We start from the raw sequence: 576,716 nt of genomic DNA on the forward strand, positions 1-576,716 counted from the left end.
GGAAGTCCCTTTAGGAAAAGACTGCCACTTGATTTATCCGGAATAGAGACATTCTTTGCTCTCAAGACTGTTCATTACTATATTCATCATACGACATCAAGTTTGCATTCATTTCTCTATACCTGGGTTTGTTCACACTGCATGCATGCTACTGCTATGAACATAGATAATACTGTGTGATCACTCAAATTACATGTGGACTAATATATATGTAGCATTGTACTGTTTGTTATACTGAGCATTGTGACTGGAAAAATAAAAGTATTTACAGACCATATAGACACTTGTTTCTCACATACAACACCGAGTATAGGGTTGGGCGCAGGTATCAAAAACCTGAACAATATAACTAGCCATTTGGAGTCTGGACAACCCCTCGGATACCAGCAGCCCCGCCGCAACAAGACACAAATACTGCTGCGCTCTAGGCAAACCCTTTGCTCCCATATGTAATAGGCTTAGAGTTTGCTGGAGGTGTGGGATGCCAGCCAATCTCTGACATTTTTTTAAGGCGGCAGCCTTTTTCAAGTCATGTTTTTGCCTTGTAAATGACTGACCCTTTAAAAAAACACCCGAGATCGTCCGGCATCCTGCACCTCTGGCAAACTCGGACCCTATTACATATGCCTCCAAATATCATTGTCCTAATGCTGAATACTATATATGTATAAGGCCCAGCTTCATAATGCCACAAAAGCACATGTGCAATTCTAGGTAATAGGCCCCGGGTCTGTGACAGATCAGCAGTCACACAGTGCAATTCTATACAACTGGGTAAAAAGATGTGGGCGTTTCACTGTATTCATTTATTGTTACATTTGGTTTGGAAATTGCAGCATATATACTGTTATACATGATCCAACATTTTCACTTTGGTCCTCAAACCTTCAGTCAGAAGTAACCACTGATTGCACCTTCAGTCAGAAGTAACCACTGATTGCACCTTCAGTCAGAAGTAACCACTGATTGCACTGGCATGTTTTTGTGTAGTACACAGATAACCCCCCCTTGCTCCTGTTGTATGATCTAGCTGCCGACTTAATGGGATCCTGTAGGATTCTGCCGGTCGGGATCCCGGCAGTTGTAATGGGATCTGTGCAGTCTATTGCCTGATGACTGTATCTGCCAATGATCAGCATTACGTTCATACTGTATATGGTGTTACTCACCTATTGCAATTCTCTTTATATCTCAGAACAATTACGAGACTGAAGTATTCGGAGTAAAATATCTGTCTAAATCAATTTTAACTGAAATGGCCTTGCTATATCCCCATCAAAGCAGCATTCAGTAGTATATACTATTACAGCTTTTTTTGTCCTGTGTCATTTAAACTTCAGTATTCTCTATGTCAATATATCAAAGTGAGAATGTGATTGTCATGTGCACGCATTCTTACCGATTGCTGGGTCTGAATGAACTTGTCAAATGAAAGCATGCTTTTCTAGTGCCACTGTTACAAGAAACCAAGACCAGATAAGGATCACTTGGCCCACCCAAGTCTGCCCATTTCTGTTGACGTGGTGTTTAGTTGCCCCTAAAACACTCACTAACCTGAGACGCCTGTCCAGTTCTAGTTGAAGTGCAGATGTGAATGGGGCATGGAATACAGATACATAATGGGCACCTCATTTACAATACACAAAGTTCTCTCCAGGGGCTGTGTGTGTCTGGTGAGCTGCCATACAGCATGTGTTCTGAGAACCGGTTGGCTGGAGGTGCCATCAGATATTTCCACACAGCTAGCTTGCTGAGAGTAGGCATCTTCATATGAACTGGGCGGCCCATCAAAGACCATCCCAAGCACTTTAGAAATGAGGTGTTTTTTACAGTGCTTGGTGAAGCTTTTCAAAGCAGGAAATGAGTTTTCTCTTGCTTTGTGCATCCACTGTTCATGTGAATAAGATGAGGTGCGGTCTGGCCTGAGAGTCCTGTGGAAATTCTCACTACTGAGAAGGCTGGAGAGGGGACAGTCATAGGGGGTAATTCAGACCTGATCGCTAGGCTGCATTTTCGAACAGCCTGCGATCAGGTCTAAACTGCGCATGCACCGCCATGCCAGGCGCGTCGCACGGCTACAAAGTGGATCGCCACTCAGCGATGGGTTTGTGCGAAGAATCCATTCGCACGCCCGATTGCAAGGAGACAAGAAGAAAGCGTTTGTGGGTGGCAACTGACCGTTTTCTGGGAGTGATTGGAAAAACTCAGGCGTGTCCATGTGTTTGCAGGGAGGGTTCCTGGCGTCAGTTCCGGTCCTGAACAGGCTGAAGTGGTCACAGTGGCTGAGTATGTCCTGGGCTACTCAGAGACTGCACAAGATCAGTTTGTACAGCTCTGCTACACATGCGTTCGCACAGTTGCACAGCTCAAATACACTCCCCTGTAGGCGGCAACTATCTGATCACAGCAGTGCAAAAATCGCCTGCTAGCGATCAGGTCTGAATTAAGTCCATAGTCATATTTGGGTGCTAATTCAGGTTGGATCTCAGTGTGCGATCCAACTGGAATTTTTGCTGAAAAGATGCGGGTGCATGCGCAGCGCCCGTTCTGCGCATGCGCCCACATTTTCTGCGGGGGGTGCAGAAAATGCGATTGTGGGGTGGGGGGGCGGCAACGCAAACAGTGGGCGGTGCGGCATGAATGAGGGCATGATCGCGGCGGCAGCCATCGCGATGGTTAAGATGGCGCCGGGACTCCTGTGGGCACAGCTAAGCTCTGCCGGCAGAAGGCATCCTTCGTTTCTGCGGACAAGCAAAAATTGCGAACCGATCGCAATTTTTGTTTGTTGAAGGAGGGAGGCGCCGGTCAACATGATGGGCGGCCTTGCCCAGCGATGGGCGGCCCCCAGCATGCAACCAAAAGGATAGCAAATTCTGCTGCTTAGCAGAATTTGCCCCTTATTTTGTGAGGGATCATGAATTGTAACTTATGATTGCCTAGATAAAGAGTACTAGAGTGAGGTTTATTACACGATCTATGTTTAACATGTTTTTCTATCATAGAGATTTTTTTTGCTGGTTGTATTCCAAATGTACAATGAATATTAAAGCTACATTTTACAAATCTTAAGCTTGGTACATGCTATACGACATATTGTATTGGCCAATCTTGCGATCCACGTGGAACCATCATATATTGTATATCCCCAAATCCACGCCCTGCATTGTTTGATGAATTGTAAGGTCGCATCTTCCCACCTTCACACCAGATGGGACGATACAACGGACAATGTGCTGCAGTTACAATAAACATGTAATGATATGTTGCATCATGGTATGGTGGATCATGCAGTATGTATAGCTATGAGTTATATTGATACATCGCATCACTGTGTCACCAGCTCACTGAGGTGTGTACCCAGCTGTAAATTAGTACATCACTACGCAAGCTTCCTTTTCTTCCTTATTCCTTCAGGAACCAGACAACAGACCTTCTCATCATTGTAACGTATTCCATACATCCCAGGAGAGTTGGAGCTATGCTCTAGTGTAGTCTATAAACCAACATACTTGTACATACTTTTTTTATTTAATAAGTATCTATAATTCAGTTATGCAAAGTACAAGGCCCACCTGCACAGAAATACACAATGATTTATAATATGTATTTTATTGGTATACAGGCAGGACATTGTGCTGGCAAAGCCATGGAGATCCGCACCAATTAGCACCCCTGCTAGCATCAATAGAATATTTGGGCAACAATTCAAATACAGTGGTTATCAACATTCAACACACGACAATTGAATTTGTATTAACGTTTTTATTCTCAATGTTTCTTTTAATAACATTGCAGCATGCAGTGTAATTAAAAAACACATATATTTATTTATAGACATTTAATGAATCAACATTGCTGGACTGACAGATATTTTAGTGTTATAATGTCAATAAAGTAAAAAAAATATTAAAACCATTTTTGGTATATACCGCTGAGCTAAAAGCATTATTTCTTTTGATTGGTAACACACTGTGATTGTGTTTTCTGAGCGGAACTGTGTACAGTAACTGAATGCAGCCTATTGAAGAAAAGCAATATTAGAGTCAGCGTGTACAGAAAGCTCCTGTGATGTGTTTGATAAACCGCAGTCATGATTACTCTGAATAAACAACATACAAGTATGAATTACCATAATGAGAATGACATGAGAGGTCAGGTCTATGGCTGACATATGCTGTACACCTAGGATACATGAACATATCTCCAGTTGTACACTGCTCCTGTACCTCCGGCTGTACATTGCTCCAGTAACGTGCGGTGCGGTGGGGTGAGGCAGAGCCTTTCCTATCATACTAACGTTCGGACCAGAGTTTTGACTATATAAAGTATATGAAACATACAAAGAATTTGTTAGAAATATCTGCTTCGCATTATTCTAATCTTTTTATAGTCAAAACTCTGGAGTAAAAAAGTCTATGGCAGGTGAGGCAGTGCCTCACCTGTGTACCTTTTCCACACATCTTTAATCAAAACTCTTCAAATTTCCAGGAGTTTATACGGCTGCACCTGTGTATAATGTCCAGATTAACTTTTTGGCTCATATATTGCATGTAAATCGGGCTCTGGTGCTAGCCAGTGCCTCCTAAGTATTTTAGCTTGCCACACGTCCCTGCATTGCTCCTGTACCACCGGTTGTACACTGCTCCTGTACCACCGGTTGTACAGTGCTCCTGTACCTCCGGTTGTACAGTGCTCCTGTACCTCCGGTTGTACAGTGCTCCTGTACCACCGGTTGTACACTGCTCCTTTACCTCCGGTTGTACAGTGCTCCTGTACCACCGGTTGTACACTGCTCCTGTACCTCCGGTTGTACAGTGCTCCTGTACCTAGAGCTGCATATCTGGCAGAGGTGCCCGTACATTCATAATGTAGAGAATTCCTGAGACACCTGTCTACTTGAAACTTACAAAACCCAATACAAACCATGTGTCCGAAAATGTGTAATATAGATTATCAGGAAGACATAATGTAATGTTATTAAGACTATGATGGATTTCCATATTACAGACATAAGAGAAGACGCATTTTGTACCGCTCAGCATAGTGTCAATTAAATTACACAATGCACTGATTGTACGTGAGATTACATTCAGATAAGGCTTAGGAAATCTAAGCTTCTCTAGCTGTTGTGGAACTATATGTACCAGCACACCATACTAATGGCCTGGTTGCCATAGTATGCTGGAATGTGTAGTCCCACAACAACAGGAGAGTCGCAGGGTTATTACATTTACCCAGGGCCAAGATAAATGCTCCTTGTATTCTGCATCTTCTAACAACCACCGTACTGGAACTAGAGAGAGAAATGTCTGCATGGAGAGGTATAAACATAGCTGTAAATGTGACAAAAACGCCCATTCAAGAACAATGCACCCTATGACAATGTCTCAGTGATCATAGGATGAGTGCTATCACTATATGAAGAGATAAGTAATTACGGGCATCTGCTGAGGATACAGACCATCTGTAATGGTGTGCATAGTGGGGCATAGTGTTATATTACCTGGGTACATTTTGTTGTTACATGAGGTTCATTTCTCTCACCCTGGACACTCGCGAGTAGGAGGTGGAGTGTGACCGGAATGCTACCCCGCTGCCACTCATCTCTGGCCTCATGTTTCAGAGTTTCCACCCTTCCTACAGTATATAATCACTGCCCTGTACCTCAGTGGTCTCTCTTTCTCTCTTACTCAGTATGGCTCGCAGACAAGAAGCAATGCTCAAGACTTCACAATAAAACTTTATAAGACTTTGTTCAAACTGAGCAGAAATATTGTAGGCTGTTAATAATATATACTTTATATTAAAACCTACATACAGTATTTGCATTCTCTGCACATTACACTTGGAAGAATGGTGTAAACCACAACAAAAACATAAACAGTGTACACAACTGTAACAGACCATATAAGTAGCTTCATATTATGAATATATAATGAGCCCTCCATGCTTTAGAGACATATGCACTTGTCTTCTACACACAGTTACACAGCAGTTTTTGGGCTGTACCAATAATTCATAGTGACATGACTGGTGAATCCCTTTGTGGCTCATTCCTTAGTCATTAGCAGTAGACGAGTACTGAGACTGCTTTTATTGTGTATAGGAACTGACTACAGATATATTTTTTAATAAGTGTATATGTCAAGGGACAGCGCAAGCTCTGGGGGGCTCTGTTGTAACGCCTTCTCCCACTCTGAGGTGCCTCCCCTCACTCACTCTGAGATGGCACCTCCTACCTCAGGAGCAATATCCCATCTATGCTGCTTCTGACCTTGGCGGGGGAGTGGTGTGGGCGGCATGCTTGGCTGGAAGTGTGGTCCTTGGCTTGGACATCACAGCCAAGCACCAAGCTCCTAGCATAACACTGACAAGGAGGAGCAACAGCCAGCAATGTAACTTGGAAGAAGCTGTTGGCTGCCTCTCCTTATGTCAGCGGCTTGTACTCTGTGTGTGTGCGTGGCAGGGGCATCTGGATGAGTGACATTATCATTCAGTGTTTTAGGCACCCCTAAGCATTAGTGTGCTAGGCAACTGCTTAGGTTCCCATAATGGCCTGGATATATGGGAGATGCACAGTTCCCAGATCCTTCATGTAACCAAAGAGTAGTCACTACAGAACAAAGCACTATGTGCCCTACAATGTCATCTGTAACACAAACCTAAAGGTAAATAAATGTGATCTTTGTCTTGCCTCTGACTACGGAAGAATTATGGAAAGATGCATAAAGTGCGCTCTACTGGAATAAAGATATCTGTAAATAAACCTTTAACTAATATAAATCTTTCAAAATATACTGCATTATAATAATAAAATAATAATAATAATAATAAAAAAGGCATGCCCTTTCTCTTGTACTTCATAAACTTTAAAAAAAAATCAACATATTAAAACAATCAGTGCATAAATGAATAAATAAATACCGTAACATTACAATAATGGAGGTGCTATATTGTGAGTTTGTGGTCGTGTCTGCCACACAAATAAATGAATAAATATTGTGACAGCTGCATTTTATCGTAACATGTCTCTGCTCCGGAAGCTCCGGAATAACTCTCTGAAGTGTTTTCTTGTGACAGATGTCACACACGTATAGTAGTCCGTCAGGCCATGCTTTGGTTTGTCCTGGTGATAAAGACACAGTGATCAGTACAGCATATACACACTGTGACAACACTACACACTAGTTTCTGTGCTAGGTTACACTTCCTGTGTGACAGGGGAAATGCGTCGCTGAAGTGACACTCACAATCTATTATAAAATGCAGTTTTTGGAATACTGTGTGACATGTTTTAACAATTGTTTCTACTTTTACCTCAAAAAACAAAACAAAATATTTTGGAGTGAAAAGGTATAATTGAAATATATACATGGAACAGAATAAAATTTGCAATAGGTCTGCTATAAAGATTCACGGTTAAATAAACGTCATTGTTCTGGTTTCTATTAAGTCACGTCCACTTTATTATAATGATATTATTTATATAGGGTGATTCAAAAGTCACAGTACAGCCTTTTGTTTCAAAAACTGTGCAGAAAAATGGAAAACTGAATACTCCATTAAGGTATGGGTGAGGTGGGCTATCTTTTAGGGTATGTACCGAACATTGGGGGCCATCTTGAAATCGGCCATCTTGAATCTAAGTCAGTTTTCCCATTTCCTGCACAGTTTTTGAAACAAAAGGGTGTACTGCGACTTTGACTAGGGTGTACTGCAACTTTTGAATCACCCTGTAAAGTATAATTTTTTTTGTTTTGTTATGGTTGAAAAAGTGCATACTTTCCAGCACTTAGGAGTTTATTTACTAAGCGGTAGCTTAGGAAAGCTGCCGCTTGCTGGCGTGTTTAGCCCTGAAATGTATAAGGGTAATGCTTTATAAAGCAAACCCCTAAATTGTACATTCCATGATCTACACATCCATTCTTAGGAGTTAGCGTACAATACAAATAGCATTTACTTGAGTACACAATAAAGACCAGCCTCCGGGCCATTTGTGTACAAGGCAGACCTCTTTCTTGGAGGCTAGTGGGCAATACAGACCCACCTCGTGATGAACAACTGCGTTACCAAGCTTTATAAAACCTCCGGCAAGTATCGTACATATGCATATATTTTAGCAGAACTTTTCCGAATAGATTTTCAATCACTTTTCTTCCAGGAAAACGCTTGTCTGCCTCAGACAGTTCTGTACTATCAGAAGTTCCTCCCTCCTATTATATATATATATATTATCAGTGGTTTATACTGATTAGTAATCTGATTGCAGAGTTACAGAAGGACAATGGATAACTAGCACTGAGGAGCGCATGCAAGAGCACTGGATAGATGACATACTTATCTGTTATTAAGCTGTTTCTTCACACAGGCTTTGAAAGTGGTGTATTTCTGCACACTTTTGTAGCTCTGTGAAGCAGGAGACAGGTGTGTATAGGTGCAAAGATCGTGGAGCAGCCACAGAAGAGAGAAAAGCCACAAGGTTGAAAGAAGTGACATTAGTTACATTCTCAGTGAAAACTGTGCTCAAGAGAGAAACAATGGTGAATGTAACAAAATAATTGTAATAATTCAGGTAAAATACTGTATAATGGGGGTCATTCCGAGTTGTTCGCTCGCAAGCTGCTTTTAGCAGCTTTGCACACGCTAAGCCGCCGCCTACTGGGAGTGAATCTTAGCTTATCAAATTGCGAACGAAAGATTCGCAATATTGCCATAAGACATCTCTGTGCAGTTTCTGAGTAACTCGAGACTTACTCGGCATCTGCGATCAGTTCAGTGCTTGTCGTTCCTGGTTTGACGTCACAAACACACCCAGCGTTCGCCCAGACACTCCTCCGTTTCTCCAGCCACTCCCGCGTTTTTCCCAGAAACGGTAGCGTTTTTTCGCACACACCCATAAAACGGCCAGTTTCCGCCCAGAAACACCCACTTCCTGTCAATCACATTACGATCACCAGAACGAAGAAAAAACCGTGAGTAAAATTCCTAACTGCATAGCAAATTTACTTGGCGCAGTCGCAGTGCGGACATTGCGCATGCGCACTAAGCGGAAAATCGCTGCGATGCGAAGAAATTTATCGAGCGAACAACTCGGAATGACCCCCAATATGCCTTTACACTAAAATAAAAAAAGTTTTATGTCTTCTATTTATAATCTTCTCCTCTTTCTATAGCTACTTAATAACTACTCATCCAATATCTATCCATCCTTACTAATTTGAGGGGCATTGGGAATTGGGACTGGGGTGTGTGGCCAGGTCACAATGTGCACATCACACCTTCACTTCCAAACACCCATCAATTGCCAGGCACACTAGTGTGTGTGGCACCTGCTGAATGGTAGATACCTCCTAAGGGGTATATTCAATACCTGTCGGAAACTGCCGTCTAGTCGGAAAGATGGCAGTTTCCGACAGGTTTAGGTTGGGAGGGGTTCCGACCTTTTCAATGCCGGCTGTTTTTTCCCGACTTGTTGGAAAACACGTGGATTGTCGGAATCCACGTGTGTATTGTCGAAAACGCAGCCAAAACCTCCAACAATGTCAATCCGACTTTTTTCAAAGTCGGATTGACGTCGGAACCGGGGAGGAGACGCGGGAGCGGGGACAGGTCATGAGGGCGAGCGTGGACGAAGCGTAGACGGGTGAGGAGAGGAGCAGAGCGTGGACGGGTGCTGTGGATGGGTGAGAAGAGGAGCGGGGACGGGAAACAGCAGCAGCGGCACGGACGGGACAGACAAATGTCGGGAACGGCCACATCCAGTCAGATTTTACCGCTCATTGAATACTGACCTGTCGGATCCTTTCCGTCAGAAAGGATCCGACAGGTATTGAATATACCTATAAGTGTCCGCAGCTGCAACTATTAGCGGTCAGTCACCTGTGACTGTTTGCAAATGCTGCTACAGACTGCATCGCTTGCATGTACTAATGTGCAAGGACTGTGATGCCCACTGTCAGCATCTGTTCAATATGTAATGCTGATTGGTGCGTCTACAGGCACACCACCAGTCACACCATTGAAACGTGCACCAGCCCTATGGCAGGTGCAGTTTCTCTGCCCGAGTACAGATTCCTATGTTAGCAGTTGGGTGTCTGTGTACACAACCAATATTCCCTGACACACCCATGACTCTCCCATCACAAGCCTATAATACAGACCATCCTGGTGCATGTGCTAAGACACCTCCCTGCAATGGAACAGAGAGGAGGTGTACCACTTAACGGGGCCTTGGCTTGTTGGAGGGTCCACACCAACCCCCATAACGCTAGAGAGAGGATACTCAGCAGAATCCTCTCACCCAGTCAAGCAGCAGTCGTCTCCTCTCTTCCTCTCTCCCTACATGATGTGCACAGGGGTAGATCTATCACACTGATCGCCCAAACCCCAGCCCCACCCTGAACATACACATGTGACTGAGCGTACACTGCCCATTATCACATACATCCTATATTTAAAAAAAAGGCTCACCTTCGAGTATTTTGCGCACCGGCAGCCACTACATGGTACCCGATGGAGCAATTCAAGTGCCGGTGGTGACATTACTGTTATATTGTTATGGCATTTTGACGGGCTGGTAACTAGTACTACACATAATAAAGAACTATAGGAAAATGAGCAATCATGTTTGATTAAATATTTCAGTAAGGTAATTGTGGCGACTGTTTCCCATTATCTTTTATCATAATCTGCCTTTGCAGTAATTATGATATTTTAGCATAATGTTTATCTTTTCCTAATTTACTTTTTGAAATATATCTGCTGTTGATGTTTGTGTATAACATGAAATGGACTGTTGTTACATATGCATGATTAACCGGGAGATGTATCAAGCCTTGGACAGAGATAAAGTGCAGACGTTGCCCTTATCAACCAACCAGCCTGAAAGTCTCATTTCAAATGTTCTGCTAGATAAATTACATAAACTTTGGGCAACTTCTCCACTTTATCTCCCCTTTAATCACATTTATGTCCATATTGTATATCATTTATGTCCATATTGTATAATCAAACAGGAAGGTTCTTGATGAAAAATTGCATGGTAAAAATAAAAGAGCAGTTTAGGTTTGGGCAGCAGGTGGCAGCATAACACAACCAACCTGTAGCCACAAACCCCAAAGGCTTCGTTTTTTTAGTCTTCAGAATTTTTACTGTTGCACCTTTTACTCTGTAGCAGAGTCGGATAAATCTCCCACAGTGTCCTAGACAACACACTAGTTTGGGAACCTCCCCTGAGGCAAGCGCTTCACTTTTAAGCTGCAGAAGTGACCACTGAGCGGATGTAACTAGAAGCTGCTCACCCTGAACCCGCGATGCAGACGGTCTTTCATAATGCCAATAAATTCTTTATAGCTTAATTGATCATCTCTGTCAACATCAAAGATCTTGAACACGGTGTTCACCAAATGCGGAGACAACTTCAGGCCTGTAGCTACATATACAGCACGCTTGAACTCATCTGTGAGGAACAAGATATAAAAGAAGGCAAACCAGTCATTATACTAAGGAGCTTTTCTATCTTATTTTGCCACTCAGAGTTCTTACATTCTAATTGGTCATAGAGAAATAATATGGACTATAATCATGGAGAAAGACAATACAGGGTGAAGAGCTATCCAAGTAATCCAGAAGGATTTCTTTATGGGACGAGAACATCCGCTACCACCGCTATGGCTGCCTTACTAAGTAGGAGTCCTTTACAGCAGTAAAACAAAAAAAGTGGAGGCACAGCACAGGAGATTTACCTCCTCCAGTCTTATATTTCAGTCGCACACAGACAAATGCCACAATATGGTGACAGCTGTGGGATTGTGGGATCAAAATCATAAGACCTAGTCCACATATTGAGGTGGATTCACTTGGAAGCGATGAGTGTGTGCTACCGGTGATGTGCCACAGTCTTAATGGCGGCAGTGGATCACTACAGCTCACGTTTTACCTCACAGTCCCACAGGGTTGCATAGGAACATGCACAATGTAAGCCTATCATATGTATGGGATTTGTGTATACTCTACCTTGCTGATATACTAGGATGTGCAATCTTACATTGCATCTAAGTGCACTGACCCCAATAAATCTGTAATTGTGTGCCTGCACTAATTTGAAAACAAGATTCAGGGGGGTATTCAATTAGGGATATTTTTTTAGCTTTTTTTTTTGGCAAATGGGGATTAGCCCTATTCAATAGCATGGCCGTTTTTTCGCCTAGGAGTGAAAAACGTGTGGATCCGCAAATCCCTGTGTTTTCGCACCTCCGCAGGCAAAAACACTGCCCGTTTTTGCAGATTTAGAGGCATTTTTTGCCTTTTTGCTAAAAAATAAGTGAAGAGGCATTTGCGGAAATGCCCTAAAAACGGGTGAAAACGGCCCGCAATATGCAGGGGGGTGAATTCAATAGCTCCAAAATTATGGGAGCTAATTGAATACCCACCTCAGGCTGCTGGACCAGAAATAACATTGAGCCCCATAATCATGTACGTGTCTTTTTCCATCATACACAGCACAGTAACAACTATGAGACAGACTATTATCCCAGCACCCTTTACTCCCCAGTATTTCCCTTGTGTACATTCTTATCATTTCTAATTGCAAGAATCAAGTAAAACATAACTCAGAGACAAGGGGTATATTTACTAAAGTGCGGGTTTATAGAACTGGGGATGTTGACTATTTATCTAGCACCATCTACAATATAATAGCTAGAATCTAACTGGTTGCTATAGGCAACATCTTCACTTCTATAAACACAAACATTAGTAAATATACCACTAAGTGCGTAAAACACACAATGTGACCAGTTATAATGTGCGCATGTATATCTCACGGTGGGTACAATTATGATCACTTACCTTGACCAATAGATCGATTGGCAAAATTGTACATTTGCATTGCAATGGCAAAATCTTCTAGGTTGTTCAGAAACTGGAAGAAAGACCTAAATTCATCAAACGAGATTCCCTGAGAAACAGAGCAGAAAGGGCGAGTTAGTTCCACTATGATTTTATCTAGATAAGTAGATGAAAGTATCAGCAGGCGATGAATAAAAGTCATTTAGAAGGTTGTAATATGCAACATGATATTTCCTGTACCACTCGGAACTTTCCTATCAATCTTTGCTGCAGCCAGAAGAAGGGGCTTAATGCAGGTCTCAGAGTCACATGAAGGAATCACTGTGTTGGAGCTTATATATCTGACAGGTTTTACATTGTACCATTTCCCATCTGAGAAGTTGTTAGCTATCATAATTTGATACAGGAATCTGTGAGTCTAGTGGTGCTCAGGTTGGTTCTCAAGCTATGCTCAGCGCTTAATGGAATGCATTTAGGAACACCCACTTATAATTTACGGCTAAACCTATGAATTTTTTACTTGTCTATAGAGGTGCGAAAGTCTGCACTGTACAGTGGATGGAATAGGACTGGTTGGGTGTAGACTTGTGCCTAGTCTTCCAGTTATACCTTTTGTGGGAAAGCACATTTCTATGTGCAATATGATTTAAGTCAGGCATGTCCAAAGTACGGCCTGGGGGCCAATTGTGGCACATGCTCAAATTTCCACTGGCCTGCAGCCTCTGTGAAAGCTATTTTAGGGGCGTGGCCTGGCGTCTGAAGGCTAGAGAGTCGTGTCTCTGCTGAGCTCCTACAAGGGCTACCTGTAAACAGCTTAAGCAGGCATCTTCTCCCCGCTAAGCCCACTCTACTGCTCACCAGATATTGAGGAGACCGGAGGGGACTGAGCAGTGGAGCCGAGGAGTGTATAAATTCACTCCTGCGGGCTGCGGCCTTCCCCTTCACCTTAGGCCGGGATCTGCAGCACAGCGCACCCTGTTCGCGGGCATCCCAGACCACAAGGAGAGACCCAGCGTGACGTGAAGCGGCTAGCCGTGTCCTCCGCTAGACGTCCCCGCTCTGCTGGACCGCTGCTTCTGCCGTGGATTGGTGGCGAATGACTGGCTAGTTTACTGTGCTCCCCTGGGAGTCTGTAGTGCGACTGGGATGGCACACATGCAGCGGTGGCCATCTTGAAAAGGTCTGTGATCCTAATATTATGCTCTCCCCAAATGAAACTATATATATATATATATATATATGTTTACTATTACTGGGACCCCTCTTCTATATCTGGATAGGTGTGTGCTATATCTGGATCCTTTATAACTGAACAGTGCCAGCCCTTATTTAGGTGTTATATGCTGTGCCATTCTGGCACTCTGACCATAATTACCAGTCACCGGATGACACCCTGCGGGCTAGTGTTTTTCCCTGTCTTGTCACTCTTGCCTTTGGGACCAAGCTGCAACTTTTCCAAGGACACCTGTCAGAAATGCAGCCCAATACCACACATTTCCCATCGCAGCAGGAAATAATTACCAATTTTCCAGACAACAATATCAGTGCGCAAATGAGGATGTATGCAGCAGACATCTCATCTCTGGCTGAGGGGTTTCAACAGTGCTTTCAGGATTTTGCAGCTATTGAAAAGGAGATCACACTTTTTTCCTCTCCTTTCTCCATGGTTCCTGATAACGCTCCAGACCACCTCCAGATGGAGCTCATTGAGCTGCAGTGTGATGCAGTGTTGCAGTCGGAACCAACAGCTCCCTCTTGTCAACTTTTACTGCCAGCTGGATGAAGGCAGGTTCCAAGAGACTCAAACATTTGCTAAGAAAATGCTGAGCTTGTTTGGCTTGACATACTTGCGTGAGAAGACATTTTCGGTTATGAACCATAACAAAAACCGCGTGAGGACAAGACTAAGTGACTCTCACCTGCGTGACATCTTGCGCATCAAACCCACTTTCTTTGAGCCAGACCTGGCCTATTTACTGCAGTCGAGATCTCAGTATCACCCTTCACATTAGAGCAGGTAAGACAAGTTATCTGTTTAGTCTTCTGAGGTGATTAATGGTTCAAAGAATGTCAGGCTGAATGGTCGGCCCCCACACATTTTCACCTCACCAAATCTGGCCCTCTTTGCAAAAATGTTTGGACACCCCTGATTTAAGTAATGTAATAAACTGCTGCAAACACACAAAACTGAGGCTGCTAACAAACAAAAAGCACCAATGCCTCTCAATGATCCTATATAATAAAAGGCTAATGCTGCTCCTCACCTCTATGAGGGAATTAAAAAAAAATTTGCGCGCACAGCCGCCAACATTACTGTTATATTGTTCTGGCATTCTGACAGGCTGGTAACTAGTACTACACATAGGCCCTCATTCCGAGTTGTTCGCTCGCTAGCCGCTTTTCGCAGCAGTGCACACGCTAAGCCGCCGCCCTCTGGGAGTGAATCTTAGCTTAGCAGAATTGCGAACGAAAGATTCGCAAAATTGCGAATAGACATTTCTTAGCAGTTTCTGAGTAGCTCGAGACTTACTCTTCCAGTGCGATCAGTTCAGTCAGTTTCGTTCCTGGTTTGACGTCACAAACACACCCAGCGTTCGCCCAGACACTCCCCCGTTTCTCCAGCCACTCCCGCGTTTTTCCCAGAAACGGCAGCGTTTTTTCCACACACACCCATAAAACGGCCAGTTTTCGCCCAGAAACACCCACTTCCTGTCAATCACACTCCGATCACCAGAACGAAGAAAAAACCTCGTAATGCCGTGAGTAAAATACCAAACTTCTTAGCAAATTTACTTGACGCAGCCGCAGTGCGAACATTGCGCATGCGCAGTTAGCGGAAAATCACACCAATGCGAAGGAAAATAACAAGCGAACAACTCGGAATGAGTGCCATAATACATAAATATAGATGCAATTTAAATGTGGCTCCATTCGGGACCCGCACAGCCGCTGGCGCTGACATTACGGTTATGTTGTTCCATCATGTTGATGGACTGGTGACTAGTTTAAGACATAAATAAGACTGTATTTTGGAGCGGACGGATGGACATAAAAGTTACAGTTAATGAAGTGGATGGTGGAAGTGGAAGTAGGTTAGATGGTGTAGTGACATTTCAGTGTTTTTTCCCCCATGAGTGATGCATCCTCTGGAGTGTCTACAAGCACACAGCTATAGGTGCTAATCAGAGGCGGAACTACCGGCAGTGCAGGCAGTGCACTGCACTGGGGCCCGCCTCTGTCCAGGGGCCCAAGCATGTAATGAGTCAAACTGACTCATTACATGCCGCTGTGCGCTGCAGGCAACCGCTGCCCGCAGCGCACAGCCGCCCGGAGATAGGAGCTGAGCAGCGGTACAGACGGGGGAAGGAGGAGGGAGCCGGAGGACGGAGCCGCAGCAGCGCTTTGTTACTGGTGGAGGCGCTGCTGCTGCTGCTCCTCTGCTTCCCTATAGGCTGTCTTCCGAGAACAGCCTATAGGGAAGCAGAGGGGCAGCAGCAGCAGCGCCTCCACCAGTAACAAAGCGCTGCTGCGGCTCCGTCCTCCGGCTCCCTCATTCTCTACTGCCCGGGAATCGTCGTCTGACGCAGCTGCACCGAGGAGCCTGAGGGTAAGTATAATTCTTTCTTTCTTTCTTTCTTTCTTTCTTTCTTTCTCTTTCTTTCTTTCTTTTTCTTTCTTTCTTGTGCCTGCCTGCCGCAATGTGTAAAAAGGGGGGACTACCTGCCGCAATGTGTAAAAAGGGGGGACTGCCTGCCGCACTGTGTAAAAAGGGGGGACTGCCTGCCGCAATGTGTAAAAAGGGGGGACTACCTGCCGCAATGTGTAAAAAGGGGGGACTGCCTGCCGCAATGTGTAAAAAGGGGGGACTACCTGCCGCAATGTGTGAAAAGGGGGGACTGCCTGCCGCAATGTGTAAAAAGGGGGGACTGCCTGCCGCACTGTGTTTAAAAGGGGGGACTGCCTGCCGCAATGTGTAAAAAGGGGGGACTACCTGCCGCAATGTGTAAAAAGGGGGGACTGCCTGCCACTATGTGTAAAAAGGGGAATCTGCCTGCCGTAATGTGTAAAAATGGGGACGCTGTCTGCCGTAATGTGTAACAAGGGCACGCTGTCTGCCGTAATGTGTAAAAAGGGCACGCTGTCTGCCGTCATGTGTAACAAGGGCACGCGGTCTGCCGTTATGTGTAAAAAGGGGTAATCTGCCCGACGCTATGTGTAAAAATGGGGAATCTGCCTGCCGTAATGTGTAAAAAAGGGGGGCTGCCTGACGCTATGTGTAAAAATGGGGAATCTGCCTGCCTCTATGTGTAAAAAGGAGGAATCTGCCTGCCGTAATGTGTAAAAATGGGGACGCTGTCTGCCGTAATGTGTAACAAGGGCACGCTGTCTACCGTAATGTGTAAAAAGGGCACGCTGTCTGCCGTAATGTGTAACAAGGGCACGCGGTCTGCCGTTATGTGTAAAAAGGGCACGCTGTCTGCCGTTATGTGTAAAAAGGGCACGCTGTCTGCTGTAATGTGTAAAAAGAGGAATCTGTTCGCTGTAAGGTGTAAAAGGGTCTCTACCTGGTGTAGTGGTGCTACTGTGCGGCGTAATTTGAATAATGGAGACTACTGTGTTGGTATTATTTTGTGGCCACACCCCTTCCCCACGAAGCCACGCCACTATGTATTTTTGCGCGCGCCTACGGCGCGCACTGCCCCCGGGGTGGACTTGGATGGGGGGGGGGGGGGGGGGGGCCCAAAGCATTTTGTCGCACCTGGGCCCACCGCTTGCTTGTTCCGCCACTGGTGCTAATTTATTATGCTGTGGTGTCTGCAAAGCAGGAAGGTCTTAAATTGTGCTTGCTGGAAAAAGGAGGCATAATCTTTTTGCCATGCACAATACCATGGGGGGTAATTCTTAGTTAATTGCAGCAGGATTTTTGTTAGCAGTTGGGCAAAACCATGTGCACTGCAGGGGGGACAGATATAACATGTGGAGAGAGAGTTAGATTTGGGTGTGGTGTGTTCAATCTGCAATCTAAATTGCAGTGTAAAAATAAAGCAGCCAGTATTTACCCTGCACAGAAACAAAATAACCCACCCAAATCTAACTCTCTCTGCACATGTTATATCTGCCTCCCCTGCAGTGCACATGGTTTTGCCCAACTGCTAACAAAAATCCTGCTGCGATCAACTCAGAATTACCCCCATGAGTCTCATGGCAACTGCACAAATGTTGCAGGCAGGGAATCTCGATGCACGTCTAGTTAATACCCTGGACAGCTGCACATGCAGCCCCGTGGCTGGATCAAGAAATATAAGCCAGATGTTAATTTCAACAATAGCACTCTCCACCAAAGAGAAAGAACCTTTATGACCAATATGTTTAGTAAAATCAGAGGACACATACACAATCTGTTCTTTTTTTATGATGTCAACCCCATTGTCCTAGTGTAATTACATGAGCTAGGCAGAAAAGGAGTGTGGCTTACCATCATGACCCCTGCACAACATTTGACAAAGGTAAATAACACATGTGACTGAGATATAGCACCAAGAACAAGCACAATGTGTTAGCCTAAGACAGTGGTTCCCAAACTCGGTTTTCCAGGATCCCCAACAGTTCATGTTTTCCAAGTCTCTTCACACAATCACAAGTGAAATAATTAGCTCCACCTGTGGATCTTTTAAATTGTGTTAGTGAGTAATTAATACACCTGTGCACCTGCTAGGTGACTTGGAAAACATGAACTATTGGGGGTCCTTGATGAAAACATGACCTGTTGGGGGTCCTTGAGGTCTGAATTTGGGAACCACTGGTCTAAGGCCATGTATAATAGCTATCAGTATCATTTTTATAAAGGTCGGGCATTTTAGTAAATTTATTTTCTGCATGACTTACATGGTTAAATTCTATGCTTACGTGAAAACGAGAAGACACCTACTGGCTTAGATATGATTTAAAAAAGCTGTTTCATGCCCATTGCCATAGATTGCTAACATGGTGATCTCCAGGGAGGGCGAGGATGCTGACTGTGGTATAACTTGTCTTCTGCATTGTTGTTGAACGTTGTTACAGTATGAAAGTATGCATGATTCCTATCTGCCCTCCTCTCCAGCCTGGATCCTCAGCAGTGTATTATGGGATCTGTGTATTACGATGTTCTTTTCAGAGCCTACATGTAATTTTATTAGTACAGTAGGTAGAGACGGATGGGACATGTCATGGTACGTTTTTGGTCATGCTGAATTGACAGTAATTAAAACACCACCTTTGATGTTCTGTCAATTTACTAATCGGATAAAAATCCTGATTTTATTTTCCATATAGACATGAATAATAATCTCCAGAATTGAGCAAGACAAATCACATAGCAGCGCAGCTCCCACATTCTGTAGGATGACGTTAGTGCCGCAGCTGAGATACCCATGGAGAAACGCAGCTAAGGAGAAGACCCACAGAATAATTAAAACCCAGGCAATTACTTACGGCATCACTATGGGAATGATACAAGAAATCTCTGAAAATAATAATTTATAACACACTGTCACTCGTACAATATAACAATTGCTACCGCAAGCAACAAGATGGGAAGTGTTACTGTGCACATGCTCAATATTTATAAAAACTTAAAGTCAAAGACATTTCCATGGTAAGAAATACTAAGGACGGAGCCTTCGTGGTGTTTGTAAAGGAGGGATAGCTGCAGAAGGATATGTTTACCCTGCTACACACTGAGCACGTCTCTGTTTACCTTAATCTATATTGCAGGTGGGTGTTACAATGTTTATGATCCATGTTCCTCTCTGGCTACAGGGTAAAGAACTACCTTGGAAGAATGGAACGGATGTTTAGCTGAACGGGTATTTTCCTCATTTACAAGCCAGGAAAACTTGAAAGACAGCTTCGGAAAAGTGTTTACTTACATGAAAGACATACTCGGTAAACATGTAAGCAAACACCTTCTTTACTATCTAGCACCAATACACAGACAAGACTCAGCAAAGGATCTCTGATACTGGGCCAATCAAATGAATTACAGATAATAGCATGCCTGACAAATGATGGCACCAATACGTTATTGGTTTAGGTCTTATGCCAACCTGCAGAATTCCACATACTGTATGTATACCATAATAGATTCCAATATAAGAAAACAAAATACACCGCTGTAAAGTGAATGCAGCTTTAGTGGCTGAAGGTACATCTTGGTATTTAGAAGTGATGGACAGTGAGCCCTGGCAGAGGTCCATTTACTGTACTTGAGTAGGATGTGAATGATACAGCACATGAACCACGTCCTTAGATAAAAGCAGGAGTGTAATGTTTCTTATGCACAGACGCTTGTTATGTGGAGCACTCTACTGCGCTGCATTTCAGGATTCAAGCGACAGTCATCATAATGTGAGATAAGCCGGACACGTGTTTCATTTGCCAGTTCTACTATCCCGTTTCAGAAAATTACTTATTGAAATATAATGGTGATGGACAAGGAGGGGTAAAATTACTGAGCGTCCGTTTTGTTGGAGCTTTGAAGCCGACGGGATCCGCTGCAAAGTAACGCATATTTCATGACTAATACCACAGTATTTACTCATGGTAACTTTGACCTTATAAAATGAATCTGCCACCGATCCCCTGCAATACCAGGCAGTTTTGTAGTGTTGCCAGGATCTAAAGGTTTTGTGCAGTCTCCATTTAAGTGAAAACCTGAAATCTAAAAGAGAAAAAACGGTGTGGGGTGCCCTGAAAACCCTAGGCTGGTAGTGGAACAGTCAGGGGCACAAACAGCGTGGGGTCACCATGATATGTCCACAATCAGTAATAGTCTTGACTAGCTTGGGCTAGTTTCTGAGAATTGGATTGTGATACCCGCGCTCACCTCTACATGGCTAATGACTCAAACTGCATATTTATGAATGTATAATCGATATAAATAAAAGGATGATATAATGTTACCTGTAGTGACTTATATTAGAGACACAATGCTCTGGTCACATACAAGTGTGAAACAATGGGTGATAAGACAGATGGGAGAGAAAACTGTATTAGGAAAAGTCTGGGCTGTGCATAGAGCTCAAATTATAATATCCAAACAAATATGGTAGTATGAAGAATAGTCCTGTGGGCGCTTCCAATTTGTAGAGTATAAAGGGGGGTACGAACGTAGCGATGTGTGCTTAAATTCTAAGCAACCTGACTAGAGCGCTTAGAAATGAAGCACACATCTCTCCGCATGTATGCCCCACAGCGATAGCAATGCGCAGCCCCGTGCGTCGCTATCGTCAGTTCACCACTGGGCCCCCCCCCCCCCATCCCACTCGCTCAGCACACTGAGCTGTGCTGAGGGGGAGAGAGATGTGTGTTGAGCGGTCTGTGCTAGATCGCTCAGCACACATCAGTATGTGTGTACCCCCTTTTAGTCCACAGACATTGTGTGTGATGAGATAACAGGCTGGATTGCCTGGCAGTTGTGTTCTGGCGGGCGACATCCCACTCTGCCGGGTGCAGCAACTTACACGAGTCTCTAGTTGTGAGGCTCACTCCTGGTGTTTGTGTGAAGTGTGCGCTAATCCTGTGGTGCACACCTGGTCCGGCCGGTGCCGATGTGTGGTTGGGGAGGTGCAGCATTCTCCTGTCGGTTGCCGTGGGTACCCGCCGGACACTGCCTGGGACCCAGAAGTCGTGTTCTCATGAGAGCCCGCTTCTCACGGTGTCCTAGTGTTGTGCAGTGACCGGCTGGTGAGGAGTCTTAGGTGGTTTCTTTGTTGGTGGATGGTATTTCCAATCTTCAGAGTGCCCTGTAATTCGCTGAAGTGCAAGAGTGATGTGGAATGTTATACCCAACGCGTTTCAGTCTAATTTGGCCTTTTTTTCAAGCTTGGGCTAGTGTAACTATATCAGGGAGGATACAGTGTGTGGAACCCCCACCAGCCCCAGGCCACTCAGCATGGGGTTATATTCTTGGGGGATCAGACCCACAAAAAAAAGAAAACAGCCTACATTGATACCAACAGGGCCCTTCCAAATACCCATATGCTTTGGAGTAATAAATAATGATTAATATAAGAAAAGGCATACTGGGACTTGGAGAACCACAAGTGCCAGCATGCTTTGGCATCCATGGCACACAGGCACCTGCAGCGCATCTGTAAAAAATATCTATCTATCTATCTATCTATCTATCGCTGTACTACTACATAGACTGCCACACATTATATAACACCAATACAAGTAATCAACTATCTATACTTAATCATTAACATTTCAAAAACAGCTCTTGTACTTACAGGACAACAGCCGAGTAAAACAATGAGATGTTATAATGGAGGTGAAAGCCAGTAAATAGTATGCTCCACATATGTTCCTAAATGATACACCACTTCTTGTTTTTATATGGTGAGAAACGAGAAACTATTTACACTACTCAATTAAAGGCCATTCAGCTTGTGACCAAGAAGATGAAAGTCTCTGTGACAATAGGTCTTGTCCTAAGTACACTTTACATTTTCTAGTTCCACAAGCTGCACTGTCAACACTGTCAAAGTGTGGCCATTCCAGGCAACGACAAACTATTTGCAAGTTTTCCTTAGTAAGGATTAACCTGATCCCACCACAAATACAAACAGGAGAATACATCCAAAACATCCCACGGCTCAAGGACTAATCGTAACATCAGCTCTATTGGTTTGCACTGAGGCATCTTTCTGCCAATAGTTATTCTATTGCCCAGTTACCAGCCTAACAATACATCTGTTACACAGGCAATGAACCAATTAGATACACAAGCTTCTAAGCAATCATTCAACCAATCTGGGCTCTTTGTAATTCTCTCTTTAGCGATAGATAAGATGAGCGCACTCATCAGAGTAACCTCCCAATCTCACACTATAAAGGGCAATGGGCTTTCCAGACTGGAATTTACTTTTCATATATGCAAAAACACACAAAACAGTAATACAGGTTGAGTATCCCATATCCAAAATGCTTGGGACCCAAGTCTAAGCACAGAATGCATTTATGTTTTATATACACCTTATACACAGCCTGAAGGTCATTTTAGCCAATATTTGTAATAACTTTGTGTATTACACAAAGTGTGTGTACATTGAGCCATCAGAAAACAAAGGTGTCACCATCTCACTCTCACTCAAAAAATTCCGTATTTCGGAATATTTGGATATGGTATACTCAATCTGTATCACACCTATATAATAATAAATGTAATAATCAGTAAATAGTACAAACAAATTAATGAATTGTGTTTCGATGGATGTGTTTCTATATTTACAATTACTCTTTCTGTACATTAGTGAATTTAGTCCCTTATGTGGCAGAAATCTGATGCAAGATAAATAAGACATAAATAAAATAAAGTGTACCAGGTATGTTCTTTGCAGAAAAGTGCATATGGAAATGTATTCACTCCATTCTATGTCACCTCTTTATAATATCACTGTGACTGTAACAGCAGCTCTGATTGTATTCTGTATGTTTAGTCTCAGGAGTATGATAGTCCAGTCTTTAATGATTTCACTCTTCATACATTTATTTGAAGGTGCACAATACACCAAGGCCATCTATTCCTAGCAACTACAGCCTGCTCTTCTCAGATATTAATATTTTTTCTTTATCACGTGAAGGATGACTCCACTCGAAACTAAAAAAAAGTTATATTAGGGTGAATTAGGTATCCGAAGATAAAACAACCCTTTTGTATATTTGAACTGGGTGCATCTGCCTATGTAGCAGGTTCTCTGGTGCACCTGTGATCCGGGCATGAGACCCTCTTTCTATCTGGAAAGGCTTTTTTTGTGTTGCTTAAGCTCCTCTACGCTGACATCCCATTCATGTGAATTGGAAGTTCAAGGCAGAGAGGATTTGTCAACTCCAAACATGGCCCCCTGCCACAGAAAGAAGAATCCACTGCTTAGGGGGGAATTCAATTAGACGTGGAATTTGCAGGATTCACGGACAGAGCTATTTAACTATTTGGCATTTTCCCTGCACTAACCATAGATTCTGTGCATAGTCCTGGAATCTGGCAGTGCCTTCAATTAGCTGCAGGGTAAACCCCAAGCCTAATTGAATCTCCCCCTTAGAGTAGACACACAATGGGGTATAATAAGGTTTCAATTAGCACCAAGGACATAATGAGATAGAAGGCTAAATGTGGTATACTGAACTGAAGTCTTTTCCATATAGTAGCCCTGCAGCGCAAGACATTTCTGCCAGCGTTTCTTGACCTTCCGCAACCCATCATTATAGAAGTTCTGCAACTGCCTTGAGAACCACTGTTCCATTTCCAGAATTATATCATTTGTGTTGTCAAATCACCTACACTGGAGTGGCCTTTTCCACTCAGGGAAGAGAAAGAAATTGCTGGGTGCGAGATCAGGCGAATTTCATAGCCACACCTGTCGGCTTACACAGTGGATGCTTGGGCGGAATGTACGGGTGTATTTTTGGCTAGGAGACGGATGCCTTTGCTGATCATAACACAGGATTTTTTTTTTCACGTCCTCTCGCAATTTCTGCAGATGAGTGTAGTAGTAAGCGGTGGTGATGATCTGACCCTTCACAAGGTAATCGGTTAGGATTACGCCACGGGCAGTCCCAAAAAACAGACAGCATGACCTTCCCTGCAGAGTTCTGTACCTTAGCCTTTTTGGTCATTTATTTTGTCTCCGGATCGTACAGGTAAAGCCAGCATTCATCCATAGTCATGAGACGTGCAAAGAAATTCTCTTCATCCTGCTCCAACAGAGTTAACATCCGCTGCGAACGTTCACATAGAATTTGGTTGTGAAATGGGGTCAGCAAATGGGGAACCCATAGTGATGACACTTTAAACATGTGCAGTTGCTCATGCGTAATCTTCCACATACTTCCATAACCATGATCAACTTCTTTCATGATCCCTTCAATGGTTAGTCAACTGTGATCGAGGACAAGAGTCTCCAAGTTCTTCACCGTGTCAAGATCATCCATGATTGAGGGTCTCCCAGAACGAGGCTCATTTGAGAGGGACGTGTTCAGTTAGAAATTTCAGGTTACCGACATCTACCAGCTCGTGAAACGAAATAAGTTGTCATACGTAGCTGGAATTTACAACATCATGCACATAAGGATCAATGATTACGTTGATCAAATGACATCCAGATACTGTAGCTCAATAACTTCATGGTGCTAATTAAAATATTATGATACCCCCTTGTACCAGAGCACCCACCAAATTGTCAGATCCACAGAACTTTGTAGTTCTGTTAGATCACCTTTCTAGTTTTAGGTAGAATTATCCATTAAGTTTCCCCCCCCCCTTAGTGATTAAATATTCAATTCGCCACAAGTTAATTACTATTGTTACTTTCTTCGGAGCAAACAAAAACAGGAGAACTTTTTCATTTGGGCAAATGCAAGGGGCACAAATACATTTATTTGTTTTGCATGCAGGGTAAATACTGGCTGCTTTTGCATGTAGCTCACATATCATGGACAGCTTTATTTTTGCACTGCAATATAGAATTGAGTTTGGACACGGCACTCTCAATTTTAAATCTCTCTGCGCACTTTAAATCTACCCCACCTCGGTGCAACTTGGTTTTGCCAAGGTGCAAATCTGTGCCTTTATTTTTCCCTTGCTTCTAATACCCCTTTCACACTGCCTGAGGTGGGTCGCACCCAGGAGCCTGATATGGGTGCTTAACGCGCGCGACCCGCCTCAGGCCCCTCCCCGCCACTGTCCCCTAACCCGGCATATTTGCCGGGCTGGTGACGTCACTGGTAATGCGGCAGGGGCTGTACTGTGAGATCGCATGATCTCCGAGCACCGCCCGTCCACACAGAGTGAGAGGGAAACGGGTCGCATCGACCGGGCTTTCCGTTCACACAGCACAGTTGCTTGCTACAGAGTTGGAATACAGGGTCCCTCGACCCGGATTATTCCAACTGGGCCCTTTCAGACCGCACAGCAACATAGGTTATGTGTGCTCATGTTCAATAACCCGTGTTAAAAGCTGGCGGTCTAAAAGGGGTATAACTCTGAATCAGCCCCTGTTAATACTGATCAAGAACAGCTTGTATCTAGCCATGAACTGCTGTAACAATGTATCAATTATAAAATATTGTCCAGATGGGTAGTGTACTGATTTATGTTATTTCCTTGCATTTATAATTCCTGTACTGTACCATGATAGCCAAAAATAGGATTTTGATAACCTACTGGTAAATCCTTTTCTCCTAGTCCGTAGAGGATGCTGGGGACGACATCAAGACCATGGGTTATAGACGGGATCCGCGGGAGACCTGGGCACTCTAAAGACTTTTCATTGGGTGTGAACTGGCTCCTCCCTCTATGCCCCTCCTCCAGACCTCAGTTGTAGGAACTGTGCCCAGGGAGACTGACATTTCGAGGAAAGGAATTACTTAACTAGTGGTGAGACATCTACCAACTCACAACCTCAACCATGCCGTACACATGGCATTCAACTTAACACACACGAACAGGCATGAACCAAATGCAGCAACATGCTGAACTAAAATAACACAACTTGTGTAACTGTTATAACTAAACTGCAGGTAAAATACGCACTGGGACGGGCGCCCAGCATCCTCTACGGACTAGGAGAAAAGGATTTACCGGTAGGTTATCAAAATCCTATTTTCTCATACGTCCTAGAGGATGCTGGGGACGACATCAAGACCATGGGGTCTATACCAAATCTCCAGTACGGGCGGAAGAGTGCGGATGACCCTGCAGCACCGATTGACCAAACTTGAGGTCCTCATTGGCCAAGGTGTCAAACTTGTAGAACTTAGCAAATGTGTTTGACCCTGACCAAGTAGCTGCTCAGCAAAGTTGTAATGCCGAGACCCCCCGGGCATCCGCCCAGGATGAGCCCACCCTCCTAGTGGAGTGGGCCTTTACCGACGTCGGTAACGGCAATCCAGCCGTAGTATGAGCTTGCTGATTCGTATTTCTAATCCAACGTGCAATAGTCTGCTTGGAAGCAGGACAGCCAATCTGGTTGTGAGCATACAGGACAAACAGAGCCTCTGTTTTCCGTATATGAGCCGTTCTAGCGACATAGATTTTCAAAGCTCTAACCACATCTAGAGACTTTGATTCAGTGAATGTGTCAGTAACTACTGACACTACAATAGGTTGGTTTATGTGGAAAGATGAAACCACCTTTGGAAGAAAATGCTGACGAATCCTCAACTCTGCCCTCTCTTCATGGAAGATCAGGTAAGGGTTCTTGTGAGACAAGGCCCCCAATTCAGACACCCGCCTTGCGGATGCCAAAGCCAAAAGCATCACCACTATCCAAGTGAGAAACTTCAACTCTATCTTCTGTAGAGGCTCAAACCAATCCGATTGAAGGAACTGCAATACCACGTTAAGGTCCCATGGTGCCACTGGAGGCACGAATGGAGGTTGGATGTGCAGAACCCCTTTCACAAAGGTCTGAACCTCTGGAAGAGAGGTCAATTGTTTCTGGAAGAACACTGACAAGGCCGAAATCTGGACCTTGATTGATGCCAAAAAAAAAAATGGAGAAAACGTCCTAAATTAAACTCTTCTGTAGGAGCTTTCTTGGATTCACACCAAGATACATATTTTCTCCAAATACGGTGGTAATGTTTCGACGTTACTCCCTTTCTAGCCTGCATAAGGGTGGGGAATACCCTTCCTGGCTAGGATATGGCACTCAACAGCCATGCCGTCAAACGTAGCTGCGGTAAGTCTTGGTACACACACGGCCCCTGCTCCAGCAGCTCCTCTTGAGGAGGAAGAGGCCGAGGATCTCCTATGAGTAACTGCTGAAGATCTGGGTACCAAGCCCTCCTTGGCCAGTCCGGGTCAATGAAGATTGCTCGAACCCTTGTCTTTCTTATGATCCTGAGTACTTTTGGGATCAGCGGAAGTGGAGGGAAGACATACACTGACGGAAACACCCATTGGGTCACCAGTGCTACTGCTTGAGGGTCTCTCGACCTGGAACAGTATCTCTGAAGCTTCTTGTTGAGACGAGATGCCATCATGTCTATTTGAGGAACTCCCCAAAGACTTGTCACCTCTGCGAAGACTTCTTGGTGGAGGCCCCACTCTCCTGGATGGAGATCGTGTCTGCTGAGGAAGTCTGCTTCCCAGTTGTCTACTCCCGGAATGAATATTGCTGACAGAGCTTGTAGATGTTTTTCTGCCCAGCGGCAGTTTATGTACGCGACTGCTGTTACATTGTCCGCCTGGATCTGCACGGGACGGTCTTGAACAAGATGTACCGCTTGTTGAAGGCCATTGTAAATGGTTCTTAGCTCCAGAACGTTTATGTGAAGGCAGGCTTCCTGTTGTGACCAACGTCCCTAGAAGTTTTCTCCTTGAGAGACAGCTCCCCAGCCTCGGAGACATGCATCCGTGGTTACCAGGACCCATTCCTGAATCCCGAACCTGCGTCCCTCTAGTAGGTGAGAGCTGTGTAACCACCACAGGAGCGAAATCCTGGTTTTTGACGACAGGATTATCTTTCTGTGCATGTGTAGGTGTGACCCCGACCACTTGTCCAACAGGTCCCACTGGAATACTCTGGCATGGAACCTGCCAAACTGTATGGCCTTGTAGGCCGCGACCATCTTCCCCAACAACCGAATGCACTGATGGATCGACACACTTGATCGTTTCAATATCTGTTTTACCATTTTCTGGATTTCCAGAGCCTTTTCCAGCGGAAGAAATACTCTCTGTCCAGAATCATCCAGCGGAAAGACAACCTTGTCGTCGGTTCCAACTGTGACTTTGGGTAATTTATTATCCACCCGTGTTGTTGGAGTATTGACAGAGAGAGTGATATGTTTTGTAACAACTGCTCCCTGGATCTCGCCTTTATCATGAGATCGTCCAGATAAGGAATTATATTGACTCCTTTCTGACGATGGAGGACCATCATCTCCGCCATCACCTTGGTGAATACCCTCGGCGCCGTGGAGAGACCGAAAGGCAACGTCTGGAATTGGTAATGGCAATCCTGGACCGCGAATCTCAGATAAGCCTGGTGAGGAGGATAAATGGGAACATGCAGGTAAGCATCCTTTATGTCCACCGACACCAAGTAGTCCCCCTCCTCCAGACTGGCAATCACTGCCCGAAGTGATTCCATCTTGAACTTGAACCTTTTTAGGTAACAATTCAGATCTTTTAGATTTAGGATCGGTCTGACCGAGCCGTCCGGCTTCGGAACAACAAAGAGGCTGGAATAAAAACCCCTCCCTTGTTGAGACGACGGTACCAGGACTATGACCTGGTCTTGACATAATTTTTGGATTGCCGCTGTTACTGCTTCTCTTTCTGGCAGAGAAACTGGCAAGGTCGATTTGAAAAATCGGCATGGAGGCACGTCTTGAAACTCCAGTTTGTATCCCTGAGATACTATTTGCAACACCCAGGGATCCAGGCCAGACAAAATCCAACCTTGGCTGAAGAGTTCAAGACGTGCCCCCACCCGAGCGGCCTCCCGCAAGGGAGCTCCAGAGTCATGCTGGGGATTTGGCAGAAGAAGGGGTAGACTTCTGCTCTTGGGAACCTGGAGTCGCTGTGGGCTTCTTTCCCCTTCCCCTTCCTGCAAAGAAGGGGGAACCTCTCGCTTTTTTGTATTTATTGAGCCGAAAGGACTGCATTTGCGGGTGATAGGTCTTTATTCCGGTGCAGGCGCAGAGGGCAAAAATGTTGACTTACCTGCGATAGCCGCCGAGACTAACGCATCCAGGCCATCGCCAAATAAGGTCTCACCTTTATATGGGAGAGCCTCCATGTTTCTTTTGGAATCTGCATCCGCGTTCCACTGGCGAAACCACAACACCCGCCTAGCCCATACTGCCATGGTAGCGGCCTGTGTACTCAAGAGTCCAATATCCTTCATTGCTTCCAGCATGTAGGCTGTAGCGTCCTTGATATTCCCTAATTTAAGGAGTATCTCACCTTTATCAATCGTGTCAATTTCTGATGACACGCTTTCTGACCATTTTTCAATAGCGCGACTCACCCATGCGCAGGCAATAGTGGGCCTAATCAGTGTACCATTGGTAACATAAATAGATTTCAATGTCGTTTCCATTTTGCGGTGTGCCGGCTCTTTAAGAGAAGCCGTGCCAGGAGCAGGGAGAATTACTTTCTTTGTCAACCTGGAAAGTGCACTGTCTAACACAGGGGGTGACTCCCACTTTTTTCTGTCCTCAGCCGGGAAAGGCTAAGCTATGTGAATCCTTTTGAGAATACAAAATCTTTTATCAGGATTCACCCACATCCCTTCCTACAGAGCATTTAGTTCGTGTGAAGGGGGGGAACGTGACTTTGGACTTCTTTTCCTTACATAAATACGCCTTCTCCTGAGGTACAGGAGAGGTTTCTGTAACCTTCAACACGTCCCTTATAGCCACAATCATATATTGTATATTTTTTGCCAATTTATGATCTATCTCTCTGGATTCACTATCGTTGACACAAGAGTCAGAATCCGTGTCGGTATCAGTGTTTACAACATTTGCAAATGGTCTCTTATGTGACCCAGAGGGGTCGCCCGCATAAGGAATAACAACATCCTGAAAAATCACATCTTCCACAGATTTTCTCTAGCATGCAGCCTTAGATTCAGACTTATCTAATCTACGGTTAATCAGATGCATACTGTCACGTATCTCCTTTACCCATGCAGGCTCTTGGTGTGCCGGTAGCGCCACCACATTACAACTCTGTGTCCCTAAAATGGCTTCCTCCGGGGAGGAACTCCCTGCCTCAGACATGCCTCACACGTGTACAGCACACCAACAGACACACTGGGACTTATTTTGGGGACAGACCCACAGTAAAATCTGTCAGAGGGACACAGGATAGGAGCAGCCAGTTCACAATCCCAGCGCCAGTATTTCCTGTGAACACAGTATGTTCACAGCCTAACAGCGCTTTTTAAATAGTAATATACACTTTCAAAATGCACCACAATCGCTTTGTGCCCCCCCTTAATAGCACCCTGTACTTGTCAGAAGTGGAGGAGAGGACCAGCGTGTTCTTTGCAGTCTGAGGAGAGAGAGAAAATGGCGCTGAGTAGTGTGCTGGCTGCCTGAGGAAGAAGCTCCGCCCCCGCAATGGCGCGTCCTTACACTCATATATACACTGCAATATTTATACTGGCGGGGGTAGGGCTGTGCCAGCGACAACTTATGCCCCCTTTAAGCCAGTTTGAGGTATTTTTATTGCTGCCCAGGGCGCCCCCCCCCCTGCATCCTGTAGTGCCTGTGTGTGTAGGCATCAATGGCGCGCTGCGCTCCCGCCAGCCGCGCCGCACCTCAGCCGTCACTTACTTGATAGAAGATCATTCTTCTTATGCTCACCTGTCTTCTGACTTCTGGCTCTGTGAGGGGGGTGACGGCGTGCTGTGGGAGTGAGCATTTAGACACGGCTAGCGTTCAGTTCCCTTCAGGAGCTAATGGTGTCCTGTCAGCCAGAAGCAGAGCCATGAAACACTGAGGAAGTTGGTTCTGCTTCTGCCCCCTCAGTCCCACGAAGCAGGGAGTCTGATGCCAGCAGATCTCCCTGAAAATAAAAAACCTAACATAAGTCTTTTCAGAGAAACTCAGTAGAGCTCCTCAGAGTGCATCCAGTCGACCTGGGCACATTTCTAAAACTAAGGTCTGGAGGAGGGGCATAGAGGGTGGAGCCAGTTCACACCCAATGAAAAGTCTTTAGAGTGCCCATGTCTCCTGCGGATACCATCTATACCCCATGGTCTTGATGTCGTCCCCAGCATCCTCTAGGACGTATGAGAAATAAAATAAATATAAAAACTATATCTAACCTTACTCGTCTTAACCCTTACCTCTCCTTATGCACTAAATGTGTACCTATTTCAATCTCAACCCATATTAGCCGCAATCATTTACTGGTTCCTAGCTATCAGTGTTATATTTTCATCAAAGGTAGGTGGACATAGCACTGTGGATCCATTTATAAACTGTATCGCAATATGGTGACTTCACACTTTAAATCCCGGTTTCATGCATGGGACCTGACTGTCAGTGACCACCCCTGATGAAATGTGCAGGAACTGTCCCTTACATCTCCCGGCCACCTGATCACTGTATATAGTGTGCAGGGTGAATACAGCTGAATCAGGAAGCCCACACATACTATGGGGCAACAGGAAGTCATGTGATGTCAGACTAGTGTCATCATCAGGGATTTCAGTGAGTGTAGGGGAGGCCATGCGGCTGCCAGGGAGGTCTGCCTCAGATCTCCCCTGCCTGTCAGCACAGATGGCTGGTGTAAGCTGTTGTTATGTCTGGGTTAAACTGACTATCAAATCTGTCAATCTTTACAAAAGGGTAGACTGAAATTCACTAAGGAACACAACGCAGGTAAATTATAGCTAACACATAGCAAAACCGAGATGTGTGGCAGTCACTAAAGTATGGAACATATGTTGGCATGAATAGGTAAATCCATGCCTAAATCCACAAAGCAATACTTCATTCACATTTGAAAAATCTGAGCAATATTCATTCAATATTCATCTTAACATTATTTTCCTGTGGGTCGCCATAATTAAGCTACTTGGCCATAAATACCATTTCTCAGAAAAAGTAAAATCTAACGTTATCTTCAGCATGGGTGGTCCTCTAACCTTTAAATGACCCGCACATTAGGGTTAATGCAGAGGTGAATGAACTCAGCTGTTCCTGCATTGCGTGCAGGAAATATAGGCAAATATTCATCCTAACGCAGGGTTTCATAGCCATCTGAAAACGTGTGCAACCACAGGGGCACACTGGCGGGGAGAGGGTGATTTGCTAATTTCCCAGGCCCGTGTCTCTTGGAAGATCCCTGCTTGGGGCCTGGTCCAGCTGCTGAGAGACAAATGTCCCTCTTTGAATCGGCGCGCACTGTATTTTCCATTATTTTTCTTCTGGAGGGCCGTGGCCACTCCTCCCTGATTTGGCATATCCCCTTTGGTACCCAGGCCCAACAGCTGTCTCAGCGGCCCTGTGTATCTATGCATATGCACAACTCCGCATAACCTCCAGTTCCATCAAACCATCCTCTCTAATCTTAGCCTAAGTGCATACGTCCTGTTTCCACCCAGTTATACCCATTCAGCCACAAGTGGAGATGTAAATGACTTATAACTGCCCATATTTTTGTGAGCTCTGCTCCAGAGCATGGGCAGTGCGAAAACATGTCTGCAAAATGTGCTAGACTAACTATGACCCGACCCCATTATATTTCATCTCCTTCCAAATAAAAGTGTCCCATAATGTTCTCACATCCTCACAGCACTGAACTCTTCATTTTCCCACATGTCTTCAGACCCCCAGCTTACCAATAAATGCAGTTGCATACTCTTAGATCATACATGTCGTCCACAACACTTCACAAGTCACTGGTGTCATTAGCTCCCCATCCTCCACCACAGAATACACGTGTTTAAACACCTCATCCTCACTTATAAAGCCCTCAATTTCTCCTCCCATCCTACATCTCCGACCTCATTTGTTTTTTTCTTTTTTAATTTATGATTGGAATGTACAGAAAAATAAATATGTCATATGAGCAATGTACGTTCAGAACTGAGGAAAACACAACGGGCATGAACAATAAAGAAAGGGAGAGCAAATGGTAACATGTTAAGAGTGGCTAATATGGCTCCATAGAAACACATAATAAAAATAGAGGGGATGGGTTCCCGGGTGCGGATCAAGTATAAAAGTTAAGGTGGAGGGGGAGCAGGATCAATGGATTACTTAACAGAAGCCATACCACTTGATGCTCCTGAAACAGCATGGATTTGCCTGCAAGTAATTTATAAAACTTTTCAGACTACAAAAGACATCTTAGTATAAAATGTTGTTGGAGAAGGGACTATACCCAGTCCATATAGATTACAAGGTAAAGCTTGGAGAGAAAGAGGCCATAGTTGAGGGTTGCTCCTAAATCCAAGAGTGCAAAAATAAGATTTTACTTACTGGTAAATCTATTTCTCGTAGTCCGTAGTGGATGCTGGGGACTCCGTAAGGACCATGGGGAATAGACGGGCTCCGCAGGAGACATGGGCACTTTAAGAAAGAATTTAGATTCTGGTGTGCTCTGGCTCCTCCCTCTATGTCCCTCCTCCAGACCTCAGTTAGAGAAACTGTGCCCGGAAGAGCTGACAGTACAAGAAAAGGATTTTGGTAATCCAGGGCAAGATACATACCAGCCACACCAATCACACCGTATAACTTGTGATAAACTTACCCAGTCAACAGTATGAACAACAACAGAGCAACAGTTCAACCCTGATGCAACTATAACATAACCCTTATTGCAGCAATAACTATATACAAGTATTGCAGAAGAAGTCCGCACTTGGGACGGGCGCCCAGCATCCACTACGGACTACGAGAAATAGATTTACCGGTAAGTAAAATCTTATTTTCTCTAACGTCCTAGTGGATGCTGGGGACTCCATAAGGACCATGGGGATAATACCAAAGCTCCCAAACGGGCGGGAGAGTGCGGGTGACTCTGCAGCACCGATTGAGCAAACACAAGGTCCTCCTCAGCCAGGGTATCAAACTTATAGAACTTTGCAAAAGTGTTTGAACCTGACCAAGTAGCCGCTCGGCACAGCTGTAAAGCCGAGACCCCTCGGGCAGCCGCCCAAGAAGAGCCCACCTTCCTAGTGGAATGGGCCTTAACTGATTTTGGCAGCGGCAATCCAGCCGCAGAATGAGCCTGCTGAATCGTGTTACAGATCCAGCGAGCAATAGTTTGCTTTGAAGCAGGAGCACCAAGCTTGTTGGAAGCATACAGGATAAACAAAGACTCTGTTTTCCTGACCCTAGCCGTTCTGGCTACATAAACCTTCAAAGCCCTGACCACATCAAGCATCTCGGCATCCTCCAAGTCAGTAGTAGCCACAGGCACCACAATAGGTTGGTTTATATGAAAAGATGAAACCACTTTCGGCAGGAATTGTGGACGGGTCCTCAATTCTGCTCTATCCGCATGGAAAACCAGATAGGTGCTTTTATGTGACAAAGCCGCCAATTCTGACACACGCCTAGCCGAAGCCAAGGCTAGTAGCATGACCACCTTCCACGTGAGATATTTCAATTCCACCATTTTGAGTGGTTCAAACCAGTGGGATTTCAGGAAACTCAACACCACGTTAAGATCCCAAGGTGCCACTGGAGGCACAAAAGGGGGCTGAATATGCAGCACTCCCTTTACAAACGTCTGAACTTCAGGTAGAGAAGCCAGCTCTTTTTGAAAGAAAATGGATATGGCCGAAATCTGGACCTTAATGGAACCCAATTTTAGGCCCAAAGTCACTCCTGACTGTAGGAAGTAAAGGAAACGGCCCAGCTGGAATTCCTCCGTAGGGGCATTCCTGGCCTCACACCAAGCAACATATTTTCGCCATATACGGTGATAATGTTGAGCTGTCACGTCCTTCCTAGCCCTTATCAGCGTAGGAATAACCTCATCCGGAATGCCTTTCTCTGCTAGGATCCGGCGTTCAACCGCCATGCCGTCAAACGCAGCCGCGGTAAGTCTTGGAACAGACAGGGCCCCTGTTGCAACAAGTCCTGTCTTAGAGGCAGAGGCCATGGGTCCTCTGTGAGCATTTCTTGCAGATCTGGATACCAAGTCCCTCTTGGCCAATCCGGAACAATGAGTATTGTTCACACTCCTCTTTTTCTTATGATTCTTAGCACCTTGGGTATGAGAGGAAGAGGAGGAAATACATAGACCGACTGGAACACCCATGGTGTCACCAGTGCGTCCACAGCTATCGCCTGAGGGTCTCTTGACCTGGCGCAATACCTCTCTTTTTGTTGAGGCGGGATGCCATCATGTCCACCTGTGGCAGTTCCCACCGACTTGCAATCTGCGTGAAGACTTCTTGATGAAGTCCCCTCTCTCCCGGGTGGAGGTCGTGCCTGCTGAGGAAGTCTGCTTCCCAGTTGTCCACTCCCGGGATGAACACTGCTGACAGTGCGCTTACGTGATTCTCCGCCCAGCGAAGAATTCTGGTGGCTTCCGCCATTGCCACCCTGCTCCTTATGCCGCCTTGTCGGTTTACATGAGCCACAGCGGTGATGTTGTCTGACTGAATGAGAACCGGTTGGTCGCGAAGCAGGGTCTCCGCTTGACGTAGGGCGTTGTGTATGGCCCTTAGTTCCAGGATGTTGATGTGAAGGCAAGTCTCCTGACTTGACCACAGACCTTGGAAATTTCTTCCCTGTGTGACTGCTCCCCACCCTCGGAGGCTTGCATCCGTGGTCACCAGGACCCAGTCCTGAATGCCGAATCTGCGGCCCTCGAGAAGATGAGCACTCTGCAGCCACCACAGGAGAGACCCTGGGGGATAGGGTGATTAACCGATGCATCTGAAGATGTGATCCGGACCATTTGTCCAGTAAGTCCCATTGAAAGGTCCTCGCATGGAACCTGCCGAAGGGAATGGCCTCGTATGATGCCACCATCTTTCCCAGGACTCGAGTGCAGTGATGCACTGACACCTGTTTTGGTTTTAATAGGTTTCTGACCAGTGTCATGAGTTCCTGAGCTCTCTCTATCGGGAGATAAACCCTTTTCTGGTCTGTGTCCAGAATCATGCCCAGGAAAGGCAGACGACTCGTAGGAATCAACTGCGACTTTGGAATATTTAGAATCCAGCCGTGTTGCCGTAACACTTCCAGAGAACGTGCTACGCTGATCAGCAACTGCTCTCTTGACCTCGCTTTTATGAGGAGATCGTCCAAGTATGGGATAATTGTGACCCCTTGCTTCCGCAGGAGTACCATCATTTCCGCCATTACCATGGTAAATATTCTCGGAGCCGTGGAGAGACCAAACGGCAACGTCTGAAATTGGTAATGACAATCCTGTACCACAAATCTGAGGTACGCCTGATGAGGTGGATAAATGGGGACATGAAGGTATGCATCCTTTATGTCCAGAGACACCATAAAATCCACCCCTTCCAGGCTTGCGATGACCGCTCTCAGCGATTCCATCTTTAACCAGAACCTTTTCAGGTACATGTTCAGGGATTTTAAATTCAATATGGGTCTGACCGAACCGTCCGGTTTCGGTACTACAAACATGGTCGAATAATAACCCCTTCCTTGTTGAAGGAGGGGAACCTTGACCACCACCTGTTGAAGATACAATTTGTGAACTGCAGTTAACACTATTTCCCTCTCGAGGGGGGAAGCTGGCAGGGCCGATTTGAGGTATCGGTGAGGGGGCATCTCTTCGAATTCCAGCTTGTATCCCTGAGACACAATATCTATTGCCCAGGGATCCAACTGGGAGTGAACCCACTTGTGGCTGAAATTTCGGAGATGTGCCCCCACCGGGCCTAGCTCCGCCTGTGGAGCCCCAGCGTCATGCGGTGGATTTTGTGGAAGCCGGGGAGGACTTCTGTTCCTGGGAACAAGCTGCGTTGTGCAGCTTCTTTCCTCTGCCCCTGCCCCTGGCAAGAAAGGACGCACCTCGTACTTTCTTTCTTTTCTGTGATCGAAAGGACTGCATTTGGTAACACGGTGCTTTCTTAGGCTGTGAGGAAACATATGGCAAAAAATTTGACTTTCCAGCAGTAGCTGTGGAGACCAGGTCCGACAGACCCTCCCCAAACAATTCCTCACCCTTGTAAGGTCAAACCTCCATGTGCCTTTTTGAGTCGGCATCACCTGTCCATTGCCGAGACCCTTCTGGCAGAAATCGACATAGCATTTATTCTAGAACCCAGTAGACTAATGTCTCTTTGAGCATCTCTCATATAAAGGACAGCGTCTTTTATATGCCGCAGGGTCAATAACATAGTATCCTTGTCTAAGGTATCAAGTTCCTCAGACAGGGTGTCCGTCCATGCTGCTACAGCACTACACACCCAGGCCGACGCGATCGCCGGCCTCAGTAAGGTACCTGAATGTGTATAAATGGACTTCAGGGTACCCTCCTGCTTTCTACTATCCGCAGCATCTTTGAGGGTAGCCGTATCCTGTGACGGCAGGGCTACCTTCTTGGATAAGCGTGTTAAAGCTTTGTCCACCCTAGGGGAGGATTCCCAGCGTAACCTGTCCGTTGGCGGGAAAGGATACGCCATAAGAATCCGTTTGGAAATCTGCAGTTTTTTATCTGGAGATTCCCAAGCCTTTTCACATAACTCATTAAGCTCGTGTGAAGGGGGAAAGGTCACCACCTGCCTCTTTTCCCCATACATATGAACCCTCTTGTCAGGGACTGGGGTTTCCTCTGTGATGTGCAACACATCCTTAATTGCTATAATCATATAACGGATGGATTTAGCCCATTTTGGCTGTAACTTTGCATCATCGTAATCGACACTGGAATCAGAATCCATGTCGGTATCTGTGTCAACAATTTGGGATAGTGGGCGCTTCTGAGACCCTGATGGCCTCTGCGACATAGGATCAGGCACGGGCTGAGACCCTGACTGTCCTGAGGCTTCAGCTTTTTCCAACCTTTTATGCAAGGAATTAACATTATCATTTAAAACCTTCCACATATCCATCCAATCAGGTGTCGGCGCCGTCGGCGGAGACACCACATTAATTTGCTCCCGCTCTGCTTCCACGTAGCCTTCCTCGTCAAACATGTCGACACGAGCGTACCAACACACCACACACACAGGGAATGCCCTTTTTGAAGACAGTTCCCCCACAAGGCCCTTTGGAGAGACAGAGAGAGAGTATGCCAGCACACACCCCAGCGCTATAAACCCAGGAATAACACAGTAACTTAATGTTAACCCAGTAGCTGCTGTTATATTGATTTTTGCGCCTAATTATGTGCCCCCCCTCTCTTTTTACCCTCTTCTACCGTGTATCTGCAGGGGAGAGCCTGGGGAGCTTCCTCTCAGCGGAGCTGTGGAGAAAAAATGGCGCTGGTGAGTGCTGAGGAAGAAGCCCCGCCCCCTCGACGGCGGGCTTCTGTCCCGCTTAAATCTGTATTTTCCTGGCGGGGGCTCATACATATATACAGTGCCCAACTGTATATATATTCACTTTTGCCAAAAAGAGGTCCAAATGCTGCCCAGGGCGACGCCCGCCCCCCCCCTGCGCCCTGCACCCTTACAGTGACCGGAGTATGTGGGTTTAATGTGGGAGCAATGGCGCACAGCTGCAGTGCTGTGCGCTACCTCAGTTTGAAGACTGGAGTCTTCTGCCGCCGATTTTGAAGTCTTCTTGCTTCTGTCACCGGCTTCTGTCTTCCGGCTCTGCGAGGGGGACGGCGGCGCGGCTCCGGGATCGGACGACAAAGGGTGAGATCCTGTGTACGATCCCTCTGGAGCTAATGGTGTCCAGTAGCCTAAGAAGCAGGACCTAGCTTCAGAGAGTAGGGCTGCTTCTCTCCCCTCTGTCCTACGATGCAGGGAGTCTGTTGCCAGCAGAGCTCCCTGAAAATAAAAAACCTAACAAAATACTTTCTCACAGCAAGCTCAGGAGAGCTCACTGAAAAGCACCCAGCTCGTCCGGGCACAGATTCAAACTGAGGTCTGGAGGAGGGACATAGAGGGAGGAGCCAGAGCACACCAGAATCTAAATTCTTTCTTAAAGTGCCCATGTCTCATGCGGAGCCCGTCTATTCCCCATGGTCCTTACGGAGTCCCCAGCATCCACTAGGACGTTAGAGAAATATTCTTTCTAGCTACTGCAGAAATTATTAAGAGAGAATCCGTTCAACTCTAGAAATATTACGGTGCGGTCAGCAACACCCAGGATTGCACACTCAACTGACCTCACATATATATTATCACTCCCTCCTGCCCTATCTGCTCCTCCACTGATTACACCTCATTCTGGTCACCTCTTCTCTCACCGACGGTCAAGATTTTTCCCCTGCTGCTCCTCTACTCTGGATCTCACTCCATAGCTGTATAAGACTTTGCCAGCCTCCACTCCTTCAAACGATTCCCCAAGACTTATACATTTATATAAGTCTAACAGCCTTGTTCTCCCACCTACCTAGTTTATCCCCCTGGTTACTCCCCTCCCTTTTAGTGGTCAATCCAATTGCAGGTGATGTTTTTTCCCCTTTGAGTTAGTGCGGCAACTGTGCACATTTATTGTCTCCAATGTTTACCATTGATGACTGGGTTCCTTCCTATCTGTCTGCCCACTAAGTGGGTACAGGCTCAATGAGTGCTGTTTGTTTGCTACTCACCCCTGCGCAACTCATCATTGCTTCTACAAGTCAAAGTGAGTATCTCTATCTTACCATCTACTCCTACTACAGCTTCACTGTCTTAATTTATCATTGTGCTTAGTGTTATGCTATGTATTTATGTAACATTTATGTTGTTCACTGTAAGGCACTGCAGACACCTTGTGGCGCCCTATGAATAAAAGTTAATAATGATGTTACTCAAACCCAAATTCCTGTTAATAAGCACAGTATATCATGGCCAAATGCAGGGTAAGACAAATATTTTGAGAAACACATTTGCCTTTTTCTTAATGGTCACTCACAATTTTGATAAGCTATTAAAGATGAAGCCCAATGTGTGCTCCTTAAGCTGGGTACACAATGTAGCAATATGTACCCAGCCGATATGTTGGTCCGACATACCGGAACCTGGGTACACATTGAGTGAAGTTAATGAAGGACAGAATGATCACTGTTCCGTCCTTCATTAGCATACATGCTGTCGCTAGAGATATCATCAGGTTTGATTTGCAGTACATCAGACCTGACGAGTCGACATCACTAGCGACCGAGCACACCCACATATCGTACATAAACACTGCTGGATATGCACCGATGTGAGCGATATGTCGGTCTGATCCGCCAGATCAGATGACATATCGCTCTGTGTGTACTCAGCTTTACACTTACACCAAATAGATCTAGGGGATTTGTGTACCAGTATGTGCATGTTGTTTAGTTGGTAAAAAATGAGGATACACTTGCATATTACTGACTATAGGAATGGGGCCACTACTGTGATCCTTGCCCTAGGCCCACTGATAACATACAGCGGCCTTCCTATGTAGCACATGCATTATGCCACTGGAAAGACACATGTTCTGCTGTCATAACAATAAGCTGACAGAGCAGATTAGCATCCTCTATACTACTGCTTACAATGACAATCTCAATGGATTCAAGTGCAGGCTGAAATGTTAGACATATGGGACTGATGCAGAGTTGAGCACAAGTCCCTAGTAACTGCTGCTGCTCTGCACGCACGGAGCTAAACGCATACATCCGCCCATATGCAGAGCTGTGCACATCTCTGTGGCCGGACTGGCCCTATCCATATGTTTGGCTCCATAGCCACCATCATTACACACTTGCACCAGCCGGGAATGTAATCAGCATGTCTACAGCCACTATGTCGTTAGTGATTACATCTACACCACAATGCCGACGCCAGGATCCTGACACAACACTAATGCTACTAAAGCATTATAACTGTAAACATGCTTGTAAAGCGGATAATTTGAGAATTTGGTTAAGAAATGTTGACAGTATGTAGACATTCATCATACTGACAGAATGTTGATATGCCTATAATTTCAATGTTGACCATGCCGACATTTATCATGTAGACAGTGATGAAAATTCGGCATGTCAGAATGACGACATTTTGTCCAGGAGGCTGCAGCTGCATATTCCGGGTCCCTGCGGTCATGTGACCAGAGCTTCCGGGTCAGACCTCCACTCCCCCAGTGTTCCTGTATCCCTAACCTTAATCCCTACTCCTACCACTTCGTCTAGCATCTAACCCTAACCCTCCCTCCCGCAGCCTGACTCTAATGCCGACAATTTGGCAATGTCAACATTTCAACCTGTCGACATTCTGAGAATGTGAACATGTTTCCTGTCAACAATTTAACTATGTTGACATAATAACTGTCAACATTGTGGTGTCAACATTAAAAATGTCGACATTTTGACTACATCCTTGTTTAAAGTTATGAAGCCTGCAGAGTTAAAATATATTAAGTAAAATGAGAACCGTGTCGGAATACTGGTGTCAGCATTGAGGAATAGATATAGTCACTGTCAACATTGTGACTACTGACATCACATGTCCATCCCGCCAGACTGATTCCTGGTGCAAAAGACCTTTATGCAGACACACAACTGTTTAGCACACAATTCCGCTGTCACACCTTTCCTGATCGCCACCTACCTGCAAACGCCCATTACCACCATCCAGTTACACTTCAGCCGCAAGTGGAGATGCAACTAAGTATAGCCTGCAACTCCACATTGCTTACTGTTGTGTATGTATGCTCAGCACAGTGATAACACACCACACAAAACTGGCTTCAACTCTGCATCAGCCACTTTATGCACACATTGGATAACTATCGGACATTATCATCCCCTGGGTAGAATAAATAAAACATTTAACATTTTAGCATTTATTGTATTTGTAAACAGCACAGTGGTTAGAACTGCTACCTCATAGCACTGTGGTCATTAGTTCTCTTCCTGACCAGGGGTCTATCTGTGTACAGGTTGTATGTTCTCCATGTGCTTGAGTGGCTTTCCTCTATGTACTCTGGTTTTCTCACACAGTCTAAAGACTAGTAGGTTAATGAGCTGTTGGCTGCAATGTACCCTAATATATGTGTTTGTGTGTGTCCATGTACAAATGTGTCCTTCTTCATCGTTTCAGCAGTCGTGTTAAACAGCCCTTCTAGTCGCTACTAGTTGTGGCCACATTTGGCCAGGCATCTTTTTGTGTATTTTGTCCATCAAAAATCGTCTTATTCTAATCGCTATGTGAATAACACACACAAGCAGACTCTGCTGATTAAAATAATAAGTGGCATGCATATATTCTGTGTGGCTGCATCTGCATACAAAATGGTACATTACAGTGTTTTCCAGGAAAACACAGCGATGCGAATGAGATGCATTTACACAAAAAAAGACGCTCAACGCTAAGAGAGCTGCACAGGAACTGCATCTAGTGGTGCATGGCATATTGAGTCTGGATGTATGAGGACACATCTGTGTGTCAGGGAAATCAGACAGATGTTACTGGCATTCTCTGGGCAGAGCTGTGTAAGTGGCAGTGCTATACAGAAAAATGATAATGATAATATTAATGTTGGGCATTTTGTGGATTCCAATTCAGGGCTTGAAAAGAATTGCAGAAATCTTGTTGATAATGATATTATATAATTAGCATGTAGCTATGTTAAGAAATGTGTTTAAAATGTCATAGTGAGTAGTCATACGTATGCCAGTCATCTACAGTATAAAAAAAGAAATAAAAGCAACATAAGCCACATTACAAACCACATTTCTTACCCTCTAACATAATTTTACATGACTTTTTGCCTAAAATAGCAACAACATTGTTGTGAACTGGCTTATAGAGCCCTGGCCCAAACATTCCTCCACAATGAGCCACGTATCACTAACCACTGTATGTACTGAAATAAACTCCAAATAGCTACATTCTAGTACATTATTTCCAATATTCATTTGCTAATTTGTAAAGAATAACAAAGTAAAAGATGCACATTCTTATGTTTCATTCTAAGGGCAAATAATTGTCCTATAGGGCTGATATGGTGAGAGAAATCACCTTCTCTTCAGCAATCCGTTGCCGCACGCTCTCCAGGCAGCTGGAAGTGTTCTCCACGTTTGTGTAGCGTAGGAGAATGTGGGCAAAGTCTTCCTCGCTGATGGTGTTCATGCCTTTAGAATAGGAAAGGAACTCAATCTCTAGCACCTCGGTCTGGAGGTTATCCATGAACCTAATAGGGAAACATAATAGGATTAACTCACTTTTTTCTGTTGATTATTCATTTGATATGGTTGAGATCAAAAGGGTGAAAGTGCAGGTAAGATATTATCAAACAGAATAAGTATCATGTGACAAAAAAGTGTATACTGCAGCTCTATACTATAATTTCCTAGGGGGATAAAAATATGTTATCATGGCAGGTCACATATACATGTGGTACACAATGTGCACAGTGAGTGCTTGCCGCTGTGACTCTTACACTCCTTGACCCACAAAGTCTCCCAATGAGGTCCACGCCCCCTCCACCTATGCCACACTCTCGGGTATACCAGTGGCACTGACAACAGAGTAACATCAGTGAGTGAGGCTAATGCTAAATTCCAACCTGCATGATGATAGTGCACACAATGTGTAGGGGGCCTCATGCCGAGCCACCCACTCACCCTGCAGTGTATACTGTGGTCACCTATATTACCTCTGAGATAATAGCTACTGAGCTACCAATTCATCCTGTTGTGTATATTATTATATATTGTATATTTTCCTAGGAAGGATAAGTAACATATGTGCATGCCGGTCCTAAGATGCATAGTGCCCGCTTGCCACTGTGATTCCCTTACACCCCTGCTACTCTCCTTTAGGTCAAAAAAAATAAGAATTTACTTACCGATAATTCTATTTCTCGGAGTCCGTAGTGGATGCTGGGGTTCCTGAAAGGACCATGGGGATAGCGGCTCCGCAGGAGACAGGGCACAAAAAGTAAAGCTTTAGGATCAGGTGGTGTGCACTGGCTCCTCCCCCTATGACCCTCCTCCAAGCCAGTTAGGTACTGTGCCCGGACGAGCGTACACAATAAGGGAGGAATTTTGAATCCCGGGTAAGACTCATACCAGCCACACCAATCACACCGTACAACTTGTGATCTAAACCCAGTTAACAGTATGATAACAGCGGAGCCTCTGAAAAGATGGCTCACAACAATAATAACCCGATTTTTGTAACTATGTACAAGTATTGCAGATAATCCGCACTTGGGATGGGCGCCCAGCATCCACTACGGACTCCGAGAAATAGAATTATCGGTAAGTAAATTCTTATTTTCTCTATCGTCCTAGTGGATGCTGGGGTTCCTGAAAGGACCATGGGGATTATACCAAAGCTCCCAAACGGGCGGGAGAGTGCGGATGACTCTGCAGCACCGAATGAGAGAACTCCAGGTCCTCTTTTGCCAGGATATCAAATTTGTAGAATTTTACAAACGTGTTCTCCCCTGACCACGTAGCTGCTCGGCAGAGTTGTAATGCCGAGACCTCTCGGGCAGCCGCCCAAGATGAGCCCACCTTCCTTGTGGAATGGGCCTTAACCGATTTAGACTGTGGCAGGCCTGCCTCAGAATGTGCAAGTTGAATTGTGTTACAAATCCAACGAGCAATCGACTGCTTAGAAGCAGGCGCACCCAACTTGTTGGGTGCATACAGTATAAACAGCGAGTCAGATTTTCTGACTCCAGCTGTCCTGGAATATATTTTCAGGGCCCTGACAACTTCTAGCAACTTGGAGTCCTCCAAGTCCCTAGTAGGTGCAAGGCACCACAATAAGCTGGTTCAGGTGAAACACTGACACCACCTTAGGGAGAGAACTGGGGACGAGTCCGCAGCTCTGCCCTGTCCGAATGGACAAACAGATATGGGCTTTTTTGAGAAAAAACCACCAATTTGACACTCGCCTGGTCCAGGCCAGGGCCAAGAGCATGGTCACTTTTTATGTGAGATGCTGCAAATCCACATATTTGACTGGTTTTAAACCAATGTGATTTGAGAAATCCCAGAACTACGTTGAGATCCCACAGTGCCACTGGAGGCACAAAAAAGGGGTTTGTATATGCAATACTCCCTTGACAAACTTCTGGACTTCAGGAACTGAAGCCAATTCTTTCTGGAAGAAAATTTACAGGGCCGAATTTGAACCTTAATGGACCCCAATTTGAGGCCCATAGACACTCCTGTTTGCAGGAAATGCAGGAAACGACCGAGTTGAAATTTCTTTGTGGGGCCTTCCTGGCCTCACACCACGCAACAAATTTTCGCCACACGTGGTGATAATGTTGTGCGGTCACCTCCTTTCTGGCTTTGACCAGGGTAGGAATGACCTCTTCCGGAATGCCTTTTTTCCCTTAGGATCCGGCTTTCCATCGCCATGCCGACAAACGCAGCTGCGGTAAGTCTTGGAACAGACATGGTACTTGCTGAAGCAAGTCCCTTCTTAGCGGCAGAGGCCATAAGACCTCTGTAAGCATCTCTTGAAGTTCCGGGTACCAAGTCCTTCTTGGCCAATCCGGAGCCATGAGTATAGTTCTTACTCCTCTACGTCTTATAATTCTCAGCACCTTAGGTATGAGAAGCAGAGGAGGGAACACATACACCGACTGGTACACCCACGGTGTTACCAGAACGTCCACATCTATTGCCTGAGGGTCCCTTGACCTGGCGCAATACCTGTCCCGTTTTTTGTTCAGACGGGACGCCATCATGTCCACCTTTGGTATTTCCCAACGGTTTACAATCATGTGGAAAAAACTTCTCAATGAAGTTTCCACTCTCCCGGGTGGAGGTCGTGCTGAGGAAGTCTGCTTCCCAGTTTCCATTCCCGGGATGAAAAACTGCTGACAGTGTTATCACATGATTTTCCGCCCAGCGAAAAGTCCTTGCAGTTTCTGCCATTGCCCTCCTGCTTCTTGTGTCGCCCTGTCTGTTTACGTGGGCGACTGCCGTGATGTTTTTCCCACTGGATCAATACCGGCTGACCTTGAAGCAGAGGTCTTGCTAAGCTTAGAGCATTATAAATTTACCCTTAGCTCCAGTATATTTATGTGGAGAAAAGTCTCCATACTTGATCACACTCCCTGGAAATTTTTCCCTTGTGTGACTGCTCCCCAGCCTCTCAGGCTGGGCTCCGTGGTTACCAGCATCCAATCCTGAATGCCGAATCTGCGGCCCTCTAGAAGATGAGCACTCTATAACCACCACAGGAGAGACACCCTTGTCCTTGGATATTGGGTTATCCGCTGATGCATCTGAAGATGCGATCCGGACCATTTGTCCAGCAGATCCCACTGAAAAGTTCTTACGTGAAATCTGCCGAATGGAATTGCTTCGTAGGAAGCCACCATTTTTACCAGGACCCTTGTGCAATGATGCACTGTTTTTAGGAGGTTCCTGACTTGCTCGGATAACTCCCTGGCTTTCTCTTCCGGGAGAAACACCTTTTTCTGGACTGTGTCCAGAATCATCCCTAGGCACAGCAGACGTGTCGTCGGGATCAGCTGCGATTTTGGAATATTTAGAATCCACCCGTGCTGATTGTAGCAGTATCCGAGATAGTGCTACTCCGACCTCCAACTGTTCCCTGGACTATGCCCCTATCAGGAGATCGTCCAAGTAAGGGATAATTAAGACGCCTTTTCTTCGAAGAAGAATCATCAATTCGGCCATTACCTTGGTAAAGACCCCGGGGTGCCGTGGACAATCCAAACGGCAGCGTCTGAAACTGATAGTGACAGTTCTGCACCACGAACCTGAGGTACCCTTAGTGAGAAGGGCAAATTTGGGACATAGAGGTAAGCATCCCTGATGTCCCGGGACACTATATAGTCCCCTTCTTCCTGGTTCGTTATCACTGCTCTGAGTGACTTCATCTTAATTTGAACCTTTGTAAGTGTTCAAAAAAAAATTTTTTTTTTTTTTTTAGAATAAGTCTCACCTAGCCTTCTGGCTTCAGTACCACAATATAGTGTGGAATAATACCCCTTTTCTGTAGTAGGAGGGGTAATTTAATTGTCACCTGCTGGGAACACAGCTTGTGAATTTTTTCCCATACTACCTCCTTGTCGGAGGGAGACTTGGTAAAGCAGACTTCAGGAGCCTGCGAAGGGGAAACGTCTCGACATTCCCATCTGTACCCCCGGGATACTACATGTAGGATCCAGGGGTCCTGTACGGTCTCAGCGCCATGCTGAGAACTTGTCAGACGCGGTGGAACGCTTCTGTTCCTGGGAATAGGCTGCCTGTTGCAGTCTTCTTCCCTTTCCTCTATCCCTGGGCAGATATGATCTTATAGGGACGAGAGGACTGAGGCTGAAAAGACGGTGTCTTTTTCTGCAGAGATGTGACTTAGGGTAAAAAACGGTGGATTTTCCAGCAGTTGCCGTGACCACCAGGTCCGATGGACCGACCCCAAACAAGTCCTCTTCCTTTATACGGCCATACTGTGCCGTTTGGAATCTGCATCACCTGACCACTGTCGTGTCCATAACATCTTCTGGCAGTTACGGACATCGCGTTTATTCATGATGCCAGAGTGCAAATATCCCTCTGTGCATCTCGCATATATAGAAATGCTCTATAGTCAATAAAATACTGTCCCTGTCAAGGGTATCAATATTTTTAGTCAGGGAATCCGACCAAGCCACCCTAGCTCTGCACATCCAGGCTGAGGCGATCGCTGGCCGCAGTATAACACCAGTATGTGTGTATATACTTTTTATTATATTTTCCAGCCTTGTCAGCTGGTCCTTGAGGACGGCCCTATCTATAGACGGTACCGCCACTTGTTTTGATAAGCGTGTGAGCGCCTTATCCACCTTAAGGGGTGTTTCCCAACGCGCCCTAACTTCTGGCGGGAAAGGGTATACCGCCCATAATTTTCTATCGGGGGGAACCCACGCATCATCACATACTTTATTTAATTTATCTGATTCAGGAAAAACTATGGTAGTTTTTTCACATCCCACATAATACCCTCTTTTGTGGTACTTGTAGTATCAGAAATACGTAACACCTCCTTCATTGCCTTTAACGTGTGGCCCTAATAAGGAATACGTTTGTTTATTCACCGTCGACACTGGATTCAGTGTCCCTGTCTGTGTCTGTGTCGACCGACTAAAGTAAACGGGCGTTTTAAAAACCCTTGACGGTGTTTTTGAGACGTCTGGACCGTACTAATTGTTTGTCGGCCGTCTCATGTCGTCAACCGACCTTGCAGCGTGTTGACATTATCACGTAATTTCCTAAATAAGCCATCCATTCCGTTGTCGACTCCCTAGAGAGTGACATCACCATTACAGGCAATTGCTCCGCCTCCTCACCAACATCGTCCTCCTACCTGTCGACACACACGTACCGACACACAGCACACACACAGGGAATGCTCTGATAGAGGACAGGACCCACTAGCCCTTTGGAGAGACAGAGGGAGAGTTTGCCAGCACACACCAAAAACGCTATAATTATATAGGGACAACCTTATATAAGTGTTTTCCCTTATAGCATCTTAATATATATATAAGCATATCGCCAAATTAGTGCCCCCCCTCTCTGTTTTAACCCTGTTTCTGTAGTGCAGTGCAGGGGAGAGCCTGGGAGCCTTCCCTCCAGCCTTTCTGTGAGGGAAAATGGCGCTGTGTGCTGAGGAGATAGGCCCCGCCCCTTTTTCGGGCGGCCTCGTCTCCCGCTCTTAACGGATTCTGGCAGGGGTTAAATATCTCCATATAGCCTCCGGAGGCTATATGTGAGGTATTTTTAGCCAAAATAGGTATTCATTTGCCTCCCAGGGCGCCCCCCTCCCAGCGCCCTGCACCCTCAGTGACTGCCGTGTGAAGTGTGCTGAGAGGAAAATGGCGCACAGCTGCAGTGCTGTGCGCTACCTTTAGAAGACTGAGGAGTCTTCTGCCGCCGATTCTGGACCTCTTCTTACTTCAGCATCTGCAAGGGGGCCGGCGGCAAGGCTCCGGTGACCATCCAGGCTGTACCTGTGATCGTCCCTCTGGAGCTGATGTCCAGTAGCCAAGAAGCCAATCCATCCTGCACGCAGGTGAGTTCACTTCTTCTCCCCTAAGTCCCTCGTTGCAGTGATCCTGTTGCCAGCAGGACTCACTGTAAAATAAAAAACCTAAGCTAAACTTTCCTAAGCAGCTCTTTAGGAGAGCCACCTAGATTGCACCCTTCTCGGCCGGGCACAAAATCTAACTGGCTTGGAGGAGGGTCATAGGGGGAGGAGCCAGTGCACACCACCTGATCCTAAAGCTTTACTTTTTGTGCCCTGTCTCCTGCGGAGCCGCTATCCCCATGGTCCTTTCAGGAACCCCAGCATCCACTAGGACGATAGAGAAAGTATAATGAGTGCCTCTCTACTCATTCAATTTTCTTTCATCCATAGGATGAAAAATACAAGGACCTGGCAGTTATGTTGGGATCCTACCCCTAGCATTAGGACGCTGTATCCACCCATTTTGTGTCATCTCTTCTAGGGGTAACCTATCCCACTCAGAGTATCCTACGTAGTGCACCCAAGATGGCTGCCTGCACTCACCTGGTACCTGTGAGGGAAGGGGGGGGGGGGGGGGATATATTCTCAAATGCCTATACGAACCCTGAATTATGTTTATTGTTATTCTATGTCTGCCTGGCTTGTCTACTGCTGTACTGCTTAAATCTTCTGTATTATGTGCATTGTTGTTGATGTCTGTAAAGTGCCTTGAGTCTTGTTCGAGAAAGAGAGCTAAATAAATACAATTTATATTATTATTATTACACAAAATGATTCTATTAATGTATAATCTCCAATTATTTATTTGTACTAAGCATTCATTTCAGAGTACATTAAGACATCAAAGTGTGTAAATTTCAGTAAGAACTGTAAAAATGTAGGTGTTCTAAAACTTTTGACCAGATGTATGTACGTACTTACGTATTTGGGATAAAACACATTATCAGTTTTCAAAACACTAATATACAGTAAATATCACTCACCTATAAAAATCTTCAAAGTTGAGCTCAATTTTCCCTTTCTTCCCAAAGAAGTGCACAAGTAACGTAGTATGTATCATTGATCTGGTAAGCTCATCAACACCCTTTAGACAGAATATTAAAAAATTACATGGTGTCCTGAGCTGTACAAGATAAATAGTATTTAAAAAAAAAATGCCTCGTAAAAATAAGATTTTAAACCTACCGGTAAATCTTTTTCTCCTAGTCCGTAGAGGATGCTGGGGACTCCGTAAGGACCATGGGGGATAGAAGGGCTCCGCAGGAGACATGGGCACTAAAAAGAACTTTAGATATGGGTGTGCACTGGCTCCTCCCTCTATGCCCCTCCTCCAGACCTCAGTTAGAGAAACTGTGCCCAGAGGAGACGGACAGTACGAGGAAAGGATTTTGGTAATCTAAGGGCAAGATTCATACCAGCCCACACCATCCACACCGTATAACCTCGAATATACACAACCAGTTAACAGTATGAACAAACAGTATCAGTCAACGACTGATCTTAACTGTAACATAACCCTTATGTAAGCAAGAACTATATACAAGTCATGCAGAAATATGTCCGCACTGGGACGGGCGCCCAGCATCCTCTACGGACTAGGAGAAAAAGATTTACCGGTAGGTTTAAAATCTTATTTTCTCTTACGTCCTAGAGTCTGCTGGGGACTCCGTAAGGACCATGGGGATTATACCAAAGCTCCAAACCGGGCGGGAGAGTGCGGATGAGTCTGCAGCACCGATTGAGCAAACATGAGGTCCTCATCAGCCAGGGTATCAAACTTGTAGAATTTAGCAAAAGTGTTTGAACCCGACCAAGTAGCTGCTCGGCAAAGCTGTAAAGCCGAGACGCCTCGGGCAGCCGCCCAAGAAGAGCCCACCTTCCTAGTGGAATGGGCCTTTACCGAATTTGGTAACGGCAATCCAGCCGTAGAATGAGCTTGCTGAATCGTATTACAGATCCAGCGAGCAATAGTCTGCTTAGAAGAAGGAGCGCCAACCTTGTTGGCTGCATACAGGACAAACAGTGCCTCTGTTTTCCTAACCCGAGCCGTTCTGGCTACATAAATTTTCAATGCCCTGACCACATCAAGGGACTCGGAATCCGCCAAGTCCCGCGTAGCCACAGGCACCACAATAGGTTGGTTCATATGAAAAGAGGAAACCACCTTAGGCAAAAATTGAGGACGAGTCCGCAACTCAGCTCTCTCCACATGGAAGATCAGATAGGGGCTTTTGTGAGACAAAGCCGCTAACTCAGATACTCTCCTAGCAGATACCAAGGCCAACAACATTACCACCTTCCAAGTGAGATACTTTAATTCCACCGCTTGAAGCGGCTCAAACCAGTGAGACTTAAGGAACCGTAACACCACGTTAAGGTCCCATGGTGCCACTGGAAGCACAAAAGGAGGCTGGATATGCAGCACTCCCTTCACAAAAGTCTGAACTTCTGGGAGAGAAGCCAATTCCTTCTGAAAGAAAATGGATAGGGCCGAAATCTGAACTTTAATGGAGCCTAATTTTAGGCCCAAATTCACTCGTCTGGAGGAAGTGAAGAAAACGGCCCAGATGGAATTCTTCCGGAGGAGCATTTTTGGACTCACACCAAGACACATACTTCCTCCAAATACGGTGATAATGTTTCGCCATCACCTCCTTCCTAGCCTTTATCAGAGTAGGAATGACCTCATCCGGAATGCCCTTTTCAGCTAGGATCCGGCGTTCAACCGCCAAGCCGTCAAACGCAGCCGCGGTAAGTCTTGGAATAGACAGGGCCCCTGTTGCAACAGGTCCTCTCTGAGAGGAAGAGGCCACGGATCTTCTGTGAGCATTTCCTGCAGATCCGGATACCAGGCCCCTCGAGGCCAATCTGGAACAATGAGAATTGTCTGTACTCCTCTTCGTCTTATGATTCTCAATATCTTTGAGATGAGAGGAAGAGGAGGGAACACATAGACCGACTAGAACACGAAGGCCGTTGTATATGGCCCTTAATTCCAGTACGTTGATGTGTAGACAAGCCTCCCGGCTTGACCACAGACCTTGGAAGTTTCTTCCCTGTGTGACTGCTCCCCATCCTCGGAGGCTCGCATCCGTGGTTACCAGAACCCAGTCCTGAATGCCGAACCTGCGACCCTCTAGAAGGTGAGCACTCTGCAGCCACACAGGAGAGATACCCTGGCCCTTGGGGACAGGGTGATCATCTGATGTATATGTAGATGTGACCCGGACCACTTGTCCAGAAGGTCCCATTGAAAAGTCCTCGCATGGAACCTGCCGAATGGAATGGCCTCGTAAGACGCCACCATCTTTCCCAGAACTCGAGTGCATTGATGCACCGACACCCTTTTCGGCTTCAACAGGTCCCTGACCAAGCTCTGGAGTTCCAGGGCCTTTTCCATCGGGATAAAAACCCTTTTCTGTTCTGTATCCAGAATCATGCCTAAGAAAGGCAAACGGTTCGTTGGAATCAACTGTGACTTTGGTAGACTGAGAATCCAGCCGTGCTGCTGCAACACCCTCAGGGCGAGTGATACGCTGTTCAGCAACTGCTCTCTTGATCTCGCTTTTATTAGGAGATCGTCCAAGTACGGGATAATTGTGACTCCCTGCCTGCGCAGGAGCACCATCATTTCCGCCATTACCTTGGTGAAAACCCTTGGGGCCGTGGAAAGCCCAAACGGCAACGTCTGAAATTGGTAATGCCGATCCTGTACAGCAAATCTCAGGAACGCCTGATGAGGAGGATATATGGGGACATGAAGGTATGCATCCTTTATGTCCAGGGACACCATATAATCCCCCCCCCTCCAGGCTGGCGATGACCGCTCTGAGCGATTCCATCTTGAACTTGAACCTTTTTAAGTATAGGTTTAAGGATTTTAAATTCAGAATGGGTCTGACCGAACCGTCCGGTTTCGGGACCACAAACAGGGTTGAGTAATACCCCTTCCCCTGCTGAAGCAGGGGAACTTTGACCACCACTTGTTGAAGACAATTTTTGAATCGCATTTAAAACTACCTCCCTCTCTGGGGAAGAGGCCGGTAGGGCCGATTTGAAAAACCGGCGAGGAGGCACCTCTTTGAATTCCAGCCTGTAACCCTGGGAAACAATGTCTATTGCCCAGGGATCCACCTGTGATTGAACCCAGACATGGCTGAAAAGTCGAAGACGTGCCCTCACTGGGGCGGACTCCCTCAGCGGAGCCCCAGCGTCATGCGGTGGATTTTGTAGAAGCTGAGGAGGACTTCTGCTCCTGGGAACTAGCTGTAGTTGGCAGCTTTTTCCCCTTGCCCTTACCTCTGGCAAGAAAGGAAGATCCCCGTACTCTCTTGGATTTATGCGACCGAAAGGACTGCATCTGATAATGTGGCGTTTTCTTAGGCTGTGAGGAAACATAAGGCAAAAAAGTTGATTTACCTGCAGTAGCTGTGGAAAACCAGGTCCGTGAGACCTTCCCCAACCAATTCCTCACCCTTGTAAGGCAAACCTCCATATGCCTCTTCGAGTCGGCCTCACCCGTCCATTGTCGGGTCCATAGGGCTCTCCTAGCAGAAATCGCCATAGCGTTGGCTCTGGAACCCAGTAAGCCCACGCCTCTCTGAGCATCCCTCATATAAAGGACCGCATCTTTAATATGACCCAGGGTCAATAAAATGGTTTCCTTATCCAGCGTATCAATATCAGCAGATAAGGTATCCGTCCACGCTGCTACAGCGCTACAAACCCAAGCCGACGCTATCGCCAGTCTGAGTAATGTACCAGTATGTGTGTAAATTGACTTCAAGGTAGTCTCCTGCCTGCGATCAGCAGGATCCTTGAGGGTTGCGGTATCTTGAGATGGCAGCTCTACCTTTTTGGATAAGCATGTCAATGCTTTGTCTACCCTTGGGGAGGATTCCCACTGTAGCCTGTCCTTAGCCGGAAAAGGATACGCCATATTATTCCTTTTATGAATCTGCAGTTTCTTGTCTGGAGTTTTCCAAGCCCTTTCAAACAACTCATTTAGCTCATGTGAAGGGGGAAAAGTAACCTCAGGCTTCTTTTCTTTAAACATGTGGACCCTCGTGTCCGGTACAGAGGGGTCATCAGTGATATGCAACACATCTTTTATTGCAATAATCATATAATGAATACTTTTAGCCAATTTTAGCTGCAACTTCGCATCATCGTAGTCGACACTGGAGTCAGAATCCGTGTCGATATCAGTGTCTACTACTTGGGATAGTGGGCGCTTTTGAGACCCAGAAGGTCCCTGCGACATAGTGAAAGGCAGGGCTTGACTCCCTGTACATTCCCTGGACTCTGCTTTGTCCAACCTTTTGTGTAATAAATTCACATTTGCATTTTAAACATTCCACATATCCAACCAGTCAGGTGTCGGCGTTGCCGACGGAGACACCACACTCATTTGCTCCACCTCCTCCCTAGAAGAGCTTTCCGCTTCAGACATGCCGACACACGCGTACCGACACCCCACACACTCAGGGAAATCTCTAATCTGGAGACAGTTCCCCAACAAGGCTCTTTGGAGAGACAGAGAGAGAGTATGCCAGCACACACCCAGCGCCAATGACCCTGGAAAAAATTCCTAGACAGATATAGCGCTTTTATTATATATATATTCACTGCGCCAAATTATGTGCCCCCCCCCCTTCTTTAAAACCCTCTGTCACCGTGTTCAGCAGGGGACAGTCCGGGGAGCCAGCTTCTCAGCGGTGTGCTGTGGAGAAAATGGCGCTAGTGAGTGTTGAGGGATCAAGCTCCGCCCCCTCAGCGGTGGGCTTCGGTCCCGCTTGATTTCTTTAAAAACTGGCGGGGGATTTTCTATATACAGCCCGCAGAGCCTATATATATATTTTGGCCAGTCCTAGAGGTTTAAAATTGCTGCCCAGGGCGCCCCCCCCCTGCGCCCTGCACCCATCAGTGCCTGCCATGTGTGTTGTGTGTGGGAGCAATGGCGCGCAGCGTTACCGCTGCGTGTTACTTCAAAGAAGATCTGAAGTCTTCTGCCGCCTCTGAAGTCTTCTATCTTCTCATACTCACCCGGCATCTATCTTCCGGCTCTGTGAGGAGGACGGCGGCGCAGCTCCGGGACGAACTGCGAGGGGAGACCTGCGTTCCGACTCCCTCTGGAGCCTAAGAAGCAGAGCCTAGCATTTAAGTAGGTCTGCTTCTCTCTCCTCGGTCCCACGATGCTGGGAGCCTGTTGCCAGCAGGGCTCTCTGAAAATAAAAAACCTAACAAAATTCTTTCTTTCAGAGAAACTCAGGAGAGCTCCCTGTAATGCACCCAGTCTCCTCTGGGCACAGTATCAAACTGAGGTCTGGAGGAGGGGCATAGAGGGAGGAGCCAGTGCACACCCATATCTAAAGTTCTTTTTAGTGCCCATGTCTCCTGCGGAGTCCGTCTATCCCCCATGGTCCTTACGGAGTCCCCAGCATCCACTAGGACGTAAGAGAAAGCAAGTATCTTAAATTCTTTGAATGTAGCCCTAGTGAGTTTAAGACGGATTTGTCTGTGTTGAAGATTTTACAGTAGGAAAGTAATCAACTGTTCCTAAAAAGGACTGCATATTGTTCAGGACTCTTTACTGAGAATAAGGTCACAATAAGCACTTTAACTTGGACATAATATAAGCATCCGGTTAAACTCAATCCGCTGCAGCAGGGGGAATTTTTTAATTAATTATTAATTTTTATGTGTACATGTGTTTATTTTATTTTATTGTGTTATATATGTAATAAATTTGATATATTTAGCTACAAGCGCTCTCTGATAATATATAATATACTCCAATATGCTCCATATAGAGTACACAGAAATTCCCTGTTCATGAATGCAGATCTTCCACTGATTGGATTTCCACGCCATTCTAGTGATGTAACTGCAGCATAATTATATATTGTATACAGGTACAGTTAAGGCCTGGGGAATTCTTTTATTCTAACAGTATTATGACTGGAGAGCTATGACTAAAGTTGGTTGGTGGTCGCTATCTAACACATAAAAAATAGGACTCTGGAGAGGAAAGTACTGAAGAAATGGGTGCAGGGTGTGTGTGTGGGTCCCCCTGGATCCCCCTATTATAGATAACCACTGTGTGGTACACAGTGGCGGATATTACCTATAGGCTGCAGGACTGCTGCACCGCCACTAAAATCTGCCACTTCAGTGAGCTCAGCTGAGCCAGTTCCAGTCTGCGTGACTGCACTGGCTCAGTGGCTTCACTGTGACTGGCAGTGACTTCCTATTGGAAGCCCTACCTGCCAGTCACCTGCAGGACAGGCAGTCCTATTGAGAGGTGTTTCCTCCTTCTGGGACTGCCAGACCGGACTGCAATTAGCAGAGAGCTGGCTACCTGTAGGAAGCCACTCCTTGTCTGATTGTCAGCCCAATCCAGCTTCTATGGGCTGCAGCCGATGCAGTCCATAGAAGCCTTGGGTTTGTGCATGCTTACTCAAGCTGCTGCTTGTGCACATGTGCAGGTCCCAGCACCTGACAGCTCCTAGCGCAGGCATCAGGACCAGGTCTCTCCTCTCCCCAAAAAAGGCAGGAGCCACCTCTGGTGGTATGTATTTTAGAGAATCTGATAAACTAAACTAATCTGTAAGCATCTAACGTGCACATGCATAGAATAATAAGACACCATTGTGCTGCTTAATCAGTGTGACAACTTAATGCGCATTATCAATGATGATGTCATGTGAGACCCTGGTTATATTCTGTAGGTGTCATTCATTGATCTAAGTACTGTATAGTAATTACTTATTGGGTGCTTGTCCAGCCAATCTATGCTGTCTCTGAGTATGGTTACTGCCAGAATAATTAGCAGCTGTCCATTTCCTGTATTGTAAACAATCTGCTGTCTGCATTCTGTATTTTTAGTCCTGAACTGGCCTACAAATGTGTCCTCATACATCTTGCCTCAATATGTCACGCAGTGGGAGATGCCTGACGTGAGTGAGCCGACAGGTCTCGTGCAACTCTGTTAACATTGGGTGTCTTTTTTTCCAAAAACTGCGTCTTATTCGAAAAAAACGCACAAGCAGATTCTGCTAATTGAAATTATATCGGCATGCCTATAGTCTGTGTGCGTCTATGGCTGTATCTGTATACAAAATGCTATGTTACATTGTTTTTCTAGGAAAACGCTGTAGCGGAACATTTTGTATGCAGATTAGTTTTGCGAATAAGACTCTAAAATGAAAAAGGTTACACAAAAAGACGTTTGGGCGCTACCAAGACACACCACGGCATGGCAGGACCAGAAGGGCAGTTTTACGTGCCAGGAGGATAGATGTAAGTGGACACATCTGTATATGACTCTGTTATTCACTCTCTGGTTCACTAATAAGCTCTACATTAGAAAAATAAAAGACATACTTTAAGTGTGAATGAAGATGGGTGGAAAGCATAATTAGAATATTGGCGTTTGCCAGGGCAGACAGTTAGTGGAAAGATCAGCAACGGAGTACACGAAGTACAATCACAACCAGCTATTCCTATTATCAGATGCAGTGCATTGGGGAAATGGTACATACAGTAGAAGGAAGAAAATGCACACCCACGAATACAGGAATACCAATATGCCAGGATATGACCGCAAAATGTTAATACCATGATCACAAGATACTTTCATTATTTTTGTGGCATTATATATTTAGCATCAGTTGTACAGTTTTTAATACAGAATGATTTACATTGGTAAATCAAAATGACAGTGCACATTCTGTAATCCATATGACTCTATCCATAATAACATAGTCTGCAAATATTTGTATTTTTATGGCTTCTAAGGGAAAAAAATAGCATACATTTAAGAATTACATTTAAACAAATAACTTACTCAAAACACAGACACACACAGACAAACACACATACAAAGGTTGAGTATCCTTTATCTGAAATGCTGGGGATTAGAAATGTTTTAGATTTTTGATTTTTTCAGCTTTTGGAATATTTGATATACATAATCAGATATCTTGGGGTGGGACACAAGTTTAAACACAAAATGTATTTATTTTTCATATACACCATATACATGAAGCCTGAAAGTAATTTTATACAATTTGTTAAATAAATGTGTGCATGATACAAAGTTTGTGTACACTGAACTATCAGAAAGCAAAGGTGTCACTATCTCAGTCGGTGCTCAAGAAATTGCGGATTTTGGATCATTTTGGAAATCGGACATTCAGAGAAGGGATACTCAACTTGAAAAAAATGAAATTTTATATATATATATATATATATATAAACACACTATGTATTGCATTTCGCTGAAACTGTTAATACATGTTTTACTATAAAGAAAGCAATAAAAGAGAGTATTTGAAATACAACATTGCTGTAAGAAAAAAAAACAATAAAAAGAATAACATACTGAAAATGGATGTAAATTAAGATTGCAAATAACACTGAGAATGTGTGATAATGAAGGTTATGAGATGTAACATACTGTAACAAATGTTTCTTGGACCAAAGAGGTTTTATTGTACCTCTGCAAGGTCCGAAAAGAGGGCTTGGCTCGTGCTACGCCTCAGTGTATCCCAATAGCTCCTGGAGACATGCTCTTGTGCATCTGTTTTAAGTACCTGCAAAAGTTTTAAGAAGCACAAATACTTGGAAATACATACTTAAACAGCTCTATTGTTAAATTAGCCATAAAGATATAACACAAGAAGCTAGAAACTTTATTAAAGAATACATTTTAAAATATGTATACTTTATTACGGTTTTAAATAAGAATGAATAGTTTCCAAATAATGTTTTGCTGCATGACGTAGCCCAGTGAACTATGGGCCTAAGTCGGCATGGAACTGTGCTGTGGCAGCGCTCGCATGCTGATGCCCTGTGAAGTGTGCACACGCGCAGAAGCCGCACTGCGCGTGCGCACACTGTGAGATGCGACGGCATCTCACATTTGGAATGCCTCTGCCTGATGGCAGGCAGAGGCGTTTGTGGGGTGGGTGGGGGTGTTGCGGCGGCATTGGGGGGCGTGGTCCTGACAACGCAAGAGCGTCCGGATGGTTTTCAGGGCAGGACGCGGCGGCTGCATGACGTCACACGCAACCTCTGCGACCCGAAACATGGCAGGAAGCCGTCTGCCTTAGCAGCTAGGCTGCGTTGGCAGAGGGCTACCCTAAACATGCGAAAGCATTGCTGCCATGCAATGCTTTCGCATGTGTGTGGGGGAAGGGGGGGAATGCTGGATCCGGCATGCGGGGGGGACTTGCCCTGTGCTGGGTATCCCCCCGCATGTCAGTGTAATGGATCGTAGATGTGCGATTTTTCGGACATCTACGATCCATGCTGAAGTCTACTCAGGCTCTTTGCTCTCTCCCAAGATCAGTGCCTTATGAAGATTACAGTGCAAATGTACGGATTTCCATTCTGCACACGCATCCCAAAATGAATCTGTATCTAGATTTGTATGCAGCTTAGAAAGACTGCTACTTCGGTGTGGAGAGAGCTCAGTCCAGAAAGGACATGTGCAAGTATGTATAGCCAGTCCCCTAGAGGTGCTACCTAATGAGACTTGGTGTAAGACACGAGGTGATGAAGAAAACCACTATCTAGCTGCTTCTGATAGGCTGTTTGCAAACTGATCCTACAAACTGGTAATACTTAATTTATTAGTGTTGCCTTTATATTAGGTCAAATTGGGGTTACTGATATTGGGATTTTTGGATTTAATTAGACTTTATGTGGAAAATGTTACTTTTGCATGTATTTATATCACTATTCTCTCAGGTATATTATTATTATATTATATAGGGTAAACACAGTCTCATTGTTCCTTCATGCTCATAATTTAAGCCATAAATAAAACTTAACTGCACAGTATTTTAGGCATAAATGAGGCAGACTGGAATTACTCAAGAGGATGGTCTTACAATGTTAGCAGGCTATAATACATAGTGATATGTTCACTCTTTGCACTATGTACATTTCTAGACGGACTTTCAATTCAGCATTAATAGGTGCAACTTGCATGGGCAGTCTGAAACCCCGGTAAGACGGTGCTCTTTATTATGTGACAGGCGGGAAAATAGGCATGTTTGTGTAAAATGAAATGCCCTGTGTGACTCACCAATCATATCACAGAATACTTTATAAAAGAGTCATGTGATCACAGCTCACTAAATATGCATATATATTTTACAGAAGTGATGTTATTGCTCTTCCAATATATTCTAAAGGAGTTTTTTGCATATATTAATGTTACAGTATTACAAATATATTGTTTGTGCATAGAATGTAGCCTTTTAATAAATAATCATAATTCATTATTTTATATATAAAATATGGTCAATGCAATGGGCTTCATAGAATAACTGACAATAAACATTCCATCTGATGGCCGTGCAATATGCCAGGAAATGTCACAGTGGTTGTTCTGTGTTGAGTTAAAATTACTACATTATTATTATTCCGACCATTGAAAATAATAGCAGGTAGACCTAAGGCCTCTATCGATGGATCTGTATGTAAAAATGTAATGATGGATGAGGAGCCCTATGAAATAGTCTTTTGTTAGATCAGATATTTCCGCAGGTATCTCAAACATGAGAACCTCTATGGAAGTGTATGAAAAGTCTGCATTGTACTATATTCCCCCCAAAAATGTGGGAGGAAAGCATGTGTGTTATTTAAAAGATTAGTAAAGCCTGGGAAAGAGGAATGTGGAAATATGTTAAATGTTCTGGTTTGACTGTAGTTATTGTGTTAGTAGAAATGGTTAACAATAATAAATATGACTAAATACTAGAGAATTACTGTGCTCAGTAAAAACAAGTAATATTACAACACTGAAGATGTCTTGTTAATAAAAAATACAAATGTACTGTTTAGTTACGTGTATAAGTGTAGCTGAGCATGTGCCACCAAATGTTACTCTTGAAACAATCGCTTTATTTTACATGTAGCTGAAACAAAACATATTACGTAATGCTTCAATATCTAGAAATTTAGAGGTTCATTTATTAACAAGTGATAAAACTCATTGTGAATTATAAAACTCGTTGCGTATGATAAATGGTGCTTCTCCCGCCAATCAGCTCCTGTCATGTGTTCAGCTCCTGTCATGGGTTTGAAAATATACAGTACGTAGCAGGGGCGTAGCCAGAACTTTGTGGGCCCCATAGCAATATTTTGAAGGGGCCCCCATCCCAATGCTTCTAGAGAATCACTTCTCTGCAGCCGTAAATTTTATGCCCTACAATAGTGCCCTAGTTCATTTACTGAACCATAGTAGAGCCTTATTTAATGCTATGCCCCATAGTAGTGCCCTAGTTTCTTTTATGAATCGCAGTAGTGCTTAAGTTTACTCTATGTCACATTTCAGAGCTGCCAGTACACATTATGCCTCACAGTAACCCCAAATCACATTATGATATATAGTGCTCCTTGTTCATATTGTGCCTCATTACAGTGCCCCGATTCATATTATATAACATTAAAATGCCCTCCAGTTCATTTTATACCACACTACAATGAGCAGGTCCAGTAGCATACCTAGATATATTGCAGGCCCCAAAGAAAAAGTTTGAAATGACCCCTACGTACCACCCAATGGCGAAAAATGTACATAACACAAGTAACTGTGACAGGGAAGGTGGGCCCCTCTCAGCTCTGGGCCCCATAGCAGCTGCACTGCCTGCACCTATGGTAGCTACGTCCTTGGTAGGTAGTATAATTTGTTGCTCAAACAGATGTAGATAATTAGAGAAAGTAATTTTGTAAAATGAGAGAATATGTTAAATGGCTAGTGATGCTGTAAGTCCAGGATAAAATGCAATATACTGTATCACTATTGTATATTGGATGTTTGTAAAATGTAATATGGTTTTAAATGTTTGTTTTTGTGTATGTTGGTATTGGAAAATAATAAAATAATACTCAATTTAAAAAAGAAAAGTGACAGTTGGGAGCTTTTTGATAAGTGGGCCCCTTCGTTAGGTATGTCAACCAGCCACCTGAGTTTGTTGCCATGTTTACAGTTTAAATGACTGAACACATGGCAGTATATTTCAAAATGGGCGTCCGCAGAAGACAAAAATGTTGGTAAATTTGGCTTTGTTCAAAATTGCGCCTCTTACTGAACAAACATACGTAAAAAAAATCTTTATGTTGTAGGATGCGGTATTTAAATTTGTTTCAGGGGAAAATAGTGGAGGAAAATTACAAAATAAACCCATGATTCCAAAAATATACTGGTAAGTTAATTGGCTCCCAACAAAATTAAACCTAGTGGGAATGTGTGTGTGTGTGTGTGTGTGTGTGTGTGTGTGTGTGTGTGTGTGTGTGTGTACATGTGGTAGGGAATATAGATTGTAAACACCATTGGGGCAGGGACTGATTTGAATGGCCAAATATTCTCTGTAAAGTGCTGCGGAATATATGTGCACTATATAAATAACTGGTAGTAGTAGTATGATTCTTGCAGTTCCTCATAGGTGGCGGAAATACATGTGCTTTCAACAGAACGTCTTTTGCACCAACGAGGTGAACTATACAGACATTTCTAGTGCTATCCAGTATAAATGTGACACATGAAATAAAGACTGACATGATGTCCCTTACTATCACTTAAGTCATAATATATTTAAGGATCCAAATATAAAAATTGTAATTCATGATAAGTGTAATTATAAAGTGACAGAAGGAAGGGTTTAAAGTAAAGAAATTACATTTTCCACCATACACAACATCACCCGAAGATGTAAATCTGCATATGCTGTAGATGGGCAGAACATTTTAATGAATGTTCTTCCCACAAGCAGAACTAAGACAAGCCCCTGCCTAAGCAGAAGGCTATACAGGAGCAGCACGTTAAACAGACTCCACTTCCTCATATTCTGTGGTTAGTATATAACCCTGATAAAGCTTAATTTGGTATTTATAGCTGTAGATATCACTGCTGCTGCTGCTTTGACTGAAAAGGATTAGTCTGTGACTAAAGCAGGTGTGCATATAGAGAGCTGGGCATTTGACTCAAGCTTTGGTCAATCTAGTCACACATAAGAAGGGGCAAAGTGCCCAGATGACTTACTCTGAGGATAGACCAAGTACATGGAACTGATTGGGGCCCATACCTTCTGTTGGGTATATGCCGATGTCATAATTTCACAGCCATATTTATGGACCTGCTAGATCACAGAGATCACTATTTATTTGGTTAGAAGTAATCAGTCTGGGCCCATATATATAGCTATAGGTACATTTGACCAAATTAACCAGGTATATGGCAACTCCTCACAAACAACTACAATAAATATACCCAGATCTATGCAAGTTTTTTAATTAGTAAATGCAATGAGAAGTTACAGTAAATTGTATAGAAACTAAGGTATGGGCAGATTACCATTTTGAGCAAGTTGAATAGGGAAAGAATTATAGAGGATCAGACCTTGTAAAACCTTATAAAACATCAGACCTGGCAATGCTGCCATAGTAGTGTAGTATTTCAGGGCTGTACACGGAGCACAAGTATAGCCATGATCTGGGAGAAGTTCTAGGACATCTGTATGGAGAAGGCAGAAGTGCGCAGTATGGGAACAAAAGGCACTCACATTACCGCTCTGGCTTCCTGACAACTACATGATCCTGTGGCACCGAACACCACTTTGTAGCTACTTACAAGCACTGGGAAAGCCGGTGTGTGCAGTGTAGCTAAGATCACAAAGAGACCTATTGAACAGATAATATAAAGGATTCCTTATTGAAGAAACAGGTACATGTCTTTTTTTTCTTTGTTTGTAGCTAAACAAATGTGTCTTTTACTGTATCATTCTTCTACTTCTGGATATCAATAATACTCAACACATGCCGGATTACCCTGTACACACGGGGAGCACACCTGACAATACATTATAGCAATGCCTGGAGGTCCGTTGGCCAACTGGTTTTAATGAGGAATAAATGAGTTTAATCTTATCTAGTAATAAAATGGTGTTATCAGCTATGTACAGTATTATGCTGTATATTGCCTGTGCAAGTGTCCTTCTACAATCTATAACAGTGCACCTGTTACCAGTACAGGCATCCATTGTGTAAATGCAGTCTCATCATTAGTCATTGGTGATCCAAGTGGATGGATAGGCTGTGGGATAGATGCACAGCTAGGGATGAATTAGAAGGTGGGGTAAGCACCAATACCTGTTGAACTGGCAAAGTGAACATACTCGCATTGTTATATACTGTATATGTACTAAGAGCAGAAATGCTGAGGGGGGGAGTAGGTTGGGTAAATAATTACACCACTCCCCCCCCCCCCTTCCCACTTTATACCTGTCAGTGACAACAGCCTCCCTCCCCGGCTCAGCACACGCTGCTGCGTGCTGGGCTGCAGTAGGTCCATGGAGGTTGCTGTGACTGAGCAGCAGCAGTCTCCTCTCCCTGCATGATGTGCAAGGGGAGCGATCGCACTGATTGCCTCCCCCATGAATCTACCCCTGGCTGAGGGGCGAACAGCACAGGCAGCACTTATGTTTTTTGTAGGGGGTATGGCCACACATCCATGATTAGGTCACGTCCATTACAGTACCCGGCCTTGCTCACTATATATTGACATTCTGATTGTAACCACTACAAGCACTAAGCTTGAGTAATACTGTGTATTTCTACATATGCCTATATTTGTAGCTAGAAAGTGCAGTTTACAATCTATAAATGATTTTCAATCAAAATATTTGTAAACACTTTGATACGCTGTAGAGGATGGTGAAGTGTACTATTGTGTCCCCTTTTTAATATCAGGACAGCTCTGTAAACTCAGTGCATGCTGCCATACTTCTGTGAAGGTCTGTTCTACATCCCAAGTCCCTAACGATAATTTACTGACACAAAACATGCAAGGCATATTTTGAGCAAATGCAACTAATTGTCTGCATCGTGTATAGAAGTATTCGGTTTATTTTCTTGGGAACTCTGCCCAAAAAAATGAATCTGCACCTATTGTTGTGGGATTGCAGATATTTTAACACCATCTCCTTTGTTATATTTTCTTACCAAAAGTAGGCCTCAGTTTAGCCTTATTTATGTCTTACATACATTTGGATGCTTCTATAACACTGGTAGATAGATGTACCTTGAAAAGTGTTGTCCGTATAAAGTGCACCTGGAATTTGAAGGTCTAGGTTTCCACCTGCAGTGACATTTAAAAAATAAACCCGTTTGTGGTGGGACAACTGCAAACCAGGGTACACTCCTTGCTACGGTGCAGGGTACACTCTTGTTCCTGCTTTCCTTGCATCTTATTTAGGTATTTTGTGCGGTGTAAAATGGAGTATAGAAATGTGTCTAGCCTATCGCCTCCTTAGATTCAGACAGTTCCTCCATTCAGAGCAAGCTGAACTTTGTGCCCCCCCTGAAAGCTGCCATTTTGAAATATAAATAAGTACAAACTGTGTAAAATCAGGCATGCCTGTTGGAAATTAGGTGCATGATAACACAAAATATCAGTTGCTCTGTGGGCTAATCTGTTGTCTACTTGCATAACAGACCTTTGAGATGAGAATGTGAACAGCTACTATCGCCATTGGGCCATCCCTTATATTCATTTCAACTCGTACATGTTCTCAAAATATTGGTCATAAAAAGGGACAATAAACTGTGTTTATTTCATGTGTCACATCTGTACATTTTATTACATTGGTATTTATGCATCTATTAATGTATTTTATAATATAAAGTGTGCCTACGCAAAAGTATCCTAAGGAAAGTACCAATAATTTTGTGGTACTGGGTCTATTCAATTTCTGTCTGAATTTTAAAAAAGTCGGAACAACTGCACTTTCTGACTTTTTTAAGCAGAATTTGGATTGGACTTTTTCAATTATAGTGCCTTTTTGCCAACTTTTTTTAAAATCCAACTTGTCGGAAAACATGCCGATCCACGTGTTTTGTCGGTTATGCGGTCGATTCCGACAGTTTTTTGCCCCGTTCCCGACAATGTCAATCCAACTTTGTGAAATTGCCCGCAAATTGAATACTAAACTGTCGGATCCTTTCCATTGGATAGTCTCCAACAGGCATTGAATAGACCCCATGTGTGAAAAAGCTCCAAACCTAAATTTACGTATCTTGCTTTGTAATAACCAAATCCAGAACATGCAGAAGGAAGGCATTGTTTGCCCTGTCATCCTTTCCCTCTCTGGGGAAGCCTGAAAAGAGAGAGCATCGATTCCCTTCCCCATCACTGCGGCAATACTCTGCCTTACCATGACTTGCCCAGGACATCAAAGTGTCATAGGAGCAGGGCATTTGGTGACCACCTCAGGAGATGAGAGGACTGTCATTGTAAAACTATGAATATTTGAAGTTATGCATCTTTTTTTATTTTCTAACTAAGATAATGTTAGGGGTTCTATCTTATCACCATGCTTCACATCTCAATGTTTCTCTCATAAGTAGATTTGTGCAAATTTAAATATATATCGGCTTGGAATTGGGCACTACCAATGTTGTGATTCTGTAGGAAAGTAAGTACAGAAATCATAACATAAATAAAGATCTGTGTGGGAAACAGGTAAGATGGACGTCTCCTATTCTACCCATGTCATCCTGAATGAGGGAGCACACTGCTGTGTAAAAATAACAAGTAATTAGCAGCAGTAAAAATATTGACATATCTTCATTAAATACCGGTTTCAAAAACACTTAAAAAAGGACTGTAAAGAATGCTCCAGTGAGAAAAGAGAAAGGCAAGAACACAACACTAACTTCTGACATCTGTGGAACGTGTGGCAGCAGGCCTGGGGCATTTACACACGTCCTGGCGGAATTGTCATTACCAAGTGCTATGTGACGATTTGGTAAAAGTATCTTAAAATTAGTTTCAAACTAAATAGTGCTAATCAGAATGATAATCTAAGATAGTGAATTTTCTTAGGAAAAGCGATTAAATCTTTAGAAACTAAAAAATTCAAGTACTGTGCTGGACCTATAGTGGAATAAAACAGGAATTGTGCTACAGTTTATAGGGGTAACTCAAATAAACGTCTAGAAATACAGCTTAGATAAACACACTCTCCCCCCCCCTCAAGTAAAAAAACAAGCTATCACTCTGGTAGGCAATACGGGATGCTGTTAGGATGCCGGCTATCGGGATCCCGGCAGTCGGCATACCGACACCGGAATCCCGACGCCCATTAAAATGCTGATGGCAGAATCACGACAGGGACAGCAGGCCGATGCTGGAAACCCGACAGCCGGAATTCCAAGAGCTGGAATCCCGAGAATCAGAATCTCGACCGTAAGTATAGCATGCAGTTTAGGGCCGGGGAGAGAGAGAGTTTAGGTTTATGTGCCACCAGAGGGGTAGGGTGTTAGGGTTAGGCTGCGGGGGGGGGGGGGAGAGGTTGGGGTTAGGCTGCGGGAAGGGAGGGTTAGGGGCTAGGGGAGAGGAAGGGGGGACATATTTCGTCCCTGTCGGTATTTCAAAGATCGGTATTTCAGCGTCGGTATAGTGATAACGATGGTCAATCATACTGAACCCGACAATACATGGGCTGCTAGAGAGCTGTACAGTTTGCCTCTCTCTCTCGCTCTCTCTCTCCTCAAGCCGCTATTATATGCCGCTATTAAGCATCATTTCCTCTTTGGCAAGCCCAATTTAGTAATTTTAATACAAATTGTACTGTCACTCCTTGTTATATATTTTTCTATTACATACATTCATTTTCATTTTTTAAATTCCAGTTAAGTCACATCAACAATTTAGTTTAACAAACGCGATTTCTTTTTTTTTTTGTAGCAGCATCAGGAAAGCAGTGACTCTATCAGCACTAGAGAAGCTTTTTTAGTAAATACTGGCAGCATTCAAAAGCAAAGATTGCACATGGCATGTTAAAGTACATACACCGTTAGTTGTTGCAAGGTATCCATAAAGTTGTAGACGCTTACATACACCAACAAGGCCCAAGTGATGTGTCACATTTCAGAGTCAAGTCGTGAAGAGCAAGATAAAAAGGAAAGAGGACAAACAGAATAGGTTACGGCATGCACATCTTTCAATATTTACAGACAATAGAAAACAGACAGATGCAGAACAATTTACAACATACAGTAACTGAAACGTTCTACATTCTATTTCTGACTAAAGTTCCCAACTCCTTTCTGCCTTCTGCTAGACCAGTGGAAATATAATCTTTACAAAATACCCAAGGTCCATAGTACTGACTCACTAAGTGTGATATAAGAATGGCACAGTGTACAGCCCTGTGATGCTTCTATTTGTGTGTTTCCTAACTGGACCTTACAGTCTATCACACAACAGAGTTTATTTACACACCAGAAAAGGAAGAAAGTTGCAGCACAAATACTTTTATTTTGTGGCGCCAGATTCCTGCATTTTCATGATTGTGCTTGTTGTATGGAAAATAAATGAATTTGCAGCAACTCATGGAAAGAGTTGAGCGGACTGAGGTTATACCTCACTAAAGGTCTGATTCAGAGCTGCATGTAATTCCGAATATGGACGGGTCTCATCGCGGCCTGCATACACAACCTAGAGCATTTATGTGAGACTGAGTTGTACACATCCTGATGGCTTCTCATTTACGGCTGAACGGGCGTTACTAGGTGGCGACGGGGTGTTCACATGTAGGTGATGTGTCAGATCTCCTGCACCAAGGATAGGGCTGGTGTAACGCAGATAATGGTGCTGATGGCCACTCTCATACCCCTTTCACACCGCACAAATAACCCGGTATAGAACCGGCATATTGCCGCGTATCTTTGTATTAGAAGTCACAAGTCTAATTGAACTGAATAGTGACTTAATAGTACTGTGAACACAAAAGATTTGCCAAATGATGTATTTAGTCTACAGTATTTAATAACTTATGTCGGAGTGGGCCCCCTTCACCTTATGGGCCCCTGAACATTTGCCATTGTAGCACCCTGTAGTTACACCACTGCTGCCCACATTCCAAGAGGACACACAGCTTCATCCCTCCCCATTTAAGGGCATGAATTCTTCTCCACCTTTGAGGACAGTGGGCCTTGTAGCTATACATATAACGGGACGTATCCTGTACCTATTGCTACGCTTTGATGGATGTTCCAAAAAGCATCAAACAAAACTCTTGCATGCACATAAAGACTGTGCAGTTTATAAATGACACTTATTGCCAATATGATTTTGTGAGCAGCAAGGTGCAGTGAGTGATGAGAGTTCAATCCGATCTGAGAGAGTCAGCGTGGTCAAACATTTGTGGCCAGAAAGCAGGTGCTAATTCTAAACATGATACATAACTTCTATAGACTAGGTACCGTGCAAGCAATATGATTCTAAAGGAAAAAACATGTAAGACATAAACAAATATGATATAGATGATGCTCTAAACAGTACAACAATACAAGCAGTTGTTGCGTGATCAGAAATATATAATGTGCAGGCATAAAGTGGGTGCAAGTTCAATAGGATAAAATCAAATTATAAAAGGATATAAGCTGAACGTCAAAAAAGTCATTATTTTAAATAATATATCACATACACTTATCACACAAATTCAAATGAACAAAAGCAATCTGGACATATGTTTAGTGTTAACGGATGTATACTATGAGATACAGACAAGTGTAAAATTCACAGTCAGAAATCGCAAGATCATTTCTTATGCAACAAAATAACAATAAAATCATGATCACAGCTCATCCTGTGGTAAATCTAATTTTTCATTCTGCAAAACTTTCTAATGGTGAAAATATGGAAATAGAGAGCCCACATTAGTCTTTGCCCCATGCAGTGAAATACAGAGAGCACATGTACCATTAGGAAAATAGAGATTCCACATATCAGTCTTTACCCCACGCAGTGAAATACAGAGAGCACATTTCTTATTAGGGAAATAGAGATCCCATATATCAGTCTGTAGTCTTTGCCCCATGCAGTGTAATACAGAGAGCACATTTCTCATTAGGGAAATAGAGATCCCATATATCAGTCTGTAGTCTTTACCCCGTGCAGTGAAATACAGAGAGCACATTTCTCATTAGGGAAATAGAGATCCCATATATCAGTCTGTAGTCTTTACCCCATGCAGTGAAATACAGAGAGCACATTTACCATTAGGAAAATAGAGATCCCACATATCAGTCTTTGCCACATGCAGTGAAATACAGAGAGAACATTTCTCATTAGGGAAATAGAGATCCCATATATCAGTCTGTAGTCTTTACCCCATGCAGTGAAATACAGAGAGCACATTTCTCATTAGGGAAATAGAGATCCCACATATCAGTCTTTGCCCCATGCAGTGAAATACAGAGAGCACATTTCTCATTAGGGAAAGAGAGATCCCACATATCAGTCTTTGCCCCATGCAGTGAAATACAGAGAGAACATTTCTCATTAGGGGAATAGAGATCCCACATAGATATCAGTATTTGCCCCATGCAGTGAAATACAGAGAGCACATTTCTCATTAGGGAAATAGAGATCCCACATATCAGTGTTTGCCCCATGCAGTGAAATACAGAGAGAACATTTCTCATTAGGGGAATAGAGATCCCACATAGATATCAGTATTTGCCCCATGCAGTGAAATACAGAGAGCACATTTCTCATTAGGGAAATAGAGATCCCACATATCAGTGTTTGCCCCATGCAGTGAAATACAGAGAGAACATTTCTCATTAGGGGAATAGAGATCCCACATAGATATCAGTATTTGCCCCATGCAGTGAAATACAGAGAGAACATTTCTCATTAGGGAAATAGAGATCCCACATATTAGCCTTTGCCCCATGCAGTGAAATACAGAGAGCACATTTCTCATTAGGGGAATAGAGATCCCACATAGATATCAGTATTTGCCCCATGCAGTGAAATACAGAGAGAACATTTCTCATTAGGGGAATAGAGATCCCACATAGATATCAGTCTTTGCCCCATGCAGTGAAATACAGAGAACATTTCTCATTCATGTGGCAAAGTTTTCTTTTCCATGTGGTGCTAAAGGTGAGAACTGTACAACTGTAACAGCACAGTTATTATACTCCAGCTAATTGCTGTATTGCTCAGGTGGCTGACACTATTATGCACGCTGGGTGGTCCCAAATAGAAGAAATGAAACCCACTTGCCAAAAGTACTTGTGGAAACTGATTTCCCATAGGATGGGATGCTTTTGTTGTGTTTCTTTAACTGATACAGCCGCTTGTGCAGCTTATCATTTCATTTTTACACTTGCTATTTAAAATATTGGGGGTAATTCCAAGTTGATCGCAGCAGGAAATTTTTTAGCAGTTGGGCAAAACCATGTGCACTGCAGGGGAGGCAGATATAACATGTGCAGAGAGAGTTAGATTTGGGTGGGTTATTTTGTTTCTGTGCAGGGTAAATACTGGCTGCTTTATTTTTACACTGCAATTTAGATTGCAGATTGAACTCACCACACCCAAATCTATCTCTCTCTGCACATGTTATATCTGCCCCACCTGCAGTGCACATGGTTTTGCCCAACTGCTAAAAAATTTCCTGCTGCGATCAACTTGGAATTACCCCCATTATTCAAGAAGATACGTTGCAATACAAATGTGAATGTTTAAAAGTAAATAAATACTTAAAAAAGAAATATTTGCAAATCTGATTATAAGTATCACAGATATTAAGTACATTTACTGATTGTCAATCATGTCTAGATGCTTTCAGTTTACTTATAGGAGCTTTACAGTATAAATCAAGGGCCTAATTCAGACCTGGTCGCATGCAGGCTATTTTTTGCACTGCAGTGACCAGGTAATCGCCGCCTACAGGGGGTGGGGTTAGGGCTTTGCAGGGATGCAAACGCTTGTGCAGAGAGCTGCACTTTACTCAACCGCTGCGACGATCAGGGATGTTGATGACATCAGGAACCCTCCCAGAAAACGGCCTGGCACGCTTGCGTTTCTTCGGACAATCCTTGAAAACGGTGAGTTGCCGCCCACGAACACCTTCTGCCTGTCAATCTTCTTGCGATCACCGGAGCGAATGATTTCTTCGTTTTGTTGCTGCCCTGCGCCGGCCAGCGACGCGCCTGCACATTGCGACCCATGCGCATTCGCAATACAGACCCGATTACACGGCTGCAAAAAACTGCAGCGCGCGAACGGGTCTGAATGAGACCCTAAGATCCAACTCTACACCCCGATGTATTCCCTGTGGAACACAGTGTACCCCGCTGCAGAAAAAGATCTACAGTCAATAGGTCTACCACAAATAGTAGACATACATTAGGTTGACAGGTTCAAAAGGTTGACGGGGTCAAAAGGTCAACATAGAATAGGCAGACAGTAGGAAAGGTCAACAGGGTCAAAAGGACGACATGGAAATGGTCGACACAAAAAAGGTAGACTATTTTTATTTTGGGTGTTTTGTCACTTTTCTGCTTCAAACAAGGGGAGTCATTCCGAGTTGTTCGCTCGTTGCCGAGTTTCGCTATACTGCGATTAGTCGCTTACTGCGCAAGGTTCGGTGAGCGCATGCGCTTAGTTATTTTACATAAAAGTTAGGTATTTTACTCACGGCATAACAAAGCTTTTTCATCGCTGTGCTGATCTTAGTGTGATTGACAGGAAGTGGGTGTTTCTGGGCGGAAACTGGCCGTTTTATGGGAGTGTGCGGAAAAACACAGGCGTTCGAGTTGCAAAACGCAGGAGTGGCTGGAGAAACGGGGGAGTGGTTGGGCAAACGCTTGGTGTGTTTGTGACGTCAAACCAGGAACGAAAAGGACTGAGCTGGTCGCAATGGCTGAGTAATAGGCCCTACACACTGGCCGATTTTCAGAAAGATATGAACGATCTCGTTCATAAATGAACGAGAACTCGTTCATATCTTTCATTGTGGAGACTCCAGCGATGAACGATGCGCGTCCCCGCGCTCGTTCATCGCTGGTCTCCCGTCGACTGTGCATGCAGGCCAATATGGACGATCTCGTCCATATTTGCCTGCACTTCAATGCAGCCGCGTGACGGGGGGAGTGAAGAAACTTCACTCCCCCCGTCACTGCCCCCCCCGCCGCCGGGTCGCTCGTCGGCCGTATCGGCCGTCGGGCACCTCGGCGGCGCATCGTGATATGTGTAGGGCCCATAAGTCTGGAGCTACTCAGAAACTGCTAAGAAATTTCCATTCGCAATTCTGCTAATCTTTCGTTCGCACTTCTGCTAAGCTAAGATACACTCCCAGAGGGCGGCCATAGCGTGTGCAATGCTGCTAAAAGCAGCTAGCGAGCGAACAACTCGGAATCACCCCCAAGACCCGTTAGAGCACCGCTTCGCTCGCCATGCTTCGGGCAAGGTTACTATCCTCAATCGTAGTCCACTTGGATGGTAAAGTATAAAAAAAGTTGCAATAAATGGGTAAAAAACAAAAACAAAACTTGTGTCTATCATGTGTGTTGACCATTGTCATGTCGACCTGTTGAACTGTCTACCTTTTACATGTCGACCTTTTGACCCTGTCATCCTAATGCATGTCTACCATTAGTGGTAGACCTATTGACTGTAGACCTTTTTAGTGTAGAGCTATAGTCCGGATACCAACATTATATCTTGGCAAAGAAACTTACATATTTTGGGGTGAAGGATTTCCTTGTTCAGTGCTACTCATTAAGTCCTCAGGACCCAAACAGTTCATGTTTTCCAGTTCACCTGTGGATCTTTAAAATGTGACAGTTGGTAATACACCTGTGTACCCGTTAGGTGGTTAGGAAACAGTGAATTGTTGGGGTCCTGAGGACCAGGTTTTGAGAACCGATGTCCTAATCTGAACAAGTGTGGCCTTATAGAATGAGTATTTTGATAAATGACAGAAAAATAATTTCTTATTGATGCAATATGTGGCAATAAGAAATGATCATTTAAAGGGCCAAACTGCACAAATTTATACATTTGTTTTAAATCTTACAAGATTCCTTTTTTCAGTTATTATTTTCTATTTCCTATGGGTGGTTCAAGCATAGTGAAAAACATTGAATTCTTAAGAGATGGGAAAAAATTTATTTCCCCCCCATTAAAACCAGTGTTCAATATTTGCTCTATCAAAAACAGAAAAAGTAGATTTTCTCTCTTGGCTTTTCCTACTGTACAAAACAGCTGGAGCATGCATGATAATCCTGCCTGAGATAACACATCTGCCCTATTGTGGATTAAACAACCAATGCTTTTGAAAAACAATGTACAACGGAGTCGATGAACTCCAGACAGTTTATTTAAAAGTTTCTTGAATAAAGGTTTCCATGTAGTTATTGTTGCAATGACGTACCAAGGAAAAGACATAATGCATGGAAGATAAATCTTTCTGCTGTGCTGTACTGAATAGTGGAATTAGAAAGAGGGACGGGCAGACACATGTTGAAGTTCTGCTTACATTAACTTGCAATGATATTAAACTTTTTTTTCTGTGCTTATGTGTGTTGTAAATGTAACTTAGCAAAACCAAAAGTATTGCCACAAGTACTATAATCCAGGTGATTCCTAAGTACTTATACAGTCTCTGCACTTCTATCAAACAATTTGTAATAAAGCTCTCACCAGGTAATGCTTCCCAATGCAATGAGACCATTAAGACGAATATGCATTTATGTTATAGAATGTTACAGCACTAGAATCTCAGCCCCATGAAAGTATTGCTTTCACAACTGACTTAGGGACCTATTGGGTAATACAGAGTTGATAGCAGCAGCAAATTTGTTAGCAGTTGGGCAAAACCATGTGCACTGCAGGTGTGGCAGATATAACATGTGCAGAGAGAGTTAGATTTGGGTGGGTTATTTTGTTCCTGTGCAGGGTAAATACTGGCTGCTTTATTTTCACACTGCAATTTAGATTTCAGTTTGAACACCCCCCACCCAAATCTAACTCTCTCTGCACGTTACATCTGCCCCACCTGCAGTGCACATGATTTTGCCCAACTGCTAACAAATTTGCTGCGATCAACTCTGAATTAGGCTCCTAGTCATTATCCCTTGACATTTTCACTTACTTCTGTAGAACTTAAGTGATGGGGCTATGCATTATGAAGGTAACACAGGAGATAGTAAAGATACCTCCTGCTTACCTTTCAGTACCTGGAGCATCATCCCCACTTAATAGTATGGGGTCCTAAATTCATCAAGCCTGGAAAAATGAGATTTATGGTAAGAACTTACCTTTGTTAAATCTCTTTCTGCGAGGTACACTGGGCTCCACAAGGATTGGACAATGGGGTGTAGAGTAGGATCTTGATCCGAGGCACCAACAGGCTCAAAGCTTTGACTGTTCTCAGAATGCACAGCGCCGCCTCCTCTATAACCCCGCCTCCCTGCACAGGAGCTCAGTTTTTAGTTAACCAGCCCAATGCAGTAGCAAGAAAAGAGACGACAACGGTTAGTAGCCACATACACCACACTCTCACGACAAGAGAAGTGTCAGCGGCTAATGCCATACCAACCCAAAAAAGCTAAGTGCGTCAGGGTGGGCGCCTTGTGGAGCCCAGTGTACCTTGCAGAAATAGATTTAACAAAGGTAAGTTCTTACCATAAATCTCGTTTTCTGCTGCGGGGTACACTGGGCTCCACAAGGATTGGACAATGGGGATGTCCTAAAGCAGTTCCTTATGGGAGGGGACGCACTGTAGTGGGCACAAGAACCCGGCGTCCAAAGGAAGCATCCTGGGAAGCGGCAGTATCGAAGGCATAGAACCTTATGAACGTGTTCCCGGAGGACCACGTAGCCGCCTTGCACAATTATTCAAGGGTCGCACCACGTTGGGCCACCCAAGAAGGTCCAACAGACCGAGTAGAATGGGCCGTAATGTGAGTAGGACCTGATAGAGCAGCCTTCACATAAGCATGTGCAATCACCATTCTAATCCATCTGGCCAGTGTCTGCTTGTGAGCAAGCCAGTCACGTTTGTGAAATCCAAACAAAACAAAGAGAGAATCAGATTTTCGAACAGAAGCAGTTCTCTTCACGTAGATACGGAGAGCCCGTACCACATCCAAAGACCTCTCTTTGGGAGACAGATCAGGAGAGACAAGGGCCGGAACAACAATCTCCTGATTAAGTTGGAACGAAGAAACCACCTTAGGTAAATATCCGGGACGAGTCCTAAGAACCGCCCGGTCACGGTGAAAAATCAGATATGGGGAACTACAAGACAAGGCACCCAAATCCGACACTCTTCTAGCTGAAGCAATAGCCAGCAAGAACACCACCTTAAGGGAAAGCCACTTAAGGTCAGTTGAACCCAGGGGGTTCAAACGGAGGCTCCTGCAACGCCTCCAAAACCACTGACAAGTCCCAAGGAGCCACAGGAGGGACATAGGGAGGTTGGATACGCAACACACCCTAAGTGAAAGTATGAACATCAGGTAAAGTCGCAATTTTTCTCTGAAACCACACCGACAAGGCAGAAATATGAACCTTGAGGGAGGCCAGACACAGGCCTAAATCTAGGCCCTGCTGCATAAAAGCCAAAAGTTTGGCTGTACTAAACTTGGAAGCGTCATAATTATTAGATGCGCACCAAACAAAGTAGGAATGCCAGACCCTATAGTAAATCCGAGCAGAAGCCGGTTTCCGGGCCCGCAACATAGTTTTAATGACCTCTTCAGAAAAACCCTTAGCCCTCAAGACGGAAGCTTCAAGAGCCACGCCGTCAAAGACAGCCGGGCTAGGTCCTGGTAGACACAGGGGCCCTGAACGAGGAGGTCTGGGCATTGTGGAAGCAGAAGTGGACACTCTGACGATAGGCCTTGCAGGTCTGAGAACCAGTGCCTTCTGGGACACGCCGGAGCTATGAGAAGCAGATTTCCTTTTTCTTGCTTGAACTTCCGAATTACACTGGGCAGGAGTGACACCAGAGGGAACACGTACGGCAGCCGAAACCTCCACGGCACCGCCAGCGCATCCACGAATACTGCTTGAGGATCCCTTGTTCTTGCTCCGAAGACCGGAACCTTGTGATTGTGTCGAGACGCCATCAGATCTACATCTGGAAGACCCCACTTTTCCACTAGGAGTTGAAACACTTCTGGATGGAGGCTCCACTCGCCGGCAAAAAGTCCGCTTCCCAATTATGGACTCCCGGGAATGAATATTGCCGATCTGGCCGGTAGATGGCGTTCCGCCCAACGTAGAATCCGTGAGACTTCCTTCATTGCTGTACGGCTTCGAGTGCCGCCTTGATGATTTATGTAAGCCACAGTGGTGGCGTTGTCAGACTGTATTTGAACAGGACGGTTCTGAATTAAATGCTGGGCCAGGTTCAACGCATTGAAGACCGCCCGCAATTCCAGAATGTTGATCGAGAGGAGAGACTTCTCCTTGGTCCACCGACCCTGAAGGGAGTGTTGCTCCAGCACCGCGCCCCAACCTCTTAGACTGGCATCTGCAGTCAACAGGACCCAGTTGGATATCCAGAAGGGACGGCCCCTGCACAACTGTTGGTTCCGGAGCCACCAAAGTAGCGACAGACGGACCTCCGGAGTCAATGAGATCATGTGAGACCTGATCCGGTGAGGCAGGCCATCCCACTTGGCTAGAATCAGCCTCTGGAGGGGGCGAGAAACGAATTGAGCATACTCCACCATGTCGAATGCTGAGACCATGAGGCCTAGCACCTGCATTGGCGAATGTATCGACACTTGCGGACGAGAAAGGAAGCAACGAATTCTGTCCTGAAGCTTCAGGACTTTCTCCTGAGACAAGAACAACCGCTGGTTGTGAGTGACCAATAGCGCTCCCAGGTGCACCATGCTCTGAGCAGGGACCAGGGAGGATTTCTTCCAGTTGATGAGCCACACGTGGGCTTGTAAAAACCGGACCGTCATATCCAGATGACACAGGAGAAGTTCTGGGGAATTTGCCAGGATTAACAAGTCGTCCAGGTACGGCAGTATCCTGACCCCTTGACAGCGGAGTACCACCGTCATCACCGCCATTACTTTGGTGAAGACTCGCGGAGCCGTTGTCAAACCAAAAGGTAACGCCCGAAACTGGTAATGAAGGTTGCCAATAGCGAACCTCAGGTATTGCTGATGTGACGCTGCTATAGGAATATGCAGGTAAGCATCCTGTATATCCAGGCAGACCATGTAGTCCCCAGGTTCCAAGGCCAGAACTATAGAGTGAAGGGTTTCCATACGGAACTTGGAAACCTTCACAAACCTGTTCAGTGCCTTGAGGTTGAGAATGGGCCGGGAGGACCCATTCGGTTTCGGGACTAGAAACAGCGGAGAATAGTACCCCCGGCCCCTTTGAGCAAGAGGCACCTGTACTACGACTCCTGTATCCAGGAGGGTCTGTACCACCGAATGCAGAGTGTTTGCCTTTGTCTGGTCCGATGGGACGTCTGTCTGGCAAAATCAATGAGGGGGTCGGTTTTTGAAGGCTATGGCGTAACCTCGAGTGACGACTTCCCGTACCCAGGCATCTGAAGTGGTCTTCAACCATTCCTGGGTATACCCTAGAAGCCGGCCCCCCACCCTGGGATCCTCCAGGGGGAGGCCCGCCCCGTCATGCGGCAGGCTTATCGGTCTTGGCAGCTGGCTGACGGGCAGCCCAGGCTCTTTTGGGCTTCGGCTTACCAGGTTTGGAAGTGCGGGCCTGCTTGTGGTACGCCTGACCTTTTGCTTTACCTGAAGGGCGAAAGGACGTACCTTTAGCCTTCGACACAGAAGGAGCGGTATTTAGTAGACGGGCAGTTTTGGTAGTAGCCAAGTCAGCCACTATCTTATTTAAGTCCTCCCCAAACAGAATATCTCCCTTGAAAGGGAGTACCTCCAGGGTTTTTCTAGAGTCCAGATCCACAGACCGGGATCTCAGCCACAATATCCGGTGAGCCAGGACTGACGTAGTAGAGGCCTTGGCTGCTAGGATACCGGCATCCGAAGCCGCCTCTTTAATATAGCGAGAAGCTGTGACAATATATGACAAGCATCGTCTAGCATGGTCAGAGGAGATTCCACGCTTCAATAGCCTCGGCAGCCCATGTAGCTGCAATAGTGGGCCTTTGCGCAGCACCCGTAAGGGTGTAAATCGCTTTCAGACAACCCTCCACACGCTTATCCGTAGGCTCTTTTAGAGACGTGACGGTAGTGACAGGCAGAGCTGAGGAAACCACCATCCTAGCCACATGTGAGTCCACTGGAGGAGGCGTTTCCCAATTCTTAGACAGCTCTGGCGCGAGGCGATAGCGAGCCAGCATTTTCTTGTGAGGCACAAACTTCGTACCCGGGTTTTCCCAGGGTTCCTGACGTATATCCACTAGGTGGCCAGAGTGAGGTAAAACTTGTTTAACCACCTTCTGACGCTTGAACCTATCTGGTTTCTTAGGAGGGACGGATGGCTCGGGATCATCCGTAATCTGTAGAATTAACTTAATAGCCTCCACAAGATCAGGAACATCCACATGTGAACTACCCTCCCCATCAACCGTATCTGAGTCAGAACCTGTGGGGTCAGTATACGAGCCGTCTTCATCAGACGAGGTGTCAGTGACAGCAGTGGATTGTGAGGAGACAAGCGCTCGCTTAGAGGACCCCTTGGACTTAGGCGAGCGATGGTCAGACTTTTTAGTAGTCAGGGACTAGTTCAACTTCTTTAACTGAGCAGATAAATCGTCCGCCCACGGCGGGTTAGCTGCAGGGAACACATACGGTTGTACCGGCATTGGGGGTCCCATAGGGGGTGTTAGTTTATGAACTAGCGTATGCAGAAGCGTGGAAAAAGCGGCCCACGTGGGTCAGTATGTGCCTCCGTTGCCATAGTCCCACTGGGGGGCAAAGAGCCCCCAGAACCAGAGCCCACAGCTGCTATATTCTCCTCATATGGATCTGTGGCTTCAGCAACACTGGCAGTGTGTTCAGCCCCAGAACCGTTACCCTCAGAAGCAGACATGATATACTTGCAGTGTAGTCAGCACCAGCAGAGATAAAGGAGAGATATGGTGACTAAATCACAGAGAAAAATACGTAATACAGTATATCTTTGTGAAAATCCTATATTAGATAAAACCTGACGCACCAAGCCCCCTCAGGTTATAGAATATAGGGATAGCAAGTTGAGTGAAAGACACGAAATGGACAACACTCAGCTATCAGATGCACACACAGATAGTCACAGTTTGTACAATGCAGAGGTTATTACTGACAATAATACTGCACTGGACTAGCTTACACAGCTACATAACAATAGATATAACAGTACACAGTAAGAACTGGATGTATATCACAGGGTAATTGTACTATAAAACTCTGACTAAGGGGGTAATTCCAAGTTGATCGCAGCAGGAAATTTTTTAGCAGTTGGGCAAAACCATTTGTAATAAAGCTCTCACCAGGTAATGCTTCCCAATGCAATGAGACCATTAAGACGAATATGCATTTATGTTATAGAATGTTACAGCACTAGAATCTCAGCCCCATGAAAGTATTGCTTTCACAACTGACTTAGGGACCTATTGGGTAATACAGAGTTGATAGCAGCAGCAAATTTGTTAGCAGTTGGGCAAAACCATGTGCACTGCAGGGGAGGCAGATATAACATTTGCAGAGAGAGTTAGATTTGGGTGGGTTATTTTGTTTCTGTGCAGGGTAAATACTGGCTGCTTTATTTTCACACTGCAATTTAGATTGCAGATTGAACTCACCACACCCAAATCTCTCTCTCTCTGCACATGTTATATCTGCCCCCCCCCTGCAGTGCACATGGTTTTGCCCAACTGCTAAAAAATTTCCTGCTGCGATCAACTTGGAATTACCCCCTAAGTGCACTCTTTCTTACTAACACTGACTAAAAAAAGGCAGGTAGAATACTTAAGTGTCATGTAAAGTCACAGCACTGACAACCAGGCGGCTTTACATAGGAGGATTTGCCCAAGCAGTCCCAGGAACAGTGAGCTGGGGGATAATGGCGCCGCAGACACTGACAGGGAGTGTGGAAAAGACAGAGATGCAGCTCCAGGGCGGGAACACTTGCTAGAAATGGCGCCCTGGGGCTGGGGGAGGGGCTTCAGATCTAAGCCTTATCCCCTCTGCTGGCAAAACCACCGGGTACTGTGGGCGATATAAGAATTGGTTTAGAGAGAAAACCTGACCTGCGCCCATGCCCTGGTGATCTAGTGGCATCGCCTGTATCCACAGTGTCCACCGCCAGCGCGTGCGGCCCACCTCCCACTGACCGCGCCGGATTGCGATAAAGACCGGGTCACTCACCTCCCGAAGCGCGGCCACGCGATCCTGGAGTGCCCCAGCCGTGTGTGTCTAACGTGAAGAAAACCGGAGCCTCCGCTGTAGGTACCTGGCAACCAGGGCTCGGGAGTGTACAGCGCCGCTGGGGAGAGCTGGAGCTGCAGCAGTGAATGTCACAAGACATTTACCACCACTGCTGCCCTTGAAGTCTTCACTTTTTACCTCATAAAAAGCTTTTCTTAGGGCTGCTTGGAGCAGCCCCTCTGTTAAGTGCCTGCTTACTGCAGGACCATCTTAAAACTGAGCTCCTGTGCAGGGAGGCGGGGTTATATAGGAGGCGGCGCTGTGCATTCTGGGAACAGTCAAAGCTTTGAGCCTGTTGGTGACTCGGATCAAGATCCTACTCTACACCCCATTGTCCAATCCTTGTGGAGCCCAGTGTACCCCGCAGCACAAATACCCATTTTCTGAACTTGAAACATTGGAACATTGGGGGTCATTCCGACCCGTTTGCACGCAGCGGTTTGTCGCTGATGTGCGAATGGGTCCGGAATGCACATGCGCAAATAAAGAGCCTCATCCACAACTACCGCAAAAGACTTCAAGCTGTCATTGATGTTAAAGGGGGCAATACACGGTATTAAGAACTGGGGTATGTAAACTTTTGATCAGGGTCATTTGGGTAGTTTCTGTCGTCATTATGATTTAAAAAGAGTAAACACAGTTGTTTGACAATAAATGGCTCCACTCAACCACTAACCATGAGTGAAAGAAAAGTTTGTGAGTTATCATTCATATTCTCTGACAAATGGCCAGAAAATCACAAATTCTGCTAGGGTATGTAAACTTATGAGTACAACTGTATATCTGTGTGCATCTTTCTTAAATCGGCAATGACGGTGGTTTACTGTGCACATGGATGTTGTTCTTTATAGACACACAACATATACTGCAGTGAGTAGAGAGGTCTAGGAGTGCAGTCATGTAAGTCTCCCCAATTATAGGAGAACATCCGATAAAAATGATTCATGTGAAACAAAAAATGGCTTTGTGGGATTGCACTGTTAAATATCCCAAGAAAAACATTTCTGGAGACCTTTAGGTACAATTTTTATTAAAAAGCTCAATATACCATAGTCCGCTGCAAGTGTCTGATTGCATTACTAAAGAAGAGCATCACCGAATTCTTTCATGTAACATGTTCTACTCACTTACCTGCTTCAAGACAAATACCGTCCACCTCTGCAACTCACACCCGCTCCAGATATTTAATATAACAATTCACTTATTTATTACATTGGCCATTATCAAAACACATGTTTCCTCCACCTTCACTTCCAAACATCCTCCCAGTGGGCTCTCACATGAAACCGTAAACCTAACATTGCTGCCAGGCCATTTCCATCACCCCTGTTCCCTTCTGAGAATAAGGGTCACTATACAGCTGCTCCCCCATAGCAGGTAGAAGAGCTTCTTGTCTGTACTGTGTGTAAAGAAGTGGTGTAAGCAGCAGTGTGAGAGGCGTTACCAGTTGTGCGCATTTCTCCTCATTTCCTTTCTGCTCCTTCTTTTCATTTTTCTTCCTGAATATTTCTTGCAACTGAAAAAAAAAAACATGAAAAGGAACTAGTTGTAAAAGTACAGCCCGGCTGACTACGTATGTAAATGAATGTGCATGTACTGTACATCAACACAAACGTTATCCAGCAGTTCTATACTATATAGACCCTTACAGGTATATTAACTAAAGCTTCTAAAATTGAAAAGTGGTGTTGTTGCCCATAGCAACCAATCAGATTCTATCTATCATTTTTGAGGATGCAATAGAGAATTGATAGACAGAATCTGATTGGTAGCTATGGGCAACATCACCACTTTTCATTTTCAGAAGCTTTAGTAAATTTACCTCATAGACTAATAAAACAAAATACAGAAAGAAAGAGGATATGTAATATAGAGTACAGTAGAATGTGGATTATATAAAATATTTAGGGCCAATGGTAGAATCGGGTTATTTGGATAAGTCTACATGTATTAAGTGATGAAACCATATTGTAGTTTCTTTGTCATTTAATTATATATTTTAGTTTATATAGGCTAATATGTCATTAGATATTATTTTTTCACATTTTGGATAATCTTCAATCTACTGCAACAGGTTTTTTTTTTGCAGAATAAAATAAGTGCACCTCCATAACTGCATGTAAATGGTTAAAAACATAACATAATGAATATTAATAAAAGTGCACTGGTCACCTACACTCAGTAGTAGCATCCATTTGGGGGATGTAGTCAGGATCCCGGTAGTCAGAATCCCAACAGTCACAATACTGGTGGAGAGTATTAGGCACTAGGGAGAGGGTTACGGTTAGACTGCAGAAGTGGATGGGTAGGGTTAGGCTGCTGAAGTGGACGGTTAGGGTTAGGCTGCAGAAGTGGACGGGTAGAGTTAGGCTGCGGAAGTGGACGGTTAGGGTTAGGCTGCGGAAGTGGATGGTTAGGGTTAGGCTGCGGAAGTGGACGGTTAGGGTTAGGCTGCGGAAGTGGATGGGTAGGGTTAGGCTGCAGAAGTGGACGGTTAGGTTAGGCTGCTGAAGTGGATGGGTAGGGTTAGGCTGCGGAAGTGGACAGTTAGGGTTAGGCTGCTGAAGTGGACGGGTAGGGTTAGGCTGCTGAAGTGGACAGGTAGGGTTAGGCTGCTGAAGTGGATGGTTAGGGTTAGGCTGCTGAAGTGGATGGTTAGGGTTAGGCTGCTGAAGTGGATGGTTAGGGTTAGGCTGCTGAAGTGGATGGGTAGGGTTAGGCTGCGGAAGTGGACGGTTAGGCTGATGAAGTGGATGGGTAGGGTTAGGCTGTGGAAGTGGACGGTTAGGGTTAGGCTGCGGAAGTGGACAGTTTGGGTTAGGCTGCTGAAGTGGATGGTTAGGGTTAGGCTGCTGAAGTGGACGGTTAGGGTTAGGCTGCGGAAGTGGAGGGTTAGTGTTAGGCTGCGGAAGTGGACGGTTAGGGTTAGGCTGCGGAAGTGGACGGTTAGGGTTAGGCTGCAGAAGTGGACAGTTAGGGTTAGACTGCTGAAGTGGATGGGTAGGGTTAGGTTGCGGAAGTGGACGGTTAGGGTTAGGCTGCGGAAGTGGACGGTTAGGGTTAGGCTGCTGAAGTGGATGGGTAGGGCTAGGCTGCGGAAGTGGACGGTTAGGGTTAGGCTGCGGAAGTGGACGGTTAGGGTTAGTCTGCGGAAGTGGATGGTTAGGGTTAGGCTGCTGAAGTGGATGGGTAGGGTTAGGCTGCTGAAGTGGACGGTTAGGGTTAGGCTGCTGAAGTGGATGAGTAGTTCGGCTGCGGAAGTGGACGGTTAGGCTGCTTAAGTAGATGGGTAGGGTTAGGCTGTGGAAGTGGATGGTTAGGGTTAGGCTGCGGAAGTGGACAGTTTGGGTTAGGCTGCTGAAGTGGATGGTTAGGGTTAGGCTGCTGAAGTGGACGGTTAGGGTTAGGCTGCGGAAGTGGAGGGTTAGTGTTAGGCTGCGGAAGTGGACGGTTAGGGTTAGGCTGCGGAAGTCGACGGTTAGGGTTAGGCTGCGGAAGTGGACGGTTAGGGTTAGGCTGCGGAAGTGGACGGTTAGGGTTAGGCTGCGGAAGTGGATGGTTAGGGTTAGGCTGCGGAAGTGGACGGTTAGGGTTAGGTTGTGGAAGTGGACAGTTAGGGTTAGGCTGCGGAAGTGGACAGTTAGGGTTAGGCTGCTGAAGTGGACGATTAGGGTTAGGCTGCGGAAGTGGACGGTTAGGGTTAGGCTGCGGAAGTGGACGGTTAGGGTTAGGCTGCTGAAGTGGACGGTTAGGGTTAGGCTGCGGAAGTGGACGGTTAGGCTGCGGAAGTGTACGGTTAGGGTTACAATTAGACGACTCACCGGAATCAGTCATCATTGTGATCTTTGGGATTCTGAGAGCATTTCACAAGGATATACATATGAATTTTAAGTTTTACAAAAACAGGTCTCTTTGCTACTGTTGTTTAACCACTTGCCTGGCATGGTCGCATCAGATGCGACCATACCAGCAAGTGCTAGTGCTTTATCTGACCTGGTTGCACAGGATGCGACCAGTCAGATAGACAGTGTTTGCAGTTGCAGGGAAGATAAACTTCCCTCTGCTGCTGCTCTCAGAGGGACCCGAAAGTCCCTCTGCCTTCCTGCACCCTCCCCCATCGTTTGCCATGCTGCCGATCATTGCTGATCGGTTAGCACGGTAGGACTCCCCACCCAGCAGCAGCAGCAGATAAAAGCAGCCACTGGGGAAGTGTAAATGAACACCCCCAAAGGCCCCTCATGTGTACCTGGTGGCTGTCCCGGCTTTTAAAATGAAATCCATGATGGTCGCGATGTTCTGATGGTGATGACCTTTTTTTTTTTTTTTTCATAAACTCACTTTGTATAGATTTAAATATACGTTCTTCACCTAATTCACTCATTAGTAAAAACACAACAATTTCTGAGCGGTTTTTGGAAACAAATTTTGTCAGTTAAGTGGTTAATAAGATATTTAGTTTCTAACAAACAGTCTTCATATCGGCAGGGTATAAATTATACTGTTCTATAAAGTTACAACAAAAATACAACAATAGGAATTACATTTACAAAACATATTAAAATGTTATTTTGCTTGCATTTCTGTTGCAATGCATTATGGGGGTATTTCCAAGTTGATCGCAGCAGGAATTTTGGTAGCAATTGGACAAAACCATGGGGGTCATTCCGAGTTGTTCGCTCGTTATTTTTTTCTCGCAACGGAGCGATTAGTCGCTAATGCGCATGCGCAATGTCCGCAGTGCGACTGCGCCAAGTAAATTTGCTTTGCAGTTAGGTATTTTACTCACGGCATTACGAGGTTTTTTCTTCGTTCTGGTGATCGTAGTGTGATTGACAGGAAGTGGGTGTTTCTGGGCGGAAACTGGCCGTTTTATGGGAGTGTGTGAAAAAACGCTACCGTTTCTGGGAAAAACGCGGGAGTGGCTGGAGAAGCGGAGGAGTGTCTGGGCGAACGCTGGGTGTGTTTGTGACGTCAAACCATGAACGACACTGACTGAACTGATCGCAGATGCCAAGTCTGGAGCTACTCAGAAACTGCTAAGAAGTGTCTATTCGCAATTCTGCTAATCTTTCGTTCGCAATTTTACTATGCTAAGATTCACTCCCAGTAGGCGGCGGCTTAGCGTGCGCAAAGCTGCTAAAAGCAGCTTGCGAGCGAACAACTCGGAATGACCACCCATGTGCACTGCAGGGGAGACAGATTTAACATGTGCAGAGAGAGTTAGATTTGGGTGGGGTGTGTTCAATCTGCAATCTAATTTGCAGTGTAAAAATAAAGCAGCCAGTATTTACCCTGCACAGAAACAAAATAACCCACCCAAATCTAACTCTCTCTGCACATGTTATATCTGCCTCCCCTGCAGTGCACATGGTTTTGCCCAACTGCTAAAAAAATTACTTCTGCGATCAACTTGGAATTACCCCCTATATGTGTTCTCCATCTGTACCATCACTGCAAGGTGATTGCGTGGCTGCTTGTATATACTGTAGGTTTGATATGTATTTAACTTTTGACTTCTAATCTGACTCTGCACTTAGTCCGAATTAATATTCTGGAAGAACTAGTGCTAATCTGGGGAAATTCTGCACTGAGAACCGGCAACTCAAATATCATCTCTCCACACCGAGTCATTTGTCTGCATGGAAGGCACCAAGCATACCTACAGATCCCTTTTCATGCTGTCAGCACAATTCAATTAAATGATTAAGATTTTTGGGTGTCTATAAGATTCTTGTGTGGTGAGATTTAAATAATGTATCCGTGTAGTAATGTCATAAGTGTAATAACAAAACTAAATCTCATAAAATGTTCTCTTTTGCATCATCTGTTCTTTGTAAAAGAAAAAGTCAAAAATACCCAATGATTTTATAAATGGGCTGGACCATATACAGTAGTTTGACCGATGCAGTAATGAAATTACACAATAAGGGGTATCAATATAAATACATAAGAGAGTGTACAAAGAAGGGCAACTAAAATGGTGCATGGCCTACATCATAAAATTTACCCGGAAAGGCTAAGAGATCATAACATGTATAGTTTGGAGGAGAGAAGGGAAAGGGGGGACATGATAGAAACTTTCAAATATATCAAGGGTCTTAAAGTTCAGGAGGGAAACATTCTTTAAAGGAAGAGAAATATTAGAACTCTAGGACATACACTGAGACTGGAGGGGGGGAGGTTCAGGGGAAATTTGAGGAAAAATTACTTCACAGAAAGGGTAGTGGATAAGTGGAATAGCCTCCCATCAGAGGTGGTAGAGGCTAAGACTGTAGAGCAATTTAAACATGCTTGGGATAGGCATATGAATAGCCTTACAAAGAATTAAGGTTCAAAAAGGGTTGAGATTGCCTAAAGGATAAAAAAAAAGGGGCAGACTAGATGGGCCAAGTGGTTCTAATCTGCCATCAAATTATATGTTTCTATGTTTCTGTGTAACCAGTTCCCGGGTTGGTTTTGCCTTTTTAAATGACTGTCACTTTGGACAGACTCGCCAGAAACTCACTGAGAACTGCATTTACATTTCCCCCTGAGACTTCTGCCATTTATTCACAGGAATTTGGAAAAGCAATTGTTTTGGAATTTACAGTTAACTTGCAATACAGTATATACTGGTAAGATTCCATGTTCAAAGATACACAATATTTTTCTTATTTGTCATAATCTAATCTTAATATTGGAAAGAGCCTATGGGGTCCATCTAATAAATAAAAATGGTAGCTGGAGAAAACCATACTTTTGTTTTCTAGCATCTTAGGTATTATCACTGATGTCTCCGCCTTTTCCTTTCACGTTCCTACAGCTCCCATTGGATATATAATGGAGGCTGTTATGTCTTTTTGAGAAACAGAACGCCATGTCTAGATGGCATTATGGGGTAGATTTACTAAAGTTTCTAAATCAGATTCTGAGGGGGGAATGTAATAGGGTGTGAGAATCAGAAAGTTAGAGATTTTTGGAGATTTTCCCATGTAAATGATTGCCATTTAAAAAAAAGAAAAAAAAGGAGAAATCTCCACAAATCTCTCACTTAATGATTCTCACACCCTATTACATTCCCCCCTAACTCTCCTTTCTAGAATGAGAGAATAGAGAAATGATAGCTATAATCTGGTTGCTATGAGCAACCGTCCCACTTGTTTGTTTCAGAAGCTTTGGTAAATCAAACCCTATGTGTCTTCTTACATGTAGAATAAAGGAAAGCACCAGGAAAGAGGCGTTCTGCCCCAGCCAGCTAGCCCCACGTTCCCTGCTCAATCAGCATCTAACTCCTCTAGCTAGCTCGCACTGCCCCCCACCCCGCCAGTTTACCGATCAGTTTCGCGCTGACAACACCAACACCAACACTGACTGGCACATGCACGGACCACTTAAACATCTTTTGCAAATGCAAAAGATGCGTGATATATCTTTGCCGGGATAGCCCTTTACTAGGCTGTCCTGGAACTTCAAAATATATAAACATTTAGAAAATTACAAGCAAAAAGTAGCAATTTTTTTGTGCTGTTTTTCTTTTTCTTTTAAATAGCCCCCTATATTTCCGCCAAAGAGCAAAGGTGTACAATGCAAGATGGCAGTATTTGCGTCAAAACAGAAGTTTGCACTGGCTGATGGGAGCAAATAGCAAAGTACCATTTTAAGAGTTACCATGTACAGTTATATACAGTATGACCCCTTTTCTTCTTTAGTTCTGTTTTTGATGACTGGATTTTTTAGGCAACAATTGTAGGCCTTTACACAGCAACAAAAAATATAATGAACAGTAGTAACACACTGCCACCAAATGATGCCACCAAAGAAAACATAATTACTGTATAAGGTGCCTTGACCCAATTACTCAATGACTGGTATGTACTGGTAAACAAGAATTGTTTGCATCTATAAAACAGAAATCGTGGAGCTCAGGGATTTTACAAATATTTGGTAGCATCATGCTTACAATATATTGGATTACCCCTTTATTTTCCCACTTTGAACCTGTCACGGCCAATGAAGTTATTTACCAGAACTTCTTTCGGTGTTAGCAGAAGGCACTTGTGAATGTGCCTTCTTAGTGAAATATAGACCAATGATTGATGACAATTTGGGCCAACAAACCAGTTAGTCACATCATATTAAAAGCAGACATAGCACTCGGACATCAAGCTGATAAAAGTTGAATTTGTAAACAATTCATCTCTCTCTTGACTGATGTAAAACGGTGATGGGGCTATCGCTTGGAAACAAAATAAAGAAAACTGGCTGTTGGTTTAGTATGTTTCTCTTGCAGCTCCATTTCTTGTGATACATAAAACACGCTCCTGGAATATGATCACCTCATACTTACCTTGTAAAGTGATGATTTTAGGAACCTCTCACTAAATTGCCATCTTCCATGAAAGCATCAAGAATGTTTCTTTTTCACATTCCTCGCAGTTTTCATTATCCATCACTCCCAAACAAATGATCCTTTTATTTTCTTTTGTAGAGTTCATTTACTAGCGCAGAACATTTTTTGGATGTCATCTTCCATGTCTGATGCTTTTGCTGCAAGTCATTCTTTCCCTCAGCTCTTTAAACTTCTTGTATTACAGACAGACACTGCTGACAGCCTTTGGCCACTGTTGCATGATTTAGATGTAGACAATTTAGTTTCACTCAGACGTAGCCATTGTTTTTTTTATAATTATTATCATACATACCTTTAATGCACTATTGTTCTGAAGTTGATAGGAAGAAACTAGTGATGAGCGAGGTTCGGTTTTACTCGGTTCTCAAAACGGCATCTTATTGGCTATCCAAAACACGTGACATCCGTGAGCCAATAAGATGCTGTTTTGAGAACCGAGTAAAACCGAGTAAAACCGAATCCGCTCATCACTAGAAGAAACCTCAGTGAAACTGTGATAGTCAATCACAGGCTCTTCAGCTGGACCTGGAAAAGCTGGAAGCACATGCCACTGGCCCCAGTCCTAAGTGACTGGTTTCTTTTCCAATTGAAAGCACACTTGATGGCCAAACTAGCAGGGGCAGTTTTATGGTTGAGGGCACCCCTAGACACAAAAGTAACGGCCGCCCCCCCCCCCCACTGCCTAACTGTATTATTTTCATTGCTTGGCTATAAGCCCTAATTTGATTATATCCAATTTAATGGACTAATAAAAAAGCCCATAACTATTTATTTATTTTCAATTGTGTATTCACTAAGCAGGACAACTTACAGGGTCAGTATGTGCATGCCCTACCCGTTTACACGCCGTTCAAGAGTACATTTCAGGCTGACAGTACCAAAAACAAGCCTACAAGTGCTGCACCAAATAAGAGCCACCCCTAGGCACGTGCCTAATGGGAAATTCACCACTGCACACTAGACATATTTGAACATATAGACAAGATACCAGAAGGCACAGGGGTATTTAAAATAACTGCACATCCAAGGTGGCAGCATCTGATTGCGACCCAATTTAGTGGCACACATTGAAGTGGTCCAGACACCAGACAACCCAATAGGGGTTTTCAGATGTGGATAGGTGATGAAGGGAGATAATGAAGAGGATTGTGGTCGAGATGATGAGTAACAGGGCTTGGGGCTGATAAGAAGGTTGATGGTTGCAGGATGAACAGCAGGGGTTGGAGGGTAAATAATAAACGGTCAGTGGGGATGAGCAATCAGAGGGAAGGTTAGCAAGTGGAATTATCAGGGAGTGTGGGGTAACTGTGGTAGAAATGAGTTCTAGTGATATATAGCAAACTAGGGCTACCTAAACAAGTGGGGAAAAATCAATGTTTTTGCGCACTATGGTAATAAGGATAGATCATGTAATAAAATAAATACATTCTTTTTATAATCATTTGTCAGTGCAGGTTTGGTATAATATCACTAATTTCATCTCATTTGCTTTATGTAATGTCAGGAGAGTTTGGTAGCTGGAGGTAGCCCCATCTCTTCTAAACCCCATGACATGCTGCGAGCACGCTGGCAGTGCCATCATACGTGGCGCACTGATGTACTATGGCAGGATGCACACCTCTCTTACACAACTGATGGAGTACTTGCTCTCTCAGTAACTACACGCTGCAAGTGAGGCCAGCATTACACAACCACTTTATAAACAAGCAGACAACTCTTGAAGTCTTTATTTTCCAGTACAGCTGACAGTGCAGATCATGCATGTGCAGAGGTTCCCGGCACTGGCCTAGAGCGTACTCTAACCACTGGCAGCCATTATCACATAAAGGAAAGAAAGTACAAGAAAGGTACGAAACAACTGCCTAGAGATGATTATACATTGCTCTTGGTAAATAAGTGTAGTGTGTCCTTCTTGGCATAGAACATTCACAGTAACACTATTACTGCTGTTCTTTTTATTGTGGGACAAGTCTTTCGGGCAGGACATAAATGTGAGATTTTTTTATGGCTGCTTTAAGTCAACTTATCTCTGTGTGGGACATGTGCCAACATCAAGTTGCCAGCTGCTCAGGAATTTCCTCACGTTTTCAGCATGACAATGACACCAGGCCCAACACCCACACGCTGACTCAACATTCTGCTCTCAATGTACATTCATGACTTACTTTCACTAGTACAGCCACTGGGAAAGTCATGGGGAGCTTGTCTGTCAATACAACCATGGGGAACCCACAGGACTCAATACTGTACATTCAAGATACGTAATAAAAAGTATCACGTGGCTTAGCCTTAAGGTACTATATTTTATTGACAATTGATGTTCAACCACACCTTGAACCAAGACAAAATCAAAAGGACCACCAACATCATTAATGTAAAACTTCCATAACAAGGCCAGAAATACTGAGTACTTACTGAAACTCTAATATTCTTCAACAGTGGAAACAGTTTTCCATTTTGTTAGTGAGACTCCAATGAGGCTGAAACGCTCTGTTAGGGGTGGCGGCAGGCTGCGGGTCCCAGTGCTAGTCCTCAATCGGACTGCGGTGCGAATACCCTCAGGACTGAGGTCCTGTCAGCCGGGGACCGGGGCCCATAACTCTCTATTGGGTCTGGACTGGACCCCCCTAAGTTCCACAAAGCAGGCAAGTAGTTGCCAGCTACCCTGTCTGAAAATAATAAAGTTTAAAATAAATATGAAGAAAAACTCTGGAGCCCTCCAGAGATGTGACCGACTCTGAGGACACATTTTTGTAAACTGAGCTGTGGGAGGGGGCATAGAGGCGAGGTGCCAGCACCAGTCAGTTGAAGATTTCTTAAAGTGCACTGGCTCCAGCGGACCCATCTATACCCCATTGTAATAAGCATTCCCCAGTATCCCCTATGGATGCAAGAGAAATTCTCTTGTAATGAATGAAATACACCATGCAAGTAAGAAGTGACCAGAGTGTGCAGACACTAAACAACAACAATACAGGCTAGGGGACTCAACATTCACATTGCTGTGGCAGAAGGGCACACAGTTTCGTGTTGGTTAATTGTTATATATGTAAAAATAAGTTTGGCACCGGCTTTGTCGCAATCACAGATACTGCTCCCTGTTACTCTCCTAGATGAGCTGAGAAATCCACTCAGAGCACACTGTAGACAACATGTAGAGATAGATGATAAACAGAGGAGAAAACCACGCACACACAAACTTGAACACACCATTACAAAATGGTGTGTTAAAATGACAGAAAACATACTAACATGAATGGACACACTAAATCACATGACCATGCATTATTTCCCAGTGACCACACACCTTCTCTTGTGTATCTGTTTAATCCTACATAATCTCTATGTACAGCTATTTTATCACAACAGGAGCTATTTTATAAGATAGATATACCACTCTTGGGTGTGCGGTCACGTTCTGATATATGCACGCCTTGGGTGGTTGAACACACTCAACCTTCGGCTTCGTTCGTCACCACGCACACTAAGGCGTGCGTCTATCAGCGCCCAAGAGTGGTATAACTATTACAAAATGTGTGCAGGTCAGCATATGTGCCAGATTGATGCCAGGCATATGTAACATACACTTACCCTCTTACTTCTTTATCTGTCTGTCTTGTTTTATTACTGTTTGTTCCCAATTGCAAAACGCAATGGAATATGTTACCGCAATACAGATTGAGTATGCCTTATCCAAAATCATGTATAAGTAATGATTAATAAATGCATAAAAGGTACATTGGAAACAGACGGCACTAAAGGTGTGTACACAGTGGCGGATCCAGGGGGGGGGGGGGGGCACTCGGGCCCGTGCCCCCCCTGTCATTTGTGGCCTCCGTCCCCACCAGCGCCGGCGCTGCAGAGGGAGATGACGGGCGCCCGCTGAGATTGTGTTACCAGCGGGCGCCCGTCTCCCAGCACAGCGGCAGCCGGAGGCAGGAGCTCAGTACTGAGCTCTGGCTTCCGGCGCTGTCACTGTGCGGCGTGTGCTATGGGAGAGACGTCAGTAATGACGTCTCTCTGATAGAACTGACTGAGGTGTGGACGCCCAGGGAGGAGGAGGACTGCAGCGGTCTGTAGCGGGAACAGGGCTTGGTAAGTATGTTCTGTTTTCTCTTCCTCAGTGCAGCGGGGGCATCTACTGGGGGCAAACTATGGGGGGGACATTACTACTGAGGTGCATCAACAAGGGACATTACTACTGGGGGGGCATTATTACTGGGGGAGCATCTACTGGGGGCATTACTACTGGGGGGCATCAACAAGGGGCATTACTACTGGAGGCATCAACAAGGGGCATTACTACTGGGGAGGGCATTACTACTGGTGGCAAACTACTGGGGGCATTATTACTGGGGGGCATCTACTGGGGGCATTACTACTGGGGGGGGCATTACTACTGGGGGCATTATTACTGGGGGGCATCTACTGGGGAATTAGTACTGGGGGGTCATCTATTGGGGGCATTACTACTGGTGGCAGCTACTGGGGGACATTTTTACTGGGGGTAATCTACTGGGGGCAAACTACTGGGGGACATTATTACTGGTGGCATCTACTGGGTGTATTACAACTGGGGGCATTATTACTGGGGGCATCTACTGGGGGCATTACTACTGGGGGGGTCATCTATTGGGGGCAAACTCCAAGGGGACATTATTACTGGCGGGCATCTACTGGGGGCACACTACTGGGGGACATTATTACTGGGGGGCCAACTACAAAGGGGCTAACTACTGGGGGCAAACTACAGGAGGGCATTACTACTGGCGGCGATCCTACAGGGGCATTACTACTGGCGGCGTAACTACAGGGGCATTACTACTTGGGGGCTAAACTACAGGGGCCAAACTACTGGGGGATAACTACAGGGGCCAAACTACTGGGGGCTAAACTACATTGGGGGCATAACTACAGGGGCTAAACTACAATGGGGCAAACTACAGGGGGGCATTACTACTGGTGGCTAAACTACAAGCAGGCAAACTACTGGGGGCATTACCACTGGGAGGCTAAACTAAAGGGGGGGAGGGGTAAACTACTGGGGGCATAACTGCAGGGGCATAACTACTAGGGCGCTAAATGACTGGGGGCATTACTACAGGCAACATTACTACTGGGGGCAATACGGGCATTGCATACGGGGCACCACTACTATGGGGTCTATATAAGGGGCACTACCAGTACAGTGGATATTGCATAATGAGCGCTACAACTGTGGGCATTGTATAAGAAGCGCCACCTCACATGCACCGAAGCCGCATGCAAATGTACTTGCCCCTTCCATGGTGCCCCCCCTATCATTTTCTTCTGGATCCGCCCCTGTGTGTACACATGGTGAGATAAATATGTAAGATTTTGACTATATAGAGGTATACTCAATTAGAGTCGGAAACTGCCGTCTTGTCGGAAAGATGGCAGTTTCCAACTGGAATAGGTCGGAAGGGGTTCCGGCCTATTCAATCCGGGCTCAGTTTTTCCAACAAGTCTGGAAATCCGGAATACACACGGATCAGCCCCCGAGCCGCGTGTATTGTCGGAAGCGGGGCCAAACCAGACAGGTTTTAGTCCAGTTTCCAACAATGTCAATCCGACTTTAAAAAAAGTCGGATTGACACTGTTGGGAATGGTCCAAACCTGTCGGGTTTGGCCAGGCATTGAATAGAGAGCTGTCAGGTCCTTTCCATCGGAAAGGACCCGACAGCAATTGAATATACCCGATGGTCAAACTCTTAAGGAAAGTTAGTGCACATCTCAAGGTGTTAGGCAGCTTGCGATCCCAATTCGATCCCAATGTGCACTCCCGCGGGGCAAGTATCGCAAGGCTAGATAGACTGTGCAGGCAAGTCAATCTTGACTATCTAGTGTACTATCTAGAACAACGTATAGTCAAAATTGGCACTTAGTTAAAATCGTACATAGACAAAATCGAAAATACAGATAGTCAAAATCTGTGCTATCTGGACTCTGGGGGAGTTCAAGGGAAATCGCATAGTCAAAATCGTGCAGAGCAAGGATCTCACCGTGTGTACACACCTTAAGTTAAGAGATAAAATTTTGTTTTTACTTCCCTTGTACATCCAGAGTTCTGTTATCTTTTGAGCATATCTGGCTCTTCAAGCATATGTACAGGGAAAAAGAAAATAAACAAGCAATAGTGTAATACTATTAAACTTGCTACTGTTTTCTGCAATAGTGTGTACCACCAATACATATAAAGACCCAAGTGGATCACAGCGAGTGATCCATCTATCCATTCTGTGGTGATATCTATCTGAGGATTGAAAGCAACCTTTGGATGTTTGAATATCAGCTTAAAGCTGTGAGTGAAATGTGTGGTGGGGCTACCCCAGCAATTCTGAAAATTTAAGGTGGTGGATATTCTACACCAGGGATGGACAGACTTTTGGGACCTGGGATCTACTTTTTGTTCACTTACTGGCGATCTACCGGCGTCAAATACCACCAATAATAACGCTCATATTTAAAAATAGCATTAATAATGATGCTATCAAATAACAGCACCAATAATAATGCACGCATTTAGAAACAGGAGCCAGTGCACTTTACATTTCTTTCACTGGGTGTGCTGGCTCCTCCCCTCTATGCCCCCTCCCACAGGCAGTTATAGGTAAAACAGTGCCGGGAGGAGAAAGGACATACTTGAGAGAAGGAACATGATAACAGAAAGGGTGGTGAGATTTATACACCAGCACACCATAACATAACTGGTAACACCTAACAGAGAACCTGCAGAAAGTCACCGCACAGAGGCGGGCGCCCAATATCCCTTATGGACTACGAGAAAAGGATTTATCGGTAGGTATTTAAAATCCAATATTCTCTAGCATCCATAAGGGATATTGGGGACACATTAGTACGATGGGGATGTCTCAAAGCTTCCAGAACGGGCGGGAACGTGCAGAGACATCTGCAGCACCGCATACCCAAACTGGGTATCCTCTTTGGCCAGGGCATCAAACTTGCAGTACTTCACAAAGGTGTTCTTCCCCGACCAGGTAGCAGCTCGGCATAGTTGCAAGGCCGTGACTCCACGGGCAGCCGCCCAGGAAGAGCCCACAGATCTAGTAGAGTGGGCCTTTAGAAACTTAGGAACAGGTAAGGCTGTCGACACACAGGCCTGTTGGATAGTAAGTCGAATCCAACGAGCAAAGGACTGCTTCGAAGCAGGGCAACCCTTCTTCTGCGCATCATAGAACATGAACAAGGAATCAGTCTTTCTGATCTGAACTGTACACCCGACATAGATCTTCAAGGCATGCACAGCATCCAATGCCTCCAGAGGAGCAGAAGCATCAGAACAGGACGGAATCACAATAGGTTGATTCAGATGAAACGCGGAAACAACCTTCGGTAGGAACTGCTGTCTAGTCCGGAGCTCCGCTCTGTCCTCATAAAAGACCAAATACGGACTTTTATACAATAAGGCCCCCCAATCTGAGACACGTCTAGCAGAAGCCAGGGCCAGTAACATCACCGTCTTCCACGTGAGGTACTTGTCTTCTACCGTCATCAGAGGTTCAAACCAGGAGGACTGTAGAAATCGTAATACCACATCCAAATCCCAAGGAGCCGTAGGCGGCACAAACGGAGGTTGGATGTGAAGCACCCCTTGTAAGAAGGTCTGAACTTCAGGCAGTATAGCCAACTTCTTTTGGAAAAAGATTGAAAGAGTCGAAATTTGAACCTTAGTGGATCCCAGGAGTAAGCCTTGATCCACTCCAGCCTGTAGGAAACAAAGGAATCTTCCCAAATGAAAATCGGCAGATGGATATGTGCATTCCTCGCCCCAGGAGACGTATCTCCGCCAGATATTATGATAGTGTTTAAACGTCACAGGTTTTCTGGCTTGCACCATAGTGGAAATGACCTTTCTGGAAAGTCCCTTGTGAGCTAGGATGTTCCGCTCAACTTCCATGCCGTCAAACAAAGCCGCCGTAAGTCCGGGTAGATGAACGGGCCTTGTTGAAGAAAATCTCTTTTGAGTGATAGAGGCCAAGGGTCTTCGACGGACATGTCCAAAAGATCCGTGTACCACACTCTCCGGGGCAAGCAGAATTGCTAGTACTCCTTGATGCCGGATCCTCTTGAGCACCTTTGAGATCAACGGAATCGGAGGAAATATGTAGACCAGCTGGTAAGGCCAAGGTGACGGCAGTGCATCGACTGCGCACGTCTGAGGGTCTCTGGTTCGCGAGCAATAGGAGCAAAGTTTCTTGTTGAGGCAAGAAGCCATCATGTAGATCTGGGGGCAACCCCACTGGTCGATGATCTGTTGAACCACTTGAGGATGTAGGCCCCACTCCCCTGGGTGGAGATCGTGGCGACTCAGGAAGTCCGCTTCCCAATTCTCCACTCCCGGAATGAAGATTGCGGACAGTGCTAGTGCATTTCTTTCGACCCAGAGGAGTATTCTTGATACTTCTCGCATGCAGGCCCTGCTTTTTGTCCCACCTTGTCGATTGATGTACGCCACAGCCGTGGCGTTGTCCGACTGTACCTGGATTGCTTGATCCCGGAGCAGAAAGGAGGCCTGAATCAGGGCATTGTAGATAGCCCGAAGTTCTAGGATGTTGATCGGAAGTAGGGCCTCTTGGGCAGACCACCTGCCCTGGAACTGCACCCCTTGGGTGACAGCCCCATATCCTCTCAGATTCGCATACGTTGTGAGGAGAATCCAATCCTGAATTCCGAAGCGTCGACGTTCCTGGAGATTGGAAGACTGCAGCCACCACAGGAGTGAAATCCTGGCCCGGAGTGACAGTTGAATCATCCGGTGCATCTGAAGATGGGAACCGGACCACTTGTTCAGGATGTCCAGTTGAAAGGGTCTGGCATAGAACCGTCCATACTGGATGGCCTTGAACGAGGCTACCATCTTTTCCAACAATCTTATGCAAAGATAAATGAAAACACGAGTCGGTCGGAGAACCATGCAAACCATTTCCTGGAGAGTTCTCACTTTGTCCTCTGGGAGGAACACTTTCTGCGCTACAGTATCCAGTAGCATTCCCAGAAACAGGAATCGCTGAGATGGCTCCAGGTGGGACTTCTGTAAACTGAGGATCCACCCCTGGTGTGACAGAAGGTGTATAGTGCGATCTATATGGAGCAGTAGGAGCTCCCTGGAACTCACTTTTATCAGGAGATCGTCCAGGTAAGGGACCACGTTGACCTCATGGACCCTGAGCTGGAACATCATTTCCGCCATCACCTTCGTGAATACCCTCGGAGCTGTAGATAGGCCAAAGGGTAACGCCTGGAACTGGTAGTGATCGTTCAGCAGGGCGAACCTCAGATAGGCCTGATGAGGAGGCCAAATTGTATGGAGCTAGGCGTCCTTGATATCCAGGGACACTAGGAATTCCTGACATTCCAGGCCTGCGATCACTGCTCTCAAAGAATTTATCTTGAATTTGAAAACCTTTAGGTAAGGATTCAAGGACTTCAGATTCAAAATTGGCCTCACAGACCCGTCTGGTTTTGGCACAACAAACAGACTGGAGTAATAACCTTGTCCTTGCTGTTGCAGGGGTACTGGAACAATGACCTGGGACTGGACCAATTTTGTGATGGCCTGTAGAAGCGTAACACGCATATATTCAATGTATGTGATTTCTCCTTGATGAATCCTGCATCTCTGCATTAACCCACAAACATCCTCAGCTGTTTATTCAATGTATGTGATTTCTCCTTGATGATTCCTGCAAACTATAACTCTTGATCTGAATCCACACCAATGTATAATTTAGCAGTGTATGTTACTGTATGTGTATAATATTAGTACTTGCTTATAGCTGATATTATCTCTTGTATAGATGTTGGTCAGTGGAGTGTAGTTTATTAGCATACATGGACTGGTGTTTACATAACACAAGGTAATTTAAGCCCATTGATTAGATGTCCAATTGGCTTTAGCTGTAGCCTTTGTTAATTAGACCTAGTATATGTTAGCATTCAGTTATGGGGCAGTTGTCTGAGGGGGCAGTTGTCTGAGTTTAGAAATATATGAAGTTTGGAAATTACAAAGTTAGGAAATTTGAAAAAGAACAGTTAAACCAACAGTTGAACAAACATTGAAAAACATTGGAAACCAGGTAATTTCACCATTTAACTAACATTTTCCATAAGCACTTACCTATCTATACTTTTCTCTTTAAAAACACCATGTTCCACAAACTGTTTTTCCTAATAGCACTTCATGGTATCCTCTATAAAATGACATCGTCCTTCACTATTCCTGTTATTTATCGCTCTGTACACATTGCAGCCTCATTAATCCACTCCCCTCTTATTAACACTCATGAGCTTTTAACCTATCTATGTACACTGTCACATCCTCAACCTGTCACCATAAGAAACTATGACACACCTCCCCCAACTATACCTATCTCTCTCTTCTTCTGCTTCTACTAGCTGGTGACATATCCCCAAATCCAGGTCCCATCCACATACCACGCTCACATTCAGCTGATTCACAACGGAATATAAATCCAACAAACCTTATCAACATCACATGTCTCCCATCTCCCTCCAAGTCACTAAAATGTGCTTTATGAAATGCACGCTCTGTTTGTAACAAATTAACATCTATTCAGGACCTTTTCATAGCAAAAAAATTCAATATGCTAGCTACAACAGAAACATGGCTCACACTATCAGACACGGCCTCCCCTGCAGCACTGTCACATGGTGGCCTCCACTTCACCCCCCCCCCCCCCCCCAGGCCTGGTGACATTAAAGGAGGTGGTGTTGGAATATTACTGTCCAAATCTTACATACACATCGTTTTACCACCTGTTCCCCTCACATTTACATCATTCTGCGTGTTGCAGCTACCTATCGCCCACCTGGGCAACCCAAAAAAATTCTGGAAGATTTTTCTGCTTGGCACCCTCACTTTCTATCCTCTGACATCTCCACCATCATTATGGGCAATTTTAATATCTCTATTGACAGTCCACAATCTCCCCATGCCTCTAAACTACTCTCTCTAACCTCCTCTCTTGGCCTCTCCCAATGGACTGACTCCCCTACTCATCAGGAGGGCCACTGCCTTGATCTTGTATTCACCAGACTATGCTCTATTTCTGAACTCAGTAACACTCCTTTCCCTCTCTCAGATCACAACCTTATCACCTGCATGCTCTCCCCCATTACTTCAAACTTAATGTCCCTGAAAACAGAAACAAAGACAAATCTGCTTCAAGCGCCTAAAGTTATTAATAACTGGTTCAAACAACAATAAAGCGCTGCCAAAAAAGCACTGTGTATGTGCCTTTGGTAATTTATGCAAGAGAAAAAGAGAAAAGATTGGCTGCGCTTACAGTGTTGTTAGTATACCATAATTGTGGAGAGCTGACAACCGAGATATATGAAATATATTTATTAAAATAATAACACACTAATAAAAACTGATACACAATATATAGAAAAATTATAAAATTTGTATATACTCTGAAAAAAACGTAAATATATTTGATAAACAGTGTCCACAAATTAGGGTGGTTATAGCAATATATGGAATATTAAATCAGTGCAGATATAGATTTGTAACACTGTTTAAGAAATGTATCATTACTATTGCATGCTTTGAAATTGTATCGCTTCAGGAAATTATCTTGGTAACAAATCTTGCTACAGGTGCAGAGGCAACATGCACACTGTAGCTAATAAAACATAGAAGTCCCAGCAATGAGTGAAATGACAGTTATTAGTAGTATGAAATTACCTCTCCTGGGGCTATGAGTGCGCCGTGCAATAGCGCTGGCCGGGGCCGCCGTTAATTACAAAGAGAATCCTCTAATGGCTGTGAGCGCCGTATCGTAGCGCTGGCCGTAGCCGTCCTTAATTACAAGGGTAATCCTCTGTTAGCTGAAGGCACCGTGCAGTGGCGCTGGCTGGAGCCGCCGTTTTATCACAGAAGTTCCACCGAGGTAGTGACAGCCACTGGAGATGGAGGAAAGGCGCTAAGCAGTAGCGTTAGCCGGAGCAGCCTCTTGTTGATAGAGGGAATCTTCTATTGAATGGCGGGGACCGTCCCCGTAAGTGAGCGATGCTAATAGATTAGATTCGGTGATCAGAGTATAGGGGAGGAGCCTATTTTTTTTTTATTAGCTACAGTGTGCATGTTGCCTCTGCACCTGTAGCAAGATTTGTTACCAAGATAATTTCCTGAAGCGATACAATTTCAAAGCATGCAATAGTAATGATACATTTCTTAAACAGTGTTACAAATCTATATCTGCACTGATTTAATATTCCATATATTGCTATAACCACCCTAATTTGTGGACACTGTTTATCAAATATATTTACGTTTTTTTCAGAGTATATACAAATTTTATAATTTTTCTATATATTGTGTATCAGTTTTTATTAGTGTGTTATTATTTTAATAAATATATTTCATATATCTCGGTTGTCAGCTCTCCACAATTATGGTATACTAACAACACTGTAAGCACAGCAAATCTTTTCTCTTTTTCAATGTCCCTGAAGTCTACAAAGACGCCTCTAACCCGCAGAAATATTAACGGTATTAATTTTCAACAACTATCTACCTCTCTGCAACCACTGCTCTCACCAATTTCTACATTCATCTCTCCTGATATTGCTGTGTCACACCTTAACCAAACTCTACAAACAGCACTTGATGAAGTGGCTCCAGCTACCGATCACACTCCACGTAGACTTAGATGTCAACCGTGGCACTCTAAATACACTAGACACCTACAAAAACTCTCACGTAAAGTAGAACGCCAGTGGCATAAATTTCGTAGTTCAAGTGACTTTCTCACATATAAGACCACCTACCACTCTTATCGTAATGCACTGGACACTGCCGAACAGACATATTTTCAATCTCTCATCTCTGATCGAGCCTCTAACCCCGAGCGACTTTTTAATACATTTAAATCACTTCTTGTCCCTCACCAGCCACTGTCAGTGCGCAAGATCTTGCTTCCTATTTCAAGGACAAGATTGACCAGATCCGAAATGAAATGGTATGCTCTTCCACAGCAAGTGACCTGCTCAATTCCCTGCCTGAACACTCCTAACACCTTCTCATCCTTTGATCCTACAAATGAAGATGAAGTATCTGCACTTTTTTCATCTGCCTACTCTAATACCTCTCTCCTTGACTCTATACCCTCACAAATTAGTAAAGTTCTGTCTGCTGTGCTCACCCCAACCTTAACGAAAATCTGTAATCTCTCTCTGTCTACTGGTATCTTTCCTTCTCTATACAAGCATGCAGTGATTACTCCCATTCTGAAAACACAAAACTCAGACCCTAGCTCTCTCTCAAACTACCGTCCCATCTCTCAGCTCCCATGCCCCTCCAAGCTACTTGAGAGACTTGCCTACACTCGCCTCACACACTTTCTTAACTCACACAGCCTACTGGACCCACTTCAGTCAGGATTTCATGCCCAACACTCTGCAGAGACAGCACTGACTAAGGTAGTGAATGATTTGGTCACTGCTAAATCTAAAGGACATTACTCTCTACTTATTCTCCTTGATCTCTCTGCTGCTTTTGACACTGTTGACCACTCTCTTCTCATACAAACACTACAATCCCTAAGGATTCAGGACACAGCCCTTTCTTGGTTCTCATCCTACCTATCTAATTGCTCCTTCAGTGTTTATTTCTCTGATTCCACCTCCTCTTCACTACCTCTCTCAGTTGGAGTACCGCAAGGTCAGTCTTAGGTCCTCTGCTTTTCTCTATCTATACCACATCTCTTGGCAAACTAATTGACTCTTTCGGATTTCAGTACCATCTGTATGCGGATGATACTCAAATCTACCTATCCTCCCCTGATTTGTCACCATCTGTATTGGGCCGTTTCACTGAATGCCTTTCTGCCATTTCATCTTGGATGACATCTTGCCACCTCAAGCTTAATATTTCCAAAACATAATTAATTATATTTCTACCGGCCAATAGTAGTTTCCAAACTGATATCTCTATCACTGTTGAGAACTCGGCAATCATCCCTTCCCCACAAGCTCGCTGCCTAGGTGTCATTCTTGACTCTGAACTGTCCTTTGTTCCCCACATTCAATCTGTCTCAAGATCATGTTACATACATCTAAGAAACATATCCAAAATATGACCATATCTTACACAAGACACAGCAAAAATTCTAATCCATGCTCTCATTATCTCCCACACTGATTATTGTAATAGTCTCCTGACCGGTCTTCCCACTACAATCCATTTTGAATGCAACTGCGAGGCTAATCTTCCTTGCTAGACATTCATCGTCTGCAGATCCGCTCTGTCAGTCCCTCCATTGGTTACCGGTATTCTACCGTATTAAATATAAAATACTTTTACTGACATACAAGGCTATTAACCAAACTGCGCCAACATACATCTCTTCACTCATCTCAAAATATCTCCCTACCCGACCTCTCCGCTCTGCACAAGATCTACGTCTCTCATCCACACACATTACTTGTTCACACTCTAAATTACAGGACTTTATCCGGGCTTCACCAACTCTGTGGAATGCTCTTCCCCCGCACAATAAGACTCGCCTCTAGTCTCCAAACCTTTAAACGTTCCCTGAAACTCACCTCTTCAGACAAGCCTATCAAATTGCAGACCCACCCACATAACTTTCAGTGATTCCCTATCTAATTACATCCTCTCTGTAGAGTATACATAACATCACATATTTTGTCTTTCTTTACTCTCACACCCTCCTGACACTTGGCCAACATTGCGGGGTATCATCATACAACCCATTAAGAACCTAGCAATCTGGTGGACCATTATGCAATAGATAGCATCTATCGTTGTGTATCAATGCCTATTTCCCTATAGATTGTAAGCTTGCGAGCAGGGCCTTCCTACCTCTATGTCTGTCTGTTTTTACCCAGTTTTGTTCTATTACTGTTGTTCTAATTGTAAAGCGCAACGGAATATGCTGCGCTATATAAGAAACAGTTAATAAATAAATAATAAATACATTTTCCAAAGCTAGCAAACTTGAATTGAAAAATCGTTGTGGAGGAGCACCGTCGAACTCCAGCTTGTAACCCTGAGAAATAAGGTCCCTTACCCAGGCGTCCTGGCAGGAACTCTCCCAGATGTGGCTGAAGTGACGTAACCGTGCTCCCACCTCGAGATCCTGGTGGGCTGGCTCCATCATGCTGAGGTCTTTGCGGAAGCTGAACTGGTGCTCTGTTCTTTAGAGCCGGCAATGGCTGGTTTCTTTGCTTTACCCCTGGTGCCTCTAGCTGCATTTGATGCACCTCTGGCCCTAGATCGAAATCTGGTGGACCGAAAGGACTGAGTAGACGGTCCCGGGTAGGAACGTCTAGTGGGTGGAGCCCCCGAGGGAATAAACGCGGATTTCCCAGCAGTAGCTTTGGAGATCCAGGCGTCCAATTCATCTCCGAAGAGCTATTCACCTGTAAAGGGAAGAGATTCCACATTGCGTTTGGAGTGAGCGTCTGCAATCCACTGCCGCAACCATATGGCTCTGTGTGCTGACACAGCCATAGCAGTGGTTCTAGCATTAATATTGCCAATCTCTTTTAGGGAGTCACAGAGGACTCTTGCTGTGTCCTGAATGTGTTTTAGGAAAGTCACCACTAGGGTCCTGTCACTCGTGAGACCCTCCTGAATTTGAGTAGCCCAGGTGTAAATTGCATGTGTCATCCAGCAACCTGCAATGACGGTCTTTGAGATACCCCTGCAGCAATGTAGATATCTTTCAGTGTGGCCTCAATTATCCTATCCCCCAGGTCCTTTACCGAAAAGGAGTCCGGAGCCGGGAGTACCGCCTTCTTAGAGAGGTGAGAGACCGAGACATCTACAGCCGGAGATTCTTCCCAGAACTTTCTACCCTCAGGAGCAAAGGGGAATGTATGCAAAAACAGTTTTGACACCTGATATTTTTTATCTAAATTCTTCCAGGTTAGCTTAAATAAATCATCTAATTCTTTACAATCAGGAAATGTGACAGTTAGTTTTGTATTGAGGGAGGAAAAACGACTGCTGATTAGCACATCCCTTATAGCTAAAATGAGGGATTCAATACCCTGTGTATGAGTGGAATCCCCACCTATGGGATCCACATTGTCCCCATAATCCTGTACATCATCAGTATCTGATAGAAGTGCAGGTAAAGCACGTTTATGTGGAACTGCAGTAGAGAGGGGGGAATGGGGAACATCAGCCCTGGCAGCTACATCTGCTACTGCTTTTTGCAGTTCTTGTGTTTCGTTGGCATTTGCAGTGAGTTGAGATGACATATCAGACATCATAGTTTTGATAGCCCTCAGCCAGGTGGGCTCGTGACTCTCCCCCTCATTGTCCTTAGGATTTTTTGAGGACTGACTACACTGCTCACATGATATGGAACCAGATAAAAGAAGGGAGAATCTGGCATTACATACACTGCATAGCTTTTGTTTTACCATAATGAAAACACAACACACATTGGTCCTCATTCCGAGTTGATCACTCGCTAGCTACTTTTAGCAGCCGTGCAAACGCATAGTCGCCGCCCACGAGGGAGTGTATTTTCGCTTTGCAGAAGTGCGAATGGCTGTGCAGCCATGTGGCAGAAAACACATTTTGTGCAGAACAAGATCAGCCCTGTAGTTACTTATTCTGTGCGATGATTGCTGCGACGAGTGACACGGTAATGACGTCAGATACCCGCCCAGGCCTGCATTTTTCCAAACACTCCCAGAAAACGGTCAGTTGCCACCCAGAAGCTCCCAATTCCTGTCAATCTCCTTGCGTTCGGCTGTGCGATTGGAATCGTCGCTAGAACCAGTGCAAAACCACAAAGGACTTTGTACCCGTACGACGCGCGTGCGCATTGTGGTGCATACGCATGCGCAGATTAGCCGTTTTTTTCACTGATCGCTACGCAGCGAACAACAGTAGCTAGCGATCAACTCGGAATGACCCCCATACAACACAGACTGATTACAATGCAAGCCTGCCCTATTGCATGTGAGAGGAGACGCAGAGGAAGAGAGGACCCAGCACACCCAATGCTGCAGAGCCCCAGTGAGGCTGTCAGCGTTTTTACAGAACAGTGAGAACTGCTTATACAATGTAATTCCCTCTAGAGGAATAATATCTGTGCACAATTAGCGGCTCTCCCCCTAATCAACACCCTGTACCAGTGATCTAGCGTGTGACAGTCTGGAGGAGCTGTGTGAGGCTGCTGCTTATGCAGAGGAAGGCAACAAAATGCCGTTGAGCCCGCTCTGATGTAGCTCCGCCCCCCGTAATGGCACCAGAGTTACATAGTTATATTTATACTGGCCCTGTCTCCTAACTATGCTGTATCCTTACATGTATGTTATGTTTGGTACAGCCATCGTTAGCCAGTCTCACGCAGGGGCTATAGCGAGTCCCCCCCAGGAGGAACCCGCATGCCTCACCAAGAACCGGGAGACCCCCCCGGTGTGTAGTCACCACTGACGATCAAGTTCAGGCAGTGTTAAGGTGGGTACACACTGGAAGATATATCTGCCAATCAATTGATCGGCAGATATATCTATAGACGGATCGGGCAGTGTGTTGAGCATACACACTGGCCGATCCGTCGGGGACTGATGTCATGAACTGGGCGGGCGTGTACACACGCCCGCCCAGTTCAGCTGTCAATCACCGCCGACCACCCGTACACACACAGCGACGCGCCAATATATCGGTAGATATATTGGCCGTCGGGTGTGCTGCGGGGCCGGCGCAATACGTCTGTGAACGACGGAGTTTACAGACATATCAGCCGTACACACTGGCCGACGGACCTGCGATATATTGGCTGTTCAAGAAAACCGCCGATATATCGGCCAGTGTGTATGGGCCTTTAGGGGTGTTCGGCGTGCTGCAGTTGCGACAGACAAGACGCAGTGCCCCGCTGAACTAACAACCCCTCAGGACGGTGGTCCTGCAGTGGGGAAGCAGCTCTGCACCTCACGAGGCCGGTGACCGTCCCCCTCCCTATCTCCCACGGTGCAGGTATGCTGTTGCCCAAACAGCATACCGAAATAAACAAAAGTTTAAAATAAAATGAAGAAAAACTCTGGAGCTAGCAGAGTGTGCATCCTCTCCTGAGGGCACTTTTTTCTAAACTGCCTGTGGGAGGGGGCAGAGGGGAGGAGCCAGCACACCCAGGGGAAGAAATTTAAAGTGCACTGACTCCTTTAGACCCCGTCTATACCCATCGTACTAATGTGTCACCAATATACCTTATGGATGCCAGAGAAATAAATGTAAATACATTAGCTGTGTATTAAACTGATTACAATGTGATTCCTTTTATGCAGGTAGGGTGATGACATTTCAAAAATAGGACCTGTCCCAAGTGTGGTTAATTCCAGTGAGTCAGGCTAGGGACAATACAAGGTGTGCATAATACATATATTAAACGCTGAAAGATATGGGACAGATTTTGCTGGAAAAATATAAATATATCCCTTGTGTTATTCCTTGTGTATCAAAGCCCATTTTCCTACAGATTGTAAACTAGGGAGCAAGGCCCTCCTACCTCTATGTCTGTCTGTTATTACCTAGTTTTGTTCTATTACTGTTGTTCCAATTGTACTGCACAACAGAATATGTTGCGCTATATAAGAAATTTCTAATAAATAATAAAAAAACAATAATATCCCTAGCCGTAAAGGCGGTGTCTTTGGAGATTTTCTGAGGGATATTGTATTCGGATCCTACAGCAAATGTCATGATTAATGGTGCTCTCTCAAGCAAGGATACTATTTGGAATGCTACCAGAACAGGCTGTCTACTGTCCCCAATGATTTTCACACTGGTGAAAGAACCAGTTATCAGATACGCAACAGAGGTTACCGGGGTGCTGGCGGGCAACAGAGGCTTTAATATTTCATTGTTTGCAGTCAATACTGAACACGCAGCCTCAGATCTCCCCGACTAGTTTATATAAGGTCATGCATCAGCAAACATTCAAAATTGGAGGCCATGCGTCTACATTACTCAGGATAAAGAGTGCCTGGCCTCAAGCTGTAACCTAAAATGGCAGCAAAACAGAGTGCAACGAACAAGCATTTATGCAAGAATATTCCCTCACTTTTCTACACTCCAGGTAGAGTTGGGAACATGGTGGCCCTTGATGGGTATAGCTTGCAGGCTGTCGGGATCCCAGCGGTCAGAATATTTATTCGGAATCCCAACAGCTGACAATACCGACAGCCGGAATCCAGGCGAACGGGCTATTCCCACTTGTGGCTAAGAGCTGTGGCAAGCTCAGCGAGCAACCTTGCCAGCAAGGAGACTCTTTGCGCTTGCCAGCTGCCGGCATACTGGCAGCCGGGATGCTATTGTCGGTATACCGGCCGCCGGTAATTTATACTGATCCCCCTTGATGATCTCATGTCTGGGCTGAGTAATCACAGTTAAATTAATATTTCCCAAAAATGATCTATATATTTTTTAAACATTCCAAATTTAAAGTACCACACTCAGTGCTGTACAGCGTGCAAAACAAACTGTGCAAATGTTATGATTCCAGTACTCCTGACCGGAGGAGATCTTATGACAATGGCCAGAGTACTGGAAGGGAATGCTGGTTACGGGAGCAGGAAAGACTAGTTGCCCCTGGCGCCCTAACTCTATTGTCTCACCCGTGCTATCGGAAATCCCTTGCGAGACTATGGTTTCTTGAGCCCCTGGCAGCCACGTTTGAAAGGCGGATTATGTCTTCCCAACTCCGGTGCCCCCCGGTCTTAGTGAGAGACAAAGGGAAATCCGAGGCAGGATGATGACAAGAGGACCTCTGACTACAACAGGCCAAGGGCAACAAGCTAACTAACCAAACTTGAAGTATGCGCGGAAAAACCGCCAGATAAAAGGACAACCAAAATCCACTAGTCCATTACTCCTACCCAGCACCACTGGATACCAGAGTGGATCTGTGGGAGCGGAATCCTCCGCAAAAGCTCAGAAACACAAATAATAAATAATAAGTAATAAAGCGGCCAAGCCGCAACACACAGCTACGCCGCGACTCACGAACACTACTGGATGTTTAACGGTGCTCAGTCAGGACTCTAGGAACAGATGACGACTTCCGAGTGCAGGACAACTGAGGACAGGAACGACCGGATACAGCAGGACTGGAAACACTCTCAGCAAACAGATACAGCATGCAGGAAGCTATTACCGGCGTCTGTATGAGGCACTGCAAGAGCATATAAACCGAAGCCCTCCAATCAACTGCTGCCAGTGCTGATTGCATGAATGCCGTGCAGCTAACTTGCTGCACGGCCAGGAAACAGGTGCCCTTACTAATTTAAATGGACCCAGCAACGGGGAACGCGGTCCGCCAGTGGCGTCCCCGTTGCTAGGGTCCGTGCGGCTCCGTGCGCCCGGCGTCTAGCGTTGCCAGGGAGCCGGCGGCTGTACGCGCACGGCGTCCCTGGTTGCTAGGCGCCGGGCCGCACCGACGAGCGGACCCCGGCGCCTAACAGTACCCCCCCCTTGAGGAGGGGTCAAGGAACCCCTAAAGCCAGGTTTCCGAGGAAATTCCCGAAAGAATGCCCTCTTGAGCCTTGGGGCATGGAGATCCTTATCCAGGACCCAAGACCTTTCCTCTGGACCATAGCCTCTCCAGTGCACCAGAAAATAAAGCCGACCCCGGGACAATTTGGAATCGAGAACCTTCTCCACCAAGAACTCCTGTTGTCCCTGTACATCTACTGGTGATTTCCCCTGAGAGATCTTCCGAGGAAATCTACTGGAAGAAACGTATGGTTTCAACAGGGAGCAATGGAACGTATTTCCGATCCGGAGAGCTCTTGGTAAACGTAACCGGAAAGCAACTGGGTTGATTTTTTTAATAATATGAAATGGTCCAATAAATTTGGGGCCCAATCTAGCTGAGGTTTGTCGAAGTCTAATGTTACGAGTCGACAACCATACCCTGTCTCCCACCTTAAAAGTGCAAGGACGTCGGAGCCTGTCCGAAAAATTTTTCTCTCGAAATGCCGCTTTTCTGAGGGCAAGATGCACTTTTTTCCAAATGACTCTGAGATGAGAGGTTAAGGTTAGCGAGGAAACAGAAGAATGTTGAAAAAAAGAATTAGCTCTGGGGTGAAAACCAAAAACTGAAAAGAATGGAGACACATTAGTGGAGGAATGACAAGAATTATTGTAAGCAAACTCCGCCAAAGGAAGAAACTCGGACCAATCATTCTGGAGTTTGGCTGAGTACAAACGCAAATACTGTTTTAATGATTGATTAACTCGCTCGGTCTGCCCGTTGGATTGGGGATGGTAACCGGATGTTAAAGACAATTTCATCTTTAATGAGGCACAAAAGGACTTCCAGAATTGTGCAATGAATTGTGGACCCCGATCAGAAACAATATCAGTGGGCAACCCATGAAGTCTGAAAACATGGCGGAGAAACAAAACAACCAATCCCTGGGCAGATGGCAGTCGGGGAAGAGCAATGAAATGAGCCATCTTGCTAAAACGGTCCACTACCACCCATATGACTCGGAATCTGGCTGACAGAGGGAGGTCTACCACAAAATCCATGGAAATGTGAGACCATGGCCTGAGAGGAACATTTAAGGGCATAAGTTGCCCGATAGGCAAGGAACGGGGAACCTTATGCTGTGCACAGACCTGACAAGAAAAAACAAACTCCTTAATGTCTTTAGAAAGACCAGGCCACCATACTGAGCGGGAGACTAATTCCAAAGTCTTAGAGATCCCCGGATGCCCGGCAACTTTGCTATCATGAAATTCAGTCAAAACAGTAGCTCTCAAAAACTCAGGGACGTAAAGACGACCAGCAGGAGTATTTCCAGGAGCTTGATGTTGAAGCTGCTTTAACTGGGTAAATAAATCTTGTGTGAGGCCTGCCCAAATGACTGAAGACGGAAGTATGGGAGTAACAGGACTGTTATTATGAACTGGAAGAAAACTGCGTGACAGGGCATCCGCCTTGGTATTCTTGGAAGCTGGCCTAAAGGTGATAATAAACTTGAAACGAGTAAAAAATAAAGCCCAACGAGCCTGCCGGGCATTCAGCCGCTTAGCTGATTCGATGTACTGAAGATTTTTGTGGTCAGTCAATACTGAAATGGTATGTGTTGCTCCCTCAAGCCAATATCTCCACTCCTCGAAAGCCCATTTAATAGCCAGTAACTCCCGGTTACCAACATCGTAGTTGGATTCAGCGGATGAGAATTTCCTGGACATGAAGGCACAAGGATGTAGTTCCAGAGACTCCGGATCCTTTTGAGATAGGATAGCCCCCACTCCAACCTCCGAGGCATCAACCTCAACAATGAAGGGCAATTCTGGGTTGGGATGTCTGAGGACTGGAGCTGAGACAAAAGCTTGTTTCAAGGCCTGAAAGGATAACTCAGCTTCACGTGACCAGTTGGTAGGATCCGCTCCCTTCTTAGTCAGTGCCACCATGGGAGCAACCAGGTCGGAAAAAGAATGAATAAATCTTCTATAATAATTCGCAAACCCTAAAAAGCGCTGAATTGCTTTTAAGTTGGTGGGTTGCGCCCAACTAAGGATGGCTTGGAGCTTCTTAGGTTCCATGTAGAATCCCCGAGGGGAAATAATGTACCCTAAAAAGGATACCTCCGTGACATGAAACTCACACTTCTCCAGCTTGGCATATAGATGATTTTCACGTAATTTTGAAGAACCTGACGCACCTGGGTAACATGTTGTTCAATTGAGTCAGAATAGATCAGGATGTCGTCTAAGTAAACGACCACGAATCTTCCTAGAAAGTCACGGAGCACATCGTTAATGAGATCCTGGAAAACTGCCGGAGCGTTAGACAAGCCGAACGGCATCACCAGATACTCGTAGTGACCCGACTGAGTACTGAAAGCCGTCTTCCACTCATCTCCAGACTTGATTCGGATGAGGTTATATGCTCCCCTCAGGTCAATTTTAGAAAAAATCACAGCCGAACGCAGCTGATCAAAGAGGACAGAAATCAGCGGCAGAGGATAAGTATTTTTAACTGAGATCTTATTCAGGGCTCTAAAGTCAATGCAAGGTCTGAGTGATCCATCTTTTTTCTCCACAAAGAAGAAGCCTGCACTTAAAGGGGATTTAGATGGCCTGATAAATCCTTTCCCTAGACTCTCCTTAACATACTCATTCATGGCCGCAGTTTCTGGCCCGGATAAAGCATATAACCTTCCCTTTGGCAATGTGGCACCGGGAATTAGCTCAATAGCACAATCATAAGGCCGATGGGGAGGCAGAATGTCCGCATTGCCCTTGGAAAACACATCAACAAAGTCCTGGTATTCCACGGGAATGAGTTCGGGAATGGCAGCAGCTATTCTAACGGGAAACGTAATACATTCCTTATTACAGATAGTACCCCATTGTGAAATCTCCCCCGACTGCCAATCAATGGTGGGATTATGAAAGGCCAGCCAAGGGTGACCCAGAACCACTGGAACTGCTGGGCAATGGGTAAGGAAGAACTCGATCTTTTCGGAATGAAGAGCTCCTACCGTAAGTAGTACAGGAGGTGTACAGAGGGAAATAACCCCATTGGACAAGGGACTCCCATCTAAACCATGCATGGTGATACACCTACCCAAGGCTAACTGAGGAATACCTAAGGCCTTGGCCCAAGTTAAGTCCATAAAGTTCCCTGCAGCTCCACTGTCGACAAAAGCCGACACCGAAGAACTGAGGCTGCCAAAGGAAACTTTAGCTGGGACTAAAAGGGAGTTATTCGAGGAGATAAGCTGCAGACCAAAGTGAACCCCCTCACAATTCACTTGGTCGAGGCGTTTCCCGACTTGTTCGGACAATTACGGGCAAAATGTCCCTTACCCCCACAGTACAAACAAAGACCAGAGTTTTGCCTTCTGGCTCTTTCTTCTGGAGACAGTCGGGAGAAACCCATCTGCATGGGCTCCTCTACGTCCTCAGGAATGGAAAATACACATGGAGTAGTCCTGACTGGTGCTCCTTTTTCAGCCCTCCGCTCTCTGAGACGTCGATCAATCTTAATAGAAAGCTCCATGAGTTTATCGAGTGTCTCAGGAGCGGGATACTGAAGGAGACTGTCCTTTATAGACTCAGATAAGCCGAGGCGAAACTGACTGCGCAGGGCTGGGTCATTCCAGCCACAGTCGTTCGACCAACGGCGAAACTCTGTACAATAAACCTCTGCAGGATTTCTACCCTGTCTGAGAGCGCGTAACTGACTCTCAGCGGATGCCTCTCTATCAGGGTCATCATACAAAAGCCCTAAAGACCCCAAAAAAGCGTCGACTGACAACAATGCCGGATCCTCTGCTTTTAAACCAAATGCCCAGGTCTGAGGATCCCCCTGGAGCAAAGAAATAATGATTCCTACCCGCTGAGATTCAGTACCTGAGGAGATCGGTCTTAAACGAAAATAAAGTTTACAGGATTCTTTAAAATTAAAAAACTCCTTCCTATCACCAGAAAAACGGTCAGGCAAGTGCATCTTTGGTTCAGGGACTACCCTCGGGGAAGTTCGTAAAAGATCTTCCTGCGACTTCACCCGCAGGGAAAGATCCTGAACCATCTGAGTAAGTTCTTGAATCTGGCTGACTAGGAGCTGACCAGGATTTGGCCCTAAACCTGTGGGATTCATGAGGCCGATAACTCTTAAAAAACTGAATAAGGAAAAAATCAAACCCTGTTTAATTTTAAGTTTTGGTTAGGCCGGTAATAATGTTATGATTCCAGTACTCTTGACCGGAGGAGATCTTATGACAATGGCCAGAGTACTGGAAGGGAATGCTGGTTACGGGAGCAGGAAAGACTAGTTGCCCCTGGCGCCCTAACTCTATTGTCTCACCCGTGCTATCGGAAATCCCTTGCGAGACTATGGTTTCTTGAGCCCCTGGCAGCCACGTTTGAAAGGCGGATTATGTCTTCCCAACTCCGGTGCCCCCCGGTCTTAGTGAGAGACAAAGGGAAATCAAATAGATAAAAGGACAACCAAAATCCACTAGTCCATTACTCCTACCCAGCACCACTGGATACCAGAGTGGATCTGTGGGAGCGGAATCCTCCGCAAAAGCTCCGAAACACAAATAATAAATAATAAGTAATAAAGCGGCCAAGCCGCAACACACAGCTACGCCGCGACTCACGAACACTACTGGATGTTTAACGGTGCTCAGTCAGGACTCTAGGAACAGATGACGACTTCCGAGTGCAGGACAACTGAGGACAGGAACGACCGGATACAGCAGGACTGGAAACACTCTCAGCAAACAGATACAGCATGCAGGAAGCTATTACCGGCGTCTGTATGAGGCACTGCAAGAGCATATAAACCGAAGCCCTCCAATCAACTGCTGCCAGTGCTGATTGCATGAATGCCGTGCAGCTGCCTTGCTGCACGGCCAGGAAACAGGTGCCCTTACTAATTTAAATGGACCCAGCAACGGGGAACGCGGTCCGCCAGTGGCGTCCCCGTTGCTAGGGTCCGTGCGGCTCCGTGCGCCCGGCGTTGCCAGGGAGCCGGCGGCTGTACGCGCACGGCGTCCCTGGTTGCTAGGCGCCGGGCCGCACCGACGAGCGGACCCCGGCGCCTAACAGCAAAATATGTTCTTTCAAATCTTTTTGTTTTGTCAGCTCTATAATATCAAGTATTCAACGTTCATCAGTCTAATCTTTGTACTGATCTTGGATACTCTTTGTACATTTAACACTGGTCACACACAGGGAATTCAATTAGTCACGGTAAAGTACCGTGGCCAATTGATCCCCGGGGGGATTCAATTATCCCCGATAGCTGGTATTATGTTTTTGTTTCACCTTCACGAAGGCAGGAGAATCCCGGAGATAAATTCTCAGATCCCTTTGTTTTCACGCAAACACGGGCCATTTTTTACAAAAAAATGAAAAGAGGGGTAATTGAATTGCCCCGATAATGACCATCGGGCACAATTTTTGAACCCGATATGGACGCAAACATCATTTTTAGCAGTTGAGCGATATAATTTGTCTACGTATGCATCCAAATCATGCAATGGCACACGCAGAGAGGATTTATTTGGAAAGTGAATGACAGTCAGGGACCATTTGGGAGAGGTATAGGGGGAGTGGCAGCTTTAACGCAGATGTGTCATAACCCTGCAACTGCGATCCCATACGTAGCTGCATTGTCTTCCTTCTTGCTGGGCAATCATAGGGTTGTTTAGAACTTCTGCTGCATGGTGGTACGCAGCCACCAGTGGGCAGCGCAATACAATTCCAGGCAGCTGCAGCACTGGCATATTTACGCATATGCGAAAATCTTTTAATTAATGTAATGAAACATGTAGGCTGTCATTCTCCATCAAAATACCACCTGCTTAGTAACTGACAGCAGATGTTTACTATGCTCAAGCCTTGAGAATATACTTTCAGATATGGTGACAATTCCACTTTAAATATACATCCCAACATTATATATGTTCACATAACCCTAAATTTACTTTTTAAAAGAAGATAATTCTCTGATCTTGTCCGGAATGATAACACATAATTTCTTTTGATCTTGGGAATAGCCCTGTACTTTGACTACAGACAATCCTGTTTGAAATAAAGGTATACAAGAAATGATCCATTAGAAAAAAGGAAGAAAATAAAGAATGGGCAGTTCCCAGGCATTAAGAAAACAATCTGTCCAGCCTCTTAGGAACAAACCGCAAAATAGAATGAAAAATGTATTTCATTACAGAGTTAGATGTCCTTTAATGTTCACGCACTTGCCTGTAATTAGCTGTTTTCACATCTGGATATTTTAATCTGATCTAGTTACGGACTTAAAACATGTTTGTTTCTTTTGATATTAGAACTTGACAAAAAGGGTCTGTGATGTGGTTACGGTTAACAATGGGAATAACTTTGATACTGTACGAGCTGTTGGCAGTGAGGGCACAGGTGTAATTCCTGATACAGGATGTTGCAAATGCAGAAAACTTAGTGCACAATTCAGACCTTATCGCCGCTGTGCGTTTTCGCACAGCGGGTGATTATCGATAGTCTGCGCATGCGTGTGCACCACAATGCGCACGCGTGTTGCCAAACAACAGGCATAGCCAAACAGCGACAAGCTGGTGCGAAAACTTCAATTGCACAGCCATACGCATGCTGATTGAAAGGAGGAGGCCGTTTGTGGGTGGTAACTGGCCGTTTGCTGGGAGTGTCAGGGAAAACGCAGGCGTTCCCAAGAGTTTGCAGGGAGGGTGTGTGACGTAGTTTCGGCCCCGATCAGCCTGTTCTCATCGCAGTAAGTCCTGGGCTCTGCACATACTGACACAGTAGTAAAAACATTCGATGGTGAGTGAGGTGCGAATGGATTTGCAGCTGTCCGCTGATTGAGGGATATTTGTAGCACGGCGCACACATGCGATCGCGCACTTGCACGGGTGACTATACACTCCCCTTGGGCGGCGACTATCTGATCACAGGACAGCAAAATTAGCAGCCCAGCAATCAGGTCTGAATTAGGCCCTTAATGTTCTATCAGCTTCAAGAAATGCTGGTACTTGTAGTTCAACCATGATGATCTTATTTAGATGACTTGAAACTTACCACCAAAAACTCCTCTCTGTCCACCATTTGATTCCCATCTGTGTCAAACATATTAAATGCAATCTTGAAGCCTGCATGAGGTTCTGCAAAGTATTTCAAATAAACAGGATTAAGGTGAAAAAGTAAGAGACATAAATAAAAATATCAGTTATGTTTAAAGGAGGTGTCCACAATTGGAACATCTTTGCACTCAGTATATCAGGGCAGCAGAGATGAGCAAAGCTGGGGCAAAATGTAACACAAATAGCTTTGCGGCAGAGCAGCTCACTCTGCAAAGGTGCATAGATCCAGCTTCGCCATTCTGCGCAACGTCATTCTGTACTGTATTTGTGTATCCCTAAATTGCAGAATTTACTGCCATTTAATAAAGCCGGGATGACGGTAGTTCGTTCGTTCTTCTGCTAGACTGATGACATTTACGGATGAATTTGGAACAAGGCGAATATTTTATATAACAGTTCAAAACACATTCCTCTGTAATTGTGATTGGCACACAGCATGTATAATCAGCATATGAAATATCTGATTAAAGCTGGGTACCAGGGGTGTATTAAGGGAGGAGGGGGGCCGTGTGCAGCATTTGTCCGAGCTCGCTCCTCTCTAAGTGGCAGCATAGTCTATGACTGGCGGCGCTAGTACACTCTAGCGCTGTGCTAGAGACTACTGTGTATGCGCAGGACTCCATTATAATGGCATGGTGGCTATTTTCCCTGCTATTCCCTAACCGCATGCACGAAATGCCAGGAAAATGAGGAGCGCATTATTTTCCCAGTTCTTTTGCAGGACTGCCGCAGCGGACCCAGGACTCTGGAGAAGGGATGAATGCCGCAAATGCGGCATGGGCTCCCCTGCACCCATTATAGATAGGCCACCGCTGGGTACACACCTGAAAGATGAAGTGACCAGCGTTGACCCGCTATGTAACATGCTGCATGTAACAACACCGCTTCAGCCATGGATTCATCATACCATTGGACGTGCAGCACATCCAATAGGATGCTTCAATGAACGATTGTTTGTGCATACACACTATACGATGGTTGTGCAGATGGTCTAAAGTACCAATATCGCACAATATATTATATAGTGTGTACCCAGCTTAAGCTTTCTAGGACATTTATACTACTGCTTGTATTTTTTAGTTGCGGTGTGTCTGCTGTTACTTTGCTGATAGCGGCAACTGTTAACGTACAGCTTTCTCCATCCCCTGGGTTCTGCAATGGCACACCTGGATGGTCTCCCAGTGTCACGATACACGGCTACTCTCCCCTCCGGGGAGCACGAAACTCAAGTGTGGGATAATAATACATTGAAGTACAACAAGCACGAGCTGTCTGTGAGGATGGTTTGTAGACATAAGAGGCCATTAATTAGGTGGATTATCCGACACTTGAGTCCACGAATAATTCTGTTATTGCTTTATGAAGCACTGTTTGTACTGACAGCTTATCAATCAGCCATAGAAGATTATGTCCCTCACAAGTGAACAGTCTGAATATGAAACATTAGGGTCTTTCAGATAGAACTCTATACCCGGCTTCATCATTTCAAAGCAGGGAATTTGTAATTAATGATGTAAGGCAAAAATAAAAACGTGTGGTATGAATTGCGTACTGTGTACACAGTACATATACATACATTATTTCTATGTACATATACATACATCATTTTATTTGTATCTTACAATAATTGTCAGAGTACACAAAAACATCATCAGACCAGATTAAATGCATTAATAAACTAGATATAGATCGACCCCCACAACAGTTCCCATTACAGTATATAGTACAACTGGTGGGTCCGGTATGATATACCGGCAGACGGCACCCTGTCTGGAGGAATCCCAGCAGCGAGGCTGCAAGTCCTCTCTCAGTCTCGCTGCGCTCCCCACAGGTTCTATTCCCACTCGGTTGGTGGCATGGACCCACCAACTGAGTGGGAATTCCGGGTGGGTGTTGGAACGACGGGATCCTGACAGCCAGCATTTTAACTGCATCCCCAACTGGTGGCTCAGTTACTGGTATACATATTTCCTTATATCTTTTACAACGGCTAAATGCCTCATAAGAAGTATGAAGTATGTAACGCTGATATACTTACTTGTTAATATGCAGAGCAGGAAGAGGTACTCAGTGTAGGAAATCATGCCTAGACAGAAGAACAAGATGCCCATCAGACGGTGACTTCTGTATAACTTTTACAGTGTGTGTCTTCTTATATAGAAGAATGACTATGTGTAATTAATTAAGTAAATAAACCAAACAAAGACAGTTAAACGATCAAACATACTAAATATTTTAATGATGTGCAGTACAAAAAAACAATAGTGCACTGTAATGTAACCAGCAATATCTGAATGCTATTCCATCTAGCATCCTCTACAGCAGGCATTCCCAACCACGGTCCTCAAGGCACACCAACAGTGCAGGTTTTAGTCATATCCAGGCTGCAGCACAGATGGTTAAATCAAAATAACTGAGGTACTAATTAAGTCACCTGTGCTGAAGCATGGATATCACTAAAACCTGCACTGTTAGTGTGCCTTGAGGACCGTGGTTGGGAATGCCTGCTCTACAGGCTTTGAGGCAAATATACCTATTTGTAAAATCCAATATTCAGGTTTAGATGATAGATAGAAATAACTGTTGTAAGCCCAGTTTAGGTAAAGCCACTAATGTTTGGAGCCCAAGGCATCTGCCCTCTTTGCCCTGCCCTAAAACCAGCCTGTGGGACATGCACCTAGAATGCTTTGTTCTTTATATCATTTGCACAATGTTTCAGGTTTTCAGAAAGGATCATGTTGTCAGTCAATAATGCCACGCTAAGCACACTGATCCTGCCAAGGCTTTACACCTTAAATGGAAGGATTGTTTCCTAACAAACACAAACATACCACCTACTATACGTACTCCTACATTTGTGTATCACCTTGCAGTAACAGGGCATTAGCCACATAATTGACCAGATAAGACAAACCCTGTGAAGCAGAATATCTTGGGGATATCAGATACAGGAACGTTTTGATAAAGTGGTGTAAGTCTAACTTTAGAATATGTTAAACCCATTCATTTTATATTTGGATCTCTTTGTTTGATGCCACTCTCTTTGTTGTGAAACAAAGACAAGCTGAGCAACTGTCAGGCCGCATGTCAGAAGAAGTGAAGGCAACTATCTAAGAGGTTCTGAAAGCATTCTCTCCTTTTGTTTGCAGATTGTGGCCCTGAGAGAGAGATAGTTCTGCTTGATTGCTCTGAGTGTTATGGGAGAAAGATCCTGGAATGGTTATGGCTCACTAGGCAGGTCCTCTGCAGGGAAGGAACTGAGGTCATAAAAGAGGGAAGCCCAAATAATCAAAATACCTCTTCATCAATATGATAAATATATTAGATTTGTAGGGCTGAAGAAGCATGCTGCTATCACGTACAGTTAGTACTGTGGGCCGGATCCAATGATGAATGGCATAACATAGCCGCTGTATCTCTGCACGCATCCTCAGTTTACTCAGTGTTTTCAGCCATTGGCCTGTTTTCTGACACGTAGGCTGTCGCCGCCGTTCCCCCATCAGCAAACAGCCTCAGCATGTTACTCATGCTGTAGCTTAGTGAGCACTGCGATCATGGTCGCAGACAGAAATATGCACATGCACAGTACAACACAAGTTTTCTCCTTTGCTTTTCATAAAGATCCCACAAATAGGTTTGAAACGCGTTAGAAGACCTGCTGTTTCTGTCGCTGGAGGCTATGCAGATACGTATCCTGTTGTGAAGTGGCAGCAGCATTGAAATACAGACTTTTGGGTCTCAGCTGATATATCCGATAGTCTGCCTGGCAGCACGGTGAGCCTGGAAATCTCCCGTGTCTTTGGGGGTGTCTGCTTAATGATGAGATCTGTCTCTGTCTGAGAAAATCCAGAGTGGTATTACAGAGGACTGCGTAAAAGGACATACACTGGTGGACTAACCTGGAGAAAGAAAAATCCACACCAGTTCATACCTGATAACTAAAGCTAGGTACACACTAGACAACATGTGTACCCAGCCGATCTGACGGGCAACGGGACCCAGCATAAGCAAGTGCATACATACTTGCCAATTCAGTGTCTGACGGGGGGAGCCATGCTACTTGCTGTGTGCTGCAGTGCCGACCGGGGATGTCACGAGCGACCCGTGGGAGCACGCATCTCATGGGTACACACTAGATGATGTACCAGATAGGACACTCTGATTCGCGGGATCGGACGACATATCGCCTAGTGTGTACCAAGCTTTACACTGATATAAGTTGTGGACACTGATTTTTTTTTTTTTTTTTTAACATCAATAGTTTTTATTGAAAAATATACACACAAAAAAAAGGATACCGAAAAAGGAAGAGGAGGGGGAAAAGGGGGAACAGAGGGATATAGACAGTGAAATTGTCACAGGTGTACAAAGTTGAAAACATGAAAAGAGTGATAAAATATCAGTATAACAGTACTTCTATAAGGAATTCTCCAATAGTACAATATTGACCACATTACCAGAGCAAATAACAATCGTAAAATAAATCAGATGCAATTTTAAAAATAGGTTCAAGAAATCATATTCTTATTCAGGCTGAACTGCAGAGAAGACTTGTGGGGTTGTGGTATTAAGTCCGCCCCTTCCCCATCTGTGACATATTCGTGCCAGAGCATCCATTTCATAATAGGTGAGGAAGCCGAGGAAGAATATCGCATATGCTCAGTTTTCATAGTAAAATGAAAGTGGGTCTTATGGAGAACTTTTAATAACGGAGGGGAAGCGGGATGTTTCCATTCTTGGGCTACAGTGGCTCTTGCTGCAATACAAATGTGTCCTAATATGTATCTTAGGTTGCACGGGACTTCACCTGGAAATATATACAGCAGCGCTAATGAAGGGGTCAGGCTTAGGGACAATTTTAAAACTTTGGGGCAGATGTATTAAAACCTGGAGAAGGCATAAGGAAGTGATAAACCAGTGATATGTGCAAGGTGATAAACGCACCAGTCAATCGGCTCCAATATGTAAATTAACAGTTAGGATCTGATTGGCTGGTGCCTTTATCACCTTGCACATATCACTGGTTTATCACTTCCTTATGCCTTTTCCAGGTTAATACATCTGTCCCTTTATTTATTAGGTCGAAAACACCCTTGCAGAAATCTTGTAGTATGGGACAAGACCAAAAAACATGCTACAAATTACCCACTTCTTCGCACTTCTGCCAACAATATTTAGAGCAAGAGGGCCAAAATGTATGCAGTCTTTCCGGAGTTAAGTATAACCTATTCAACAGTTTAACATGCATTTCCGTATGGTTCAGACACCTGGACATGCAAAAAGACATACGATATAGCTCCTCCCATTGCGTGTGAGACAAAGAGATATCCAAGTCTCTCTCCCAACGTAACTGGGCAGTGGATTTTTGAGAAGGAACTAGTTGTATGATTATATTATACCAAAACGAAATGTCTTTAGAGGACACACTTAGGGATAGACGGAATAAAACAGACTGAGCTATAGGTGGCAAAGAGTGTCGGGCTTTAGGCAAGCTATTAATACCAATGTCGAATTTGAAGATAGTGAAATAATTCCTGACGTGGAAGTGAGAAAAGATTTTGTAATTGGGGGAATGTGAGTAGATTACTTCCATCAAGTATATATTCTAGAGTTCGAATATGGCAGACAAGCCAAGAGGAAAGGTTTAAGTTAGGTATTAGGTAAGTAATCGCGTCTAAAGAGAGAGTTGGATATGGAGGGATATAATGTTTGAGCTTAGAGAGTAGAGTATCCCAAGCTCGTAAAGACGAGGTCGTGGAAGGGAGACATTTTAAATTTGATGGGCGCTCAGTTTTTGGTAATGTTAGAAGGTCCTCTAAATGGAATCCTAAACATCCCTGATTCTCAATGGATACCCAAGAGGGTCATCTTCCAATATTTCAGTTGGGCAAGAATACAAGCTTCTTGGTAAGCCGCTTCATCTGGAAGTTTAAGGCCTTCGCGTTGTCTAGGTAGGATCATTCTGTTACGAGCTAATTTAGGGGGTTGAGACTTCCATAGATATTTAGTTAATAAAGCCGGCATTATTCTAGATAATGTTTTGGAAAGGCGTAAGGTATAGTTCGAAATAAATACATAAGTTTGGGCAGTAAGAACATTTTGAAAGCTGCTAACCTCCCTAGCCAAGATATTTCATAGAAGAGCCAAGAGGACGTTAGAGACTGAAGAGAGTCAATAAGAGGGGGTAAATTGACGTCAAATACAGATGAGGTGGTAGGGGGAATGTGAATACCTAAGTAGAGAAGAGATTCGGATCTCCAATTGTATGGGTATTGAGAACGCAGGGTGGTTATTAAAGATTCAGGTAAGTCAATAGGAAGAGCATCAGTTTTTGTTGCATTCAATTTGTAGTAGAAGGCGTCTCTGAAACTATCTAGTAAGGCATGAAGGTGTGGAAGAGAAATATCGGGGCGTGAGACAAAAAGGAGGACGTCGTCTGCGAAAATACATAGTTTTTAGTGATATCCAGGCTTCAGCACAGATGGTTAAATCAAAATAACTTAGCTACTAATTAGGTCACCTGTGCTGAAGCCTGGATATCACTAAAACCTGCACTGTTGGTGTGCCTTGAGGACCGTGGTTGGAAATGCCTGTGCTAAGGTTCTATTACTAAAACAAAAATTAGTGGGGAGAGAGGGCGGTGGACCCTGATTTTAAAGACAACTGTTTTCCTCTGGACATTTAAGCCTCTACAGGGACAAATGTTTTGCACGTAATATTTTAAATTAATTCACCTCCATAATGAAATATATTGAACACTGTAGATAATGTTTTTTTTATATATTAAGTGTATTTTGTTACTCTGATCAGTGGCGTGCGGTGAGGTCAGTGGCTGGTGAGGCACTACAGCCATAATGTCCACCGGATCCGCCCACTCTCTATGGGCGGCGACTATCTGATTGCAGCCCTCTGCATAAACGCAGAGGAGCGATCAGGTCTGAATTAGGACCTAAATATGAATTACTTATATAGCGCTCAAATTGTTTGGTTGCGTCAATTACCGTTTCTCTACAGCATGCTGGATAGAGAGATTTCAGTCTGAGTCAACTTCTAGAGTGAATAGTAACTCTATTATCAAAGTTAAGAATATTAAAGGGAGATTTCTTTAGCACTCTAAAGAGGACAAGTGGTGGCATCCATATCAAGCATCAAATTGTAGTTCTCATTTATCTAGTACATTATATAGAATGATAGTAGAGAGTCTTCCACACCTCCACTTGTCTTCTTTAAAAGATGTGATTAAGATCCCCCTAGATTATAAGGACACATTAAAATGAATGGAGTTCCCTTCCTCATATTTCACCCGGCTTTGCACATCCTGCCGGAAGCTGCAGACACCAAATTCTTAATGACAAGGAAACAAAAACCAATTGCTGGAAGTGTAGGGAGAGTCAGACAGCAGCGATACCTTAATAAAGCGCACTCACAGGTTAGGATAGCAGTGGGAATAATGTGAACCAACTAGCAATCAGTGCTCAAATAACTGTAAGGCACTTAATTGCTATTAGTGATATTACCTGACTGCCTATATACATGGCACTGTATATGGAACACACATCTTTGTCCATCACAGATTCACAGCAGGTAACAGCACATGATCATCTAAATCTGCCAGACACCAATTTATACACCAGGGATATGAACATTGTTGGGGATAACTGATGACAGGGTTAAAAAGCATAGCTTTCTGTAGCTTGTAGGATGCTAATTTAATGAAACCTGTAAAAATATACCTACTATATTAATATGTATAAATATGCAATCCCTTTATCGGAGTGTGACTCCTTTGTGTGAAGCTATAAGTTGTCCATGTCACTGCTCCCGAAAAGAAGAAGAGAATGTATGTAAATAAAATCAGTAAGGTATGAGGTTGTCAGCCAGTGGAACAGGAATTTGTTGCTTTTCATGTCAGCTTAGGGTTGGTGGCACAAATATTGAAGAGCTCTTCTCTGCCTGAATTCATAAATCAAGCCTTAACACAACATGGTCTACAGCAAGTGACCACCCACACTCTTACCTCCCTCTTCGTCCTTTTCAAATATGTCAAATTCATTGTTCCTGCAGGTACAACTGTTGTTAATGGAATCATGTATTTCAGTAACTGGTGAAAGTTATTTGAGACATCAAGGGCTAAACTCAAATGAGTAGAAAAAGTGAAACGGATTGCCGTTGTACCCCATATCTGCACCGGAGACAGGACAGATACTAGGTCTTACAGTGCTCAACAATTCCCCTTTCCCGCTACCAATAATCTCCATAAAAGCAACAGTACCTGCTGAAAGTGGACTAACATTTTCTCAGTAGCCAACTGTCCCCAATCTGATGAGTGACTTAACCTGCAGGTTCCTTTAAGACATCTTACAGCATCTGCTCAACAGCTCCTAAAGTCTGGACAACTAAGCCCAGAGAACTGAAAGCACAGAGGTAGAGACCGTGGAGAAGTATCAAGCAATGAAAAGAGTGGATAAGTAGACCAGTAGAGACGTTCCCCATAACAACAAATCAGCTTTGAGGTACATTTATCAAGTACATTCTAGAAAATTATAGGTGCATGCTGATTGGTTGCAATGGGCAACTTCTCCACTGGTCTACTTCTCCACTCTTCACTGCTTGAGACATCAACCCCCGTAACTTGGGAAGCGTAATGGTGGCTGCTACACTGCTAAATGCAGAAACTGCAGGGGGAAAAAAGGACGCTTGGCAATAAAATCTAAAATGTAGGAAAATGTAGCAAGATGCAACTCAATACCCATAAGAATAACTATGACATCTTCATGCTAATAGGCGTATTCTGAAGAAAAATGGGGAAGAAAAGCCAAGATTGTGGCAATAATAAAAAGAAAGACGTCTGTTCCCGAATCAGCTAATGAGAGGCTCCTAGCGCCATCGCTGGGCTCACACGTACAGGGAGGACCCTGACTCTTAGTGTGTGGGCATCTCTTGCAGTTCAGGTCACAGACTTTTATTTTCCGGATCAAAGCTATGAGGCCATTGAGAAGTGTGCTAAGCCCAAAGCTCCCTAGCAGACCATAACAAGGCTAGTATGTCTGTGCTGCACATAATGCTTGTGCTTCAAGAGTTTTCCTTGTCAAGTGACTGACAAGAGCATTTCTGTATTAAAATGTTGTGAAAACATCCAGCGGGTTTGCTTATCCCAAAGTGTGATTAGTATCTTTAAGTATGACACAAAGCTTGCACTTACTTTAATATAATGGTATTGCTTTTCTTTAGTGATTCAAAACCATGCACTGAATTGCTTAGCTTAACGCTTTGATGAATATAGTTAAGGCTTAAAAATCCAAAGGGAAGAAAATGCTTTAAGTAAAAAAAAAAAAAAGTTTTGTTTCATGAAATGAAACACAATGCCTCTCTTTGACTTAAATCTGTCCATGATAATCAGGGGGAATCACATACAACTGTCTATCTGTGTCCAAGAGGCTAAGGAGAATGTCAACATTTTTTCATACCTTTCTAAAGGCGCTTTGTTTTGGGGGAGCCTCCTTTGCTATTTTGTGGAGACTTGCTCTGGTTTGAAACTCAACACCAGGATTAACAGGTTTCATCCCAGCACAGGTATTTGGCCAGAGTACAGAAAGTTCCCCACCGCCTAAATATGCAGAGCACATGGGCTTTGCTTCTTCAAAGATCTGAAATGAGAGGAGTCTGGATACACCAAATAAAGTAAAGCAAAGCGTGTTAATCACCTGCACTGCGTGATAAGCAAATAGCTCTGTTTGAACTTGGTTGTCTCATGGCTCCAAGGATGAATTTCTTGGAAAGTTTTTTTTATTTTAATGGTTATAGCTGACAACAAATGGGGATATGGAAGACGATAAAGGCAGACAGTTTAACTCCTTTCTTTCCACTGAAACATGTATCTATGTAAGTGAGATACAGTAGAACAGGGAAGGTCCTATTTTCTGGCACAGGTGAGACACTGAGCATATTATAAGGACAATGCAAGTACTCTGGGCGGGATCGGTATGTTTTCTCAACAATTATGACAGTCATTATGTAAACACCATAATGTTGACAGACGTGTAGACAGGTACATACTGTTGACACACAATTTTACCATTAGCGGTAACCCTAACGCTAATCCTAACCCCAACTCTATCCTTAAAAAGTTTACTGTCAGCATTTTAATAGTGTCGACATCTTCACTGGCAGCATTTTGCCAGTGTTGACATTTTAGCCATGTTGATATTATGAAATCAACCTTTTAATGGTCAACATTGTGCTTGTAGACATGTTGACTACATCCCATTTAGGCCTCATAACCACTTTGCATAGTGAATGTGGTTTGCCAGTGCTGTAGATCACCGTGGACAAATGTCAAATCACCTCTGACTGTTGGAATTCTAAAGGCATCATTGCCCTATCTAGCAGTCTGTATAGTTATTATAGGATGAATACTTAAGTAATACTGAGACTTGAGAGCATAAAGTAGATGTTCTAAAGGGCCATGTCTAAACAGTTGCCCGCACTGCATTGAATTCTATAAGGTATGTTCCACTGAGATCCGGTCAGGATCCCGGTGGTCAGAATCTCAGCTGTCAACAGACCGATGCTGGAATCCCGACACTAATCAGAATGTCGGCGCCGGCATCCTGATTAGGATCATAATGCCTGAGCGGACATTCCGACAGTTGGAATCCCGATGTGACGCCGGAGAAGTAAGTCAGGATTAGGTAAGGGTTAAGGCTTGCCTGCGGAGGGTTAGGGAGTAAGGGGTGGCTTGCTTCCGGACCCCTGTCGGGATTTTAAACAGCGGGATGCTGAGGGTGGCATTCTGACTAACGAATCCCGCCCTACCTGTTACACCTTCATCTGTTCCTTAACTGCATTTCCCATGATGCTTAGTCAGCAGACGGCAAAACGTTTTGATGGGGAAATAAAATGTGGTCAAAGTACAATTTTTGTTTTAGTATTAATCATTATTATTGTTACTATTGTGTATCAAGATTCCTTGCTGTAAGAATGCTAAGGACTACAGCCACAAGTAAAATATAAATAAAGGTAAAGGTAAACCTCTGCGCCCATTTTGGTTTGTGTTTACATCTATATAATTGGTATCTGTCAGACTAACGAAATGATCATATTTTTTATAATATTTTAATGCATATGCATTCAAGCATTTGTGTGTTTTTATGGAATAAATTATTTTTTATAAACTTTACCAACCTCCGTTTTTGTACTTAATATCGAGTCCATCAAGCACCAGGGAGTGTTTAAAGGAGGTGATAAAGAAACCCTTATGTGAACAGAGGGTAAGTAAGCATACATGTGTGCACTATTCTGTGTGGAATTTATTACTAGCAGAGTGACAAATGATTCTTGACTGATTGAATCGTCAGAGAAAAGATATCTTGATAGGTGTTTTATTGTTTGTATGAATCTAAGCATACATGTGAGCAGGATTCATCGTATGAACACAAGGGTGAGCCTATATGAATTAACGGGTTCACTACGATATGCCGGCGGTCGGGCTCCCGGCGACCAGCATACCGGCGCCGGGAGCCCGACCGCCGGCTTACCGACAGTGTCGCCACGCAACGGGCACGGTGGCGCACTATTTTATTCTCCCTCCAGGGGGGTCGTGGACACCCACGAGGGAGAATAAGTGTCGGTATGCCGGCTGTCGGGATCCCGGCGCCGGTATACTGTGCGCCGGGATCCCGTCAGTTGGCATACTGAAGACCACCCGAATTAAGGATCCATGATCAATTTGTTGGAGGAATTTGCATATCTCCTAGTAGATTGGATTTGTTTGTTTTTATCTTTTATGAGCATCATAAGGGGCAGAGTCAACAGACTTCACTTTCAGGATTGAGGAATTCTGGTATTTATGGTAAAATTAGCAAAACTGGACTGTATGTGAGCCAGGGCCGGATTAAGGTCTGTGGGGGCCCATGGGCAACAAACTTGTGGGGGCCCCTATTAATTAAATGATCAAAGTGATATACTATATATATCTATATACATCTATATGTGTAAATATATATATATATATATATACACACATATGTATGTCACTATATACACACAGTATATCTAAATATAGATATATATATCTGTATGTGTATATAGATATCTAACAATAACTATATATATATACACACACAGTCAGGTCCATAAATATTGGGACATCAACAAAATTCTCATATTTTGGGCTCTATACACCAGCACAATGGATTTGAAAGTAAACAAACAAGATGAGTTTTAACTGCAGACTTTCTGCTTTAATTTGAAGGTATTTACATTCAAATCAGGTGAACGGTGTAGGAATTACAATGGTTTCTTTATGTGCCTCCCACTTTTTAAGGGACCAAAAGTAATGGGACAATCGACTCAAAAGCTATTTCATGGACAGGAGTGGGCTATTCCCCCGTTATGTCATCATCAATTAAGCAGGTAAAAGGTCTGGAGTAGATTCCAGATGTGACATTTGCATTTGGAATCTGTTGCTGTCGACTCTCAATATGAGATCCAAAGAGCTGCCACCATCAGTGAAGCAAGCCATCATTAGGCTGAAAAATCAAAACAAACCCATCAGAGATGGCAAAAACATTAGGTGTGGCCAAATTAACTGTTTGGAACATTCTTAAAAAGAAAGAACGCTCCGGAGAGCTCAGCAACACCAAAAGACCCGGAAGACCACGGAAAACAACTGTGGTGGATGACAGAAAAATTATTTCCCTGGTGAAGAAAAACCCCTTCACAAAAGTTGCCCAGATCAAGAACACTCTCCAGGAAGTAGGTGTATATATGTCAAAATCAACAATCAAGAGAAGACTTCACAAGAGTGAATATAGAGGGTTCACCACAAGATGTAAACCATTGGCGAGCCACAAAAACAAGAAGTCCAGATTAGAGTTTGCCAAACAACATCTAAAAAATAGTATTTTAATACCTACCGGTAAATCCTTTTCTCTTAGTCCGTAGAGGATGCTGGGGACGCTTCAAGAACCATGGGGTATAGACGGGATCCGCAGGAGACATGGGCACTTTAAGTCTTTAAAAGGGGTGTGAACTGGCTCCTCCCTCTATGCCCCTCCTCCAGACTCCAGTTATAGGAACTGTGCCCAGGGACTCGGAGACGGACATATCGAGGAAAAGGATTTATTTAATTTTAAACTAAGGTGAGATACATACCAGCTCACACCTCAAGCATGCCGTACAACATGGCATTCAACCCAACGCATGCAACGGCATGAATAACGTCAGCAACAGGCTGACTTAACGCAACACAACATGTGTGTAACCATAACCAATAACTGCAGATACAGTGCGCACTGGGACGGTCCTCTACGGACTAAGAGAAAAGGATTTACCGGTAGGCATTAAAATACTATTTTCTCATACGTCCTAGAGGATGCTGGGGACGCTTCAAGAACCATGGGGTTTATACCAAAGCTCTAGAACGGGCGGGAGAGTGCGGATGACTGCAGCACAGATTGACCAAACAATAGGTCCTCATCAGCCAGGGTATCAAACTTGTAAAACTACGCAAAGGTGTTTGAACCCGACCAAGTAGCTGCTCGGCAAAGCTGTAATGCCGAGACCCCTCGGGCAGCCGCCCAGGATGCGCCCACCTTCCTGGTAGAATGGGCCTTCACCGATTTCGGTAATGGCAATCCAGCTGTAGAATGAGCCTGCTGAATCACATCACAGATCCAGCGTGCAATAGTCTGCTTGGAAGCAGGAGCCCCAATCTTGTTGGGAGCATACAGAACAAACAGAGCCTCCGTTTTCCTAATCTGAGCAGTTCTGGCGACATAAATTTTCAAAGCTCTGACCACATCGAGAGACCTCGATTCCGCCAAAGCTTCAGTAGCCACTGGCACCACAATAGGTTGGTTCATGTGAAACGATGAAACCACTTTTGGCAGAAACTGCTGACGAGTTCTCAACTCCGCTCTATCTGCATGGAAGATTAAATAGGGGCTCTTGTGAGACAAAGCCGCTAATTCAGACACCCGCCTTGCGGATGCCAAGGCCAACAGCATGACCACCTTCCAAGTGAGGAATTTCAACTTAACTTTATGTAAAGGTTCAAACCAATGAGATTGCAGGAACTGCAACACCACATTAAGATCCCATGGTGCCACTAGGGGCACAAAGGGAGGTTGGATGTGCAGCACGCCTTTCACAAAAGTCTGAACTTCTGGAAGGGAGGCCAATTATTTTTGAAAGAAAATTGATAAGGCCGAAATTTGTACTTTAATGGAGCCTAACTTTAGGCCCGCAGCCACACCTGCTTGCAGAAAATGGAGAAAACGCCCCAGCTGAAATTCTTCCGTAGGAGTCTTCTTGGATTCACACCAAGACACATATTTTCTCCAAATACGGTGGTAATGTTTCGCCGTTACTTCTTTTCTAACCTGACGCAGTGTGGGAATGACTTCATTGAGAATACCCTTTCAGGCTAGGATTTGGCGTTCAACTGCCATGCCGTCAAACGCAGCCGCGGTAAGTCTTGATACACGCACGGCCCGTGCAGTAACAGGTCCTCTTGTAGAGGGAGAGGCCAGGGATCTCCTATGAGTAATTCCTGAAGATCCGGATATCAGGCCCTCCTTGGCCAGTCTGGAACAATGAGTATCGCATGAACCCTTGTTTTTCTTATGATCTTTATCACTTTTGGAATGAGTGGAAGTGGAGGGAACACATAGACCGACTGAAACACCCACGGTGTCACTAGGGCGTCCACCGCTATTGCTTGAGGGTTCCTCGACCTGGAACAATATCTCTGAAGTTTCTTGTTGAGGCGAGATGCCATCATGTCTATTTGAGGAGTTCCCCAACGACTTGTCACTTCTGCAAAGACCTCTTGATGAAGACCCCACTCTCCTGGATGGAGATCGTGTCTGCTGAGGAAGTCTGCTTCCCAGTTGTCCACGCCTGGAATGAAGACCGCTGACAGAGCGCTTGCATGTCTTTCCGCCCAGCGGAGAACTTTTGTGGCCTCTGCCATTGCCGCTCTGCTCTTTGTTCTGCCCTGGCGGTTTATGTACGCCACTGCTGTTATGTTGTCTGACTGAATCAAGACGGGCAGACCGCGAAGAAGATGTTCCGCTTGCAGAAGGCCATTGTAAATGGCCCTTAATTCCAGAATGTTTATGTGCAGACAAGCTTCCTGGCTTGACCATTTTCCCTGGAAATTTTCCCCCTGTGTGACTGCTCCCCACCCTCGGAGACTTGCATCCGTGGTCACCAGGATCCAATCCTGAATCCCGAACCTGCGACACTCTAAGAGATGAGAGCTGTGCAGCCACCACAGGAGGGAGATTCTGGTCCTTGAGGACAGGATAATTTTCCGGTGCATCTGCAGGTGCGACCCGGACCACTTGTCCAACAGGTCCCACTAAAACACCCTGGCATGGAATCTGCCAAACTGAATGGCCTCGTAGGCCGCCACCATCTTCCCAGGCAACCGAGTGCATTGATGAATCGACACTCTTGCCGGTTTCATAATCCGTTTGACCATGTTCTGAATTTTCAGAGCCTTTTCCACTGGTAGAAAGACTCTCTGTAAGTCTGTGTCCAGAATCATACCCAAGAATGACAGCCGTGTTGTCGGAACTAACTGTGATTTTGGCAAGTTTAGGAGCCAACCATGTTGTTGCAGAATTGTCAGGGAGAGCGTAATGTTCTGCAGTAATTGCTCCTTAGATCTCGCCTTTATCAGGAGATCGTCCAAGTACGGGATAATTGTGACTCCCTGCTTTCGCAGGAGAACCATCATTTCCGACATTACTTTGGTGAAAATTCTCGGAGCCATGGACAGACCAAACGGCAACGTCTGAAACTGATAATGGCAATCCTGCATTGCAAACCTCAGATAAGCCTGATGTGGAGGATAAATGGGAACATGCAAGTAGGCATCCTTTATATCTACCGACACCATAAAATCCCCCTCCTCCAGACTGGGGATCACTGCCCGGAGAGATTCCATCTTGAATTTGAATTTCCTTAGGTAAAAATTGAGAGATTTGAGGTTCAGGATTGGTCTGACTGAGCCGTCTGGCTTCGGGACCACGAACAGGCTGGAATAAAAGTCTTCTCCCTGTTGCGACAGGTGAACCCTGACAATGACCTGATTTAGACACAATTTTTGTATTGCTTCGCATACCACCTTCCTGTCCTGAAAGGAAGCTGGTATGGCCGATTTGAAAAATCGGCGAGGGGGGAACGTCTTGAAACTCTAGTTGGTAACCCTGGGACACTATTTCCAAAACCCATGGGTCTAGGTCCAAACGAGCCCAGAATTGACGGAAGAGTTTGAGACGTGCCCCCACCGGTGCTGACTCCCTCAGAGGAGCCCCAGCGTCATGCGGTGGATTTGGCAGAAGCCGGGGAGGACTTCTGCTCTTGGGAACTTGCCACAGCCGGTGACCTTTTTCCCTTTCCTCTTCCTCTAGAAGTAAGTCCCTCTGCCTTTTTTGTATTTATTGGGACGAAAGGACTGCATCTGATAGTGGTGCGTTTTCTTTTGTTGTGCGGGAACATAAGGTAAAAATGACGACTTACCCGCGGTAGCCGTAGATATCAGGTCAGTGAGGCCGTCACCAAACAAGACACCAACTTTATACGGCAGAGACTCCATAGCCTTCTTAGAGTCTGCATCAGCATTCCAATGATGAATCCACAATGCTCTCCTGGCTGAGACTGCCATGGCATTGGCCTTTGATCCCAAAAGGCCAATATCCCTCGCAGCTTCCTTTACATAGGCTGCAGCGTCCCTGATATGACCCAGTGTCAAAAGAACGCTATCCCTGTCCAGGGTATCTATATCAGATGACAAGTTATCTGCCCATTTTTCAATAGCGCTACTTACCCATGCCGAAGCCACGGCAGGTCTGAGCAGCGTACCCGTAGTGACATAAATGGATTTCAATGTATTTTCCTGCTCACGATCCGCAGGTTCCTTTAGGGCTGCTGTGTCAGGGGACGGCAGCACCACCTTTTTGGACAGCCGTGATAAAGCTTTGTCCACAGTGGGGGGTGACTCCCACTTTTCCCTATCCCCCGAGGGGAACGGATATGCCACCGGAATTCTCTTGGGAATCTGAAACTTCTTGTCAGGATTTTCCCAAACCTTTTCAAAAAGAGTGTTCAGTTCATGAGAGGGAGGAAACGTTACCTCAGGTTTCTTTCCTTTACACATGAAGACCCTTGTATCAGGAACATCCGTGATATGTAACACGTCTTTTATCGCCACAATCATGTACTGAATGCTCTTAGCCAGTTTTGGATTTAATCTGGCATCACTATAGTCGACACTGGAGTCAGAGTCCGTGTCGGTATCTGCATCTGCTATCTGGGTAAATGAACGCTTTTGTGACCCCGAGGGGGTCTGAACCTGGGACAACACATCCTCTACGGATTTTTTCCATGCCTGGTTTTGAGACTCAGATTTATCCAATCTTATTCAACCGAGCCACATTCGCATTCAAAGCACTCAAAACATTTACCAAATCAGGAGTCGGCGGTGCCAACAGGGTCACTCCCACAGCCGTTTCTTTCCCTAATCCAGTCTCCTCCTGGGAAGATCACTCTGCCTCAGACATGTCGACACACGTGCACCGACACCCACAAACACACTGGGCATATAGGGGATAGACCCACAGTAAAGCCTGTCAGAGAAACACAGAGGGAGTTTGCCAGCTCACAACCCAGCGCTTATCCCGGTTCTGAACACTTTTATATAAAGCCCCAGACCTGTTAGCGCTTTTATATTACATTAAATAGCACCAAATATACTGTGGCCCCCCTGTTTTGCACCCTGTTACTTGTACAGCAGTGGAGAGGAAGGAGAGCGTCTCTGCAGCTCTGTGGAGAGAAAATGGCGCTGGTGAGAGCTAAGCCACGCCCCCTCAATGGCACGCTTCAGCCCCGCTATTTTATCAAATATTTATACTGGCGGGGGACCGGATTCAGTGCCTAGGCACTTAAAAACCACTTTTGCCAGGTCATATTGAGGATTTACATGCTGCCCAGGGCGCCCCCCCTTGAAACTCACAGAAGTAGGTCTGCTTCTCTCCCCTAAGTCCCACAATGCAGGGAGACTGTTGCCAGCAGTTCTACCTGAAAATAATAAACCTAACATAAGTCTTTTTCGGAGAAACTCTGGAGAGCTCCCCAGTGTGCAACCAGTCTCACTGGGCACAGATTCTAAACTGGAGTCTGGAGGAGGGGCATAGAGGGAGGAGCCAGTTCAGACCCCTTTTAAAGTCTTAAAGTGCCCACGTCTCCTGCGGATCCCCTTCTATAACCCATGGTTCTTGAAGCATTCCCAGCATCCTCTAGGACGTATGAGAAAAGCCTTTACAGTTCTGGAACAACATCCTATGGACAGATGAGACAAAGATCAACTTGTACCAGAGTGATGGGAAGAGAAGAGTAAGAAGACGAAAAGGAACTGCTCATGATCCAAACATACCACCTCATCAGTGAAGCATGGTGGTGGTAGTGTCACGGCGTGGGCATGTATGGCCAATGGAACTGGTTCCCTCCTATTTATTGATAATGTGACTGCTGACAAAAGCAGCAGGATGAATTCTGAAGTGTTTCGGCCAATATTATCTGCTCATATTCAGTCAAATGCTTCAGAACTCATTGGATGGCGCTTCACAGTGCAGATGGACCCGAACCATACTGCGAAAGCAACCAAAGAGTTTAAGGCAAATAAGTGGAACGTTATGCAATGGCCAAGTCAACCACCTGACCTGAATCCGATTGAGCATGCATTTCACTTGATGAAGACAAAACTGAAGGGAAAATGCCCCAAGAACAAGCAGGAACTGAAGACATTTGCAGTAGAGGCCTGGCAGAGCATCACCAGGGATGAAACCCAGCGTCTGGTGATGTCTATGCGTTCCAGACTTCAGGCTGTAATTGACTGCAAAGGATTTGCAACAAAGTATTAAAAAGTGAAAGGATTGTTTAGTTTGTCCCATTACTTTTGGTCCCTTAAAAAGTGGGATGCACATATAGAAACCGTTGTAATTCCTACACCGTTCACATGATTTGGATGTAAATACCCTCAAATTAAAGCGGAAATTCTGCAGTTAAAGCACATCTTGTTTGTTTCATTTCAAATCCATTGTGGTGGTGTATAGAGCCCAAAATATGAGAATTGTGTCGATGTCGCAATATTTATGGACCTGACTGTATATATATTTATTTTTATATATATATATATATATATATATATATATATATATACCTGAGCTATTGCCCCGGCACTCTGATGATCCACTGCGGGATCCGTCTTGCTCCGGTGCCCTCCCCTGCCGAGGGTCACCCCTCTAGTGTAGACAGCAGACAAGAACGAGGCGGCACTCGGAGACTTTGCAACAAATGTGTATTCAGAAAAAGTGCAATCAACTTTTCGGGGACCAGTTCCCCTTCTTCAGGATAAAGTGACAGTGCAAATACAAGTGTTTAAATAACATCCCCAGTACTTACCCCCCCATGTCCCAATATTTATGGACCTGACTGTATATATATTTATTTTTATATATATATATATATATATATATATATATATAAAATATACTGTATTTATACACACACATGCATATATATATATATATATATATATATACACACACATCCATATTTAGACATTTCTCTAACGTCCTAGTGGATGCTGGGGACTCCGTAAGGACCATGGGGAATAGACGGGCTCCGCAGGAGACATGGGCACCCCAAGAAAGAAAGAATGTAGATTCTGGTGTGCCCTGGCTCCTCCCTCTATGTCCCTCCCCCAGTTTGAATCTGTGCCCGGACGAGCTGGGTGCTGTTTAGTGAGCTCTCCTGAGCTTGCTATAAGAAAGTATTTTGTTAGGTTTTTTTATTTTCAGGGAGCTCTGCTGGCAACAGACTCCCTGCATCGTGGGACTGAGGGGAGAGAAGCAGCCCTACTCTCTGCAGATAGGTACTGCTTCTTAGGCTACAGGACACCATTAGCTCCATTAGCTCCAGAGGGATCGTACACAGGATCTCACCCTCGTCGTCCGATCCTGGAGCCGCGCCACCGTCCCCCTCGCAGAGCTGGAAGTCAGAAGACGGGTGAAAGAAGCAAGAAGACTTCGAAATCGGCGGCAGAAGACTCCAGTCTTCACTGAGGTAGCGCACAGCACTGCAGCTGTGCGCTATTGCTCCCACACTACACCCACATACTCCGGTCACTGTAAGGGTGCAGGGCGCAGGGGGGGGGGCGCCCTTGGCAGCAATTAGAGACCTCTTTGGCAAAAGTTTGCATATATACAGTAGGGCACTGTATATATGTATGAGCCCCAGCCAAAAATTGTACATGAAAGCGGGACAGAAGCCCGCCGTCGAGGGGCCGGGGCACTTCCTCAGCACTCACCAGCGCCATGTTTTTTTTCCACAGCACCGCTGGGAGGAAGCTCCCCAGCCTCTCCCCTGCAGTTACACGGTAGAAGAGGGTAAAAAGAGAGGGGGGGGGGGGCACATAATTAGGCGCAAAAATCAATATAAACAGCAGCTACTGGGTTAACATTAAGTTACTGTGTTATTCCTGGGTTAATAGCGCTGGGGTGTGTGCTGGCTAACTCTCTCTCTGTCTCTCCAAAGGGCCTTATGGGGGAATTGTCTTCAGATGAGCATTCCCTGAGTGTGTGGTGTGTCGGTACGTGTGTGTCGACATGTCTGAGGTAAAAGGCTCCCCTAAGGAGGAGATGGAGCAAATATGTGTGTGAGAGGGTGTCTCCGTCGACAACGCCTACACCTGTTTGGATATGTGTAATTAAGTGCTAAGGTGAGTTTATTGCACAAAAGATTAGAGAACAGACAGGGAATCTACCCATGTCTGTCCCTATATCGCAGAGACCTTCAGAGTCTCTCAATGATCACTATCCAAAATAATAGACACTGATATCGACACGGAGTCTGACTCCAGTGTCGACTACGATAATGCAAAGTTACAGCCAAAATGGCAGAAAAGTATTCAATATATGATTATTGTAATAAAAGATGATTTGCATATCACTGATGACTCATCTGTACCTGACACAAGGGTACACATGTTTAAGGGGAAGAAAGCTGAGGTAAATTTCCCTCCTCTCATGATGAAAAAGAGCGGGAATCTCCAGACAAGAGACTGCAGTTTCCCACAAAGAATTCCCAGGGAGTATCCTTCCCTACTAGGGCCAGGATACGATGGGAATCTTCCCCTAGGGTGTCACGTTTGCCCAAAAGGTAGCCCTGACGTAACAGCTATCCTCAGGGATCCTGCAGATAGCGTGCACATTCTGGTACACTACTCAGACCGGCGATTGTGTCGGCATGGGTTTATAGCGCTGTGGCAGCGTGGACAGGTACCTTATCAGCAGGGATCGAGACCCTAGTATGTATGTATATATATATATATATATATATATATATATATGTATATATATAGAGATATATATATATTAAAGATGCTGTCTTAAGAGATATATATATAAAAAAACATGCCCAAAGAGACATGAGTCTACTGGGTCCTAGAGTCAAAGCTATGTCGATTTCTGCTTGACGTGTCCTGTAGAATATGCAATGGACAGATGATGCCGACTTAAGAGGCATATGGAAGGCTGAGGATTGTGTGGAGAAGGGTTCTCGGACCTGGTCTCCACAGCTATAGCTGGTAATTCTGATATTCCTGCACAGCCTAGGAAAGCACGACATTATCAAATGCAGCCTTTCGAACAAAGAAACAAGAAAGTCCGAGGTGCGTCCTTTCTTGCCAGAGGCAGGGGCAGAGGAAAGAAGCTGCACAACACAGCTAGTTCCCAGGAACAGAAGTCCTCCCCGGCCTCTACAAAATCCACTGCATGTCGCTGGGGCTCCACAGGCGGAGCTAGGCCCGGTGGGGCACGCCTTCGTAAGTTCAGCCACAAGTGGGTTCACTCCCTGCTAGATCCCTGGGCAATAGATATTGTGTCTCAGGGATACAAGCTGGACTTTGAGGAGATGCCCCCTCACCGACGGCCCTGCCGGCTTCCCCCCACGAGAGGGAAACAGTGTTAACTGCAATTCACATATTGTATCTTCAACAGGTGGTGGTCAAGGTTCCCCTCCTTCAACAAGGAGGGGGTTATTATTCGACCATGTTGTAGTCCCGAAACCGGACGGTTCGGTCAGACCCATATTGAATTTAAAATCCCTGAAAATATACCTGAAAAGGTTCAAGTTCAAGATGGAATCGCTAAAAGTGGTGATCGCAAGCCTGAAAGGGTGAGATTTTATGGTGACTCTGGACATAAAGGATGCATGCCTTCATGTCCCCATTTATCCACCTCATCAGGCGTACCTCAGAATTGCGGTACGGGATTGTCATTACCAATTTCAGACGTTGCCGTTTGGTCTCTCCACGGCCCCGAGAATATTCATCAAGGTTATGGCGGAAATGATGGTGCTCCTGCGGAAGCAAGGTGTCACTATTATCCCGTACTTGGACGATCTCCTCATAAAAGCGAGATCAAGAGAGCAGTTGCTGAACAGCGTAGCACTTTCTCTGGAAGTGTAACGGCAACACGGCTGTATTCTATATATTCCAAAGTCACAGTTGGTTCCTACAGCTCATCTGCCTCTCCTAGGCATGATCCTAGACACAGACCAGAAAAGGGTTTATCTCCCGATAGAGAAAGTTCAGGAGCTCATGACACTGGTCAGGAATCTATTAAAACCAAAACAGGTGTCAGTGCATCACTGCACTCGAGTTCTGGGAAGGATGGTGGCATCATACGAGGCCATTCCCTTCGGCAGGTTCCATGCGAGGACCTTCCAATGGGACTTACTGGACAAGTGGTCCGGATCACATCTTCAGATGCATCGGTTAATCACCCTATCCCCCAGGGCCAGGGTGTCTCTCCTGTGGTGGCTGCAGAGTGCTCACCTTCTCGAAGGTCGCAGATTCGGCATTCAGGACTGGGTCCTGGTGACCACGGATGCAAGCCTCCGAGGGTGGGGGGCAGTCACACAGGGAAGAAATTTCCAAGGGCTGTGGTCAAGTCAGGAGACTTGCTTTCACATCAACATCCTGGAACTAAGGGCCATATACAACGCCCTACGTCAAGCGGAGTCCCTGCTTCGCGACCAACCGGTTCTGATTCAGTCAGACAACATCACCGCAGTGGCTCATGTAAACCGCCAAGGCGGCACAAGAAGCAGGGTGGCGATGGTAGAAGCCACCAGAATTCTTCGCTGGGCGGAGAATCACGTAAGAGCACTGTCAGCAGTGTTCATTTCGGGAGTGGACAACTGGGAAGCAGACTTCCTCAGCAGGCACGACCTCCACCCGGGAGAGTGGGGACTTCATCAAGAAGTCTTCACGCAGATTGCAAGTCGGTGGGAACTGCCACAGGTGGACATGATGGCATCCCGCCTCAACAAAAAGCTGCAGAGATATTGCGCCAGGTCAAGAGACCCTCAGGCGATAGCTGTGGACGCACTGGTGACACCGTGGGTGTTCCAGTCGGTCTCTGTATTTCCTCCTCTTCCTCTCATACCCAAGGTGCTGAGAATCATAAGAAAAAATAAGATTTTACTTACCGGTAAATCTATTTCTCGTAGTCCGTAGTGGATGCTGGGGACTCCGTAAGGACCATGGGGAATAGACGGGCTCCGCAGGAGACAGGGCACTTTAAGAAAGAATTTGGATACTGGTGTGCTCTGGCTCCTCCCTCTATGTCCCTCCTCCAGACCTCAGTTAGAGAAACTGTGCCCGGAAGAGCTGACAGTACAAGGAAAGGATTTTGGAATCCAGGGCAAGACTCATACCAGTCACACCAATCACACCGTATAACTCGTGATAAACTTACCCAGTTAACAGTATGAACAATCACAGAGCATCAGATAAACCCTGATGCAACTATAACATAACCCTTATTTAAGCAATAACTATATACAAGCATTGCAGAAGAAGTCCGCACTTGGGACGGGCGCCCAGCATCCACTACGGACTACGAGAAATAGATTTACCGGTAAGTAAAATCTTATTTTCTCTAACGTCCTAGTAGATGCTGGGGACTCCGTAAGGACCATGGGGATTATACCAAAGCTCCCAAACGGGCGGGAGAGTGCGGATGACTCTGCAGCACCGAATGAGCAAACACAAGGTCCTCCTCAGCCAGGGTATCAAACTTGTAAAACTTTACAAAGGTGTTTGAACCTGACCAAGTAGCCGCTCTGCAAAGCTGTAATGCCGAGACCCCTCGGGCAGCCGCCCAAGAAGAGCCCACCTTCCTTGTGGAATGGGCCTTAACTGATTTAGGCAGCGGCAACCCAGCCGCAGAATGAGCCTGCTGAATCGTGTTACAGATCCAGCGAGCAATAGTTTGCTTTGAAGCAGGCGCCCCAAGCTTGTTGGAAGCATACAGGATAAACAAAGATTCTGTTTTCCTGACCTTAGCCGTTCTGGCTACATAAACCTTCAAAGCACTGACCACATCTAGTAACTCGGAATCCTCCAAGTCACGAGTAGCCACAGGCACCACAATAGGTTGGTTCATATGAAAGGATGACACCACTTTTGGCAGAAATTGTGGATGGGTCCGCAATTCTACCCTGTCCATATGGAAAACCAGATAGGGGCTTTTATGTGACAAAGCCGCTAATTCTGACCACCTTCCACGTGAGAAATTTTAACTCCACGGTTTTGAGTGGTTCAAACCAGTGTGACTTCAGGAAACTCAACACCACGTTAAGATCCCAAGGCGCCACTGGAGGCACAAAAGGGGGCTGAATATGCAGCACTCCCTTTACAAACGTCTGGACTTCAGGAAGAGAAGCCAGTTCTTTTTGAAAGAAAATGGATAGAGCCGAAATCTGGACCTTAATGGAACCCAATTTCAGGCCCAAAGTCACTCCCGACTGTAGGAAGTGAAGGAAACGGCCCAGCTGGAATTCCTCCGTAGGGGCATTCCTGGCCTCACACCAAGCAACATATTTTCACCATATACGGTGATAATGTTTAGCCGTCACGTCCTTCCTAACCTTAATCAGCGTAGGAATAACCTCATCCGGAATGCCTTTTTTTGCTAGGATCCGGCGTTCAACCGCCATGCCGTCAAACGCAGCCGCGGTAAGTCTTGGAACAGACAAGGCCCCTGTTGCAACAAGTCCTGTCTTAGAGGCAGAGGCCATGGGTCCTCTGTGAGCATTTCTTGCAGATCCGGATACCAAGTCCTTCTTGGCCAATCCGGAACAATGAGTATTGTTCTCACTCCTCTTTTTCTTATGATTCTCAGCACCTTTGGTATGAGAGGAAGAGGAGGAAATACATAAACCGACTGGAACACCCACGGTGTCACTAGTGCGTCTACAGCTATCGCCTGAGGGTCTCTTGACCTGGCGCAATATCTCTGTAGCTTTTTGTTGAGGCGGGATGCCATCATGTCCACCTGTGGCAGTTCCCACCGCCTTGCAATCTGCGTGAAGACTTCTTGATGAAGTCCTCACTCTCCCGGGTGGAGGTCGTGCCTGCTGAGGACGTCTGCTTCCCAGTTGTCCACACCCGGAATGAACACTGCTGACAGTGCTCTTACGTGATTCTCCGCCCAGCGAAGAATTCTGGTGGCTTCCGCCATCGCCACCCTGCTCCTTGTGCCGCCTTGGCGGTTTACATGAGCCACTGCGGTGATGTTGTCTGACTGAATCAGCACCGATTGGTCGCGAAGCAGGGACTCCGCTTAACTTAGAGCGTTGTATATGGCCCTTAGTTCCAGGATATTGATGTGAAGGCAAGTCTCCTGACTTGACCACAGACCTTGGAAATTTCTTCCCTGTGTGACTGCCCCCCACCCTCGGAGGCTTGCATCCGTGGTCACCAGGACCCAGTCCTGAATGCCGAATCTGCGGCCCTCGAGGAGGTGAGCACTCTGCAGCCACCACAGGAGAGACACCCTGGCCCTGGGGGATAGGGTGATCAGCCGATGCATCTGTAGATGTGATCCGGACCACTTGTCCAACAGATCGCATTGAAAGGTCCTCGCATGGAACCTGCCGAAGGGAATGGCCTCGTATGATGCCACCATCTTTCCCAGGACTCGCGTGCAGTGATGCACCGACACCTGTTTTGATTTTAATAGGTCTCTGACCAGTGTCATGAGCTCCTGAGCCTTCTCCATCGGGAGATAGACCCTCTTCTGGTCTGTGTCCAGAATCATGCCCAGGAAGGGCAGACGAGTCGTAGGAATCAACTGCGACTTTGGAATATTTAGAATCCAGCCGTGCTGTTGTAACACTTCCCGAGAGCGTGCTACGCTGATCAGCAACTGCTCTCTGGACCTCGCCTTTATGAGGAGATCGTCCAAGTATGGGATAATTGTGACCCCTTGCTTTCGCAGGAGCACCATCATTTCCGCCATTACCTTGGTAAATATTCTCGGTGCCGTGGAGAGACCAAACGGCAACGTCTGGAATTGGTAATGACAATCCTGTACCACAAATCTGAGGTACGCCTGATGAGGTGGATAAATGGGGACATGAAGGTATGCATCCTTTATGTCCAGAGACACCATAAAATCCCCCCCCTTCCAGGCTTGCGATGACTGCCCTGAGCGATTCCATCTTGAACTTGAACCTTTTCAGGTATATGTTCAGGGATTTTAAATTTAATATGGGTCTGACCGAACCGTCCGGTTTCGGTACCACAAACATGGTCGAATAATAACCCTTTCCTTGTTGAAGGAGGGGAACCTTGACCACCACCTGCTGAAGATACAATTTGTGAATTGCAGCTAACACTATTTCCCTCTCTAAGGGGGAAGCTGGCAGGGCCGATTTGAGGTATCAGTGAGGGGGCATCTCTTCGAATTCCAGCTTGTATCCCTGAGACACAATCTCTATCGCCCAGGGATCCACCTGGGAGTGAACCCACTTGTGGCTGAAATTTCGGAGACGTGCCCCCACCGGGCCTAGCTCCGCCTGTGGAGCCCCAGCGTCATGCGGTGGATTTAGTGGAAGCCGGGGAGGACTTCTGTTCCTGGGAACTAGCTGTGTTGTGCAGCTTCTTTCCTCTGCCCCTGCCTCTGGCAAGAAAGGACGCACCTCGGACTTTGTTGCCTTTTTGTGGTCGAAAGGACTGCATTTGGTAATACGGTGCTTTCTTAGGTTGTGAGGGAACATATGGCAAAAAATTTGACTTTCCAGCAGTAGCTGTGGAGACCAGGTCCGAGAGACCTTCCCCAAACAACTCCTCACCCTTGTAAGGTAAAACCTCCATGTGCCTTTTTGAGTCGGCATCGCCTGTCCATTGCCGAGTCCACAGGACCCTTCTGGCAGAAATCGACATTGCATTTATTCTAGAGCCCATAAGGCTAATGTCTTTTTGAGCATCTCTCATATATAGGACAGCGTCTTTTATATGCCCCAGGGTCATTAACATAGTATCCTTGTCCAAGGTATCAAGTTCCTCAGTTAAGATATCCGTCCATGCTGCTACAGCACTACACACCCATGCCGACGCAATTGCCGGCCTTAGTAAGGTACCTGAATGTATATAAATGGACTTCAGGGTACCCTCTTGCTTTCTATCCGCAGCATCTTTTAGGGTGGCCGTATCCTGTGACGGCAGGGCTACCATTTTGGATAAGCGTGTGAGAGCTTTGTCCACCCTAGGGGAGGATTCCCAGCGTAACCTGTCCGTTGGCGGGAAAGGATACGCCATTAGCATCCGTTTGGAAATCTGCAGTTTTTTATCTGGAGATTCCCAAGCCTTTTCACATAACTCATTTAGTTCATGTGAGGGGGGAAAGGTCACCACCTGCCTTTTTTCCCCATACATATGAACCCTCTTGTCAGGGACTGGGGTTTCCTCTGTGATGTGCAACACATCCTTTATTGCTATAATCATATAACGGATGGCTTTAGCCAATTTAGGTTGTAACTTTGCATCATCGCCATCGACACTGGAGTCAATCCGTGTCGATATCTGTGTCAACAATTTGGGATAGTGGGCGCTTCTGAGACCCTGGCGGCCTCTGCGACATCAGATCAGGCATGAGCTGAGACCCCGACTGTCCTAAGGTTTCAGCTTTATCCAACCTTTTATGCAAGGAATTAACATTATCATTTAAAACCTTCCACATATCCATCCAATCAGGTGTCGGCGCAGTCGGCGGCGACCCTACATTCATTTTCTCCCGCTCTGCTTCCACATAGCCTTCCTCGTCAAACATGTCGACACAAGCGTACCGACACACCACACACACACAGGGGATGCTCTTTTTGAAGACAGTTCCCCCACAAGGCCTTTGGACAGACAGAGAGAGAGTATGCCAGCACACACCCCAGCGCTATTTGTCCCAGGAATCACACAGTAACTTAGTGTTAACCCAGTAGCTGCTGTATATAATGTTTTTGCGCCTAATTTATGTGCCCCCCCTCTCTTTTTACCCTCTTCTACCGTGTTTCTGCAGGGGAGAGCCTGGGGAGCTTCCTCTCAGCGGAGCTGTGGAGAGAAAATGGCGCTGGTGAGTGCTGAGGAAGTAGCCCCGCCCCCTCAGTGGCGGGCTTCTGTCCCGCGTTTCTGTGTAAAATTATGGCGGGGGCTCATGCATATATACAGTGCCCAACTGTATATATGCCCAACTTTTGCCAAGAGGTCTCTAATTGTTGCCCAGGGCGCCCCCCTGCGCCCTGCACCCTACAGTGACCGGAGTATGTGGGTTTAATGTGGGAGCAATGGCGCACGGCTGCAGTGCTGTGCGCTACCTCAGTGAAGACTGGAGTCTTCTGCCGCCGATTTCGAAGTCTTCTTGCTTCATTCACCGGCTTCTGTCTTCCGGCTCTGCGAGGGGGACGGCGGCGCGGCTCCGGGATCGGACGACAAAGGGTGAGATCCTGTGTACGATCCCTCTGGAGTTAATGGTGTCCAGTAGCCTAAGAAGCAGGACCTATCTTCAGTGAGTAGGGCTGCTTCTCTCCCCTCAGTCCCACGCTGCAGAGAGTCTGTTGCCAGCAAATCTCTCTGAAAATAAAAAAACCTAACAAAATACTTTCTTATAGCAAGCTCAGGAGAGCTCACTAAGTAGCACCCAGCTCGTCCGGGCACAGATTCAAACTGAGGTCTGGAGGAGGGACATAGAGGGAGAAGCCAGAGCACACCAGTATCCAAATTCTTTCTTAAAGTGCCCTGTCTCCTGCGGAGCCCGTCTATTCCCCATGGTCCTTACGGAGTCCCCAGCATCCACTAGGACGTTAGAGAAAGAGGAGTGAGAACAATACACATTGTTCCGGATTGGCCAAGAAGGACTTGGTATCCAGATCTGCAAGAAATGCTCACAGAGGACCCGTGGCCTCTGCCTCTAAGACAGGACTTGTGCAACAGGGGCCCTGTCTGTTCCAAGACTTACCGCGGCTGCGTTTGACGGCAGGGCGGTTGAACGCCGTCCCTAGCAGAAAAAGGCATTCTGGATGAGGTCATTCCTACGCTGATAGAGGCTAGGAAGGATGTGACGGCTCAACATTATCACCGTATATGGCGAAAATATGTGGCTTGGTGTGAGGCCAGGAATGCCCCTACGGAGGAATTCCAGCTGGGCTGTTTCCTTCACTTCCTACAGTCGGGAGTGACTTTGGGCCTTCATTTGGGTTCCATTAAGGTTCAGATTTCGGCCTTATCCATTTTCTTTCAAAAAGAACTGTCTTCTCTTCCTGAAGTCCAGACGTTTGTAAAGGGAGTGCTGCATATTCAGCCCCCTTTTGTGCCTCCAGTGGCACCTGGGGGATCTTAACGTGGTGTTGAGTTTCCTGAAATCACACTGGTTTGAACCACTCAGAACGGTGGAAGTAAAATATCTCACGTGAAAGGTGGTCATGCTATTAGCCTTGGCTTCGGCTAGGCGTGTGTCAGAATTGGCGGCTTTGTCACATAAAAGCCCTTATCTGGTTTTCCATGCGGATAGAGCAGAATTGCGGACCCGCCCACAATTTCTGCCGAAAGTGGTTTCATCCTTTCATATAAACCAACCTCTTGTGGTGCCTGTGGCTACTACTGACTTGGAGGATCCGAGTCACTGGATGTGGTCAGGGCTTTGAAGGTTTATGTAGCCAGAACGGCTAAGGTCAGGAAAACAGAATCTTTGTTTATCCTGTATGCTTCCAACAAGTTTGGGGCGCCTGCTTCAAAGCAAACTATTGCTCGCTGGATCTGTAACACGATTCAGCAGGCTCATTCTGCGGCTGGGTTGCCGCTGCCTAAATCAGTTAAGGCCCATTCCACAAGGAAGGTGGGCTCTTCTTGGGCGGCTGCCCGAGGGGTCTCGGCATTACAGCTTTGCTGAGCGGCTACTTGGTCAGGTTCAAACACCTTTGCAAAGTTTTACAAGTTTGATACCCTGGCTGAGGAGGACCTTGTGTTTGCTCATTCGGTGCTGCAGAGTCATCCGCACTCTCCCGCCCGTTTGGGAGCTTTGGTATAATCCCCATGGTCCTTACGGAGTCCCCAGCATCTACTAGGACGTTAGAGAAAATAAGATTTTACTTACCGGTAAATCTATTTCTCGTAGTCCGTAGTGGATGCTGGGCGCACGTCCCAAGTGCGGACTTCTTCTGCAATGCTTGTATATAGTTATTGCTTAAATAAGGGTTATGTTATAGTTGCATCAGGGTTTATCTGATGCTCTGATTGTTCATACCGTTAACTGGGTAAAGTTATCACAAGTTATACGGTGTGATTGGTGTGGCTGGTATGAGTCTTACCCTGGATTCCCAAAATCCTTTCCTTGTACTGTCAGCTCTTCCGGGCACAGTTTCTCTGGCTGGGGTCTGGGGGAGGGATATAGAGGGAGGAGCCAGGGCACACCAGAATCTAGATTCTTTCTTGGGGTGCCCATGTCTCCTGCGGAGCCCGTCTATTCCCCATGGTCCTTACGGAGTCCCCAGCATCCACTACGGACTACGAGAAATAGATTTACCGGTAAGTAAAATCTTATTATTTCTGTATTTGAATTATTGGTGACAGTGTGGGATACCTGCTTCTCAGCTGAGCTGCCTGTCTGTTCAGCAGCGCGCAAGGAATTTCTAGCGCCAGCGTGGTGGGGTCCAGAGCTGCTGTGACCGGCTCTTCCTGTCTTGCAGCGGCTCTGGACAGTCAGTGCCTCGCGGGATAATGACGTGAAATCCCGCGAGGCTCTGACTGTCCAGAGCTGCTGCAACACAGGCAGGAAAGAGCTGGTCGCAGCGGCAATGGACCCCACCACGTCGGCGCTGGAAATCTTTTGTAGAAATCCTCAGCAGTGGCTGGTGTTAGAGGACAGCTGAGCTGCCGCAGAGGAAAAATTATTCTATGTTAATTGAAGCAGTGCAGCCGTGAGTCTGGGGGACAGACTGTGGGGGGGCCCTGGTCGACCGCCCCTGTCGCCCCTCCTATAATCCGGCCATGATGTGAGCTCAACAGAGGGTTTTCTCCAAACTCTAATGGTGTGTACACACAGAGCGATATGGCTCAGCAATTTTGACTGTCTAGTCAGAATCGCTAAGAAAGTTAGCACCTATTGCTCCGTGTGTACACAGCGAGCAATAGCAATGCGCGTCGCCGCCAGGTCGCTATCGCTGGGAAAAATAGACTGTGCCGACAAGTCAATTTTCACCATGTCGCGGAAAAAGTAAAAGCATCCCCCTATTTAAATGAGTTAGTCAAAATCGCCCATAGCCAAAATCGCTTGCACAAGTCAAAATCGCTGGTAAAGATATTCAAAACCGCCTACTGCCAGTTCAAGGTGAATCGCTCAGTCAAAATCGCTCATAGTCAAAATCGCTCCGTGTGTATGGACCTTAAAGGACTCACAACAGCCATAAGTATTGTTAATGACGAAAATAAAATACAGTAACAAAAAACAACAACAACAAAAATATAAGCTGTGGCAGTATCAGAGTGATGTTTGATGTCTACACAGGCTAGGACATGCACTGCCGAGGTGTACTTTATCATTATCTGATAATAACTCAATTTGGGTTGAAACATGCAAGGATATCTTCATTTTCAGATATGACAGACTGAGCAATGAAGTGGACATGAGTCACTTAGAACTAGAATGGACAGTGTTTTGTAGAACATGGAATCCCCACAGCATGACATCACTAATAGGCTAGAGTGTGCGGAGAGATAATCACTATCATGCTCAGGAATTTTAACGAAATTGTTTTCAACTGAAATCCACTATTGTGGATTAAAATACAAAAGTTTTAGGCAGGTGTGGGAAAAAAATGCTGCAAAGTAAGAATGCTTTCATAAATAAATGTGTTAATAGTTTATTTTTATCAATTAACAAAATGCAAAGTGAATAAATAGAAGAGAAATCTAAATCAAATCAATATTTGGTGTGACCTCCTGTTGCATTCAAAAGAGCATCAATTCTTCTAGGTACACTTGCACAAAATCAGGGATTTTGTAGGATTATAGTCAGGGGTATGTAGGTGGAAACACAGTCATTAACTGAAACAGAAACAGCTGTGTAGGAGGCGAGAAACTGGGCGAGAAACAGCCAAACTCTGCGACAAAGGTGAGGTTGTGGAAGACTGTTTCATATCACAGGTCATACACCATGGCAAGACTGAGCACAAGAACAAGACATAAGGTACTTTAGTTATGCTGCATTAACAAGGCCTCTCCCAGGCAATAATTTCAAAGCAGACCGGGGTTTCAAGATGTGCTGTTCAAGCACTTTTGAAGAAGCACAAAGAAATGGGCAACATTAAGGACCGTAGATACATCCAAGGAAACTTAGTGCATCAGAGGAAAGACACATCATGCTTAGATCCCTTGAAAATCGGAAGATGTCCATCAGTGCCATCAGCTCAGAACTGTCAGAAACCAGTGAAACCCAGGTATATCCATCTACTGTTTGGAGAAGTCTGTGCAGAAGTGGTATTCATTGATAAATTGCATCCAAAAAGCCATACCTTCGACGTGGAAACAAGGCCATGCGACTAAACTATGCACGAAAACATTGAAACTGGGGTGCACAAAAAGGAAGCAGGTGCTTTGGACTGATGAGTCAAAATTTTAAATATATAATATTATCGGTACAATAATGAGTGTCTGCAACAGTGAAGCATGGTGGAGGTTCCTTGCAAGTTTGGGGCTGCATTTCAGCAAATGGAGTTGGGGATTTGGTCAGGATTAATGGTGTACTCAATGCTAAGAAATACAGTCAGGTACTTATCCATCATGCCATACTATCAGGGAGGCGTCTGATTGACTCCAAATGTACTCTGCAGCAGGACAATGACCCCAAACATACAGCCAATGTCATTAAGAACTATCTTCAGCATAAAGAAGAACAAGGAGTGATGATATTGCCCTCACAGAGCCCTGATCTCAACATCATTGAGTCTGTCTGAGATTACATGAAGAGACAGAAGGATTTGAGCAAGCCTACATCCACAGAAGATATGTGGTTAGTTCTCCAAGATGTTTGAAACAACCTCCCTGCCAAGTTCCTTCAAAAACTGTGTGCAAGTGTAACTAGAAGAATTTAAGTTTTTTTGAAGGCAAAGGGTGTTCACACCAAACATTGATTTGTTTTAGATTTCTCTTTGTCTGTTCATTCACTTTGCATTTTGTTCATTGATAAAAATAACTATTAACACTTCTATTTTTAAAAGCATTCTTACTTTACAGGATTTTTCCCACACCTGCCTAAAACTTTTGCACAGTACTGTAAGAGGTGGCCTCTTCTTCATTTAAACTCAGCTGCTGCAAGTATGGCTAATGCTAGACGGTAACATAATCTGGCCGATCGGCTCTATATCATTGGATTGCCCAGATAATTGTGGTGTGTATGCAGGCGATCGATCCAAAAATATCGATCAGTTGGGCAAGCCGGACCGGCCAGCATGTCTGTCTGATGAAATATTTTCTAAGCTGGTAGTCAGCCGCATTAGACAGTGTATGCCCTACCATCGCCAACCGATGGACGGTTCCTTTGTTACGTCACATGGGAAAGGAACGGGGAAATGTGTCCTGCCCGGGGGCGGAGCACCGATATCATTTCTTTTAGGGTCTATGTACTAAGCCTTGCGGAAAATGGATGGAGATTAAGCATCAGCTCCTGTCATTTTTCAAAAAGCCTGTAACATGGCAGGTAGGAGCGGATTGGCTGGTATTTTATCTCCGTTCACTCTCTGTCTCCAAGGCTTAGTACATAGACCCCTTAATTTTTATGTGTATGCCCAGCATTAGTAATATTATGAATAGGGAAATTACCCATGTTTTTCATCAGATACACTTACATTTATTAGTCTGTACATTTCCTTTAGTAAAATGTATATTTTCTGACAAAAAAAAAGCAAAACGTCGACTTTCACATTTTTATGCTCCACCTTAATATTTTATCAGTTTAAAAATCAATAACTGACAGTTAAAGTTAGTACAACTTACTGTACCCCACAGAACTGTATGAGAATGTGCATCAGAGGTACAGTACAATGCTAAAAATCTTCACAAGTAAATGTTGCCTCTAGATCATTACAAAAACATCAGGACGAGCCCTTACAGTACCCCTGGTATGCTTCCATGCATAACACGCAGCTAATATACACGCTGAATGTGCTGTGATTCTACAGTCCAATCAATAGAAATATCCTAAAACAACAAGGAAAAGAATAACATCTTGTTGGCATGAAAGTAAAGAGAGAGCTGCTCTCAGGTGTTTGGGAGCAGAATAGTACTAGCGCCAGTAAGTGACAGATTGGAAACAGCAGGGATTGTTCCCACATCTGCAGAGCACGATGAAGGCACAGCTATCAGAGGCCATTCATGTCAGAGCTGTCATACTTTATTGGGTGGGAGGGGGAATAAAATGACACAATACAGTATCCTATAATAACAGGTATTTTACCAGTTCCTCTTATGTAGTTAATTCACTGTTATGAAAACAAAACAGAACTTTAAAACGCGCAGACCGACAACAAGGTACTTCAAAGCACAGCTAAGGTTTTAGCTGTTATTTCTACAACAAGTTTGGTACAGCTGTTGCTGCAGCTTTGTAAGACAGGTTTAAGGGGCAAGAGGAAGAGATCAGACACTTTGTGTAATATTTATCAAAAGTGTATAATCTTATCGGATTCCCAAATCGCAAGCACTGTCCCACACAGTTGGTCCTTTTGATTAAATTGTCCCTCTAAATACATATTTTTACATACATATTTTAACTGTTCCCTACCTATTTAGTTATTACTATTATTATACTTTATTTATATGGCACCACAAGGGATCCGCAGCGCCCATTACACAGTACATAATGAAATGAGCAAACAAGAAAACAGCATTAACAGTTCAAGAAAATATAGATCAAGTAGGGAAAACCAGGGTCAGTTGCCATCAAAGGGAGTATGGAGTATAAGATAGTGTAAGTAAGAAAAGGAAAGGCACATGAGGAAAGAAGGCCCTGCTCTTGTGAGCTTACAATCTAGAAGGTGAAGGGCTGACAGACCGGGGTGACACAGAAGGGGTAGACAGTGAGCATAGACAAGAGGGTTAGGAGGAGAGTTGGCTGTGTTTGGTGAAGAAGTGGGTCTTGAGATCCCGTTTGAAGTTTTGTAGAGAGGCGGAGAGGCGGATGGGGAGAGGTAGAGAATTCCAGAGATAGGGAGCAGCACGTGCAAAATCTTGTATGTAGGAGTGGGAGGAGGTAATCAGTTGGCATGAGAGACGGCTTGCATTAGCAGAGCGAAGGTGACGGGTGGGAATGTAAAGAGAGATAAGGTCAGAGATGTAAGAGGGAGAAGAGTGGGTGAGGGCTTTGTAGGTTAGTGTGAGAAGATTGATTTAGATTCTGAATGGGAAGGGTAGCCAGTGACGGTCCTGCAAGAGATGGGAGGTGGTTATAGTACGTTTGGTGAGGAAGATGAGACGGGCATCAGCATTGAGGATAGAGTGGAGTGGAGAGAGGCATTTTTCAGGTAAGCCAGATAGGAGGAGATTACAGTAGTCCAATAGTTGGCCAGTGACCGCGATTGTTCTACATCTGCTGCTAATGGTTAGTAATGTGGCACCCTGGGATGCATTCCACTGAACTAACCATAGAACAAATGGATCTATCCATTTTCTATATCAATGTGTGTGGCCAGCCCTTAGTTTTAAAAGATAAATAAATAATAGAAAGCGCTGGTAACCGTGTAAAAAAGGCTTTTTTTATTTTATTATATTCTATTTGTTCCTTTCTAAAATAAGATTTATATCTCATACATATTTTAATAAAATCTTAACATACAGGTTGCAATATTTAAAAACCATATATTCCAGTTTTATTTTATTTCATTTATCCAAGTTCAGAAATGCATTGATTTAGCAGATTTAATTATACTGGCATTTTCTGCTGAGCCTGGATAAATGACGTTACACTTGTTGCAATTTAGTCTTTACTAACTATTCACAGCTAAAACAGACACTATTCAACCACTTTAAAAAAAGGTAAAATGTATCCTCAATGTATTTATCAGGGAGACTGTCCACAGCTGTGTGATTAAAACACCTTATCATGAAGCGTTCTCAGTTGTTTAACCACTGTGAGTTCTAATCCATTGCCGGCAATTTATTAAACAGCTTGTGCTCAAATCATATTGATCAGTCCTTTTTGCGTACAGAAAAAAGTTCTCAATTGTCACTTATAATATAGCTCTCAGTGTAGTAAACAGCGCTCCAATGTAATTATAACATGGCCATATTTGGTGATTTTTAAGAAAATGGATATTACCATATCCGTCCTGGGAACCCTGGTCCGTACACTCCCGGCCCTTGTAGCAAAATTCCTTTTAGCGGGTCTTATCCGGAGGTCTGAAGCAGGTTCCACAGCCAAGGAGATATTGGAAATGTGTAGTATCCCTTGGTATCCACAGGTTATAAAACGCGTTTCTCCGCCTTTTTCCAATGATCGGCGGCTTCCTCAGTCAGTGATCCTTCTCCCTCTACCTGGACACCTTTTATTTCAAATTTTCGCGGCGCGCGCATGCGCCCAACCGCGTGTGTTCCAGGCCTCACTTTCGTTATGTGGTATATTCCGTCGGACCGCATCAGTCTCCCGGCTTTACCCACATTATCCACATCAATTATCAATCATAATTAGGGCTCTCCTCAGCCGCCCTGCATCTCAACATACGTTTTTATTTAGACATAGCAACAGAGAAAGTTTAATAGATTTAACCATTCTATCTCTCTCTATGTATATACATAGTATCATGCTACTACCGATATAAATCTATATATAAATACACTCTTTATTCTTGTTCTATCTCTTATCCTTATATATATGGAAACATATATAAGGCTAAGAGATAGAACAAGAATAAAGAGTGTATTTATATATAGATTTATATTGGTAGTAGCATGATACTATGTATATACATAGAGAGAGATAGAATGGTTAAATCTATTAAACTTTCTCTGTTGCTATGTCTAAATAAAAACGTATGTTGAGATGCAGGGCGGCTGAGGAGAGCCCTAATTATGATTGATAACTGATGTGGATAATGTGGGTAAAGCCGGGAGACTGATGCGGTCCGGCGGAATATACCACATAACGAAAGTGAGGCCTGGAACACACGCGGTTGGGCGCATGCGCGCGCCGCGAAAATTTGAAATAAAAGGTGTCCAGGTAGAGGGAGAAGGATCACTGACTGAGGAAGCCGCCGATCATTGGAAAAAGGCAGAGAAACGCGTTTTATAACCTGTGGATACCAAGGGATACTACACATTTCCAATATCTCCTTGGCTGTGGAACCTGCTTCAGACCTCCGGATAAGACCCGCTAAAAGGAATTTTGCTACCAGGACCGGGAATGTACGGACCAGGGTTCCCAGGACTGATATGGTAATATCCATTTTCTTAAAAATCACCAAACATGGCCATGTTATAATTACATTGGAGCGCTGTTTACTATACTGAGAGCTATATTATAAGTGACAATTGAGGACTTTTTTCTGTACGCAAAAAGGACTGATCAATATGATTTGAGCACAAGCTGTTTAATAATTGCCGGCAATGGATTAGAACTCACAGTGGTTAAACAACTGAGAACGCTTCATGCTAAGGTGTTTTAATCACACAGCTGTGGACAGTCTCCCTGATAAATACATTGAGGATACATTTTACCTTTTTTAAAGTGGTTGAATAGTGTCTGTTTTAGCTGTGAATAGTTAGTAAAGACTAAATTGCAACAAGTGTAACGTCATTTATCCAGGCTCAGCAGAAAATGCCAGTATAATTAAATCTGCTAAATCAATGCATTTCTGAACTTGGATAAATGAAATAAAATAAAACTGGAATATATGGTTTTTAAATATTGCAACCTGTATGTTAAGATTTTATTAAAATATGTATGAGATATAAATCTTATTTTAGAAAGGAACAAATAGAATATAATAAAATAAAAAAAGCCTTTTTTACACGGTTACCAGCGCTTTCTATTATTTATTTATCTTTTATTCTGGTTTATGGGCTGAGTATTCCCTAATTGAAAGCTGCGGCAACTGTGTTGGTATTTGGTTGGCGCCAGGAAATTTTCATTGTTTATTCCTTAGTTTTAATGTGGTTAAATTCTAGTTGCTGAAATATACAAAATCCCTGGGTGGTTTCAGGGTTCCATACTACTGTTACAGCAAATAGATCAGCAAATGACATAATCAGAGAATGTAATTAAAATCATTGACACTTTATAAAAGTAATTTTCTTGCATTTCCATAACTTCAAAATATTTAACTCCTAAAATGTGTGCTTCATATTACAAAACTATTTAGTAGTGCATAGAAGCATAACCTATGTACACAGATTGCAGTTTTTACAAAAGGACACTTTAATCTCTGTTGAAATAAGAAGCATATGCATGTTGTATCATTATTATCATTTTATAAGTTATTGCAAAGACAAACAAGAAAGGTAACTAATGCGGACATTACAGTGATGTGATATGCTTTATAAAGTAAGTTCCAATATTATTTAAGTGACAGATATACTATAATAGGATTTTAATACCTACCAGTAAATCCTTTTCTCTTAGTCCGTAGAGGATGCTGGGGACTCCAAAAGGACCATGGGGTATAGACGGGAACCGCAGGAGACATGGGCACACTATAAGACTTTGAATGGGTGTGAACTGGCTCCTCCCTCTATGCCCCTCCTCCAGACTTCAGTTAGAGAACTGTGCCCAGGGAGACGGACATTTCGAGGAAAGAATTTATTGTTTAAACACGGTGAGTGTCATATCAGCTCACACCTTGAACATGCCGCAGAACGTGGCATTCAATAGAACACCAGCCGACGGCATGAAAAACCATACAGCAATATGCTGACTGAAATGTAACACAACCTGTGTGTAAACACGACCAATAATAACATACCGCCTGCCATGGCAGGAATAACGTCAGCAACAGACTGACTGAAAAGAAACACCACATGAGCGTAACCATAACCAATAACTGCAGATACAGTACGCACTGGGACGGGCGCCCAGCATCCTCTACGGACTAAGAGAAAAGGATTTACCGGTAGGTATTAAAATCCTATTTTCTCATACGTCCTAGAGGATGCTGGGGACTCCAAAAGGACCATGGGGTTTATACCTAAGCTCCAGACCGGGCAGGAGAGTGCGGATGACTCTGCAGCACCGATTGAGCAAACATGAGGTCCTCATCAGCCAGGGTATCAAACTTGTAGAACTTTGCAAAGTGTTTGAACCCAACCAAGTAGCTGCTCGGCAAAGTTGAACCGCCGAGACTCCTCGGGCATCCGCCCAAGAAGAGCCCACCTTCCTGGTAGAATGGGCCTTCACCGAGTTCGGTAACGGCAATCCAGCCGTAGAAAGAGCATGCCAAATCGTATCACAGATCCAGCGTGTAACAGTCTGCTTAGAAGCAGGTGCCCCAATTTTGTTGGGAGCATACAGGATAAAGAGAGCCTCTGATTCTGAGCCGTTCTGGCGATACAAATATTCAAAGCTCTGACTACATCGAGAGACTTCGAATCAGCCAAGGCTTAAGTAGCCACAGGTACCACAATAGGCTGGTTCCTGTGAAACGCGGAAACCACTTTTGGCAGAAATTGTTGCCAAGTTCTAAATTCTATCCACCTGGAAGATCAAATAGGGGCTCTTGTGAGACAAAGCCGCTAATTCCAACACCCGCCTTGCAAGTGAGAAATGTTAACTCAACCTCTCGTAAAGGTTCCAACCAGTGTGACATAAGAAACTGCAACACCACGTTAAGGTCCCATGGTGCCACTGGGGGCACAAATGGAGGTTTGATGTGTGGCCCTCCTTTCACGAAAGTCTGAACTTCTGGAAAGGCGGCCAATTCTTTTTGAAAGAAAATTTATAAGAAAATTGATAAGGACGAAATCTGCACTTTAATGGAGCCTAACTTTAGACCTGCATCCACCTTTGCTTGCAAAAAATGGAGAAAACGACCCAGCTGAAATTCTTCCATAGGAGTCTTCTTGGATTCACACCAAGACACATACTTCCTCCAAATACGGTGGTAAAGCTTCGCCGTTACTCCTTTCCTAGCCTGAAGCAATGTGGGAATGACTTCACCGGAAATACCCTTTCGGGCTAGGATATGGCGTTCAACCGCCATGACGTCAAACGCAGCCGCAGTAAGTCTTGATACATGCCCGGTCCTTGCTTGAACAGGTCCTCTCGTAGAGGAAGAGGCCAGGGATCTTCTATGAGTAAGTCTTGAAGATCTGGATACCAGGCCCTCCTTGGCTAGACCGGAACAAAGAGGAACGCCTGACTTTTGTTCTTCTTATGCTTATCACCTTCGGAAAGAGTGAAAGTGGAGGGAACACATAGACCAACTGAAATATCCATGGTATCACGAGGGAGTCCACTGCTATTGCCTGAGTGTCCCTTGACCTGGAACAATATCCTTGAAGTTTCTTGTTGAGGCGAGAGGCCATCATGTCTAATTGAGGAATTCCCCAAAGACTTGTCACTTTTGTGAAAACTTCTTGATGAAGACCCCCCTCTCCTGGATGGAGATCGTGTCTGCTGAGGAAGTCTATTTCTCCGTTGTCTACACCCGGAACGAAGACCGCTAATAGAGCGTTCACATGCCTTTCCGCCCAGCAGGAAAATTTTTGCGGCTTCTGCCCTTGCCACTTTGCTCCTCGTTCCGCGCTAGCAGCTTACTTACGCCACTGCTGTTAAGTCCGACTGCATTAAGACGGGCAGATCATGAAGAATATGTTCTGTTGTAAATAGCTCTTAATTCAAGAATGCTTATTGCAGACAAGCTTCCCGGCTTGACCTCTTCCCCTGGAAATTCCTCCCCTGGATAGACTGCTCCCCAGCCTCGGAGACTTGAATCCATGGACACCAGGATCTAATCCTGGATCCCGAACCTTCGTCCCTCTAGGAGGTGAGAACTGTGAAGTCACCACAGGAGAAATATCCTGGTCCTGGAAAATAGGATTATTTTCCGATGCATGTGCAGGTAATACCCGGACCACATGTCCAACTGGTCCCGCAAAAAACACGCTGGCATTGGTCCTTCTCACCGAATGGCCTCATAGGCCGCAACCATCTTCTTCATCAACGGAACTTATTGATGGGTTTACACTGTTGCAAACCTGACCGGACTTTGGATCCTCAAATCTCTTTCCACAGGAAAAAACACACTCAACAATTCAGTATCTAATCTTATTCCCAACTCCGACATCTGCCCCATTGGGATCAACAGTGATTCTCTGTGTTGAAGAACTGTCAGAGAGAAATAACGATTCGTACCACTTGTTTCTAGACCTCGCCGTAAGCAGGAGAGCGTCCCAGTACAGAATAATAATGGCTCTTACTATTGAAAGCAAACCATCATACTGCCTTCACCCCGGTGAAATGCCAATGCCAATCCTGAATAGCAAACCCAGGTAAGCTTAATGCGGATGAAACCGCATTTAAACCCTCTTTCCTCTTTTACAGGCTGGAGATCCCTGCCCTGAGAGATTCCATCTTGCCGTTCAACTTCCTAAGTAGAAATCCTTTTGGGATTGGTCTGACCGAGCTGTCCGGGCTCAGAAGCACGAAAAAGCTTGAATAACAGCTTTTTTTTTTTTTTTTTGTGACAGGGACCGCCGGACCATGTCCTGATCCTGAACCAACTCTTGTATGGTGTCGCATACTACCTCCCCGTCCAGAGGAGAATCGGCACGATCTATTTGAAAAATCAGTGAGGGGAATCATCTGGAAAACTCGAGTATGTCCCCTTTTGGACTCTATTCTTAAGTCACTGTGTCAAGTCCATTCCAGGACTAACTGAACAGTATTGGACGAGTTACCACCGGTGTGGGCTCCAGCAAGATAGACCCAGTGACCTGCGGTGGATGTGGTAGAAACAGAGGACGATATCTGGTTCTGCGAAGTTGAAAAGGCTGCAGACCTCTTACCTTTTCACCTCCCTCTACCTACAAAGAAGGGGAATAAAAACGGTATCCAACCGGTCAAAATGACTGCAACCCACAAAAAATGCGTCACCAACCGTTGTGATGGAACATAGCACAAGAAGGTAGACTTACCAGTGGTATCTGCCGAGATCAACTTAACCAAGCCATTCCCAAACCAGATTATTCCTTCATAGGGAAGATACTCCAGGATTTCTCGGAGTCAGTGCATACCTCTTGTAGTCGCACGGCAGCAAGCTGCAATGTTCTAGATAAGACCCAAGGAAAATCCCCAGGGTAATTATATCGGATAACAAGGTAACCGACCATTTCTGAATACAAGCACTCCCCCATACGTATGTAATGCAAATATCATCAAAGCATATAATTAAAATATCACTTAGCTTCCTGTATACGATCCTTTGTGACAGGGCCCTGTGCAGACCAGGGGTTGACTTTCACTTTATTCTATCCACGGCGGGAAAAGAATAAACACTCGGACTCCTCGTGAGGATTCGAGACCATCTTGTCACGGCTGACCTAGAGCTTCATTAACAGAGCGACCAGCACATGAGAAGGAATAACTTTACTTCAGCATTCATAATAAATTGTAATACAAATATACACATTTAAATACACATATATACACATATATCTTTATATACATCTCATATATATATATATATATATATATATATATAAAATCTGTCAGGAACAGCAGGGTCCCTAGGGACATTACTGTGTTCTGAATGTGTATGGACATTTACTGAATGCCAAAGATCTGGATCTAAACAGGAAACATTATGGCCGACATAAAACATAGTATTCGTGTCGACAACAGGGAGTAGTAACTGGGCAAAATAACATTTTTGTGACCCCGAGGGGTCTGAGGGAAATATATACCTAATTTCACTAACACGTCCCCACAAATACTACCACGTCTGTGCTCGAGCTACAGCTCAATGCAAACGTACCATATATATATATATATATATATATATATATATATATACATACAGGTATAGGTTTTTTATATTATTTTACACCCAGTCATAATAGTTGGTGCCGACAGGGTCACCCACATACGTCTGTGTCCCCCAAACATTGTTTACTTTGGAAAAGCTTACAACTACTGACATGTTGACACTTAATCTCATGAATCAAGTACCATCTGGAGTCGGCAATGCCGACAGAGGATTTCCATATCTGTTTGTGGTAGAGCACTCACACATGTCGACACACGTGTACTTAACACCCACCAACATTGCTAAAATGGGCAGATTTCTGACAGGGAAAACACAAACTTTAACCAACTCATTGTACACACGCTCATTATATATACATATATATATATATATAGTGCTTCATGGTTGAACCTATATTGCACTAAAATAACTGTGCCCCCCCTTTATATTAAACGGTTAGGTGTTTAACAGTGTTTTGGCGGACCCAGCATCTCTGTGAGGAGAAAATGGCGCTGTATAGAGTTGTGAGGGCTAAGCCATGCCCCCTTCTCGGCGCGCTTCAGTCCCGCTATTATTTTACATTTTTGTACTGGCGAGGGTCCGTATACAGTGCCTGTGCACTGTATACATCTCTGCCAGGCTTTACTTATGAGGTATATTGCTGCCCAGGACGCCCCCTGCGCCCTGCACCCTTGTAGTGCCGCTTGTGTGTGTGGGAGCAATGGCGCGCAGCGCGACCGCTGCGCGGTACCTCCGAGACTCTGAAGTCTTCTGCCGTCACTGAAGTCTTCTGTTCTTCCTATACTCACCCGGCTTCTTTCTTCTGGCTCTGTGAGGGGGGTGACGGCGAGGCTACGGGAACGAGCAGCTAGGCGAACCAAGTGATCAGACCCTCTGGAGCTAATGGTGTCCAGTAGCCTAAGAAGCAGATCCCTTGAACGCAGCAGAAATAGGTCTGCTTCTCTCCCCTCACTCCCACGATGCAGGAAGCCTGTAGCCAACAGGTCTCCCTGAAAATAATAAACCTAACAAAGTCTTTTCAGAGAAACTCAGGAGAGCTCCCCTAATGTGTGTCCAGTCTCTCTGGGCACAGAGTCTAACTGAAGTATGGAGGAGGGGTATAGAGGGATGAGCCAGTTCACACCCATTCAAAGTCTTATAGTGTGCCCATGTCTCCTGCGGATCCCGTCTATACCCCATGGTCCTTTTGGAGTCCCCAGCATCCTCTGGGACGTATGAGAAAAATAAAGCGCAGTGAGTTGCTCTATTGCTGGCAGGAATAGATATCCCTATAGGAAAGCAGATCTTCTAGGATTAGAGAGGTCAGAACAGTTAAGGGGCTATTCCCATTATCTAAGCATGATTTGCTTTAGAAAACCTCCAAGACAAGAAAATAATCCAGATTTTTTGGGAATATTAGAATACAATCACAATATAATGATTACCTTTATCTCCAAGAGTTCTAAAAAGTCTGGATGACCCCTTCCATACTGGAGGTGTGTCTAAGAGAATCTGATTCAAGTCCTGTAAAAGAGAAACACACTTAACATAAGAGTAATCATTAATAAGTGACTGTCTGGGCCTGAGTTGCATAAAGCAGCGTTTACTGGCGGTCACCTGTCTGCAACTTTATGCAAACAACCTCCTTCCCTTGTATACTGTACACCTCTGCAGCTAAATGTGTAAGGACTGAGCCGCCCACTTTCAGCATAATACGGATTGATGCATACTTATACTCCACCATTGGACGCACCATTGAAATGTGCATTAGCCCTATGGCAGTTGCAGTTTCTCCATCTGACTATGGCCTCCTATGCTTGCTTCTGTGAATGCAGCCACTTGCAATGACACAACTGTGACACTCTATGACACGCCCATTTCTGCATTTATTTCTAGCCACTTCCAAGTCACCGCCTACAATCAGCCATCACTTTTCCACGACTCTTCTGATCCTGTCTGTATAAATCGCAGCAGCACTTTTGTGCGTAAGCTGTGTGTAACGCATATGACATAGGACTTTTCAGAAATATTGCATATGCACAGTTACACAAGAAAATACTCAACTACGTGTTGCATGTGGCTCTGAATGACACTAGAGACATACACCTCAGCTACTTCTCTCTAAGGGGTAAATGCAATTGCGGTCAAATTCCCGAAATTGTCGAAGAACTGGACTTTTTCGCCCCCCAAAAAAATTTGACAATGCAATTCAGTACTTTCCGTCAAAAAAACGGACTTTCAAAATTCGACTTTTTGAAATTCGACATTTGTCAAATTCGACATTTCTGCAATGGTACAAATGCGTCAATTCGCCAAAAGTATATTTAATTGAAGTTTGGAAATTCGACAACAGTGCTTTTAGACAGTAAATTCGTCATTTTCAATCCGCCACACTTTGGTGGCGGAATCTAATAAAAAAAATTTAAAACATGTTTTTTTTGGTGTTTTTTTTATTGGTAATAGCATATCTATTTATATTAGAAGGGATTAGGGACTTGGTTTGTCTATTTTGGAGGCACAAATATTATTTATATATTTAAAAAAAAAAAAAAAATATATATATATATATATATATATATATATAGATATATATAGATATTTTTTTTTTTTTAATGGAATGGTAAAAACCCGAAAAAAAATGGCGTGGGGTCCCCCCTCCTAAGCATAACCAGCCTCGGGCTCTTCGAGCCGGTCCTGGTTCTAAAAATCCGGGGGGAAAACTGACAGGGGATCCCCCGTATTTTGAAAACCAGCACCGGGCTCTGCGCCTGGTGCTGGTGCAAAAAATACGGGGGACAAAAAGAGTAGGGGTCCCCCGTATTTTTTACACCAGCATCGGGCTCCACTAGCTGGACAGATAATGCTACAGCCGGGGGTCACTTTTATACAGCGCCCTGCAGCCGTGGCATTAAATATCCAACTAGTCACCCCTGGCCGGGGTACCCTGGGGGAGTGGGGACCCCTTCAATCAAGGGCCCCCCCCCCAGCCACCCAAGGGCCAGGGGTGAAGCCTGAGGCTGTCCCCCCCCATCCAAGGGCTGCGGATGGGGGGCTGATAGCCTTGAGAAAAGTGTAAGAATATTGTTTTTTCCAGTAGTACTACAAGTCCCAGCAAGCCTCCCCCGCAAGCTGGTACTTGGAGAACCACAAGTACCAGCATGCGGGAGAAAAATGGGCCCGCTGGTACCTGTAGTTCTACTGGAAAAAAATAAGAATTTACTTACCGATAATTCTATTTCTCGTAGTCCGTAGTGGATGCTGGGGACTCCGTCAGGACCATGGGGAATAGCGGCTCCGCAGGAGACAGGGCACAAAAATAAAAGCTTTAGGACTAGGTGGTGTGCACTGGCTCCTCCCCCTATGACCCTCCTCCAAGCCTCAGTTAGGTACTGTGCCCGGACGAGCGTACACAATAAGGAAGGATCTTGAATCCCGGGTAAGACTCATACCAGCCACACCAATCACACCGTACAACCTGTGATTTGAACCCAGTTAACAGTATGATAACAACGAAGGAGCCTCTGAAAAGATGGCCCACAACAATAATAACCCGATTTTTGTAACAATAATTATGTACAAGTAATGCAGACAATCCGCACTTGGGATGGGCGCCCAGCATCCACTACGGACTATGAGAAATAGATTTATCGGTAAGTAAAATCTTATTTTCTCTAACGTCCTAGTGGATGCTGGGGACTCCGTCAGGACCATGGGGATTATACCAAAGCTCCCAAACGGGCGGGAGAGTGCGGATGACTCTGCAGCACCGAATGAGAGAACTCCAGGTCCTCCTCAGCCAGGATATCAAATTTGTAGAATTTTACAAACGTGTTCCCGCCTGACCACGTAGCTGCTCGGCAAAGTTGTAAAGCCGAGACCCCTCGGGCAGCCGCCCAAGATGAGCCCACCTTCCTTGTGGAATGGGCATTTACAGATTTTGGCTGTGGCAGGCCTGCCACAGAATGTGCAAGTTGAATTGTACTACAAATCCAACGAGCAATAGTCTGCTTAGAAGCAGGAGCACCCAGTTTTTTGGGTGCATACAATATAAACAGCAAGTCAGACTTTCTGACTCCAGCCGTCCTGGAATTATATATATATATATATATATATATATTTATTTTCAGGGCCCTGACAACGTCTAGCAACCTGGAGTCCTCCAAGTCCCTAGTAGCCGCAGGCACCACAATAGGTTGTTTCAGGTGAAACGCTGACACCACCTTAGGAAGAAACTGGGGACGAGTCCCAGTTCTGCCCCGTCCGAATGGAAAATCAAATATGGCTTTTGTAAGACAAAGCCGCCAATTCTGACAATCGCCTGGCCGAGGCCAGGGCCAACAGCATGGTCACTTTCCATGTGAGATATTTCAAATCCACAGATTTGAGCGGTTCAAACCAATATGATTTGAGGAATCCCAACACTACTTTGAGATCCCACGGTGCCACTGGAGGCACAAAAGGGGCTGTATATGCAATACTCCCTTGACAAATGTCTGGACTTCAGGAACTGAAGCCAATTCTTTCTGGAAGAAAATCTACAGGGCCGAAACTTGAACCTTAATGGACCCCAATTTGAGGCTCATAGACACTCCTGTTTTCAGGAAGTGCAGAAATCGACCTAGTTGAAATTTCTTCGTGGGGCCTTCCTGGCCTCACCCACGCAACATATTTTCACCACATGTGGTGATAACGTTGTGCGGTCACCTCCTTCCTGGCTTTGACCAGGGTAGGTATGACCTCTTCCGGAATGCCTTTTCCCTTAGAATCCGGCGTTCAACCGCCATGCCGTCAAACGCAGCCGCGGTAAGTCTTGGAACAGACATGGTACTTGCTGAAGCAAGTCCCTTCTTAGCTCCTGAGGCCATTAGTCCTCTGTGAGCATCTCTTGAAGTTCCGGGTACCAAGTCCCTCTTGGCCAATCCGGAGCCACGAGTATAGTTCTTACTCCTCTACGTCTTATAATTCTCAATACCTTGGTTATGAGAAGCAGAGGAGGGAACACATACACCGACTGTTACACCCACGGTGTTACCAGGACATCCACAGCTATCGCCTGAAGGTCTCGTGACCTGGCGCAATACCTGTCCCGTTTTTTGTTCGGGCGGGACGCCATCATGTCCACCTTTGGTCTTTCCCAACGGTTCACAATCATGCGGAAAACTTCCCTATGAAGTTCCCACTCTCCCGGGTGGAGGTCGTGCCTGCTGAGGAAGTCTGCTTCCCAGTCGTCCACTCCCGGAATGAACACTGCTGACAGTGCTATCACATGATTTTCCGCCTAGCGAAAAATCCTTGCAGTTTTGCCACTGCCCTCCTGCTTCTTGTGCCGCCCTTTCTGTTTACGTGGGCGACTGCCGTGATGTTATCCCACTGGATCAATACCGGCTGACCTTGAAGCAGAGGTCTTGCTAAGTTTAGAGCATTATAAATTTGCTCTTAGCTCCAGTATATTTATGTGGAGAGAATTCTCCAGACTTGATCACACTCCCTGGAAATTTTTTCCCTGTGTGACTGCTCCCCAGCCTCTCAGGCTGGCCTCCGTGGTCACCAGCATCCAATCCTGAATGCCGAATCTACGGCCCTCTAGAAGATGAGCACTCTGTAATCACCACAGGAGAGACACCCTTGTCCTTGGATATAGGGTTATCCGCTGATGCATCTGAAGATGCGATCCGGACCATTTGTCCAGCAGATCCCACTGAAGAGTTCTTGCGTGAAATCTGACGAATGGAATCGCTTCGTAATAAGCCACCATTTTTACCAGGACTCTTGTGCAATGATGCACTGACACTTTTCCTGGTTTTAGGAGGATCCCGATTAGCTCGGATAACTCCCTGGCTTTCTCCTCTGGGAGAAACACCTTTTTCTGGACTGTGTCCAGAATCATCCCTAGGACCAGCAGACGTGTCGTCGGAACAACTGCGGTTTTGGAATATTTAGAATCCACCCGTGTTGTCGTAGAACTACTTGAGATAGTGCTACTCCGACCTCCAACTGTTCTCTGGACCTTGTTCTTATCAGGAGGTCGTCCATTTTCTTTGAAGACGAATCCTCATTTCGGTCATTACCTTGGTAAGGACCCGGGGTGCCTTGGACAATCCAACGGCATCGTCTGAAACTGATAGTGACAGTTCTGTACCACGAACCTGAGATACCCTTGGTGAGAAAGGCAAATTTTGGGACATGGAGGTAAGCATCCCTGATGTCCCGGGACACCATATAGTCCCCTTCTTCCCGGTTCGCTATCACTGCTCTGAGTGACTCCATCTGGATTTGAACCTTTGTAAGTGTTCAAATATTTCAGATTTAGAATAGGTCTCACCTAGCCTTCTGGCTTCAGTACCACAATATAGTGTGGAATAATACCCCTTTCCCTGTTGTAGGAGGGGTAATTTTATTATCACCTGCTGGGAATACAGCTTGTGAATTGTTTTCAATACTGCCTCCCTGTCGGAGGGAGACATTGGTACAGCAGACTACAGGAACCTGCGAGGGGGAAACGTCTCGACATTCCAATCTGTACCCCTTGGATACTACTTGTAGGATCCAGGGGTCCTGTACGGTCCTAGCGTCATGCTGAGAACTTGGTAGAAGCGGTGGATGGCTTCTGTTCCTGGGAATGGGCTGCCTGCTGCAGTCTTCTTCCCTTTCCTCTATCCCTGGGCAGATATGACTCTTATAGGGACGAAAGGACTGAGGCTGAAAAGACGGTGTCTTTTTCTGCAGAGATGTGACTTAGGGTAAAAAACGGTGGATTTTCCAGCAGTTGCCGTGGCCACCAGGTCCCATGGACCGACCCCAAATAACTCCTCTCCTTTATACGGCAATACATCTTTGTGCCGTTTGGAATCTGCATCACCTGACCACTGTCGTGTCCATAAAAATCTTCTTGCAGATATGGACATCGCATTTACTCTTGATGCCAGAGTGCAAATATCCCTCTGCGCATCTCGCATATATAGAAATGCACCCTTTAAATGCTCTATAGTCAATAAAATACTGTCCCTGTCAAGGGTATCAATATTTTTAGTCAGGGAATCCGACCAAGCCACCTCAGCTCTGCACATCCAGGCTGAGGCGATCGCTGGTCGCAGTATAACACCAGCATGTGTGTGTATACTTTTTAGGATATTTTCCAGCCTCCTATCAGCTGGCTCCTTAAGTACGGCCCTATCTGTAGATGGTACCGCCACTTGTTCTGATAAGCATGTGAGCGCCTTATCCACCCTAAGGGGTGTTTCCCAACTCGCCCTAACTTCTGGCGGGAAAGGGTATACCGCCAATAATTTTCTATCGGGGGAAACCCACGCATCATCACACACTTCATTTAATTTATCTGATTCAGGAAAAACTACAGGTAGTTTTTTCACATCCCACATAATACCCTTTTTTGTGGTACTTGTAGTATCAGAAATATGTAACACCTCCTTCATTGCCCTTAACGTGTGGCCCTAAAGGAAAATACGTTTGTTTCTTCACCGTCGACACTGAAATCAGTGTCCGTGTCTGGGTCTGTGTCGACCGACTGAGGTAAATGGGCGTTTTACAGCCCCTGACGGTGTTTGAGACGCCTGGACAGGTACTAATTTGATCGCCGGCCGTCTCATGTCGTCAACCGGCTTGCAGCGTGTTGACATTATCACGTAATTCCATAAATAAGCCATCCATTCCGGTGTCGACTCCCTAGAGAGTGACATCACCATTACAGGCAATTTGCTCCGCCTCCTCACCAACATTTTCCTCATACATGTCGACACACACGTACCGACATACAGCACACACATAGGGAATGCTCTGATAGAGGACAGGACCCACTAGCCCTTTGGGGAGACAGAGGGAGAGTTTGCCAGCACACACCAAAACGCTATAATTATACAGGGACAACCTTTATATAAGTGTTCCTCCCTTATAGCATTTAATATATATTCATATCGCCAAATCAGTGCCCCCCCTCTCTGTTTTAACCCTGTTTCTGTAGTGCAGTGCAGGGGAGAGCATGGGAGCCTTCCCACCAGCATTTCTGTGAGGGAAAATGGCGCTGTGTGCTGAGGAGAATAGGCCCCGCCCCCTTTTCGGCGGGCTTCTTCTCCGGAGTTTGTGATATCTGGCAGGGGTTAAATACATCCATATAGCCTCAAGGGCTATATGTGATGTATTTTTCGCCATACAGGTATTATACATTGCTGCCCAGGGCGCCCCCCCCCGCGCCCTGCACCCTCCGTGACCGCTGTGTGAAGTGTGCTGACAACAATGGCGCACAGCTGCAGTGCTGTGCGCTACCTGATGAAGACTGAAAGTCTTCTGCCGCCTGGTTCCGGACCTCTTCAATCTTCAGCATCTGCAAGGGGGGTCGGCGGCGCGGCTCCGGGACGAACCCCAGGGCGAGACCTGTGTTCCGACTCCCTCTGGAGCTAATGGTGTCCAGTAGCCTAAGAAGCCAATCCATCCTGCACGCAGGTGAGTTCACTTCTCTCCCCTAAGTCCCTCGTAGCAGTGAGCCTGTTGCCAGCAGGACTCACTGAAAATAAAGAACCTAAAAACTTTTTCTAAGCAACTCTTTAAGAGAGCCACCTAGATTGCACCCTGCTCGGACGGGCACAAAAACCTAACTGAGGCTTGGAGGAGGGTCATAGGGGGAGGAGCCAGTACACACCATGTGATCCTAAAAGCTTACTTTTTGTGCCCTGTCTCCTGCGGAGCCGCTATTCCCCATGGTCCTGACGGAGTCCCCAGCATCCACTAGGACGTTAGAGAAAACCGGGAGAAGAGCCCGCCGTGAAGGGGGCGGGGCCTATCTCCTCAGCACACAGCGCCATTTTTCCCACACAGATCCGCTGGTGGGAAGGCTCCCAGGCTCTCCCCTGCACTGCACTACAGAAACAGGGTTAAAACAGAGAGGGGGGGCATATTTTGGCGATATAAATATATATTAAGCTGCTATAAGGGAAAACACTTACTATAAGGTTGTCCCTGTATAATTATAGCGCCTTGGTGTGTGCTGGCAAACTCTCCCTCTGTCTCCCCAAAGGGCTAGTGGGGTCCTGTCCTCTATCAGAGCATTCCCTGTGTGTGTGCTGTGTGTCGGTACGTGTGTGTCGACAGGTATGAGGACGATGTTAGTGGAGGCGGAGCAATTGCCTGTAAGGGGATGTCACCCCCTAGGGAGTCGACACCGGAATGGATGGCTTTATTTATGGAATTACGTGATAGTGTCAACACGCTACAAGGTCGGTTGACGATATGAGACGGCCGGCAAACCAATTAGTACCTGTCCAGGCGTCTCAAACACCGTCAGGGGCTTTAAAACGCCCATTACCTCAGTCGGTCGACATAGACACAGACACGGACACTGACTCCAGTGTCGACGGTGAAGAAACAAACGTATTTTCCAGTAGGGCCACACGTTACATAATCACGGCAATGAAGGAGGCGTTACATATTCTGATACTACAAGTACCAAAAAAATGGGTATTATGTGGGGTGTGAAAAAAACTACCTGTAGTTTTTCCTGAATCAGATAAATTGATTGAAGTGTGTGATTATACCCTTTCCCGCCAGAGGTTAGGGCGCGCTGGGAAACACCCCCTAGGGTAGATAAGGCGCTCACACGCTTATCAAAACAAGTGGCGTTACCGTCTCCTGATACGGCCGCCCTCAAAGATCCAGCTGATAGGAGGCTGGAAAATACTCTAAAAAGTATATACACACATACTGATGTTATACTGCGACCAGCATCGCCCCAGCATGGATGTGCAGTGCTGGGGGGGTTTGGTCGGAATCTCTGACTGAAAAATAAGAATTTACTTACCGATAATTCTATTTCTCGTAGTCCGTAGTGGATGCTGGGGACTCCGTCAGGACCATGGGGATTAGCGGCTCCGCAGGAGACAGGGCACAAAAGTAAAAGCTTTAGGATCAGGTGGTGTGCACTGGCTCCTCCCCCTATGACCCTCCTCCAAGCCTCAGTTAGGATACTGTGCCCGGACGAGCGTACACAATAAGGAAGGATTTTGAATCCCGGGTAAGACTCACACCAGCCACACCAATCACACTGTACAACCTGTGATCTGAACCCAGTTAACAGCATGATAACAGCGGAGCCTCTGAAAAGATGGCTCACAACAATAATAACCCGATTTTTGTAACAATAACTATGTACAAGTATTGCAGACAATCCGCACTTGGGATGGGCGCCCAGCATCCACTACGGACTACGAGAAATAGAATTATCGGTAAGTAAATTCTTATTTTCTCTGACGTCCTAAGTGAATGCTGGGGACTCCGTCAGGACCATGGGGATTATACCAAAGCTCCCAAACGGGCGGGAGAGTGCGGATGACTCTGCAGCACCGAATGAGAGAACTCCCGGTCCTCCTCAGTCAGGGTGTGCCCCTGACCAAGTAGCTGCTCGGCAAAGTTGTAAAGCCGAGACCCCTCGGGCAGCCGCCCAAGATGAGCCCACCTTCCTTGTGGAATGGGCATTTACATATTTTGGCTGTGGCAGGCCTGCCACAGCATGTGCAAGCTGAATTGTACTACACATCCAACTAGCAATTGTCTGCTTAGAATCAAGAGCACCCAGTTTATTGGGTGCATACAGGATAACAGCAAGTCAGTTTTCCTGACTCCAGCCGTCCTGGAAACCTATATTTTCAGGGCCCTGACAACATCTAGCAACTTGGAGTCCTCCAAGTCCCTAGTAGCCGCAGGTACCACAATAAGCTGGTTCAGGTGAAACACTGACACCACCTTAGGGAGAAACTGGGGACGAGTCCGCAGCTCTGCCCTGTCCGAATGGACAATCAGATATGGGCTTTTGTGAGACAAAGCCGCCAATTCTGACACTCGCCTGGCCGAGGCCAGGGCCAACAGCATGGTCACTTTCCATGTGAGATATTTCAAATCCACAGATTTGAGCGGTTTAAACCAATGTGATTTGAGGAATCCCAGAACTACGTTGAGATCCCACAGTGCCACTGGAGGCACAAAAGGGGGTTGTATATGCAGTACTCCCTTGACAAACTTCTGGACTTCAGGAACTGAAGCCAATTCTTTCTGGAAGAAAATCGACAGGGCCGAAATTTGAACCTTAATGGACCCCAATTTGAGGCCCATAGACACTCCTGTTTGCAGGAAATGCAGGAATCGACCGAGTTGAAATTTCTTCGTGGGGCCTTCCTGGCCTCACACCACGCAACATATTTTCGCCACATGTGGTGATAATGTTGTGCGGTCACCTCCTTTCTGGCTTTGACCAGGGTAGGAATGACCTCTTCCGGAATGCCTTTTTCCCTTAGGATCCGGCGTTCAACCGCCATGCCGTCAAACGCAGCCGCGGTAAGTCTTGGAACAGACATGGTACTTGCTGAAGCAAGTCCCTTCTTAGCGGCAGAGGCCATGAGTCCTCTGTGAGCATCTCTTGAAGTTCCAGGTACCAAGTCCTTCTTGGCCAATCCGGAGCCACGAGTATAGTTCTTACTCCTCTACGTCTTATAATTCTCAGTACCTTGGGTATGATAAGCAGAGGAGGGAACACATACACTGACTGGTACACCCACGGTGTTACCAGAGCGTCCACAGCTATTGCCTGAGGGTCTCTTGACCTGGCGCAATACCTGTCCAGTTTTTTGTTCAGGCGGGACGCCATCATGTCCACCTTTGGTCTTTCCCAATGGTTCACAATCATGTGGAAGACTTCCCGATGAAATTCCCACTCTCCCGGGCGTCGGAATGAACACTGCTGACAGTGCTATCACATGATTTTCCGCCCAGCGAAGAATCCTTGCAGTTTCTGCTATTGCCCTTCTGCTTCTTGTGCCGCCCTGTCTGTTTACGTGGGCGACTGCCGTGATGTTGTCCCACTGGATCAATACCGGCTGACCTTGAAGCAGAGGTCTTGCTAAGCTTAGAGCATTGTAACTTGCCCTTAGCTCCAGTATATTTATGTGGAGAGAATTCTCCAGACTTGATCACACTCCCTGGAAATTTTTTCCCTGTGTGACTGCTCCCCAGCCTCTCAGGCTGGCATCCCTGGACACCAGGACCCTTCCTGAATGCCGAATCTGCGGCCCATTAGTAGATGAGTACTTTGCAGCCACCGCAGAAGAAACACCCTTGTCCTTGGAGACAGGGTTATCCGCTGATGCATCTGAAGATGCGATCCGGACCATTTTTCCAGCAGATCCCACTGAAAAGTTCTTGCGTGAAAACTGACGAATGGAATCGCTTCGTAAGAAGCCACCATTTTTCCCAGGACCCTTGTGCAATGATGCACTGACACTTTTCCTGGTTTTAGGAGGTTCCTGACTAGCTCGGATAACTCCCTGGCTTTCTTCTCCGGGAGAAACACCCTTTTCTGGACTGTGTCCAGAATCATCCCTAGGAACAGCCGATGTGTCGTCGGAAACAACTGCGGTTTTGGAATATTTAGAATCCACCCGTGCTGTCGTAGAACTACTTGAGATAGTGCTACTCCGACCTCCAACTGTTCTCTGGACCTTGCTCTTATCAGGAGGTCGTCCATTTTCTTTGAAGAAGAATCATCATTTCGGCCATTACCTTGGTAAAGACCCGGGGTGCCGTGGACAATCCAAACGGCAGCGTCTGAAACTGATAGTGACAGTTCTGTACCACGAACCTGAGGTACCCTTGGTGAGAAGGGCAAATTGGGACATGGAGGTAAGTATCCCTGATGTCCCGGGACACCCTATAGTCCCCTTCTTCCTGGTTCGCTATCACTGCTCTGAGTGACTCCATCTTGATTTGAACCTTTGTAAGTGTTCAAATATTTCAGATTTAGAATAGGTCTCACCGAGCCTTCTGGCTTCAGTACCACAACATAGTGTGGAATAATACCCCTTTCCTTGTTGTAGGAGGGGTACTTTGATTATCACCTGCTGGGAATACAGCTTGTGAATTGTTTCCAATACTGCCTCCCTGTCGGAGGGAGACGTTGGTAAAGCAGACTTCAGGAACCTGCGAGGGGGAAACGTCTCGACTTTCCAATCTGTACCCCTGGGATCCTACTTGTAGGATCCAGGGGTCCTGTACGGCCCCAGCGTCATGCTGAGAAACTTGGCAGAAGCGGTGGAGGCTTCTGTTCCTGGGAATGGGCTGCCTGCTGCAGTATTTTTCCCTTTCCTCTATCCCTGGGCAGATATGACTCTTATGGGGACGAAAGGACTGAGGCTGAAAAGACGGTGTCTTTTTCTGCAGAGATGTGACTTAGGGTAAAAACGGTGGATTTTCCAGCAGTTGCCGTGGCCACCAGGTCCGATGGACCGACCCCAAATAACTCCTCCCCTTTATACGGCAATACTTCTTTGTGCCGTTTGGAATCTGCATCACCTGACCACTGTCGTGTCCATAAACATCTTCTGGCAGATATGGACATCGCACTTACTCTTGATGCCAGAGTGCAAATATCCCTCTGTGCATCTCGTATATATAGAAATGCATCCTTTAAATGCTCTATAGTCAATAAAATACTGTCCCTGTCAAGGGTATCAATATTTTTAGTCAGGGAATCCGACCAAGCCACCCCAGCTCTGCACATCCAGGCTGAGGCGATCGCTGGTCGCAGTATAACACCAGTATGTGTGTATATACTTCTTAGGATATTTTCCAGCCTCCTATCAGTTGGCTCCTTGAGGACGGCCCTATCCGGAGACGGTACCGCCACTTGTTTTGATAAGCGTGTGAGCGCCTTATCCACCCTAAGGGGTGTTTCCCAACGCGCCCTAACTTCTGGCGGGAAAGGGTATACCGCCAATAATTTTCTCTCGGGGGAAACCCACGCATCATCACACACTTCATTTAATTTATCTGATTCAGGAAAAACTACAGGTAGTTTTTTCACACTCCACATAATACCCTTTTTTGTGGTACTTGTAGTATCAGAAATATGTAACACCTCCTTCATTGCCCTTAACAAGTAACGTGTGGCCCTAAAGGAAAATACGTTTGTTTCTTCACCGTCGACACTGAAATCAGTGTCCGTGTCTGTGTCTGTGTCGACCGACTGAGGTAAATGGGCGTTTTAAAGCCCCTGACGGTGTTTGAGACGCCTGGACAGGTACTATTTTTTTGCCGGCCGTCTCTGTTGACATTATCACGTAATTCCTTGAATAAGCCATCCATTCCGGTGTCGACTCCCTAGAGAGTGACATCACCATTACAGGCAATTGCTCCGCCTCCTCACCAACATCGTCCTCATACATGTCGACACACACGTTCCGACACACAGCACACACACAGGGAATGCTCTGATAGAGGACAGGACCCCACTAGCCCTTTGGGGAGACAGAGGGAGAGTTTGCCAGCACACACCAAAAACACTATAATTATACAGGGACAACCTTTATATAAGTGTTTTTCCCTTATAGCATTTTAATATATATAGTCATATCGCCAAATAAGTGCCCCCCCTCTCTGTTTTAACCCTGTTTCTGTAGTGCAGTGCAGGGGAGAGCCTGGGAGCCTTCCCACCAGCATTTCTGTGAGGGAAAATGGCGCTGTGTGCGGAGGAGAATAGGCCCCGCCCCCTTTTCGGCGGGCTTCTTCTCCCGTTTTTCTGAGACCTGGCAGGGGTTAAATACATCCATATAGCCCCCAGGGGCTATATGTGATGTATTTTTAGCCAGAATAAGGTACTATCATTGCTGCCCAGGGCGCCCCCCCCAGCGCCCTGCACCCTCAGTGACCGCTGCTATGAAGTGTGCTGACAACAATGGCGCACAGCTGCAGTGCTGTGCGCTACCTTATGAAGACTGAAAAGTCTTCTGCCGCCGGTTTCTGGACCTTCACTTTTCGGCATCTGCAAGGGGGTCGGCGGCGCGGCTCCGGGACGAACCCCAGGGTGAGACCTGTGTTCCGACTCCCTCTGGAGCTAATGGTGTCCAGTAGCCTAAGAAGCCAATCCATCCTGCACGCAGGTGAGTTCACTTCTCTCCCCTAAGTCCCTCGATGCAGTGAGCCTGTTGCCAGCAGGACTCACTGAAAATAAAAAACCTAACAAAACTTTTACTCTAAGCAGCTCTTTAGGAGAGCCACCTAGATTGCACCCTTCTCGGCCGGGCACAAAAATCTAACTGAGGCTTGGAGGAGGGTCATAGGGGGAGGAGCCAGTGCACACCACCTGATCCTAAAGCTTTTACTTTTGTGCCCTGTCTCCTGCGGAGCCGCTAATCCCCATGGTCCTGACGGAGTCCCCAGCATCCACTTAGGACGTCAGAGAAATATTGATACCCTTGACAGGGACAGTATTTTATTGACTATAGAGTATTTAAAGGATGCATTTCTATATATGCGTGATGCACAGAGGGATATTTGCACTCTGGCATCAAGAGTAAGTGCGATGTCCATTTCTGCCAGAAGATGTTTATGGACACGACAGTGGTCAGGTGATGCGGATTCCAAACGGCACATGGAAGTATTGCCGTATAAAGGGGAGGAGTTATTTGGGGTCGGTCTATCGGACCTGGTGGCCACAGCAACAGCTGGAAAATCCACCTTTTTACCCCAAGTCACCTCTCAGCAGAAAAAGACACCGTCTTTTCAGCCTTAGTCCTTTCGTCCCCATAAGGGCAAGCGGGCAAAAGGCCAGTCATATCTGCCCCGGGGTAGAGGAAAGGGAAAAAGACTGCAGCAGGCAGCCCCTTCCCAGGAACAGAAGCCCTCCACCGCTTCTGCCAAGGCCTCAGCATGACGCTGGGGCCTTACAAGCGGACTCAGGTGCGGTGGGGGGTCGTCTCAAAAGATTCAGCGCGCAGTGGGCTCACTCGCAAGTGGACCCCTGGATCCTACAGGTAGTATCCCAGGGGTACAGATTGGAATTCGAGACGTCTCCCCCTCGCAGGTTCCTGAAGTCTGCTTTACCAACGTCTCCCTCCGACAGGGAGGCAGTATTGGAAGCAATTCACAAGCTGTATTCCCAGCAGGTGATAATAAGAGTACCCCTCCTACAACAGGGAAAGGGGTATTATTCCACACTATTTGTGGTACCGAAGCCAGACGGCTCGGTGAGACCTATTTTAAATCTGAAATCTTTGAACACTTACATACAAAGGTTCAAATTCAAGATGGAGTCACTCAGAGCAGTGATAGCGAACCTGGAAGAAGGGGACTATATGGTGTCCCTGGACATCAAGGATGCTTTCCTCCATGTCCAAATTTGCCCTTCTCACCAAGGGTACCTCAGGTTCGTAGTACAGAACTGTCACTATCAGTTTCAGACGCTGCCGTTTGGATTGTCCACGGCACCCCGGGTCTTTACCAAGGTAATGGCCGAAATGATGATTCTTCTTCGAAGAAAAGGCGTCTTAATTATCCCTTACTTGGACGATCTCCTGATAAGGGCAAAGTCCAGGGAACAGTTGGAGGTCGGAGTAGCACTATCTTGGATACTGCTACAACAGCACGGGTGGATTCTAAATATTCCAAAATTCGCAGCTGATCCCGACGACACGTCTGCTGTTCCTAGGGATGATTCTGGACACAGTCCAGAAAAAGGTGTTTCTCCCGGAGGAGAAAGCCAGGGAGTTATCCGAGCTAGTCAGGAACCTCCTAAAACCAGGAAAAGTGTCAGTGCATTATTGCACAAGGGTCCTGGGAAAAATGGTGGCTTCCTACGAAGCGATTCCATTCGGCAGATTTCTCGCAAGAACTTTTCAGTGGGATCTGCTGGACAAATGGTCCGGATCGCATCTTCAGATGCATCAGCGGATAACCCTGTCTCCAAGGACAAGGGTGTCTCTTCTGTGGTGGCTGCAGAGTGCTCATCTACTAGAGGGCCGCAGATTCGGCATTCAGGACTGGGTCCTGGTGACCACGGATGCCAGCCTGAGGGGCTGGGGAGCAGTCACACAGGGGAAAAAAAAAAAAAAAAAAAATTTCCAGGGAGTGTGGTCAAGTCTGGAGACTTCACTTCACATAAACATACTGGAGTTAAGGGCAATTTACAATGCTCTAAGCCTAGCAAGACCTCTGCTTCAAGGTCAACCGGTGCTGATCCAGTCGGACAACATCACGGCAGTCGCCCACGTAAACAGACAGGGCGGCACAAGAAGCAGGAGGGCAATGGCAGAAGCTGCAAGGATTTTCCGCTGGGCGGAAAATCATGTGATAGCACTGTCAGCAGTGTTCACGATCTCCACCCGGGAGAGTGGGGACTTCATCCGGAAGTCTTCCACATGATTGTGAACCGTTGGGAAAGACCAAAGGTGGACATGATGGCGTCCCGCCTCAACAAAAAACTGGACAGGTATTGCGCCAGGTCAAGGGACCCTCAGGCAATAGCTGTGGACGCTCTGGTAACACCGTGGGTGTACCAGTCAGTGTATGTGTTCCCTCCTCTGCCTCTCATACCCAAGGTACTGAGAATTATAAGACGGAGAGGAGTAAGAACTATACTTGTGGCTCCGGATTGGCCAAGAAGGACTTGGTTCCCGGAACTTCAAGAGATGCTCACAGAGGACCCATGGCCTCTGCCGCTAAGAAGGGACTTGCTTCAGCAAGGACCCTGTCTGTTCCAAGACTTACCGCGGCTGCGTTTGACGGCATGGCGGTTGAACGCCGGATCCTAAGGGAAAAAGCCATTCCGGAAGAAGTCATACCTACCCTGGTCAAAGCCAGGAAGGAGGTGACCGCACAACATTATCACCGCATTTGGCAAAAATATGTTGCGTGGTGTGAGGCCAGGAAGGCCCCCACGGAGGAATTTCAACTCGGTCGATTCCTGCATTTCCTGCAAACAGGAGTGTCTATGGGCCTCAAATTGGGGTCCATTAAGGTTCAAATTTCGGCCCTGTCGATTTTCTTCCAGAAAGAATTGGCTTCAGTTCCTGAAGTCCAGACATTCGTCAAGGGAGTACTGCATATATAACCCCCTTTTGTGCCTCCAGTGGCACCGTGGGATCTCAACGTAGTTCTGTGATTCCTCAAATCACATTGGTTTGAACCGCTCAAATCTGTGGATTTGAAATATCTCACATGGAAAGTGACCATGCTGTTGGCCCTGGCCTCGGCCAGGCGAGTGTCAGAATTGGCGGCTTTGTCTCACAAAAGCCCATATCTGATTTTCCATTCAGACAGGGCAGAACTGCGGACTCGTCCCCAGTTTCTCCCTAAGGTGGTGTCAGCGTTTCACCTGAACCAACCTATTGTGGTGCCTGCGGCTACTAGGGACTTGGAGGACTCCAAGTTGCTAGACGTTGTCAGGGCCCTGAAAACATATGTTTCCAGGACGGCTGGAGTCAGGAAAACTGACTCGCTGTTTATCCTGTATGCACCCAACAAGCTGGGTGCTCCTGCTTCTAAGCAGACGATTGCTCGTTGGATTTGTAGTACAATTCAGCTTGCACATTCTGTGGCAGGCCTGCCACAGCCAAAATCTGTAAATGCCCATTCCACAAGGAAGGTGGGCTCATCTTGGGCGGCTGCCCGAGGGGTCTCGGCTTTACAACTTTGCCGAGCTGCTACTTGGTCAGGGGCAAACACGTTTGCAAAATTCTACAAATTTGATACCCTGGCTGAGGAGGACCTGGAGTTCTCTCATTCGGTGCTGCAGAGTCATCCGCACTCTCCCGCCCGTTTGGGAGCTTTGGTATAATCCCCATGGTCCTGACGGAGTCCCCAGCATCCACTTAGGACGTCAGAGAAAATAAGAATTTACTTACCGATAATTCTATTTCTCGTAGTCCGTAGTGGATGCTGGGCGCCCATCCCAAGTGCGGATTGTCTGCAATACTTGTACATAGTTATTGTTACAAAAATCGGGTTATTATTATTGTGAGCCATCTTTTCAGAGGCTCCTCTGTTATCATGCTGTTAACTGGGTTCAGATCACAAGTTGTACAGTGTGATTGGTGTGGCTGGTATGAGTCTTACCCGGGATTCAAAATCCTTCCTTATTGTGTACGCTCGTCCGGGCACAGTATCCTAACTGAGGCTTGGAGGAGGGTCATAGGGGAGGAGCCAGTGCACACCACCTAGTCCTAAAGCTTTTATTTTTGTGCCCTGTCTCCTGCGGAGCCGCTATTCCCCATGGTCCTGACGGAGTCCCCAGCATCCACTACGGACTACGAGAAATAGAATTATTGGTAAGTAAATTCTTATTATTACACACATGTCGACACACACATACTTACCTATGTTCACACGCCGACCTCTGTCCACTTGTCCAAGTAGAATCCACGTGTACCTGTGAATAAAATTATACTCACCTGATCCAGTGTCCAGATTATAATCCACGTACTTGGCAAAAAAAAAAAAAAAAACGAACACCCGAACCACACGGACTGAAAGGGGTCCCATGTTTACACATGGGACCCCTTTCCCCGAATGCAGAGACCCCCCCGTGACTGCTGTCACAGAAAGGTCTCTTCAGCCAATCAGCGAGCGCAACGTCCTGGCACTCTGCTGATTGGCTATGCGCGTCTGAGCTGTCAGACAGCGCATCGCAAAGCCTCTCCATTATATTCAATGGTGGGAACTTTGCGTCAGCGGTGAGGTCACCCGCAGTCAGCCGTAACCCCACCGCTGACGGCAAAGTTCCCACCATTGAAACTAATGGAGGGAGCTGTGCGATGCGCTGTCTGACAGCAGACGCGCATACAGCCAATCAGGTGAGTGCCACGAAGTAGCGCTTCCTGATTGGCTGAAGGGACCTTCTGTGACAGCAGTCACGTGGGGTCCCGGCATTCGTGGAAAGGGGTCCCATGTGTAAACATGGGACCCCTTTCAGTCCGTTTGGTCCGGGTGTTCGTTTTTTTTTTTTTGCCAAGTACGTGGATTATAATCTGGACACTGGATTGAGGTGAGTATAATTTTATTCACAGGTACACGTGGATTCTACTTGGACAAGTGGACAGAGGTCGGCGTGTGAACATAGGTAAGTATGTGTGTGTCGACATGTGTGTAATAAAGTTTTACTATCACGGTGTGCGTGTCCTGTTTTTATTTGGGTATTTTTTTCCAGTAGAACTACAGGTACCAGCGGGCCCGTTTTTCTCCCGCATGCTGGTACTTGTGGTTCTCCAAGTACCAGCTTGAGGGGGAGGCTTGCTGGGACTTGTAGTACTACTGGAAAAAACAATATTCTTACACTTTTCTCAAGGCTATTAGCCCCCCATCGGCAGCCCTTGGATGGGGGGGGACAGCCTCGGTCTTCACCCCCTGGCCCTTGGGTGGCTGGGGGGGGGGACCCCTTGATTGAAGAGGTCCCCACTCCCCCAGGGTACCCCGGCCAGGGGTGACTAGTTGGATATTTAATTCCACGGCGCAGAGCCCGGTGCTGGTTTTAAAAATACGGGTGATCCCCTGTCAGTTTTTCCCCCGGATTTTTAGAACCAGGACCGGCTCGAAGAGCCCGAGGCTGGTTATGCTTTGGAGGGGGGACCCCACGCAATTTTTTTTCGGGTTTTTTCCCGTTTTTTAAAAATCGGATCAAAATCCATCAAATCGGCCGTTTTTCGACAGCGGGATTGTCGAATCCGTTTTTTATTGAATATGTTAAATTTCGGCAACCACTTGCCGGAATTCGACGGTCGAATTGTGTCGAATTAAAAAATGGCCGAAAAATTGCCGCGATTCGCCGCTAATTGCATATACCCCTATGGGCGGTATCCTATTTGCTGCTGTGATTCCCCTGGGGCTATCCTATTAGCCCCGTAAGCCGACAGGATCCTGTCTGAAGATCAACACTGTCTAGGTCGACAATGTTTAGGTCGACCGCTATAGGTCGACAGGGTTTGAAGGTCAACAGGGTTTCTAGGTCGACAGGTCAAAAGGTCGACATGATTTTTTTCAAATTTTTTTTTTCTTTTTACTTTTTCATACTTAATGATCCATGTGGACTACGACTGGAACGGTAATCTGTGCCGAGCGAAGCGAGGCACATTGCCCGAACGCGAGGGGACACGGTGCACTAATTCGGCTTCCCGGTCACTGTACGCAGAAAACAACACCAAAAAACAAAAACCACCTCATGTCGACATTTTGACCTGTTGACCTAGAAACCCTGTTGACCTTCAAATCCTGTCGCCCTATAGTGGTTGACCTAAACATTGTAGACCTAGACACTTTCGATTTGATGATCCACAACCAAGCCGGCACTTATTAGGGATTCTGCTTTGCGTCCCAGTTAACATTATACCAACGGAGAAACACGAGTACAGCCACCAACATCCACCAGGCGAGCCTGTTACTACTATAACAACAGGGAAACGCGACTACAGCCACCGACTCCTGTATATCCACCAAGTGTGCCCGTTACCACTATAACAACGTGGAAACACGACTACAGCCACCGACTCCTTTATATCCACTAAGCATGCCCGTTACTACTATAACAACGGAGAAACGCGACTACAACCACCGATTCCTGTATATCCACCAAACGTGCCTGTTACCACTATAACAATGAAGAAACGCGACTATAGCCACTGACTCCTGTATATCCACCAAGTGTGCCTGTTACTACTATAACAGCAGAGAAACATGACTACAGCCACCGACTCCTGTATATCCACCAAGCGTGCCCGTTACTACTTAAACAACAGGGATACGCAACTACAGCCACGGACTCCTGTATATCCACCAAGCGTGCCTGTTACTACTATAACAACAGGGAAACGCAACTACAGCCACCGACTCCTGTATATCCACCAAGCGTGCCTGTTACCACTATAACAGCGGAGGAACGTGACTACAGACACGGACTCCTGTATATCCAACAAGCGTGCCTGTTACCACTATAACAGTGGAGGAACGCAACTACAGCCACTGACTCCTGTATATCCACCAAGCGTGCCTGTTACCACTATAACAGTGGAGGAACGTGACTACAGACACGGACTCCTGTATATCCAACAAGCGTGCCTGTTACCACTATAACAGTGGAGGAACGCAACTACAGCCACTGACTCCTGTATATCCAACAAGCGTGCCTGTTACCACTATAACAGCGGAAGAACGTGACTACAGACACGGACTCCTGTATATCCAACAAGCGTGCCTGTTACCACTATAACAGCGGAGGAACGTGACTACAGACACGGACTCCTGTATATCCAACAAGCGTGCCTGTTACCACTATAACAATGTAGGAACGCGACTACAGCCACTGACTCCTGTATATCCAACAAGCGTGCCTGTTACCACTATAACAGCGGAGGAACGTGACTACAGCCACTGACTCCTGTATATCCACCAAGCTTGAAGTGCGACAGGGAGAAACAGTGCAAAATCCCTACCCTTCATTGAGGGCTGCAAATCCTCATCAGTGGTGAGCCTATATACTGCATGGTATGTGACGGGGAGGTCGAGTATAGCGCAGGATGGATGCCAAGTGTGGGACCACATTAAGATACAGCAGATTATCTGTTTGCAACGTCATATAATGGCTATCTAAAAAACAAAAACTAGATATCATCTGTGAACTTTAAAGTAATTGCCATGAAGGTGTAACTCTTTGGATACTATCAGTGAACCTATATATGTATTTATATTCTATATATCTCAATTGTTCTTAATGTTTTACTCTTTAATATTAACGTCTTGTAATTTTTTATATATATTGCTCTCTCATTTGTTGATTCTATGTGTAATTTGAGGAAGTAATCTATCTACTGGGAGCTGCATTTGATTTTGTATGTATATAATCTAGGTGTCAAATCTGTACACATTTGCGCTCGATATTCTTTTTTTAAAAACAGTAATGAATACACCTATGCTCCAGCAAGAAGATATGGAAAATGTGAGACTGTCACTCTGGTGACCCCATCGCAGCTCAACAAACATCAGTGATGTATGAAAACCATTGGGTCTGCATACATCTCTGAATTAGGCTCGTGATTTGTAATTAATACACAGAGTATACTGAACAGTTTTCTTCTATTAAGGAAGCGAAAGAGCACACAAAGGCAGGGGTGGTATTCATGTGACCGGCGGTCTGCTGACCCGCAAGGGGCTTACTGCACTCGCCCCTCCCCGCCGGGATCCCGGCGTCGGTATGCTGCCGGGATCCTGGCGTCGGTAAGCTGACCGGCGGTCAGCCATACTACACCCCAAAGGCAGGTATACCATCAGTGGGCCCCCAGGTAAATGAAATGGTCTGCCTATAAAATATAACTGGTTTCCTATGTACTATAACAAACATAATGTAGAGACAATATAAACGAGTCCTTCTGTACATGTCTTTCATCTCCGGAGATAGCTAGAGCTCTGGCACTGCAGAGAACACTCACTGATTTACAGAACTGACAACAGACACACTGTAGATGGAGGCCTCAAATCCCATCATCACCTCTTTCCTATTCGTCAGTCTATCCATCCAGCAAATGGGACAGATGCTGACTTCCACACTGACATTCTGGGGCACTTTAACATTCGCTGATACATATTTATAATTCATTAGAGCAAACGTTCAGCACAAAAATGAAAATGAAGCGGCTGAATTATTTAGCAGTTCTCTCTTACACGTTAGAAAAATTATAACAGGATTACACAGTCTCATTTATTAATTCAGACATGGGATATGTCCAGTGAGAGCATTAAGCCCTGTGAAAAATCCAGAGAAGCAGTTCAAGGCTGATATCCTTCACACCTAGCCTGTCTGGATACATTTCGTGAATATTAAGTTATAAAAGTCAGTTTCTAGGTTTCTGAAGACATATTTATACATTTCTAGCCAAATACATAGGTCTCAAAAGGTATGTAACCTATGGGGAGATGATTATGTGGGTGTGCACGGAATAATCTTTCATCTATTTCATAGCTATTATATATCCAACTCATATCTATCTTATAATTATATATATATATATATATATATATATATATAATGTGGCTGTGGATGGCCCGGCACTCCTGGACGCCTGTGTGGTAAATGCTGCGGTGCCCTCCGGGTGACTCCAGGTCTACACCATATATATATATATATATATATATATAGATCGTGCTGTAATGCCGGCACATCTGGTCCTATAAATTAAACGGCCTGGGTGCCCTCCGCAATAGGTAAAGTATAATGGACAAAAAAACGGCGTCACTCCAGGACTTGTATTGTGGTAAAATCAAGAAGTGTATTCAGCAAAATCACATGTCCAACATTTCGGGGGCAGCAGCCCCTTTGTCAAGGTGTGAATATACACTGCTCAAAAAAAATAAGGGCCCTCATTCCGAGTCGTTCGCTCGGTATATTTCATCGCATCGCAGTAAAATTCCGCTTAGTACGCATGCGCAATATTCGCACTGCGACTGCGCCAAGTAATTTAACAATGAAGATAGTATTTTTACTCACGGCTTTTTCTTCGCTCCGGCGATCGTAATGTGATTGACAGGAAATGGGTGTTACTGGGCGGAAACACGGCGTTTCAGGGGCGTGTGGCTGAAAACGCTACCGTTTCCGGGAAAAACGCAGGAGTGGCCGGAGAAACGGTGGGAGTGCCTGGGCGAACGCTGGGTGTGTTTGTGACGTCAACCAGGAACGACAAGCACTGAAATGATCGCACAGGCAGAGTAAGTCTGGAGCTACTCTGAAACTGCTAAGTAGTTAGTAATCGCATTATTGCGAATACATCGGTCGCAATTTTAAGAAGCTAAGATTCACTCCCAGTAGGCGGCGGCTTAGCGTGTGTAACTCTGCTAAAATCGCCTTGCGAGCGATCAACTCGGAATGAGGGCCAAGATTTTAAACCTACTGGTAAATCTATTTCTCCTAGTCCGTAGAGGATGCTGGGGACTCTAAGGACCATGGGGTATAGACGGGCTCCGCAGGAGATAGGGCACCTAAAAAGAACTTTGACTATGGGTGTGCACTGGCTCCTCCCTCTATGCCCCTCCTCCAGACCTCAGTTAGAGAACTGTGCCCAGAGGAGATGGACAATACAAGGCAGGATTTAGCAATCCAAGGGCAAGATTCATACCAGCCCACACCAATCATACCATGTAACCTGGAACATACATAACCAGTTAACAGTATGAACAAACTACAGTAACGGTCCAAGACCGATGTCAACTGTAACATAACCCTTATGTAAGCAACAACTATATACAAGTCTTGCAGAGTTTCCGCACTGGGACGGGCGCCCAGCATCCTCTACGGACTAGGAGAAATAGATTTACCGGTAGGGTTAAAATCTTATTTTCTCTTACGTCCTAGAGGATGCTGGGGACTCCGTAAGGACCATGGGGTTTATACCAAAGCATCCAATCGGGCGAGAGAGTGCGTATGACTCTGCAGCACCGACTGAGCAAACGCTAGGTCCTCATCAGCCAGGGTATCAAACTTGTAGAATTTAGCAAAAGTGTTTGACCCCGACCAAGTCGCCGCTCTGCAAAGTTGTAATGCCGAGACGCCTCGGGCAGCCGCCCAAGAAGAGCCCACCTTCCTAGTGGAATTAGCCTAAACCGAATTTGGTACCGGCAATCCAGCCGTAGAGTGAGCCTGCTGAATCGTATTACAGATCCAGCGAGCAATAGTCTGCTTCGAAGCAGGAGCGCCAATCTTATTGGCCGCATACAGGATAAACAGAGCCTCTGTTTTCCTAATTCTAGCCGTCCTGGCTACATAAATTTTTAAGGCCCTGAATACGTCCAGGGATCTGGAATCCTCCAGGTCACTTGTAGCCACAGGCACCACAATAGGTTGATTCATATGGAACGAAGAAACCACTTTAGGCAAAAATTGCGGACGTGTCCCCAATTCAGCTCGATCCACATGAAAAATCAAGTAGGGGCTCTTGTGTGACAAAGCCGCCAATTCTGACACTCGCCTTGCTGATGCTAAGGCCAACAACATGACCACCTTCCAGGTAAGAAATTTCAACTCAACCTTGTTAAGCGGTTCAAACCAGTGTGATTTTAGGAACTGCAACACCACGTTCAGGTCCCATGGTGCCACTGGAGGCACAAAAGGGGGCTGGATGTGCAGCACTCCCTTTACAAACGTCTGGACTTCTGGAAGAGAAGCCAATTCCTTCTGAAAGAAAATCGAGAGGGCCGAAATCTGTACCTTAACAGAGCCTAATTTCAGGCCCATATCCACTCCTGTCTGTAGGAAGTGGAGAAGACGACCCAGATGAAAATCTTCCGGAGGTGCATTCTTGGTCTCACACCAAGACACATGCTTTCGCCAGATACGGTGATAATGTTTTATCGTCACCTCCTTCCTAGCCTTTATTAACGTAGGGATGGCCTCTTCCGGAATCCCCTTTTTCGCTAGGATTCGGCATTCAACCGCCATGCCGTCAAACGTAACCGCGGTAAGTCTTGAAATACACAGGGCCCCTGCTGCAACAGGTCTTCCCTCAGAGGAAGAGGCCAGGGATCTCCTGTGAGCATCTCTTGTAGATCCGAGTACCAGGCCCTTCGAGGCCAGTCTGGGACAACGAGTATCGTTCGTACTCTTCTTCGTCTTATGATCTTCAACACTTTTGTGATGAGAGGAAGAGGAGGAAACACGTAGACCGATTTGAACACCCACGGTGTTACCAGAGCGTCCACTGCTATTGTCTGAGGGTCCCGAGACCTGGCGCAGTACCTCTGAAGTTTTTTGTTGAGGCGTGACGCCATCATGTCTATTTGAGGAGTTCCCCAAAGACGTGTTACGTCTGCAAAGACTTCTTGATGAAGTCCCCACTCTCCTGGATGGAGATCGTGTCTGCTGAGGAAGTCTGCTTCCCAGTTGTCCACTCCCGGAATGAAGACAGCTGACAGAGCGCTTACATGATTTTCCGCCCAGCGAAGGATCCTTGTGGCTTCCGCCATCGCGACTCTGCTTTTTGTCCCGCCTTGGCGGTTCACATGAGCCACTGCTGTGACATTGTCTGATTGAATCAGAACCGGTAGGTTTCGAAGAAAACTCTCCGCTTGTCGAAGGCCGTTGTAAATGGCCTTGAGTTCCAACACATTGATGTGTAGACAGGACTCCTGGTCTGACCAAAGACCCCAATGTTGTGTGACCGCTCCCCATCCTCGGAGGCTCGCGTCCGTGGTAACCAGGATCCAATTCTAAATTCCGAACCTGCGACCCTCCAGGAGGTGAGACCTTTGCAACCACCACAGGAGGGACACTCTGGTCCCTGGGGACAGAGTTATTTTCCGATGTAAGTGCAGATGGGACCCCGGACCACTTGTCCAGAAGTCCCAGTGAAAAGTCCTTGCATGGAACCTTCCGAAGGGAATGGCCTCGTAGGCCGCCACCATTTTCCCCAGAACTCGAGTGCATTGGTGAACTGACACCCTTTTCGGTTTTAGCAGGTCTCTGACCATGTTCGGTAAGTCTTGGGCTTTCTCTATTGGGAGGAAGACCTTCATTTGTTCCGTACCCAGTATCATACCTAGGAACGGTAGTCGAGTTGTCGGAATCAACTGTGACTTCGGTAGATTTAGAATCCAACCGTGTTGCTGGAGCACTCTCAACGAGAGCGCCACACTGTTCAGCAATTTCTCCCTTGATCTCGCTTTTATCAGGAGATCGTCCAAGTATTGGATAATTGTGACTCCATGCTTGCGCAGGACCACCATCATTTCCGCCATTATCTTGGTGAAAATCCTCGGGGCCGTGGAGAGTCCAAACGGCAACGTCTGAAATTGGTAATGACAATCCTGTACAGCGAATCTCAGGTATTCCTGATGGGGGCATATATGGGGACATGAAGGTACGCATCCTTTATGTCCAGAGACACCATAAACTCCCCCTCCTCCATGTTGGCTATTATCGCTCTGAGAGATTCCATTTTGAATTTGAATCTTCTTATGTACAGGTTTAGGGATTTCAGATTCAAAATAGGTCTGACCGAACAGTCCGGTTTCGGGACCACAAATAGGGTTGAATAGCAACCTCTTCCCTGCTGGTGCAGGGGAACCTTGATTATCACTTGCTGTATACACAGCGTTTGAATTGCAGCTAACACTACATCCCTTTCCGATGTGGAAGCTGGTAGCGCCGATTTGAAAAATCGGCGCGGGGGCACCTCCTCGAATTCCAATTTGTAACCCTGGGAAACTATTTCCAACACCCAGGGATTCAGGTCCGAACTGACCCAGGCCTGACTGAAAAGTCGAAGACGTGCCCCCACCAGTGCGGACTCCCTCAGGGGAGCCCCAGCGTCATGCTGTGGGTTTTGGAGCAGCCCAGGAAGTTCCTGGGCACCTGCCGAAGCAGGTGCTCTCTTGCCTCTGCCCTTACCTCTGGCGAGGAAAGAGGATCCCCGACCTCTTTTGGACTTGTGCGACCGAAAGGACTGCATCTGATAGGGTGTTACTTTCTTTTGCTGTTGGGGAATATATGGTAAAAAATTTGATGTGCCTGCTGTAGCTGTGGAAACCAGGTCCGTCAGCCCATCCCCAAACAATACATCACCCTTGTAGGGTAGTACTTCCATATGTTTCTTGGAATCCGCATCACCCGTCCATTGGCGAGTCCATAAGGATCTTCTCGCTGTGACAGACATGGCATTGGCCCTAGAAGCTAGCAATCCAATGTCCCTTTGAGCATCCCTCATAAATTAGACTGCGTCTTTAAATGAGAATTTACTCACCAGTAATTCTATTTCTCGTAGTCCGTAGTGGATGCTGGGGACTCCGTAAGGACCATGGGGAATAGACGGCTCCGCAGGAGACTGGGCACATCTAAAGAAAGATTTAGGTCTATCTGGTGTGCACTGGCTCCTCCCCCTATGACCCTCCTCCAAGCCTCAGTTAGGACACTGTGCCCGGAAGAGATGACACAATAAGGAAGGATTTTGAATCCCGGGTAAGACTCATACCAGCCACACCAATCACACCGTATAACTCGTGATAGGAACCCCGGTTAACAGTATGATAACAACGGAGCCTCTGAACAGATGGCTCGCAATAACAACCCGATTTGTGTAACAATAACTATTTACAAGTATTGCAGACAATCCGCACTTGGGATGGGCGCCCAGCATCCACTACGGACTACGAGAAATAGAATTACCGGTGAGTAAATTCTTATTTTCTCTGACGTCCTAGTGGATGCTGGGGACTCCGTAAGGACCATGGGGATTATACCAAAGCTCCCAAACAGGCGGGAGAGTGCGGATGACTCTGCAACACCGAATGAGAGAACTCCAGGTTCTCCTCAGCCAGGGTATCAAATTTGTAGAATTTTGCAAACGTGTTTGCCCCTGACCAAGTAGCAGCTCGGCAAAGTTGTAAAGCCGAGACCCCTCGGGCAGCCGCCCAAGATGAGCCCACCTTCCTTGTGGAATGGGCTTTTACAGATTTAGGCTGCGGTAGTCCCACCGCAGAATGCGCCAGCTGAATAGTGCTACAAATCCAGCGCGCGATAGTCTGCTTAGAAGCAGGAGCACCCAGTTTGTTGGGTGCATACAGGATAAACAGCGAGTCAGTTTTCCTGACTCCAGCCGTCCTGGAAACATAAATTTTCAGGGCCCTGACTACGTCCAGTAACTTGGAATCCTCCAAGTTCCTAGTAGCCGCAGGCATCACAATAGGCTGGTTCAAGTGAAACGCTGATACCACCTTCGGGAGAAACTGAGGACGAGTCCTCAACTCTGCCCTATCCATATGGAAAATCAGATAAGGGCTTTTATAGGACAAAGCCGCCAATTCTGACACACGCCTGCCCGAAGCCAGGGCCAACAGCATGACCACTTTCCACGTGAGATATTTCAAATCCACAGTCTTAAGTGGTTCAAACCAATGTGATATCAGGAACTCCAAAACCACATTGAGATCCCAAGGTGCCACTGGGGGCACAAAAGGAGGCTGAATACGCAGAACACCTTTGACAAAAGTCTGAACTTCAGGCAGTGAAGCCAGTTCTTTCTGGAAGAAAATCGACAGAGCCGAAATCTGGACCTTAATGGACCCCAATTTGAGGCCCAACGTCACGACCCCTGCTTGCAGGAAATGCAGGAATCGACCCAGTTGAAATTCCTCCGTTGGGGCCTTCCTGGCCTCACACCAAGCAACATATTTCCGCCAAATGCGGTGATAATGTTTTGCGGTGACATCCTTCCTGGCTTTGATCAGGGTAGGGTTGACTTCCTCCGGAATGCCCTTTTCCTTCAGGATCCGGTGTTCAACCGCCATGCCGTCAAACGTAGCCGCGGTAAGTCTTGGAACAGCAGGGCCCCTGCTGCAGCAGGTCCTGTCTGAGCGGCAGAGGCCAAGGGTCCTCTGAAAGCATCTCTTGAAGTTCCGGGTACCAAGCTCTTCTTGGCCAATCCGGAACCACGAGTATAGTTTTCACTCCTCGCCTTCGTATTATTCTCAGTACCTTGGGAATGAGAGGCAGAGGAGGAAACACATAAACCGACTGGTACACCCACGGTGCTACCAGAGCGTCCACAGCGATCGCCTGAGGGTCCCTTGACCTGGCGCAATATCTGTGGCTTCTGCCATTGCCCTCCTGCTTCTTGTGCCACCCTGTCTGTTTACATGGGCGAACGCCGTGATGTTGTCTGATTGGATCAGTACCGGCTGGTTCTGAAGCAGGGGCCTTGCTTGGCTTAGGGCATTGTAAATGGCCCTTAGCTCTAGAATATTTATGTGAAGCGAAATCTCCTGATTTGACCACAGTCCTTGGAAATTTCTTCCCTGTGTGACTGCACCCCAGCCCCGAAGGCTGGCATCCGTGGTCACCAGGACCCAGTCCTGTATTCCGAATCTGCGGCCCTCTAGTAGATGAGCCCTCTGCAGCCACCACAGCAGCGACACCCTGGTCCTTGCCGACAGGGTTATCCGCTGTTGCATCTGGAGATGGGACCCGGACCATTTGTCCAACCGGTCCCACTGGAAAGTCCTTGCGTGGAACCTTCCGAATGGAATTGCTTCGTACGAAGCTACCATTTTTCCCAGGACTCGTGTGCATTGATGTACCGACACCTGTCCCGGTTTTAGGAGGTCTCTGACTAGAGATGACAACTCCTCGGCTTTTTCCACTGGAAGAAACACTTTTTTCTGGTCTGTGTCCAGAATCATTCCCAGGAACAGAAGACGTGTCGTCGGGACCAGCTGTGACTTTGGAATATTGAGAATCCAGCCGTGCTGTTGTAGCACTTCCTGAGAAAGTGCTACCCCCACTACCAACTGATCCTTGGACCTCGCCTTTATCAGGAGATCGTCCAAGTACGGGATAATTAAAATTCCCTTCTTGCAAAGGAGTATCATCATTTCGGCCATTACCTTGGTAAAGACCCTCGGTGCCGTGGATAACCCAAACGGCAGCGTCTGGAACTGATAGTGACAGTCCTGTACCACAAATCTGAGGTACTCCTGGTGAGGAGGGTAAATGGGGACATGCAGGTACGCATCCTTGATGTCCAGGGAGACTATGTAATCCCCCTCGTCCAGGCTCGCGATAACCGCCCTGAGCGATTCCATCTTGAACTTGAACCTTTTGATATAAGTGTTCAAGGATTTTAAATTTAAGATGGGTCTCACCGAACCGTCCGGTTTCGGTACCACAAACATTGTGGAATAGTAACCCTTCCCTTGCTGAAGGAGGGGTACCCTGACAATCACTTGCTGTGAATACAGTTTTTCGATAGCCACCAACACTGCCTCCCTGGCAGTGGGAGTTGCTGGTAAGGCAGATTTTAGAAAACGGCGGGGGGGGGGGGGGGGGGGGAGTCTCGAATTCCAGCCTGTACCCCTGAGAAACTACTTGAAGGGTCCAGGGATCCACCTGTGAGAGAGCCCACTGTGTGCTGAAATTTCTGAGACGGGCCCCCACCGTACCCGGATTCGCCTGTGAAGCCCCAGCGTCATGCTGTGGACTTACCGGACGCGGGGGAGGACTTTTGCTCTTGGGAACTGGCTGTATGTTGCAGCTTTTTCCCTCTACCTTTGCCTCTCGGCAGAAAGGATGCGCCTCGAGCCCTCTTGTGTTTATGGGGCCGAAAGGACTGTACTTGATAATACGGTGCCTTCTTTTGCTGTGGGGTAGCCTCTGGCAAAAATGTTGATTTCCCAGCCGTAGCTGTGGAAACGAGGTCTGAAAGACCATCCCCAAACAGTTCCACCCCCTTATAAGGCAAAACTTCCATGTGCCTTTTTGAATCGGCATCACCTGACCACTGCCGAGTCCATAACCCCCTTCTGGCGGCAATGGACATTGCGCTTATTTTTGATGCCAGCCGGCAAATATCCCTCTGTGCATCACGCATGCATAAGACAGCGTCTTTTATATGTTCTACTGTCAGCAAAATAGTGTCCCTATCCAGGGTATCAATATTATCCGACAGGGAATCTGACCACGCAGCAGCAGCACTGCACATCCATGCTGATGCAATCGCTGGTCGCAATATAATGCCCGTGTGTGTATATATAGCTTTTAGGGTAGCCTCCTGCTTTCTATCAGCAGGATCCTTTAGGGCGGCCGTATCCGGAGACGGTAGTGCCACCTGTTTTGATAAACGTGTAAGCGCTTTATCTACCCTAGGGGATGTTTCCCAACGTGACCTATCCTCTGGCGGGAAAGGGTACGCTGCCAATAACCGTTTAGAAATTATCAATTTCTTATCGGGGGAAGTCCAGGCTTCCTCACACACCTCATTTAATTCCTCAGATGCAGGAAAAACTACTGGTAGTTTTTTCTCACCGAACATAATACCCTTTTTTGTGGTACCTGGGGTACTATCAGAAATGTGTAATACATTTTTCATTGCCTCAATCATGTAACGGGTGGACATATTGGAGGGTACACTAGTCTCATCGTTAGCGGGCGTTTTAAAGCCCCTGATGACATTTGAGACGCTGGAACAGTCACAAGCTGAGTAGCCGGCTGTCCTATGTCGTCAAACCTTTTATGTAAGGAGCTGACACTGTCACGTAATTCCTTCCATAAGTCCATCCACACAGGTGTCGACCCCTCAGGGGGTGACAACACATTTACAGGCATTTGCTCTGCCTCCACATCATTTTCCTCATCATACATGTCGACACAGCGGTACCGACACACAGCACACACACAGGGAATGCTCTGACAGAGGACAGGACCCCACAAAGCCCTTTGGGGAGACAGAGGGAGAGTATGCCAGCACACACCAGAGCGCTATATACCACAGGGATATCACCTATAAAGAGTGTTTTCCCTTATAGCTGCATATATATATTATACTATACTTTCTTTCTAGGAGCTCAGGAGAGCCCCTAGTGTGCATCCAGCTCGGCCGGGCACAGAAATCTAACTGAGGCTTGGAGGAGGGTCATAGGGGGAGGAGCCAGTGCACACCAGATAGACCTAAATCTTTCTTTAGATGTGCCCAGTCTCCTGCGGAGCCGTCTATTCCCCATGGTCCTTACGGAGTCCCCAGCATCCACTAGGACGTCAGAGAAATATGGGCTAGAGTTAGGAATATAGTATCCTTATCCATATTATCAAATTGATCTGTCAGCTCATCTGTCCAAGCTGCAATTGCGCTACACACCCATGCCGACGCAATTGTCAGTCTTAGCACAGCACCCGTATGAGAATAAATACACTTTAAGGTAGTTTCTTGCCTGCGATCTGCAGGGTCCTTAAGGGCTGCTGTGTCAGAAGATGGTAGCGCCACTTTCTTGGACAAGCGCGTCAGGGCTTTGTCCACAGTGGGGGGTGATTCCCAAATCTCCCTGTCCTGCTTAGGGAAAGGGTATGCCATATAAATTCTTTTGGGGATCTGCGGTCTCTTATCCGGAGTCTCCCAAGCTTTTCCAAAGAATTCATTTAATTCATGAGATGTGGGAAAGTTAATAATCTGTTTCTTTTCCTTAAACATGTGTACCCTTGTGTCGGGGACCGAGGGTTCATCCACAATATGCAACACATCCCTTATTGCCACAATCATACACTGAATGGTTTTAGTCACCCAAGGGTGCAATTTTACTTCGTCATAGTCGACACTGGAATCAGAATCCGTGTCGGTAGTAGTGTCTTGTGTTAAGGGACGCTTTTGAGACCCCGACGGGCCCTGTGAGTCGGTCCAATCTGAGGATTGACCCCCTGATGTCCCCCCTAAATCAGCCTTATCAAGCCTTTTATGTAAAGATGCCACACTTGCATTCAACATATGCCACATGTCCATCCAATCTGGAGTCGGCACAACCGACGGGGACACACCACTCATTTGCTCCACCTCCTCCTTGGAGAAGCCTTCCGCCTCAGACATGTCGACACACACGTACCGTCACCCCACACACACAGGGATTAACCTATAAGAGGACAAAACCCCAACCAGGTTCTAAGGAGAGACAGAGAAAAAGTATGCCAGCACACACCAGCGCTTAAAAACACTGGAAAAAATATGTCCAGATAGCGCTTTTTTATATATAATATGCCAATTCCCACTCACTGCGTCGCTAATGTGCCCCCCTCCTCTTTTTTCCAGCCTGTGAGTTCAGCAGGGGAGAGACCAGGGAGCCAGCGTTTTCCTCATGCAGCTTCTGTGGAGAAAATGGCGCTGGTTAGTGCGGAGGATCAAGCCCCGCCCACCCGACGGCGGGCTTCGGTCCCAGTGATTTTTCCATAAAATGGCGGGGGATCATAGATTTACTGCCTCCGCAGTCTAATCCAACTGTATTTGTGCCAAAATGTGAGGTTTATAGCTGCCCAGGGCGCCCCCCCCTGCGCCCTGCACCCTTCAGTGCTGCTCTGTGTGTGTGTGACTGGGAGCAATGGCGCGCAGCTTACCGCTGCGCGCCTTACCTCATGAAGATCTGATGTCTTCTGCCGCCTAAGATGTCTTCTGCCTTCTCTATCCGGCTTCTATCTTCGGCATCTGTGAGGAGGACGGCGGCGCGTCTCCGGGACGAACCCCAGGTGAGACCTGTGTTCCGACTCTCTCTGGAGCTAATGGTGTCCAGTAGCCTTAGAAGCAGTGCCCAACTTGACAAGCCAGCTCTGCTTCTCTCTCCTCGGTCCCACGATGCAGGGAGCCTGTTGCCAACAGGACTCCCTGAAAATAAAAAAACCTAACAAAATTCTTTTTCCACAGAAAACTCTGGAGAGCTCTCTGCAGTGCACCCATTCTCCTCTGGACACAAGATCTAACTGAGGTCTGGAGGAGGGGCATAGAGGGAGGAGCCAGTGCACACCCATAGTCAAAGTTCTTTTTAGGTGCCCTATCTCCTGCGGAGCCCGTCTATACCCCATGGTCCTTACGGAGTCCCCAGCATCCTCTAGGACGTAAAAGAAATGATGGGAACACTAAAATAACACATCCTAGATCTGAATGAATGAAATATTCGTATTAAATACTTTGTTCTTTACATAGTTGAATGTGCTGACAACAAAATCACACAAAAATGATCAATGGAAATCAAATTTATTAACCTATGGAGGTCTGGATTTGGAGTCACACTCAAAATTAAAGTGGAAAAACACACTACAGGCTGATCCAACTTTGATGTAATGTCCTTAAAACAAGTCAAAATGAGGCTCAGTAGTGTGTGTGGCCTCCACGTGCCTGTATGACCTCCCTACAACGCCTGGGCATGCTCCTGATGAGGTGGCGGATTTGTCTCCTGAGGGATCTCCTCCCAGACCTGGACTAAAGCATCCGCCAACTCCAGGACAGTCTGTGGTGCAACATTGGTGGATGGAGCGAGACATGATGTCCCAGATGTGCTCAATTGGATTCAGGTCTGGGGAATGGGCAGGCCAGTCCATAGAATCAATGCCTTCGTCTTGCAGGAACTGCTGACACACTCCAGCCACATGAGGTCTAGCATTGTCTTGCATTAGGAGGAACCCAGGGCCCACCGCACCAGCATATGGTCTCACAAGGGGTCTGAGGATCTCATCTCGGTACCTAGTGGCAGTCAGGCTACCTCTGGCGAGCACATAGAGGGCTGTGCGGCCCCCCCAAAGAAATGCCACCCCACACCATTACTGACCCACTGCCAAACCGGTCATGCTGGAGGATGTTGCAGGCAGCAGAACATTCTCCTTGGCATCTCCAGACTCTGTCACGTCTGTCACTTGTGCTCAGTGAGAACCTGCTTTCATCTGTGAAGAGCACAGGGCGCCAGTGGTGAATTTGCCAATCTTGGTGTTCTCTGGCAAATGCCAAATGTCCTGAACGGTGTTGGGCTGTAAGCACAACCCCCACCTGTGGACGTTGGGCCCTCATAACACCCTCATGGAGTCTGTTTCTGATCATTTGAGTAGACACATGCACATTTGTGGCTTGCTGGAGGTCATTTTGCAGGGCTCTGGCAGTGCTCCTCCTGTTCCTCCTTGCACAAAGGCGGAGGTAGCGGTCCTGCTGCTGGGTTGTTGCCCTCCTACGGCCTCCTCCACATCTCCTGATGTACTGGCCTGTCTCCTGGTAGCGCCTCCATGCTCTGGACACTACGCTGACAGACACAGCAAACCTTCTTGCCACAGCTCTCATTGATGTGCCATCCTGGATGAGCTGAACTACCTGAGCCACTTGTGTGGGTTGTAGACTCCGTCTCATGCTACCACTAGAGTGAAAGCACCGCTAGCTTTCAAAAGTGACCAAAACATCAGCCAGAAAGCATAGGAGCTGAGAAGTGGTCTGTGGTCACCACCTGCAGAACAACTCCTTTATTGGGGGTGTCTTGCTAATTACCTATAATTTCCACCTGTTGTCTATTCCATTTGCACAACAGCATGTGAAATTGATTGTCAATCAGTGTTGCTTCCTAAGTGGACAGTTTTATTTCACAGAAGTGTGATTGACTTGGAGTTACATTGTGTTGTTTAAGTGTTCCCTTTATTTTTTTGAGCAGTGTATATATATTGTATATCTATCTATCTAAATATATATCTCAGAACTATATACATATATCCATCTCATATCTATATATATATATATCTATCCATCTCATATCTATATCTATCTGTCTGTCTCATATCTATATCTGTCTCATATCTATATATCTATTTCGGATCTATCTCATGTTTATATCATGTCACTAACACTTTGTGAAGCTTTAGATATAAAATAAAAAAATACTATCAGTGTGTCTGTCAATCTATACAGTATACCTGATATCTATCTCATGGTGTGATAGGCATCTTCCAGATGGATACAATGCTGGGCACATGTTTTACCCACTTTCTATAAGAAATCCCTCTCTTCCATGAGAAGCACCATGTTGGCACACAGCAATATCCGCCCCTTGTACAGAAGGAGCATGCATGTAAAGGCATTTGTGTGTGTCTATATATCACATACTGTATAATTCACTATATGTGTTTTTTTTTTACGATAGTCTGTAACAATATTAGCTTCATGGCTCCTTTTGGTTTCACTAAAACTGGTAACTAGCACAGCCCATCCATATCTCATGTAAAACATGTGCAGGACTTCACAAATATCATGTGTGCTGCAGGCTGGCAATCTGTGCACTCATACAGGGGAGCAGCGCATATAAGGGGTATGTGTATTGTTCCTCTAATGCCAAGGTGCTGTCTCGGGTGATCCCGCCACCCCAAGAGCAACTCATCTGCCTCTTATCAGTTTATCATTACCGTACGTTATAATGAGGAATAATAGAAGGGAAATGTTTCCAATTCTATCTCATGGCAGCTTGTTCTATCTCATTCTATTTCCATGTGAATGTTTAATAACAAGTCACCCAAGTGATGGGAGCACAATGCTGAGTGTGCTGATGTAATGTATTTGATTGCTCACCTGTCTTGATAGTGCTTTCCACTTCCTAGAACCTGAAAACAGCAATAATGCAAACATTGAGAGACAACATACTGTGCGTATATTACATAGTTATCTTTTCACGTTTAGGCTATTTATGTACAGAAACCTCAATGACAATGTCCCTAGATGTGATTTTAATACATCTTAATTAACACAACACACACACGTGTGTGTGTGTGTGTGTGTGTGTGTGTGTGTGTGTGTGTGTGTGTGTGTGTGTATATATATATATATATATATACACACACACACACACACCCCTTTAAAACATTCTGGCGCCCCTGCGTGGCAGCATGAAGAATAGAATTTTCAAAACAAACAAAAAAGTTCCACATGTAATAAAGACAGAACCAGTGTCCTCTCCCTCTCTTTGGAAACAAACTATGAATAAGGCTAACTGATTAAAGGATCATAAAAATGAAAGTTAAAAGAAGAAGGGGTTTAAACGAATTCAGTAGTTACACTTAATAATATAATAATAATTTTACAGAGTTGTGCACATTTTAGCGCACCAGGTGGAACATCCACATGCATCCGTGTAAGACATTGCGGTACGAATCAATTGCACTGTCTAAAAGAGACCTGGGGTGACATGTAATAGGATGAGATTTTTAGACTTTTGAGACTTTTAGTCAAAAAACGTCCGAAATCGCCTGTTTTGAGTAAATCGCAAATGTAATAGGATGCGAATTGCACTCTAATTCGATTTTTCCCAGAGAAAATCGCATATTTTCACCTGTCGATTTCATTTCGCACTTCAAATCGCATCCAGATGTTTTCCTATTCAAAAGTATACAACTCACAAATGTAATAGGATGCGATTTTGGAAATCGCACTTAAAAATTTACTAAAAACCACACACAAAACAGACCAGGTAGAGATAGGCGATTTGGAGTACTTCCACCATCCAAAAAACAAAAGGTTACATTTTGCACAGGTGAGCCATACTTTCATCAGAAACACCCTTACAAATACCCCTACATCATCCAGGGCACCTGTGAGGGATTGAGCAATGGAGTTTTTGCAGTCAGGAGTTGAGCTGTGTGTATGTGATATTGCACATTTGGAGGAGCTGCGCAGGAGTAGTGCGCAGGCTGTGCACCAGATCCAGGTCCCCAGACTACTCTGTCCTTAACGTAGGTACCGTGCGAGGGTGTACCTGGACTCCCTCTCAGATCAAGAGGTGGTGGAGATGTTTTAGCTGGACTGCACAAACCTCTTGAGCTTATATGAGCAGGTGAGACATGATTTGGAGCCATATGGCTCTGCCAACTATGCAGTGCATGGGCAGCTAAAAATTAATGTGTGCCCTGCACTTTTTTGCCACAGGCACCACTCAGTCTGTGAGCTCTTGGTTCGCTGGGGGGTTAAACAAGCCACTATCGCAAGGCATTTATCTCAAGTGTTATATGCCTTGAAGAAGCTGTGGCACACATATATCACATTCCCAAGTTCTGAGTCCAAGTGGCAGGACCTGAAGGTGGCATTCTATCGTCTTTCAGCATTCCCTAATGTGCTGGGGGCCATAGACTGCACCCACATTGGGATTCGGGCACCACACGTGAGAGAGTATGTCTTTGTCAATCGACGTGGGCATCACTCCCTCAATGTGCAGGTGTTGTGTGACGCTGACCTTAGAACTCTCAGTGTGGTTGCAGGTTACCCAGGGTCTTGCCATGATGCCTATAGCCTGCGTCACTCATCCCTTCGGGATAGCTTCCAGCAGCACACCATGCCTGAGGGATGGCTACTTGGTAGGTACATTCAAGTTATCTTTTAATGTGTTTCCTAATATGTCCTTTTAAAAGTACTGTTTTAATGCCTAACAATGCAGCATGACCCTGACCCATAATGGTGTGCTTATTTGGTCAGTAACACTTATTTGTGCCATGAAGTCAACGTACATTCCTCTAATGATTGTGCTTATGTGTAGTAATAACTGGCTGTTAGGGTCTGGTAATTAACTATACCTTAGTGTGTAGCAAATACCTAAAAGCAACTGTAATTAATCATTCACAACCACAACTTATGTTTTGCAGGGGATTCAGGGTATGGGTGTCCACCGTGGATCATGACACCTCTGCGTAATCCACAAGGCCCTTCACAGCACTAATATAATTATGCACACATTGCCACCCGCAATGTTGTGGAACGCACTTTTGGGGTGCTTACGCACCATATTAGTGCGGTGGTTATCCTTCCCCAGAAGCAGATTAAAAACTGGCACCATTGCCCTGACTAGGGCAGTTTTTCTCATAGGAGAAACGCATATGACGACCACTGGGAGTACGCCCTGGCATAGGGCCTTCCTCGCCCTCCTCATCCTCCTCTGCGGCCTCCTCCTCCTCCTCAAACTGGCCCCCATCACCCTCCTCTGCCTGCCAGTTGACGTCACTAAGGAGAGGCTCCTCCAGCTCTTCCTCCTGCTCCCTCTCAAAATCCTCCTCCTCTGTGTCAGTTTGCCTGCTTCCAGCACCAGCCTCCTCCTGCTCCTCATGCTGAGCCTGCTCCTCCTGACTCCTCCCAGCCACTGCTCTCCTTGCCATGATGCTGCCTCTCTCCATGATGCTCTCTCTGCCTCTCTTAGTCACTCTCCTCTCCATCTTAGGGTCTGTACACACGGTGAGATCCTTGCTATGCCCGATTTTTACTTGTGATTTCCCTTGAACTCCCCGGAGCCCAGCACCACGATTTTGACTAACTTTTCTTGAGATATGGACTGTGTGTGCTTACGATTTTGGCTTATGTGAGATGTCATTGACATGTGAGATGAACTAGATAGTACACCGATCTAGCAAGGATTGACTTGCCTGCACAGTCTATCTTTTCTTACGTTGCCGACCTGGCAGGACCGCGCATCGGGATCGAATCGGGATCGCAAGGTGACTTTCACCTTGCGATCTGCACTGACTTTACTTGCGATTTTGACTATATAGTCAAAATCGAAAGAAAATATCTCACCGTGTGTACACACCCTAACACTCCTCCCAGCCTAACAAAGGGCAAAATGGCGCTGGAGCCCTTTATATAGGGTTTGTGATGCAGATTCCAGGGGACTTAGCTTGGCCATTAGGTAGGGTTCTTTGCTTGTGTGTAATGGTGGTGTTGTAAATCGCATTCTGGTTGGTCAGAAAAGTGCATATTACCGGGTCATAATATCACGACAAATCGCATGTTTCACTCCTGAATTGGCATCCTATTACATTTGCGATTTCGTAAAAAACTTAACGCTTTCAAAACATGCGATAGGGGGCGATTTCGGAATCTTACTAAAAATCGCATCCTATTACATGTCACCCCTTGTGCGTTACTCACAAATAGAAAGTGCAGCTTGCAATTATCTGTTGGGAACAAAAGCTGACTGATTCTTGGACTTTGCAGTTACTTATTACACAGACTCATTTTACAATATGGTTGTGTCTTAAAGATGGCGCTGCCCAGTGAAACCAACGTGGCTGGATAGTGAATTAATATGCTTACAGATATAATAAAATATCTTATTTAATAGAATAACAATGTGGAACAATATATGCATAAAACATTAAATGAAAATATTTTTTCTTTTGAATTAAAGAGATGGCACTCTTTAAAACACCTGTGACCTGCACCTGGGAGATGAATACAGCGCCACTGGTTGAAGCCTAGGAGCCAGATGCAGGGTAAACCGGTTACTTTGCATGCACTACAGCAACACCTGCGGCTCCTCCTCACCGGTTGCGGTATGCTCCACCTTCCTAATTTCTCTTATCTGTTTTAAAGAATGCCATCTCTTTAAAACAGATTAGACCTCTACCAGGATTATTGTGTGCAGTGTGATGTGTTTGATTAGCTTTATACCTATAACCAAGCATTTTTATACTGAAACATGAAAGTAAATGAGACGTACTCCTGGGCTCATCTGTTGTGACGGACTCTAGGAAGTCTCTTGGGGTCATGTACAGCTGTCCATCAAATTGTAAGGATGCAAATGAACGAAAGCGCTGCTCCCGAGAACTCGCGAACATGTCCAAGTCCTCCAATTCTGGCCTATCTGCTGAGCTCTGCAAGACGATAAGATGGAATTTATGTACTTCTTGTGAAACACAGATTTTAACATTAAAAATTGTTACTGAATACACATAGCATCCTTCTGTATTTGGGTGGTCATTCTGAGTTGATCGCTAGCTGCATTCGTTCAAAAAACGGCACTTCTGCGCATGCTGCGCAATGCGCACGCGCGACGTACTATTACAACAAACGATGTAGTTTCACACAGGGTCTAGTGAAGCTTTTCAGTCGAACTGCTGACCGCAGAGTGAATGACAGGAAGAGGGCGTTTCTGGGTGTCAACTGATCGTTTTCAGGGGGTGTTCGGAAAAACGAAGGTGTGGCTGGAAAAATGCAGGCGTGGCTGGGCGAACGCAGGGCGCGTTTGTGACGTCAAAACAGGATCTGAACAGTCTGAAGTGATTGCAAGCTCTGAGTAGGTTTAGAGCTACTCGGAAACTGCACAAAAAACTTTGTAGCCGCTCTGCGATCCTTTCGTTCGCACTTCTGCATACACTCCCAGTGGGCGTCGGCATAACGTTTGCACGGCTGTTAAAAACAGCTAGCGAGCGATCAACTCGGAATGACCACCATGGTACAATGCTATAAAATATGTATGCTTGCTAAATTGCGCATTGTTTTTAGGCGACCTACTATTGACTGGATGGATGAATGAATTAATAAAGTAAGGGGGGAATACAATTAGCCAATAACTCACTGCAAGCTATTAGCGCCTGGGTTAAGAGCCCGAAACAATTTAATTACTGCTGCGTTAAGAACAGAGGGTACACTTAATTTGTATTTTTGCTCGCACCTCATGAGGGAATCTATGCTTTACTGATCGTTAGCCGTAGGCTTACTGCGTGATATAACTGAATAGCTTTAGGAGGTAAAATACTGTGGTACGTCCCACAGCTATTCACCCCTTAGATGGGAACAAGGCTTTAATGCAAATTAAGAAATGAGAGACAACAAGGGGAGATCCATCCTGAAGAGCTTACAATCTAAAGCTGGGTACACACTTGATATGTTGTATGTATTCATATTGGGCACATCGTCTAGTGTGTACCCGCTATGTCGCTGATGATGCATGCATCATCAGTGACATCCTCCATCAGCTCTACATGCAGGGACGACGGAAGACATCGCTAGCAAGGACCATGCTGCCGAATGCAGCATGGCCCCACCATCGGTGCCTGCATCATCAAGTGTGTATGCACTTGCCAATGCCGGTGACGGCTCCCCCGCTGGGTCCCGTCGCTGACGATGTCGCTGGGTACACATGTCGTCTAGTGTGTACCCAGCTTAATACACTGTAAGAGAATAACAGGAACACTAGGTGATAAACTTATTAAACACAGTGAAATATGTGCACAGGGGTTGGAAGTTCCAGAGATAAAAAGAAAGATAGAGGGATGGAAAAAAAGATGAATGTGAAAAGGCTTTGTTGGATAAGGGTGACAACTACAGACCAGTCTTGGCGTCACTGGTAGGGATACAGTAGGTTGGTATTTCGTTTTAACTCTGTCCTTGGCGTTGTGAATAAGTGCACCCTGAATTACCAACGGTGCACCCCTTGTTCATGCTCCTTTATCCAACATCCTCTTCCCTGTTATTTCACTGAGGAAAACAGTTTAATTGGTAAGACTAAAAATAGCAATACACAGACAAAATCTAAAGGAACATAAAACTATTTATAGGTTGTTCCCTGACCAGTGCAGCTTTAGGGCATAAGCCAGGTTTGCCTCTATACTAAATACAGCCCCTGAAAAGGTGATTAAGGGCAAATTGTATGCGGATGTAGTCAGGATCCTGGTGGCTGGGATCCTGGCGGTCAGAATACTGACACCGGGATCCCGACCGCCAGAATGCCGACAGCGCCACCACAATTATTCCCACTGCTGGGTGTCCACGACACACATGTAGTGGGAATAGAACCTGTGGCAAGTGCAGCGAGCCCCCAAGCCCGCAGTGTGGCAAGCGCAGAGAGTCACCGAGCCCGCAAGGGGCTTCGTTGCGCTCACCCCCCTGTTGGCATTCTGGTTGTCGGGATCCCGGCGTCAGTATTCTGACCGCCTGGATTCCGTACCCAACCCGGATGTATGTTTGGAAAAACAAAAACACATAAGGCAGGATGTACTAAAAGGAAAAATAAGATTTTACTCACCGGTCAATCTATTTCTCGTAGTCCGTAGTGGATGCTGGGAATTCCGTAAGGACCATGGGGAATAGCGGCTCCGCAGGAGACTTGGCACAACTAAAGAAAGCTTTAGGACTACCTGGTGTGCACTGGCTCCTCCCTCTATGACCCTCCTCCAGACCTCAGTTAGGATACTGTGCCCGGAAGAGCTGACACAATAAGGAAAGGATTTGGAATCCCGGGTAAGACTCATACCAGCCACACCAATCACACCGTATAACTCGTGATACTATACCCAGTTAACAGTATGAAATATAACTGAGCCTCTCAACAGATGGCTCAACAATAACCCTTTAGTTAACCAATAACTATATACAAGTATTGCAGACAATCCGCACTTGGGACGAGCGCCCAGCATCCACTACGGACTACGAGAAATAGATTTACCGGTGAGTAAAATCTTATTTTCTCTAACGTCCTAAGTGGATGCTGGGAACTCCGTAAGGACCATGGGGATTATACCAAAGCTCCCAAACGGGCGGGAGAGTGCGGATGACTCTGCAGCACCGAATGAGCGAACTCTAGGTCCTCCTCAGCCAGGGTATCAAACTTGTAGAATTTAGCAAATGTGTTTGACCCCGACCAAGTAGCTGCTCGGCAAAGTTGTAAAGCCGATACCCCTCGGGCAGCCGCCCAAGAAGAGCCCACCTTCCTCGTGGAATGGGCTTTTACAGATTTAGGATGCGGCAGTCCAGCCGCAGAATGTGCAAGTTGAATCGTGCTACAGATCCAGTGAGCAATAGTCTGCTTTGAAGCAGGCGCACCCAACTGGTTGGGTGCATGCAGGATAAATAGCGAGTCAGTCTTTCTGACTCCAGCTGTCCTGGAAACATAGATTTTCAGGGCCCGGACTACGTCCAGCAACTTGGAATCCTCCAAGTCACGAGTAGCCGCAGGCACCACAATAGGCTGGTTCAAATGAAAAGCTGAAACCACCTTTGGGAGAAATTGGGGACGAGTCCTCAATTCCGCCCTATCCATATGGAAAATCAGATAAGGGCTTTTACATGATAAAGCCGTCAATTCTGACACACGCCTGGCCGAAGCTAAGGCCAACAGCATGACCACTTTCCACGTGAGATATTTTAAATCCACGGTTTTAAGTGGTTCAAACCAATGTGACTTTAGGAAATTTAACACCACGTTGAGATCCCAAGGTGCCACTGGGGGCACAAAAGGGGGCTGAATATGCAGCACTCCCTTAACAAATGTCTGAACTTCAGGTAGTGAAGCCAGTTCTTTCTGGAAGAAAATCGATAGAGCCGAAATCTGGACCTTAATGGAACCCAAGTTTAGGCCCATAGTCACCCCTGACTGTAGGAAGTGCAGAAAACGGCCCAGCTGAAATTCCTCCGTTGGGGCCTTCCTGGCCTCACACCACGCAACATATTTTCGCCATATGCGGTGATAATGGTTTGCGGTCACTTCTTTCCTAGCTTTAATCAGCGTAGGGATGACTTCATCCGGAATGCCCTTTTCCTTCAGGATCCGGCGTTCAACCGCCATGCCGTCAAACGCAGCCGCAGTAAGTCTTGGAACAGACAGGGCCCCTGCTGCAGCAGGTCCTGTCTGAGCGGCAGAGGCCATGGGTCCTCTGAGATCACCTCTTGAAGTTCTGGGTACCAAGCTCTTCTTGGCCAATCCGGAACAATGAGTATAGTTCTTACTCCTCTTCGTCTTATTATCCTCAGTACCTTGGGTATGAGAGGAAGAGGAGGGAACACATAAACCGACTGGTACACCCACGGTGTCACTAGAGCGTCCACAGCTATTGCCTGAGGGTCTCTCGACCTGGCGCAATATCTTTCTAGCTTTTTGTTGAGGCGGGACGCCATCATGTCCACCTGTGGCCGTTCCCGGCGATTTACAATCAGCTGAAACACTTCTGGATGAAGTCCCCACTCTCCCGGGTGGAGGTCGTGCCTGCTGAGGAAGTCTGCTTCCCAGTTGTCCACTCCCGGAATGAACACTGCTGACAGTGCTATCACATGATTTTCCGCCCATCGGAGAATCCTTGTGGCTTCTGCCATCGCCGTCCTGCTTCTTGTGCCGCCCTGTCTGTTTCAACACCGGCTGACCCTGAAGCAGAGGCCTTGCTTGACTTAGGGCATTGTAAATGGCCCTTAGTTCCAGGATATTTATGTGAAATGACGTTTCCATGCTTGACCACAAGCCCTGGAAATTTCTTCCCTGTGTGACTGCTCCCCAGCCTCTCAGGCTGGCATCCGTGGTCACCAGGACCCAGTCCTGAATGCCAAATCTGCTGCCCTCTAGAAGATGAGCACTCTGCAACCACCACAGGAGAGACACCCTTGTCCTTGGAGACAGGGTTATCCGCTGATGCATCTGAAGATGCGATCCGGACCATTTGTCCAGCAGATCCCACTGAAAAGTTCTTGTGTGGAATCTGCCAAATGGAATCGCTTCGTAAGAAGCCACCATTTTTCCCAGGACCCTTGTGCATTGATGCACTGACACTTGGCCTGGTTTTAGGAGGTTCCTGACTAGCTCGGATAACTCCCTGGCTTTCTCCTCCGGGAGAAACACCTTTTTCTGGACTGTGTCCAGAATCATCCCTAGGAACAGCAGACGTGTCGTCGGAATCAGCTGCGATTTTGGAATATTTAGAATCCACCCGTGCTGTCGTAGTACTACTTGAGATAGTGCTACTCCGACCTCTAACTGTTCCCTGGACCTTGCCCTTATCAGGAGATCGTCCAAGTAAGGGATAATTAAGACGCCTTTTCTTCGAAGAAGAATCATCATTTCGGCCATTACCTTGGTAAAGACCCGGGGTGCCGTGGACAATCCAAACGGCAGCGTCTGAAACTGATAGTGACAGTTCTGTACCACAAACCTGAGGTACCCTTGGTGAGAAGGGCAAATTGGGACATGGAGGTAAGCATCCTTGATGTCCAGAGACACCATATAGTCCCCTTCTTCCAGGTTCGCTATCACTGCTCTGAGTGACTCCATCTTGAATTTGAACCTTTGTATGTAAGTGTTCAAGGATTTCAGATTTAAAATAGGTCTCACCGAGCCGTCCGGCTTCGGTACCACAAACAGCGTAGAATAATACCCCTTTCCCTGTTGTAGGAGGGGTACCTTGATTATCACCTGCTGGGAATACAGCTTGTGAATGGCTTCCAATACCGCCTCCCTGTCGGAGGGAGACGTTGGTAAAGCAGACTTCAGGAACCGGCGAGGGGGAGACGTCTCGAATTCCAATTTGTACCCCTGAGATACTACCTGCAGGATCCAGGGGTCCACTTGCGAGTGAGCATTCTTGAGACGACCCCCCACCGTACCCGAGTCCGCTTGTAAGGCCCCAGCGTCATGCTGAGGACTTGGCAGAAGCGGGGGAGGGCTTCTGTTCCTGGGAAGAGGCTGCCTGCTGCAGTCTTTTTCCCCTTCCTCTGCCCCGGGGCAGATATGAGTGGCCTTTTGCCCGCTTGCCCTTATGGGTACGAAAGGACTGAGCCTGAAAAGACGGTGTCTTTTTCTGCTGAGAGGTGACCTGGGGTAAAAAGGTGGATTTCCCAGCCGTTGCCGTGGCCACCAGGTCCGATAGACCGACCCCAAATAACTCCTCCCCTTTATACGGCAATACTTCCATATGCCGTTTGGAATCCGCATCACCTGACCACTGCCGCGTCCATAACCCTCTTCTGGCAGAAATGGACAGCGCACTTACTCTTGATGCCAGAGTGCAAATATCCCTCTGTGCATCTCGCATATATAGAAATGCATCCTTTAAATGCTCTATAGTCAATAATATACTGTCCCTGTCCAGGGTATCAATATTTTCAGTCAGGGAATCCGACCAAGCCACCCCAGCACTGCACATCCAGGCTGAGGCGATTGCTGGTCGCAGTATAACACCAGTATGTGTGTATATACTTTTTAGGATATTTTCCAGCTTCCTATCAGCTGGCTCCTTGAGGGCGGCCGTATCAGGAGACGGTAACGCCACTTGTTTTGATAAGCGTGTGAGCGCCTTATCTACCCTAGCGGGTGTTTCCCAACGCGCCCTAACCTCTGGCGGGAAAGGGTATAATGCCAATAATTTTTTAGAAATTAGCAGTTTTTTATCGGGGGAAACCCACGCTTCATCACACACCTCATTTAATTCATCTGATTCAGGAAAAACTACAGGTAGTTTTTTCACACCCCACATAATACCCTTTTTTGTGGTACTTGTAATATCAGAAATGTTCAAAACCTCCTTCATTGCCGTGATCATGTAACGTGTGGCCCTACTGGAAAACACGTTTGTTTCCTCACTGTCGACACTGGAGTCAGTGTCCGTGTCTGGGTCTGTGTCGACCATCTGAGGTAACGGGCGCTTTAGAGCCCCTGACGGTGTTTGAGACGCCTGGACAGGTAATAACTGATTTGCCGGCTGTCTCATGTCGTCAACAGTCTTTTGTAAAGTGCTGACGCTATCACGTAATTCCTTCCATAAGACCATCCAGTCAGGTGTCGACTCCCTAGGGGGTGACATCACTATTACAGGCAATTGCTCCGCCTCCATACCATTTTCCTCCTCATACATGTCGACACAACGTACCGACACACAGCACACACACAGGGAATGCTCTGATAGAGGACAGGACCCCACTAGCCCTTTGGGGAGACAGAGGGAGAGTTTGCCAGCACACACCAAAGCACTATATATATATACAGGGATAACCTTATATAAGTGTTTTTCCCTTATATAGCTGCTGTATTGATTAATCTGCCAAATTAGTGCCCCCCCCTCTCTTGTTTTACCCTGTTTCTGTAGTGCAGGACTGCAGGGGAGAGTCAGGGAGACGTCCTTCCAGCGGAGCTGTGAGGGAAAATGGCGCTTGTGTGCTGAGGAGATAGGCTCCGCCCCCTTCTCGGCGGCCTTTCTCCCGCTTTTTTAAGGAAAAACTGGCAGGGGTTAAATGCATCCATATAGCCCAGGAGCTATATGTGATGTATTTTTCGCCATCTAAGGTGTTTTTATTGCGTCTCAGGGCGCCCCCCCCCCAGCGCCCTGCACCCTCAGTGACCGGAGTGTGAAGTGTGCTGAGAGCAATGGCGCACAGCTGCGGTGCTGTGCGCTACCTTATTGAAGACAGGACGTCTTCTGCCGCCGATTTCCTGGACCTCTTCTGTCTTCTGGCTCTGTAAGGGGGCCGGCGGCGCGGCTCTGGGACCCATCCATGGCTGGGCCTGTGATCGTCCCTCTGGAGCTAATGTCCAGTAGCCTAAGAAGCCCAATCCACTCTGCACGCAGGTGAGTTCGCTTCTTCTCCCCTTAGTCCCTCGGTGCAGTGAACCTGTTGCCAGCAGGACTCACTGAAAATAAAAAACCTATACTTAAACTTTTTCACTAAGCAGCTCAGGAGAGCCACCTAGTGTGCACCCTTCTCGTTCGGGCACAAAAATCTAACTGAGGCTTGGAGGAGGGTCATGGGGGGAGGAGCCAGTGCACACCAGGTAGTCCTAAAGCTTTTACTTTTGTGCCCAGTCTCCTGCGGAGCCGCTATCCCCCATGGTCCTTACGGAGTTCCCAACATCCACTAGGACGTCAGAGAAAAATAAGACGGTATCCGTTTACATGGTCGACAGTCATTAGGTCGACCACTATTGGTCGACATTGACATGGTCGACATGGACCATTGACATGGTCGACAAATAAGACACACTACAATGATATAATAAAAACTCTGCAATGCAGATTTTGGAATCTATATACAGTACTTAGAAAGAGAGGCATGAGTTCCTTTTGAACCTTGTTCATACCTCCCAACTGTCCCGATTTTCACGGGAAAGTCACGTTTTTTGGGGACTGTCCAGCTGTTCCACCCGCAGGCCGCAGTGTCCCGCGGTGGGGGTGGGCGGGCAGTTGGGAGGCTCCTGCACTGCTCAGCAGAGCAGCGGTGGATAGACACTGTGCGCATGCGCACAGCGTCTATTCACTGTAGTCAGAGGGAGAGGGGGCATGCTAGTAGCTCACAGAGCGCTGGGCATGCCCCCCTCAGTGACAGCAAACGGGGGCTTGACTCGCAATCGCGGCAATGCCGCGAGGTTACGTCCCCTTTCAAATAGGCCATGCCCCTTTTTCGGTCGCGCTTGCATGAGACCCGCTTCTGGAACTTAAAGTTGGGAGGTATGCCTTGTGCATATTATGGGCCTGTGTCAGAGGTGGATGCAATTCTCGTATCTTCGCAAATGGACAATGTTCATGCTACTGGGCATGCGCCATGATGATCTTGCAACTGCGATCATAGGGCCTAATTCAGACCTGTTCGCAGCAGCAAATCTGTTAGTTAATGGGCAACACCTTGGGCCTATTCAGACCTGATCGGTGCTGTGCATTTTCGTACAGCATACGATCAGGTCTGAACTGCGCATGCACCGGCGCCGCAGTGCCCCGGCGCATGCCATTCAGCCCTGTGATCGCCTTTGCCTGACTGACATGCAGAGGTGATCGCTAGACGGGAGGGGGCGGGCCGTGGCGTTGGGCCGCCATTTAAGGGGCGCAGGCATGCCCGGACTGTTGGGGGGACGGGCTGCGGCAGCTGCTTGACTTCACACGCAGCCGCTGCGACCCTCACAGCAATGAGTAGCTCCTGCCAGCTGGCAGGGAGCTACTCCTAAAGTACAAAAGCATTGCCGCTGTGTGATGCTTTTGTACTGTGTGATGCTTTTGTGCGGGGGGGGGGGGGGGGGGGCGGTCGGGCCTGACATGCGGGGCGGACTAGCCCTGTGCTGAATTTAGCACATCTACGATCAGGTCTGAATTAGGCCCCATGTGCACTGTAGGGGGGGATGTTGGGGGCAAATATAACATGTGCAGAGAGAGTTAGATTTGGGTGGGGTGTGTTCAAACTGAAATCTAAATTGCAGTGTAAAAATAAAGCAGCCAGTATTTACCATACACAGAAACAATATAACCCACCCAAATCTAACTCTCTCTGCACATGTTATATCTGCCTCCCTGCAGTGCACATGGTTTTGCCCATTAGCTAACACATTTGCTGCTGCGATCAGGTCTGAATTAGGCCCTCAGTGTGGATTAGGACACAGGCTGACTGACAGACAGCGACCATGTGAGGGAGGTAACGGGGGAGTGGTGAACAAACCGTAGGTGCGCTGCGAACATTTTAGAGGCATGTCGCAGCCAGCGATTGCGTCTATGGACACAGTTTTACTGGATCCAGTGTTTCAGCAGCAAAGGACATTCTGAGCAAACATAGGGTTGCACAAAGGTCAGATGGTGCAACGCTGCTCGTCCAATGCTGCGTATACAGTATGTACGTAAGCGGCGAATCTGAGAAGCTGGAGGCGAGTATCTCTGTACAGAAGACAGCATCTGTGACATCTGCATATCTTTCCAGAACCACAGCATACGAATATGCAGCAGCTATTAGTGCCCACCCCTGTATCAGCCTCGGATACAATGCAAAAAAAAAGGATGTTTTAGCTGTTGCAACTAGATAAGTTCTTTAAAGCTCCCCGAAGCAGCTAAATGAACTCTCGGTAGCACTCAGAGCAGAGCAGTACTGTCTAAGCTAAGAACTCAGCAAACAGATTGGCTGTCATCCCTGCTTTAGTCACCTCACAAATATATCACTTAGTTTGTTTTGCAACCTAATTGATTTTCAAGCTATTCAATGAAAGGTAGCAATTAGAAGATCTTTGAACTACTGTCCATGCTTCTTTTTAAGCCAAGCGCAAAGTACGGCACAGAAAGTTTGTTGCAGGAGAGGAAACCAGACACGTTTAACAATGGGAACAAGCTTAAAAGATGTTTGCAGTGTCCAGCGGCAGATAGTTATCTCAAGGCCCAGAGGTTAGTAAGATCCCCATTCACATGCCTGGAATAAGTAAAAGGAAATTGCCTGTCTTTAGCACTTTCTAGTGCAGAATACTGCGTGTGACCAACTGCAGCTGCTGCGTCTGTACATGGGTGCTAGTAATTATGAGCTAGTAGTTCACTTTTAGTAATCATTAGATATACGAAAAAACTTCATTTTGTCATTATATAACAAAACTTAGGAAGGCCAATCCTGGGCCTTTTTCTTCAATCCCGGGTATCAGGATTGAAAAATGACCAATCCCGGGATTCCCGGGATACCCGGGATTGGGTTGAAGATTTTAAAATTAAAATCTTCATTGCCCCCATCCACTTCCCAAACCCGCCCAGACCACAGAACTACACGCCATCCTCTGGGAGTACGGGCAGGTTCATTTGCTGTAGGCGGTGGGTGGTAAAGTGCGTTTCTGGGCAGCACGGGCGGCTGGCGTTGGACTGCGCAGCATGACCTCTGACCACGTCACGCTGCACAGTGCGCACAGCTGGGGGCAGAGGGAGCCGGGAGCTGGGCAGTGTCTGAGACTCCTGAGGACGCACAACGCTGCCTGGCATTGAAACAACAAGGTGGCTATCTAATCCCGAAATCTCCAGGACTGGAAACTCCAATCCCGGGATTGAATCCCGGCCAATTTTCACCCTAAACAAAACCTATAATCACAGTAATAACAGCAAATACATTGCAGATGAGTGTATTTTCTGCAGAACCTTAGTAAATTACTACTGATGTGAATGGGCAGATATTCTCTGTAAAGCGCTGTGGAATACGTGTGCACTATATAAATAACTGGTAATAAATAAATAATAATAATACTTCAGCTGGCAGATTCCTTTAGGGATGGGGCACTATCTCAGGGTATGGGTCATTAGGTCGACCACACTTAGGTCGACAGTTATTAGGTCGACCACTATTGGTTGACATGCATTAGGTCGACATGGTCACTAGGTCGACACGGTCATTAGGTCGACATGAACAAGGTCAACATGAATTTTTTTATTTTTTTGCTATTGTGTTCTTCGTTAAATGACGGGGAACCCCAATTAGTGCACCGTGTCCGCTCGCCATGCTTCGGGCAAGGTGCCTCGATCCACTACTGCTGCGCTCGTCACAGGTAACTATTCCCAATCATAGTCCACGTGGATCGTAAAGTATGAAAAAGTTTAACAAAAATTGGAAAAATTGTGAAAAACTCATGTCAACCTTTTTTCATGTCGACCTAGTGACCATGTCGACCTAATGCATGTCGACAAATAGTGGTCGACCTAATTACTGTATCCCCTATCTGAGTGGAATTCTCACCAAAGTACTATACTTTCCACTGGGGCATATACTAAAGTTTATGAATAAAAATTATGGAAGGTGCTAATAATAATAATATTAATATAAAGGGTAGTAGTAATAATAACAACAATAATAATAATAATAATAATAATATTCTGTAATTGAAGTGTACCTTTCATACATGCATTGAAATATTTAATCTGGATCACTGTTGAATGAAAAAACAAACAAACTACTTCTGTCTCCTCCCATATAACAAAAAACAGCACCAGTGCAACAATTGTGATACTGATAATAAGGATGTATAATATACATCTGCAATGCAGATATATCTATAGCCAGATCTGGCAGCATGTTGTGCATATATACTGCCCGATTCGTCATGACTGACGTCACAAACTGGGCGGGCATATACATGCGCACGGCCAGTGAAGCCGCCAATCACAGCTGGCTGCTGCAGAAAATGTACGGTTGGTCGCCTGTACGCACAGAACGATGCACCAATATATCTATACATTTATTGGTCATCGTGTGTGCTGCAGGGCCAAGCAGTATGTCTGTGAACAACGGCGTTCACAGACATATCATTGGTACACACTGGTATCGGCTGTTCAAAATGACGGCCGATATATCGGCCAGTGTGTACGCACCTTTACATAGGAAGCTTTGTGGGGCACACATTTAAGTAAGTAATGAAAAAAATTAAAAACATACTAAGCACTGTGTAACATGTTGCACCTATATCATACTTCCCAACATTCCTCTGGAGGAAAGAGGGGCACATGCAATTAAGGGGAACAAAACACACATCTGTTTTCGTCCCCTTGGGCACATACCCAGTGCTCCAGGAGCTGCTGGATATACCCTCAGTTCCCTCACTCCCATGTATAGATCCTGCTTGCATGCGCACAGCGTCTATTTACCACTAGCTCCGCTAAGCAGACCACTGGGTGAGAGAGGTGCCTCCCAACCTCCCCCTGGCTGCGGGACACATCGGCCCACTAGTGGGACAGTGCCTGACAAGCTGGACTGTCTCGTCTAAAATTGGTACTGTTGGGAGGTATGCTGTATAGCTCTTAGTATTATGTGAGCGCTATATGTAATGGTTAATAAATAAATATATAAAAAAAACAACATGACATACATGGTCAACAAAATTAATACAGATAAGAAAACAAAAGGTCCCTGCTCATGCCAGAACTTACATTGTAACTCATACTTGCCTACTTTACATTTCTCCCGGAGAGGAGACTCTTTAGGAAACCTTGGGGGCGGGGGCGGCTGTGACATCAAGCTCCACCCCCACATCTGGAAAATACCACGATTCGCGGGCCCGTGGGAAAGGGAATGATGAAATTCATGTCATTTTAACCCCTTCCCCACCCCACGGGCTCACAAATATGGGAGAGTATGTATTCATCCTGCCCGCATCACTAGGGTGCGAGCAGGATGCAGGAGACCTGCCTACTCTTCCGGGGTTGTGGGAGCTACCCCCAAAAAACAGGAGCCTCTCGCAGCTTCCAGGAGAGTAGGCAAGTATGTTGTAACTGGATGAAGTCACAGCTGAAACAAGAGGAGTGCGTGGCTCAGAGTAGTGACTAAGGGGGTTGTTTGCAAACCGAAAAATTAAGCAATTTGTCAAAACCACGTTGCACTGCAGGTGGGGCAGTGTTCAAACTGAAATCTAAATTGCAATGTAGAAATAAAGCAGCCAGTATTTACCCTGCACAGAAACACTAAACTGCCCCAAATCTAAATCTCTCTGCACATGTTACATCTGCCCCAACTGCAGTGCAACATGATTTTGCCCAATTGCTATCTTTTTTGGTTTGCTAAAAACTCTGAATAACCCCCAAGACAGTTGTGAGGGTGCAATACTGTGAGTTGTGTAGGTAAAAGTAGTCTAAGGTCCATAAATACATATGGATGTGGTACGGAACTGCATAAGTGAAAGTGGCATGGGGAAAGTCTTGCAGGCAGAAAATAAGAATTTACTCACCGGTAATTCTATTTCTCGTAGTCCGTAGTGGATGCTGGGGACTCCGTAAGGACCGTGGGGAATAGCGGGCTCCGCAGGAGACTGGGCACTCTAAAGAAAGATTTAATACTATCTGGTGTGCACTGGCTCCTCCCTCTATGCCCCTCCTCCAGACCTCAGTTAAGGAAACTGTGCCCGGAAGAGCTGACATTACAAGGAAAGGATTTTGGAATCCAGGGTAAGACTCATACCAGCCACACCAATCACACCGTATAACTTGTGATAAACTTACCCAGTTAACAGTATGAATAAACAACAGAGCATCAACCAATGGATACCAACATAACATAACCCTTTATCAAGCAATAACTATATACACGTATTGCAGAAAATCCGCACTAGGGAAGGGCGCCCAGCATCCACTACGGACTACGAGAAATAGAATTACCGGTGTGTAAATTCTTATTTTCTCTAACGTCCTAGTGGATGCTGGGGACTCCGTAAGGACCATGGGGATTATACCAAAGCTCCCAAACGGGCGGGAGAGTGCAGATGACTCTGCAGCACCGAATGGGCAAACACCAGGTCCTCCTCAGCCAGGGTATCAAACTTGTAGAACTTTGCAAATGTGTTTGAACCCGACCAAGGAGCAGCTCGGCAAAGCTGTAATGCCGAGACCCCTCGGGCAGCCGCCCAAGAAGAGCTCACCTTCCTTGTGGAATGGGCTTTTACTGATTTTGGATGCGGCAATCCAGCCGCAGAATGAGCCTGCTGAATCGTGTTATAGATCCAGCGAGCAATGGTTTGCTTTGAAGCAGGAGCACCCAGCTTGTTGGATGCATACAGAATAAACAGCGAGTCAGTCTTCCTGACTCCAGCCGTCCTAGCAACATAGATCTTCAAAGCCCTGACTACATCAAGCAACTTGGAATCCTCCAAGTCACGAGTAGCCGCAGGCACCACAATAGGTTGGTTGATATGAAAAGCTGACACCACCTTTGGCAGAAACTGCGGACGAGTTCGCAATTCTGCCCTGTCCATATGGAAAACCAGATGGCGGCTTTTACATGACAAAGCCGCCAATTCTGACACACGCCTAGCTGAGGCTAGGGCCAACAGCATGATCACTTTCCACGTGAGATACTTTAGTTCCACCGTCTTAAGTGGCTCAAACCAGTGGGATTTCAGGAAACTCAACACCACGTTAAGATCCCAAGGTGCCACTGGTGGCACAAAAGGAGGCTGAATATGCAGCACTCCCTTAACAAACGTCTGAACCTCAGGCAGTGAAGCCAGTTCTTTTTAAAAGAAAATGGATAGGGCCGAAATCTGGACCTTTATGGACCCTAATTTCAGGCCCAAAGTCACCCCCGACTGTCGGAAGTGCAGGAATCGACCAGTAGGAATTCCTCTGTAGGGGCCTTCTTGGCCTCACACCAAGCAACATATTTTCGCCATATACGGTGATAATGTTTTGCTGTCACGTCCTTCCTAGCCTTTATCAGCGTAGGAATAACTGCTTCCGGAATGCCCTTTTCTGCTAGGATCCGGTGTTCAACCGCCATGCCGTCAAACGCAGCCGCGGTAAGTCTTGGAACAGACAGGGCCCTTGTTGTAACAGGTCCTGTCTGAGAGGCAGAGGCCACGGGTCCTCTGTGATCATTTCTTGCAATTCCGGGTACCAAGTTCTTCTTGGCCAATCCGGAACAATGAGTATTGTTCTCACTCCTCTTCTTCTTACAATTCTCAGCACCTTTGGTATGAGAGGAAGAGGAGGAAACACATAGACCGACTGGAACACCCACGGTGTTACTAGTGCGTCCACAGCTATCGCCTGAGGGTCCCTTGACCTGGCGCAATATCTTTTTAGCTTTTTGTTGAGACGGGACGCCATCATGTCCACCTGTGGCAGTTCCCATCGATTTGCAATCTGCGTGAAGACTTCCTGATGAAGTCCCCACTCTCCCGGGAGGAGGTCGTGTCTGCTGAGGAAGTCTGCTTCCCAGTTGTCCACTCCCGGAATGAACACTGCTGACAGTGCTAGTACGTGATTCTCCGCCCACCGAAGAATCCTGGTGGCTTCTGCCATTGCCACCCTGCTTCTTGTGCCGCCCTGGCGGTTCACATGGGCCACTGCCGTGATGTTGTCTGACTGAATCAGCACTGGTTGGTTTCGAAGCAGAGGCTCCGCTTGACTCAGGGCGTTGTATATGGCCCTTAGCTCCAGGATATTGATGTGCAGACAAGTCTCCTGACTTGACCACAACCCTTGGAAGTTTCTTCCTTGAGTGACTGCCCCCCACCCTCGGAGGCTTGCATCCGTGGTCACCAGGACCCAGTCCTGTATGCCGAATCTGCGGCCCTCGAGGAGGTGAGCACCTTGTAGCCACCACAGAAGAGACACCCTGGCCCTGGGGGATAGGGTGATCATCCGATGCATCTGAAGATGCGATCCGGACCACTTGTCTAGCAGGTCCCACTGAAAGATCCTCGCATGGAACCTGCCGAAGGGAATGGCTTCGTAAGACGCCACCATCTTTCCCAGGACTCGTGTGCAGTGATGCACTGACACCTGTTTTGGCTTTAGGAGGTCTCTGACCAGAGTCACGAGCTCCTGAGCCTTCTCCTCCGGGAGAAACACCTTCTTTTGGTCTGTGTCCAGAATCATGCCCAGGAAGGGCAGACGCGTCGCAGGAATCAGCTGCGACTTTGGAATGTTCAGAATCCAGCCGTGCTGACGCAACACTTCCTGAGAGTGTGCTACACTGATCAGCAACTGCTCCCTGGACCTCGCCTTTATGAGGAGATCGTCCAAGTATGGGATAATTGTAACCCCTTGCTTCCGACGGAGCACCATCATCTCCACCATCACTTTGGTAAACACTCTCGGTGCCGTGGACAGGCCGAACGGCAACGTCTGGAATTGGTAATGACAGTCTCGTACCACAAACCTGAGGTACTCCTGATGAGGCGGATAAATGGGGACATGCAAGTAAGCATCCATGATGTCCAGCGACACCATAAAATCCCCTTCCTCCAGGCTCGCAATGACCTCTCTGAGCTATTCCATTTTGAACTTGAATTTCTTCAGATAAAAGTTCAGGGATTTTAAATTTAAAATGGGTCTGACCGAACCGTCCGGTTTCGGTACCACAAACATAGTGGAATAGTAGCCCCTTCCCCGTTGAAGGGGGGGGACCTCTACCACCACTTTCTGGAGAAAAAGTTTGTGAATTGCCTCCACCACTATCTCCCTTTCCATGGGGGAAGCTGGTAAGACCGATTTCAGGAAACGGTGAGGGGGCATCACCTCGAATTCCAGCTTGTATCCCTGAGACACAATTTGTATAGCCCAAGGATCCACCTGTGAGCGAACCCACTGGTGGCTGAAATGTCGGAGACGCGCGCCCACCGCTCCTGGCTCTGCCTGTGGAGCCCCAGCGTCATGCGGTGGACTTAGTGGAAGCGGGGGAAGACTTTTGTTCCTGGGAACTAGCTGCATGGTGCAGCTTTTTTCCTCTACCCCTGCCTCTGGCAAGAAAGGACGCACCTCTGACCTTCTTGCTCCTCTGACAACGAAAGGACTGCATTTGGTAATACGGTGCTTTCTTAGGTTGTGGAGGGACATAAGGCAAGAAATTTGACTTCCCAGCCGTAGCTGTGGAAACAAGGTCCGAGAGACCGTCCCCAAACAATTCCTCACCCTTATAAGGTAAAACCTCCATGTGTTTTTTAGAGTCGGTATCCCCTGTCCATTGCAGAGTCCACAGGACCCTTCTGGCAGAAATGGACATAGCGTTAACTCTACAGCCCAGCAGGCAAATGTCCCTCTGGGCATCCCGCATATATAGGACCGCGTCCTTGATATGTGCCAGGGTCAGTAGAACAGTGTCCCTGTCCAGGGTATCTAACTCCTCAGACAGAGAGTCCGTCCATGCAGCTACTGCACTACACATCCAGGCCGAAGCAATTGCTGGCCTCAGCAGTGTGCCAGAATGTGTATATACTGACTTCAGGATAGCTTCCTGCTTTCTATCAGCAGGATCCTTTAGGGCGGCCGTATCCGGAGACGGCAGGGCCACCTTTTTAGACAAGCGTGTCAATGCCTTGTCTACCCTAGGAGAGGATTCCTAGCGTAACCGGTCCGTTGGCGGGGAAGGATACGCCATGAGTAATCTCTTGGAAACTATCACCTTCCTGTCAGGGGAATCCCACGCTTTTTCACATAATTCATTTAATTCATGGGCAGGGGGAAAAGTCACTTCATGCTTTTTCTCCCCATACATATAAATCCTCTTGTCAGGGACAGGATTTTCCTCAGAAATGTGTAATACATCCTTCATAGCTACAATCATGTAGCGGATGGCTTTAGTCATTTTAGGCTGCAACTTTGCCTCATCGTCATCGACACTGGAGTCAGACTCCGTGTCGACATCTGTGTCAACTATCTGGGATAGTGTGCGCTTTTGGGACCCTGAGGGCCTCTGCGCTGCAGGAGCAGGCATGAGTTGAGACCCTGCCTGTCCCCCGGTTACAGTTTTATCCAACCTGTTATGCAAGGAGTTTACATTATCATTTAACACCTTCCACATATCCATCCAATCAGGTGTCGGCACCGTCGGCGGCGACACCACACTCAGCTGCACTTGTTCTGCCTCCACGTATCCTTCCTCATCAAACATGTCGACACAGGCGTACCGACAAACAGCACACACACAAGGAATGCTCTGACTGAGGACAGGACCCCACAGGGAGACAGAGAGAGAGTATGCCAGCACACACCCCAGCGCTATATAACTCAGGAATTACACAGTACCTTAGTGTTTACCCTGTAGCTGCTGTTAATATATGTATATATACTGCGCCTAAATTTATGTGCCCCCCCTCTCTTTTTTACCCTCTAATGCACCTGAATACTGCAGGGGAGAGCCTGGGGAGCGTCCTTCCAGCGGAGCTGTGAAGAGAAAATGGCGCTGGTGTGCTGAGGAAGAAGGCCCCGCCCCCTCAGCGGCGGGCTTCTGTCCCGCTTAAATGTATAAAAAATGGCGGGGGCTCTGGCATATATACAGTCCCAGACTGTATATATGTCTCTTTTTGCCAAAAAAGGTATTTAATTGCTGCCCAGGGCGCCCCGCCCTGCGCCCTACAGTGACCGGAGTGTGCGGTGTGCTGTCCGAGCAATGGCGCACAGCTGCAGTGCTGTGCGCTACCTTAAGTGAAGACAGGAGTCTTCAGCCGCCGATTTCGATGTCTTCATGCTTCTGCTGCTTCTGTTCTTCTGGCTCTGCGGGGGGGACGGCGGCGCGGCTCCGGGAACGGACGATCAAGGTTAGGTACCTGTGTTCGATCCCTCTGGAGCTAATGGTGTCCAGTAGCCTAAGAAGCGCTACCTAGCTGCCGTGAGTAGGTTTGCTTCTCTCCCCTCAGTCCCTCGTACCAGAGAGTCTGTTGCCAGCAGAAGCTCTCTGAAAACAAAAAACCTAACAAAATACTTTCTTATGTAGGAAGCTCAGGAGAGCCCACTAGGAGCACCCAGCTCGTCCGGGCACAGATTCTAACTGAGGTCCAAAGGAGGGGCATAGAGGGAGGAGCCAGTGCACACCAGATAGTATTAAATCTTTCTTTAGAGTGCCCAGTCTCCTGCGGAGCCCGCTATTCCCCATGGTCCTTACGGAGTCCCCAGCATCCACTAGGACGTTAGAGAAATGAGTGGTAGTTGCCAGACAGGAGGAGAGGCACAGGTCAGAGGTAGATTTAAGAGGGCAGAAGGGAGACTTATTTTGGGATGATATTTGAGATGTATGAGGTGGTAATGTTGTATGTAAAGATGAGGCAGTTGAGTTGACTCTGAAGTCAGCAAATGGATTTTCAAAGTATGCAGTAGATGTAGAGCAGTGAGAGAGAAAGATCAGTCTTGCTACAGAATGTAATATGAATTGAAGCAATGATATATAGCTGAGGGTATGCCAAATATGAATATTACTCATAAATTCCAGCTGCCAGGCACAAGGTACTGATCCTAGAGGTCTTGAATTGCCGCTTGTGCCCCGCAATGACAGGAGCAAGAGATTCTAAGTGTCCTGCTGTCCCACCTGCGGTCCACAGTATCACGCAGTCTGTGTGTGTGTGGGGGGAGGGGGGGGGGGGGGGTAGGCCACTTCTCACTCAGTGGTGAATGGGAGGAATTTGATATACCAGCTGTCGGGATGCCGACAGCCGGCATACTGACAACTATTCTCCCTCTTGAGGGGTACACGACACCCCTGGAGGCAGAATAAATAAGGGTCTCTTTTGCGCTCGCCCCGTTGCAAGCATGCTGGTGGTCAGGATCCTGGCACCGCTATGCTGGGCGCAGAGATCCCGACAGCCGGCATAACGTAGCAGACCCATGGTGAATAGATGCTGTGCGCACTGCATCTATTCACAGGAGAGAGGGACTGGGGGCATGCCAGCAGCTCCCGCAGTGCTGGGCATGTCCCCACAGTGAGGCGTGGCTTGTGGCTGCAGAGGTAACACCCCTAACAATGAAGCCCACTAATTCTGGGTAGATGTCTCTCCTCGGGCAGGTGAAAAGTTGGGAGGTATAATGTTGCAGCAGACAGGTACTACATGTAAATGGAAGCAAGCATCAAAATTATTTTCACATACATTATAAAACAAATTTCATTTTTTTTTTATTATTTGAATACAAGTTCTTCTGTGGCAGATATGAAGTTGTTATCTCTGTAGCTTGTGGAGATCAGTCAAAATTTGCGGGACCACCAGCAATAAAACTAACTTATCCCATGTTACCTAACAGACTATTGGCCTGACTCAGGTCCCCGGTTGTTAATGTGGCGTATGTGCGGTACGGGTCTGGGACGCCTCCTGCTGCATTACCATATTACGGCTGTTCCTGCTGCCTCTATATAAGCAGCAGTGATAGCACCTTCGACCACATCAGAATCAGGCCCTATGACCACACGTTCCCGCTGATACAGTCATTGGCAGGCAGGGTATGTTTGACACTGGTTGGTCTATTCCAGTCCAATCAAACCGAGCTGATTTGCCAAACAAAAACATTCACATATACACAGGGGTCTATTTACTAAGCCTTGGATGGAGATAAAGTCGCTGGAGATAAAGTACCAGCCAATCGGCTCCTAACTGCTATTCCACAGGCTGTGTTTAAAAAATGACAGTTAGGAGCCGATTGGCTGGTACTTTATCTCCAGCGACTTTATCTCCATCCAAGGCTTAGTAAATAGACCCCACAGTTCTAAACAATGCAGCAGGAATAAAAAAATGAAAACACAGCACAGGGAATGAGGCCATGTCTAACCATTCTGCAGGCTTATACATGCTGGCTGTATGTGACCGCTGCGATACATGACAGTCAAACAGATCATGTGCATCTGGCGTATTGGAAAATAAGAATTTACTTACCGATAATTCTATTTCTCGGAGTCCGTAGTGGATGCTGGGGTTCCTGAAAGGACCATGGGGAATAGCGGCTCCGCAGGAGACAGGGCACAAAAAGTAAAGCTTTTCCAGATCAGGTGGTGTGCACTGGCTCCTCCCCCTATGACCCTCCTCCAGACTCCAGTTAGGTACTGTGCCCGGACGAGCGTACACAATAAGGGAGGATTTTGAATCCCGGGTAAGACTCATACCAGCCACACCAATCACACCGTACAACTTGTGATCTAAACCCAGTTAACAGTATGATAACAGAGGAGCCTCTGAAAGATGGCTCCCTAAACAATAACCCAAATTAGTTAACAATAACTATGTACAAGTATTGCAGATAATCCGCACTTGGGATGGGCGCCCAGCATCCACTACGGACTCCGAGAAATAGAATTATCGGTAAGTAAATTCTTATTTTCTCTATCGTCCTAGTGGATGCTGGGGTTCCTGAAAGGACCATGGGGATTATACCAAAGCTCCCAAACGGGCGGGAGAGTGCGGATGACTCTGCAGCACCGAATGAGAGAACTCCAGGTCCTCCTTTGCCAGGGTATCAAATTTGTAGAATTTTACAAACGTGTTCTCCCCTGACCACGTAGCTGCTCGGCAGAGTTGTAATGCCGAGACCCCTCGGGCAGCCGCCCAAGATGAGCCCACCTTCCTTGTGGAATGGGCCTTAACAGATTTAGGCTGTGGCAGGCCTGCCACAGAATGTGCAAGTTGAATTGTGTTACAAATCCAACGAGCAATCGACTGCTTAGAAGCAGGCGCACCCAACTTGTTGGGTGCATACAGTATAAACAGCGAGTCAGATTTTCTGACTCCAGCCGTCCTTGAAATGTATATTTTTAAAGCTCTGACAACGTCCAACAACTTGGAGTCCTCCAAGTCGCTTGTAGCCGCAGGCACTACAATAGGCTGGTTCAGGTGAAACGCTGATACCACCTTAGGGAGAAAATGCGGACGCGTCCGCAGCTCTGCCCTATCCGAATGGAAAATTAAATAAGGGCTTTTATAAGATAAAGCCGCCAGTTCAGATACTCTCCTGGCGGACGCCAGGGCCAGTAACATAGTCACTTTCCATGTGAGATATTTCAAATCCACATTTTTTAGTGGTTCAAACCAATGGGATTTGAGGAAATCTAAAACTACATTTAGATCCCACGGTGCCACCGGAGGCACCACAGGAGGCTGTATATGCAGTACTCCTTTGACAAAAGTCTGGACCTCAGGAACTGAGGCCAATTCTTTTTGGAAGAATATTGACAGGGCCGAAATTTGAACCTTAATAGATCCCAATTTGAGACCCATAGACAATCCTGATTGCAGGAAATGTAGGAAACGACCCAGTTGAAATTCCTCCGTCGGAGCACTCCGATCCTCGCACCACGCAACATATTTCCGCCAAATACGGTGATAATGCTTCGCGGTGACTTCCTTTCTTGCCTTAATCAAGGTAGGAATGACTTCTTCTGGAATGCCTTTTCCTTTTAGGATCTGGCGTTCAACCGCCATGCCGTCAAACGCAGCCGCGGTAAGTCTTGGAATAGACACGGTCCCTGCTGAAGCAGGTCCTGTCTTAGAGGTAGAGGCCACGGATCGTCCGTGACCATCTCTTGAAGTTCCGGGTACCAAGACCTTCTTGGCCAATCCGGAGCCACTAGTATCGTTCTTACTCCGCTTTGCCGTATGATTCTCAATACCTTTGGTATGAGAGGCAGAGGAGGAAACACATACACCGACTGGTACACCCAAGGTGTTACCAGCGCGTCCACAGCTATTGCCTGCGGATCTCTTGACCTGGCGCAATACCTGTCCAGTTTTTTGTTGAGGCGAGACGCCATCATGTCCACCATTGGTCTTTCCCAACGGTTTATTAGCATGTGGAAAACTTCTGGATGAAGTCCCCACTCTCCCGGGTGAAGATCGTGTCTGCTGAGGAAGTCTGCTTCCCAGTTGTCCACTCCCGGGATGAACACTGCTGACAGTGCTATCACGTGATTCTCCGCCCAGCGAAGGATCCTGGCAGCTTCTGCCATTGCACTCCTGCTTCTTGTGCCGCCCTGTCTGTTTACATGGGCGACTGCCGTGATGTTGTCCGACTGGATCAACACCGGTCTTCCTTGAAGCAGAGGTTCCGCCTGGCTTAGAGCATTGTAGATTGCTCTTAGTTCCAGAATGTTTATGTGAAGAGACTTTTCCAGGCTCGACCACACTCCCTGGAAGTTTCTTCCTTGTGTGACTGCTCCCCAGCCTCTCAGGCTGGCGTCCGTGGTCACCAGGATCCAATCCTGTATGCCGAATCTGCGGCCCTCCAATAGATGAGCCCTCTGCAACCACCACAGAAGAGATACCCTTGTCCTTGGAGACAGGGTTATCCGCAGGTGCATCTGAAGATGCGTGCATTGATGTACAGACACCTTTCCTGGTTTTAGGAGATTCCTGACCAGGTCGGATAACTCCTTGGCTTTTTCCTCGGGAAGAAAAACCTTTTTCTGAACCGTGTCCAGAATCATCCCTAGGAACAGCAGACGAGTTGTCGGCATTAATTGGGATTTTGGAATATTCAGAATCCATCCGTGCTGCTTTAGCACCTCTTGAGATATTGCTAATCCCATCTCTAGCTGTTCTCTGGACCTTGCCCTTATGAGGAGATCGTCCAAGTATGGGATAATTAATACGCCTTTTCTTCGAAGAAGAATCATCATCTCGGCCATTACCTTTGTAAAGACCCGAGGTGCCGTGGACAAACCAAACGGCAGCGTCTGAAACTGATAGTGACAGTTTTGTACAACGAACCTGAGGTACCCCTGGTGTGAGGGGTAAATTGGAACATGGAGATACGCATCCTTGATATCCAAGGATACCATAAAGTCCCCTTCTTCCAGGTTCGCTATCACTGCTCTGAGTGACTCCATCTTGAACTTGAACTTCTTTATGTACAGGTTCAAGGACTTCAGATTTAGAATAGGCCTTACCGAGCCATCCGGCTTCGGTACCACAAATAGAGTGGAATAATACCCCTTCCCTTGTTGTAGAAGAGGTACCTTGACTATCACCTGCTGAGAGTACAGCTTGTGAATGGCTTCCAAAACCGTCTCCCTTTCGGAAGGGGACGTTGGTAAAGCAGACTTCAGGAAACGGCGAGGTGGATCTGTCTCTAATTCCAACCTGTACCCCTGAGATATTATCTGCAGGATCCAGGGATCTACCTGCGAGTGAGCCCACTGCGCGCTGTAATTTTTGAGACGACCTCCCACCGTCCCCGAGTCCGCTTGAGAAGCCCCAGCGTCATGCTGAGGCTTTTGTAGAAGCCGGGGAGGGCTTCTGTTCCTGGGAAGGAGCTGCCTGTTGCTGTTTCTTCCCTCGACCTCTGCCTCGTGGCAGATATGAATAGCCCTTTGCTCTCTTATTTTTAAAGGAACGAAAGGGCTGCGGTTGAAAAGTCGGTGCCTTTTTCTGTTGGGGAGTGACTTGAGGTAGAAAGGTGGATTTCCCGGCTGTAGCCGTGGCCACCAAATCTGATAGACCGACTCCAAATAACTCCTCCCCTTTATACGGCAAAACTTCCATATGCCGTTTTGAATCCGCATCGCCTGTCCACTGTCGCGTCCATAAAGCTCTTCTGGCCGAAATGGACATAGCACTTACCCGTGATGCCAGTGTGCAGATATCCCTCTGTGCATCACGCATATAAAGAAATGCATCCTTTATTTGTTCTAACGACAGTAAAATATTGTCCCTGTCCAGGGTATCAATATTTTCAATCAGGGACTCTGACCAAACTACCCCAGCACTGCACATCCAGGCAGTCGCTATAGCTGGTCGTAGTATAACACCTGCATGTGTGTATATACTTTTTTGGATATTTTCCATCCTCCTATCTGATGGATCTTTAAGTGCGGCCGTCTCAGGAGAAGGTAACGCCACTTGTTTTGATAAGCGTGTTAGCGCCTTGTCCACCCTAGGAGGTGTTTCCCAGCGCTCCCTAACCTCTGGCGGGAAAGGGTATAATGCCAATAATTTCTTTGAAATTATCAGCTTTTTATCAGGGGCAACCCACGCTTCATCACACACGTCATTTAATTCTTCTGATTCAGGAAAAACTATAGGTAGTTTTTTCACACCCCACATAATACCCTGTTTAGTGGTACCTGTAGTATCAGCTAAATGTAACGCCTCCTTCATTGCCAAAATCATATAACGTGTGGCCCTACTGGAAAATACGGTTGATTCGTCACCGTCACCACTGGAATCAGTGCCTGTGTCTGGGTCTGTGTCGACCGACTGAGGCAAAGGGCGTTTTACAGCCCCTGACGGTGTTTGAGGCGCCTGGACAGGCACTAATTGATTGTCCGGCCGCCTCATGTCGTCAAACGACTGCTTTAGCGTGTTGACACTATCCCGTAATTCCATAAATAAAGGCATCCATTCTGGTGTCGACCCCCTAGGAGGTGACATCCCCATATTTGGCAATTGCTCCGCCTCCACACCAATATCGTCCTCATACATGTCGACACACACGTACCGACACACAGCAGACACACAGGGAATGCTCTAAACGAAGACAGGACCCACTAGCCCTTTGGGGAGACAGAGGGAGAGTCTGCCAGCACACACCAAAAAGCGCTATATATGACAGGGATAGCCTTATAATAAGTGCTCCCTTATAGCTGCTTTATATATATCAAGATATTGCCATTAAATTTGCCCCCCCCTCTCTGTTTTACCCTGTTTCTGTAGTGCAGTGCAGGGGAGAGACCTGGGAGCCGTCCTGACCAGCGGAGCTGTGAGAGGAAATGGCGCCGTGTGCTGAGGAGATAGGCCCCGCCCCTTTTTCGGCGGGCTCGTCTCCCGCTATTTTGTGAATACAGGCAGGGGTTAAATATCTCCATATAGCCTCTGGGGGCTATATGTGAGGTATTTTTAGCCTTTATATAGGTTTACATTTGCCTCCCAGGGCGCCCCCCCCCAGCGCCCTGCACCCTCAGTGACTGCGTGTGAAGTGTGCTGAGAGGAAAATGGCGCACAGCTGCAGTGCTGTGCGCTACCTTTAGAAGACTGCAGGAGTCTTCAGCCGCCGATTCTGGACCTCTTCTTACTTCAGCATCTGCAAGGGGGCCGGCGGCGCGGCTCCGGTGACCATCCAGGCTGTACCTGTGATCGTCCCTCTGGAGCTGATGTCCAGTAGCCAAGAAGCCAATCCATCCTGCACGCAGGTGAGTTCACTTCTTCTCCCCTCTGTCCCTCGTTGCAGTGATCCTGTTGCCAGCAGGAATCACTGTAAAATAAAAAACCTAAGCTAAACTTTCTCTAAGCAGCTCTTTATGATAGCCACCTAGAATTGCACCCTTCTCGGCCGGGCACAAAAATCTAACTGGAGTCTGGAGGAGGGTCATAGGGGGAGGAGCCAGTGCACACCACCTGATCTGGAAAAGCTTTACTTTTTGTGCCCTGTCTCCTGCGGAGCCGCTATTCCCCATGGTCCTTTCAGGAACCCCAGCATCCACTAGGACGATAGAGAAATTTGGAATATACATTTATTGTTCTTTTAGCATGGCATTTGGAGGGATGCACAGGGGCTACCAACAAAGTATAAAAGAAAATCCAGCTAGATAAGCCAGTCTCTAAGCTCACACACCACACATGGTGCTTGTCTTCATGCTCACAAAGGCTGGGATATACAGAAACATTAATGCTATAAGAATCTTTAGAATGGGTGCAGGATGTGCAGTGGATACAGGGCCTAATTCAGACCTGATCGCTGGGCAGCGATTTTTGCACTGCTGCGATCAGATAGTCGCCGCCTACAGGGGAGTGTATTTTAGCTGTGCAAGTGTGCGATCGCATGTGTAGCAGAGCTGCACAAACAGGTATTGTGCAGTCTCTGCGCAGCCCAGGACTTACTCAGCCGCTGCGATCACATCAGCCTGTCCGGGACAGGAATTGACGTCAGGAGCCCTCCCTGCAAACGCTTGGGAACATTTGCGTTTTTCCAACAACTCCCTGAAAACGGTCAGTTGCCACCCACAAACGCCTTCTTCCTGTCAATCTCCCTGCGAATGGCCATGCGAACGGATCCGTCACAGAAACCCATCTCTGAGCGGCGATCCGCTTTGTACCTGTGCATTGCGGTGCATGCGCAGTTTAGACCTGATCGCAGGCTGTAAAAAAACGCAGCCTAGCGATCAGGTCTGAATTAGGCCCACAGCCCTAGGTCTAGGGGGGGCCTACACCACACACACTGCACCTAAAAAAATACTTACGATATGCCAGCAAGCGGGCCCTCCCCCTCTGCGGCGCTATCTTCCCAGAGACATTTTCAGGAAGCAAAAACACTGGCACTGTGCACTATTATACTTATGCACCATCTTTCTGAATATCACTGGGAACATGGCGCTGCAGAGGAGGTGGAATCCCCTTGTTGGCACAAGGTCAGATGTGTAGCTGGGGGAGCTGTCCCTCAGAGGGGGGCGCACACTGCATACGTGACCCCTCGGCCATTAATAAGCCTGTGATTCATGGATTTTGCAGTTTCTATGGATAAAGTATATTTTCTATTTAATCTTAATCTATGTAATATATTTTTATAACTAAAGTGGCAATAATCTTTTTTTTCCATAAACCCTTGTTTGCTTATTAACTGATTATCTTTGTTTTTTGCAACTCCAGCTAATCATATTTCCCAATGACCAAGAGCCTCAATTCTGAACAGAAAACAAATACCACGAGCTTCTGGCCTGTGCACAACGGGTCCTCTACACAAGGGTCATCGCACAATGCAAAACAGGTGACCTACAACTATGTGATACATCAAACAGTCTAAAGAATATATATATCAGAGTAATGAACAGTCCAAGGTTGGATAAATGTACAAAAATAAGAAAAAAAATAAGATTTGCCTTTAATCTAAGAGTGTATTTGCTTCTTGTTACAGGGCCCCATTCATTTAAATGATTTGGACGATGATAAAGGTTTTACGTAAAGCTAGAGGAAGACATTATAGTAATGTATCACATGAGACTGCTTCACGTACATGATGATAATTAGAGGTTATTTTTAAGGCTCCGGAAATCAGACACAACAACCTGTGTAGCACCTTTCTCGACTGTCTTTTTGGAAGAAGTTTGTGCTATGTTAGATATAGGGATTCTGAGCAAACATGAGACCGATCAATCTACCTGACTCTAGGTCTTCAACGGTTATGTTACTTCATTATCCTATAGGTAAGAAGAGAAAGGGTTCACTGCCAAGGCATTATCTCACGTTACATTAGGTCAGTAATTCAAAAGTTTCACTCAGCGGGCAAAATATTTGGTTTTCCCATACAGACAAGATTAAATGCCAGATAAGAGATTCACTGGCTGACAGAGGATACTGATCCCTACAAGCTGATAATGCACCAAACAGGTAAACTGAAACAATTCTATCTGTCATCTAGCCCCTAAGCCAGGCATGTCCAAACTGCCGCAGTGTGGACATGCATGCCCTAAGCAATAGCCAGTGTGTTGTCATCCCATGGATTCCTACACATGATCATGTCAGGGGGTGCAAGGTGGGAAAGGTTTAAGGTCAGTGCCCACATGATAAATGTATTACCATTAATTGTATTGTTGTTATGTCCTTCACTCAGACACTGATCCAAACCGGTGACCCAAGACACAACAAATGCAGTATAATGCCCTCTACCCAAGCAATTAACATCAAGTAGTAATATGTTTCCGTTAATATAACTGGCCTAATGTGCTCATTGGATTTAAATGACCAGAGTGGTGATTGTCAAATATAAGAAGTGTGAAATCAATGGGGGAATTCAATTGTGGCGATTCGCCGGCCGAATAGGATAGCAAGCACTTTTATGCGAAGAGGGGTGTGAATCAGATGGGGGAGATTGCAATTGGGCTGCTGGTGCAGTTCGTCCCCCATCGCCCACAATTGAATTCCCCCCTAAGTGGCTTATCTATGTATGTTTGCATGAAGGTTCAGTAAAGTGACATTTCTTATAGTCACTATTCCTAGTGATTCATATTTAAGCCTTCTGTGTCCTGGTTTTCACTAGCAATGCTTAGCAGGCTGTAAAGATGCACAATACTCATTGTCACACCAAGCAGGATTACAAACAGGGGTAAGGACCTGTTGCAGCACACATCAAAGGGTCTGTCACCAAAATTGACTTTACAAACAGTAAAAATCACCAGGTCGTAGGGCCATAAGAAATGGGGCACATGGTTCCTCTTTGCAGCTCTTTAGATATGTTCCACAATTACCTCCATATTACACATACAGTAAACATTATACAAATATTACACTCCAAAAAGACAACAACCCACGCCACAAAAAGGAGTCCGTGAAATGTAATACTTAGAGACAGAAATTGCATACCGTATATTAAAAGTGGCCTAGAGCAGAATTCTGAGCACACTCTTTCCCAAAGGTTCTTCTATGGGAATAAAAACTGCTGTACACCTCCTATAAGATGGGGACTTCCTCCCTAGTTGTACCTCACTCCTTTAGCTCATTTACCCATTCTTATACCATAAAACAAAAATCTACATTTTCGCCTACAGGTGTAAAGGGGTGTGTATTATTAGATATACAGTCAATAGGTCTACCACTAATTGTAGACATGCATTAGGTCGACAGGGTCAATAGGTCGTCATAGAATAGGTAGACAGTAGGAAAGGTCGACAGGGTCAAATGGTCATCATAGAATAGGTAGACAGTAGGAAAGGTCGACAGGGTCAAAAGGTCAACTTGGAAATGGTCGACACAACAAAAGGTAGACACCACTTTTGTTTTTTGGGTGTTTTGTTGCTTTTCTGCCACAAACAAGCCCCATTAGAGCCCCGCTTCGCTCGCCATGCTTCAGGCAAGGTTACTATTTGCAATCGTGGTCCATGTGGATGGTAAAGCTTGAAAAAGTAAAAAAAAAAGAGAGCCTGTGTCGACCATATATGTGTCGACATTGTCATGTTGACCTTTTGACCCTGTTGATCTTTTGAACTGTCTACCTTTTACATGTCAATCTCTTGTTCATGTCGACCTAATGCATGTCTACCATTAGTGGTCGACCTATTGACTGTAGAAGTTTTTCGTGTAGATCTATAGACCGGAGACCGGTACAAAGTTAAACACATTCTTCAATGAAATCCCAAACATGCCCTACAGCACATATCCATGCTCTTATCCATCGACACGTCGGCATCAGTTAAATATTGGACCTGTGATGCTTCTGGCAACTGCAGGGTGCGTTTCCACATACATACTGTACATGAGCTGTTATATTTACACCATGTTAAAGTATATGTTTGTACAATCTGGCTTTATATGTTTGCAGCCAGATTAAGCTGCAAGCTTGAATTCAATACAAATTGTTATGTGAGACTTCCATTCTCAACTACATTTCCCCTTCTGCGTCACCGTTCTATTCCACATTAGTGCCTCTAGTTGGTAAAGAATTCAGAACTGAGGTCCACACAAGGATTCATTAGTACTATTAATAAAACAGGCTAGGTAAAAAACAGGTTTATATTATTTCCTTTTTGCTAGCAATTCACTGGTTAAACTAATTAACATGTAGGCTATTCTCTGAACACAATACTGAAAAGCTGGTGTTTCTCTGAACTAGAGATCAGGTTGGAAGCCCAGGTTTAAGAGTGCACTAAAGGGTCAGGAAACAAGCATGGGATACCCACTAAATGTATCTGGCCGATCACGTTACTCTCGCCTTTACATAACCTTAATAGGATATAGTGACCGGCGTTCACAGCACATGAGGTTAGACAGAACCATTCCAAAGCAGAAGCTGCTGTATATTCTACAGAAAATAACTGAAGCACTCGACAACTTGCAGGCATCAGGCTGGTTTCCAAGAATATATAAACTTCATTATATTTTACTTGTTTGCAAAATGTATTTATTTATTAATTAATTAACAAAAAAGATATTTCCAAAGTGATTACATAGAGTTTATTTCAAAACATCTAAGGGGTCAATACAATTGTGTGCGAGTTTCTCGCACCCACGAGTCATCGCAGCAGCAGCACTTTACGGTGGCCATAGGGCTGCAAACAATTTTCTGCTAATTCAGGCAGAAATCAGGCGGCGAGGAGTGAGAGTTTGGGTGCCGTTGCCGGCTATGAAACACCGCTGTGACTCGCACTCTCTGCATATAATTGGATTAAACCCTAAAACTTAGTTTTGCCTAAGAAAGTGATAGGCAACCTGATTCACTTCAGGGATCCACATTGGGCAGTCCTCTAATCTCAAGTTATTTACATGAATACATTTAATCAATGGAAGAGACATCTATATATAATACCATATCAGTAGGCCATTTAAGTTAGCATTCCAAGCTATAACAATCAAGACAACAAGCAGTTAGGATGGAGCTGGATGATGCAAGCGAGGGCGCAAAAGGCCTCAAGGCCTCCTATTGTCCACCACTGGCCTAAGATAACTAAAAATCAAGTTTCACTCCCTGTAGAGTTGTATATATACACGTAACTAGCTGTAGTAACACCTTCTGACAGAGATGTAGGACTCACATCACTCACATAAGTGTTCAGAACTGGTTTCACTTACCCAATCCGGGTTGGGTTTGTGTGACCGGTGGCCGGGATCCCGGCGGTCAGCATACCGATGCCGGTAGGGGGGGGCCAGTGCAACAAAGCCCTTTCTGGGCTCGCTGCGCTCTCCACGCTGCAGGCTCAGTGGCTCTCTGCACTCTCCACAGATTCTATTCCCACTCTATGGGTGTTATGGACACCCATGAGTGGGAATAGCCCCCGGCCCCCTGCCAGCATTCTAGCGGCCAGGATCCCGGCATCAGCATGCTGACCTCCGGGATAACTACATCCCCCCAAGCCACACTTTTCTTTCTGTTTACACAAAATGTCTAGAAGCTGCCCTTCATTATCTCCATTGCTGCAAAAATAGGATTTTAATACCTACCGGTAAATCCTTTTCTCTTAGTCCGTAGAGGATGCTGGGGACTCCGTAAGGACCATGGGGTAGACGGGATCCGCAGGAGACATGGGCACACTATAAGACTTTGAATGGGTGTGAACTGGCTCCTCCCTCTATGCCCCTCCTCCAGACCTCAGTTAGAAACTGTGCCCAAGGAGACGGACATTTCGAGGAAAGAATTTATTGTTTAAAACACGGTGAGTGTCATACCAGCTCACACCACTAACATACCGCAGAACGTGGCATTCAAAAGAATACCAGTCAAAGGCATGAAAAATACACAGCCACATGCTGAGAAAACATGTAACACAACCAGTGTGTCAACACAACCAATAATAAGCCACCGCACGCCATGGCATGCACAACGTCAGCAACAACCTGACAGAAAAGAAACACCACAAGAGTGTAACCATAACCAATAACTGCAGACACAGTACGCACTGGGACGGGCGCCCAGCATCCTCTACGGACTAAGAGAAAAGGATTTACAGGTAGGTATTAAAATCCTATTTTCTCATACGTCCTAGAGGATGCTGGGGATTCTGTAAGGACCATGGGGTTTATAACAAAGCTCCAGACCGGGCGGGAGAGTGCGGACGACTCTGCAGCACCGATTGAGCAAACATGAGGTCCCCATCAGCCAGGGTATCAAACTTGTACAGCTTATCCAAGGTGTTTGAACCCGATCAAGTAGCCGCTCGGCAAAGTTGAACCGGCGAGACTTCTCGGGCATCCGCCCAAGAATAGCCCATCTACCTAGTAGAATGGGTCACCACCTACTTCGGTAACTGCAATCCAGCTGTAGAATGAGCACGCCGAATCGTATCACAGATCCAGCGTGTAACAGACTGCAGAGACGCAGGCGCCCCAATCACGCTGGGGCATACCGAACAAACAGCGCCTCTGTTTCCCCAATCTGAGCCAAATTGGCGACATAAATATCCAAAGCCCTGAGTACATCGAGAGACCTTGAATCAGCCAATGCGGAAGCAACCACAGGCATCAAATAGGCAGGTTTCTGCGAAACACCAAAACCACTTTTTTTAGGCAGAACTATTATCCGAGTTCTCAATTCCGCTCTATCCACCTGGAAGATCAACCAGGGGCTCTTGTGAGACCCAGCCGCAACTTCTAACATCCGCCTTGCGGACGCCAAAGCCAAAAGCATGACCACTCTCCAAGAGAGACATTTTTAACGCAACCGTTCATAAAGGTTCCAAACATCTTGACACAAGAAAACGCAACCCACGTCAAGGACCCACTGTGCCAATGGGGGCACAAATGGAGGTTGGATGTGCAGTACTCCTCCCACAAAGGTCCATACTTCCGGAAAAGGTGCCAATTCTTTCTTGAAAGAAAATTTATGAGGCCAAAAGCGCACCGAAATGGAGCCTTACTTTAGGCCTGCACCCACACCTGCCTGCAAAGAATGGAGAAGAACGACCCAGCTGAAATCTTCCGTAGTACCCTTCTTGGATTCACACCAAGACACACATGTTCTCCAAACACGGTGAGAAAGCTTTGCCGTTACTTCTTTAATAGCCCTAAGAAGTGTGGAAACAACTTCATCTGGAATATCCATTCTGGTTAAGATATGGTGTTCAATCGCCCCACCGTCAAACGCAGCCACGGCAAGTGTTGATACACTCACAGATCTTGTTGTAACCGTTCCTCACGTAGAGGAAGAGGCCAGGGATCTTCTATGAGTAAATCCTGAAGACTTGGATACCAAGCCCCCCTCGTTTAGACCGGAACAATGAGGATCACCTGAACCTTTGATCCTCTTACGTTTATAACCCTCAGAAGAGTGAAAACGGAGGGGACACATAGACCAACTGAAAACACCCAAGGTGTCCGGAGGACGTCCACTGCCATAGCTTGAGTGTCCTCTGACCTGGAACAATATCTCTGAGATCTCTTGTTGAGGCGAGACGCCAACATGTCCAATTGAGGCATTCTTCCAAGACTTGTCGCTTCAGTTAAAACTTTTGGAGATCGCGTCTGCAGAGGAATCTATTTATCCGTCGTTCACATCCGGAACAAAGACTGCTAATATAGCTGTTACCAGTCTTTCCACCCAGCGGAAAACCTTTTTTAGCATCTGCCATTGCCGCTTTCCTCCTTGTTCTGCCCTAGCGGCTTAATTACACCACTGCTGTCAAGTCGTCCAACAGAATTAACACGGGCAGATCACGAAGCATATGTTTATTGAAAATAGCTCTTAATTCAAGAAAACTTATTGCAGACAAGCTTTCCCGCTTGACCTTTTCCTCTGGAAATACTTCCCTTACACGGACTGCTCCCCAGTCTCGGTAATCTGCATGCATGGACACCAGGATCACATCCTGGATTCCGAACCTTTGTCCCTCTAGGAGGTGAGAACTGAACCGACACCACAGGAGCGAAAACCTAGCTATCAGGATTATATTCCGGCGCATGCGCAGGTGAAACCCGGACCACATTTCCAACTGGCTCCGTGAAAACCACTCTGGCATCTGACCTGCTCACCGAAAAGGCCTCTGAGGGCGCACCGATCTTCTTCATCAACGGAACATATTGATGGATTGTCACTGCAAATCTGATCCGACTCCATATCCTCAGACTCAGACCTCTTTCCACAGGAACACACAGAACTTCAACTGTTCCGTATCTACTCTGATACCCACCTCCGACGCCTGCGTCATTGGGAATAACAGCCTTCCGCTGTGTTGAAGAGCAGTCAGATAGAAAACAGCGATTTGCGCGACTTGTGTCTTGACCTCGCAGTAATCCGGAGAGTGTTCCAGAACAGAACAACCACGGGTCTTACAATTGAAAGAATACCATCCCACTGCCATCACTCCGGCGAAATGGCAAAGACAATCCTGGATATCCACCCAGGTAATCAGAATGCGGAGAACAACGCATTCATTTTTTTATTTTATTTTTTAAAACAGGGACCGCAGTACAATGCTCTGAACCTGACGCACCTCTGGTATGGCGTCGCGTACTACCTCCCCTTCCCAAGGGTAAACGGCAACATCTATTAGAAAATTTAGTGGGGGGAAACCTCTGTAACGCCAGAATGCCCCCCTTTGGATCCTATAATTAACTCACAGGCCCTAGTCTATTCCCAGACTGACTGAAAAGTAGTAGACGAGTTCCCACCTGAGTGGGCTCCAGCCAGATAGACTCAGCGACATGCGGTGGATGTGGTAGAAACAGAAAACCTAACAAGGCTGCAGAACTCTTACCTTTTCACCTACCACTGCCTGCACAGAAAAGGAAAAAAGAACGGTATCGAACCAGTTAAAACAACTGCATCCTACAAAAGAATGCGTCACCAACCGTTGCGAAGGGGACTAACTCACGAAGTTAGATTTACCAGCCGTATCCGCCGAGATTGACTGAACTGAGGCATTACCAACATCGGTACACCGACCCAGGAAGAAACTCCAGTATCTCTCGGAGTCAGCCTCAGCATTCCCCCGGCCACACCTCCTGTATACGCACGGCAGCCTGCCGCAATGTTATAGAGAATAACCAACACAAGGAACATCCCCTCTCTTTTTAGGGTAAATCTATCGGATGCCTATCCGAATATAAACATTCCCCCATGCGCATGTAATGCAAATAACATCAAAGCATAGAAATAAAATATCACTTAGCTTCCTGTATACGATCCTTTGAGATAGGGCCCCGTGTCGACCAGGAGTTGACCTTCGCAGTATTCAATCCGCGGCGGGAAATAGAATAAACATTCGGACCCCTTGAGAGGATCTGAGACCAACTCGTCACGGCCGACCTAGAGCTTTATCAACAGAGCGACCAGCACATGAGAAGGAATACTGTTACTTCAGCATTCATTAGAAATCTTAATATGAATATATATAATGGAATACACAAATACACCCATATCCTAAATATATATATATATATATATATATATAACTTACATATAAGCGGATTATCCGGAACCATCGGGTCCCAAGTGACATTAATGTGTTCTGAATGTGTATGACAATGTACTGAATGCCCCAGTTGTGGATCTACCAGGAAACATTATGGTCGACAGAAAACTAGTATTCGTCGACAGCAGGGAGTAGTAACCAATCAAAATAACAATCATGCAACTCCGAGGGGACCGAGGGAAGTATACATAAATAAATTTAATAAACCCCCCCCCCCCCCATATACTACTATGTCTGTGCTCGGGCTACAGGCCCCTGGCAACCGCACCATATATATACATATAAACATATATACAGGTCTAAGGTAGTTACTGCATAAAAATTTTCACCCAGTAAAACACAGTTGGTGCCGACAGAGTCACCCACATACGAACAGTGTCTCCCCTACAGTGATTACTGTTGACAAGTACACAACTACCGACCTGCTGACACTGGATCTACAGAAATAATTGCCAACAGGCGTCGGCGATGCCGACAGTGATCTCCATCAATGACCGAGCACACACTCCTGACGACACAGGTCGACTAAGGCTATAGTGGATACCGACAGGGAACACACCGATCTATATACATATGCATAACATGCAGATTACATGCCCATTTGTCTAAAATAGTGCTATATTTTCCTTTATATAGCACTAAACACCGTGCCCCCCCACCTCTGTACTGTTCTTGGCGGGGACATTGTAGAAAATGGCGCAGTATCCTGAAGTGAGGGCTAAGCCCCGCCCTTCTCGGCGCGCTGGAACCCGCTAAAAATATAGCCTTATTTATGCTATTGGGTTTGCCTATACAGTGACCACATACTATATAAATGCCTCAAAGGTGCATATATATATATATATATATATATATATATATATATATACACAGGTTGAGTATCCCATATCCAAATATTCCGAAATACGGAATATTCCGAAATACGGAATTTTTTGAGTGAGACTGAGATAGTGAAACCTTTGTTTTCTGATGTCTCAGTGTACACAAACTTTGTTTAATACAAAAAGTGATTAAAAATATTGTATTAAATGACCTTTAAGCTGTGTGTATAAGGTGTATATGAAACATAAATGAATTGTGTGAATGTACACACACTTTGTTTAATGCACAAAGTTATTGAAAATATTGGCTAAAATTACCTTCAGGCTGTGTGTATAAGGTGTATATGAAACATAAATGCATTCTGTGCTTAGACTTGGGTCCCATCGCCATCATATCTCATTATGGTATGCAATTATTCCAAAATACGGAATAATCCGATATCCAAAATACGTCTGGTCCCAAGCATTTTGGATAAGGGATACTCAACCTGTATATATATATATATATATATATATATATATATAGCTGCCCAGGGCGCTCCCCCCTAGGGCCTGCTCCCCCCTAGCGCCCTGCACCCTTGTAAAAACCGTTGGTGTGTGGGAGCAATGGCGTGCAGCGTGGCCGCTGCGTTATCTGGCGGGGGTATCGTAGACGGTGCCCAGGCACCTAATAATAAGAATTTACTCACCGGTAATTCTATTTCTCGTAGTCCGTAGTGGATGCTGGGAACTCCGTAAGGACCATGGGGAATAGACGGGCTCCGCAGGAGACTGGACACTCTAAAAGAAAGATTAGGTACTATCTGGTGTGCACTGGCTCCTCCCTCTATGCCCCTCCTCCAGACCTCAGTTAGGGAAACTGTGCCAAGAAGAGCTGACACAACAAGGAAAGGATTTGGAATCCAGGGTAAGACTCATACCAGCCACACCAATCACACTGTACAACTTGTGATAACCATACCCAGTTAACAGTATGAACAACAACTGAGCCTCATTTAACGGATGGCTCATAACAATAACCCTTTAGTTAAGCAATAACTATATACATGTATTGCAGAGAGTCCGCACTTGGGACGGGCGCCCAGCATCCACTACGGACTACGAGAAATAGAATTACCGGTGAGTAAATTCTTATTTTCTCTGACGTCCTAGTGGATGCTGGGAACTCCGTAAGGACCATGGGGATTATACCAAAGCTCCCAAACGGGCGGGAGAGTGCGGATGACTCTGCAGCACCACATGAGCAAACTCAAGGTCCTCCTCAGCCAGGGTATCAAACTTGTAGAACTTAGCAAACGTGTTTGACCCCGACCAAGTAGCAGCTTGGCAAAGCTGTAAAGCCGAGACCCCTCGGGCAGCCGCCCAAGAAGAGCCCACCTTCCTTGTGGAATGGACTTTCACCGATTTTGGATGCGGCAATCCAGCCGCAGAGTGAACCAGCTGAAGTGGGACGCCATCTAGTCCACCTGGGGCAGTTCCCATCAATTTGCAAACTGCGTGAAGAATTCCTGATGAAGTCCCCACTTTCCCGGGTGGAGGTCGTGCCTGCTGAGGAAGTCTGCTTCCCAGTTGTCCACTCCCGGAATGAACACTGCTGACAGTGCGCTTACTTGATTCTCCGCCCAGCGAAGAATTCTGGTGGCTTCTACCCTCGCCACCCTGCTCCTTGTGCCGCCTTGGCGGTTTACATGAACCCCTGCGGTCTGACTGGATCAGAACCGGTTGGTCGCGAAGCAGGGACTCCGCTTGATGTAGGGCGTTGTATATGGCCCTTAGTTCCAGGATGTTGATGTGAAGGCAAGTCTCCTGACTTGACCACAGCCCTTGGAAATTTCTTCCGTGTGTGACTGCCCCCCACCCTCGGAGGCTTGCATCCGTGGTCACCAGGACCCAGTCCTGAATGCCGAATCTGCGACCTTCGAGAAGGTGAGCACTCTGCAGCCACCACAGGAGAGACACCCTGGCCCTGGGGGATAGGGTGATTAACCGATGCATCTGAAGATGTGATCCGGACCACTTGTCCAGTAAGTCCCATTGGAAGGTCCTCGCATGGAACCTGCCGAAGGGAATGGCCTCGCATGATGCCACCATCCTTCCCAGGACTCGAGTGCAGTGATGCACTGACACCTGTTTTGGTTTTAATAGATTCCTGACCAGTGTCACGAGCTCCTGAGCTCTCTCTATCGGGAGATAAACCCTTTTCTGGTCTGTGTCTAGGATCATGCCTAGGAGAGGCAGATGAGCTGTAGGAACCAACTGCGACTTTGGAATATATAGAATCCAGCCGTGTTGCCGTTACACTTCCAGAGAAAGTGATACGCTGTTCAGCAACTGCTCTCTTGATCTCGCTTTTATGAGGAGATCGTCCAAGTACGTGATAATAGTGACACCTTGCTTCCGCAGGAGCACCATCATTTCCGCCATTACCTTGGTGAATATTCTCGGGGCCGTGGAGAGACCAAACGGCAACGTCTGAAATTGGTAATGACAATCCCGTACCGCAATTCTGAGGTACGCCTGATGAGGTGGATAAATGGGGACATGAAGGCATGCATCCTTTATGTCCCGAGTCACCATAAAATCTCCCCCTTTCAGGCTTGCAATGACCGCTCTTAGCGATTCCATCTTGAACTTGAACCTTTTCAGGTATATGTTCAGGGATTTTAAATTCAATATGGGTCTGACGAACCGTCTGGTTTCGGTACTACAACATGGTCGAATAATAACCCCCTCCTTGTTGAAGGAGGGGAACCTTGACCACCACCTGTTGAAGATACAATTTGTGAATTGCAGTTAACACTGTTTCCCTCTCGTGGGGGGAAGCTGGCAGGGCCGTCGGTGAGGGGGCATCTTCTCAAAGTCCAGCTTGTATCCCTGAGACACAATATCTATTGCCCAGGGATCTAACAGGGAGTGAACCCACTTGTGGCTGAACTTACGAAGGCGTGCCCCCACCGGTCCTAGCTCCGCCTGTGTAGCCCCAGCGACATGCGGTGGATTTTTGTAGAGGCCGGGGAGGACTTCTGTTCCTGGGAACTAGCTGTGTTGTGCAGCTTCTTTCCTCTGCCCCCGCCTCTGGCAAGAAAGGACGCACCTCGGACTTTCTTGTTTCTTTGTTCGAAAGGCTGCATTTGATAATGTCGTGCTTTCCTTGGCTGTGCAGGAATACAAGTCAAAATATCAGAATTACCAGCTATAGCTGTGGAGACCAGGTCCGAGAACCTTTCTCCACACAATCCTCAGCCTTCCATATGCCTCTTAAGTCGGCATCATCTGTCCATTGCATATTCTACAGGACACGTCAAGCTAAAATCGACATAGCTTTGACTCTAGGACCCAGTATACTCATGTCTCTTTGGGCATGTTTTATATATAAATATATATATATATATATCTTAAGACAGCATCTTTAATATATATATATATATATATATATATATATATATATATATATATATCTATATATACATATAATAAGAATTTACTTACCGATAATTCTATTTCTCGTAGTCCGTAGTGGATGCTGGGAACTCCGTAAGGACCATGGGGATTAGCGGCTCCGCAGGAGACTGGGCACAAAAGAAAAGCTTTAGGACTACCTGGTGTGCACTGGCTCCTCTCCCTATGACCCTCCTCCAAGCCTCAGTTAGGATACTGTGCCCGGACGAGCGTACACAATAAGGAAGGATTTTGAATCCCGGGTAAGACTCATACCAGCCACACCAATCACACCGTACAACCTGTGATCTGAACCCAGTTAACAGCATGATAACAGAGGAGCCTCTGGATAGATGGCTCACAACAACAATAACCCGATTTGTTAACAATAACTATGTACAAGTATTGCAGATAATCCGCACTTGGGATGGGCGCCCAGCATCCACTACGGACTACGAGAAATAGAATTATCGGTAAGTAAATTCTTATTTTCTCTGACGTCCTAGTGGATGCTGGGAACTCCGTAAGGACCATGGGGATTATACCAAAGCTCCCAAACGGGCGGGAGAGTGCGGATGACTCTGCAGCACCGAGTGAGAAAACTCCAGGTCCTCCTCAGCCAGAGTGTCAAATTTGTAAAATTTCACAAAAGTATTTGACCCTGACCAAGTAGCAGCTCGGCAAAGTTGTAAAGCCGAGACCCCTCGGGCAGCCGCCCAAGATGAGCCCACCTTCCTTGTGGAGTGGGCTTTTACAGATTTTGGCTGTGGCAGGCCTGCCACAGAATGCGCAAGCTGAATTGTACTACAAATCCAGCGAGCAATAGTCTGCTTAGAAGCAGGAGCACCCAGCTTGTTGGGTGCGTACAGGATAAATAGCGAGTCAGATTTTCTGACTCCAGCCGTCCTGGAAACATATATTTTCAGGGCCCTGACAACGTCCAGCAACTTGGAGTCCTCCAAGTCCTTAGTAGCCGCAGGTACCACAATAGGCTGGTTCAGCTGAAACGCTGAAACCACCTTTGGGAGAAATGGAGGACGAGTCCTCAATTCTGCCCTGTCCGTATGAAAAATCAGGTAAGGGCTTTTACAGGACAAAGCCGCCAATTCTGACACACGCCTGGCTGAAGCCAGGGCCAACAGCATGACCACTTTCCATGTGAGATATTTTAAGTCCACAGTGTTGAGTGGTTCAAACCAATGTGATTTTAGGAAACCCAAAACAACATTCAGATCCCAGGATGCCACTGGAGGCACAAAAGGAGGCTGTATATGTAGCACTCCCTTAACAAACGTCTGGACTTCAGGCACTGAAGCCAGTTCTCTCTGAAAGAAAAATCGACAGGGCCGAAATCTGGACCTTAATGGATCCTAATTTTAGGCCCATAGACACTCCTGCTTGCAGGAAATGCAGGAATCGACCCAGTTGAAATTCCTCCGTCGGGGCCTTTTTGGCCTCGCACCACGCAACATATTTCCGCCAGATGCGGTGATAATGCTTTGCGGTTACATCCTTTCTGGCTTTTATCAAAGTAGGGATGACTTCGTCTGGAATGCCTTTTTCCTTTAGGATCCGGCGTTCAACCGCCATGCCGTCAAACGCAGCCGCGGTAAGTCTTGGAACAGACAGGGTCCCTGCTGGAGCAGGTCCCTTCTCAGAAGTAGAGGCCACGGGTCCTCTGTGAGCATTTCTTGAAGTTCCGGGTACCAAGTCCTTCTTGGCCAATCCGGAACCACGAGAATAGTTCTTACTCCTCCCCGCCGTATAATCCTCAGCACCTTGGGTATGAGAGGCAGAGGAGGGAACACATACACTGACTGGTACACCCACGGTGTTACCAGAGCGTCCACCGCTATTGCTTGAGGGTCCCTTGACCTGGCGCAATACCTGTCCAGTTTTTTGTTGAGGCGGGACGCCATCATGTCCACCTTTGGTTTTTCCCAACGGTTTACAATCATGTGGAAGACTTCTGGGTGAAGTCCCCACTCTCCCGGGTGGAGGTCGTGCCTGCTGAGGAAGTCTGCTTCCCAGTTGTCCACTCCCGGAATGAACACTGCTGACAGTGCTATCACATGATTTTCCGCCCAGCGAAGAATCCTTGCAGCTTCTGCCATTGCCCTCCTGCTTCTTGTGCCACCCTGTCTGTTTACGTGGACGACTGCCGTGATGTTGTCCGACTGGATCAGCACCGGCTGACCTTGAAGCAGAGGTCTTGCTTGGCTCAGAGCATTGTAAATGGCTCTTAACTCCAGGATATTTATGTGAAGTGATGTCTCCAGGCTTGACCACAAGCCCTGGAAGTTTCTTCCCTGTGTGACTGCTCCCCAGCCTCGCAGGCTGGCATCTGTGGTCACCAGGACCCAGTCCTGAATGCCGAATCTGCGGCCCTCTAGAAGATGAGCACTCTGCAACCACCACAGGAGAGACACCCTTGTCCTTGGGGACAGGGTTATCCGCCGATGCATCTGAAGATGCGATCCGGACCATTTGTCCAGCAGGTCCCACTGGAATGTTCTTGCGTGGAATCTGCCGAATGGGATTGCTTCGTAGGAAGCCACCATTTTTCCCAGGCCCCTTGTGCATTGATGCACTGATACTTGGCCTGGTTTTAGGAGGTTTCTGACTAGCTCGGATAACTCTCTGGCTTTCTCTTCCGGGAGAAACATCTTTTTCTGGACTGTGTCCAGGATCATCCCTAGGAATAGAAGACGTGTCGTCGGGATCAGCTGCGATTTTGGGATATTGAGAATCCAACCGTGCTGCCGCAGTACTACTTGAGATAGTGCTACTCCGACTACCAACCGTTCCTCGGATCTCGCCCTTATCAGGAGATCGTCCAAGTAAGGGATAATTAAAACTCCTTTCCTTCGAAGGAGTATCATCATTTCGGCCATTACTTTGGTAAAGACCCGGGGCGCCGTGGACAATCCAAACGGCAGCGTCTGAAACTGATAGTGGCAGTTCTGTACCACAAACCTGAGGTACCCTTGGTGAGAAGGGTAAATTGGGACATGGAGGTAAGCATCCTTGATGTCCAGAGACACCATATAATCCCCTTCTTCCAGGTTCGCGATCACCGCTCTGAGTGACTCCATCTTGAATTTGAACCTCTGTATGTAAGTGTTCAAAGATTTTAGATTTAAAATAGGTCTCACCGAGCCATCCGGCTTCGGTACCACAAACAGCGTGGAATAATACCCCTTCCCCTGTTGCAGGAGGGGTACCTTGATTATCACCTGCTGAGAATACAGCTTGTGAATGGCTTCCAATACCGCCTCCCTGTCGGAGGGAGACGTCGGTAAGGCAGACTTTAGGAAACGGCGGGGGGGAGACGTCTCGAATTCCAATTTGTACCCCTGAGATACCACCTGAAGGATCCAGGGGTCCACTAGTGAGTGAGCTCACTGCGCGATGAAATTCTTGAGACGGGCCCCCACCGTGCCTGAGTCCGCTTGTAGATCCCCAGCGTCATGCTGAGGACTTGGCAGAAGCGGGAGAGGGCTTCTGTTCCTGGGAACTGGCTGTTTGCTGCAGCCTTTTTCCTCTCCCTCTGCCACGGGGCAGAAATGAGGAGCCTTTTGCCCGCTTGCCCTTATGGGGCCGAAAGGACTGCGCCTGATAATACGGCGTCTTCTTATGTTGAGAGGCTACCTGGGGTAAAAATGTGGATTTCCCAGCAGTTGCCGTGGACACTAGGTCCGATAGACCTACCCCAAATAACTCCTCCCCTTTATAAGGCAATACTTCCATATGCCTTTTGGAATCAGCATCACCTGACCACTGCCGCGTCCATAACCCTCTTCTGGCAGATATGGACAGCGCACTTACTCTTGATGCCAGTCGGCAAATATCACTTTGTGCATCACGCATATATAAAAATGCATCTTTTAAATGCTCTATAGTCAGTAATATACTGTCCCTATCCAGGGTATCAATATTTTCAGTCAGGGAATCCGACCAAGCCACCCCAGCACTGCACATCCAGGCTGAGGCGATTGCTGGTCGCAGTATAACACCCGTGTGAGTGTATATACATTTTAGGATATTCTCCTGCTTTCTGTCAGCAGGTTCCTTAAGGGCGGCCGTATCAGGAGACGGTAGTGCCACCTGTTTAGACAAGCGTGTGAGCGCTTTATCCACCCTAGGGGGTGTTTCCCAACGTGCCCTATCCTCTGGCGGGAAGGGGTATGATGCCAATAACCTTTTAGGAATTATCAGTTTTTTATCGGGAGAAACCCACGCTTCATCACACACTTCATTTAATTCCTCAGATGCAGGAAAAACTACAGGTAGTTTTTTCTCACCAAACATAATACCCTTTTTAGTGGTACTTGTACTATCAGAAATGTGTAAAACATTTTTCATTGCCTCAATCATGTAACGTGTGGCCCTACTGGAAGTCACATTCGTCGACACTGGAGTCAGTATCCGTGTCGGCGTCTGTATCTGCCATCTGAGGTAGCGGGCGTTTTAGAGCCCCTGATGGTCTTTGAGACGCCTGGACAGGCACAAGCTGAGTAGCCGGCTGTCTCATGTCATTAACCGTCTTTTGTAAAGAGCTGACACTTTCACGTAATTCCTTCCATAAGCCCATCCACTCAGGTGTCGACTCCCTAGGGGGTGACATCTCCATTATAGGCAATTGCTCCGCCTCCACATCATTTTCCTCCTCATACATGTCGACACAGTCGTACCGACACACAGCACACACACAGGGAATGCTCTGATAGAGGACAGGACCCCACTAGCCCTTTGGGGAGACAGAGGGAGAGTATGCCAGCACACACCAGAGCGCTATATATATGTTGGGATAACACTATACAGAGTGTTTTTCCCCTTATAGCTGCTGTTTATATTATACTGCGCCTAATTAGTGCCCCCCCCCCTCTTGTTTTACCCTTTTCTGTAGTGCAGGACTGCAGGGGAGAGTCAGGGAGACGTCCTTCCAGCGGAGCTGTGAGGGAAAATGGCGCCAGTGTGCTGAGGAGATAGGCTCCGCCCCCTTCTCTGCGGACTTTTCTCCCGCTTTTTTCAGGAATCTGGCAGGGGTTAATATACATCCATATAGCCCTTGGGGTATATGTGATGTATTTTAGCCAGCCAAGGTGTTCATATTGCTGCTCAGGGCGCCCCCCCCCCAGCGCCCTGCACCCATCAGTGACTGGAGCGTGTGGTGTGCATGAGGAGCAATGGCGCACAGCTGCAGTGCTGTGCGCTACCTTGGTGAAGACTGATGTCTTCTGCCGCCGATTTTCCGGACTTCTTCTTGCTTCTGGCTCTGTAAGGGGGCCGGCGGCGCGGCTCTGGGACCGGACTCCGAGGCTGGGCCTGTGTTCGGTCCCTCTGGAGCTAATGGTGTCCAGTAGCCTAAGAAGCCCAAGCTGGCTGCAAGCAGGCAGGTTCGCTTCTTCTCCCCTTAGTCCCTCGATGCAGTGAGCCTGTTGCCAGCAGGTCTCACTGAAAATAAAAAACCTAAAACTAACTTTTCCTAAGAAGCTCAGGAGAGCCCCCTAGATTGCACCCAGCTCGGTCGGGCACAAAAATCTAACTGAGGCTTGGAGAGGGGTCATAGGGGGAGGAGCCAGTGCACACCAGGTAGTCCTAAAGCTTTTCTTTTGTGCCCAGTCTCCTGCGGAGCCGCTAATCCCCATGGTCCTTACGGAGTTCCCAGCATCCACTAGGACGTCAGAGAAATATATATATATATATATATACATACTAGGGTCTCAATCTCTGCTGATAAGGTACCTGTCCACGCTGCCACAGCGCTATAAACCCATGCCGACACAATCGCCGGTCTGAGTAGTGTACCAGAATGTGCACGCTATCTGCAGGATCCCTGAGAATAGCTGTTACGTCAGGGCTACCTTTTGGGCAAACGTGACACCCTAGGGGAAGATTCCCATCATATCCTGGCCCTAGTGGGGAAAGGATACTGCCTGAGAATTCTTTGTGGGAAACTGCAGTCTCTTGTCTGGAGATTCCCGCTCTTTTTCATCATGAGAGGAGGGAAATTTACCTCAGCTTTCTTCCCCTTAAACATGTGTACCCTTGTGTCAGGGACAGATGAGTCATCAGTGATATGCAAATCATCTTTTATTACAATAATCATATATTGAATACTTTTCTGCCATTTTGGCTGTAACTTTGCAGTATCGTAGTCGACACTGGAGTCAAACTCTGTGTCGATATCAGTGTCTATTATTTTGGATAGTGAGCATCTGCGACATAGGGACAGACATGGGTAGATTTCCTGTCTGTTCTCTAATCTTTTGTGCAATAAATTCACCTTAGCACTTAATTACACATATCCAAACAGGTGTCTGCGTTGTCGACGGAGACACCCTCTCACACACATATTTGCTCCATCTCCTCCTTAGGGGAGCCTTTTACCTCAGACATGTCGACACACACGTACTGACACACCACACACTCAGGGAATGCTCATCTGAAGACAATTCCCCCATAAGGCCCTTTGGAGAGACAGAGAGAGAGTATGCCAGCACACCCCAGCGCTATTAACCCAGGAATAACACAGTAACTTAATGTTAACCCAGTAGCTGCTGTTTATATTGATTTTTGCGCCTAATTATGTGCCCCCCCTCTCTTTTTACCCTCTTCTACCGTGTAACTGCAGGGGAGAGACTGGGGAGCTTCCTCTCAGCGGTGCTGTGGAGAAAAAACATGACGCTGGTGAGTGCGGAGGAAGAAGCTCCGCCCCCTCGACGGCGGGCTTCTGTCCCGCTTTCATGTACAATTTTGGCGGGGGCTCATACATATATACAGTGCCCAACTGTATATTATGCAAACTTTTGCCAAAGAGGTCTTTAATTGCTGCCCAGGGCGCCCCCCCCTGCGCTCTGCACCCTTACAGTGACCGGAGTATGTGGGTGTAGTGTGGGAGCAATGGCGCACAGCTGCAGTGCTGTGCACTACCTCATATGAAGACTGGAGTCTTCTGCCGCCGATTTCGAAGTCTTTTTGCTTCTTTCACCCGGCTTCTGTCTTCCGGCTCTGCGAGGGGGACGGCGGCGCGGCTCCGGGATCGGACGACAAAGGGTGAGATCCTGTGTACGATCCCTCTGGAGCTAATGGTGTCCAGTAGCCTAAGAAGCAGGACCTATCTTCAGAGAGTAGGGCTGCTTCTCTCCCCTCAGTCCCACGATGCAGGGAGTCTGTTGCCAGCAGAGCTCCCTGAAAATAAAAAAACCTAACAAAATACTTTCTTTTAGCAAGCTCAGGAGAGCTCACTAAGTAGCACCCAGCTCGTCCGGGCACAGATTCAAACTGAGGTCTGGAGGAGGGACATAGAGGGAGGAGCCAGAGCACACCAGAATCTAAATTCTTTCTTAAAGTGCCCATGTCTCCAGCGGAGCCCGTCTATTCCCCATGGTTCTTACGGAGTCCCCAGCATCCACTAGGACGTTAGAGAAAAGTATTTTTAATTCCAGTGGCCAAACCTTGGTACCCTCCACATCCTTAGCCAATCCCCATACTTTTATTGGGTTACCCACACCCTTGCTCTAGCCACCCATTTGAATACTTACCCAGTGATTACCCTTGACACCCTATTCGAACTTTTTTTTTTTTTTATTAGCACACACCACCTGCATTGCAACAAGGTGTGCCCTGGTGCAGTTATTTGCTCTTTCTCACTGTATTCCTAACTCAGAATCAGGCCCTTAGTCAGCCCCTGGAAATACATTAAAGCAGTGTAAATGCAATTGCAGGATTAGTACATACAATCACTTCCTACTTTGCAGTAAAGTACTCCTCTAGAATTAGTGTAACGTTACTGTCCGATATAATGAATCAAACTGGAACACTAGCTGCTTTATGCTGATGGTCACCCATGCATTAGGACACAGATTGTTTTCCAAAGTCCTTAGTATTGGACATATTTAGATGTAGTTCAAAGTAATAATTGTATTGGTCAGTTACCTACTAACATGCTGGCAGGGTTATTCTGTTTCATGTGACCATAGACACTGTATAAATGTATTGTTGAAGCAGGACTGGCATGAATGAGCATTTTCTGAATTCAGTATTACACAGAAAATAATTTATATATATAGTGAGACATTTGCTACTGAAATACATAGGCTATGATTTATTTCTGTTTGTACTATATGTTCCCTCACCAACATTTTCTGGCCAGTCTTCTGTAATCAGAACCACATGTGAAAAGGCTGTAATGTATAGTTGTGTTTTGGTGGAATACATACATTTTACGGGCGGCCGGAATCCCGGCTGTCATGATCCCGACAGCAGAATCCCGGGTACCAGTATGCCGGCAGTGAGGTGAGCGCTAAAAAGGCCCCTTGCGGGCTCGCCGCACTGCAGGCACGGTAGCTCGCTGTGATCGGCACAGGATCTACAGGGTGATTCAAAATTCGCAGTACACCCTTTTGTTTCAAACTCAGTGCAGGAAATGGGAAAACGGAATACTCCAGTAAGGTATGGGTGAGGTGGGCTATCTTTTATGGTATGTACCGAACATGGGCGCCATCTTGAAATCAACCAGCTTGAATCTAAGTCAGTCTTTTCCAAAGGGGGTCATATAACGTCAAACAACATCAGAATTTGCTGAAAAGTTTATTGCTGAAAACAGATTTGAAACAGCAGTTATGGTTCAAATGTTACAACATTTTTTGTTGTTGCAGGTAACTGAAGATGGCTTTGACAATAGAGGAGAGAATTGAGGTCATTTTAATGTCTGGAGAACGAAGTTTCCGTGTCATAGCTGCAGATTTTAACAACCAGCACCCAGAAAGACCTCCAATTTCACATACTAACATATACAAATACATATGTAAAAGTATCAGGAGCTCCTCAGAATCAAAGATATTTGAAGTAATGGTCTAATTGTGAGGGAAGATATTTTCCTGAAACGCTCAGACTTCCTGCCATTAATCCCTGTAGGACGTCACTGCAGTTTTCCACCTTTAGCCATCTTGAGAGAAAAATGGCTAAAAACACAGAATACTATGTACAACAAAGGTAAATACTGTATATTGTTAAATATTTCAAGTTCTAAAAAGTATGAGGATTTTTGAATGTACATCATAATGGCATAAATAGTTAATTTATATGTTTTCTATAAGGGAGCATATATTTTATATTTAGTAGTACTTTGGTACAGATTGAGTATCCCTTATCCAAAATGCTTGGGACCAGAAGTATTTTGGATATCGGATTTTTCCGTATTTTGGAATAATTGCATACCATAATGAGATATCATAGCGATGGGACCTAAGTCTAAGCACAGAATGCATTTATGTTTCATATACACCTGATACACACAGCCTGAAGGTCATTTTAGCCAATATTTTTTATAACTTTGTGCATTAAACAAAGTGTGTCTACATTCACACAATTCATTTATGTTTCATATACACCTTAAACACACAGCCTGGAGGTCATTTGATACAATACTTTTAATAACTTTGTGTATTAAACATAGTTTGTGTACATTGAGCCATTAGAAAACAAAGGTTTCACTATCTCGCTCTCACTCAAAAAATTCCATATTGGAATATTCCGTATTTCGGAATATTTGGATATGGGATACTCAACCTGTATATCAAAACATATACAGAACTGATGACAAATTATTTTGTAAATATGTTTTTATACAAAGTAAGTATGGCTCTAGACCAGTGGTTCTCAAACTGTGTGCCGTGGCACCCTGGGATGCCTCGGGACACTTGCAGGGGTACCCTGGGTTGGTGGTCCGACATGCACTGTCAAGTGTGGGACCTCATAAAGACAGGTGTGTGCCTTTCCACATCATGTCCAATCAACTGAATTTACCACAGGTGGACTCCAATTAAGCCGTAGGATCATCTCAAGGATGATCAGTGGAAACAGGATGCACCTGAGCTCAATTTTGAACTTCATGTCAAAGGCTGTGAATACTTATGTACATGTGATTTCTTAGTTTTTATTTTTAATAAATATGTAAAAATCTCCCAATTATTTTTTTCATGTTGTCATTATGAAGTATTGTGTGTAGAATTTCGAGGGTAAAATGAATTTATACCATTTTGGAAAAAGGCTGTAACATAACAAAATGTGGAAAACGTGAAGAGCTGTGAATACTTTCCGGATGCACTGTATAAACACAATTTACTTCATTTAATATTTATTTTCTGATTTTCTCAATAAGAAACTTTTGACCTAGGGTGCCGTTAAAACAATTCTGATACTCTAGTGCGCCGCGATACAAAAAAGTTTTGGATCCTCTGCTCTAGACTATCCAGTGAATTAATCAGGGGATGGCTAACATTACACCTTTACTAACTGAGGTTGTAATATTTGGACAGAAACTAACAAATACATTTTAATATGACTATATTTAACAAGAGAGCACTTGCACAAGCAGCATGTAATGCCAATTATCTTGAATACAAATCAGTTCTGTTTATCTTTGAACACGAAATGACTTCTAATACGTACTTTGAATGTCACAGTTACATATTCCAGAGATAATGTGTTCCGTGTATAAACATAGCTGGGATTATAAAACAGCTCTATTACACTTGATGCATATAATTTACTATTATCATATTGATTGTAAGCTTGTGATCAGGTCCCTCTTACCTTTGTGTCTGTTTATTACCCAATCTTGTTATAGTACTGTTCTACTACTGTTTTGTTTCCAAAACTAAAGCGCAACGGAATATGCTGGCGTTATATACGTAAATGATGATAATGTTAATAGTTACTTGAATAAATCTGATTTCATTTCGAATGAATCACTGTCATTTATTATTTCAAAAAATAAATAAATAAATAAATAAATATACTACCTCTAGTGGAAATGTGCAGGTTTTGGGCACACCAGGTTAATGATAGATGATAATATATTTGATATTGAGAGAATAAAAACATCCCAGCAAATAATGCATTACCTAGACTAATGACTAACAGGCCTGCTAACATGTACCTGTGGAACGGCAAGGTGCAAAAGGAGACTTCAATGACTATAGGAAGTAATTTACGTTATGTGCTTTGCAGTAACAGGGAAAGAAATAGGAAAGTTACAACCGTTCCCTATGTTGTGTCGCGCAATGCACTTTTGTCCTACCATAAGTGGGATCCTGTCCAGGAAAATCCAGCCCGAGTAACAAACACTGTACTATTACTGATAGCTACCTGCTGGTATGATATTTGGTGCATACATCTAAATGTTGCTATATGAATTTCAAGGATAAGTCCAAATTCCTTTATTAAGTTTTCCACTAACACATAACCTGAGGAAGTATGCCAAATCGGGAGAAACGCGTCAGCTCTACTTCCTTTGCTGGGACCCCCCAACTGGATACTATTTATAGGAGGACTTGACACTGGTTTTTTTTTGGGGGGGTGGGGGTGGGGGGGGTGGTGGTTGTTGGCAATGGAATATCACTTTTGGATACATCTTTTGAAAATCTCAGGCACTGGGTGTGGTATTGAAAGTCGACAGTAACTAGGTCGACAATGTCTAGGTCGACCACTATTGGTCGACAGTAACTAGGTCGACATGTTCTAGGTCGACAGGTCAAAAGGTCGACATGAGTTTTTAATGTTATTTTGGTGTCGTTTTCTTCGTAGAGTGACCGGGAACCCCAATTAGTGCACCGCGTCCCATCGCAGCTTCGGGCATGGTGCCTTCGCTTCGCTCGGCACAGATTACCATTCCAATCGTAGTCCACGTGGATCGTTAAGTATGAACAGGTTCAAAAAGAAAAAAATTGTGAAAAACTCATGTCGACCTTTTGACCTGTCGACATAGAACATGTCGACCTAAAGACCCTGTCGACCTAGTTACTGTCGACCAATAGTGGTCGACCTAGACATTGTCGACCTAGTTACTGTCGACTTTCAATCCGGATCCCCAGGCACTATGGGGCTGACTATGAAATCTAAATTGTGAGGTAAAAAATAAGAATTTACTTACCGATAATTCTATTTCTCATAGTCCGTAGTGGATGCTGGGGACTCCGTAAGGACCATGGGGAATAGAGGCTCCGCAGGAGACTGGGCACATCTAAAGAAAGCTTTAGGACTATCTGGTGTGCACTGGCTCCTCCCCCTATGACCCTCCTCCAAGCCTCAGTTAGGATACTGTGCCCGGACGAGCGTACACAATAAGGAAGGATTTTGAATCCCGGGTAAGACTCATACCAGCCACACCAATCACACCGTATAACCTGTGATCTGAACCCAGTTAACAGCATGATAACAGAGGAGCCTCTGAAAGATGGCTCACAACAATAATAACCCGATTTTTGTAACAATAACTATGTACAAGTATTGCAGACAATCCGCACTTGGGATGGGCGCCCAGCATCCACTACGGACTATGAGAAATAGAATTATCGGTAAGTAAATTCTTATTTTCTCTAACGTCCTAAGTGGATGCTGGGGACTCCGTAAGGACCATGGGGATTATACCAAAGCTCCCAAACGGGCGGGAGAGTGCGGATGACTCTGCAGCACCAAATGAGAGAACTCCAGGTCCTCCTCAGCCAGGATATCAATTTTGTATAATTTTACAAACGTATTTGCTCCTGACCAAGTAGCTGCTCGGCAAAGTTGTAAAGCCGAGACCCCTCGGGCAGTCGCCCAAGATGAGCCCACCTTCCTTGTGGAGTGGGCATTTACAGATTTTTGGCTGTGGCAGGCCTGCCACAGAATGTGCAAGCTGAATTGTACTACAAATCCAACGAGCAATAGTCTGCTTAGAAGCAGGAGCACCCAGCTTGTTGGGTGCATACAGGATAAACAGCGAGTCAGATTTCCTGACTCCAGCCCTCCTGGAAACATATATTTTCAGGGCCCTGACAACGTCTAGCAACTTGGAGTCCTCCAAGTCCCTAGTAGCCGCAGGCACCACAAATAGGTTGGTTCAGGTGAAACGCTGAAACCACCTTAGGGAGAAACTGAGGACGAGTCCTCAATTCCGCCCTGTCCGAATGAAACATCAGATAAGGGCTTTTTCATGATAAAGCCGCCAATTCTGACACGCGCCTGGCCCAGGCCAGGGCCAACAGCATGACCACTTTCCATGTGAGATATTTTAACTCCACAGATTTAAGTGGTTCAAACCAATGTGACTTTTGGAACCCAAAACTACATTGAGATCCCAAAGTGCCACTGGAGGCACAAAAGGAGGCTGTATATGCAGTACCCCTTTTACAAACGTCTGAACTTCAGGGACTGAAGCTAGTTCTTTTTGGAAGAAAATTGACGGGGCCGAAATTTGAACCTTAATGGACCCCAATTTCAGGCCCATAGACACTCCTGTTTGCAGGAAATGTAGGAATCGACCCAGTTGAATTTCCACCGTCGGGCCTTACTGGCCTCGCACCACGCAACATATTTTCGCCAATTGCGGTGATAATGTTTTTGCGGTTACATCCTTCCTGGCTTTGATCAGGATAGGGATGACTTCATCCGGAATGCCTTTTTTCCTTCAGGATCCGGCGTTCAACCGCCATGCCGTCAAACGCAGCCGCGGTAAGTCTTGGAACAGACAGGGTCCTTGCTGGAGCAGGTCCCTTCTTAGAGGTAGAGGCCACGGATCCTCCGTGAGCATCTCTTGAAGTTCCGGTTACCAAATCCTTCTTGGCCAATCCGGAGCCACGAAAATAGTGCTTACTCCTCTCCATCTTATCAATCTCAGTACCTTGGGTATGAGAGGCAGAGGAGCGAACACATACCCTGACTGGTACACCCACGGTGTTACCAGAGCGTCTACAGCTATTGCCTGAGGGTCCCTGGACCTGGCGCAATACCTGTCGAGTTTTTCCCAACGGTTTATAATCATGTGGAAGACTTCTGGGTGAAGTCCCCACTCTCCCGGGTGGAGGTCGTGCTGAGGAAGTCTGCTTCCCAGTTGTCCACTCCCGGAATGAATACTGCTGACAGTGCTATCACATGATTTTCCGCCCAGCGAAGAATCCTTGCAGCTTCTGCCATTGCCCTCCTGCTTCTTGTGCCACCCTGTCTGTTTACGTGGGTGACTGCCGTGATGTTGTCCGACTGGATCAACACCGGCTGACCTTGAAGCAGAGGTCTTGCTAAGCTTAGAGCATTGTAAATGTCCCTTAGCTTCAGGATATTTATGTGAAGTGATGTCTCCAGGCTTGACCATAAGTCCTGGATAATCCTTCCCTGTGTGACTGCTCCCCAGCCTCGCAGGCTGGCATCCGTGGTTACCAGGACCCAGTCCTGAATGCCGAATCTGCGGCCCTCTAGAAGATGAGCACTCTGCAACCACCACAGGAGGGACACCCTTGTCCTTGGTGACAGGGTTATCCGCTGATGCATCTGAAGATGCGACCCGGACCATTTGTCCAGCAGGTCCCACTGGAAAGTTCTTGCGTGGAATCTGCCGAATGGGATTGCTTCGTAGGAAGCCACCATTTTTTCCAGAACCCTTGTGCATTGATGCACTGAGACTTGGCTCGGTTTTAGGAGGTTCCTGACTAGCTCGGATAACTCCCTGGCTTTCTCCTCCGGGAGAAACACCTTTTTCTGGACTGTGTCCAGGATCATCCCTAGGAACAGAAGACAAGTCGTCGGAACCAGCTGCGATTTTGGAATATTGAGAATCCAACCGTGCTGCAGCAACACTACCTGAGATAGTGCTACACCGACCTCCAACTGTTCCCTGGATCTTACCCTTATCAGGGAATCGTCCAAGTAAGGGATAACTAAAATTCCCTTCCTTTGAAGGAATATCATCATTTCGGCCATTACCTTGGTAAAGACCCGGGGTGCCGTGGACCATCCATACGGCAGCGTCTGAACTGATAGTGACAGTTCTGTACCATAAACCTGAGGTACCCTTGGTGAGAAGGGTAAATTTTGACATGAAGGTAAGCATCCTTGATGTCCCGAGATATCATGTAGTCCCCTTCTTCCAGGTTCGCAATCACTGCTCTGAGTGACTCAATCTTGAATTTGAACCTCTGTATATAAGTGTTCAAAGATTTTAGATTTAGAATCGGTCTCCCCGAGCCGTCCGGCTTCGGTACCACAACAGTGTGGAATAATACCCCGTTCCCTGTTGCAGGAGGGGTACCTTGATTATCACCTGCTGGGAATACAGCTTGTGAATGGCTTCCAAAACTGTCTCCCTGTCAGAAGGAAACATCGGTAAAGCCGATTTTAGGAAACGGCGAGGGGGAGACGTCTCGAATTCTAATTTGTACCCCTGAGATATCACCTGAAGGATCCAGGGGTCTACTTGCGAGTGAGCCCACTGCGCGCTGAAATTCATTGAGACGGGCCCCCCACCGTGCCTGATTCTGCTTGTAAAGCCCCAGCGTATACTGAGGGCTTGGCAGAGGCGGGAGAGGGTTTCTGTTCCTAGGAACTGGCTGATTTCTGCAGCCTTTTTCCTCTCCCTCTGTCACGGGGCAGAAATGAGGAACCTTTTGCCCGCTTATCCACGAAAAGACTGCGCCTGATAATACGGCGTCTTCTCATGTTGAGAGGTGACCTGGGGTACAAACGTGGATTTCCCAGCTGTTGCCGTGGCCACCAGGTCTGAAAGACCGACCCCAAATAACTCCTCCCTTAATAAGGCAATACTTCCAAATGCCGTTTGGAATACGCATCACCTGACCACTGACGTGTCCATAACCCTCTACTGGTAGAAATGGACAACGCACTTAGACTTGATGCCAGTCGGCAAATATTTCGCTGTGCATCACTCATATATAGAAATGCATCTTTCAAATGCTCTATAGGCAAAAATATACTGTCCCTATCTAGGGTATCAATATTTTCAGTCAGGGAATCCGACCACGCCAACCCAGCACTGCACATCCAGGCTGAGGCGATTGCTGGTCGCAGTATAACACCAGTATGTGTGTAAATACATTTTAGGATACCCTCCTGCTTTCTATCAGCAGGATCCTTAAGGGCGGCCATCTCAGGAGAGGATAGAGCCCTTACAAGCGTGTGAGCGCTTTATCCACCCTAGGGGGTGTTTCCCAACGCACCCTAACCTCTGGCTGGAAAGGATATAATGCCAATAACATTTTAGAAATTATCAGTTGTTATCGGGGGAAACCCACGCATCATCACACACCTCATTTAATTTCTCAGATTCAGGAAAACTACAGGTAGTTTTTCCTCACCGAACATAATACCCCTTTTTGGTGGTACTCGTATTATCAGAAATGTGTAAAACATTTTTTTCTTTTTATTGCCTCAATCATGTAACGTGTGGCCCTACTGGAAGTCACATTTGTCTCTTCCCGTCGACACTGGAGTCAGTATCCGTGTCGGCGGCTATATCTGCCATCTGAGGTAACGGGCGCTTTAGAGCCCCTGACGGCCTATGAGACGTCTGGACAGGCACAAGCTGAGTAGCCGGCTGTCTCATGTCAACCACTGTCTTTTATACAGAGCTGACACTGTCACGTAATTCCTTCCAACAGTTCATCCACTCAGGTGTCGACCCCCTAGGGGGTGACATCACTATTACAGGCAATCTGCTCCGTCTCCACATCATTTTTCTCCTCATACATGTCGACACAAAAGTACCGACATACAGCACACGCACAGGGAATGCTCTGATAGAGGACAGGACCACACTAGCCCTTTGGGGAGACAGAGGGAGAGTTTGCCAGCACACACCAGAGCGCTATATATATACAGGGATAACCTTATATAAGTGTTTTTCCCCTTATAGCTGCTGTATAGTTAATACTGCGCCTAATTTGTGCCCCCCTCTCTTTTTTAACCCTTTCTGTAGTGTAGTGACTGCAGGGGAGAGCCAGGGAGCTTCCCTCCAACGGAGCTGTGAGGGAAAATGGCGCCAGTGTGCTGAGGAGATAGGCTCCGCTCCCTTATCGGCGGCCTTATCTCCCGTTTTTTTATGTATTTTGGCAGGGGTTAAATGCATCCATATAGCCCAGGAGCTATATGTGATGCATTTTTTGCCATCCAAGGTGTTTATTATTGCGTCTCAGGGCGCCCCCCCCTAGCGTCCTGCACCCTCAGTGACCGGAGTGTGAAGTGTGCTGAGAGCAATGGCACACAGCTGCAGTGCTGTGCGCTACCTTGTTGAAGACAGGACGTCTTCTGCCGCCGATTTTCCGGACCTCTTCTGCCTTCTGGCTCTGTAAGGGGGCCGGCGGCGCGGCTCTGGGACCCATCCAAGCTGGGCCTGTGATCGTCCCTCTGGAGCTAATGTCCAGTAGCCTAAGAAGCCCAATCCACTCTGCACGCAGGTGAGTTCGCTTCTTCTCCCCTTAGTCCCTCGATGCAGTGAGCCTGTTGCCAGCAGGTCTCACTGAAAATAAAAAACCTAAACTAAAACTTTCACTAAGAAGCTCAGGAGAGCCCCTAGTGTGCACCCTTCTCGTTCGGGCACAGAGGGGCAGATGTATGATGGTGCGCTATGTGCATTCAGCAAATAGCGCACGCTAACTGCTGCTGGTACCGCATCATCACGATGTATGATGCGGCACTTTAACGAATTTACATTGTGCATGGTCCCGCTTCGTCCTGAGCGCTGTGCCTATACCTTTTTGCTGCCTCCCTGATGTATTAACGGCGGGACTGTCACTCACCGCTCGTTAAGTCCCCTCCATCGCTTCGCCAGGTCAGGGCTGGCGCTACAGCACTGCAGGTACTAAAAAGTGGGTGTTTTTTTTTATTTAGGTAATTTAAAAATAAAAACTTTATTGTTCGTGGACAATAGTCCCGCCCACGCCTCCTCCTCTATGACCTTCCTAACACATCCGGCGCCGGCGAGCGCATGCGCCTCCGGCCGCCAGCGGCACGAGCCGGGCGAAGGGCAAAAGGGCGCATGCGCAGAGAGCCAGCAGCAGCGATACCAGCCCAGCCGATGTGGAAGGTGCGCTATCGCTGAACAGGTAAGATAACGCACTCCCACATCGGCAGGGGCCTGAATAATACATTGTGGCGGCGGGTGCGGGCGTATCACCACGATAATGTGGTGATACGCCGCCAGACACATAACGTCCGTTAGGACGTTTTTCATACATCACCCCCAGAGATCTAACTGAGGCTTGGAGGAGGGTCATAGGGGGAGGAGCCAGTGCACACCAGATAGTCCTAAAGCTTTCTTTAGGTGTGCCCAGTCTCCTGCGGAGCCGCTATTCCCCATGGTCCTTACGGAGTCCCCAGCATCCACTTAGGACGTTAGAGAAATAAAGCTTTCCAGCATTTGTGAGTTACATGCAAAAGCAGCCTTTATTTACCCTGCATTCAAAATTGTGTTATATATTTGCACCCCTTGGTTTGAAATGGGTTGTTCTACATAGTTACTTGCTTTGTTTTGCTTTGCTCCCACCTCAGAATCAGCCCCCACAAATTACAGTTTCTTGTACGGGCATTTGTAAAGGTTTATGTAATAAATATTTGCTGAAAACATTCTAACACTATACTTCTATTTCTAACTTGACTGAGATCAACTACACTGAGATACACGAATATTACACTATATTTTCTACAATGCGTTCAGAAGTCCCTCCTCGCAGTGAGTGTGTGTCTCGGGGTGTCTCTATCTGATGCAGAGATGATGATGATGATGAGGAGTAGGGGAAGTGGTTTTAGATAGACAGTGAAAAGGTCGACAGCCAATAGGTTGACACCATAGAGGCAACAGTCAAAAGGTCAACAGGGTCAAAATGTCTTCATGAAAAGGTCGACACACATATGGTCGACACATTTTTTTCAACTTTTGCTGCATTTACTATCCATGTCACAAACTATTACCGAAGTGTGGCAAGTGGACACATTTCAACAAATTTGGGTGAAATATGTTCAAAAACACAAAATCACACAAAAAAAGTCAACTTTTTTGTGCCAACCTTTTGACCCTGTTGACCTTTTGATCTGGTCTAACCCAGGGGTGCGGAACGTTTTTTCTACCAAGGGCCATTTGGATATTTATAAAATCCTTCAGGGGCCATACAGAAATTATCAACTTAAAAATCAGCCTGCCCACAGTAGATATGCCCCCAGTAGTTATGCCACAGTAGATATGCCCCCAGACAGTAGTTATGTCCTTAGTACATATGCCCCCAGTCAGTAGATATGCCCCAGTAGCTATGCCCCAGTACATATGCCCCCAGACAGTAGTTATGTCCTTAGTACATATGCCCCCAGTCAGTAGATATACCCCCGGTAGATATGCCCCTGGTCAGAAGATATTCCCCCAGTATGTATGCCCCTAGTCGGTTGTTATGCCCCAGAAGATATGCACCCAGTCAGTTGTTATTCCCCCAGTAGATATGCCCAGGTAAATATGCCCTCAGTCAGTTGTTATGCCCCATTATATATGCCCCCTCTAGTAGCGGCGCTTACACACACACACACACACACACACACACACACACACACACATAAAAAAACAACCCACAATACTCACCAGCCACGCTCCTGCTTCCGGACCGCTGCCCTCCACCTGGCCGCCCGCTCCTCGGAACTATGGGAGAGATGTCATGATGTAATTTCCATAGCGCTCAGCCGCACACTGCCTGAGCTCAGGAATGAGCTCCTCCGGCTTCCGCTAAGGGGAAGGAGATGGTGCTCGCTGGTAACAAAATCTCAGTAGGCGCCCGGCATCTCCTTCGGTCAGGTGAGCTTAGCTTTGCGGGCCTTATACAGCCCGCGGGCCGGACATTCCCCAACCCTGGTCTAACCTATGGTGTTTACCTATTAAAGGTCGACCTTTTAACTGTCTAACAATCCACACCCGATGAGTGGACGGGCAGCGACCAGCATAGGAACGGACTGCCGCCCATTAGCGTTTTTATAATGGGTGCAATGTTAGCGGTTCACATGAGCCCCTGGGTCCATGAGGGGCCAACACTGCACCCATTATTTTAATACTTACCTTTCCAAAGTCCAGCGTGGGGTGCTGCGGTCGCGGTGAAAAGCACAGCCAAAAAGGCCAACGTGTCTGCACAGTAGTAAAATTGGCCTCCGTAACATGGCGTGCACCATGTTTCCAGAGACCTGCGCATGCACAGTGGACCCCCTGACACAATGCCAGAGACTACTGTGCCGTACAGAGGAGGGGGCCCACCCGGAGGTGCACACAGGCCCCCTCCTCTGTTAAAACGACCCTGCTGCCACCTCTGTTATATCTTGTTTTTGAGATCCATCGAAGTAGATTATACAACTCCCAGCGGCTGCGCCGTGTGCATATTTTCACCTGCTTTGCACAAATTTGCAGCTGCGAATGCATCTGTGCACATCTCTGAATCAGGCACAGTCTTGATTTGGCACCTAGATAGGTATTTATAAGAACATATCACTGGTAACACTTGCACCTAATTAACATACTTCAGTATAAACATGAAGTGAATCAAAGCTCCTCTCACAATTTACTGTAGGCATGAATCAATCCGCCAGAAAAATCAATAGTGGCCTTTCAATATGTATCTTCTTAAGTAGAAAGGCATTAAAAGGCAAACTCACAAATAACACTAGATCAAAAAGGCCATTTGGAAAAGACGTTTTTTCTTCTGAGCAAAAAGTTATTGATATCCCTTTCAGACCGTCAGCTTTTAAGACGGGTTAGTGCACATGAGCACGCATAACCAGTGTTGCTGTGTGGCCTGAAAGCGGCCAGTTGAAATAATCCAGTATTTCAACTCCGGTAGCGAGTAGGGTCTGTGTGAACAGGAAAGTCGGGTCGATGTAACCTATTTCCCGTTCACACTATAGGACAGGCGGCGCTTGGAGATAATTAAATAAATCTTGATAGTAATACAAAATTTATTTATTTAATTATAAGTAATAAGTAGGACTAATGCTTAACATTAACTTGTTATTCTTATTATTCAATTTCATCTATCTCTGAGTGTACTTTTGTATGTTTTAATGTTTATTCTATCTCCATATATTCACATGTAATAGAATAAGCTGTAAAACATTGATTTTATTGAAACATAGTTGATCAAGGCTTCTAATATATAGCAATGTTTCATACTATTAATATACTAAGCAGGTTTCAATTTTTTAAAAACTGTTTTTTTTCCAGCCCGGGGTAGTTTTTCTGAATTGTGTGGGTATCCGTACTGGTGACTTTGCAGTATATTATATTATTATTATTTTGATTTTCTTTCTCTCTTTGAAAACATCCCTATGACTCATACCAGTCACATACCCAATCTCTGATCCCTCACACGGTAACACCCTACTGCTTATGTCCCTTGTATAGTTGTATACTGCATAATATACCCCATTATCCTACCAAAATATTTTACAATCCCAGAAGGGGGGAAAGCATTTTCCAAATGAGGGGAGTTTGCCCAACCCTGACAAAGCTGCTACTATATTTCATGTCTTGTTTCCAATAAGCAATAAGTTGTGCACCCCCCCCCCCCCCTTCCTCCCCCCACCAACACCACTACTTTTATAAGGTTCAGTTAGACACTGTATAGCTTAAAAGTAAAGGCAGACTGGAGATACAGTATGGTATACTCTATCGACTAGGAGCTTAAACCTTGCTTAGTGTTGCAAGTAGCAAGGTATGGTGGCCACAGAGCAAGATATTGGGCTTTATAGCAGATGTGATTCTACCTAGCAGTCTTCCCATCTATCCAGATTTTGGAGAGACAGTCCTGATTTTGGGGGACTGACCTGCCATCCCCATGACACTTATAACCATGGTTAGCGGCTGCTGCATGCAACATTGGCAGGGGAGGGACTTGGGAGCAGTCTAGAACTTCCGAGGGCTAAAAACAGCCGCTCGTACGTGTTTACGCCCATTGCACCATGTACTCACCTCCTACATGTCACAGCCAGGCTCTCAGAGTATGCATGCAAATGTTTTTTTGTCACTGTAGACCAGGCTTTTTCAACCAGTGTGCCGTGGCACACTAGTGTGCCGCGACCAGTTGCAAGGTGTGCCGCGGAGCCAGAGCAGCTTCCTGCACCTTCTGAGTGAACTGTTGGCCCGGGCTCTTCTTAGAGGATCAGTCGTGCTCTGGCCGTGACCTATGCCTTGACACGGCGGTGTAATATCATAGGTCACGGCCGCTGTGTCTCACCACCTAGCCAGCCCACCCGCCTGCATACACATCTTTAATTCCCGCATGCATACACAGCTTTCCTTACCCACCCACATCCACACCTGCCCGACTGCCCACTTCTCAGTATTCGCTGCACTCCACTATGAACAACGCTCGCTACTGAGGGACAGGGAGGACAGCTGACCGGTAGGGGCTAATATTTGTTATTTTATTTCTCCTGTGGGGAACAATAGGATTTCTGTGGGGAGAATAAGAATTTATGGGGGGAACAATGTGAATAATTCATGTGGGGAGCAACATGATTTACGTGGGGAGCAATGTGATTGTTTGTTTTTTTCTGTGTAGGCCAATGTATGTGTGGATTTTTTTTACTGTGACGGCCAATGTGTGTGTGTTGGTTTTTTTTTCTGTGGGGAACTGATGGTGTGCCTTGGCATTTTTAAAATATTGTTCGGTGTGCCGCAAGTAAAAAAAGGTTGAAAATCACTGCTGTAGACCAAGGGCGTAGCTACCATAGGTGTAGGCAGTGCAGCTGCTATGGGGCCCAGAGCTGGGAGGGGCCCACCTTCCCTGTCACAGTTACATGTGTTATATACATTTTTAACCATTGGGTGGTACGTAGGAGTCCTTTCAAACTTTTTCCTTGGGGCCTACAATGTATCTAGGTATGCCCCTGGACCTGCTCATTGTTGTATGGTATAAAATGAACTGAAGGGCATTTTAATGTTATATAATATGAACCAGGGCACTGCAAGGAGGCACAATATGAACGGGGAGCACTATATATCATAAAGACTTTAAAAAAAACTCATGTCGACCTTGTTCAGGTCAACCTAATGGTTGTGTTGACCAATGGGTGTCAACCTAATGGGTGTCATGGGAGTCCGGATACTGTCCCCCTTTTCCTTCTCTGCTCCAAACTATACATATTGAGATTTTTAGTCTTTCTGGGTATGTTTTCTGATGTAGGCCATGCACCATTTTAGTTGCCCTTCTTTGTACATATCTTTCTGGAGATATGGCCTCCAGAACTAGACGCAGTATTCTAGATGAGGCCGTACCAATAATCTATACAGTGGCATCTTCACATGTGTAGGCCTGCCATGTGTCCAGACAGATATAAAGTACATACATTTTGTGAGATTATTTTTATTGTCTGCACACTGCAGAAGCGACCCTACTACATTTCTCAAATATCCACCTTGGCAAAAATGGCACCTCATAAAAAATGTCTGGGTTCTACAAAAACCTGTTTCTCACTGCTCTGTCAGCTCCTCCTGCTTTGAGTCATTTGGAAATAAAAGTCACTGCAACAATTTGCACCAAGGCCTGTTACAAAAGAGTTCATGCGGTTTTACAAACTGCTTAGAGTACAAGTACCCTGACAATCGGCAACAGCTTAATAATGCGACAACAGAGTCTTCTCACTTCATGTGAACTAAGACATCTCCAGCTGTCAGTCTTTCCTGGAGGTCAATATACAAACTGGAGACAATGGTGGCTGGCTACAGTGAACCCTTATAAAGAAGACATTTGTAGGTATATCCTAGAAATGAATGAACCTAATTTAAAATACACACAAAACAGATTAATGTTAATGTCAGCCTGCATTTGAAAGCATTCTAAATGTAGGCAGGCTAATTAAATTAACCTGGCCCTGAATATTCAGTGTCCTAGATTACCTCTCCAAGGTAAACAAAAATGTGAAAATCAGCTGAACAATAAACCAGCAATCAGTACTTGAAAACTGTGAAACTTTTTCTCAGATCTGGCAGTACAAGGGGTACACACGGAGAGACCTGTTCTTAAAATAGAAGCAATCTGACTAGATTTCTTATATTTTAAGCACAGATCTCGTGTGTATGCCCCCCCAGCGATAGCGATGCGCTGCCCCGTGCGACGCTATCGCCGCCCTCCCCTCCCCCCCCCGTGACAGATCGCTCAGCACACATCTCTCCCTGTGTGTACAGCCCTTAAAGGAATTAGATGCGAAGATCACTCGTTACTTTGAATGCAAACAGTTTTTAGGGTACAGAAGTGAATCAAATAGATTTCTATACATACCTTTAATAAAATGAGCATGATGTCACATTAATGTACCTGGCAGATAGCCACAAGAGAACCTACGCAGCACAAAAGTGAAAGACTTATCTAAAACCAGTAGCTGTTGGTAAATTTCAACAGGTACTGATTCATCTTGCACATCCCCATCAGGCACTGGGGTCAATTCATGAAAGAGCGAAAAAAAGAGTGGAGAAGTGAGCCAGTGTAGAAATTGTCCATGGCAACCAATCAGCACTGTTGTAACATTAGTGCATTCTATAAAATTATAAGTTGCACATGATTGGTTGCCATGGACAACTTCTCCATTCTTTTCACTGCTTCATGAATATACCCCACTGTCTGTCCTCATTACCACTGCATAGTACCACCAGAAGTCACCAATGTCTGCTTCATTATTGGCAGGTGCTGATCATGCCTTACAGTAGCCACATGCAGTTTCTTCAACACCAACTACAAGTGTTATACCACGACCGTATATACCAAGTGTTACCCACACCTCTTAGGCTGTGAGATTATTTAGCCACAGTTAATCCTTATACTCTTTTTCATGTCGGTGTATGTAACTAATTTGCATGGTAAACCCCATCAATGCACAGTGATGCGTAATATTCTGGTGTTTTATAAGTAAAACATAATAATAATTTAAATAAAGATGCACTTTCAGTATATAGTGGAGCAGTCAAAAAAAGCAAGATAATACATTATGCAGAATTGTCCCATGCATCCTCTATGAGGATGACTCAAGTCAACTATTGAAGTTATCATTATAATTCAAAATGGAGAACTTTGCCAGAGTACAGGTTGAGTATCCCATATCCAAAATGCTTGGGACCAGAAGTATTTTGGATATCGGATTTTTCCGTATTTTGGAATAATGAAATATCATGGTGATGGGACCCAAGTCTAAGCACAGAATACATTTATGTTTCATAGACACCTTATACACAGCCTGAAAGTCATTTAATGCAATATTTTTTATTACTTTGTGTATTAAACAAAGTTTGTGTACATTGAGACATCAGAAAACAAAAAGTTTCACTATCCCAGTCTCACTCAAAAAATTCCGTATTTCGGAATATTCCGTATTTCGGAATATTTGGATATGGGATACTCAACCTGTATTTCTATTAATATTTTGCTATGGAGTGGAAATTACCATTATTTGTTTTCTGCGCTTGTTTACAACCATACAGCACTGCATAGTATGTTGGCACTCTATATGTTAATGTTAGTAGTAGTAATAATAATAATGGCAGAGTGTCGAGCTACTCAGAAACTGCTAAGAAATTTCTATTTGCAATTTTGAGAATCTTTCGTTCGCAATTTTGCTAAGCTAAGATTCACTCCCAGTAGGCGGCGGCTTAGCGTGTGCAATGCTGCTAAAAGCAGCTTGCGAGCAAACAACTCGGAATGAGGGCCATTATTTCTCATTTACAGAACTTTCTAAAAATATTTCCCAGTATAGATTCTCCTATATCAAAATATCCGAGATCCCAATTTTTTTTTAGCAAGACTGAGATAATGACACCTTTGCTTTCTGGTTTAATGTACATCAAATTAATTTAATGCACAAAATTAGTACAAATATTATATAAAATAACCTTCAAGCTATGTAAATTCAGCAGTTATTCTCAAACTTTCTTGTATGACGAGTATCAGCATTTTTCTCACGCCAACCCCTAGGTCGAAAGTGTCTACTTGAGAAATTCTGCAAAGATCATTAAATTCAGCAAATTGTTCTTATACTGTATGTAGGCTTTTACCGTATCCCTCTAACCACTTAACTGACTATTTTTCCCTTCAAAACCGTTCATAACATTGTTGTTTTTTTAAATGTTTTTATTTAATATAGTTTTACAAGTATTTTTTTTTAAATATTTAAATATTATATTATGAACATCTGCAGAATGGATTTCCTTGTCAAAAACTGGGGGACACCGTGGGGTGGCGAAGTCGCATGTGATCTAATCATTCCAGTTAAGTGGTTAAACCGGGAAACTCATGAATTACACAGGTTCTGGGGCTGGCTGACTTTAATCATGCATTTCACCTGGTTTTAATCAGCCATAGTACCTGTGTAATCCATGAGCGACCCAGTTTAAAGAGGTGGTATGGTAAGTTTATGCAAGTGCCCCGAGGCACTGAGTTTGGGAACCACTGGTATAAGGTTTATTTGAAGCATAAATGCATTTAGTGTTTAGACTTGGGTCCTATTCCCAAGATATCTCATTAAAGTATGTAAATATTTCAAAATATGGAAAAATCTAAAATCCTTCTGGTCCCAAGCATTTCACATATGGGAGACTCAACCTGTACCTTCCAAAAGAGCCGGCCGTAACCAAATTGATGCCCTAGAAAAGATTTTGGTTGGTGCCCCCTAGCACCACCGCTTGTTAAGCCTCAGACCCTGCACCCCTTTCCCAGCACCATTACCCCTCACCCATAGCAGTCCTCATTTTGGTGCTCATACCTCCTATATTTTAAATAGGAACAGTGAACACATTCGACGCATAGCTCAAAAAAGGACGTGTTCTTGATGGGAAGGGGCATGGCCACACAATAGTGCCCCCAATTCAAATCACACCACACAGTAGTGCAACTTTATTCACATTTTACCATGCAATAGTATCCCTTAGTCATGTTACATCACACAATAGTACCACTTTACCTTATATACGTGGCTCCTCATGACAGTGCCCCTTATTCACATTGCATCACACTGAATTGCTCCTTATTCACATTACACCACACCATATTGCTCTTTTTTCACATTAGACCACACAGTAGTGCCCTTTCTATACATTACGCCACACATTAGTAATGTATTTATACACATGATACCACACAGTAATGCCCCTTACACATATGACACACATTATTAAAGTCCTTATAAACATAATGCGCTTTACACATTATGCCAATCTTTATGAATACCCTTATACACATAATGTCCCTTACACATATCGCACATTATTAATGCCCTTATACACATGACACACATAATGTCCCTTACACATATGCCGCACATTATTAGTGCACTTATGCACATAATGACACACATAGTGCTCACAACACATTTGCCGCACATTATTAATACATTTATACACATGACACACCTAATGCACCTTACACTAATGATGAACACTACTGCTCAATCAACCCACCTGCACACAGCACTCACATGGCCGCTAACACTGTGACCTCTGCCTCTGCTTGGATACAGATGTGTCTTCATACATCTTGCCTCAATATGCCAAAGAGACAAAATGCTCTGCATCTGGACTTTTCTCTTAATTTATGATTGCCATCACCTGTGCTGAAACACCTTTCTTATCCATTAATCTGTTAAACACAGGTTGCTGCCAATCATAAATCAAGAGAAAAATCCAGAAGCAGAGCATTTTGTCCTTCCTGGAGAGGGTCATGTTGGGAGGTATGATATGCTATGCAGCAGAAGATGCCTGGCGTGTCAGCTGGCAGCTCTGCTAACGTGGGGCGCCTTTGTTGACAAAAATGTGTCTTATTTGCATTACTATGCGGCTACGTTACAGTGATTTCCAGGAATACACTGTAATGTAGGATTTTGTATGCAGATACAGCCGCAGTCACACACAGAATAAAGGCATGCTGCATATCATTTTAATCAGCAGAAGCTGCTTGTGCCCCTAGGCATACCAAATGCCCTAGGCATTTGCCTAGTTTGCCTATGCTAGGACCGGCTCTGCCTTCCAGTTTGCCTCTTTTGTCCCTGTTCCCACTTTTATGCACATAGCGCTAATCAGGGCTGAGTTACTTGATTTTAAACACTGATGAAGCAATTCATCTCTGGTTACTGCAAGAATGAAATAACGAGGACAGATCTCTCAGTGCCAGGTAAAAAGTGTCAAAGTGGAAGGTTTGGGGGTCAATTTACATAGACAACTCTATAGTATGTCAATGACGTAGTGACAATGTTTCACGCACATGCAAATTTAGTTCTGTGATACAGTTTATTATACTTCTTCTTGTGTTACCAGGCTAGATGACAGACAAAAAGTTCTGCAAACTACAGTATTTCTGGGGCCAGACTATACTGTTCTAGATGTGTATTACAACACTAAAGGGGGGTACACACGGAGAGATCCGTGCTTAAAATCTAAGCAATCTTGCTAGATTGCTTAGATTTTAAGCACGGATCTGCCGTGTGTATGCCCTCCAGCGATAGCGATGCGCGGCCCCGCGCATCGCTATCGCCGATGCTAGATTGAGCTGCATGCAGGCTCAATCTAGCGGGTCGCTCACTTCACCGTTGTGTGAAGTGAGCGGCCCCCCGTCGGCTTTCCCCCTCGCTTAGCACATCGCGCTGTGCTGAGCGGGGTGAGAGATGTGTGCTGAGCGGTCTGTGTTAAGATCGCTCAGCACACATCTCTCCCGTGAGTACCCCCCTTAACTGTCAGCAACTTTGCAGTAGATAAAAGCATGGTAATTAGATTACAGGTGAAGTGAGCAAACTTCTACAAGCTACTGGTCAGTCAAGATTTGCACTGAATAGTGGTAACGTGTAGTAACACCTGCAGATTAACACCTAGGTCCTGCTACAGTTTAACACTGACATAGGATTTAACCAATATAATGAATCTATAAGTAGTTTGGCAGGTTTAAGTTAAATGGTTGCAAATCTGATATTTGCTGTACATTAGGCTTACATCGGTTTAAGAAGTCAGGTGCTCTTGTTTTGCACCTGTACAGTGTTAAAGGTGGAATAATTATTCCATAAATGGATTAAAAGCACATGTTAAGAATGCACATAAAAACACTGGTACAGGTTGAGTATCCCTTATCCAAAACGCTTGGGACCAGAGGTATTTTGGATATCGGATTTTTCCGTATTTTGGAATAATTGCATACCATAATGAGATATCATGGTGATGGGATCCAAGTCTAAGCACAGAATGCATTTATGTTTCATATACACCTTATACACACAGCTTGAAGGTAATTTTAGCAAATATTTTTAATAACTTTGTGCACAAAAAAAGTGTGTGTACATTCACACAATTCATTTATGTTTCATATACACATTATACACACAGCCTGAAGTTCATTTAATACAAATATTTTTAATAACTTTGTGTATTAAACAAAGTATGAGTACATTGAGCAGGTATCCGGACTCCAGGTCGACAACAAAAAGGTCGACACACCTTAGGTCGACACCAATTGGTCGACACACCTTAGGTCGACATGGACAACAGGTCGACATGGACAAAAGGTCGACATAGAAAAAGGTCGACATGAGTATGTTTTGGTTTTTTTTTGGAACCTTTTCATACTTAACGATCCACGTGGACTACGATTGGAGCGGTAATCTGTGGCGAGCGAAGGCACCATGCCCGAAGCATGGCGAGCGAAGCGAGCCATGCGAGGGGACGCGGTGCACTAATTGGGGTTCCCGGTCACTCTACGAAGAAAACGACACCAAAAAAACTCATGTCGACCTTTTTCCATGTCGACCTTGTTCCTGTCGACCTTTTGTCCATGTCGACCTTAGGTGTGTCGACCAATTGGTGTCGACCTAAGGTGTGTCGACCTTTTTGTTGTCGACCCTGAGTCCCAGACCCCATTGAGCAACAGAAAACAAAGATTTCACTATCTCACTCAAAAAAGTCCGTATTTCGGAATATTCCGTATTTTGGAATATTTGGATATGGGATACTCAACCTGTATCTGTCTCTGTCACAATGCCAACAAATGACCATACATGTTCTGACATTGCAGCTTGTACAGTGCAATTTCAGAGCAACAGAAAAAACGTACTGTTGCTTATAGTGTTTTCGGCTATTAAGTCACTGGATTAAAAGCGGCAAACTTTTAAAAAGTAAAATCAACCTGGTTTTTGCCTTTTAAATTATTGCCACTTTAAATATAAAAGCTATACCGCAGAGAACTACCGCAGGTTAGATTTACCCCATAGTAAAGAGAAATAATAACTGCTGCTTTAGGGGCCCATTTATAAACCAATATTTGCGGCTATTTACCTGAAAACAGGGAGGTTTTTACGGCATTGCATCCCCCATAGGTTTTTATGGGGGACACAATACTGCCAGATTGACCAATCTCGGGAATGCAAAGCATTCCTGATATTTGCGCCTGCACTGCAACTACCACAAACTGCAGATAGCAGTAGTTCGTTGTAGCCTATGGGCTACAGATCGGGGCTGCAGTTCCGGCAGGGTTCCCCAGGAACCCTCTGCGAAAATGGCCACTGTGCATGGCAGTCAGTGTGACCACGCACCCTTTTCCCCTCTTATTCATCTCTGCCTCTTTCCCCTCTCATCTCTTTCTGCCTCCTCCATCTCTCTCTCAGTTTCCTATTTGTCCCACTCCCAACTCTCTCATCTTTGTCCCCCTACTCTCCCCTCTCATATCTCACATCTCTGTCACCCTACACCATAGGTAATCGCGGGTGTGGACCACAAATGTGTGTTGGCGAATCACTGGAGAGAAGGGGGGCAAGGCGGAGAGTAGGGCAAACCCCAATAACTGTATACATCCACGTTCATATACGAACTCATTCGCATTTTACGCTTGTGACACCTTCCATTTAGAGATGTCGTGTACTCGCAAATATGTCTGAGTCAGACCTGGACATAGGCACACGTATCAGGAGCCGTACATATATTTTGAGACAGGTGGAGGGCAGGTGTAACAATCCGAACTAGAGACTCTAATGTACTTGTCTTCTTGCTCAGTTGTGCACCGGGGCCTCCCACTTCTCTTTCTACTCTGGTTAGAGCCTGTTTGTGCTGTTCTCTGAAGGGAATAGTACACATCGTTTTAGGAAATGTTCAGTTTCTTGGCAATTTCTCGCATGGAATAGCCTTCATTTCGACGAGCAAGAACAGACTGTCGAGTTTCACATGAAAGTTCTTTTTCTTGCCATTTTGAGAGTATAATCGAACCCACAAATGTGATGCTCCAGATACTCAACTAGCTGAAAGGAAGGCCAGTTTTAAAGCTTCTCTAACGAGCAAACCCATTTTCAGATGTGCCAAAATAATTGCACAAGGGTTTTCAAAGGTTTTCTAATCATCCATTAGGTGTGTACACACGGTGAGATAAATCTGTCAGATTTTGACTATATAGTCAAAATCTTATAAAAAGTTAGGGCATATCTCATGGTGCTAGGCAGATTGCGATACAGATTCGATCCCGATGCGCGCTCCCGTGGGGTCGGTATAGTAAAGGTGTGTACACACGGTAAGATCTTTTCTTCCGATTCTGACTATATAGTCAGAATCGGAAGAAAAGATAGTGCAGATCGCAAGGTGACAGTCACCTTGCGATCCCGATCCGATGCCGATGCGCGGCCCCGCGCGGTCGGCATCGGCTGAAAAAATAGGCTGTGCAGGCAAGTCAATCCTGACTATCTCTATAGAAGAGATAGTCAGGATTGACACTTAGCCAAAATCGCACAGAACCAGGATCGCAAGCACACTCATTATGTGCTTGCGATACTGGCTAAGTGCCGACCCGGCCCCACGTCGCACAGTGAGAATCGGATAAGTCCAAATCTCACCGTGTGTACACGGCCTAAGGCTAGATAGACTGTGCAGGCAAGTCAATCTTGACTATCTAGTGTACAATCTAGTACAAAGTATAGTCAAAATTGGCACTTAGTCAAAATCGTACATAGACAAAATCTCAAGCACAGATAGTCAAAATCTGTACAATCTGTGCTATCTGGGCACTGGGGGAGTTCAAGGGAAATCGCATAGTCAAAATCAGGCATAGCAGGGATCTCACCGTGTGTACACACCCTTAAGGTGTGTACACACGGTAAGATATTTTCTTCCGATTCTGACTATATAGTCAGAATCGGAAGAAAATATAGTGCAGATCGCAAGGTGACAGTCACCTTGCGATCCCGATCTGATGCCGATGCGCGGCCCCGCGCGGTCGGCATCGGAAGAAAAAATAGGCTGTGCAGGCAAGTCAATCCTGACTATCTCTATAGAAGAGATAGTCAGGATTGAAATCGCACATAGCCAGCATCGCAAGCACAGTTATTATGTGCTTGCGATACTGGCTAAGTGCCGACCCGGCCCCTTGTCGCACGGTGAGAATCGGATAAGTCCGAATCTCACCGTGTGTATGCACCCTTAGTCTTCGAACGTGATTAGCAAACACAATGTACCATTAGAACACTGAGAGATGGTTACTGGAAATGGGCCTCTATACACCTATGTAGATATTCCTTTAAAAAACAGACGTTTGCAACTAGTATAGTCATTTACTACATTAACAATGTATAGAAATAATGAAATTGTCTGGGTGGCCTTAAATTTTTGAATGGTAGTGTATGTTCCTATCACACGTACACACGGGATCCAGTCATGTGAACGGCGCTCGGAATCCAGGATCCTACCATGCCGATACCAGGTTCCAGATCGATCAAAAGCCCTACAATCAGCATGCTGACTAACAAAGGGACTATTCCCACTTGTGGGAGTCCACAATACCCGTACAGTGGGAATAGACTAGAACCTGTGGAGAGAGCAGCAACACTGCTGTAAAAGTCTGATATATTCCCTTATAATTCTTTATATTTACTAAAATATAAGCCAAATCTTATACTTAATATATAGCAATCAAAAAGAATGCATGCAATATCAAAATAAAAATATACCTAGAAATAGAACATTTCCAATTGGACCCACATTACTGCAAAATGAAAAGATCTGTGCAACCTGTGTTATTCACTTTCATAAAGGATGGTTACCTCCTGAAACACCTCATAAATAAGTAATTTGGCACAAGTGAGAAGCTTTGGTTACATGCACAGGACAGACGGATTACACTGGCCTAACGGGTACATCTCCTCTCTGCAAAACATATACAGTAAAGATTCTGCTTTTCTACTGACATGTGAACGAGCTCTGGCCTTCGGCTTTCTTATGTTATTACAATTAAAATGTAAAACCGTTACGCCATTTCTCTTCTAAATGAAATGTATTTGATATGATTATACTGGTAAATGTCTCCTGCCACAGTATGGGGGCATTCCAGCCCAACCGCTATGGAAATATTAGAATTATTCATAGTGTGCTACCTGATCTTACCAGGGATTCTACACTGGGTTCCCTTACAGGTGCAACATTCGAAGCGGACTATCTGATTAAAAAGGCTTGTGAAATACATGTGAACTCCGACTACAGTTAGAGACCTATTTTATCAAATAATTGTGCCCTTTCCGGGGATACCCACAAATACTAAGGATTCCCTAAACACAGATGTGTCCTCATACATCTTTGCTGCAGTCACGCAAAACAGCCCCTTTTGGCATACCAGGTCGCGAGAGGATCTTCTAGCGTCAGGCCTCTTTTTTACTTCTTTGCCGAAAATCCATTTAATACCACTTTCAGATCGTAAATGCCGGATTGCACCCGGGAATTGGAAACGGGTCTTTCCCGGGTGCGACCTGGCTTTGGACTCGGAGAACTGGCTTCAGTCGGGTTGCCATCGGGGGCGGGTGTGGAGGCGGCGCTGGGAGATGAGATCCCCCGTTCAAACTGCACCTGACCCGGGAATAACCCTTCTTTATTCCCGTGTTGTATTACCAGGTCAGGCGACTCGGGAATTCGGGAGTGATCTTTTTACACCGCACAGTGACCCGCGTCGACCCGTCAACATACCGGATCGATACTGGGTTATTTTTGCAATGTGAAAGAGGTATTAGTCGCGACTCGCAACACAATGCAACTAGAATGCACAAGAAGACTGTGCTAATTACTTTGATAAGACACCTAATACTCCTTTTCCACTGACTTCAAAATCCTGGGTTTCTGCACCTGAACAGGCAGAACCTGGGATTTTGGTCAGTGTAAATGCAAATGACCAGGATCCGTGAACTTGCCGGGATGACAGACCCGGTAATTTCCCAGGTCGTAGTGGAAAAGCGGTATATATTTGTGTGTGACTGGGTCTCTGAATCTGTATATGAAGTACAACAATGTAGCAGCTGCTGCTCTCTTCCAATACAAGTTCTATTCTGCTCCATATACAGACTCAGTCACACACAATAACGAGTTTTATGGTAAGAACTTACCTTTGTTAAAACTCTTTCTGCGAGGTAGACTGGGCTCCACAAGGATAGACATAGGGGGTGTAGAGCAGGATCTTGATCCGAAGCACCAACAGGCTCAAAAGCTTTGACCTTCTTCCCAAGATGCATAGCGCCGCCTCCTATATCACCCCGCCTCCGTGCACAGGAGCTCAGTTTTGTTAACCTGCCCAATGCAGTAGCAAGTAAAAGAGACGACAACTGCCAGTTGCCACAAACACCACACTCTCCCGACAGGAGAAGTGTCAGCGGCTAATGCCATACCAACCCAAAGAAGCCAAGTGAGTCAGGGTGGGCGCCTTGTGGAGCCCAGTGTACCTCGCAGAAAGAGTTTTAACAAAGATAAGTTCTTACCATAAAACTCGTTTTCTGCTACGGGTACACTGGGCTCCACAAGGATAGACATAGGGGATGTCCTAAAGCAGTTCCTTATGGGAGGGGACGCACTGTGGCGGGCACAAGAACCCTGCTTCCAAAGGAAGCATCCTGGGAAGCGGCAGTATCGAAGGCATAGAACCTTATGAACGTGTTCACAGAGGACCACGTAGCCGCCTTGCACAATTGTTCAAGGGTCGCACCACGTTGGGCCGCCCAAGAAGGTCCAACAGACTGAGTAGAATGGGCCTTAATGTGATCAGGAGAAGGGAGACCAGCCTTCACATAAGCATGTGCAATCACCATTCTAATACATCTGGCCAGAGTTTGCTTGTGAGCAGGCCAGCCCCGTTTGAGAAACCCAAACAGAACAAAAAGAGAATCAAATTTCCTAATAGGAGCAGTTCTCTTCACATAGATACGGAGAGCCCGTACCACATCCAAAGACCGCTCTTTGGGAGACAGATCAGGAGAAACAAGTGCCGGTACTACAATCTCCTGATTAAGGTGGAACGAAGAAACCACTTTAGGTAGATAGCCGGGACGAGTCCTAAGTACCGCCCGGTCACCGTGAAATATCAGATATGGGGAACTACAGGACAAGGCACCCAAATCCGACACTCTTCTAGCTGAAGCAATAGCCAGCAGAAACACCACCTTAAGGGAAAGCCACTTAAGGTCAGCTGAACCAAGAGGTTCAAACGGAGACTCTTGTAACGCCCCCAAAACCACCGACAAGTCCCAAGGAGCCATAGGGAGGTTGGATACGCAACACGCCCTGAGTAAAGGTATGCACATCAGGTAAGGTCGCAATTTTTCTCTGAAACCACACCAACAAGGCAGATATTTGAACCTTGAGGGAGGCCAGATGCAGGCCTAAGTCCAGGCCCTGCTGAAGAAAAGCCAACAACTTGGAAGCGTCATAATCGTTAGATGCGCACCAAACAAAGTAAGAATGCCAGACCCTATAGTAAATCCGAGCAGAAGCCGGTTTCCGGGCCAGCAACATAGTTTGAATGACCGCCTCACAAAACCCTTTAGCCCTTAAGACGGAATCTTCAAGAGCCACGTCGTCAAAGACAGCCGGGCTAGGTCCTGGTAGACACAGGGGCCCTGAACGAGGAGGTCTGGGCGTTGTGGAATTAAAATTGGACGCTCTGACGATAGGCCTTGCAGGTCTGAGAACCAGTGCCATCTGGGCCACGCTGGAGCTATGAGAAGCAGAATTCCTTTTTCTTGCTTGAACTTCCGAATTACCCTGGGCAGGAGTGACACCGGAGGGAACACGTACGGCAGCCGAAACCTCCACGGCACCGCCAGTGCATCCACGAATACTGCTTGAGGATCCCTTGTCCTTGCTCCGAAGACCGGAACCTTGTGATTGTGTTGAGACGCCATCAGATCTACGTCTGGAAGGCCCCACCTTTCCACGAGGAGTTGAAACATTTCTGGATGGAGGCCCCACTCGCCGGCATGCACGTCCTGACGACTGAGAAAGTCCGCTTCCCAATTCAGGACTCCCGGAATGAATATTGCCGATATGGCCGGTAGATGGCGTTCTGCCCACTGTAGAATCCATGAGACTTCCTTCATTGCTAGGCGGCTTCGAGTGCCGCCTTGATGATTTATGTAAGCCACTGTGGTGGCGTTGTCCGACTGTACTTGAACAGGATGGTTCTGAATTAAATGCTGGGCTAGGTTCAAGGCATTGAAGACCGCCCGCAACTCCAGAATATTGATCGAGAGGAGGGACTCCTCCTTGGTCCACCGCCCCTGAAGGGAGTGTTGCTCCAGCACCGTGCCCCAACCTCTTAGACTGGCATCTGTCGTCAACAGGACCCAGTCGGATATCCAGAACGGACGTACCCTGCACAGTTGCTGGTCCCGGAGCCACCAGAGCAGCGACAGACAGACCTCCGGAGTCAATGAGATCATTTGAGACCTGATCCGGTGAGGCAGGCCGTCCCATTTGGCTAGAATCAGCTTCTGGAGAGGGCGAGAGCGAAATTGAGCGTACTCCACCATGTCGAATGCTGACACCATGAGGCCCAGCACCTGCATCGCCGAATGTATCGACACTTGCGGACGAGATAGGAAGCAACGAATCCTGCCCTGAAGTTTCAGGACTTTCTCCTGAGACAGGAACAACCGCAGGTTGTGAGTGTCCAATAGTGCTCCCAGATGCACCATGCTCTGAGCAGGGATCAGGGATAACTTCTTCCAGTTGATGAGCCACCGGTAGGCTTGCAGAAACCGGACCGTCACATCTAGATGACGCAGGAGAAGTTCTGGGGAATTTGCCAGAATTAACAAGTCGTTCAAATATGGCAGTATCCTGACCCCTTGACGGCGGAGTACCACTGTCATCAACGCCATGACTTTTGTAAAGACTCGTGGAGCCGTTGTTAAACCAAAAGGTAACGCCCGAAACTGGTAATGGCAGTTGCCAATAGCAAATCTCAGGTATTGCTGATGAGACACTGCTATAGGAATATGCAGGTAAGAATCCTGTATATCCTGGGAGACCATGAAGTCCCCAGGTTCCAAGGCCAGAACTATAGAGCGAAGGGTTTCCATACGGAACTTGGAAACCTTCACAAACCTGTTTAATGCCTTGAGGTTAATAATGGGCCGGGAGGACCCATTCAGTTTCGGGACTAGAAACAGAGGAGAATAGTACCCCCGGCCCCTCTGCGCAAGAGGCACCTGTACTACGACTCCTGTATCCAGGAGGGTCTGTACCACCGAATGTAGAGTGTTTGCCTTTGTCTTGTCCAACGGGACATCTGTCTGGCAAAATTGATGAGGGGGTCGGTTTTTGAAGGCTATGGCGTAACCTCGAGTGACGACTTCCCGTACCCAGGCATCTGAAGTGGTCTTCAACCATTCCTGGGTATACCCTAGAAGCCGGACCCCCACCCTGGGATCCCCCAGAGGGTGGCCCGCCCCGTCATGCGGCAGGCTTATCTGTCTTGGAAGCTGGCTGACGGGCCGCCCAGGCTCTTTTGGGCTTAGGCTCACCAGGTTTGGAAGTGCGGGCCTGCTTGTTGTACACCTGACCTTATGCTTTACCTGAAGGACGAAAGTGGCGAAAGGAAGTATCTTTAGCCTTCGACACAGAAGGAGCAGTACTTGGCAGACAGGCAGTTTTGGCAGTAGACAAGTCAGCCACAATCTTATTTAAATTCTCCCCAAACAGAATATCTCCCTTAAAAGGGAGTACCTCCAGGGTTTTTCTAGAGTCCAGATCCACAGACCAGGATCTCAGCCACAATATCCGGCGAGCCAGGACTGACGTAGTAGAGGCCTTGGCTGCCAGGATACCGGCATCAGAAGCCGCCTCTTTAATACAACGAGAAGCTGTGACAATATAAGACATGCATTGTCTAGCATGGTCAGAGGAGATTTCAGCATCTAACTCCAAGGCCTTTGTGCAGCACCCGTGAGGGTGTAAATCGCTTTCAGACAACCCTCCACACGTTTATCCGTAGGCTCTTTTAGAGACGTGATGGTGGTGACCGGTAGAGCTGAGGAAACCACCATCCTAGCCACATGTGAGTCCACTGGAGGAGGCGTTTCCCAATTCTTAGACAGCTCCGGCGCGAGGGGATAGCGAGCCAGCATCTTCTTTCGAGGCACAAACTTCGTACCCGGGTTTTCCCAGGGTTGCTGACATATATCAATTAGGTGGTCAGAGAGAGGTAAAACTTGTTTAATCACCTTCTGACGCTTGAACCTATCTGGTTTCTTAGGAGGAACGGATGGCTCGGGATCATCCGTAAACTGTAAAATCAACTTAATAGCCTCCAAAAGATCAGGAACATCCACATGTGAACCACCCTCCCCATCAGCCGTATCTGAGTCGCAACCTGTGGGGTCAGTGTAAGTGCCGTCTTCATCCGACGAGGTGTCAGTGACAGCAGTGGATTGTGAGGAGACAAGAGCTCGCTTAGAGGACCACTTGGACGTAGGCGAGCGCCGGTCAGACTTTTTAGTAGTCAGGGACTGGTTCAACTTCTTTATTTGAGCAGATAAATCGTCCGCCCACGGCGGGTTAGCTGCGGGGACCACAAACGGTTGCACCGGCATTGGGGATCCCACAGGGGGTGTTAGTTTATGAACTAGCGTATGAAGAAGCGTGGAAAAAGTGGCCCACGGCGGGTCATTATTTGCCCCCGTTGCCACAGTCCCACTGGGGGGCAAGGAGCCCCCAGAACCAGAGCCCAAAGCTGCTATATTCTCCTCATAGGTATCTCTGCGGCTTCAGCAACACCGGCAGTGTGTTCAGCCCTAGAACCGTTACCCTCAGAAGCAAACATGATATAACTTGCAGTATCAGGTAACACAGTACAATTTGTCAGCAGCACAATACCTCTAGCCCAAACCCCTGCGCAGTGTAGTCAGCATCAGCAGAGATAAAGGAGAGATATGGTGACTAAAACACAGAGAAAAATATACGTAATACAGTATATGTTTGTGAAAATCCTATATTAGATAAAACCTGACGCCCCTTCAGGTTATAGAATATAGGGATAGCAGGTTGAGTGAAAGACACGAAATGGACACCACTCAGCTATCAAATGCACACACAAATAGTCACAGTCTGTACAATGCAGAGGTTATTACTAACAATAATACTGCACTGGACTAGCTTACACAGCTATATAACAATAGATATAACAGTACACAGTAAGAACTGGATGTATATCATATATCACAGGGTAATTGTACTAGGAAACTCTGACTAAGTGCACTCTTTCTTAACTAACACTGACTAAAAAAGGCAGGTAGAATACTTAAGTGTCTTGTAAAGTCACAGCACTGACAACCAGGCGGCTTTACATAGGAGGATTTGCCCAAGCATTCCCAGGAACAGTGAGCTGAGGGATAATGGCGCCACAGACACTGCCAGGGAGTGAGGGAGAGACAGATATGCAGCTCCAGGGTGGGAACATTTGCGGGAAATGGCGCCCTGGGGCTGGGGGAGGGGCTCCAGGTCTAAGCCTTATCCCCTCTGCTGGCAAAACCATCGGGTACTGCGGGCTACTTGTAAAAAAGGTTTAGAGAGAAAACCTGACCTGCACCCATGCCCTGGTGATCTAGTGGGATCGCCTGTACTGCCACAGTGTCCACCGCCAGCGCGCGCGTCCCGCCTCCCACCGGCCGCGCTGGATCGCGATAAAGTGCGGGTCCCGCGAGCGGGACCCACTTACCTCCTCCCGAAGTGTGGCCACGCGATCCCGGAGAGCCCCAGCCGTGTGTGACTAACTTGGAAGAAAACCGGAGCCTCCTGCTGTAGGTACCCGGCAACCAGGGCACGGGAGTGTACAGCGCCGCTGGGGGAGAGATGGAGCTGCAGCAGGCAATGTCTACTGACATCCAGCACAATCTGTGCCTCTGCTGCAGCCCTTGTAGTCTTCTTTTTTCCTCAGAAAAAGCTTTTTCTAGAGCTGGTGTGGGCAGCTCTTCCTGTCACATGCTTGCACTGCAAGCACCAACTACAAACTGAGCTCCTGTGCACGCAGGCGGGGTGATATAGGAGGCGGCGCTATGCATCTTGGGAAGAAGGTCAAAGCTTTTGAGCCTGTTGGTGCTTCGGATCAAGATCCTACTCTACACCCCCTATGTCCAGTGTACCGCAGCAGAAATACAAGTGTCATATCAGCACAGTCTCCTGGTGCGTCCTAGTCGCATTGTGTTGTGAATAACACCCATTTTTGTCAAAAAAGACACCTATCGTTAGGAGTTAGAAGGGAACTGGAGGCTCACTCATGCCAGGCATCTGCGCTGCATGGCATATTTAGGCTAGATATATGAGGACACATCTGTATATGAAGGATGACCACCTGCATATATCTCCAGATCTACCGTGGTCCCTCCATTGCAGACAGCAGCCACAGCCCCCATGGGTTTCTATGGAGGTTGTGAAACTGTCAGAATAACCAAGCTCCAGGATGCAAAGCATTACATAGTTTGGCCCTGCCAGCTAACATCATCTGAATATGGTGTTAGCCTGCTGTAGCATATGAGCTACATTTCGCCAAAATGAGCAGACCCTTCCCCGGCAATGGACGCTGCACACGCCCGGTCAGCAGCCCGTGATTGCACAGTAGCACACAGCAGACTCAACAGAGGAGAGAGGTGATCGCTGATACAGTCACTTTACTCCAAACACATCGCAGGGAAGAGATCATTTTGGTGCCCCTGTCCCTGCATGTGACTTGATACAGTTAGGCGGTATATAAGTTTCTATTGCCATGAATAACGGGGATAAGAAATTCCAATTATTGGGTCTAAAACCCGAGAATTGATAAATATGTCCCTAAATCTTATGCAGCGCTAATAAATAACAAGGTCTGGTTAGTCACAACAAGGACTATTCCTGGGACTGTCATCATATGGTAAGACTTGACTAGTGTATCAAGGGGGATTAACCTTCCTTATTTCTGGGCTATTATATATCCTCCATAGCAACAATCATGCCACTGCCACTTTAACTCTGCTAATAGAAGGTAGAAGGTTGTCATTGCTGTGTAAGCAGGCGTACAGCGAGATCATCAAATGTCACAGACTCAGCAACAGGAATCTTATCCTTACTGCAGCAATCAATCATGTCTGCCTAACACAAATATTGTGGGGGGAAAAAAGTAAATCACATTAATGGCTTACAGTAAAGGTGCATACACACTTAGCAATATAGTAAACTCTATTGCTCATTTTCCCCCTCCTGAGCGATATAGAGGGTTATTCCGACCTGATCGTAGCTGTGCCAAATTTAGCACCGCTACGATCACTGACACGCGGGGAGACGCCCAGCACAGGGCTAGTCCGCCCCGCATGTCAGGCCGCCCCCCCCCCCCCCTAGTAGAGAAGAATTGCACAGTGGCGATGCTTTTGTACTTGAAGAGTAACTCCCAGACAGAGCAGCTCCTGCGGCTGGCCGGGAGTTACTCGTCCCTGCCCGGGTCGCAGCAGCTGCACGTGACACCACGCAGCTGCTGCGTCCCGCCCCCCCGCACGGTTCGGCCGGACCGTGCCCACAAAACGGCGGCCAAACGTGCCGCCCCCTCCCGCCCAGCGACCACCTCTGCTTGTCAATCAGGCAAAGGCGATCGCTAGGCACGACACCCGTCGGCTGTCTCGCATGCGCCGACGCACTGCGGCGCCGGTGCATGCGCACTTCTGACCTGATTGCTGCGATGAATGGAAGCGAGCGATCAGGTCTGAATGAGCCCCATAGTTTACTATAGCACCCAGTGTGTGTGCAGCTTACAACAAGCGATGCGTGGCCCTGAGGCCTCGGTCTCGGCCGTGCATGCAGCTCAATTTGGACTCATCATCCAAAACTGCATGCTCCGGCCAGCAGCGGCATGACATCACTGTGCGATATCGCTAGTGATATCGCAGAGTATGTATGCCCGCCGTCGGGCGGCCCAGCCCGGGAGGCAAAACACTAGGTGATGTCGCTCACCGAGCACATCACCTAGTGTGTACCCACCTTTAGTGCAATATATTATTAATTGAAACTATTAAAAATAATGCAAACACCAGCTATGCAAAATACGGAAATGAATAACAGAACTGTAATAGGGCTTTCTGCATGCCAAGGGGATAATGCGAAAATATCGATGGTCAGAATGTCGACATTGACAAGGGGATAGCGTCATATTAAACCCAGCATATCGCTGTCCCCCTTATCAGTCAGAAAATAACTACAAGATCATATTGCTTTATTTTTGTAACTGTGATACATGCCAATAACTACTCTTCATAATATATTGATCACTGATGACACCAAAAACATCAGGAAATTCCCCCTGGGTGTTTCTAAAGTTTTTAAAGTGTACCTACAACTTTGCCTTCAGTTAGGATGAAATAGCCATCTAATGCCTGACACCACCAGAACTTGCACATAGCTGTCGGTGAGATTTATACACAACTCTATTTTCTGCAGGCAGCTGCATCTGTTTACACGTTATGCATAGACTGACGGAGCAAACTGGAACATGTCACCTCTCACATGTGCGACTGGTATAAAGAAAATATGTGCTCCATGCATTTATAATCTATGGGTTGGGTATGAAATCCCGGTGGTAGGAATCCCAAAGCCCGCAATGCTGACAGATGCCAGTGAGTATTTTAGACCTACCCCTAACCTAACCCTACCGCAGCCTAACCATAAACGTCTCCTCACACAGCCTAACCCTCACAGCCCCCCGAAGCCTAACCCTAACCCTCCCCACCCACAACCTAACCCTAACCGTCCCCTCCTGCAGCCTAACCATCCCTCAGAAAGCCTAGCCCTAACAGCCCCCCTCCCCGCAGCCTAACCCTAATCATCCCCTCCTGCAGCCTAACCTTAACCCCCCCATGCACACACAAACAGCCTAACCCTAACCATCCCCACCCGCAACCTAACCCTAACCGTCCCCTCACAAAGCCTAACCATCCCTCAGAAAGCCTAGCCCTAACAGCCCCCCTCCCCGCAGCCTAACCCTAATCATACCCTCCTGTCGCCTAACCCTAACCCCCCCCACGCACACACAAACAGCCTAACCCTAACCATCACCACCCGCAACCTAACCCTAACCGTCCCCTCACAAAGCCTAACCATCCCTCAGAAAGCCTAGCCCTAACAGCCCCCCTCCCCGCAGCCTAACCCTAATCATCCCCTCCTGCAGCCTAACCCTAACCCCCCCCATGCACACACAAACAGCCTAACCATCCCCACCCGCAACCTAACCCTAACCATCCCCTCACTAAGCCTAACCATCCCTCAGAAAGCCTAGCCCTAACAGCCCCCCTCCCCGCAGCCTAACCCTAATCATCCCCTCCTGCAACCTAACCACCCCCCCACCCCCCCACCCCCACGCACACATAAACAGCCTAACCCCATACCTCCCGTTTTTTGGGGACTGTCCCGCTGTCCCACCCGCGGGCCGCAGTGTCCCGCGGTGGGGAGGGGGCAGTTGGGAGGCTCCTGCACTCGCTGCTCTGCTTAGCAGAGCAGAGGTGAATAGACGCTGTGCACATGCGCACAGCGTCTATTCAGCACAGACAGTGGGAGAGAGGGCATGCCAGCAGCTCACAGAGCGCTGGGCATGCCCTCTCAGTGACGAAAACGGGGGACTGGCTCACGATCGTGGGTCCTCCCATGAAGCCACACCCCCTTTTCATAGACCATGCCCCCTTTTCGGGAGCTCTTCATAGGATGACAAAGTTGGGAGGTATGTAACCCTAACCGTCCCCTCTTCCCTCCACAGCCCTCTTCTCTCAATTACAGCTCTCTCCTACTTAGCAACCATCTATACGCACCTCTCCTCTCACTCATTACTGTTTACCTCCTCCAATGGCTGTCTGCCCCTAGTAATACGTGGATAACGCCTTTGTTTCTTAGCTGGATTGTGTACTAAGAATTGTGGTACTAATTGTTACCTGTGCTCTGTTTTAGTTTTTCAGTAACTGTAATGTTAAGTTCTGTGTACCCTTATTGTTCTAATGTCTGCCATATTTACGGCGCTGCAAAACACTTGTTGCGCCTTATCAATAAAATATAATAATAACCTCCGTCCCCTCCGCCAGCCTAACCTCCCCCCAGTACTTAACCCCAACCTACACCTTGGGCATCTGCCAGCATTGTGAGCATTGGGATTCTGGTGTGACTAATAACTGTGGACAGTCTGTCCCGTCTCTGACATGCGCAGTGTGCACTGTAACAGTATAAAAAAGTAGATGCCTTCTGCAACCCAAGGACCATGGAAACAGATGCCTACCGCCTGGAATAAAGGGGTGAGATGGGTGGCAGCAAATGGTAGGGTGAAAAAACTAGTATATAACATAAGAGGATTCCGGTGCCAGGATCCCATACATCTGGATGCCAACTACATCCCTTTGTAAGATGGTAGAAGTACAGCCACACTACACTCACTGACTGAATGAGTATGACACTAAAAAACTGCTACTGAGGAGTAAAGCCTGCACAGCTTTCAGTGACCTCGCACGACCTTCTCAAACACCAAAAACTACACTGGAAAAATCAGAAAGTGCCCAGTGTAATAGATTATCACCTGCCATACACACATCACATAAACAGGATACGTGACACACAGGAGAGAGAAACATGATGTTAGTAACAATATGGTCTGGAGACAGACAGGTATATACACCTGACAGGTGACAGCATGAGGCGTTACTGCAAGTGACAGGAGAAGGCACAACAGGTGACAGCAGGACAAATGTCTTCTCCCTATGACAGCACACTGCATCCATCCACCTGCTCTATGTGCACCATGTATGACCCCATGCCCTGCAATAACACTCCCTGTGCAGTGGATTCAAGGTATACGCCCAGGATAGATAGATAGATAGATAGATAGATAGATAGATAGATAGATAGATAGATAGATAGATAGATAGATAGATAGAGACTCCCCCCACACTTATGTATGTGATGATGGGTGACCTGTGTGCCATACCCCCCTCCTCTCTTACCGTCTCCTTGGCAGCACTGACAGGCACCAGGATGCTCGCTCCCCTCCGGCCCTGCGACCCCCTCGCCGTCTCCGTGACACCGCTGAATTGCGGCTCCGTATCGCGATACTGGTGCTCTCCCCTGTGCTTAAGGCTGCCGTTACGATAGGCTGCATAACAAGCCAGCGCCAGCCCTGCCCCGGCCGCCCCGGACACCAGCAGCAGCACGGAGGACGAGGAGCTGGCCGGGGGAGAGGGCCCAGTGGGCCGCAGGGCTATGAGGCGTGTGGGTGATGCGGGCCATAGCTGCTGTTGCTGGGCACCGATAGCCCGGAGGAGCCGGCGGAGAGCAGCCATGAGCGGAGAATAACAGAAGAGATGGAGCACGAAGGGGGAGGGGAGGAAAAATCGCGAGAAGAAATTCAGCGGCCCTGTCAGCGTATTGCCTAACCCTGCACTGTCCCTGTCCCCAGTCTGTGTGTCTCATCCCTGCTCTATCCCAGTACTGTCCCTGTCACCAGTTTGTGTGTCTCATCCCTGCTCTATCCCAGCACTGCCCCTATCCCCAGTCTATGTGCTTCATCCCTGCTCTATCCCAGCACTGTCCCTGTCCCCACTCTGTGTGCCTCATCCCTGCTCTATCCCAGCACTGTCCCTGTCACCAGTCTGTGTGCTTCATCCTTGCTCTATCCCACCACTGCCCCTATCCCCAGTCTGTGTGCCTCATCCCTGCTTTATCCCAGCACTACCCCTATCCCTAGTCTGTGTGCCTCATCCCTGCTCTATCCCAGCACTGCCCCTGTCCCCAGTCTGTGATTCATCCCAGCACTGTCCCTGTCACCAGTCTGTGTGCTTCATCCTTGCTCTATCCCACCACTGCCCCTATCCCCAGTCTGTGTGCCTCATCCCTGCTTTATCCCAGCTCTACCCCTATCCCCAGTCTATGTGCTTCATCCCTGCTCTATCCCAGCACTGCCCCTGTCCCCAGTCTGTGTGCTTCATCCCAGCACTGTCCCTGTCACCAGTCTGTGTGCTTCATCCTTGCTCTATCCCACCACTGCCCCTATCCCCAGTCTGTGTGCCTCATCCCTGCTTTATCCCAGCACTGCCCCTATCCCCAGTCTATGTGCTTCATCCCTGCTCTATCCCAGCACTGCCCCTGTCCCCAGTCTGTGTGCTTCATCCCTGCTCTATCCCAGCACCGCCCCTATCCCCAGTCTGTGTGCCTCATCCCTGCTTTATCCCAGCACTGCCCCTGTCCCCAGTCAGTGTGTATCATCCCTGCTCTATTCCAGCACTGCCCCTATCCCCAGTCTGTGTGTCTCATCCCTGCTCTATTACAGCACTGCCCCTATCCCAGTCTGTGTGCTTCATCCCTGCTCTATCCCAGCACTGCCCCTGTCCCCAGTCTGTGTCTCATCCCTGCTCTATCCCAGCACTGCCCCTATCCCCAGTCTATGTGCTTCATCCCTGCTCTATCCCAGCACTGCCCCTGTCCCCAGTCTGTGTCTCATCCCTGCTCTATCCCAGCACTGCCCCTATCCCCAGTCTGTGCCTCATCCCTGCTCTATCCCAGCACTGTCCCTGTCACCAGTCTGTGTGCTTCATCCTTGCTCTAACCCACCACTGCCCCTATCCCCAGTCTGTGTGCCTCATCCCTGCTTTATCCCAGCACTACCCCTATCCCTAGTCTGTGTGCCTCATCCCTGCTCTATCCCAGCACTGCCCCTGTCCCCAGTCTGTGTGCTTCATCCCAGCACTGTCCCTGTCACCAGTCTGTGTGCTTCATCCTTGCTCTATGCCACCACTGCCCCTATCCCCAGTCTGTGTGCCTCGTCCCTGCTTTATCCCAGCACTACCCCTATCCCTAGTCTGTGTGCCTCATCCCTGCTCTATCCCAGCACTGCCCCTATCCCCAGTCTGTGTGCCTCATCCCTGCTTTATCCCAGCACTGTCCCTGCCACCAGTCTGGGTGTCTCGTCCCTGCTTTATCCCAGCACTGCCCCTGTCCCCAGTCTGTGTGTCTCATCACTGCTCTATCCCAGCACTGTCCCTGTGACCAGTCTGTGTGCCTCATCACTGCTTTATCCCAGCACTGTCCCTGTCCCCAGTCTGTGTCTCATCCCTGCTCTATCCCCAGCACTGTCTCTGTCACCAGTCTGTGTGCCTCATCCCTGCTCTATCCCAGCACTGTCCCTGTGACCAGTCTGTGTGCCTCATCACTGCTCTATCCCAGCACTGTCCCTGTCCCCAGTCTGTGTGCTTCATCCCTGCTCTATCCCAGCACTGTCCCTGTCACCAGTCTGTGTGCCTCATCCCTGCTCTATCCCAGCACTGTCCCTGTCACCAGTCTGTGTGCCTCAACCCTGCTCTATCCCAGCATTGCCCCTGTCCCCAGTCTGTGTGTCTCATCCATGCTTTATCCCAGCATTGCCCCTGTACCCAGTCTGTGTGCCTCATCCCTGCTCTATCCCAGCACTGTCCCTGTCTCCAGTCTTTGTGCTTCATCCCTGCTCTATCCCAGCACTGTCCCTGTCCACAGTCTGTGTGCCTCATCCCTGCTCTATCCCATCACTGCCCCTGTCCCCAGTCTGTGTGTCTCATCCCTGCTCTATTACAGCACTGTCCCTATCCCCAGTCTGTGTGCCTCATCCCTGCTCTATCCCAGCACTGTCCCTGTCACCAGTCTGTGTGTCTCATCCATGCTTTATCCCAGCACTGCCCCTGTCCCCAGTCGGTGTGCCTCATCCCTGCTCTATCCCAGCACTGTCCCTGTCCCCACTCTTTGTGCCTCATCCCCTTTCTATTCCAGTGTCACTGTCCCCAGTCTGTGTGCCTGTGAGGGTAGGGACGCTGAGGGGGGAGTTACAGGGAGGGTGAGGGCATCCTGAGGGGGGAGGTACAGGGACGGTAAGGGTAGGGGCACTGAGGGGGGAGTTACAGGGAGGGTGAGGGCAGGGACGCTAAGGAGGGAGTTAGAAGGAGGGTGAGGGCACCTTGGGGGGGATGCTACAGGGACGGTAAGGGTAGGGGCACTGAGGGGGGAGTTACAGGGAGGGTGAGGGCTGGGACGCTGGGGGGGAGGGTGATGACAAAGCTGTGACAAAGCTGCGGAAAGCTGTGACAAAGTACGTATGCGCAGATGGCATGGGGGAGCGCAGCGCAGCACAGACCGAGCGCAATGGCGATAGGAGAACTCTGTAGTGGCCGCGGCGGTGATGAGGAGGGAGAAGAGAAAGCAGATGGGGAGCTAAGGGGCAGCGGGGCGATGACTACTCAGATCCCAGTGAAAACGGCAATTAACACGGCGGCGGAGGTTAGTACATCCCGCCCACAGAGAGGTGACGAGAGAGAGAGAGGTGAGGACGAGAGAGAAAGAGAGGGAGGATGAGAGAGGGAGGTGAGGACGTCAGCCACTCACCCTGGCAGATCTCCTTTCCCTGTTGATAGTGAGCTCTTTCAGGCTGCTGATGCTGCAGCTGGCACTGCTGCTAGGGTCCAGGTCCGGGACTGCCTGGGTGACGTGTCTCATCTGGTCCAGGGATTCAGGCAGGCTGCTGCAGATGGGTGGGCGGACAGCCATGTGTTGAGCCACACGCCGTCGCCCAACGCCGTGGTGCTGCTCCTCCTCCTCCTCTCCCCTGCGGCTGTCCCTGCACTTATTGCAGTAGGCGCTGGCCATGGCTGGGTGCGGGGAGCGGAGCGGAGAACACAAAAGACTCCCAGGAGCAGCGTGCACCAGACAAGGAGGTGATCAGGCCAAAGCTGACGAGAACTGTGCCGCACTGTTCACAGGCACTGGCCATTCACGATGGATTGCTTTTGCCTAGAAAGAGGTGGGGGGGAGAAGGGGGAAGCGGAGCAGAGGGGACAGACACCGGGAAACTGGAGAGGCATGCAGCAGGAGGCGCACACAGGCAGCAGATACCGTGGGTGAGACTCAGCGCAGCTACGGTGGCAGACGGCGCCATACGCAGATGCTGGCCGGCCCTGATCGCTCCTCTCCGCTGCCCCCTTGCCCGCCCCCCGTTCCGACGCCCCTGGCCGTTAGTAAAGAGGCAAGGAGGGGGGGCTGGTCTTCATGCTGCCGGCGCCACTGCTGCCTGTCAGAGTGACAGGCGCTGGCAGCAACAGCATCAGTAAGGTCACAGAGCAGGGAGAGCGCCTCTCCGACCCGGCGCCTCCCTTCTTTGCAGGACCTTGCTGAGCGGGTAGCGCCGGGCCTGCCTGCAGGGTCCCTGTATCCCAGTGTACCTCATCCATTCATGCAGGATCCCTGTATCCCAGTGTACCTCATCCATCCCTGCAGTGTCCTTGTGTCCCAGTGTACTGTACCTTATCAATCCCTGCAGTGTCCCCATATCCTAGTGTACCTCATATACTGTATCCCTGCAGGGTCTCTGTATCCCAGTGCACCTCATCCATGCCTGCTATGGGGGTGATTCAGATCTGATAGCCGGGCTGCTAACTCCTGCGTTCAGATAGTCGCCGCCCCCAGGGGTAATGTAAATTTGCTGTGCATGTGTGCGATCCCATATGTAGAAAAATCCAGAACTTACTCCTACAGTGCGATGAGAAGGGGCTGATCGGGGCCGGAGCTGACGTCAGACACTCTCCCTGAAAATGCTTGGGCACACCTGCGTTTTTCCAGACACTTCCTGTAAACGGTCAGATACTGTCCACAAATGGCCTCCTCCTATCAATCACCTTGCAAACGCCTGTGAGATCGGATTCTTCGCACCATCCTGTCGCTGACTGGCGATGCCCGTTGTTGTTGTCTGACACGCGTGTGCATTGCGGCGCATACGCATGCGCAGTTATGAACTGATCACCCGCTGTGCGAAAACGCACAGCAGCGATCAAGTCTGAATCCCTCCCCATGTCCCTGCATCCCATCTCAGTCTATCTCATCCATTCCTGCATCAGTGTATCCCTTCAGTGTCTTTGTATCTCCGTGTACCACCCTTTCCTTGTAAAGTCTGTGTACCTCAGTGTACCTCATCCCTGCAATGTCTCTCTCGCTGGTTTACTTTAGTCACTTTTTAAAAATATTGCAGGTCCTCATGTTACCTCCTGTCCTGTCCCCCCCAGTACAACACAGACATGACTAGTGGCTAATCCAGCACAAAGATTGGGGTACATCCACAGAACTCGCTCCTTTTTCCTTCAGGGTCTTTTTCTGTCATTGTGTTTTTCGTTTTGTTTGATTGTGAGGCTCATTCCTGCAAGTGCATCGCCATGATGCAGGCTGAGCCCTGTACTGCAGCTGTAATATGACCGCACACACAGAGCAATAATGGTGATATTCGTAACCATCTATAAATGGAATACATACACTATCCCGGCTGTCACCGATGGCGGCATCCCGACTGCGAAGATCTTGACATCGGAGGGGCTAAGTATTTTTACCTTACCCTAACTCTAACCCTCGAGGGTGTCGGCTAGGGATAAACCTCTAGGGGTGTTGGCTACAGCTAACCCTTGGGGGATGTCTGCTATAGCTAACCACCCCCCTAGTGCCTAAAAACCCCTCCCCTCACTGGGCCCTAACCCTAATCCTGAACCCCGATACGCACTTATGACATCTCGGTTGTCTGTGATCCGGCGCCAGTGTCGGGATTTTGGCATTGGTCACATGACCGCTGGCATCCCGAACATGTCTGATAATGATCTAGCGGATTGGCCACACTGTGTCAGCTACTGTCCATTATCAAATGTGATATGGAAAATATGGGTTGCTATCGCTAGCATGTTAATAATGCTGTCTCTTCCCACCTATTTTTTGTTTTAATGTTTTCGCTTAGAACCACACAATACAATAGTCCATATAGCATTTCCCAAACATTATAGAGTCATGCAAATGTTAGCATGTCATGCAAATGTTTCCGCAAATAGCCCTGCAGTCCGAGTACAGCAGTGTGCACCATTATAACATCCAACAATGCGGGTACAGCAGTGTGCACCATTATAACATCCAACAATGCGAGTACAGCAGTGTGCACCATTATAACATCCAACAATGCGAGTACAGCAGTGTGCACCATTATAACACCCAACAGTGCGAGTACAGCGGTGTGCACCATTATAACACCCAACAGTGCGAGTACAGCAGTGTGCACCATTATAACATCCTGCAGTGCGAGTACAGTAGTGTGCACCATTATAACATCCAACAATGCGAGTACAGCAGTGTGCACCATTATAACACCCAACAGTGCGAGTACAGCGGTGTGCACCATTATAACACCCTGCAATCGGAGTACTGTGGTGTGCACCATTATAACACCCTGCAGTGCGAGTACAGCGGTGTGCACCATTATAACACCCTGCAATCGGAGTACAGTGGTGTGCACCATTATAACACCCTGCAGTGCGAGTACAGTAGTGTACACCATTATAACACCCTGCAATCGGAGTACAGTGGTGTGCACCATTATAACACCCTGCACTGCGAGTACAACAGTGTGCACCATTATAACACCTTGCAATCGGAGTACAGTGGTGTGCACCATTATAACACCCTGCAGTGCGAGTACAGTAGTGTACACCATTATAACACCCTGCAATCGGAGTACTGTGGTGTGCACCATTATAACACCCTGCAGTGCGAGTACAACAGTGTACACCATTATAATACCTTGCAATCGGAGTACAGTGGTGTGCACCATTATAACACCCTGCAGTGCGAGTACAGTAGTGTACACCATTATAACACCCTGCAGTGCGAGTACAGTAGTGTACACCATTATAACACCCTGCAATCGGAGTACTGTGGTGTGCACCATTATAATACCTTGCAATCGGAGTACTGTGGTGTGCACCATTATAACACCCTGCAATCGGAGTACTGTGGTGTGCACCATTATAACACCCTGCAATCGGAGTACTGTGGTGTGCACCATTATAACACCCAGCAGTGCGAGTACAGCGGTGTGCACCATTATAACACCCAGCAGTGCGAGTACAGCGTTGTGCACCATTATAACACCCTGCAGTGCGTGTACAGCGTTGTGCACTGGTATAATACCCTGACACAATTCAGCTCAAATCACATCAATTTAACCTCCACCCCCGGACCGCCCACATTAGACAACTGCGTGGGGGATTGATTTGGGAAGGGGGGGGGCGACATCATCAGGCCGGGAGACTTGCCTACTCTTCCAAGAGTCAAGGAGCACCACCCATTTCTCTAACGTCCTAATGGATGCTGGGGACTCCGTAAGGACCATGGGGAATAGACGGGCTCCGCAGGAGACAGAGCACTTTAAGAAAGAATTTGGATACTGGTGTGCTCTGGCTCCTCCCTCTATGTCCCTCCTCCAGACCTCAGTTTGAATCTGTGCCCCGAGGAGCTGGGTGCTACTTAGTGAGCTCTCCTGAGCTTGCTAAAAAGAAAGTATTTTGTTAGGTTTTTTATTTTCAGAGAGATCTGCTGGCAACAGACTCTCTGCTACGTGGGACTGAGGGGAGAGAAGCAGCCCTACTCACTGAAGATAGGTCCTGCTTCTTAGGCTACTGGACACCATTAGCTCCAGAGGGATCGTACACAGGATCTCACCCTTTGTCGTCTGATCCCAGAGCCGCGCCGCCGTCCCCCTCGCAGAGCCGGAAGACAGAAGCCGGTGACAGAAGCAAGAAGACTTCGAAATCGGCGGCAGAAGACTCCAGTCTTCATATGAGGTTGCGCACAGCACTGCAGCTGTGCGCCATTGCTCCCACACTAAACGCACATACTCTGGTCACTGTAGGGTGCAGGGCGCAGGGGGGGGGGCGCCCTGGGCAGCAATTAGAGACCTCTTGGCAAAAGTGGGCATATATACAGTTGGGCACTGTATATATGCATAGGCCCCCGCCATATTTTTACACAGAAACGCAGGACACAAGCCCGCCGCTGAGGGGGCGGGGCTTCTTCCTCAGCACTCACTAGCGCCATTTTCTCTCCACAGCTCCGCTGAGAGGAAGCTCCCCAGGCTCTCCCCTGCAGAATCACGGTAGAAGAGGGTAAAAAGAGAGGGGGGGCACATAAATTTGGCGCAAAAACATTATATACAGCAGCTACTGGGTCAACACTAAGTTAATGTGTGATTCCTGGGACATATAGCGCTGGGGTGTGTGCTGGCATACTCTCTGTCTCTCCAAAAGGCCTTGTGGGGGAACTGTCTTCAAATAGATCATCCCCTGTGTGTGTGGTGTGTCGGTACGCTTGTGTCGGCATGTTTGACGAGGAAGGCTATGTGGAAACAGAGCGGGAACAAATTAATGTGGGGTCGCCGCCGACGGCGCCGACACCCGATTGGATGGATATGTGGAAGGTTTTAAATGATAATGTTACTTCCTTGCATAAAAGGTTGGATAAAGCTGATGCCGTGGGACAGCCGGGGTCTCAGCCCATGCCTGATCCTATGTCGCAGAGGCCGTCAGGGTCTCAGAAGCGCCCACTATCCCAAATTGTTGACACAGATATCGACACGGATTCTGACTCCAGTGTCGATGGCGATGATGCAAAGTTACAGCCTAAAATGGCTAAAGCCATCCGTTACATGATTATAGCAATGAAAGATGTGTTACACATCACAGAGGAAACCCCAGTCCCTGACAAGAGGGTTTATATGTATGGGGAAAAAAGGCAAGAGGTGACCTTTCCCCCTTCACATGAGTTAAATGAGTTATGTGAAAAGGCTTGGGAATCTCCAGATAGAAAACTGCAGATTTCCAAACGGATGCTTATGGCGTAACCTTTCCCGCCAACGGACAGGTTACGCTGGGAATCCTCCCCTAGGGTAGACAAAGCTTTAACACGCTTATCCAAGAGGGTAGCCCTGCCGTCACAGGATACGGCCACCCTAAAAGATGCTGCGGATAGAAAGCAGGAGGGTATCCTGAAGTCCATTTATACACATTCAGGTACCTTACTAAGGCCGGCGATTGCGTCGGCCTGGATGTGTAGTGCTGTAGCAGCATGGACAGATACCTTGTCTGAGGAACTTGATACCTTGGACAAGGATACTATATTACTGACCCTGGGGCATATAAAAGACGCTGTCCTATATATGAGAGATGCTCAAAAAGACATTAGCCTACTGGGCTCTAGAATAAATGCAATGTCGATTTCTGCCAGAAGGGTCCTGTGGACTCGGCAATGGACAGGAGATGCCGACTCAAAAAGGCACATGGAGGTTTTACCTTACAAGGGTGAGGAGTTGTTTGGGGAGGGTCTCTCGGACCTGGTCTCCACAGCTACGGCTGGAAAGTCAAATTTTTTGCCATATGTTCCCTCACAACCTAAGAAAGCACCGTATTACCAAATGCAGTCCTTTCGATCACAAAAAGGCAAGAAAGTCCGAGGTGCGTCCTTTCTTGCCAGAGGCAGGGGTAGAGGAAAGAAGCTGCACAATACAGCTAGTTCCCAGGAACAGAAGTCCTCCCCGGCTTCCACTAAATCCACCGCATGACGCTGGGGCTCCACAGGCGGAGCTAGGCCCGGTGGGGGCGCGTCTCCGAAGTTTCAGCCACAAGTGGGTTCACTCCCAGGTGGATCCCTGGGCGATAGAGATTGTGTCTCAGGGATACAAGCTGGAATTCGAAGAGATGCCCCCTCACCGATTCCTCAAATCGGCCCTGCCAGCTTCCCCCTTAGAGAGGGAAATAGTGTTAGCTCTAATTCACAAATTGTATCTTCAACAGGTGGTGATCAAGGTTCCCCTCCTTCAACAAGGAAAGGGTTATTATTCGACCATGTTTCTGGTACCGAAACCGGACGGTTCGGTCAGACCCATATTAAATTTAAAATCCCTGAACATATACCTGAAAAGGTTCAAGTTCAAGATGGAATCGCTCAGAGCGGTCATCGCAAGCCTGGAAAGGGGGGATTTTATGGTGTCTCTGGACATAAAGGATGCATACCTTCATGTCCCCATTTATCCACCTCATCAGGCGTACCTCAGATTTGTGGTACAGGATTGTCATTACCAATTCCAGACGTTGCCGTTTGGTCTCTCCACGGCACCGAGAATATTTACCAAGGTAATGGCGGAAATGATGGTGCTCCTGCGAAAGCAAGGGGTCACAATTATCCCATACTTGGACGATCTCCTCATAAAGGCGAGGTCCAGAGAGCAGTTGCTGATCAGCGTAGCACGCTCTCGGGAAGTGTTACAACAGCACGGCTGGATTCTAAATATCCCAAAGTCGCAGTTGATTCCTACGACTCGTCTGCCCTTCCTGGGCATGATTCTGGACACAGACCAGAAGAGGGTCTATCTCCCGATGGAGAAGGCTCAGGAGCTCATGACACTGGTCAGAGGCCTATTAAAACCAAAACAGGTGTCGGTGCATCACTGCACGCGAGTCCTGGGAAAGATGGTGGCATCATACGAGGCCATTGCCTTCGGCAGGTTCCATGCGAGGACCTTTCAATGGGATCTGTTGGACAAGTGGTCCGGATCACATCTACAGATGCATCGGCTGATCACCCTATCCCCCAGGGCCAGGGTGTCTCTCCTGTGGTGGCTGCAGAGTGCTCACCTTCTAGAGGGCCGCAGATTCGGCATTCAGGACTGGGTCCTGGTGACCACGGATGCAAGCCTCCGAGGGTGGTGGGCAGTCACACAGGGAAGAAATTTCCAAGGTCTGTGGTCAAGTCAGGAGACTTGTCTTCACATCAATATCCTGGAACTAAGGGCCATATACAACGCCCTAAGTCAAGCGGAGACCCTGCTTCGCGACCAATCGGTGCTGATTCAGTCAGACAACATCACCGCAGTGGCTCATGTAAACCGCCAAAGCGGCACAAGGAGCAGGGTGGCGATGGCGGAAGCCACCAGAATTCTTCGCTGGGCGGAGAATCACGTAAGAGCACTGTCAACAGTGTTCATTCCAGGAGTGGACAACTGGGAAGCAGACTTCCTCAGCAGGCACGACCTCCACCCGGGAGAGTGGGGACTTCATCAAGAAGTCTTCACGCAGATTGCAAGCCGGTGGGAACTGCCACAGGTGGACATGATGGCATCCCGCCTCAACAAAAAGCTACAGAGATATTGCGCCAGGTCAAGAGACCCTCAGGCGATAGCTGTAGACGCACTAGTGACACCGTGGGTGTTCCAGTCGGTTTATGTATTTCCTCCTCTTCCTCTCATACCAAAGGTGCTGAGAATCATAAGAAAAAGAGGAGTGGGAACAATACTCATTGTTCCGGATTGGCCAAGAAGGACTTGGTATCCGGATCTGCAAGAAATGCTCACAGAGGACCCATGGCCTCCACCTCTAAGACAGGACTTGCTGCAACAGGGGCCCTGTCTGTTCCAAGACTTACCGCGGCTGCGTTTGACGGCATGGCGGTTGAACGCCGGATCCTAGCAGAAAAAGGCATTCCGGATGAGGTTATTCCTACGCTGATTAAGGGTAGGAAGGACGTGACGGCTTAACATTATCACCGTATATGGCGAAAATATGTTGCTTGGTGTGAGGCCAGGAATGCCCCTACGGAGGAATTCCAGCTAGGCCGTTTCCTTCACTTCCTACAGTCGGGAATGACTTTGGGCCTGAAATTGGGTTCCATTAAGGTCCAGATTTCGGCTCTATCCATTTTCTTTCAAAAAGAACTGGCTTCTCTTCCTGAAGTCCAGACGTTTGTAAAGGGGGTGCTGCATATTCAGCCCCCTTTTGTGCCTCCAGTGGCACCTTGGGATCTTAACGTGGTGTTGAGTTTCCTGAAGTCACACTGGTTTGAGCCACTCAAAACCATGGAGTTAAAATTTCTCTTGTGGAAGGTGGTCATGCTATTAGCCTTGGTGTCTGCTAGGCGTGTGTCAGAATTAGCGGCTTTGTCACATAAAAGCCCCTATCTGGTTTTCTATATGGACAGGGCAGAATTGCGGACTCGTCCACAATTTCTGCCAAAAGTGGTGTCATCCTTTCATATGAACCAACCTATTGTGGTGCCTGTGGCTACTCGTGATTTGGAGGATTCCGAGTTACTAGATGTGGTCAGGGCTTTGAAGGTTTATGTAGCCAGAACGGCTAGAGTCAGGAAAACTGAGTCGCTGTTTATCCTGTATGCATCCAACAAGCTGGATGCTCCTGCTTCAAAGCAAACTATTGCTCGCTGGATCTGTAACACGATTCAGCAGGCTCATTCTGCGGCTGGATTGCCGCTTCCAAAATCAGTAAAAGCCCATTCCACAAGGAAGGTGGGCTCTTCTTGGGCGGCTGCCCGAGGGGTCTCGGCATTACAGCTTTGCCGAGCAGCTACTTGGTCAGGTTCGAACACTTTTGCAAAGTTTTACAAGTTTGATACCCTGGCTGAGGAGGACCTTGTGTTTGCTCATTCGGTGCTGCAGAGTCATCCGCACTCTCCCGCCCGTTTGGGAGCTTTGGTATAAACCCTATGGTCCTTACGGAGTCCCCAGCATCCACTAGGACGTTAGAGAAAATAAGATTTTACTTACCGGTAAATCTATTTCTCGTAGTCCGTAGTGGATGCTGGGCGCCCGTCCCAAGTGCGGACTTCTTCTGCAATACTTGTATATAGTTATTGCTTAAATAAGGGTTATGTTTGGTTGCATCAGGGTTGATCTGATGCTCCGTTGTTGTTCATACTGTTGACTGGGTATGTTTATCACAAGTTATACGGTGTGATTGGTGTGACTGGTATGAGTCTTGCCCTGGATTCCAAAATCCTTTCCTTGTACTGTCAGCTCTTCCGGGCACAGTTTCTCTAACTGAGGTCTGGAGGAGGGACATAGAGGGAGGAGCCAGAGCACACCAGAATCCAAATTCTTTCTTAAAGTGCCCTGTCTCCTGCGGAGCCCGTCTATTCCCCATGGTCCTTACGGAGTCCCCAGCATCCACTACGGACTACGAGAAATAGATTTACCGGTAAGTAAAATCTTATTTTTTTGGGAGCCTCCCCGCTGTTTCGGGAGAGTAGGTGTAAATTTCACCAAAGGGATGGTAAATAGGGATTCAGTTCAACAGTTCAGGACAATGCGTTCATCCCGAAATAGTCCTCATACTGTATATACAATAATATCAAGCCAGTGTAAATTAAATATCAGATTTAGAATATCTTCCAAAGGATGATCAAACACCTTTTATAATATTGGTATTTACCAGTCATTGCACAGTATTATCAGGGACATTTAACAGCAGCGGCTGTGTGTGCGGATCGTTGACATAAAAGCAGGCAGCCTAGCGCTTGCTCAACCTCCCCTTCTTTTATATCCACTGTGTCTATTGACAGGCTAGCAGGCTAGTAACTGGACAGGCTGGAGCGGACTTACTGCAGCCGGAGTCCATTGCTTACCGCAGGCAGTGTAGTGCAGTAGTGGGGACGGAGTGCGCATCTGTTAACACAGGCGGGCGGCTGTAAAGCGATGTCTTGTAACAAGTACAGGCCTAATTCAGCATGGATCTACAATCCATTACACTGACATGCGGGGGGACTCCCAGCACAGGGCAAGTCTGCCCCGCATGCTGAATCCAGCCCCCCGCACACAGGTGAAAGCATTTTACGGTGTCGGTGCTTTTGCATGTTTATGGTAGCCCTCTGCTTATGGCCTAGCTGCTAAGGCAGATGGCTTCCTGCCATGCTTCGGTCACAGCGGCTGCGTGTATCGTCACGCAGTGGCTGCGTGTGACGTCATGCAGCCGCCATGGCTCATCCCGCAAATGGTTTGGACACGCTTGCGTTGTCTGGATCGCCCCCCCCCCCCCCAACGTTGCTGCAACGCCTCTTAAATGCCGCTGCGATGCCCCCTCTCGCCTCGCGAACACCTCTGCCTGGTAATCAGGTAGAGGCGTTCACAGATGTGAGATACCGTCGCATCTCACAGTGGCCCTCATTCCGAGTTGTTGGCTCGCTAGCTGCTTTTAGCAGCATTGCAAACGCTAAGCCGCCGCCCTCTGGGAGTGTATCTTAGCTTAGCAGAATAGCGAACGAAAGATTAACAGAACTGCTACTAAATAATTCCCTGCAGTTTCTGAGTAGCTCCAGACCTGCTCCTGTACTGCGATCACCTCAGTCCGTTTAGTTCCTGGTTTGACGTCACAAACACGCCCAGCTTCCGTCCAGCCACTCCTCCGTTTCCCCAGCCACTCCTGCATTTTTACCTGGAACGCCTGCATTTTTTAGCACACTCCCTGAAAACGGCCAGTTTCCGCCCAGAAACACCCACTTCCTGTCAATCACACTACGATCACTCGAGCGATGAAAAAACGTCGCTCGAGCTTGTGTAAATCTACAAAGTTTTGTGTGAAAGTACTTAGCGCATGCGCACTGCGTACCATGCGCATGCGCATTTTTGCTGTTTTTTCACTTGATCGCTGCACTGCGAAAATCTGCAGCGAGCGAACAACTCGGAATGACCACCTGTGTGCGCACGCGCAGTGTAGATTCTGCGCTTGGCCACACTTCACGGGGCATCAGCAGCGTTCTATGCTGAATTAGGCCCACAGTCCCCTGTGGATGGTGAAATCATCCAGAGCTGGATCCTAATGGGCTAGGTATGATATGCCGGCAGTTGGGATGCTGGCGGTCAGAAGACAGCATCCCTATGTTGAGAATCACGACAGTGGCTAGGTAAGTATGCTTAACTTCCCCCAATGCCCCCTTAACCCTCCCTTTTCGCAGCCTAAACTTAACCTCCTTCCTCCCACAGCCTAACCCTCCCCAGTGGTGCCTAAACCTAACCCCCCCTTCCCGCAGCCTAACCCTCCCTCCCCTGTTGCCTAAGCCTCCCCAGGGGTGCCTAAACCTACCGGCCCTCTCCCCGCAGCCAAACCCTAACCCTCCCTTTCCCAAAGCCTAACCCTCCCCCCCCCACCCCCCGCGCAGCCTAAACCTAACCTCCAACTCTAATAACCACCCACCCCAACGCGCCTTACATGTCCGAAAACCATCGTTCGGGATTCCGGCGCTGGCATTCCAAGCAGTATCGGGATTCCGACATCGCTATTCAACTGCCGGGATCACGACAGTCTAACATATGTCTCTACCTTACCTGCCGGCGATTTCCTCAGAGGGATTCACATGTGTAATGGTATGTATAATGCGCACTTTGTAAAGGTGAGATGTACCTTTGAAGTTTCTATTCTCATCAATAATAAGATTTTACTCACCGGTAAATCTATTTCTCGTAGTCCGTATTGGATGCTGGGAACTCCGTAAGGACCATGGGGAATAGCGGCTCCGCAGGAGACTGGGCACAACTAAAGAAAGCTTTAGGACTACCTGGTGTGCACTGGCTCCTCCCTCTATGACCCTCCTCCAGACCTCAGTTAGGATACTGTGCCCGGAAGAGCTGACACAATAAGGAAAGGATTTGGAATCCCGGGTAAGACTCATACCAGCCACACCAATCACACCGTATAACTCGTGATACTATACCCAGTTAACAGTATGAAATATAACTGAGCCTCTCAACAGATGGCTCAACAATAACCCTTTAGTTAACCAATAACTATATACAAGTATTGCAGACAATCCGTACTTGGGACGGGCGCCCAGCATCCACTACGGACTACGAGAAATAGATTTACTGGTGAGTAAAATCTTATTTTCTCTAACGTCCTAAGTGGATGCTGGGAACTCCGTAAGGACCATGGGGATTATACCAAAGCTCCCAAACGGGCGGGAGAGTGCGGATGACTCTGCAGCACCGAATGAGCGAACTCTAGGTCCTCCTCAGCCAGGGTATCAAACTTGTAGAATTTAGCAAATGTGTTTGACCCCGACCAAGTAGCTGCTCGGCACAGTTGTAAAGCCGAGACCCCTCGGGCAGCCGCCCAAGAAGAGCCCACCTTCCTCGTGGAATGGGCTTTTACAGATTTAGGATGCGGCAGTCCAGCCGCAGAATGTGCAAGTTGAATCGTGCTATAGATCCAGCGAGCAATAGTCTGCTTTGAAGCAGGCGCACCCAACTTGTTGGGTGCATGCAGGATAAATAGCGAGTCAGTCTTTCTGACTCCAGCTGTCCTGGAAACATAGATTTTTAGGGCCCGGACTACGTCCAGCAACTTGGAATCCTCCAAGTCACGAGTAGCCGCAGGCACCACAATAGGCTGGTTCAAATGAAAAGCTGAAACCACCTTTGGGAGAAATTGGGGACGAGTCCTCAATTCCGCCCTATCCATATGGAAAATCAGATAAGGGCTTTTACATGATAAAGCCGCCAATTCTGACACACGCCTGGTCGAAGCCAAGGCCAACAGCATGACCACTTTCCATGTGAGATATTTTAAATCCACGGTTTTAAGTGGTTCAAACCAATGTGACTTTAGGAAATTCAACACCACGTTGAGATCCAAGGTGCCACTGGGGGCACAAAAGGGGGCTGAATATGCAGCACTACCTTAACAAATGTCTGAACTTCAGGTAGTGAAGCCAGTTCTTTCTGGAAGAAAATCGATAGAGCCGAAATCTGGACCTTAATGGAACCCAATTTTAGGCCCATAGTCACCCCTGACTGTAGGAAGTGCAGAAAACGGCCCAGCTGAAATTCCTCCGTTGGGGCCTTCCTGGCCTCACACCACGCAACATATTTTCGCCATATGCGGTGATAATGGTTTGCGGTCACTTCTTTCCTAGCTTGAATCAGCGTAGGGATGACTTCCTCCGGAATGCCCTTTTCCTTCAGGATCCGGCGTTCAACCGCCATGCCGTCAAACGCAGCCGCGGTAAGTCTTGGAACAGACAGGGCCCCTGCTGCAGCAGGTCCTGTCTGAGCGGCAGAGGCCATGGGTCCTCTGAGATCATTTCTTGAAGTTCCGGGTACCAAGCTCTTCTTGGCCAATCCGGAACAATGAGTATAGTTCTTACTCCTCTTCGTCTTATTATCCTCAGTACCTTGGGTATGAGAGGACGAGGAGGGAACACATAAACCGACTGGTACACCCACGGTGTCACTAGAGCGTCCACAGCTATTGCCTGAGGGTCTCTCGACCTGGCGCAATATCTTTCTAGCTTTTTGTTGAGGCGGGACGCCATCATGTCCACCTGTGGCCGTTCCCAGCGATTTACAATCAGCTGAAAGACTTCTGGATGAAGTCCCCACTCTCCCGGGTGGAGGTCGTGCCTGCTGAGGAAGTCTGCTTCCCAGTTGTCCACTCCCGGAATGAACACTGCTGACAGTGCTAACACGTGATTTTCCGCCCATCGGAGAATCCTTGTGGCTTCTGCCATCGCCGTCCTGCTTCTCGTGCCGCCCTGTCGGTTTACATGGGCGACCGCCGTGATGCTGTCTGACTGGATCAGTACCGGCTGATTTTGAAGCAGGGGTCTTGCCTGACTTAGGGCATTGTAGATGGCCCTTAGTTCCAGAATATTTATGTGTAGGGAAATCTCCTGGCTTGACCATAGCCCTTGGAAGTTTCTTCCCTGTGTGACTGCCCCCCAGCCTCGAAGGCTGGCATCCGTGGTCACCAGGACCCAGTCCTGTATGCCGAATCTGCGGCCCTCCAGAAGATGAGCACTCTGCAGCCACCACAGCAGAGACACCCTGGTCCTTGGAGACAGGGTTATCAGCCGATGCATCTGAAGATGGGATCCGGACCACTTGTCCAACAGATCCCACTGAAAGATTCTTGCATGGAACCTGCCGAATGGAATTGCTTCGTAGGAAGCTACCATTTTTCCCAGGACTCGCGTGCAGTGATGCACCGAGACCTGTTTTGGTTTCAGGAGATCTCTGACTAGAGACGACAACTCCTTGGCTTTCTCCTCCGGGAGAAACACCCTTTTCTGGTCTGTGTCCAGAACCATCCCCAGAAACAGTAGACGTGTCGTAGGAACCAGCTGTGACTTTGGAATATTCAGAATCCAACCGTGCTGTTGTAGCACCTCCCGAGATAGTGCTACCCCGACCAACAACTGCTCCCTGGACCTCGCCTTTATAAGGAGATCGTCCAAGTATGGGATAATTAAAACTCCCTTTTTTCGAAGGAGTATCATCATTTCGGCTATTACCTTGGTAAATACCCTCGGTGCCGTGGACAGACCAAACAGCAACGTCTGGAATTGGTAATGACAGTCCTGTACCACAAATCTGAGGTACTCCTGGTGAGGAAGGTAAATGGGGACATGTAGGTAAGCATCCTTGATGTCCAGTGATACCATGTAATCCCCTTCCTCCAGGCTTGAAATAACCGCCCTGAGCGATTCCATCTTGAACTTGAACCTTTTTATATAGGTGTTCAAGGATTTCAAATTTGAAATGGGTCTCACCGAACCGTCCGGTTTCGGTACCACAAACATTGTGGAATAGTAACCCCTTCCTTGTTGAAGGAGGGGTACCTTGACTATCACCTGCTGCGAATACAGCTTGTGAATTGCCTCCAGCACTGCCTCCCTGTCCGGGGGAGCTGTTGGCAAGGCAGATTTGAGGAAACGGCGAGGGGGAGACGTCTCAAATTCCAGCTTGTACCCCTGAGATACGACTTGTAGAATCCAGGGATCCACCCGTGAGCGAGCCCACTGGTCGCTGAAGTTCTTGAGACGGGCCCCCACCGTACCTGGCTCCGCCTGTGGAGCCCCAGCGTCATGCGGTGGACTTAGAGGAAGCGGGGGAGGGCTTTTGTTCCTGGGAACTGGCCGTATGCTGCAGCTTTTTCCCTCTGCCTCTGGGCAGAAAGGACGCGCCTTTAACCCGCTTGCCTTTCTGGGGCCGAAAGGACTGTACCTGATAATACGGTGCTTTCTTTGGCTGTGAGGGAACATGGGGTAAAAATGCTGACTTCCCAGCTGTCGCTGTGGAAACTAGGTCCGAGAGACCATCCCCAAACAACTCCACACCCTTGTAAGGCAAAACTTCCATGTGCCTTTTAGAATCTGCATCCCCTGTCCACTGCCGAGTCCATAAACCCCTCCTGGCAGAAATGGACATTGCACTTATTTTAGATGCCAGCCGGCAAATATCCCTCTGTGCATCTCTCATGTATAAGACTGCGTCTTTAATATGCTCTATGGTTAGCAATATAGTGTCCCTGTCTAAGGTATCAATATTTTCTGACAGGGAATCTGACCACGCAGCTGCAGCACTGCACATCCATGCTGAAGCAATAGCTGGTCTCAGTATAATACCTGAGTGTGTATAAACAGACTTCAGGATAGCCTCCTGCTTCCTATCAGCAGGCTCCTTTAGGGCGGCCGTGTCCGGAGACGGTAGTGCCACCTTCTTTGACAGGCGTGTGAGCGCTTTATCTACCCTAGGGGATGTCTCCCAACGTGACCTATCCTCTGGCGGGAAAGGGTACACCACTAGTAACTTTTTAGAAATTACTAGTTTCTTATCGGGGGAAGCCCACGCTTCTTCACACACTTCATTTAATTCATCAGAAGGGGGAAAAACCACTGGTAGTTTTTTCTCCCCAAACATAATACCCTTTTTTGTGGTACCTGGGGTAATATCAGAAATGTGCAACACATTTTTCATTGCCGTAATCATGTAACGTGTGGCTCTATTGGAATGTACACTAGTCTCATCATCGTCGACACTGGAGTCAGTATCTGTGTCGACATCTGTGTCTGCCATCTGAGGTAGCGGGCGTTTTAGAGCCCCTGATGGCTTTTGAGACGTCTGGGCAGGCACGGGCTGAGAAGCCGGCTGTCCCACATCTGATATGTTGTCAAACCTTTTATGTGAGGAGTTGACACTGTCGCGTAATTCCTTCCACATATCCATCCACTCAGGTGTCGACCCCGCAGGGGGTGACATCACATTTATCGGCACCTGCTCCGCCTCCACATAAGCCTCCTCATCAAACATGTCGACACAGCCGTACCGACACACCGCACACACACAGGGAATGCTCTGACTGAGGACAGGACCCCACAAAGCCCTTTGGGGAGACAGAGAGAGAGTATGCCAGCACACACCAGAGCGCTATATAAAACAGGGATACACACTACACAGTGATTTTACCCCTTATAGCTGCTTATATATCACAGATTGCGCCTAAATATAGTGCCCCCCCTCTCTTTTTTACCCTATGTAGTCTGGAACTGCAGGGGAGAGCCTGGGGAGCGATCCTTCCAGCGGAGCTGTGAGGGAAAATGGCGCCAGTGTGCTGAGGGAGATAGCCCTGCCCCTTTTCCGGCGGGCTTCTCCCGCTTTTTTTATACAGTTATGGCAGGGGATTTTACACATATATAGTCTTAAAGGCTATATTATGTGTTAATTTGCCAAGTAAGGTACTTATATTGCAGCCCAGGGCACCCCCCCCCCAGCGCCCTGCACCCATCAGTGACCGGAGTATGTGGTGTGCCTGGGGAGCAATGGCGCACAGCTGCAGTGCTGTGCGCTACCTTAATGAAGACCGAAGTCTTCTGCCGCCGATTTCCAGGAACGTCTTCTTGCTTCTGGCTCTGCTAGGGGGACGGCGGCGCGGCTCCGGGACCGGACGACCGAGGCTGGGCCTGTGTTCGATCCCTCTGGAGCTAATGGTGTCCAGTAGCCTAGAATCCCAAGCTAGCTGCAAGCAGGTAGGTTCGCTTCTCTCCCCTAGGTCCCTCGTAGCAGTGAGTCTGTTGCCAGCAGATCTCACTGAAAATAAAAAACCTAAATATTACTTTATTTCTAAGAGCTCAGGAGAGCCCCTAGTGTGCATCCAGCTCGGCCGGGCACAAAATTCTAACTGAGGTCTGGAGGAGGGTCATAGAGGGAGGAGCCAGTGCACACCAGGTAGTCCTAAAGCTTTCTTTAGTTGTGCCCAGTCTCCTGCGGAGCCGCTATTCCCCATGGTCCTTACGGAGTTCCCAGCATCCACTTATGACGTTAGAGAAAAGTAATTCAGAATTACTTTTTAGGAGCTGCAATTGTTAATAGGAGATCATCAGATCTGCACCTGTATATATTTGGTTTATATACTGTAAATGCACTTTCCTGTTTAAAATCCATTTGTGTAGTGGTAAAGGCAAATGTCTAGAAGTGATAGCCAACAACCAAGCCCAAATACTTTGACAATGTATAAAAATCATGTTGTTTTAACTGGCTAAAAATGTTCAGCTGTATCAGGAATGCTGCCCTTAATGTACGTCCTCTACCATTTTAAGTTTATTTAAACCTTTCATCCCGCAGCTTGAAATCTTTCTACATTTGGGCGCATTACTCTGACTGCCCCATTCAGGAATGGCTTTGTATTGCACATGAATAGATTTTGCCTCTCTAGAGTGATCTTTTGTTCCCACATTGACTTATCTTGCACTCATGTTTCACACCTTTGCACAGTACTGAGTGTTTATATTAGTTTTACACAATATTGTGTTGTTTTATATTAAACTCTAATTACAACAGTGATTACACCCTGCTTTAAACTGAGTGTTCACACCTTACAATGGCCCTCATTCGGAGTTGATCGCTCGCTAGCTGCTTTAGCAGCAGTGCAAACGCTAAGCCGCCGCCCTCTGGGAGTGTATCTTAGCTTAGCAGAAGTGTGAACAAAAGGATCGCAGAACGGCATCTAAATTTTTTCAAGCAGTTTCTGAGTAGCTGCAGACCTACTCCTAGCTTGCGATCACTTCAGACTATTTAGTTCCTGTTTTGACGTCACAAATACGCCCAGCGTTCGGCCAGCCACTCCCCCGTTTCCCCAGGCACGCCTGCGTTTGTATCTGACACGCCTGCGTTTTTCAGCACACTCCCCGAAAATGGTCAATTACCTCCCAGAAACGCCCCATTCCTGTCAATCACTCAGCGATCAGCAGTGCGACTGAAAAGCGTCGCTAGACCTTGTGTGAAACTGCATCGGCTTTTGTGAAAGTACGTCGCGCGTGTGCACTGCTCACCATACGCATGCACAGAAGTGCCGATTTTTTGCCTGATTGCCGCGCTGCGAACAACGGCAGCTAACGATCAACTCAGAATGAGGGCCAATAACAGAATGTTCACATCTAAAATAATTTGTCTCCAAACTGAGAATCTAGTACACCTACAGTATCAAAACTTTGTGTTCCATCTCACCTGAAAGAGATCATTGGGCACGATTCAATTAGATGACAGTTAAATAGTGCTGGGATTTAGCTCCCGGGTATTAAATACAGCGTCATGTGAAACCCAACGACGGAATTTCTTCTCACACCACAGGAGGGATGCGAGCAGAAATCTGACAAAAGTGCCGGCACAATGCTGATTTCTGCCCTTAGCGTGGCGGAAACAGCATCGCGCTGGGCACTTAAATCAGAGAATGCCCGTTCTCCCAACAAAACACCCTGTTTAGTCCGGGAGAATGTGCATTCTCCGACTTACCACTACGCTGTATTGAATAGCGCCGGGAGCTCATTGAGTAGATTTACAACATGGTAAGTGTCACATGTGCTGTAACAAATAACACATGCATGAAAGCAGACTACAGAAAAGCACTTTGGTCAAATCTCATACATATTGGATAATTCTCAATAAAAAGCTGCATGTAAAATAAAATACTTTCCAATTCCATAAATCACTCCTAACAGCACAGCACTAAATTGGCAACGTGACAATTCGCATCAAATACTTAAGTTAATTATCATAAATATCTTATTATAATAAAATAGTATAAAAGTCTATAAGATATAAATATGGGGATGACATATCAATCTCTCATTCACAAAGTGGGTCTTGATTTATGGGGTCATTCAGACACGATCGCACGCTAGCTTTTCTTGCAGCGGTGCGATCGTGTCTGAACTACGCATGCGTATGCTCCGTAATGCGCAGGTGCGTCGGACTCCGGAGCGACAGGGATCGCCGGATAACGACAGATCTAACGAAGAAAGCGATTGCACCAGCGATCGCAAGAAGATTGACAGGAAGAGGCCATTTCTGGGAGTCAACCGACCGTTTTTAAGGAGTGTTGGGGCGAACGCAGGCGTGTCCAGCCGTTTCAAGGGAGGGTTCCTGACATCATCTCCAGGCCTGAGCTGTACAGAGACTGCACAAACTATTGTAACACAATCTCAGCGGGCGCCCGTCATCTCCCTGCGGCGCCGGGGACACATCGGGTTAGGTGAGCAGGAGGAGGCGGAACTGCGTTCCGTTTCCAAGTGGAACTGACTAAAAGCAGTTCCGCCCCGTTCCGGCTCACTTTAACCCCTGGTTGCACTGCTATACAACCAGCCACCTTAATCTCAACATACTGTAGATGAAGTAGTCTGATTCTAATAAGACAATTTCAGAAAGGTAAGTATCCCCTTTGGCTAGTCAGGTGGCTTATTCCCAACTTACCCAATTGTGAGCCGCTACTAAAAGTCAGTATAATAAGATATCTAGGTTCTCTAATCATGGTGTAATTGAAGAATGAGTGGAGGAAATATGATTCAGTTCTCTCAATCCTTTCTAACAACGTAGAGCAGTTTCTATCTTGTACCCTCCTGTAAGCTAAGAAGAAGAGCTGCTGCTGCCAGGTAAGAGGGAGGAGGGAAGTCATTCCCCATCATCAGACCCGGGGTCAGTGGCGGAACTACCACCAGTGCAAGCTGTGCCTTGCACTGGGGCCCGCCACTGTCAAGGGGCCCAAAGCCAGCGGCATGTAATGAGTCAAACTAACTCATTACATGCCGCTGTGTGCTGCGGGCCACCGCCGCCCGCCAAGGAAAGGAGCGCAGCGGCCACGGGGGGAAGGAGGAGGGAGCCACAGCAGCGCTGTGTAACTGGTGGAGGCGCTGCTGCAGCTGTCCCTCTCCTTCACCATAGGCTGTCCTCCGCTGCTGTGAATGCTGGGAAGTGCATCCCAGCATTCACAGCGGCAGAGGACAGCCTATGGTGAAGGAGAGGGACAGCTGCAGCAGCGCCTCCACCAATTACACTGCGCTGCTGCGGCTCCCTTCTCCCCCTCCCTCCTTCTCCCCTGCCCGGGATCTGCCAGAAGCTGCTGCAGCGAGGAGCCTGACTGCCAGTGGAGACAGAGAGAAATAATAGATTATACTTAAACGTCCTAGTGGATGCTAGGGACTCCGTAAGGACCATGGGGAATAGACGGGCTCCGCAGGAGACAGGGCACTTTAAGAAAGAATTTGGATACAGGTGTGCTCTGGCTCCTCCCTCTATGTCCCTCCTCAAGACCTCAGTTTGAATCTGTGCCCGGACGAGCTGGGTGCTACTTAGTGAGCTCTCCTGAGCTTGCTAAAAAAAAGTATTTTGTTAGGTTTTTTATTTTCAGAGAGATCTGCTGGCAACAGACTCCCTGCATCGTGGGACTGAGGGGAGAGAAGCAGCCCTACTCACTGAAGATAGATCCTGCTTCTTAGGCTACTGGACACCATTAGCTCCAGAGGGATCGTACACAGGATCGCACCCTTGGTCGTCCGATCCCGAAGCCGCGCCGCCGTCCCCCTCGCAGAGCCGGAAGACAGAAGCCGGTGACAGAAGCAAGAAGACTTCGAAATCGGCGGCGGAAGACTCCAGTCTTCATATGAGGTAGCACACAGCACTGCAGTTGTGCGCCATTGCTCCCACACTACACCCACATACTCCAGTCACTGTAAGGGTGCAGGGCGCAGGGGGGGGGGGGGGGGCGCGCCCTGGGCAGCAATTAGAGACCTCTTTGGCAAAAGTTTGCATAATATACAGTTGGGCACTGTATATATGTATGAGCCCCCGCCAAAATTGTACATGAAAGCGGGACAGAAGACCGCCGTTGAGGGGGCGGGGCTTCTTCCTCAGCACTCACCAGCGCCATGTTTTTTCTCCACAGCACCGCTGAGAGGAAGCTCCCCAGTCTCTCCCCTGCAGTTACACGGTAGAAGAGGGTAAAAAGAGAGGGGGGGCACATAATTAGGCGCAAAAATCAATATAAACAGCAGCTACTGGGTTAACATTAAGTTACTGTGTTATTCCTGGGTTAATAGCGCTGGGGTGTGTGCTGGCATACTCTCTCTCTGTCTCTCCAAAGGCCCTTATGGGGGAACTGTCTTCAGATGAGCATTCCCTGAGTGTGTGGTGTGTCGGTACGTGTGTGTCGACATGTCTGAGGTAAAAGGCTCCCCTAAGGAGGAGATGGAGCAAATATGTGTGTGAGAGGGTGTCTCCGTCGACAACGCCGACACCTGTTTGGATATGTGTAATTAAGTGCTAAGGTGAATTTATTGCACAAAAGATTAGAGAACAGACAGGAAATCTACCCATGTCTGTCCCTATGTCGCAGAGACCTTTAGAGTCTCTCAAGGCTCACTATCCAAAATAATAGACACTGATATCGACACGGAGTCTGACTCCAGTGTCGACTATGATAATGCAAAGTTACAGCCAAAATGGCAGAAAAGTATTCAATATATGATTATGGTAATAAAAGATGATTTGCATATCACTGATGACTCATCTGTCCCTGACACAAGGGTACACATGTTTAAGGGGAAGAAAGCTGAGATAAATTTCCCTCCTCTCATGATGAAAAAGAGCGGGAATCTCCAGACAAGAGACTGCAGTTTCCCACAAAGAATTCTCAGGCAGTATCCTTTCCCCACTAGGGCCAGGATATGATGGGAATCTTCCCCTAGGGTGTCACGTTTGCCCAAAAGGTAGCCCTGACGTAACAGCTATTCTCAGGGATCCTGCAGATAGCGTGCACATTTTGGTACACTACTCAGACCGGCGATTGTGTCGGCATGGGTTTATAGCGCTGTGGCAGCGTGGACAGGTACCTTATCAGCAGAGATTGAGACCCTAGTATGCATAAAGATATATATATATATATATATATATATAGAGAGAGAGAGATATATATATTAAAGATGCTGTCTTAAGAGATATGTATATATAAAACATGCCCAAAGAGACATGAGTATACTGGGTCCTAGAGTCAAAGCTATGTCGATTTCTGTTTGACGTGTCCTGTAGAATATGCATTGGACAGATGATGCCGACTTAAGAGGCATATGGAAGGCTGAGGATTGTGTGGAGAAGGGTTCTCGGACCTGGTCTCCACAGCTATAGCTGGTGATTCTGATATTTTGCCTTATATTCCTGCACAGCCTAGGAAAGCACGACATTATCAAATGCAGCCTTTCGAATTAAGAAACAAGAAAGTCAGAGGTGCGTCCTTTCTTGCCAGAGGCGGGGGCAGAGGAAAGAAGCTGCACAACACAGCTAGTTCCCAGGAACAGAAGTCCTCCCCGGCCTCTACAAAAATCCACCGCATGTCGCTGGGGCTCCACAGGCGGAGCTAGGCCCGGTGGGGGCACGCCTTCGTAAGTACAGCCACAAGTGGGTTCACTCCCTTTTAGATCCCTGGGCAATAGATATTGTGTCTCAGGGATACAAGCTGGACTTTGAGAAGATGCCCCCTCACCGACGGCCCTGCCGGCTTCCCTCCACGAGAGGGAAACAGTGTTAACTGCAATTCACAAATTGTATCTTCAACAGGTGGTGGTCAAGGTTCCCCTCCTTCAACAAGGAGGGGGGTATTATTCAACCATGTTGTAGTCCCGAAACCAGACGGTTCGGTCAGACCCATATTGAAATTAAAATCCCTGAACATATACCTGGAAAGGTTCAAGTTCAAGATGGAATCGCTAAGAGCGGTCATTGCAAGCCTGAAAGGGGGAGATTTTATGGTGACTCGGGACATAGAGGATGCATACCTTCATGTCCCCATTTATCCACCTCATCAGGCGTACCTCAGAATTGCGGTACGGGATTGTCATTACCAATTTCAGACGTTGCCGTTTGGTCTCTCCACAGCCTTGAGAATATTCACCAAGGTAATGGCGGAAATGATGGTGCTCCTGCGGAAGCAAGGTGTCACTATTATCACGTACTTGGACGATCTCCTCATAAAAGCGAGATCAAGAGAGCAGTTGCTGAACAGCGTATCACTTTCTCTGGAAGTGTAACGGCAACACGGCTGGATTCTATATATTCCAAAGTCGCAGTTGGTTCTTACAGCTCATCTGCCTCTCCTAGGCATGATCCTAGACACAGACCAGAAAAGGGTTTATCTCCCGATAGAGAGAGCTCAGGAGCTCGTGACACTGGTCAGGAATCTATTAAAACCAAATCAGGTGTCAGTGCATCACTGCACTCGAGTCCTGGGAAGGAGGGTGGCATCATACGAGGCCATTCCCTTCGGCAGGTTCCATGCGAGGACCTTCCAATGGGACTTACTGGACAAGTGGTCCGGATCACATCTTCAGATGCATCGGTTAATCACCCTATCCCCCAGGGCCAGGGTGTCTCTCCTGTGGTGGCTGCAGAGTGCTCACCTTCTCGAAGGTCGCAGATTCGGCATTCAGGACTGGGTCCTGGTGACCACGGATGCAAGCCTCCGAGGGTGGGGGGCAGTCACACAGGGGACAAATTTCCAGGGGCTGTGGTCAAGGCAGGAGACTTGCCTTCACATCAATATCCTGGAACTAAGGGCCATATACAACGCCCTAAGTCAAGCGGAGACCCTGCTTCGCGACCAACCGGTTCTGATTCAGTCAGACAATATCACCGCAGTGGCTCATGTAAACCGCCAAGGCGGCACAAGGAGCAGGGTGGCGATGGTAGAAGCCACCAGAATTCTTCGCTGGGCGGAGAATCACGTAAGCGCACTGTCAGCAGTGTTCATTCCGGGAGTGGACAACTGGGAAGCAGACTTCCTCAGCAGGCACGACCTCCACCCGGGAGAGTGGGGACTTCATCAAGAAGTCTTCACGCAGATTGCAAGGCGGTGGGAACTGCCACAGGTGGACATGATGGCATCCCGCCTCAACAAAAAGCTACAGAGATATTGCGCCAGGTCAAGAGACCCTCAGGCGATAGCTGTAGACGCACTGGTGACACCGTGGGTGTTCCAGTCGGTTTAGGTATTTCCTCCTCTTCCTCTCATACCAAAGGTGCTGAGAATCATAAGAAAAAGAGGAGTGAGAACAATACTTATTGTTCCGGATTGGCCAAGAAGGACTCGGTATCCGGATCTGCAAGAAATGCTCACAGAGGACCCATGGCCTCTACCTCTAAGACAGGACTTGCTGCAACAGGGGCCCTGTCTGTTCCAAGACTTACCGAGGCTGCGTTTGACGGCATGGCGGTTGAACGCCGGATCCTAGCAGAAAAAGGCATTCCGGATGAGGTTATTCCTACGCTGATTAAGGCTAGGAAGGACGTGACGGCTAAACATTATTACCGTATAGGGCGAAAATATGTTGCTTGGTGTAAGGCCAGGAATGCCCCTACGGAGGAATTCCAGCTGGGCCGTTTCCTTCACTTCCTACAGTCGGGAGTGACTTTGGGCCTGAAATTGGGTTCCATTAAGGTCCAGATTTCGGCTCTATCCATTTTCTTTCAAAAAGAACTGGCTTCTCTTCCTGAAGTCCAGACGTTTGTAAAGGGAGTGCTGCATATTCAGCCCCCTTTTGTGCCTCCAGTGGCACCTTGGGATCTTAACGTGGTGTTGAGTTTCCTGAAGTCACACTGGTTTGAGCCACTCAAAACCGTGGAGTTAACATTTCTCACGTGGAAGGTGGTCATGCTGTTAGCCTTGGCGTCAGCTAGGCGTGTGTCAGAATTAGCGGCTTTGTCACATAAAAGTCCCTATCTGGTTTTCCATATGGACAGGGCAGAATTGCGGACCCGTCCACAATTTCTGCCAAAAGTGGTGTCATCCTTTCATATGAACCAACCTATTGTGGTGCCTGTGGCTACTCGTGATTTGGAGGATTCCGAGTTACTAGATGTGGTCAGGGCTTTGAAGGTTTATGTAGCCAGAACGGCTAGAGTCAGGAAAACTGAGTCGCTGTTTATCCTGTATGCATCCAACAAGCTGGGTGCTCCTGCTTCAAAGCAAACTATTGCTCGCTGGATCTGTAACACGATTCAGCAGGCTTATTCTGCAGCTGGATTGCCGCTTCCAAAATCAGTAAAAGCCCACTCCACAAGGAAGGTGGGCTCTTCTTGGGCGGCTGCCCGAGGGGTCTCCGAGCAGCTACTTGGTCAGGTTCGAACACTTTTGCAAAGTTTTACAAGTTTGATACCCTGGCTGAGGAGGACCTTGTGTTTGCTCATTCGGTGCTGCAGAGTCATCCGCACTCTCCCGCCCGTTTGGGAGCTTTGGTATAATCCCCATGGTCCTTACGGAGTCCCCAGCATCCACTAGGACGTTCGAGAAAATAAGATTTTACTTACCGGTAAATCTATTTCTCGTAGTCCGTAGTGGATGCTGGGCGCCCGTCCCAAATGCGGACTTCTTCTGCAATACTTGTATATAGTTATTGCTTAAATAAGGGTTATGTTTGGTTGCATCAGGGTTGATCTGATGTTCCGTTGTTGTTCATACTGTTAACTGGGTAAGTTTATCACAAGTTATACGGTGTGATTGGTGTGACTGGTATGAGTCTTGCCCTGGATTCCAAAATCCTTTCCTTGTACTGTCAGCTCTTCCGGGCACAGTTTCTCTAACTGAGGTCTGGAGGAGGGACATAGAGGGAGGAGCCAGAGCACACCAGAATCCAAATTCTTTCTTAAAGTGCCCTGTCTCCTGCGGAGCCCGTCTATTCCCCATGGTCCTTACGGAGTCCCCAGCATCCACTACGGACTACGAGAAATAGATTTACCGGTAAGTAAAATCTTATTTTTTCTTTCTTTCTTTCTTTCTTTCTTTCTTTCTTTCTTTCTTTCTTTCTTTCTTTTCTGTCTGTCTGAGTTGATGTGTAAAAAGGGAGACGCTGTCTGCCGTAATGTGTAAAAAGAGGGATGCTGTCTACCGTAATGTGTAAAAAGGGGGACGCTGTCTGCCGTAATGTGTAAAAAGGGGACGCAGTCTGCCATAATGTGTAAATAAGGAGACTCTGCCGTAATGTGTAAAAAGGGGAATCTGTCTGCCGTTATGTGTAAAAAGGGAACGCTGTCTGCCGTAATGTGTAAAAAGGGGACGCTGTCTGCCGTAATGTGTAAAAACAGGACGCTGTCTGCCGTAATGTGTAAAAAGGGGACGCTGTCTGCCGTAATGTGTAAAAGGTGGACGCTGTCTGCCGTAATGTGTAAAAACAGGACGCTGTCTGCCGTAATGTGTAAAAAGGGGACGCTGTCTGCCGTAATGTGTAAAAGGTGGACGCTGTCTGCTGTAATGTGTAAAAAGGGGAATCTGTCCGCCGTTATGTGTAAAAAGGGGACGCTGTCTGCCGTAATGTGTAAAAAGGGGGACGCTGTCTGCCGTAATGTGTAAAAACAGGACGCTGTCTGCCGTAATGTGTAAAAAAAGGGATGCTGTCTGCCATAATGTGTAAAAAAAGGGATGCTGTCTGCCGTAATGTGTAAAAACAGGACGCTGTCTGCCGTAATGTGTAAAAAGGGGGACGCTGTCTGCCGTAATGTGTAAAAACAGGACGCTGTCTGCCGTAATGTGTAAAAAGAGGGATGCTGTCTGCCGTAATGTGTAAAAGGTGGACGCTGTCTGCTGTAATGTGTAAAAAGGGGAATCTGTCCGCCGTAAGGTGTAAAAGGGGCTCTACCTGGTGTAGTGGTGCTACTGTGCGGCGTAATTTGAATAATGGAGACTACTGTGCACTGTTATATGAATTGGTATTATTTTGTGGCCACACCCCTTCCCCACGAAGCCATGCCCCTATATATTTTACGCGCGCCTACGGTGCGCACTGCCCTTGTTTTACTTAGAAGGGGGGGCTCCGATGCAGTTTCTTGCACGCTGCGCTAAAATGTCTAGTTACGGCACTGTTGCTAGGTATCCATTTCCCTGGCCCTGAGCAGGCCCCCCTCACCAGATCCTCTCCAGGAGTGACGGGGTGGATTTGGATGGGATGATGGGGGGCCCAAAGCATTTTGTTGCACCTGGGCCCAACGCTCGCTAGTTCCGCCACCGCCGGGGGTAATTAGTACCCGCTCCTCCACCCCTCTCTGCGCCACTGACACTGATCAACACCATGGCCCTCATTCCGAGTTGTTCGCTCGGTAAAAATCTTCGCATCGCAGCGATTTTCCGCTTAATGCGCATGCGCAATGTTCGCACTGCGACTGCGCCAAGTAAATTTACTATGCACTTAGTAATTTTACTCACGGCTTTTTCATCGTTCTGGCGATCGTAATGTGATTGACAGGAAATGGGTGTTACTGGGCGGAAACAGGCCGTTTTATGGGCGTGTGGGAAAAAACGCTACCGTTTCCGGAAAAAACGCAGGAGTGGCTGGAGAAACGGAGGAGTGTCTGGGCGAACGCTGGGTGTGTTTGTGACGTCAAACCAGGAACGACAAGCAGTGAAATGATCGCAGATGCCGAGTAAGTCTGGAGCTACTCAGAAACTGCTAAGTAGTTTGTAATCGCAATATTGCGAATACATCGGTCGCAATTTTAAGAAGCTAAGATTCACTCCCAGTAGGCGGCGGCTTAGCGTGTGTAACTCTGCTAAAATCGCCTTGCGAGCGATCAACTCGGAATGAGGGCCCATAGTTTCTGCCAATATTACTAACACACCAGGCCTAGTAATTTGTAGCATTTCATTAGTAAATGATAAATTTTTTGTTTGTTTAATTGGAACTACACATATTCTATACATCAAATTTTACAGTTTAAAAGGTGCAATAATAAAATGGGGTGGTCTTCAATGTGATACCTCCACATTACATTGCTGGATAAACCGGTACAAAGTTATTATGGAGACAGGTTATAATTCCTCCAAGCAAGGTCATACTTCGTGAGAAATAAATATTGTAGGTTCCTTGCTACAGATGTCTTCCTATTTTTAAATATATATGTACTGTGCACTGCATGGGGGACAGATATAACATGTGCAGAGAGAGTTAGATGTGGGTGGGGTGTGTTCAAACTGAAATCTAAATTGCAGTGTAAAAATAATGCAGCCAGTATTTACCCTGCACAGAAACAATATAACCCATCCAAATCTAACTCTCTCTGCAAATGTTATATCTCCCCCCCCCCCCCCCCCCCCCCCCTGCAGTGCACATGGTTTTGCCCAACTGCTAACAAACTTGCTGCTGTGATCAAGGGGGTCATTCAGAGTTGTTCGCTCGCTAGCAGATTTTAGCAGCATTGCACACGCTAGGCCGCCGCCCTCTGGGAGTGTATCTTAGCTTAGCAGAATTGCGAACGACAGATTAGCAGAATTGCGAATAGATAATTCTTAGCAGTTTCTGAGTAGCTCGAGACTTACTCCTACACTGCGATCAGCTCAGCCCGTTTCGTTCCTGGTTTGACGTCACAAACACACCCTGTGGTCGACCAGCCACTCCCCCGTTACTCCAGCCACTCCCGCGTTTTATCCTGGCACGCCTGCGTTTTTCCGCACACTCCCAGAAAACGGTCAGTTTCCGCCCAGAAACACCCACTTCCTGTCAATCACACTCCGATCACTTCAACGATGAAAATTCTTCGTTCGGAAGTGAGTAAATCTACTAAGTTTTGTGCTAAAATACTAAGGCCCTCATTCCGAGTTGATCGCTCGCAAGGCGAATGTAGCAGAGTTACACACGCTAAGCCTATGCCTACTGGGAGTGTATCTTAGCTTCTTAAAAGTGCGACCGATGTATTCGCAATATTGCGATCACAAACCTCGTAGCAGTTTTAGAGTAGCTTCAGACTTACTCTGCCTGTGCGATCAGTTCAGTGCTTGTCGTTCCTGGTTGACGTCACAAACACACCCAGCGTTCGGCCAGGCACTCCCACCGTTTCTCCGGCCACTCCTGCGTTTTTTCCGGAAACGGTAGCGTTTTCAGCCACACGCCCCTAAAACGCCGTGCTTCCGCCCAGTAACACCCATTTCCTGTCAATCACATTACGATCGCCGGAGCGATGAAAAAGCCGTGAGTAAAATTACTTTCTTCATAGCAAAGTTACTTGGCGCAGTCGCAGTGCGAACATTGCGCATGCGTACTAAGCGGATTTTCATTGCGATGCGATGAAAAATACCGAGCGAACAACTCGGAATGAGGGCCTAAGCGCATGCGCACTGCGTACCATGCACATGCGCATTTTTGCCTTAATCGCTCCGTTGCGAAAATCGGCAACGAGCAAACAACTTGGAATGACCCCCCAACTCAGAATTAGGCCCATAGTGCATATCGCACCGTGGGGGTCATTACGAGTGGATCGCATGTAGCAACTTTTTGCTGCCCGTGCGATCAACTAGACGCCGCCAATGGGGGGAGTGTTTTTTTACATAGCAAGGCTGCGATCGCTTGTGCAGCCCTGCTATGCAAAAAAAGTTTTGTGTAAAACAAGACCAGGATAAGACTTACTTACCCTGTGCAATGAATCTAGCGTTTCAGGTCCCGGAATTGACAACAGACATCCGCCCTCCAAACGTCTCGACACGCCTGCGTTTGGATCTTCACGCCCAGAAAACAGTGAGTTGACGCCCTGGAACGCCTTCCTCCTGTCAATCTTCTTGCTCTTCCCTAGTGGCGTCACTGCCCGGCAACAGCCGTCGCCGAGCAACGACGCGCCCCGCGCAATGCGGGCGCAGCGCATGTGCAGTTCCAACCCTATAACACGGCTGTGACAAAGCGCAGCGTGCGATTGGATCGGAATGACCTCCCGTATGTATAAGTTTGCGACTCCGATGCAGAAATTGGATGAGATAAAACTCAAAAAGTATATGAAGAGCTGAGTTTTTTTGCAAGGCTTTGATAAATCTCTCCATCCCCATTGGCTAAATCCTTCTCCAATTATGGGTATCACAGATGAATTTTTGGCAGCAAGTTCAAAATCGATGGAAAACAAAATCCGCTAAAGGGGGTATCTCAGTTCTTGCAGATTCAGATGCACGGCACGGATGTACATCAGGGAAGGACTTTGTAGCGGTATTTGCATAAAGTTCAGACAGGTCTTTTGTGTCCACCTCTGAATCAGTTCTTTAGTCTCGCCTCTATTTGTTTAGCTGTCCAATCCCTTTGCTGAGTTTCAGACTCTTCTTTGGCTAAACTTCTTTGGCTAAACTCTTTCAGTTTAGTATTATTATTGCCTTGATATGTTCCAAAGACCACAACCCATATTTAATGTTACAGTACTACCACCGGCCTCCTTTAGCTTTTATACTGTTTATGTATTTTCCCCTGGCCTTTGGTTCAGGAAGTATTTTAGTTGCCAATTAGCATGTGGGTTTCCCGTTCATGTGTACCCTTGTCACTACTAATTCCACTTTCAATCCTTGACCATGTGGATTTTACTTTTGATCCTAGTTTACTTTATTGTTTCTTTGCATGTTTCCTTGCTATTTTTCTCTATTTCCCTTTCTCTAATGTAGTTGTCAATCCTTGTTCAGGGATACCCACCAATAAAACACTTAGGGGGTCACCCTTCTACAATCATTGCCATTAACAGTTTACAGTAGTGAACTGTCAGTACTGAAAATCGAGAAACTCACATATGTGAGGAAGCAGTAATGGCAGGCATCTTGTAGATCCTTACTTTAGTATAGTAAGACTGTGTGAGTAGTGACATGAAGACAGTGGTCTCCCCAGGGCCGGTGCAAGGTTTCTTGGCACCCTAGGCAAAATTTCTGCCTACTGCCCCACAACATCATCAGTTACTCACTTTCCCAGTCACTGAGGTGAAAGTTCATAGGCGGCGTCTTATACATTTCCCAGCCATCTGACTACATTGAGTGCAACACGGATGTATCGCTCAAAGACGTCCTTAATTATATTATAGCTACACTCAGTGGCACCCCCTTCCCAGATCCTGGCACCTTACCCAGCTGTTTACACGGAAAAAGGAGGGTTTTTGATCCTGCACCGACCTAGATTCAAAGTACATAGGTAATCATATAGAAGCCAGAGATGGACAATAATCATACACTGACTCTCTCATACATACATACATACATACATACATACATACATACACTGACTCTCTCATACATACATACATACATACATACATACATACATACATTCACTGGCTCTCTCATACATACATTCATACTCTCTCATAACTTCACATCTCTCTACGTTTTCTCTGTCTTTCTCGTTCTCGCTCTCTTTTACATATATACTATCTCCCTTTATTTATGCCACACACAAATCTCTCTTTCTATTTCATTCTGTCTCTCATAAATATATACATACACTGCCTCTCTCGTACGTACGTACGTACGTACGTACATTCAGTGACTCTCATTCATACATACATACATACATACATACATACACTGACTCTCTCATACATACATACATACATACATACATACATACATACACTGACTCTCTCATACTTACACACATGCATACAGTATATACATACACTGCCTCTCATACATACATACATACATACATACATACACTGACTCTCTCATTCATACATACATACATACATACAGTATATACATACACTGCCTCTCTCATACATACATTCAGTGACTCTCTCATACATACACTGCCTCTCTCATACATACATACATACATACATACATACATATATACACACACACATACACTGACTCTCTCATACATACATACATACATACATACATACATACATACACTGACTCTCATACATACATACATACATACATACATACATACAGTATATACATACACTGCCTCTCTCATTCATACATACATAATACATACATACACTGACTCTCTCATACATACATTCAGTGACTCTCTCATACATACACTGCCTCTCTCATACATACATACATACATACATACATACATACACTGCCTCTCTCATACATACATACATACATACATACACTGACTCTCTCATACATACATACATACATACATACATACACTGACTCACATACATACATACATACATTCACTGACTCTCATACATACATACATACATACACTGACTCTCTCATACATACACTGACTCTCTCATACATACATACATACATACAGTATATACATACACTGCCTCTCTCATACATACATACATACATACATACATACATACACACACTGACTCTCTCATACATACATACATACATACACTGACTCTCTCATACATACATACATACATACATACATACATATATACACTGACTCACATACATACATACATACATACATACATACATTCACTGACTCTCATGCATACATACATACATACATACATACATACATACACTGACTCTCTCATACATACACTGACTCTCTCATACATACATACATACATACATACATACATACAGTATATACATACACTGCCTCTCTCATACATACATACATACATACACACACTGACTCTCTCATACATACATACATACATACATACATACATACACACACACTGACTCTCTCATACATACATACATACATACATATATACACTGACTCACATACATACATACATACATACATTCACTGACTCTCATGCATACATACATACATACATACACTGACTCTCTCATACATACACTGACTCTCTCATACATACATACATACATACATACATACATACAGTATATACATACACTGCCTCTCTCATACATACATTCAGTGACTCTCTCATACATACACTGCCTCTAACATACATACACACACACACACACACACACACACACACACACACACACACACACACACACACACTGACTTTCTCATACATACATACATACAAACACTGACTCTCATACATACATACATACATACAGTATATACATACACTGCCTCTCTCATTCATACATACATACATACATACATACATACACTGACTCTCTCATACATACATTCAGTGACTCTCTCATACATACACTGCCTCTCTCATACATACATACATACATACATACATACATACATACACTGACTCTCTCATACATACATACATACATACATACATACATACACTGACTCACATACATACATACATACATACATACATTCACTGACTCTCATACATACATACATACACTGACTCTCTCATACATACACTGACTCTCATACATACATACATACATACATACATACAGTATATACATACACTGCCTCTCTCATACATACATACATACATACATACATACATACATACACTGACTCTCTCATACATACATACATACATACATACACTGACTCTCACATACATACATACATACATACATATATACACTGACTCACATACATACATACATGCATACATACATACATACATACATACATTCACTGACTCTCATACATACATACATACACTGACTCTCTCATACATACACTGACTCTCTCATACATACATACATACATACATACACACACACACACACACACACACACACACACACACACACACACACACACACACACACTGACTCTCTCATACATACATACATACATACACTGACTCTCTCATACATACATACATACATACATACATACATATATACACTGACTCACATACATACATACATACATACATACATTCACTGACTCTCATACATACATACATACATACACTGACTCTCTCATACATACACTGACTCTCTCATACATACATACATACATACATACATACAGTATATACATACACTGCCTCTCTCATACATACATACATACATACATACACTGACTCTCTCATACATACATACATACATTCAGTGACTCTCTCATACATACACTGCCTCTCTCATACATACATACATACATACATACATACATACATACACTGACTCTCATACATACATACATACATACACTGACTCACATACATACATACATACATACATACATTCACTGACTCTCATACATACATACATACATACATACACTGACTCTCTCATACATACACTGACTCTCATACATACATACATACAGTATATACATACACTGCCTCTCTCATACATACATACATACATACATACATACACTGACTCTCTCAAACATACATACATACATACATACACTGACTCTCTCATACATACATACATACATATATACACTGACTCACATACATACATACATACATACATACATTCACTGACTCTCATACATACATACACTGACTCTCTCATACATACACTGACTCTCATACATACATACATACATACATACAGTATATACATACACTGCCTCTCTCATACATACATACATACATACATACATACATGCATACACTGACTCTCTCATACATACATTCAGTGACTCTCTCATACATACACTGCCTCTCTCATACATACATACATACACACACACACACACACACACACACACACACACACATACACTGACTCTCTCATACATACATACATACATACATACACTGACTCTCATACATACATACATACATACATACATACAGTATATACATACACTGCCTCTCTCATTCATACATACATACATACATACATACATACACTGACTCTCTCATACATACATTCAGTGACTCTCTCATACATACACTGCCTCTCTCATACATACATACATACATACACTGACTCTCATACATACATACATACATACATACATACACTGACTCACATACATACAGACATACATTCACTGACTCTCATACATACATACACTGACTCTCTCATACATACACTGACTCTCATACATACATACAGTATATACATACACTGCCTCTCTCATTCATACATACATACATACATACATACATACATACACACACTGACTCTCTCATACATACATACATACATACATACATACATTGACTCTCTCATACATACATACATACATACATACATACATATATACACTGACTCACATACATACATACATTCACTGACTCTCATACATACATACATACACTGACTCTCTCATACATACACTGACTCTCTCATACATACATACATACATACATACAGTATATACATACACTGTCTCTCTCATACATACATACATACATACACTGACTCTCTCATACATACATTCAGTGACTCTCTCATACATACACTGCCTCTCTCATACATACATACATACATACATACATACACTGACTCTCATACATACATACATACATACACTGACTCACACACACACACACACACACACACACATACATACATTCACTGACTCTCATTCATACATACATACATACATACACTGACTCTCTCATACATACATACATACATACATACATACATACACTGACTCTCTCATACATACATACATACATACATACATACATTTACTGGCTCTCTCATACATACATACATACATACATACATACATTCACTGGCTCTCTCATACAGACATACATACATACATACATACATACATACATACACGGCCTACATACATACATACATACATACATACATACATACACACACTGCCTCCATACATAAACACTGGGTTGATATCAGGTGACCGACAGTTGGGAGCAGGGCCTGTGCAAGGTTTCTTGGCACCCTAGGCAAAATTTCTGCCTACTGCCCGCAACATCATCAGTTACTCGCTTTCCCAGTCACTAAGGTGAAAGTTCATAGGCGGCGTCTTATACATTTCCCAGCCATCTGACTACATTGAGTGCAACACGGATGTATCGCTCAAATACGTCCTTAATTATATTATAGCTACACTCAGTGGCACCCCCTTCCCAGATCCTGGCACCTTACCCAGCTGTTTACATGGAAAAAGGAGGGTTTTTGATCCTGCACCGACCTAGATTCAAAGTACATAGGTAATCATATAGAAGCCAGAGATGGACAATAATCATACACTGACTCTCCCATACATACATACACTGACTCTCTCATACATACATACATACATACATACATACATTCACTGGCTCTCTCATACATACATACATACATACATACATACATACATACATACACTGACTCTCTCATACATACTTTCAGTGACTCTCTCATACATACACTACCTATCTCATACATACATACATACATACATACATACACTTACTCTCTCATACATACATACATACATACATACATACACACACTGACTCACATACATACATACATACATACATACATGCATATATACATACATTCACTGACTCTCATACATACATACATACATACATACATACATACATACACTGACTCTCATACATACATACATACATACATACATACATTCACTGGCTCTCTCATTCATTCATACATACATACATACATTCACTGACTCTCATACATACATACATACATACATACACACACTGACTCTCTCATACATACATTGACTCATACATACATACATACATACATTCACTGGCTCTCTCATACATACATACATACATACATACATACATACATACACTGCCTCCAAATATACATCCATACACTGCCGCTATGCATACATCTGTACACTCATATATACATCCATATATACACACACGGCCTCCATACATACATACATACATACATACATACATACATACATACACTGCCTCCATACATAAACACTGGGTTGATATCAGGTGACCGGCAATTGGGAGCAGGGCCTGTGCAAGGTTTCTTGGCACCCTAGGCAAAATTTCTGCCTACTGCCCCCAACATCATCAGTTACTCGCTTTCCCAGTCACTAAGGTGAAAGTTCATAGGTGGCGTCTTATACATTTCCCAGCCATCTGACTACATTGAGTGCAACACGGATGCATCGCTCAAAGACGTCCTTAATTATATTATAGCTACACTCAGTGGCACCCCCTTCCCAGATCCTTGCACCATACCCAGCTGCCTATCTCTTTCTATTTCATTCGTCTCTCATACATACATATCCATACACTGCCTCTCTCATATATACATTCATACTCTCATTCCTTCACATCTCTCTACTTTTTCTCTGTCTTTCTCGTTCTCTTTTACATACCGTATATACTCGAGTATAAGCCGACTTTTTCAGCACTTTTTTGTGTGCTGAAAAAGCCACCTCGGCTTATACTCGAGTCAGTGCACTGACAGGGAGTGCAGTGTGAAGAAGGGACACGGAGGGCACAACGCGCGGCTCTCCTGTGTCCCTCCTGCATCTTCGGCGGCAGCGGCGGGTCTATTAAAGGAAGTACCCGTTCGTGACCTCTGATCACGAACCGGCACTTCCTTTAATAGACTCTCTCATACATACATACATACATACATACATACACTGACTCTCTCATACATACATACATACATACATACATACATACATACATTTACTGGCTCTCTCATACATACATACATACATACATACATTCACTGGCTCTCTCATACATACAGACATACATACATACATACATACATACACGGCCTACATACATACATACATACATACATACATACATACATACATACACACACTGCCTCCATACATAAACACTGGGTTGATATCAGGTGACCGACAGTTGGGAGCAGGGCCTGTGCAAGGTTTCTTGGCACCCTAGGCAAAATTTCTGCCTACTGCCCGCAACATCATCAGTTACTCGCTTTCCCAGTCACTAAGGTGAAAGTTCATAGGCGGCGTCTTATACATTTCCCAGCCATCTGACTACATTGAGTGCAACACGGATGTATCGCTCAAATACGTCCTTAATTATATTATAGCTACACTCAGTGGCACCCCCTTCCCAGATCCTGGCACCTTACCCAGCTGTTTACATGGAAAAAGGAGGGTTTTTGATCCTGCACCGACCTAGATTCAAAGTACATAGGTAATCATATAGAAGCCAGAGATGGACAATAATCATACACTGACTCTCCCATACATACATACACTGACTCTCTCATACATACATACATACATACATACATACATACATTCACTGGCTCTCTCATACATACATACATACATACATACATACACTGACTCTCTCATACATACTTTCAGTGACTCTCTCATACATACACTACCTATCTCATACATACATACATACATACATACATACACTTACTCTCTCATACATACATACATACATACATACATACACACACTGACTCACATACATACATACATACATGCATATATACATACATTCACTGACTCTCATACATACATACATACATACATACATACACTGACTCTCATACATACATACATACATACATACATACATACATACATTCACTGGCTCTCTCATTCATTCATACATACATACATACATACATTCACTGACTCTCATACATACATACATACATACATACATACATACACACACTGACTCTCTCATACATACATTGACTCATACATACATACATACATACATACATACATTCACTGGCTCTCTCATACATACATACATACATACATACATACATACATACATACATACACTGCCTCCAAATATACATCCATACACTGCCGCTATGCATACATCTGTACACTCATATATACATCCATATATACACACACGGCCTCCATACATACATACATACATACATACATACATACACTGCCTCCATACATAAACACTGGGTTGATATCAGGTGACCGGCAGTTGGGAGCAGGGCCTGTGCAAGGTTTCTTGGCACCCTAGGCAAAATTTCTGCCTACTGCCCCCAACATCATCAGTTACTCGCTTTCCCAGTCACTAAGGTGAAAGTTCATAGGTGGCGTCTTATACATTTCCCAGCCATCTGACTACATTGAGTGCAACACGGATGCATCGCTCAAAGACGTCCTTAATTATATTATAGCTACACTCAGTGGCACCCCCTTCCCAGATCCTTGCACCATACCCAGCTGCCTATCTCTTTCTATTTCATTCGTCTCTCATACATACATATCCATACACTGCCTCTCTCATATATACATTCATACTCTCATTCCTTCACATCTCTCTACTTTTTCTCTGTCTTTCTCGTTCTCTTTTACATACCGTATATACTCGAGTATAAGCCGACTTTTTCAGCACTTTTTTGTGTGCTGAAAAAGCCACCTCGGCTTATACTCGAGTCAGTGCACTGACAGGGAGTGCAGTGTGAAGAAGGGACACGGAGGGCACAACGCGCGGCTCTCCTGTGTCCCTCCTGCATCTTCAGCGGCAGCGGCGGGTCTATTAAAGGAAGTACCCGTTCGTGACCTCTGATCACGAACCGGCACTTCCTTTAATAGACACAGGAGAGGCGCTCCTTCAGAAGACAACGCGAGATCGATGGAGGGGTAAGTAACAGCACTGGGGGAGCATATTTGCCACTTGGGGAGGGGGCATATCTGGCAGCAGCATGAGGGGCATATCTGGCAGCAGCATGAGGGGCATATCTGGCAGCAGCATGAGGGGCATATCTGACAGCAGCATGAGGGCATATCTGGCAGCAGCATGAGGGGCATATCTGGCAGCAGCATGAGGGCATATCTGGCAGCATGAGGGCATATCTTGCACATCTGGCACTGTGGGGCATATTTGGCAGCATGAGGGCATATCTGGCACATCAGGCACTGTAAGGCATATCTGGCAGTATGAGGGCATATCTGGCACTGTGGGGGCATATCTGGCAGTATGAGGGCATATCTGGCACTGTGGGGGCATATCTGGCAGTATTAGGTCATATCTAGCACTGTGGGGGCATATCTGGCAGTATGAGGGCATATCTGGCACTGTGGGGGCATATCTGGCAGTATGAGGGCATATCTGGCACTGAGGGCTGTGTACGGCTAGAGCTGCATTTCCCACCCTAGGCTTATATTCGAGTCAATAAGTTTTCCCAGGTTTTTGTGGTAAAATTAGGTGCCTCGGCTTATATTCGGGTCAACTTATACTCGAGTATATACAGTATATACTATCTCCCTTTATTTCTGCCACACACACCTCTCGTTCTATTTCATTCTGTCTCTCATACATATATACATACATACATATAAACATACACTGCCTCTCTCGTACGTACGTACGTACGTACGTACGTACGTACGTACGTACATTCAGTGACTCATACATACATACATACATACATACACTGACTCTCACATACATACATACATGCAGTGACTCATACATACATACATACATACATACATACAGTTCACTGCCTCTCTCATGCATGCACACAGTATATAGACATACACTGCCTCTCATACATACATACATACATACATACATACACTGACTCTCACATACATACATACATACATACATACATACACTGACTCACATGCATACATACATACATACATTCATTCATTCACTGACTCTCTCATACATACATACATACATACATACATACATACATACACTGACTCTCTCATACATTCATACATACATACATACATACATACACTGACTCTCATACATACATACATTCATACATACATACATACATACATACATACATTCACTGGCTCTCTCATTCATACATACATACATACATACATACACTGACTCTCATACATACATACATACATACATACATACATACACTGACTCTCTCATTCATACATACATACATACATACATTCATTCATTCATACATACATACATACATACATACATACACTGCCTCCAAATATACATCCATACACTGCCGCCATGCATACATCTGTACACTCATATATACATCCATATATACACACACGGCCTCCATACATACATACATACATACATACATACATACACTGCCTCCATACATAAACACTGGGTTGATATCAGGTGACCGGCAGTTGGGAGACGCCGGTCACCATACAGATGCCGGGATCCTGTCTGTCAGATGGCCGGCAGGGGGGGGGGGGGGGGGGGGAGGGGAGCATCCATACACTGTCTCCATACACTGCCACCATACATATATAAACATACACTCCCTCTATACATCCATACACTGCCTCCATACATACATATATACATCCATACACTGCCTCCATACATACATATATACATCCATACACTGCCTCCATACATATATTAACATACACTGCCTCCATACATCCATACACTGCCTTCATACATACATATATACATCCATACACTGCCTCCATACATACAGTATATACAGTACATCCATACACTGCCTCCACACATACACACATATATACATCCATACACTGCATCCATACATACACACATATATACATCCATACACTGCCTCCATATATATGTATGGAGGTAGTGTATCCATACACGTACGCAGGCACAATACATACATGCATACATATATACATCCATACACTACCTCCATACATACAGACATATATATATACAATACATCCATATGTACATACATACATTAATACACATACATACACTGCCTCCATATGTACATACATATATACATACATACATACATACATACATACACACACTGCCACCATACATATATAAACATACACTGCCTCTATACATCCATACACAGCCTCCATACATACATACATACATACATACACTGCCTCCATACAAAAACACTGGGTTGATATCAGGTGACCGGCAGTTGGGAGCAGGGCCTGTGCAAGGTTTCTTGGCACCCTAGGCAAAATTTCTGCCTACTGCCCCCAACATCATCAGTTACTCGCTTTCCCAGTCACTAAGGTGAATGTTCATAGGCGGCGTCTTATACATTTCCCAGCCATCTGACTACATTGAGTGCAACACGGATGTATCGCTCAAAGACGTCCTTAATTATATTATAGCTACACTCAGTGGCACCCCCTTCCCAGATCCTGGCACCTTACCCAGCTGCCTATCTCTTTCTATTTCATTCGTCTCTCAAACATACATATCCATACACTGCCTCTCTCATATATACATTCATAGGGGTAAATTTACTAAGGTCCCGATTTTGACCGAGATGCCGTTTTTTCATCAAAGTGTCATCTCGGTAATTTACTAAACTCAAATCACGGCAGTGATGAGGGCATTCGTAATTTTTGGGTAGTCCATGAAAATAATTACGAATGAATACACCATCGGTCAAAACGCGGCTGTTTAAGTATGAATCTCGGTCATTTACTAAGAAGTGCAAAGCAAAAACAAATAAAACACTGCCGTGAAAAATTACAACTCGTAAAAAAGTGCTAAAAAAAACAGACCTGCTTTTTTAATCCGTGATTGTATAGGCATGCAGGGATCCATGAGATCCGTGCATGTATATCAGTGGGAAGGGGTGGGAAAGTGGTTATTTTGGAAAAAAAAATTGCGTGGGGTCCCCCCTCCTAAGCATAACCAGCCTCGGGCTCTTTGAGCCGATCCTGGTTGCAGAAATAAGGGGGAAAAATTGACAGGGGTTCCCCCATATTTAAGCAACCAGCATCGGGCTCTGCGCCTGGTCCTGGTTCCAAAAATACGGGGGACAAAAAGAGTAGGGGTCCCCCGTATTTCTAAAACCAGCACCGGGCTCCACTAGCTGGACAGATAATGCCACAGCCGGGGGTCACTTTTATATAGTGCCCTGCGGCCGTGGCATCAAATATCCAACTAGTCACCCCTGGCCGGGGTACCCTGGGGGAGTGGGGACCCCTTCAATCAAGGGGTCCCCCCCCCCCCAGCCACCCAAGGGCCAGGGGTGAAGCCCGAGGCTGTCCCCCCCATCCAATTGGCTGCGGATGGGGGGCTGATAGCCTTTTGTGAAAATGAAAAGATATTGTTTTTAGTAGCAGTACTACAAGTCCCAGCAAGCCTCCCCCGCATGCTGGTACTTGGAGAACCACAAGTACCAGCATACGGCGGAAAAACGGGCCCGCTGGTACCTGTAGTACTACTACTAAAAAAATACCCAAATTAACACAAGACACACACACCTTGAAAGTAAAGATTTATTACATACATCCACACAAACATATACACATACTTACCTTATGTTCACACGCAGGTCGGTCCTCTTCTCCAGTAGAATCCAAGGGGTACCTGTTGTAAAAATTCTACTCACCAGATCCAGGGTCCCAGGCTCCTCGTAGCATCCTTTTGTAATCCACGTACTTGAATAAAATAACAAAACGGAGACCCGAGCCATGAACTGAAAGGGGCCCCATGTTTTCACATGGGACTCCTTTCCCCGAATGCCAGAAACCCACTCTGACTTCTGTCTAAGAAGGTTTCTTCAGCCAATCAAGGAGCGCCACGTTGTAGCACTCTCCTGATCGGCTGTGTGCTCCTGTACTGAGCGACAGGCGGCACACGGCAGTGTTACAATGTAGCGCCTATGCGCTCCATTGTAACCAATGGTGGGAACTTTCTGCCCTGCAGTTGACCTAAAGTGACGTCACCGCAGGGCAGAAAGTTCCCACCATTGGTTACAATGGAGCGCATAGGCGCTACATTGTAACACTGCCGTGTGCCGCCTGTCACTCAGTACAGGAGCACACAGCCGATCAGGAGAGTGCTACAACGTGGCGCTCCCTGATTGGCTGAAGAAACCCACTTAGACAGAAGTCAGAGTGGGTTTCTGGCATTCGGGGAAAGGAGTCCCATGTGAAAACATGGGGCCCCTTTCAGTTCGTGGCTCGGGTCTCCGTTTTGTTATTTTATTCAAGTACGTGGATTACAAAAGGATGCTACGAGGAGCCTGGGACCCTGGATCTGGTGAGTAGAATTTTTTCAACAGGTACCCCTTGGATTCTACTGGAGAAGAGGACCGACCTGCGTGTGAACATAAGGTAAGTATGTGTATATGTTTGTGTGGATGTATGTAATAAATCTTTACTTTCAAGGTGTGTGTGTCTTGTGTTTATTTGGGTATTTTTTTAGTAGTAGTACTACAGGTACCAGCGGGCCCGTTTTTCCGCCGCATGCTGGTACTTGTGGTTCTCCAAGTACCAGCATGCGGGGGAGGCTTGCTGGGACTTGTAGTACTGCTACTAAAAACAATATCTTTTCATTTTCACAAAAGGCTATCAGCCCCCCATCCGCAGCCAATTGGATGGGGGGGACAGCCTCGGGCTTCACCCCTGGCCCTTGGGTGGCTGGGGGGGGGACCCCTTGATTGAAGGGGTCCCCACTCCCCCAGGGTACCCCGGCCAGGGGTGACTAGTTGGATTTTTGATGCCACGGCCGCAGGGCACTATATAAAAGTGACCCCCGGCTGTGGCATTATCTGTCCAGCTAGTGGAGCCCGGTGCTGGTTTTAAAAATACGGGGGACCCCTACTCTTTTTGTCCCCCGTATTTTTGGAACCAGGACCAGGCGCAGAGCCCGATGCTGGTTGCTTAAATATGGGGGAACCCCTGTCATTTTTCCCCCCATATTTTTGCAACCAGGATCGGCTCAAAGAGCCCGAGGCTGGTTATGCTTAGGAGGGGGGACCCCACGCATTTTTTTTGTGTGATTTTACAGGGTTTAATTTAAAAAAAAAAAAAAATGAACCCCAGCACGGATCACACAGATCCGGCCGAGATTCATTTTTAAAAAGTCGGCAGTGTTTTGCTAATCACTGCCGTAAAAAAAAAAAAAAAAACACGAATGACATCGACATCGGAACAAAAGAAAAATCCGAATACGACAGCTTAGTAAATTAGTCGTAATAAATTCAAAAAGTTGCAGTTTTACACTTTCGATGTCATTCGTGATTGAACTTTGACCTGAAACAGGAAAATACGAATCTTAGTAAATTTACCCCATACTCTCTCATTCCTTCACATCTCTCTACTTTTTCTCTGTCTTTCTCGTTCTCTTTTACATACCGTAAATCGAGTATTAGCCAACTTTTTCAGCACTTTTTTTTTGTGCTGAAAAAGCCACTTCGGCTTATACTCGAGTCAGTGCACTGCAGGGAGTGCAGTGTAAAGGAGGGACACGGAGGGCACAACGCGCGGCTCTCCTGTGTCCCTCCTGCATCTCCGGCGGCAGCGACGGGTCTATTAAAGGAAGTACCCGTTCGTGACCTCTAATCACGAACCGGCACTTCGTTTAATAGACACAGGAGAGGCGCTCCTTCAGAAGACAGCGCGGGATCGACGGAGGGGTAAGTACCAGCACTGGGGGAGCATATTTGCCACTTGGGGAGGGGGCATATCTGGCAGCAGCATGAGGGGCATATTTGGCTGCAGCATGAGGGGCATATCTGGCAGCAGCATGAGGGGCATATCTGGCAGCAGCATGAGGGCATATCTGGCAGCAGCATGAGGGGCATATCTGGCAGCAGCATGAGGGCATATCTGGCAGCAGCATGAGGGCATATCTGGCAGCAGCATGAGGGGCATATCTGGCAGCAGCATGAGGGCATATCTTGCACATCTGGCACTATGGGGCATATTTGGCAGCATGAGGGCATATCTTGCACATCAGGCACTGTGGGGCATATCTGGCACTGTGGGGGCATATCTAGCAGTATGAGGGCATATCTGGCACTGTGGGGGCATATCTGGCAGTATTAGGGCATATCTAGCACTGTGGGGGCATATCTGGCAGTATGAGGGCATATCTGGCACTGTGGGGGCATATCTGGCAGTATGAGGGCATATCTGGCACTGAGAGCTGTGTACGGCTAGAGCTGCATTTCCCACCCTAGGCTTATACTCGAGTCAATAAGTTTACCCAGGTTTTTGTGGTAAAATTAGGTGCCTCGGCTTATATTCGGGTCGACTTATACTCGAGTATATACAGTATATACTATCTCCCTTTATTTCTGCCACACACACACATCTCTCTTTCTATTTCATTCTGTCTCTCATACATATATACATACATACATATATACATACACTGCCTCTCTCGTACGTACGTACGTAAGTACGTACGTACGTACGTACGTACGTACATTCAGTGATACATACATTCACTGACTCTCACATACATACATACATACATACATACATACATACATGCATTCAGTGACTCATACATACAGTACACTGCCTCTCTCATGCATACATACATACATACATACATACATACATACACTGACTCTCTGATCCATACATTCAGTGACTCTCTCATACATACACTGCCTCACTCATACATACATACATACATACATACATACACACACTGACTCTCTCATACATACATACATACATACACTGACTCACATACATACATACATACATACATACATACATTCATTCATTCACTGACTCTCTCATACATACATACATACATACATACATTCATACATACATACACTGACTCTCTCATACATGCATACATACATACATACATACATACACTGCCGCCATGCATACATCTGTACACTCATATATACATCCATATATACACACACGGCCTCCATACATACATACATACATACATACATACATACATACATACATACACTGCCGCCATACATACATACACTGCCTCCATACATAAACACTGGGTTGATATCAGGTGACCGGCAGTTGGGAGACGCCGGTCACCATACAGATGCCGGGATCCTGTCTGTCAGATGGCCGGCAGGGGGGGAGGGGAGCATCCATACACTGTCTCCATACACTGCCACCATACATACATATATAAACATACACTCCCTCTATACATCCATACACTGCCTCCATACATACATATATACATCCATACACTGCCTCCATACATATATAAACATACACTGCCTCCATACATACATATATACATCCATACACTGCCACCATACATATATAAACATACACTGCCTCTATACATCCATACACTGCCTTCATACATACATATATACATCCATACACTGCCTCCATACATATATACAGTACATCCATACACTGCCTCCATACATACACACACACACACACACACACACACACACACACACACACACACACACACACACACACACATATACATCCATACATACACACATATATACATCCATACACTGCCTCCATATATATGTATGGAGGTAGTGTCCATACACGTACGCAGGCACAGTACATACATACATATATACATCCATACACTACCTCCATACATACAGACATATATACAATACATCCATATGTACATACATACATTCAGGGGCGGATTGGGAACAAAAAGCGGCCCTGGAAAAATTTGTACTAGTGGCCCCACATGGGCAGCACCAGAGGTGTAAGGTCTAGCCATGGGCCATGGCAGCAGCACCCTCCCCACAAGACTTTCCAGATAGTGGGCATGTCTAGCATCAAGGGGGAAGTTAAAAAGAAATAAAATTTAATATTATGAGCACATTATATGATACACCTACAGAATTTAGGAAACTATATCATTCTTTAGAAAGATATATTTTCTTGCTTATTACACCAACCATATCCCAATCACTATTCACTCAATCTTATATGTCAGCCAAGCAGGCAGACAGAGCATACACTAGATCATCTGCAATCACAGGCTAAGTGGCAGTAATTTTCATATATGCAAATTATTTTGCATCTTATTCATTTTGTCTATAAAAAGGACCACATGTCCTCAAACAAAACAGGCCCCACAGGTGCGTCGGCCCACCGGGAATCTTCCCTGTAAACCCTATGGCCAATCCGCCTCTGCATACATTCATACACATACATACACTGCCTCCATATGTACATACATATATACATACATACATACATACACTGCCACCATACATGTATAAACATACACTGCCTCTATACATCCATACACTGCCTCCATACATACATTATATACATCCATACACTGCCTCCATACATATATACAGTACATCCATACACTGCCTATGTACATATATACATCCATACACTGCCTCCATACATACACACATATATACATCCATACACTGCCTCCATACATACACACATATATACATCCATACACTGCATCCATACATACACACACATATATACATTCATACACTGCATCCATACATGCACACATATATACATCCATACACTGCCTCCATACATATGTATGGAGGTAGTGTATCCATACACGTACGCAGGCACAGTACATTACATACATATATACATCCATACACTACCTCCATACATACAGACATATATACAATACATCCATACGTACATACATACATACATTCATACATACACAGGGCCGGTTCAAGGGCGCAGAGCGCCCCGGGCAGGAAAGGGGCGTGGTATAATACAGGGGGCGTGGTGAGTCACGCCCCCTGTACATTGAAAGCGCCGCTTGAATGCTGAGCGGTGCGCGATGACGTCATCGCGCACCGCACAGCAAAAGGTCCTCTCCACGAAGAGAAACTAGACGCTATGCGTCTAGTTCCCTTCGTGGAGAGGACCTTTGCTGTGCGGTGCGCGATGACGTCATCGCGCACCGCTCAGCAGTTACTCTCCACGAAGGGAAACTAGACGCATAGCGTCTAGTTCCCTTCACAGGAGGCGCCGAGGACGGGGACGGCAGCGGGCAGCGGAGGCGGACGGGGGACACAGCGGGCAGCAGTGGCGGATCTTGCCACGGTGCGGCGCCCTCCGGATGGCGCCAGCGCCCTCCGGAAGGCGGCGCCCCGGGCAAAAGTCCTGCTTGCCCGTGGCAAGAACCGCCACTGTACATACACTACCTCCGTACGTACGTACGTACGTACGTACACTGCCTCCATACATACATACATACATACACTGCCTCCATACGTACATACATCCATACACTGCCTACATACATACATACACTGCCTCCATACGTATATATATATATATATATATACACACATACATACACTGCCTCCATATGTACATACATATATACATCCATCCATACACTGCCTCCATACATACATACATATATACACTGCCTCCATACGTACATACATCCATACACTGCCTACATACATACATACACTGCCTCCATACGTATATATATATATATATATATATATATACACACATACATACACTGCCTCCATATGTACATACATATATACATCCATCCATACATACATACATCCATACACTGCCTCCATACGTATATATATATATATATATATATATACACACACATACATACACTGCCTCCATATGTACATACATATATACATCCATCCATACACTGCCTCCATACATACATACATATATACACTGCCTCCATACGTACATACATCCATACACTGCCTACATACATACATACACTGCCTCCATACGTATATATATATATATATATATATATACACACATACATACACTGCCTCCATATGTACATACATATATACATCCATCCATACACTGCCTCCATACGTATATATATATATATATATATATACACACACATACATACACTGCCTCCATATGTACATACATATATACACACATACATACACTGCCTCCATATGTACATACATATATACATACATCCATACATACATCCATACACTGCCTCCATACGTATATATATATATATATATATATATACACACACATACATACACTGCCTCCATATGTACATACATATATACATACATCCATACATACATCCATACACTGCCTCCATGCATACGCACATAAATATATACTGTCCCCATACATAAATCCATATACATACTGTTCGTAAATCCAATCAATCCCCCCCCCCCATCCCGAGCACACTTTAGCCACTACCACTTCCCCAGGGTGTGACTCTAGGCAGCCACTACTCCTGGTGCCCCACCATCACACCATAGGGGCAGAATCTTACTGCTGGCCAGGATGCTGTGGAGGGGTTGCTGCTCCTGCTGCTGTCACCATCTTCCAGCTCATGGTGCCGCCCGGTTAGCGCTGCTGCTGGCGGGGAGACACTGCTGCTGTTGCTGCTGCCGGCTCCATAGTGCACAGCAGCTGGTGAGGTGGGACGGCTGTTGCTGGTGAGGGGGGACGGCTGTTGCTGGTGAGGGGCGGGCGGCTGCTGCTGGCGGGGAGGCACTGCCACTGCTCCTGCTGCTGCCACCGGCTCAGAGTCCGTAGTGAGCTGCAGATGGCTCGGGGCGGGCGGTTGCTTCGGTCGAGGGGCGGGCGGCTTCTGCCTCTGATTACATTTTTTAAAACAAATCGGTGCTGTGGGTTGCGGGGAAAGTGGCGGCCACTCATTCCTAGTTGTGCTGCTGACTAAGTGCCGCCCTCCAGCGGCCGGCGCTCTAGGCAGCTGCCTAAAGCTGCCTAATGGTAGCGCCGGCCCTGGGTCTCCTACTTAGCTCCTGAGAGAATTGCTGATGAATTTCCCATTAGTCACGCAAGGCAATTGTCTAGGGGCGCCACGCGCTGACACTTGGATACTTGTTTATTACTTTCAGTCTAAAATTTACCAGTAACTTAATATATTTTAATTCTGCCATCCCATACGCCATCTTGAGTGGAGTGTGGACAAGTAGGACATGTGCAGATTGCTTCTACAAGCTGTCCTAATTAGTAAATATGCATATATAGGGGGAAATTCAAATGTTTGAAAAGTCAGTTGGGAGGAAAAAAACAGACACCCAACCGACTTTTCAAACATTTGAATTTCCCCCATAGTATAAGCCGTCTATTAATTTATTGTGCTTGACATTAACTATAAACTTTAAGCTAGCTTATCAACTAAAATAAAGACACGTACACAACTGCGTTGGATTAAATGGTCATTGAATTTATTAATTGGAATGACCTCACTCGTAGTGGGTGGCCAGGAAGACGCTACCACTAACCAGCTCTAGTCACGACCTTACAAAATGGCGGCGACTAAACGCCCCAACTGTCATGGGTGCGACTGAAACGCCCCATCTATATATATCAGCATAACCTGTGTTGTGAAGGTCTCACCACCCCTTCCTATAGCAGAGTGAGGACGCTCCCCGAGGAAGCACCCCTCGCCCCCCCACAAGGGCAGGACACTCTCGCCGTCCTTGAAAAGGGGTAAGTGCCCCACAACACCACTTATGCTACAAGTGACCGCTGTCCAGTAGCGCCTTCCCGACCACTAAGTCTGAAAGAAAGATAATAGTAAGCCAAATTAGATAGCCAATAGGGCGGGTGGGTGGGCTTCCAACCGACAAGAGGAAGCAAATCTGGAAGTTTCTACCCTTCATGCACTAACAGTGGCGGTTCTTGCCACGGGCAAGCGGTACTTTTGCCCGGGGCGCCGCCTTCCGGAGGGCGCCGGCGCCATCCGGAGGGCGCCGCACCAGGGCAAGATCCGCCACTGTGCCCCCCGCAGTGCCCTGCTGTGCCCCCCCGCTTTGAAGGGAACCAGACGCGTAGCGTCTAGTTTCCCTTCATTGAGAAGACCTTAGTTGTGCGGTGCGCGATGACGTCATCGCGCACCGCACAGCAAAGGTCCTCTCCATGAAGGGAAACTAGACGCTACGGTCTAGTTTCCCTTCATGTAGAGGACCTTTGCTGTGCAATGCGCGATGACGTCATCGCGCACCGCACAGCATAGTGGCACAGACACTAGGGGTCATAATTGACCTCTAGCGTCTATGCTGTTCTATGGGAGAGACGTAATAACGTCTTTCCCATAGATCGAAGAGAGGAGAGGAGAAGAGCGGCGCCGCCGGCGGAGGGGGTCTGCAGCGGTCTGGATCAGGAACGGGGATGGTAAGTATACTTTTTTTAATTTCATTTTTTTCTTTCAGCGTCGTGACCACGCCCCCATTTGAAGCCACGCCCCTATATTTTGCCTGGGGCGCCACAAAGCTAAGAACCGGCCCTGTGCACTAAATCACCTCCCCTACACTAACCGATAGGCTGGCCCTAACCAATTACAACTCACTCAAAACTCTGATCTGCCTAGCAACAAAGACATCTTCAACCAATCACAAAAATGTAAGACTCTTTTATAGATTTCCTGCCTAGCCAGGCACTCTCCTTATCTAATAAAAACGTAAATAAAAAGGTCACAGCTCATGGCTTGTTTTATTATTATTATTTTATATTAAGCTGTTAGTCGCTAAATGTGTGTTTATAACCAAACAATAAAAATAATAACATTACTGTTGTGACCTGGTTGCTGAATACTGGGGAGATCGATCTATCTATCTATCTATCTATCTATCTATCTATCTATCTATCTATCTATCTATCTATCTATCTATCTATCATCTGGTATCCGGTCTCTGGGTCGACCACACTTAGGTCGACAATGTCTAGGTCGACCACTATTGGTCGACAGTAACTAGGTCGACAGGTCAAAAGGTCGACATGAATTTTTTCACAATTTTTTCCTTTTTTGAACTTTTTCATACTTAACGATCCACGTGGACTACGATTGGGAATAGTAACCTGTGCTGAAAGCAGCAGTAGCGGAGCGAGGCACCGTGCCCGAAGCATGGCGAGCGAAGCGAGCCATGTGAGGGGACACGGTGCACAAATTGGGGTTCCCGGTCACTGTACAGAGAAGACAACACCAAATTTAAAAATAAAACTTCATGTCGACCTTTTGACCTGTCGACCTAGAACATGACGACCTAGAAACCCTGTCGGCCTAGTTACTGTCGACCAACAGTGGTTGACTTAGGCACTGTCGACCTAAGTGTGGTCGACCCTCCATACCACACCCTTATCATCTCTATCTATGTATCTATAACTTTTTTAATAGCTACACTTCCAGACCCGTAGTTCCTGAACCTATTTTTCTAGAATAAAAGTACTGTGGGCACTCATGATCTAGCAATCACAATTTGCATGGATACAGGTATGAATTCCATGAGTGTGAATAAACATTAAATTAGGATTATATGAGGTGGACAGACAAAAGGTTGAGTTGACCCTGTTCACAAGAGCTTACAATTGAGAGGGAGGGAGTAATGATATACAAATGGAATTATATGTGCAAATGTAATGCAAATGGATGTAGGACACGGAGGCAGGGCCGGATTAACAATGGGGCGGGTGGAGCTGCAGCTCCTGGCCCCATATTGAAAATAGGCCCACAGCAGGAGACTGACAGCGTTGACAGGATAGAACTTTGGTGGTCATTCCGAGTTGATCGCAGCCAGCAACTTTTAGCTGCTGCTGTGATCAGTAGTCCACGCCTATGGGGGTCATTCCGACCCGATCGCTCGCTGCAGTTTGTCGCAGCGATCGGGTTGGAACTGCGCATGCGCCGGCGCATGGCAGCTTTCGTTACCTAGAGATCACCTCTGAGACAGAGGCGGTCGCTGGGCGGGAGGGGGCTGAGCGGCGGCGTTAAGCCGCCGTTAAGGTGGAACGGTCCGGCCAACGCAGGCGGTGCCGGACCGTTGGGGGGGCAGGCTGCGGCGGCTGCGTGACGTCTCACCCAGCTGCTGCAGCCAGCGGGAGCGACGAAAAACTCCTGGCCAGCCGCAGGAGCTGCGCTGGCCGGGAGTTATTCCTCAAATACAAATACATATTCCTCAAATACAAATACTAAATTTAGCACAGCTACGATCAACTCGGAATGCCCCCCTATGGGGGAGTGTATTTTAGCTTAGCATGGCTGCGATCGCTTGTGCAGCCCTGCTAAACTAAAAAAATTTCACACAAATCAAGACCAGTCCTATACCTACTTATCCTGTGCGATGATCCCTGCGATGCTGAAGCTGCTTCTGACGTCAGACATCCGCCCTCCATTGTTCTGGACACGCCTGCGTTTTCCAATCCACTTCCAGAAAACGTCCGCCAACACTGTGGAGACGCCCAGGTCCGACTTCTTCCTGTCAATCTTCTTAGCGGTCCGCTCTGCGACCACTTTGTTCTCTAGACGCGACGTAACCCGGTGACCCCTTTCACCAGGCAACGTCGCGCATGCGCACTGCGGCCGCCGCGCATGCGTATTCTGCACCCGTTCGCACCACATCGATAAACCGCTGCGTGCAAACGGGTCGGAATGACCCCCTTTATCCTGTCACACAAACTGCCAGCAGCCATCCTCCCAGGCCCCGCCTCCTCAAGCCTCGGTACTCTCACCTGTCAGTGAGATCTGCCACAGCGCCGTGCAGGCAGTGCACTGGCCGCCCCTCCCCTTTCCTCCAGAGTCCACTCTCTCCTTCACTCGGGTCCTGACTGAGCCTGACACACACAAGCTCCGCCCCCCAGACTGTACTACACGAGGATGGAGCTGCTGCTGATATTGCTGCATGGTGCTTGGTAAATTCTATAATAGGTCCATGATGAGCAGAATCGATTTATGATGTGTGTGCATACATCCCAACTTTAAAGGGGCAGGAAGAGGGACCCCTGCGCGGTGAAGCCGCGTGCGACCGGAAAAGGGAGCGTGGCCGGGCCAAGAAGGGGCATGACCTCGCCCAAGTGGGCGTGGCCGAGCGACACGGACCCGTTTTCGGTATTTTGGGGGCGTGCCCAGCGCTCCCCGAGCAGCTGGGCAGCCCCCTGCTCCCCTCCCAGCATTGAATAGATGCCGTGCGCACAGCATCTATTCAGTGATCACCGGCTGCTTTGCAGAGCAAAGCAGCGGGTGATCAAAGCCTCACCCAACTGCCCCCCCGCCCGCGGGACACTGCAACCCACGAGAGGGACAGCGGGACAGTGTCCGAATAGCGGGACTGTCCCGCTGAAATCGGGACAGTTTGGAGGTATGTGTGTGTGTGAGGTGTGTGTATGGGGGTGTGAGGTGTGTGTATGGGGGTGTGATGTGTGTGTATGGGAGTGTGAGGTGTGTGGGGGTGTGTATGGGGGTGTGAGGTGTGTGTACGGGGGTGTGAGGTGTGTAAAGGGTGTGAGGTGTGTGTGTATAGGGTGTGAGGTGTGTGTATGGGAGTGTGAGGTGTGTGTGGGTGTTATGTGTGTGTATGGGGTGTGTGTATGGGGGTGTGAGGTGTGTGTGTGTATGGGGGTGTGAGGTGTGTAAAGGGTGTGAGGTGTGTGTATGGGGTGTGAGGGGTGTGTATGGAAGTGTGAGGTGTGTGTGGGTGTGAGGTGTGTGTATGGGGGTGTGAGGTGTGTGTGTGCATCTGTATGGGGGTGAATGTGTTAATGGGCATTGGAATGTAGAAATTGTTGGGTTACTAAGTGCTGGATGGGGGTGAAGTTAATGGGGGCTGTGTAATGGTAGTATGGGTGCTGTGTGAGCGTAGTATGGGTGCTGTGTGAGTGTAGTATGGGTGCAGTGTAGTATGGGTGCCGCTGTGTGAGCATAGTTTGGGTGCTGTGTGACGTAGTATGGGTGCAGCTGTGTGACGTAGTATGGATGCTGCTGTGTGAGTGCAGTATGGGTGCTGCTGTGTCAGCATAGAATGGGTGCTACTGTGTGAGTGTAGTATGAGTGCCACTGTGTTAGCGTAGTATGGGTGCTGTGTAGTATGGGTGCCGCTGTGTGAGTGTAGTATGGGTGCTGTGTAGTATGGGATCCGCTGTGTGACGTAGTATGGGTGCCGCTGTGTGACGTAGTATGGGTGCCGCTGTGTGAGCGTAGTATGGGTGCTGTGTGACGTAGTATGGGTGCCGCTGTGTGACGTAGTATGGGTGCCGCTGTGTAAGAGTAGTATGGGTGCCACTGTGTGACGTAGTATGGGTGCCGCTGTGTGACGTAGTATGGGTGCCGCTGTGTGAGTGTAGTATGGGTGCCGCTATGTGAGCATAGTATGGGTGCTGCTGTGTGAGCGTAGTATAGGTGCTGTGTAGTATGGGTGCCGCTGTGTGAGCGTAGTATGGGTGCTGTGTAGTATGGGTGCAGCTGTGTGAGCGTAGTATGGGTGCTGTGTAGTATGGGTGCCGCTGTGTGAGTGTAGTATGGGTGCTGTGTAGTACGGGTGCCGCTGTGTGACGTAATATTAGTGCTGCTGTGTGAGTGTAGTATGGGTGCTGCTGTGTGAGCGTAGTATGGGTGCCGCTGTGTGAGCATAGTATGGGTGCTGTGTGACGTAGTACGGGTGCCGCTGTGTGAGCGTAGTATGGGTGCCGCTGTGTGAGAGTAGTATGGGTGCTGCTGTGTGAGTGTAGTATGGGTGCCGCTGTGTGAGAGTAGTATGGGTGCCGCAGTGTGACGTAGTATGGGTGCCGCTGTGTGACCTAGTATGGGTGCCGCTATGTGAGTGTAGTATGGGTGCTGCTGTGTGAGTGTAGTATGGGTGCTGCTGTGTGACGTAGTATGGGTGCCGCTGTGTGACGTAGTATGGGTGCTGCTGTGTGAGCGTAGTATGGGTGCTGTGTGACGTAGTATGGGTGCCGCTGTGTGACGTAGTATGGGTGCCGCTGTATGAGAGTAGTATGGGTGCCGCTGTGTGAGCGTAGTATGGGTGCCACTGTGTGAGAGTAGTATGGGTGCCTCTGTGTGAGAGTAGTATGGGTGCCGCTGTGTGAGAGTAGTATGAGTGCCGCTGTGTGAGTGTAGTATGGGTGCCGCTATGTGAGCGTAGTATGGGTGCTGCTGTGTGAGGGTAGTATAGGTGCTGTGTAGTACGGGTGCCGCTGTGTGACGTAATATTAGTGCTGCTGTATGAGTGTAGTATGGGTGCTGCTGTGTGAGCGTAGTATGGGTGCCGCTGTGTGAGCATAGTATGGGTGCTGTGTGACGTAGTATGGGTGCTGTGTGACGTAGTATGGGTGCCGCTGTGTGAGCGTAGTATGGGTGCCGCTGTGTGAGAGTAGTATGGGTGCTGCTGTGTGAGTGTAGTATGGGTGCCGCTGTGTGAGAGTAGTATGGGTGCCGCAGTGTGACGTAGTATGGGTGCCGCTGTGTGACCTAGTATGGGTGCCGCTATGTGAGTGTAGTATGGGTGCTGCTGTGTGAGTGTAGTATGGGTGCTGCTGTGTGACGTAGTATGGGTGCCGCTGTGTGACGTAGTATGGGTGCTGCTGTGTGAGCGTAGTATGGGTGCTGTGTGACGTAGTATGGGTGCCGCTGTGTGACGTAGTATGGGTGCCGCTGTATGAGAGTAGTATGGGTGCCGCTGTGTGAGCGTAGTATGGGTGCCACTGTGTGAGAGTAGTATGGGTGCCGCTGTGTGAGAGTAGTATGGGTGCCGCTGTGTGAGAGTAGTATGAGTGCCGCTGTGTGAGTGTAGTATGGGTGCCGCTATGTGAGCGTAGTATGGGTGCTGCTGTGTGAGGGTAGTATAGGTGCTGTGTAGTATGGGTGCCGCTGTGTGACGTAGTATGGGTGCTGTGTAGTATGGGTGCCGCTGTGTGAGCGTAGTATCGGTGCTGTGTAGTATGGGTGCCACTGTGTGAGCGTAGTATGGGTGCTGTGTAGTATGGGTGCCGCTGTGTGAGAGTAGTATGGGTGCCGTTGTGTGAGCGTAGTATGGGTGCTGTGTAGTATGGGTGCCGCTGTGTGAGTGTAGTCTGGGTGCTGTGTAGTATGGGTGCCGCTGTGTGAGCAAAGTATGGGTGCTGTGTAGTATGGGTGCCACTGTGTGAGCGTAGTATGGGTGCTGTGTAGGATGGGTGCCTCTGTGTGAGCGTAGTATGGGTGCTGTGTAGTATGGGTGCTGCTGTGTGAGCGTAGTATGGGTGCTGTGTAGTATGGGTGCCGCTGTGTGACGTAGTATGGGTGCTGCTGTGTGAGCGTAGTATGGGTGCCGCTGTTTGAGCGTAGTATAGGTGCTGTGTGACGTAGTATGGGTGCTGCTGTGTGACGTAGTATGGGTGCTGTGTGACGTAGTATGGGTGCCGCTGTGTGAGAGTAGTATGGGTGCCGCTGTGTGAGAGTAGTATTGGTGCTGCTGTGTGAGTGTAGTATGGGTGGTGCTGTGTGAGTGTAGTATGGGTGCCGCTGTGTAAGAGTAGTATTGGTGCTGCTGTGTGACGTAGTATGGGTGCTGAGTGACATAGTATGGGTGCCGCTGTGTGAGAGTAGTATGGGTGCCGCTATGTGAGTGTAGTATGGGTGCTGCTGTGTGAGTGTAGTATGGGTGCTGCTGTGTGAGAGTAGTATGGGTGCCGCTGTGTGACGTAGTATGGGTGCCGCTATGTGAGTGTAGTATGGGTGCCCCTGTGTGACATAGTATGGGTGACGATATGTGAGCATAGTATGGGTGCCGCTGTGTGTGTGTGATGTAGTATGGGTGCCGCTGTGTGATGTAGTATGGGTGCCTCTGTGTGACGTAGTATGGGTGCCAGTATGTGAGCATAGTATGGGTGCCGCTGTGTGTGTGTGACGTAGTATGGGTGCTGTGTGAGCATAGTATGGGTGCTGTGTGAGGTAGTATGGGTGCCGCTGTGTGATGTAGTATGGGTGCCGCTGTGTGATGTAGTATGGGTGCCGCTGTGTGACGTAGTATGGATGCCGCTGTGTGACGTAGTATAGGTGCTGTGTGACGTAGTTTGGGTGCTGTGTGAGCGTAGTATGGGTGCTGCTGTGTGAGCGTAGTATGGGTGCCGCTGTGTGACGTAGTATGGGTGCTGCTGTGTGAGTGTAGTTATGGGTGCCGCTGTGTGACGTAGTATGGGTGCTGTGTGACATAGTATAGGTGCTGCTCACTATTGGGTCTAGCTCTAATATCTTCTTTGTGTAGCTATTAATTAAGGTTAGGGCTCTCTTTTGAATATACAGTACTGTATATAGAGATGTCACATTCATGATATCACTTATACCCCTTTCAGACCGCCAGCTATGAACACGAGTTATTGGCACGTGAGCACGCATAACCCGTGTTCAGGTGCGGTCAAGGTAAAAATACCGGGTCAAGCAACCCGGTATTTCAACCCTGGTAGTGAGCAGGTTTGAACTCGGGTTCAACTCGGCTTGCTGTGCGGTGTGAACGGGAGCCGGGTTGATGCGACCTGTTCACGGTGTTTGTACGGGCGGCGCTTGGAGATCATGTGATCTCCGAGTGCCGCCACCGCCGCATCACCACTGATGTCACCAACCCGGCAACATACCAGGTTACAGGCAGCGGCAGCGGGGCGCCTGGGGCGGGTCGCACCCTGGGATTTTCCGTGTCAGGCTCCTGGGTGCGACCCACCTCAGGTTGTGTGAAAGGGGTATTAGTAACCCATAATTTCTTTAGTAGAGAGGTTTGAAATTCATATAATCACTAAGCGCCATTTTTTCCTTTTTTTTGTCAGGTTAAAAAGTATGGTTTCTTTTTGTTTGTAGAATTTCATATTACACTGTTGATACAGATGTAGCCACGCTCATCCATACTGCAGCTCGGCCACACGGGCACACAGGCCGCTCTGAGCTGCGGCTTAATACGCTGCTCATGTATTCCTATGGGTGCTTGAACTTAGACGCACACGTGCGTCCTAGTCTTGGGCACACTTGATTGCCGCAAATATGCCCAGCTGCAGGATGGATGACCGTGGCTACATCTGTATAAGTAAAGTGTGTAGGGGGTGGGGCAATTGATGGAAGGCTCTTGATACAACCCATGATGCAGGCCACACCCCCACACCACTTGTCATGCCCCCCTCATAACTAGTCACATCCCCTGTGGCAGCACACAATAGGCCTTTTATAAATTTCAGTTCCAGGCCCATGTGAACCTTAATCTGGCACTGCACGGAGGGGATAGAATATGCAAGCGTATTGATGGGCAGCTTTGAGCGCTGTTTTTAAAGGATTGTTGGTTGGTGGAGAGTTTTTATGGGTGAGTCAATGAGTTCCATTGGTGGAGAGCAGCAGGATAAAGGCCTAAGACCAATCTAGTCAGAAGCTGCAGCTACCTTGTACCAACTCTGACAGCTTTCATTCACACCGCCTGTCAGTGCTTGAGTAAGTGCTCAGGAAGGAGCTTACTGCTCTTTGACTAAATGGGAGAGGGTTATAACAAGTAACAAAAGTACTGAGGTGGTTTACCGTATATATTTTTTTATAATATTTAATACCTTATACAATTATTCTTCATCATGTGCTTTGGAATGTATGCTCTCATGAGCAGGGCCCTCTTACCTGTGCTTTTCCATCCCGTACTTATACTATCATCTACTCTTAACCCTTAAGTTCCATACACACTAGACGACGTTGCTCTGTGAGTGACATTGCCTAGTGTTTCCCCTCCCGGACCGGGACGATAGTTCAAATAGAGCATGCATGCACTGCCGACAGCGACGATCGTTGCTGACCCGCGGGGCCGCGCATTGATTGTTGCTGGCGGCATACACAGTTGCCGAGAAAATTAGTGATGTCGCTCAGGAAGGGGGAAAATGAGCTTGTTGCTCATTTTCTCGGCAAGTGTGTATGGGCCTTTAGTTTTTGCCGCCCTGCTGCTTATTTGCGAGTTATAACCGCTGATGAAGAAATGTTGGTAAACCATATCCTTGTCCTGCATTGTCTTGTACTGTTGGTCACTGTTTACTTGTTTTGCTCAGTTCATTATGTACTTTGATATAAATATAAATAAAGGTGTTCAGTATGAATTCTCGGCGGACGGGATGCCAGCGATCAGAATACCGACACCGGCATCCCGATATTTTAAATGCAGACGGGGGAAGTAAGTATGTTCCCCCCTTTCCCTTACCCCCTAAACCTAACCCTCCCTTCCCGCAGCCTAACCCTAACCTCCCCCTGGCGGTGCCTAAGCATAAGCTGGCCTGCCCCAGAGCCTAACCCTAACCCTCCCCCAATAGTGTCTAACTCTAACCTCCCCCCGGTGGTGCCTAACCTTAACTCCCCCCTCCCCGCCGCCTAACCCTAACCTCCCCCATCTGCAGCCTAACCCTAACCCCCCCCTCCCAGGTGGCACCTAAACCCCCTACACCCCCGACCCGGCCCTACCCCCAACCGGTCTGCTATACTTACGGACGGGATGCCGGCAGCCAGCATCTTAAGCACATCCCAAATAAATGATAATAATGTGCTGCAAATTAACTATGATGTCTATTTCTGCCACTGAATAACCAGTATATGTGACCGCTGAATGTTCCAGATCAGTGGTATCTAGTTATAATACAGTATAACAGTATATAAGGGTAAAGGAACACTATTCTCAGAAACAAGAACTGGATTTCTCAAGTAGGGATGTCAAAGTATTGTTATCTAAGCACTGTAAGCAATGCAGGGACAAACAGTGGATTATCATGGAAAGATTACTTCCATGTATTATGCCAAATGCTGATATAGAAACCATTTCTGATACATTAACAGTATATATATAGAGACTTCCGGTTCCAGCTCTGGCAGGGATGGCAGCAAGCTAGTGCCGCTCCTCTGTGCCTGCAGCTTCTCCTCCCGCTACCGCCAGACAAAGGGCACCGCCAGCCGAACCACCACCACCGCTAGCAGGGGGAAGCTCCCTAGAGTGCATGGAGAGGTTTCTTACCTTCTCCATGCCCAGTAAACAGCAGCGCCGCTGCCGAGATCAGAAGAGCCGCGTGTCCAAGATGGCGGCTCCGGCTTCTCCTCCAGCTTCCCCTGCTGTCTCCGACGCTGCCTCCAACCCTCCCTCTCCCCTGGCTACTGCTGTTGGGACACCTCATGACTCTTCCTGATTCCCACTGGCCAGCTATAGTGACACAGTGCGGGCTATTAAGTATGCAATGGCCCCTTTAATGCAGGAGCAGACTGAATCATTTAAACAAGCCCGGCAGGAAACTAATGCTAATATTATGCAGCTCACTCATAGGGGGTGATTCCGACCTGATCGCTAGCAAGCTACTTTTAGCACTGCTGTGATCAGGTAGTCACCGCCTACAGGGGAGGGGGATTTGCTGTACAGGGTTGTAAACCGCTGTGCAGAGAGCTGTTTGTGCAGTTTCTGCACAGCTCAGGACTTACTCACCCGCTGCGATGATCTTGTCTGGAGCTGACGTCAGGATCCCTCCCTGGAGACGGCTGGACATGCCTGCGTTCAGCCAGATACACCTTTAAAATGGTGAGTAGACACCCCCGGCCGACCTCTTCCTGTCAATCTTCTAGCATTTGCCAGTGCGAATGCTTTCTTTGTCCATTTTGTCGCTGCACGGCGATGGCTGTCTCTGGGCAGTGATGCGCCGGCGCATTGCGCCCGCGCGCATGCGCAGTTCTGACTCATTTGCGCGGCTGCGAAAAATTACAGCATGCGAACGGGTCGGAATAACCCCCATAGAGTGCATTCTACTAAGGTTACTTTGAGAGAGACTTTTCAGGATATTTTTACCCTTAAGCAACAATGGGGGTCATTCCAAGTTGATTGCTAGCTGCTTTCATTCGCTGCGCAGCGATGAGGCAAAAAAAGTCACTTCTGCGCATGCGTATGCGGCGCAATGCGCACGCGTGTCGTACTATTACAACGAACGATGTAGTTTCACACAGGATCTAGTGAAGTCTTTCCGTCGCACTGCTGGCCGCAGAGTGATTGACAGGAAGAGGGTGTTTCTGGGTGTGTTAAAAAAACGCAGGCGTGCCAGGAAAAACGCAGGCTGGCTGGCCGAACGCAGGGCGTGTTCGTGACGTCAAAACAGGAACTGAATAGTCTGAAGTGATTGCAAGCGCTGAGTAGGTCTGAAGCTACTCTGATACTGCACAAAATTATTTTGTAGCTGCTTTGCGATCCTTTCGTTCGCACTTCTGCCGGATAATTTGGAAAACTGGTCCAGGAGACATAATCTCCGTATTGTCGGACTGCCTGAATCTCTTAAAGGGGAAGCACTCACTCAATTCTTAACCACTACCCTGCTGGACTTATTGGATGTAAATGACTCTTGCTCAGACCTGGGGGTAAATTTACTAAGATGGGAGTTCTGTTTCAGATGGGATGTTGCCCATAGCAACCAATCAGATACCAGGTATGATCTTCTAGAAGGTGCTAGATAAATGAGAAGTAGGACCTGATTGGTTGCTATGGGCAACATCCCATCTGAAATAGAACTCCCATCTTAGTAAATTTACCCCCTGGTCGTGGAACGGGCGCACCGTATCGGCCCCACCCGTAACAACGCAGACTCCCACCTGCAAGTCACAATTTTCCGCTGCCTTAATTTCCTGCATCACGAGGCCATCTGGCAGGCCTCCAGGAAACGACGTCCTTTAATATGGGAAACCAACAAGCTCCTGATCTTCCAGGAGTATTCGGTTGAGGTCACTAGGGCACACAAGGCATTCTCCTCGGTTTGTGCGGACTTGGTGAAGTCTGGACATCGCTTTGCCCTTTTGTTTCCAGCCCGGCTGCGACTTTTTACTGGCTTCCACACGTGACTCCTCCACGTCTCCTTCCCGTTTTCGGCCTGATTCCTGTGATTGACCCGTATGACTTTGGTGTTCTTCTGTTGCTTACTACACTGTATATCTTGATAGCTTAGTGGTAAAACCGTGATTTATTCGTCTCCTTCTGTGGGTTTCTCCTCCCTCCTTTCTATTGGTTTCTTTCTACTTTCCATTTCTATTCCTCTCTGCTCTTTATATGGTATGTACTCCTTCCTTTCTTTCTTATTCTTCTACCCCCTTCATGTCTGCAAGGTCACCTGTCTCTGTTTTGTGCTGGTTCACTGCCTCCTCCCCCGTGCTGGTGCTTTCGCTTGTGCAGGCCCCACCCCTTCCTTACCTCCTTAATGTTATAGGATGGCTCCCTTAAAATTTGGCTCCTGGAATGTGGGTGGGATCCACTCACCTGTTGAAAGGACCAAGCTTTTTACTTATATCCGTAAACAAGGTATTGATGTGATTATGCTACAGGAAACACACTTGATGCCGCCTGAAGTTTTGAAATTAAATGTAATGGGTTATTCTGTGTTAACGGCAGCCTCTTTTAGGTCTAAGCGTGGAGTGGTTACCTTGGTTAGGAAGCAGCACTCCCCTACCCTCCACTCCTCTATTAGAGACCCTTTAGGTCGATATATAATATCTGAGGTTACTCTGGCACGTACTAAGTACGTACTCTGCAATCTTTATACCCCAAACACTTACTCTAAATGTTTTATGCAATGCATCATTGCTAAACTTGCCCCTTTCAGTGATTCCACTATTCTTATTGGTGGCGATTTTAATTTAGTGTCCTCCCATGTTATGGACCGGCAGCATCTACCACGTCACCCTCGCCCACTCCGTTCCTTAGGAGTTCCGCAACTGGCCTTGTAGCTCCAGTTAGCTGATGTTTGGAGGATTTTCTATCCTATTAACAAAGAGTATACGTGTTTGTCTGCGGCTTACGCCACCCTGTCACGTATTGACTATTTCCTATTATCTCATGCCTCCTTATCTAAGGTAGTTGATTCCACCATAGAATCTATCGGCTTGTCCGATCATGCATTGATTTGGTTCACGATTGCCTCTCCGATTGATTGTGGTATGTACAGACCGTGGCGTTTCCCGTCCTACCTGTCCAACTCTGTTGCCTTTCGTAATATGTTGATAGCTGGGTGGCGAGACTTTGCAGACAACAACGTGTTGCACGCTGATAAGCCGCAACTGTTTTGTCAGTCGGCTAAATCCGTGCTGCATGGGAATATTATGTTTCTAAACATAAAAGAGATTCTGCACATTTATACCAGCAGGCGAGGTCTGACCTAACTCAGGCCTTTCAAAATTTTAAATCTCATCCTTCTGTTCTTACTAGAGGGACCTATCAAAGAGCGAAGTGTCATTTTGAGGGGGTCTTAGACCAGTTAGCATCCAGACATGATTTTAAGAAACGGCCTTTGTTCCATAAGCATGGGAATAAATCAGGGAGACTCTTGTACAATTTACTTCGTACTCATGATACTCCCTCTTCTGTCCCTTTCTTGAAAAACAAAGATGGTACCCACATTCAGAAGAGTAAAGATATTGTGGATCTGCTGGGCTCTTTTTATGATGTGCTTTATTCCCACCCAAATATTGACCCCTCCATCAAAGAGGAATTTTGGTCTACTACTGCCTTACCCTCTTTGTCCCCTGATCAACAAACCCAACTTATTTCCCTGAAGAACTCCGTCAGGCTATCAAAAAATTAAAACCTGTGAAATCTCCTAGCCCCGATGGGTTCTCAGGTGAGTTTTACAAGCTCCTTGAGGCGGAAATTAGCCCCACGTTGCTTTTGGTTTTCAATGTCATTCTATTGGATAACACTGTTCCTAGTTATTTTAACTCGGCTATTATTAATGTTTTGCCCAAACCTGATCGTGACCCTGCAGATCCGGCTTCTTATAGACCAATATCGCTATTAGATGTTGACTATAAGTTGTTTATGAAAATTATGTCTGAATGGTTAAAATTGTTTTGCCTTCCCTTATAGATCCCGACCAGACCGGCTTCATATGGGGGCGCAATTCTGTAATTAATATTTGTAAGGTCATCTCAGTGATCCAGTCATTCACCTCTCATCCTGATTCTTGCCCTAAAGCTATAATTTCAATGGACGCCATGAAGGCGTTTGACTTGGTCACTTGGGATCATCTTTTCCACACCGTGGATAAGTTTGGCTTCCCCTCCCGGTTTGTGTCCACCTTGCAGGCTCTGTATTCCTCTCCACTGACCCAAGTTTATAGCAATGGGTTACTCTCATCCCCCTTTACTGTACAACGTGGTACGCGACAGGGATGTCCCATGTCACCCCTTTTATTCGCACTAGCTTTAGAACCTCTTGCCATAGCCTTGAGAGCCTTGCAGAGTTTCAGGGGTATACGTGTCAGTATGGTTGAACTCAAACTTTCATTATTTGCAGATGACATGTTGTTATTCGTCTCCGATCCCCGTTCTTCCCTCCCTGCCATCTTGCAATTACTAGCTGATTTTGGTTCCTTTGCAGGGTATAAAATAAATATACACAAGTCTGAACTTATGCCCCTAGGTCCTCATGATTCTTCCCTTTTACAACATACCTCCTATTCTCAGTTCTGTATTTCCTCTCAGCAGTTTAAATATCTAGGTATCCACATTCCTTCTTCCCTCTCCCTGTTATATAATTTAAATTTTTCTCAGGTCTTCTCCCAGATTTCCCATTTACTGACGAATTGGAAACTCTTGCCTCTCTCTTCGTTTGGCCGCATAGCTGTAATAAAAAGTGTGGTATTTCCTAAGCTCTCCTATCCCATCGAAATGCTCCCCATATCCCTTTCTACACCTACAATTGAAAAAGACTGTGGAATCTCAGAGATATGCGCAATTAGCTTTCCAAAAGTGGATGTCACCACACCCACAAAAAAACTGTATACAAAATTTGAACAAAGGAAAAAATACTCGTATAAGCGCTTAATGAAAGAAAGATAAAGTATACATTCCTTATATGTTATGTAATGTGTGTCCTTATTCCTTATAGCCGTCTCCCGTCCGCGGTGATCTTGAACAGTAGGCTCAACTAGGACTCTAAACTTTAGCAAAGCGAATTTTGAAAAGATGAGGGTATTTTTCAGGGATACTGAATGGGAAGGTTTGTTTTTAGGAAAAAAATACTACGGAGAAATGGGAAGTACTAAAATTCCTGCTAGCTAAAAATACACTCAAATTTATTCCTACGAGCAGCAAAAAAAGGAATAAAAATCATAAACCGATGTGGCTTAACAAAAAGATAAAGGAATTTATGGGCAAGAAAAGGAGAGCATTTAAAAAATACAAATCTGACGGGGAAACAGAGTCATTTCAGCACTATAAGGAATGTAACAAAATTTGCAAAAAGGAAATAAGAGCGGCTAGAGTAGAAACTGAAAAACTAGTAGCAAAGGAAAGCAAAGTGAATCCCAAAAAATTATTTAAATACATTAATAGCAAAAGATTAAAGAAGGAGAGTATAGGCCCTTTAAAAGATAAGTTGGGAGTCTTAAGCCAAAATGATAATGACATAGCGGACACACTAAATTAGTTTTTTTCAACAGTATTTACTAGAGAGGACCCAATTCACGGACTAACACATAATCTCAATAATGAGAATATCCCACTGATAGGTACTTATTTATGCGAGGAAGTAGTCTGTGACCGATTAAAACATTTAAAGATTAATAAGTCACCAGGTCCCGATGGTATTCACCCAAGGTTCTAATGGAGCTTCACTCTGAACTTGCAAAACCGCTATTTTGATCTTTAAGGATTCAGTAATATCAGGTATGGTTCCCAAAGACTGGCGTATAGCGGAAGTAGTGCCTATATTCAAAAAGGGAAGTAAGGCTGAACTAGGTAATTATAGACCAGTTAGTCTTACATCTATAGTGGGGAAAGTATTGGAAGGCATTCAAAGAGATAGTATTCAGAAGTTCCTTGAAGTCAATAAGGTCATTAAAAGGAATCAACATGGGTTTATGAAGGACAGATTCTGTCAAACCAATTTACTTGGCTTTTATGAAACAGTAAGTGCAAACCTAGATCAGGGTAAAGAGGTGGATGTAATCTTTTTAGATTTTGCCAAAGCATTCGACACTGTACCACACATGAGACTTATCTACAAGCTACAAGAATCAGGGCTAGGAAGCACAATATGCACTTGGGTCAAAAACTGGTTAGATAATAGGGAGCAGCGCGTTGTGGTTAATGGATCTTTTTCAACTTGGACTGAAGTGCTAAGTGCCGCAAGGCTCAGTATTAGGACCGCTATTGTTCAATATTTTCATTAACGACCTAACAGAAGGTCTAGAGAGCATGGTGTCAATTTTTGCAGATGATACCAAATTGTGTAAAGTTATAAATGCGGAGGGGGATGCTGAGTCGCTTCAGAACGACTTAGTTAAATTAGAAGCTTGGGCAGCGAAATGGAGAATGCGCTTCAATACAGACAAGTGTAAGGTAATGCACTGTGGTAACAAGAACAAAAATAACACCTACCTACTAAATGGGGTAAAATTAGGGGATTCTGTACTGGAAAAGGACTTAGGTGTCCTCATAGATAGCAAACTAAGCAGTAGTACCCAAAGTAGGACTGCAGCAAAGAAGGCTAATAAGATATTAGCATGCATAAAATGGGGAATTGATGCTAGGGACGAGAGTATTATACTCCCGTTATATAAATCACTTGTGAGGCCACACCTTGAATACTGTGTACAATTCTGGGCACCTTACTACAAAAAGGATATCCTGGAGCTAGAAAAGGTTCAAAGGCGGGTGACCAAACTAATTAAGGGTATGGAGACGCTGGAATACGAGGAAAGGCTTGCAAGACTAGGCATGTTTACACTGGAAAAGAGGAGATTAAGAGGGGACATGATCAACATTTACAAATATATAAGGGGACATTATACAGATCTTGCGCAGGACCTTTTTTTGGTTAGATCAACACAGAGAACTCGTGGACACTCGCTCAGGTTAGAGGAGAGGAGATTCCGCACAATACGGCGTAAAGGCTTTTTTACGGTAAGGACGATACGTGTTTGGAATTCCCTGCCTGGGGGAGTTGTAATGGCAGACTTGGTCAACACCTTTAAGAATGGGTTAGATAAATTCCTAATGGATAAGGATATCCAGGGTTACGGGGCATAGTCACGCACTATGGTTATTATAAAAAAGAGGGGTAAAACGTAACGGCAGTCATCAACTTCAGTCAAAATTTTATACCAAATAATCCTGCATAGGAGACCACAAATAGGTTGAACTCGATGGACAATTGTCTTTTTTCAACCTTAGATACTATGTTACTATGTTACTATGTGCTCTCAGATCCAGCAGATATAAAAAGACAAATATAACAAACAAATGTGTAGAATTGTCTTATAACAATTTGATTCTATACAGCCCACTGGACCCCAAGGAGAAAGTGGTACAAGTCAGGAGAGCATACCCCAACTCACAATGAGGCCCCACCAAAAATGTGCATAGAGGTTTCTTTGTTTCCTTAAGCCCTCATGTGACCTTCAGCACAGAGAGTAGAAGGGGATGCGTACCCTACTCACTTATGAGCAAGTGAAATATATGCAACAAAAGGTTTCTTTTATCTGGGCAATTATTTTCACACTTTAGATGCGTACCACACTCAAAGGCCAAGTAGTGATATAAATCCTACCTGGGTTTCATTATCCACCATCCTAGGCAGTCATTCCGATCCAAAGACCACAGACATTAGAGACACATGATAGAGCCACTTATACACACTGTAATGTGTATAAGTGGCTCTATCATGGCATAATGTGTATAAGGGGCTCTACTATGACATAACATATATAAGCTGCTCTACTGTGGTGTAATGTGTATAAGGGATGCTACTGTGTGGTGTAACGTGTATAAGGGGCTCTACAGTGTGATGTAATGTGTATAAGAGGCACTACTGTGTGACATAACGTGTATAAGGTGTACTAATCTGTGGTGTAAAGTCACTAACGGACACTACTGTTTGGTGTAATATGAACTGGTACTATTCTGTGGCTGCGTCCTTCCCCATGAAGCCATGTCCCGGTATTTTTTGTGCGCGCCTTGGGTATGCACTGTCCCTGATTTAAATGTGGGGAAGGGGCCAAAGGAAATTGCTGCTCTGAGCTCCACAAGGTCTAGAACCCACTATATAAATGCAACAAGGAAAATACATTTGTAGTACATATTACATTAGTAAAGTATACAAGCTATGTTTTATGATGCGTTTAAATGTGAGAGGGCATTTTTGCCATTTCCGCCCGCTGATAATATGTGGTAATACTCTATTTAGCTAGTCCCCAAAAAAAAAAAAATTCTTCTTCTTCTTTATTTTTACAAAGGTATTTTTTCATTACACATATAATAAAATATTATAGTGTAAGCTTAATACGACCAACATTGAGCTATATGCAGGACCCATTATGTAATTTCTAACCTGTGGTGTAATGAAATCTGCTTTGTTACAATGGGTTAACATTCTGTAATGTTACATTTTTTCTAATCACTTAGCTGGAGCCTCATAAACGTGTCAGCAGTTCAATTTGATGGAAATGCACCTGCAATGGCCCTGCATAAATTACCACTCAACACAGTTACTGTAAAACAGAAACTTTCAGGACCTCACAAGTTTTGTCTTTTCATGTGTCTATAATAGAAACCTCATGTGAGTATGTGGTGCCTGCAATGTAATTGAATCATCACGCGGGCACAAGGGTTAGCTTTGTTGTGCTGGGACCTTTGGTTTAATTCTCACTATGTAGACAGGGGTTGATTCAGAACGGATGCTAATGCACAGCCGCTGCGACTTTGTACGCAGCAGCTGTGCTATAATATGCTAATGCTGAAGGAGGTGTCTTGTGCACATAGAGCCTAATTCAGATCTGATCGCTGGGCAGCGATTTTTGCTGTCCTGAGATCAGGTAGTCACCGCTTACAGGGGGAGGTTTTTTTTGTGTGTGCTGGTGTTGCGATCTCATGTGCTGGAGAACTGTTTGTGCGATGATTGGGGCTGGAGCTGACGTCACGAATCCTCCCACAAAACGACGGGTCCCTCCTGCGTTTTTCCGGACACTCCCCAGAGACTGTCAGTTGCCACCCACAAATGCCTATCAATCTTCTTGCGTTCGCCGGTGCGATCGGATTTCTCGCACTATCCCGTTGCTGACTGGCACTACCCGTCGATGTGGACCATCGCGCCTGTGCATTGCGGTACATATGCATGCGCAGTTCAGACCTGATCACCCGCTATGCGAAAACGCACAGCAGTGAGCAGGTCTGAATTAGGCCCATAGACGCCTCCTGCCATCTTCTCTGATCTACAGATGCATAAAAAAGGTTTTAATATTTAAATATGTAAAGATAATATTTAATGTCTTTGCAGCCTTTGCATATATATAGAAGTTCTGGTTTCCACCTCTGTTTTTTTTTTCTTTTTTCTTTTTTTAGACAAGCACTGCATATAATACAGGAGGGATGTTAATACACACACATACAGCACACCCTCCAACATGCCCCGTTCCATGAGGTACAAGTGGGGAGATGTATTCAAGGGCGTAGCTACCATAGGTGTAGGCAGTGCAGCTGCTATGGGGCCCAGAGATGAGAGGGGCCCTCCTTCCCTGTCAAAGTTACATGTGATATATACATTTTTCGCCATTGGGTGGTACGTAGGGGTCCTTTCAAACTTTTTCCTGGGGCCTGCAATATATCTACAGTAGGTATGCCCCTGGACCTGCTTATTGTAGTGTGGTATAAAATGAACTGGAGGGCATTTTAACGTTATATAATATGAACCGAGGCACTGCAAGGAGGCATAATATGAACGGGGAGCACTATATATCATAATGTGAATTGGGGGTACTGTGCAGCATAATGTGTACAGGCAGCTGTGAAATGTGACATAGGGTGAACTTAACCACTACTGCGATTCATAAAAGAAACTAGGGCACTACTATGGGGAATGACTATGGTTCTACTATGGTTCAGAAAATGAACTATGGCACTATTATAGGGCATAAAATTAACTGCTGCCTCTCTAGAAGCATGTTGCTATGGAGCCCACAAAGTTCTGGCTACGCCCCTGGATGTATTATAGCGGCACGGACCATGCCGCTATAGTACTTCCTGCTTCACCTAATTACCGAGGCGAAACAAGAAGCTACACCGACAAGATGTATTACCATCTTGTCTGCTGGAGAGGGGGCTTGGAAACCCCTTCCCCCTCTCGATCCTCATCTGAGCACACAGCGCATCAGTTTAGTTCTGATGTACTATGTGTCTCCCACTGGGCTCCACTGGGCATGTGCGAGATCTCCTATGTAGCCAGCGGTCGTAGTCTCAGACGGGAATCGCTGGAGGGGTGAGTTTTCATTCCTCCACTCCGGCAGACAAGATGATAATACATCTTGTCGATGTAGCTTCCCACTTCGCCTCGGTAAAGAGGCGAAGTAGGAAGCGTTATACCCGCGATATACGACACGTGCAGGTATAATACATTTACCCCTATGTACCTAATGGAATGGGTCATGTTGGACGGTATGATACAATCATCAAAATAAAATGTATATAAACTTTTACTTCTCATGCAATCCCTTATAATAGATGTATTCCAATGTCATCACATCAATGTTCATTAAGAAAATTTGTGTATTAAATTTAAACTGCAGGATATTGATTTAATGTGGTCACAGAGCTGGCTGATTTACTGTATAATGGGTGTAGAGTAGTGGTGGCTCCTACCTTTAAGGAGGAGGGAGGCTGCCGTGTGCCAGGTCCCGGGGAGAGGTGAGAGACGCTGCAGCTGCCAGCTGGGTCCTGGGGAGGGGAAAGAGCCACTGCTGCCATCCGGCGGGTCCTGGGCAGAGGAGAGAACAGCTGTTGCCACCGGGCGGGTCCACACATGCGCAGTCAAGCGGCTGCTTGACTGCACATGGGCAAACCCCCTGCTTTTAAGGACTGTTCGGCTGCAGTCCATAAAACCCGGGGTTTGTGCAGTCAAGCCACAGCTTGACTGCACATGCGCCGATCACTATAAGGCGATCGCAGCCCGATCTGGCAGTCCCAGAACAAGGAGACACCTCCCAATGGGACTGCCTGTACTGGTTTTGACAGGCAGGTAGAACTTCTAATAGAAATCATCACTGCCAGTCAATGTGTAGCCAGTGCAGTCACAGAATGCAACTGGCTCACTCCCTGTAGTGGCGAATTTTACTGGGGTCTGCAGTCCTACAGCCCACAGGTAAAATCCGCCACTGGTAGAGTGTGTGCTGCAAACGGGCCCCTGGATCAAAGGGGGCCCACACCATACATCCTGCACACATTGCATTGAATGATCTGCCTGTCCTGACAGCCGCCTGAACCATTATTCCAGCGGTTTCTGAAGAAATCACCAGAATACTCTGGCGCATGTGTTGTTGGCAGTATCAAGGGGGGAGGGGGCCTTTGAACATGTACTTTCTCCTATCTTAAAACTCCTCTGAGAGTTCTTTATATACTGTAAGTTACAGTTTGGAGTGAATTATCAGACATACAAGTATCCGCATTTGTAAACCATACCAAAAATATAGATATATAGCTACATATTATGATATATGAAGATCTCATTCGGTAAAGAACTGGTACTTTCTGTGGGAAAACTGACAGTTCTCTTATTCTCAGGTCTAGTTTTTATTGGATGTGATCTGTAGCCTAAATCAAGCAATGGGAATTGTACTCCACAATATATAGGACAATGCTTGTCCCTCAGCAATCACACGCTACATTTCTTAATACAAAAAGTTAATTCAAATAACGGGGGTAATTTTGATCTGATTGCAGCAGTAAATTTGTTAGCTAATGGGCAAAACCATGTGCACTGTAGGGGGTGCAGATATAACATTCGCAGAGAGAGTTAGATTTGGTGGGTTATATTTTTTCTGTGCAGGATAAAATTGAATTTTAAATACCTACTGGTAAATCCACTTCTCGTAGTCCTGAGGGGATTCTGGGAATCCATTTATTACCATAGGGTATAGAAGGGTCCACTAGGAGCCATGAGCACTTTAAGAAATTGATAGTGTGCGCTGGCTCCACCCTCTATGCCCCTCATACATTGAGAGACAGATAGATAAGGAAAGTGGTGAGATTATGAACCCGCACACACAAAACAAGAGGAAAGCCATGCTAACCAAACTTGAAATATGAACAGCAACAGCTGAACAAACTGGAATACTTAACCAAGTAACAATGCAGGAAGACGAAGCACCGGGCGGGCGTCCAGTATCCCCTACGGACTACGAGAAAAGGATTTACCAGTAGGTAATTAAAATCCTATTTTCTCTAACGTCCTAGGAGATACTAGGGAACCATTTAGTACCATGGGGAAGTACCAAAGCTCCCAAACCGGGTGGGAGAGTGCTGAGGTTACTGCAGAACTGATTGACCAAGCTGAAGGCCCTCAGAGGCCAAAGTATCAAACTTGTAAATCTTTGCAAACTTTTTCGAACCTGACCAAGTATCTGCCCGGCAGAGCTGTAAAGCCAAGACACCCCGAGCAGCCGCCCAAGAAGAACCCACCGACCTAGTAGAGTGGGCCTGTACAGATTTTGGAACCGTCAAGACTGCCATGGAATAAGCATGCTGGATAGTGAGCCTGATCCAGCGTGCAATAGAGGGATTTGAAGCAGGACACCCAATTTTATTGGGACCATAGAGAATGAACAGCGAGTCCGATTTCCTGTGACGAGCTGTCCTCTTTACATACACCTTCAAAACCCCCACAACATCCAACATCCAAAGGTGTCCGTAACAACCGGAACCACAATAGGTTGGTTGATGTGAAACCCAGACACCACCTTAGGAAGAAATTGCTGATGAGTTCTGAGTTCAGCTCTGTCCTCATGGAAAATTAGGTAGGGGCTCCAGTGAGACAATGTCCCTAGGTCCTACACATGTCTTGCTGAAGCCAAGGCCAACAGTGTGACGGTCTTCCACGTAAGGTACTTTACGTCTACCTCCTGTAACAGTTCAAACCAGTCTGATTGGAGGAACTGCAGCACCAAATTAAGATCCCAAGGTGCCGTGGGAGGCACAAAGGAAGGTTGGATGTGCAGAACACCTTTCAAGAACGTCTGGACCTCCAGGAGAGAAGCCAATTGTTTCTGAAAGAAAATAGACAAGGCCGAAATCTGTACTTTTATGGAACCTTGACTTAGGTCCACATCCACTCCCGACTGCAGAAAAAGCAGGAAACGTCCCAGATGAAATTCCACAGCAGAATATTGTCTGCTCTCACACCAAGAGACACATATTTCTTCCAAATATGGTGGTAATATATAGACGTTACCCCCTTCCTGGCTTGGATCATTGGGGGTAATTCCAAGTTGATCGCAGCAGGATTTTTTTCAGCAATTGGGCAAAACCATGTGCACTGCAGCGGAGGCAGATATAACATGTGCAGAGAGAGTTAGATTTGGGTGGGGTGTGTTCAATCTGCAATCTAAATTGCAGTGTAAAAATAAAACAGCCAGTATTTACCCTGCACAGAAATAAAATAACCCACCCAAATCTAACTCTTTCTGCACATGTTATATCTGCTTCCCCTGCAGTACACATAGTTTTGCCCAATTGCTAACAAAAATCCTGCTGCGATCAACTTGGAATTACCCCCATAGTCAGGATGACCTTTTCAGGAATCCCTCTCCTGGCTAGAATCAGCCGTTCAACTTCCATGCCGTTAAAAAGTACCTGCGGTAAGTCTTGATAGATTAATGGGCCCTGTTGCAGAAGATCCTCGCAAAGAGGTAGAGGCCACGGATCTTCGAGCAGCATCTCGAGAAGATCTGCATACCAGGCCCTTCGTGGCCAGTCCGGGACAATGAGAATTGCTTGAACCTTTTCCCTTTTTATTCTTTTTAGAATTCTTGAGATCAGCGGAAGTGGAGGAAACACGTACATCAGCTGGTAGACCCACGGAGTTGTCAGAGCCTCTACCGCCACTGCTTGTGGGTCCTTCGACCTGGATCAATACCGCTTGAGCTTCTTGTTGAGTCGAGAGGCCATCATGTCAATTTGTGGATAACCCCACCGACATGTCAACCACCGGAACACCTCCGGGTGAAGGCCCCACTCCCCCGGGTGCAGGTCGTGTCTGCTGAGGTAGTCTGATTCACAGTTGTCACTCCCGGAATGAAGACCACTGACAACGCTATGGCATGTTTTTCCGCCCAGAGGAGAATTCTTGACACCTCTGACTAGGGAGGCCAATCCCGGGCCGATTTTTCAATCCCGGGATTCGGGATTGAAAAAACGATCAATCCCGGGATTCCCGGGATCCCGGGATTGCAGTAGGGATCAGTGAAGAAGGGTGTAGGGAGCAGCGCTGGAGGGTAGGTAGTGGTGCGGGAGGGAGTAGGTAGCGGCGGGGAAGGGAGGGAGGGTGTAGGTAGCAGTGCAGGAGGGTGTAGGTAGCTGGGCGGGAGGGTGTAGGTAGCGGTGCGGAGGGTGTAGGTAGCTGGGCGGGAGGGTGTAGGTAGCGGTGCGGAGGGTGTAGGTAGCTGGGCGGGAGGGTGTAGGTAGCTGGGCGGGAGGGTGTAGGTAGCTGGGCGGGAGGATGTACAGTAGGTAGCGGGGAGGGTTGGTAGCGACGCGGGAGGGTGGGTGTAAGTACCACTTACTATTAGGTGGGCGCCAGCCATGGACACACTGAAAGCGGCGGCATTTCAAATGAAGCGCCGGCCGCCAGCCAACCAGAGCTGGCGGACCAGCAGCCAATCAGGGAAGCGGCCGCAGCAGTCACTCCTGATTGGCTGCCGCGGCAGCTTCCCTGATTGGCTGCCGGTCCGCCAGCTCTGATTGGCTGGCGGCCGGCGCCACATTTGAAGTGTCGCCGCGTTCAGCGTTCGTCTATGGCTGCCGCCCGCCTAATTGTAAGTAGTATTACTTACACACACTCCCTCCCGTGAATCCCGGGATTGGATGCTCCAATCCCGGGATTCAAATCCCGGCATTTTTGGGCCCAAATCCCGGGATCCCGCTGATCCCGATCCCGGGATTGGCCTCCCTACCTCTGACATTGCGGCTCTGCTTTTCGTTCCACCCTGTCAGTTTATGTACGTCACTGCCGTCACATAGTCCGACTGGACCTGAATGGCCTGATTCTGAAGAAGAGATGAGGCCTGCAGAAGGGCGTTGTATATAGCCCTGAGTTCCAGAATGTTTATCGGCAGGATGACTTCCTGACTTGACCATCTTCCCTGAAACTGCACCCCCTGGGTGACTGCGCCCCAACCTCTGAGGCTTGCGTCTGTGGTTAGCAGTATCCAATTCTGAATCCCGAACCTCTGACCCTCAACTAGGTGAGAAGTCTGTAGCCACCACAGAAGGGAGATCCTGGCTTTTGGCGACAGACGGATCCTCTGGTGCATGTGAAGATGCAATCCAGACCATTTGTCCAACAGATCCAGCTGGAAGGGCCTCGCATGAAACCTTCCGTACTAAATCACCTAATAAGAGGCCACCATTTTCCCCAGAAGGTGAATGCACAGCTGCACCGAGATCCGGGTTGGCTTCAGGACAGCCCGAACCATCGACTGGATTACCATTGCCTTTTCCAAGGGAAGGAACACTTTCTGAGACTCTGTATGCAGTATCATTCCCAGGAAAGAAAGCCTGTGTTGGTTCTAGGTGAGATTTTGGTAGGTTCAGAATCCACCTGTGATCCAGGAGTAGTCTGGTTGAGAGGCCAATACTGTCCAACAACCACTCCCTGGACGGTGCCTTTATCAGAAGATCGTCCAGGTATGGAATTATGGTCACTCCAGTTTGCGGAGCAGAAACATCATCTATGCCATCACTTTGGTGAACACCATTGGTGCGGTGGAGAGACCAAATGGCAGGGCCTGGAACTGGTAGTGACAGTCCTGCAGTGCAAACCGTAGATAAGCCTGATGAGGTGGCCAGATTGGAATATGAAGGTACGCATCCTTGATATCCAAAGACACTAGGAATTACCCCTCCTCTAGACCTGAGATCACCACTCTCAGAGACTCCATATTGAATTTGAACACTCGTAAGTATGGGTTCAATGACTAGAGGTTCAGAATCGGTTTTACCGAACCGTCCGGTTTTGGTACTACAAACAAGTTGGAATAGTACCCCTTGTTTTGCAGATGAGGTGGAACTGGAACAATGACCTGAGTCTTTACCAGTTTTTGAATGGTATCCTGTAAAGTTATACTTGCCTCTTGTGAAACTGGTAAGACTGATTTGAAGAATCTGTGAGGGGGGAGCTCCTGGAACCCTGTAGCCCTAGGATAATATGACCCAGGGATCCTGGCAGGAACTTGTGCAGATGTGACTGAAGAATTTTAGCCAGGCTCTCACCTGCTAGTCTTCCAGGCATCTCGGTCCACTGTCATGCTGAAGGTTTTGAGGAAGCAGAGCTTGAGCCCTGTTCCTGTGAACCGGCAGTTTGCTGGTTTACCTCTAGCACCTCTGGTGGCTGTAGAAGAACCTCAGGGCTTACCCCTAAACTTGGCAGTCCAAAAGGACTGTAAATTGGAACCTGAGTAGGCCTTCTTAGCTGGGGGAGCTGGAGAAGGAAGGTATGTGGACTTACCAGCAGTAGCTTTGGAGATCCATTTGTCTAGTTTATCTCCAAATAAGGCCTCACCTGTGAAAGGTAGGCCTTTCACGCCTTTCCTGAAGTCCCCATCCGCCGTCCACTGGCGTAGCCATAGACCCCTGCATGCAGACACTGCCATAGCCGTAGTGCGTGCACTAAGCAAGACTATTTCTTTTATGGCTTTCACCATAAAATTTGCAGAGCTCTGTATAGCAGGAACAAGATAACCTCCTCCTCACGCAAGGTGTCTAACCGTTCAGTGAGGTTACCTGACCATTTGGCAATGGCTCTAGTAATCCACCCACATGCTATAGCGGGGGGTCTCTGGGCCACCCCAGCAGCTGTACACAAGGATTTGAGCGTAGTTTAAATTTTACGATCAGCCGCGTCTCTTAGGGAGGCTGCACCCGGGACAGGCAATACATTTTTCCTTGAAAGCCTGGACATGCATCCACTATCGGTGGATTTTCCCATTTTTTTCCCATCCTCAGGAGGAAAAGGAGAGGATGATAACAACTGTTTAGGGATTTGAAATTTTCTATCAGGACTAACCCACGGTTCTTCAAACAGGGTATTAAGATCCTTTGACACAGGAAAAGTGGCTGAGGATTTATTTTTTATATTAAAATAAGATTCCTCACTCTCCTCTGTCACCTTATCAGGGATAATTAGAACTTCTCTGATAGCTTCTATGAGAGCCTCTATTCTCTGCAACAGAGTACCCTCCCCGACCTCTGAGTCCACCTCACCCTCCTCACTCCATATCGTGCAGTCATGTCGGCCAGTGTGTAGGGCCCTTTAGATATGGGTGTGGTGTGTTCAATCTGCAATCTAAATTGCAGTGTAAAAATAAAGCAGCCAGTATTTACCCTGCACAGAAACAAAATAACCCACCCAAATCTAACTCTCTCTGCACATGTTATATCTGCCTCCCCTGCAGTGCACATGGTTTTGGCCAACTGCTAACAAAGTTCCTGCTGCGATCAACTCAGAATTACCCCCATTGTTCTGTCTTTCATATCACTGCACGGGGTGTCTAGCGATATCTTCTATCGGCTCTGCAGCGGAAGCGCGCAAATCAGGCATACACACTGCACCAAGTAGGTGATTTTTGTAATGAAATGGCAAATTGTCCGGACATCGCTATACTGTGTACCCGGCCTAAATAAAGATAACATAGACGTTGCTGAGTGAGTACTATACCAGCGTGTGTAGCATATCTTGTATGTTATTGCACTGGGCATGCCCAGAAGGTGAACACTTGCAAATGCATGAATGGAGAGCCAATAATATTTGGCATGTACAGCAGATCTCCTCGACCAGAGAAACAGGACGGGGCTGGGACAGGGCTGTAAAGGGGTGCTCTAATGCAGACCGATTACAGTAAATGTTGTGTTTGCACAAATGAGAATCACGTAGTCATGCAGAAACATGTACTTGTGCCTTTAGGGGGTTTATCATGTGCACCTGCTCTGGGGCAGGTGCAACTACACACTGATGATGATGACCCATAGTACACCCTAGGCAAATATGTTGCTGAGGTTAGGGAGTGGGCTCCTCCAGTATATGGGTGAAAATATGCTGATTTTAGAATAATTTATGCTAGTTTTTCAGAAACTCTGGATCAGATGTATGTACGTACGCTTAGCCATCCAATGACTAATATATGAAATATAAAAGTCTAGTAACCTTCATTTACTTAAGCATTAAAATAGTTTACTGTATAGTCACAACATTCATTGTTCCAGTAAAAGTAATTAACCAATTTCTTCAACCGGTCTTACGGTATAGATCATTAGCAGGCAAGCCCCTTTAGGTGATATGAACTCTCAACTGCAGACAGTCATCCAGTAGCTGTCACCTTACTGAAGTGGTGTTAAGCCTTATTTTTTATTTGGAGCAATATCAATAAAGAGCCCCTGGTGTGAGTTATAAATGGCTACAAATCTACACGTTCTATTCATTTGGATACAAAGCACTCGAGAAATTGCTGCGCTTGGGAGCAATAACTTTGATCTGAGTGTCTTTGAATTAGCAGAGCAATTAAGCAGATCTTGTTCAAAGCATAAACTCATTGGCTGGTGTTTTACACTGATGTGATAATGTTGACACAGATGTGCTTTGAAATCACGACTATACTGTATTGCAGATACCCCCACATGACAGAATCCTGTCATTTGCAAGGTAAATAATGTAACATATATCTGTTACAGCTATTCCAATGACAACCTGAAACATTTTTGAGGGATGGTTTATCAGTTTACAGCTTGTTAGCGAGCTAGCCCTGTCTCACAGAGAGAATTGCTGCTTTAAAAGAGTTTATAGTTCAGGTGCACTGTTGAGCATTGAAAGGATGGAAAGGTGTAACATTACCTGCTCTATAATTAGTACCAACATTTCATACAGCATTGAAATGAAAGTCTATTTGATCTCTGATCTAGCATTCCACTGACTTATTTACTGTCCTTTCAGAATTGCAGATGTGGTGATAGATAGATAGATAGATAGATAGATAGATAGATAGATAGATAGATAGATAGATAGATAGATAGATAGATAGATAGATAGATAGATAGACTGGCGTATCTATAATGGGTGCAGTGTATGCGGTGCACATGGGCCCCTGAGTCGAGAGGGGTCCCCCACCACACACGCTGCTCCCATTTTCTAAATACTCACCTCTCCAGAGTCCCATGCCAACGTCTTCAGTGGTGTTAAAACTCAGTGAAAATGGCACAATGGACATTTTCACAGAGTTTTGCACATGCGCAGTACCAAAATCACTGGGAAAGTGGCCACCACGCCATTTTCCCGGAGATCTGCGCATGCGCAGTAGAGTCTGAGCGCTCTAGTGCTCAGACTCTCAGCGCAGCCAGCAGAGAGGAGGGGGCCCGAACGGAGGAGGCTGCACCCGGGCCTCCTCCTCTCTTAAAGCGCCCCTGGAAAAATAGATAGATAGATAGATAGATAGATAGATAGATAGATAGATAGATAGATAGATAGATAGATAGATAGATATGATACAAGATAGATAGATAGATAGATATGATACAAGATAGATATAACAGATAGATAGATAGATAGATAGATAGATAGATAGATAGATAGATAGATAGATAGATAGATAGATAGAATTAGGTCCTATGTCACATCTATCTATCTATCTATGTTACATCTATCTACCTATCTATCTGACTGGATTGCTGCAGCGGCAGCGATCGCAGTCTGAAGCCCTTGCTGGAGTGCGCACCATGGGAGCCCAGTGAGATGCTATCAGCATCTCAATGCCGTGATCACCTCTGCCTGATTGACATCACACACAGCTGCTGTAACTCGGGTTGCGGCGATTAGTGGCCTGCCAGCACGCAGGAGCTGCGCTGGTAGGGAGCTACTCGCCAGGTGCAAAAGCATCGCCGCCATGCGATGATTTTGCACTTGTTCGGGGGGGGGGGGGGGGGTAGAGCCTGACATGCGGGACGGATTAGCCCTGTCCTGGGGTCATCCCCGTGCATGTCAGGGTAAATGATCGTAGATGTGTTAAATTTAGCACATCTATGATCAAATCTGAATCACCCCCATAGATAGAGACAGACAGACAGACAGACAGACAGACGGATAGAGTACAAAATATTGGCAGTCAGGATACCGACAGAAGACCGACATCCTGATCCCAACGGTTAGAATCCTGACACATCCCGCTGTTTTTCTCCTACCCCTAACCTGCAGCCTAACCCTTACCTCACTCACTCCTGCAGCGTAACCCCAGCAATTTGGACGATAATCGATCTTGATATCGTCCAAATTGACTTGCATTGCAAAACGGCAGAAAACCAATGATGAAAGACCGCGGAGCCGCACACCGTTCATCGTTGGGGCATACACACTGAGCGATATGACGATTTCTCATTCATTATTGAACGAGATTATTCACATTGCCCGCACACATCCAGTGTGTAGGGCCCTTAACTCTAACCCCTGTAGTTACCTCCAGGATGTCCAGATACTATCCGTTGGGATCCCGTAGACGGTCTACTGACTGTCGGAATCCCGACTACTCAAATTTAGACAGCATCCCAGACAGATGGATAGATAGATAAATAGATAAATATAGACAGATAATACAAGTCAATATGTGAAAAGATGTGATAGATGATAGATAATGTGAGATAGACAGCTGGATGGATGGATGGATTAGATAGATAGATAGATAGATAGATAGATAGATAGATAGATAGATAGATAGACAGACTGATTTTTGTCAAACTAAAATGACATTTCTGCAGCCTGCCCATACCCCATATGCTAATATGTGTAACATGGTAATGCTGGTTCTTATTACTCATGCATCATAAAGGCAAATCATCAGTCATCCCTTTGAGAATTCTATGTGCACATTCTCGTTTTTCCCCCAGATATAAACAAGACATTTGTAAATATCTCAGAGATGAACATATAACACCTCATCCAAGATACAACTTCAAAGACAAGCATGACAACACACCAGTCAGTAACTGAATGCTATTAGGGAGCAACAGGTGACAACACACCTTAACTAAGCAAATGATAATCACTATACAGATTATTAATTAACAACATAAATCTGTGCTTACTATGGAAAGTAAATCTAGCGTTTGCGAGTAGTTTATTATCCTGCCGCATTCTAACACTGACATACTGAGTTCTACCTGGGGTGAATGTCTCTCCACTCTAAGTATTACCTAGTTGCTCTATAGTATGATTGTATCAAAGCTGCCATATAGCCACATCATGTTGTATTATGCAATATCACATATCAGGGAATGGCTGCTGATGCAAGTCAGGTTGTATAAGGAGCAGAACACCTTGCACAGCATTAGGAGGCTTCTCTCTGTATAATGTGGAAGTCTGGGAAGGTCTAAGTGCTGGGGCCCGCCCTCCTCCCTCTCTACCTTTCATTGCACCTGTCCAAGATCTGCATTAGGAGGACCTCCTGCAGCCAGCAGCACTGCTCTCTCCTGCTGCTGCCCCCCTTCAATCTGATCGGCAGATCACGGGAAAAGATTTTTTTCTCCATTCCATCGCAGACGTGAACAATCTCCTACACAGCATCCCAAACGAGAACTATCCAAGCCCTAACATGTCCCATGAGCTGAGCCTGGGGAGTCTGCAGGGAAATGTGGATTATGGTGATCATTATGATTAGCATTGCATGTGAATGGGCCTGCATTGGGAAGGAGACACTTTGCACATTTTAAACACCAGCCCTGCGAAGTGTGAAGAGGAGACCTGAAGCCTCAGCAACATACAACCTGCTGCATTAACATATGTCAACTTGGCCAATATACAAACTGTCTGCACATAAAGGTGTCAGGGCATCTCTCTCCCACATTCGGGACCTTTGGGTCAGATCACAAAGAGGTTCCCCTCCTGTCCTGCATTTCTGCACCTTCTCTTGCCACCCATGGCTCCTGTGCCCGAAGTGGGCACTTACCTGGCCGGGTTTGACTCCCTTGGACAAGTTGGCTCCCATTACTTGCTACCTCCTGCCAGGGAGAATCCTCTGTTGTACAACGATCCGCTCGGACAATCTGATCGTCTTTCGCGCAGCGCCCCCTCCGACTTGGCGCATCTACAAGGCATTTTGCGCCGCCGCCAGCTCTACTGCAGGACGGGATTCCACCTACAGATTCTACCCGACGGCATCGTCCAGGGCACCCGGCAGGATCACAGCCGCTTTGGTATGTACCCCATATCTGAGTTTCTAATGCTGGCATCTGGGCTCCGTTCTGATGAATTCAGGGGATTATTAGTTGGACCCATTCATCTGTCTACATTGAAGATGTATTATTTACATGTGATCCTATCAGATTCTGTGATGCAACACGTGTATTTTAGTGCATATTGAGTATAGTTGATTAGCACAGGGGTATTGCATCTTTACTGTATTACACGTTCTTTACATGCAGGTGTAGTGTTACAACAGGCTAGAATGGCTTTATGATTGACTTTAATTACACCTTTCCTATGCATAAAGGTACATTTGCATAGATATTGGTGGTACCAATCCTGATTTCTGTATTACATAATGGTATTGGTGTGTAATTTCTCACACTCTTTAGTTAAGAAAAAGTGTAGAAAAAGACACATTCCACAATCCTTTGATAAAAGGTGAAAAGTGTTCGCTTTAATCCTAATATCAGGCTGAAAACTTTGTGAGGTGCCATAATTAATTGTAAGCACCCTGGAATGCTCTGTAAGAATTACAGCCTTGTAATTAAAGTTGGGAGTCCACTACCACCATCTCTCCTGGCTTTCTATCTGGGTACAATGGGCATGGAACAGTTACCCCCCTGGGCACACTCCTGTTCCTTTTCCTCAAACCCTGTTTCCACTCAGGGGACAGGCAAGGATGTAAATGCTTATCTGACAGGAACAGTGAATAATGATCTGGGTATTTATTCAATGTTCTTTTTATCTGAACAAACCGACTATTGTTGATAACCACTTTTTACCCCCTGTATTGATTTAGCTGCTGTAAAGCTGATTAAAATGTTTTCTACCACTTTCCCATAGCTGAGACAATACATATCAATTATTCTTAACTCTTTTGAGTTTAGACATCACATAGTTCTTGCTGTCAGCCTAAGGGTTAATTAATCTTTCAAACCCTTATTTTTTTTTTTAAGGTAACATTCAATTATAACTAAGCACTGTTACTGTACAGTAGGTGAAGTGAGAAACATGATGTATGTAAGTAAACCTGATACATTTTTGTAGCAAGAATTATTACGTAGAGATCAAACATTTGTTGTTACCCATTCATACAGCTCTCTTTTATATTACCCCTATTCTCATTTAAACTCCCTCTGATGTGGTCTCTGACTGGGTTGACTCACCTGCTTATTGTGTTTTTTTATTTTTTTCAGAGGTGCTTTTGAAAAAAAAAAAAAAAAAAAAAAAGTTAGCACAAGAAAGACAAAATACCACCATAAATTCCAGAGTAAAGTTTCCGAGTTTTTACTTAATAATATAGGGAAAAAAAGCACAGTTGAAAATCAAATCCCATATCTACAGAGAAATGCTTTCAGAAAAAAATGTGACAAGCTAACAATATTTTGACCAGGCGTTCTAAATATCCTCCTACTTTGTACGTTATAATTAGTTATAATTGTAGTATTAGTGATTATTTTTGTTAGGATTGTGCTTATGAAACATGATCCTTCAATGACGCATTATTTCTTTATTAATGAACAGGTATTCTCGAATTTATCAGTGTGGCAATTGGTCTGGTCAGTATAAGAGGAGTGGACAGTGGTCTATACCTTGGAATGAATGATAAAGGAGAACTCTTCGGATCGGTAAGTTAATTTTTTGACACAGGATAAAGAGCAAAGCACCATATGGCCTTTATATATACAGTACATTCCCAGTGAACATATAGGAACTGTACCTAAGTGAATCACTGCAGCGATAGACACAGGCAGCATCAGTAAAGTGCAAGGAAATACATATTTTATACAGTAATTATTCCTTTTATAATGTGATCATGAGACACAGGAATATTAATTGCACATACCTTTTTAATTACTTTATCAACTATTGTGGTTTGAGTTAGATTTAATTTTGTCTAGGCTATTTTCTCATCCAGCATTGAAAAAAAGTGTAGGAATAGAATATAAATTGAAGACCAATTTCCTGAGCTTACAGTACATATACTGTCCTAGCATTGAGCTGTATGCCGCATATTGAACTCTTGTACAGGGGCTGTACTATTATTTGATGTATATACAGTGGTGGTAGAGCAAGCCCTAACGGAGAGAATAAGGCACTACCATTACATTTATTAATGCCTTTGTAAAATTCTTTCTCTTAGCCTGTAGGTGTCGCTCTTCGCACTGCTGTACCTGGAGATATGTAGCCATTGGTCAGATCCTTTCTATAGACCAGTGGTTCTCAAATCTAGTCCCTAAGTACCACTTATACCCCTTTCACACAGAAAATGAAATTACTGGGTGAAGCGGTTCCACCCGGTAATTTCATGAAAAACGCAGGTCCTTTTTCTGTGTTAAAGGGTAAACCCGGGTTGAAATTCCTGGGACTTCAACCCAGGATTTACCAGGTTTGGAGACCTGGGTTGACCATTTCACACAGACGAAATACCCATTTTGATCCGCAAATTAAAGGGTCGGAATTCCTGACCTGGTAATTTGCTTCTCTGTTTGAAAGGGGGGGGGGGGGGGCAGACAGAGACCCGCAAAACGAGTCGGGTAATTGCCGGGATTTCTGTCTGAAAAGGGTATAACGGGGTTTTTTTTTTTTTGTGTGGTTTTATCCAATCATGCACTGGTGCGTTCATCTCATCTATTTTGCTGGGTCAGCAATGATCCCATCTGCTTCCACACAGACAAATCCTCAAAACATAACCTGTTGGGGAAATTTGAGAGTTGAGATTGAGAGCCAGTGCTATATGCCACAGTTGCAATAATGATATGGGTAAACTCACAGAATATATTGTACTTCATAAACCTCCCATACCCCCCCAATATTTAAAAATATTTTCCACATAAAGTAACTGGTTTGCAACTATTGTATGACATCAGTGTGATGTATTTGATGCATACCTGCTACATCTTACATGTTGTTTTCATTTATTTCCATCTTTGTCTTTTAATAGGAGAAACTGACTTCTGAGTGCGTTTTCCGGGAACAGTTTGAAGAAAATTGGTATAATACTTATTCATCAAACTTATACAAGCATGGGGACTCTGGGAGGCGATATTTTGTAGCACTTAATAAAGATGGAACTCCGAGAGATGGTGCGCGAGCTAAGAGACATCAGAAATTCACTCATTTTCTGCCCAGACCAGTGGATCCTGAAAAAGTGCCTCAACTGTATAAAGAGGTCATGGGATATAGCTGAAAATTCCTATAAAGCATGAAGGCTTTCTAAACTAAAAGTATGCCTTCCATGAGGCAAAATCAGGTCAAAGGACTAAAGTCACTAATATCGTGGATGACTGGGAGCAAGAAATGTGATAGTCGTTGTAGGGACAACCTACTTTATGGATGAGGATGCAGTACCTGGTGGATAAGGTAGAAAGCCAAGATTTCATTGTTGCTCACTTTTGGACTTGCATGGCTTTTAGAAAACTGCATGACCGTGGTGTTTGGCATGGCATATCCCACTCCAGAAAAACTGTCGAGCATAGAACGGGCAAATAAAAATATGCTAATATTGCCCACACATCATTGAGGTGCTTACAACTTTTAAAGGTCAACAGATACAAAAAAACAAACAAACTGCAGTTCAATACTTCTCTTTAGATATGTATCTCTTAAACAAGGTGCAGTTTCCAATCTGTGGACTTAATATGCATATATATCTATAAATATATATTTATTTTTTTATACTTATTTATTTAAAAATTCTATTTTTTACTGATGTGTTTATAGACTGGTCACTATGCTCTCTGACCATGTGCTATTGTGATATTTTGTGTATCGGCTTATTAAGACATTCCCAGTAATTGACTATTTGACAATTCTTTTTTGGAAACACTATTTCCACGTTAATGATTAACTTAGTTTATGTTGTCAGAGTACTTTGTATATTTGACAACAAATGGAGGTTATTGGATTCTTAAAATGTACATGAATGCCGTAATACTGTAACAATTTAATTGCCCATTAACAAAGGTATTAAAACACATTGAAATGAAAAGATTGCAATTGTTTTCTATTTGGCGTTTGGTCTTGGTATCTACACCTGTTGACATTAAACCTATCCTAAATGACTTTTAATGCAGCTTGGGAGCTTACTACCTGATTCAATGGATTGTGGTTTGTCATTCCGGCCAATGTTAAAGAACATTATTTTTTAATATCTTTCGCTAGATAAGGTTGTGACTTGGCAGCACATTTGGCAGGTCGTCATGTGATTTGTTTTGGCAACAATATCAATTGAAAGGAACTCAACAAGTTTCCTTTTAACTAATGCACAGAGATATGCAAGCCGGTATAATGTGTCTTTGTGGGGTTATAGATAAATCACAATACAAATGAAAAAATAGGTGTAAATAATTAAAAATATGTACTGTTGTACATAGCAACCAATAGGACGTTTTGGTTCACCTTTTGCAAACTATACAAAAAAAAAAAGACCGTAATAAGTAGAACATTTTTATAGTGTACTTGTTAAATTGTTGAAGTAAATTTGCTGATATGATTTTCTTTCGTTGTGACCGTTTGGTCAAATCTACAATTCATTTTAATTGTACCCGATTGGCCAAACACATGAAAGTGGGTAGGGTATGGCTCATTTTGTGCTGCAGAGGGCAGCATATGGTAAGTTCAGAAGCCGCATTTGACCATTTGAAGCGGTTATGTGCAATAAACTTTAAAGCACAAAGCTACATCCTCAGGATTGGATTGGCCTGTGTTGTGGGTAGGGCATAGGCTGCAACAAATGACACTGAAACCAATATAATGTGAACTGGAAACCAGGGACGTGCAGTCAGGGGAGGCAGTGCCTCCCCTGTGATTAATTAGTAAAATAAAACATAGAAGATACTTATGACACATATTAATGTCATAAGTATCTTCTTGATGCAATGCCATATTTTTTATTGTGTAAAATGACTTTGGGAGGCACTGATAGCAGTGGACACCACCCCTGTGTCAGCGAGGCAGCTGTGATTGGACTACGGATCCAGTACTGGATCCGATTGTCCAATCACCCAGACGCAGCGGGAGGCGGAAGTTGGGACGGGAGCAGCGGTGGGTCTGCGGTGACTGCTGCTCTCCCCTGTCATGCTCCGCCGGCTCCGTCCCCCCCCCCCACCTCCCTCCCGCTTACAAGCACCAGACGTCTCTCTCCTCTGGGCGGCTCTCACCACCTAGAAGTGTTTGCCGGCTCCGTCCCCCCCTCCCGCTCACAGGCACCAGATGTCTCTCTCTCCTCTGGGCGGGTCTCAGCTGTAAGTGTCCGGCGACTCCGTCCTCCCCTCCTGCTGACTTGTGCGGCTCTCCCCTGTCCTTCTCCGGCGACTCTGTCCGCACACAGCAGCAGGCAGGTTTTTTTTTCTCTCTCTCTTAATGTGTAAAAAGGGGACGCTGTCTTCCGTAATGTGTAAAAAGGGGGACTGTCTGCTGTAATGTGTAAAAAGGGGGACTTGCTGCCGTAATGTGTAAAAAGTGGACGCTGTTTGCCGTAATGTGTTAAAAGGGGGGCGCTGTCTGCCGTAATGTGTAAAAAAGGGTGCGCTGTCTGCCGTAATGTGTAAAAAGGGGACACTGTCTACTGTAATGTGTAAAAAGGGGGGCTCTGTCTGCCATAATGTGTATAAAAGGGCGCGCTGTCTGCTGTAATGTGTAAAAAGGGGAAGCTGTCTGCCATAATTTTGTTCTTTCTCTCTCCTTTTCCCCCCTCCTGTAGGTTGAAAGTTTTATGTGTAACTTACTTATTTTCCAGGTAATGGATTCTACTGGACAAGTGGACGTGATCGGCGTGGGATGTAGGTAAGTAATCTCTCTCATTTTTACAGGTACCCCTACCCTATTGGATTCTACATGGACAAGTGGACGTGACCGGCGTGGGATGTAGGTAAGTATGTGTGAGTGTGTACGTGTGTTATAAATAAAAATTTTACTGTCACGGTGTGTGTGTTGTGTTTTTATTTGGGTATTTTTGTTGTTGTAGAACTACAGGTACCAGTGGACCCTTTATTTCCTCGCATGCTGGTACTTGAGGTTCTCCAAGTACCAGCAAGCGGGGGAGGCTTGCTGGCCCTTGTATTTCCACTACAAAAACAATATTCTTTTTTTACACACTTGGCTATCAGCCCGGCACCCACCGCCCAGGGGTGCTGGGGACAGCCTCGGGCTTCACCCCTGGCCCTTGGGTGCCTGGAGGGGAGGACCCCCTTGATTTAAGGGGTCCCCACTCCTCCAGGGAACCCCGGCTAGAGGTGACTAGTTGGGGGGGTAATGCCACGGCCGCAGGGACCTACATAAATGTTTCCCCCGGCTGTGGCATTATGTCCCTGGCTAGTGGAGCCCGGTGCTGGTTTTAAAAATATGGGGGACCCCTACATCTTTTGTCCCCCATATTTTTGGAACCAGGACTGGACTAAGAGCCCGGTGCTGGTTGTCTAAATACGGGGAACCCCTGTCCAATTTCCCCCCCCCAGTATTTAAACAACCAGGACCGGCTCAAAGAGCCCGAGGCTGGTTATACTTAGGAGGGGGGACCTCACGCATTTTTTTTTTTTTTACATCAAGTTACTGGAAGCCCTGGACAACAAAACTGCATTCATGTCCTCCTCCCACTCCCTTCCCAGTCCCAAACACTAATTTTAATTTTTTTATGATGAGCAGGCAGCGGGCATTGGCGGCATCGGACTGAGATGCAAATTAGTGGTGGAGGGCTGGGTCAGTTGATGGTGGCCGAGTTTGTAAGCCATTGGCGGTGGCAGCAGGCATCGGCTCAGAGGCAGTAGCGGTCATTGGCTCGGCGGCGGTAGGGGTCATCGCCAGGATTTGGCGGACATTATGGTAGTGCCTCTCCAGCCACTGACCTCACCGCACGCCACTGCTGGAGACACTGGCATCATGGGAACTGGGGACTCTGGGTAGTGTATTGGGAACTATGGCATAATGTGAACTGGATAACTACAGTGTGTTCAACAGATGTGTAGTACTGGGATTATTGACACATTATATTATTATTACTATGTTCAGTTTCTTATATAGCGCAGCAAATTCCATTGCGCTTTACAATTGGAAATAACAATGATCTAAGAAAAGTGGGTAATAGCAAACAGTCATAGAGGTAGGAAGGCCCTGCTCACAAGTTTACAATCTATAGGGAAATAGCACCTATCCTTGTGTATCCATGCCTATCTATTGCAGAGTTGTCCACCAGATGAATCATACAGAATTATATGTTTTAATAACAACATTGCCAGTATATCATTTTGATAATTTTATTGGTAGGTGCTGCCACAACTTACTTCCCCTGAGGGCTACACAAACCTTTATCTGGCTCTGATTACCAACCTTTAAATGTATTTTGTGTGTTGCCTTTCTTCCCAGTGACTATCTACAGCGGGTTATAAAAGTATTCAACACCCTAAAATGTCTACAGATATGTCTGTATTACAAATGACACTTACACAGATTGTTCCAGACAGTATTTTTATTGAGAGCCAGTAGGCTCTGAAAGTAATTTTGAAACTATTCATCCATTATTGGTGTTTCAAAAGCTACTAGCTTCCATGTATTTGTAGTAACTGGAAAATGTTACTATGAATTGACGGGTGTCTCAAAGCACACATAATTTAATTGGTAATTATGACTGGATATCATGAAACATTCAGGGGGGAATTCAATTAGCCGTGGTAGTTTACCATGGGCTAATTGATGCCTCCCCGAGACAATCCACTTAGCCCCGAATGCAGCCCGCCGGCAGCTCTTAATGGGGATGTTTTTCCAGGACCTCAGCAGGCTCCGAAAAAAAAGTCCCTGTTAAGTAGCCAGTTTTTGTCAGCAGTGTTAACACATAGAATCCATGATAAATTTATGGACTTACGTATTAATGCATTCAAACCGAAAATGTAATGAGCGCAAAAAACAGGCTGTAATTCAATAGCCCAAAGCTAAAAAAATGTGAAAAAGCTTGAGGCCCGCCTTTTTCAAATTCCCTTTACAGTGTCTTATGGTGCATCTGAAGGAGAACTTGAGGTTCTATATTTGACTCCATATCTGGAAACTTATGGTACAATGAAAAGTTTTTCTGTCACACAGACATGAAATGACAGCTTTTCTCAAAAACCCTTCAAGCACTGCAAAAGACCTTTATGGAAGGAAGTAAATGTTTGTATTCTGCATGCAAAACAATTAACAAAACCGAGATCCTGAAATCATCTAGATAAATGTTCTCAGAGACTGGAGATGATACAATGGCTTTGTTTAGTCAGGACACATTTTGTGATGTGCTGTGAAACAAGTCTCTTCATGTTTCTGTAAAGCTGTTCCCCTTTCATATTATGCATTTCAAATTTTAAATCCCAGATACTGGCTTAAAAGGATGAAGTTCTTTACCTGTATCTTGTGCTATATCAAAGGATTAGTCGTAGCCAAAGTAAGGCATTTGCTGTCCATTTTGTGTGTGTTTTTTTTAAATTTGTCGTAAACTTCCCAGGTGAATCATCAAAGGAACTTTTATTATGGATGATAAATGTTTTTTTTCTTTTTTCTTTTCTTTCTTTTTTTGATATTTTGCAAATAATGTATTCCATTTAAAAATGTTTTTTTTGTGTGTGTCCGCTAGAGGCAGCAATCTGTGACAGCCTATGAGAAAGCAGTATTGCAGGTTTGAAGTTTTCTACAGACCTCGTCATAATATTTTAGTGAACACCTTTAGAAGAAAATTAAACCGATTTAAAAGTGTTGTAAGAGGTAAAAGATTAACAAATTGTTTGCAGCTAGGTCAAAGATGTGTATAATTGTTCCATTTTCACTATTTATGAAACGCACATATAGTGCAGCTTTACAGAGGTTATTTCAGTCATACACATTTAATCTATTTCTGTTACACTTGTCAATATTCTGCAGTCATTGTGTGATTTATTTTATGTAATATTTTTTACAATTTAACAGTGAATTTATCATGCAATGATAAATGACAAAGAGGATTGGGGAGGACAGATCCTCCCTATGGTTTGATACATCTCACCCTCCCCCCCCCCCCCCCCCCCCTCCCCATCACAAAAATATTTTGCTCCACACGTCAAATTTGTTATTTAGCAATGCACAGTTCGGAATTGCCGGCGGATTCATTAGCGAAACGACAATATTTGCTTGATCATTATTTTACTACCATGTAAGCTGAACGAAAATAGTTACTTCTAGCTCTAGAACCCACGTTCAACTTTACTGACCACGGGGTAATTCAGACCTGATCGTTAGGGTGCGTTTTTTGCATCCCTGCGATCAGGTAGTCGCCGCCTACAGGGGCAGGGTATGGTGTGTGTTCTCTTTTGCTGCAGAGCTCAGCCACTGCTATGATCAGGGCCGGAGCTGACGTCCGAAACCCTCCTTCAAAACGCCTGGTCACTCCTGCGTTTTCTGGACACGCCTACAAAATGGTCAGTTGCCACCCACAAACGCCTCTTCCTGTCAATCTTCTTGCGATCGCCGGTGCATTCAGAATTTTTGCACCATCCCGTTGCTGACCGGCGATCGCTGTTGCTGCGGTCCATTGCTCTGGCGCACTGCATATGCATGCGCAGTTCAGATCTGATCGCAGGTTGTGAAAAAACACAGCCTAGCGGTCAGGTCTGAATCGGCCCCCATATGCGGAACTTCAGCTAACATTTCCTATATATATAAATCGGACACAGCTAAATTAGATTATAAGCAAGATGTAATATCGTCCAAGATTGTGGGAGGTGAGGGATGCCGGCCGATCTCTGGTGTTTTCTTAAAGCGGCAGTCATTTACAAGGCAAAACCATGCCCTGTAAATGTCTGCCGCTTTAAAAAAAAATGTCCGAAATCGTCTGGCATCCCGCACCTCCTGCAATCTCGGATGCTATTACATCTCTCCTTATGTATCTTCTAAAGAAAGTAATACTTTACTTGGGCTGGCAATAGCCACATTCATTTTGAAAAGTTTTAGGCTTAAAATTTTTATTTTCTTCAGCAATAATTGTTTTTCAGCTTCGTTATCTGAAAGTAATTGTTATTGCTGTGCATATTTTTAATGATCAGTCGTGGTGATGACTCTTTTTTTAATTTTACACATTTACTTAATTTCTGCAGTTTGATTTGTTCTTCTGTATTTTATCTTTGCCGCTTTTTAGTAAAATGATCTTAAATCTCTAAACCGGCCTGTTCCAAATATTCTGTATGTTCTCTTTATCCAAATGGTAATCCAATGCAGTGGAAAATATGCATCTTAAAAAATTGCTAATTTCTATATATTGTTGTAATTTGGGGAAGGCTGTTTAAAAACCGTACCCCAAAAAGTTACTTTATTTTGAGCAACCATACGCCAGTTTCACCTAGGATTAAGTTTAGTTAATGTTCTTGGAGATCAAACTGTTTGCCTAGCATACCATGGGCCTAATTCAGAGTTGATCGCAGCAGCAAATTTGTTAGCAGTTGGGCAAAACCATGGGGCCGACGCGGCGGCGATGCTTTTATACCTGAAGCGTAGCTCCCTACCAACGGAGTTCCTGCGCGCCGGCAGGGAGCTACCCGTCGCCCCAGAGGCGTTCCCATAGGCGATCGCTGGGCTGAGATGCACATAGCATCTCTGGCATGCGCCGGTGCACTGCGGCGCATGCGCAGTTCATACCTGATCGCCCGCTGTGCAAAAACGCACAGCAGCGATCAGGTCTGAATTAGGCCCAATGCCTTAATATTTCTGTGTATTCAAGTCCATTACATCATCAGACAACCCATGCATGTCAACGCTAGCACCATCCTAGAGTAATGACGTGGAGCACTGGCAGGAAGATTGTAGTGTGAAACACTGTTCACACATGCAACTTTTCCATGTAAAGAACTGCATCAGTTTTTGTATGTCAATCAGTAAACTAAGCACTGTGCAGGTTCTGAGAGTAGCTGAGGGCAATGTACATGGGAACACGTGGCCCATGTGTTGTTGTTTGGACAGTTCTCTACTGAGTAGCTTACTTCCACTATAGACCTAAATGTGTTTGTGGCAAATTAGATATACAGAATCAGGATTTCTTGTAAGAGTTTTCAGCGACTCTTGAAAGTCCTGGTTTTCATAGTTTTTACACAAGTTTAAGTTGTTCTATGTATTTGTAAAGCACTCACAAATTCTGTGGTGCTGATATAAACTTCAGGGGCCTATACATTTGGGGTGTATTGTGGCAATACCCCGTTCTCTCGATGCTTGTGTCGGGGGATTGGGGAAACCCTCAATTCACTGATTGCAGCCAAAAAATTATTAGAGTCTGGGGTTTTTTAAAAGCTGTGTTTTTTTTCTTTGCAGATTCCCATATGGAGCTCCTATCAGCGATGTTTGCCAATTGGTGGCTTGGCATCTGCAGAACGGGAATCTGGCCAGAGATGTGTGGCCCACACAACAGTTATATTAGACATAAAAACATACAGAACTAAATATTGCATTAGATGTCGAGCACGGGCGTAACTACTGCGGTAGCAGATAATATGTAGCGCAGTAGATGCCATCTCTGCTGCCTGCTCCACTTTTCTCAGGTGCAGTGGAGAATTAGTGCTGTTTCCATGGACAGCAGGGAGTCTAATACACATTCTGCTGTTTGACCTCAGACATCACAAAATATTACAAGTCAAAGAATGCAGTACATACATGCCATGATTCAATCAGGAGCGAGCTGCGTGTATTGCTGCTGCTTTGGTGTTCAAACACCGGCAACGACAAATTAGCTCACTCAGTGTCGGACTGGGGCATGTAGGGCCCACCGGGGTAATGCAGTGGTAGGGGCCCGTGTTAGGGGTGTGACCAGTCTGCAGAGGGGGTGTGGCCTGCCACCTCATTGGTTTGACTAACCATTAGAGAGTGCAACGTCTGGTCCCCTTCATAAATATATACAGTATATTCAGCTGCTGCATGAATGATAATGTACCAGATTAATAACAGATTAATAACAGCAATGCATTGTAGAAAATACACCACAGTCCAGTATAAGGTAACATATGTATAATGTGTAATTCAAGTGCACAGTCTGGAACCTGATCCTTAGAGCAGGAGGTGGGGGACCCCAGCCAGTGGGGCCCACTGGTGGTTTCCCCTGTACCCCTGTGGGACAGTCCAAGCCTGAGCTCACTCTGAACGTGCCCTGGACTTAGTAGGAAAGGGAACTCTAATGGTCTTCTTCGCTAAGCAGGAAGTGTACAATAGAACTGTATATAACAAGGACAATGTATACCACTTTCAGACATACGACCCAGGAATGTCACTGCTCAGACCCGGGGTTTTCATGTCAGCAAAATCCCAGGTTTTTGGTGGAGACCCCCTTTCACACTACACCTGAGACAAGGGAAATTCCTGGGTTTTCCCATTTCACACACAAGCCTTGTCTGCCCTGGCATTCTACAGGCCAGAGCAGCCAAACTACATACATGTCATACACACGTCACAATCATACATGCACACACTTATATGTCACACTTATACATACATGTCACACTCATACAAACTCAAGCAATCACACACATGGACCACTGCCCCCTCCCTGTATAACGGATGCTGCCCCTTCCCTGTATTATGGACGCTGTCCCCTCCCTGTGAAATGGCCCCTGACCCTTTCCTGTATTACAGACGCTGCTCCCTTCATGCAGCCCACGCAGCCTATCAGAGTGTGACCTGGGAGTAAAATCTCTGGTTGCACCATTCACACTACACCGGTTTGTCTACCCGGGGCGAAAGTCCTGGGAAAACATCTGGTGAATACCAGAGATGGAAAAAGGAGGGAACCTGGATTGCACATCCTATTACTAAAGATATCAAGAGGTGCTATCATGCTGAGGCTTCTAATACTATGCTGGGGGAAGAGAGATGCAGATGCACTTAGTGCTAAGAGTGTGCATCTGCATCTCTCTTCCCCCAGCAGAATACCAGAGATGCCAACCAGAGAACGTGTTCCCGGATTGGTGCATTTCAGAAATACACAAATCCCGGGTTCATGTGCAAAAACCAGGGATTTTAAAGTATGTCTGAAAGGGGTATTAGTGGACGACCTAGTGAGGTAAGTGAGCTGAGCAGACAGACTTCTCCCTAGATACTTTGATGCATCAGCAAAAATGTTTGCAATGGAGCTCACAAATCTTAGTTACACTGTAGTATTAAGTACTTTGCATACAAAGTCTTCCATGTTAGACTAATGAAGTTGTCACAAACACTGATTGATACTTTGATGTTCTCAAGCCATATAGGGATGGTTTGGTAGCATTTTAATTATTATTGTTTATCTATATGGAAGAACATAAGATACATAAATACAGACTGAGAAAAATAATTTGATTATGTTGTGCTCTACATATAATATTCTAATTTATTTTGCACAGGAAAGTAATTTGCTATAGGTTCTGACATTATAGAGGTGTTCAAAGTCACCATATATTACCCTTACAAACCCCTTCCCTAACAATACTAATTTTAAACCTATAAGTATCTTTGTACACCCCTCATCAGATCAGCATATTTTACCAGCTAGGTTTTAACGGATTAAATACTGTATGTAGGGTTGCCACCTCATGCATCATCTATTCCTGGAGATCCACCCACCCAGTATGAACCCCCCCCCACCACCGCACCAAGCAATGTTCATGTAAATAAAATGATGTACCATATTTATAAAATATTTTATGTACAAACAATCTAAATGAAACAGTGTATCTATATAAATAGGAATATAATTGTGGCCACTTGGATAAATTACAGGCATTTGGTGCATTAAAACTAGATTGTGTGAAAGAGGGAAAAACTATAGAAGTGTAATACCCCTTTTCCACTTATAGCACGGGTCGCAGCCGGGAGCCTGACACGGCTGCGACCCGTGCTACAGCCCCCTTCTATACCCCTTTTCACATGATCTCCCAGCACCGCCCTTCCATAGACTGTGAGTGGGAGCCGTGTCGCATCGACACGGCTTCCGTTCACATTACACAGCTTACCCGGTTGAACACGTGTTCAACCCGGCAAGCTACCCGGGTAGGATTCCCGGATCACTTGATCCGGGAATTTGCAGGGGGAACCATTTCCACTAGGAAAAAACACGGGTAAATGTGCGCCCCCGCGCATTTACCCATGTTTTTAGAGCTAGTGGAAAAGGGGTATTAGTGTTGAACACAACCTAATCAATATCAAGCTTCAACAGGTTAAACAAACAAATGCACTAGTAAAAGGTGTCTGTTAGTGATTAAAAAATATACATAGATCTATATATAACTTGAGCCTCTATTTGTTTCAAGCATGTTCATTATATTATAAATATATGAGTGACATGCCTGTCAGCTCTCGTTGCTCTTCTCACATGAGCCGGGCTGGCGTTACTTCACCCACCGCAACCCAGGGAAACGCTGAGGAAGAGCTGCCGATGGCATCGTCACGGCAGCTTCGGCTCAGTCTGGGCTGAACACAGTCATTGTAGTTCACTGAGTTCCTCGGCTGCCAAGGAGCACTGCTGGTGCTCCCAGGGTTTCCTTATTCCTGGAGAATCCAGGAATCCGGATGAAGGAAAAAGTCTCCTGGAGGGTTGCCACCAAATCCTGGAGAATCCAGGAAATCAGGGAGAGGTGGCAACCCTAACTGCATGTAATCCAAATGAGGCAGCACGTGTGCAAGTGTTGTATATGGGCCCCTCCCCCCCAGAAAAAAAGTGCTGGCAATCTTCTACACATTAGAGCATATTTTTGGCAATGTCTTCAGAAAAATGTCTCCAGCATCATATTTTTAGCAGTTTCTGGGCGCCAGCCTGAGGTCCTTGTTCTGGGATGCAGAATGTGCGGCATGGCTACCCTGCCGCCATAATAGATACACCGCTGCATTTTACCCAATTTTTTAAAATTATTATTTAGTTTATTATTGCTTTGTTCAAACAAGTTGCTTTTTTATTTAGCTCAATAAGAAGATTCATTTTTGCAAACTAACCCACATCTACAAGAATCAAATACCGTAATTAAACATTTAAATAACAGAATGGGCCAATAAGTATTTTTTTTGCAAGAATGAAACCTAACTTTACGTCACCGGCAAGATCAGACGGCCCCTTCAAGCCTTAACAACCCTTTACATTAACATTACAGTCACTCAATCATACCCCATGAACAATGCAGACACCATTTCTCAGCTCTTTCAATGTACTGTTAAAGGGTACTCACAGGTCAGTGGATGAGGGAGGGGGCATATCACATAGCAGACAAGGCCCATAAATAATGTATGAGATCTAGCACTTTAAGGAGCTTTGCACATTATTTCACAAAGTGAAAGAGGCTTGGCAGTCCTATGTGAATTGCATGACTGGAAAGAGACAAGCATCACCTCTAGGCACTGAGAGTCTCACCCAGTTATACACAGTTTTTACAACTTTGAGAGTAGTTTGGTTTTATACAGTAGGATATTGCTACAACTGCTGCTGTACACTACACAGACTTCAGGATCATTGCTTATTGTAATATATAGGATGGCATGTGTGCTCAGATTTATTTTGTACATAAAAAAAAACATTTTCAGCAATAATTAAATTAAAGTATGTACAAATACATATTTTTATGCCAGTAATACACTTTGAGGGAGATGTATCAAACCAGCATCGGACTGGGGCTTGAATGACGGAATGCAATGGGAGGGGCCCAATGAAAGGAGGTGGCGCAAAGCTGAAGAAGTTTGGTCAGCTGATTGAGGTGGTTTATCAGAAAGCGGTGCAATGCCAACATTTTACAGGGAGCGTTGCAGTGACCATCATAAAATACAGAGAGCATTGCAGTGACAGCCATATAATACAAAGAGTATTGCAGTTACTGCCATATAATACAGAGAGCATTGCAGTGATCACCATATAATAAAGGGAGTGTCGCAATGACCGCCATATAATACAGAGAGCATTGCAGTGATATATAATACAGAGAGAATTGCAGTGACCACCATATAATAAAGAGTGCATTGTAGTGATCGGCATATAATACAGGAAGTGGTGCAGTGACCACCATATAATTCAGGAAGCATCACAGTGACCGCCGTATCATACAGGGAGTGTTCCAGTGACCACCTTATAACTGTATAATACAGAGAACATTGTGGGGACCATCATATCATGCAAAGACCATTAGTAGACCACATATAACCCCCTCCTCCCCCTCCCCCCCACTCCACAAACACAGAGCCCTGAGTTCTGACTGTGTGCCTGTTCCTCCTGACTTCTGGCATTGTCCTCACATTCAGCTCCCAGGTGCCTCCGTTTAGTCATGGCTGCCCCCAGAAGGTTCCTTTTAGTCTCCAGCAGCATGGTAATTCCCAGATATCTGTAGTGTGTGTGACTGTAGAAAGCTGTGTATGTATGCATGGAACTCTGGGAATTGTGGTCCTTACCAGGGGCCTATGTCCATAATGGATGCCTAGAGGGTAGATAGTTGTAAGTGCCCCCCTTCTGCTCACATTCACTAACAACACCCCAGTTCCAGCAGCACTCACACACTCTCCCTAACCCACATTCACTGCCAACACCCCAGTAGCACCCAGTCACACACCCTCCCCCTGCTTTCACTGCCAACACCCCAGCAGTTCCCAATCACACACTCTCCTGCCCCTGCATTCATTGTAAACACCCCAGCATCAACCAGACACACACTCTCCCACCTGCTTTTACTGACAACACCCCAACATCACCCAGTCACACATTGCCCCTGCATTCACTGACAACATCCCAGCAGCAACCAGACATGCACTCTACCCCAGCTAACTACCAAAAGCTCAACATGCTACCTGTTGCTGATCAGGAGAGGCAACAGGTCTCGCATGTGTGAGAAAAGAGCCAACAATGGAAGGAGGAGCGGTCATTCACTTCAGCCCCTGCACTGCCTCATTATTACATTGGTGCTGTTTTCTTGCAGGAGACCATTCTCTAGAGCAGTGCTTAAAGTGGTCCTGGAGAGGTGGCGGAACTCACTCCCCCCCCCCCCCACACCTGATCATCCCAGTTGTAAAGGGATTGCGCGCGTCGTAGGCGCGTGCTGCAAAATATGGGGTGTGGTCTCAAAAAATGGGCGTGGTCACAATAGTATCCCCAATTCAAATTACGCAACACAGTAGCACAATCTTATTCACGTTACAATACATAGTAATGTCCCTTATTCATGTTATGGCACACATTAGTGCCCCTTATACACAAAGCCCACAGTAGTAGCACCCCTAATACACATAATGCCCACAGTAGTACCACCCCTAATACATATAATGACCACAGCAGTAGCACCCTTTATACAATGCCCACAGTAGTAGTGCCCCTTATGCAATAACCACTGTAGTGGTAGTGCCCACAGTTTAGAGCCCATAGTATTTGTGCCCCTTATACAGTGCCCACAATAGTAGTACCCCTTATGTCCCCAGGAGTGATCCCAGTAGTAATGGCCCCATGTAGCATTGCCCCCAGTAGTTATGACCCCTGTAGATATGTCCCCTTTAGATATGCCCCTTGCAGAAATGCCCCCAGTTGATATGCCCCCTTTAGTTATGCCCCTTGCAGAAATGCCCTCAGTTGATATGCCCCCTTTAGTTATGCCCCTTGTAGAAATGCCCCCAGTTGATATGCCCCCTTTAGTTATGCCCCTTGCAGAAATGTCCCCAGTTGATATGCCCCCCTTTAGTTATGCCCCTTGTAGAAATGCTCCCAGTTGATATGCCCCCCTTTAGTTATGCCCCTTGCAGAAATGCCCCCAGTTGATATGCCCCCCTTTAGTTATGCCCCTTGTAGAAATGCTCCCAGTTGATATGCCCCCTTTTAGTTTTGCCCCCTCCTTTTGTGCCATTTACACACAAAACACAAACACAATATACTCACCTTAATCCCCGCTCCTGCGTCCGACCGCTGCAGTCCACTCCTTCCTGGCCGACCGCTCTTCGGAACTATGGGAGAGACGTCATTACGTCTCTCCCATAGCGCGCCGCACACTGCAAAAGCCGGAATCTGGAGCTCAGTAGTGAGCTCCTGTCTCCGGCTTGCGATGTGGAGAGGCAGCCGGGCGCCCGCTGGTAACACAATCTCAGCGGGCGCCCGGCATCTCCCTGCGGTGCCGGGCACACATAGGGTTAGGTGAGCTGGAAGAGGCGGAACTGCGTTCCGTCTCCAAATGGAACTGACGGAGCGCGTTTCCGCCCCGTTCCGGCTTCTCACTTTAACCCCTCCTCTAGAGACTGGCCCCGGGATGAGTTCCCTTGGAGATGGAGGATCAGGGCCTATGCCCCTGGGCTCCCTGTTTATTCCTGCTCTGTGGCACATAAAGCAGAACCTAGAGCAATGGGGGAGATCAGTGTGCCTCCTTCAGAGCTGGCACGTGGAAGTGACAACCTTCCATTGTCTAGTGTATTTCTGCCCCTGGTTCTTACACCCGGACATCACTACTTCCTGGAACCATGGCTGGAGTATGGAAACACTACAACCCCCGGCATTACTCCCGCCTGTGTCCCGGTAGAGCGGTATCACTACAGACAACAATGCATCGGACTGTACAGAGTACCTGAACTAAGGGGTCTATTTACTAAGCCTAAGATGGAGATAAAGTCAACGGAGATAAAGTTCCAGCCAATCGGCTCTTAACTGTCCTTTTTCAAACACAGCCTGTAACATGGCAGTTAGGAACCGATTGGCTGGTACTTTATCTCCGTCTACTTATCTCTATCCAAGGCTTAGTAAACAGACCCCTAAGTCAGCCAATTGGAGAGCATCTGTGTAATAGAATGGTTCATTCCTAGCCTCTCCAGTCTCCTCTTCTCTACCACAGCGTAGCAGATACAGCAGGTTCCTTTTAGTCTCCAGCAGCATGGTAATTCCCAGATATCTGTAGTGTGTGTGACTGTAGAAAGCTGTGTATGTATGCATGGAACTCTGGGAATTGTGGTCCTTACCAGGGGCCTATGTCCATAATGGATGCCTAGAGGGTAGATAGTTGTTAGTGCCCCCCTTCTGCTCACATTCACTAACAACACCTCAGTTCCAGCAGCACTCACACACTCTCCCTAACCCACATTCACTGCCAACACCCCAGTAGCACCCAGTCACACACCCTCCCCCTGCTTTCACTGCCAACACCCCAACAGTTCCCAATCACACACTCTCCTGCCCCTGCATTCATTGTAAACACCCCAGCATCAACCAGACACACACTCTCCCACCTGCTTTTACTGACAACACCCCAACATCACCCAGTCACACATTGCCCCTGCATTCACTGACAACATCCCAGCAGCAACCAGACATGCACTCTACCCCAGCTAACTACCAAAAGCTCAACATGCTACCTGTTGCTGATCAGGAGAGGCAACAGGTCTCGCATGTGTGAGAAAAGAGCCAACAATGGAAGGAGGAGCGGTCATTCACTTCAGCCCCTGCACTGCCTCATTATTACATTGGTGCTGTTTTCTTGCAGGAGACCATTCTCTAGAGCAGTGCTTAAAGTGGTCCTGGAGAGGTGGTGGAACTCACTCCCCCCCCCACACACCTGATCATCCCAGTTGTAAAGGGATTGCGCGCGTCGTAGGCGCGTGCTGCAAAATATGGGGTGTGGTCTCAAAAAATGGGCGTGGTCACAATAGTATCCCCAATTCAAATTACGCCACACAGTAGCACAATCTTATTCACGTTACAATACATAGTAATGTCCCTTATTCATGTTATGACACACATTAGTGCCCCTTATACACAAAGCCCACAGTAGTAGCACCCCTAATACACATAATGCCCACAGTAGTACCACCCCTAATACATATAATGACCACAGCAGTAGCACCCTTTATACAATGCCCACAGTAGTAGTGCCCCTTATGCAATAACCACTGTAGTGGTAGTGCCCACAGCTTAGAGCCCATAGTATTTGTGCCCCTTATACAGTGCCCACAATAGTAGTACCCCTTATGTCCCCAGGAGTGATCCCAGTAGTAATGGCCCCATGTAGCATTGCCCCCAGTAGTTATGACCCCTGTAGATATGTCCCCTTTAGATATGCCCCTTGCAGAAATGCCCCCAGTTGATATGCCCCCTTTAGTTATGCCCCTTGCAGAAATGCCCTCAGTTGATATGCCCCCTTTAGTTATGCCCCTTGTAGAAATGCCCCCAGTTGATATGCCCCCTTTAGTTATGCCCCTTGCAGAAATGCCCCCAGTTGATATGCCCCCCTTTAGTTATGCCCCTTGTAGAAATGCTCCCAGTTGATATGCCCCCTTTTAGTTTTGCCCCCTCCTTTAGTGCCATTTACACACAAAAAACAAACACAATATACTCACCTTAATCCCCGCTCCTGCGTCCGACCGCTGCAGTCCACTCCTTCCTGGCCGACCGCTCTTCGGAACTATGGGAGAGACGTCATTACGTCTCTCCCATAGCGCGCCGCACACTGCAAAAGACGGAATCTGGAGCTCAGTAGTGAGCTCCTGTCTCCGGCTTGCGATGTGGAGAGGCAGCCGGGCGCCCGCTGGTAACACAATCTCAGCGGGCGCCTGGCATCTCCCTGCGGTGCCAGGCACACATAGGGTTAGGTGAGCTGGAAGAGGCGGAACTGCGTTCCGTCTCCAAATGGAACTGACGGAACGCGTTTCCGCCCCGTTCCGGCTTCTCACTTTAACCCCTCCTCTAGAGACTGGCCCCGGGATGAGTTCCCTTGGAGATGGAGGATCAGGGCCTATGCCCCTGGGCTCCCTGTTTATTCCTGCTCTGTGGCACATAAAGCAGAACCTAGAGCAATGGGGGAGATCAGTGTGCCTCCTTCAGAGCTGGCACGTGGAAGTGACAACCTTCCATTGTCTAGTGTATTTCTGCCCCTGGTTCTTACACCCGGACATCACTACTTCCTGGAACCATGGCTGGAGTATGGAAACACTACATTACTACAAACTACATCACTACAAACACTACACTACATTACTCCCGCCTGTGTCCCGGTAGAGCGGTATCACTACAGACAACAATGCATCGGACTGTACAGAGTACCTGAACTAAGGGGTCTATTTACTAAGCCTAAGATGGAGATAAAGTCAACGGAGATAAAGTTCCAGCCAATCGGCTCTTAACTGTCCTTTTTCAAACACAGCCTGTAACATGGCAGTTAGGAGCCGATTGGCTGGTACTTTATCTCCGTCTACTTATCTCTATCCAAGGCTTAGTAAACAGACCCCTAAGTCAGCCAATTGGAGAGCATCTGTGTAATAGAATGGTTCATTCCTAGCCTCTCCAGTCTCCTCTTCTCTACCACAGCGTAGCAGATACAGCAGTGCAGCAGTGTGACCCTCCTGTAGCTGTCCCCTGTAATCCTTGTCACTGTCACCCTGTTACTGCCCACTAAAAAAGAGGTTACCATAGAATCATTACCATTCGACAAACATTGGCAACATATAGCGGAATGCCGCCATAAATTGGTAAAAATACTGCTATTGAAAGAAAACCACTGATGATCTGTAACTATCACATTTCGATGTCTACCCATACTACACTTTGAACAGCACATACCACCTAACAATACACAGGTTATCATAGACTTTGTGCTGCAGACACCCCTATAACAATATACAGGTCAACATACATACGAGAAGAATGTACAGGTCACACTACACAGTGTGCAAAACACATTTACAGGCAGGTCACACAACACAGCACAAAAACACATATAAAACAATGAAAAGGCCCTAATGTAAAACACACATAAACATATATAACAATATACATGTCACACTAGACCACAGGTTCTCAAACTCGGTCCTCAGGACCCCACACAGTGCATGTTTTCCAGGTCTCCTCACAGAATCACAAGTGAAATAATTTGCTCCACCTGTGGACCTTTTAAAATGTGTCAGTGAGTAATTAATACACCTGTGTACCTGCTGGGTTTCCTGTAAAACATGCACTGTGTGGGGTCCTGAGGACCGAGTTTGAGAACCACTGCACTAGACAATACACAACACAAACACCTATAGCAATGCATGGGTCTCACTATATAGCATACTTACCAGATCGGAGAGGGGACACTGCTGGGAACTTTGGGGGGTGCGACAGGGTGCTCACACTGGAGTGATGTGTACCCGTCGGGCTGACATATTGGAACTTGGGTACACATTGAGTGATGTTAATGAAAGGCGGGACGGTCACTGTTCTGTCCTTCATTAGCATACATGGTGTCGCTAGCAATGTTGTAAGATTTGATGTGCTGCACATGAAATCTGACGATATCGGCTTATACACTGTCTATTATGTGCCAAATTGAACGATATGTCAGTCCGATCTGGCGGATCAGTCGAAATATCGCTTAGTTTGATCCCAGCTTGAGAAAGAAAAAACTGTTGCATTACGACTCTATGACTCTAGCCTTGCACAAGGCATTACACTATCTGGCTTTGCTGTCGATGGATTTGCATGTCTGTCTTTCGGTATTCAATTATGCATTACATTCAGAGTTTGCTAAGTGAGCAAGGTATTGAAACAATCCACTATATGAGGAGACAGACGAAACATGAACATGATTGGGATAGGATAGTTCAATAGAGGTTAGCATTGCTGCCTTACACAACTAAGCTCATATAATACATTCCAACCAGGGCCCTATCTGGGATGCGGTCAACATCCTGGCAGTTGAGATGCCAGCGGTCATGTGCCCAATGCCGGAATCCCAACACCATTTGGAATCATGGTGCCGGAACACTGACAACCATCATCCTGAAGAAGTATCGAGGTGACGGTTAGGGCCCAGGAGGGGCCCTAACCCTAAGACCCCCGGAGTCTTAGCCATAGCAGCCACCCCACTATCTTAGCCCCACTATCTAGCTGCCACCGCAGGCGGGTTCGAGTTAGGGAAGGGAACAGGGAAGGGGTAAAATAATTACCCCGTCCCCTGTCGGTATTCTAATAGTTGGGATGCCGGAGACGGTAGTGTGACCGGCAGCATCCTGACTGCTGGGATCCTCTGTCACTCCCCCAACACTGTATGTTCTCATTACATATGTTTCCTCGCAAACTCCAAAGACACACTGGTAGATTAATTGGCAAAATGAACCCAAGTGTGTGCAGTAGGTAATACAGAGTGTAAGCTCCACGGGGACATATGGGAATATGCACAAAGAACAACAAGTTTGCTGCATAGTAGCTGCTGAATTACAAAATGATCTTTTAAGAAATATTAATAATAGGCTTAGCAAAATATAATATGGTCTCATAAAATATGCTATTATATGTGTATTTGTTCAATTTTGTTTTATTCCGAAGATACTATACAGCGCCCTTATTATTTTATTATTTACCCATATTTTATTTCACAGGATACCAGGTTCTGTGTTTTTAGGGCATCTGTTCGTTGCTTCAAATTAATATCAATCTCTTTTTACGGGTGGCACTCGTTCTCCCAGCTGTCGGGATCCCGGCACTCAGCATACCGCCGCCGGGATCCCGACAACTATTTTCCTTCTTGGGGTGTCCACGACACCCCTGGAGGGAGAATAAATAGTGTGGCACGTGTAGTGCGCCTTGTGCCCGCAGCGTGGCGAGCGCAGCGAGCCCACAAGGGACTCTTTTGTGCTTGCCTCACTGCTGGAATTCCGGCAGCTGGGATCCCGGCGCCCAGCATCCCCGAGTGCAGATGAATCGTAGTACTCCCTCTTTTTACATATATTATTTATTTTATTGATACATAGTGCCCACTTCTATTTTCCTAATTTTGTTTTACAAATGTGAATAAATCGAAAATGTCTATAAAGTGCTGTGTAATATGTAGGTGCTTATATAACGTCATATACTACTACTACTACTACTACTACTACTACTACTAATAATAATAATAATAATAATAATAATATTAATAATTATTATTATCCTTTATTTATATGGCGCCACAAGGTAGGGCTAAAACTAGGATTCTTTGTCACCAGAGGCAAGGCAGTAATTCAGTGACCAACTGTTGGAAATCCATTGCAATATCAATTGGCCCATATGACATTAAACAAAAACAATTAAAAGTAATAAATACAATCAGAAATACTTAGGTGGCATCACAAAATGTAGTAGCTGGGACTGCATGCGATGGAAGAATCATATACCTGAATTATACTGTATACCTGTTAGGCCCTGACAGGGGCGGATTGGGAAATAAAAGTGGCCCTGGAAAAATTTCTAGAAGTGGCCTCATGTGGGTGGCACCAAATCAACTGTAGGTGGAGCAAATACCAAAGTAGGCAGGATTACTACTTCAAAATGTAATGTAGGTGGAGTTACACCAACAAAAGGCAGAGCATGTCATAGTAGCTGAACCTAACATATTAACATTTTTAGATAGTATTGTGTTGTAGCTGAAGTAGTTAAGAAATTAAAACTGGGGTGACATTTCATCCTCTGCACACTCACTAAATACATTTTAAAGCAAACATAGCTACTTCATGCTATATTCTATTTCTCAAGCTCAGTCCTCAGGACCCCAAACAGCGCACATTATCTAGGTCATCCGGCATGCACATTTCAAAAGATGCACAGGTGGAGCTAATTATTTCACTTGTGACTGTGAGGAGTCCTGGAAAACATGTACTGTTTGTGGTCCTGTGGACAGTGGGGCAGATTTATTAAGCTCGGTGAAGTGATAAATTGGAAGGTGATAAAGGACCAGCCAGTCAGCTCCTAACTGTCATTTTTCAAACCAAGCCTGTGACATGGTAGCTAGGATCTGATTGGCTGGTGCTTTATCACCTTCCACTTTATCACTTCACTGAGCTTAATAAATCTGCCCCCGAGTTTGAGAACCTGTGCCCTAGGGTGCCATGATACAAAGAAAGTTTGGGAACCACTGTGTTAAGTCATGTAAAGCCTGCCATAGGTGTTCAGGGGCCATATATAGGGATAGATAGATAGATAGATAGATAGATAGATAGATAGATAGATAGATAGATAGATAGATAGATAGATAGATAGATAGATGGATGGATGGATGGATGGATGGATGGATGGATGGATGGATGGATGGATGGATGGATAGATAGATAGATAGATAGATAGATAGATAGATAGATAGATAGATAGATAGATAGATAGACAGTGATTGGGAGAGAACTGATAGTCCTGATGTATAGATGGCTATACCAGCCAGGATGATTAATACTAAGTAACCTTTGCTGGTTTCTTCTCTGCAGTTAGGCTCCCACATTTCTGGAATGGTGTGCAGTGGTGATGGTACAGCTCCAGCTGCATTTGCTCTGCCCGACTCCGCAGCATGCTTCCTGGTTGCTGGAGCGCACAGCGGCTACTTCCAGTGTTCAGGGTTTCCGAAGTCTTTATTTGCTTTTAATAAGTTCATGTATTTAATTTGAGGACCATTATTTGGCACTGCATTATTAAAACATAATTAGGCGCTGCAGTCCTGTTTTTTGTGCTCTTTGTTCCCGGGGCCCTTGTGAACTTCGGGGCCCAGTATAGGTGTCCCTTCCACCCCCCATGTTGCCGGGCCTGGAAATAGATCAGCCTCTCCCTTTAGAACTAAATAACTCCCCTCAGAGAGATTATCTCCCTTAGCATAGAATATTCCCCTTAGACAGATCATCTCTCACCAGCACAGAATAACCCCTCACCCCACAGAACCCCATGTCCCCTATCAGCCAGTGCAGTTCTGCATGCAGCCTGTCAGTCTTTACAAAAAAAATGTCCTGCAAGCTGCAAGTCATTTCTTTTTTTAAGGAATGACTGCAGCAGGTATCGACGACAGTGAAATCAGATTCACTCAGCGTCTGTTTTTTCCCGGCCTGCCCCGATATCCCCTACTCTGCCACCACTCCCAGTGCCAGATTAAGGTCCATAAGGGCCTGAAGCTGAGATTTAGGAAGGACCTATTATGTGTCGTCGCAGGTTGTGTGATTAGTGCCGCAGAGAAGTTATTCCGGGTGGGAAGAGTGGGTGTGGTGACATACTATATCAATGCACTACCTCCCCACACTACATCACTGAGCTAACTCCCAAACTGCATCACTGCGCTACCTTCCCACACCACCGTACTGTGCTACCTTCCCGCACCACATTACTGCGCTACCTTCCCGCACCACGTTACTGCGCTACCTTCCCACACCACATTACTGCGCTACCTTCCCGCCCCACGTTACTGCGCTACCTTCCCGCACCACATTACTGCGCTACCTTTCCGCACCACATTACTGCGCTACCTTCCCGCACCACATCACTGCGCTAACCTCCCACACCACGTTACTGCGCAACCTTCCCGCACCACGTTACTGCGCTACCTTCCCGCACCACATCACTGAGCTAACTCCCAAACTGCATCACTGCGCTACCTTCCCACACCACCGTACTGTGCTACCTTCCCGCACCACATTACTGCGCTACCTTCCCGCACCACGTTACTGCGCTACCTTCCCGCACCACATTACTGCGCTACCTTCCCGCACCACGTTACTGCGCTACCTTCCCGCACCACATTACTGCGCTACCTTCCCGCACCACGTTACTGCGCTACCTTCCCGCACCACGTTACTGCGCTACCTTCCCGCACCACATTACTGCGCTACCTTTCCGCACCACATTACTGCGCTACCTTCCCGCACCACATCACTGCGCTAACCTGGTGGGAAGAGTGGGTGTGGTGACATACTATATCACTGCACTACCTCCCCACACTACATCACTGAGCTAACTCCCAAACTGCATCACTGCGCTACCTTCCCACACCACCGTACTGTGCTACCTTCCCGCACCACATTACTGCGCTACCTTCCCGCACCACGTTACTGCGCTACCTTCCCGCACCACATTACTGCGCTACCTTCCCGCACCACGTTACTGCGCTACCTTCCCGCACCACATTACTGCGCTACCTTCCCGCACCACGTTACTGCGCTACCTTCCCGCACCACGTTACTGCGCTACCTTCCCGCACCACATTACTGCGCTACCTTTCCGCACCACATTACTGCGCTACCTTCCCGCACCACATCACTGCGCTAACCTGGTGGGAAGAGTGGGTGTGGTGACATACTATATCACTGCACTACCTCCCCACACTACATCACTGAGCTAACTCCCAAACTGCATCACTGCGCTACCTTCCCACACCACCGTACTGTGCTACCTTCCCGCACCACATTACTGCGCTACCTTCCCGCACCACGTTACTGCGCTACCTTCCCGCACCACATTACTGCGCTACCTTCCCGCACCACGTTACTGCGCTACCTTCCCGCACCACATTACTGCGCTACCTTTCCGCACCACATTACTGCGCTACCTTCCCGCACCACATCACTGCGCTAACCTCCCACACCACGTTACTGCGCAACCTTCCCACACCACGTTACTGCGCTACCTTCCCGCACCACATCACTGCGCTACCTTCCCGCACCACGTTACTGCGCTACCTTCCCGCACCACATTACTGCGCTACCTTCCCGCACCACATTACTGCGCAAACCTCCCACACCATGTTACTGCGCTACCTTCCCACACCACGTTACTGCGCTACCTTCCCGCACCACATTACTGCGCTACCTTCCCGCACCACGTTACTGCGCTACCTTCCCGCACCACATTACTGCGCTACCTTCCCGCACCACGTTACTGCGCTACCTTCCCGCACCACGTTACTGCGCTACCTTCCCGCACCACGTTACTGCGCTAACCCCCCGCACCACGTTACTGCACTACCTTCCCGCACCACATTACTGCGCTACCTTCCCGCACCACATTACTGCGCTAAGTTACTGCGCTACCTTCCCGCACCACATTACTGCGCTAACCTCCCGCACCACGTTACTGCGCTACCTTCCCGCACAACGTTACTGTGCTACCTTCCCGCACCACATTACTGCGCTACCTTCCCGCACCACGTTACTGCGCTACCTTCCCGCACCACATTACTGCGCTACCTTCCCGCACCACGTTACTGCGCTACCTTCCCGCACCACGTTACTGCGCTACCTTCCCGCATCACATTACTGCGCTAACCCCCCGCACCACGTTACTGCACTACCTTCCTGCACCACATTACTGCGCTACTTTCCTGCACCACGTTACTGCGCTACCTTCCCACACCACATTACTGCGCTACCTTCCCGCACCACGTTACTGCGCTACCTTCCCGCACCACATTACTGCGCTACCTTCCCGCACCACATTACTGCGCTACCTTCCCGCACCACGTTACTGCGCAACCTTCCCGCACCACATTACTGCGCTACCTTCCCGCACCACGTTACTGCGCTACCTTCCCGCACCACATTACTGTGCTACCTTCCCGATCCACGTTACTGCGCTACCTTCCCGCACCACATTACTGCGCTTACCTCCCGCACCACGTTACTGCGCTACCTTACCCGCACCACGTTACTGCGCTACCTTCCCGCACCACGTTACTGCGCTACCTTCCCGCACCACATTACTGCGCTACCTTCCCGCACCACGTTACTGCGCTACCTTCCCACACCACATTACTGCGCTAACCTCCCGCACCACGTTACTGCACTACCTTCCCGCACAATGTTACTGCGCTACCTTGCCACACCACATTACTGCGCTACCTTCCCGCACCACATTACTGCGCTACCTTTCTGCACCACGTTACTGCGCTACCTTCCCGCACCACATTACTGCGCTAACCTCCCGCACCACATTACTGCGCTAACCTCCCGCACCACATTACTGCGCTAACCTCCCGCACCACATTAATGCGCTACCTTCCCGCACCGCATTAATGCGCTACCTTCCCGCACCACGTTACTGTGCTACCTTCCCGCACCACCTTACTGCGCTACCTTCCCGCACCACGTTACTGCGCTACCTTCCCGCACCACATTACTGCGCTACCTTCCCGCACCACATTACTGCGCTACCTTCCCGCACCACGTTACTGCGCTACCTTCCCGCACCACATTACTGCGCTAACCCCCCGCACCACGTTACTGCACTACCTTCCTGCACCACATTACTGCGCTACTTTCCTGCACCACGTTACTGCGCTACCTTCCCACACCACATTACTGCGCTACCTTCCCGCACCACGTTACTGCGCTACCTTCCCGCACCACATTACTGCGCTACCTTCCCGCACCACGTTACTGCGCTACCTTCCCGCACCACATTACTGCGCTACCTTCCCGCACCACGTTACTGCGCAACCTTCCCGCACCACATTACTGCGCTACCTTCCCGCACCACGTTACTGCGCTACCTTCCCGCACCACATTACTGTGCTACCTTCCCGATCCACGTTACTGCGCTACCTTCCCGCACCACATTACTGCGCTTACCTCCCGCACCACGTTACTGCGCTACCTTACCCGCACCACGTTACTGCGCTACCTTCCCGCACCACGTTACTGCGCTACCTTCCCGCACCACATTACTGCGCTACCTTCCCGCACCACGTTACTGCGCTACCTTCCCGCACCACATTACTGCGCTAACCTCCCGCACCACGTTACTGCACTACCTTCCCGCACAATGTTACTGCGCTACCTTGCCACACCACATTACTGCGCTACCTTCCCGCACCACATTACTGCGCTACCTTTCTGCACCACGTTACTGCGCTAACTTCCCGCACCACATTACTGCGCTAACCTCCCGCACCACATTAATGCGCTACCTTCCCGCACCGCATTAATGCGCTACCTTCCCGCACCACGTTACTGCGCTACCTTCCCACACCACATTACTGCGCTAACCTCCCGCACCACGTTACTGCACTACCTTCCTGCACCACATTACTGCGCTACTTTCCTGCACCACGTTACTGCGCTACCTTCCCACACCACATTACTGCGCTACCTTCCCGCACCACGTTACTGCGCTACCTTCCCGCACCACATTACTGCGCTACCTTCCCGCACCACGTTACTGCGCTACCTTCCCGCACCACATTACTGCGCTACCTTCCCGCACCACGTTACTGCGCAACCTTCCCGCACCACATTACTGCGCTACCTTCCCGCACCACGTTACTGCGCTACCTTCCCGCACCACATTACTGTGCTACCTTCCCGATCCACGTTACTGCGCTACCTTCCCGCACCACATTACTGCGCTTACCTCCCGCACCACGTTACTGCGCTACCTTACCCGCACCACGTTACTGCGCTACCTTCCCGCACCACGTTACTGCGCTACCTTCCCGCACCACATTACTGCGCTACCTTCCCGCACCACGTTACTGCGCTACCTTCCCGCACCACATTACTGCGCTAACCTCCCGCACCACGTTACTGCACTACCTTCCCGCACAATGTTACTGCGCTACCTTGCCACACCACATTACTGCGCTACCTTCCCGCACCACATTACTGCGCTACCTTTCTGCACCACGTTACTGCGCTAACTTCCCGCACCACATTACTGCGCTAACCTCCCGCACCACATTAATGCGCTACCTTCCCGCACCGCATTAATGCGCTACCTTCCCGCACCACGTTACTGCGCTACCTTCCCACACCACATTACTGCGCTAACCTCCCGCACCACGTTACTGCGCTACCTTCCCGCACCACATTACTGCGCTAAGCTCCCGCACCACGTTACTGCGCTACCTTCCCGCACCACATTACTGCGCTAACCTCCCGCACCACGTTACTGCGCTACCTTCCCGCACCACATTACTGCGCTAACCCCCCGCACCACGTTACTGCACTACCTTCCTGCACCACATTACTGCGCTACTTTCCTGCACCACGTTACTGCGCTACCTTCCCACACCACATTACTGCGCTACCTTCCCGCACCACGTTACTGCGCTACCTTCCCGCACCACATTACTGCGCTACCTTCCCGCACCACATTACTGCGCTACCTTCCCGCACCACGTTACTGCGCAACCTTCCTACACCACATTACTGCGCTACCTTCCCACACCACGTTACTGCGCTACCTTCCCGCACCACATTACTGTGCTACCTTCCCGATCCACGTTACTGCGCTACCTTCCCGCACCACATTACTGCGCTTACCTCCCGCACCACGTTACTGCGCTACCTTACCCGCACCACGTTACTGCGCTACCTTCCCGCACCACGTTACTGCGCTACCTTCCCGCACCACATTACTGCGCTACCTTCCCGCACCACGTTACTGCGCTACCTTCCCGCACCACATTACTGCGCTAACCTCCCGCACCACGTTACTGCACTACCTTCCCGCACAATGTTACTGCGCTACCTTGCCACACCACATTACTGCGCTACCTTCCCGCATCACATTACTGCGCTACCTTTCTGCACCACGTTACTGCGCTACCTTCCCGCACCACATTACTGCGCTAACCTCCCGCACCACATTACTGCGCTAACCTCCCGCACCACATTACTGCGCTAACCTCCCGCACCACATTAATGCGCTACCTTCCCGCACCGCATTAATGCGCTACCTTCCCGCACCACGTTACTGTGCTACCTTCCCGCACCACATTACTGCGCTACCTTCCCGCACCACGTTACTGCGCTACCTTCCCGCACCACATTACTGCGCTACCTTCCCGCACCACGTTGCTGCGCTACCTTCCCACACCACATTACTGCGCTAACCTCCCGCACCACGTTACTGCGCTACCTTCCCGCACCACATTACTGCGCTAAGCTCCCGCACCACGTTACTGCGCTACCTTCCCGCACCACATTACTGCGCTAACCTCCCGCACCACGATACTGTGCTACCTTCCCGCACCACGTTACTGCGCTAACCTCCCGCACCACGTTATTGCGCTAACCTCCCGCACCACGTTACTGCGCTACCTTCCCGCACCACATTACTGCGCTAACCTCCCGCACCACGTTACTGCCTACCTTCCCGCACCACGTTACTGCGCTACCTTCCCGCACCACATTACTGCGCTAACCTCCCGCACCACGTTACTGCCTACCTTCCCGCACCACGTTACTGCGCTACCTTCCCACACCACATTACTGCGCTACCTTCCCGCACCACATTACTGCGCTAACCTCCTGCACCACGTTACTGCGCTACCTTCCCGCACCACATTACTGCGCTACCTTCCCGCACCACGTTACTGCGCTACCTTCCCGCACCACATTACTGCGCTAACCTCCCGCACCACGTTACTGTGCTACCTTCCCGCACTACATTACTGCGCTAACCTCCCGCACAACGTTACTGTGCTACCTTCCCGCACCACATTACTGCGCTAACCTCCCGCATCACGTTACTGTGCTACCTTCCCACACTACATTACTGCGCTAACCTCCCGCACCACGTTACTGTGCTACCTTCCCGCACTATATTACTGCGCTAACCTCCCGCACCACATTACTGTGCTACCTTCCCGCACTACATTACTGCACTTCCATTCCATCACACACCACTGTTCTATGCCACCTTCCCATACAACAATACTGCGCTACCTTCCTACACCACCAAACTGTGCTACCTTCCCGCGCCATGTTACTGTGCTACCTTCCCACACGGAGTTACTGCGCTACCTTCCAACACCACCGTACTGCATTACCATCCCACACCACTGTTCTACACCACCTTTCCATACCACATTACTGCGCTACCTTCCCGCACCACTGTACTGCACTACCTTCCAACACCACTGAACTGCATTAACATCCCACACCACGTTACTGCGCTACCTTCCCGCACCACATTACTGCGCTAACCTCCCGCACCACGTTACTGCGCTACCTTCCCGCACCACGTTACTGCGCTACCTTCCCGCACCACATTACTGCGCTACCTTCCCGCACCACATTATTGCGCTAACCTCCTGCACCACGTTACTGCGCTACCTTCCCGCACCACATTACTGCGCTACCTTCCCGCATCACGTTACTGCACTACCTTCCCGCACCACATTACTGCGCTAACCTCCCGCACCACGTTACTGTGCTACCTTCCCGCACTACATTACTGCGCTAACTTCCCGCACCACGTTACTGTGCTACCTTCCCGCACCACATTACTGCGCTAACCTCCCGCATCACGTTACTGTGCTACCTTCCCGCACTACATTACTGCGCTAACCTCCCGCACCACGTTACTGTGCTACCTTCCCGCACTATATTACTGCGCTAACCTCCCGCACCACGTTACTGTGCTACCTTCCCGCACTACATTACTGCACTTCCATCACACACCACTGTTCTATGCCACCTTCCCATACAACAACAATACTGCGCTACCTTCCTACACCACCGAACTGCACTACCTTCCCGCGCCATGTTTCTGCGCTACCTTCCCACACAAAGTTACTGCGCTACCTTCCAACACCACCGTACTGCATTACCATCCCACACCACCGTTCTACGCCACCTTTCCATACCACATTACTGAGCTACCTTCCCGCACCACCGTACTGCATTACCATCCCACACCACCGTACTACGCTACCTTCCCGCACCACCGTACTGCGCTACCTTCCTGCACCACCGTACTGCGCTACCTTCCTGCACCACCGTACTGCATTACCATCCCACACCACCGTACTACGCTACCTTCCCGCACCACCGTACTGCGCTACCTTCAAACATCACCGTACTGCATTACCATCCCACACCACTGTACTACGCTTCCTTCCCGCACCACATCACTGCTTTACCTTCCCACACCACAGTCTGTGCTACCTTCCCACACCACATCCTGCGCTACCTTCCCACACTACCGTACTGTGCTCACATATATACTGGAAAAGGTAGCATGGCGTGGTGTTGCGCATCGCAGGAACGCACACCACTACCTTCCCTCTGTTCTGCTACTATGCATACACACGCACTTGCGAATGCTGCTATAGGAAACTACAGTACATGCAACTACGGGTATCGGAAGCATACCTTCCCACTACCCATACTATGCCACCTACTCCCCTACCTAGGGCACACTTACACACACATTAAAAGTCCAGCCCTCAACCACTATTACATTAGATGACTGCCCCACTACCACAGCAATAAATTAATAGCCCATCCATTCACCCCATTACACTAAATAATTGACCCTCAAAATCCCAATAAATCAGTAACACTTCTCTCACCAGCATTATTTTAAATTATTAACCCTCAACATATCAATACATTAGTAGCCCAGTCCCCTACTAAAGTTTGAAAGTACTGAGACATCCACCCCTATTAAACTAAATAATTAACCCCACCCTACTAATATGTTACACATACATATCTCAACAAAATAATTTCATTAGTAAAGCTTATGGCTGGCTATCAGGGGGGAGATCAGTTGTGGTGTGAATGGACGGGCCCCAAGTGGCTACATGAAGCTTAAAAAAATAAAATAAAATGTTTTTCCTGCCTCTATTTTAAAGGGAGGGGTGCATGGAGCTGCAGCTCCATCAGCCCTATTGTTAATCCAGCCCTGCCCACTCCGTGTCCCCTCCTCTCACCACTGTCTTGCAGGCTGCAGCTGACGGCGGCCCGGGGAGCGGAGAGCAGGCTGCTGGACAATCCACCCCTCTTCCTTCGTGGTGTGTGACGTCCCTGATGTGGCGCGCGTACCTAATCTCAGCTAGGCAGCGCGAGCCTCTTCTTGCGCTAGTGGCCGCGCTAGTAGTATTAGCTCTAACAGGCAAAGGGAGGGGGAGGGGCCACAGGTGACAGGCGGCCCCGCACACCAGTCAGCCCACCGAGGAACTCCCCGGTAACTATAATGGCCAATCCGGCCTTGGGCCCTGTACAGATTATGTATACTGTACAGCTGGTTTTAACTGTACAGTGCAATGCACTGCAAGGGACTGTATATATCTATAGCGGCTATACAGCAAGCCCTGTCCCAGTATTCCTTGTACATGGAGCAATGCTCAGCAGCTGACTGCAATGTCTCTAGCAGATATTCGGCAAGCCCTGTCCTAGACATAAAGCTACTGTATAAGGGCTAAGCCCAAGTCTGATTGCTAGAAGCAGAGCATTTTCTGTAGGATTCAGGTGACAGGGGCAGGGGCTGTCTGGCAACTTTTAGTCTGGGGGGCAAGTCCAGAGCACTGGCCCATAAGTAATGGCGCCATCTTAAATGGAGGTTTTTTGTTTAAAAAATATGTATTAAGAAAAAAAATTAGGCCTGGTGTAAATTATCCCAAAGATACTTTATTATAAATTTGTCAGTGCGGCCGCGGCTTCAGCAGAGCTGTGTAGTGCAGGGTGGCCAACCAGTCAGTGGCAAAGAGCCAGAAATGATCTGTAATCAAGGGCAAGAGCCATATAATGCGCACGCCGAAGGCGCACAAGCAAAAATGGAAGCGTGGCATAGTTGTCACGAAGCCACACCCCATTTTTATGCACACACCTTTCAGTTTGACGTTTGTAGGAATATGACCTTGTGTCATAACCCCATTTTTAGTCATGTTGTACAGTGCCACATACATATAAAAACACCAAAAAATGGGTGCCTCCACAGTGCCAAATACATATATGCCCCCACATTGCCAGATACATATATTCCTCCACAGTGCCAGATACATATATGTCCCCACAGTGCCAGATACATATATGTCCCCACTGTGCCAGATACATATATTCCTCCACAGTGCCAGATATGCCCCCACTGCCAGATACACATCTCCCCAGTGCCAGATATGCCCCCACTGCCAGATACACATCTCCCCAGTGCCAGATATGCCCCCACTGCCAGATACACATCTCCCCAGTGCCAGATATAACCCCAGTGTAATGGTGTGAACACACGGTGAGATTTTTTCTTACGATTTTGACTATATAGTCAAAATCGTAAGAAAAGTTAGTGCAGATAGCAAGGTGAAAGTCACCTTGCGATCTCGATTCGATGCTGATGCGCGGTCCCACGCGGTCGGCATCGCAAGAATAGATAGACTGTGCAGGCAAGTCAATTTTGACTATCTCTATAGAAAAGATAGTTAAAATTGACACCTAGCCATAATCGCACATAGTCAGTATCGCAAGCACACTCATTATGTGCTTGCGATACTGACTATGTGCCGACCTGGCCCCTGTCGCATAGTGAGAATCGGGCATAGCCCGAATCTCACCGTGTATATGGGCCTTAAGATACACATGCCACCCCAGTGCCAGATATGCCCTCAGTACCAGATATGCCCCCAATACCAGATACACATGTCCCCCAATGCCAGATATGCCCACAGTGCCAGATATGCCCCCACTGTCAGCTACACGTCTCCCCAGTGCCAGATATGCCCCCAATGCCAGCTACATGTCTCCCCAGTGCCAGATACACATCCCCCCCAGTGCCAGATATGCCCCCAGTACCAGAAACACATGTCCCCCCTGTGCCAGATAGACGTCCCCCCAGTGCCAGATATGCCCCCAGTGCCAGAAACACATGTCCCCCAGTGCCAATTATGCCGCCAGTGCCAGATACACGTCCCCCCAGTGCCAGATATGCCCCCAGTGCCAGATACACGTCCCCCCAGTGCCAGATATGCCCCCAGTGTAAGATACACATGTCCCCACACTGCGCCCCCCCATGTGCTGCTCACCGCCGCGCTGCTGCTCTGCTCAGTCTGCTGCTTGTGAGGGGAGGATAGCGCAGCGTGCGCCTCTCTTGCCCCTCAGTCTCCACTCTCCGGCGGCGTTTATTCTCTCTAATTAGGCACCGATCCGTGAGCCAATCAGAGTTCGCGGACCGGCAGCTAAGACTCCTGATTGGCTGCCGGTCCGCGAGCTCTGACTGGCTCATGGGCTGGCGCCAGGCACTGCAGACTAGGGCAGTGGGAGGCGCCTCGGGAGCTTACGAGCCGCATGCGGAGATTGAAAGAGCCGCATGCAGATTGAGAGCCGCAGGTTGGCCACCACTGGTGTAGTGGAAGGTGGCGGCCGGCCCGTGACCCTTGGTAGTAGCATGGCCCGGGGAGCAGATGGCACCCTGCCCCCCGGGCCAGCCTGCATCTGGACAGGGGCAGGGGAAAGAGCTGCTGATGGCTACCTGTCACTCTTCTCCCTCCTAGTGAAATACACCACCTATTGCACAGACCTGGGCACACGCACCGTCCAAGTCTCACCTCCCCCTGGCCGCCCAACATACACACCTGAGCTGAGAGGGAATTATGGATGAGAACCTGCCAGAATGCTCCCCTTCACATCCCAAGCTGCAGTTTTCCCCTTACCTCCGCCATAGTGTGCCATCAAGGTGCACTTCCGGTTTCTTTGGTTCCTGACTAGGACAGACTCCACATAGGATAAGGGGGGGGGGGGGTGACACCGTCAGATCAGCATCAAGTACCTTACTTCATTGTGGGAATGGAACACGTGGTGAGCAGAGGGGAAGCTGGTGGAAGAGGTGCATAGAGCTGGAAGGAGAGCGAAATGACAGCATAGGAATGGAGAGAGTTAAACCTCCTGTGAGGGGTGGACCTAACTGTGATGAAAAGTACAGCCAATGTTAGAGAGGGGAGGGATCAGTATATATAGATATGTATAGCCTAGATTGGTCTCTCTTGCTGCTGGTTTTCCTTCTGGTGACTGTGACTGATTTGCACTTGCACTAGTTTTGTTTAGCTAGCTGGTTGGAGATTCAATTCCACTCCTACTGTTCGTAGTATTCACTGTTATAACAGTACTGAGCCTTTCACCCTCCTCTCTCATCCTCACATAATAATTTTTTTTTGGATTATGGCCGCCTCTCGCCCCCTTCGCTCTGCCGGGACCCCAGCGCGCTACCGCTCTGCTGGCCGGGATGCTGGGTCTATGGATGGGCCTGCGGGCTCACCTGCCCGTTCCCCGTCCCCCGGCGCCGGCGTGGCTGCCCGCGCAGCGGTGGCTGGGCGGACCCGGTCTTCCCTGCCCCTGGCTTCTGGTCCGGTGTTTACCTCCGGCCGCGGGCGGCAGGGGGGGGGGCGGCGACACGGGAGAGCCGTCCGGAGGTGGCCGGGCATCGGCCTTCACCTTCGATTCTCGAGGGTGAGGCGCCGTTGCCGAGAGCAGGCACCCGTGGGCGCGCGCGCGCGCGCCAGAGCGGGCGGCCTCCGGGTGCTCCCATTACATCTTCCCACCCGTCCCCCTTGCCACGGCCGCAGAGTGATGCTGGACGGGGGGGTCGGGGTGGACGGAGAGTGGCGGCGGGTCGGACGAGGCCTGTCACGGGGCCTCGTCCGGCGGTCCCTGTCGGTGGGCTAGGTACTAAGAGGACGGTGGAGGGTAGCGGCGGGACGCGCGCACGAGGTGCGCGCACGCCCACGCGCTCAGCCAGTGGCGCCGTCCGCGCACGTGTGCGCGCAGCGGCCCCGCCAGTATCAGCGTCTCCCCTGCTGCCTCCCTTACAGCCGGAGTCCGGTGGGGAATGGCGGCGGAGGGGGGGGGGGGCGACATAGGTTAGGGAGCACCAGCATGGAGCCCCGCAGGGATGCCTTCCCGGCAGACGGGAGGAGGGCGAGTGCGGGGGGGCAGGTGGCAGGCGCAGCAGCAGTAGGGACGGCCGGCAGGTGCGGGTTAGGCAGGATGACTGGTGGGGGACCCCGCCAATGGTAATCAGGGGGGCCAGCGGCTCACCAGCGAGACGGGCGGGGCTTGAGTCGTCGGGCCCCTTGTCAGCGACTGCCGGCCGGCGGGTCAGGAGAGGTTCGCCGGCTTCGGCGGGGGCTCCCGCTGGGGCCGGCAACAAATTTTGGGGAAGTCAGGCGGCTTCCAGTGAGGTGGCGTCGGCTCTGTCGACGGTGGCAGCGGCATTGGGCCCATTGGCCGCAGCAGCGTCCCCGGGGGCAGCAAGGCATTCCGGCGCGCGCGATGAAGCGGGGGCGTCCGGTACGCAGCACGGGTCAGCGGCTCAGCGGATAGCGCGCGCTTGCCGTGACCTGGGGGCGGCCGCAGCGCAGTTGGGACACCGTCCGGTACGGATGGAGAGCGGTCACGAGGTGGGGACGTCTTTGCCCCGGAGTGCTAGGCATGCCCCGGGAGTGGCTTCTGGGTCCCGTGCTTTGTTTTCTTTTTCAGGGGATCGCGGAGTGGCGGAGCTGGACGCGAGCGATGCGGAGGATTGCGAAGTTTCCACACCGGAAGACGCCCTGTCCGAGCAGTCGTCTGCGTCAGGTGAGGTTGAACAGCGGGCGGCGGGGTCCAGCACGCGCTCCAGTTCTCTCAGTTCCTCCTCTTCTTCATCCCTGTCGTCGCAAGCGTCCGACGTCAGTAGCACGACTAAGGCAAAAAAGCGTGCGACGAAGTACGCTAAGAGGGCGGCGGGGCAGCAGGAGAGGCGGAAGAGACGCAAGCGGCTTAGCGAGGACGCTCGCAGGGCCAAGAAGCGCCGCGATTTGCCTGGGGTAGTCCACTGTGATTATACGGCAGTTTTGAGGGGGTTGCGGGATAGCTGCCGTAGGAAGATCTGCAGGGGCGACTATGTGGACATGTTCGTGCTGACTAAGGACGCGAAGAAGGAGTATAAGGCAGCGACAGCTAAGAAAGGCATCGGAGCTGAAGCTTTCCGAACTTTCGACAACTGGCTTGCCGGTTTTTGCGTCTTTGCGGCGTGTTATCTGGAAGATAGGCCTGACGAACATATGAACGTTCCGAGAGAAGTTCCGAGAGAAGCAGGACTGCTTACAGATAATTGACTTTGGTTGCAAGGACGTGGAGGTCTGGCTCCAGGTCACCCGGGCTTCTCAAACCGCAAAGGAGCCCCGGAATACGGCGGCGGACGGGCTACGCGCGGCGTCGTCCGCTCAGGGGAGTAACGCGGAAGGGGGACAGGGTAAGAAAGGTAGGTTGGCTGTCCGCGGAAGTGGGCAGGCCGCCGCGAAGGGGAAGTGCTTCGCGTTTAATAATGCGACCTGTTCCTTCGGTAAGCAGTGTCGTTTTCGACATTCGTGCTTGCAATGTGGCGGCTTCCACCTAGCCTTCAACTGTTTTAAGGGAAACCGGCAAGGCACGAGGGGAAAGCAAAGCTACGCAAGACCCGGCGCGAGCGGGATCGCTCCGCAGGGCCCCAACGCCAATTAATTTGGATGCCATGTCCAAATGGTTGGATTGGTATCCGAATAGTACGGACGCCCAGTTTTTGTTTCAAGGTTTTAAGTTTGGCTTCCGCTTGCCTGTTGCGGGCGAAGTCTATGTTAAGGCTCTCCGGAATTTGCAGTCCGCTCGCGCCTTGCCGTCCATTTTGCGCGAGAAAGTGGATAAAGAGGTGCGCATGGGTAGGATGGAGGGCCCGTTTAGCTCGCCCCCAGTGGATGACTTGGTCATTTTCCCAGTGGGGGTAGTCCCCAAGACTCCAGGTGCCTTTCGGCTCATTCAGCATCTTTCTTACCCGTCAGGGTCGTCGGTCAACGACGCGATACCACCGGCTCACTGCTCGGTGGTGTACCAGTCGTTTGATGAGGCGCTGGAGTTGGTTCGTAGTTACGGCCCTGGTGCCCTGATGTCTAAGATCGATGTGGAATCCGCGTTTCGGTTGCTCCCGTTGCATCCGGACTCATTCCGTTTTACGGGTTTTCGAATCGGAGCGGAGTATTTCATTGACAAATGTTTGCCGATGGGATGTTCCGTTTCCTGCTCGTTTTTGAACGGTTTAGCACATTTTTACATTGGTGCGTGGAGTCTTCTTCAGGGGGTCATGGAGTTGCGCATTACCTCGATGATTTCCTGTGTGTGGAACCGGCGAATTTGCCGCGCTGCAGCGACTTGTTGTTCAGCATCCGAGCGCTGTTTTTTCACTTTGGCGTTCCTGTGGCCGAGGATAAAACGGAGGGGCCGGTTTCCTGTTTGTCGTTCTTGGGGATTCAAATCGACACAGTGGCGGGATCGTGTCGCCTTCCTCAGGCCAAGGTTGCGAAGCTCCGCGAGGTTATTTGCCAGTTTGTACGGTCGCGAAAAGTCACGCTGAGGCAGGCGCAGTCCTTGCTGGGCCTTTTGAACTTTGCTTGTCGGGTGATCCCGATGGGCAGGTTTTTCTGCCGAAAGCTGGAAAGGGCGACGGCGGGGTGTGCCAGGCCGCAACATTTCATCCGCTTGTCCTCCGAGATTAAGAGGGATTTGGCCGTATAGGCCTCGTTCCTGGAGGATTTCAACGGAGTGCATATCTGGCTGGCCCCGACGGTCGACAGCGATCGGTGACAGCTGTTTACCGACGCGGCGGGTTCCTCTGGGTTCGGTTGCTACCTAGAGGGGTCTTGGTGCGTGGCCTCGTGGCCTGAGGAATGGCAGCGAGATGGTTTCACTAAGGACCTTTTGCTGCTGGAGCTTTTCCCCATTATGGTGGCGCTAGAGGTTTGGGGCGATCGTCTGGCTCATCGCAGCATTTTGTTTAGATGTGACAATCTGGGCGTGGTGCATGCGATCAATAACCAGAGGGCGAAGTCGCTGGTGGTTCTGAGGGTGCTTGGCCGATTGCTGCTGACATGCTAGCATAAGAATGTATGGTTCCGCGCGCAGCATGTGCCAGGACTTGAGAACGTTATTGCCGACGCGTTGTCCCGCGGTCAGTGGGAGAGATTTCGTTTGTTGGCACCCGAGGCCAATGTCCCGGTTATGTCTGGCAGGTGATCGGACCGGACTGGAGGGTCTAGCGATGCGGTCAGTGGCTCCGAACACGCTCAAGGCTTACGGTCAAGCTTGGAGCGAGTGGGAAGAGTTTGTCCGAGGACGTAGCAAAGAAGGTAAGAGCGGGCATCGGATGATGCTTTCTTTTATTTGGCAGCTTTTTGTCATGGGTAGGTCCAGAGCGGTGGTGTCCCTGTACTTGGCAGGGATTTCGTTTTTTAATAAAATCAAGGGTGTCCCTGACCTGACGAAGAGCGGGCTTCTGGTTAAGGCGATGAAAGGGTGGGCGCGCGTGGCGCCAACGCCGCCTGATAGGCGTCGGCCCATCGATGAGGCCTTGCTACCGGCTGTCATCGAGGCGGTTGGCGGGATCGCGTCGTCAATTTTTTAATCGCTTTTGTTCCGGTTGGCGTTCTCCATGGCTTACCACGGAGCCTTTCGGGTTTCGGAGCTGGTAGCGCCATCTAAGCGGGCAGACTCGCGCATGCTTCTGGTTGACGTGGTGGTGGGTGAGAGGTCCTTGCTGTGCAGAGTGCGTCGCTCTAAGACGGACCAGGTAGGTAGAGGACGATGGGTCACCTTGGTTCCGTCGCTGGAGGAGAGCATTTGCCCGGTGAGGTTGGCATCGAAATATGCAGCGGTTCGGCCCGGTGGGCAGGGGTCGTGGTTGCTGCATTATGACGGTTTACCTTTGACGAAATATCAGTTTCGTTGGATGCTGAGTCGCTGTCTGGCGAGCTTGGGCCTTTCACCCGCTGCTTTCGGTACGCATTCTTTCCGTATCGGGGCGGCGACGTCGGCTGCGTCGGCGGGGTTTTCCGTTGCGGAAATCCAGGCAGTGGGGCGATGGAAGTCGTCAAGTTACAGACGATATATTCGCCCAGTTCCATGAGTTGTTTGTTTGACTAACAGTTCAGTTTTATTAGTCGTGGTATAAGTTCATGTTGTAAAGTTAAGTACGTCCTTGTGTAGAGTGTCTGTTTGTCTCCCCTGTTCATCCTACTCAGGGATTAGCTACTCGCCGCTGCTGGCAGCGGGGGTCTGGAGTTCTTTTGCGATTTTTTGCCTGACTTGACGGACTGAATTCTAATCTTCAATTCGGCTGATCAGTACAACTCAAAGTCCCTCAGCAGGTTTTTACGCTTTCACCTCCAGCTGAGTTCTTACATGTTTTTCCCATTTTATACCCCGCCCCCCCCCCCCCCCCCCGTTTTATTTTCCTTATATTATTTTGATTTTTCCCGTTGTGTGTTTTATGTTGGCTGGAAGCTTGTTTAGATCGGCTAGGCCGTGACTTCTGCAAGACACGAAAACCCCTTTTTTCTTTTGGCAGATCCTTCAGGTTAATGCGTTTAATATACTCCTGTTAGGATACTTATTAACCGATTTTTACTCCTTTCCTTCTCTTCAGGTTGGATAGAAGACGATCTGGCAATCTGGGTGGTTGGCCACTCTTATGTTTACTGGGCAGCCAGGTTTTTGGCCTCGAAGGGGGCACAGATGTTTCCTAGGGCTCATGGCGTTCGTTGGCTTGGTTGGCGGGGGCTGATGTGGAAAGATCTGAAGAGTAGATTGGTCAGTCAGGTCAGCAAGCATGGAGTCCCTAGGGTGCTGGTTGTCCATTTAGGTGGCAACAATCTGGGGAAGAGGACATCTTTGGAGCTGCGGTGGGCCATGATGGAGGATCTGGCCAGTGTGGCCGCAGCGTGGACCAATTGTGTCTTGGTGTTCTCTATGATGGTGCCAAGGTTGCGTTGGCAAGGAGTGGTGGACGGTCGCCCGATTGATGAGGCCAGGCAAAAGGTGAATGCGGCGGTGGCGAAGTGGGTGTTGGCCCACGGAGGGAAAGTGGTTCGCCACCCTAGGATTCGGTTTCATGACAGTCACCTTTTTCGGCCTGATGGTGTGCATCTGTCCAAGGAGGGGATGCTGTTTTTCCTGGAGGATCTGTTTCTGGTGTTGCAGGAGTTAGGTTGAGGGTATGGTGGCGGTGCGAAGACTCTGGGGAAGAGTCTTTCACTGTTGGCGGAAAAGAACGGCAGGTTGTAATTTGACTTGTTAGTTGCAGTTGTTTACAGTTTTGGTGTGGTTTAGGTGCACTCACCTCCATTGACTTTTAAGGCCGCTAGATCACCCATCAGGGGGCAGCGTCATCACCAATCCGGGTGGGCAGTCAGCGTGGAGGTCTGAGTCGGGCACCTATTACCTATGTATGGTTTGTGGTAAATTAGGATCGTTTGGGTTTTAATGTTTTTTGAGGTTATCGTCAGTGGAATATAGACGTTCTTTTTTCTGCCACCATATGCCGGCTGAATCGGCATGTTAACTTCAATTTTACTTTACAGGTTTTTCTAATGGTTAGGGTACAATAAATAGCTAACAATTTTCTGCCAAATTCAAGTCTCCGTGTCATTATTTCTTGGTATTAAAGGTATTGAATGCTTTACTTTTGAATAAGGGTCCACACACTATCATTAGGAGGTTTATGACAGACACACACAGAGAGTATATAGAACCTATGTGCCCTGCCCCTCATATCCTGCGCCCAGGGCATGTTCTCCCACTTACACACCCCACCCCCCCTAAACATATTAGCAAAACAAGAAAACAGCAACTTACAGTACAAGGAAATTTAAGACAAATACATGGTAAATACATGTTTGTGCATCCGCGGACATGACACTGAAATAAGCATCAGGGTGGCAGAAACCGAGGGCTAGGTGCCATTGTAGGGAGTATGGAGTAGAAGATAGTTTAAGAAAGAGAAGGAAAAGCACATGATGGAAGAGGTTACATACTAAAGAGTAGCGGCAGGCAGACAGGGGTGACACAGATGGGGTAGACAGTGAGTGTGGAACAGAGGGTTAGGATGAGATTTGGCTGGTTTGGTGAAGAAGTGGGTCTTGAGAACCATTTTGAAGTTTTGTAGAGAGGTGGAGTGACTGATGGGGAGAGTTAGAGCATTTCAGAGACAAAGAGCAGCATGTGCAAAATCTTGTAGGTGGGAGTGGGAGGATGGAATCAGTACGCAGGAGAGGTGGCACTGGTGTATCTATAATGGGTGCAGTGCAGGGCCGGACTGCCCATCTGGCACTTCTGGCATATGCCAGAAGGGCCGATGGGCTGGTGGGTCGGTCCGGTCCCACAGAGAGCTGAAAAGGCCTAACCTCCGGCTCTCTGGTTTAGCTGCCCCCATGATCTCCATGGAAATGGGGGCTTTCCACGAGTCTACACCCCCCAGACTCGCGGCACACCTCCGTCTGAAGCAAGTGTCTCCATGGAAATGGGGGAGTGTTGCGAGTCCATGTCCCCCTGACTCGTGGCACGTCCACATGCATCATGTCTGCATGCCCCCCTCCCTCCCGTGACATGCACGCGCTCCCCATAATGTGTGCGTGCGCATTCACAAATGCCTGGGCCAATTTGGAGCCCCAGTCCGTGAGTCTAAGGTTGCCCACACTGCACTCCCAGCACTCATTTTTTCAATACTTACCTCTCCGGAGTCCCCGGTCAGCAGCAGTACCTCTCCATAAATCTCCAGCAAAAATGACGCTCCAGCTATTAAGGAGATCTCTGGGAAAATGGCCGCTGCACCATTTCCCCGAAGTTCTGCGCATGTGCAATAGAGTCTGTGACCCTAGTACTCAGACGTTACTGTGCTGCAATCTAGAGAGGAGGGAGCACGGACGCAGGAGGATGCACACGGACCTCCTCTTCTGTTAATACGCCCCTGAGAGGTGGCATGTATTTGTGGAGTGAAAAGGGATAATATTAGAACGTGTTTGACCTGTGCAAAAAAAGCTTTGTTTAAATGTGGCATTAATCACAACTTTGAATGGGAAGTGGAATTTCTAATTGACTGCCATATATATTTGTAGATCATGTGCTCATGCTGACACCTGAGGTAGCGACAGAAGTTTGCAATTCAATTTACATTTTCTGAATTAACTTTATTCTTTTAAACTCCCATAATTTCCAGGATTATTCAACGCAATATCCAGTGGTGCATTCAATACTTGATCACAATGCTCTCAACACCTTGTCTTTTTCAAAAGCCTGCTCTACTGAGTTGTATAAACCCTTCCAGTGATTCATCCCTATATTTCACTGCTTAGATGGGAAACTCGGACCATCAGCTGGACCACTTTACTAGCTGATTATTGATGGCTGGACCATTATATTCACAGCTTGTTATTCATCTAATTAAATGTGTGTGATATCGGAAACATTAACTTCAAAAGGAAATACTTTCTTTGCATCAGTTTATCCCACCTTTGAACTTTGTCAAATAGTTTAAATTCAAATTGGAACAACTAGTAAGTAAAAAAAACAACAACTGTAAAGAATGCTAACAGCACCGGGATCAAGATTTGAGCATGTAATTACTTTTTAGTGTTTTAAACTTCAGATAATCTAGCTTTAAGTGTTCAAGGGCTTTAAGGTTGAATTCCATCTGTCCTATAAAGTTATGTATTGCAGCAAAAATGAGCTTCTTTGATCTGCTGTGGTGGGGTAAATTCATTCATCTTGTACATAGTTTGTAGAATGTTGTGCATAAATAACTGAACAACTAGATCATTTGTAAGGTTTTATCAAGTGTCTTTGCTTTCAGTGCTCGAGTAGGTTTATACTGTATGAAGGCATAATTTTCTCAGCCAAGCTATTACGCTTGCTATTATTATTGTGTATTTGTATAGCGCCACTAATTAGGCATCAGTACGCAGAAAATACTAGTCATTTACACGAGTCGCTGTCTCCTAGCACACAAGCACACGCGGACAAAAGTACTAGGGTATATATTAGTCAGCGGCCAATTAACCCATCCAGAGGCGGAACTACCATTGGTGCAGCAGGTGCATTGCACAAGGGCCCCTGGGAACTAAGGGGCCCACAGCTCCCCAGACCTGCAATGAGTTATCCCCTGAGCCCCCTAGACCATTTTGAGCAATGTCAGATGAATGGGATATAGTTATGTGAACGGCGGTCTCACATTACTTCCCCCTACATCCCGCCCCTTCACAATCCCGACAGTCGGCATGCCGACCAACAGGGACTATTCCCGATACACACCCGGATGAATCGCCCAGTGCAGGAAGTATGGTGGGCCACTCTGCCTGAGGGACCTGCCCATTACCTTAGGTATACAGGGCTGACTTTGTGTGTGCCGGACTGATAGAGGGGTCCTGCCACCTATCAGCGCTGATGATCACAGTCACATACTGCCTCTAACTGCACATTATTTCTGATTCACTGCTGTCTGTGAATTAAACACACCCACAACCGGTGTAATTGGCATTGTCAGAGTCTGCCTGACCCTGTCACAGAGAGAGCCAGTGTTCCTGCCGCCACCAAGGTACATGCCCCGTGTTCTCCAAACCATGCAGGACATTGTGCTTGTACCCCTGTAACCCACTGCCTCCCCCTGCCTTGCCCTGTCACCCACTGCCGTGTGGCATATTTTAAACTTTGGTTGGGGTGGAAGACGGAGGCTCAAATTATATTTTTCGCACCTTGGCATACCACTTGCAAGTTCCGCCAGTGAACCTAACAGTATGTTTTTGGAATGTATGACGAAACATGAGTAAACCTACACAAACATGGAGAAAACATACAAACTACAAACAAATAGGGCCCTGGTTGTGAAATGAACTCAGGACCCCAGTGCTGTGAGGCAACAATGCTCATCACTAATGATTTCCTGTTTTACATACTAGGGATTTAAACATTGGTCCTTTTGTTCCAGTAGAAATCATTATTACATATTTTGCACTGATGAGATCTGCAATATTAAGCTTGGAACAGCTGTCTGCAACCTGGGTGTACAGTACAGTATGACTCCTCAAATGTGGATGTTCATTATCTATGCTCTGGTTATAGTCAACCAAATTTATACAGTATACAAGGAATGGCTTGAATGTGTGTTCTATGTATTCTCTAAGATCAGATTCATAATTTTGGTCGACAGGGTCTCTAGGTCGACATGTTCTAGGTCGACAGGTCAAAAGGTCGACGTGATTTTTTTTATGGGGGTTTTGTGTCGTTTTCTTCGTACAGTGACCGGGAACCCCAATTACTGCAACGTGTGCCCATGCATGGCTCGCGGCTTCGCTCGCCATACTTCGGGTTACTGTTCCCAATTGTAGTCCACGTGGATCGTCAAGTATGAAAAGGTTAAAAAAAAGAAAAAAAATTGTGAAAAACTCATGTTGACCATTTGACCTGTCGACTTAGAACACGCCGACCTAGAAACACTGTCGACCTAGATACTGTCGACCAATAGTGGTCGACCTAGATAGTGTCGACCTAGTTACTGTCAACCTAGAGACCGGATACCAATAAAAAATGATTAGGTGCCCTGTTATTTCAATATTCCTAAAACTCCTATTACATTTTATTTTATTTTAATAAAAAAACCCTCCAAGCCATTATTATTATTATCTAATAACATCTACATTTGTAATTGCTCCGTTATAACCAAATTGTAAATTTTTTTGCATTGGTAATTATCCAATGGAAATTTTCAGGCTTCCTTTTCCACCATTGCCTAGTGTACCATTTATATTTTATTTAGGCATGAGATGATACAAGAAATGAGATCCGGCTATGGCCCTCATTCTGAGCTACAATCATTCACACTGACATGCGGGGGGACGCCCAGCACAGGGCTAGTCTGACCCGCATGTCAGTGCCGCCACCCCCCCCCCCCCATTTCCGCAGAAGTGCAAAGGCATCGCACTTCCAGAGTAGCTCCCGACCAGCGCAGCTTTAGCGTGCTGTCCGGGAGCTACTCGTCGCTCCCCGGCCCACAGCGGCTGCGTATGACGTCACGCAGCCACTGCGGGCCACTCCCCGCATGGTCCGGCCATGCGCCCACGAATGGCGGGCAAATGCTGCCGTTCCGCCCCCTCCCGCCCAGCGACCGCCTCTGCCTGTCAATCAGGCAGAGGCGATTGCAGCCCTGCTACAGCCTTCGGCCGTTGGGCATGCGCCGGCGCCGTAGTGGGTAACCATTCGCTCGGCTGCGATAAAAAGTAAAGAGCGAACGGGTCAGAATGACCCCCTATGTGCATAGTATTGCACACTATAGGGTGAACTGCTCTGTGGCCAATAGTATAGTGTTTATATTCCCCAGAGACAATATCTTATATTCACACAAAATAAATTAAATAATATGTGAAAATAAAATGAATACCAATTGACAAAGTGAAGCTCAGCTCAACATCAGTGGATAATGGTAATCGGAGTAAAACTCGTAAAATCTGGGTATATGGGACCCGTTTCAGTAAGGATTGCAAATTATTAGCAAAATTTGTAATCCTTCTGATCGCATGCTGGGGGCCGCCCATTGCAGGGCAAGGACACTAAGCATGCTATCTGCTGCCTCCCCCCTACGACCACGCTGAAATTGCGGTCACACCGCAATTTCAGTGTAATTGCAGAAAGTAGGGTAGCCTCCTGCTGGCGCACCTGGCTGCCATCTTTGTGATCACAGCAGCTGCGTGTGACATCACGCATCCGCCCCGTTCAAGCCCATGCCACACCTCCATTTCCCCGTCACTGCACCCACACCACTTTGTCTCCGCCTTGGAAATGGAGCATTGCCGTCCCCTTCCCGCGAACGCCTCTGTCTGATTGACAGGCAGAGGCATTCGCATTTACTGCAGGGCACCTGCGCATGCGCCTGCATCATGTTAGTAATTTTTGCGGTTGGATTGCGCTTTGTGATCCAACCTCAATAGGACCCTAGGTTCCACAAATTTCAATTTGCTCTGGCTATGTTGAAGCTTGTATAAATATCCTTACTGCACTTAAATTGAGCTACCTGTAACATGCTTACTGTTGTACTCCCACTGCACCTTTCTACCAATGGTATCCAAAAAAGCAAAATCTCATCCATGCCATCTTTAATAATGCCAATGAGTAGTATATATTATACCCCACATCAACAGCCTATACATACAGCTCCATGCACATAAAACACACCCATATTTATTTGCTTTAGTTACAGCCTGTTTGGGGCAGAGGTATAGCCTTATATTGAGCCACATAGCTGAGATAACGCCTACAATTATTCTTCACATTTGGGGCGGGATGTACTAAAGGGAAAATGTGATAAAACCCACGTTTTCGGGGGTTTTATTGCATTTTCGTATGTACTAACTCCCGCCCACTGCCTTTTCGCCCATGAGGGTATCGCCATCTTTGGATGGCGATACCCTATAGAAGCCTATGGGCTTCTTAACGCCTCAGCCGTCTCAGCCGCCCCCCCCCCCCGCCGCAGACACCGTCCCCCTTCCTCACGCCATACCTTCCTCCAGGAAGCCCTGGCCCTGGAAGCTAAACTCTTCCTCCCCCTAGAAACACAGCCGGAGGTCCTTCCGGCTACAGGGAGGAGGAGGAGGAGGCGCCCGGGACAGCCTGCTACCTGCTTCCCGGCAGGTGAGCAGGTGGAGACCCCAGGGAGGTGATGAAGACCCCCCGCACACCACCTCACAGGTATCGCGGAGGGCCTCCGTCACCGCATTGCGATGTTAATCGCATATGTTAGTACATATGCGATCAACATCGCTGCAATGGGTGGCGAGAGGCAACGATGTATGTTAATACATCCCGCTCTTAGTGGTGATTATTACCTTACAAATAACCAGTAACATAGAACTGACCACACTATCCTCTTTACAATAATAGTGTTGGGTTATCCTCAGTTGCATTGACATTCTTTAGAGATCTTACCACTCATAGCATATTAATGTTATTTATAATACAGTTTACTGGAGCCTCATTTACTTTGAATTTATACCCACTTCTGGTGTTGACTTTGCCATCAGTTTTTTAGCTTTTCTATTGCTCCATCTCTCCTGTATTCAATGTCTTTATCAGGAGTGTATCATAAGAGGAGGGGCCCGTGTGCCGTCTCCGCCTGGTCCCCCTCCTCTCCCCTCTAGCCATCAGTGCTGATCTGTTCTCTGAGTACTAGTAGACTCTGGCTATGGTGAACAATCCCAGGATCGGCGGGATCCCGAGATTTAGGGCCAAAAACGTCCGTGATTGGAAGCTCAGCTTGAGGGATCAGCATCCACAGGATGCTCAGACGCTGCTTGGCTTCCTTCTTCCGGCTCCCCAGCGCAGCGTGAGGGAGGTCATACTGTGCCATCAGCCGCTGCTGGGAGCCGCCAGGAGAGAGCAGAGGATGTTCCCCACCCGCCCACGGTATATGGTGAGTTATGTGTGCGGGGCGGGCAGGGCGAGGCGAGGGGTGCGGCCACATAGTTAAAGGCCAATCCCGGGTATATTGGCTACAAGTAGATAATAAAACAGTTGTCCCTTTGTCTATTTTCACCCTCCCTTCATCTGGGCTCATTTGTTTAACCCCCACATAACCTTATCTTGTCTGTTCCTCCTCACATCCCTGCCTTTATGTCATATGTCTGTTTATCTTGTCCCCAAACTCAATTTCTCTTACGTCCTAGAGGATGCTGGGGATAGACGGGTTCCGCAGGAGACATGGGCACTTTAAGAAAGACTTTAGGTATGGGTGTGCACTGGCTCCTCCCTCTATGCCCCTCCTCCAGACCTCAGTTTACCACTGTGCCCAGCGGAGACTGGGTGCATTACAGGGAGCTCTCCTGAGTTTCCTGTCAGAAAGTATTTCGTTAGTTTTTTTATTTTCAGGGAGCCTGCAGGCAACAGACTCCCTGCATCGAGGGACTGATAGGAGAGAAGCAGACCTACTTCTGTGAGTTTCAAGGCTCTGCTTCTTAGGCTACTGACACCATTAGCTCCAGAGGGATCGGTACGCAGGTCTCACCCTCGCCGTCCGTCCCAGAGCCGCGCCGCCGTCCTCCTCATAGAGCCGGAAGATAGAAGCCGGGTGAGTATGAGAAGAAAAGAAGACTTCAGAGGCGGCAGAAGACTTCATGATCTTCACTGAGGTAACGCACAGCAGTAAAGCTGTGCGCCATTGCTCCCATACACCTCACACACGGCAGTCACTGTAAGGGTGCAGGGCGCAGGGGGGGGGGGGGGGGGGGGCGCCCTGGGCAGCATATGAACCTCTTTTTTGGCAAAAAATAATATATATATATATATATATATATATAAAATAGGAGTGAAGCGCCACGTGTGAGGGAAAACAACACCTGAAATTAAATATATTTATATGTAAAAAAACACACTCCCTTGAAAGTAATAGGGTGTCAGCCTTCCCCTAAACAGTTTTACAGCATTGGTAAGATGCTGTATAAAATTGAGATGAGTATGGATAGATAGGGGTACTGGCGACCAGCTGGTGTTTTTATATACCAAAATATTTAGCGGACTTGAGTATCATATATAAAGGACTGGATTGAGAAAAAACTCCTTTTTATGTAAAAGAGAAATAACAATTTATTTTATCAATAATAAAAAATATATATTTTACACTTGCTTTCTAAAAGATACATATAAAACCGATTCCTCTACAAATATAAAAAATGTATTAAAACGGATTATATAGTAAAAAGCAGTTGTATAAAAATTTTAAGACATAAAATGGAAAGACATAAAAAAATTTTTTTGGATTAGTAGTTATTGAAAAACAGCTTAACTTAGGGTGGAGGGTCATACAGGAGATCCCAACGCGTTTCGTCTATCTGACTTCATCAAGGGGTAGTGACTGAATGATCCCAGTGAGCTTATATAACCACTGATAAGGAGTTACTAGCTGTGACATCACTTCCTGTCAATTAGTATTGAGAAGGTGTATCATACATACAATTCATATTTATAGCATAAGAAACAAAGATGGAGCAGTGTTAGATAAGACATGGAGAGGCTTCCCATGTTTTTAGATCAAAAAAACGAGTAGTATAACTTATTTTAAACAGTTTCATGTAAAGTTTGTATTGAGAATATGCACTTCCGCCCCACTTCCGGTTTCGGCGGTTCTTGGGTGCACATGTGCAGACGCCCCACTTCCGGTTTCGCGGCTCTGGAGTGCGCATGTGCAGACGCCCCACTTCCGGTTTCGCATCTTATTGAAAGGAGGTGTTCAGGGCTTCATGCCCCACTTCCGTCCTAGCAGTTCGGATGGTTTTAGTCCCCACTTCCGGTTTACATGTCCGGAATCACATGATGTTTATCCTTGTTGTGAGGATGTTTGGGAGAGTTCAATGTTTGAACGGCAGCCATTTTAGAGGAGTCCCTATGGGCGGACATGAATTCTCCATACGTATTGCTCAGTAACATAAAATAAAGGGAAATAAATATTCATTAGTATCGATGCGCTTTAGGTATTTCAAAAACGATTATTAATACATTTCTGGCATATAGTATGTCCACTTTTAGATGCAAGGCATTGTATTTAGATAGATAGCAATTACTTATAATGAATGGCAGAATGCAAACCGGACAGTTTAATCTAATTATATTATCATATGTTATTCATAAGCAGAGAATGGCTATTTTTGAGTCTACATAAATTATACTATATATGTATATATGTGATAGGTGCACTTGTGAAGACATTTATATATGTTTGTGCATTTATTTAAACATCATATATCATATTTGTGCATTTATTAGTAAAAAATAGTCTGTGCTTGATTATGTGCTTAGTTAATAAAAAATACGTATTGCATAATTGAATCTTATTCAGACACATTAGTGTTTGTAGACCAGTTTTTTACAGTACTTTAGCTTCCCAGGGGGTCACCCTCTTGGTACTGTTAAAGCCCAACACTGCTTAGCTTCCAAGATCGGACGGGCTTGGGCGTGGAGCCAGTGTGGTATGACTGTATCTTATTGGCTATGAAAAAAACACTCATTTTTGTGTCAAATATTTTTATTTTCATGCTCACGTATACAATTAGTTTATAATTTAGTGTGGTAATGTGATAATAAAACAATGACCTTATAGGAAGGGGGCAATTTCATAACCCTCATTAAATCCTGCCGGGTGCATCGTGTTGAGCTGGTAGATCCAAAACATTTCTCTTTGAGATAGTTTATTCGCCAAGTCTCCGCCTCTTTCTCCAATTTGTACGTGTTCGATTGCTTTAAATGATAAGTCTTATGGGTTTGAATTATGTTCCAAGATGAAATGTCTGTAGATAAGGTGGGTATCAAGCTTGTTTTTGATGCTCCTGATGTGTTCCTGAATTCTTAGTTTCAGTGTACGCTTCGTTTTCCCCACATATCTCTTCTTGCATGTACATTCCAGTAAATAAATGACTGAGCTGCTGTTGCAATTGAGGAATTCTTTTATCTTGAATTCTTTGGTATCTCCGGAGTCAAAAAAAGTTTTTCTGTTTGGGTTTAGAAATTTGCAGATGTTGCATCGTCCGCATTTGAATGCTCCCGTGCACTTCATAAATGTTTGAGTAGTTCTTTCCTTATTGGTATTGCATAGCATGCTCGGTGCAAGGTGGTCTTTGAGACTTTTAGATTTACGGAATACTATCTGTGGTTTTTCCGGGAGAATTTCCTTTAGTACAGGATCCATAAGCAAGATCTTCCAATGTTCCCTGAGGGATGTTTTGATATGATTCTCATGTTGATTGAACGTGGTAATGAATGCAGTTGATTCCTTTGGGGCTTCCTTCTTTTTGTATTCTAAGAGGTCTTCCCTTCTTAAGGTGTTTGTTCTTACAGTGGCCTTGTCCAAAATTGATTTTGGGTATGACTTATCCTCAAAGCGTTTTCTGTAGATGGCTACCTGTTCATTGCAGTCCTCTTTCCTGCTACAGTTCCGTTTTATTCTATGGAACTGAGAATAAGGGATGTTGTCTTTCCATGTCTTTGCGTGGCTGCTTTGATAGTGTAGGTAGCTATTTTTGTCCACCCCTTTGATGAAGTTCCTGGTTACCACTGATGAGCCTTCACCTATTAGTATAAGATCCAAGTACTCTATGGAGGTTTTGTTTATATTATACGTGAAGGTAAGATTCATATCATTGATTTTTAAAAGATTAAAAAATTCCATAAAAAGTTCCAGACTGCCATCCCATATTATTAAAATGTCATCAATATAGCGTTTGTACAGGATCACATTATTTTTATAAAATTGAGTGTTGTACACATGAAGTTCCTCCCATTGTCCCATAAATAGGTTTGCGAAACTTGGTGCAAATATCGTACCCATCGCGGTCCCACAGCGTTGAAGATAAAAACTCTCTAAAAATTTAAAATAGTTTCGACTCAAGATAAAATTCATCACATCACAGATAAAAGATCTTTGGGTAATTGTGAGGGTGGGGTCTTTGTCTAAAAAACCCTTGCAAGCCTTGATGCCTTTAGAATGCTCGATGCACGTATACAGAGACTGGACATCTAATGTGATCCATAAAAAGGTGTCCTTCCATTCAACTGATTTCATCAGGTTCAATACCATAGTGGTGTCTTTAAGATAGGAAGGTAGTTCCTTAACATATGGGTTTAAGAAGACATCTACATATTCAGATAGTTTTGATGTTAGGGAGTCTATTCCCGCGACAATAGGTCTCCCTGGAGGGTTCAAGAGGTTTTTATGAATTTTCGGCAAATAGTAAAAAATGGGGGTTATGGGACTAGATTGCATTAAGAATTGGAATTCTTCCTTCGTGATGCTTCCATTCCGGAGTCCTTGTGTGAGGAGTATTCTCAACTCTTCTATGTAGGCATCCTTGGGATCATTCTGTAGTGGTTCATAGGATAAAGTATCTCCTAATAAGCGATGAGCTTCTTTCACATAGTTGTCTCGATCCAGGATAACTAGTCCCCCCCCTTTGTCAGCCGGTTTTATCACTATTTCTGAATTTTTCTGTAATTTCTTAAGTGCCTCTTTTTCTCTGTTAGTGAGATTTTTTGTGGCAACTGGTGCAAGATTAGTGTCGCATAAATCTTTTTTCACCAGATCATAAAATATGCTGATATGGTTGCCTTTTGATTCGACCGGGTAATATTTAGATTTGCGTTTCAATCCAGACCTTGATGCTTCTTCATAGTTTGAGATGATCAAATTCATAAAAACCTCTTGAACCCTCCAGGGAGACCTATTGTCGCGGGAATAGACTCCCTAACATCAAAACTATCTGAATATGTAGATGTCTTCTTAAACCCATATGTTAAGGAACTACCTTCCTATCTTAAAGACACCACTATGGTATTGAACCTGATGAAATCAGTTGAATGGAAGGACACCTTTTTATGGATCACATTAGATGTCCAGTCTCTGTATACGTGCATCGAGCATTCTAAAGGCATCAAGGCTTGCAAGGGTTTTTTAGACAAAGACCCCACCCTCACAATTACCCAAAGATCTTTTATCTGTGATGTGATGAATTTTATCTTGAGTCGAAACTATTTAAAATTTTTAGAGAGTTTTTATCTTCAACGCTGTGGGACCGCGATGGGTACGATATTTGCACCAAGTTTCGCAAACCTATTTATGGGACAATGGGAGGAACTTCATGTGTACAACACTCAATTTTATAAAAATAATGTGATCCTGTACAAACGCTATATTGATGACATTTTAATAATATGGGATGGCAGTCTGGAACTTTTTATGGAATTTTTTAATCTTTTAAAAATCAATGATATGAATCTTACCTTCACGTATAATATAAACAAAACCTCCATAGAGTACTTGGATCTTATACTAATAGGTGAAGGCTCATCAGTGGTAACCAGGAACTTCATCAAAGGGGTGGACAAAAATAGCTACCTACACTATCAAAGCAGCCACGCAAAGACATGGAAAGACAACATCCCTTATTCTCAGTTCCATAGAATAAAACGGAACTGTAGCAGGAAAGAGGACTGCAATGAACAGGTAGCCATCTACAGAAAACGCTTTGAGGATAAGTCATACCCAAAATCAATTTTGGACAAGGCCACTGTAAGAACAAACACCTTAAGTAGGGAAGACCTCTTAGAATACAAAAAGAAGGAAGCCCCAAAGGAATCAACTGCATTCATTACCACGTTCAATCAACATGAGAATCATATCAAAACATCCCTCAGGGAACATTGGAAGATCTTGCTTATGGATCCTGTACTAAAGGAAATTCTCCCGGAAAAACCACAGATAGTATTCCGTAAATCTAAAAGTCTCAAAGACCACCTTGCACCGAGCATGCTATGCAATACCAATAAGGAAAGAACTACTCAAACATTTATGAAGTGCACGGGAGCATTCAAATGCGGACGATGCAACATCTGCAAATTTCTAAACCCAAACAGAAAAACTTTTTTTGACTCCGGAGATACCAAAGAATTCAAGATAAAAGAATTCCTCAATTGCAACAGCAGCTCAGTCATTTATTTACTGGAATGTACATGCAAGAAGAGATATGTGGGGAAAACGAAGCGTACACTGAAACTAAGAATTCAGGAACACATCAGGAGCATCAAAAACAAGCTTGATACCCACCTTATCTACAGACATTTCATCTTGGAACATAATTCAAACCCATAAGACTTATCATTTAAAGCAATCGAACACGTACAAATTGGAGAAAGAGGCGGAGACTTGGCGAATAAACTATCTCAAAGAGAAATGTTTTGGATCTACCAGCTCAACACGATGCACCCGGCAGGATTTAATGAGGGTTATGAAATTGCCCCCTTCCTATAAGGTCATTGTTTTATTATCACATTACCACACTAAATTATAAACTAATTGTATACGTGAGCATGAAAATAAAAATATTTGACACAAAAATGAGTGTTTTTTTCATAGCCAATAAGATACAGTCATACCACACTGGCTCCACGCCCAAGCCCGTCCGATCTTGGAAGCTAAGCAGTGTTGGGCTTTAACAGTACCAAGAGGGTGACCCCCTGGGAAGCTAAAGTACTGTAAAAAACTGGTCTACAAACACTAATGTGTCTGAATAAGATTCAATTATGCAATACGTATTTTTTATTAACTAAGCACATAATCAAGCACAGACTATTTTTTACTAATAAATGCACAAATATGATATATGATGTTTAAATAAATGCACCAACATATATAAATGTCTTCACAAGTGCACCTATCACATATATACATATATAGTATCATTTATGTAGACTCAAAAATAGCCATTCTCTGCTTATGAATAACATATGATAATATAATTAGATTAAACTGTCCGGTTTGCATTCTGCCATTCATTATAAGTAATTGCTATCTATCTAAATACAATGCCTTGCATCTAAAAGTGGACATACTATATGCCAGAAATGTATTAATAATCGTTTTTGAAATACCTAAAGCGCATCGATACTAATGAATATTTATTTCCCTTTATTTTATGTTACTGAGCAATACGTATGGAGAATTCATGTCCGCCCATAGGGACTCCTCTAAAATGGCTGCCGTTCAAACATTGAACTCTCCCAAACATCCTCACAACAAGGATAAACATCATGTGATTCCGGACATGTAAACCGGAAGTGGGGACTAAAAACATCCGAACTGCTAGGACGGAAGTGGGGCATGAAGCCCTGAACACCTCCTTTCAATAAGACGCGAAACCGGAAGTGGGGCGTCTGCACATGCGCACTCCAGAGACGCGAAACCGGAAGTGGGGCGTCTGCACATGTGCACCCAAGAACCGCCGAAACCGGAAGTGGGGCGGAAGTGCATATTCTCAATACAAACTTTACATGAAACTGTTTAAAATAAGTTATACTACTCGTTTTTTTGATCTAAAAACATGGGAAGCCTCTCCATGTCTTATCTAACACTGCTCCATCTTTGTTTCTTATGCTATAAATATGAATTGTATGTATGATACACCTTCTCAATACTAATTGACAGGAAGTGATGTCACAGCTAGTAACTCCTTATCAGTGGGTATATAAGCTCACTGGGATCATTCAGTCACTACCCCTTGATGAAGTCAGATAGACGAAACGCGTTGGGATCTCCTGTATGACCCTCCACCCTAAGTTAAGCTGTTTTTCAATAACTACTAATCCAAAAAAATTTTTTTTTTTTTTTTTAATGTCTTTCCATTTTATGTCTTAAAATTTTTATACAACTGCTTTTTACTATATAATCCGTTTTAATACATTTTTTATATTTGTAGAGGAATCGGTTTTATATGTATCTTTTAGAAAGCAAGTGTAAAATATATATTTTTTATTATTGATAAAATAAATTGTTATTTCTCTTTTACATAAAAAGGAGTTTTTTCTCAATCCAGTCCTTTATATATGATACTCAAGTCCGCTAAATATTTTGGTATATAAAAACACCAGCTGGTCGCCAGTACCCCTATCTATCCATACTCATATATATATATATATATATATATATACAGCTGGGCACTGTATATATAAAGAGCCCCCGCCAGTTTTTAGTATATTTGAGCGGGACAGAAGCCCGCCGCCAAGGGGGCGGGGCTTATCCCTCAGCACTCACCAGCGCCATTTTCTCCACAGCACAGCGCTGAGAGGAAGCTCCCCGGACTCTCCCCTGCTTATTCCACGGTGAAAGAGGGTTTTAAAGAAGAGGGGGGGGGGGGGGCACATAATTTGGCGCATATATGTATGTACAAACAGCGCTAATGGGTAAACATATATTTATATAGTGTTTTTTCCTGGGTCATATAGCGCTGGGTGTGTGCTGGCATACTCTCTCTCTGTCTCTCCAAAGGGCCTTGTGGGGGAACTGTCTTCAGATAAGAGGATTCCCTGAGTGTGTGGTGTGTCCGTACGCGTGTGTCGACATGTCTGAGGTAGAAGGCTTTCAGGAGGAGGAGGAGGAGGAGGAGGAGAAAATGAATGTGGTGTCTCCGTCGACAACGCCGACACCTGACTAGATGGATATGTGGAAGGTTTTAAGTGCTAATGTAAATTTATTGCACAAAAGATTAGACAAAGGTGAAGCTAGGGAACAGCCAGGGAGTCAGCCCATGTCTGTCCCTATGTCGCAGGGACCTTCGGGGTCTCAAAAACGCCCACTATCCCAAATAGTAGACACAGATACCGACACGGATTCTGACTCCAGTGTCGACTACGATGATGCAAAGTTACAGCCAAAATTGGCTAAATGTATTCGATATATGATTATTGCAATAAAAGATGTTTTGCATATCCCAGAGGAACCCCCTGTCCCTGACACGAGGGTACACATGTATAAGGAAAAGAAACCTGAGGTAACCTTTCCTCCCTCACATGAGCTGAACGAGTTATGTGAAAAAGCTTGGGAATCTCCAGACAAAAAACTGCAGATTCCCAAAAGGATTCTTATGGCGTATCCTTTCCCGCCAACGGACAGGATATGGTGGGAATCCTCCCCTAGGGTGGACAAAGCATTGACACGCTTATCCAAGAAGGTAGCGCTGCCATCCCAGGATACGGCTACCCTCAGGGATCCTGCTGATCGCAAGCAGGAGGTTACCTTGAAGTCCATTTACACGCATTCGGGTACCTTACTCAGACCGGCTATTGCGTCGGCCTGGGTGTGTAGCGCTGTAGCGGCATGGACAGATACCTTATCAGCGGAAATTGAAACCCTAGATAAGGATACCATTTTATTGACCCTAGGACATATAAAGGATGCTGTCTTATATATGAGAGATGCTCAAAGAGACATTGGTCTATTGGGTTCTAGAATCAACGCTATGTCGATTTCTGCTAGACGAGTCCTATGGACCCGGCAATGGACAGGTGATGCCGACTCAAAAAGGCATATGGAGGTTTTACCTTACAACCGACTTCTTCCCCAGAAAGGGAGGTAGTGTTAAATGCAATTCACAAATTGTATCTTCAACAGGTGGTGGTCAAGGTTCCCCTACTGCAACAAAGGAGGGGATATTATTCGACCCTGTTTGTAGTCCCGAAACCGGACGGTTCGGTCAGACCCATTTTAAATTTAAAATCCCTTAACCTATACTTGAAAAGGTTCAAGTTCAAAATGGAATCGCTCATGGCGGTCATCGCCAGCCTGGAGGGGGGGGGATTTTATGGTATCTCTGCACATAAAGGATGCGTACCTTCATGTTCCCATATATCCACCTCATCAGGCATACCTGAGATTTGCGGTACAGGATTGTCATTACCAATTTCAGACGTTGCCGTTTGGGCTTTCCACGGCCCCGAGAATTTTCACCAAGGTAATGGCGGAAATGATGGTGATCCTGCGCAAGCAGGGTGTCACAATTATCCCATACTTGGACGATCTCCTCATAAAGCGAGATCACGAGAGCAGTTACTGAACAGCGTGTCACTTTCACTGAAGGTGTTACAGCAACACGGCTGGATTCTCAATATCCCGAAGTTGCAGCTGGTGCCTACGACTCGTCTGACCTTCTTGGGCATGATTCTGGATACGGACCAGAAAAAGGTTTATCTTCCGACGAAAAAGGCTCAGGAACTCATGACTTTGGTCAGAAACCTATTGAAACCAAAACAGGTGTCAGTGCATCACTGCACTCGAGTCCTGGGAAAGATGGTGGCATCTTACGAGGCCATTCCCTTCGGCAGGTTCCATGCGAGGATCTTCCAATGGGACCTACTGGACAAGTGGTCCGGGTCACATCTATAGATTCATCAGTTGATCAAACTGTCCCCCAGGGCCAGGGTGTCTCTCTTGTGGTGGCTGCAGAGTGCTCACCTTCGAGAGGGTCGCAGGTTCGGCATTCAGGACTGGGTTCTGGTGACCACGGACGCGAGCCTCTGAGGTTGGGGAGCAGTCACACAAGGAAGAAACTTCCAGGGTCTTTGGTCAAGTCAAGAGACTTGTCTTCACATCAACGTCCTGGAGCTGAGGGCCATATACAACGCCCTTCGTCAAGCGGAGACCTTGCTTTGCGACTTACCAGTTCTGATCCAGTCAGACAACATCACCGCAGTGGCTCATGTAAACCGCCAGGGCGCCACAAGGAACAGAGTGGCAATGGCAGAAGCCACCAGGATTCTTCGCTGGGCGGAAAATCATGTAAGCGCACTGTCAGCAGTGTTCATTCCGGGAGTGGACAACTGGGAAGCAGACTTCCTCAGCAGACACGATCTGCATCCAGGAGAGTGGGGACTTCATCAGGAAGTATTCGCACAGATTGCAAGTCAGTGGGGACTGCCCCAGATAGACATGATGGCGTCCCGCCTCAACAAAAAGTTTCAGAGGTATTGCGCCAGGTCAAGAGACTCTCAGGCGGAAGCTGTGGATGCCCTAGTGACACCATGGGTGTTCCAGTCGGTCTATGTATTTCCTCCTCTTCCTCTCATCCCAAAGGCATTGAGAATAATAAGAAAAAGAGGAGTACAGACAAATCTCATTGTTCCAGATTGGCCGCGAAGGGCCTGGTATCCGGAGCTACAGGAAATGCTCACAGAAGATCCGTGGCCTCTTCCTCTCAGAGAGGACCTGTTACAACAGGGGCCCTGTCTGTTCCAAGACTTACCCCGGCTGCGTTTGACGGCATGGCGGTTGAATGCCGGATCCTAGCGGAAAAGGGCATTCCGGATGAGGTTATTCCTACTCTAATAAAGGCTAGGAAGGATGTGACAGCTAGACATTATCACCGTATATGGCGAAAATATGTTTCTTGGTGTGAGGCCAGGAATGCTCCTACGGAAGAATTCCATCTGGGCCGTTTCCTTCACTTCCTACAAACTGGAGTGAATTTGGGCCTAAAATTAGGCTCCATTAAGGTTCAGATTTCGGCCCTATCCATCTTCTTTCAGAAAGAATTCGCTTCTCTCCCAGAAGTACAGACTTTTGTAAAGGGAGTGCTGCATATTCAGCCTCCTTTTGTACCTCCGGTGGCGCCTTGGGACGTTAACGTGGTGTTGAGTTTCCTTAAGTCCCACTGGTTTGAACCACTTAAAATGGTGGAGTTAAAATATCTCACTTGGAAAGTGGTCATGTTTGAGAGAGAAAATCCCGCACCAGAACTAATAATAAATGAATGAATATTGATATAAGGGGTTAAGCGTTAAATTTCCATTGAATGTTCAAATAATTTTAACACTGGTGCTACCTACTGATCTGAAAATGTATACAAAGAAGAAAAATTGTGGCAGAGATCAGTTTACCTAGGTGCACTCTACCCCCTTAATAAATCTAATCTATGATATTTTTTACTTTAATAATTTGTAATTTTTTTTTTTTTTTTACAAACATAAGGTACCAATACCCACATGGAATGTCATCCTTTATTCATAATATCCCATATGGTATTATAATGGCCTGAATATTAGGCCATACAAAGCAAAATATTAAAAGAAGTTTATAGAAATAGAAAAACGTGAAGAGAAGAAATATTTATTAGACAGATTTCTGTCTTGTGTGAAAATAAGAATAAAATAAAATTATTAAAACCAAATCGTGTGCCGCCTATTATATCTTATATATTTGATATCACTCTTATGATGAGTATGGGTGTTCTAAGCTCCAATTATTTGTATGTATGCACCTGATAAATATCAGTGTACTGCTCAAATATTAAACTATATCTGAACAATGTATTCATTCCAAATGTACCGCACTTAAATTACATTTAGCAGTGTGAAAAGAAATAAATATGAAGAATCACAATTTCTGTCCAGGTTTTAATGTTGATACTGTATCTACTTGTATTTATTTATAAACAGTATTATATTTCAATCTCCCATTACTCTGTGTATACTGTTGACACTGTATCCACTAGTTCCTCTGACAGTAGTGAATTTCAATTACATACTGCTTTATGTGCAGTGACTGGCAACAAATGTTGCTAATATATATCAGTATGAATTCTTGGCAATCTGCCAGTCTTCCTATGCTGCACAGATATAAAGTTGTGATTGCTTCTTATTCTTTAACCATAAATAATACTGAAGTGTTCCCCCTCGGTGACATGATATCAATAGCCCAGAAGAAGCTCTAACAAAGAGCGAAATGCGCATTGGTTTAGCCGTGCGCCGCTAATATTAATGTGTTGTTTTCTAAGCTCCTAATTGATCTGCCTATGTACTGTACATTTATGTGATAGCTTTGTACCTTAGGATAATATATACTCAAAGGAAGTGTTACCCGGAGATTGTCATGCACAATGATATGTGACCATAGGAGGAGGGCATGAGGATTACATGATTAAATTTAGGCTGTCAGAAATTTGCATCTTTTTGCTCAATATACAATAAACTATGCGGAGCATGCCAGTTTGTGGTCCTCACATATAAGAAAGCAAGCCCACCTCTATACTAACTGTATTATACTCTCTGACATAGTCCGTTCTCTAATAACCCAGGAGTGCTGGTTTGATTCAGTATGGATTGACAGCCTATTGTAGCCCTCATCCCCACATATGCATGCAGATTATAACTGCGGAATATAAATTATTGAATCTATGTAAATAGTGTGAGATGAGGGGATTTGTGAATTCAATTCCCCAGTACTCATCCTAGTCATAAGAAGCAGTTATTGATATCACGTCACCGAGGGGGGAACACTTATGGTTAAAGAATAAGAAGCAATCACAACTTTATATCTGTGCAGCATAGGAAGACTGGCAGATTGCCAAGAATTCATACTGATATATATTAGCAACATTTGTTGCCAGTCACTGCACATAAAGCAGTATGTAATTGAAATTCACTACTGTCAGAGGAACTAGTGGATACAGTGTCAACAGTATACACAGAGTAATGGGAGATTGAAACATAATACTGTTTATAAATAAATACAAGTAGATACAGTATCAACATTAAAACCTGGACAGAAATTGTGATTCTTCATATTTATTTCTTTTCACACTGCTAAATGTAATTTAAGTGCGGTACATTTGGAATGAATACATTGTTCAGATATAGTTTAATATTTGAGCAGTACACTGATATTTATCAGGTGCATACATACAAATAATTAGAGCTTAGAACACCCATACTCATCATAAGAGTGATATCAAATATATAGGATATAATAGGCGGCACACGATTTGGTTTTAATAATTTTATTTTATTCTTATTTTCACACAAGACATAAATCTGTCTAATAAATATTTCTTCTTTTCACGTTTTTCTATTTCTATAAACTTCTTTTAATATTTTGCTTTGTATGGCCTAATATTCAGGCCATTATAATACCATATGGGATATTATGAATAAAGGATGACATTCCATGTGGGTATTGGTACCTTATGTTTGTAAAAAAACAAAAAATTACAAATTATTAAAGTAAAAAATATCATAGATTAGATTTATTAAGGGGGTAGAGTGCACCTAGGTAAACTGATCTCTGCCACAATTTTTCTTCAAAGTGGTCATGTTGTTAGCCTTGGCTTCGGCTAGGCGAGTGTCGGAATTGGCGGCTTTGTCTCATAAAAGCCCCTATCTGGTTTTCCATATGGATAGAGCGGAATTGCGGACCCGTCCTCAATTTTTGCCTAAGGTGGTGTCGTCTTTTCATATGAACCAACCTATTGTCGTGCCTGTGGCTACATGAGACTTGGAGGATTCCGAGTCCCTTGATGTGGTCAGAGCTTTGAAAATTTACGTGGCCAGAACGGCTAGAGTCAGAAAAATAGAAGCACTGTTTGTCCTGTATGCAGCCAACAAGGTTGGCGCTCCTGCTTCAAAGCAGACTATTGCTCGCTGGATCTGTAACACGATTCAGCAGGCACATGCGACGGCTGGATTGCCGTTACCAAAATCGGTCAGGGCCCATTCCACTAGGAAGGTGGGCTCGTCTTGGGCGGCTGCCCGAGGGGTCTCGGCACTACAGCTGTGCCGAGCTGCTACTTGGTCGGGTTCAAACACCTTTGCAAAGTTCTATAAGTTTGATACCCTGGCTGAGGAGGACCTCCTGTTTGCTCAATCGGTGCTGCAGAGTCAATCCTCACTCTCCCGCCCGTTTGGGAGCTGTGGTATAATCCCCATGGTCCTTACGGAGTCTCCAGCATCCTCTAGGATGTAAGAGAAAATAAGATTTTAAACCTACCGGTAAATCTTTTTCTCGTAGTCCGTAGAGGATGCTGGGCGCCCGTCCCAAGTGCGGACTACTTCTGCAAGACTTGTATATAGTTCTGCTTACATAAGGGTTATGTTATAGTTTTCATCAGTCTTGGACTGATGCTATGTTTGTTTTCATACTGTTAACTGGTTAGTATATCACAAGTTATACGGTGTGATTGGTGTAGCTGGTATGAATCTTGCCCTTGGATTAACAAAAATCCTTTCCTCGTACTGTCCGTCTCCTCTGGGCACAGTTTCTCTAACTGAGGTCTGGAGGAGGGGCATAGAGGGAGGAGCCAGTGCACACCCATACCTAAAGTCTTTCTTAAAGTGCCCATGTCTCCTGCGGAACCCGTCTATACCCATGGTCCTTACGGAGTCCCCAGCATCCTCTACGGACTACGAGAAATAGATTTACCGGTAGGTTTAAAATCTTATTATTTGTTACATGCTTGGCACATCGACATTGACCATGTTGACATTCATCATGTCAACACTGATGACATGTCGACATTATTATAATGTCAACAAAATGCCACTGGTGGTCTAGGGGTGACTTACCTGGACTGGCAGGTCTGGTGGCTCCAGCAGCTTCTTCCAGATATTGATGATTTCCGGTGGCTTCTGTTGCGCTTCCAGCATTGAGCATTGCTAACCCTAAAACTCCCACTAGTGCATACCCCTAACCCCCTCACTACTGCCTAGCCCTAACACCCCACTACTGCCTACCCCTAACCCTCCCACTAGTGCCTTGCCCGAACCCTCCCACTAGTGCCTAGCCCTAACCCTCCCACTAGTGCCTAGCTCTAACCCTCCCACTACTGCCTAGCCCCAACCCTCCCACTACTGCCTAGCCCCAACCTTCCCACTAGTGCCTAGCCCTAACCCTCCCACTAGTGCAGAGCCCTAACCCTCCCACTAGTGCAGAGCCCTAACCCTCTCACTACTGCCTAGCCCTAACACCCCACTACTGCCTAGCCCTAACACCCCACTACTGCCTACCCCTAACCCACCCACTAGTGCCTTGCCCGAACCCTCCCACTAGTGCCTAGCCCCAACCCTCCCACTACTGCCTAGCCCCAACCTTCCCACTAGTGCCTAGCCCTAACCCTCCCACTGGTGCAGAGCCCTAACCCTCCCACTAGTGCAGAGCCCTAACCCTCTCACTACTGCCTAGCCCTAACACTCCACTACTGCCTAGCCCTAACCCTCCCACTAGTGCCTAGCCCGAACCCACCCACTAGTGCCTAGCTCTAACCCTCCCACTACTGCCTAGCCCTAACCCTCCCACTACTGCCTAGCACCAAACTTTCCACTAGTGCCTAGCCCTAATCCTCCCACTAGTGCCTAGCCCTAACCCTCCCACTAGTGCCTAGCCCTAACCCTCCCACCAGTGACTAGCCCTAACCATCCCGCTACTGCCTAGCCCTAACCCTTTCACTAGTGCCTAGCCCTAACACTGCCACTACTGCCTAGCCCTAACCCTCCCACTATTGCCTAGCCCTAACCCTCCCACTATTGCCTAGCCCTAACCCTCCCACTATTGCCTAGCCCTAACCCTCCCACTACTGCCTAGCCCTAACCCTCCCACTATTGCCTAGCCCTAACCCTCCCACTATTGCCTAGCCCTAACCCTCCCACCAGTGCCTAGCCCTAACCCTCCCACCAGTGCCTAGCCCTAACCCTCCCACTATTGCCTAGCCCTAACCCTCCCACTATTGCCTAGCCCTAATCCTCCCACTAGTGCCTAGACCTAACCCTCCCAGTAGTGCCTAGCCCTAATCCTCCCACTCGTGCTAAAAACCTGCACTGTTAGTGTGCCTTGGGGACCGTGGTTGGAATAGGGTGTTCTAATCTTTAATTGTATCACTGCTTGGGTACGTCACTACAGCTGCTCTTACTCTTTGGAGTGCATTATCATACATTACTGCAGACATGCAGACAATGGGGCTGGTGCAGAGTTGGAAGAAAGGTTGGAGTTCTTTACTCAGAAGAAATGTTAATATTTATCTCCAAATGCAGAGCTGTACGCATCTCAAGATGCAGCTGCCTCTGCGTGGGTAACATACAGTATGTGCCTAATTTACAACTAGCCATCAGTAGGGTAGATGCTCTATGCTAGGTACAAAAGACACACCTTCTGATTATAGGTATATATTCGCCTATGTGCTGGTCTGCAATGGGCCTCTTCCCACCCATTTACTTCTTCAGTCCAAATTGCATACAACTCTGGATAGTGCTCACATGCACAATGCACATTTACAGTATGTGAGGTGCATCACACGAACAGAAGTATGTGCAAGTGAAGACATCTATTAGGTTAGTGAAGACATACGGACTCTGTTGCAGTTTGCCCAGTAGAGTGGTTGGCAGCCCTGCATACAGCTACATTATTTGAGTAGTTAATTACTAGTGCCTGACAATTTATGTGCTTGGAAATGGTACCTCAATTGAGATGCTAAGGAGGCCTTCTGTAGTCTAGACCGTGAATATATATGTCATTTAACATATTAAAAAACCTTGACAACAATACCATTAGAGCAGTGGTTCTCAAACTCGGTCCTTGGGGCGGTTTAAAGGTCACACGGCAGTTGCGCAGGTGTATTCAGTACTCACTGACACTTTTTAAAAGACCAACAAGTGGAGCCAATTATTTAACTTGTGATTCTGTGAGCAGACCTGGAAAACATGAACTGTTTGGGGTCCTGATGACTGAGTTTGGGAACCTATGCTTAGAGCAGAGTGTTCCTAATTCTGTCATTGCAGCCCAGGTTTTAAGGATCTCCATGCTTTATTCAAATTGACTGGGGTACTAATTACAGTACAGTAAGTCACCTGTGCTCAAAGGCGGAGTGTGAGAAACTACTTCAGAGGGTTAACTAAACAATGAAACTTGTCATGTAAAAATCCTTTCAATGGGGGTGATTCCGAGTTGTTCGCTCGCTAGCTGCTTTTAGCAGCATTGCACACGCTAAGCCGCCGCCCTCTGGGAGTGTATCTTAGCTTAGCAGAAGTGCGAACGAAAGATTAGCAGAATTGCGAATAGAAATTTCTTAGCAGTTTCTGAGTAGCTCCAGACTTACTCCTACATTGCGATCAGTTCAGTCAGTTTCGTTCCTGGTTTGACGTCACAAACACACCCAGCGTTCGCCCAGACACTCCCCCGTTTCTTCAGACACTCCCGCGTTTTTCCCAGAAACGCCAGCGTTTTTTCGCACACTCCCAGAAAATGGCCAGTTTCCGCCCAGAAACACCCACTTCCTGTCAATCACACTACGATCACCAGAACGATGAAAAAGCTTTGTTATGCCGTGAGTAAAATACCTAACTTTTGTGCAAAATAACTAAGCGCATGCGTTCTGCGAACCTTGCGCATGCGCAGTAAGCGTCTAATCGCAGTATAGCGAAAATCGGCAACGAGCGAACAACTCGGAATGACCCCCAATATCAATGGCATTATGAATTTGATATAACTGATGGTTTATATTAATAATCATCATCATCATCATCATACCGTTATTGTCCGAGAGAAGTGGTTCCAAAACTTTTTTGAATAATGTCACCCTAGAGTATTTTTACGGCACCCCAAGGCCAAACGTTTCCTATTCAGAAATTTAGAATAATATTAAATTAAGTTATTGTCTTTATATGTCATCCTTGGGTTCAGTTATGTGGTGAGGGACAGGATTCACTTCTGTTTGTCCACATATGTTATGACTGGCAGCCACAATCACTGATTTTGCCTATTATTGACCATAAATAATTTTAATTGGTCCTGGACCACCAATCCAGGGTGCCCCTGAAAGTGCCCTGAGCAGAGGCGGAACTACCGGCAGTGCAAGCAGTGCGTTGCACTGGGGCCCGCCTCTGTTCAGGGGCCCAAGCATGTAATGAGTCAAACTGACTCATTACATGCCGCTGTGCGCTGCGGGCAACCGCTGCCCGCAGCGCACAGCCGCCCGGAGAGAGAGGAGAGGAGCGGCGCGCACTGCAGCGGTACGGGGTAAGGTGGAGGACGGAGGTGAAGGAGGGAGCCGCAGCAGCGCTTTGTTACTGGTGGAGGCGCTGCTGCTGCTGCTCCTCTACTTCACTATAGGCTGTCTCTGAGAACAGCCTATAGTGAAGTAGAGGGGCAGCAGCAGCAGCGCCTCCACCAATAACACAGCGCTGCTGCGGCTCCCTCCTCCACCTCCCTCCTCCTTCTTCTCTACTGCCCGGGAAGCTGCTCAAGGAGCCTGAGCCAACAGAGAGGGTAAGTATAATTTTTCTTTCTTTCTTTCTTTCTTTCTTTCTTTCTTTCTTTCTTTCTTTCTTTCTTTCTTTCTTTCTTTCTTTCTTTCTTGGGACTGCCTGCCGCAATGTGTAAAAAGGGGGAATCAGCCTGCCGCAATGTGTAAAAAGGGGGGACTGCCTGCCGCTATGTATAAAAATGGGGAATCTGCCTGCCGCTATGTATAAAAATGGGGAATCTGCCTGCCGCAATGTGTAAAATTGGGGAATCTGCCTGCCGCAATGTAAAAATGGGGAATCTGCCTGCCGCAATGTGTAAAAAGGGGGAATCAGCCTGCCGCAATGTGTAAAAATGGGGAATCTGCCTGCCGCTATGTATAAAAATGGGGAATCTGCCTGCCGCTATGTGTAAAAAGGTAGAATCTGCCTGCCGTAATGTGTAAAAAGGGCACGCTGTTTGCCGTTATGTGTAAAAAGTGTATGCTGTCTGCCGTAATGTGAAAATGGGGATGCTGTCTGCCGTTATGTGTAAAAAGTGTATGCTGTCTGCCGTAATGTGTAAAATGGGGACGCTGTCTGCCGTAATGTGTAAAAAGTGCACGCTGTCTGCCGCTATGTGTAACGAGGGCACGCTGTCTGCCGCTATGTGTAACGAGGGCACGCTGTCTGCCATTATGTGTAAAAAGTGTATGCTGTCTGCCGTAATGTGTAAAAAGGGGATGCTGTCTGCCGCTATGTGTAACGAGGGCACGCTGTCTGCCATTATGTGTAAAAAGTGTATGCTGTCTGCCGTAATGTGTAAAAAGTGTATGCTGTCTGCCGTAATGTGTAAAAAGGGGATGCTGTCTGCCGCTATGTGTAACGAGGGCACGCTGTCTGCCATTATGTGTAAAAAGTGTATGCTGTCTGCCATTATGTGTAAAAAGTGTATGCTGTCTGCCGTAATGTGTAAAAAGGGGATGCTGTCTGCCGCTATGTGTAACGAGGGCACGCTGTCTGCCATTATGTGTAAAAAGTGTATGCTGTCTGCCGTAATGTGTAAAATGGGGACGCTATCTGCCGTAATGTGTAAAAAGTGCACGCTGTCTGCCGCTATGTGTAACGAGGGCACGCTGTCTGCCGTTATGTGTAAAAAGGGGAATCTGTTCGCTGTAAGGTGTAAAAGGGTCTCTACCTGGTGTAGTGGTGCTACTGTGCGGCGTAATTTGAAGAATGGAGACTACTGTGCACCGTTTTATGAATTGGTATTATTTTGTGGACACACCCCTTCCCCACGAAGCCACGCCACTATGTATTTTTGCGCGCGCCTACGGCGCGCACTGCCCATGGGGTGGACTTGGATGGGATGATGGGGGGGGCCCCAAAGCATTTTGTCGCACCTGGGCCCACCGCTTGCTTGTTCCGCCACTGGCCCTGAGGCACCCCAGGGTGCCACAGCACACAGTTTGGGAACCACTGTCCTAGAGTATAAGAAGTTAGTTACCAAATATGAAATTCTGCATATAAGCCATGCTTGCGTTTCTCGAATGCAGCCAATTCGTTTTTAAGTCTTTACACCCTGATGTTAACTCTGAGCACAGATTCTTTTCCCAGTTTTGTTTTCTATATTTTACAATGCAGATGTTTGTGCTGTCCAAACTTGTCACAATGTTGATTCCCAAACAATGTGCAATACGCTGCAGGCGTTGTTTTTTAAAGAAAGACTTTATGTGTAAATACCGCTGAATTATGTAAGAAACGCACTAAATCGAGCAACAGCAAAGTCTTAACATAATATCATTGATGTGGGTTTTGTGGGAAATGACTGCAGTGTTAGGCACTGAAAAGCAATTAATCCTCCTGATTGTTCGTGGAATCAGATGTTCGAAACAGATGAGGAATATAAGATGATTTCAGCTAGAGCAGCTTTGTATCACTGGCTTGTAAGCACAATGCTCGCTTTCCTGTTTAGACAGTCGGGGATTTCCTAAATTTAGAATAGAATTTGGCAGCTTTTCTACTCTGAGTTAATTGTGATATGTAAGTTAACTAAAAAAAGGAAAATGTTACATTCCGACCATGGAACTGATTCTGATTTGGATGCAAAGCTTCTGCAGCTGCAAACATCATCTTTACTAATGACACTTACACCAGCCTTATGCTGGGCATCCCTTAATCATATGCATGCCTTAGAATAGTATGGTAGTCTGGCTACTGTATATGCCAGAAGGGCCAGTGGCTTGATGGACTGGTCCAGCCACAAAGAGAAAACTGGGCTGGCTCTGCTCAGTTGCCCACATACAGAGAGACACGGGGGTGTTCCGCGAGGACAGGCCTTCTTGACTTGTGGCATGCCCCCTTAAGAAGTGACGCTGCCCCCTTTTCATGCACTCGAAAAGTACACTGAAACTGCATTCTAATACATACTAGCCAACTCTCCAGGAACATCCAGGAGACTCCCAAATCTCGGTGGGTTCTCCCAGACACTTGGAAAAGTAGACACATCTCCCCCCCCCCCCCCCCTTCCCAATATAAGCCCACATTTTTGGTTATAAGCCCACTTTTGATGATAGCCACTTTAATAGAATAATAAAGAAAAAAGGAAAACACACTAACTATGACATTTTTTTATTTTTCATTAAGTGTACATATTTACTAAGTAGGACAGCTTACAGGGGCAGTATGTGCACGTCCTACCCATTTACACTTCATCCAAGATGGCATATGGTACAGTTCAGTGGATATATTTTGCAGTTACAATACTGGTACTTTTTGGGCTGACAGTACCAACACAAGCATCCAAGTGCCACCCCCATTCAAGTGCCGACCCTAGGCACGTGCCTCAAGTGCCTCATACGTATCCCTATGGCATAATTAAATATTTTTTTTACATTCGTAGAAATAAACTTTCCCAGCAGAAGTGCCGCTGGAAGGTTCAATGATCATCTCAATTAAAGTATAGATTAATGTCTGATTTCCACCATCTCCCTATTGTCGCTCTCTCCTAAATAGATATCGGCCACCTACCTGCATCTTTTCCACCCATGAATCTCATTTAAACAATGTCATCCATGATCCCACAAAACCAATTCTTATTTTTACATGTGACTGCAAAACACCAGTGCACCTAGTTTGCATTCAGCCAGCAAGGTCTGATTTGTCCTGGTCATCTTATCAGTAGATGTAATAATAATAATAATAATAATAATAATAATAATAATAATAATAATGATAACGATAATAATTATAATAATAATATTATTAATAATAATAATAGTAATAACAATAATAATAATAATAATAATCTTTATATATATATATATATAAATATATATATATATATATATATATATATATATATAGCACTTTTATCCCAATGGGACTCAGAGTGCTTTACATTTGCCTTTTCAACACAAAATAAAAAACAAGCTTAAAAAGATACAGGTAAGTTTTGAGTCTATTTTTGAAGAGTGGGGGCCTCTTGAACTGTGTGGGGACAGCGATTTCCACATTCGGAGCTGCATGGCTGAAAGCTCAACCCCCAGATAAATTTAGGGAGATTCTAGGTACACTTAATAGTCCTTCATCTACAGATCGCAGTAATTGCGTTGGCAATAACAGTGGCGCACACAGGGGGGGTTTCCGAGTACCTGGACCCCCCCCCCGATGAGCTGAATTTTCTTTTTGAGACAGACAGCTGTGTCTCCGCTGTCTCGTCCGGTCTCAGCAAAATAGCCGCGACCGCGATCGCAGGAGCGGAGCTGCAGGAACCAGTCCACAGAGAGCTAAGTATGTAGCTCTCTGCTTACAGTCATGAATGTCCCGGCGGCTCCCTCCGTCCTCACATGTCCACCCCTCTGCTCCCAGCCCACTGTGTATATGTAAGTTCAAAATCTTTGTTTATGTGTGTATTTGTACAGTATGTATGTGTTATGTACAGTATGTATGTGGGTTTGTGTTTGTGCTTGTGTATGTACTGTATGTATGTATGTATGTATGTATGTATGTGTGTTTGTTTGTTTATTTATGTGTGTGTGTATGTGTATATGTGTGTTATATATGTATTATTTATATATATATATATATATATATATATATATATAAGAAACGCATTTGACCAGCACTCCACATAATGGAATAGCACCTTGGTTCCCTCCCAAAGACCTGTGAGGGACTGTGGACAGCAACGATACCGGGCGGCACTCTTAGGAATTTTCAATGACGTAGACAGCGTACAGTATCGTTGCTATATATATATATATATATATATATATATATATATACAATCTGTGCGGACCGGCACTCCCCCTCCACACTTCACTGCTTAGGTGCCATCTCAGTAGTAGATGAGTAGATAGGACATAAAGCAAGCGGCACTCTAAGTCTGATGAAAAGTCAAATATATTTCACACTCATAGTGATCCGACGTTTCGGGGTCCAAGCGCCCCTTTGTCAAGGTGACAAAAGGGGCGCTTGGACCCCGAAACGTCGGATCACTATGAGTGTGAAATATATTTGACTTTTCATCAGACTTAGAGTGCCGCTTGCTTTATGTCCTATCTATATATATATATATATATATATATATATACATACACACACACACACACACACATGTACAGTTCAGATATGCAAGTGGCGCTATCAGGATTTAATCTGCAGCAACGGCGGTGCTTACTCTTTTCAAACCGTTTTCAAGGTTACAAAAAAACAACCATACATGTTCTTACCTTTATAGGATAACATCCAGTGATCCTCCATGCCGCTATGCCTTCAAACGCCGTCCGCTCCCGATGACGTCAGAGATCACTGGGTGTTATCCTATAGAGGTAAGAACATGTATGGTTTTCTTGTATCCTTGAAAACGGTTTGAAAATAAACTAAAACGTAGGAGTAAGCACCGCCGTCTACTGGATTTATTATGCTGCAAATTAAGTCCCGAGAGTGCCAGCATATCTGAACTGTATTCTAGCTGACTCTGTCGACTTAGGAGGGCACCTGGGCATTTAATTATGTATGGATGGAGTGCAGATTGTCCGGGACTGGGTGTGTGTGTAGCAGGACGGCACTCATAGACATTGGTATACCATAGAAAATCTGCACAGGACGCTGTAGCTGTTTGACAACGTTTCAGAGTTACTGTAGACTCAAACGTCGACAAACAGCTACAGCGTCCTGTACTGATTTTCTATGGTATACCAGTCTCTATGAGTGCCATTCTGCCCCATATATATGTGTATGTATGTATATATTTTACACATACATGCACGTATACATACACACCCACCAACAGAAACCCCCCCTCGCTAAATCCTGCGTTTGCCCCTGAATAAGGAATAAAAAAAGTTGCTTCAGGTACATTGGGCCATGGTCAAGTAGGGCTTTGAAAGTCAGCAAGCCAATCTTGAAAACAATTCTTACATCCTACCTTATCCCTGCAGTTGCCACCACATTAACTGACAATACTCTGCAACATACTTGCCTACCTGACCCTCTCCATGAGGGAAAATGCTCTGCTCCTGGACTTTCCTGGTAATGTATGATTGCCATCACCTGTGGTGAGCTACTTAATTGATAAGAAAGGTGTTTCACCACAGGTGATGGCAATCATACATTACCAGGAAAGTCCAGGTACAGAGCATTTTCTCCCTCATGGAGAGGGTCAGGTAGGAAAGTATGCTCTGCAAATATCAGCAACTGGCCTTGCAAAACACTGTTTACACTGAAGGCCGACATTTTTTGTACTTTTTGGAATTGACATTCAAGAGATTCCCCAAAGCCTCATGGAAGACTGCTTTGAAACCAGTAAGTGAGTGTCACCTAGTGGAGATATCTGTACCTGCAGGTTAGCTTTCAATAAGGATTGTAATGTACTGTGTACAGTACTGTATGTACAAGTTCTATAGCTGTAAAGAAAATCTGTGTGAGATTTTTATTATATGTAACGAAAATTCTCTGTATTTTACTATCTGTATGACACAAGCATTATGGGAATCAATGTGCAATGTTTTACTGTAGTTAATGTAAAATGACCTGAGACTGACATTTCATGCACACATACTGTGCACTTACCTCTGAATAGTTTGCAGCTGTTTAATAGGTGCTAGCAGTCTCACTAAGGACATTACCATAGGCGTGCACAGCTAATTTTATTAGGGGGTGCACCACAGGAGGGGCGTGTCTAGCACCGCCGTTTGGGCGTGTCTAGCACTGCCCTGGGGCATATCTAGCACTATTTCACATTCCCTCAGTAAAATCACATAGCTTAATCTAATTTCGCCCTAGTTCCTAATAAAGTAAATATAATACACCCCAGAGAAATAAAATAAAATATAATAGTGCTACCACCGGTTGGTACTGCCTGCCTGCTATGGCATAACCCTTAGTCCTAGCTGCCACTGCACCTTATTGCTGCTTACACTTCCTCAACCTATCCTTGACCCAGTGGCGGGACTAGAGAGTGGCGAGCCTAGGTGCATATATATTCCTCTCCCAGCAACACACCCCACCCCTTGCACCCCCCAGCACCAACCCTGATTTTGAGTGGGCCACTCTGAAAAGTATGGGAGATCTAGGGGGGGGGGGGGGGGCAACATTTGAGTTTTAATATAACACAAGTAAAGTTTAAAATTTACACATTGCCATCAGACCCCTCGTCGGCAGGACACCAGCATTTGTCACGCATGTCCCCATGCTCACCAATGAACCCTTATTCACATTATGCCACACAGTATGAGACAAAATTCACATTACACCACACGGTATGAGCGGAAATTCACATTACGCCACATAGTTTGAGCCAAATACAGATTACGCCACACAGTATGAGTGGAAATTCACATTACGCCATGTGGTATAAGCAAAAATTTACATTATGCCACGCGGTATCAGCCGAATTCACATTATGCCATATGGCATGAGCCAAATACAGATTACGCCACAGAGTATGAGTGGAAATTTACATTACGCCACAGAGTATGAGTGGAAATTTACATTACGCCACACAGAATGAGTGGAAATTTACATTACGCCACATGGTATGAGCCAAATTCACATTATGCCAGATGGTATGCCCCAGCAGTGCCAGATACCCTTAAAACCCCACTCAGAAAACTACTAATAAACAGCTAATATATTTTTATAACCCTTCTTTTCTTTATTTTTTTTCCTGAGTACACTTAAAGATCTTAAATATATATATATATATTTTTTTTGGTGGGGGGCAACTTCATGTACACAGTGTATATATATATAAATATACACAAAGTCAAACAGACAGTATGTATATTGCCCCTGTCTGGCCTCTGTCTTTCCTCTGCAGGAGCAGGCTCAGCTGCAGCATTGCAGTTAACTTTAGTCACTGACTGAGCGTTGACAGTTACTTTCTCAGTCTCAGCTGAACCGTCTGCTGAGCTGAATTTGTTCTCGGGTCCGAGACTCCTCCTGACTGAAAGGAACGCTGTGCGGCTGTGATGGCACTCAATGGAGAGAGAGTGCAAGTGAGGGCGAGTGGAAAGGGTGGGCGGCGTGACCTCCTGTCACATCGCGGGGCAGAGCTGGGAGGCATTACACTCTGCAGGTAGCTAATTACTTTTGACAGCAATTCATATTAATATTGTTTGTCGGTTGGGGTTAATGTTTAAAATGTAATTTCCAGTTTATTGTTGATGCGTCAAGAAGAAATGAATGAAAAACGGGTAAAACCTTGTAGATGTATGATGTATGTGGATTGCATCATGAAAGTGTTTTGTTATACAGGAAGTGCCTCAGCAGCCATTGTTCAGCATGACTTGCAGTTAGTAAAAACACACTTCTGCAAGTACTTCAGAGTCATGTGATGATTTGCATATAGACCACTTTACACCCCTAATGCCAATAATTATGACACTTGAATAAGCCTTTGCTAAAAGGGATTCCAAGCAAGTTGCATATCATGTTTTATTGAACTTTGTGGTAGAAAATAGATTCATGGCACACCCCCTCTTGCTGTCTGTCATATAATAATTCCCCATACAGTACACTCAGACTCTCTCTGGCTAATCTCACCAGACTAGACTTTAACTTTGGTGGAATAGTAGGAGTTGGGTCTCTTGTTTTCTATCTCAGTAACAGTCCCCATGGCCTAGTTGTCTTTTTCTTTCTCACAAAGCAGATTCTTATCTGTGTATGTCTCACTCTTTATCACATATCAGAATTAATATTTTTTTTTATTATTTTTTAAGTAGCTGACACTGGTGATACAGAAGGGTGTAACTTTATAATTAGTTAGCTCTCAGCTGTTGAATATCCAGCGTATCTCATAGTCACAGTGACATCACCTGTATATAATATAACTGATAGACTCTGGGGTCTATTTACTAAACCTTGGACGGAGATTTAGTGGACTGAGATAAAGTCCCAGCAAATTAGCTCCTAATTGCCATGTTACAGGCTGTGTTTGAAAAATGGCAGTAAAGAGCTGCTTGGCTGCTACTTTATCTCCAGCCAATCCCAAGATAAAAAGGAGCCTGAAGCTTTGCTGACATATGGGGCATTATTCCCTGATATTACTTGTCATATCGTCCAAGAAATCCACTTGCTTTGATCCCTTGCCCAACTTCAGGTTAATGATAGGATGATAGTTACTAGCAGTGTCGGACTTGGACATGAAGTGGGGACTGTAGTGGTTGGGGCCCATGCTTAGGGGTGTGGCCAGCCACCATATGGGCTTGGCTAACTATTAAAGAATGCATTGTCTGGCCCCCTTGATAAATATATATAGTAAATACTGCTAGTGCATGCATGATAATATACCAGATTAATAACATCAATGCACTATAGAAAATACACCATAGTCCTGTGCTGCAGTGTTAATTTTGACAAGGTTTTTCAATCTAGTTTTAGTTTTAGGGCGGGATTTACTATAAGCCATCGCCGCCTACCGCAGCGATACTAATCGCATATGTACTAACATATGCGATTAGTATCGCAATGCGGTATAGGAGGCCCCCCGCGATGATGTCTGCCGGGGTCTGCGGGGGTCAGCAGGGGTCTCCGTCACCTCCCAGACTCGGGAGGTGACGTGTGCAGGGAGTCCCCGGGCTTCTCCTCCTCCCCCCTGCAGCCAGAAGGAGACAAGGCTGTGATGCGGGGGAGATGGAGGAGGGGGGCCGCACCAGCAGCAGCTCAGGTATGCCGGGGGGGAAGGGGGGGTCATCGTGAGCGGCGCGATGCGGCGTGGGGCGGCGGCGGCAGTAAGAATCCCATAGGCTTCTATAGGGTATCGCCATAAAAAGATGTCGATACCCTATGAGGCGAAAACGCGGCGGTCGGGAGTTAGTACATATGAAAATGCGGTAAAACGGGGGTTTTACCGCATTTTCCCTTTAGTAAATCCCGCCCTTAGTCACTTACTTAAAATTAAAATTATAATTGGTTTATATAGTCACATTTTAGTCTTTTTCTTTTGCTTCGTTTTAGTCCAGATTTAGTCAGTGGATCTCAGTTTTCATTTTAGCCTAATTTTAGTCAATGTTTTAGTCATAACTTTTGCAAACAGTTTAATGATACGGTAATGGTCTTTGCTGAAGAACATTTCTCTAAAATTCCCTTGAGAAGTGTGCATACCTTTAACTATAGTAATCTAGGCTCAGTAGGCTGAGAATGTGTTATATACTGAGATTGCCTTACCGTAGTGCTCTCATATAACATATACAAATCAATGCCTTAAGTTTGTTACAACAGACAAGTGCAATACACAATCCTAATTTCTTCATAGCAGGTCATATTTATTTTCTGCAAATATCTAGAACATATAATTGTTTTTTTACATTTTCAAACCTACTTCCAGTGTTGATTTGAAACTTTTTTTTTAGTCTTAGTTTCTTTTTTTTTTTTAACTATATTTTAGTTAAGATTTAGTCAGTGGATCTCAGTTTTCATTTTAGTCTAATTTTAGTCCTGAAAAATACTGTAGTTGACAATTACTTTAAGTAAAAATTTTAATTGAAAAAAGTAACACTGCTGTGCAGTATAATTTAACATGTGTATAATGTATAATTCAAGTGCACAGTCTGGAATATGATCCCTAGAGGAGGAGGTGAGTCTGCAGGCAGTGGCGCCCACCCCCGAGGGGGTTTCCCCTGTACCCCTGTTGGCCAGTAAAACCCTGGTTACTAGATGGGGTTAGGTATTTTGTCTGGTTGCGTCACTTTTTTATGCCTTTCATAGACATTTGTTTTGATCACTGGAAGCCCTAATAATGACACATGTACCTTGAATGTCTAAAAGTAACGTAGTTGCATATCTTCCCAAATACCGGTCTAGAGGCAGAAAAAAATCCTTTCTGTTCTTGAAACTAGGTTTCACCAACTCACATTCCATAATATCTATTACTGTAAGCCCCACATTTGACTTAGATCAACTTTTAGAATGCCAACTCTCAGACCCAATGTACTATCATCTCTGAAGAGTTTATTTATATCCAGCATTGCCAAAATTACCTGCAATGTTGGATTACAGTTTGTACTGGTTATCGCACAATGCAGAATATGGGGGTAATTCCAAGTTGATCGCAGCAGGAATTTAGTTAGCAATTTGGCAAAACCATGTGCACTGCAGGGGAGGCAGATATAACATGTGCAGAGATAGTTAGATTTGGGTGGGGTGTGTTCAATCTGCAATCTAAATTGCAGTGTAAAAATAAAGCAGCCAGTATTTACCCTGCACAGAAACAATATAACCCACCCAAATCTAACTCTCTCTGCACATGTTAAATCTGCCTCCCCTGCAGTGCACATGGTTTTGCCCAATTGCTAACTAAATTCCTGCTGCGATCAACTTGGAATTACCCCCTATGATAGGATAAGAACTCATTATGGAATCCAGGAACATAGCTACAGTATGTCTTAGTTTATAGCTAAGTCACGTTGGCCCAAAAGGTTACGGTAGGTGGAACAGATTGTTTGGTAGCAAAAATAATCAATGTTATAGTAAAACCAGGTCAATACCAAAAGTCCATTTAGATAACTCTGAGTTTCCTTCACAGAACAATATATGTATTTGCTGTGTTAACGAACAATTGTTTGGCAAGTGATATTTCTTAAATAAGCAATGCCATGACAATCAAGTGTGTGTGCACAAGGGTGTACAGCTATAACAAGACGTCTATCATGACTAACCTGGTGCATAAGCAAAACCCATAGTCAAGGTTTACTCATGTTTGTAAGGTGAGGAATTCTTCCTCCACGTGATAGGACCTAGTGGCTAATTTAATGCACCATGTATTCTAGGAGCTAACAGAGAGCCTGACGTCCTGGCATCCCAATACACTGGAAACACCCTGAATGAACTTTATCCTGCACTGAACACCGACTCCCTGCAAGATTAAACATTCCTGGCTGCCAAGTACACATGGTGAAGAGGATATAGGTAAGATCATGTGAGCTTGATTGACAGTTGCAGATTTGTGACATTTGTCTGTATTCTTGTTTCCACTCAGGATTAACAAAGTGTCTATTAATGTTAATCTGTTACAGAACTACAAATCGGATTAATGAACCTTGTATGATGTAAGGTAATAATTTGCGACATTAGTTCAGGTTGAAAGCACAGTCTATAAGTTACAAAATATGGAGTATTGACGTTAAACAAAACATGTTATCTAGTGAAAAATAAGAATTTACTTACCGGTAATTCTATTTCTCGTAGTCCGTAGTGGATGCTGGGGACTCCGTAAGGACCATGGGGAATAGCAGGCTCCGCAGGAGACTGGGCACTCTAAAGAAAGATTTAGTACTATCTGGTGTGCACTGGCTCCTCCCTCTATGCCCCTCCTCCAGACCTCAGTTAAGGAAACTGTGCCCGGAAGAGCTGACATTACAAGGAAAGGATTTTGGAATCCCGGGTAAGACTCATACCAGCCACACCAATCACACCGTATAACTTGTGATAAACTTACCCAGTTAACAGTATGAATAGCCAACAGAGCATCAACCAATGGATGCCAACATAACATAACCAGGAATCAGCTGCGACTTTGGAATGTTCAGAATCCAGCCGTGCTGATGCAACACTTCCTGAGAGTGTGCTACGCTGATCAGCAACTGCTCCCTGGACCTCGCCTTTATGAGGAGATCATCCAAGTATGGGATAATTGTAACCCCTTGCTTCCAAAGGAGCACCATAATTTCCGCCATCACTTTGGTAAAAACTCTCGGTGCCGTGGACAGGCCAAACGGCAACGTCTGGAATTGGTAATGACAGTCCCGTACCACAAACCTGAGGTACTCCTGATGAGGCGGATAAATGGGGACGTGCAAGTAAGCATCCTTGATGTCCAGAGACACCATAAAATCCCCTTCCTCCAGGCTTGCAATGACCGCTCTGAGCGATTCCATTTTGAACTTGAATTTCTTCAGATAAATGTTCAGGGATTTTAAATTTAAAATGGGTCTGACCGAACCGTCCGGTTTCGGTACCACAAACATAGTGGAATAGTAGCCCCTTCCCCTTTGAAGGGGGGGGACCTCTACCACCACCTGCTGGAGAAAAAGTTTGTGAGTTGCCTCCAACACTATCTCCCTTTCCATGGGGGAAGTTGGTAAGGCCGATTTTAGGTAACGGTGAATTCCAGCCTGTATCCCTTGGACACAATTTGTATAGCCCAAGGATCCTCCGCCTGTGGAGCCCCAGCGTCATGCGGTGGATTTAGTGGAAGCCAGGGAAGACTTTTGTTCCTGGGAACTAACCTCATGGTGCAGCTTTTTTCCTCTACCCCTGCCTCTGGCAAGAAAGGACGCACCTCTGACCTTCTTGCTCCTCTGAGAACGAAAGGACTGCATTTGGTAATACGGTGCTTTCTTAGGTTGTGGAGGGACATAAGGCAAGAAATTTGACTTACCAGCCGTAGCTGTGGAAACTAGGTCCGAGAGACCGTCCCCAAACAATTCCTCACCCTTACGAGGTAAAACCTCCATGTGTTTTTTAGAGTCGGTATCCCCTGTCCATTGCCGAGTCCATAAGACCCTTCTGGCAGAAATGGACATTGCGTTAACTCTAGAGCCCAGCAGGCAAATGTCCCTCTGGGCATCCCGCATATATAGGACCGTGTCCTTGATATGTGCCAGGGTCAGTAGAACAGTGTCCCTGTCCAGGGTATCTAACTCCTCAGACAGAGAATCCGTCCATGCAGCTACCGCACTACACATCCAGGCCGAAGCAATTGCTGGCCTCAGCAGTGTGCCAGAATGTGTATAAACCGACTTCAGGATAGCTTCCTGCTTTCTATCCGCAGGATCCTTTAGGGCGGCCGTCTCCGGAGACGGCAGGGCCACCTTCTTGGACAAGCGTGTCAACGCCTTGTCTACCCTAGGGGAGGATTCCCAGCGTAACCTGTCCGTTGGCGGGAAATAAGCAATCTCTTGGAAACTATCACCTTCCTGTCAGGGGAATCCCACGCTTTTTCACATAACTCATTTAATTCATGTGAAGGGGGAAAAGTCACTTCATGCTTTTTCTCCCCATACATATAAATCCTCTTGTCAGGGACAGGATTTTCCTCAGAAATGTGTAACAATCATGTAGCGGATGGCTTTAGTCATTTTAGGCTGCCACTTTGCCTCATCGTCATCGACACTGGAGTCAGATTCTGTGTCAACTATCTGGGATAGTGTGCGCTTTTGAGACCCTGACGGCCTCTGCGCTGTAGGATCAGGCATGGGTTGAGACCCTGACTGTCCCCCGGTTACAGTTTTATCCAATCTGTTATGCAAGGAGTTTACATTATCATTTAACACCTTCCACATATCCATCCAATCTGGTGTCGGCACCGTCGGCGGCGACACCACACTCAGCTGCACTTGTTCTGACTCCACGTATCCTTCCTCATCAAACATGTCGACACAGGCAGTGGCGCCCCCAGGGGGGGGTTTCCGAGTACCCAGAAACCCCCCTCCACTAAAAAAAAAATATATTTTTTTTTTTTTTTAGCTGCATGAGTATTATTAATGACTGTCTAGCGTCCTCTGCAGCCTGCTGTCTTCCTGGTGGCACTTGTAAGTGCAATAAAAGTTTACTTTATTTTAATTATAGTACATATATATCCATGTTCATACATATATACACATGTATATACATACATATATAAACACACACACATATGATATATATATATACATGTGTATATATATGTGTACTGTATGTGTGTGTACATATATATATATATAAATATATATATGTATGCATGTTTAATATGCTATGTATATGTGTATATGTGTGTGTGTATGTATATATATATATATATATATATATGTGTAGATATATGTGTATATATATATATATATATATATATATATACACACACACAGACACACTAGTTTTACGGACCCAGCATATACTGGGTCACCTCAGTCCCCACCCCCGTGATTGGCTCCGCCCAGTTCTGGAAACCCCCCCATGCAAATCCTGCGTTTGCCACTGACAGGTTTTGTACCGACACAACGCACACACACAGGGAATGCTCTGACTGAGGACAGGACCCCACAAAGGCTTTTGGGGAGACAGAGAGAGAGTATGCCAGCACACACCCCAGCGCTATATAACCCAGGGATTACACTGTACCTTAGTGTTTACCCTGTAGCTGCTGTTAATATATATATATATATATATATATATACTGCGCCTAAGTTTATGTGCCCCCCCTCTCTTTTTTACCCTTTAATGCACCTGTATACTGCAGGGGAGAGCCTGGGGAGCGTCCTTCCAGCGGAGCTGTGAAGAGAAAATGGCGCTGGTGTGCTGAGGAAGAAGGCCCCGCCCCCTCAGCGGCGCGCTTCTGTCCCGCTTTAATGTGTAAAAAATGGCGGGGGCTCGGGCATATATACAGTCCCAGACTGTATATATGCCTCTTTTTGCCAAAAAGGTACTTAATTGCTGCCCAGGGCGCCCCCCCCCCTGCGCCCTGCACCCTACAGTGACCAGAGTGTGCGGTGTGCTGTGGGAGCAATGGCGCACAGCTGCAGTGCTGTGCGCTACCTTAAGTGAAGACAGGAGTCTTCAGCCGCCGATTTCGATGTCTTCTTGCTTCTGTTCTTCTGGCTCTGCGAGGGGGACGGCTGTGGCTGTAGAAGGTGTCAGCATCTCCTGTAGAGTGGTGATCTCCTATGTTGTCAGAGTTGCTCGGAGGTTGTGTGGCTAAGTAAGCACACCAAAACCTGTTAGTACTAAGTCTGACCCATCCATGCAGCACGTTCATTGTCTGAACATGAGACATTGATTCCCTGATAATCAATGTATGATGCTTTCAAAAACTGTATAAAAATCGAAGCTTGTCTTGAGAAAGATCCGCGAATTAGGATCGAAACGTCGACTAATTGAGCCGAATATACACTGCAATAAAGCTGTTATGAACAAACCAGAACCGTTGACTATTTGAACCTGATGAGTGCACCTCCATATTGTTGGACTTTGGGTTATATATATGTGTAGATATATGTGTGTATATATATATATATATATATATATACACACACACAGACACACTAGTTTTACGGACCCAGCATATACTGGGTCACCTCAGTCCCCACCCCCGTGATTGGCTCCGCCCAGTTCTGGAAACCCCCCCATGCAAATCCTGCGTTTGCCACTGACAGGTTTTGTACCGACACAACGCACACACACAGGGAATGCTCTGACTGAGGACAGGACCCCACAAAGGCTTTTGGGGAGACAGAGAGAGAGTATGCCAGCACACACCCCAGCGCTATATAACCCAGGGATTACACTGTACCTTAGTGTTTACCCTGTAGCTGCTGTTAATATATATATATATATATATATATATATATATATACTGCGCCTAAATTTATGTGCCCCCCCTCTCTTTTTTTACCCTTTAATGCACCTGTATACTGCAGGGGAGAGCCTGGGGAGCGTCCTTCCAGCGGAGCTGTGAAGAGAAAATGGCGCTGGTGTGCTGAGGAAGAAGGCCCCGCCCCCTCAGCGGCGCGCTTCTGTCCCGCTTTAATGTGTAAAAAATGGCGGGGGCTCGGGCATATATACAGTCCCAGACTGTATATATGCCTCTTTTTGCCAAAAAGGTACTTAATTGCTGCCCAGGGCGCCCCCCCCCCTGCGCCCTGCACCCTACAGTGACCAGAGTGTGCGGTGTGCTGTGGGAGCAATGGCGCACAGCTGCAGTGCTGTGCGCTACCTTAAGTGAAGACAGGAGTCTTCAGCCGCCGATTTCGATGTCTTCTTGCTTCTGTTCTTCTGGCTCTGCGAGGGGGACGGCGGCGCGGCTCCGGGAACGGACGATCAAGGTTAGGTACCTGTGTTCGATCCCTCTGGAGCTAATGGTGTCCAGTAGCCTAAGAAGCGCTACCTAGCTGCCGTGAGTAGGTTTGCTTCTCTCCCCTCAGTCCCTCGTAGCAGAGAGTCTGTTGCCAGCAGAAGCTCTCTGAAAATAAAAAACCTAACAAAATACTTTCTTTTCTAGCAAGCTCAGGAGAGCCCATTAGGAGCACCCAGCTCGGCCGGGCACAGATTCTAACTGAGGTCTGGAGAAGGGGCATAGAGGGAGGAGCCAGTGCACACCAGATAGTACTAAATCTTTCTTTAGAGTGCCCAGTCTCCTGCGGAGCCCGCTTTTCCCCATGGTCCTTACGGAGTCCCCAGCATCCACTAGGACGTTAGAGAAATAAGGTTAACGGTCTATTTTATGTATAGTGATCCCACACAAGCGTCTGAGAAGATGGGCAACATTACTGGACTTTGGTGTGGGATCCTATTTGCATATTCTGTGAAAACAAGCGCAGATGAATCCTTAGTGGCCTGTGAACCATCCGTTATAGTCCCATCGCACATACGGATCCCTCCGTCGCTGTCTCCTCACTGTGCAACCGTTGGCTGTGCGCATGCGTTACCTCAGGTCACACATGCACAGAAGCCAGCATGGGGGTGGTAAGTATCACTGCTACTTCTGTAGCAATGATACTACATAGCGGGGAGTGCTGCTTTCAGAGCAGCTGTCCTGGGACCGGAGCAATGCTGAATTGCTCCGACAAGTAACTCCCACCGGCCAATAATAATGAACAGGCTCCTTAAACGGGATCACAGCAATCGAAAATCTGACGCTGGAATACTGACACTGGCCCTCATTCCGAGTTGATCGTTCGCTAGCTGCTTTTAGCAGCAGTGCAAACGCTAGGCCGCTGCCCTCTGGGAGTGTATCTTAGCTTAGCAGAAGTGCGACCGAAAGGTTAGCAGAACTGCTCGAAAAAATATTCATGCAGTTACTGAGCAGCTCCAAACCTACTCCTACCTTGCGATCACTGCAGACAGTTTAGTTCCTGTTTTGACGTCACAAACACGCCCTGCGTTCAGCCAGCCACTCCCCCGTTTCTCCAGGCACGTCTGCGTTTTTTCCTGTCACGCCTGCGTTTTTCTGCACACTCCCTGAAAACGGCCAGTTACCACCCAGAAACACCCACTTCCTGTCAATCACTCACCGATCAACATAGCGACAGAAAAGCGTCGCTAGACCTTGTGTAAAACTGCATAGTTTTGTGTGAAAGTACTTTGCGCGTGCGTCCTGCGGCCCGTACGCATGCGCAGAAATGCCAATTTTTAGCCTGATCGCTGTGCTGCGAACAACGGCAGCTAGCGATCAACTCGGAATGAGGGCCACTGCTCGGAATCCCGGCATCCCAAATGAGATCACAATCCCAGCGCTGGCATACCGACAGCCGGGAAGGAGAAGTATGCAGAGGTGGAGGTGGTGAGGTTAGGGTTATGCTGCGGGGGGAGGGTTAGAGTTAGGCTGTGGGAAGGGGGGGTTAGGTTTAGGCTGTGGTGTGAGAGGGGAAGGTTAGATTTAGGCTGCAGTATGGGGGTGTTTGGGTTAGGGGGTTAGCATACTTACTTGACTGTACCTGACCCCTGTCGGTCAGTATTTCAGCCCCAACCACCTTAAACAGGTGCAGTATTTTGCAATGCACCATCCATGCACAAATGTCATCCACTGTTTAGATGCCATAGACAATTTTAGCATATTATCATATTATATATTTCTGTTGTGTAACAGCTTTTGTGGCAAAAGGGTGTGACACCCAGGGCAGAAAGAAGCCTCCAATATTTACCATCAGCTGTGTACATCCAGTCCTGTCCTCTTATATCCATCTACATGTGATAAAACAGGACGAGGTATATATAGGAATTGATTAAATATTACTGATTTAGGTTTCATTCTTAGGCAGCATTGCATTATATTTCCCTGAAATAATGAAGACTACATGGCAAAGTCTAAGGGGTCTATTCATAATCTCGTAATTTCTACAAAAGTAGGTGAAAATTATTAATTTCACCTACTTTTGTAGACATTAAGGATGGGGCCATACATTATAAAGGTAACGCAGGCGATATCACGTATATCTCCTGCTTACCCTTCAGTCCCGATCTGGCTCTGTGTTCCCATGCTAATGTATGCGTACTAAGGGGTGATTCAGACCTGATCGCTGGGCTGCTAAAATTGTAGTCCTGCGATCAGATAGTCGCCGCCCAAGGGGGGTGTATATTCGCCATGCAAGTGTGCGATCGCATGTGTACGCCGAGCTGCTAATAAATCCCTCAGTCAGCGGACAGCTGCAAATCCATTCGCACCTCGCTCACCAGTGAATGATTTTTATCACTGTGTGCAGTCTCTGCAGCCCAGGACTTACTCTTAAGGGGGGTACTCACGGAGCGATATTCTAAGCAATCTGACTAGATTGCTTAGAATATCAGCATGATCGCTCCGTGTGTAGCCCCCTCAGCGATAGTGATGTGCGGCCCTGCACATCGCTATCGCTGGTTCTAGATTGGCCTGCATGCAGGCCAATCTAGCGGGTCGCTCACTTCACCCGCTGGGTGAAGTGAGCGGCCCCCCCGTCTCCCCCCGCACGCTCAGCACAGATCGCGCTGTGCTGAGCGGCAGGAGAGATGTGTGCTGAGCGGTTCGCTCAGCACACATCTCTCCTGCATCGGCCCGTGGGTACTGGGCATTACAGTGCAATAAGAACGGGCTGATTGGGGCTGGAGTTGACGTCACACACCCTCCCTGAAAATGCTTGGGAACGCCTGCGTTTTCCCTGACACCCCTGGAAAACAGTCAGTTACCACCCACAAACGGCCTCTTCTTGTCAATCAGCATGTGATTGGCTGCGCAATTAGAATTTTAGCACCAGCCTGTCACTGACCAACAATGCCTGTTGTTGATTGCAGACATGCGTGGGAATTTCGTTTCAGCTGTCACCGCACTTGAGAAATTGCTCTAATGTTATCTACCGCTGCTGCTCGCAGTGAGTTGGATGCTAAAGTAGTACTGATTTTTATTTTATTTTAGAAATTGCTTCTTAAAAAGGGTATGCAGCATTTAATGTCTCGTTAATTCTGAAAATATGGATGCACAAAAGAAAGTTATAAAACTATCCAGAGCGAGGGAATTTGTTATACTGGAGTTCGGGATACTGGCACCGGAATCCCGCCACTGGTCAGAAGACCGGGGTTGGAATTCCAACAACTCCGACACTGGAATCCCGACTGTTGGAACCCGAGCGTAAGTAAGGTTAGTTAGGCACTAAAATTGGAGGGTTAGGGTACAGAGGGGGGCGGGTTAGTCACTTAGGGGGGTTAGGCTGCGGGGTGGGGTGGGGGGGGTAGGCACTAAAGGGGGGTTAGGGTTAGGCTGTGGGTAGGGAGGGGTAGGGGGGTAAGGGAAGAGTTTAAGAATAGTTACCTAGCAGGTGTCGGGATTCTGTGTATCGGGATGCCACTGTCGGTCTTCCCATGTGCCGGCATCCCATACCCAATGCGGAGCAAGGGAGTTTGTGAAAAAAGCCATATGGGGGGTTATTTAATGATTTCTGTTTTTTCAAAAGCACTGATTTTTACGGCACAATATAAATCTAAATATTTTCAAACCAACATGCTGCGATTTGCCTTTTTTTTTTCTTTAAAACATAGCTGCTTTAGATAGTACCACAAATTTATTGGATTACTTACATTTTATTGACTGCTTATGGTATAGATGGACTCATATGTATTCAGAATGTAGAGGAAAAAATAAAAATAAAAGCCTATTTAAGTGCATAAGTTGAGCCCAAAAAAAACCAGCAGCATTTGTGCCAGATGTATGGAGAACTGGAAAGAAAACTGTAAATCTGCCTGAAACTGAGAATCCTTGTGATAATGGACACATACTAATCAGTGATATTAAGTGCAGCAACATTATATTGTCTAATGAGCTAAAGATTAACTGTTTGACCTCACCACTGGGTGCCGTGTATGGTGCAAGCCTAACCACTGCACATAACCTTTCCATGATGCATGGTCGTAGGAGCTTAATACTATGAAGAGGTTTCTTTTCTGCAGGAACCATAATACCTGCCATAACAGAGGACAAGATTAATAAGATTAATAGGAAGAAAAAAAATAAAGCTATAGACACATTTTGGGAAAAGCAGCATATTCAAGTGTGTGCATATTTTTACAAAAACCTTGTGTTGCAGAGTTTTTCCAATGCAGTTAAAGCCAGCCCCAGTGCAAGACCAATTTCTCTTAAAATTGTTATTTTTAAGAAAAATTTACGGGACTTGCTCTGGAGAAGCAGCAGCTGAGCACATCAGAGACCAGAGAGTGTGGAGAAGCAGCAGCTGAGCACAGCAGAGACCAGAGAGTGTGGAGAAGCAGCAGCTGAGCACATCAGAGACCAGAGAGTGTGGAGAAGCAGCAGCTGAGCACAGCAGAGACCAGAGAGTGTGGAGAAGCAGCAGCTGAGCACATCAGAGACCAGAGAGTGTGGAGAAGCAGCAGCCGGGCACAGCAGAGACCGGGAAGTGTAAAGAAGCAGCAGCTGAGCACATCAGAGACCTGGGAGTGTGGAGAAGCAGCAGCCGGGCACAGCAGAAATCGGGGAGTGTGGAGAAGCAGCAGCAGAGCACAGCAGAGACTGGAGAGTGTGGAGAAGCAGCAGCCGGGCACAGCAGAAACCGTGGAGTGTGGAGAAGCAGCAGCCGGGCACAGCATAGTCCGGAAAGTGTGGAGAAGCAGCAGCCAACACAGCAGAGACCAGAGCAGCCAAAACAGGGGAGTTATTTCTTTCTCCTCTCATCCCGTGGGATTTTGGATACTGCAAGTTTTGGGAGTGCGCATACCCGCTGTAATCCAAAATTGGTTGCAGATTTTTCTAAATCTTTTGTGGGCAAAATCGCGCGGCTAATTGAATATGACCTAGTCTGTAAGAGATTTAGAACATCAGGGAAGATTTATATTTCAGCAGTATTATGGACTAAAGCACAGGTTAAATGCTAAACAAACAAACAAACAAACAAACAAACAAACAAACATCAGTGTATTGAAGGTGCTGACTCAGAAACCAGAATTGATGAAAACTGCAATGTCTACATGTGCAAACCTGGAGAGACCCACCCAAAAAGACCCACAGATGTCACTGCAGCATGAGGCGCTTCTAGCAAATAATAAGGAAGTGAATATTCACGTAAACAATTATTGTCTTGTTTTTGTTTTATTTCTTTTTGATAAAAAACTTAGGAGAGAGAATTGACTGCATAGGAAAGGAAAGAGTTAAACATCTTGGGAGGGGTGGACCTAGCTGTTAGGAAAGTACAGCCTTTTAGGGGGAGGGTTTGATATATATAGGGAAGGTGAGGCCATCTTAGTTCTCTTGGTGGATTTGCTTTGGGGTGAGTGCTGCTTTGCAGAATCCCCCCATTTTTTTTTCGGATTTATACATTTCAGTGTTTTGTCAGCTAGTCATGGGCAAAGTGATTCACTGAACTGAGCTGAGACACATGACTCAGTTCAGTGAAGTGTCTTGAGTCAGTGTCTCGGCACATGAGTTATGACTCATCTGTAGTGGAATGTGTTGCAGAGACTGCACATGAATCAGTGAGTTGCCAGTGCTGGAGGATCAGTGCTGGACTCATGGAGTTATTCAGCTGCAGTGATTGTACAGTGTATCTGGGGGAGACAGCTGCTTATGCCCTGATTGTTAATAATATATTAACATAGATTCAGTGTTATGTTGATATATTATTAATAACCACTTATTGCATACTAGTTATAGAATATGACATTACTTTTGGCTGAGGACAGAAAGCTTAACAGCCATGAAACACATCATTCATTCTGTAACTAAACCAAATAAAAACATTTTTTTTTTAAATTTTGCATACTTTGCTAATTGGATGATTTTAGGTGGCCTTGGATTTATTATATTATACACTATCTAGCCTCCAGGGACTTTGCCACCCACAATCACACTGAGCAGGAACAGTGAGCACTGAGCTGAGAGCCCTGTACCACAGGGGCTCCACCTCCTGCAGGCTTATGCTGCATGAATCAGATCCATCCACTGAGTCACTGAGTCTACACAGTGTACAACTGTCTCAACTCACTGGCAGACTCAGGATGAATCATGATTCATGACATGGATCAACAGCAGCACAGCACTCACTGACTGGTGAGTCGTGACTGCTCCCTCCCCCCTCCCACTGGGTGTCACCTGGTATAGCCTCTGGCCAATCACAGCTAAAGACAGCAGAACACACTGACTGAAGGACACAGGACACAGAGTTTCCTCCCTCTGTCTGAGAGAAGCTGCTGCTGCTGCTGTCTCGACTCATGAAACAGTGAGTGACTCGAATCATTCACACTTCCTGATGATTCGAGTCACTGTGTTGAGACAGAGAGTCAGTAGCCATCTCTATTGTCAGCTCCCTGCATTTAGGTCACACATCAGTGCTCTGGCTGCCACTCGCCCACGACGGTCCGCCGGGACCCCAGCCCGTTACCGCTCATCTGGCGGTGGGGGCTGGTTCCGGGGGCGAGCTGGCTGGCCCTGGGGACGGCGTCCCATCCCCTCGGGCCTCCTCGAGGGATCTGGTGGAAGCCGGGCCGGCTGTGACTGGCGGGAGCGGCCGACGAGGAGGATCAGAGAGGGCGTCAGGCCGCCCGGAGGTGGGCGGGCAGCAGCCCTTGCCTCCGGGCATGGCCGGGGAAGCCCCAGTGCCGGGTGCCCGCGGGAGCGCGCCGCGCCGGGCGCTCATCCAGGGACCGGAGACTGAGTTCGATGCCCAGCTCTTCCCCCTTGCCGGGGCCGGCTAGTGGTTCCAGGCGGGGGGAGGGCACTGGGCGGGGGACGTGGCCAGCCGAGCGAGGCCTGTCGCAGGGCCTCGCACGGCGTCATCCCCAAACGCTTCGGCTGAGAGAGCACGGACCGGAAGCGGTGGGACGCGCGGCTCCGGCGGCGCCGCTCGCGCACGTGTGCGCGCAGCGGCGCCGCTTTCCTCCTTGTCTCCTCAGCCCTCTCCCCCGCAGCCGGAACACGGTGTGGAGCGGGGAGGGAGGGGGAGAGGCAGTGATCAACCAGGTTAAGCTAATGGGGCTCTTAATGCAGGAGCCCAGACAAGAGGCCTTGTGGTGACAGAGAGCAGTGGGGCGCGCGCCCGAGGTGCGTGCGCGCCCACGCTCACCTCTGGCGCCGCTAGCCGCGCACGTGTGTGCGCAGCAGCGCCGCCGGCCCTGCTGTCTCCCCTGCTATCTCCCAGGCAGCCGGAGTCCGGCGGGAGCCCGGGGGAGAGGGGAGACAGGGCAATTATGATCACTTGCAGGGCAGTGCGATACGAAGGAGAAGGGGTGCGGCAGCAAGAGGTCACGGGGTGCGTGAGCCCGTGTCCACTGCAAGCGGAGCGGTGCGCGCGCGCTCTGCTGCGCCGCGGGGTTCCCGGTCTTTTCAGATCACTCCCCCGGGGCCGGAATCTAGCGGCCTGCGGGAGAGGAGGGGGGACAGGGAATGGGTTAGTGGCCGCGGGGCTGCTGCACGCGCCGCAGGAGCTCGCGGCGGACCCCCCCCCCCCTGCGGCATCGGATAGTTCCGATACACGGGAAGAGGGGACAAATTCGGAGGCGAGGGCAGTGCGGGCGCCGACAGCGGTGCCTCCGCTTTCCCGCAAGGGCAGCGTGCGTCGGATGCCCGGCACACGCATGTCGGGCGGCGAGCGCGTGGTCGCACGCGGGCCCCGGCGAAGGACCCAGGACCGCGTTTTGGGGCAGTCACGACCCCTCCGGAGCGCTGGCTCGGCCCTGGCCACAGCGGCGAATGTGTTAGGGCCGCTAGCCGCGGCTGCCTCCCCTAGAACGGCTGTTCGTTCCGGCGGGCTGCGGGCTATGGCGGCGCAGCGGGTGGCATGTGCCTGCCGTGAGCTCGGGACGGTCGCCGCAGAATTACAACAGGGTCCAGGGCAGGACGCGGGGGAGCTTCCGGCCGCAACGCCCCCAGCACGGAGGCCGCGGCATGTGCCGCGAGTGCTGGAGGGGTCCTCCGCTTCTTCCTCTTTTTCAAGGGAGCTCGGGGATGAGGCGATGGCAGATTTCGAGGAGGAAGGCAACGATTTGGACGCGCCGGAAGATTCCATGTCGGGGCAGTCGGCGGCATCAGGTAAGGTGGTGCAGTCGGTATTCGGGTTCCTCCACGAGCTCTAGTTCGCGTAGTTCTTCCTCTTCCTCCTCTTCATCTTCAATGTCGTCACAGGCGTCCGAAGTCAGTAGCACAACTAGGGCAAAGAAGCAGGCAACTAAATTCGCCAAGAGGGCAGCGGGCCAGCGGAACAGGCGCAAGCGGCTTAGCGAGGAAGCGCATAGGGCCAAGAAGCTCGCAATTTGCCCGGTGTCGTGCGATTCGTCTATACTGCTGTACTGCGGGGGCTGCGAGATAGCTGCCGCAAGAAGATTTGGAGGGGGGACTTCGTGGACGTGTTCGTATTGACGAAGGTCGCAAAGAAAGAGTATAAGGTGGCGGCGCAAAGAAGGGCATCGGGGCTGAGGCATTCCGTACCTTCGATAATTGCCTGGCCGGGTTCTGGGTCTTCGCGGCATCTTACCTGGAGGACAGGCCGGCAGAGCACACGAATATAATTAGGTACCTGCATCTCGTACATGACATGCAGCGCACGTCTTCGGGATCGGAGTGGCGCAGGTACGATCAGGAATTCAGGGAACAACAGGAAGGTTTGCAGGTCATGGACTTCGGGTTCAAGGACGTTGAGGTTGGGCTCAAGGTCACCCGGGCTTCGCTACAGGCGGAGGAGCCCCGGAAGCCGGGGGCGGACGGGCACCACGCAGGGTCGTCCTCCCAGGGGTTCGGCGCGGACGGCGGATTGGCCAAGTCAGGAAGGTCGGTAGTCCGCGCAGAGGGGCGTGCCACCACAAAAGGAAAATGTTTCGCGTTTCACAACGCGGCGTGTTCCTTCGGGGGATGACTTGGTCATCTCTCCAGTGGGGGTGGTTCCTAAGAAGGCTCCAGGCGCCTTCCGGCTCATTTGAGTTCGCTTTTAGGTGTGTACTGCCGGAAGCTGTGAAGGGCGACTGCGGGGTTTGCCAGAACGCACCATTTCGTGCGTTTGTCCTCAGAGATTAAGAGGGAGTTGGCAATATGGGCCTCGTTCCTCGAGGACTTCAACGGGGTGTGTATATGGCAGGCCCCAATGGCGGGCAGCGCTAGGTTGCAGCTGTTCACCAACGCAGCGGGCGCCTCTGGATTCGGTTGCCATCTGGAGGGATCTTGGTGCGCGGCCTCGTGGCCGGCAGAATGGCATCGCGGGGGTTTCACGAAGGACCTTTTGCTTCTGGAGTTTTTCCCATTATGGTGGCGTTGGAGGTCTGGGGCGATCGGCTGGCTAATCGCAGCATTTTGTTTAGATGCGATTATCTGGGCGTGGTGCATGCGATTAATAACCAGAGGGCAAAGTCGTTGGTGGTTATGCGGGTGCTAGGGCAATTGCTTTTGACATGCTTGCGTAGGAACCTGTGGTTCCGCGCGCAACATGTGCCCGGTTTGGAGAATGGGATTGTCGACGCTTTGTCGCGAGGACAGTGAGAGATGTGTTGGTTGTTGGCACCTGAGGCCAACGAGCAAGGTTTTCATTGTCCCGGTTAGGTTTGGCAGGTAATCGGGCCGGACTGGAGGGTATAGCGTTGCGGTCAGTCGCGCCAGCCACGCTCAAGGCTTACGGACATGCTTGGAATGAGTGGGAGGAGTTTGTCCAAGGTCGTCAGCAACAAGGTAAGAGCAGGCATCGGCTGATGCTTTCTTTTATTTGGCAGCTGTATGTTTCGGGTAGGTCCCGAGCGGTGGTATCCCGGTACTTGGCTGGGGTCTGGTTTTCTGCAAGCTGCGGGGCGTCCCCGATGTGACAAAAAGCGATGTTCTGCGGAAGGCAATGAAAGGGTGGACGCGAGTGGCGCCGACGCCACCGGATAGGAGGCGGCCCATCGATGCGGCTTTGTTGCCGGCTGTCATCGCGGCGGTGGGGCGAGTCGCGTCGTCCAGGTTTGAGACACTTTTGTGCAGTTTGGCGTTCTCATTGGCTTACCACGGGGCCTTTAGGGTTTCGGAGTTGGTAGCGCCTTCCAAGAGAGCAGAGTCGTGCATGCTGGTCGGAGACGTAGTAGTGTGTGAGAGGTCCTTGCTGTGCAGATTAAGGCGCTCTAAGACGGACCAAGTGGGGAGAGGTCGCTGGGTCACTATGGTTCCAGCGCAAGAGGAGAGCGTTTGCCCAGTAGGTCTGGCGATGCAATATGTGGCGGTGCGACCCGTTAGGGAGGGGTCATGGCTATTGCATTATGACGGGCTGCCAGTGACGAAATACCAGTTCCGTTGGATGCTGAGTCGTTGTTTAGCGAGCTTGGGCCTCCCACCCGCTGCGTTCGGTACCCATTCCTTTCGAATAGGCGCGGCGATGTCGGCTGCTGCGGCGGGTTTCTCCAGATCTGAAATCCAGGCGGTGGGGCGAGGGAAGTCGTCAAGTTACAGACGATATATTCGCCCCGTTGCATGAGAGGTCGGATTGCGCTTAGTGCTTTGTTTTATTTGCAATGTATTATGTTGTTCCAGTTCTGTGAGTTATGGTGTTGTGCGTCTGTTGGTGTTTTCCCCTTTTGTTATCCTACTCAGGGATTAGCTACTCGCCGTTGCTGGCATGAGTCGGCAGCGGGGGTCTGGAGTTATTTTGCGATTTTTTGCCTGACTTGACGGACTGAATTCTAATCTACAATTCGGCTAATCTGGTCTAATCAGAGTCCCTCAGCAGGTCTTTACGCTTTCACCTCCAGCTGAGTTATTACATGTGTTTCCCATTTTATATCCCCCTCCCCCCCCCCCTCCCTGTTTTATTTCGTTTGTTTTATTTGATCTTTCCCCTTTGTGTCTTTAATTGCGCTTTAAATTGGCAACGAAGCATGGTGCAGTTCGGCTAGGCCGTGACTGCTGCAATAGCGAGATCTAAAGTTTTTTCTTTTTGGCAGATCCTTCAGTGTAAACAATTAATAAGCCTCTTAGTAATCAATTTTACCCCTCTTTTCCCCTTCAGGATGGTTTGACGACAATTTGGCCATTTGGGTGGTTGGCCACTCTTACATTTACTGGGCGGCCAGGTTTGTGGCCTCGGAGGGGGCTCAGGCATTGCTTGGAGCACAGGGTGTCAGATGGCTTGGCTGGCGAGGAATGATGTGGGGTGAGCTGAGGAGTAGGTTAGTGAGTCAGGCCAGCAAGCATGGAGTCCCTAGGGTCTTGGTTGTCCATCTAGGTGGCAACGACCTGGGGAAGAGGACATCCTTGGATCTGTGGTGGGCCATGATACATGATCTGGCAAGTGTGGCCGCAACATGGACCAATTGTGTGTTGGTTTTTTCAATGATGGTGCCAAGATTGTGTTGGAGGGGTGTGGCGGATGGGCGCCAGATTGACGAGGCCCGGAAAAAGGTGAACGGGGCGGTGGCAAAGTGGGTGCTGTCCCACGGAGGGAGGGTGGTTCGCCACCCGAGGATTCGGTTCAGAGACAGCCACCTTTTCCGGCATGATGGAGTACATCTATCCAATGAGGGGATGATGTTTTTTCTGGAGGATCTAGGTTTCGCTTTGCAGGAGTTAGGGTAGGTTTATGGTGGCGGTGCGAAAGACTTTGGGGATGAGTCTTTCGCTGTTGGCGGAAAAGAACGTCAGTTTTGTATTGTAGGGAAAACTGTAGTGTTTTACAGTTTGTTGTGGTTTAGGTGCACTCACCTCCATCGACTTATGGCCGCTTGACCACCCGTCCGGGAAGGCAGCGGCAGGGCACCCAGGAGCGGTGGGTAGTCACTGTGGGGGTTGAGTTGTCACCTATTACCGGTTTATGATAAGTTTTAGTAAATTTATAGGATTAGTTATTTAAGGTTAATTTAGGTTAATTGAGCCGTTCTTTTGGGCCGCCACCATATGCCGGCTGGAGCGGCATATTAAATTAATTTCTTTATTACAGGTTTGCTAATGGATAGGGACAAATAAATAGCTAGCAATTTTCTGCCAAAATTCAAGTCTCCGTGTCGTTATTTCTGGTTCTAGGTTATGAATGCTTTACTTTCAAAGAAAGGGGTCCACCAAATATCACTAGGATGTTTAGGAGAGAGAATTGACTGCATAGGAAAGGAAAGAGTTAAACATCTTGGGAGGGGTGGACCTAGCTGTTAGGAAAGTACAGCCTTTTAGGGGGAGGGTTTGATATATATAGGGAAGGTGAGGCCATCTTAGTTCTCTTGGTGGATTTGCTTTCCCATCCTCCCACCCTGGTACTAAGAGATTCTGGCACGTGGTGCTTTGGCGTTAAGTTGTTGGCTGGTGTATCGTTGTCTATTTATTGGCGGAAAAGAACGGCAGTTTTGTATTGTAGGGAAAACTGTAGTGTTTTACAGTTTGTTGTGGTTTAGGTGCACTCACCTCCATCGACTTATGGCCGCTTGACCACCCGTCCGGGAAGGCAGCGGCAGGGCACCCAGGAGCGGTGGGTAGTCACTGTGGGGGTTGAGTTGTCACCTATTACCGGTTTATGATAAGTTTTAGTAAATTTATAGGATTAGTTATTTAAGGTTAATTTAGGTTAATTGAGCCGTTCTTTTGGGCCGCCACCATATGCCGGCTGGAGCGGCATATTAAATTAATTTCTTTATTACAGGTTTGCTAATGGATAGGGACAAATAAATAGCTAGCAATTTTCTGCCAAAATTCAAGTCTCCGTGTCGTTATTTCTGGTTCTAGGTTATGAATGCTTTACTTTCAAAGAAAGGGGTCCACCAAATATCACTAGGATGTTTATGTTCATTTGACTGAGAATTAATAGATGTTTCAATTGATCTAGCCTGAAGTGAGGTTTATGAAATGGACTTGGTTGTTTTGACTGAACCCTGTATTTTATACTTTACTTCATATATAACCAGCTATTAAGCAGATGAGTCTATTTTGGCTGGTCATTACTAAAGGGTTGTCAAGGTTACTTTCAAAAACGACACCACTGGTTTGATACTTAAAATCATACCTCCCAACATGACCCTCGCCAGGAGGGACACAATGTTCTGCTTCTGGACTTTCTCTATCTCTATGATTGCCGGCACCTGTGCTGATGGAAATGGAAAATAAGAAAGGTGTTTCAGCACAGGTGCTGGCAATCATACATTATGAGGGAAGTCCAGGAGCAGAGCATTCTGTTCCTCCTGGATAGGGTCATGTTGGGAGGTATGTTAAAACGAAAAGTTATTTGCCTGGAGTGTTAGCCTCAATGTGGCTTCCTATACTGATCACTTATTGGGCCTGATTCAGGTTTGTAAGCAAAGCAAAAAGCACTTAACTGGGCAAAACCATGCTGCACTGCAGGTGAGGCAGATGTAACATGTGCAGAGAGATTAGATATGGGTGGGGTGTGTTCAAACTGAAATCTAAATTGCAGTGTAAAAATAAAGATGTCGAACATTTATGGGCTACATGCAGCCAGTATTTACCCTGCACAGAAACAATATAACCCACTCAAATCTAAATCTCTCTACACATGTTACATCTGCCCCATCCGTAGTGCAGCATGGTTTTGCCCAGTTGTGTGCTTTTAATGCTTTGCTGACAACCCTGAATCAGGCCCATTGTTGCAAAATGAAAAAATGTTTTTTTTATTGCTCACATCAACATCTTATTTAATTAATGTTCTGTAATATTTTACTATATTCTGTTCTTGACCATAAAGATAATGAATAAAAATGAATCATTCAGTTGATTAAAGGAAAATCTGCTCTGTAATTTGCATACTACGGGTTCTCATTGTTTCTGCAATTGTTTGAATATGAGGAATTAGTGAAGGAAACACTTCAGTGGATCTCTATGTACTGATCCACTTTGTGCAGCAAGTGTAAGATTACAAAGGATGAAGCATCCTAACCAGCTAGATAGCTGTCACTTCACACTCATTTGACCTTTAACTCTTCAGGAATTCTTTCTGGAGACAGTAAATGTATGATTTAACTCTGCGTGCCTTACTTTTGTGCTATTCACATACTTAGAAAAAGAAATCTCTTCCAAACTGAAGGATTTATAAGAGTCAGACATGACAGACACTCACAGATCAAAGAATGACAGCATAGTCATTTAGAAATTAGAGAAGCTTAGCCAAAAAAGCCATTGCAGAGGTTTTCAATCAAATGATCCTCGAATGCCTGCCAACTTCATACCAAGCTCCTTAGGTGTATGTGTTATAAGGGTATATGTATACACGCAGTTTATACCTGAGGACACACAAATAAGATCAGACTACATTACGTGTGTGTCTCTGATCATAAATCCTACTGGAGACTAACGGGTATATTTATTACAATTATGTAAAAAAAGGGGTGTTTTTCCACTCTTCTCACATTATTTTAGTATCACAGGAATGTACTAATGGGCAATTGGAGGAGAATTAGCAAAATTTCTCTTCCAAGCACTTCAAGTTGCATTGCAGATCGCATTTTCCATACTTGTAATGGGAAATGTGATCTGGAAAAATGTAAAAGAAAAAAAAGATAATGTAAAAGCAGGAGCCCTGTGATAATATTGCTATTGTCAGATGACGTTATCACTGTTTCCCTACTCCTGCATAACCTTCTCTGCCTGCTGGCAGTGAAATCTGTGCTGTGATCCGGCTAGTGTGATCAGCCATGTGTGTCTGATAGGGGGAACCAGGCGGCTGTGATAGTGGTGCATGTGTGGACACACATTCTGAGTTTTGCGGTAAGCGGATTTGCAGGGACAGAGCTTTGTTATAAGCCTCGGTAGAGCCAGTTTGTGCAAGGAGAATTGCTTCTTTTTTGGTGAGGGCCCAAACAAAGCAATCATTTCAGTCACAGTCGTGTGGCAGACCCTGTCGCTTTAATGACAGGTTTGTTAAAGTGTGCATGTCCTGTTTATACGACATAAGGGTGGCTGGGAGGGCCCAAGGACAACTCCTCTTTTCTTTGTCCGCCACATCATTCCAGGGCTGCTGCCTTATATGGGTGCTGCCCCTCTGTCCCATCAGTCCGGCGGTGCTGCCCCACTGCCGTTTAAGTCCAGGGGCGCTGTTGCCCGTCTGCTGTGCTGTGTAATTCTCCAGGGGTGCTGCCTATGCTGTATAAGTCCAGGAGTGTTGCCTATCTGCTGTATAAGTCCAGAGGAGCTGCCGTATAATTCCAGGGGTGCTGCTGTACTTGATCCTAGGTTTTCATTAAAGCCTAGAGCAGAATATGAAACAAGCTTCAACATCATAACCAGATTTGTGAAAACATATAGCCTCAAAGGTGAAAATGGAAATTGCAATTTTGACAAAGTGTTTTCTGATAAAGTGGGGAGAGACCACATTTGTGGCCAAAGTCAATCAGACTCAGAAGAGACAGAATCATAATCCAACGGAATGTGACATGGCAACATCTCCTACTTCATTTTCTCTGGAAACTGCCGGATGAAAAAAATAGATTTTCCAAACGCACATATGTCTGTATGTTTGCCATATAATTCCAGGGGTGCCCTGTCTGAACCCGCTCATCTCTAGTAGATATATCTTCTAGTGTGCACTCTGTTCCCAGCATTAGAGAGAAGTTCTGCTCAATTATTTCATGTTAGGTCTCAAATGAATGGCTCCAATTAGTCAACCTTATTTTCGAATTATTATTAATGTTCCACATTTTGGGATTATTTACAAGATGTGCATTTGTTGTACAGGGTTCTTTTCCTTTATTTTGTAAATGTTTTCTCCTTAATAATTGTACAATTTAAGGGCTGCGTGTAGGGTTATCGCAAGACCTAGAGGTGTTAGAAGAGTTTCAGTGATCTTGCATTGCAACAGATTTCCATTGCACTGCAGCACTAGATGGGCCAGGAACTCCTGTGAGGCACAAACAGTTACTGAATAAGGGCCCAGTATGGACTCTCTTGGTGGCTTACAGCCAAAAAGATGTCTGGCTTGCCAGGCTGAGGCATGCTGGTGGCACAGACGTTATCACTGCTTCCTCCCACAGTCCTACTTGTAATATAAAATGAGTTTCGACTAGAGTGGTAAGCTCCACTAGGACAGCAGCTGAATAACAAAAAATTAAATGCACAATCCTGCTTAGTACTGTAAGAAACCCACCCGAACTCAACTTGCCCGATCCGGGGCTGCTGTGGGGGGTCACGAGGGGCTGCTAAAACATCTAAGGTGCTGCTTTATTTTAAAAATAAAATATGAATAAAATAAAGACACACGGGTATGCTCACATGCATGCAACTGGGACACACAGGTATGCTCACATGCGTGTAACTGGGAGCTGTGACAACCGAAAATAAGGCATCTGCCACAAAATATGTAAATAAAATTGCAATAAAAAAAATGGAAAAAGAGAAACCCACGAGATTTTCACAAAATAAGTCTCCAGACTCCGTGGAGGGGAAAATATCTAATCTTGATCCTGTGGTATACACCAGTATATTTGCATGCCAGCATTAAATAAAAAATTATGTTAATCCCTGAAAATGGAGAAGTGGTACAAATTTGGAGGCTTTGGCCCCTAGTTTTTCAGTTTGTCCAGTAATGTGGTAATTATATATTTGCTTGGTTAAAGTCCTTTCTGTTCCACACCAATATAGGAGTGGAGGTGAAAGCCTGTGTGTTGTTCCTGATTGCGTGTGCCTCTCTGATTTTTAATCACCATCTTGACACAGTCCTCTTCCTCTTGCCTCTTCTCATAATGTGAAAAGTCATCAAATATGGAGGTGGTATGTTTGTAGCTAGCTATGATTCAGAGAACTTGGCAAGCTTTTTCCAGGGGGACCACCTGTCACTGAAATTATGGGTTTATTAAACGGTGCAAGTCCTGTTTAAACAACATAAGGGTCGGTGGGAAGGCCCTCTTTTTTTTCTTTGCATTATGTGCTCTTTGGGGCCTAGTTTTTAAAACTGCTATCCTGTCTGCCACTGCAGTTCCACTCCTAGATGGGCCACGTGTTTGTGCCGCCCACTTGTGTCGCTTAGCTTAGTCATCCAGCAACCTCGGTGCAACCTTTTGGCCTAAAAACAATATTGTGAGGTGTGAGGTGTTCAGAATAGACTGGAAATGAGTGGAAATTAATGTTATTGAGGTTAATAATACTGTGGGATAAAAAAAAACAAAAAAAAACCACCCAAATTCTGTGATTTTAGCTGTTTTTATGTTTTATTTGTTTTCAAAAATCATCCAGATCCAAAACCAAACCAAAACATGAAAGGGTGGTTTTGGCAAAACCAATCCAGATCCAAAATACGAACGGAGATCCAGATCCAAAACTAAAACCCAAAAAGTGTCCGGCGCACATCTCTAGCGATAATTGATACATCCCTGCGATAAATATGCTCCTTTTTTTTAAACCACTGTATATGTGTATGACAGTTTTTGTTGAATACAATAGTTGAGCAATGTACAAAGGTTATTACTACATCTAATTTCCATGACACTTTGCTCATTAGAAGTTCTATAAGGTTGTAGTCCCTGTTTCCTATTGAGAAGCGATCAGAGGAAGATACATAAGATTATTTGTACAATATGAGCTATATCCATTTATGTCAATGAATGATTCATGAAAAATAAAATGGAGGCAACGCAGACCTATAACCATAGGCGTGCGCAGCACATTTTATTAGGGGGTGCACCGTTGGAGGGGCGTGTCTAGCACCATCTATTGACGGTCAACGCAATATAAGATATCCACCCTTGTACCAATCCTAATAAAGCAGATACATTGTCAGATGTTGTGGTGTGCACTAAACAAACACCCCTCATGGCACTCACTGCAATTATACTGCTCCTCCTCAGCCTGGTCTGGCTCCCCCTCTCTTTCCCCTGCAAGCTGCAGCAGCTTACTTAAAAGTCAGTCACTCACTGACACTGACAGTCGCAGACTAGTACTGCTGCTGCTGGAAAAACGAGTGACGTGTCAATGTTGCTGCCGGCCGCCCGCCAGTATTGAATTTGTCTTCCTAAGAGGAACGCTGGCTGCATGGTGATACTCATCAGTGGCTGGCGTTGGCATAGCATAGAAGGAGAGAGGTGATGGGTGGGCATGCGAGCAGCATGACGTAATCACATCACATCACGCTATTTTTGTACATGGAGGTGGAGCCGGGAGTTTGAAAGCCGGTGGCAGTTGCACCCTTTATTAACCCAGGCGTCCATTCAGTAATGCAGTCCTGACAGGGTGCAACGTAGAGGGGACAGGAATCAGCCTGCTCGGCGATCGCTGCATTAGGCATGTGAGACTGGGGTGCCAGACATTAGGGGGTGCCTGTGCGCACCAGGCACCCCCCCTGCGCACACCTATGCCTATAACATATACACCAACCCATATTGGTAGCCTTCTCTGATGTTTGATGTTACTACAGGTTGAGTATCCCATATCCAAATATTCCGAAATACGGACTTTTTTTAGTGAGAGTGAGATAGTGAAATCTTTGTTTTTTGATGGCTCAATGTACACAAACTTTGTTTAATACACAAAGTTATTAAAAATATTGTATTAAATGACCTTCAGGCTGTGTGTATAAGGTGTATATGAAACATAAATGAATTGTGTGAATATACACACACTTTGTTTAATGCACAAAGTTACAAAAAATATTGGCTAAAATGACCTTCAGGCTGTGTGTATAAGGTGTATATGAAACATAAATGCATTCTGTGCTTAGATTTAGGTCCCAACACCATGATATCTCATTGTGGTATGCAATTATTCCAAAATACGGAAAAATGCGATATCCAAAATACCTCTGGTCCCAAGCATTTTGGATAAGGGATACTCAACCTGTATTCATAAAGTTCACCAACTGTCTACAAAAGAACAGAAGTGGATAGCATATGCCGGGGTGGTGATACGTGCTTGGGCTGTATGGCAGCAGAAACACCAGAAAGTTATCCTACTAAAGGCATTATGTTATGCTGCTGTTATTCGGCACTTATAGACTGTATTTACATGACCAGGAACCACTGCATGAAAGAGACACATTATGATATAATGGAACCAGCTGGAATGCACAGGTCACCGCAAGGTGTCTGGAGTATTATACAGTACAAACTTATAGTGAAGTCTGCATTGGGTAAGTTTGTCTGATTTCCTCTCTCTCCCTCCGACTCTTTCTTTCTATCACAAATTAAAGTAGCAGTTGACATGCTTGTAAAGTTTCAATATTATTAAGTCTAATAGAGCTTGCCAAATCACCCATCTTAAGGCTGGGCATTTTTTTTTTTTTACAGTATATCAGAGGGAACTCCCGATACCCCTGCACTCACGGCTCTGCCCTTAGTGTGTTCTGATCACTGATGTCCACAGTGATCAGGCAGTCCACGGCACAAGAGGCGACTACTGCAATGGAAACAGCAGCTGTAGCTTCTTTCTCCTGAGTCCCGATCACTGTGGCCAGTAGTGATCAGGCGACCCACAGCATCCCCCTCCCGTTGGCTGTAAAGGCACCATCTCCCGCCGCTGTCTGTTTAAGCTGCGACTGCTTTTCTCCAGTGCCTCCTGGTCCCGACACCTCCTGCTCGCCCATCCCCTCCAAAAGCCTATCCCAAACCGTCCCCTTCCACAGCCTAACCCGAACTGTCTCACCTCCCCCTGCAGCCTAACCCTAACTGTTCTGTCCAGCACCACATTTGTGGCCAAAGTCAATCAGACTCAGAAGAGACAGAATCATAATCATAATCCAGCGGAACGTGACATTGCATCATCTCCTACTTCATTTTCTCTGGAAACTGCCGGAGAAAACTAGATTTTCCAAACACACATATGTCTATATGTCTGCCATATAATTCCAGGGGTGCCCTGTCTGAACCCGCTCATCTCTAGTAGATATATCTTCTAGTGTGCACTCTGTTCCCAGCATTAGAGAGAAGTTCTTCTCAATTATTTCATGTTAGGTCTCAAATGAATGGCTCCAATTAGTCAACCTTATTTTCGAATTATTATTAATGTTCCACATTTTGGGATTATTTACAAGATGCACATTTGTTGTACAGGGTTCTTTTCCTTTATTTTGTAAATGTTTTCTCCTTAATAATTGTACCATTTAAGGGCTGCGTAGGGTTATCGCAAGACCTAGAGGTGTTAGAAGAGTTTCAGTGATCTTGCATTGCAACAGATTTCCATTGCACTGCAGCACTAGATGGGCCAGGAACTCCTGTGAGGCACAAACAGTTACTGAATAAGGGCCCAGTATGGACTCTCTTGGTGGTGTACAGCCAGGAAGATGTCTGGCTTGCCAGGCTGAGGCATGCTGGTGGCACAGACGTTAGCACTGCTTCCTCCCACAGTCCTACTTGTAATATGAAATGAGTTTCGACTAGAGTGGTAAGCTCCACTAGGACAGCGGCTGAATAACCATTGCAGTCCATCTGGTATGGAGACTTGTAATTGCCCACCACAATTAACCATCTGTTCACTTACAATGTAAATCAGTTTTTTACTGGAATTTGTTTTTTTCTTAAACAATTATGTTATTTCTCAAACACTATAGTATAAATGTAATGACCTCTGGCGCTATGTATAATGAGTAGTCAGAACTTCTACTGACTATAGATATTACAATAATGTTGACATTCATATAACATATAAGATTTCTCAGAAGATGGGCCGCTTGGAGGAGACCGTTGTAGACGACTCTTAGTTCCAGAATGTTTATCAGCAGGCCGGCTTCCAGACTTGACCACCTTCCTTGGAAGGTTTCCCATTGAGTGACTGCGCCCCAGCCCCTGAGGCTTGCATCCGTGGTTAGAATGATCCAGTCCTGAATCCCGAACCTGCGGCCCTCCAGAAGGTGAGATAATTGCAGCCACCAGGAGTGAAATCCTGGCCTTTGGCGACAGACGAATTCTCTGGTGCATGTGTAGATGGGATCCCGACCACTTGTCTAGGAGATCCAGTTGGAAGGACCGAGCGTGAAACCTCCCGTACTGCAGAGCCTCGTACGAGGCCACCATCTTCCCCAGAAGGCGAATGCACTGATGAATTGACACCCGGGCTGGCTTCAAGACATCCCAGTCCATCGTTTGAATCACCAATGCCTTTTCCGCTGGGATAAACACCCTCTGCACTTCCGTGTCGAGGATCATTCCCAGAGAGGACAATCTTCTGGTTGGTACCAAATGTGACTTTGGAAGATTCAGGATCAAACCATGTTTTCTGAGTCGTGAGTGTTTTGGACCGTAACAGCTTCTCCTTGGACGATGCCTTTATCAGCAGATCATCCAGATACGGAATTATGTTCACCCCCTGTCTGCAGAGGAGAATCATCATTTCATTGGTTAACACCCTCGGTGCTGTGGAGAGACTGAATGGGAGGGCCTGGAACTGAAAGTGACAGTCCAACAGTGCAAATCACAGATAAGCCTGATGCGGCAGCCAAATCGGAATGTGGAGGTACACATCCTTGCTATCCAGGGATACTAGGAATTCGCCCTCCTCCAGACCTGATATCACTGCCCTTAGGGACTCCATTTTGTACTTGAACTCCCTCAGAAAGGGGTTTAGTGATTTTAAGTTCAGAATGGGCCTGACCGAACCATCCGGTTACGGTACCACGAAAAGGTTCGAATAGTAACCTTTGTTTTGCATGTGGGGTGGTACTGGCACAATGACCTGTGCCTCCACCAACTTCTGGACGGCTTCTTGCAGGACAGTCCTGTCTGCCAGCAGAGCTGGCAAGACAGATGTGCAAAATCGGTGTGGAGGGAGATTTTGAAATTCTAGCCTGTACCCCTGGGACACAATATCTTGCACCCAGGGGTCCAGGCCGGAGGACACCCAGACATGACTGAAATGTCTGAGTCTCGCTCCCACCGTCCCCACCTCCGTGGTGTGCAGTCCACCGTCATGCGGAGGATTTTGGTGTACCTGACGCAGGTTTCTGTTCCTGGGAACCTGCAGCTGCAGGTTTCTTGAACTTGGGACGACCTCCCCGAAAGAATATGTTGGACGATTTTGCCTTTCTGGGCTTGTTAGACTGAAAGGATTGTGGCGTAACTGAAGAAAAGGGTTTTTTCGGAGCAGGTGTAGCTGAGGGAAGGAAGGGTGACTTACCAGCCGTAGCCGTGGAGATCCACGCATCTAACGCTTCCCCAAAGAGAGCCTGATCTGTGTAGAGTAGGGTCTCCACACTTCTCCTGGATTCCGCGTTGGCAGACCACTGGCGCAACCACAGCCCTCGACGAGCTCATACTGACATGGAGGAAATCCCCGCAGCTATGGAACCCAGGTCCTTCATGGATTCTACCAGAAATCCTGCCGAATCCTGAATGTTATGTAAAAACAATTCAACATCACATTTCTCCATAGTATCCAAATTCTCAAGTAACGTGCCTGACCACTTTACTATAGCTTTGGCAATCCAAGCACTGACAATAGTGGGACGTAATATTGCCACAGAGGCCGTGTACATGGATTTGAGCGTATTATCAATTTTATGATCAGCCGGCTCTTTCAAACAGGTAAAACCACCTTTTTTGAGAGTCTGGATACTGACGCGTCAACAATAGGCGGGTTTTCCCATTTTTTCCTATCCTCTACCGGGAAAGGAAACGCTACCAGAACCCTTTTAGGTAACTGGAATTTTTTATCCAGGTTTTTCCAAGCCCTTTCAAATATAGCATTTAATTGCTTTGACGCAGGGAAGGTTGGCGAGGCTTTCTTATTTTCAGTGAAGTGAGCCTCCTCAACCTGCTCCGGTGTTGTATCAGCAATATTTAACACATCCCTAATAGCCTCTATTATCAACTGCACCCCTTTTGCAAGTGATGCAGCCCCCCGCAACACATCCCCATCACCGTCTGCAGTGTCAGAATCGGTATCGGTGTCATCCTGCATGATCTGTGCAAGAGCACGTTTATGAGAATATACAGCGGGGAGCCCTGATGTACCAGAACTGGGCCATACTGCCATAGAGTTCTGTAAAGCCTGAGTTGCAGATTCATTTTGTGCAACCCTATTAGAAATATGAGAAATCATAGATTTGATAGAGGATAACCACTCAGGTTCCATTGCTGGAATCTGTGCTAAACCAGTGCAATCCTGATTACATGGAATGGGATCATCCTGAGAGGACATATCCTCTGCAGCATATGACACAGAGTCCCTGGACATAGCTTAATGGAGACCACAGACACTCCACACACACACAGGGGAGGACAGACAGAGTTTCACCCCCAAGAATGGCAAGAGAGACACAGAGATTGGAGACAACCGACACACAGCGCTTTTAATACAAAGGGAGACCTCCTATCAGCGCTGACTGTGCACCTTAATAGGTTACACAGTCGTTTTGCAGCTTCCCCCCTCTTCTACAACCCCCTGGTACCGTGATAGATAGCTGGAGTTGCTGTGGAGGGACTTGCTCTTCACTGACAGCGCTGTGCAGGCAGGAAAATGGCGCTGAAACGCTGCTGGGTCCGCTCTGAAGTGAAGCTCCGCTCCCAAAATGGCGCTGTCTTCCTGCTCTTTACAGGATTATACTGGCCTGAAGATTGATGCAGGCTGAGATCCGGGGACCCCGACAGGCTGTGTGACCAGTGTAGGGTATAGGTGCTGGCTCAGGGCGCCCCTCACAGTGCCGCAATATGTACCGCTGAGCCTCCGGAGCGCAGTTAATACTGCGCTCCTACCCTGATGCCGCCATCTTCACACCGGCCCCCCGCTTGCTAGGGGAGTCGGTGACTCATTCGCTACAATCTTCAGCTCTGCAAGGGGGTGGCGGCATGCTGCTGAGGTGAGCGATCCCCTACGGCGGGGAATGATCTATCCCCTCTGGAGCTCAGTGTCCTGTCAGCGGAGACAGTGGCTCAGAACCCGCAGGGCGGACACTGCTCCCCCCTTCAGTCCCTCGATGCAGGAAGGCTGTTGCCAGCAGCCTCCCTGTAAAATAATAAATTCTAAAACTAAACTTTACTAAGGAAACTCTGGAGAGCTCCCCTAGCTGTGACCGGCTCCTCCGGACACAATTTCTAAGCTGAGTCTGGTAGGAGGGGAATAGAGGGAGGAGCCAGCCCACACTCAAACTCTTAAAGTGCCAATGGCTCCTGGTGGACCCGTCTATACCCCATGGTACTAATGTGGACCCCAGCATCCTCTAGGACGTAAGATAAATATACAGTAATAAATGGTACCCCTCTGGAGTCCTCCCCTCCACACAGCCACTCTCATCAGCAACATTACAGCTCCGGATCTCCGCTCACACAGTGCTGCCATGTGATGTGACCCCATGCTGCCTGTGACATTACATGTCAAATGTTCTTATTTTATCTCCCAGTTCCTGTACCAATACTGTAAGCAGCATACTTACCTACTTCTTGTAGGTACTTCCCGGAGACGAGACAAAAGAAGTAGGTACTTTAAGTAAGCTGTTTATTAGTACAGGACGGCATTGTGTCGCAATTCTGGTGATTTTCTCCTGCTCCTGCCCACTTCACTTCACTAGGAAGCAGGTGGGACGTGGGAGGTCAACTAACTCTTCCGGGGGATGCAAGGAACTACACAAACAATCGTCTCCCGCAACTTCTAGGGAGAGTAGGCAAGTATGATCAGCAGGATCCTTGCTCCCCCAATCCCCAGGTGTCAGTGTACTGTATATTGCAGCCATCCATTCTGACTGGGCATCCACAGGGTCTAGACAATTGAGGTACAGTGAGGTCAATGGCTGGGGAGGCACTGCCTAGTATCACAGCCAAATTTACACACACATTAGAATCATACAACTATGACTAGAAAAATGTTTAGAATAATACAAAGATAACTGTATTTTACAGAATAATACAAAAATTATATTATGAGTTCTAAATATCTTCTGTGTATTATTCTAAGAATTTGTATAGTCAAAACTCGGGAGTATACTGGAGCATGACAAGTGACGGTCTGCCTCCCCTGACCCACATCACTGGTCTGAGATCACTAATCCACACTGACACTCATCACTGACCACTGGTGCCGAATTAAACCCTGTGGAGGCCCCCAGGCAGTCGAAACCTTGGGCCCCACTCACAAATTATCTCCTAATACGTTTTTAAATTCATTGATCAACTGTCTACGATCTGGAAACTGTTAAGTGTATCTGATGTCTATCAGTGGTCGAAGTGGAAATTTTGAAGTGGGGGTATGCAAAAGCCAAGGATGGTCACCCAAAAGGGGGCATGGTTACCCAAAAAAGGGGTGTGTTCCGTGTAGTGGAACCCCTTATACTATCTAGTACTGGTGCCCCTTTCACATTATGGCACACTGAATGAGCCGAAATTCACATTGTAGCACACTGAATGAGCCGAAATTCACATTGTAGCACACTGAATGAGCCAGAATTCACATTGTAGCACACTGAATGAGCCGGAATTCACATTGTAGCACACTGAATGAGCCGAAATTCACATTATAGCACACTGAATGAGCCGAAATTCACCTTGTAGCACACTGTATGAGCCGAAATTCACCTTGTAGAACACGGTATGAGCCGAAATTCACATTATGGCACACTGAATGAGCCGAAATTCACATTGTAGCACACTGAATGAGCCGAAATTCACATTGTAGCACACTGAATGAGCCGGAATTCACATTATAGCACAATGAATGAGCCGAAATTCACCTTGTAGCACACTGAATGAGCCGATATTCACCTTGTAGCACACTGAATGAGCCGAAATTCACCTTGTAACACACTGAATGAGCCGGAATTCACATTATAGCACAGTGAATGAGCCGAAATTCATATTGTAGCACACTGAATGAGCTGAAATTGTGACAGCAGGGACAGCCAGAGTGACGACAGGGAGACAGTGACGACAGGGAGAGAGACAGGGAGAGAGTGACGACAGGGAGAGAGAGACAGTGACGACAGGAAGAGTGACGACAGAGAGACAGTGATGACAGGGGGAGAGAGTGATGACAGGGAGAGAGTGACGACAGGGAGAGTGACGACAGTGACGACAGGGAGAGTGACGACAGTGACGACAGGGAGAGTGACGACAATGATGACAGGGGGAGAGAGAGTGACGACAGTGACAATAGGGAGAGAGAGTGACGACAGAGAGAGAGAGAGAGTGATGACAGAGAGAGAGACAGTGATGACAGAGAGAGAGACAGTGACGACAGAGAGAGAGACAGTGACGACAGGGGGAGAGAGAGTGACGACAGGGGGAGAGAGTGACGACAGAGGGAGAGAGTGACGACAGGGGAAGAGAGAGGGACGACAGGGAGAGAGTGACAACAGGGAGAGAGTGACGACAGGGAGAAAGAGTGACAACAGTGAGAGTGACGATAGTGAGAGTGACGACAGTGAGAGTGATGACAGTGACGACAGGGAGAGTGACGACAGGGAGAGTGACAACAGTGAGAGTGACGACAGAGAGAGACAGTGACGACAGGGAGAGACACAGGGGGAGAGAGTGACGACAGGGAGAGAGTGACGACAGGGAGAGAGGGATGACAGGGAGAGTGACGACAGGGAGAGTGACGACAGGGAGAGTGACGACAGTGACGACAGGGAGAGTGACGACAGTGATGACAGGGAGAGTGACGACAGTGAGAGACAGTGACGACAGGGAGGGTGACGACAGGGACAGTGACGACAGGGACAGCAGGGAGAGAGGTGACAGCAGGGGAACATTACCTTAAATGTTGCTGGCAGCAGTGAGCTGGCGCCTGGCGGCTGGTGAGTGGCGTGCGCGGGCGTCTGGCAGTGGTGAGCGGCTGTGAACTAATACAGCGCTCTACATAGCCGCCGGCCGCCGTGCAGGGACGGGGAGCACCATGTGCAGCAGGATGCCACTTCCCTCGCCTCCTGCTGCACTTTCTGGGCTCATTTCCGGGTCAGTGGAAGAAGTGGCGGTATAGCATACCGCCGTATACCGCCCCACTTCGACCACTGATGTCTATAGTTTATGTACTCTAAGTTGTTAATGGGTACATTACGTTAATACAGTATTTTTTTTACTACAAAGGGTCTAATTCAGACCTGATCGCAGCAGCAAATTTGTTCTCTAATGGTCAAAACCATGGGGGTAATTCCAAGTTGATCGCAGCAGGAAATTTTTTAGCAGTTGGGCAAAACCATGGCCCTCATTCCGAGTTGATCGCTCGGTAATTTTCTTCGCATCGCAGTGAAATTCCGCTTAGTACGCATGCGCAATATTCGCACTGCGACTGCGCCAAGTAATTTTACAATGAAGATAGTATTTTTACTCACGGCTTTTTCTTCGCTCTGGCGAACGTAGTGTGATTGACAGGAAATGGGTGTTACTGGGCGGAAACACAGCGTTTTCGGGGCGTGTGGATAAAAACGCTACCGTTTCCGGAAAAAACGCAGGAGTGGCCGGAGAAACGGGGGAGTGTCTGGGCGAACGCTGGGTGTGTTTATGACGTCAAACCAGGAACGACAAGCACTGAACTGAACGCAGATGCCGAGTAAGTCTGAAGCTACTCTGAAACTGCTAAGTAGTTTGTAATCGCAATATTGCGAATACATCGGTCGCAATTTTAAGAAGCTAAGATACACTCCCAGTAGGCGTAGGCTTAGCGTGAGCAACTCTGCTAAATTCGCCTTGCGAGCGATCAACTCGGAATGAGGGCCCATGTGCACTGCAGGTGGATCAGATAAGCAATGTGCACAGAGAGTTAGATTTGGGTGGGTTATTTTGTTTCTGTGCAGGGTAGATACTGGCTGCTTTATTTTTAAACTGCAATTTAGATTTCAGTTTGAACACACCCCACCCAAATCTAACTCTCTCTGCTCATGTTATATCTCCCCCCCCTCCCCTCCCCTGCAGTGCACATGTTTTTGCACACTAGAGAACAAATTTGCTGCAGCGATCATGTCTGAATTAGGCCCAAAGTCTTAATGTAAAGTTTTCATATCTTTGAATTGATTTCTTATTTCTATCTTTTGGAAACAATTTAAGAAAGCTGCGGGGCCCCTAAAAGGCGCTGGGCCCATAGACCGGTGACTATTCTGTCTCTAATCCAGCACTGCTAACCATCCAAGTAGACAGTGCTGATATCCAGTGGTGCCGAGAGAGGGGGGGAGAGGGTACAAATCACCCGGGCCCAGGTCTGATGGAGGGTCCCAGTGAGGGTCCAGTAGTGGCCCAGGCCACCTACCCCTTACCTAGCAGCAGCAGATGCAGCTCTTTTCCTCAGCCCAGCACACGCCGCTGTGTACTGGGCTGCAGTGTGGCCATGGAGGTGCTTAAAATAAGAATTTACTTACCGATAATTCTATTTCTCGTAGTCCGTAGTGGATGCTGGGAACTCCGTAAGGACCATGGGGAATAGCGGCTCCGCAGGAGACTGGGCACAAAAGTAAAGCTTTAGAACTACCTGGTGTGCACTGGCTCCTCCCCCCATGACCCTCCTCCAAGCCTCAGTTAGGATACTGTGCCCGGACGAGCGTACACAATAAGGAAGGATTTTGAATCCCGGGTAAGACTCATACCAGCCACACCAATCACACCGTACAACTCGTGATCTAAACCCAGTTAACAGCATGATAACAGAGGAGCCTCTAGAAAAGATGGCTCACTACAGCAATAACCCGATTTTTTGGTAACAATAACTATGTACCAGTATTGCAGACAATCCGCACTTGGGATGGGCGCCCAGCATCCACTACGGACTACGAGAAATAGAATTATCGGTAAGTAAATTCTTATTTTCTCTAACGTCCTAAGTGGATGCTGGGGACTCCGTAAGGACCATGGGGATTATACCAAAGCTCCCAAACGGGCGGGAGAGTGCGGATGACTCTGCAGCACCAAATGAGAGAACTCCAGGTCCTCCTCAGCCAGGGTATCAATTTTGTAGAATTTTACAAACGTATTTGCTCCTGACCAAGTAGCTGCTCGGCAAAGTTGTAAAGCCGAGACCCCTCGGGCAGCCGCCCAAGATGAGCCCATCTTCCTTGTGGAGTGGGCATTTACAGATTTTTGGCTGTGGCAGGCCTGCCACAGAATGTGCAAGCTGAATTGTACTACAAATCCAACGAGCAATAGTCTGCTTAGAAGCAGGAGCACCCAGCTTGTTGGGTGCATACAGGATAAACAGCGAGTCAGATTTTCTGACTCCAGCCGTCCTGGAAACATATATTTTCAGGGCCCTGATTACGTCTAGCAACTTGGAGTCCTCCAAGTCCCTAGTAGCCGCAGGCACCACAATAGGTTGGTTCAGGTGAAACGCTGAAACCACCTTAGGGAGAAACTGAGGACGAGTCCTCAATTCCGCCCTGTCCGAATGGAAAATCAGATAAGGGCTTTTACAGGATAAAGCCGCCAATTCTGACACGCGCTTGGCCCAGGCCAGGGCCAACAGCATGACCACTTTCCATGTGAGATATTTTAACTCCACAGATTTAAGTGGTTCAAACCAATGTGACTTTTGGAACCCAAAAACTACATTGAGATCTCAAGGTGCCACTGGAGGCACAAAAGGAGGCTGTATATGCAGTACCCCTTTTACAACGTCTGAACTTCAGGGACTGAAGCTAGTTCTTTTTGGAAGAAAATTGACAGGGCCGAAATTTGAACCTTAATGGAAAATTTCAGGCCCATAGACACTCCTGTTTGCAGGAAATGTAGGAATCGACCCAGTTGAATTTCCTCCGTCGGGCCTTACTGGCCTCGCACCACGCAACATATTTTCGCCAAATGCGGTGATAATGTTTTGCGGTTACATCCTTCCTGGCTTTGATCAGGATAGGGATGACTTCATCCGGAATGCCTTTTTTCCTTCAGGATCCGGCGTTCAACCGCCATGCCGTCAAACGCAGCCGCGGTAAGTCTTGGAACAGACAGGGTCCTTGCTGGAGCAGGTCCCTTCTTAGAGGTAGAGGCCACGGATCCTCCGTGAGCATCTCTTGAAGTTCCGGTTACCAAGTCCTTCTTGGCCAATCCGGAGCCACGAATATAGTGCTTACTCCTCTCCATCTTATCAATCTCAGTACCTTGGGTATGAGAGGCAGATGAGGGAACACATACACTGACTGGTACACCCACGGTGTTACCAGAGCGTCTACAGCTATTGCCTGAGGGTCCCTTGACCTTGCGCAATACCTGTCGAGTTTTTCCTAACGGTTTATAATCATGTGGAAGACTTCTGGGTGAAGTCCCCACTCTCCCGGGTGGAGGTCGTGTCTGCTGAGGAAGTCTGCTTCCCAGTTGTCCACTCCCGGAATTGCTGACAGTGCTATCACATGATTTTCCGCCCAGCGAAGAATCCTTGCAGCTTCTGCCATTGCCCTCCTGCTTCTTGTGCCACCCTGTCTGTTTACGTGGGTGACTGCCGTGATGTTGTTCGACTGGATCAACACCGGCTGACCTTGAAGCAGAGGTCTTGCTAAGCTTAGAGCATTGTAAATGGCCCTTAGCTTCAGGATATTTATGTGAAGTGATGTCTCCAGGCTTGACCATAAGCCCTTGAAATTTTTTCCCCATGTGACTGCTCCCCAGCCTCGCAGGCTGGCATCTGTGGTCACCAGGACCCAGTCCTGAATGCCGAATCTGCGGCCCTCTAGAAGATGAGCACTCTGCAACCAACACAGGAGGGACACCCTTGTTATTGGTGACAGGGTTATCCGCTGATGCATCTGAAGATGCGACCCGGACCATTTGTCCAGCAGGTCCCACTGGAAAGTTCTTGCGTGGAATCTGCCGAATGGGATTGCTTCGTAGGAAGCCACCATTTTACCCAGAACCCTTGTGCATTGATGCACTGAGACTTGGCTCGGTTTTAGGAGGTTCCTGACTAGCTCGGATAACTCCCTGGCTTTCTCCTCCGGGAGAAACACCTTTTTCTGGACTGTGTCCAGGATCATCCCCAGGAACAGAAGACGAGTCGTCGGAACCAGCTGCGATTTTGGAATATTGAGAATCCAATCGTGCTGCCGCAACACTACCTGAGATAGTGCTACACCGACCTCCAACTGTTCCCTGGATCTTACCCTTATCAGGGAATCGTCCAAGTAAGGGATAACTAAAATTCCCTTCCTTCGAAGGAATATCATCATTTCGGCCATTACCTTGGTAAAGACCCGGGGTGCCGTGGACCATCCATACGGCAGCGTCTGAACTGATAGTGACAGTTCTGTACCATAAACCTGAGGTACCCTTGGTGAGAAGGGTAAATTTGGACATGAAGGTAAGCATCCTCGATGTCCCGAGACATCATGTAGTCCCCTTCTTCCAGGTTCGCAATCACTGCTCTGAGTGACTCAATCTTGAATTTGAACCTCTGTATGTAAGTGTTCAAAGATTTTAGATTTAGAATCGGTCTCACCGAGCCGTCCGGCTTCGGTACCACAACAGTGTGGAATAATACCCCGTTCCCTGTTGCAGGAGGGGTACCTTGATTATCACCTGCTGGGAATACAGCTTGTGAATGGCTTCCAAAACTGTCTCCCTGTCAGAAGGAGACATCGGTAAAGCCGACTTTAGGAAACGGCGAGGGGGAGACGTCTCGAATTCCAATTTGTACCCCTGAGATATCACCTGAAGGATCCAGGGGTCTACTTGCGAGTGAGCCCACTGCGCGCTGAAATTCATTGAGACGGGCCCCCCACCGTGCCTGATTCTGCTTGTAAAGCCCCAGCGTCATACTGAGGGCTTGGCAGAGGCGGGAGAGGGTTTCTGTTCCTGGGAACTGGCTGATTTCTGCAGCCTTTTTCCTCTCCCTCTGTCACGGGGCAGAAATGAGGAACCTTTTGCCCGCTTGTCCACGAAAAGACTGCGCCTGATAATACGGCGTCTTCTCATGTTGCTTCCAAATGCCGTTTGAAAACCGCATCACCTGACCACTGTCGTGTCCATAACCCTCTACTGGTAGAAATGGACAACGCACTTAGACTTGATGCCAGTCGGCAAATATTCCGCTGTGCATCACGCATATATAGAAATGCATCTTTTAAATGCTCTATAGGCAAAAATATACTGTCCCTATCTAGGGTATCAATATTTTCAGTCAGGGAATCCGACCACGCCAACCCAGCACTGCACATCCAGGCTGAGGCGATTGCTGGTCGCAGTATAACACCAGTATGTGTGTAAATACATTTTAGGATACCCTCCTGCTTTCTATCAGCAGGATCCTTAAGGGCGGCCATCTCAGGAGAGGGTAGAGCCCTTACAAGCGTGTGAGCGCTTTATCCACCCTAGGGGGTGTTTCCCAACGCACCCTAACCTCTGGCGGGAAAGGATATAATGCCAATAACATTTTAGAAATTATCAGTTGTTATCGGGGGAAACCCACGCATCATCACACACCTCATTTAATTTCTCAGATTCAGGAAAACTACAGGTAGTTTTTCCTCACCGAACATAATACCCCTTTTTGGTGGTACTCGTATTATCAGAAATGTGTAAAACATTTTTCATTGCCTCCATCATGTAACGTGTGGCCCTACTGGAAGTCACATTTGTCTCTTCACCGTCGACACTGGAGTCAGTATCCGTGTCGGCGTCTATATCTGCCATCTGAGGTAACGGGCGCTTTAGAGCCCCTGACGGCCTATGAGACGTCTGGACAGGCACAAGCTGAGTAGCCGGCTGTCTCATGTCAACCACTGTCTTTTATACAGAGCTGACACTGTCACGTAATTCCTTCCAACAGTTCATCCACTCAGGTGTCGACCCCCTAGGGGGTGACATCACTATTACAGGCAATCTGCTCCGTCTCCACATCATTTTTCTCCTCATACATGTCGACACAAACGTACCGACATACAGCACACACACAGGGAATGCTCTGACAGAGGACAGGAATCCAGTAGCCCATTGGGGAGACAGAGGGAGAGTTTGCCAGCACACACCAGAGCGCTATATATATACAGGGATAACCTTATATAAGTGTTTTTCCCCTTATAGCTGCTGTATCTTTAATACTGCGCGTAATTAGTGCCCCCCCTCTCTTTTTTAACCCTTCCTGTAGTGTAGTGACTGCAGGGGAGAGCCAGGGAGCTTCCCTCCAACGGAGCTGTGAGGGAAAATGGCGCCAGTGTGCTGAGGAGATAGGCTCCGCCCCCTTATCGGCGGCCTTATCTCCCGTTTTTCTATGTATTCTGGCAGGGGTTAAATGCATCCATATAGCCCAGGAGCTATATGTGATGCATTTTTTGCCATCCAAGGTGTTTTTATTGCGTCTCAGGGCGCCCCCCCCCAGCGCCCTGCACCCTCAGTGACTGGAGTGTGAAGTGTGCTGAGAGCAATGGCGCACAGCTGCAGTGCTGTGCGCTACCTTGTTGAAGACAGGACGTCTTCTGCCGCCGATTTTCCGGACCTCTTCTGTCTTCTGGCTCTGTAAGGGGGCCGGCGGCGCGGCTCTGGGACCCATCCATGGCTGGGCCTGTGATCGTCCCTCTGGAGCTAATGTCCAGTAACCTAAGAAGCCCAATCCACTCTGCATGCAGGTGAGTTCGCTTCTTCTCCCCTTAGTCCCTCGATGCAGTGAGCCTGTTGCCAGCAGGTCTCACTGAAAATAAAAAACCTAAAACTAAACTTTTCACTAAGCAGCTCAGGAGAGCCACCTAGTGTGCACCCTTCTCGTTCGGGCACAAAATCTTAACTGAGGCTTGGAGGAGGGTCATGGGGGGAGGAGCCAGTGCACACCAGGTAGTTCTAAAGCTTTACTTTTGTGCCCAGTCTCCTGCGGAGCCGCTATTCCCCATGGTCCTTACGGAATCCCCAGCATCCACTTAGGACGTTAGAGAAAAATAGGATTTTGGTTACCTACCGGTAAATCCGTTTCTCGTAGTCCATAGAGGATGCTGGGGTCCACATTAGTACCATGGTGTATAGACGGGTCCACCAGGAGCCATTGGCACTTTAAGAGTGGGGGGCAGGAGAAATGGGCGGTCAGGAGAATCTGGGCTTCAAATAGGGGGGAAGGTAAAAGTAAAAGTAATGAGATAATTGACAAATGAGAAACCTTCTCTAACTTGCATTTGCACAGCATCTATTTACTGGGAGAGAGAGGCTGGGTCCATGGCCAGCAGCTCACAGAGCGCTGATGATAGACAGACTCTGGTTGCTAGGGGCAACACCTCTACATGTCTATTCTGGGAGCTTGGGTAAATCTACTCCTAAGGTTTGGTACTAGTGGCGCCTCCAGAGGACAGTCTGCAATGCAGTCCAAAATTCAAACAGGGGAGCCACACCAACTGCCACCCCAAACACTGCCAAATATGGCTGTCCAGGGCTCCCCTATTTGAATTTTGGACTGTGCTGCAGCCTCACCTCTGCAGCTGTCACTGGCAAGGAAATCCGGGAACAGAGCATTTTGTACCTAATGGAATAGGTCATGTCGGAGAATATGCTACTGGTGGGTACACATTAGGCCGATTTCAGCACGATTTGCTGTATCATAACGACAAACTGTTCATATTGCCTAATGTATATGCATGATTGCATGCTTCCAATGGTCGCATGCGTCATCTTCAGCACGGCCAACTGGAAGATATCACTGGCGGCCCTGTGCAGTGTAATGAAGGATGGAATGAGATGTTGTTCTGTCTTTCATTACTTCAACTAGTGTGTACGGCCAATCTATGTTGGTCCGGGCCAAAAGAAATTCGGCCTGCCCATTGGGACGATAGGTTGCTGCTCTAATGTATTCCCAGCATAAGAGACACTGGCACTGATTCAGAGTTGCACACATCTCCGTATAGCTGTGGAAACCTGCTTTACTTTGTGCTAATGCATGTATCTGCCCATCTATGCCGAATATCAATCTGTCGTCATGTGGAAGGCCGACCACCCAATGCTTTCCTTCCGCAGCTGAAGTTGTCATTATTAGTATCAGTACTTATACCCACTCCATGTGGCTGCAAAATAATCATCTGAAACAGATGTCCCATCTCTGTACAAAAGCCACAAATGAGCATGGAAGTCTGCCTACATACCCATGGCACGCCACAAGAATGGTAACAAAGGCGCCGAGCCCGTGATGGCGCCGGAGAGGGGTAAGGGGGAGGGGCGGCAGGTGGCCCGCGGGCCAGCGGCACAATGGAAAGGAGGGGCGGGCAGGTGTGCCCGTCCCCTCTTTCACACCTACAGGCGCTGGTAGCCTGTAGAAGGCGAGGGGGCCGGCCGGATAGCGGGCGGGTTAAATAGGAAGGCGGGGGGGAGGAGGCGGCCACTGAGAAAGGTGAGCACAGAGAGTGAGGAGAGTGAGCCAGCGGACGGCAGCAGCGGCGGTGCTACGAACGGCGGCGGAGAGGATCCACGGAGGGCACCAGCATCCGCCGAGCAGGAGGAAGAAGGTCACTCGCGGGTGAGTGCGGCTCGGCGGGTACGAGAAGAGGCAGCAGCTGGGGGACGGAGAGACGTCGGGCACAGGCTGCGGAAGCGACTTCCGGTCACTTCCGGTCGCGCGGCGGCTCCGGAGGCTGGGTGCAGCGCGGGGGGGCCAGAATAGGGTCGCATTTCGGCGGACAAGGCCACCAGCAGGATCAGCACCGCAGGGCAGCTGCAGAAGCCACATTGCATCCCCTGCAAAATAGAAAAAGGAAAGCAGCATGGATGGGCCAGCAGAGAGGGGGGTCAGAAGAAGGAGCATACCCCACAGGTTCAGGGAGGAGACAGAGGACAGCGCAGGGTTGCACTTTAACCCTGCAGGGAGGGAAGGAGCACGTCAGCAGCAGCAGCAGCAGCACAGAGAGAATGATGCAGGAGCTCCCCCTGGCGGCAGGAAAGGAAGAGGACAGCTGCAGGAGACGAAGAGAAGGAAGAGCAGCTCCAATCCGGCAGCTAGGGCTGCGAAGAGGAAGAAGCAGCCGGCAGCAGCGATCACCAGCGAGCAGCAATACGGGGTGAGTGACCTGCCGCCCATTTACGAAGATATCCCCGCGGCAGCGGAGTCAGACGGACCTGACTCCGGGGGGGAGGGGCGGAAGGGTTGGGGCAAAGTTTTGAGCAGCGCCAATCCCACTTCACCCGCCACACAACCGCAAACCCCAGCCCGTAGATGGGAGAAAGGAGAGGGCGGCCCATCATCAAGCGGCCGGGATGCGTGGGTACAGGAGGCTTCCACCCAGCTGTTCAAGGAGATGTCACAGCTTCCGGCGGCGGGGCAACCGGACAGGGGGAGGCATGACAACGGACACCGTCACAGCAAGGAGAGGCATCACAACGGGCACGGAAGCAGGGAGTCATCTTACGGCCGGAGATCACCGCGTTACCATTCGCCACCGCCCAGCCCTCGGCATCGGCACAGCCTACATTTCACAGCACGCAGGTCATCACCGGTCAGGGGTTACAGCAGACACGCATCACCGCCGGAGGCATACATCACATCACGGCACGGCTGTCGAGGGTGCAGCTGCAGCAGGAGAGAAGACAGGCAGGAACAGCGTTATCAGTCGACGGGAGGAGGGCAGCGATCAGTGCAGCACAGCAGCCAGCACAGCACACCGACAAGACAAGGCGACAGGGAGGCAGTGCACAGGAACTTGCAAGTCTTCACCACGCCAGCAAGATCAACGCACGGGAGCAATACGGCGGTCCACGGTACCATCACGCCACGGGAACGGCAGAGGGCATACACGCAGCGGCCAGGAGGCGCGGAATTCCAGCGCGGAGAGGGCGTCATGGGCTACGCTACGGCCGGCGATGCCCCAGCAGTCAACACGGTCCAAGTGGCCACCACACCGAAGGCAGCATCCGGCGCGATGACCAGCGCGGACGGTCCAGCGAGGGAATCCTCACACGGGACGGGTGAGACCAATGTCGATATGAACAGTTTGTGTAATGTTATGGTGTCCCCAGATATATCGCAGAATGTTGGTAACGTTATGGTTAAGTTCACGGGGGTGGTCGGTAAGGGCGGAGCAGGTCAGGCGAGGGAGCAGGGGGATAGCGCAACGGATTCAGACGAGGACGAATCATGTAGAGTGTTGAGGGAGCAGCTAAAGTTAGCTAGAGCGACATGTAAGAAAAGGAAGGGGCTTACGCCGGGGACAGATGCGGTTAGGGAACAGATGGGGCAGGTGCAGCAGGAAACGGCTAAGAAATTTTGGCAGACAGGATCCGCAGTGGGTTGCGAGTTTAGCGCAGTGGCAGGCCACTTGCCAAAACAAATCAGAAAGGAGATAGAAAAAGGGGGTTTCGTCGATATATGTTCATTGACAGAGAAGGGCTTGAGCGACAAGGAAAAGGCAAAACCGAAAGGGGGTACACAAGTCAATAGCTACAAGACTATTGAGAACTGGCTGAGCGGAATGTTCGCTTACTCCGGCTGTTACATAGAAGCGTACCCCGAGGTAGCGATGAGCATGTTGAAATATACAGATTTTATATACTCTGTGTACAAGGAACAAGGGGGATCAGTCTGGCTGAGGTACGACGAGAGTTTTAGAGCGAAGGCAGAGGGCGGTAAGCCCATCGACTTCGGAGTTAGGGACCTCGACGCGTGGCTCAAGGCATTAGCAAGCGGTATAGCGGAGAAGGCGGCACCGGCACAAGCAGCCAGGGCAGGGAGGCCTAGCACGCAGAAACTAGTGATGAGCGAGGTTCGGTTTTACTCGGTTTTACTCGGTTTTACTCGGTTCTCAAAACGGCATCTTATTGGCTATCCAAAACACGTGACATCCGAGAGCCAATAAGATGCTGTTTTGAGAACCGAGTAAAACCGAGTAAAACCGAGTAAAACCGAATCCGCTCATCACTAGCAGAAACATGACCTCACGCATGTTCCTTTTGCAACGCAAGTCATGCAGCAAAGGATTGCTATAGGAAGAGAGCAAATCACCCAAGAAAACTACCCGCGGCAGCAGGGGCTGGGAAAAGCGTTTAGCCCAGTGAATTTAAGCAGGATCCTGGGGTGGCTAGCCAGGTATCCGAAGCAGCAGGAAGCCAAATTGCTGCGGGACGGTTTTAGGGAGGGCTTTAGGATACCAATAATAAGAGAGGTCCCGCCCACAGAAAAAATAAGAAACCTGAAATCCGTCAAGGAGCAACCGGGGGTGGTACGGGAGAAGATCGCAAAGGAGCTAGAGTTAGGTAGAATGGCGGGGCCATTTGCAGCCCCACCATTACAGGATTTGATAGTGTCACCTTTGGGACTGGTCCCAAAAAAGGCACCGGGGAAGTTCAGGCTCATCCAGCACCTGTCTTACCCCGAGGGAGGGTCAGTAAACGACGCACTGGACAAAGAGCAATGTTCAGTGCAGTATCAATCCTTTGACCAGGCGGTCAAGATGGTGAGAGCACAAGGGAAAGGAGCTCTCATGGCAAAGCTAGACATCGAGTCGGCCTTCAGACTGCTTCCATTGCACCCAGAGAGCTTCAGGTTGATGGGTCTAAGTTTTGACGGGGTTTTCTTTGTGGACAAATGCCTGCCAATGGGGTGCGCCATTTCATGCGCTTTCTTCGAGGCATTTAGTTCGTTCCTGCAATGGTGTTTGCAGGAACGCGCTGGGGCAAGGGCCATAGCGCATTATCTAGACGATTTCTTGGTGGCGGGCCCACCAGAGTCGGAGCAGTGCAGCCACCTTTTACGAGAGCTACAGGGTATGCTGGAAGAGTTCAGCGTACCCATCGCGGCGGAGAAAACCGAAGGCCCGACGGAGGTTATATCCTATTTGGGCATAGAAATTGACACGGTTAGGCAGGAGTGCAGACTACCAACAGAGAAGGTGGTAAAGTTGGTCAGGGAAGTGAGCGACTGCGCAAAGGCCAAGAAGGTCACGCTGGGGCAGTTGCAGTCTTTGCTGGGGAGCCTGAATTTCGCTTGCAGGGTGATTCCAATGGTCAGAATCTTCAAGAGGAGGCTGGAACAAGCCACAGCAGGCAGGGCATCAAAGCACCACTTCATACGCATCACCAGGGAGCTTAGGGAGGACCTGCGGGTGTGGGAGGAGTTCCTCTTACAGTTTAACGGGGTGCAAATCTGGCCCAAGGAAGTAGCACCAAACCGTGCGCTGCAGTTATTCACAGACGCAGCAGGAGCTACGGGGTTTGGGGCATACTTGCAGGGCGAATGGTGCGCCCAGCGATGGCCACCAGAATGGGAGACCGCAGGGATCACCAAGAACTTAGCGGCATTGGAGTTGTTCCCGATAGTCGTGGCAGTCGACATATGGGGTAAAGTGCTGGCAAACAGGCAGATCCAATTCTGGTGCGACAACATGGGGGTGGTGCAAGCCGTGAACAACCAGCGGGCATCATCGCCGCCGGTGGTCAGGTTGCTCAGGAGGTTGGTGGCAGCTTGTTTGCACCACAACATAACATTCAGAGCTAGACACGTGCCAGGGGAGAAGAACGTAATAGCGGACGCATTGTCCAGGCAGAAATGGGAAGTTTTTAGGACCGCAGCGCCGGGAGCAAGCGAAGTAGGTTTAACATGCCCCTCCTATCTCTGGCAGATAGTCGATCAGAACTAGATAAATTGGTGGAGCGATCCCTGGCACCAAAGACCTGGAAGGCCTACAAGGCCGCATGGAGAAGATGGCGGCAGTTCCAGGGGGAGGGGGAGATTGAAGCCAAGCCTCCGCAGCAACAAGTGTTGGCGTTCTTGGACAAACTCAGAAGGGAGCAGACGTCCAGGGCAGGAGCAAACACGATACTAGCAGGGGTATCCTTTTTCCAGAAACTGGCAGGCGAAAGGGACGAGACGAAGAGTTTCGTAGTACGCACGATAATGAAGGGCTGGGCAAGGGCGGAGGTTAAGAAACCAGACGCTAGGGAACCAATCACAATCGAGAGGCTGAGGAAACTGATAGAAGCGGTCCCAAGCGTCTGCCGCGACCAGAGTGAGGCAAGGTTGTTTACAACGGCTTTTATTATGGCTTTTAGGGGGGCATTCAGGGTTAGCGAGTTGGTAGCGCAGTCCAAAACAGCAAGGGAAACAGGGCTGCAGTGCAGTAGCGTTACCGTAGCGGAGGACACAGTACTGTGTAAAATACGCAGATCAAAGACAGACCAGAACGGAAAGGGAAAATGGGTGCAGCTGCGCAGGCACGACGACGCTGCGGTCTGCCCGGTAAGGGCGGTCGAAGCATTTAGGATAACAAGGCCGGCAGGAGGAGGGAATTTTCTGGTACACAAGGACGGGGCGGCGCTCACTAGGTACCAGTTTGCAGCAGTGTTGAAGAGATGTGTAGGAGCACTTGGCTGGCAGGCAGAGAGATTCGGGACACACTCGTTTAGAATAGGGGCGGCCACGTCAGCCGCTAACGAAGGGTGCGCGATCGAAGAGATCAAAGCATTAGGCAGGTGGGGGTCCAACAGCTACAGGCGCTACATTAGACCCCTCAACGACGAAACAGAAAACATCTAACGATCATGTCCTCCCCCCTCTCCCACACAGCCCCATCCGCAAGAAAAAAGGAGGCGAGGCGGATATGGATCGTCGGTCACTCATACGTTCACTGGGCGGCAGCACGGGCCGCCGGGAGGCCGTATGGAAAGCAGTTGGGGCTAGCGGAGAAAGAGGGGAAGGTATGCTGGTTTGGGCAGAGAGGGATGAGGTGGCACGGCTTGAGGGGCACCCTGTTATCCGGGGAAGAGGCGACAAGCAGCCCCGATACCATAGTATTACACCTGGGGGGCAACGATTTGGGCGACATGAAATCCCTAGACTTGATCAGGACAATACGGGACGATCTAGCATGGGTAAGCGAGCGATGGCCGGGCGTAGAGCTAATATGGTCTAACATCATTCCCAGGCTAGCTTGGCGCGGAGCTCGGAAAGGGGCAGGAGTGGAGAGGGCTAGGAAAAGGGTCAACGCGGCCGTGGGCAAATGCGTGGCCGCACTAGGGGGACAGGTCATACGGCATAAGGACATCAGTCAAAAGATCGGGGGCATGTATAGGAGCGACGGGGTCCATTTGTCGGACATTGGGATTGACCTTTTTAATAACGCGCTTCAGGAAGCACTGGAGGCCGGGGGTCAGTAGCTGGTTGCAGGGTGGGGGCTTCGGGTCTCGGGGGAGGGGGGCAGCCGAGATCCTCGTGTGGCGGGAAGAAGCGGTGCGCAAGGCATGGCGAACGGGGGGAGCCAGCCGAGGTTGGCAGATTCACCCTCGGTGAACGGGCGCATGCTCGGCTCCAGCTTTGGACGGTTGGGCCAGGGAGCTGCGTGCCAGGTGAGCGTGATATGCGCCAGGAGGGCTGGTTCCCCAGGGGCGTTGCCGCGGTGCCTACAGGGTAGGCAGGGCACGCCCCCAGGAAATCAGGAGGGGTCAGGGACCCAGGGGCGCCTTGCCCACCACTTCTATCCGTGCCCCGCAACCTTGTAAGGTAACATGTAAGGTAATGGAAATAAACTGTGGCCAGTAATTCGATCCAAAGGAAATGTGTCAGACTCTTTATTTCAAGGGGAGCTTATTAGCTTATGTGAGCGGAAACAAAGGGGGCCGCCGTAGGTCGACCTCTCCCCCTTATGGTAACAAAGGCGCCGAGCCCGTGATGGCGCCGGAGAGGGGTAAGGGGGAGGGGCGGCAGGTGGCCTGCGGGCCAGCGGCACAATGGAAAGGAGGGGCGGGCAGGTGTGCCCGTCCCCTCTTTCACACCTACAGGCGCTGGTAGCCTGTAGAAGGCGAGGGGGCCGGCCGGATAGCGGGCGGGTTAAATAGGAAGGCGGGGGGGAGGAGGCGGCCACTGAGAAAGGTGAGCACAGAGAGTGACCCACCCACCCACCCATTTAGAAAAGGTGTATATAGGTACATATACTTACAGTTCAGAGTTTTATCGTATAAATCGTTGCAAGTTATAATACGGTTGTATGTTTAATGTGTTAAGGAAAATTAAGGAATACGTATGTCACAGTCAGCGGGCGGCGGGAAGAAGCGGTGCGCAAGGCATGGCGAACGGGGGGAGCCAGCCGAGGTTGGCAGATTCACCCTCGGTGAACGGGCGCATGCTCGGCTCCAGCTTTGGACGGTTTGGCCAGGGAGCTGCGTGCCAGGTGAGCGTGATATGCGCCAGGAGGGCTGGTTCCCCAGGGGCGTTGCCGCGGTGCCTACAGGGTAGGCAGGGCACGCCCCCAGGAAATCAGGAGGGGTCAGGGACCCAGGGGCGCCTTGCCCACCACTTCTATCCGTGCCCCGCAACCTTGTAAGGTAACATGTAAGGTAATGGAAATAAACTGTGGCCAGTAATTCGATCCAAAGGAAATGTGTCAGACTCTTTATTTCAAGGGGAGCTTATTAGCTTATGTGAGCGGAAACAAAGGGGGCCGCCGTAGGTCGACCTCTCCCCCTTATGATTCCTTACATTCAATTGATTGGTAGCCGCCCAGTTATGCCCATTTCATGGAGAGAGTCATTCATCCATGGTCGTATCGATCCACTCTCACTTTCAGTCTCTGTCCATATGCGTATGCGCAGTATAGTACATGTGCAGTTCATTATCTAAAGCTGAGAACACACTAGACCTCCGGATCAGCCATCCGTCCAGCCCACTGACCTATCCGATAATCGGTAAGTGCATACACACTTATCGATCGTTGACCCGATGTGTTGTGCCTGACGTCACAACTAGGCGGGCATTTACATGTGCCCGCCTAGTTGTGCTGTCAATCACCGGCAGCCTCTCCTGCAAGTGAACACACAGCATGATGCACCCATATATCTGCAGGGCCGATGCAATATGTCTGTGAACTATGTAATTCACAGACATATTGGAGGTACACACCTGGTGAAGCGCCCACGATATATCTGCCATTCAACTGAATGGTCGATATATTGGCCAGTGTGTGCCCAGTATTGCATTGCTTAAGTCTGATGTTACCTTATGTTCATTTGGGATTTTTACTCACTTGACTAGGGGTGCCCACATAGTTGTGCTGTCACAGTCAAAATGTGCTCAAGTGTGGCCTGGTCATGTTGGAACTTCTTCTTGGTGACTCCCCAGAGACCAGGCATTCCTGCTTGAAACAGGGATCATCCCCTTGTCCTGATTGGCTCAAATTCCTGTCTGTCAAAAGGATTCTTATGCTGACAGACAGGGTGCATAGCTGTACTGCTCCTCCCCATTTCACCCCATACTCCATCCTTCACATTTCTCTCCAGTTTCTTTCCTTCATTTCACCTCCTCTCTTCTACTCCTCATCCTGGGCCACCTCCATCCAGTCTCCAGCACATGACATGTGGCCAATGCAGACAGGAGAGTCTCCACAGCAATTTCTGAAGATCAGATAAGTGTAGTGGGGTGGATATTAATGTATGCATGTCTGTCTGTTCCTAATGCCTTTGGATTTTATCACTCAATGTTTGTTTGTTTGTTTGTTTCTTATATTTTTATTTTTTTATTATAAATGATAAAATTGAATAAAATTCCAGTTAGTATTCAGTGCTTTTATATATATATATATATATATATATATATATATACATACATATAAATACACTCGCTGCGCCAATGAAATGTGCCCCCCTCCCCCCACTTTTTTGCCCTCTGTAACCTTGTTCAGCAGGTGAGAGTCCGGGGAGCCAGCTTCTCTGCAGTGTGCTGTGGAGAAAATGGCGCTGGTTAGTGCTGGAGGACCAAGCCCCGCCCCCTCACCGGTGGGCTTCGGTCCCGCTCAAATTATTTATACTGGCGGGGGTTTATTAATATACTGCCTCCGCAGTATCTCCTTTATATGCCAGTGTCCCTAGAGGTTTTTATTGCTGCCCAGGGCGCCCCCCCCATCCCTGCGCCCTGCACCCTTACAGTGCCCGCTGTGTGTGTTTGTGTGGGAGCAATGGCGCGCAGCGTTACCTCAGTGAAGATCTGAAGTCTTCTGCCGCCTGTGAAGTCTTCTTTACTTCTTAATACTCACCCGGCTTCTATCTTCCGGCTCTGTGAGGAGGACGGCGGCGCTGCTCCGGGATGAACGACGAGGGCGAGACCTGCGTTCCGACCCTCTGGAGCTAATGGTGTCCAGTAGCCTAAGAAGCAGTGCCTATCATTTAAGTAGGTCTGCTTCTCTCCCCTCAGTCCCACGATGCAGGGAGCCTGTTGCCAGTAGTGCTCCCTGAAAATAAAAAACCTAACAAAAAGTCTTTTACAGAGAAACTCAGTAGAGCTCCCCTGCAGTGCACCCAGTCTCCTCTGGGCACAGTTTCTCTAACTGAGGGGCATAGAGGGAGGATCCATTGCACACCCATTCTAAAATCTTTAGAGTGCCCATGTCTCCTGCGGAGCCTGTCTATACCCCATGGTCCTTACGAAGTCCCCAGCATCCTCTACGGACTAGGAGAAAAAGATTTACCGATAGGTTTAAAATCTTATTTTTTTTATTATAAATGATGGATTTTGTTCTCAATCCCAGCTAAGCTGGGCTTCCAGTGACTGGAGATGCTGCATCCATCATGCAGATTGCATTTGTATATGTGCTTTCTCTTACGTCCTAGAGGATGCTGGGGTCCACATTAGTACCATGGGGTATAGACGGGTCCACCAGGAGCCATTGGCACTTTAAGAGTTTGAGAGTGTGGGCTGGCTCCTCCCTCTATGCCCCTCCTACCAGACTCAGTTTAGAAAATGTGCCTGGAGGAGCCAGTCACAGCTAGGGGAGCTCTCCAGAGTTTCTCTAGTAAAGTTTATTTTAGAGTTTATTATTTTACAGGGAGGCTGATGGCAACAGCCTCCCTGCTTCGTGGGACTAAGAGGGGGAGCAGTGTCCGCCTCTGAGCTACTATCTCCGTTGACAGGACACTGAGCTCCTGAGGGGATAGATCATTCCCCGCCACAGGGGATCGCTCACCCCAGCAGCATGCCGCCACCCCTTTACAGAGCTGAAGATCAGTGGCGAGTGTCGTAGCAAGTGGGGGGCCGGTGTGAAGATGGCGGCATCAGGATAGGGGCTCCGGAGGCTCAGCGGTACATAGTGCGGCGCTGTGAGGGGCGCCCTGAGCCAGCGCCTACACCCTACACTGGTCACACAGCCTGTCGGGGTCCCGGGATCTCAGCCAGCATAAATCCTCAGGCCAGTATAACATACCTCCCAACTGTCCCGATTTTCGCGGGACAGTCCCGTTTTTGGGGGACTGTCCCGCTGTCCCACCCGCGGGCCGCAGTGTCCCGCGGTGGGGGGGGCAGTTGGGAGGCTCTGTCACCCGCTGCCCTGCTTAGCAGAGCAGCGGTGAATAGACGCTGTGCGCATGCGCACAGCGTCTATTCAGTGCAGACGGAGGGATAGGGAGCATGCCAGCGGCTCACAGAGCGCTGGGCATGCCCCCTCAGTGACGAAAACGGGGGCGTGACTCGCGATCGCGGGTCCTCCCGCGAAACCACGCCCCCTTTCGTAGGCCACGCCCCCTTTCCGGGATCACGCGCGAGTGTCCCGCTTCCCAGGAGAAGAAAGTTGGGAGGTATGGTATAATCCTAGGAAGAGCGGGAAGACAGCACCATTTTTGGGGTGTGAGCTTCTCCTCAGAGTGGACCCAGCAGAGTTCTGCGCCATTTTCCTGCCTGCACAGCGCTGTCCCGGAAGAGCAAGTCCCTCCACAGCAACTCCAGCTATCTATCACGGTACCAGGAAGTTGTAGAAGGGGGAAGGGGGGGGGGGGCTGCAAAACGACTGTGTAACCTATCAAGGTGCACAGTCAGCGCTGATAGGGGGTCTCCCTTTATATTAAAAGCACTGTGTGTGGGTTGGCTCCAATCTCTGTGTCTCTCTTGCCATTCTTGGGGGTGAAACTCTATCTGTCCTCCCCTGTGTGTGTGTGGAGTGTCTGTGGTCTCCATTAAGCAATATCCGGGGACTCTGTGTCATATGCTGCAGTGGATATGTCCTTTCAGGATGATCCCATTCCATGTAATCAGGATTGCACTGGTTTAGCACAGATTCCAGCAAGGGATCCTGAGTGGTTATCCTCTATCAAATCAATGATTTCTCATATTTCAAATAGGGTTGCACAAAATGAATCTGCAACTCATACTTTACAGAACTCTATGGCAGTCTGACACAGTTCTGGTACATCAGGGCTCCCCGCTGCATATTCACATAAACGTGCTCTTGCACAGATCGTGCAGGATGATACCGATACCTATTATGATACTACAGACGGTGATGGGGATGTGTTGCGTGGGGCAGCATCTCTTGCTAAGGGGTGCAGTTGATGATAGAGGCTATTAGGGATGTGTTGAATATTGCTGATACAACACCCGAGCAGGTTGAGGAGGCTTACTTAACTGAAAGTAAGAAAGCCTCGCCAACCTTCCCTGCGTCAAAGGAATGAAATGCTATTTTTGAAAAGGCTTGGGAAAACCCGGATAAAAAATTCCAGATACCTAAAAGGGTTCTGGTAGCGTTCCTTTCCCGGTAGAGGATAGGAAAAAATGGGAAAACCTGCCAATTGTTGACATGTCAGTATCCAGACTCTCAAAAAAGGTGGTTTTACCTGTTCCAGGATCTACCGCCTTGAAAGAGCCGGATGATCGTAAAATTGATAATACGCTCAAATCCATGTACACGACTTCTGGGGCAATACTACCTCCCACTAATGCCAGTGCTTGGATTGCCAAAGCTATAGTAAAGTGGTCAGGCACATTACTTGAAGACTTGGATACTATGGAGAAATGTGATGTTGAATTGTTTTTACGTAACATTCAGGATTCGGCAGGATTTCTGGTAGAATCCATGAAAGACCTGGGTTCCATGGCTGCGGGAATTTCTTCCATGTCAGTATCAGCTCGTCGAGGACTGTGGTTGCGCCAGTGGTCTGCCGACACGGAATCCAGGAGAAGTGTGGAGACCCTATCCTACACAGGTCAGACTCTCTTTGGGGAAGCGTTAGATGCGTGGATCTCCGTGGCTACGGCTGGTAAGTCACCCTTTCTTCCCTCAGCTACACGTGCTCTGAAGAAACCCTTTTCTTCAGCTACATCACAGCCCTTTCGGTTTCCCAAGCCCAGAAAGGCCAAGCCGTCCAACACCTTCTTTCGGGGAGGTCGGCCCAAGTCCAAGAAACCTGCGGCAGCAGATTCCCAGGAACAGAAACCTGCTTCAGGTACACCAAAGTCCTCCGCATGATGGTGGACTGCACGCCCCGGAGGTGGGGCCGGTGGGAGCGAGACTCAGGCATTTCAGTCACGTCTGGATGTCATCCGGCCAGGACCCCTGGGTGCAAGATATTGTGTCTCAGGGATACAGGCTGGAATTTCAAAATCTCCCTCCTCACCGATTTTTCAAATTAGGCTTGCCAGCTCTGCTGGCGGACAGGATTGTCCTGCAAGAAGCCGTCCAGAAGTTGGTGGAGGCACAGGTCATTGTGCCAGTACCACCTCATATGCAAAACAAAGGTTACTATTTAAACCTTTTTCGTGGTACCGAAACCGGATGGTTCGGTCAGGCCCATTCTGAAATTAAAATCACTAAACCCCTTTCTGGGGGAGTTCAAGTTCAAAATGGAGTCTCTGAGGGCAGTGATATCAGGTCTGGAGGAGGGGGAATTCCTGGTATCCCTGGATATCAAGGATGCGTACCTCCACATTCCTATTTGGCTCCCGCATCAAGCTTATCTTCGATTTGCACTGTCATTTTCAGTTCCAGGCCCTGCCATTCGGCCTCTCCACAGCACTGATGGTATTCAACAAGGTGATGGCGAAAATTATGATTCTCCTCCGCAGACAGGTGGTGAACATAATTCCATATCTGGACGATCTGCTGATAAAAGCATTGTCCAAGGAGAAGCTGTTACGGTCCATAGCTCTTACGACCCAGCTTCTCAGGGAACATGGCTGGATCTTGAATCTTCCAAAATCACATTTGGAACCAACCAGCAGGTTGTCCTTTCTGGGAATGATCCTCGACAGGGAAGTGCAGAGGGTGTTTCTTCCAGAGGAAAAAGCGTTGGTGATACAAACAATGGTCCGGGATGTACTGAAGCCAACCCGGGTGTCGGTTCATCAGTGCATTCGCCTTCAGGGAAAGATGGTGGCCTATTACGAGGCCCTGCAGTACGGGAGGTTTCACGCTCGGTCCTTCCAACTGAATCTCCTGGACAAGTGGTCGGGATCCCATCTACACATGCACCAGAGAATACGTCTGTCACCAAAAGCCAACATTTCACTCCTCTGGTGGCTGCAACTGCCTCACCTTCTGGAGGGCCGCAGGTTCGGGATTCAGGACTGGATCCTTCTAACCATGGATGCAAGTCTCCGGGGCTGGGGCGCAGTCACTCAATGGGAAACCTTCCAAGGAAGGTGGTCAAGTCTGGAAGCCGGCCTGGCGATAAATATTCTGGAACTAACAGCCATCTACAACAGTCTTCTTCAAGCGGCCCATATTCTGAGAAATCGGGCCGTTCGAGTGCAGTGGGACAATGTGACAACAGTGGCTTACATAAACCGACAGGGCGGAACGAAGAGCAGAGCTGCAATGTCAGAGGTAACAAGAATCATCCTCTGGGCAGAAAAACACATGTTGGCGCTGTCAGCAATCTTCATTCCGGGAGTAGACAACTGGGAAGCAGACTTCCTCAGCAGACACGATCTACATCCAGAGGAGTGGAGTCTCCATCCTGAGGTGTTCAAGGAGGTAACAGATCTTTGGGGCGTACCCCAGATCGACATTATGGCCTCGTCTCAACAAGAAGCTTCGGCGGTATTGTTACAGGTCGAGGGACCTGCAAGCAGTGGCGGTGGCCGCCCTAGTGACTCCATGGGTGTTCCAGTCGGTGTACGTGTTTCGTCCACTTCCACTCATCCCAAGAGTTCTTAAGCTCATAAAGAGAACAAGGGTTCAAGCGATCCTCATTGCTCCAGACTGGCCAAGAAGGGCTTGGTACGCGGATCTTCTGGATCTACTGCAAGAAGAGCCGAGGCCTCTTCCTCTTCGGGAGGACCTGTTGCAGCAGGGGCCGTTCGCCTATCAAGACTTACCGCAGCTACGTTTGATGGCATGGAGGTTGAACGCCTGATACTAGCTCGGAAGGGCATTCCGAACAAGGTTATTCTTACCCTGATACAGGCTGGGAAAGGAGTAATGTCTAAACATTATCATCAAATTTGGAAAAAAATATGTGTCTTGGTGTGAGTCCAAGAAATTTCCTGCGGTGGAGATACAACTGGGACGGTTTCTCCACTTCCTACCAGCCGGTGTGGATATGGGCCTGAGGTTGGGATCTGTGAAGGTCCAGATTTCGGCCCTATCCATTTTCTTCCAGAAACAATTGGCTGCCCTCCCTGAGGTTCAGATCCTTTTGAAGGGAGTTCTGCACGTCCAACCTCCCTTTGTAACACCTAGGGCGCCTTGGGACCTTAACTTGCAGTTCCTCCAATCGGACTAGTTCGAGCCTCTCCAGGAGGTTGAGGTCAAATTTCTTACATGGAAGGCTGTCACGTTGTTGGCATTGCATTAGCTTCTAAGCAGACGATCTCTTGCTGGATCAGGTTCACTATCCAGCATGCGTATTCTACGGCAGGTTTGCAGCGTCCTACGTCTGTCAAGGCCCACTCTACTCGTAAGGTGGGGTCTTCCTGGGCGGCTGCCTGGGGTGTCTTGGCTTTACAACTTTGCCGAGCTGCAACTTTATCTGGGTCGAACATGTTTGCAAAGTTCTACAAGTTCGATACTTTGGCCTCTGATGATCTGAAGTTCAGTCAATCAGTTCTGCAGGAGCCTCCGCACCCTCCCTCCCATTCTGGGAGCTTTGGTACATCCCCATGGTACTAATGTGGACCCCAGCATCCTCTAGGATGTAAGAGAAAATAGGATTTTGGTTACCTACTGGTAAATCCTTTTCTCGTAGTCCGTAGAGGATGCTGGGCGCCCGCCTAGCGCTTCGTTTTCCTGCTATAGTAATTTGGTTCAGTACAACTTCGTTTTAGTTGAGTACTGCATTGTTACTTGGTAAGTAATGTTTCAGTGGTTTCTGAGTTTTCAACTAAGTTAGCTTGATGTGCCTTGTATGTGTGAGCTGGTATGAATCTCGCCACTATCTGTGTTAAATCCTTCTCTTGAAGATGTCCGTCTCCTCGGGCACAGTTTCTAGACTGAGTCTGGTAGGAGGGGCATAGAGGGAGGAGCCAGTCCACACTCTAAAACTTCTAAAGTGCCAATGGCTTCTGGTGTACCCATCTATACCCCATGGAACTACTGTGGACCCCAGCATCCTCTACGGACTACGAGGATTTACCGGTAGGTAACCAAAATCCTATTTTTCCATCACGTCTGCACTTTTATGTGCTTTAGTAAGTTTAATATTATGGGGAGGATGTTGCGGTGTTGGCGCTGTCAGCCCAGGCCAGGGAGGTAAGCATGGTGTTGGAACTCCCCACAGATCAGCTGCTTGTACAGATGAAGGCCAGCACTGAGGGATGACTGGGGCGTCTTCTTGTACTGGTCTCAGACGGTACAGTGCTTGGATATAGAGCCTGGCTACTTTATTAGGTACTTCTACTAATAGCAACCTCCCCTTCGCCCATTTGTGTGGGGCTAGGACTACTATAAAATGCATAACCATAAAAGTACATATTAAATAAATAAATGATTGTTTTTTGTATAGGGTGGTATGTGTGTATAAGGTGCTATGTGTGTATAGGGTGGTTAGGTTTGTGTGTATGGGCAGTATGTGTGTATGGGCACCAAGGCTTAACATAACCCCGAGTACTGGAGGATGAATTGCTATGCCCCCTCATATTAGACATTGCTATAGTGTTCAGGGGAGATGATCGAGGCCTTGCAGGGTTGATGATTATGCCTACTGTGCACTCTGGGGCAGCTCCATTTTACAAGCAGCATTCAGTTCTGTCCAGAGTGTGAACCAAGTCTACTTAGCTAGGCCCAAGCCTGTTGTTGGAGGGGCCCAGAGGGGGTTCCCCCAAACTCCACCCCCCGTCACGGACAGCGGAGCCGACTCTTTGGGAAGAGAAAGAGAAGGGACTGCTGCAGCAGCAGCATCTCTCCTAGCCCAGCACACACTGCTGTCCGCTAGCTGCTGACGAGAAAGGGAGCAGTCAGTCCTCTCTCTCCCTGTGTGATGTGTGGTGGAGGGGAAGTGATCGCACTCATACCCACCCATCTGCCCCTCTGACCAGCCACTAGCGCCCCCCACCCCCTCCATGTGCTGCTCGTGCACATTGCAGGTGCACAAAGTATTTTTTTTACCATGATTATAAGTAGGGGGACTGGCCACACCTCCCCGAGATAACCACACCCCCTCCCAGTACTGGGGCCCAGCACAGCTTCATAGAGTCAGTAGTTGCAGTAGTTCTGCAGCCAGCTTGCCCCTGGCTTCATATAGAAGCTGGCAGGGGGCAAACACAGGATTCCTCATAACCTTGATTTTGTAAACAAGCAAACAGAAAACTTTCTGCAGCAACCATGTTTTTTGCATTTAAATTATTTTAGTGTAAATAGCAACCACAGTTAAGTCACAATAGAGTAAGATGGTATCTAATAACAGCTGGTAACTAATAATGGTGCCCACTTATCCAGCATGGGCACACATTCAGAGACAGCTAATAAGGAATGTGCTGCATCGTGACTCCACTCCTGTGCAGGAGTAAAACCAAGCCACAGACCAGTCTGTCACATGACTCTCCCAAGCCCCATCTCACATGACTGTGACCGGTATAATTGACCCATGGCAATTTTTGCTGTGTAAAAGCGCGGATGAGATAGGGGATACTGTCAGAACATGAAATGAACGGTGGTATATTTGGTACTCAGTATTCGGTACACAATAGTAAATCACAGGCAGACAAGCAGATTTGCAAAGCAGGGTCAATAAGCAAACTAGTTTGGTACATGGCAGATGTGTCCTATTATACTATTGTCTGAGTCGTGCCAAGCAGCCCTTCTTGGTTCACCAGGTCCCGGGCCACTCTTGCGTATTTTTCGCTGTAATGTGCATCTTAGTAGAACTGATTAAGCAGCATGGACTGATTAATTACTGTGCAACACTTTTAAGGCCCATATAGACAGGAGAGATGTGTGCTGAGCGAACCGCTCAGCACACATCTCTCCCGCCGCTCAGCACAGCACGATGTGTGCTGAGCAATGCGGGGGAGGACGGGGGGCCACTCATTTCACCCAGCGGGTGAAATGAGCGACGGGCTAGGTTGTCCTGCATGCAGGCCAATCTAGCACCGGCGATAGTGATGTGCGGGGCCGCGCATCGCTATCGCTGAGGGGGGTACACACGAGTGATCTGTGCTTAAAATCTAAGCAATCTAGTCAGATTGCTTAGATTTTAAGCATGGATCTCTCCGTGAGTACCCCCCTTACATCTGTATGGGAATAAGTCTAAAATCTCTATGAGGCCCCTGCTTCTTTTTTTTACGCGAAGTTCCGTTGTGCTTCATGTGTGACTTTGTACATATTTAAAACTAGTTCCTGTGTAGTTAAAGTCACAGCCCAGCATCTCTAGAACAGATTGAGTAGTGTTTTGCTTTATCTACGGCGTGAAGTTTAAAGAAAAAGACAGTACGCTACACCGCTTTTACGCCACGTGGCTTATGGAGGCTTGGTGTATGAGAACACATCTGTAGGTGTAGCCTATAGCTAAGCACCAAGGGGTATGTTTCCAATTAGAGTCAAGTTAGATGGTAACACCTGTGCAGTTGTTTAACACTATGGGCGAGATGTAATAAAGTCCGAGTTCGGTGGCCGTGCGGGATGCTGGCCGAACTCTGACTTTTTTTTAAAGGGCCAATCATTTACAGGGCTAAACCATGCCTTGTAAATTATTGCCCCTTTAAAAAAAAGTCTGAGTTCAGCCGGCACCCCGCACGCCTGATTTCATTGCATCCCGGGCCTATGTTGTGAGCTAAGTATTGGACCTGTGTGCAATGCTTCGCAATCTTAGAAAGTCCTATCACTTTGCTAGCTTATTAAAGTGAGAGGCAGGGGATCTAAACAAATGTCTGGGTCAATGATTGTAACAGACTTACTCAGGGCCCGTCCTACGCATGCACCTACATTTTCTGTGGACGCTGCAGAAAGTGCGAACGCATCTGCCTGTCAATCAGGCAGAGGCATTTGCGGGGCGGGGTCAGAGATGGAGCGTTGTGGAGGCGGGGAAACGGGGGTGGCGTCATCCAAATGAGAGGCGTGGCATGGGCGTGATCACGGCGGCTGCGTAACATCACGCACAGCCGCTGCGATCAGAAAGATGGTGACGGGCCTCCTGCGGGAGCAGCCTAGCTGCGCCGGCAGGAGGCGACTGTACTTTCTGTGCTCAAATAGAAATTGCAGTGCGATCGCAATTTCTGCTTGATCAAGGGGGTAGAGTGACGGTAAGCATGCTGAGCGGCCTTGCCCTGCGATGAGCGGCCCCCAGCATGTGATCACAAGGATTTCAAATTCTGCTACTTAGCAGAATTTGCAATCCAACCTGAATCAAGCCCATTATCTCTATATGGATGGTAGACTGGCTGGGAATTTTTTTAGCTATATCTTTTACCCTGAAGATGGGACTCCCCATAGAATGTTTAAACATTCCAGTATCTGTTTACAGTTTGGACTTACATCTACTTTCTGGGAGGAATATACATGAAAGCATGACCAATCTCAGCGTCAGGGGCATCGGTTCATACCGGGCGCCCGGAGGTAAAATGGAAGGAAGGTGGTCCCCCCTCCCCCCCCTTGTTCTCCGGCTTGCAAATATGCTGACATAATATTAGAACAATGGCCTGTCGGCGCGATGGTCAGAACAAATACCCTTTGTCCCGGACAAAGTGATATTGGCTGTACACACTGTGCAATTCTATGAATGACGGAATCATATCTCGTTCCGTCCTTCTTTTAACTGCACCACATCGTATGCAATATTTTCTGATTGGCTATGCAGCACAGCCAACCAGAAGATATTGTATACAACACACTGTACGATCTGCTCGATATGTTGTTCCGTTATGGCCAGAAATGACATATCATGCCAATATCATGCAAGTGTGTACCCAGCCTAAGACACAACAGCCGAGCTGTTGCTCACTATAGTCACACTTTGATGTACCTCTTTCTGCTGCTGCTATCACATACATTCCAGTACTTAGCTCAAGGGGGCTACAAAGGGGGCTTGTGAGCAAGGACAGCAGTCACCAGTGACAGTAGCAAATCACTATGAAATAAGTGAAAAGAGGTCTTTCCTACTTGGTGCCCCCTTGACAGCTGGAGCCTGGAGTCAGAACAAACACTGTCTCTGGGAGTTAGGTTACTGCTCAGCATAGGGAGTCCTTGTCCAGTCCTCAGAAGGGAGTGGGTAGCGCTAGGAACTGCAGATAAAGCTCTCCCTTGTGACCGTTCAGGCGTTATGTTGTCTGATCCGGTAGATTGGACCGACATATAATTAACATCGGTGCATATTGGGCAGCGTGTATGCCTGATATGTGCACCCTGCCAATCTTAAACTTTGGTATCTCCCATGAAACTTAATCATGTACTAGTGAACACTTAGGGGTCTATGTACTAAGCATTGGGGAGAGCTGAAGTGGTTGGAGATTATGGGGTCTATTTACTAAGCCTCGAATGGAGATAAAGTAGATGGAGATAAAGTACCAGTCAATCAGCTTTTAACTGCCATGTTACAGGCTGGGTTTAAAAAATGACAGTTAGGAGCTGATTGGCTGGTAGTTTATCTCAGTGCACTTTATCTCCATCTGAGGCTTGGTAAATAGACCCCAAAGTACCAACCAACCAGTTGCTATCTCTCATTTTTTTAAAAACAGCCTGTGACATGGTACTTAGTAGCTGACTTGCCTGATACGTTATCTCTCTCCAAAGCTTAATACATAGATCCCCTAAGTGATCAAAGGGAACATGGGTTGGTATAAGTGAAGACATCGCCAAGAATGGTTCTGATATCTTATGTATGAAGTTTTAACAGTCAACAACAAAGTAAAAATGGATAAAAGACAGTTGTGAGAGAAAAGGCTGTCTCAAAATATACAATTATGCAATTTATACCTCTGACCTCATAAATAACTTTATGGTATAAAAAAAATGCATGTATTTCTAGATATAAAATGTCTTCGTATAGACAACAAATCTATCTTGTGCAAAGTATGAAAATGGAAAGTGTAGCTGAAAGTTATCTGGGACATACATATGCCTTCTCAGGCCCGGATTGTATTCCATTATATGTTTTGTTCTGGGCACCTGAACAGTGAACAATGCGCCACTTATCAGTGAAACAAAAGATTCCTTCATTGGAAAAAAATGACAGCTGCAAATTCACAGTCTATAAGGATAGCGAGAGAGCAGGAAACAGGCTCTTTATGTTGGCATTAAAATATAACCTTCCTCAGTTCAACAGTTAAGTTCCTTTTAACATTATATTGTGGAATATCCCAAAATGTTTCATTTTCCAGAGATCTAATTCCAAACAAGAATGACAAATATTGGCACATATAAAAATAAATACATAAATACATAAATACAACTGTAACATGTTGAAGGCATGATTGCAATATCACCATAATCAGGGGTGGCCAATCAGTCATCGACAAAGAGCCAAGAAAAATCTTTGGTCATGCCAAAGAGCTGACACCATGTGCACGCCAAAGGCACGTGTGCAAAAATGGGGTGTGGTCTTGTGCCCGCTAGCTCACGCCCATTATAAAATACATTGAAAAAGCCAGGTCCAAAATAAAATACATAGAAAGGGACAAATCCACATAAAATACATTAAAAATGCTAGATCCAAATAAAATACATTTAAAAGCAAGATTAACATAATACACTTCAGTTCCTCCATGTCACTCCAGCCCCCCGTGCCACTGTAGTAGCCCTTCATGTGTCCAGCAGCCCCTGCTCCAAACCCGATGTGGTCTATGCTGAGGTAGCTGTAGTCCCCCTTTGCTTGCCAGTGGGTTCTCGCCTAGTATCCGGCTCCCTCAGTCCACTTAGTGACACTGGCACTGCGTGCCTGGCTGGAGCACAGTGGTTTCTGGATCTTTTGCGGTCACCTGACCTCAAGTGTCAGGAGCCGCATCTGAATGAAGAAAGAGCCTCATGTGGCTCAAGAGCCAGTGGTTGGCCACCGCTGATATAGATACTACATTTCTGTAAAGCTTCACAGACCCAAGTTAAAGGATCGAAATGTAATTTTTCTTTAAAAATGATCAATCTCCTAATCTTTAACTTTGTTGATTTTGTGATATTTCTAGAACAGTTTAGAAAGTAAAGTAAACCTCTAAATACTTTTCCCTTCCTACTAGTTACTGTAAATGTCTTCCTCTAGATTGATTTTTGTACAATGAACAATATGTAGTACCAAAACAGTTTTCTAAACTAATTTTTTATTTTTTTTGAAAGATGGGAAAAATGTCATAATGGAGATTTAGATGGATCTAATGTGTTGAGATAGATTGGAGCTAAATCCCAGTAGAAGAGACATTCTATGTCCATCTATATTAGGGATGTCCGAAGCATTGATTGCTGGATGCTGTGTTTTGAATACAGAAAGGGACAGTCAACAAAGTAACGTACTTGCCATAATACTAGTGTATTCAATACTAGTATATTCAATATATGCTATGATTAAATAGCCAGTAGCTTATAGACTGTTCCTTATAACAGCTCACCTCCATGTTGAAATATTATTACATTTTATTTATAAAGTGCCACAAGTGGTCCGCCGCTCCCTGCATATGGCACACATTACAATAATACAGGGTAAACACAACATCACATTACAGTAACCCACACTAAAATGGAGAACAAGTTACAATTACCACCACAAATCTCAATGTACAATACAGCTGGGATGTTAGGTAAGCGAAGGAGTAATTGGCGTGATATTAGGGGAGTACAGCCGTTGGGAGAGATGAATGGCTACGTATGATCAAGATGAGATGCAGGTTAGACGGTCGCTGAGTAGGTGAGGGCTGAAGTAGAAGTGCGAGAGAAGAAGGTTGTGAGAACAGGAGGGAAGAGAATCCTGCTCCAAGGAGCTTACAGTCTAGGGCAGAGGTTTCCAAACTGTGTGCCGTGGCTTCCTTGGGTGCCTCGGGACACTTGCAGGGGTGCCCTGGGTTGGTGGTCCAGGACCAATTCAAATTATGCAAGGAGAAAAGAAGGAAAGAGCTGTACTATCGGTGCACATGAGGAGGATTGAATCTGGTTATCCCGTCCACCTATGTTAATTTAAAATGTAACTTTTAATAATATCTACTTAAGATTGGTGTGAAAATAGTTACACACAAACTAGGAGTATAGGTGAAACATAGAGGTTAAAAAATGACATAACAAGACATAGAAGTGCAATAAGATATAATAAAGGTGATTTTAAGATTAAAAAAGTGTGTCCGCGTGTTTGTTCTAATGTCTAAATAAATATAATATATTGTTCATTAATTGTATCATTAATTGATTAATCTGTCCAGTCAATAAACGATTACTGGAAAGGGCATTGAAAGATATGGATGAGACAAGTGTAGGTAATAGACTATAGGATGTACGACACTCTGTTATGATGCTTAGGTGTACACACTATTGTTATCCCAAGAAGGAAAACGCCTTCTTTATTAGGGACTTGTGACACCTTAAGATTGTCCAAAATCAGTTTAAATATAATGAGAAATTGAATATGAACAATATATTGTCTAGCGTATGACACTCTGTTACAATATTCAGGTGTTGCCAATATATAACACTCTGTTTTAATATTCAGTATACATACTATCTTTGTCCCTAGAGGGAAAGCACCTTCTATATTAGGAACTGATGATACCTTAAAAGCTTGTTCAGAATCAACTCAAATATGCTGAGATGCAGTCAGATAGAATTTAGATAATGTATTGTTAGGTGTATGACACACTATTGTGATGTCCGGATGTTCTCACTGTTCAAATATATAACATTCAATTATGGTATTGGAGTGTACACACTATTATTATCCCTAGTAGGACAGCACCCTCTTTTTCTAGGACTGGTGACACTTTCAAGTTATTCAGAATCAATTCATATATATTAAGACATTCATCTTAGGGGTTTGATATGGAACTCATGTTCCAAATCTTTATCTGACAAAAAAAAGTAGGTGTGCAGATACAATACCGTTTCCCAAATCAAATTATTCATGGTCAGTATAATAGGCAAAACCAGTGCTGGTGGCTGCCAGTCATAGAATATGTGGCAAAACAGAAGCAAATCTTGTCCCTCACCACACAACTGACCCTAAGGATGACATATAAACACAATCTACTTAATGTAATATTTCTCTCTAAATTTCTCAATAAGAAATTTTTGGCCTAGGGGTGCTGTGAAAAAATTCTGATATTCTAGGGCGCCGTGATTCAAAAAAGTTTGGAAACCACTGGTCTAGGGGAAGAGTGGAGACAGAATTCTCAGACCAAGGGAAGGACCACGTGTAGACCTGTAAGAGTGATTGCCTGATGACTGTACTTACAGGCAGAGAGCAGTTACATAACTGGATTTATGGACATTTAGAAATTGATTCACTTTATCGCCCTCCCTTACACTATTTTCAGGCAGCGTTCTTGGTTTGTAGCCACCCAAACAGCTATATCAGACCACACAGGTGAAAACCAAACACCCTACATGTTGAATGAAGGGGTACTTTTCTTATCGCTACAAATATCCAATGCCAGATTAACAATGGAGCGGATGGAGCTACAGCGCCAGGCCTCCACATAAAAATAAGCCCATCATAATGGCAGCATGATGATGACCGGCCACACAGTCAGCCATAAATCATAAGTATTAAAATTAGTTTTTCTAGCTTCCTCAGAAATGGATGCAATTTGTGTATTTTTATGTACTTAGGGTATCAGTGGAGCTGCTAGTAATGAGGTGTACACACCCACATGGCTCTTGCCCCACGCACACCCAGACACACACCGATCATAGTTCCTCTGCATCTCACAGTATTCCCTTGAACAATTTCAGCTTCAGGCCCATGTGGCCCTTATTCTGGCCCTCAAATATCCTATATAACCTTTTGGGTCTCTCGTCAAAAAGACTGTACTGTAATGATGTCACCTTCTGGCTGAGATTCTAAATGGTGGCATTATTTTAAATTATTATTTTTTTATACATCTTTTCTTAACGTTTTTAGTTGTGCATTTCACGTGCATTTTGGTTGTTGCCAGGTCACAATAAAGGTGCAAACAAATGTAGCATTATGTGAAGTATCCTGACTTAAGGAGTGCATCACAAAAGCAGGCAAATTCTAATAAGGGTGTGTATCTATCTATCTATCTATCTATCTATCTATCTATCTATCTATCTATCTATCTATCTATCTATCTATCTATCTATCTATCTATCTTCACGATTGTTCTGTAATTGATAAGTAACACTAAATATTTGATAACAGTTTCATGATTACTATTTGACTAAATATTACATGATAAATAATTGATGAAATGACAGATTACATTGATTACACAGGAAATCAGCTTCTGGAACCGTGCCATGTATTAAAGCTTGCAGTGAATGTTCTAATCACCAAAGGTTATTATTCAGGGCTTAAGAAGCTTATGCGATTTTTTTCCCCATCATGGTTCTGACAAAAGAAAGTCAGTGGTGATTTGGAGAAAGATGCTGTCATTGTATTACAGGACATCCTATACTTTCAGGAAATAGAACAATTTGCGTTACATAGTTTGTGCAGTCCTTACATTCTGTGAGTAATGGCCTTTCATGGGATATTCAAATTTACAGTTGTTTGAATGCAAAAATATTGATAAATGTAATGCTATTGTTTGTTGTCACAGAACACGGTTTTATTATTAGTGAAGTGTAAGTGATGACGAAAAGGAAGGCAGGAAGGCCTTGGTTAGTGCTACGATCCGTGCCGCTATAATACAACTCCCCCATTGGGGCAGATGTATTAAGCCTGGAGAAGGGATAAAGAAGTGATAAGTGCAAGGTGATAACGCACCAGCCAGTCAGCTCCTAACTGTCATTTTTCTAATCAGTAATGATTGGCTGGTGCGTTATCCAGCTTCCTTAAGGGTCACTTCTGGTATACAGTGCAGTATATGCAGCTACAGTATTTCTTAGGGGTGTAATGACATAATCACTCCTGCCACACACCGTACCATAACTAGACATTTTAGTGCCGTGTGCAAGAAAGTACATCGTCCCGTCTCCAAGGATGTCGTGATTCAAATCACTGCACCGACGATATATATATATATTTTTATTAAATTACATTCATTGTATAGCACTCAGCCCCCCAATCTCTGTGACTGTGGGCGGAAGGTGGGGGTGGGGGGTAAACTGTCTGTCACTGTCACCTGCTGCTGCTGTTGTCCAACCTGGACCTGACTCAGCTGCTGCTGCTGCTGCTCCTGTCCGATCTGGACCTGACTCTCAGTCCAGCCTTGATACAGCGTTGCCCAGTGCCCGCCCGAATGCTGTGGCTCCTCACAGTGCAGGGCACAGTGGGAATGGGCTGGGAGAGATGTCATGACGTATCTCCCAGGAGATGCTGTGGCCGGAGCCGAGGTAGCCATGAAGGGGTGGAACATTCAGACAGGCAGTTGCCGCACTGCCCGCTGTAATGTATGTAGCGCTGTGCATCGGACAGAGAAGGAGCCGGGCGCACACTGCTACACACATTACAGTGTGCAGCTTTGCAGCTAGCGGTGTCAGAGCATGGGAGGCACGGATGTCGTTGCGGGTGCTGTCGGACGGTTCTCCACCCTCAGAGCATATGCGCTGCATATGTGCTGTGTGCCAAGCACCGTGGGCGCAAACAGAGTTACGGCCCTGGCCATACATGTATCTAATACATCACACCTACAACCAATCCTTTCTGTACACGGTTTTCTCAAAATTGACTTGGTTCACTTTTACTCTGAACCCTCCGAATATCCACCTAGCCCAATGCTAGGTTTTAAATATAACTGTGAGACAGTGCTTGTGATTGTGTCCTGCCCATGGTTGGACAGTGCACGGCTGGTATGTCTGTGTGTGTGTGTTAGGACCACAAAAGATAGCTGGAGAACGTTGCTGCCCTTCCCGACCACTATGGTTGAATGGTAAACCCTGGAGAGGCAACTCTGCCAATATTTGGATATAATGTCTAAATATACTTTGTTCCGAAAAAGCAAATATAATTTTGAAACAGACATCATTTGAATTAAGGACTCCAGACTCTAATGATATTCAAATGGAAAACAAGAACAAAAAATTTACAAACAATGCAGGTAGAGGCGTATCTATAACAGGTGTAGGGGGCGCATTGCACACTGGCTCATGGGGGCACAACACTATACATCCTGCACCAAGAGTAGACACACTGTTCCGTTCAGGGCACTTCCCTTGACCTGCTGTTAACAGTGCCATCTTTCAGTTAATGCCATTGGAAAGCTGGTGCCAGCACAAGAGATAGCAAAGACTCGGGTGATGCGGCGTTAGGGGAGAGTGGTCCAGACCACGCAGGCATGTCCAGACCATCTTGGAAAACATGGCGTCCGTGGACGATGCTGTGTGTGCAGGAGGGCTACTGGCAATCCCGTTGCCTGCGTGGCTTCTCTTGCTGGGCGGCCGTGAAAGACTTTTTCAGCAGCAATTTTTATGATTTAGCAGAAACTGCTATTGATGCTGAATGAGGGAAGTTGCAGTTTACATGTCAATCCAGTAGATGGTGCACCAAGACAAATACTACATATGAGAGTCACTGGTCATGTTATTTTGCAACCTTTCGGTGTTACTGTAGATTAAGCAGCAATGGATTTGGGCTCTACAAGATAATATTTGTTTGACTTAAGTGACTTTAGGGCCTAATTCACTATGGATTGCTATTGAAGCTGAGATAGCGATTTTCACAAATCTGCCATTGCTAAAAAATCGCATGTGAAGAGCCGCCCAGAAAGGATAAAAGACGCCCACCAATTCATTTGCCCACCAATTGACCAATTCATTTGCCCACCAATTCACGCCCACCATTTCTGTTTATGCATTAGCAAATTGCAATACACAGGCAAAAAATGAGCACCGTCTACATTTGCGACTGACCCTTGCCTACTCAAATCAGTGACAATGCAGTTGGACTGGGCGCCACGTTTTTGACTGCGTTTTCCCAACCACTCCGCACAAATGCCACGTTACCACCCACGAAACAGACACTTCATGTCAATCAAAATGTGTTCTCTGTACAATTAGGGTGCACACGCAGTGCGATTGCAGTTTACCCTTCACGCATGTGCAATGCGTTTGCTGCGCATGCGCAGTCTGACGATAATCGCTCACTGCGTGCAATCTCACATTTGCAAACGGTAGTGAATCAGGCCCTCGGACTGGACTGTGAGTTTGATTGCTCCTTGAATTGGATTTTGTGGTTTACATAAAAAAATAGAAAACTGTGGATTAATGCTTATCTGTGTACTGTCACAGGGACAAACGCTCAGGGCTGCAGGTATAGATCTCAGGACCAGCTGCTTCTCCTATGGACAGCTTTATGTGGCATGCTCACGAGTTAGTAGCCCCAAGCATCTTTTCGTGTTAATCCCGGAAGGAAAAACTGCAAATATTGTTTATAAAGACATTTTGTGATCAATGTCTAAAATATAAAATATACATCACAATATTAGATGCCAATACTGTCTTTGTAAAATTAGTTCTGCTGAGTAATAACAGATATCCACGCGAGTGAAGTCACGGGCAAATGCTAGTTTTAAATATAGATAGCCCCACATTGAATAAAAAATATAGATACCCCCATAATGAATAATACTCAGCATTGGGTTGCTACTTTTGCATATTTTAACAGACCCTTTATAGGACCAATTCCATGGATTATGCTATTGTACCTATCTGACCCACATCTGTTTTTTTTGGGGCGGTTTGTCATGTGGTTTGGCAAATTGCTGCTTAACCACTTGTCTGGCATGGTCGCATCTGATGCGACTACACCAGGGTGGGCTTTCCCTGACATGATAGCTTCTGATGCAACCAGTCAGAAAGCTCTCTGTGCGGCTGCAGGAAGAGAAGCATGCAGCACTCAGAGGGACCTCCTGCTTTCTGGTCTCCCCCCACCCCCCAAGTGCCTGCTACAGTATGCTGCTGATCACTGCTAATTGGTCAGCCCGGCAGCACCCCCAACCCAGTGGCTGCAGAAACTAGCAGCTACTGGGGATATGTGAAAAAAGCAGCCCTCACCTCCCCTGAGGAGCCTCAGATGTTTCGCCCATCGATGATTTTGATGTTCCGACCATAGATATTTGTACCAATGTTTTATAAATATATATATTATAAAATTGTATTGGATACTCTGTAAATACATATTCTTAACCTAATTCAATCATAACCGCCTACCCCCCCCCCCCCCCCCCGACATCTTTTGAGCAGTTTTTGGAAAAATATTAGTTAGGTAGTTAATACATGGTATGGCTTGTTATCGGGATCTCAACGCTTGGGAAGCCGGCAATCAGAATACCAATGCACAGGATCCCGAACACCTACTTGGTATGCTAACCATAACCTCCTACCCCCCTAACCCTAAGCCTACCTCACGGCAGCCTGACCCTAACCCCCCCCCCCCTCCCCTATGCAGCCTAACCCTAACCTCCCCAGGTGGTGCCAAAATCTAACCCCCCTACGTGTGACTCAGACCCTAACTGTCCCACCCCCCACAGTCTAACCCTCCCCGGTGGTGCTTAACCCTAACTCTCCCTTCCTGTAGCCTAACCCTATCCTTCCCCCGCAACCTATCCCTAACCTCCCAGTGTGGTGCCTAAACCTATCACCCCGCGGCCTAACTCTTCCCAGCCCCGGCATACTAACATTCAGGATGCCGACAGTCGGGATTCCAACATTAGTATTCCAACTGCCAGCATCCGAATGCTGGTATGGTGACCGCATCCCCATGGTACGGTTCGTGTACCCCCCATGTGTAAAACCAGAAGTGCAGCTTTAAACCTTCTGCTTTAAAATGATACGGAGAGTGGACAGAAATTATGCTGGATATATAAGATGAAATGTAATGCAAATAAGTATTTATATTCTCATTCTTCTACTACAACATCATCTACCAAAACTTCCTAATTCCACCTTGTATGACTCTTGTGCAAAGGAATGTATACATGGGGTACATGTGTGTTTTCGGATATGATGCTAAAACTCCAGCCAGTGGATTTGATACTAGATGATTGCAGGAATTTATAACGTTACCTCATTAAATAGAGAAGGCGTAAGTGTTTTTTTATTTAAGACAACTGGAGCCCAGTATTCACTAATCATCACTTTTCATCACTCACAAATCAGGGTTATTATCATGGAGGGTACACAGAGCTCTCATTCAGGCTGCTGTACACTGGCCAATCTTCATGATTCCTCATCACTGTTGAGTAATTAATAAATTGACAGATTAAAGCTGAATATGTTTCTATTGATTAAAGCACCTGAGGGGAGAAAATAATGAAACATCTGTCAAGAGTAATATTCTCAATTACTTTGTTATAGGAAACAGGTGGCTAAATAAAAGTCTGTAAATAGTTTACATAGATTATAATAGTTAGTTGCTAATATATCCCAAATAATAATTGTATTGATGCATACGTATATTAATGTTGTACATAGAATGTTAGCAGCAGATGTGATTAGCTGGCCAATCTAATACATAGCCCACACAAACACACACATCCAGTATGCCACACTGGAGTTTGTATACAGTATATTATAGACTACTATATCTGGCTAGTTTAGAAATATCCTAAAGTATAAATCACATATACCATTTTTCAGAGAGAGAATAGAAAATATACAGGTTGAGTCTCCCTTATCCAAAATGCTTGGGACCAGAGGTATTTTGGATATGGGATTTTTCCGTATTTTGGAATAACTGCATACCATAATCAGATATCATGGTGATGGGACCTAAATCTAAGCACAGAATGCATTTATGTTACATATACACCTTATACACACAGCCTGAAGGTCATTTTAACCAATATTTTTTATAATTTTGTGCATTAAACAAAGTGTGTGTACATTCACACAATTCATTTATGTTTCATATACACCTTATACACACAGCCTGAAGGTCATTTAATACAATATTTTTAATAACTCTGTGTATTAAACAAAGTTTGTGTATATTGAGCCATCAAAAAACAAAGGTTTCACTATCTCACTCTCACTCAAAAAAGTCTGTATTTCGGAATATTCCGTATTTCGGAATATTTGGATATGGGATACTCAACCTGTAATAATAATAGGATTTTAATTACCTACCAGTAAATCCTTTTCTCATAGTCCTTTGAGGATACTGGGATCCACATTAGAACCATGGGGTATAGATGGGTCCACTAGGAGCCTTGGGCACTTTAAGAAATCAATAGTGTGCACTGGCTCCTCCCTCTATTCTCCTCCTACCAGACTCAGTCTAGAAACTGTGCCCGAGGAGACGGACATACTTTGAGAGAAGGTTAGTTAAGGATAGTGGTGAGATTCCGAACCAGCACACACAACAAGAGGAAAGACAAGTTAACCAAACTTGAAACAGGAACAGCAACAACCGAACCAACATTACTTAACCAAGTAACAGAGCAGGAAGAACGAAGCACTGGGCAGGCGCCCAGTATCCTCTACGGACTGCGAGAAAAGGATTTATCGGTAGGTAATTAAAATCATATTTTCTCTTACGTCCTAGAGGATACTGGGGTCCACATTAGTACCATAGGGATGTACCAAAGCTCCCAAACCGGTTGGGAGAGTGCTGAGGTCCCTGCAGAACGATTGACCAAATTGAAGGTCTTTAGAGGGAGGCCAAAGTATCAAACTTGTAGAACTTAGGAAACATGTTCGAACCAGACCAAGTAAATGCTCGGCAGAGCTGTAAGGCCGAGACACCCCGGGCAGCCGTCCAGGAAGAACCCACCGACCTAGTAGAGTGGGCATGTACAGATCCAGAAACCGGCGAACCTGCCGTAGAGTAAACATGCTGGATAGTAAGCTTGATCCAGCGAGCAATAGACTGCTTGGATCATAGAGTACAAACAGAAAGTCCAAATTTCTGTGACGAGCTGTCCGTTTGACATACATTTTCAAAGCCTGCACAACATCCAGGGACTTTGAAGTGGAAGAGGTATCAGTAAGTAGTGGAACCACAATAGGCTGGTTGATGTGAAATGCAGACATCACCTTTGGAGGAAATTGCTGATGAGTTCTGAGTTCAGATCTATCTTCATGAAAAATCAAATAGGGGCTCTTGTGAGACAACTCCCCCAATTTCCGACACAGGTCTTGCCAAAGCCAAGGCCAGCAATGTGAGGTTTTCCACGTAAGAAACTTTACATCAACCTCCTGTAAAGGCTCAAACCATTCAGATTGTAGAAACTGCAACACCACGCTGAGATCCCAAGGTGCCGTGGGAGGCACAAAGGGCGACACATATTTTCTCCAAATCCGGTGGTAATGTTTACACGTTACCCCTTTTCCTGCTTGGATCAGGGTAGGAATTACCCTGTCCGGAATTCCTTTACAGGCTAAAATTTGACGCTCAACATCCATGCCGTCAAACATAGCAGCGGTAAGTCTTGATAGACGAACAGCCCCTGTTGCAGAAGATTGCAGAAGATCCTCTCGGAGAGGTAGAGGCCACGGATCCTCCGGAAGCATGTCCAGTAGATCCGCATACCAAGCACTTCTTGGCCAGTGGAGCAATGAGAATTGCCTGAACCTTTTCCCTTTTTATTCTCTTGAGAATTCGTGGGATCAGTGGAAGTGGTGGAAATACATACACCATCTGGTAGGCCCATGGAGTCACCAGAGCATCCGCCACCACTGCCTGAGGGCTTCTCGACCTGGAACAATACCGCCTGAGTTTCTTGTTGAGACGAGAGGCCATCATGTCGAGTTGTGGAGTTACCCACCAACGTGTCACTCACCAGAACACCTCCCGGGTGAAGGCCCCACTCTCCTGGGTGGAGGTCGTGTCTACTGAGGAAATCTGCTTACCAGTTGTCTACTCCCGGAATAAAGATTGCAGACAACGCCACAGCCTGTCTTTCTGCCCAGAGGAGAATCCGTGTTACCTCTGACATTGCTGCTCTGCCCTTCATTCCACCATGTCGGTTTACGTACGTTACCGCCGTCACATTGTCCGACTGAACCTGGATCGCCTGATCTAGAAGAAGATCGTTGTATATGGCCATTAGTTCCAGAACGTTAATTGGAAGAATGGTTTCCTGAATTGACCATTTTCCTTGGAAGTGTTCTCCCTGGGTGAGTGCTCTCCAATTTCTGAGGCTTGCGTCTGTGGTTAACAGAATCCAATTTTGAATCCCGAACCTCCGGCCCTTGGTCAGGTGAGGAATCTGGAGCCACCACAGCAGAGAAATCCTGGCTTTTGGCGACAGACGAATCCTCTGGTGCATGTGGAGATCCGGACCATTTGTCCAACAGGTCCAGCTGGAAGGGTCTGGCGTGAAACCTTCCGTACTGCAGTGCCTTGTAAGTGGCTACCATCTTTCCCAGAAGGCGAATGCAGATATGCTCCGATATCTGGGTTGGTTTGAAAATATCCCGCACCATCGACTGGATCACCACTGCCTTCTCCAATGGAAGGAATACCTTCTGTACTTCCATATCCAGTATCATCCCCAGGAACGGAAGCCTCCGTGTTGGTTCCAGGTGAGATTTGGTAGGTTCAGAATCCACCCGTGACCCCGGAGAAGCTGGGTTGAGAGGGCAATGCAGTCTAAAAACCGCTCCCTGGATGGTGCCTTTATCAGCAGATTGTCCAGGTACGGAATTATGTTTACTCCCCGTTTGCGGAGGAGGAACATCATCTCCGCCATTCCCTTGGTGAACACCCTTGGAGCCGTGGAGAGACCAAAAGGCAGAGCCTCGAACTAGTAGTAACAGTCCTGTAAGGCAAACCTGAGATAAGCCTGATGAGGCGGCCCGATCGGGAAATGAAGGTATGCATCCTTGATATCCAGAGACACCAAGAATTCCCCTTCCTCCGTATTAGAGATCACCGCTCTCAGAGACTCCATCTTGCATTTGAACACCCGCAAAAATGGGTTCAACGACTTGAGGTTTAAAATGGGTCTCACCGAACCGTCCGGTTTTGGCACCACAAACAGGTTGGAATAATACCCTCTGTTCCGTAGCTGAGGTGGAACTGGAACAATGACCTGAGTCTGTATCAGTTTTTGAATTGCATCCTGTAAATTTATACTTGCCTCCTGAAAAGCTGGTAAACCTGACTTGAAGAATCTGTGAGGTGGGAGATTCTGAAACTCCAGTCTGTATCCCTGGGCAATGAGCTCTTTGACCCAGGAATCCTGGCATGATGTCGCCCATACGTGACTGAAATCTTTTAACCGGGCACCCACCTGCCCGTCTTCCAGGCAGAGAGGTCCACTGTCACCCTGAAGGCTTTGAGGAAGCAGAACCGGAGTTCTGTTCCTGGGAACCTGCAGTTGCTTGTTTTCTGGGTTTACCTCTATTGCCTTTGAAGGCTGTAGAAGAACCCTTGGCTTTATTTTAAAATTTTGCTCTCCGAAAGGACTGCAGCGTGTCGGAGCAGAATAGGCCTTCCTAGCTGGGGGGGGCAGCGGAAGGAAGATATGTAGACTTACCCGCCGAAGCCTTGGATATCCACGTATCCAGTTTGTCACCAAACAGGGCCTCGCCTGTGAAAGATAGGCTTTCCACCCCCTTTCTGGAATCCGCATCCACCGTCCACTGATGTAGCCATTGGCCCCTGCGTGCAGACACTGCCATGGCCGTGGTGCGTGCATTGAGCAATCCGATTTCTTTTATGGCTTCCATCATAAAATTTGCTGAGTCCTGTATATAGAGGTTATACCGAGTTGATCGCTCGCTAGCAGTTTTTAGCAGCCGTGCAAATGCATAGTCGCCGCCCATGCGGGAGTATATTTTTGCTTTGCAGGAGTGCGAACGCCTGTACAGCCGAGTGCTTGCAAACACAATTTGTTCAAAACAAGACTAGCCCTGTAGTTACTTATCCTGTGCGATGATTGCTGCGACGAATGACATGGTAATGACGTCAGATACCCGCCCAGCAAACGCCCGGCCACGCCTGCGTTTTTCCAAACACTCCCATAAAACGATCAGTTGCCACCCTGAAACTCCCACTTCCTGTCAATCTCCTTGCGTTAGGCTGTGCGATTGGAATCGTCGCTAGAACCAGTGCAAAACCACAAAGGACTTCGTACCCGTACGACGCGCGTGCGCATTGCGGTGCATACACATGCGCAGAATAGCCATTTTTTTCACTGATCGCTATGCAGCGAACAACGGCAGCTAGCGATCAACTCAGAATGACCCCCATAGTGCAGGAGTAAAAGTATCTCACCTCTTGGTAAGGAATCTACCCTCTCAATTAGGTTACCCGGCCATTTTGCAATGGCCCTAGTGATCCAAGCACAAGCTATAGTGGGTCTCTGGGCCACCCCCGCAGCTGTGTATACAGACTTGAGAGTGGTCTCAATCTTGCAATCAGCCGCATCCTTTAAGGAGGCTGACCCCGGGACCGGTAAGACTATCTTACGGGACAATCTAGACACCGATGCGTTAACTATCGGTGGGTTTTCCCATTTTTTCCTATCGTCCTGAGGAAAAGGGAAGGATGTCAGTAACCTTTTAGGAATCTGAAACTTCTTGTCAGGATTAACCCAAGTTCCTTCAAATAGGGAATTTAATTCCTTAGATGCAGGGAAAGTAGCAGAGGATTTCTTTTTTAGATTAAAATAAGATTCCTCCTCGCCCTCTGTTGCTTTGTCAGTAATGTGCAGGACATCTCTAATAGCTTCTATCATGGCCTGTATTCCCTGTGACAAAGCTGCATCCCCCCCTCCCGAGTCCACCTCGCCCTCCTCAACGTCTGATACATCATCATCAGTATCAGTTTGCAGGATTTGTGCCAGTGTACACTTTTGTGGACAAATGGCAGGGGACTGAGACGCCGGAATGGCCACTGAATCTCTATTCATCAGGTCATCTACCGACTGTCTTATTGCGTCTCCTTCTCATTTTAGGAAAATTTATGGGAAATATTTGAGATCATCCCTTTCAATGAATCTAACCATACAGGTTCAGATCCACTAGCCTGAGAATGTGTACAATCCTGAGTACACTGCAGTGATCCCCCTGAGTGAGAAAAACACAGTAAATTGTGAAAGAACCCACACACACAGGACAATAGGTTAAAAGCACAGTTAACCCACACAGAGCCCCCTAGGGAGACACAGAGTGTGATGGAGTCATCCACACTGCGCCTCTATAGCTAATTTTCCAAGTTTAGCTTGGTCGCAAACTAAGAACTCTTAATAGGGGCTTAGTATACTATTAATTGCTCCCCCCCTTGCTATGACCCCCTGGTACCGCTGAGGTGATCTGGAGTCTTTGTGGAGGAGCAGCTCTTACCTGCTACTGCATTGGACTGGTTAACGAAACTGAGCTCCAGTGCCTGGAGGCGGGGCTATAGAGGAGGCGGTGCGGTGCATCCTGGGAACAGTCAAAGCTTTATCCTGTTGGTGCCTCGGATCAAGATCCAACTGTACACCCCAATGTTATTCCCTGTGGAAACCAGTGTACCTTGCAGAAAGAAATTTAGCAATGGTAAGTCTACCATAAATCTCCTTTTAAATTCCCAATATTATGGTTTGTACATGTCCCCTTCACTCCTGTGTGGTTTACTGTTGTTTATGTATATACATTTGCATACCATTTAAAACCTTAAATAGGGATCTATTTATCAGAACCCTAAGTTGAGGCCTCTCTCCATTTAATAAGACCTGCAGCACATAATAGATATTATGGAGAAGCAAGGGCGTAACCAGAAGTTTGAGCAACATATTGAAGGGGCCCCTGTCCCAATGCTTCTTGAGAGACACCTCTCCGCTGCAGTTATCAATTTTATGCACCGTAGTAGTTCCATAGTTAATTTTCTGAACCATTGTAGTTAGTGGTGTCAGAAGGGGGATGCGGCCCGCACCTGGGTGTCACCCGCCGACGGGTGACACCAAAGTGACGGCTCCTGATCATTGACAGGAGCCAGGTGCTGTACTGTAACATTACAGTGCAAGCCACTCCCCTGTCCCGCAAAGCCACATCCCTGTCCTACAAAGTCACGCTCCTTTTTGTGCCCACCGCACTGGGTGTCAAGGGGCAGAGCGACACCCCTGATTGTAGTACCCTAGTTAATATTATGCACCATATTAGTGGCTAGTTTATGTTATGAACCATCATAGCACCCTAGTTTACATGATGTCACATTGTAGGGCTGCCAGTACACATTAGGCCACACAATATCCTCAATTCACATTATGATATACAGTATCCCCAGTTCATATTATGCCACATTACATACTCCCGTTACCATTATAACATCCACTACACACTCCTCTCACTGAAAATGTAATGTCACATAATTCAGGCTGGGCAAAGGAGCAGACCCAGTTGCTTGCGTTGGGTATACGTTGCCGGCAGGCGGGATCCCAGCGATCAGAATACAGGGGGTGAGCGCAACTTGCCACGCTGCGGGCTCAGGGGGTAATTCCGAGTTGATCGCAGCAGCAAGTTTGTTAGCAATTGGGCAAAACCATGGCCCTCATTCCGAGTTGTTCGCTCGCTAGCTGCTTTTAGCAGCATTGCACACGCTAAGCCGCCGCCTACTGGGAGTGAATCTTAGCTTAGCAGAATTGCGAACGAAAGATTCGCATAATTGTGAATAGAAATTTCTTTGCCGTTTCTGAGTAGCTCGGGACTTACTCTGCCACTGCGATCAGTTCAGTCAGTTTCGTTCCTGGTTTGACGTCACAAACACACCCAGCGTTCGCCCAGACACTCTCCCGTTTCTCCAGCCACTCCCGCGTTTTTCCCAGAAACGGCAGCGTTTTTCCGCACACACCCATAAAACGGCCAGTTTCCGCCCAGAAACACCCACTTCCTGTCAATCACACTCCGATCACCAGAACGAAGAAAAATCCTCGTTATGCCGTGAGTAAAATATCTAACTTTTGAGTAAAATTACTAACCGCATGCGCTCTGCGAACCTTGCGCATGTGCAGTAAGTGACTAATCGCAATATAGCGAAACTCGGCAACGAGCGAACAACTCGGAATGAGGGCCCATGTGCACTGCAGGTGGGGCAGATATAACATTTGCAGAGAGAGTTAGATTTAGGTGGGTTATATTGTTTCTGTGCAGGGTAAATACTGGCTGCTTTATTTTTACACTGCAATTTAGATTTCAGTTTGAATACACCCCACCCAAATCTAACTCTCTCTGCACATGTTATATCGGTCCCCCCTGCAGTGCACATGGTTTTGCCCAACTGCTAACAAATTTGATGTTGCGATCAACTCAGAATTAGGCCCTCAGTGTCTCCCTGCGCTTGCCACAGGTTCTATTCCCACTCTATGGGTGTTGTGACACCCACGAGTTGGGATAGCCCCTGTTTGCAGCTGGTAGCATTGTGAGTTTTCGGGATCCTAGTGTCAGTATACAGTGTCCCCAGTTAATATTATAACACATTTCAGTTGCCCCAGTTCGTATTATGCTACATTACATACTCCCCTTACCATTATAACATCCACTGCACCAGAGGCAGAACTCTGGGAGGCAACAGAGTCAACTGCCACCGGGCTCCTGCTTTGAAGGGGGGGCACCTCTCCTCCGGTTCTGTGTGTTCAGCGACATTAATCAATTAAGTTAATTGACAGCAGCCAATATCTCTTCTGTAGCCGACTTCCCCACTAGTCAATGCACCTTACAAATCACACCCTCTTTATTATAGATACACTGAAAGCAGACACCTTACTGATGGAGATATTTGCTCCTATAAAGGAACATGAGAATTCTAACTATATGAAGGTTTTTCTCTGACAATTACAAGTAACTTCATATAGTTAGAATTCTCATACTTCCTATGCAAGAGCAAATATCTCCATCAGTAAGGTGCATGCTTCCAGTGTAATAGGTTGTGGGTTCTAATCCTGGATAATATGACACTTGCAAATTAATTGTCAGAGAAATAATCAGCATTGTGAGTGACTGAGCAGATCTATGTAGGGTGTGGCTGGACCCCTACAAAGAGCTGCCTAGTTGCAACGGTTTTGTAGTAGCTTCATATAGTTAGAATCTGCAGGCTTGCTATGCAGGAGCAAATATATACAGTATATGGGGGGGTCACCAATATTTTTCTTGCAACTGGGACAAACTTACGCCACTGAAAATGTAATGTCACATAATTCAGGCTGGGTAATGGATCAAACCCAGTTGCTTAGTAGGCAAATCTGGGAAATTGGTATGACATTTTATTACTTGGGTCCAGGTTTCCCTAAGCCTCTAGGTTCCCCTATTGCTATGGGCCCCATAGTAATGGCACTCTTTGCACCTTCTATAGCAGGCCCGATCAACCTGTGGATCTTCAGCTGTTGTGGAACTACAAGTCCCAACATGCCTTGCCACAATTTTGCTATGAGGGAATACTAAAACTGTGGCAGGGCATACTGGGATGTGTAGTTTCACAGCAGCTGGAGAACCACAGGTTGGCCAGGCCTGCTCTCTAGAAAGGACAAAGACAGTATTGTACATGTACCATTTTCGCTCATCCCGTTTCACTTTTTTTTTGGACGAATCGGCATGGGCGAAAACGGACCAAAAAAGCCAGCAAATTAGACAAAATACGTGAATGGGCAGCGAAATTGCCGATCCACGTGGTTTTCGCCAGTGCCGGATTTTTCAACCAGTCGAAAAATCAGCATGGGCATTGAATAGGGCGAATCTAATTTGCCCTAAAAACGGACGATAATTGACGATTTTTTGACTGGTCCAAAAAATCTGTCAAAAATTGCATACACCCCATAAAGTGGAGAGAGATAAAGTTCCAGCCAATCAGCTGCTGTCATTTTTCAAACACAGCCTGTAAACTGACAGTTAGGAGCTGCTTCCTGCAGTTGGCACTGTAGCTCTCTCCAAGCTGTGACACATATGCCCCCAAGTTTGGGAACTATTAGTTTAAAACACAATTTTTATCTCTCAGCAGAAGAAAAAAATGGAATAAAACTGACAAGTAGTCAGATCGGGGTGTCATCATAATCATTCCTGTGCAGTGAGAGTGAATTGGCTGGAAAAATCTCATCTGATGGTGCTGTTCATGAGTTTCCAATTGTAAAAGCCAGAAGCAAGCCATTGTAATTCTGAGTAAGTACTACATTAATTAATAATTGACATAGACCTACAGCATGCACAATGCATGTAAGATTATATACATTGTGAGTTGTAATAACGTTATATAACTTGATATAACATTTATTAGAGCTCATTATTACTGTGCTGTATATTTAAGTTGAATTTATTTGTTGTGCATATTACATATTGGAGCCCAAAATGTTAAACCAGAGCTAGCAGGGGCACAAGGAGCAGAGGTGGAGGCCGGTGAGTAGACTCTGTCTGGGCCCCCTCCTCTAGCCGGCAATGCTGTAGACTTTGGACCCTAGGGTCACTAGGGGACCCTAGTTATATTCTTCTCCCTCTGTTTCCATTATGTTGGATGGGGAAAATGTATCATATCTTTGAAAGAAATAAAGTAGAGCAGTTGTCAACCAATCAGTCTTTTAGTGTAATTTTACAGTCTATGCTACATAAATGGCAGAAGCTGATTGGGTACCATGGGCGGGATGTCAGATGAGGGTATCGCCATACCCTATAGAAGCCTATGGGCTTCTTTTTGCCGGCCGCCGCAACCCTGCCGCAGACGCCGATCCCCGCCACAGACGCCGATCCCCGCCACAGACGCCGATCCCCGCCACAGACGCCGATCCGCCTCTCCCCCGGCATACCTTCCTCCAGGAAGCCTGGACCCGGAAGGTAATCTCCTCCTCCCCCTAGCAACGAACTGGAGGTCCTTCCTGCTGCAGGGGGGAGGAGGAGGCGCCGGGGACAGCCTGCTGCCTGCTTTCCGGCAGGTGAAGATCCCGGGGAGGTGAGAGACACCACCTCACAGGTATCGCGGGGGGGCTCCGTCACCGCATTGCGATATTGCTTGCATATGTTAGTACATATGCGATCAACATCGCTGCGATAGGCGGCGAGGGCGGCGATGTATGTTGATACATCCCGCCCCATTTCTCCATTTAATCTCTCTACAGAATTGATAACTCTTCCCCTATTGGTTTTCAAAAGTGGGGATGCAGTTGTATGTGATGCACATATACCAGCCAGGTACGAAAGTGCCAACTTCACAGGTTGGCAATACGGGGTGTGAGGGAAACTTGCAATGCTGGTAGGCGTGATATGCTGTAATGGAAAAATGTGGGTGGCGGGAGTTTTTATCTCCTAGTATATAGAAGGAAGACTTATCTGGAAAAACAAAAACAATGATGGTGCTTTACATTTTCTGTTCAATTCTTGTTTTAGATATCACTGTCACAGAATATACAAAAGCCATTCTGTGTATATTTTCATAACATTTTATTAATGTAATTACATGTGACTGTATTAAATAACATTACTTAATATTTACTTATTTATTTATTTATTTATTCTGAACATTTATTTATATAGTGACAGCATATTCTGCTCTGCTTTATCATTGGGAACAAAGCAGTAATAAAATTAGGCTGGGTATTAAGAGACAGTGAGATAAGAGATTCCCAAACTCCACTATTACAGGCCAGGTTTTAAGGATATCCATGCTTGAATCCAGATTGTTACATTAAATTGACTGAGGTACTAATTAAGCCACCTGTGCTCAGGCATGGATATCCTTAAAACCTGGACTGTAATGGTGGAGTTTTTTAAAACTCTGATCTATAGGATAAATTGCACATAATGCATATTGAGTCAGAGCATTGAGTGTAAAGGGCCCCATAAACTAGAACGATAAATCGGATGAAAAGTGGGAAATCGGATGTGTTTTACGTCCGATCTGATCCGATGCGCGTTCCCGTGAGCATCGGATTGGAGCCCCTAGGTCTTTAATGCACTCGTGATATGTCGGATCCCTCAGGCATGGCTGGGACTGCATACGATGTATCGTATGTGATCCTGCAGCCTGGGAAACTGCCGGGCGGTTCAAGGGAAATCGCCTCCGACTTCAGCCTCAGACATATCGTTGTAGTGTATGGGGCCCTTAAGTTTTGTGTGAACTGTCTAGAGAGGAGTTGATTGTGTAAGATTTGATTTGCTGAAGAGTGTTTAGGGGGACGCCTGCAGTTTTATAGACTAGAAGAAAGTCTTTATGTGCAAATGAGGGCAGGGCCTTCCTCAGGGTACAGTTTGTAGAAAGTCTTGTAACCATGAAAGGCTGCTGGTAATAAATATGGAAGAGAATCACAGATCATGTGCAGAGCAGAAGGTTGGGTTGGGATATATTTTGAGATAAGCAAAGAGATGTATATTGGTGTAGATTTGTTGATAGCTCTTTACTGTATGTTTGTAGAAGCATTTTATATTGGATTTGGTAAAATACTGTACAGGTAGCCAATGTATAGACAAAGGAGCAGCAGTAGAAGGTTTTGCGAAGAACATTAGTCTAGCGTATAGCATAGATTTTAATCAGGGGCGCATCAGGAGAGGAGATGACTCCGTCTTGGCCTCCTCCTCTCTAGCCGGCAGCGCTATGTATACTTTGAGCACTAGGGTCACTGGGGGACTTGTGCACATGTGCAGGTCTCTGGGAAAATTTTCGTCTGATTTTCTTACGGCGCATGTGCGAAACGACATTTTGTTGATTTCTGCAGCCGACACGAGACTCCGGAGGGTAAGTATTAAAAAAAAATGGGTGCAGGTATATTTGCTTTTAATACCTTTCTTTTACATTTATTATTTACGAGTGTGGTGTTTTTATTTACTCTTCAAATATGTGCAATACTGCTATTATCCCACAAATACAAGGCCTATAACCACTTGTCTGACTTGGTCGCATGTGATGTGACTGGAGCCAGGAGTACGTTACTTGGCCAGGTCGCATCACATGCGATGCACTGCCCCCACTGTCCACAGCCCCCGGTATACGCTGTCCCCTCTGTGTGCCCTGAACGCCTGTCAGTGATGCGTTGACACCACTGCCGGAATCGTTCCCCCAGAATGCCCCCAGAGACCTGGCACACATTCCACTCTTCTCTACATGTGGAGGAGGGTGTGTGTATATGCCAATGGGGTAGGGGGGAATTATAACCAGTGGGGGTGGGGGAGGGGTGAGATAAAGGTTAATAGTTAGATGATGCTGGAGTAAAATAACAAAATAAAAATACCTTGGTCACTGAGTCTGGAGAACAGACTCTTTGGGTTTTACTTACAAAAGCCACTGATTTGCGGTGTGTTTAAGCTTCAAATTTAAAATGACAAAGATTTTGCTATTACATCTGTTGCCATTTTAATTTTGGTGCTTAAACACAGAGAAGCTTAATAAACTCTTTTGTACTAGTTCTCAGCTAAGATGTTCTTGCCCAGTTAGCCAAGTCCTGAAATGCACTATACATACATAGGAGTAAATTGACTAAGATGGGAGTTCTATTTAAGATTAGTTGTTACCGATAGCAATCAATCAGATTCTACTTCTCATTTATCTAGCACCTTCCAGAAAATAATACCAGGAATCTGATTGGTTGCTATGGGCAACATTCCATCTTAAATAGAACTCCCATCTTAGTAAATTTACCCCACACTATGTTACCTGGTGATTTTGAATATTCTTCAGCTCAGTGGCGAGTAGAGTTCACCAGAACAAATAGTGATGGTGGCGAGTACCAAGTAAAGGGTACAGGAGAAGGGGTGGGATCTGGAGTCAGGCAGTACAGATTCGGGGATGTTGTTCTCTGTGGATAACATTTTCTTAGCTACTGGAGTTAATTCACTTACAAATGTACCCTCTACTTTTTATGTATATGAATTTTCTATTTAAATATTACCAATCTTCTATTGATTTAGGCTATGGGGGGAATTCAGTTAGCTGTGATAACCGGAGCAAAGTAAGATTACCAAAGAGTCAATCCTGTGCCAGGGTTCAACACACCCATGTGCTTGTCACAGTCCGTTCAGTAAGGTATATTTGTACACTTTGTGGACCAGCTAACTGCCTAGGGGGAGATTTATCAAACCTTTAAAAGAGGTTGAGGTATTGCCCATAGCAACCAAACAATTTCTAACTGTCATTTATCTTGTACTTTCTATAATACGATAGCTAGAATCTGATTGGTTGCAAATAGCAACACCAGTTGTTCTCTTTTGAAGGTTAGATGACTTTCCCTCTTAGTCCTGCACGGTTTGGCTCATGGGTCAGCCCAAAAGGGTGATAAAAATATATGTAATGTAATTTGAAAAATTTTATTTAAAGATTGCATTTATGAATTATGATTATTGATAAAGAGCTTGTTGACCCAGATATAGCTAAACCTGTATGTTTCATACCTGATTGTAAAAGTACATCTTGTAACAAATGATTCCTTAGAACCTGGTGGGAGACTCCTGAAACAAAGACTGGAGCTTATCTCCTCTTGTCATCAAGTACCAATTTGTTAGTATGGTCAAGGAGAACATGGGAAAGTGCATCAATAATAATAGACATTTGTAAATTCACGTATCACTTGTTTTGAATACATTAAAGGATATAGTTACATTTCTGCTTTTACACATTTCTTTTTACTTTGAAATGTGAGAAAGATTTTGTAAGGATTAGATATTCTTAGTTTTATGCCTTCCAATGCAATTTACGGTGATTTTCTTGTTTAACAGTGCTTAATCCTATAATAAGTTAGATTGTGAGATACACTACATCCCACTGGGCCGGGATCTGAAGAGCCGTGTTTAAAGCCCATTTTTAGCAAGTCACACAGAAATGTAGATTGTAAGTTATTTGAAACAGCAGCAGGATGGAGTAAATTGGTCTAATGTATTCACCTGGGTTTGATAAAAGGACATTTGACACCCCCTTTTCTGCTACACACTATAGAACTACATTGTGTTAGAAAAGTAAATTCCAAGATTTGGAATATATAGGATCATTTTTGCAACCCAATAAATACAGAAAAAGAGAGATTTAAAAAAAATCAGATTGAAAAAAAAAACCCAGAATTGTACAGTGTAGCCTATTCATTCAGTATACCTAGCAGAGTTTCTGATCTGAATAATCATTTTTTGATCTCCCAAATATATGTTTGCTATGATTAAAAATGAAAAGTGCAAACTTTTGGAACTGACTGTTTTGGAATACAGCATATGACTATCCAAATACATTTAGGACACTTCCAAATTTTTGCAGCCACCCATAGTCTCCTGGAATTGTCTCCCTCCCCATGCACATGCTGCCAGCTTCCTAGTGAAATGGGCAGAAGACGGGCTATGATGACTCCATTCTTGGTAAATAGTGTCCTTGTACCCCTGCCCCCTCATGATGTCGTGCATCGCAGGGGGCTTCCAGCACTGGCCCCCTGCATCTTCTGGAGAGGAAATAAATAAAAGTCAGAAAGCATGGCATACTTGTTTCATAGGCTTTAAGTGGGGTAGTAGCATCCCATCTCTGACCTCCAGACTCACACATGGCATCATTTCAATACAAACTGTCCATGTATAAACCCATATAATTATACACCTGTTGAAAGTACCCACATGATTATATTGCAGCCTGAAGAAGTGCCCAGAGGATTGTGCACAAGCCAGATGTACCCAAATAGTGTGTCCAGTTATATGCAACTAGTATAACATGACAGTATATTACATCTATAGAATATACCAGCCTCCATTGGTTGCCTTGATGTAACAACAGGCCAGATGACATTCTGTAAAGAATAACCACAGGCCAGATATACCTAATTGTCTGCCATTTATATATAACCTATACTATGTGACAGTATATAACATCTATAGAATATACCAGCCTGCATTGGTTGCCTTGATATAACAACAGGCCAGAAGACATTCTGTAAGAATAACCACAGGCCAGATATACTTAATTGTCTGCCATTTATATATAACCTATACTATGTGACAGTATATAACATCTATAGAATATACTAGCCTGCATTGGTTGCCTTGATATAACAACAGGCCAGAAGACATTCTGTAAGAATAACCACAGGCCAGATATACTTAATTGTCTGCCATTTATATATAACCTATACTATGTGACAGTATATAACATCTATAGAATATACTAGCCTGCATTGGTTGCCTTGATATAACAACAGGCCAGAAGACATTCTGTAAGAATAACCACAGGCCAGATATACCTAATTGTCTGTCCATTTATATGCAACCTATACTATGTGACAGTATATAACATCTATAGAATATATCAGCCTGCAGTGGTTGCCTTTTGATATGACAACAAGCCAGAAGCCATTCTGTAAGCATGGCCACAATTTTTCATTTACCAAAACCCCATTGCCCCTTGAACTGCCTGAATTCTTACAGTTGTGGATTCAAAAAGTTACTTAGAAATTCTTGTCCTTGATAACATGATAGCATCACATTCCAAAGTTGCTTTATTGGATTGAGATCTAGTGACTATGGAGGAATTGGAGTAATCTGAACTAATTGTCATATTTGTGAAACCAGCTCCAGATGACTTGTGTTTTGTGACATGACTGGTTATTCTGCTGGAAGCCACTAGATGCATTTACAAGGTCACCAACAATGTGCAGATAGGCTGTTGCATTGAAATGATGCTCAATTGGCATTCGGTTGTCTAATATTTTCCAAGAGTAGCCTGAACCATTAACACACAACATAATGGGGGGAATTCAATTGTTTGAAAAGTCAGTTGGGTGTCTGTTTTTTCCTATCTAATAGACAGGAAAAAACAGACACCCAACCGACTTTTCAAACAATTGAATTTCACCTAATGGATCTGTGGATTCAGGTTGTTTGCCCCAAATTCTGACACTACCATCTGTGTGTCTCTAAGGCTTGATACATCTCTCCTTGTGCCTCTTAGACTAGGGAAATCAGCAAATCTCTAAAAAGCTGTGATAGGTATGGTTATCCAGTTTCCTCTGGAATACGTAACATTTCAGTTAGGTCTCATCACTCAGCATTGGGAATATAGTTTACTTATTTGTCTGATAACAATAAGTAGGACCCCTCTCAGCTCTGGGCCCCATAGCAGCAGCACTCCCTGCACCGATGATAGCTACACCCTTGAACTCAAGCTATCTATATAAAAATAAGTAGCTTATAATATTACTTTAAATCTTTAATACCAAAAATGATATTATTAAAATGCTAAGTCAATGCTCATCTTTAAATTCATTAGTATTAATATTTTAAGATAAAATATAAGCTCATGCTCCGTTACACTGATTAGTGAGTGGCTAATTTCATAGCAGTTGTTTGATAGTCGTTGAGACTCAAAGTACGCACCTCGTGGCTTCTCGCTTGTGGCTTGATGGGCCCAAATGTCCTTCCTAACCAGTTCCTAAAATGATGCGTTTTCATGCTAGACTGAGAGAACTTTTTTACATTCCATGCTATACATGCTAGTCCATGAAGTGACATATGCTTATGGAAAAGCCTTATTTACAGTTCGCAGCATGAATATAAAAATAAGTTGCTAATTTGGCTTCATAAAGCAAGTCGTATTGTCTGGCTTCGCCTTCAGAGGAGAGATGAAGCTTGCCTCCTCTCACAATCTCTAAGACAAATTAGGAATGTAGAAAGCTTTCTTTCATAACAAAACAATGATTATCACAGGTAACAGGACCTCACATTAATCAGTGTTTTTCAAAGGAAAGGCCTCGGCCTGTATCCTCTGTCTGCCTTACTGCTAGCTAGTTTTTACAGACTCTTTCAATGTGACAGAATTCTTTCTCTTTGCACCGCATTCTCTCAGAACATGTTTCCCTTTTCAGAAAGACTTTCGCATTGATCAAAACCTTCTAGAAAGTGACTTTAGAAATCTGAACTTATAATGATGGTCTTTTATTTTTCCTAACAATGAACAATGCACCCCTTAATACTAATGGCAACAGTACATAGAGGTTACAACATAAAGAAATCAACGGAGAGTTCGGACCAAATGAGAGGAAAAAATCCATTATCGCAAGACATGCCCTATCATGTCATCAGTAAAATCCTGTTTTCTGCCGCCAAATTTTTGCCGTCTCTAGATGAAAATATTGAAGTGCTCTGAAAATGCTTTGTTAGATGCATATTGATAAGGGCTGAGGAACGTTTTTCTTCCCCAGTGGAGAGATTTGGAGACAATAAAACTGACAAAAGATGCATTTTCATAAATGTATAAAAACAAAATTATTGTATTGCCTTTGTGGTTTCAACAATTTATTTTCTAAATCGTGCTAAACTATGGATAAGCATTTTTATGAACACTGGCCAGCAGCAATTCTATGTCAGAGTCTGTAGAAGCAAATACTGTAACATTACTTATATTAGGCAAGTAGTAAATATAACACAAATATGTCAGTTTTAAACTCATGTAGTTTGCAGCCATTATTGTGCTTGCCTAATAGTTCTAATGTGATTTACCTATTTGTGGGGCATATTTGTATCCGTTGTTGTTTTCAGCCCATTGACTGACTCCCAACTCTGCACTCCTGTGAATTGGGACATGCTGCGCGAAAAGGGGGTGGGGCATCTGAAGGGGTAGGTGGAGCCTTGGACGGAGGGGTGGGGCCTAGTCTTGCTACCCCTGTTTTCGTCATTTTGAGGGCATGCCCACCACTCCCTGAGCGGCTGGGCAGCCCCCGGCTCCCCTCCCTGCATGGATAGATGTTGTGTGCATGTGCACAGCATCTATTTAGCAACCACTGGCTGCTTTGCAGAGTAGCGGTGATTACTGGCTCTCCCATCTGTACCTCCCGCCCGCAGGACACTACAGCCCACTACGGCCGAGTGTCCAATTAGCGGGACTGTCCCGCTGTATTTAGGACAGTTGGGAGGTATGGTTTGTGGGCAGCCTGGGACACTTAAAATGGAGGAGGGAAGGTCGATCTATGGACTAAACTTAAAAGTTATATTCTCAATAACCAGTTCAGTTAGGACCAACAACAGCTCAACTGCAAAGCGCTAAGGCTAGGGCTACTAATCCCAGGATGCTGGCCCTTTTGGGTCCCATAAATACTGGATTGTAGATTCCAGTCACACTGTGAATTGGGTATAGCAGGAAGTATAGGAAGGGTTATATGAATGTCATAGAGGACAGGAAGGGGGAGATGGATGTCAGAAAGGACAGAAGGGGGTAGATGGATGGCAGGGAGGACAGGGGTGCAGAAGAAATAAAAATATATTCAAAAATATTATCCTTTTTTCCTAATCCCAAAATAATCCCGGGATTACGAGTTTGCAGCCCGGTTATCCCAAATTCCCAGGATAACAAAATTATTTTGAGATTGAAATACCTAAGTAAACACACAAGCTCACAGCATGACCACCAAGCGCTGAAAATCACCAGTTCTCACTTGCAATGCTCACTGCATACTGTATTTCAGCCATTTCTTTACACAAGCAATTCTCGTAGCCTCATATAAATGATAGAGTACTATTCATTGTATAAAATCTCCATTAATATGGATACTGCATTCATTTAGACATCTTTAGCAATATAGACACCAAATGTTTTCCTCTGTGCTCACATACTAAGCTCAATGGGGTGGCGTTGCATATAATAAGTGCTCCATATATTATAGTGGTGTTTTATATGCTAGAATACAGCTATTTACATTTTAACCACTATATGAAAATATTACAGATTGTAATAGTAATTAAATGGTTTAATAATATATCAGTGGAGACAGTAAGGGTACGAGTTCCTGGCGAGGCAAATGTCCTTGGATTCAGATTTTGGGAGCACCAGTTGTGGCCTAAACATTAAGCACACAAGTAGTGTGAGTCCACCAGATCCCACAAATATTAGTGATGAGCGGGTTCGGTTCCTCGGAATCCGAACCCGCCCGAACTTCAGCTTTTTTTACACGGATCCGAGCGACTCGGATCTTCCCGCCTTGCTCGGTTAACCCGAGCGCGCCCGAACGTCATCATGACGCTGTCGGATTCTCGCGAGGCTCGGATTCTATCGCGAGACTCGGATTCTATATAAGGAGCCGCGCGTCGCCGCCATTTTACACGTGCATTGAGATTGATAGTGAGAGGACGTGGCTGGCGTCCTCTCCGTTTAGAGAAGAAATAGATAGGAGAGTGAGAGTGAGACAGTGACACTTCATTTACTGGAGCTTAGGAGGAGTACTCAGACAGAGAGTGCAGAATTTTGCTGATAGTATTAGTTAGTTATACTAGTGACAGAGTGAGACAGTGACACTTCATTTACTGGAGCTTAGGAGGAGTACTCAGACAGAGAGTGCAGAATTTTGCTGATAGTATTAGTTAGTTATACTAGTGACTGACCAGTGACCACCAGTGCAGTTTTATATTATTTAATATAATCCGTTCTCTGCCTGAAAAAACGATACACAGTGACTCAGTCACATACCATATCTGTGCTCAGCCCAGTGTGCTGCTGCATCATCTATGTATAATATCTGACTGTGCTCACACAGCTTAATTGTGGGGGAGACTGGGGAGCAGTTAGGTTATAGCAGGAGCCAGGAGTACATATTAAAATTAAACAGTGCACACTTTTTTTCTGCAGGAGTGCCACTGCCAGTGTGACTGACCAGTGACCTGACCACCAGTATATAGTATACTATATTGTATTGTGAATGTCTGCCTGTAAAAGTTAAACACACGTCGTGTGACTTGTGTGGTGTTTTTTTATTCTATAAAATAAAAAACTCATTCTGCTGACAGACAGTGTCCAGCAGGTCCGTCATTATATAATATATACCTGTCCGGCTGCAGTAGTGATATATATATATTTTTTATATCATTATTTATCATCCAGTCGCAGCAGACACAGTACGGTAGTTCACGGTTGTAGCTACCTCTGTGTCGGCACTCGGCAGTCCATCCATAATTGTATACCACCTACCCGTGGTTTTTTTTTTCTTTCTTCTTTATACATACTACATCTCATTATCATCCAGTCTATATTAGCAGCAGACACAGTACAGTACGGTAGTCCACGGCTGTAGCTACCTCTGTGTCGGCACTCGGCAGTCCGTCCATAATTGTATACCACCTACCCGTGGTTTTTTTTTTCTTTCTTCTTTATACATACTACATCTCATTATCAACCAGTCTATATTAGCAGCAGACACAGTACGGTAGTCCACGGCTGTAGCTACCTCTGTGTCGGCACTCGGCAGTCCATCCATAATTGTATACCACCTACCCGTGGTTTTTTTTTCTTTCTTCTTTATACATACTACATCTCATTATCATCCAGTCTATATTAGCAGCAGACACAGTACAGTACGGTAGTCCACGGCTGTAGCTACCTCTGTGTCGGCACTCGGCAGTCCATCCATAATTGTATACCACCTACCCGTGGTTTTTTTTTCTTTCTTCTTTATACATACATAATACATCTCTTTATCAACCAGTCTATATTAGCAGCAGACACAGTACGGTAGTCCACGGCTGTAGCTACCTCTGTGTCGGCACTCGGCAGTCCGTCCATAATTGTATACCACCTACCCGTGGTTTTTTTTTCTTTCTTCTTTATACATACATACTACATCTCTTTATCAACCAGTCTATATTAGCAGCAGACACAGTACGGTAGTCCACGGCTGTAGCTACCTCTGTGTCGGCACTCGGCAGTCCATCCATAATTGTATACCACCTACCCGTGGTTTTTTTTTCTTTCTTCTTTATACATACTACATCTCATTATCATCCAGTCTATATTAGCAGCAGACACAGTACAGTACGGTAGTCCACGGCTGTAGCTACCTCTGTGTCGGCACTCGGCAGTCCATCCATAATTGTATACCACCTACCCGTGGTTTTTTTTTCTTTCTTCTTTATACATACATACTACATCTCTTTATCAACCAGTCTATATTAGCAGCAGACACAGTACGGTAGTCCACGGCTGTAGCTACCTCTGTGTCGGCACTCGGCAGTCCGTCCATAATTGTATACCACCTACCCGTGGTTTTTTTTTCTTTCTTCTTTATACATACATACTACATCTCTTTATCAACCAGTCTATATTAGCAGCAGACACAGTACGGTAGTCCACGGCTGTAGCTACCTCTGTGTCGGCACTCGGCAGTCCATCCATAATTGTATACCACCTACCCGTGGTTTTTTTTTTCTTTCTTCTTTATACATACTACATCTCATTATCATCCAGTCTATATTAGCAGCAGACACAGTACAGTACGGTAGTCCACGGCTGTAGCTACCTCTGTGTCGGCACTCGGCAGTCCGTCCATAATTGTATACCACCTACCCGTGTTTTTTTTCTTTCTTCTTTATACATACATACTACATCTCTTTATCAACCAGTCTATATTAGCAGCAGACACAGTACGGTAGTCCACGGCTGTAGCTACCTCTGTGTCGGCACTCGGCAGTCCATCCATAATTGTATACTAGTATCCATCCATCTCCATTGTTTACCTGAGGTGCCTTTTAGTTGTGCCTATTAAAATATGGAGAACAAAAATGTTGAGGTTCCAAAATTAGGGAAAGATCAAGATCCACTTCCACCTCGTGCTGAAGCTGCTGCCACTAGTCATGGCCGAGACGATGAAATGCCAGCAACGTCGTCTGCCAAGGCCGATGCCCAATGGCATAGTACAGAGCATGTCAAATCCAAAACACCAAATATCAGTAAAAAAAGGACTCTAAAACCTAAAATAAAATTGTCGGAGGAGAAGCGTAAACTTGCCAATATGCCATTTACCACACGGAGTGGCAAGGAACGGCTGAGGCCCTGGCCTATGTTCATGGCTAGTGGTTCAGCTTCACATGAGGATGGAGGCACTCAGCCTCTCGCTAGAAAAATGAAAAGACTCAAGCTGGCAAAAGCAGTAGCACCGCAAAGAACTGTGCGTTCTTCGAAATCCCAAATCCACAAGGAGAGTCCAATTGTGTCGGTTGCGATGCCTGACCTTCCCAACACTGGACGTGAAGAGCATGCGCCTTCCACCATTTGCACGCCCCCTGCAAGTGCTGGAAGGAGCACCCGCAGTCCAGTTCCTGATAGTCAGATTGAAGATGTCAGTGTTGAAGTACACCAGGATGAGGAGGATATGGGTGTTGCTGGCGCTGGGGAGGAAATTGACCAGGAGGATTCTGATGGTGAGGTGGTTTGTTTAAGTCAGGCACCCGGGGAGACACCTGTTGTCCGTGGGAGGAATATGGCCGTTGACATGCCTGGTGAAAATACCAAAAAAATCAGCTCTTCGGTGTGGAAGTATTTCACCAGAAATGCGGACAACATTTGTCAAGCCGTGTGTTCCCTTTGTCAAGCTGTAATAAGTAGGGGTAAGGACGTTAACCACCTCGGAACATCCTCCCTTATACGTCACCTGCAGCGCATTCATAATAAGTCAGTGACAAGTTCAAAAACTTTGTCCGACAGCGGAAGCAGTCCACTGACCAGTAAATCCCTTCCTCTTGTAACCAAGCTCACGCAAACCACCCCACCAACTCCCTCAGTGTCAATTTCCTCCTTCCCCAGGAATGCCAATAGTCCTGCAGGCCATGTCACTGGCAATTCTGACGAGTCCTCTCCTGCCTGGGATTCCTCCGATGCATCCTTGCGTGTAACGCCTACTGCTGCTGGCGCTGCTGTTGTTGCTGCTGGGAGTCGATGGTCATCCCAGAGGGGAAGTCGTAAGCCCACTTGTACTACTTCCAGTAAGCAATTGACTGTCCAACAGTCCTTTGCGAGGAAGATGAAATATCACAGCAGTCATCCTGCTGCAAAGCGGATAACTGAGGCCTTGACAACTATGTTGGTGTTAGACGTGCGTCCGGTATCCGCCGTTAGTTCACAGGGAACTAGACAATTTATTGAGGCAGTGTGCCCCCGTTACCAAATACCATCTAGGTTCCACTTCTCTAGGCAGGCGATACCGAGAATGTACACGGACGTCAGAAAAAGACTCACCAGTGTCCTAAAAAATGCAGTTGTACCCAATGTCCACTTAACCACGGACATGTGGACAAGTGGAGCAGGGCAGGGTCAGGACTATATGACTGTGACAGCCCACTGGGTAGATGTATGGACTCCCGCCGCAAGAACAGCAGCGGCGGCACCAGTAGCAGCATCTCGCAAACGCCAACTCTTTCCTAGGCAGGCTACGCTTTGTATCACCGCTTTCCAGAATACGCACACAGCTGAAAACCTCTTACGGCAACTGAGGAAGATCATCGCGGAATGGCTTACCCCAATTGGACTCTCCTGTGGATTTGTGGCATCGGACAACGCCAGCAATATTGTGTGTGCATTAAATATGGGCAAATTCCAGCACGTCCCATGTTTTGCACATACCTTGAATTTGGTGGTGCAGAATTTTTTAAAAAACGACAGGGGCGTGCAAGAGATGCTGTCGGTGGCCAGAAGAATTGCGGGACACTTTCGGCGTACAGGCACCACGTACAGAAGACTGGAGCACCACCAAAAACTACTGAACCTGCCCTGCCATCATCTGAAGCAAGAAGTGGTAACGAGGTGGAATTCAACCCTCTATATGCTTCAGAGGTTGGAGGAGCAGCAAAAGGCCATTCAAGCCTATACAATTGAGCACGATATAGGAGGTGGAATGCACCTGTCTCAAGTGCAGTGGAGAATGATTTCAACGTTGTGCAAGGTTCTGATGCCCTTTGAACTTGCCACACGTGAAGTCAGTTCAGACACTGCCAGCCTGAGTCAGGTCATTCCCCTCATCAGGCTTTTGCAGAAGAAGCTGGAGACATTGAAGGAGGAGCTAACACGGAGCGATTCCGCTAGGCATGTGGGACTTGTGGATGGAGCCCTTAATTCGCTTAACAAGGATTCACGGGTGGTCAATCTGTTGAAATCAGAGCACTACATTTTGGCCACCGTGCTCGATCCTAGATTTAAAACCTACCTTGGATCTCTCTTTCCGGCAGACACAAGTCTGCTGGGGTTGAAAGACCTGCTGGTGAGAAAATTGTCAAGTCAAGCGGAACGCGACCTGTCAACATCTCCTCCTTCACATTCTCCCGCAACTGGGGGTGCGAGGAGAAGGCTCAGAATTCCGAGCCCACCCGCTGGCGGTGATGCAGGGCAGTCTGGAGCGACTGCTGATGCTGACATCTGGTCCGGACTGAAGGACCTGACAATGATTACGGACATGTCGTCTACTGTCACTGCATATGATTCTCTCAACATTGAAAGAATGGTGGAGGATTATATGAGTGACCGCATCCAAGTAGGCACGTCACACAGTCCGTACTTATACTGGCAGGAAAAAGAGGCAATTTGGAGGCCCTTGCACAAACTGGTTTTATTCTACCTAAGTTGCCCTCCCACAAGTGTGTACTCCGAAAGAGTGTTTAGTGCCGCCGCTCACCTTGTCAGCAATCGGCGTACGAGGTTACATCCAGAAAATGTGGAGAAGATGATGTTCATTAAAATGAATTATAACCAATTCCTCCGCGGAGACATTGACCAGCAGCAATTGCCTCCACAAAGTACACAGGGAGCTGTGATGGTGGATTCCAGTGGGGACGAATTGATAATCTGTGAGGAGGGGGATGTACACGGTGATATATCGGAGGATGATGATGAGGTGGACATCTTGCCTCTGTAGAGCCAGTTTGTGCAAGGAGAGATTAATTGCTTCTTTTTTGGGGGGGGTCCAAACCAACCCATCATATCAGTCACAGTCGTGTGGCAGACCCTGTCACTGAAATGATGGGTTGGTTAAAGTGTGCATGTCCTGTTTATACAACATAAGGGTGGGTGGGAGGGCCCAAGGACAATTCCATCTTGCACCTCTTTTTTCTTTTCTTTTTCTTTGCGTCATGTGCTGTTTGGGGAGGGTTTTTTGGAAGGGCCATCCTGCGTGACACTGCAGTGCCACTCCTAGATGGGCCCGGTGTTTGTGTCGGCCACTAGGGTCGCTTATCTTACTCACACAGTCAGCTACCTCATTGCGCCTCTTTTTTTCTTTGCGTCATGTGCTGTTTGGGGAGGGTTTTTTGGAAGGGACATCCTGCGTGACACTGCAGTGCCACTCCTAGATGGGCCCGGTGTTTGTGTCGGCCACTAGGGTCGCTTATCTTACTCACACAGTCAGCTACCTCATTGCGCCTCTTTTTTTCTTTGCGTCATGTGCTGTTTGGGGAGGGTTTTTTGGAAGGGACATCCTGCGTGACACTGCAGTGCCACTCCTAGATGGGCCCGGTGTTTGTGTCGGCCACTAGGGTCGCTTATCTTACTCACACAGTCAGCTACCTCATTGCGCCTCTTTTTTTCTTTGCGTCATGTGCTGTTTGGGGAGGGTTTTTTGGAAGGGACATCCTGCGTGACACTGCAGTGCCACTCCTAGATGGGCCCGGTGTTTGTGTCGGCCACTAGGGTCGCTTATCTTACTCACACAGTCAGCTACCTCATTGCGCCTCTTTTTTTCTTTGCGTCATGTGCTGTTTGGGGAGGGTTTTTTGGAAGGGACATCCTGCGTGACACTGCAGTGCCACTCCTAGATGGGCCCGGTGTTTGTGTCGGCCACTAGGGTCGCTTATCTTACTCACACAGTCAGCTACCTCATTGCGCCTCTTTTTTTCTTTGCGTCATGTGCTGTTCGGGGAGGGTTTTTTGGAAGGGCCATCCTGCGTGACACTGCAGTGCCACTCCTAGATGGGCCCGGTGTTTGTGTCGGCCACTAGGGTCGCTTATCTTACTCACACAGTCAGCTACCTCATTGCGCCTCTTTTTTTCTTTGCGTCATGTGCTGTTTGGGGAGGGTTTTTTGGAAGGGACATCCTGCGTGACACTGCAGTGCCACTCCTAGATGGGCCCGGTGTTTGTGTCGGCCACTAGGGTCGCTTATCTTACTCACACAGCGACCTCGGTGCAAATTTTAGGACTAAAAATAATATTGTGAGGTGTGAGGTATTCAGAATAGACTGAAAATGAGTGTAAATTATGGTTTTTGAGGTTAATAATACTTTGGGATCAGAATGACCCCCAAATTCTATGATTTAAGCTGGTTTTTAGGGTTTTTTGAAAAAAACACCCGAATCCAAAACACACCCGAATCCGACAAAAAAAATTCGGTGAGGTTTTGCCAAAACGCGGTCGAACCCAAAACACGGCCGCGGAACCGAACCCAAAACCAAAACACAAAACCCGAAAAATTTCCGGCGCTCATCTCTAACAAATATATGACTGCCCAGGATACGCGGTTGCAATGGTGTCCGTGCTGCATACCTCCCAACATGACCCTCTCCAGGAGGTATGCTCTGCTTCTGGACTTTTCTCTTAGTGTATGATTGCCGGCACCTGTTTTGAACAGGTTAATGGATAAGGAAGGCGTTTCAGCACAGGTGATGGCAATCATAAATTAAGAGGGAAGTCCAGGAGAAGAGCACTCTGTCCCTCCTGGAGAGGGTCATGTTGGGAGGTATGCGGCTGTGCTGCATTGGGGATGCACAACTGCTGCACACAGAGAATGGCAGGGGAGGGCCTTGCATCTCTCACATACACTTTAGTTAGTCCCATGTTAAGCAGCATAAAAGCATGTGCTGAGCTCTGATTGGAGGAGCCCAGCACATGCTGTTCTGAAACCTGTTGCTCAGCAGCCTCATAAAACTGATCTCATCAGAAGCTGCAGCTGAGTATCATTACTTAGGGGACCCATGGACCTTGTGCTACAGTACCTTTGCAAAAAAATACAAAATGTGAAAATTTGGGAGGTAAGATAATAAATGCAGTCACATGATTCACTTGTGGAGAATAACAGATGGCATGTGTTGGGGGCTTACGGTCATTAGGTCGACAAGACTTAGGTCGACAGTCATTAGGTCCACCACTACTGGTCGACATGCACTAGGTCGACATGGTCATTAGGTCGACATGAACAAGGTCGACATTAATTTTTCCATTTTCTCATACGTCCTAGAGGATGCTGGGGACTCCAAAAGGACCATGGGGTAAAGACGGGATCCGCAGGAGACATGGGCACTTTAAGACTTTAAATGGGTGTGAACTGGCTCCTCCCTCTATGCCCTCCTCCAGACCTCAGTTAGATTCTGTGCCCAGAGAGACTGGACACACACAGGGGAGCTCTCCTGAGTTTCTCTGAAAAAATACTTTTTTAGGTTTATTGGGGGTCATTCCGAGTTGTTCGCTCGTTATTTTTTTCTCGCAACGGAGCGATTAGTCGCTAATGCGCATGCGCAATGTCCGCAGTGCGACTGCGCCAAGTAAATTTGCTATGCAGTTAGGTATTTTACTCACGGCATTACGAGGTTTTTTCTTCGTTCTGGTGATCGTAATGTGATTGACAGGAAGTGGGTGTTTCTGGGTGGAAACTGGCCGTTTTATGGGTGTGTGCGAAAAAACGCTACCGTTTCTGGGAAAAACGCGGGAGTGGCTGGAGAAACGGAGGAGTGTCTGGGCGAACGCTGGGTGTGTTTGTGACGTCAAACCAGGAACGAAACTGACTGAACTGATCGCAGATGCCGAGTAAGTGTGGAGCTACTCAGAAACTGCTAAGAAGTGTCTCTTCGCAATTCTGCTAATCTTTCGTTCGCAATTTTGATAAGCTAAGATTCACTCCCAGTAGGCGGCGGCTTAGCGTGTGCAAAGCTGCTAAAAGCAGCTTGCGAGCGAACAACTCGGAATGACCCCCATTGTTTTCAGGGAGCACTGCTGGCAACAGGCTCCCTGCATCGTGGGACTGAGGGGAGAGAAGCAGACCTACTTCTGTGAGTTAAAGGCTCTGCTTCTTTGGCTACTGGACACCATTAGCTCCAGAGGGTCTGATCACTTGGTATAGCCTAGCTGCTCGTTCCCGGAGCCGCGCCGTCGTCCCCCTCACAGAGCCAGAAGAAAGAAGCCGGGTGAGTAACCGAAGCAAAGAAGACTTCATTACAGATGGCAAAAGACTTCAATCTCGGAGGTACCACGTAGCGGTCGCGCTGCGCGCCATTGCTCCCACACACAAGCGGCACTACATGGGTGCAGGGCGCAGGGGGGGCGCCCTGGGCAGCAATAATACCTCAAATTAAGCCTGGCAAAAGTAGTATACAGTGCATAGGCACTGTATACAGACCCCCGCCAGTATTTAAAAAAATGGTGGGACACAAGCGCACCATGAAGGGGACGGGGCTTGGTCCTTCCAGCTCTACTCAGCGCCATTTTCTCTCCACTGTGAGCTGCAGAGACGCTGGTCCTGGCCTCCTACACTTCTGTCACAAGTAACGGTGCTAAACGGGGGGGCACAGCTAATTTTGGTGTTGATTATTATTTTAAACAGCGCTGACAGGTCTGGGGCATTATTATATGCTTTCAGACCGGGTTGGGCGCTGGGTGTGAGCTGGCAAACTCCCTCTGTGTTTTCTCTGATAGGCCTTATTGTGGGTCTGTCCCCTATAGCCGATGTGATAGTGGTGTTGGTACGAGTGTCGACATGTCTGAGGCTGAAGGCTCTTCCCAGGAGGAGGCTGGTGTGGGGACAGAACAGTGTGGGGGAGTGAATCTGTCGGCACCGCCGACTGCTGATTGGGTAAATATGTTGAGTGCCTTGAATGCAAATGTGGCTTTATTAAATAAGAGATTGGATAAATCTGAGGCTCAGAACCAAACATGGAGACAATCCATGGAAGATGCTTTGTCCCAAACGCAGACTCCCTCAGGGTCACAGAAACGGCCGTTTACCCAAATAGCAGACACAGATACCGACACGGATTCGGATTCCAGTGTCGACTATGGTGATACCAGGTTGAATCCTAAACTGGCTAAGAGCATTCAGTACATGATTGTGGCAATAAAAGAAGTGTTACATATCACGGAAGATCCTGCTGTTCCTGAGACAAGGGTCTGTATGTTTAAAGGAAAGAAACCTCCGGTAATGTTTCCTCCCTCTCATGAACTGAACACTCTTTTTGAAAAGGCTTGGGAAAATCCTGACAAAAAGTTGCTGATTCCCAAGATAATTATAATGGCACACCCGTTCCCCTCTGAGGATAGGAATAAGTGGGAGTCAACCCCCAAGGCTCTAGCACGGCTGTCCAAGAAGGTGACGCTTCCGTCCCCTGACACGGCGGCCCTAAAGGATCCTGCAGATCGTAAGCAGGAAACTACTTTGAAATATATTTACGCCACCACGGGTACGCTGCTCAGACCTGCCGTAGCATCGGCATGGTGTTATGATTCCAGTACTCCTGACCGGAGGAGATCTCATGGCAATGGTCAGAGTACTGGAAGGGAATGCTGGTTATGGGAGCGGGAATAGAAAATAGCCCCTGGCGCCCTAACTCCGTTGTCTCGCCCGTGCTGTCAGAAATCCCCTGCGAGACTATGGTTGCTTAAGCCCATGGCAGCCGCGTTTGAAGGGCGGATTAAGTCTGCCCAACTCCGATGCCCCCTCAGGTCTTAATGGGAGACAAAGGGAAATCCGAGACAGGGTGATAACAAGGGGCCCTCTGACTAAACAACCAGGCCAGGGGCTACAAGCTAACTGACAAAACCTAAAGTATGTGCGGAAACCCGCCAGGGAAAAGGACAACCAAAATCCACTTGTCCAATACTCCTACCCGGCACCGCCGGATACCAGAGTGGACCTGTGGAAGCGGAACCCTCCGCAAAATGCACCAAAACATAAATAATAAATAATAAAGCGGACAAGCCGCAACACACGGCAAGGCCGTGACTCACGAACACCACTGGATGTTATAAGGTGATTGGTCAGGACTCCAGGAATAAGATGACAAACTTCCGAGTTCAGAGCTTCCAATACTGGAATGACCGGATACAGCAAGACTGGAACAGACTCTCAGCAAACAGAGACAGCATGCAGGAAGCTATTACCGGCGTCTGTGAGAAGCCCTGGGAGTGTATTTAACAAGGAGTCCTCCAATCAGCTGCCTAAAGGCTGATTAGAATAAATGCCGTGCAGCTGCCTTGCTGCCCGGCCAGAGAGCAGGAGAAAACATTAACCCTTAAAGCCTAGCAACGGGGAACACGGTCCGCCAGTGGCGTCCCCGTTGCTAGGGTCCGTGCGGCTCAGCGCGCCCGGCGTCCAGCGTTGCCAGGGAGCCGGCGGCTGTTCGCGTACGGCGTCCCTGGTTGCTAGGCGCCGGGCCGCACCGACGAGCGGACCCCGGCGCCTAACAGTACCCCCCCTTGAGGAGGGGTCAAGGAACCCCTAAAGCCAGGCTTCCAAGGAAACTCCCGAAAAAATGCCCTCTTGAGCCTTGGGGCATGAAGATCCTTATCCAGGACCCAGGACCTTTCCTCTGGACCATAACCTCTCCAGTGAACCAGAAAATAGAGCCGGCCCCTGGACAACTTGGAATCGAGAACCTTCTCCACCAAGAACTCCTGTTGCCCCTGTACATCCACTGGAGATCTTCCCTGAGAGATCTTCCGAGGAAATTTATTGGAAGAAATGTATGGCTTCAATAGGGAGCAATGAAACGTATTACCAATCCGAAGAGATTTTGGTAAACGTAACCGGAAAGCAACTGGGTTAACTTTTTTAATGATATGAAATGGTCCAATAAATTTGGGTCCCAACCTAGCTGAAGATTGTCGAAGTCTAATGTTACGAGTCGACAACCATACCCTATCTCCCACCTTAAAACTGCAAGGACGTCGGAGCCGGTCAGAAATTTTTTTCTCTCGAAAGGCCGCTTTTCTGAGAGCAAGGTGCACTTTTTTCCAAATGGCTCTGAGATGGGAGGTTAAGGTTAGCGAGGAAACTGAGGAATGTTGAAAAAAAGAATTAGCTCTGGGGTGAAAACCAAAAACTGAAAAGAATGGAGACACGTTGGTGGAGGAATGACAAGAATTATTGTAAGCAAACTCCGCCAATGGAAGAAACTCGGACCAATCATTCTGGAGTTTAGTTGAATACAAACGCAAATACTGTTTCAATGATTGGTTAACTCGCTCGGTTTGCCCGTTGGACTGTGGGTGGTAACCAGATGTTAATGATAATCTCATCTTTAATGAAGCACAGAAACACTTCCAGAATTGTGCAATGAATTGTGGACCCCGATCAGAAACAATATCAGTGGGCAACCCATGAAGTCTGAAAACATGGCGGAGAAACAACACTGCCAATCCTTGGGCAGATGGCAGTCGGGGAAGGGCAATGAAATGAGCCATCTTGCTAAAACGGTCTACTACCACCCAAATGACTCTGCATCCAGCTGAAAGGGGAAGGTCCACCACAAAATCCATGGAAATATGAGACCATGGCCTGAGAGGGACATTCAAGGGCATAAGTTGCCCGATAGGCAAGGAACGGGGAACCTTATGCTGTGCACAAACCTGACATGAAGAAACAAACTCCTTAACGTCTTTAGAAAGACCAGGCCACCATACTGAGCGGGAGACTAACTCCAATGTCTTAGAGATCCCCGGATGCCCGGAAACTTTGTTATCATGGAACTCAGTCAAAACAGTAGCTCTCAAGAACTCAGGGACGTAAAGACGACCAGCAGGAGTATTTCCAGGAGCTTGGTGTTGAAGCTGTTTTAACTGGGTAAATAAATCTTGTGTGAGGCCTGCCCAAATGACTGAAGATGGAAGTATGGGAGTAACAGGACTGTTATCATGAACCGGAAGAAAACTGCGTGACATAGCATCTGCCTTGGTATTCTTGGAACCTGGCCTAAAAGTTATAATAAATTTGAAACGAGTAAAGAACAAAGCCCAACGAGCCTGCCGGGCATTCAGCCGCTTAGCTGATTCGATGTATTGCGGATTCTTATGGTCAGTCAATACTGAAATGGTATGTGTTGCTCCCTCAAGCCAATGCCTCCACTCCTCGAAAGCCCATTTAATAGCCAGTAACTCCCGGTTACCAACATCGTAGTTGGATTCAGCGGATGAGAATTTCCTGGACATAAAGGCACAAGGATGTAGTTCCAGAGTGTCCGGATCCTTCTGAGATAGGATAGCCCCCACTCCAACCTCCGAGGCATCAACCTCAACAATGAAGGGCAATTCTGGGTTGGGATGTCTGAGGACTGGAGCTGAGACAAAAGCTTGTTTCAAGGCCTGAAAGGATAACTCGGCTTCATGTGACCAGTTGGTAGGATCCGCTCCCTTCTTAGTCAGTGCAACAATGGGAGCAACCAGGTCGGAAAAAGAATGAATAAATCTTCTATAATAATTCGCAAACCCTAAAAAGCGCTGAATTGCTTTTAAGTTGGTGGGTTGCGCCCAGCTAAGGATGGCTTGGAGCTTCTTAGGTTCCATGAAGAATCCCCGAGGGGAAATAATGTACCCTAAAAAGGATACCTCCGTGACATGAAACTCACACTTCTCCAGCTTGGCATATAGATGATTTTCACGTAATTTTTTAAGAACCTGACGCACCTGGGTAACATGTTGTTCAATTGATTCAGAAAAGATCAGGATGTCGTCTAAGTAAACGACCACGAATCTTCCTAGAAAATCACGGAGCACATCGTTAATGAGATCCTGGAATACTGCCGGAGCGTTAGACAAGCCGAACGGCATCACCAGATACTCGTAGTGACCCGACTGAGTACTGAAAGCCGTCTTCCACTCATCTCCCGACTTGATTCGGATGAGGTTATACGCTCCCCTCAGGTCAATTTTAGAAAAAATCACAGCCGAACGCAGCTGATCAAAGAGGACAGAAATCAGCGGCAGAGGGTAAGTATTTTTAATTGAGATCTTATTCAGGGCTCTAAAGTCAATGCAAGGTCTGAGTGATCCGTCTTTTTTCTCCACAAAGAAGAAGCCTGCACTTAAAGGGGATTTAGATGGCCTGATAAATCCTTTCCCTAGGCTCTCCTTAACATACTCATTCATGGCCGCAGTTTCTGGCCCGGATAATGCATATAACCTTCCCTTTGGCAATGTGGCACCAGGAATTAGCTCAATAGCACAATCATAAGGCCGATGGGGAGGCAGAATGTCTGCATTGCCCTTGGAAAACACATCAACAAAGTCCTGGTATTCCACGGGAATGAGTTCGGGAATGGCAGCAGCTATTCTGACGGGAAACGTAATACCTTCCTTATTACAGATGGTACCCCATTGTGAAATCTCCCCCGACTGCCAATCAATGGTGGGATTATGAAAGGCCAGCCAAGGGTGACCCAGAACCACTGGAACTGCTGAGCAATGGGTAAGGAAAAACTCGATCTTTTCGGAATGAAGAGCTCCTACCGTAAGTAGTACAGGGGGTGTACAGAGGGAAATAACCCCATTGGACAAGGGACTCCCATCTAAACCATGCATGGTGATACACCTACCCAAGGCTAACTGAGGAATACCTAAGGCCTTGGCCCACGTTAAGTCCATAAAGTTCCCTGCAGCTCCACTGTCAACAAAAGCCGACACCGAGGAACAGAGGCTGCCAAAGGAAACTTTAGCTGGGACTAAAAGGGAGTTCTTCGAGGAGATAAGCTGCAGACCAAAGTGAACCCCCTCACAATTCACTTGGTCGAGGCGTTTTCCTGACTTGATCGGACAATTACGGGCAAAATGTCCCTTACCCCCACAGTACAAACAAAGACCAGAGTTTTGCCTTCTGGCTCTTTCTTCTGGAGACAGCCGGGAGAGACCCATCTGCATGGGCTTCTCTACGTCCTCAGGAATGGAAAATACACATGGAGTAGACCTGACAGGTGCTCCTTTTTCAGCCCTCCGCTCTCTGAGACGACGATCAATCTTAATAGAAAGCTCCATGAGTTTATCGAGAGTCTCAGGAGCGGGATACTGAAGGAGACTGTCTTTTATAGACTCTGATAAGCCGAGGCGAAACTGACTGCGCAGGGCTGGGTCATTCCAGCCACAGTTGTTCGACCAACGGCGAAACTCTGTACAAAAAACTTCTGCAGGATTTCTACCCTGTCTGAGAGTGCGTAACTGACTCTCAGCGGATGCCTCTCTATCAGGGTCATCATACAAAAGCCCTAAAGACCCAAAAAAGGTGCCTACTGATGACAACGCCGGATCCTCTACTTTTAAACCGAATGCCCAGGTCTGAGGATCTCGCTGGAGCAAAGAAATAATAATTCCGACCCGCTGAGATTCAGTACCTGAGGAGATCGGTCTTAACCGAAAATAAAGTTTACAGGATTCTTTAAAATTAAAAAACTCCTTCCTATCACCAGAAAAACGGTCAGGCAAGTGCATTTTTGGTTCAGGGACTACCCTCGGGGAAGTTCGTAAAAGATCTTCCTGCGACTTCACCCGAAGGGAAAGATCCTGAAACATCTGAGTAAGTTCTTGAATCTGGCTGACTAGGAGCTGACCAGGATTTGGCCCTAAACCTGTGGGATTCATGAGGCCGATAACTCTTACAAAACTGAATAAGGAAAAAATTAAACCCAGTTTAATTTTAGGTTTTGGTATGGCCGGTAATAATGTTATGATTCCAGTACTCCTGACCGGAGGAGATCTCATGGCAATGGTCAGAGTACTGGAAGGGAATGCTGGTTATGGGAGCGGGAATAGAAAATAGCCCCTGGCGCCCTAACTCCGTTGTCTCGCCCGTGCTGTCAGAAATCCCCTGCGAGACTATGGTTGCTTGAGCCCATGGCAGCCGCGTTTGAAGGGCGGATTAAGTCTGCCCAACTCCGATGCCCCCTCAGGTCTTAATGGGAGACAAAGGGAAATCCGAGACAGGGTGATAACAAGGGGCCCTCTGACTAAACAACCAGGCCAGGGGCTACAAGCTAACTGACAAAACCTAAAGTATGTGCGGAAACCCGCCAGGGAAAAGGACAACCAAAATCCACTTGTCCAATACTCCTACCCGGCACCGCCGGATACCAGAGTGGACCTGTGGAAGCGGAACCCTCCGCAAAATGCACCAAAACATAAATAATAAATAATAAAGCGGACAAGCCGCAACACACGGCAAGGCCGTGACTCACGAACACCACTGGATGTTATAAGGTGATTGGTCAGGACTCCAGGAATAAGATGACAAACTTCCGAGTTCAGAGCTTCCAATACTGGAATGACCGGATACAGCAAGACTGGAACAGACTCTCAGCAAACAGAGACAGCATGCAGGAAGCTATTACCGGCGTCTGTGAGAAGCCCTGGGAGTGTATTTAACAAGGAGTCCTCCAATCAGCTGCCTAAAGGCTGATTAGAATAAATGCCGTGCAGCTGCCTTGCTGCCCGGCCAGAGAGCAGGAGAAAACATTAACCCTTAAAGCCTAGCAACGGGGAACACGGTCCGCCAGTGGCGTCCCCGTTGCTAGGGTCCGTGCGGCTCAGCGCGCCCGGCGTCCAGCGTTGCCAGGGAGCCGGCGGCTGTTCGCGTACGGCGTCCCTGGTTGCTAGGCGCCGGGGCCGCACCGACGAGCGGACCCCGGCGCCTAACACATGGGTGAGTAGTGCAATTGAAAAGTGGGCAGATAACTTATCATCTGACTTGGACACCCTGGATAGGGATATCATTCTTTTGACACTGGGTCATATCAGGGACGCTGCAGTAAGGGAGGCTGCGAGAGATATTGGTCTCTTGGGATCAAGGGCCAATGCCATGGCAATCTCGGCTAGGAGAGCGTTATGGACTCATCAATGGAATGGTGATGCGGACTCTAAGAGGGCTATGGAGGCTCTGCCGTATAAAGGTGTTGTTTTGTTTGGTAAGGGCCTATCGGACCAGGTATCTACAGCTCCCGCGGGTAAGTCATCTTTTCTACCATATGTCCCTGCACAACAAAAGAAAACGGCTCCTTATCAGATGCAGTCCTTTCGATCTAATAAATTCAAAAAGGACGAGGGTCCCCCTTCCTTGCTGCTAGAGGTAGGGGAAGGGGAAAAAAAGTAGCCGGCTGTGGCAAGCTCCCAAGAGCAGAAGTCCTCCTTGGCCACTGCCAAATCCACCGCATGACGCTGGGGCTCCACTGCTGGAGGCCGCACTGGTGGGGGCATGTCTACAACTCTTCAGTCAGGTCTGGGCTCGTTCGGCCCTGGATCCTTGGGTGCTAGAAATAGTGGTCCAAGGATACAAACTGGAGTTTCAAGACGTGCCCCCTTACCGATTTTTCAAATCGGACTTTACAGTTTCTCTTCCGGAAAGGGAGGTAGTATGCGCTGCGATACAAAAGCTGTGTCTACAGCAAGTTATTGTCACGGTCCCCCCGTCACAACGGGGAGAAGGTTTTTATTTAAGCCTGTTCGTGGTCCCGAAGCCGGATGGCTCGGTCAGACCGATTCCGAACCTAAAATCCCTCAATTTCTTTCTAAACAAATTCAAATTCAAGATGGAATCTCTCCGAGCAGTAATCTCCAGTCTGGAAGGGGGGGATTTTATGGCGTCAGTCGACATAAAAGATGCCTACTTGCATGTCCCAATATATCCTCCACATAAAGCTTTCCTGAGGTTTGCTGTTGAGGATTGTCATTACCAGTTTCAGACGTTGCCGTTTGGTCTTTCCATGGCTCCGAGGGTTTTCACCAAAGTAATGGCGGAAATTATGGTGATCCTGCGCAAGCAGGATGTCACAATTATCCCGTACTTGGACGTTCTCCTGATAAAGGCGAGATCAAAGGAGCAGTTACTAAGAAACGTTGCGCTCTCCCTGACAGTCCTGCAACAACATGGTTGGCTCCTAAATTTGCCAAAGTCACAGTTGGTTCCGACAGCACGGCTGTCATTCTTGGGCATGATCCTAGACACGGAACTGCAGAGAGTGTTTCTCCCAGTAGAAAAAGCTCTGGAAATCCAGAACATGGTCAAGGAGATTCTGAAACCGGCAAGAGTGTCGATTCATCAATGCACGCGGGTGCTGGGGAAGATGGTGGCAGCATACGAAGCCATTCCGTTTGGCAGGTTCCATGCCAGGGTGTTTCAGTGGGACCTGTTGGACAAGTGGTCCGGGTCTCACCTGCACATGCACCGAAAATAAGCATATCTTCCAGGACCAGAGTATCTCTCCTGTGATAGCTCCAAAGTTCTCACCTCCTAGAGGGACGCAGGTTCGGGATCCAGGACTGGGTCCTGGTGACTACGGATGCAAGTCTCCGAGGCTGGGGAGCGGTCACACAGGGGGAAAATTTCCAGGGAAAATGGTCAAGCCAGGAAGCTTGTCTGCACATAAACATTCTGGAATTAAGAGCCATCTACAACGGCCTTCTACAAGCGGAACATCTTCGCGGTCTGCCCGTCCTGATTCAGTCGGACAACATAACAGCAGTGGCATACATAAACTGCCAGGGTGGAACAAAGAGGAGAGCGGTGATGGCGGAGGCCACAAAAGTTCTCCGCAGGGCGGAAAAACACGCAAGCGCTCTGTCAGCGGTCTTCATTCCGGGCGTGGACAACTGGGAAGCAGACTTCCTCAGCAGACACGATCTTCATCCAGGAGAGTGGGGTCTTCATAGGAAAAAAAACAAAAAAAAACCTGTGTTCCCTAATGCACACCGAGTGAATAATATTACTACATAATAATAGTCAGATAATACGGAGATCTTAGTTGCGTATATCTGCAGATATAGGGTTAAGCCCCCAGGCCGATCGACAAGGCTTCTCCGTCACTGGGGGTCCCTAATACTGGGTATGGGCCTGGGGTGCAGGACCCCACGATGTCGGCACAGGTCGGCCACCCCAGGTCAGCACACATGTGAGAATTAATAGGGGTTAATAAGAAGCACAGAAGTGCTATGTAAGTGGTGTGATTAAAATAATATATACAAAGTGATAGGAAAAATAATAAGTGTTAATAAAGTGTTAGGGTGTGCCGACCTGAAGCAGCCCAGCCATACCGACACAGGGGCCACCGCACCCCACACCCACCCCATAAATAATTACAAATATATCTGGGTTAAATTCCCAGTGTAAGGCCACATGGTAATGGCACCTACAGCATCTGAGAGCCAGCTTACCTGGGGATACCCCTGGCTTCCCCTATGGCACTTCTGGAGTCAGCAATCCCTCCTAATGCTGACCCATTTATGCCTCTCTATATACAATACACAAAATGGAAAGCTGCTCAATCAGATTGTAATGTCACTCAGGTGCTAAAAGGGGAGGGGTAATTCTGTGTAGGAAAAAAACTGTGTTCCCTAATGCACACCGAGTGAATAATATTACTACATAATAATAGTCAGATAATACGGAGATCTTAGTTGCGTATATCTGCAGATATAGGGTTAAGCCCCCAGGCCGATCGACAAGGCTTCTCCGTCACTGGGGGTCCCTAATACTGGGTATGGACCTGGGGTGCAGGACCCCACGATGTCGGCACAGGTCGGCTACCCCAGGTCAGCACACAGGTGAGAATTAATAGGGGTTAATAAGAAGCACAGAAGTGCTATGTAAGTGGTGTGATTAAAATAATATATACAAAGTGATAGGAAAAATAATAAGTGTTAATAAAGTGTTAGGGTGTGCCGACCTGAAGCAGCCCAGCCATACCGACACAGGGGCCACCGCACCCCACACCCACCCCATAAATAATTACAAATATATCTTGGTTAAATTCCCAGTGTAAGGCCACATGGTAATGGCACCTGCAGCATCTGAGAGCCAGCTTACCTGGGGATACCCCTGGCTTCCCCTATGGCACTTCTGGAGTCAGCAATCCCTCCTAATGCTGACCCATTTATGCCTCTCTATATACAATACACAAAATGGAAAGCTGCTCAATCAGATTGTAATGTCACTCAGGTGCTAAAAGGGGAGGGGTAATTCTGTGTAGGAAAAAAAACTGTGTTCCCTAATGCACACCGAGTGAATAATATTACTACATAATAATAGTCAGATAATACGGAGATCTTAGTTGCGTATATCTGCAGATATAGGGTTAAGCCCCCAGGCCGATCGACAAGGCTTCTCCGTCACTGGGGGTCCTTAATACTGGGTATGGGCCTGGGGTGCAGGACCCCACGATGTCGGCACAGGTCGGCCACCCCAGGTCAGCACACAGGTGAGAATTAATAGGGGTTAATAAGAAGCACAGAAGTGCTATGTAAGTGGTGTGATTAAAATAATATATACAAAGTGATAGGAAAAATAATAAGTGTTAATAAAGTGTTAGGGTGTGCCGACCTGAAGCAGCCCAGCCATACCGACACAGGGGCCACCGCACCCCACACCCACCCCATAAATAATTACAAATATATCTGGGTTAAATTCCCAGTGTAAGGCCACATGGTAATGGCACCTACAGCATCTGAGAGACAGCTTACCTGGGGATACCCCTGGCTTCCCCTATGGCACTTCTGGAGTCAGCAATCCCTCCTAATGCTGACCCATTTATGCCTCTCTATATACAATACACAAAATGGAAAGCTGCTCAATCAGATTGTAATGTCACTCAGGTGCTAAAAGGGGAGGGGTAATTCTGTGTAGGAAAAAAACTGTGTTCCCTAATGCACACCGAGTGAATAATATTACTACATAATAATAGTCAGATAATACGGAGATCTTAGTTGCGTATATCTGCAGATATAGGGTTAAGCCCCCAGGCCGATCGACAAGGCTTCTCCGTCACTGGGGGTCCCTAATACTGGGTATGGGCCTGGGGTGCAGGACCCCACGATGTCAGCACAGGTCGGCCACCCCAGGTCAGCACACATGTGAGAATTAATAGGGGTTAATAAGAAGCACAGAAGTGCTATGTAAGTGGTGTGATTAAAATAATATATACAAAGTGATAGGAAAAATAATAAGTGTTAATAAAGTGTTAGGGTGTGCCGACCTGAAGCAGCCCAGCCATACCGACACAGGGGCCACCGCACCCCACACCCACCCCATAAATAATTACAAATATATCTGGGTTAAATTCCCAGTGTAAGGCCACATGGTAATGGCACCTACAGCATCTGAGAGCCAGCTTACCTGGGGATACCCCTGGCTTCCCCTATGGCACTTCTGGAGTCAGCAATCCCTCCTAATGCTGACCCATTTATGCCTCTCTATATACAATACACAAAATGGAAAGCTGCTCAATCAGATTGTAATGTCACTCAGGTGCTAAAAGGGGAGGGGTAATTCTGTGTAGGAAAAAAAAAAAACTGTGTTCCCTAATGCACACCGAGTGAATAATATTACTACATAATAATAGTCAGATAATACGGAGATCTTAGTTGCGTATATCTGCAGATATAGGGTTAAGCCCCCAGGCCGATCGACAAGGCTTCTCCGTCACTGGGGGTCCCTAATACTGGGTATGGGCCTGGGGTGCAGGACCCCACGATGTCGGCACAGGTCGGCCACCCCAGGTCAGCACACAGGTGAGAATTAATAGGGGTTAATAAGAAGCACAGAAGTGCTATGTAAGTGGTGCGATTAAAATAATATATACAAAGTGATAGGAAAAATAATAAGTGTTAATAAAGTGTTAGGGTGTGCCGACCTGAAGCAGCCCAGCCATACCGACACAGGGGCCACCGCACCCCACACCAACCCCATAAATAATTACAAATATATCTGGGTTAAATTCCCAGTGTAAGGCCACATGGTAATGGCACCTACAGCATCTGAGAGCCAGCTTACCTGGGGATACCCCTGGCTTCCCCTATGGCACTTCTGGAGTCAGCAATCCCTCCTAATGCTGACCCATTTATGCCTCTCTATATACAATACACAAAATGGAAAGCTGCTCAATCAGATTGTAATGTCACTCAGGTGCTAAAAGGGGAGGGGTAATTCTGTGTAGGAAAAAAACTGTGTTCCCTAATGCACACCGAGTGAATAATATTACTACATAATAATAGTCAGATAATACGGAGATCTTAGTTGCGTATATCTGCAGATATAGGGTTAAGCCCCCAGGCCGATCAACAAGGCTTCTCCGTCACTGGGGGTCCCTAATACTGGGTATGGGCCTGGGGTGCAGGACCCCACGATGTCGGCACAGGTCGGCCACCCCAGGTCAGCACACAGGTGAGAATTAATAGGGGTTAATAAGAAGCACAGAAGTGCTATGTAAGTGGTGTGATTAAAATAATTTATACAAAGTGATAGGAAAAATAATAAGTGTTAATAAAGTGTTAGGGTGTGCCGACCTGAAGCAGCCCAGCCATACCGACACAGGGGCCACCGCACCCCACACCCACCCCATAAATAATTACAAATATATCTGGGTTAAATTCCCAGTGTAAGGCCACATGGTAATGGCACCTACAGCATCTGAGAGCCAGCTTACCTGGGGATACCCCTGGCTTCCCCTATGGCACTTCTGGAGTCAGCAATCCCTCCTAATGCTGACCCATTTATGCCTCTCTATATACAATACACAAAATGGAAAGCTGCTCAATCAGATTGTAATGTCACTCAGGTGCTAAAAGGGGAGGGGTAATTCTGTGTAGGAAAAAAACTGTGTTCCCTAATGCACACCGAGTGAATAATATTACTACATAATAATAGTCAGATAATACGGAGATCTTAGTTGCGTATATCTGCAGATATAGGGTTAAGCCCCCAGGCCGATCGACAAGGCTTCTCCGTCACTGGGGGTCCCTAATACTGGGTATGGGCCTGGGGTGCAGGACCCCACGATGTCGGCACAGGTCGGCCACCCCAGGTCAGCACACAGGTGAGAATTAATAGGGGTTAATAAGAAGCACAGAAGTGCTATGTAAGTGGTGTGATTAAAATAATATATACAAAGTGATAGGAAAAATAATAAGTGTTAATAAAGTGTTAGGGTGTGCCGACCTGAAGCAGCCCAGCCATACCGACACAGGGGCCACCGCACCCCACACCCACCCCATAAATAATTACAAATATATCTGGGTTAAATTCCCAGTGTAAGGCCACATGGTAATGGCACCTACAGCATCTGAGAGCCAGCTTACCTGGGGATACCCCTGGCTTCCCCTATGGCACTTCTGGAGTCAGCAATCCCTCCTAATGCTGACCCATTTATGCCTCTCTATATACAATACACAAAATGGAAAGCTGCTCAATCAGATTGTAATGTCACTCAGGTGCTAAAAGGGGAGGGGTAATTCTGTGTAGGAAAAAAACTGTGTTCCCTAATGCACACCGAGTGAATAATATTACTACATAATAATAGACTAATAGTCAGATAATACGGAGATCTTAGTTGCGTATATCTGCAGATATAGGGTTAAGCCCCCAGGCCGATCGACAAGGCTTCTCCGTCACTGGGGGTCCCTAATACTGGGTATGGGCCTGGGGTGCAGGACCCCACGATGTCGGCACAGGTCGGCCACCCCAGGTCAGCACACAGGTGAGAATTAATAGGGGTTAATAAGAAGCATTAGGGAACACAGTTTTTTTCCTACACAGAATTACCCCTCCCCTTTTAGCACCTGAGTGACATTACAATCTGATTGAGCAGCTTTCCATTTTGTGTATTGTATATAGAGTGGGGTCTTCATCAAGAGGTCTTTGCAGAAGTGACAAGTCATTGGGGAATTCCTCAAATAGACATGATGGCGTCTCGCCTCAACAAGAAGCTTCAGAGATATTGCTCCAGGTCGAGGGACCCTCAAGCCAGTGCAGTGGACACCCTAGTGACACCGTCGGTTTATGTGTTCCCTCCACTTCCACTCATTCCAAAGGTGATAAGGATCATAAGAAGAACAAGAGTTCAGGCGATACTCATTGTTCCAGATTGGCCACGAAGGGCCTAGTATCCGGATCTTTAGGAATTACTCATAGGAGATCCCTGGCCTCTTCCTCTAAGAGAGGACCTGTTACAGCAAGGGCCGTGCGTGTTCCAAGACTTACCGCGGTTGCGTTTGACGGCGTGTCGGTTGAACGCCAAATCCTAGCTCGGAAGGGTATGCCCGGTGAAGTCATCCCCACTCTACATAAAGCTAGAAAAGAAGTAACGGCGAAGTATTATCACCGTATTTGGAGAAAATATGTGTCTTGGTGTGAATCCAAGAAGGCTCCTACGGAAGAATTTCAGCTGGGTCGTTTTCTCCATTTTACGCAAGCAGGTGTGGATGCGGGCCTAAAGTTAGGCTCCATTAAAGTGCAGATTTCGGCCTTATCGATTTTCTTTCAAAAAGAATTGGCCGCCCTTCCAGAGGTTCAGACTTTCGTGAAAGGAGTGCTGCACATCAAACCTCCATTTGTGTCCCCGGTGGCACCATGGGACCTTAACGTGGTGTTGCAGTTTCTTATGTCACACTGGTTTGAACCTTTACAAAAGGTTGAGTTAAAATTTCTCACTTGGAAAGCGGTCATGCTTTTGGCCTTGGCGTCCGCAAGGCGGGTGTCGGAATTAGCGGCTTTGATCTTCCATGTGGATAGAGCGGAATTGAGAACTCGTCAAAATTTCTGCCAAAGGTGGTCTCTGCGTTTCACATGAACAAACCTATTGTGGTGCCTGTGGCTACGGAAGCCTTGGCTGATTCAAAGTCTCTCGATGTATTCAGAGCTTTGAAAATTTATGTAGCCAGAACGGCTCGTATTAGGAAAACAGAGGCTCTGTTTATCCTGTATGCTCCCAACAAAATTGGGGCTCCTGTTTCTAAGCAGACTATTGCACGCTGGATCTGTGATACGATTCGGCATGCGCATTCTAGGGCTGGATTGCCTTTACTGTATTCGGTGAAGGCCCATTCTACTAGGAAGGTGGGCTCATCTTGGGCGGCTGCCCGAGGAGTCTCGGCGGTTCAACTTTGCCGAGCAGCTACTTGGTCGGTTTCAAACACTTTTGCTAAGTTCTTCAAGTTTGATACCCTGGCTGATGAGGACCTCATGTTTGCTCAATCGGTGCTGCAGAGGCGTCCGCACTCTCCCGCTTGGTCTGGAGCTTTGGTATAAACCCTATGGTCCTTTTGGAATCCCCAGCATCCTCTAGGACGTATAAGAAAATAGGATTTTAATACCTACCGGTAAATCCTTTTCTCTTAGTCCGTAGAGGATGTTGGGCACCCGTCCCAGTGCGGACTCTGGCTGCAGTACTTGTTAGTAGTTATTGCTTAGGTTACACGACGGTTGTGTTTTGGTTAAGATCAGCCTGTTGCTGATTTTGGTTCATGCCGTTAACTGGTGTTAGTTAAAAGCCATGTTGTACGGTGTGTGGTGGTGTGAGCTGGTGTGTATATCACCCTTGGTTTAACAAAAATCCTTTTCCCACAAAATGTCCGTCTCCCTGGGCACAGTTCCCATAACTGAGGTCTGGAGGAGGGGCATAGAGAGAGGAGCCAGTTCACACCCATTTAAAGTCTTAAAGTGCCCATGTCTCCTGCGGATCCCGTCTATACCCCATGGTCCTTTTGGAGTCTACAGCATCCTTTACGGACTAAGAGAAAAGGATTTACCGTTAGGTATTAAAATCCTATTTTTCCCCCATTTTTTTAAACTTTTTCATACTTTACGATCCACGTGGACTACAATTGGGAACAGTGCAGTAATTGGGGTTCCCCATTACTTTATGAAGAAAACGACACCAAAAAAAGGTAAAAAAATCTCATGTCGACCTTTTTCCATGTCGACCTAATGACCATGTCGACCTAGTGCATGTTGACCAATAGTGGTCGACCTAATGACTGTCGACCTAAGTCTTGTCGACCTAATGACCCATACCCGTGTGGGAGATTTGATGGGCATGTGGGGAGTCTTGATGGACATGTTGGGTGGTTTGCTGGACATTTAATGGACATGTGGGAAGGTCTGATGGCATGTAGGGGGTATATGTAAATACGGTATATCTTATGGTACTTCTAAAGTTTAGGTATGTACTGTACGTAGGAGTGTTTGTGTGTTGTGCTTATATGTGTGTGTGTGTGCCTCTGTGTGTACCAAGCTGGCTCTTTTCTCCGGCTAATAAAAATACTAACTTTACCCTTGGATAAAATAGATTACAATTATGCCATAAAAAATAATAATTAAAAACTGAAATGAAAATGAGGTCGCAGAATTAGATAATTCAAAATTAAAGGCACAAGGGGGGTTGTGGGGAACCCCAGAGATATTGGGCCTGAAAATTTCTGTTGCTAGCCCTAACCTAACCCAGACCCCCTAAACTAACCCCAATGCCGTAACCCTAAAGGGCAGACTGGATGGGCCATGTAATTCTTATCTGCCGTAAAATGCTATGTTTCTATGTATATGATGTATTGCAAGAAAATATCTGCGAAACCAACGGTACGGTAACTGCAGTATATACTTGCACTTGCGGAGTGAGAACATCTCTCTTAATTGAATTCAGCCCTGTGAATAGAGTTTGCGTGATCCCTGTGCAGCAGTCACAGAAAGGCTTAATCTCTGCAGCTTGTCACTCACATTACATTGCTGCTCTTTTATTTTTACAGAGCTGGGAGCTGTAACCCACAGACCAGACTCTTAGGGCTGTACCACACGCGCCGGTTTCTCCCGGATGGCAAAAAGCCGGACAAACTTTGTCCGGCTTTTTGCCATCCGGGAGAAACCGGCAGAGTCTTTCACACACAGCGGCTTTGAGCCGTGTGTAATGCTGTGCGCATGCGCAACATTAGACACGGCTTGGAAAAAAACCGTTGTGTGTGAAAGCTCCCCTTCACACACACGGTTCACTGACTGCAAAGACTGCCCGACACCGGCCCGGCAGCCGGACCTTCCAGTGGATAGTTCCGGCTGCAACCCGGCAGCCGGGCCGGGGCCGTGCAGTGTGTAAGGACACTACTCCTCACACTGTTCATTACAATGCCGACACGGGAAAAAGCCATCCGGCACGGCTGCCGGAAATATCACTGAAAGGTCTGGCTGCTGTGCCGGGACCGTGCCATCCTTATAGTCAGTGAACTGTGTATGTGAAGGGGAGCTTTCACACAGAACTTTTTTTTAGCAGCCGCCGCTGCTGCGCAAGCTCACAGCAGTAAACACGACTCAAAGCCGTTGTGTGTGAAAGATACTGCCGGATGGCAAAAAGCCGGACAAAGTTTGCCCGGCTTTTGGCCATCAGGTGGAAACTGGTGTGTGTGAAACAGCCCTTATAGTGGATGTAATTGTCAGTATGTCACTAACAGCTGCACAACGGCTCTTCTATAATACTGTATACTGGATGTAATTCTCTGTATACAGTATTACAGAAGTGCTCCCTATATTATATTGTGGTTACTGCGATGCTCTCCTGTCTTTTATGGTGGTAACAGCAATGCTCTCTGCATTATATGGTGGCCACTACAATGCTCTCTGTATTACCTGGCCAGCATTGCAAAACTCTCTGTATTATCTGGCTGTAACTGCGATGCTCTCTATTTTATTTAGAGGTCATTATATGGAGGTAACTGATGCTCTCTGTTTTATATGGTGCTCAATATAATATTTTCTGCATTATACGGTAGTCACTATAATATTTTCTACATTATCTAGCAATCACTGTGATGCTCTCTGCAAGCCCGGCCACAGGGGACATAAAGGGGACACCACTACAGGGCCCCGAGGTTCAAGGTCCCCCAAAGAGAAGGGGTACAAAAAACAGGGCCGTCCTACCTAATAATGCTTTTAAGTAAGAAAACAATTAACAGGCCCGCAAACCCCTCCCGCCTCCTTTTACCCCGTCACTTGGTCCAGTCCCTGTGGTCCATGCTGTATTGCCATCATTACACTTCCCTGTCTGTCCCTGACACCACCACCGAAGAGCCGGGCAGCCCAGCAGGAAAACTGCCCACCGGGCTCACTGACAGTCTGAGTCAAAGGCTCCACACAGAATCAGCCCACAGCCCCACTTCGATCCAACTCCCTACAGACAAGATATATATATATATATCTATATACACACACACACACACACACACACACACACACACACACACACACACACACACACACATACTATTTGTTTAAAGCACCCTCTGCTTTAAAGGGGGGGATCAAGGGGGATTGTGGGGGCCCCAGAGATATCGGTGCACCGGGCCCCAAGCTTTCTGTTGCCGGCCCTGCTTGGGTTCATTAAACATATGAAGTTGTGAAGATGATATCCATGTACCCAATACAGAAGCACTGCCTAGCTATCAGTTCATAATAAAGAGCAGTGTAAATGGTGTGTGCATTACTGTCCCCAGATGTCAGATCTTCTGCTGTATTAAGAGACGATGGTTGGTCTGACCTCTATACATAAACTCTATTCATACTCTACACGTGTGAAAGGTTGAGAAAACTAATTTACTATATAGTGTCAAAGTCAGAAAAATGTCTCAATGCACGTTGCCATATTTGCACCGCACACTGGTCCGCGCTGCGCGTGCATGCGCTCTCCCGTGGATTCGCATACCCGCAATAACGTGCACTCGCAGGCGCGGTATGCGTATTTATGGTAGAGTTTATGTAGTCGTAGCGTGCGACTCATTCGTTACAAATGTTCACAATTAATGTAGTTTATAGATCATGGTCCCTTTGATAGATTCTGAAAGTTTGGTTAAAATACAATGTCCCAGAGCTGAGGAATCCCTCTTTATATCGTACAAAGGGTCTAACAGGAATCACACAGCAGTGTTTGGTACCCATCGGAAGAGTATTTAATTAGCAATATTCCGGTGTTGGTTTGGAGCGTATTAATCGCTCGTGCGAATAGTTATGAACATAAGAAGTTTATGTCCATTTCTAATAATTACACATACTCAGGTATGCGGCGGGAAACCCAGTTTCCCACCCACCTGAGCTGTTGGAAATCGTCACAGCCCACCTGTATGAATCACCCTATGACCTTTTGTTATGATACAGGGCCGAATTCCTTCGGCCAATGGACAATGGGATTGTAGGACCAGGAGATTGCATTGTGTGTGGGGCATAAATAGGCAGGCCGACCACATCCAGCTCTCACTCTCTCATCAACGGTTATCTGCTGATAGCCGGGAGCTGGATATCGAGGCGCAGGCGATCATACCCTTTGTGCGTAAGTTTCTCTCCGTTATCATTGTCTTTCTGTGAGCCAATATCTCTCTCTCTCTCTCTCTCTCTCTCTCTCTGTTCTGTTCTCTCATATCTCCCCTAGACTAGGCTAGTATTGTATTGTATTAGATAGTATTGTATTGTATTGCATTTAGGTCAGTGTAGTATTGTCTTTTTGTATTTATTGTTTAGTTCTGTGGTTAGGAAGTCTGTTATATTGTAGTGTATCATTTGTACTGTTATCCCCTTTTACAAGTATATTAGATATAATACAGTTAATAGGCCTTGGAACCTAAACCAGCATCTGTGTATTTTCTATAGTGATAAGTGTTCACTTGAGCGTCGGTGACGCTCAAGCAGCTTTGTAGTTAGTCAGGTTACACAAGGTTGCACTTACACCCTGTACTCACATTAAGGTATTCAGTGTATTTCATTGGTATAAGGTTTTATCATAAAGGTATAGTGTTGTGAGCGTCTGCATCGCTGGTGACCTCCTCGTGGTCTCGAGCGTAAGCTACGCCATAGCGAATCATTACCCTAGACATAACCAATAACGTGTCCTGTGATCCCTGGGCCGTGAGCGAACGTGACGCTTGAGCGTCTCGCCTACGGCTGAGCGATCGTTACGCAACTAGCGTACCATTACGGTACTTCTTAAGTAAACAGCGTACAGTGTTCTTAGCTTCATAAAGGGTTGTTTATACGACAAAGGAATTTAGCATTGTCAATTGCGGGCTCGTCCTATACTTCTCACATCTGCACTAGGTAGATCAGCAGACACTATCCCTCCAGCAAAGGGTGGGAGGTTGTCTCACAGTGCTGACGGGATAAGCGTCTGCTTCGCTTAGATAAAGAGTGCTGAAGGAACCCGGTAACCGGAAGTAAGAACAAAACGCTTGTGTCCTTTTAAAACTGTTTATTTTTTTTTCTTTTGTCTTGCGTACGCACGCATATATCTGCATTTCTGTTTCATTTTCGTATATCACTATTCCTGTTTGCCAATTTTATAGTTGATAGAAAGTGCTAAAAAGAGATTTGCTGTTATTTCATAGTAGAGGTAATAGTTAAAGTATAGAACAAACACACTGAGATACAAGGCAGTCAGTGTGGATTGCGGTAGATGATCAGGGATCATTTACATTGATAAAAATATATTGTGTTACGGTGGATCCTTTGCATTGCGCACACGTGTCGCTAACAAAGACTAGCGTACGCAATCCAAAAGGCAGACGCACGCAGCGTACATTACGCAACGTAGCGTCCGGTTACGCTCACGTAGCTCAAGTCACGAAAAAGTTGAATTAGCGCAAAGCGATAATTAACGCAAAGGCGATAATTAACGCACAGCGGTAGATAACGCGACGCGGTAAATAACGCAAATCTATTTTTGGAAAATCTGAAATTTAGTTTAACAGATCCTGCTCCTAATTGGTAACACTTTTGGCCTAAAGACAATTTCTGCGCAGAAATAGATATAGAAACAAAAGTGTACTTGTGTTGAGTGAGTGTGTTTTGTATACAAAAGTTTATATAACTTTAAGGTGGAACCAAAAGGAAAGCCGGGTACTCGTCAAGGGACATACGTGTAAGTGACATATACGGTGGCCAGGGAGGCATCCCTGGTTAAATAATATTTGAGCATTAGAGTATAGCGGACCATAAGGTAACAAGACCAGGAGGTCATAAGGTAACAAGACCAGGAGGTCATAAGGTAACAAGACCAGGAGGTCGTAAGGTAAAAGGTCCGCTATAAAAGTCCAGTGGCACAACGCCTGGGGTGTTGGTGCAGAACCCATATAGGCCATACAAGCTCTGGCTGAAGGAATCGCAGCCGGAAACATAGATTCCATTGATCTTTCAGTACATGACAAGTAGTGCTCGTATACTGAACGATTGGACCGCACGTAATTGTGTGCAGTAGTTAGTAATCTGACCTAATACCATTAGAGTAAAGTGGTCACAAACGCTATCTGTACATTCTGACGTGATTTGTGTAATTTTTTATTTTTGGAAGGGAAGTTCGCTGGTCACTCAGGAACTATCTAACAACCCCAACTTTACTGGAAAGAGTAAGTGTCCTGCGGGTAACCCTCATATGTTCCAGTAAACTAAAGGTTCACAGGGGCCCTAGGTTGGGTCCAGCAGCTCTGGCTACAGTGATTGCAGCACAGGCCAACGTGGGCGAGAAGTAAGTGGGGTACTTGATAAACCACCACCGCCGGCCTGCCCAAGGACATCTTGGTTTGTTTGTAAGGGTTCGCTGAAAACCTTGATATTCAAGGAGGAATAAGCAACGCCTGCAGATTATGGGGGCCATTTGTTCAGGTAGGGGGCGATCAACCCTGGTTCAGGTTGATTCTGTGAACCGACCAGTTGGGTCGGCACGATATGTAATGTGTGAAAAATATGGAATTCACACCGAATCTTTATGTGATGAATGGGAGAGAATGACTGTACAAGACAGGGACAAGTTCCCAAGAATAGGTAGCTTTAGTCCAGAAGTGTTACAAAATTTAAGGAGGAGGATATGTCTCGTAAAATCAACAAAGAGACGAATTCAACATCATGATTGTTTACAGTTATGGCACCAGGAAGGTGAGATACAGAGAGGTTTGGCTCTGGCGGCAGGATCTGGGGCAGTCAGGAAGTTGATTGCCACAGCTCCTCCTCCACCATACATTGCAGGAGAGAAGTTGATTGCGGAGAGAAACGCACTGGGTTGTAAAACACAAACTCTTAGTAACACTGTAAATGTTAATGATGTTAACCAAATAACTCATGCAAGTATTAACCCGTGCAAGATGTACCCTGTTTTGAACCTTCCTCAGGAGTGTGATCAAGAAGACGATTCAGCAACAATTTCAGCTCTCTCTCTTGCAGCCACCATAGCAGAGACCACAGTAGGCACAGCGACACCCACGAGATTAGTGAAAGCCCCTAGCGGAGGGATAGGTGAGGTCGTGTCAACGGGTAAGTACGGCACCATGCACTACACTGAAACAATTGTACCACAACAAGCAGTAGAATCTACACAGGAAGAGGCTGTTAGAATTGCTCCTGTAAGGGTAATAGCAGTTCCCAATGGAAAAACAGATGTGTCTGGAGCCACTCCCATAAGGAACATTGCCATGTACACTCCATTTTCCAGAATGGAATTAAGAACAATAGTGTCCGAATTTCCTGACCCCAGGAAGGATTTAGTTGCTAGCCAAAAATACATCAGGGATCTAGGTAACACTGTAGAACCCAACAACAAGGATTGGCAGATACTGCTAAGAGCTTGTTTACCTTCCAATGTTGATGCAACTCAGTTTTTAGCTGATTGTGCATTGGATAAAGATGTACCGCTTACAGACGTGTACAACAAGGATAATGTAAAAAGGATAAATTTACAGCTAAAAGAGTATTTCCCAGCCGTTGTTAAATGGAATAAAATATTTTCCATTAAGCAAAAGGAGTCCGAAACGGCAACAGAATATTTTCACCGGGCACTATTAGAAATGGCAAAGTACACTGGTATAGAAG

At 46.6% G+C, this 576,716-nt stretch overlaps 2 protein-coding genes, 1 long non-coding RNA gene and 2 pseudogenes across 13 annotated transcripts; 3 read left to right on the forward strand and 2 right to left on the reverse strand.

Annotated features, from left to right (window-relative positions):
* Positions 1-3,593: 3,593 nt before the first annotated feature.
* On the reverse strand, positions 3,594-288,294 carry MICU3 (mitochondrial calcium uptake family member 3). 10 transcript variants are annotated; one of them, XM_063920853.1, is made up of 15 exons: positions 287,765-288,289; positions 202,642-202,795; positions 198,735-198,766; positions 162,540-162,618; positions 119,780-119,827; positions 117,680-117,762; positions 83,125-83,196; positions 68,302-68,340; positions 58,937-59,032; positions 50,420-50,520; positions 43,452-43,623; positions 12,850-12,958; positions 11,301-11,458; positions 8,338-8,406; positions 7,037-7,126 (listed from the first exon to the last, which is right to left on the reverse strand). In XM_063920853.1, exons 1-14 carry the CDS (start codon positions 288,098-288,100, stop codon positions 8,338-8,340), a joined length of 1,548 nt encoding a protein of 515 aa, XP_063776923.1. In that variant the 5' UTR covers positions 288,101-288,289; the 3' UTR covers positions 7,037-7,126. The 10 variants fall into 10 exon arrangements, with proteins under 10 accessions (XP_063776921.1, XP_063776929.1, XP_063776925.1 ...); XM_063920851.1 differs by lacking the exon at positions 8,338-8,406 and having other exon boundaries at positions 3,594-7,126; positions 287,765-288,290; XM_063920859.1 differs by lacking the exons at positions 8,338-8,406; positions 287,765-288,289 and adding an exon at positions 287,440-287,553 and having other exon boundaries at positions 3,594-7,126.
* Positions 288,295-345,516: 57,222 nt separating this feature from the next.
* Positions 345,517-386,086, forward strand: LOC134924753 (uncharacterized). The gene is made up of 4 exons (XR_010177515.1): positions 345,517-345,823; positions 360,862-361,015; positions 383,262-383,389; positions 385,958-386,086. It is a non-coding gene; the product is annotated as an uncharacterized LOC134924753 (long non-coding RNA).
* Positions 373,812-378,653, forward strand: FGF20 (fibroblast growth factor 20). Of its 2 annotated transcripts, none has more exons than XM_063920861.1 (3): positions 373,812-374,670; positions 376,187-376,290; positions 377,607-378,653. In XM_063920861.1, exons 1-3 carry the CDS (start codon positions 374,394-374,396, stop codon positions 377,850-377,852), a joined length of 627 nt encoding a protein of 208 aa, XP_063776931.1. In that variant the 5' UTR covers positions 373,812-374,393; the 3' UTR covers positions 377,853-378,653. The 2 variants fall into 2 exon arrangements, with proteins under 2 accessions (XP_063776931.1, XP_063776932.1); XM_063920862.1 differs by lacking the exon at positions 373,812-374,670 and adding an exon at positions 375,230-375,383.
* A 41,668-nt stretch (positions 386,087-427,754) lies between the features above and the next one.
* LOC134943203 (5S ribosomal RNA) lies at positions 427,755-427,874 on the reverse strand (annotated as a pseudogene).
* Positions 427,875-431,801: 3,927 nt separating this feature from the next.
* Positions 431,802-431,921, forward strand: LOC134943212 (5S ribosomal RNA; annotated as a pseudogene).
* Positions 431,922-576,716: the final 144,795 nt, after the last annotated feature.

The sequence above is a fragment of the Pseudophryne corroboree genome, chromosome 1 (assembly GCF_028390025.1).
Source record: "Pseudophryne corroboree isolate aPseCor3 chromosome 1, aPseCor3.hap2, whole genome shotgun sequence".
Taxonomy (NCBI): Eukaryota; Metazoa; Chordata; class Amphibia; order Anura; family Myobatrachidae; genus Pseudophryne; species Pseudophryne corroboree.

What these genes read in the sequence shown, in the direction of transcription:
- FGF20 (XM_063920861.1), top strand. Translation starts at nt 374,394, where the DNA reads ATGGCTCCTGTGCCCGAAGTGGGCACTTACCTGGCCGGGTTTGACTCC. An exon ending in GCAGGATCACAGCCGCTTTG is followed by an intron (nt 374,671 to 376,186) that starts GTATGTACCCCA and finishes ATTAATGAACAG; the next exon opens with GTATTCTCGAATTTATCAGT. An exon ending in AAGGAGAACTCTTCGGATCG is followed by an intron (nt 376,291 to 377,606) that starts GTAAGTTAATTT and finishes GTCTTTTAATAG; the next exon opens with GAGAAACTGACTTCTGAGTG.
- MICU3 (XM_063920851.1), bottom strand. Translation starts at nt 288,100, where the DNA reads ATGGCTGCTCTCCGCCGGCTCCTCCGGGCTATCGGTGCCCAGCAACAG. An exon ending in CACAACAGATGAGCCCAGGA is followed by an intron (nt 198,767 to 202,641) that starts GTACGTCTCATT and finishes TGCTGTTTTCAG; the next exon opens with GTTCTAGGAAGTGGAAAGCA. An exon ending in AACGGATTGCTGAAGAGAAG is followed by an intron (nt 12,959 to 43,451) that starts GTGATTTCTCTC and finishes TCTGTTTCTCAG; the next exon opens with GGAATCTCGTTTGATGAATT.